We start from the raw sequence: 576,716 nt of genomic DNA, 5'->3' as shown, positions 1-576,716 counted from the left end.
GGTAGAATTACAGAGGATTCAAAAAATTCTGCTTTTCTGAGAGACAAATCACTATTAGAGGAACTTCAATGTGCTCAGCATGATTACGAAAAAATTGCTTTAACCACACTTAACAAAACACTATCAGGGCACTAAAATTAAGAGGAGAATAACTCTCACTCCTTATTATTGAGAACTAAAACACTCCAAAGATCTTCTATAGCTAACATGATTTTGGCTATTCATATTACAAACACAAAAGTGGAGTATACAATTAATAGCCTTTTAGCATGTATCCTGTGCCTGCTAACCTGTATTGCCTTGGACAGGCTAAATATAATCAGAAGTTAATTTACAATGAAAATCTTAATGATATTTGAAATCATAGAAAAATACACTGAAAAGACAACAATGAAACTGTCGCAGTATGAAAATATGCGTAATAATAGCATTGATAAGTCACATTCCTTTAAATGCTACCTATTAACATCTGTGATCTTTTGCTGCCTTTTAGAAGAATGCTGTTGCATTTGATTTTTAATCTTGGCTTTGCTTATTCAGTCTTTGAGAAAGACTTGGTATCTCATCTCTTAGGGGAATATTGGAAAGAAAAAAAAGACTGTGTCCTTTGATGCCCTTTAGCTAAATATCATTGTGTGTGTCTACATCCTCTGCTGCAGTGAGTATCAGATATTTCAGGCAACCTTTCTTTTTTGGCTAAAATTGGCTTAAAATTTATGATGTTTGGATTTAATTAGAACAATTTAAATCATGCATGGGGCAAGGAGTACTGTGAAATTATGAAGGGCAAGAAAAGCAGTTAAGTATCACTTCATTTGTGAAACTCTGCCCCAGAGCAATAGCATAATTTCTGCCGTAGTTCCTAAATGGCCAAAATGACTGTCATACTGGAATTCATTATTTTTCTTTTCCCAGCCCAATTATATTGTTGGAATAAATCCAGTGATTTACACCAGGAAATTCACCATGACTTTTATTTGTTCATTCCTTAGCCAGCCAAATACAAAATAAGCTTCTTCCAACTCTATGGTGTTTGAGCCATATCTAAACCCCTCCTTTAAAGGACTTTATTTAGTAAGAAATAGTGGCTGGGTAGCAGCATTAGATTAAATTGCTTTTCCAAGAGAGCATAACTATGAATGTAGGAACAGAGCAGAAAGCTGTTCTGCTCCAAAACCCATGAACAGTTTCAGTAGTAGAAACTTAACCCAGCTGGATTAATGAGAACATGTTATGTACTTGTCACGCACTGCTGTCCTCTAGCTCTTCACTGCTAAAGGTTTAAGAGACTCCACTGGGTTGAGTGGGATTGGGGATGCATCAAAACATCTCACTCTATTTCTTGCTTACTGCAGGTAGCATATATACACCAAGGAAGGTCTAAAGGGAATAATACTAGCAGCTCATTGTGCAATGATACATATGACCAGCTTTAGCTCAACAGAAACTGAAAATAAAGGGAAGTGTGGAGAATGTTACACACTAAACTCTTTGGTTTTTGCTTTCTTGTCTAATCAGCTTGTTATTTGATTTCAAGGGCATGTCCAGGATACCTGTTAGAGACATCACATTGGACTTACAGTTGTGCCTGTGTGCACGAGCTGAGTGGTGTTGGTCTGAAAGTCCATGCAAAGCCCAGAAGTTTCAACACATATGCTAGAAAAACTGAATTAGGAAATAAAGACCAAAGAGTTTGGAGGGCTGGGAAAAGCTCCACCTCAGCAGGCATGAAACTATGGGTTTGGGTAGGCAAATAAAGTTAGGTCATAGGTCCACAAAGGAATAAGAGAAAGAGAGTTGATATAAACAGGGTGTCCTACATAAAAGGCTTAAGCCATGGGCCTGAAGAATAATGTTTAAGCTACTAATCCAGAACACTGAGACCTGAAGACAGAATTTTGGGTAAGCAAGGAGACATTGGGGATCATGTTTCAACGAAACAAAACAGCACCACCTAATTTTTGCCTTTGACAGTTTTGCAGTAGAAGTTTTAATTCTTCCACAGTTTGAGCTGTCAAAAAAAACATATGTAGTATTAATGTACATTTTTATTACAAAAATCCAAGTAAAAGTTTAAACTCTTACCTCATGGTCCAACTTTTCAGTGTTTTAAGCACTACATGGGAAGTACCACAGAAGATGTTGCAGGACTTGATTATTAAGGCAATAGCCAGGGAAAATATAGCGAAGGAATATCATTCTAGATAACAGATGCCATCAGTCTAACTTTACATCTCTGACAAGATCACAGAGTTGGCTGATGAAGGCAATAGCATCAATGCAATATAGTAACACTTCAGCAAAGCAGTTGATTTGGTACATCAAGACCATACAGTTGTGAGCTAGAATACTAAATGTTATCATGGCAACATAAAATGAATTAAACATTGGAAAAACAGTCTTGTAAGTGTAACTGTAAATGAGAGATCACCAAGCATTCTTTCATAAGGGTCCAAAGAGATTCTTTCCTTACTCTGGACCATTTTAATCTGTTTATAAATAGCCCAGGGGAAAACAAAAACAAACAAACAAAAAACAAAAATACAGTGAAAATGGCATCAGAGCTAAAAGCAGAAGGCCAGAGTAAAGGCCACTGACACTTAACAGTCTTGACCAACAAGTACTGTAAGTGCAAACAAATAACCAATGTATAGTCAGATATCTAGGAGAGAGCAAAGACCAGGATTTCTGAGAGTCCCATGGAAAGTAGCAACACTGAACATTCTCTGTTATGATTTCACCCCTCTGCAATCAACAGCACATAACTTCCAAGTGCAATTGGGTGGACGAGAGTTTGCTTGACTTAGGAATAATGAACTCTTAGTGCATGTAGAAGAGAGGTTACTGCCGTTTGACTCTTCTATGATCACTATCGGAATAGCTTGCCCTATTCTGTATTCTCACTTCAGAAATCATAGTAAGAAACTGAGAAGGGGGTTGTAAAGGGTAAAAGCAAACAAATGGCTACCTGAGCTTTTCTTAATGCGAATATTAAAGACATGGGTAAAACATGGTACCATCAGACCAGTTTCCTACAGAAAGAATTCAAGAGGCTGTTAATTGTAATAAATCAAAGTACAAGATCCAATGACCAGCACAGCAAGCTTTATGAACTAGAACACACAACAGCCTTTTTTTTTTTTTAGTTTATTTAAAAAAATAAATATATATATATATATATTATTTGCCATCCACTCTTTTAAGGACATCTTAGAAAATGTGGTGGAATATCATTGTGATGTTTAAATTAATAGTGGATGTTTTTCTGCTCTTAAAAAAGGTTTTGCTCAGGAATCACTTCAAGAAAGTTTTTTGGGTTATGTGGAAGGTCAGGATAGAAGACCAAAATGATTCATCCTGGTCCTATAGTCAAAAGTATGAATTTATCAACAGTCATCATTGAAACTAACAGAGCAATAATCTTAATCAGATTGGAAAATCCAGTCCCCAAGTGTACTGATTCATAGCAATTGCAGCATATCCTTAAATGCCTCTGATATACCTGTAGTTTTTGGACATATTTGCTACAAAAAAAATCAGGCCTGAAATTTATGCGCTAGAATATTTCCCACTACTATTTCTTTATGCTTTGATTTTCAAATGATCAGTGAATGGAACCTATCTGTCAGATCAGACAGAGAAAGTGCATGTGAGTCTGTTTGTGCCCACCTTATCTTGATTTTATACCCTAAAGTAGGAAATATTTTCATGAGCAGCAGAACTAATCAAGAGAGTTTTCCTGCAGATTTCTCACCTTAGTCATTCTCGCCAGCTGCCCCTCTGAATTACTCCAGTTTTGAACACGGTGCTGGAAGGCTGCACCACACAAGGCAAGAGAAAGCTTACACGTGTGTCACTGGTCCCATGGGCACTCATGGGCTGGTTGGTCAGCCCACAGATGGAAAACAATTGCACAACAGCCAAATTTACAACATTCTCTCAGTGAGATCACTAATTGTGCCTCTCTCATCTACCCAGATTCTGCTTTTGATAAAGTTTTTAAGAACAGAGGTATAACTGATGCTTTTCCATCCGCTTTCAAATTTAGTTGCACCTAGCTGAAAAGTTTAAAAGCTATTGAGAAGGACCTGACAGACAGAGAGAAAGTCAGTGTTATTGGATAAATTTCATTTCCTTAAGAAACCAGGCTAAAATTTTAAATGGGGATTCAAACCTCGATAGTGCCTTTTCAATAAACAGAATGTAGCAATGAGATATTCTTGCTTTCCTGTCAGAGGAAATTGCTAAACCAGGCATTTCTTTTAATTTAAAGAACAGACCATGTAGTGCTGCTGTTCACCCAGATGCTGTCAGAAAAGGTCACGAACCTGCAGGTCAAATGGCATTAAGTAATAGAAAATAAATTACTAACTCTTTACTAGGATGATCCCATAGTATCAGTACTTTAGTCTGTTTTAATTATTAATTATAAATTAATTACTCAACAACCAGGATTCTGCAGCATGTCCATTAGGTTTAATTAATTTGTTCATCTCCTTTTTATCTTGACTTCTCACTGTCTACTGCAAAAGCTTAATGGTCTTGCCATTTTTACTCTCATTGCACAACACTTTTATCCATGATGGTGAATCTTGCAGGGAATGGTATAAGTAGAATTCCAATAGCTTTGACTGTTCCTGATTCATGTTAAGAACACCAAAACAGATGTTGAATTTAATCACTATCAAGAACTTCAATGCATTAACCCACATGGAGAAAACAGGAGGTCCAAGGGTGTATTGATCGAAGAGACTTTCAAAGCCCTGGAAAGACCACAGGAAGCATGATAACAAAGCAAACATAATATCTAAGAATGCTGACCAGGGCCCCTTTTATCCTTGAACAACTTTTAAACTTGCCTCCTTCATTCTGCAATATGCACAGGCTTTGTTAAAAGCTGGCATTGTCAAGAACAGTGACAACTTCCATAGGGAAATTTTTGTGCTCAAGCATAGATGTGAACAGGCTTGTAATCATTGCAGCCCTAGCAAGGGAGGATCACTAGAAATTGGGGTGGGTGGGTTGTATTTCACCTTTGCAGGTGTTGTTCCCCAACTCAAGGCTAGCTCACTCTCTCTCTGTAGTAGAATCTGAGTCTTGTTCATGAAACTCTCACTATGTCCTCTGGGAGATCTGTTATACTAAAAGCATGAAATTTAAAACAACAGAAGAAATGACAAGATGCATCTCTCCACCACTGCACCAGCACAGAGCAGCAGGATCAGGACTTCTCCAAGAGCAGGGATGAGCTGGGAGCCAAGGGGAAGCCCAACACAGCAGGAACATCACCAACAGGATGCTCTCTCGGTGTCAGGGGCGCAATAAGTCCCACTGATGCCCTCAGACAAGGCACCATGATGAACAACCATTCAGGGTCCAGTCAGGAGCAGGAGACAAGATTCCACCATAGATTCAAGGGTCATCCTGGAGGCACAGCTGAAAGCAGAACAGGAGACAAAGCTTAGAAACAGCATAGCTCTGAAAGTAATCTAGTAAAAACCAGTCCTTAAAGCAGGACAGCAACAGACATGGGCAAGCACAAATACATTTCTGATGGAGCTCAGGCCAGGTCTGGGTGCTGGGTGTGAGCTTAAATGAAGTCCTGGGGTGTGTGAAGCGATTTCATGGGTGGGGGGCCCAGCTGAGACTGCTCAGGTTAATGACAGCTTACAGGTGCTTTCCAGGCCCTGACATGCAGTTTGCATAAAAGTAATGGAAGAGAGAATTCCTGCCAAAACTGTTCATTTTACACTAAAAGATAAAGGAATTGAAACCTTGAGTTTTTTACCCGGTATTTTAAACCTGAGACTTGGGAATTTTAATGAAAAGTACATTCCTCTTCTAAAATAAGAAATTCCCTCTGTGAAAATGCTCTTTTAATCAGAAACCCAGTGTTCCAGAGGAAGCAATTTTTAATGGAAAACACTCCAATGGAAAACTTTCTTTAATAGAAAAAATCGGCTCTTTTCAGTCTTGGAGGAAGTGAAATCCATTTTTATTCGAGCCTTAATCTTCATATTGTGCCATTGTGTTTGAATCTTTAGGACCCACAGGGCTCATCAGCGTTAGCATCTTGCAGTGAAGAAGATAAAGTGCACACAAAGGATGCACTATGGAAAGGACGCCTCATTCCCTGGTGTGTGATTTTCTCCCTGCGACCGGCGAGAAGCAAGACACACACTTGCCTCAGACTCTGCTGATGAAATGGTACTTTAAGGAGGATTAATGCAAGTGAAATGATGGAGGGGAAGGATTTCCTGTGATTAGATTTATTTAGGTGCTTGGGGCATTCAAAGCTGCTGTTGAGTCAATGAAATGTTGGATTTCCTAAATCAACAGCAAAAGAGATGTAGCACCATGCTGCTGATAAACACAATTAGACTTGTGTGTAATGCAGTCAGAGCCCTGAGATTTTCGATTTATTTGTTTGACATTTGTACTTTATTTGGGTCAGTTCTTAGATGGTCTGCAGCAGCTGCAGGTCCCGCTGACTTCAATGGGCACTGTGCATGCTCAGTAACCTTCAGAACCTGTCCTTTAATTTGCATTTTGAAGTATGCTTTAGAGCAATTAAGGATGAGACACATTAATCTGCTACCCTTGAATTTCCCCATCTGCATCATACAGGCTGAAAAACATCTTGCTTTTGCCATCAGCGAGTTACAGAAATTTTCCTGCTGTCACACTCACGTGTGATGCCGCTCACCGAAGGCATCTACCTTCAATGCAGAGTTTGTGCAGACATGAAGACGTATGGCTCCCAGAGGCAAATGTGTATTACATCAGTAGGAGCAGGGAGAGCACCACTAGTTATACCGCTGCAGTAGCGCGGTGGCCACACTATTGGTTTGTGAAACCCTTTTCCAAAGCCTGCAGGTGGCTGGCTTGGACATCACAGAACTGGCATGACAGCATTGCCTACCTGAAATACGTTATTCATCTCCCCATGGGACAGACAGGAATGCTTTGTGACAGCAGTCAGCTCTTTGGAAAGCCTAAGACCTAAGTTCTGTCTTGAGTTACACATTTTCACAGTAAATGTGAAAAAATATTTTTGTCGGGTAGAAATTTCCACAAGGTAATACTCTGTTTTGAGATTTAAAAAAAAAATTCAATTATAAAATGATCATTCTGAGAACATTTGTCAAAGCAGAAGCATTAGCATTTTTCAGCCAAACACATTTGTTTAGCAGTTTTCAAATTAAAAAATATTCATTTTTTTAATTAAAAAAAATTACTCATTATGAGTAAAAGAAGAATGTGAAACAGTACCGACTACATATGCAATGCAGAAAATGATAATTTGTTCCTGGTGATCCCCTCCCTTCTTAGTTTCCCTGCCCACTTCTCCCCACTTCCTAGTTGAGAGCATAAGGACTGCACTGGCATTTTTCCCACCACAGAGCTTGTGTGAAGGCAACAGGTTGATATTAAATAACATCTCCAGATTGTAAGATTCTAAGAGAAATATTTTGAGGTTATTGCCAACTTGTTGTCATTTTAGATCTATAATTTAAAAAAAAAAATAATAAAAAAAAATCTATTATTTATCAGTCTTAATTCTTAGGAAAAAAGGAGCAAGACATTTAGCACCTCAAATGTGCAATACTCTGTTGTAATTCCTGCAGATGTTAAGCAATGACCAGGAAGGATCCCTGTTTTTTTTCCAGCATTCTTGTCATACTCATGAGCCCCTCTTCTCATTCACATAGTTGGGATCAAGACAGAGTCAAAATCTGTTTGCAGGCACTCTCCAATATCTATTATTTTGATTCTTTGTATGAGCAATGGGAGCTTGTAGGTTTGGTCCAGATGTTTCTGTCTGTGTTGTGGAGGAAAGAAAGTTTTCTAACACTACTAAATGCACAGAGAAAAGTTTAGAAGACACCATTTTCTTTGGTTTTATTAACATTTAACACTATACAGTTCTCCAAAGCCTTTCATCTTCATTCCGTCTGATAAACATTTCATAATTAATCATAGAGAATGACCCACCTTGTTATCTGGGAGATGAGCCGACAGGGCTGGGGCTAAAGCACTTTGATGAAAAATGATTATCATTCTGTGTCTACCACTGTGATTGTTCCGTGGATACAAGCAAGAGCTGAGTTTGCAATTCAAATACTACATTCACTTTTTATAAAAGACAAAATGAAAGGCAGCTATCAATACCTATTATTTTTTTAATGAGCTTATGAATTTTAAAAGGCATTTCATAGAAGGAAAAAAAGCCCACAACAATAATCATTTATGTGAGATTAAGGCTGAGAAATAAATCAGAAAGTCAGCAAATGTAAGTTATTTTAAAAGCACCGCCTTTTTTCTTCTGCTCTTACTTATTGCTAAAATGTTGGTCAATCAGTATAAACTATTAGTGAATTGATACAGTACATAATGCAAATTGGATGTGAATACTATGCACAAAAAGGGAAATGGAACTGTCTGCAATTTATGTGTTTACAAAAGGATTCACATTTCATATTTATCTTCCATTTCACATTTAGAGTGCAAAAAACCTAAAAAAAGAAGCAAGATTCTGCCCTTTATGAAGGAAACATTTTAAAGCATTCTAAAAATACACAGCAACCACTTAATGGGTTTGCTATAAGCAATTGCCACAATCCATCAGAAATATAATGAAAGCAGCATTAGAAGGTAATGTAAGTAAACCAAGACAAATCACGACATTTTTCTGCCTCGTGCTTTGGGAAGTGTTGTGTGTGTTTTCAGTGTTATCACAGAATCACAGAATGTCAGGGATTGGAAGGGACCTCAAAAGATCATCTAGTCCAATCCCCCTGCCGGAGCAGGAACACCTGGATGAGGTTACACAAGAAGGTGTCCAGGCAGGTTTTGAATTTCTCCAGCAAAGGAGACTCCACAACCCCCTGGGCAGCCTGTTCCAGTGCTCTGTCACCCTCACTGAGAAGAAGTTTCTTCTCAAATTTAAGTGGAACCTCTTGTGTTCCAGTTTGAACCCATTGCCCCTTGTCCTACCATTGGTCGTCACCGAGAAGAGCCTGGTTCCATCCTCGTGACACTCACCCTTTATATATTTGTAAACATTAATAAGGTCACCCATACTGAGAAGCACACAAGCGGGACATCCCTGCTCCGGAGAACCTTGGTGCTCAACAGCGTACCCTGAGCACCTCTGCTCTAACCCCTTCTGCTCCTCCCTCTGCCATCATTGCTGGTTAATTAGAGCCGAGGACATTGAGAGTTTTAAGTCAATTACAATTGCATTTTGGGTGGCAAAATTATATGTGCAAAGAAAATTTGCCATGCCCTGTTTTAAGAGACTAATTTACAGAAACGCTGACCACCATCTCCTGCATTTTAGATGCTTTGATCCTTTCATACTCAAAAGGCAATCAGCTGAAGTTGAATAATAAAGATTATGATGTGCAAAACTAGAAATGAGTTTCAAAAAAGCAGCCATATCTAAGCTCACAGAGCAAAGGAACAAAAATTAGCATAAGATTTTCCCAGTAAAACCTAATGATGTTATAAATTGGCAATGAGGACAATACTTAAACATGTGTTATCACTTTTCCAAGTGATTAGTGAAGAAACTACAGAAACAAGCAATTTTTTGAAGTTGTCTTTTTTTCTGTTGCCCATAATTACATGATAATAGGTCTGGACAGCATAGAGTTTTCTTGATCAAATTAAATCATGTAAATCAAACAGAAAGACTATGGGGTTTTTATGTTAATATTGCAACTAATGATGAAGAAATAGCTTTATGCCTTCTGAGCAACACCTTAGGTCAGGGCTTGATATATTCAAGCCACTTAGAAATATATGCTAACAAAACTGGATGTTTTAATATTCTTAAAATGAGAGAGTCACCATGATGACTGAGAACACAACAGGCATGGTTAGTACAATCCAAAATAAGAACAGAAGACCTGAATATAAAGCAGCATTGGAACACTACTGCACTGAGCAACTTAATTTTAAATAATTCAGTCAAAACCACAGAGGAATGACTACCTCGTTAAGAAGGAGTTCTGTTCACCATGCCAATAAAATGGACAAAAAAAATGGATTTATAAAATTGTTTATTAATTTGTCCAACAGGACAAGTAGGTCCATCTGGATATATTGGTTACTTCTGATGTTTTTAAACTAAAGAATAATCTCATTTTTTAAAGGTCATAAGTCCCTTTATTATGCATAGGTGAGTAGGCATTCACAAAGCTGGATTTATATTCATCCACAATTGACAATAAGCTTGGAAAATGGTATCTTTCTCAGAGTGAAATCCCATGAGGAATGATTAAGTTCAATAGATTGCCCTCAAGAACAGCATAAATTCCTGCTGTTTGATAAAGTGCTACAAGAAAGCATAACAGGAAACCAGCATTATTTGGATACAAATTTACAAGTGAAGAAGTGAAACAAAGCAGCAAAATCTTTTACATGAGATACCCTGAAGTCCTTAAACTGTTCTGTTCCTAAGAAGACAGGAAATGGCCATTAGTACAGGGTACCATGTACCAGTAGGCTTTTGAGAGAGATGGAAGGTTTTAACTGATGTTGTTCATGGTTAATGACCCTCCCTCTCCTTTAAACTGGCTGCAGAGGCAGACCCATCAAACATTTTATCTTGCAGCTGTCAAATACCAAATCTGTTTCTAGTCACTTCAACACTGAGGTATGTTTCTCAGCATTCACTGGTTTGTCGTTTTTCCTCTACTTCTTTCTGTAACATCTTGCTAAGTAGTGTACCTCTGGCCAAGATAGGAATTTTTTGGCTTGACCTTGGGACCACAGATAGCTGCAGAGGAAAAGATCTTACTATTTATAAGAAACACCATCACAAAATAGCAGCTTATTGGTAACAGGTAATGCCCTGGCCATTGAAATGGCCCCTAGGTTTCCAGGACCTGACATTCCTTAGTGTCCCCTCCTCACACCACTGCCTTGCAGAAATGATTTTTCATTTCTCAGCTAGATACATATCTATGGGCATCAGTGTCTCTGATGATGGAGTTTTTGTAAATACGATCCTCAGTCCTTTTGAATCAGCACATTGTCTTCCACCAGTGTACCCACCTGCAAAGATGAAGCCCCAAAAGATCTTTGAAATTTTATGTTACTGAGGCACAATATGATTTCTGGTTTGCCAGCAATAAATGAAACAAGGGTTTTACCTCCAGCCCTTGTCTACAGCTATTTAATAGTTCATTACAATCTGTGTGTACAGCAAGAACATATTTTTGGTCAAGAATCCAGGCCATGATAAGTTATAAGTGCTGTATGGATGTAGTCAGGAGAAAAAGAATTTTCATAAGTATTGGGCTTTAATGGGAGCATATTTTTTTCTTCTTTTTTTTTTTTTTTTTTAATATCAGGATATTTAAAGAGGTACCTAAATATGGATATAAAAGCCAAACTTTAAGGTGGATAGATTATTTGCTAATAGCTTTTGATAAAATTTCAGTGTACCAAATAAAAACACGCATACATACATACTGCACTGTTCCCTTTCTCTTCAAATTAAACTGCCTTTGCTACAAAATTTGGTTTCACTGCCCTGGCCCAGTTTTGCCTACATTGCTAAAAAGCCCTTAGCACAGCCTCCCAAAGGCTCATCGTTATTCTTGCAGCCTCCTTCAGGTTTTCCTTGGAAGAATCGGAGTTACAAGCCTACACAAACAGTCTGAGCCACCTGAATACACACAAGCACAGCTTGCAACCTTACTTGTGGAGGCACTAGCAGGGGAGACCTGTTTCCCATTTCAGTCTGGTAGCCAAAATGTTTTTCTTTTTTAGGCCAGCCGTATGTTCACAGTCTGTAAGCTGTTGACTTTCCCCTGCTGCAGAGTCTAAAAACATGCAATGAACAGACATCAAGAAAAAGACATCTCCTCTTTGTCAGTTTGGACATAGAGCAGTACTGAAATACAAACTCTAATTAAAGGGTTTTCTGCCCACATTTTTCCACTTACTTTCCCAGTTTTGGTCTTTGGGGGTTTTTTAATGGATTCAGCCCCTGATGCTGCCTTTCCAGCTCTCTCTTAGCAGGAGCACAGAGATTGCAACATCCTTATCTCTGCAAGGTGAGAGAAAAGGTACTCAGCAGTGTCTGTCTCTTGAAAGAATTAAATCAAGGTCTCTGAGAGAAGAAGCAAAAGTAAATGAAATATCAAAGTGATGGAAAAGAAATTGAGATAAAGTCTCCAAACATTTTTTTAAAAGCAGTAAAGAACTGATGGTTCTGCCCAAAGGTTTTCTGCCTGCTTCATATTTTGCTCAAGGGTTAAGGATAACTGAAGACTTGTGCTACTCTCATACATGATGCTTGTGAGTGAATGGTTTTGTCTTTTTCTGCTCTCTTCACGTGCTTACATGTGTCTTCCTTATAGTTCATATACAGAAAAGTAACCTTAAAAAAAAGAAGAGTAACCTTAAAAGAACACTTAGGTGCAAAATCAAGCACTGCAGTTAGGACATGCCAGGATTACTGATGCACAAGAAGTCTTAATTCAGGCCTTTTTGTCTATATATCGGAATGCAGTTTTTAATTACAAGCTTATGTACTATTTCTTCCACAGGGTGTCTGCCTTGTTCAATAAAGACTTCTTTTTATTCCCAACATCCAGCGTGCGGCCTGCAGGCCTTATTTAAATCACACATTCAAACCCTGTACTGAATACAAAATTATTACACTGGTTCCTAGTGCTCCAAAATATTTGAATACATGTAACTTCATGGCAACCATCTGAGGAATACCGATAGCATCCCCTTTACAGGAGGATAATTAAAGCATTGAAATTGAGGCCACTGTTTTCTGAGCCTCTGCACTGCCACACAGGTTCTGGGCCTCTGTAATTTTATTTTTCCGTAGACACATCTTCTCTTTACCTGCATAATTTGAGTAAGAAGGAAGATGTAGAAACATAGTAAGATGGAAATATCATTGTGGAAAAAAGGCAAAGGCACAGCTGCTGACATGGGCTAGTGCTCGCCCTGCTTGATTTTCCCCTCCAAGCTTTCCAGGTCCCCCAGCCTAGCTCTGGCATTGCATCCCTTCCACTGCCTCTCAGCTCCCTCTTCCCGCTCTGCTCATAGTAGTTTCCTATTTCAAACTCAGTGAAGCATTAGAGTTTCTCACCACAATTTTTGTTTTAACATTACAGACTGACACATCTTCCCCCAAATGCTGTCTTGGAATCAGACAAATCATTTTGGCGGAAACTTGTCAGACAGGGGAAAAATACGGATTCTCTGAGAGACACAGAAGAGACTTCAACTGGAACGGTTAGTCTGGCAAAGTTACTACTGATAGACAAGACAGTCTATAAATACATGATATAAAATGATGCTGAGTAACCACTGCTGTGGCTGTAAACCCAAATTTTCAGAAGTTAGGAAATGCCAGAGTGCAGAAGCAGTGTACAACCTTAAGTCAGCCCCACAGCAGATCTGCTTGGAAAAGCCTTTTTCACTGCCCAAATGCTCTAATCTACCCAGACGGTACAGCTAGAGATGCATGAACAACCAAGCCATTTTGTCTACTGCAGTACAGCAGGCCACCTGAAGGTTTTTACTTTAAAACAAACTGTTGGGATTTTGTCATTGTTTACTGCCTGTCCTCACTTTAGTTGCACCTTCAGGTATTCCTGTGGGAGGCTGCACTTGCATAGTCTCCCATGCTTTGTTAATGGGGGAGGCCAGCGGGGAAAACTAATTGAAACCAAAATGATTTTATGAAACCAAAATGATTCTATAATTCTAAGAAAGCCAGCCCTGGCCTTCAGGAGTCCTTCTCCCCCCATGGCTTGGCAGCCAACTGGGCAGTGGGAAGGTGAAAATGCAATCCAAATGGTTTGTCCCTTTCACATGCTGTAAAAGGACCTTGAAGAGCTTTTCCAGTCCTGCCATGTTAGAAATGAAACGTTTCACTTTTTGAGCATTGTAAGTTATTATTTTTAAAAATAAACACCAGAGAAACTGCAGTAGATTGCCTGCTATTATTGATTCTGGAAGGACTGCTGACTGAAGCACTACAGACCCACAGAGCAATAGCGATTCAATGTTCATTAGTGTTTAGAGCAGTTTCCCAGTGAGATTAAGAGGTCAGGAAATCCACTGAATTTCTCTTCTTTGTTTGAGTTTCAAAGCCAAAAAAATGTGTGCAACATTTTCCTGCTCAGATTCTTGAGGAGGTTTGCCCATGATGGGAGATAAGACATCCCCTTCAGGACTCACAAATTCTGTTAAAGGACAATTTAAAAATAAAATATAGGACTGTGAGGGTGAATCTTGATAATGCAGCCTTACAGTATCTCTCAGAGGAAACAAAAGGAAAGGTGCAATGCTGCTACAGCTCAGAAATTGCTTTATTATCTGACTCTCACTTGGAGCAGAGCATTCTCCGCTCCTGGCATCCATCACAAAGAATCAGAAGAACAGCACTGAGTTACAATTTTTAAATTACAATGGAAAGAGGCTATTATTTCCACTTTGTAGGACTATGCTGGAAGCCAGCTTTCTGCTATCTAAAATAGCTATTTTCCCCTCAGCCTCAGAATGTGTCTGTTTGGGGCTTATTAGAAAATAATTTCTTTTTGTCCAAATATTTTTGCCTTCCTGGAGTGGCAAAGAACAGGACTGAAAGAAATTCAGCAACTTTTTTTCTGTTGGTTTCCCTACTGATATATTTGCTAATACAGTAATTAAAAGCAAATTACACTCCTCTATAGCTACAGAAGTAATTATGGGCCATGTCTAATAATGGTTGCCAAAACAAATAAAAACTCTCAAACTACCTCACAGAGCACTTTCTCCCCTGTGGGTCTCTAACAAGCTCAGCAGCTTCTTTACTTTCCCAGCCAATCTCTCTCACTGGTAAATGTAAAAATCCAAACACCATCCCCAAAACAGAGATGGTATCTGAGGTTTCATCCTTTGGCTTCTCCCTAAAGATCGGATCCCAGGGCACAGGGACAGGGCAGAATGGCAAAGCAGCAGAGTAAAGCCTTGAACTCCATGGCGAGCTGCCTTCTCACTATATATATCCAGCTCCATGGCTTCACACTCCTGATCTTCACTAAGTATTGCTTTTCCATAAAACCTCCACCCTCCCACATCACTCCTGCCTTCCCCTGCCTAGTTTTTCAGTGCTAGCCAGGCTCGCCAACCAGGGCACAGATTCCTTTGTTGAAGAGTTCAGGTGTCTCCAATAACAGCCACATTTGGCAGGAGACACCAAACTGGTAACAGGGCTATAATATGACGTTACTGCAATTCTGCTCTGTAACAGTATTGAGGTAAAAGGAGAGAGTGCCTTCCCAAGCTTCCTCACTCTTTTCCAAGGAAGCCACCATTCCTGTTGGGTTCCTTCTCGAGTTCTGCTCCTGCCCAGCAAAGAGCTGCAAGTAGCTACCAGGGAGGATTCCTGCACCTGCAGAGAAACCACAGTCATTTGTGGTTTTAAGATGCAGCATGTCCCAGCACATCCACAGATTAGAGGGACTAGTTCCCCTCCTGTGATGAGAACACACTTTCTGAGACAATGGAGATCCTACTCTCTGTTTCTCACACTCATGATATAAAAAACCTGCTTTTATGTTTTCTTTAGTGACTTTTAGCCTGGACACTAATGATTATGGTAATTTATTTCCATACAGAAGAGGCAGGGCATTAGTCAACACGTACAGTAAGAATGAGCTAAAGAGAAAAGCTGTAAAATGTTTCTGGTGCTGTATTAGCACTGAGAAAACAAAGGAAGTAAAAAGCAGACTGAAAGACGAGTGCTATAAATGCATCTCATTGGATTTATGGCTTTTTAAACCAGATTTACTAGATACAGTATATTAACTTTCTTTTCCATCAACATTTTCAAGGAACAAAAAGTTCCATTTGAGCAAGCTCACAGGTTCTTTTTGTTTCCATCTTGTACCATCTTTCATCCCACATCTGATTAAGCCACTTAATTCAAAGAAAATTAGTTAGGTCATATTCAGTGTCAGTGAAATGTATCTGAAGACAAGCCCCAGCGAGGGATCTAACCTTCTGCACATTCAACCTGCCGTGGAGCCATCCCTCCAGATGAACCAGTCACCTGCTCAGTGCAGTGCACTCAAGTTTTTGGCTTCCCTCATAGGATGTGCCACAAGGCTCTTCACTCAAATGGCAATGGCCCCAAGAAATGGCCCACTCGAATGGCCCCAAGAAAGGGCCTGAGTGCTGTGTGGCTCTTGCTAAAGAAAGCACCTCAGCTCTCTTTTCAAACCCCTGCCACACACAGGCATTGCAGGACTGGATTATTTCTCATTTCTTGATGAAAATGTTTCTACTTTTGATGCAGCCACCATCTATTGGAAAGTAGCCCAAGAATGCTGAAGAAAAATATCAAAAATGAGAAAAAGAAAAGCATTTTTGCTTTAATCTCCTGCTATTTTTGCATGGAAAAAAATGTGTTGAAAAACATCTGCCCGTGTTGTTGGTTGGATTTCCTCTGTAATGATGAGTTGTGAAGACCCATTCTGGATTGGCTTTTCTCCAACTATGCACTACTTTATTTTAAAGAAGGAAAAATCAAGTTATTTTACTGGAATAAGCCTAGAGTGAAACAAAACTGAGTCAAACCGTTGCCTGGGATTTTTATTCTTCTATGGATTAATTCTGCTGGTATTTGGGACAGTCTTTGTCTCACGGAAGTTCAGGAAACTTTGCCACTGATTGCAACAAAAGGAAGAAATATTCTTGTTCTATTCATATACGCATTTTTCTAATTAATATCAACACATATGGTTAAGTACATCTAGTATTTCTGCCAAGGGAACAGAGGTGTGTATTTCCGCAAGACAGTATGTGTAGTAATTTTCAGACCTGACTTAGGCTCCACTGTTGGTAACAAGCTTCCTGTGCTCTTAAAGATTACGTTTATTTTGCATTTTACACCCTAAGTATGCATTATTTGTTGCAGTAGCTTGTTCCACGATCCATCTTCCCTCTTTAATACAGTTTAGTACAATTCCCCAATTTATTTGGCTCCAGAGTCAAATTTATGTCATCTGTTTTGCCAGACAGTAAAAGCACAGTCTCATGAAGGCATTTAAATCAATCAGATCATAAGATCTTGGTCCTGGGCAGTCATTCTATTAAAAATAATTTATTATCAAAATACAAAAATATGTGTCTGTAGAAATAAATCTGTAGCTGCAGTACATATATCAGCAAAGGCAGGAAGATCAGGTAGTAATAGTAAAGCATGAACAACTGTTTTGAATTCATGCTTATGCTATCCGAATTAGATTTTATAGCACTTCTTAAAAAATAGTCCAACAAAGTCTTCTTAATACTCACTGTTATATTTTTGCTTTTTTCCTTCTACCTTGCTCTGACTGCAGTCCTCAGGGATATGATGCATCTGTAAGAACCCATCATTATGTCCTACTCAGGTTGTTTTTCAACCCTAACACTTTAAAAGCCATTAAAGATGGACTAAGAGACTTCTGTGACTCAGGAGTCTGAAAGTCTCACAATTTCCATCCATGAGCTTAGTTCTTGTTGCAACTCTCCAAATGCACTCTTCTAAAAATCCACCCTGTCATTGCCAGCCCATCCGTAAATCTCAACACCAGCAGGGGGAGGACTGATGTTCCCCAGGCATAAGGCCACAGCATCACCCTTGTTTGGGCCTGCAGAGGGACGGGGAAGACCCCCCAGGGCAGACAAGGGCTGCCTTGCATCCAGGGACTGAGATCACAGCAGGGAGCTTGGAGAGCAGTTGCCCAATGGGCCTCTGACCCTGGTACTTGGAGGCCTCCGAATCCAGATCTACCTAGCACATAATTTACCCTTTAGGCATACCTACAGGCTAAGCTCTAGACCATATTTGAGTCAAAGTCCCAGCAAGACCTAGAAATTTAGCATGAATGTACTTATGGATGAGCTGAGCAAGAATGAGTGCTCAGCGCAAATGCATATATCCCGAGTTTCTGCACAGCACAGTTTTTCTGAATCTAAGCAACTGTAGAGCTAACAGCTAGAAATAACCAGCAGAAATAGAGCTCAGCTTGTGAAAGCCTGTTCTCAAGCCACTCTTAACTTTGTCAGGTAGATGAGGACAATGACTACAGAACTGGACACTACTCACTTGTGTAAAGCTACACACATGAATAGCTGTTGGCTGTATTACTTTTCACTTTGTCTCTCTCATAGCAATTAAAGACTCCACAGCAAAGACAAACTTGAACTGGATGAGGTGCAGCGAAAAGCTAGTAGAACCATTAGAAGAAGATGTTAGAAGAACTTGGCATACATACCAGCAAAAGGCAGACAGGACAGGGATACAAGAGATGAATAAACATCAGCAATTATGCGTTTAATGAACCTACAAGGCTATGTTGGCCCAAGAACAAAAGGATATAAAACAAGCCTGACTAACTCAGGCTGCAGATTAGGAGGTTTCCAGCTCTCTCAGCGATGTAGTTCTGGAAGGGCTTTTAAAAATGCAAGCAACCCACAATGCTGGGACTGAGAAATGCTTCACCACCTGTGACACATGGGGCATGTGGAAGTGCTCACTACAGACTGCTCTATGCGAGGGTCTAACTGCTTGTGACAGGGGACAGCTGTCTTCTTTGCTGTGCCAAAGCCTGCTGACCTAATCATTGATGGTCAAGGACTGAAGTCAACTCAGTAGTTAATAAAGTCAGGAGCAGGAGCACAAAGGAGTCAAGGTGAAAGATTTATTAAGGTGTCTGGTTTCTATATCAGGGTTCTATTTATAGTTTACAACCCTTTTCTATTTTGGACTCACTTAAGCTTCATAATTAGCATTCAGCCTGACAGCGTGTGTGCCAGCCAAGTGATTTAACTTCAAAACATAATTACTTTTCTTATACTATTGAGGAGATAAAACAAGGAATAAATTTGGTACAGTATTTCATTAAAAAGACATATGTAAACGTGCATTGTTATTGATACTGAACTCAACTCAGTCTTTGTGTACCACTAGGGTTGGATTTGGGCAACTATGTTATTTAGTGGTAGTTGGTTTAGCCTATATCACTGAACATGGCAACAACAACATGACCGAATTATGTTTTAAACCTATAGGTTCAGGTCAAGCCTGACCAGACCACTGAGACAGGCAAACAGATGCTTAATTATCATGTGTCATCTGATAGCAACAGGACATTGTAGAATAATACTGTGCACTTCCTAACCAACCCCTCAGATCTCCTAACAAAAGTCATTATGGATGCAGAGCAACACAAACATTTTTAATTTTACTACAGAATAGCAAGGAGCTTTTCTGCTTTAAGCTTTTCTGCTTTAAGCTACCCACCTTTCAGCTGCATACCTGTGGATAAGAAACCATTAATGGAGTCCTTCTAGGTTTATATCGGTGTAACTGACTGCAGACTATGGACACTAAAGTAAGCATATTCAGCGTGTGAGAAATAAGAAACATATGAAGGTGAGGATGTATCTGAGGCACTCCACAGAAGAAGACTTTCTGAACAAAATGTATCTGGAAGAAAAAACACTTAGATGGAAAAAGAATGGAAAACAATAATTCAGGAAGAAGGTATAAAAGCTGCAGTTTTCAGAGGAACAAATTAAAAAAAAAAAAAACAACCAAACAAAACACAAAATAAAATATTATTCAATATATTTATTAACGATTTGGACGAGGGAATTGAGCGTACTATCAGCAAGTTTGCTGATGACACTAAGCTGGGAGGGGTGGCTGACACGCCAGAAGGCTGTGCTGCCATCCAGCAAAACCTGGACAGGCTGGAGAGTTGGGCGGGGAATAACCTAATGAAATTTAACAAGGGAAAGTGTAGAGTCCTGCATCTGGGCAGGAACAACCCCAGGTTCCAGTATAGGGTGGGAAATTACATATTAGAGAGCAGTGTAGAGGAAAGGGACCTGGGGGTCCTGGTGGACAACAGGATGACCATGAGCCAGCACTGTGCCCTTGTGGCCAGGAAGGCCAATGGCATCCTGGGGTGTATTACAAGGGGGGTGGTTAGTAGATCAAGAGAGGTCCTCCTTCCCCTCTACTCCGCCCTGGTGAGACCCCATCTGGAATATTGTGTCCAGTTCTGGGCCTCTCAGTTCAAGAAGGACAGGGAACTGCTGGAGAGGGTCCAGCGTAGGGCAACGAAGATGATTAAGGGAGTGGAGCACCTCCCTTATGAAGAAAGGCTGAGGGAGCTGGGTCTCTTTAGTTTGGAGAAGAGGAGACTAAGGGGGGATCTTATTAATGTTTATAAATATATAAAGGGTGAGTGCCATGAGGATGGAGCCAGGCTCTTCTCGGTGGCAACCAGTGATAGGACAAGGGGTAATGGGATCAAGCTGGAACACAAGGGGTTCCACTTAAATTTGAGGAAAAACTTCTTCTCGGTAGGGGTGACAGAGCACTGGAACAGGCTGCCCAGGGAGGTTGTGGAGTCTCCTTCTCTGAAGATATTCAAAACCCGCCTGGACATGTTCCTGTGCGACTTCACTTAGGTGTTCCTGCTCCAGCAGGGGGATTGGACTAGATGATCTTTTGAGGTCCCTTCCAATCCCAAACATACTGTGATACTGTGATATAAAACAAAACAACAACAAAAAAAGTACAAATGACAGACAGGTACAGGGTGCAATGCAAAGGAAGACAGACTGCAAGGTAAATAAGGTCCAGAAATCATGGAGGGGGACTATGACTGAGAAGAAAAAGCAGCCAGCTTAGGGGAGGATTTGCCATCATGAGCTCAGAAGAGCAGGACTTCGATGGGAACTGTAGGAGTAGAAGAGGAAAGGGTGAACAGTCCATGAACAGAAGGATATGACACCCTGCCCCAGCTGTGTGGCATTCAGATTCCTCTGTGGGTAAAGAACCACATATCAGGAGATGCCCCTTCTCTAATTCATCTGAGGAAGTGCTGCACCACACCTCATATGCAAGTGAGGTTTCCAGAATGCTGGTCACATACCTCACCCCATGCTTGTGCCAGCTGTCAAAGCAAAGAGGCAAAAACCCTGTCATCCTCTGACTTAAGGCATGGGATCTGATGTTGCAGGAGCTGACTTGGTGTCTGACCCTCTCACATAACCACCCTCATCTGTAGGAACCGGCAAGTGATGCAGGTCTCAGTCTGTGAGATGAACTCACCCAAGCACACTTGGGTTTGTTAAATCTGGAGGTATCACACAGACACCTTTCACACTTGCATGAAAGACAGTAAATCATGGTCTCTCATGGTCAGAGTGATGCCCAGGTCAAAGAGGAGATTACGTAGTACAGCCTGTTCCTTCGTGATTTATAGGTGAAAGGCTCTGCACTGGTACAGTGATGAGGCAGCTTTGCACCACGCATTGTGATGCACCAGCGTGAGCCCGATCAGAGATTGGCAAGGGGAAAGCAGAAAGCTATTATTTTTGAGATTGTACTGCTCTAGGACTGTAGCTACTCTGCAAATTGAATTCATATTGATAATACGTAGTAAGCAAACTGTTTTTCAGAAAGAGAAAACTTCAAGACTGTTCCCAGATATTTAGAGAACAGTATCATATTTCAGAACAAACAGTATTAGTTTTCCTTCTTCACCCTTAGATTAAAATAGGATTTAATTCCATGACCAGAGAAAATACCATTAATAACTGACTTATTCCTTGACACCGTACCTAATGAAAACACACTGGCTGAGTTTTTTGTTTTCATTCTGCCTATACCACAGGTACATTCGGGGACCAGAGTCAAAACATCTTCTGACACTGATCAAATAAAGCTATTTTAAAGATATGGCATGCCATGAGGGAAAATAAATACATAAATAAACAAAGAAATAAAATCACAAACATCAAACCTAAAGCTTTACTTATCACCTGCCTTACTGCCAAGGACTGCATCTTCAAGGACACACTTAGGAAACCACTTTCCCAGGTCCCTGGAGACTTTCTGCTGGCCAGAGTAGGAAATTAATAGAAAGGAAATGTGTAAACAGAAGAAATTAAGGTTTTCCTTCCACAATGAGGTGATTGGTATGAATGCAAACATTGCCAGTGATGACAGTTCCTGGGGCTGGAGGTTGCAGTTTAACAAAGGACTTGAAACACAGCTCAAAACAACTGGTTATTAAAAACAAAACAAAACAAACCACTAATGATTCTATTATTTTATCACAGGTAAATGTTGCTGTAATGACTCTACCTGATTAGCAGAGGAAGATCTGTGACTTCAGCACAGCAAAATGCAAGCTGGGCTCAATGATGTCCACTAAACCAGTGGAGATCATTCACTTCATCCAGCAAGAGATGAGATTACAAAATGCTAGAAATTTAAATATAGTTTATATTTGTAGATATATACACACATGCTGTGTAAAGAATTTGAATATTATCAGATGAAAGTTGCAGGATTTTAGTTGAAGCTGTGACATTACAGTACAGATCCAAGGCTGGATGCTGCAGCTGAACCTATATCAGTGAAGAGCTGTGCTGATAACAGGTTAAAATAATGGTAAATCTCTTCTCTACAGGCATCGGCAGTGGCAGGCCTGTGGAAAATGAAACCCATATAAGAAAGTGGCTTATAACCGCTAATTCATTATCCTGCAAGTAGAAACTTCTACTGCTGGTAGGTTTGGAAACAGCTGACAAAAAACCAATCTTCCAAAAGCTGAAAAACGTGGTTCTTAAGAATAATTACATCACGGAACACCGAGATACTTAGAAACATTACTGCTCTACTTAGGGGTCATATGCAACAAAGATGTAGGTAAACGTAAGAAAAAAGTCATTTCAAGATGAAAAAAGTGAAAAAGTAACTTGCATTTAAAACACAACATTATGTATTTTGGTAATTTGAAAAACAAAACGACAAAACAAAACAAAACTGGGACATATGTCAAAAAACAATCCTTTATCAAAACAAGTGTCATTTTTTGAAAAATAAATATTTAAAACTAAGTTAAATATTTAAATGCAATAAAAAATATTTGTCATAAATATCCAGTTCCATTTATTTTAAACAAATAAACTTTTCATGAAGATTATTGTTTTCTAAAGTAATTTTTTTCTAAAATCTGTTTTTAAAAGCATTCATAGTTCACATTTGGTATACACTCCATAGTTACACCTACCATTAGGCTTCTATAAAAAACTAAACACTTCAAAAATTATAATTGCCATTGTAATGGTAAATGTTTAGGAATATTTTTCAACTAAAATTCAATTTGGAATACAAATTTTAAAGCAAGTTCTTTAGAAATAAATTCTAAAATTTTAGATATATAAAATGAATTTAAAATGAAATCAGTCTTGAAATTATGAAATCTGTACATACAGTTTTATTTTAACTGAATTCTTCCTCTTAATCTTGCCTATGCAGAATTTCCATTGAACAGTCTGGAATATATTTCTTTAATATTCCAAATATATGAAGTGAGTGGTGAACAAAGGATATATGATGGAATATCTTGGATTAGAGATTTAAAGTTAATAAGTGCACATGTTATATTTCCAGTCTTTATGTACATCCTGTTTCAAGTTTTATGTCAGGTAAATGGTTCAGCAAAAAAAAACAATTCCCATTTCATTGCCATATTGAAGAAGCAAGTAAATGTAATGTAAGGTCATAATTAAAACTTTTGTTCTAAAGGAAAAAGTATTTTTTTTAGTGATACCCTTGTATCTTAACTGGAATTTCCAGATGATATTTAGCCTATAATCATGGAAGTGATACAGTATAGTAAAGCTGTGAAATTTCTTGTATAGCTGTCATGTTCGGGTGCCTGAATTTTCACACCACAAAAATAATGTGACCTGTTTTACAAGGAAGACATTAAAAATGCTGTGAAAACTCACAGCTGGAGCCATACCACACCAGGTAGGCCCAGTCTCCTGCACAGACGATAAGTACATACCCCTGTTTCCCCAGCAGAAGGACATGCTGCTATGACACTTCTCCCACAAGGTTCACGGAGGTTTCTCCACTTAGAGCATCAGCATCCTCCTCTCAGATGTCAGCACCAGCAGTTACAGAGTGATTACAGCAGCAGCTGGTGTTCAGCAAAATCAGGACAGCAGGCCAAGCTCCTCCCCGGTGTAGCCCCACTGCCCAGCCTTTTTTTGCCCTTAATTTTAAACAGAATTGGCCCTGTCACCATGCTTTCCAAGCAAAGCTGTTGCAAGTTCACTCGGAGACCAGAAAGGATAAGATGAAAAGCAAAAACAAGCAGTAAATATATGTATCGTTGACATGATCATCTATAAATAAATCCAAGTCAGTGAAACAAAAAGCTGACAATAGCAAGGAAAAGACAAACAATGTCAGAGCAAGTCAAAAGGCATCCTGATGCTCTGTTTTTATTTATCATTGTACAGGGAAACAATGCTAAATACGTTTGGGTACTCAAAGAATGTACTTTTTAAAATGAAATTTCTTCCTAGGTCCCCATACAAACTACTAGATCTGCTTGAAAGAAATCCAAGCTAAAAGAGGCAGGACTGGAAGGAGCCTTGGCTTTTCTCCTCAGGTCACAGGCAACACACGGTACCTGGGAACATGGTTAAAGACACAACCAGCACTGAAACTCATAGAAAAGAAAGGAATAAGAACATTCCTGGCAATGCTTTGCCAAGTCTGCAGCAGTTTGTGATGCCGTGGGTGGGCACTGTGCACTTTACAGCTGCCCAGAGATGCAGGTTGCACCCTGGCATGTGTCTGAGTGTTTTACCTACCCTCACTGCAACTGCAGTAAGCAAGAGAATGAGCAGCATTTTCTTCGGAACTCTAGGGGACAAACCACAAACTGGGTGCTCACTGCCAACTAATTTTTTTCAGGGGAAGGATGTATTCACCTGAAACTTTCTGCTTTTGGATTTCCTAATGCTTCCTATTGCTTAAATTTCCCACCACTTAAAATCATTCTTATTTTACCATGTAAAGAGGTATCTCTACATCCTTGTACTCCCTTGGAGTCTGTAGGTTAGCTGCATGCTCTCCTTGCACCTCTAGCAGTCATCACTTAACCAGCAAAATCTCTCAGTTCTAAGGTTTTCTCAACAATCAGTCCTGCCAAGCCTCGCACATAATTTTGCTATTTTTCTCTGAACTATCTTCTTTTTTATAGTAATCAGATTCCCAAACCAAAAAAACCCTTTATTTGACACATGGCCAACAGTGCTCTACAAGGGTTTTTTTTTCCCTCAATACTAAAAAATTCTCTCATGAGGGCAGAGAGGGATGCGTGTATTCTAAACAGAGTACATGCTTTCACAGAACACCTGAGAACCAGACGTATATTTAGAAATGCCAATCATGTAAAATGTTGCATCACGTCACGTAAAATTTATTTTGCAAAATACATAACCTATCTTCTGATCAGTGATAATTTGTGGGATCAGTGTTTAAACAGGTATCATTTCTTCTAGTACTTCTGAACCCTGCAAGGAGCTATAGTAAAAACCTGTTATAACAGGAGGATTTTCTCCTCATTTTGTGATTATCTTTCCTATTAGTCTGCGAGCTATCATCTGCCAAACAAGTAGATCTGACAGAAAACAATGAAGATGGCACAAAGCTGTCTATCCAAGAGCTGTGTGCTGATCATGGCACTGTAGTGACTGACTTTATTAAGCAGCTCCAAACAAGGGAGCAAGATGCAGAAAACACAAGAGCCTAGAAGGAATGGTATTGCATACTCCAGTCCACGACAGACAGATCAGCATGGCACTACACAAAAATGCATGAGTTAAGAAAACAAACAAACACCTTCATTTTGCCACATGGAAACAGAAGAAATGAATCCTAAGGTTTGAGGAATACCCTAAGGAGGACACAGTCTTCAAAAGCATTAACACTCTTCAAAGCTGCTTTCCTAGCCACAGGATTGCTTTTCAAATCTCAGATTGCTCAGCCTGTCCATTTCCAAAATGCAATCTTGAATACAGAATGTACATTAAAAAGTAGTGGAATCAGTCTCTAGTAAGAAAGAAAGGGAAGAAAAAAATTTAGTCCAGTGTTTTAAATTGCCAAAGTAATCTGAAGGAAAATCTCTTGATTTCTGACAGATCTGCTCATAAGCAGCTATCACAAAAATATGTGCTACATCTGATTTTTGCCTACTGGTGTGAACTCACAGCAGCACCGAGCCCAGAAACTCCCCTTCTCATTTTCTTTCTCCTGAACACAACTGCTCCACGGGCAGCCCACAGCCTGGCTGAGGGCAGCATCTCCAGGGATTCCCAGCAGCACATTAATGTGCTGGGAGTGCAAAGGCCCCCAAGATTTTGTGAGTTCCATTAGCTGTGATGGAAGCCAATATTTAAAAGTCATTATATAGCTGTGTCTTCAGTATACCCCTGGAGTCACACCTTTATTCCATTAATGGTCTTCAGTAGTCACGTATGTATGCCCTTGGACTTATGCCTTTGTCCCACTACTGCTTATGAAAATTATTGTAAACACCTCACAAGTTAATGCCATAATGATAAAGCTACCTGAAAACTGGCTATACTACTCTCTAAGAAAATGCACTCCAAAAATTGCACTGAGCCACACAAAACTCAGAGGAAAAAAATATCACTTAGGCTCACTAAAATAATTTTTTTGGCAATATTTTCTTTTTTTCTGAGCATTGTCAATTCAAAATAAAATACAGTTTATCCCAAACCCCTTAGATGTTTCATGCCACCTATGTCAACATCTTCAACAAAAAAGTCCACTGCCTTTCTACTTGTCAACCAATCCGTAATTTTTGAATAATTTTGCTTTTACAAAACCCAATATAAAATGTTCCAGCTGAAATTTTCCAACCAGTTGTTTTCTAGGAGAATCTGAAAGAACGTAGTAAAGAAAAATTCAACAAGAAATCAGAGCGCTCATAGAATGGAATCTGTACAGAGGCTGAGAAAAATAACAGAATGCATGAGCTGGTATCTGGCACAGAGCACTATATGCCCCTGTCTGGGAAAAGATCGGTTTAGGCACCCTGCTGTATTCATGCTTCTCTGCAGTATAATTAAGCACAAAAGCTATGACAGCCTTAATCAGATAATTGCAGCAAATCTTGGTATGATCCCGCTTAAGGGAAATCCTGTTCAAAATACTTTTTTAACAGAGAAGGAGACTAAAGAGACTTGGGCATAATTATCCATACTGAAAGGAACAGAGTGCACAGCTCAATACAATTGCCAAGCAAAATATCTAATTTGATTTGCATGTACGATGGAGTCTCCTGTTGAGCTGACGTATGCATTGCAATTGCAAGCTGCATTTACGCTGGTGTTAATTTGGGGCTGGACCCCTCCACCATGGCCTCATCTGTGGATGTAGTTCCTCCTTTCTGTGCACAGGTCCCCACAGCCTGCCAGGGCACCGTGTCAGTAATGCTGCTCCAAAACCCAGAAAAACAGCCCTAAAACTGCTCGGAGCGGAAGCAGAGTGACCAGCACAACTTCCCAGTCCTCCCACATCAGTGGAGTAGGATGTTAGGGTAGAAACATTGTTTTTCTCCTGCTCAAGGAAAAATTGGGCAAGCCCAGGCTCCAGAATATTTCAGAGGCATAACCAGTCGGTTGGTTTATTTACATACTCTCCTTGACGGTTTTCTCCACCCAAAAGTTTCACTTCATTGTTTGTGTGGGGGGAGAAAATTACACCAAACCCAGAGTGCCAGCCTAAGCAAGAGCTGCAGCTTTGCAAGTACATGACAAGAAAGATAATCTTGTTCTAACATCGCTCACCTCAGCAGACTGCAGTATCCTCTTCTCTCCTGCTGGTGACCAGCTGTGTCCTCTGACATCCCTTTGTGCTTTTATGTTCTTATTAGGATTCAGATGGATGAATTCAATGATCCTGATGTATTTAGTCATCACCTTTAGCTATAAACAGTTCTGATGGTGACCTCCTTTAAAAAAAAAAAAAAAAAAAAGAAAAGAAAAAGAAAAAAGTTTTCAATGCTCTTCATTGCTTCCTATCAGTCACCTGTAGATTCATAAAAATTCATTTGTTTGCTTCTCTAACTCAGGCTAAGTACTTTTTCTAAGTTTCACAAGAAACAGCAACACCACAAGATTAGGAAGGGAAAACAAACTCCCAATATTGATCCATTTTCCTGATGTTTAAGAAATGTATGGGTACCCAGAATAAATTTGATGGTCTGTCTCTTACAAACAGTCTATGGGCAGAAAACAATACCTTTCTGGGCACTCGTTTGGGTGAAGCGTCTCAATTTGGGCACCTCAAATGCTGGAGATGATACCAGTTGTGAATAAAAATAAAGTGTTCCTTGTGGAAGATAAGCACCAGAGGCACAAGCCACATCTATTGGCACAGAAAAGTGCCTGGTAAGAGTGGGTACAGCGCTGTACTTTCCTCTAGAGAAGAGCTCAACTTCCTTAGCAAGCTGAAAGTGGAAGAGCTCAATGTGGAAGAGCACTGCCTGTCATGCAGGGCCACTTCTACCTCCCTACCCTACCCGAGGAGCTGCAACCACTCTGCCAAAGGGGCCAAGAGGAGACAACCAGGGTGCAGAGTCAGATGAAGGAGGAAAGTGCAACAGCAGGAAGCTCCAAATCCATCAGGCTTAAGGATCTTGCTGCAGGATAAGACATCGCTGGCATTCAGTAGCTTGATCCTTCTAGAGATATCTAAATATCATCTTTGCTGTCCAATGATGAAGAGACAATAGAGAAGTCCTGCTACAAAGTCTTGTCTTGTCAGCAGAGGAGAAGATATGGTTTGTGCTCAACAGCTGGTAACAATCTTTAAATACTTGTCAGCTACCTCTGTTGTCTCCTGGATTTTCAGTTGCAGCTGTTGTAACCAACAGTGCCATCTGCCTTAGAGAGCCTGGCTCAGAGCCCACTCATTTTGTTGACTTTTCACTTGGAATTTCTTTTCTCCCTGATTTTTCACACCCATTCCTCTGGCCCAGGCTTGTGGCTCTTCTTCTTCTTCAAAATGTGAGCAGCTTCGGCACCATCCACTCCTCGAGCAGGGACAAATTTGCTGCAGCCACCTGCCCTTTACAGCTTCTCATTTTAAGCTCCGAAACCACTTTGTTAATTCATCTGTCCTGCTTGCCTTTCAGTGGCTGTCCCCACAGCTCCCCTCCAGCACATAACAACATCCGTTTGGAGGGATTTTGCATTTGGTTTCTTCCCACCCAAGAAGCTCATGCTGGTGAAGTTGTCAGGCCAAACTAAAGAATCGCTTCCCTGAAACCTCTGCAGGTTTCTGTAATCCTTTCCTGAGGGGACATTGGCAGGATAAAGAGACAAAGGAGTCTGGTTTCATGTGGCTGTGACAACGGATTGAAAAAGAAGGCATTTCCTCACAATTTTGACATGGAGGAAAGCATGCAAGGCCCTCACTGGGACAGCCAGGATTGCCATGTAGTGCCGTCATTAAATCCTCCCTTCAGAAATAAGGCTAGTTGTAGGCTGCAGAGATTAGTGGTCACAGTGGTTTACGCATAATCATATTTATCCACCGAGCTGTGCAAGCATGAGTTTAATGTTTCTGAAAACCAGGTGTGACATTGCTCAGAAAAAAATCCTTCGCACATCACAGAGGCAAATACATCCAGTGCAACATGATCAGAGCTTTCGCCCTCACCCCTTTACACCTGCTGGAGGGGACAAAACCAATCTGAGCTCCACAACACTGGGATGTCAATCCTCATTACCTACAACAGCTAAATCTAGTGGCAGAAATTTCAAGAAAGTCACAAAGAAGTTGTTTATAATTTTACTGGCAAATTCAAGGAATCATAGAATGTCCAGTGTTGGAAGGGACTCACAAGGATCATCAAGTCCAATTTCTGATTTTTGTTGAGTTTCAAAACACCAAGAACTGATTTTTAGACATGACACCATAAAGTAAAAATAAAATAAAATAGGACCAAACCAACACTCCAGGCAAGGGTAAAAAAAAAAAAAAAAAAAAGTAATGAAATAATCTCAAACTCATGCCTCTAAAAAACAAGCACTCAGATGCAATAGTCCATCATAAAAACCCCATCACATTTAGGAGCCTGGGGCTCCAGTTTTCGTTTCGTAGTAATTGAGTAACCTCTGGCTAGCCTGAAATGAACATTGCTGAGTACATTCCCAAATTATCAGTTGTGTGTTACAATGAAAGCTACAATGAAAAATTCAGAACTGATCCTGATAGAGCAGCAGCTGAAGTTGTTCAGCAGGCATACACAACACTACTTTCATTTATCAGTAACCAGGCCAGCAGAAAAAAGCCTCAAGACCATTTGTGGACATAGAACCGTAGAATCATAGAAACATTTTGGTTGGAAGAGACCCTTAAGATCATTCAATCCAACCATAACCTAAATCTAGAACTAAACCATGTCCCTAGGAGCCTAATCTATATGTCTTTATTCATAGGAAAGCTAAATTACTGATTCATTCTGGCTAATTTTTATTATGACAGGATGTGAGCACAGTTGACATGTGTGCTAAAAGCACTTCAATCTCCAAGACACAAAATCTAGTTCATAGCTTCCAAAGCACAAGTCATCTCCTCACAACCATGTGCTGGGTGAGGAAAGCAAACTGTTTTGTCACTGTCAGTAATACTCCTAAAATCCTACAGAGCAAACACACAGAGCCTTGTGAGACCTAGTTCCTGCCCTTCTTTAAGAAGAGGGCAAACTGCTAACCTTCCAGCCAGCAGGCAGAAGACACAGCATCTTCCCTGGAAACCTCTGCTCTGTCACGGTTGTGGGAAGGAATCCCAATTGCTTTGGATTACAAGGGATTTTTTTTTCACTGTGCATAAGATAGCATCTCCTGGAAGAGGGCAGCAGTCCAAGAAGTACATTGACAGTGTATTTGTAAAGAAGGACTGATTTTGAGAATAGTGTTGCTAAATTATATGAGGCTCAGAGACAAAAGCCACCATGCAAGCAAAGGAGACCCTCCAGGGGAAGAGCACTGTAACCCTCAAGCCTAGTGTAACCCAGCTGAAGCTGGCAGAAATGTACCAGGGAGTGATATAACCTACTTATATATAAAATATGAAAACATAGATTTTTCAAATTAGTCCCTTCACAAGACAACATTTATAAAATAGCTAACACATTAGTTGTATTCAATCCTCACTAGAGCGAGGTAAACAATGTATCCTATGCAGCCAGAACATCTTTTCTTTTCTGAAGCACTATCTAAACTAGGAAGATATAAACCTCTGGGGTTTTACACATTTTATAGGTGTTTTTCCAGTTACTAAAAGGACTTGTTCGTGAGTGACACTGAGATAATTGGCTTTTGCCTCTATATTAATCTCCATCCACACTGTGTCCTTACTGGCAGTCAGTCAGGTTCCATCATCACAGCCTGCATTTCATCCCTGCACCAGAAAGACAGTTTCACGGAGCTTGGAACAGATGAGCAAATAGTCCACTCCCCCCTTAAACTGCAGGAACATATGTGAAGGTCCAGCCAGTTTGCATTAGAAGGAAATAAAACTGACTACCACTTTTCCCCTTTGGTATGCTAATTGGTCCCTTTTCAGCAAAAATCTGCAAGGTGGGGTTGCTTCCCGCATACCTCGGTCTTGTTGCATTCTTCCATCAGTGTTTAGGCACACAGTAGGAAACAAGGCAACAGTGCTGAGGAGTTTTCCTCCAAAACCACAAAACGAGGCTCTTACCTACAAATGTTGAATTTTATTCCCATCCCTGGACATAGAAGCATAGGCTAGTTTGGAAGGGACCTCTTTCCCCAGATCAGTTTTCTCAAAGCCCCATCCAACCTGGTTTTGGACATTTCCAGTGATGATGGGTCATCTACAACTTCTAGGTATCTTGTGTTAGCAACAACTGGAAGAGGATGCCTCTTTGTAATGACAGCTTTCAAAACAGGCTTGTGTAGGAGAAGGAAATACAGTTTCACAAAATATTTTGGTGTTTGATTTTGTTCCAAATTGCATTTGCAGTTGCACATCAAGGAAGCATTTCCACACTACAAGGAGGCCCTGGCACCAGGGCAGGCCAGCTCACTGGGTGCACCAGGGCCCCAAACCATGGGGTTTTCACACCGTCCTGTCTCTGAAGCCATTACCACAGGGCCTCTTCCAGAGTCCTGAATCTGGGGAGCCTGATGTGGCCTAAAGCAAAACCAGACACAGTCAAGTTGGCGTGAAGTTAGGCAGGTTTTGCTACCATTCAACATTGTTTCCCTTTGAATTTTACCCAAATCAAATGATTTATCTGAAAGACTTGTTTCAGCAGAGCAACAGATCCCAGCCAACCTCTCCCAGGACGTTTTGTGCCCAGTTCCAGCCACGCTTGTCAACAGCCTCCCCCATGCCATAGCATGAAATCATCAGCTGTCACATCTACTACTGTCCTGTTAACACCATTCTCTTCTCATGTAGGGCTGAAGTGGCATTACCTTTCAGGATGGATTGTTTCCACCTACCATATGACAGAGAAATGTCAGCAAACATTCAGCTGAGAAAGTCCCTGGGGATCGCTGTTGATTCAGAGACCACAACCCTAAGAAAGTTTGTTTGTATGGGGAGAATCTAATTTATCTCTCCAGTAGCGTAATATGTCTGCACCTTTTATCATGATTGCTTTTACTGACTCAAATATTTTTAAAAGAAAATAAGTAATTAAATAAAAGCAGTCTGCTATCAGGAACTGAGCAATAATTTATAAGCATTCACAAAAACTTGAACTGATTCTGACACTTCTCACAGACATTTACAGAAAAGAAATTCATATCAAATGTGCTCTGAAATCTATTTATAAGGGCAAGCTGAGAGGCAGAGAATCCAAAACACAGAAACATTTTATTAAAACTGCAAGTGGGAATAAAACTATTTCCACTACCTTCCATATTGCAGCATATTACCAACAGTAAATACAACATACCATTTTGCTTAAACCAAGACAGCTTAACATATATTTCCTCAACACTAAACCTCGCATTCTTTTTCATTTATATTTCTTTTATATATATTTAGCCATGGACTCAAAAGGAAACTTTGTCACAATAAGGAGAGATTTAAAAACTAGTATACCTTCATTAGATAGGCAATAATTAATAAGACAATTACCTGAATTGCAAACAATCGATTTTTATATTGGACATTTTCTGATGAGTTTTTGTTTTTAGTCAGTAATATTGTAAGTCAATTACTCTCCGAAAGACGTGAATATTATTTAAGAACTATGACTGCCTAGAGGTAGCACAACAGCTAAGTTATCCTGTCAATTAGGCAGGCTTTTCTCTGTCATCCCTGATAATGTTTTAGAATAGTCTGTAAGTAGGACAGAGTAGTTATCCAATAAATTCAGATTTAAACATAAATTATCAATTTTTAATAGTTAAACAAAAGCTTTTTAAAATTCCTCACAGAGTAGGTTTTACAGAATGGTAATTGTCTCACTCCCCTTGCTCATGACAGCAAGCAAAAACTACCATCTGACTGCAAAATATTTTATGTGTTTTATAAACACACTAGTGTGCCTTTTACGAGATTATATACGCATAATGCATCCAGAAATATCTTTGTAATAATAAATTACTTAATAAAAATCATATTAACCCATTGTCATAAATACTAATATCTAAAATCTAGAAATGTCCTACAATTAACATATGAAAATATAATCTAAATTACAAATAACTGATTCTCACAATAAAATCTAGATATAATTAACATCTTTTAAATGCATATTGTCATTCCCAGAAAGATTCATCACAATGCCAGTTTTGGAAGCCAACTGCACATACCCACAGCCAGTACCATGCTTCAGAAGAGGAAATCTAAGATCCACATGAAATTACGGGACTCTGTTGCCACATAGAGCTGCAAGTGATTGCACATGCAAAGCAGGTAAAAAAGAAAGGAATACAAAGTCTGGACTGGTGTTTTTCAAAGGGACTCTTAAGAACTCTGGCACACATTGGGTGGAATGACAAACTGCGATGGCTGTGGCTTTCAGCAAGCCTTCCTTCTCTCTAGAGATGACAACATCTCAGGGACATTTGAGTAGCACATTAGCCTGCTCCCAGACAGGTTTATGTCCCACCGCAGTAACCATGGTCACCCTTCATCTGGACATGCTTCATCTTTGCATCCCATTTTCTGTTGCTTCTTTATTGTTTGCTTGATCTTTGATTCACTATCACGGGCTGATCACACGGAGGCAATGGTAACATCACCTGTCAAAGGCCAGCAGCAACGTATGTTGGCCTTCCAGAAGGTCTTTATCTGTATCACATCACAGAAGTAGAACTGAGACAACATGCCTTGAAGAGCCCCATATGAATATATGTCCTTCTCCCCACAGTAGTTTGAGATTATGCAGCCCCTCTTGTGGTACCCACACCTCTGGCAGGCTTCCTCAGTGCAAGTATTTGTCAGACAGATGATGGTGAGTTACTTATTTTGCTATCAGATGCTGCCAGCTGTCTGCACTTCTCTTTCTTACTGTTCCTTTACTCTCTCCAGTATGGTGTTCTAGCTTGGCAAAATGCTTCTTTCCATGTTCTGCAAGAGTGTATGCTTTAGAGAAAAGCCCTTTGAGCAGCAGTGGTTGAATGAAAATATTTTCTAGTTCTACTTCAATGTAATCCCCCTATTCTTAGACATTTTCATTCTCTATACTATTTAGCTAATCCGGAGTTTAAACATGCAAGACACTCCACAAAATGAAAAGCAATTTTCACGTATCAGCAGAAGCTGGGTTTGTTTGTTTACTTTTTACCTGTAACATTTCGAGTTGAAATCACCAGCAATACGTAGCCATAATTTGTAGACTATAGGAGCTTGGACAAATGGAAGTTAAAAAAATAATGAGGAGACCTCCACTAAGGTATGGAGAAAGATAAGAACAGAAAACCTTGAATACTAATGAAAAAAAAAAAAAAAGCTATCAGTGCAGCAGCAGCCATATTTTCCTTTCCCAAGCTAAAATCTCATCTTGGTAGAGTTAATGGAGGAATTAGCATCAACTTCAATGGAATCCGAATTTCTCCCGTCTTGACTTCCCACACCATGAGTGTGCCATGGTATCAAGGGATATTTAGTTTCTTAACAGCAGCTCTTCTGTTGGTAGCCCTCAGTATTGCACGTTACTGCAGCTACTGGAGATCATGATTTTCAGCTTTTGGGTGTTTAGAAACACAAATGAGGAACAGTCCCATCTGAAGAATTCACAATATGGATTGTATTATGTTTTGCCTTATTTAATCACTCATTAAGCATAGTTTAAAATGAGCTGGAAACCACTGGAAAGGTTTTAGCATTATAACATGGGTTCTTTTTGAAAGCCCCCACCAGGTGACTGTGGCACTTCTCCATTTCATTGCACAACAGCAAGATGGTGTCAGAGACTAAGCATCTCAGGATTTATCACAAAACTCCTATATTTATTGATGTTTGATGTGATTTTTCTATCAGTATCTTTACCATGTAAATTCTAAAGGAAAATTAATTTTATAACAGTCACTTGATATAAAACTGCAGGAGAAACAATTATGATTAGTAGCAGCTTCAGTTTCTGAATGAAGATATACAATGTATTACCCATGTTTATGAATCCACTTTATCCAAATGATTAGTAGCTCACTTATTTTGTTGATGGAGTTTCAGGCTTGAAAAATCATGCGGGTGTGTTAACCATTTGATCAGCAACTTGTATAATAAAAATAAATAAATGTACTATTAAATTCTGCGACTCAGACTAAGACTGAAAGCATACTATAAATTTCACAGACTTGGCCTCTTAAAATAAATGCCTTTAAGAATTTTGACATGATAAATGGGCAGAAGGAAATCTTCACATTCATGCAGCTTATTCAAACCTTGTTCTCTGGAGCCTCTCAGAGTGTATTTAGCTTTCCTTTTTCCTTTCTGAGATTTCATTTCAGAAGCACCTTAGGAATGGCTATTTTTATCCTACACATATCATTATAGGGATGCCAGTGTTAACACACTGACAAAGCCACTTAAGGATGTCCCAAAATCAAGCTCAGCAGATGAGAAAGGCAGGACAGAGTTTCTATTAGATGCTCACCCTTCAGGAGATGTTTAAGCTTGTGCTGTTCAGTGAGTGCTTTCAAATAGTTTATACCACCTCTCCCACCACCTTAAAGGTCTTTCATTGTATACAATTTTCTAAGTGTATTCAGCCACCTTCTAGTGTTTGTCAGTATACTTTCCACATGGCAAACTACCAATGAAATTCTGTACTTCAGGCAGACTTTAGAAAGTGATTAGAGTCTGCAAGTATTTTTTCAAAGATCTCTTCCACTCTTTGAGAAGGTTCAGAAATATATTTGCCCTTCATGTGTCCTGTTATCAGGCAATAATATCCTCCATAATTTTATGCTCCAAAAACTTCTGGCAGCAGTATAGAACAAAAGACCTTGTAATTGGTTTTTAAGAATGATAGAATTACAGCATTCTTTTACGTATGAAAAATGAAGGTTATTCTTCAAGGCCATGTATTTCATCCTACATTGTATTAACACACCATAATCAACATTGTCACCCCCAAATATAACAGACCAAAATGTTCTCCTGTTGCATAAGGCAGCTCGCTCAAATTTATCAAATATTATAAGCTTCATGTGTTTTTTCTGCTATTTAAGAAGCTTGATTATTTCAACATCTCCAAAACTAATACCTACTAAGTCCCTGCAACTCCTCATTCATATTTATATTCATTCATATTTAGAGGTGGGATGAAAAACAAGTGGTTCAAACCCAGCTGTGCTGGTTTTACTGAAATGGAGTTAATTTTATTCATGCAGTTAGAAACTCTTCTTTTTTTGTAGCTTGAACAGTCATTGTTTGAATTTTGTCTGAGAATAATAAGACAGCACCCTGGGACAATGGTGTAAGTTTCCAGTGTGTTGGAATGAAGAGAACACAAGAACTTACTGATATCTGAGCCATTGTCTGGGACACCAAGCTCTTTCTGGGCTCTCTGTCTGCAGGTACAAGGCAGCTGGGTGTCATAGATGGGACAGACCTTGACTGACATCTGGGCTGATCAACGAAAATATTCCATACCATTAGCATCATCCTTGCTATTTAATTGGAGTGGGCTTTTCCAGCTGGTTAGATCCCATTCTAGTTCAGCTCTGTTCTACCTAAGTATCCATTCAGGAATTCCATTAGTTTGGTCAGTTTTTGTTAGTTCAGCCTTTTGCCATTCTGCTGGTTTGGAGTTGGCCCCTGGGCCTTTCTGCCTTTTGTGCCTTTTCACTGTCTCTCTCCAGGATCAGGTGTTCGGAACCAGGGTGCTCTCTTCCCAGTACTGGCTGCTCCACACAGAGTTCATGAGGAATTGCAGTGAGTGTCACTTATTTTATATTTTATCTTCATTTTATATATTACTAGTAGCAGTATATTAGTATTCTTTTTTATTTTATTAAATTGATTTTATCTCAACCCACAAGTTTCTTTCTTTCCTTTCAATTCTCTCCCCTACTTGAGAGAGGGTGGGGAGTGATCAAGCAGCTATCATGGTTTTGATTCCTAGTTGGGGTTAAACCACAACACCAGCAAACACATTCCAGAATAACTTCCCTATATTCAAATAATGTTCGTCTGAAGGTAACACAAATCTTTCCCCTCCCTTTATTAATTCTGTGCTTTTTCACCATTGACACTTGTAGCTTGAGTACCTAAAGGTTTCAACTCAAGGTTGCTACTGCTTAATTTCAGTAAAGCCAAGAGGCAAAGAAGTTGATTTGAACTCTCTGTAGGCTGACAGATACATAAATTAAGCTACATTTTAGCAGTTCTGGACTTTGGAAGGATCACCTGCCATGTGAATTAAGTACTGCTGAAACAAACACGATAAATCATCTGGTGAATATCTATGCCTAATGAATAAGTGGCTTAAGAGAAATATCTAAACCTATAGCTCAGCAGCCAACAGGATTATCCTGAAAAGGATCTGCTTCTGTAAAATTACATAAATCTTAATCACATCAATTTAAATATTCTGTTATGCCACCAATCAGCATTAGCAACAGAATCTTTAAAAAAAAAAAAGGCAATTACAAATTCAGATTCACTAGTACTTTTCCTCAGCAAGATCTTTTTTTTCCTTGTTTAGCCATAATCTGATGATCCTGCCACATATCCACTAATCAGTCCCTCTACAATGGATTTATTCAGATGAATAATATTGGAGTAATGCTTTGAGTCGTCTTTTAGATACTTAGTGTGGTCCAAGTGAAAGTACTCCAGCCTGGATCTCAGCAGATCTCAGGCTTTACCACTGACTTTGCCACTGACCATCAGTATGTTAATTTATCTCTTTGTGTCCCCATTTTCCTTGTTTCCTTGCATCTGCTCAGAATGTTGGATCATTTGGACAGAATCTGTCTCATTTTGTGTGCCCTCCTCTCACCTTGCACAACAGAGGTCTAACACCTAGGCTCTGCAGTAATAGCAATCTCTGTTATTTTCCCTGAATTATTAGTGCCTGAGTGAAAGTTTGTGTTTCCAGAGACAAACCAATTCGGGATTAAGCTTTTAAGAATAAAACAGAGCTTTTTAGGTCACTGCTATGTCAAGTATAAACCATTGTACTCTATTAAGGTGTAAGTGCAGTATATGACATTTTGTTCTTAATCTCTTTTTCACTCACTTTTAACATGCCCTGACCAACACCACCAAGTTTTATCTTCCATGGTGTAACAGTTTACACAGTTTCTTGCAAGCTGAGTTCCTGGCTCACGCCTCCCCAGACAGAGGATTTGTAGCTGGTTTGATGGGTACAAATGTATCATAAGGTGGATCATAGCATCCTTATTTTGAAATCAATCATCCAAGTTAGTTCTTGCAAAAGGGAAGACTTACTAGACAGAAAAAATAATTACATGAAAATCTGGTAGATTTGAACTGCAGTTGCCCAACTCAAATGCAAAACAGCTGTGTATTTACACTGAAAGCTGCGACACCTTTAGGAAGTTTGTTCTCAGCACTACTCATTCTCCCGCTGATCCTTAGCAAGGATCGTCCTTAGAACCACCAACCTGTGTTACCCGTTAGCCTTGTCTCCCTGGAAACATGCAGATTGCAGATAAAGGGAAAAAACCCAACTGCAGATGAAGGCAGGTTTGGATAATAACATTGCTTTAGTGTGTGTCTATCAATGTATGGTTTGTTTTGAGACACCAGATACCCAGATCACTCCTCAAACAGATCCCAGGGACTCCATAGTTCTTAAGGTCATTGTCAAAAGATTTATCTGGCTGGAGCCTTAGAAAAGATGAGACATCCAAAAATATTTCTGAAAAGCAGATACCTTGTCTGTTTGAATGTCACCTATGTAATATCAGTGTGCAATCACACAATGCAAACAAAAGGAGCCCGTGTAAAATTTCACTAGTCCAGGCCTTGCCAAAGGGGAATCTCACCACTGTGATTGCTCAAGGTGCCATGCATTTCATTCACCGTTCACAAAAGGTGTTTGTAAAGCTAACAGCAAAAATCACTCATGAAGTTCTTTTCCCTGCTGCAATTTGGACTATATTTTGCATTCCCATTATTTAAGAAGCAGATAATGGCTGAATTTGTCTGTTCTGTGCATTTGCATCTACCTGTTCACCCACCTTTTCTCTGAGTGTAAAGGTACATTTGCTCCTGGCAGTGAACAATCCTACTGTGTTGTCTGACTTAATAGCACCCACAAGAACCCAAATGGAAATCACAGCTTTGAGCAACTCTTGATATTGGGTTGGTTTGGGATCTGGGGTTGAACTCAACTGTGCCAATTCATCAACAGTATTGATAACCCACATTTATTGCATCCCACCAGAAAGTTAAGAAAAATTCAGCATTTAAACCTACAATTCCTGCAATGCTAGAAGACAACACCAGATAACACAAATGCACTGAAGTCAAGAGGATTGTGTCTACGCCAAAAGGTCAGAGTCAGGTTTTTTTGGATTTGACTATTTTAAGCTACATTTCCCACCTCCCCACGGTGTTGCTCTGTATCCAACAGACATGCTTACCCCTTTTTGCAGATCTGTTTCCTCTTTTCTTTTCACACTGGTCAGCTGGTGGTTCCTCTTGTGCAATTGAATTTGGCAGGTGCAAGAACACTTCTTTATGCTGTGCACTAGTTGGAGAATGCTATTCTAGCAGCTGGTAGGCTTGTGGCTTCCTTGGAGACTTTTAAAAGCATACTGAAATCTTCATTATTTACAAAGTTTTACAGCTGGGATGAACAAATCACCCATGGTTGATTTGTCAAAGGAATATTTGACCATATTTTTAGGTACCCACCTTTTAACTGCTTTGCACCAACCTAGAAAGGGATTTTGTCTCATCTTGCTATTTTGGGAACTTTAAAATTCATGTTCCTTCATTCTTGCTGTATGCTTGATTTTCTTTTTCATTAGGTGGTTTATGAAGGGGGTGGGGGTTGCTGGTTTTTGTTTTGTTTTGTGTGGCCATTTCCCTGCTTTGGTCACTGCAGCAATTACAAGATGAAATCTGGCTTTTCCTCAGCTCCACACAGAATCAAAAGACAGTCACAGAGAGGCTGTGATCCTCTGAATGCATCCAGGATGTTGTGTCATATTTCAGCCTCTCTTCTGTTTTGTGCTTGCAAAAACCACAATTTTTCCAAGGCTTTAGCAGCATGATTTGTGTTACTTCTAATGCCTATTTCCCTTTGATTGTTACCATTTCAGGCCATGCTGCTGCTTCTTTTTCTTCCTCCTCCACAGCCAAACAACATTTTATGCTCAGATACAGGCAATTGCCAATGTTTTCACTTTCCCTATACCTCCATTCCACCTACCTCTCTTAGCTCAGGAGAAGCATTAGGGACTGATTTTTAGCGAACACTCACAGCCCATATACAAAGCAGCAGGAGCAGCAGGTGTTCAATATCTCTGAACATCAGGCCCTATCCGCATATTCATGCCATGCTCATCGCCCAAGGAGCCGAACACCTGCACCAGACTGGTGTTGCCAATTCTTGTGATTTTGTTTCCATTCTGAGACTATGTGGTGGTTTTAATCGATGCTTCTGCAATCATCCTGTTACTTGGAAATCTCAGTATTCATCACAGAATTTTGGTCCTTATGATCTTAGAGAGAAGCACAAAAACATTATCCAGGTGCCAAGGCAGATCAATAATGTATTCCAATATTCCTCATTTTCTGAAGTATTAATTTAAGCCAATTCTTTGACTAGGGAGGGGACAGCTCCTGCTGCTTAAGACTTGCAGTAATGCAAAACTTCAAAGCTATTTACATTTTGTTCCCTCTGCCAATAGAAAGTACACAAAGCCTCTACTAGAGAAATGGGGAAAATATTCAAATTGAGTGGTGACTTGTTTTACTTAACTTTCACTTAAAGTAAGCCCACAGTACTTATGCAACCTAATCTTCCATAAATAACTCTATCAAGCTGAGATACTGTCAGGAAAGTTCACTGGCTTCTTCTGAAATGTCCATAATTTGTCATTGACATAAATTCTCCCTAAAAGCCTGATTCTCATCCAACCAGGAAAGTGAAGTATGCTGTCTGATGTACAGACCCAAACAGAACATCTGAGCTCTTGAGTATGATATACTCGTAACAAGATGAGCATATATAGATACATACAGATATACACTGAATAAACCTAGTATCATTCATGTAAATTACTTGGAAATTAATTTCGGACAGAGAAGGTGTCAGGTTTGTAATCTGTGTGCAGAAAACTTGTAAACAGAAAGAGGCTGGGTTCACCAGATATTTATTTGCTCAGCTCAGTTTTGACTTTAAGAAATTATTGGATTTTCTTCTCTATGGGGTTCTTAGTGGATATAAACAGATTTCACGAGGTTGATTTAACCACGCAATAAACCATGAAAGAATTAGAGACCTTCAGCAGTTTCCTTAACAACAGGATAAAGGCACAAACACAGCAGTGAAGTTTCTGGCACTTGCTTTTTGAGAGGTTTCCATCTCTATTGAAGTGAAGAACCCAGAGGCAAACAGGTAGGCAAAGGTTTCTTGTAGACAAATATCAGTGCTGTCAGCATAGAGGAGCCTCATCATGCCTCAGGTGGGGGCACCTCAGCCTCAAGCACTTCACGTTTGCCAATTTACTTTCCCCTGGTCCTTCATCAGGCTTCTCCTGGGGTGCTAAAAGCAGCTACTGGGACTTACCAAAGTGATCACAGCTCTGACGGCTTTGCTCACCTCTCATTACCATGAGTGGGATTGTGCTCAGGGAGGAGAAACAAAAGGACAAAGTGTGTTGTTGTCTTCTTCTCCTTCACTGTGAAGGTGTGAGATAAGATAGCTGGGAAGGGCTGTTCTCTTCTGCTGTGGCACTGCAGGGTTGTCCTAAGACCTGGTCCATGTCTCGTGTTTGGTTACTTCTGTTGTGTCCCTGCCAGGAACAGCATTGGCCAAATATTTCAGATGCAAATATTTAGATGATGGACCACAAGTCACATTACATGGAAATATTTTTTCCTGGACTTTTGTTATTGCTGCTGATAAACATGTAAATATTGAGGTGGTTTACGGGGGGTGGGGTTACACTTCTTTGTGGTACACAAGTCTGATTTTCTCCCATTCTCTATCTGACTTGCAGATAATTGACTGTATGTAAGACTGTATATATTCTGTTTCAGTTGTGTTTTACAAATTAGATTTGATGTAAATGGCAGTTATTGTCCACATGAAAAAAAATTGCAAAAGCCATTTTTCTATTTTTTTTTTCTCAGAGCTTGTTTGATGTATTTCCAGATTAAGTTCAAGTCATGCTTTTGTAAATCAAAGAACTTGCAAGTCTTTAAAAGCTATTGTAAATTACATAGAGTGCTTGAAGGAAAACTTAGGTCCAGTATATTTCCTCACCGTGTCTCACATAAGGAACAGTCCTGCAGATATAAGTGCAGACTGAGCAGGAGACAAATGTAATCATTCACTAACAGTCCCTCCATGAAGGAAGAGTGATGAGGAAAAAGAAGTTATATGTTACTAAAAGCTAACATCTTTTTTCCCCTCTACTTGTTTCCATTTTTCTAAGTCAAACACGTGCTGTTCCCCACTCATGAATAGTGAGACCAACTCCCTGCTTCTCTCAGGGTGCAGATACTGATTTGCAGCTGGTCATGCACCTGTGTTGTCTCCATCCCACTGACACTTAAATAACTACAGAGCTGGGCAGGGCAGAAGTGCAAATTGCTCATTCTGCCTCAGTAACCATACTCCTTTCTGGCTACTGTAAGTAAACAATAAATAAAAGGAAAAACTAAGTAGAAGACATTCCTATGCAAGAAGCAGTTACACTTTCACAATTATGTTTTCAGTTGACTTTAGCTAAGAAGGGACTTCGTTGTCAAGACTCCGCCATTTCCATTTCAGTTGCTGTTCCTTTTTGTATTGATTTTTTGTAAACATTGTGATGGGTAGCAATTAGTGGTCCTTGCCCAGCAGCAATGTACATTAAAGCAGGTATTTTCTGAAATAGAGTGGGTTGGGAGAAATTGCAAATGTTATCCATGAAGAACACAGCCTAGGTTTTAATTCAGTATAGAAAGCCTTCTGAAATACTGTATAAATGAGCTGAGTTTGATCATAGCAGTGAATTTTCTTTTTTTTTCCTAATTTCTATCCCATGACATGAAACACATGAGCAGCCAATGGCCTCATGGGAGAAAACGTTCTCCTCAAGCAGTGCCCCAGTTGGTCAGGTCCCCAAGAGACACCTCCAGGCAAATCCCTTCCTGAAAACTGTCTGGGTGTTGCACTGGGCTGAGCACCAAGCTCTGTGGCCTTCAAAACAGGGAAAGGAATGCTTTTAGGTACAGCAAACCTGATGAATGCAACAGGAAGAAAATCCCCTGCAGTCTCAGTGACAAGCAAGCTGGATTTTTTTGCAACCTGGATTTAGGTGTCTACATATGACCAAATACCAGTTCAAACCTCTTAATTCATTTACCACATTAGAATCCTGATCAACCTCCCTCAGCTCCCATCTCCTGAGAGGCACTGAGTTGTCAACTCCATGGAACAGGAGAATAAATTCACTTAATAGTGTATAGAGAGCCACAAATGCCAGCAACCGCTGTGCAGGAGATTTAGATAAAGTATCCCTTGAAGGTATTTCTGGGAATGGATATGTTAATACTCAAGCACATTTTAGACTGTGATCACATAAGTTATATAGAAAAGTTAGTTTATGCAGAAGAAAAAGGCTTCTGAAGAAAATGGAGTATCCAATTGCGATGACAGCTAGAGAAAGCAGGCTGGAGTGCAGTTGATTTCCACCATGTGATGCAGTAATCTATTACCTGGTTAGAAAGGCAAGGTGCCCATCAGCTTGCCAGTGACTGCTAAGGGGAGAACTCAAAAATACAAGTTGCTCCATGTTGCCATTGAGTATCTATTATCTGCTGTTAAGAGGGGTTCAAGTATTATTATGTACACTGAGAGAGGCATAAAACCATTAGGCTGGCCTGTGTACAGTGCTTTTTCTGCTGGATAAGTTTCCCAAGATTTAGCCATAACTCACCCTTTGATTCTGTCCTGGCAGGAGTCCTGTGCAGGATTAGGAGACACACAGGACCATTCTGTCTGGCCAAGGTTGGTGAGGAGAACCTTACAGGTGGCTTATGCCTCCTTTTATCACAGCCAACCAAATACGGTTCTTTTGACAAAATTACTCTTCAGGCTCCTCCCTCATTTACTCAAGGTGATTATTCAATGTTTGTGATGGAAATTTTTGTTCGAACATTGGAAACTAGATAGTTTATTCAGACTTGCTAGGTGAGGAACCTTTCCTCAATGTCCTGCTTGAGGAGAGAAGTGAACTCAGGAGCTCCACAGGACAGGAGAGCACAGCAGAGTACTGGAGAAGGCAGCAGCGATTCTCGGAGCTTGCAGACCATGTACCAGGACAGGTTTTGGGCCAGATGGAAAACTTGCATGCCTTTCAGCAGCTGGGGGATGTGCCTGAGTCAGCAGAGAAACCTTCAGAGCACAGAGGTACAGATGTACAGAGGAACCAAACTTTTTTATGCCTTTTGGTGGCTTGCAACTATTTTGCAGGCTTAAGTAGTTCCACTGAAAACATTTGCTGGTAACCTTCATCCCTAGTTAAGGGTATCTGAGAAATGCTTAAATCAAAACACACCCATGATGTCTGTTAAGTCTCCCTAGCCCTAGAGCTTTTGCAACATGCTCCTGGCCTGGAGACCACTAAACTCTCCAAGGTCAAAGCTTTCTTTCCCACATCTCAGCTCATCTCATATCTCACAGCTCCCTCTCCCATAGATTTCAGCTACAGACAGCTGAGCTATACTGCTCCATGAGTTGCCATTTGTCAGCTGAGCTATACTAACCACCCAGCTGCTTGCTCCCAGCTTTGTGCAGAGCCACAAAACCTTGAGACTTCAACCATCCTCAGGGCCAGAAGAGGTATCACTTCACATTGCCGTAGCTGAGGCTCAGCTGACAAGCAGTTGAACAGATTGCAACTGTCTGTCCATACCCATCATCTGGGTTGCATTAGTACTGTTGTGTCTTTTGAATGTCATTTTTCATATAATTTTCAAACTAGCAAATAAAAACGAGTAATTTATGGCAGCATTAGCATCCAGGCTCAAATATTTTACATGTAAGGTCCAGAGGCCCAGCAGAAAACCTCTGTCAGATCTCTGTTGACACAGTCAGTTTGGAAATTACTGCTCTAAGTTTGACCTCACCTCTGGAGCGAGGGAGGCAGCTGTTAGGTGGGAGGGAGGGTAGTTCAGTCCAATGATGTAAGGAATAATTTCTGTTTTCACTGGTGCATTGGCTGGAAAAAAAAGGCTGGGAACCTTGTCTGAAGCCAGCTGCGCTTCCCCTGCAAGCATCACCACTCTGCTGTGCAAGAGTTATTGTCAGCCAGCTGTGAAGCATCTCCCACATCAGCCACCTAATCTCTGAGGGTGCAGAAAAACTGACTCAGCAAATCTAGATCTTCCATTGTCAGCCAGAAGAGGGAGTTAAGAGGGGGAAAAAAGAAAAAAAGGCAATCTCCTTAGAAAATGTGTGGTACAAACTGGGCTTATGATATTGGCAGATGCTCTTTCATGTCAGAAAGATAGATAATAGACAAATATAAAACAAAAATATACATGTACTTATGTTTGTGTTTATATATAAACCACAGCATGCATAGATGCATAGTTTGTAAACACTAGATAACAGCATATTGTAAAATGATCCAAATTCTTTATTTCTGTCACTGATTTGTATTCACCAGACCCTATAAAAAAGAGCTTCAACCTTTACTTACGTGGACCTTTGCAAAACTTTCAGTGGAACTGCCACCTCCAGCAAATTGGGTAAAGCCTTACTAAAATGTATTTGGTTTTCTTCTGTATTTTCCATCACTTCTTTAGAAGCAAATCTTGAACCATCAAGGGTCAGTGGACCACAGGCTCAAAATCACTGCCTCAGAAAACGAGATAAAAATATGAGGCCTATTGTGCTGAGCACTTCCACAAACCAGAGAACTTCTCACCTCAAAGCCTTTACAATAAATATGTGAGATGGAGAGAAAAGACACACTGAATGGGAAGGACCTAGAAGCAACTCCCCTTGCCTGATGCCATACAGGTCACGAGCAGAAGGCAGGTCACTGCTTTAGTGGTGTGCAACTCTTCTTAGGGTAAAAAGCTGTTTTCCACTGAATCATAGAATCATTTCAGTTGGAAGAGACCTTTAACATCATCAAATCTAAGCATTAACCCAACACTGTCACTAAACCATGTTCCTAAGACCCTCATCTATGCATCTTTTAAACCCCTCCAGGGATGGTGACACCGCCACTACCCTGGGCAGCCTGTTCCAGTGCCTGACAACGCCTTGTGGGAAGAAATTTTTCCTACTATCCAATCTGAACCTCCCCTGGTGCAACTTGAGGCCATTTCCTCTCATTCTGCTGCTTGTTACTTGGGAGAAGAGACCAATACCCTCCAAGCTATAACCTCCATTCAGGTAGTTGTAGACAGTGATAAGGTCTCCCCTCAGCCTCCTTTTCTCCAGGCTAAACAGCCTCAGCTCCTTCAGCTGCTCCTCATCAGACTTGTGCTCCAGGCCCCTCACCAGCTTTGTTACCCTTCTCTGAACTCACTCCCTTTGCCCCACTCTGTGCTTCTCAGTGGGGTGTCTCACTGCCCAGAGCCCCCCACGAGCTGCAGGCTGAAGGGAGATGTCACCTCCCCACCAGCCCCCACCACATCCCCTCTCCTGGCAGCAGCTGAACTGAAGTGGCTTAGGTCAAAATATGTAAAGCTGTCGCCTGTGTAAAGTCATTTTGGACCATTCCAATGTAAAAAATGTACACATGATCTTCGTGAGGGAGCTGTATGGAGGGCAACTTGCTGTGGGTCTGCAGAGCCAGGATCCAGTAGAGCTACAGGAAGAGTTGGTACAGCAGCAAAAAGTATCTGGCAGCAGGCTGTATTTGGGGATAAAATTATCTTCCTGTGAATGGGAGGGGAGGTAGACACCACTTGAGACAAACTGAACATGAGAAATAAAATTTAGAAAGATTCCTGAAATGGCAGGCAGAAGAACTTGATGAAAGCCAGAAAAGCCTTTCCCATTTCCCAAAACAGGAAGGGGGGCTGTTCCCAGGGCTGGAGAAGACTGGGTGCCACCCTGAGAGTACAGCAGGTGGTGAAACAAATCAAACGTTTTAGTCATATTACATAACTTATGGATTCTTTTGTGCATGTTTAAACCTACAGCATAAATTAACATGCCAAAGGGATTCTCCATTTCATCATTGGTAACAAAATGCAGATTGCTTTAAGGACCTATAGATTTATACTTATTAACTGATGATCATAAAGAGTTTTAGCAGTCACTTGTTAAGTTAAGCAGTCAAGTTTTACCAGTTACCTCTTTAGACTGGTCTGTACATATCCAAATACAATGTTTTTCATTTAGTTTTCTGGTGCTTTTCTTTGAATGAAATGTTTTAAGCTATGCTTAATTTTATAGAGTCAGATTCATAATGAAAGACATGGTGTTAGAGAGGCCTACATTTTCTGTGTGAACACTGAAGAGTACATCTGACTGGAAATTTACTGTGGAATTAAAAAAAAAAGAGACAAAAGTAAACCTGAATGCATGCCAGTTGAAGATAAAGCATTTTGCTATATAATATCCATGGATAGAAACACAATATTTTTACTGTAGGAACCTTATCAGAGAATCCTCAACACAGTAAAAGTAGCTTAAAGAATCTTGTGAGCTGATATCATGGTCATTTTTACAGTTGGTGCTAATCTTTTACATTCTACTAATAACTCCAATATAATAAAATTTGCTATAAACTATAAAATCTAACATTACCTTATAAAGAACAAGAAAGCCTGTGGCAGAAATGTTTCAAATATCTTACAAATAAATGTAAAAGGAAATTAGAGCACAGCTCACAGGTTATTATATTAATAAGCTGTGGACATTTTGGCACAAGAAAGCAGTAAGAGGGGCTGTGCAGAGTGGTTTCTGCTGTAGACCTATTCTGTTATTTTAGGACACTCCATGAAAAAATTGACTTATTTTGTGGACTATAATACTGAATGGTCTCTGATTCTACACTCCCTGCATTCAGAGAGCAACAGCAGCCAAGCTGAATAACTACACAGAGCAAACCCAGCAGCACAACCCTGGGAGACACCAAACCAGAGGAAATCACAGCACCGTCACGGAATCATCTTGAGAAAAAGTATCTGGCAGACATATTGAAGCACAGTTATAAACGAGTTTTCTACTGCAAAGGAGTAGTTAAAACTGAAGATGTTGACCATCACATCCACAATGCTGTTTATTGAATTACCTATGACAGTCAATGTACATGAACAAAATTAAGAGCAGGTTAATACATCGATGCTACCTAACTTATTGAATAACAAGTACCCTAATAATTAAACTAAATTATTTCAACTGCTCATGGGAATGACTTCTTTTTATCCTGCTATCCTATCCATTTTACTAATTCTCACATATTAAGCTAAATAGATGGTAAGTCTATATAAAGATCAGTTAAGACTTACTTGCACGTATTAAATGTTTTTTGTCCTTAGCTCAATTAGTAATCTGCTACCCTGGTAACACAGAGAAAAAACAATGAAGTTTCTGTCTTTGCATTTTTAAAATAAAAATAGTGTATTCTCACCTAAATGGGAGATAAAAACATTATTTATATAAATGTTCAGTCAGTGTTCAGATATGATAATACAAAAGTTTGCACCCTATACTTTACACAGCTTTAATTTCAAATATTGAATATTAAATACCTACAGAGAATGGTTATTAGTACTCAAATACAGAACCTCAAAAAAAAAAAAAAACAAGATTCAAACATCAATAACTTTTTTTTCTAAATGTGCATTTAAAGTGAGAATAAAATTTTGCATAGTCCTTTTGCATTACATCCATATTAAAAATCATCTTCATGCCTGGATTTTAAATTTTAGATAATTACTTCGTAAGGCTATCATCACTGTGTATTACACAGTCAGAAGATCTCTCTTTGAGCTCTACCTATATTTCTTTGTGGATACTTGTTGTCTCTTATCCTGTATTTGGATTTTATATACTTTGAGCCAGACTCTAAGTCACAGCTAACCCTCCACCCCCACAAGAGTAGATTAATTCTGTATTTACTAGTGTATGACTATATTTAGAAAAGTATTTTGATCTGCCTTTTGACCTTTGGACTCTTTCCATCCCAGACATGTGTGGGAGATTATTAGTGCTAGATATTTTCCAAGATTTCACCAAAAAATAGATTCTAGATTGTTCCAGAATCTCTTGTCTCATCATCCATCTTCCCCATCTGGGACTGATGGTTTTCAACTATGAGCTTCTTGGGAGGGGAGAAGTAGAAGGGGAAGGGTGAAAAAACATCTTTTGCTCTTTTCTGTAGAAGACAATGAGATTCCAGTCTATGACTGCCTCTTCTGGATTATGTTTGTGCAAAATAATACCATTTAGGCAGAAAACTTAGAATACTATTATTGTATTTTGACAGATAAACCAAATGTGAACCAGACTTGCAGAATTGTTAGCAACTGAAAAGTTAAGAATAATTTTTGGTTCTTATAAAGCCCAAAAAATACCCAGTTACCTCTGTGTATGTTAATATCACAAAGCCAATACAGTTGCCTTAAACTACAAAGATGTTTCCCGGCAGGAAAACAGCAGCCAGCTCGCTCAAAGGCAGACAGTGGATCACAGAACTGCTGGGATTTACCTCAGTCCTTTAGAGCTCATCCTTAATTTTAAAAATACAGAATTTTTGTAGTAGGTGGCAGGAAGGGTCTCTTGATGCAAGGGAGAGAAGATAGCACTTTAAATCTCAGTAGTTTCTAGTATTTCCCTAATTAGATGAAAAACATTGTTATAAATATTATCACAGGTTAACTCTGATATGAAGAATTTGTGGGCCAGTGTATATCATTGGGTATGGCTGTGTCTGAGAGAGGTTAAAGTCTACCTGAGAACAGACATTACCAAACTGGCTAACAAGTCTACTGGCAGGGACACATCATGATTCAGCAAACAGTAAATTTGGTTCTAGAGCCGCCTATGTAAGAGGAGAGGTATACCAGACACATGAGACAAAGCACAAATCCACTAAGGACACGTCCTCGGAGTTCAAATGCTTTCAAAGACTTTCATAGGCTAAGATTTTTTATAGGATGTTTTATGTCTGAGAATGGCTCCAGCAGCCACTACGAAGCAGACACAAAAACCTTGAAGCCAGCACTATCACATAGCCTGACTTATTCAAAAGAAATGCAGTCATGTGCCCACAGTTGAACCAAATGTGTCCTGCTGCATTCCAGATGCCAGAACTGCTATTAATGATTGTGGAGCCTACTTTGTAGGGTATGGTATGAAGTGAACGTGGCGCAAACAAAACACGAGGGCCCCAAAAGTAACTTTTACTGTGACAAGATGGATAACTACAGACAGATCCCTCAAGTACCACCATGATACTTCTTGCTAGCAAGATAATTTTTCCTGTAGTCTTAAGAAAGTAATTTAGCAAGTAGCTAATAGGGGCAGCTGTCTTGTTAACATTTCTAGAATTCATTACTGTGGTAATTTTAAGAAAATCTGTATTGTAAGTTATTAAAAGAGTATGTATCAGAGGTATTGCATAATCACAATATTGTTTAAAAGTTGTTTTGTAACACAGTATTTACTACTGGCATCAGTATTGCACTGAAATGAAGACTGAGAATTCCTGTCTTGTTCGGCTATTATGTAGAAAAGTAATTTATGTTATTTTATTGACAGCAACACTCCTGACTTGAGCCAACACACAAAGCAATTGGAGTATATTACTGAAGGTTTACTACAACAGTTGACTTGGCCATTATTGCACTTCTGCCCTGCAAGAAAGAGTCTTCTGCTAATTCAGAAGGAAAATAAAAAATAAAACAATGCAGGTCAGTTTTTCCTTTAAGCTAAAATTAAATTACAAGTTATGAAAGCAATACTTTACCAAATGCAAGTAACGTATGAGTCAGATTATCATATCTTTCCATTAGGGAAGATAGTATCAGCTTTCTGGTGGTACAGAAACTATATTCTAAATTGATTTATGAATATGCCTTATTCTCTTCTACTATTTACTTTAGAAGTTGGGAATACTGTTACTAGGTTTATGTGATCTTTCTCAGTAGACTTGCAACTCTTAACATAATACCAAAATACAGCACATTACATGTCACATCTAACAATGCTCAAAGCTACAGAAGACAAAAAGAAATAAGCAACAATGAATAAAAGTTACATCTCTTATTTTACTTCTGTAGAACAAAAGGACTTAGTACCCGAGCAGTGTATTTCATATCTAATTTATATAGCATTTCAAGGGTGGTTTTCTGATCTCATCTTATGTGATGCTTTTTCAGCATACATTTCTGCAAACTCATTTCACTTTAAACAATCTCTAAGGATTCTCTGAGGGACTCAATAAAAGAAGATCCAAGCTCTTTGAAGTCCCTGGCTGATACAAGTCCAAGTGCTTCAGAACTGGGAGAACTTCTCCTCTTTTATATGCAAAGTTGGGTTGGGTTAGCCTGGTCTCCAAAAGTTGTTATTTCAAGATATCTTGATGAGTCATGATAGAATCCAAATGGAAGTTTCGGTGTAACAGGAGAGAAAATTATTACATATCACAGTTCAGAATCAAATAGATACTTCTCTACTTGTTGTAAGCTTTGCAAACACTATATTATTCCAGAATGCACATTAAATTCAACACATTTTTCACTGCCAATGAAACTCTCCCTTCCCACTTTCCGTTGTCTAAAAACCTCAAGTCAAATTCCAGCAACAATCTTTCTTGCTTTCACAGAGACCATAAGCAGATTTTAAATACTCATGGTGAGGACAAAAGCCTTAATCACCTCATCAAAATTTGAATCAGATGTTTTATCACTGTTACTTCTCCTCCAGCTGGGAGTAATGGGGAGTTACAAAAAGAGGTGGCAGAACTCCACTATAAGAGTAATATTCCCTCTAATCAGAGAGGAAACTTCCTAGCAATGGACATTAAGGTTTGCTCAAAAGCTGTGGCAAAGACATATATAGAGAATATTGATGAAAAGATATGTTATACATTTCAAACACTACTTCTGACCTACCAGTAACCAAAAAACACAAATGGGGCATTGGTGCATACACCATTCAGAAATTAAATGCATCCCCTACCTCTTTGACTATTGTTCACATATTCTGTTCAGCTCAGTAACTCTCTCTCTTTTTGCATAAAGCTGAAGTTCCTTCATTTCACATTTGCTTGGCAGTATTTTTGCTTTCTTCACCTAATCAAAGTAAAGAAAGAATCTGAGGGAAGAGTTTGAACTGGTTTCCATCTTGCCCTGTTAATATATTGTTGAAACAATAGCATGTCAGTTTGCACCTCATCTTTTACACAGGCTTCAAAATTGCAGAAGAAAATTGAAAACCTGTGAAGTAAATGCACATAATTGTGGCAAAGTGCAACATCCGTGTCAGTGGGAAAAGGAATACCGCACAAACCAGTCTTGGTTGCTACCCTCTGCTGAAAGGGATAAATGGAAATTTAAATCATCACTGATGGAGGAAGGATTTGGTACTGAGAGATATGAGCTGCCTAACTAATGGGATATCAGATGAAATGAAGCATTTCCTTTCCAGAAGGCCGATCTCTGCACCAAGGAATACTCAGGCTACATAAAGTGCAGAGACTTTTGAAAAGCACTGGGGCCAGAGGGCTCTGCTCAGCACTATGATTACTCAGTAGTGCTCAGCAGAGCATGGAAACTGACTTTTAAGTCCTTTTCCTCGGCACCAGAGATTCAGCTAAATACAGGATTGCTTTAACTGCCAGTCAGTACTTTGTTGTTGGCAGCTACATATGCAACAAGGTGGTTCCTTGAAAAGAGATTTTTGTTATTTGTGGTTCTTGGGTCTCTTACCCAGGATCCTGGTCATGAAGAGAACCCAGCTGAGCTGGGAGCTGAACATGATACAGTCCCTTTCTCAAAGAGCTCACATTCCCAGCAGACTTTGGCATCTTTTCTTTGATATATGGAAACTCCATGGAACTATCCTGTAACAACACGTTAATATCACCGTGGCTGAGACTATAGGCAATCGACAAGGTGAAAATTAATAATAATAATAATAATAATAATAATAATAATAATCTGGGAGCCATCTCTTGGATCTGTAATTCGCTCATTTCTCTCTTCCTAGATTTAAAATGCAGGAGTACTGACTTGTCCAGAGCCCACCTCCTTCAGCAGAGAAGAAAGCCTTTAGGGAAGCTCAGCACATCTGGGGAAACCAAGGAACTGGCAGTTCTGCCATATGTCCTTGTGGACTACTTGTCTGAATCTGAGTGCTGCTGCTGGGTTTTCTGCTGTGATTACAAACTTTCTTTGCAGATGATAGAAAAGAAGACTAAAATTGCAGATGAAGAGAAATTCCCTAGGGGTTCAAGTTTGTTCATCTGTCTAATGCATTTTTCACTTTAGCAGTTTTATATGTAAATAAAACCAGGGTGCTCTTTAAACACAAATTGCTTTTGATTCCCTAAAGCAAATGTGCCAAACCAACGAGAAAGTTGGAAATAGAAACTGAATATCCCTGCTAAGTAGGAACTGAGGGGGAATTCTGCAACAAAGAAACACAGACTTACTTTTTATTACAACGCTGCAGAAGGCGCCTTTCAATTCACTGACAGCCAGACCCAGCAGGACTTGAGACCAGTAACAAAGACAGTTCAATATTGTCTAGAAGCTCACTTTTGCATTATTCCCATACTGGAGACAGCCTGGGCAAGCCTGTCTACATAAATTAGAGCAGGCCGCCCTGTTCAGGCATTGCCTCACAGGACCAAAACAGCAGCTGGAAAGCATTGTGGAGAAAGATTGTAGCAGCACAGGGAGCAAATGAAACTGGCTGTGCCATTTGCTTTTATGAAGACTGGGCACTAAAGTTTTATCTGCTTGTAAACAGGAACCAAAACAATAGCAGAAATAAGATACCTGAGGTAAACGACTTCTAGAGACACACATCAAAAAGGCTGTGCTGTGTGATGGGGAACTTTGTGTGCTAGGAGCCACACAACGGTGCACTGCAAGGGATCAGATTGTGAAAGCCACGGAAACCAGAAACAGCACAGAAGGATAAAAATAACACAGAAGGTAGGGAAAGAAGTAGTCTTCAGCTGTAAGAGGCTGGCCAAGATGCAGCAGGGGTGAAAGAGCAGCGAACAGCTCTCTCTCCCAGCCGGAGACTGCAATAACTCAGCTGAGAGAATATGATCAAGGCATACAGTAAAAGACTGGCTCTAAAGTGAAGGGATCTGTGAAGATGCTCCTTGAGGCCCAACCCACAAAAGGTGTGCAGATACTTTGACTCTTCTTTAACATCTGCATCCTCCCGTCTCTGCCCACTAGGTACCTCTAAGTGAATAATGATGGTTTGCTAATGAAGAAGTCATTTTTGAGTGTCTTTAATCAGCCACTGTCAGACACTCCCAGACCAAAGAGTTTGCAGATGGCGCCCACAGCTGGGCTTGTACTGTTGGTGTGATCAGTTTTGCATCTCTCTGTGGATGGAGGCATTTGATCTCCCCACGGCTAGATGATTTGAGCAGCAGCTCCCTAACCACAGTTTCCATGGGTTGAAGGCATCCATTTTGTGTTTGAACCACAGCTCATCTTGTAATGGCTATGAATGAAGAGGTTACCTGTGCCAAGAGCAAGAGCTCCAACACAGTATCATCTATACTTCCCCTCTGCCACCAGAGGAATGCCCCTTGAGCAGGAGTCACCCCTCAAGCACTGGTGCCTCTGCTTGGACAGCCAGAGCACGTCCCCAGAACACCACTCGCTCTACCCTGGACATACTGGCCCAAGGTCTTCCATGGATGTCTAAATAACAGGGACCTTGAGTTTCATATTATATCAAATTAAATTAATATTGCCTGCTGAATGCCCTTATACCCTAGCTAATGAGTGTCCTCATTGCAAGGCTTAATTCAGTTTTCATTGTACCTTTAGAGTTCAGCCTGAAAGCCTCTTTTATTAAATTCTTGCTCAGCTAGTTCAATAGCGAGCCAGCAAAACTGTGGTAGTGTAAAGTTTTAAGTCAAATTGCATGGAGAGGGCAAGAACTGTTCTTCTGTGAATCCACATAATAAATTCTAGTGGAAACCCAGCATATTAGTCCTTGTCAGGGTAATGGCTGCTGAAGAAATGCTGTGCTGGTCTTTTTAAATACAAGATGAGAGATCTTAAGTAATTCCTTACCAGCCAATACTTCTCTATTATGCCAAGCCGAATTCTGAATTTATGTCCCACTATTCCAACTCTTCCATTTTTAAAACAGCATTCTTCAATGAAGTGTCCTATTCTATGTAAATATCAAAACCTTATTACTTTATTACTTCATTACATACAATGTTTCTCTAAAGCGGTGAGTATTTAATAGAAACTCACAAGAGATAATAAATAAATAAATAAAAATTACCTACCCCACAATGCCAGGTATGATTAAACATAAGATTTCCAGTGAAACTCAGCTAGCTCACCAGCTCTCAGACAGAAACCTGCAGCTTTAAGCAGCAGCTCATCTTTCCAATTCACTAACTGTGCTAAATTATCACAGGACGCTGAATATTCAGGGATGCCTGAAGAAGTCAGCCAGCTGAGAGCTGACCTTTCATCCTCAGGTAAAACCCTTGATCTGTGGCTGGGCTCTCACTAAGGGAGGAAAGACCAAGTGCACATAAAGAAAAATATATGAGCCTCTGTTTATACACTGCTTTTTTTACAGCATAGTTCAGCTCTATCACCATCCACAATAACTTCTCTACTGTTTAGCTCAGTAGAATATTTATTTTATTCTCCACTGCATGAGAGACTGTTTGAAGCCTGAATAGCTCATAAACTTTTGGCCTTTATGAACCAGCAAGAAGTTCTTCCCTCAGGTATGTAACCACAGGCAAATGTTCACATGATTCAGGATGGAAATAAAGCTGTCAGGGTACTTATAGCTATCAGCACCCTCTCTCCATCCAGGTTATAGTAATGTGTATATATATGTATATATATATATACATATATATATATATATATGTATAGTAATGTGCCAGATAGCAAAACTAAACAGGACTTAAACCTACTTGCACCCTTTTTCCCCCACATCAACAAAATTAAACAATGGACATTAGTTGGCCAGAATCAAAGGTTAGCTCAAAAAGCGGAGTTGAGATTTTGATCTGCACTCTTAAAGGTAAGTTAGGGAAAGGCAGTACTCAGTTTCTTGTTCTGCTCCTGTTTATGATCAAAAGGTTATTTATTTGGCATCATTAGCAAAATCATACATGTTTTTTAAGCACTGGTCTGCTAGTTCCTCCTTCTAGCTCTGACATCACATAAGAAAATAACTACATTTGAAACCATAGAGGTTTTAACTCTGTCAATAAGTTTTGACTCTGCTATCAAACATCATTGTTTCATAGGAAACAGAATATAAATATATTTTGACCCAAAGCTTGCTGGTTTTCTTTGTGGGAAAGATACAGTATATATACATAAACGCAGGTATAGACTTCACTTCAGAGAAAGAAGGCCGGAAAGGATACAACTTGCATCCTTGGACATACTGCTCTTTTCATCAGAGGGGGGTGATAGCCTTGTGTGAAATGCGGTGAAGAACATGAACTAGTAACTGGGACAGCAACCAAAGTTGTTTTGTTTCTTTTTCCTCCGCATACTGAGCACACCATGCCTCCCTCAAATGGCTTAACTTCTGCACACTGAGTCTAAATATTGCCACCCCGTGGTCTGACAGCACTATCTGCCAGCCCTGCAAAAGGGAAACAAAATGCTTCTTCCAGGCTGGGCACTACATATTCCAGTCCCCACACACTGTTTGTATTCTACGTTTAGCTGTCTTTCACAGACCCCTGCCAGCAAAATAAATGGCTCCCTATTGACCCCACTTCCCTCCTTGTATCTTTTTTCATTTTCAGGTGCCGAAGGCTGCCCCCTCCCTCCTGCAGAGCAGCACAAAGACAGACGCAGTGAGCAGTGGAAGTCAGCAGCAAATACACATCCCAAATAAAACTTTCACTGTAACATCCCACAGCCTGTGCAAATTCCCTCAGGTGTGGATAGGCAGCAGGAGCAAGGCAAACCCTTTACCCAAGCCAAACCTCCTTCCCTGCCACACGAGAAGCATTACCACTGGAGTTTCTGCATGGAGCAGTTTCTACAACAAACATATTGAGCTACATCTTTGTTTCCCAACGGTAGAGGAGGACGGAATAAGCTATAGGCTTAAAGCTTTATGTATCTGTTTGCTCTTTACAGATAAGCAAGTGAAAGAGCAAGTGTAGAAAGCCTGAGCCTGCAAGGGCAAAGAAACCTCAGTCAAGACCTCTTCTTCCCAATTTTAAAGTCTTCTGTGTTTGGCCATACCACAGGTCAGTGAAACCTGCTTCCTGGAGAGGAGAAATGATACGAAACTCAGTAAGGTCAGATTTTCTACCCACCTCAGTTTTACTAAGAAGTCTGAGAGTTAAAGCAGTAGGCAGAGGTCCCAGACCTGAAAGGGACAACTGAAATTTCTTGGTTTATACTAAATAAATCAAGATTCTCAGTTAATAGCTGAGTGAATCAAAGTATCATCTCAAGGAAAAATTTCCAATCTCTATACAAGGATGGAGAATCCATTGTTTCACAAACTGCTCCAGTGACTGGTTGCTGCCACTTTTAGAGTAGTTTGCAGTTTTTGTTCTCACTGCATCTCGAATCACCTCTCAGCTGAAAGATGTTTTTTCCCTACCTCAAAACAACAGGAGACTCCAGTAGGAGGCCCCAGCTGAGCTGCTCCAGCAGACATCATTAGATCACAGCAGCAGCCGCCCCAAGGAGCCAGACCTGAGTTACATCCAGAAAGTGGTACTGGGCCCCTCTAAGAGGCTGCTGTTATGTGCGTAAAAGAGCATGGGGTAATCCGACCATCCTAACATTAGGTCATTTCCCAACCTCTAGTAGATATTTTTGGCTTAACAGATGAAATTAATTATCCTTCTGCATTGCTCGACAGCCCTTCTAAAGCTATAATTGTTATTAATGAAATCTCTAGATAGTCTTGATACATATAGATATATACACAGATGCCTGATGTCTTCTCTTAACTTTGCTTATTCTTGCTAGTAACAGTATTCTGTGACAAGCTAACGTGGCTGTTGTAAAACTCTTTTTTTAGCACAGCAATGATTTTGCCATATATCTACGTCTCCTAATGGACCATTGTTTTTGCAGAGGGACTAGGCTGCACTAACAAAACATTAGTTGTGTTATCCAGAAGTAGCATATTAAGAGCTGCTGAGTAAGACCAGAGAAGGGCAGCAGAGTCCTGAGAACAAGATGACAGATGCCAAAGACAGATCACAAATTGTCAGTCACCAAGCAAGTGCACTTTTAAGAGCAGGGTAGAACCAGTTTTAGGACATAACTTCAAAATATACAGACTTGTTAACAATCTGTTGCAGTTGCCCAATATTGTTAGCCTAGGCAGAGCTGTCTTCAGATTATCTATGACTGCAATGAGAGCAGGATGAATTCTTGGGAACTGACCTATCTGTTATGTTGTGTTGATATGGATGTATTATTTCTTAACTGTTAACGGGATAATCAACTCTATTGCTTTCATTTGGTATGGTATTTTACTGCTTGTGCTTGGTCTGGTACCCACCCCCTCCTCCTTGAGTCTTCATTGTAATTTGAATGGAATTAAATATATTTTAAAAATATATAAAATTATTTTTTAACCTCCTGTCTCTAAATTTTAATGGTTAATACCTTGGTCTACTTGCTAGTGGGGAGAGGGAGCAGATGAGCTCAGTCTTCCTCTTTATTGCATGCTGTAAGAGCCACTCATTCTTTTCTTTAAAAGTAAGCATCTTTTTTAAGCTCATAACCAGACCACAGAGACACTGGGACTATAAACAACCATTGGTCTGAACTGAAATCAAAAGAACCTTTAAAATTCAATATTTTTGTTCCAAGTTCTGGACCTTTTCCTGACACACTTCACTTAAACATCCTGTGGAGCCAGAGTAGCCAGTACTATCCAGAATAACCAAGATCTGACTACTCTACTGATTCCTTTAAGAGTGGGGAAATGCATCTTCATTGCTCACTGTCTTATACAATGGGCTTCCTAACACTTTATTCATTCTACTGACATCCTGAGCTCTCCGTAGAGATGTCTAGGTCCTTTCTGGGGTGACAGAGTTGATTTACAACCCATTAAACTCTCTGATAAGCTGGAGTTTTACCACAGTGTTTATTCCTTCACCTCACAGAAGCAGCAGCAAAGGCTGAGGTGAGAGGGAAGGCAAGAGCTGAACTCTGCCACCTTTACAGTGAGAGGCAAGAAAGCCAAAGCTCAGGAAACAGAGCAATTTTGACCCAGTATTTCCTGCAGTTGCCATGAGCAGGGTAGCTCAAAGCACCTACTCATCATGGAAGAGAAATGGCAACCCAGGAATAACCTAATAGCAAATCACCAGCTTCCAGAAAGTTCACTTATATTCTCTCCAAATTTTCTTAAGGATAAACAGCTTTCAAAAAGTCCTCAGGTGGCTGCTCATAAACAGAGCTCATGCTAAAATGAAATATGGGCTCTTGCCAATTCTGTACTAATTAAGCCTGTTTATATTCTGCCTGAATGGATGACAGCATGTCTTCCCAGGAACCTAGCACACCTGGGAAAGCTCTGCAGGTATCTGAATTTTTTTTCAGTCCAGCTGTGTTAGTCTTGCTGTTTGGGGTAAAAGCCTAGTAGTGTTGCTATAACCTTCACCTGAAAGATGATCGCTTCTGTGCTCCTGTTGATATTCAGCGGCAGTGGAAGGCATTTTTCAAGGTGGAAGTGCACCAGTATTGTTTCAGTAAGCACATTCCTTGACAGCCCAAAGCGGGCCTTGGAGATTCAAAAGCATTTGACAAAATGCTCCTGCACCTTTGGGGAAATCTCCTGCTGGAACCACTGAAATGCAACAAGGCACCCTGTGGAAATCAATGGGAAAGCTCTTGACAGCCTTCCTTACTGTAACTCCCAGCCTGAATGTGCTCCCTCAGGAGGCTGGGACTCTAAACAGATATCTGACTTTTAGCTTTGTTACACATCTCTTTATGTGTTTTATTTCTTTTTAAGGACAGTATAAACTAGAAAGAAATGAGATCTAATTTTATGTTACTGCTATACAAATACAAATCCTTCAGGTTTTTTAGAGTTGCACAAGCTGATCCACTACTTGGATAGGTCTGCAAAGATCAGCATAAAGTTGGAGATTTTGAAAGGAGGCTTCCAGATTCAATTTTTTTTTTTTGCCCAGGTCTCCAAAAAGTTAAGGCACCTTCCTCTGTTTGAACCTCTCAGCCAGATTACATGGCTAACCATTCAATTAACCCTTAACCACTAATAGGAAACCTGTTCGGCCTTGGTATGTTTTTTAAATGAGAATCCAAACAAAATGGCTGAGCATATACAGGTATAGAAAAAAGTCTCTGGGTTTAAAAACAAAAACAAAACAAACAAAAAAAAAAAATCACAAAACACAATACATACCACCAAACAGGAAAAAGAGGAGGAAAAGCTGAAAAAACTACTCACTCAAATCTCCATTTTATATTAGATTGGTGATATCAGAGTGAGTGGATAACTAACCAGTCCACTCATCTACACACTCTTCATCATTCTCTTCCATCCTTCTCTCCTCCTCACAGAGCCCAGAGCCCAAATGCTGCACAGTGTGTGAGCTTTCAAGCAAATGGCAGGGCTTTCAGCTATGAGGAGTTAATATGGAACATACACATGACAAACTGTGTTACGTGGTCTGGTAAAATCCTGGGTTTATGTTACAGCCTGGACTATACCTCAACAGGGGTTTTCTCTTCGGCCTAGCAGGTTTTGGTGCTGGTCTCACAATTTTTTTCAATAAGAGAGTCTTCGATGACATGATTAAGAGGATAAGAGGCAGAGTCTTAACTTTGAAAGTCCAAAAAGCTTCCATTCCCTCTACTGCAAAATCAGACCTTCAAGGATCATAGAATCATAGAATGTCCTGAGTCGAAAGGGACCCACAAGGATAATTGAGTCCAAATCCTGTTCCTATATAGGACAACCCCAAAATTTATACCATGTGTCTGAGGGCATTATCCAAATATTTCTTGAACACTGTCAGGCTCGGGGCTTTGACCATCCCCCTGAGGAGCCTGTTCCAGTGCTCCACAACCCTCTGGGTGAAGAAACTTTTCCTAATGTCCAACCTAAACCTCTCCTGGCGCATCTTCCTGCCATTCCCTCAGGTTCTGTCACTGGTTGCCAAAGCAAATAGATCAGCTCCTGCCCCTCCTCCTCCCCTTGTGAGGAAGCTGTAGCCACCATGAGGTCTCCCCTCAGTCTCCTCTTCTCCAAGCTGAACAAACCCAGTGACTTTCACTGCTCCTTATATGGCTTCCCCTCCAAACCCTTCACCAACTTTGTAGACCTCCTCTGGACACTCCCCAGTAGCTTTATATCTTATACTGTAGTGCCAACAGTGCTCCAGGTGAGGCCACACCCATGCAGAGCAGAGTGGGACAATCACCCTTCTCGCATGGCTGGCAATGCTGGGCTTGATGCACCCAGGACGCGGTTGCCCTTTTGGCTGCCAGGGTGCACTGTTGGCTTACGTTCAACTTGCTGCCGACCAGAACCCCCAGATCTCTCTCCATCCAGCTAGTGGCTCACAGTACAATTCCTCTCAGCCTTCTCCTGCCAAAACCTTCCCAATGCCATAAACCTAACACATGTGATCCGAAGCCTGAGTGACATTGTTCCTGTACACAATTTTCAGCTAGGGAAGAAAAGGAGGAAAGGAGTAGGAGATGTTATCCTCAAAGCCCACAACCTGCATAGGTTTCTTCAGTTAAATCCAGCTACATGATGCTACATCAACACACCTTCTGTTGAGAGCTGAGCCGTATGTGGCCTCAGGAGTGACCAAAACTACCAGTGGCACCCAGCAGACTGGGTTGCTCCAGTCCAGCTCCCAACACTGGGTAGGCTGCTTCTTGCCATGAATGATAACGCAGAGCTTGATGACCCAGCAGAGTACATGAGTTAGGTAGGACTTCCAGCAAATCCTCCTCCTGTCCGCAACCTTTATGTCCCATGGTCCCAAGGGAAACCTTGTACACTGGCTTTTCCTGCAAAGTTTTTTCTCAAGCCTTCTCAACAAAACTGACTGAAGTCTAATGGAAAACAGACACATCTTAGTGTGGGTTGGTGTATCCATCCCTGCACACAGTCATATCACCCTTATCACTATGATATCCAAGCTGCAGTCCTAATACTTTTTAATTTTTTGTACATTAGCACAGAGCTTCAGATTCACATTATAAAGATAAAATCAAATAAACAAGTCCAGTAGAAGGGAACAAAATAAATCTGAAGTCTTCTGGCTTTCAGATTAGCCTGTGGTTTCACAGTTTAATTAGCCCATCTTAAGGTGCTACTGAATCTGCTCCAAAAAACATTCCCAAAGGAATCCCCAGAGTTTAATATACAGTTTCAAATTAATGGTTAGCACAAAATATTTGACTCAAGATAGCGAAGACAGAATTTGTGGACAACACATGGTTAATGTTTTCAAAAACATTTTAAAAGGTGAGGTGAGCATGTTCTAAGTGTCAAATTACATGGTCAGTATGGCATGGTCTCATCAGATTTTACTTGTGCAACAGTCTGTAAAGTCAATAAAATTATTTTAAACTAGTGATAGTACTTATTGCAATTCATGTTTTAGTGAAAAAGTACCCCAAGATGAAGATGATTATTAGCATTCATCTTGTGCTCAATAAACAACAGTTTCAGCCTCTGTTATTGCAAAGCCAGAAACCTGGGAGCTGAAACAAAATGAAGATGAGAGGCAAAATGTGCATTAAGGGCCCTTCAAGCTCATTTTATTTCTATGACTTGCAGATGCATGATTAGTGCTTGGTTCCTCCACCCAGGAGGCAGACAGTTTCACTTTGTGTATAACTTCACTTCATGTATGGAAAACTCAGAATGGTATCTTATTCCCCTGGATTTAAATTTTTTAAAAATTCCTAAAATATACACGGAGCCAAATTCTTTCCATGGGTTCTCGAGAAAATGTCTGGTACACATAATGAGAAGTCTAATACACGTTACATCATTTATTAGAATGGCATGAAATTGTTTTGTTCCTCCCTCATAAGTGTTATAATACAGAGTTTTACAAAGCTGCTTTATGACACATTTTTGCAAAGAAAATTAAATTCTTGGCTTCTGAATTAAAAAAAAAAAATATTTAAAAATTTACAGACGAAAGGCAGACACTGCAGCATGAAGCTACGTCCCGGATAAATGGAAACTCCATCAGGTCAAGAAGAAATTCCTATTACATTAAAAATAAATTGTCGAGGGTTAAGATTGCGGGGTGACAATAAAACCCTGGCAGATGTATTGTTAACCTCCTCTCCCCCCCCCACTTCCCCCTCCCTCTCCCCCCTTTCCACTAAGGAGAGGCGATTGGGAGGAAAAGAAGCACAGAGTGAAGAGAGTTGGAAAAAATTAAAGATGTTTTACTAATGCTACTAATAAGAATAGAGAAAATAATACAAAATATACAAAACCAATCTTGAAAGTCTCAGCAACTGCAGAGCCGGCACCCGAAGTCCTGGATTAGACTCTGCAGCCAATCGGAGCTGGATTCAGTCTCTCACTAGGCCTCAGTTCGCAGGGACGACTAGCAAGGTCCTCTCCTAATGTCGGCCATAAGTAGAAGGGAAAAGGGCAAAAAGGGCAAAAGGGACGAGATCCCTGTGATCTCCCACTTTTATATGAAGTATTCATGTGAATGGGATGTTATACACAGTTGGTCAGTTTCTTGCTCACTTGCTCCTCATCGCCCCTCTCGCGAGATGTCCATCCGTGCTTATCAATAAGTTTGCATTCCATTGCTAGGTTTACCAAAACATGTGTCTGGTTCTCCAGGAAAATGCAGTTAATATGAAGGCTTTAGCTGACAGGCAAGTTCACTGAGAGAGAAACTTGTTTTTTAACAAAACCAGGACATAAATAAACAAAACTAAGCAATATTAGCTACAGACAAAAGCTGTACCCATTTTGCCAAGCAGCTGAAGGCCACAAGTCCAGACCAATGGCAGCACATCAATGAATATTATTTGTCTCACCCAGAGGTTGTATCATTCCAGTGAAGAATGGAACCCAGGCTGAGAAAATCAGCCCTTGCAGTGGACTCTGCTTAAGCCACTTCCATCTAAGTGCACATTATAAGTGAACATGAGCCTGCTCAGCTGACTACACTGAGCTGAAGCAGTGGTGATGTGCAGAGCTGGCATTCAGGATGCCCCTCAAAGGCAGCTCAGACAGTGGGATCACCTCTGCAAGGCAGCTGAAGTCATTCTCCAACCCAACAGGAATGAAGTTTCCTTTCAGGTTTGTCCCGTTAGAGTGGTTTCCAAGCTACCAATGCTCCAACCAAACATCTTTGACTACACTAAAATAACATGTAATACAAACACTGACACCTCTCTCCAGCAGCCTGAAATACACATCATACTCCAAACTTTCAACACTTCTCTGCCTTTCAATTTTTTGAACATCAGAGAGCTCAAGGGATCAGTTGACTGCTCCTAAAGTAAAGTTTGCTCAGAAGTGTTTGTAGCTATACATTCATGCCTCCCACAACAACTCTCAAACAGAATTGCCACTCAGATACACAAAAGAAAAAGATTAACATTACTTTTCATCATGATCGAAGAGATTGCATGCAAAAACCTATCATCCTGGGAGCTAAACACATAGAAAGGTTTTAGTGGTAAATATACTAAGCAGCAGTGTCAGGCCAAGTAAAAGGCTTTATCTGGCTTCCGGCAGAGTATTTGGATGAAGCCCTAAAAAAAGGGCTTTTCATCCAAGAGAAAGTTTATTCTCTCAAGATTTTTTTTGACTATTTTCTTTTCCCCTAAATAAATTATTTTTGACATGCTCTAGGACTAAATACTCATCCATAGAAAAAGAAATCCAAACACCTGTGTTCTAACTTCTTTTCCTTCCTTTCTTGTGATCTCACCTCCTGAGCACACCCACCAGTATCATCACTTAGGAAAAGCCAAACATATTTTGGGCAAATGTTTACTAATATTTTGTTCACAGTTTCTCATTAAAAATAAGTTTTCCAGCTAACTCTATCCTTCATTAACATCCTTTCACACAGCTACAAGAAAAACTGCAACTGAAACAACAGCAGGGAGAAGGAAACAGAGGCCCCCTCTGCTCTCTGGTACATGCAAACAAGCATTAACTTTGAGATTCGGTATGGACCATGGCACTCTACACATACACAGGAACCAGCTGGACATTTCTTGTGACAGGATTATGGTCTTTGATATAAAAATAACAATTACGAAAGAAATATGTTGAAGTTTTGATAGCATTGTGCCCTGTCAACAGAATTTCACACAGCAAATATAATGCAGTGACTGGGTTCATTTGCACAAGAGGTGTTAGGTCCAACAGTTTCATTATTGGGAGATATGAAGTGTTTTCAAAATAGCCTTAGGTTTGACTGCACTCACTAATAAATTGGAGTTACCATATATTCACGCTGCTTTCAGAGTCACAGTATCCAGACTACTCTTAATTAACTACAGTTCACTGCTTTTCTAATTTACATTAACATAGTCTTCATGGTTTGGATTTTTTTTTGTTTATAACTTGCACATTTCCTTTTGACTGTAATAAAACTATGACATTTCCAAATACTCAGAAACCCATAGATTTTTAAAGCTCCTAGAGTTTGCTGTATTATTGTAGTTCCTGAGTGTCAAGGAGCATGAGTGGTTTTTAAACTTACAGCTCAGCTGTTGCTTCAGAAAAAAGTCCATTACTAACTGTATTTTGAAAGCCAAACAAAAAGAAATCAAGCTAGAATCCTCTAAACCAGAAAACCAAGAAGCCACAGAAATAAAGAGTTTGATGCACCAGTCCACACTATTCAGCTTTTAAAAGTTTAGGACTATAAAGAAATACAGAAATACAGAATACAGAATACAGAAAGCATACTGCATAGAAAATCCAGCAAAGTATATCAAAGCGGTGTGAATGACCCAAGCACAACTTAAGGTGAGGAAAGCGGGAACGACTCATCTGTATACTATGAGAGAAAGTTTAAAACACACATCCTTCACAGGTCGGCAGCAAAGAAAGGTGCTGAGACCTCAAGCACCCAGGCCAGAAGCTTCCTGCCCTCCTTAGTGGTTGCTCTCCATAGGCAGAGTGCAGCAAAGGGAATCCTACCCAGCAAGAGGGACTCACCTGCACTGAGGGCAGAGCAGTTTATGCCGCAGGAGCACATATCCCTCTCCAGAAAAAGACCTCGGATACACGTTGTTGCTTGTGTTGATCACATAGAATAAAATGCTCCACACTGATAAAACTTTTTTCAAGATCAATAAGACATAAGAATATATATAATGCACAGAACCCAGCATGTATGTATAGATATATGTATATTAACTGAAGAACTCAGTCTCATGTTTCTGTTTGGCTTTTTCTTTTGAAAGGGTTGTTGGGGGAAGCAGGGAAGATATCATTTTAGGTATCAGAGCAACAAAACTGTTTTTCTTCCAGGCTATTCATCGCACAACAACAAAATGGAAAGTGTGCAGATATCTTCAGAGTTGTTCCACAGCTGCAATGTTCTCAGTTCCCTAAAAAAAAAAAAAAGCTAGTAATATTTATCTTTGTTGAAAATGAATTAACTATTGAATTTAGTTAATTAAGTGAATGAGTCAATGACTATACAAGATCCCTTATGAGAGGAATTCTGAAGAAAATAGCTCTTACTTGAAAATTTTTAAACCATTTTTGCTTAGCCATGTAGAGTTAATGTGCTATAGACCTAAAAAAAGCACTATACTAGCTATGCCACAAAAGCAACAAGAAACTTGAGAATATGACTGATAAACAGCTAGATAGTAGGCTAATAGACACTCATAGTTTATCAAAGGTCTGGCCAGGGTACACAATGTAACTCTGCTACTGTAAGAGGAAAATAATCAGAGACAGCATTTAAAGTTGCATCGCATCTAAAGAACACCTGATGCCGCCAGCTGCAGGAGTTTGAGTTCATGCTCAGTGGATAAGTTAATTAACCAATTTAAACCATCATGATGGACACGTTAGGGAAAATAATCACTGAGAGGAGATGAGGAGACTGTCTAAGGGCCTGTTTGTAAAGAAGAAATGCAAGCTGGATTTTGCATGTCTGGTTTCCTGCCCAGCAAGGCACAGGCTGGGCTGCTTGGTCCCAGGCACACAGCCTTGCATCTGCAACTGAGCACATCACCCAGGTTAGAAATCATAGAATCATAGAATATTTTGTGTTGGAAGACACCTTCAAAGGTCACCTAGTCCACCCCCCTCCTGCAATGAGCAGGGTCATCTTCAACTAGATCAGGTTGCTCAGAGCCCCATCTAGCCTGGCCTGGAATGTCTCCAGGGATGGGGCATCTACCACCTCTCTGGACAACCTGTTCCAGTATTTTACCACCCCCATTGTAAAATATTTCTTCCTTATGTCTAGCCTGAATCTCCTCTCCTTTAGTTTAAAACCACTACCCCTTGTCCTGTTGCAACAAGCCCTGCTAAAGAGTCTGTCTCCATCTTTCTTATAGGCCCCCTTTAAGCACTGAAAGGCCACAGTAAGATCTCCCCAGAGCCTTCTCTTCTCCAGGCTGAGCAACCCCAACTCTCTCAGCCTGTCCACATAGGAGAAGCGTTCCTGCCCTCTGATCATTTTTGTGGCCTCGTCTGGACCCTCTCCAACAGGTCCATGTCAGAAATGTTCTGCTGAGCCCCTGAGCAAGGCATGATGGGCCTGATTCTAGAACCAGGGGGATTGGAAATAGGCAGAAGTGGTAATCATTGCACGAAGGAGATGCCCCAGAGAGAGGTGAGGTCTTCAGACCTGGGGCAGCCAAAAGCATCCCAATAAACAGGGTGCCCAGACAGTGCACAGACACTGCCAGGAGTAGTAAACAGCTTGTGTATGTACAACCATGCAAAACGTCCTCCAACACTATCTCCAGTACATCTTGTGAACTTTCCATCTGTTGCAGAAAGCTGCAATCAGCTGTCAAAATATTGTATAAGAAAAAATTATAAAAGCTAGATATAAGGTGGCAGAACAGGTGAAAATCTCTCCTCCAGGAGTCCATGGTTTCTCAGTTGTTAACAACCATAATCTCATCCAGTTTAAACCAGATGTAAACTGAGGTGCTGATTTGGCTGCAAGGAAATAAAAATATTAAAAGAGGTGAGTGACTTGCAGTCACTTGAAAGCAGCAGCTTAAATGCCAGCTGTAAGAATACAGAATAGATAATGCTGCAAGTATTACTTTCAATAGAGAAAATAATAAAGAAGCAGACAATAAAATATTAATGTAGCTAGTTTAAGAAAAAAGAGCAAGAAGCCACCAAAGGACAGTGGCAAAGGCTAGAATGTTTTGAGAAGTTGGAAATTAGCACATTTATAAACATGCCCGATTTCAAACACCAGATATTGCAAATGTCATGGCTTTTTTGAACCACAGTCAGTCTCAAGCAGCATGTACAAGGAAACTGCAGACATAAATATTCACACATCCATAGTGCCTAAATTTCTTTCTTATCAGGGAGTAACCCTGCCTCGAACTGCACACATTTAGCAGAGGCATATAATAACAGAACAGCACGGCAAGTCAATCAAGGATACAGACAAATCTTTCTTCCATGCTTCTGCAGTTTAGAATGAATTCACAGTCTCTTGGGGCTGCTTAATGAAAAGGCTTTCCAAACTGTGAAGTCTGAGACAGAATAAGCTCTAGGCTTAAATACACTCCAGAAAAATAATTAACAGGTTTCTTAAAGATGATCTTGTTTCCTTATTCCCAGCTTTTGCACCAGACTTCCTGTAAATTTCAAGATTTCTGGTCAAAAGGACAAAGCCCACCACTGCCAACTGGAAGGTTACATATATCTTCAAATACTCAACAACATTAAGCCTACTTTGGAAAAGCAGATATTCTTTCCAAAAAGCACACAAGAATCTCTAACTTCATTCAAACAAGAACTCCAAAAGGATTATAAAGAGAAAGTATTTTCTGGAAGAAGCCAGGCATCATCTCTCCTGGAATAGACTAAATATGTTTTGATTAAAATCAGCAGGATGTGCCAGTTGTTTCTCACTTTTGAGTAAGGATCTTAACATCCTGCAAATGGAGTGGAATGACAGACTAAGAGCATCGTGAAAACAAATCACTACTAGTGATAGAGGGAGAATTAAACCAATATCAACATATTGAAATGCAAAAAGGTATTTTATACTGGGAAACAATTTATTCAAAGTTGTAGCTGAAGCTGAAAATGTACTTAGACAGAAACAAAGAATAAACACTGCAAGATCACAGCCACAGTCCACATCTTTTCTATTAACCTGCACTATTCAGCAGCTTGAACTGCTTCATGGTGTTGGTTTTTCTGATATTGATATTCCCCTGAAACAGAAAAAAAAAATAGAAGAAAGGTCCAGATAGCTTTTCCATGCCATTTTTATCCATCTAATATCCTTATTAAAACCCAAGAGATGTTTAAGGAAAGCTAGGGTCATATCTGCCTTCTCATGAGGAAATCCTTCACAAAATGCAAGCATAAAACAAAGCAAGCCCCTTCTAAAACATTAGTCTGTCCATAGCTGCACTTTGATTTGCACAAAGCAAGCCTGCCTGAAGCCGAGGAGGGTACCAGAGCTAAGAAAGTTAATGATGAGGTATAAATCCTCCGTGGGGGCCAGTCTTAATCTATGTCCAAAATCGCTACCTCTACTGGCAGAGCGGAGTCTCTGCTCCAAACAGAGCAAAAGTCTGGCCCTTCCCCAACACGTTTTTCCCAGGTTTTTTTCTCCTTATCAATGTCAGAACAAAATTAAGTGAGGAATAATGTTTATTTAGTTCACCTACTGCAAATTGCAATTAAAAGGATGTCCTCTTTGCCAGCCTGCACAGTGGCACCCTTCTACCCCTCAATACTATTTGTGGAACAGAAGCCAGTTATTAAACCACATCGGCCCCACCAAAAGCAAAATAACAAACAAAAAAGAATTGCCAATATGAATACACATGAATACAAAAATGTTTCTACCACTGGGGTGCAACTTCTACTCCGATGCTCATATTTACTAGTATATAAAAAGAATGTATGGAAATCAATTAATAAGGAATTCAAGCAGAAGGAGTGCTTTCACCAGCTGCCAAATGTGGCCTCTGTGAATCTGTTGTACGACTACATCACCAGTTTAGTTCTTGTATTCCTTTCCATACACTCTAGTTCAGTTGAAACAGTATGCCTAAGTCTATCCACATACAGCTAAAATATTAAACTTAAAACCAATATAAACCTTGCAATAATACTATCCTGTGCCTTAGTCTTTGAATCAAGGACTAACAAAGTAGGGCTAGTCTTAGAGGATTTAAAAGCCACTCCACTTACTGAAAGAAATCCAATTTTATGTCTTTGCATGACTGTTACTAAAATTGATGAATTCAAATTACTATAAAAAAGCAGCAAGAAAAAAAATAGGAAAATTCTACTACAGTATAATTATTAATAAATTTAGATTAACTTAAGTATAAACCAATACTACTGCCAAATTTAAAATCAAATCAAGTGTCTAATTGCAAAGAATCAAGACTCAATTATAGAAAGAGTTAAACCAAAAAATTACTTTGAGAAATAATCTGACTAAATTCTAGAAAGCGGCAATCAATTTCACTGAAGCGAGAGTGCTTTAAAGTGCGCTCAGCAGTTAAGCCGAGATATCTATTATGTTATCTGAACTGCAATCTCTCACTTAAGCTTCCTTCTGGGCAGGCTGGTCTTTGCTAAGCTCAAATTTACACCATACAGTTCTAAGCTTTCTACAAGTTCCAATACAGAGCTCAAATGTTAAGGTTTCCAAGGCTACCCTTTCAGAATTGTTTTCATTTGGGAAACCTTTCTTATTCTTTTACTGGTATGCATTTTGCAGGAGGTCACAAAGACCCATATACATGTAAAGACACTGATGGCCTGAAATTAAAGCTGGGGTATCTATTACGCTAATAAAATACAAGTGGTGAACGTGAAATTAAGATGAAAAATTATGTTTAAGATAAGATAATCAGTCATTCATAAATGCACGTGCTTTTGGAGTCTTCTGACCTTTCCTGTAATAAGGGCTGGGCAGCATCAGGGAACAAAGCACTCGTGGTGGCACAGAGCTGGGAGACTGCAAGTTTGGTCACCAGTTGTGATCACCTGCTGGCATTTCTGCTTTCCCTCTCCAAGATGGCCCAGATGAGGATTTTAGGAAAAGAAGAGTTTTGTTTTCTCACAAACTTCTCTTACTTCTAGCCTTTGCTTTTATACCAAAGGAAATTTTGATTGTTGAGCCTTGCAAAGCTACCCATTAAGGTCTTGAGACAGCTCACAGGCACGCATCGTGGCTAAGTGCTGTTCAGATTATGCCATCAGTTCAGTTACAAAAAAAAAAAAAATCTGAGCATTTTATAAATTCATGTAATATTGCCAGTCACGAAGATCGAAAGCTTACAGTTTTAAAAATTTTCTGAATTACCTTTCGTGTAATTCAGGATTTGCATAAGTACAGGAATAAATGTTTTCAAGTCACTGCCTCCTACTAATACATGGAAACTGTAACTTTTTAATTTTTTTTTTTAAGAACACGCTCAGCAGCAAGTCATCAATCCACAAATACCAACCCATGGAAAACACTAAAAGTAAACATGAAAACTTGTGACAGCTTAGCAGGAACATTCCCATTTTAGAACATGAGTTTTCATTTCCAACAGGACTGTAGGTCAAGAAATTTATCGCCTGAAGTTTTATCTTGACAGGTCAGTCTGAAATATTGTAAACTAAATCTCAGTAAGAAAACAAAACCTTTTTTCTACAGGATCTTTCCATTGCCCTAAGAAGCATCAGAGGACAATTGCGTTTGCTGCTGAATGACACAGAAAAGCACTGCCTTTGCTTCAGACAACTGTCTGCTTCAAAACAAAAACAAGCTGTTTATTTTAGGCAAACTGCAGATATGGAGTATATAGACACAAGAATAACAACAATAATATACTATTATGAAATTGAGTTACATGCTCAGGTTTATTGTTCCCCATCTCAAAGTAATTTAAAAGTAAATCAATAATAAGTGATCCCTGACTGCCAATTAACAATGCATTGTATACATCTTTTAGGCACCACAATAAAGATGGTTGAGAGACTGGATTTTGAGAGTGGATGAGGCAGCAGCTCCAAGATCATTTAGAGATGGAAATCCACTTGGGAAGAGATTTCTGAAATACAACTGCCACAGAAAAACCCAGATAAGGTAAACATATATCATCTTAAAGGATAAAAAGTCTTTGCGGAAGGAATTGCCACAGAAAGCTCTTCCTTTCAATAGAAGAAAACATTCTCTTCTTTAATAACTCAAGAAAAACACCTTTGTAAATGCAGACCAGAAAAGCAGGATATGAAGATTTATGATCTCACAGTAAAGGTCAGGTTGTTTTAGGGACTGATCCTGAGTCTCTTCCCAGGCCCCCACTGCTGTCAGGGAAGGGGGATGAGAGGAGAGAGGGACATAGGGACAACATCTGGCATGGGAGCTGGTGAGTGGTGAGAAGCTCGAGGACACAGCAGTGTGGGACAAGCCAGGAGGCACTGACACCGGTCTCCTCAGACACAGCAAAGCCAAAGAGCTGGACTCTGACTCGGCACCATCACCCAGAACTAGCTTTTTTAAAGCAGTTTTAAAAGATCAGCACATTAGGGCTTGGCTGGGCCTTTAAGTTGGACCACAATGAGCAGTTTAAATATGGCCAATTTTCTTCAGGGCTTTGGATTCCCTTCAGAGCTCAGTTGGCTGTTTCCTGACATTTGGTACTCAAGCCATTTATTTCAAGAGACAAATAAGTGATTTCCCTCTTTTTTAATTAAAAACCCATTATTAGTTCTAGTCTTCTTTTAAGTAACAATTCAGCAATTAGAAGATGACTGATCAAGGTTCAGCTCCAGCCCAGACCCATTCCTCTCCTTGGCCTGAACAGGATTCATTCTGCTGTCCCAGACCCTCCACAAGCACTCCAGGCACCAAAGCACAGACCTTGAGAGAAGCAGCCCTTTCCCTCCTCCTTGCTCCCACCGCTCCATTCTGCAGGAAAGAGAGGGAAATAAAAAAAAAAAAAAAAAAATAATAATTGTGCCAAAGGCAGAATATGATCCACGGGGTTGCTTTTACCACCACTGCCGTTCTGAGGAAGAAGCAGCTCTTGTGTCTCTGTGGGAATGATGCAGCCATCCTGAGAACAGGCATCCAAGGCTCTTGAGAGGAGAAACCATCCATTTCTGATCCCAGTCTGGCTCTAAGTTCAGCTGCTCTGAGGTACCAAGACAAAAATGATGCTGGGCAGGGGTCGGAACAGAAATTTGGCATGAAATAGTCCATAAAATGTCACTGTGCAAGTATCTTAGGGGGAGGCTGTAAGGTGAGGGTTCAGAGTGCATCTTAGTTTAGATATAGATTCCAGAATCCTTCTGATGCTGGTGCAGGAAAAAAAAAAAAAACCAACACACACAGAGCTACCACAGTTTAATGCTCAAATGCAGCAAGACATCATCATTTTATCCATAAAATGAGCAAATTTGAATCTGAGTTAAAGAGAAAATAATAATATATATTTATATTTACCACAATTGAATAAAGCCAAATATTACCTGTTCTAAGTCTGCAGTGAACACTGCTGAGAGCCTTTAAGAAAATCACATTATGCCATGGAGACCAGTACAACAGTCATACTCATGTTATTAGAATATGACCACTGGCTATACATAATACCATAAATTAACTTTTCATGTATGCCCAATAGGCTTATTCTTAAGAACCTGACAATTCCATTCCTGATGATGTAAACTAGTATATCATTCTCTCCTGCATGAGGTCAGCTAACAGAGCATTTTCCTGCATCATTCTAACGTTATAGCATTTTAAATTTATGGAAAGAAGGGGACACAGGGTGAAAGAAAAGGGCAGTGACTCCACTCAAAATGAATCTCAGCTAAAATATTCCCCCAGCATGACTGAATTGAAATAAATTGGTTTACCTAAAACAAGTAGACATTGGTGACATTTTAGGCCAGGGAATTAGATTTTGAAGTAGCCATGAGAGCATTTATTAAATTCATGAAATGTTAATCTCCTAATAGTAATATATAACCTAATTTCTTTTGTATGAATTAGCCATGAATCACAATGGTAATAGAACCACTAAATCAGACAGAGGCCATGTTCTGTACTGCTGGGTAATTCCTTTGTTATTTTTCTTGCTCTGAAGAAGTAGCTTAAAGATGCAAATAAGACAGAAGTCAAGCACTTGAAATCTTCCCTGTGCACTATTGATGAGGGAGCTCAAATAAGCCTTGCTTTAGGCTCCACAGCCATGAGAAAGGACAAAGCTCAGACATGGAGAAATTCCCTTTGAATCAAGATTACTTTAATTTCAAACTGGCACAATTTGTAAGTGCTTCCAGACTGTTTATGAATGTTTACTCAAGATTATAATGAAGTACCTTATTAAGCAAACTCATGTTCCAATTTTAACCCTGTGATGCATTCACAGACAAGGTCATGAGACGTTATAGAAAGTAAATACATAACACAGAAGCCTAAAAAAGTCAAGGTTTCTAAACATACCTTAAATTACACATAACATGGTAAGAGGATAGGGTCTTGAGTGTTCTGCTGAAATTAATATGCACTGTGTAGTTAAAGCACCATGAATCATATTGCAAATATACCTATGACATTTTTACGGTAGCTTACAAGAATTGGTCACCAAGTTTTTAAAATAACTGGACCCAGAGCAGAAACCCCATTGCTTAATGTAACAAGCTGTCAAAGCCAGCAATAAGGGGCATGCCAAAATGTCCTTCTACTCTTCAGAAAAGTTCTGTCCCTGATTATTGAGTAACCCAGGATGAGAGTTAGAAACTGAATCATGCCCCAGGAGCATCCCAAGATGAGGGGATCACACTGCTCCTGTGGCAGGGACAGGCTCAACAATGTGTCTCCAAAGGCTTTTTGCCAAAAGGAGCTTTGTGAGTGTGGCCAGAATAAAGAGCACAAAGGAATGAAACAGTCACAGTTTTTGTGATCCAGCTCCAAACACTCTCTGCAGGATCCTGAAGAGCCCAGCAATCTACCCAGGGAGGATTCAGTGCTCAGCTTCATGTTTATGAAATAGGGCTTCTTACATTATGAATACACCTGGTGCCCAAAATTCCTTTGGGATTTTGGACAGTTGTCATATTTTCAAATCAGATACTACATCTACCCCATATCAGTTTTCCCTGTACATATCCAGTAAAGCATTCAGAAATATTCTTAGACTTCAGCACAGGTGTAAAGTGCAATTGCTGAATCAGGAGTCCTGACATTACATGAATTTCCACATGAGCCTTCTGCAAATGTTAGTAAGCATAGGCTATTTTTGAAAAGTAGATTTTTAAGAAAATTACAGTTAAGGAAAATGATGAAGATTTTTATGTTTACTTAACATACCATTTTTTTTACACAGAAATGCAAAATTATTATTTTTTAACCAACAGCATTTAAAGACATTTTCAGTTATTTGAACTACTGACAAAAATGTTGATTGTTGCACCCATCTAATACATCTTTAAGATGGTACATTTCTTAAGGCAGTGTTTCAAAAAATTGCTTGCTCTCTTATCAGATTCAATTAGCCCCTTCAGGAAAGCAATCGATACCCAACCTGATTTAAGAAAGCTGCTATGCAATGCTCTCACATAATATCAGCAATCCATTTAGCTTTGAAAATCCAGCACTGTCTCCCTTGGTTGTTGGGGAGGGGAGGGCAAGCTGTACCTGACAGAGCTACTTCTGAGTGGCCCTCTAAAAATCCACTGAATATTTCTGATGGAGGCAGCAGGTCTTGCACCACTCACTTCTAAGAGTACATCTGTAGGCAACAGAAACTCATCTTCTCTGTCAATACTCAAACTGACCACCAACAGGTCCAGTAAGGAAGCCTCTTGTATGATCTAAGCGTGAACAAACAAATTAGGATGAATAATCACCAAAGATGGGCATCAAAAAGCAGAAACATCCAAAATTATTAGACATCAAAGATTTTGGCCCTAGTCCTGAACCAGGCTATGGATCCTATCACTTGTTAAAATGGCGTCCCATACTAAAGAACACTTGTTTAACTAGTTAATTTTGGAACTATCACCATGATTTGATATCTAAAAAGAGCAGTGATAGCCACAATCAAGCAGTTTGTTACTCAAAGATGGCACACTAGTGTAAATAATACTTCTCCGCAACTTTAGTAGACAGAACGCCATAGTTCTGCAACCTTGCATAAATGCTAATCCCCTAAATGGACAGGCAGTAATGTTAAAGCAATCTGTGTACTGAAATGCAATATGTTGTCTGAATTAATCTATATGAAGGAAAGGTAACAGCATTTGGGTAGGTTATTGCTGATAGGTTTCTTTTTTTTTTTACAGAAGTTATATAGTAAATGAAGTCTTGAAATCATTTAAATGCAAAACAATGTTATTGTCCAATACCCCATGGCTTTGAAGGAATTTTGAAAAACAGGAGTCAAAGCGATGCCCTTTACTCAACTGTAATTACAGTGGTCATTTGCATGAAGACAGAAATCCAGCCAATAGTTCTGAATATCATTACAAGGAAAGCTGAAAAGCAAAAATAAGTGAGTGGTGCAGTGTGTTTTTTCAAAACATTGTCAGGATTTTTCTTCAGCCAGAAACTCATTTGAGAATATTTAATGTGAAAAATAGGTTCATCTCTACTAGGCTGTGTATTATAATAATTGTACAGAGAACATTTAACAGACTGGTCAATTTGGCCTGGAGTATGGCTGAAAAACTTGAACTGTCTTCACAGTGCCAGAGCTTGGTGGAGAGGGCAGTATCAGGCAGAAATCAAGAGGCTGTAGCTTCATAAACCATGCAAGCTCAGTCACAAGAGCACACTGCATTATGCTCTGAAGTCTAAAACATTTAAACATCTAAGGTACTACATTGATTGGTGACCACTGTTTCAAAATCATTACAAAAAAAGGAGAGACAGATATAAAACTGACAAAATTAACTCAAAGAAGCAAGATGGAGAGAGGGAAGGACACATCACAGATAAGAACTGTGGAAAAAAAAAAAAAGAATCAGAGAAGCATCTAAGTTTGCCTACAGGGGTGTTGGGACAGAGCACAACTATAGGGAGTTTCAAGAAGGAAGGATACCACCCCATAGGAGAGCTATAGGAATACAAGTATTCTTCAAGGAAACATTCTACTCCTACTGCCTAATGATAGCTGGGCTACATGAATAACTTGGGTTTCACACAAAGTTCTTAAAAAGACAGATAATCCATATACAAAATTATTTGCTTGCATTTTCTAGACAGAGCTCATGAGAGCAGAGTAGTGCAGAAATATTTTCAATATTCTACCCACCAGTATATCCACCTCTATAAAAATAACCTCCCTTCTTCAGGACATACATCTCTACCCACTCTGAGAACAGACAACATTTTCCTATAGACAGTAAGTATCAACACAACATACCACATTACAGCTGTGTGCATTTCAGACTGGTAGTTAAATACTAGATATTTGTTAAAAAGGCAAGTATCTCAATGATAGTCAGTAGGTGAGTAATAATGCTTGTTCTGAGCGATGGAGACACTGGATTATGGAAGGCAAATGCTAACACGTGAATAAAGTGTAAGCCAAAGGACTACATCACTTACTTTTATTTCCTAAGTCTTGTCTTGGTGTGATATGTAGTATAGCAACCTTGACTTAAAACTAAAACTTTATCTGTCTGAGACTTGAAATAATTATAGTTTCTGTTTATTTCTTTCTACAGAATAACATAACTATTTTAAAACCAGGAGGAAACCTAAGTATGTTAAAAACAAACAAGCAAACAAAAACTTTACTTATTCATGTCTAAATATTCTTGACAACATGTCAAGGTTCTCCAGTCTTCTTTCTATATCATCAGCTTCAAACATGAGACCTCTCATGGATCTGCTATGGGAAACTACTGGCTGTCTTTATTAAAATGACCAACTGCCCTTTCTTCTATGATTACTTTCAAGTTAACTTCCAAAATAGCACCAAATCCTGATATTTCTAAGAAATGTATAATTTCCAGGAGTTTTGGAAGAGTTTTTTGTCCTTCCATAATGCCTCCAGCATAACCATTTATCTTCTAATACAATGACCCACTACCATTTCTTCAATAACTAGTCTCTTTAGAAATTTCTATCTCTGCACCTGGTGATCACCAATGTAAGTAATTCTGCATGTATTTATTTCTGACAGCTTTTTTTGACCGGGAGATCTACAAGAATCTTCACAAAATGCACCTCTCAAAACTTTTGGTTTCTGTCCTTATCAGTAGTATTGGCTCCCATCATTCACAATCACAACCTGTCTTAAAAAATAAAGATTCCTAGAAGTGCAGCCTGAATACAAATCAAATTGTCACTGCTTCACCAGTTTATTCTAACATGACCATGACTTGGTCACCCACTCCTTGTCTTTTCCCATGTCTTTGGAAGAAACTTCTTAGGTAAGGTTTATACACGCCCAGATAAACTCCTGGTTTTGAGGTTGATATTTAACAAGTATCTTCACATACATACTATTCATTATGCAGATCTCCTTGACAATTTGTTTAAATTTCTCACATGCTTTAACTGACCATAGTATTCTTTGCATGACATTGGCAAGCACAGCCATTGTGCCATGGTGTTAATGTGCTGGTCCCAAGAACTTCCATGCTATCAAACCTTCCAGGACAATAATTGTATGATGCTATAAATAAACTAGTGCAAAGGAAAAAGAAAATCTATTAAAAAATACATATTAAGACATCCTTTTTTACTGATCTTCATAAATTCCCATTAAACTAGATCTTAATGTATCCCTCAGTGACTGCATCCCAAATATGTGTTTCTGTATTTATACAGGTGAGCACCTCCAACTAACAAAAATATTTGAGCCATGATAGATCCACTTCTATTTCATCAGAGCAGCCTAATCTGCCAGATTCTTCTACATAGCTGGATTCATAGGAATTCAATTCAATGGGTCTTCCATTGGATTATTCTCTGTATTCAGTAATGTTACAGGTACAGGAAATATGCAGTCATGATATTCAGGCTCTAGACTTCGTTCAGGTTGTAAGCACTACCTTAGACAAAAAGGCCATTGATATAATTCTGTTTGTCCAAAATTGGGCAATTGGGACAACATTTTGATAATCCTAACACTAATTTATTACACATAAACACTGAAGTAAATTAGATTACTTTGTTCCACACATCCTATAGGTTTAAACACTTTCATAGAATAGAATCATAGAATCATTTCGGTTGGCAGAGACCCTCAGGATTATTGAGTCCAACAACCTAATCTAACTCTAGCACTCAACCATGTCCCTAAGAACCTTGTCTAAACATCTTCTAAGCAAAAAGGAATGGAAGTACAAAGAGAAACAGAATTTAGAAGGGTAAAGGAAGAGGCACTACTTTCTCCACAGTTCTCCATTTAAACATATCCTTTAAAAGTTTGGAACAAGCCAAAATCCAATTGTCCTCAAAGACTAAATGCGATACATTCCTTTGCTATCATTTACTACATACCCATTCAGGCTTCTTTTGTAAAAGAATGAGACTGGTAATGAAGAAGTTTGTGTCTTTACAACACAAACAGGAGAGGTTTTCCCCCATTTTAAAAGAGGGAAAAACAGTAATGTCCCTCAAGATATCTGATACTGCCTGATTCTCCACCATTGGTGACTGAACTACTCCAAAGCAACTAATATTGGCCACTTGAGAGACTATCAATCTTCTCTCGAACAGCAATTCCTCTGTATTTTATTTAACAGCTACAATCCAACATAATGCTTATGCTTCTTATTCTAAAAATATCTGTATTGTAATTGGCAGAAGGTATTTCCTAATACTAGGCATTCAAATGTATATAAAACTATATGAAACTAAATCAGAAGAGGAAATACATATTTAATGCAGGATTATCAGTTCACATAAAATGGGCATGTAGTAGATCATGGAAAAGAAAAATAATTGCATATGAAAAAGAGCTCTGTCTCATTATATGAGAAGTTAACAATGCTTATTGTTTCAGTTGATTTCTTGTGATAATTACTTAAGTCTTCCAGGCATATAAACAATCAGCTGTGATTATGCCAGTCAGAAGTATGAACATTTGGAATGATTCTTGGTGATGAAAATGATCTATTTTTCTCCAAAAATTTTATGCAATTCCATACAGTGTCTAGACCTGTTGAGAGTGTAAAATGGATGTCTTGGTCTCTCATCTTTAAATACACAGCACTTTTTGAAAAATTACGGGTCTTGCCCTTTGCTTTCTAATCTGTTTTAACCATGACTAAATTTACCTACCCATTTTGCAAACTATAAGCCTCACTCCATCTTCCAGCAGCAGGGACACGTTACACTGCATCCTGAAGAAGGTAGAGGCATTTTGTCACTCTGACCTCACTCAAAGCATCTTCTGTCCACAAAGGAGAAATTATGTGGATGATTATGTGAACAGGAATGCAAAAGAAAGCGAATACCTTCATCAATCCACATCAGAAGTTTAAAGAAAAGGTAGGTGCAAAACTGATTTGTTTTGATGCCCTCAGTGACAGAATCAGTAGCCAAGTTTATAAAACCTTACAACACAAAGCTTTGTAGCCCTTGCTAAGGATTCCTGTCATTATAAAAAAAAAAATACAGGGAAAGAGATCAAGCTTTGACTGAATTTCAAGACTGCTGGACCTTAGGCAGTATAGGCTTTCTAGGGATGCTGTAAATGTTTTCACATGTGCAGGCACATACAATAGCACTTTTAAAGAACCATGATGCTCACAGCAGATTGATTTCCATTGTACATTTCTGAAGAAAATATCTGACTTAACAGACTTAAAATGAGTTCTTATGTGCCATTATTAAGACTTGATCCATTTCCTGACAGTCAAAGGTCATTCAGGTTAATATATCCATCTGATTTTTAGAAAGAATCTTAGCAATCTCATCAAGTGAGACTAAAGATAATGATGATATTTGAATTTCAATGCAGGCACCTTTTTATATCATGCAGTTCTTCAGATCTCTTCACAATTCACAGGATCTCAAATAATGATAGTTCATAATGTTAAAGAACACTTTAAAGAGAAAATTATAAGCATCAGAGGGTGTGGAAGCATCGCACAAGACATTTTGATCAAAACCAGTGTAATCTGTAAGCCATAGTTACAGATATTTGGGGAACAATTTAAAAAAATCACACATGAGAAACTGAAACCAGAAATGAATTAATCCAATAAAAGTTCTCTCAATTATTTCAGTAACCCCTCCATCCCTCAAACACTGTCTGAGACATTCCAAACTCTTATCTTCGAAGGAATAAAATACTTTCTTCATTTTAGAAATACAAAATATATAACTCAAATAAAGCTGACAGCTGTATGTATGGAATACAAAACAGAGCATTTCCTGCTGTAAGAGGAAGGCCTCCCACATAACTTCGTCTTTCACTTGGAATGACAAGCAAAATAGTATATTGAATGACATTTTCAAGTATATACAATCTGTCCCAAAGATAAAATCCTGCCCCAGCAAGAGTTCTCACAGATTTTCACCATAAGCCAGTGCAACAATAATTTTGGGAAGAAAAACAGTCAGTGTTAAAACTCCTCTTTATTACGGTCATGAGTTTAACTTCAGTGTGGTTGGGTTTGTTCAGTTGTAGGGGCTTTTTGTTGGGTATTTTGTGTCTGTGTTGTTTAGGGGTTTGGTTTGTTGTTTTTTTGTTGCTGTTGTCTTTGATTTTGCATCGAGTAGAATTTTGAACAAATGGTACTATGAGCATCATTTTCGCTTGCATTGCATGCGCTGGGAAACTCACTTTTTACATTACAAAGAATTCTTAGTGAACAATCATTGCCACTGCAGGCACTGTCCGATACAACATTTGCCCAGTATTTCCTACTACAAAACCATCTTTTCAGTTGCTTATGGCTTCCACCACTCAGGATAGAGATCTCCACAGCTAGTATCTTCCTTAACATGACTGTTTTCAAGAAATTTTGGACCAGACTTAAATCTTGAAAGAAGCTGCTAGTGGTTTTCAGCTTAAAAAAAAAACACTCTACTCTTGTCCACTGTTCAAAGCAGGGGCTCAAAGTGAGTCCAGTCTCAATGAGAAGTTCACCAGATGTTGAAAAAGACTGTCAATGGTGGAAAGGAATACAGTTGAATCCCCTTATTGCCTGTATACATTAACATAGGTGATCGTATAAGTGGTTTTAACTCTAAGTTAGCCAGAATGATCCCAAAAGCTGACAGCATCTTCTTCCTGAAGGAACTTCTTTTTAAGTGCCATACTCCCCTTCCAGCATCTGCTTCAGGAAAGCGTCTGTGAGAGCTCTGGAAAAAGCCAGAATATTAATCCTCTTCAAAATTGAAGATTCTGTATTCTCAGAAGTTACCCAAATCTCACAGATGGGGAGAAGGTCCAGTCGTGGCTGAAATTTTATTCCTTCTGAGCAAGAACCATATACATGTGGAAAACATCCACATTTGACTTAATTTGACCTTGACAGGTTGACCAAAGTTGTAGCACAGTAAAGCCCCCTAAATTAGCAAGGTGATTGCCGGGTGGCAGCTGAGTCATTCCCTTCACTTCTGTGCTTCAGGACTTCTCCATGAGAGAGATAGGAAAGTTCAGCATCATATTGCTCCTAACTTTGTCATCAGTACTTAACTCTTTTGCTTACTGGAATACCTATTTGCTTACTAGAATAACACCTTTTACCCTGAAGTTTGCTGATCAATGACAGAAAACGTGGATAAAACTGAGAAATAAGGGGTACTATCACTCAGCTTTTTAAGGACACCCTCCAAAAGGGAGTGGAACACTAAGATATGACCCCATATTATCACCAGGTTGTCACAATTGGCTTTTTTCTCATTTAGTCAAAAAAAAAAAAAAAAAAAAACAACACAAAAAGAAACCAACCCACACACCACCAAACAGAAGGTTACATAAGGTACATTATAGAAATTGCACAGTCAGATATTCAAAATCCAAGGAAATGCAATAAAAATAAAGGTTGTCTATAAAACGGGGACAATAGTATCTTATCTCCCAAGGTGGCTATAAGAATAACTCACGTTTGTGAAGCACACTGATAAAATACTGACAATTGCTGGAGAAAAGGTCAGAGGAAATGAATAATTCTGTCTTCAGAGCCAGGTTTGAATAGGATGTTACCCAACATGGCAATAAAGACTAGCAGTGCATACTGAACACTGATGCAGCAAAGCAACATTGAATAGCTGCCCATTAAAGGCAGGATGTATCTCACCTAAATTTAGCTGTAGAAAAAGCCCACTCTAATGCAGTCATGTAGACTCTGCAATCACTGAAGAGATGCAGACACCTCTAGGAACGATTCATCCTGTCCCAAGATAGTCCTCTGAGATGAGCAGGAAGAATAACTAACCGTAGCTCCTGTTATTTCGCCTTTGACTTCAGAGGATAATTAGACATCTGGCTTAAGCTACATGCCTAATTGGTAGGCAGCTAAGCTGAGGTTAAATGAATCTGTCCTAAATGAACACCATCTATCCTATCTCCTGAAGGACACGAAAAGACAGTATATATCCTTGTAATTTAAGATTATTTTATTATGTATGTGCAAAGGGCACTTCTAAGGCATAGTTTAATTCTGTAGACTTTCCAAATTTTCAACACTAACTTTGCAGACTCTACTGTGGGTCCTCTGATACAATGTGCCAGTGCATTTGCATGCTAATTAATTGGAAATAAAAAAACAACACCATGTTTAGAACTATATAAATCCTGCAGTCAAGGTAAGACCCTGCAAATTACCTTCTAAACGCCCATATGGATTTCAGCTAAGCAGTCTAAATTAATGATAGAAGATGTGAACAAGATATTTTCAAAAATCATGCTCACCATCAAGTTTATTTGCAAAGAAACCCTTGTGTTTCAGAAACTAGGATTCCCTCACACTTTCTGTATGACAGAAAAGAATCTTAATTCATTCATATTTCATTTTCCTTCCACCTTCTTCCATGATACACTAAGTGATTTTCACATTCTAGTAACCAATCTATATCGGTAAACATTGCACATTCACAGAAGCAAAACCCAGTACCTGATAGATCTTCACCATAGGCTCTGCTATAAGGAAACAGAAGTCATTCTTGCTTTTGCCCAAAGGGACATTATTTGATCAATGCAAACTAGATCAGTCTCTGTAGAAAGGGGTGAGAACATTTCTTCACAATACTTTAGAATCAAGTTATGAAGCAGGAGAGGGAAGATTCAAGTTCATCAAAGGCTTCACTCCAAATAGCCATCTCTAACTTCTGGGATGAAGAGAAAAGCAGAATTACTCCCTTCTCTTTATCTTCCCAAGTGTCTGTATTTTCCTTAAGAAAAAGAGATGTTAATGTCCTACACTAAAACATGTCTCTTCTCATGCAAATAGGATGATTCATCCATCCTTGGATATTTCAGTTTGCCAAGGAAAACTGAAAAAAAAGTCATTCCACATAGGATGCAAACAAATATATTTTGAGTTAGCAGTTTGGCTGGGAAAATGATACTCCAGGTAGGGTTGTGCTCTTAACTACAAAGAAATAATTGAGGCAAATCACTTCTGAGAAAGCATGGCTGTAATACAGTGAAATAAATCAGCTTTGGCAGCACCTGAAGCACACTGACTAAGTGGTCCAGCTCCAGGGAGCAGTCTCATATACAACTGCTCCTCTACTTGGCAGCCTGCCCATGCCTCAGACACAAACAGGAATACTCCAGGAGAAAAGGAGCTTGCCTGAAATACCCCATTTCTGTACCCATCATTGTTGGTGTTTGTCTGTATATTAAGTCTCAGCCTTCAATCTGAGGTGCTGATCTTGGATTTACCCACCAGCACCAAGGGGCAGCTGGAAGAGAGGAGAGGTGGTTAACCACACCGCCATCACCATTGACCCAGAACATAGCTGCAAAATCATCCTACCACCTTTTATTTCTTAAAAATAAACTTCTTTAAACAGCCAAACAGCAGAGTTGTCAGCTGCCACCACTAAGCAGACGCCAAAGCTTCATGGGAACAGTGGGGAAGGAAGTTTCTCAGATTCTCCCTCTCAGCAGACCCCTATGCTTCCCTCTGGGGAAAAGTGGGCAGGATCTTCCCAAACTCTTGCTGTCTCCCCTTCCCAAGAGATGGAAGTTAAAAGAAACACTAAAAGAAATTGAAGTTTCCCATTCCTGGAAGGAAGTATCAGTATATGCTGAGTGAGGCTGCTTTTAGGAAAACCTTACTAGTGCTCATTTCACAAGGAGCTGCTCACACTTTATCAGAGGTAGGGCTCCCAGACAAATCCACATTTCCCTTCATACTGCTCTGATTTAGTGTCATCCCACTTGTCCAAGCCTTCAGAGAAGATCTAGGAGGTCAAGCAAAGCATAATCAGGCCTCGGTACAGAGTTTACCAGCCAGAAAACAGCTCAGACTCAGGCTCTGATCCAGGTAATAACACCCATGAAAAGCTGACCTTGAGACAGAAGGAGTTACAAATGCTGCAGACAAAAAAGAAGTAATGTAATATCAAAGAATGCAAAAAAACATAATAAAATTTCAGTTATCCGTTCTCAATTATTTGCACTGAATATGCCACTTCAGGGTTTCTGTGATATTGAGAAGCAATGGATTGTGACATTTAGTCACCAGTTACCCAGAGAACAAGCAGATGCTTAAAAGTCCAGGATTATGGAACTCCGATATGTTTCACTTCCTACATAATCTGCAAATTTGTTCATTTGGAAATCCTTCAATTGGAAACTGCCAAGCTTGTGAAAACAGTTGCGTCTACCTCAAGAGAAATGAGTATTAAAATGCAGTCAGACCCCCACTGTTTGAAAACCAGATCTTTAATCTCCCACTCCAGTGGTTCACAAGACATTGTTACATTCCTATTGGAAATAAAACTGAACAGCACAGTGTGAAGTTGATAAAGCTGATGTGAGGTGCAAGTCTGATGTTTCCCAGCTTTCCAAAAATAGAAAAAATTGGCAGAGGCAGTACATTTTCCAATCACTGCTCACAAGCCAAAAATTTTCAATCACTGATTATTTAAGATTCACACAGACATGCACTGTATTTCTAGGATATACCTCAGAGATTAACGAACCCTTCACTGAAAACAAAACTGATGCACACACACAGCAAATTTTACCCATCAGATACCAACCGATGGATTTAATACCATGTTACTGAGACCACTGCCAAAAATACTTCAGACCTATCTGCTGAACTTACATACATTAGAAATAATGCTGTTCAGGGCTAGTAGTTCATGTTTACATTCTGCATGAAAACAGGAGCACGAAGAGCAGCCAGTTTCCCTTACAACACCTTTCAAGATTTAGAGATTTATTTCTGTTCTGCTCAAGTCAAAACTAAAACTCTGAAATAATTTTTTAAAGATCTGCATATGTACATTTTCAGACTGAACCTCAACAGTCATACCAAACTTGTCTGGATTAGAATGAGGAACTTTGAGCACATTGGAGGTGAAGGTCACAGTCTGAGGTGTGGGATATTCAGTCAGGTTTATGCATTGCCCAATTCAAAGCAGACTTTGGGGGAAGTAAGAGATTAACTCCAGTTTTGAGCTGGCAGCTGAACTGCATCTCCAAATCTAAAGGCAGTGCCACAAGCACCGTATCTCCTAGAAAAATGGAAAATAAACAACATTTGTTCCTCCACCTTTCACCTCCACCCAAAAATAAATTGCCACAGTTGTGCCATGAACATTTTCAGGTTCTGTAAAAACATATTCTTAACCCAGACACTTAAAAACTCCAAACAGCTCAATAAAAAGCCTGTAAAATATACTAGCCCAGATGAACTAAATTAATCTAGTTGACTAAGAAAATTATGAGTGTGCCAGTGGAGAGGCTGAACTGAAATACTCAATATTTTCTTTAGAGATATGCAGGAATGCTGCTTGATTCATCCTAACATAACAGAAGCCAGAAGAATGAGGGCCAACAACTAGCAAAGTGACTGTACAACTTGTAGTTTAAAATTTTGAAAATGTCACCAAGGCTAGACACATAACAGGACCTGCAAGCATCCAGCCAGCACAAAACCATGAGAAATCTTTGACTAAATATGTCTTGTCATGTTTATTTGTGAACCAGAAGGAATATCTCATAACACCACAGAGACCTGGGTAGTCCTGAGCAAAGTGTGATAAGAGGTTGCTAGGCAAGAGAAGGCACGGTGGGATGGCATTATGTGACAAGGTCAAAGCAGCATCCCTCAAGCAAGAGAGATCTGAAGTCAGCAGCGGATATAATATGTTTGTAAGGAATGTCAATCAGAAAGGATAAGTGGATAGATTTTCTTCAATTTTTTGACCAATACTTAACCCCAAAAAGGCACAGAAACATTAAGCTCATGTTACATTAATTTAGTTTACATAAAATCTAACCAGAAATAAACAAATACTGATTCATTAATATGGGGTACATTTTAGGGTCAGACATTATGCCTTGGTTTTTTTTCCAAAATAAAATTATTTTGCATGAGAACACTATAAAATACTGACTTGATCAGAAATCAAAATCTGTGTTCCATTAGGACACTCTGATCCATGAGTGTTTCCATCTCAAGTCAGAAGAAGATGTTGAAGTATTTCCAATTTTACCCAGCTCTTCCCTCCCTCCCCCCAATCTGGAGCTGTCAAAACATGTTGCTGGAGCTCAAGCCTAAAAGGCTCCTCTTGCACATAAAGCCTCCTGGGGAGCTGGAGCTGGCATCCCTCATAGCCTGGACCTTTCAGCCCAGCTGTATTTCATGTGACTGCTGCAATCATTACACTCCCTAATGCACATAGTACCTGAACACAGAACAAAAAGGTGGTTTTACCTTAGGGGGAGGACAGACTGTGGAGAAGAAAAGGGACGTGCCTTTACATGATGTACTACAGCACTTCAGGCAGACAGACTGACAAATGAATTCAAAATATTTTCTCAGTGCAAAAATCAATATGTTCCAGCCTACCGACATTTTCCTATTGAATATTTTAGTTTTGTGGAAACTAAATGCACTCAAATTTACAGTCTTTCATCAATATAAGCATATACATATTGTTTTATTTAACCCAGTAGTTCCAGCTAGTACATAATACAGCAAGTGCAATATTATAAACAAAAGTACACTAATGAGGGTGCATTTGAATGCAATGTGAATTTTACCAGTTTAACCAGTTTAAAAGAATCAAATAAAAAAACATTAACAAAAATAAAAAGGGGAAAGGCATTATTGGAAATAGGGGTAACACTTCATTTGATTCTGTGTCATTTTTATAATCCCAGCTTTTGAGCTTCTGTGGTCTTATATTGATTTTCTCTCTTCTTTCTCTCCTTTCGCTTTTTAAGTTATGGAAAGTGAACACACTTAATATAAAACAGATTTTGCTTTATTTTTTCAGGTAAGCCTGTTGAAAGTAGAAAATACTTCATCTATTGCACACAGAAAAAGTATAACATTCAGCATTTGACATTAAATCTTGGTAGATAAATATCGTCTCTATTTAATTATCTGTTCAAAATTGATAGAAGGGTAGCATCAGCTTTTTAAAATCTTAGCAGCAAAACTCCCACTGATATCAGTGGTTCTAGGATCTCACTCAAAACTTCTACAATGAATATTTTTTTTTCTTTTTGAGCAAGCAACATCTCTTTGTGCAATAATTGGCAGCTATTAGTGTCAGTTTGGCAGATACAAAGCTGCATGGATCTGTGGGAAATTTATGCCTCCCAACATGCCATGCTAAATTTAAGCTTGTTGCATAATATGCAGATTCATTGTCATGCATGTAACAGGACTAAGAATATCTAAAGTTCAAGTGAACTTAATATGCATGCAGACTAAAAAAAAATACATTCTGGGCTTTACCACACAGAATAAAGAACACGGACGGCTTCCTTTAGTAAAACAATCCATTCTTACAATCACGACAGTGAACATACATTTCAGTCACATATCACAGTGGTACAAAGCACCACTGACATTAAAAACTGGAAATCAGGAAAAGAAATACTTGCTTTTGATTTTATCATTTTAGTCCTAGCTCTGGGGGAACACCACTCTGAAGTGGTTCTGAGGAACTTCAGTGCTTGCTTTTTTCTCCAAAACTAAAAACTGGAAAACTCCACAATGCTCTTCCATATTACATCTTTTTATTTTTTTTTTCATTACACCAATAAGAAAAGATCTTACATGCTTGATCTTGAAGACTGTAGAAAAACTTTAATTCAAAACTTTTACTTCTGGTTTGAACCTGAATGCAAGAAAATACAGCACACGTAGACATTTTGTATCTTGTCTAGATCTTTTCAGAAACATAGATTAATGTTTGAGCCAATTTTTATTAGCAACCATTAAGAAAAGACAAATACAATAAGATGGTTTGGTGAAGTTCCATCTCTTTCGTTTTCATTTCTAGTACATATTTTAAAGTGAAAACTTCTGTAAACCTTACAGACAAGAAATGAGAATGGTCAAAGAACTATTGCCAGTATTTGAGGGAGGAGTTGGTTTGAGGGGTTTTTGTCATCTAACTATCAACAAACCTCTTCTGAAGTAATTTCCTGGAGATGAGATAGTTCCTAACCTATAGCATGATACACAGGTCATCTATCTTGTTCCTTTTTCATCTGGAACTTGAGCCATCAAAATGCATTTAGTATAAGCAGCCAAGACATCACTTTAATGCACATAAAAATATTCCAGGTACCCCTCCAAATATTATGCTTCACAAACTATTTTCCACAGAAACAATACTTTAAAATTTAGCTTCCCAATTTTAACTTTTGGACAAATACATATTTCCTTTTACTCTGTCCAGCCAGCATATCCACAAGTCCTCTGCACAGGATGTTTATTCTCACTTTTTATCAGGTATTCCAGCCCTATGGAAACAACCCACTGGAAAGCATCTCTAGTCTCTGTTAAAACAAAAGAGCCCCCAGTAACTATGTTAAAGCATTTATTAGCATCACCAGTGCGGCTGGTCTAAGAAGATATGAGAAAATTCTTCCCATGCTCTGAACTATTCACCATGTTTCAATGAAATGTGATGCTGATGCAAGGCTATTAAGCCCTCTGAACTTTAGATCACATCAGTTTGAGATTAGTGCTTTATTACTCAGGTTTTTTGGCACTACTTGAGTCTGCCAGGCTTAAACATAACACAGAGTCACCACATAAAATGCTCAAATTTAATTTTTTTTTTAAGGAAAAACAGAACCAGAAAACTTTCCACAAAATGAATCAAGGTAAGTTCAGTATTTCAACAGCAAGGAAAAAAAAAAGACCCCACAGAGATGACAGAGATGAATAAGATGAATGAGTATTTTGAAAAACATGAAAAAGCACTCAAAAATTCTGGTGATTGTTCTCATTTGTTGTTATTGCTAGTTACTACAAACCAGAGATAAGGTTGACAAGAAAATCTCAAAGAATTAAGTCCATAGTAACACAGGTGGTAATAGGATCAAGAAGATAAAAATAACAAGAGAGGAGATGAACAAGAAGCATTCTGAAATATTGTGGATAGTTTCAAGCAAATATGGAGTGGGGTGAGGGAGCATTTACTTGAAATGACGGTGTTTGTTCAACATTGAAAATAATGAATAAACTCCCCCCCCCCAAAAAAAAAAGGATTTAGAAAAGCATATAATACAAGATAAAAATATTTACTTTAGTAGGGTTGTTGAAAAGCCTCCTCTTCTGATACTTTTTTCAAAGACAGAATGCTACTTTTAGAACAAATGCACTTGAACTTGCAATGAAAAAGTCCTTTTAGAGCCCTTGCCTACAGATGTCCTCTCATTTTATTTTATTCACATTGCACTTTCAAAGAACTAAAAGCCAGATCCTATGGACAAAATAACAGCATCGCTAATTCCTCACAAGTGGATGCCACGTTTGTTTTAATCATCAAGAACTGGAATAAATTTGAAAGAAAACACAAAAGAACCAGTTTTATCTACCAAGAGTTTCAAATCATGTTGAAGTTTTAAATAAAGATTAAGGTATTTTTGAGTATATCTATTTTATAAAAATGTTTCTAGGCTTTACGTCTGGCACACAGTTACCACCTTGCTATGATTCCTGTACCCATACTACTGAACAAGAAGTTCTGATAGAGGGCAATTTCTGCAAGCACATAGCAACATGGTCTATCCAGGGTTTAAATCAGATCCCATGGAAGCAACAATGCCTGCCAGCTGTTTGGAGTGCAGCTTTGCAGGGGAAGCAGGCAAACCAAGGTGTTCCAGCCCCTTCCTGCCAAATACAGCTTTGGCCAACCTCAGAAATAGCTGTGGAAACATGGTGAAGTGGTGGCACTATCTCATGTAGAGAAGACCTGAAAAGGAGCACACAGCTGAAGGCTCCAAGGAGACCTTATTGCAGCCTTCCAGTACTTAAAAGGAGCCTATATGAAGGATAGGGACAGACTTTTTAGAAGGGCCTGTTATGACAGGACAAGAGGTAACGGTTTTATACTGAAACATGGGAGATTCAAGCTAGACATGAGGAAGAAATCTTTTTTACAATGAAGGTGGTAAAATATTGACCCAGGCTGTCCAGAGAGGTGGTAGATGCCCCATCCCTGGAAACATTCAAGGCCAGGCTGGACAGGGCTCTGAGCAACCTGATCTAGTTGAAGATCATTGATAGGAGGTTGGACTAACCAAAACTATTCTATGATTTTATGTCCAGGTGCAGAAATCCACTAAGGCACCCACTGAGGGGGCTTAAGCCTAACATGCCTCTGGGGGTAACTAATATACTACCTGCATTTCTAATAAGAGTAATGAGTCCATAAGCTTCCGGGACAAAAGAAAAATCCACTCTTTGCATTTTACAATGCATTCCAGTTCTTGTTTTCATGGCCTAACTTGACTCAGCATTCAAGTTATTCCCTGCTAATATTGTTCTTCACTAACTCCCCTTGCATTTCTTGACTTGTCTTTTAGTGTTCTTCCATCTGTCTGATCCACCTTTTAAATGGGTCAGTTAAAAAAAATATCTTTCAACAAGTCTTGTATTAAAATACATCTTACAGAAGACAACGAATACTCTTTGAACCTCATGAAACAAGTACTTATGAAAACAACAAACACACAATAAAATAGGGGAAATTTTGTGACAGACAAGTCAGGGAATTCTCATACTTGGTCATCTGCTGCTCCTGCCTCCGAGTCCTATCTACACTATGCAATCTGTAGAATGAAATAACTAGCACCTCATGCCTACTGTTGAGCTATATTAATATTAGATTGTGATAGGATAACAATAATGATAAAGTACAAAAGCTGTGACCAGAAACCAGGATAGGAAACACTGTTGATCTAATGCACTAATCACAGTCACTGAAGTTGGATTATTCTGCTAAGTAACTACAGTCTGCTAGTATCTAGCAGATATTTTATGTGCCTCTAATTAACTTAATGTTTTTTATAGGGCTATCATTAGATAGTTCTAATAGCTTTAGATCTCTTTCATATGAAATATTTGTAGCTATCACTGCTATAGTAAGAACTGCTCAGGGCTGCAAGGAAAAATCCTCAGACAACAAGAGGAGAGCAAAAAGCATTAGTGCAACAGAATAAGAGTTGTTGTACCACAGACAGAGTATGCAGTGCCTTCATGACAACGTACCATGCTCTGAAACAGTGAATGTGGGCAGTAAACAGATCAGGGTGGGGATATCACTGGGAATTAACAACTACGTTGTATACATTCCTCTTAAAATTGTAAATTTGGGTGCACAAGAAAACAAATAGCATCAATGCCCCACTGTAACTGGTGCTGTCCTTGCTCTCCCTAACATATCCCCTTAGAGGTCTTGGAAGTGCTCAGCCAAATGAGACCTCCAAAGTTTTACCCCAGGAGAACATGCTGCTCAGAAATCAACTTATCCATACCAAATTCAGACAAACTGAGTCTGAGTGAGGCCAGAGAATCAGAGATTAATTTCAATTTTTTAACTATTCAATAATAATAAGTATAATAAGTAATGTTACAAGGAAAACACTTTAAGGGTAGGTGTAAAAAGTCTCAACCTTGACGAACGCATGCCTCAATTTTGTATGGATTATGTGGAGATGCATCTATTGAAGCATTACTTTCCAAGTGTTGGTATTTTGAAGAAATATGATTGATCTGAGGGAAAACAAATACAGAAAAATAGCAGTACAGGTTTATATTAACTGCTGAATTTAGTAGAAATGTTTCTATTTGCACTTGATGGAGCAGTTTTACAGCTACGCATTAGAAAAACTTGGGCAAATATGTTTTTTAAATGGGGTAGAACTCTTTGACTATTTCATTCTTTAGTTGATACCATGTTTTTTCCAACTAGGAGCATTAAGCTAAGATATTAAATTTAAGCAAGCTTCAAAAACCACTTACGTAAAAGAGAAGAGAACTAGTGTTATGTTGCAGTAGTCTCTTACATTCCCTGGGAGACTGAATGGTACAGACTGGTAGACCCTTCAGCACCAGATTTTTAAGCCTCATCCTGCTTTCATCTTTCTATGATTGTCTCTGCAGCTTTCTATTTTAGTTCAGTACCTGCTGTTGTGCTTTCTCTCAGTAACAGTCTAGCTATCACAAAGCACAGAATTACTTCATAGGAAAATACATTGAAGACAAAAACCCTGATAAACAAAATATCAGTCTTAAGGAATTAAAAATTTATCAGCTACTACTATTAAGATATCTATTCAATCGATACTTTGTTCTGATCCACGCATCTCAATCTCCTCCACCCTTTCTATTTGTCTGTCCTACTGAATCAGAGTAGACAAGCTAATGCTGTTTCTTTCAACAAGTATTCCTGACTTATCTATCTGGCAAATAATTTACGTAACTGCCCACTAATAAGCAAAGAGAAGAAAATCTATCACTAAAATAATCTTGGAACCCTCCATCTGTTATAAACAGCATGTTTCTGTTTCAGCCGAGCATGAACCATTTATTTTGCTGTTTATTTGCTAACCCAAACTTTGTGCATTTCTTAATTACAAAGAAACATATAGACAAGTAGCTGTAATCCCAGAGACTCAATAGAATATTATTTCCAAGTTGTTTATAACTTTAGAACCTGAGCACCAACAAAAAATAAAGCATCAAATATCCTAAAGTGCCTTTGCTGAGTAGCATCTAGCATTTTAAATTTCATTCTAACCCCTTAGTGTAGAATAGAGAAAATTTGAAGGTCCTGCTGCCATTTTCCTTCTAGGGTTGAAGAGTTAATCACTTTGACAAGAGTCAATAGCACAGTTCAGTTCATGACTATCTCAGGTTCTGAATAGCTCCTTTATCAGTACCACTCGTTTAGATTTTGCAAAATAAATGCATGCTCAGCACCTAACACAGCAGTCCTGACCTCATTCTGGGTCCTTCAGCACTACCCCAAAATAAATTACATTCTTAATGAAATGCAGAGCTACAACTGTTAACCCCTTCCTCATACGTGGTCTACCCATCAAAGACCTGAAGACAATACCAATAAAGATTAGGGATAAGATCAGCTTTTCTCATATTTAACAGGATTTTTTGAAATTGCAAACATGAAATTATTGCATTATTATAATTGACCTTATCTACCTGTGAAGCCAGACACTTCTTAGCAATGCAGGATGTACAGAAAGCACTTCAGAGATGCTCCACTAGAGTGAAGACACACATAAACTCACATCACATAGCTCAAGCCAGGCCCAGGTACTGGGTCTGAGCTTAAATGAGATCCTGGGCAGTGGGCAGAAGAGGGTGTGGGTCCCAGCTGGGGGCACTCAGGGCAATCACAGTCTACAGGTGCCCACAGGGCCCTGACAGATACATAAGCATATGCATACACGTTCAAAGGATTTGTTAGAGCTTAGAGTCAATAAAAAGCCATCCTTGTGTCCCGGATGTATTGCTTCTTGTATTAGCACAGTGGGGAGTGGTTTGGATTATGTGCTCCAGAAATCTGGGAGGAAAAATCTACTTTGCTCTCTCAGCTGACTTCGTTTTTTTTCTCTAAGAAATGCAAGTCACTGTGCAAACATACCTGCAGCAACAGGCAGGTTTCAGAGAATGCTGGAGCTCTTCAGCAGCCCAGCAGCCCTGTTCCCACTGAAAGCAATGGTAGTTTTGCTATTTAGTGAAGGCAAGGTTGGAGGAAGGAAGTCAGAAATAAGACCTGAAAACCTTCTTAGGTTGATGTCACTAACATGCCTAGCATGCAGGTGTTGAGTGGCCCTTCAAACAGCACCGTCTTAGTCTATTGTGAGGCAATCTGGGGATATTCACTGACTTTGAGGATGTTCCTGTGTGATGCACTCTTCATGATTGGGAGCCACCATCATCTGTGGCCTCTCTGGAAGGAGGACCTCCCTCGGGGTGCTGCAGTGCTTCTGGGGGTGGTGTCTCTGGGTCAGACAATCCAGGCTCTTGTTTGAGACCTGGGTCGAGACCATGGGGGCCATGGCCAGGCCCAGGCTGCAAGGCAGCAGAGCTGGTGCTCTGATGGGGCCAAGTACTGTGGCCTCAGCCATTGGGCAGGGGTCGGTCCTGGAGCCCCTCCCGCAGCAGGATGCCCAGACCCCTCTACCCTGGCTCTGAGTCAGTGCTGAGCCCCGCAGACAGGAGGAGTATGCTCTCTGGGCCTGGCATTAAAGAAACCAGGGAAAAATAAATCTCCTTTTGCCATCAGAGCAGCTCTGGGTTTCAGTCTCAAACCCCTAATGTATCTTTGGGTGCAAATTCTTGAATTTTTGAGGTATATTTTACCCGGTCCATTAAAAACAAGCATGAGGCAGGAGAAATGACTGTGGGGGGGTTTCCTTTTTTTTTCTTTTCTTTTTTTCTTTTATTTTTAAAATCTTTCCCTCTCTTTCCTATTTCCTCTAAACAAATATTGTGCAATACATGTTATCATTTGCCTATGAATGCTATTCAGGAAATTCTTTTGTAACAGTTCCCAGGAAAGTCTTTCGTTCTTTCAGCCTTGTATGACACTCCACGTGGAATGGAGGTGTGGGGAGACAGAGCCAGAGAAGGAAAGGAACAGGAGCAGAAATGACAGCTAAGTCACATTCACTATCTAGTTAAGTAGAGGGATTCCTAAGCTGCTTCAATTCACTAGCAATTTGCTTCAGGAAATTGGTAGTCCTAAAACACTTACGAAGAAGGTCTAAAACAAGAAAGCTGGGTCACAACAAATATTGAGCTGTCCCCAGAGTATTTTTGTTTTCAAACTTGATGGCCCCTTCAAGGGCTAGAGTCAACAAGGATCTTGCCTGCCCTTTCTGTCTCAGCAAAGACATCCAGGTACTAAAACATCTTAAAACAATTCCTTCTTCTTTAATCTCATGATTCCTTCCTTCCAGCAAGTAAGTATGGACATACTGCTCAGGAAACAGAAAGAATTTCCCGTCTTTGCTGCTCTGGCCATGCTTCTCCTGCCTTATGCTGTAACATCATAGCTTTAAAGAGCTGCTAACACCTCCAAAAGTCCATGCATTTTAGCAAGTTAGTCCAAACTTGATTTTTATTCACACAGAGAAACTCAGATGGGCTTTATGAAGGGAAAAACAAAGGCTGGATGAAATGTGTTTAGAGCCTTTCTTCCTCTCCCTGCTTGGTTCGTCTGTAAGCAATGGCTGGGTGGTGGTTTGAAAAGGAAAGCAATGATAAACATAGATCTCGGCCGAGCTCCTCAGATAACTGAGATCTTGCTGCCACCGTGTGGTCAGCCCGATTTCGCCCACTATTTTCTCGGCTAGGGAAAAAACAGCGTGGATCCACACCAGGAAAAAGGGTCCTTCCGCCGAGATGGAGAAAAGAAGTCTTCATGCAAAATTACTCATATAGATGTGCCCTCGGTCAGACGCTAATCTTAATCATAAGGCTGACTGGTCAAGTCCAACTGAGTTTGATACACATTTGGAGAGCAGCAGCGGCTGCATTCAGTATGTAGCGGTCTACCAGTTTTTTGCCCAGGTTGAAAAGATGCTCTTCTGTGGTTTCTGGTGGTTCTGCGCTCGACTCCAGTGTCAACCATTAGGCATGGACAAACAGTAGCACTCAGTGAGGAAATAGTTACTTCACAAAGAAGCAGCTTCAAGCAGACGTCTTCCATTTCCTCCCATAGGACTGACAATTATGGTTTTACATGTTTAAAACCCTGCATAACTGAAATCACTGGAAATGTTTTAAAATCATGTCAGTAGGATCAGCTCTCCAGGCACCACATGGCACAGGGAACAGGCTTTAGGTGGACTGAAACTGGTTTGACACAGTCCTTTGGTCACCAGGTGTCACAGACACAAACACCCTGGTAAGCCCATCCCTTCAAGAGCACATACTAGCAATGGAAATGCCTCTGGAGTTATACTGAGCATGGCCAGAAAACCAATCACACACTCTGTAAGTATGGGATTTTTAAGGTTTCCTCTGGAGACCTACTGGAGTTAAGTGAGAGAGACATTAAATTTCCTTTCCAGAAAGCCTGAAGTGCTCTTCTTCCTATAGTATCCCCCATGAGGCACAGACTGATTTGGCCCAGTGCAGGACTGGAATCCATAACATCCCAGTACAAATCAGTGTGCTCGCAAATGAACCCATCAGCCAGTAAACTGTGGGCTCACAAATGTGGTGTGAATCACAATGCTTTCTTTTTTTTAGCTAGTTCAGAAGAGAACAGTGTGATTTCACAGTGCCAGCAGACGAGGAACAAATCATTCAGCACAGAAATGAGAACGTCCCAGTGACATGGTGACCAGGTATAAGTTCTCCCTACGGATTCTGTAAAATTTGTGGGTCTAAACAGTAAATACAGCTAAGGTCTTCGGTAAGCATAACTATTTCAGGCAAGGTGATCCATGCGAGTGAGATCTTTCTTGTCAGTCCATTTCCCAACAGACAGACACTCACATTCAAAACACAACTGCCACAACAAGAACCCTCATTGCCAGTCAGAGGAGGAACAAAGACTAGTCAGTTGCATAAAGGCCAAATTATTCACTTCCATTATAAGCATGACATTGGAGAGAATCCCAAATGCATCCAGCAGTAACTACACCTACCTTGCTGGATATTACAGTTGCCTCTGGGGGAGCATGTTCTGTTTATTTTCTAGGGCTTCAGCAATTATCATTCTGAACACTCTCTTTCTCTCTTTCACACACAATCAAGCTGCCTAATGCAGAACAAAGATGTCCTCTACTCTCATTCCACCTTATATTGCTGAATTATAAAGATAATGTCTCAACCAACAGTAGATTCCCTGTACAATTTGCTAGCAGTCTCAGGAATATGCTTCTCTTGGCACTTTTGGCTTTTTAATTGTTTTGTTTGGTTGGCTTTTTAACTCCTAAATTCATCTGAATTCTTCAAGCAAAGCTTATTTCCTCTCTCTGTTATTGAAAGAGATTCAATGAGAGTTATTTCTATAAACTCCATCCCCACGTACTCTGCTAAGAAGGGCGTGTGTTGTGAGTAATTTGCCTACACTAACATGAAAAAAGCACTGACAAAAACTGACTTGCAACCATGACAAAGGTTCTCAACCTCCTTCTTTTCCAAACAGGGAGACAGAAGTGATTCCCTCATATTCTGACACAAAAAGTGAAAATTGGTAACACCCTCTACCTAGCAGTTACATGAGAGTCATGCTTAAAATTAAAACTGAAAAAAAAAAAAAAAATCTAACATTGACTTATGGGATATAGAGCAGACTCAGTTTTATCCAAATTAAGAAATGTATTGCATATCCTTTTAAATTAGCGTGGCAGAATGCCACTCTCCCCCTCCCTTCCTTCGACATGGAAGGTGCAGACACATCTCCACCCCCTCTCCTGCAATGGGGTTAACTGCTTCTTTTGTTTTAACCCCAGAAACCGTTGATCAGGGTCATTAGTCTGTTGTTTGATCAGGGTTGTTTAGTCTGGAGAAGAGGAGGCTTAGAGGTGACCTCATCACTCTCTATAACTACCTGAAGGGAAGTTCTAGCCAGGTGGGGATTGGTCTCTTCTCCCAGGCAGTTAGCAATAGGACAAGGGGGCATGGGCTTCAACTCTGCCAGGGGAAATTTAGGCTGGATATTAGAAAGAAATTCTTTACAGAGAGAGTGGTCAGGCATTGGAATGGCCTGCCCAGGGAGGTAGTGGACTCACCAATCCTGGAGGTTTTTAAACTGAGATTGGACATGGCACTTAGTGCCATGGTCTAGTAAATGGACTGGAGTTGGACCGAGGGTTGGACTTGATGATCTCTGAGGTCTTTTCCAACCCAGTCAATTCTGTGATTCTGTTAAGAGAGAGAAGGTGTGGTGGCGTAGAAGCGCCAAGTAGCCGCTGGGTGCCCACAGCCAGAGTGGGGGTGCAGAGAAGCTTCTGGAATGCCTACAGTCAGATCTGATCAGGCTATACAAAATAGGATTCTCATTGAGGCCCCACCCCCCTTGCGTAGACCTCTTGGAGCTCGAGCCAGATGCTGCGGCCGAGAGCTGTCCCCCTTAGGCAGGATGGCCGCCTAAGGTGATCTCCTGGGACCAGGATTAAGCCCCACTGAGCCATGTAGATGAGTGATAAAATTTTCTTTAATTCCTCGCAGGATTGCGAGTGCTTACTCTGTGCTTCAATATAAGCATGTGTATTTTCTTTAATAATTCCTTGCCAGATTCAGGCAAGTGTATACTTTTTCTGGAGCCAGGGACAGCTCTGACATTGTTTTTGGTGAGCCACATGTATGCACACCATGGATCCCCATTGTTATTATTTGCTGCATCTTTAATAATTACCTCAACTGATACCCGAACCTGTATTTATGTCACTATTGGAGAGCTAAAACCCCGTCTTCCACCGTTTAATCTGCTGCACTTTCTTTACCGAATAAAAGTTTGTTTGGACCTTGTTGTCCATCTAAATTAACTTCAGGGTGCCTCCATGACAACCAGTTTTAACTTACATGTAATTAGCTTCCACTCAGAAAAGCCAGTGGGACAGACAGTAAGATCTAATGGACTGCACATGAGCTACAAAGCAATACTTCAAGAATTGTATTTCCAGCTCTGACAGATCTTCCAATCTCTTACTGATTCCCAGACCTTACCTTCATACAATGCAGAGAATAATGTTAAGCTGTGATTGTGCGGAGAAAGCAATGTGATTTTAATTCTCCATTATGCACTACAATACCCCCAAAGAAGCATGGAAATCCTCCTGTAGCTGTCAAACCTGTTGCTCCCAGACATCATCTTGTTCAGAAAAACATGTGTTTCATGTCTTTCAATGTACTTTGTATTTAGGTAATAACTCCAGAACAAACTTTCTGATTACACTTGTCCATCTCCTTCTGTTTCTGGAGGTCCTTCCCTGTGGTTCCTCTGGGTTCCATCACCTATACCTTTATCAGGTACTGTGTGTCCCCTCCTAGCCCTCTCCCTATCTCTCTGTCTGTGAGAGGTTTTGATGTGTCCCTTCATTCCTCTTCTCTCTCATGTGAGGCAATGCTTCCATCTGCCCGATTCACTCTGACTTCCCTCTGCATGCCAGATGATGTGTGGGACCCATTTCTTCTGATTCCCTCTTCCACACCCCAACACAGGCTCCTGCGTGGGACTGCCATGCACTCAGCTGGCTTCATAGTTACCCAGTGTCTTCCCCACCTCCCAGTCCCAGCACAGCTATTGTAGTCATTACCACTTAAAAAAAATGAAACCTGTTGGCAATTGCTGACCTGAAGATGTGTAAATCCTCTCAGGTTTAGGTCAGTCTGTTCCTCTGACAAAGATAAGACTGATTTGCAAAACACCTAATCGGAAACTACAGACACTATTTATCTCACAGCTTTAGATATTCTGGAGCCTGCACAATTAGTTGAGTCTTGTTTTAACATGTATCTCCAGACTATTGAATAAAGTGTCCTTTAGCTGAACGTTGTTCATTATATGCTAAAGTGATCGAGTAACCAATATGCAAATATGTAACCAGTTGGCTCTTTAGGACTGCCCTGAGGGTGTGAATGTTGTGGTGAGATTTTGTATATAATGGCTTTTACTTTTCTGTCTGGTGTGCTGGCTTTATTCCCGCATCCAGACTCGCACAACTCTGTAATAAACAATATCTCATCTCTGTGTGCTAAAATTGGGCTTATTGTACACCAGGCAGACCCTGTTTTAGCACAACGCTATGGCTTTTCCTTTCCATCCAAGAAAAGAGTCATTCTGTCCCCTGACTTTTCGATAGACACAGCTGACATGAGATCTATATTTAAAATGAGTTAATCAATGCAAGTGTCCAGGCATTTTTTAATGTGTAAACAAGGGTTGAACAGCAGTATGCGGACAAGGTCGGCTCCAGAGGCTGTTTTCTGTGTAGTGCTGCCTGCTGTCAGATGAGCCAGATAGGTACTATTGCTGTTTCTGCACTCTGGGCTGGGTGCAGATCAGGGTTTATTAGATCAAGGCCAGCAAAGTGCAGCCTCAGCTGTACTGACTTGGCCTCCTACACACATGCGAGGGCTGTAGGGTTGGCACCAAGCTTAGAGAAGTTGACTGGCCCCTGATAGAAACAACTATGGAGGTGGCTGAACCTGGTGGTTCTGCTATCAAAATGATATCCAATTTTCCTAACAGCAAAAAAACCTCCCATCATTGATTTAAGAAATTCCCTGAGCATTCCAAGGTGATTCAGGATGGCATTCAAAAATTTTCACATTAAATAAAGGCAGGTGTTACCAAGTTGCATGTAAGCCTCCATAGGCCATAGACACCATTCCTGGATACAAGTCCTCAAGAAAAAACAAAGTATGATTGCTTCTTTTTAAAAAAATAATAGTAAATAGCAGACAGAATTATTATTTTCTGAAACTCTTTCAGAACTTGTTGTCTATAAATATTCCATATCAAGCCAAATGTTAGCAAGCCATCTGCTTTTTTTCTTTCTATCTTCCAGCAAGCTTGAAACATTATGAGAATTAACTCATAGGGTAGCTCTTATGTCTTGTTTCAGCCCCGAGCATGCTTGATGGCATTCTGAACTCCACAAAACAGTCCTGATCAATGCTTATAGCAATAACATGTAACACCAAGATCCTGATGAAGACAAAAAAGGGAAACGACAAAACGATATTAACTTACATGGGAATGTCCAGCTATTTAACATCTGATATGCTTTATAGCACTCTAGTAAAACTACAAGACCCCCTTTAAAAATACAAATCTCTTTTTCAATTATAGTTCCTCTTTTTCATTTCTTATGCTCTTTAAAAAAAAAAAAAAAAAAAAAAAAAAACAGAACTTTCTTTCAATCCTTCTTATTACTATTTTATTTCAATTCACTCCTATTAACATATTTTAACAGAGACCTTGGGCTGCAATCACTTCATGTACTACCAGTTTGGTATTCCTGTATGTTAGCTGTCATACTAAAATTATTGTGCCTCCTACACAGAGGTACTGACTATAAGCAATTGATACTGGCATATTTCTTCACAGTTCAATAACTCTGGGTAGAAAATTGGTTTTCTACAAAGTTAAGATTAATCATAATTGTTACAAAAGTTAGAATGATGTCTCCTGCCCAACGAGAAACTATTATACATTTTGTTTACTTTATAAAACTGTCTTCATCCTACTTTTTTCTGTCACTGATGATAGCTTTAGAAATCAAATGGGGGGCCTGTCTTCTTCTCAAAAAATTGAACTAAAGTTATATTCATAAAATGTGATATATACAGAATTATTTATATTCTCAGATGAGCCAGTCTATGCTGATTAAACTGAATAGCCTATATGATCTTGATAGAAATATACAGAAGGAATTAATAATTTCACTATTGTTTCCATTGTGGAAAATGCTAATTTGAGCTTCAATTTCATATTTTGTGAAAACCAGCTAGTGAGTTTGGGCCAACATTACCACAGAATCTAAATCTTGAGGGTAGTTACTTTCACCACATCCTAGGAGGTAGGGAGATTTGATTGTGTCCAGATGGTGACCAGAAGCCCTGGAGGACTTGCCCAAACTCACCAAGGTACTTGAGGATCAAATGTTTCGGGTGGTTTTTTGGTTTTGTTTCTTTGGTGTTTTTTGTTGTGGTGGTGGTTTTTTGCGGTTTTGGTTTTTGTTTGTTTGTTTGTTTGTTTGTTTGTTTGTTTTTTCAGGTGAAATGTGATTTATATATCAAAACCAAATGAAAATCAGAATATTTGTAAGTGTATATTTAAGAACTTGAACCTGGACCTCAGTAACTTGACTGAAGTCGCACAAAGAGCCTGCGACAGAAGAAGGATGTAGTCTAGGTCTTTCAAGTACCATATAAGCACATTAGTCCATTTTTAGTTCTGCTGAAGAATTTGAATTGATATATTTTCACAAGTCATTGAACAAAGACACTCCAGGAAAAACAGTGTGATTAGGACTTTTACATGACTTTAAAAGCACTAATTATTTCCATTCTGCAGTACACTCCACTATTCCAGCTGCATTCGAAACACATAGGGTTTGACTTATCTTCAAAATCTGCACTTTTATAAAGTAAGATTATATATATTTCAAAGTTTGGGATGTTTATTGCTTTAAGATGATGCACAACTCCGTGATTCAAACAAAAAATACATGCAAACTTGTTTTTGTTTTCTTTTTCAGGTAGCAAAATCTAGTGGTAATATGTTATTTACACAAATTAGGAAAAAATATGAGAATGTAGTGATGGGAAATACAAGGGGGAGCAGGGAGGAACGTAGCAATTCAGCATACATTCTTTTCATTCTCTGATACAGCAGCATCTATTTTTCACTTCAGAACACAACAAGCATATACTGCTGAAGGACCAAATCCTACAGTGCAGAAGAATAAGGTATTTGGAACCTTTCCCCAGAAATTGTCCGAGGTGCAAGTGCTCCATACAATGCCCAAAAACTATTAAAATGCTTCCTCTGCTAATTATATTCATATTTGGCCCTGGCTTGTTTCTAACAGAAGACCAGCACATGGATTAAAATATATATATTTTTTTTTCTGACATCAATAATCAATACAAAGCTTTACTAAGTAAAAATGTCAGTGTTAAACAACAGAAAGAAAAAAATAATTGCAAACTTATACCAGTTGTTTTTCAGACCACCCAAAAAGTCATTGACCTTTGAAACACTGCCCTGCTTTGCTTTCCAAAAATCCACTTTCAATCACCTTTTAAAATCGGTAAGCTCTTATCATGAAGACTTTTGTCTTTATTTCAGTAAACATTCTCTACCATCCAACTCTCCTTCAAGTCTGTTTTTGACTTCATTAAAAAGGAAGCAAACTTGAAAACCCACAAGGGAAGACAAATTAGGTCACAAAAAATTGGGAGTGAACCTCCTGGAGCCTTTTTTACCACCTGTTTTCCCGTCTGGTCCCAAAACTCAAAAGGCTGGTCCCACAAAGAGGTCACCCCAAACACTCTGACAGACCTAAGGGACTCGGCGCAGAACCCCTCAGCACAGCTGTCCCAGCTGTTTGGTTGGGTGAGAAGGGTGATAGGACAAGACAAGACATTACTTTATAAATTTTTTCGTTAGTAAAAAATGTGCTGAATGCCTAAGAAAAAAAATGTATGCACACAGAACTAAACAAACCTGAGTAAACTGAATGAGGAATATATTCTCTTTACACTTGCAGAACAAGCTATGGAAGTCCAAAATGAAACTAGGTTTATCATTTTAACAAACTGTTTCTAGAGAAAGCCAGTAGTTAACCCAGAACAGTGGCTTGACTTTTGTAAGATTTCAGCAAACACATGCTGCTTGTATTTTTTTATAACACAACTTTTTATTAGGTTTCTTTGAATTAATGAGTTCATGTACATCGTCATAATTCCAATTTTTGCTTTAAATGCATTTATTTCTAAAAATATTAGTTTAAGTAGAAATCTTTCATTCAAATCAAAACAATATTTTAAATTATCTATTTTTACTTAGCTTCTACTTCATCAATGAGTAAATAATGGGGACAGAGACATTTCTCAAATTACATTCACGTTCTTAGTCTCAATGCACATTTCAATAAGGAAACCTGACGTGATTATCAGTAGCAGCCAAGGATCACAGTCTGCAGTTTTTTGTTGAAGGGATATGTATATTCATGTAAGTACTTATTTTAACATCAGCAGGCTTGTTAAAAGCCATCACAGTTTCACTGCTTTTTATACAGTTTCCCATAACATCTTTCTTGACAAACTGAGGAAGGATGGACCACTAAGTAGTGAAACGGACTAAAAACTGGCTGAGGTGCTGGGTTTGACGGATTGTGGTCACTGGCATGAAGTCCAGCTGGAGGCCAAACACCAGTGGAGTTCCCCAGAGACTGGGACCAGAACTGTTCAACACCTTCATTAATGACCTAGACACTGGGATAAACTCTTCAGCAAGATAGCTGATGAAACAAAACTGTGAGTAGTTGATACAGCAGGTGTGGGTGCTGCCATCCAGAGGGACTTGGACAGGCTGGAGAAACGGGCTGACAGGTACCTCATGGGGTTCAACAAGGGGAAATGCCAAGTCCTGCACCTGGAGAAGGATAACCCCACACACCATTTTCCCCCAGGCCAACTAGCTGGAAAGCAGCTCAACTGATGGACCTGCTGCCCTTGCAGCAAAGCCCAAAAGCATTGCAGGCTGCATTAGGAAGAACATCAGCAACAGGTCATGGGAGATGATCCTTTCCCTCTATTTAGCACAGGTGAGACACATCTGCAGTGCTGAGTTCACTCCTGGGCTCCCCAGTGCATGACAAACATCGACATACTGGAGCAAGTCCAGTCAAGGGCCACAAAGATGATAAAGGAACTGAAATATCTGACATATGCAGACAGGATTAGAGAGTTGGGGCGGTTCAGCCTGGAGAAGGCTCTGGGGGGTCTGATCAATGTGTATAAATACCTGATGGGGGGAATGAAGAAAAGGGAGACAGACTCTTCTCAGTATTGTCCAGTGAAAGGTCGAGTCAATGGGTACAAATTTAAATGCAGGAAATTCCATTTAAATGCAAGAAACTTCTCAATGAGTGTGACCAAGCACTGGCACAGGTTGCCCAGAGATCTTGTGGCATCTCCATCCTTGGAGATACCCAAAACACAGCTGGATGTGGCCCTGAGCAACCTGCTCTAGCTGGCCCTGCTTTGAGCAAGTGGGGTGGACTAAGCGATCTCCAGAGCCGCCTTTTCAGCCTCGGCCACTCTGTAATCCTCCCCAGAGCATTTGGCTCTCACAACTGCATTGCACCACTGTAGAAGCAGGCTTCAAAATATACACTCAAACACTTCAAAATAAATGTATTTCCAGGTGTTGCTTATCAGACTGTAACTCCAAGCTTATGAGTCTAAATATTAAACTTTTTAAATACAAACTGTATGGGAATATAGTGGAAGAACGGCGAGGAGGTTGGTTAAATGTAAATATGCTCAAGTGACTTGTAGCTTTCTGTAGAAAAAGCATATACATCACACTAATGGTTTTACTGACCTCGTATGCTTGATGAGTAGAACCTCTGTGTTAGGTAACATAGGCCTGTGAGAAACTCTAGACATCTTATCACAATGTCTGAGATTCTTGCTTTGTTGTGAGAAAAGAGCGAGAGGCTGCACCTGTCTGAAGCCTTGAAATACAGGCGAGCTCAGCAGGCCCAGTGATCTTCTACCAGGGCTGAAGTTACCAGCGCCTGCTTCCCCACTTGTGGTACCTCTGCATGGGAGCTCAGGTGTGTCTTCTGAGATAGCCCAGTAGAGAGGTAACTAAAATATAACTTGCTCTTTGGAAATGCATTCGTGGCCTCTGGCTCTTCTTGCGACGTGCCTGTGCTCACACAAGCTCTGGACCATTATACCTCTCGATTATTAAGATGAAGTGAGTATTTTAAGGGAAAGCATTTAGTTTAAATATGTTGGTCAATTTGGCCGCTTAATAGTTTAGCAACAGAGAGACATCTATTTTCCTTTTATGTTTGCTACTATCGTAATAAAGCAGCAATTAGCATTAAGTAGTCCCTGATCAGCTCAGTGGGGTATGTGATAAAAAGAGATGATTCCAAACAAGTACAAAAAAATGAAACCAATACAAAAAATATTCAAATCAACACAGGTCAAACTTTGGCTCTATTCAATTTTTTTAAAATCTTAATTCCCCACAGGGCATACTACATCTAGGCCTGTTACAATTATCCATAATAAAACCACCTAAAATAACTCTTGTCACAAAGCTTTCATGGTTTAAAGGTTACCTGCAGTAGACGATTAAATTGCAATGAGCTGAAGTGAGAGGAAAGATCTTTTAATTGTTTCGTTTTATTGTATTTTTCTGTGTGACGCTATAATCTGTCTTTTCATGGCTGGTACCCAAGAGTCTGCATCCAGCACTCCTGAGGCCATGACCTCTGGCTATCAGAGGGAAAGGGAAGCATGTCTCTCTGACAAAATATTAATTACAGATCTGCGGCTATGTATCGAGACTGGGTGGGTTTAGTCAGACTGTACTTCAGGTCCACAATAATGCAGCACTATCTAGTCTTCCCATATTCCTCCCTAGATTACAACTACCTGCAAAATCCTATATGCAGAAGAAACTCACTGGATGAATGCACAACCCTGCTGCTAGCTCTCTCCCTGAGGCTGAATTCTTTAAATGAATTCCTTTTTGTATATAATTTTCAGAGAGTAATATTGAATTTTATATTCCGCTTTTTATATTTCATGCAATCTAGGTCCTCATTAATTGTATTTCTACTATTATCACAATCTAAGAGGTTTGTGGGTATTTTTCCCAACAGCAAATTCCCATACTCTCTTTGGTTTGTATGCTCTTACATTTTCCCTTTGATAATATATTATTTTACTTTCAGGCTTTATTCATTAATCCATTTTGGACTGCCTTGTTCTCTATGAGCTCAGCTTCTAAGTGAGTCTTAATCATTCTCCAACTGCGTTTTTCTTGCCATTCTCTTTAACTTTCTGTTCAGTAAAGACGGCAAATGCAAAAATTATGCTGTTCCACATCATCACTCAGGCCATTTGTATAAATAATGAGGTTTTAGGGTGCTACTAAGCCTTGTGATAGCCCATTAGTAATCTCTTTCCAGAATGAAATTTACTTACAGTATAGCTACTTTATGTATCCTTTACAGCTAGTGAGCTACTCTGCCTCCACTTACGTGGGTCAAAGGCTAAGAAATGACATTTTCAAAAAGAAAACTGGTAGAATATCTTTAAATAAAGTAACCCATCTGACTTCAATCACATCTGCACTATGGATGGAGGCACTACTTGGCTAAGGTGCTGACTGGTGCCAGAAAAGTCAAAGTCCTTTACCTGTTCTTTGCAAGAGAAAACCTAAACCACCATCAATATGCCAGCTTCAGGTACAATTTCATTTTCCTGTCCTTGTTCTTTGTCTTTCTCATCCTCAACACAAGACCCAGATCTGTTTCTTGCATATGCTTTTTTTATTTTGCTAAAAGATTTCTTGTTTTTTTTTCAAAGTTTGGCTAGTTCTATTTTTCCATTTTGGCAGAACAAGCAGAGGTTTCAAGAGTCTTTTTCCTTTCTGTGCAACTATTTTTTAAATCCTCAATACCATACTTGAATATCTGCCTTGCTATTCTCGTCCAAAGCTTCAGAACAAAACAGGTTATCAACTACCAAGTCAATCCCTGTGCCACATGAAAAATGTACATGCCATGCTGTGTGCATTCTTCACTGTTACCACTCCATGCCATGGCTAACCAAATAATGCAATATATGGAAATTAATAAAGCTAAAACGAAAATTAACCCCTGTCACATATCTCATTAACTCCTATATTATTTTCTCCTGAATGCCATCTGTATGGAAGAATGTGCATAAGTCATATTTGAAACAACTTACCAAGAGTGAAAAGGCAGAATTATAAATGGAATGGGTAATAAAGGGGAGCTTAATCATAAAGCTTGTATCATCACCACAGTAAGTCATCAAGTCATGGCTGTGAAGTCCCAACTTCTTGGCCAGCCTCTCTTTTGCATAAATGTTTCCAAGCAATTTCTCTGCCATATGCATATGAAAAATCTATTCTACTGAAGCAAAAACACAGAATGATCAATGTCTCCTCTTCTAGTCAAGAACAAAAACTTCTTTACCACATAAAGAATAGAGCTTTCATTTATTTTTATTAAATGAGTAAAAGAAATTCCTTCTTTCTAAAAGAATTACTGATGTCAATGTTAGGGCAAGTAAAGTTCTTGTGTATCAAATGACCAATCCTCAAAGCTGCGAGGGTGGCAGTACAGAAAATCATCAGTGCCTTTTTTCGCAACACGCACAACATAAGCTAAACACTTGCAAAGCACAAAGTTGCATTAGTACCACCAAAGCCAAAGGAATTTGTGAGTGCTATACGCCGTTTTTCAGTTTTCCACTCCTGAGCTATTAAAGGAACATAATTGAGATCAAACTCTGCCTCTGTTTTCTGTAGGTTTAGAGTAGGTGGCAAAATTCCATGGTAACAGGACAGTGCGGTAAATGCTGCCTCGATAGCTCCTGCAGCCCCCAAGAGATGTCCCGTTGCTCCTTTCGTTGAGGAAACTGCAATATTACGTGAGTGATCTTTAAAAAGTCTCTTGATTGCTTGATTCTCAGCAGCATCTCCTAGAGGAGTAGAAGTTGCATGTGCATTCACATATGTTACCTCTTCAGGTTTGATCCCAGAATCTTTTATTGCTGCAGACATACACCTAAGGGAAAACAAAGGAAAAAAAAAAAGGGGCAGAAAGCTGAATCTCCTACTGTATTTTTGTTACTAACACATATGTACAAACCAAAAGCAACCATACAGGGTGGTTTTAAATGTTTATGAAACGCAAAAATCTGCATGATATAGTTTATCAGGCATGTAAATGACAAGAGATTGATTCATCTAACTAAACATACTACCATCTACATTTTGCCACCCTAAAAAGACAGTAGTGGTGAGGCCCACTATAAAATCAGACTTGCTGCTAAAAATTTACAGATTAAATTCCATAGTAGAGAAAAATAAAAAAGTAAAGAAAGAAGATAAACAATCTCTACAGACTACACTAATATATCAAGGACCCTTTCCAATGCAAAATTTGAAAACATTTGAGAGAGAAATAACTACCTGAAATTGTTAAAAAAATTAGGTTTCCTGATCTGAAGATTCTTTAGGGTAGCTGATGCATTAACGTAACAGTCAGTACAATGATCCAAGAAATTCCCTTGCCATTGTAAATCAAAAGAAGATTCTCCTGTTTTTACATTTTATTTCCCCACAATATTTATGGTGTTAAGGAATTACCAATAAAACTTGCTCTATCAAACAAAAATACCTATAAGCAAAGGACCACTGACTCTTTTGAATTTTATGAAAAATTAGTAAATAAAAAGAAGCTCAAAAAAGGATAGCACAGGCTGCTGGACAAATTTAAATGTCTCCATTAGAGCCTTCCACCCTCAGATGCACCCAGCTTAGCCTGGAGTTCACTGATGCTCACTGTCACTAGACAGTGACCCAACATTCAAGCAAAAAAAGATTACTGATTAACCATGACAGAAACAGACACATTAATTTAGTTACATACATCAGCTGCAAGAAGCATATTTACTTAAGGAGATAACAGATTAATTGTGTAGAACACACTTTATAGCCATACTTCTGAGTCTGGATTTGCCTCTCCTGTTCTGCAGGTTTATTCCAATATGTATTAGTCTCCAACTGCAGAAGTTATGAGAAGATGACAAAAAATATATTCCCTTGAAATTTTTTTGATGTGGTAAATAAAATTCCTTCAGAAAAGTGAAGCATATACATTTCAGATCTAATCCATATACCAGTGCAATAAGAAAATATTGGCTTGAAGACTGTATTAAAATGTATCACTTCATCTCAAGGGTGGAAAGGCTCAACATTTTTGAGATACCAAGATTAACTTTCAACTACATCCCACTGCGAATTTAATTTATATACTACTGCAATCATAAAATATACAAAAATTTTGTTACAATATATTGACATATCATCTCAAGGGTAAACAAGTCTGAAAATCTGAGATAAGACACTCCTGATTACGCAACTCACACCTAAGTCTGTAGAACAATTATGTATGAATCAAATAGCATAGAGGGAAACCTGGTATATTACTTCTTGAAAAATCTGCTAACCCAATGAAGATACAAACACAGCTTTACAACACCATGCAAAAGTTTGATTTATTTGTGCAGTAATATATTGAATTTTGTTATTAAATATTCACATACATTCATAATAATGCAAACTACATCTTTACTAAAGGTTCCACCGACAGTAGTACTGTTTAGCTCACACAAAGCTCACAAAGAGTACATATACTTACATGTGTAATTTACCTGACAATTTGATTAGATCAATGATAAGGACAGAGGAATATCAACTACTTGTGAACTGTTTTTGATAAGATTAACAATGATGAAGCTTTACCATCTTACTAAACAGTACTAAGGTGTATTTCTGCTATGGCACTCCACCAACACTCTTAGATGTATTAGAATGAAGTATTTAAATATTATTGTAGCACAGACATAGAATTGAAATACTTTGTTTATGAAAAGCTGAAGTCTTTTCTAAATAAGAATAGCCATAATTAATGCTAATTGCATGTACAGTAACTATCCTCCAAGTGCTCTACAGCTTTCATCACTTGGGATTTCTTTAGCAATCCTATTTCCTTTTCAGAACACAACAAATCACTGCTTTTACAGTGGGATCTCTCTTCTCTATGGACAAAGGGTGAAGGAGAACTTGAAAAGATTCTATTGTACCATAAGAATCTTAAACAAAAAGTTTCCATTGAGTCTTATTTGTGTGAACAGCTGTAGGCAGCAAATGTAAAATATCTTCACATAAAGAAAGCTTTCGTAATTCTATGCAAAAAGCCTGATTCTAGCAAGAACCAGCCTTCACCCTGTTGCTATAAAAACAAAATTGGGGCACAACCTTACCAGAAGCTCAAGATTGAATAGCATTTCTCTAGGAAAAGCACACAATAACAGAAACAAATGTACCCACTATAAATATAATATATTATTATATTAATAACTATATATTTATATATAATTATAATATATAATTTATTGTAATTTAATTATATTATAATAAATATTATAATAACATATGAAGTAGCCATCATAATCAACACATGGTTCTTACCTGAATGCACCATCTCCCTCTGGATTAGGTGCTGTTATGTGGCAAGCGTCACCAGACAGTCCATAACCTAGGACTTCTGCATAGACCCTAGCACCTCTTTGTACAGCATGCTCATACTCTTCCAAGACCAGCACAGCAGCACCCTCTCCCATTACAAATCCTTCCCTCTGTGAATCAAACGGTCGACACGCCAGTTTAGGGCTTGAGTTAAAACTCGTGCTGAGGGCCCGAGCTCTTGCAAATCCAGCCAAGGACAAAGGACTAATGCAAGCCTCAGTCCCTCCAGCCAACATGACATCAGCATCACCAGCAGCAATAAATCTAAAGGAGTCTCCAACAGCGTGAGCACCTGTGGTACACGCAGTCGACACCGCATGATTCGGCCCTTTCAGTTGGTATTTAATGCTAATCTGGCCTGCTGCCATGTTGACTAAAATCTTTGGGACAAAGAATGGGCTGACCTTGTTATAGCCCTTTGTTTTAAATAAAGCAGCTGTATCAGAAATCTCTTCCAGTGGAACCATTCCCATCCCAATTGCTACACCGGCACTTAAGCGATCCTGTTCAGACTGGGGAGACCAGCCGGAGTCCTTCATTGCCAGCTCTGCTGCGCCGATGGCCATGACAGTAGCAGAATTCATGGATTTGATCTCCGACTTCGACACAAAGCTTTCTTCACTGAACTGACCCTCCTCCTTTCCCCTTGGCACACAAGCAGCCACTTTACACGGGACGCCTGCATATTCTTCCCCGTCTAGCGATGCAATCCCACTGTCTCCTTGGAGAAGGCGCTTCCACACAAATTGAGCCCCCACGCCAAGAGGGGACACTAAGCCAATACCTGTAACAACTACTTTCCTTCGACATGCAGGCAGTGACTTGCTGAAAGCTCTTCTGTGGTTTTGTAAATGCAGATTTAAATTCAGATTCCAGAAATGGAGATTTGAGATCTTTAATAGATCCCATGAGTGCTGTGACAACATGGTGGAAAGCAGTCACTTCAAGCACGTTCCTGTAACTGGGAAGAAAAAAAAGACACAAACGGAACAATAAAGCAGCCAATGTGAAAAACAGTTATCAACCTGCTTTTTACATGAAAGCCAATTTTCAACCCTGCAGAAAGGGATGTAGTTTCCATGTCTGTAATCAGGAATAGTATGTGTTATGGCAGAGAGGGCACAGAAACATTCACTTTGTGAATGCCTCAGTGGGCTCTTCTAGCTGAAGCTGCTAATGAATACAAGTTTGCACTGCTGTGGACCATGAGGCACCCTCTAGTGTTGCTGCAAAACTCCCCCTGGGGCTTTAACCACCAGCTGGAGATATCAACAAGGAGCATTAATAGCTTAAATCTTCTAAGGAAGAACGTGTGTGTTCACCTGAAAGTGTATGTCCTACCATTATCACGTTAAGGATGTTGTCACCTCAACCTTTATGTCAGGCACAATGGTCTAGAAAACTCAGAACAGAAGGAGTCAAGAAACTCTTCCTGGTCTCTGCCACCAAGGAAACACCTATCTTGGACAAGAGACTGCTCATCTTTCTACCTCCACCTATCCTGTATCAGCCTTGAGGCATTTAGACTGTCAGGGAACATGCACCTCAAGTGTGTTTGGTCAAGATGCACCACACCACCACGACTCCCTTGAAGGTAACACCACCAGACCCCACGTATCATGAGGCACATCAGCTGACAGCGAAGGCCACCGCTGAGCACAAGCTCTTCAGGCAGGACGAGAGGACCATGCCAAGCGGTAACGCCACAGCACTGCATCATACACAGCCCTCGTCTCCCGCCTCGGCCACCGCCAGGTCGGGGGCAGGTCTGGTGGTGGGCATCCGTCCTGCTGGAGCACGGCTCTGTCAACATCTGCCATACAGGCTTCGACCCGCTTTTCACCATGGAAAAAAGGCACGGTGACATTGCCAGGTGTTCGGTAAAATATAGAGAGCTGTACAGGGACCATACGGGGCAACCAGGCAATGCACTCCTGTTAAAATACACAGACCTGCTCTTTCTGTGGCAACTGCTGTAATAAGTGATGGTCAAAATTGTTAATGTTGAACAAATCGAGTAGGATTCAATTGTATTATGCATATTATTGTAAGCAGTAACTGTGCTTGTGCGAGTTTGATTATGTTTTGTAGAACCTTGTAGTAGTAGTTAAAGACAATGCCATAAATAACAGGACTACCAGGTGGTGCCATAAATAACAGGACTACCGGATGGTGCCACAGATAATAGGACTCCCAGATGGTGTTACAGATAACAAAGCGCTCTGATGTTGCAACAGATAACAAAAGTTCCAGAGACGGAAATTCCCAGCACGTAAACGAACGTATAACGTATATAAGCACATACGAAAGGTTGATTTGGTGTGCCTGTTGGTGGAACTGAGCTTCCCCCGGTCACCCAGCGCTGTTTTGCCTAATTACCGCTTGCTAAATAAAATCGATTGATTGACTCAGAATCGATTTATTGGCTCTTATTTATAACACAGCAGCATTATTAAAAAACAAAACTTACAACCAATGCTTACTAATGCAGGCGGGTTTTTTAAGGAGGCTGCTTTAAATCCAGACTCAAATTTCTCATTTGTTTTGGGGCAGTTGGGCTGCATTTTATGAGTGGGGAGTTACATGCAGAGGTCTCTCAGGCACTCCGTGCCTAATGCCACATGCAGATGTTAATATTAGTAAACACGATAACCTAATAAAACTAATAAAATGCTGTCAACCGGTATAAAATAATCCGGAGAACTAGGCTGACCCAAACAATGCTCCCTTACCTACTGCGCACTGAAAAGAACAAGCGGGGCACAATTTCTCCCCGGGAACAAGAGCTACGGGACGCCACCGGGTGTTTCAAGGGCATTAACTACTTTTAATGCTTAAAGCAAGAGTTAAAACCGCAGCGAATGTCCCCGGCGCCACCGGACTCCCGTGCACCACCCCGCGTTTCGGCCGGGGCAGCCCCGCCCGGCGCCGCCATTGCCGTCCCGCCCTGTTCCGCTGGGGGCAGCCTCTCCCGCGGCTCTGCCGGCGGGGGATGCTCTCCCGCTCCCGGCAGGGGCCGGCCGGCAACCCCCCGCCTCCCCCCGTCCCAGCCCGCAGAGATACCTCCGCCGGCCGCGCTCCCCCCTACTCCGCGATGGTTGGCTCTGCCTCCCTCGCCCTTTCCGAAGGCGCCGGGCCGCACCACCCGGGACAGACCGGGGGTACAACCACGCGAACGCTTTGTAGCCGATCTCCGATGTCCCGATTGATGAGGAGCTCTGCGAGCGAATCGGTAACTCGGCGGTGGATTGCGCAGCCCGGCGGCGCCTCCCGCTCCCCGTCGGAGACCTTTACGATCGTGGAGTCCAACGGTTAACCTGGCACTGTCATGTCGGCCTTCAAACGTGTCCCTAAGCACCACATCTACACGTCTTTTCAATAACTCTAGGAATAACTCTAGGAATATATTGCATTTAAACTCTTTAAAATATATTGCATTTAACTCTTTTAAATAACTCTAGGAATAACTCAAGGAATTCCACCACTTCCCTGGGTACCCTGTTCCAATGCCTGACAACCCTTTCCCTGAGGAATTTTTTCCTAATATCCAATATAAACCTCCCCTGGTGCAACTTGAGGCCATTTCCACTTATCACTTGCTACTTGGGAGAAGAGACCAACACCCTCCATGCTACAACCTCCTCTCAGGCAGTTGTAGACAGTGATAAGGTCTCCCCTCAGCCTCCTTTTCTCCAGGCTGAACAGCCCCAGTTCCCTCAGCTGCTCCTCATTAGACTTGTGCTCCAGGCCCCTCACCAGCCCCATGGCCATTCTCAGTGGTATAACAGGCAAGAGGGTAATGCTGCAGTCATGAGGGAGACCTTGTGGTTTCCCATCAGTTTCCTTCATGCCATGTTGAGCACTGCAGCACATTTCCGCACAGAGCGGGTGGGACCTGTCCGAACCTCAGTGGTAACCAGTACGTCACCACGTAACTCAAGGCCATCGCACCCAGGTGCAGGAGGAGCTCTTCATGGCCTTACAGTCTCTACCAGGCCTATTTTGTATTCCGCCATAACTAATTCCTTGGTTCAGTTTTCCAACCTGCGTTTCATTTCCTTGCTCTAGTCCCAGTTCTGATCTGAACCCTGTTCTGAATCTGCGCCCCTCAGATTCCCATCTTTCACCAGCTCCCAACTTCACTGTCACATTCCTGGGTAAAGTGTGCTCCTCCACACAGGGGCTGAAATGCTGGTAGAAAAGAGAGTTAGAAGTAGACAAAGACAAGTTCATCAGTGACTTCACAGGAGTGTATCGAAAGTACATGCAGAAATACACCAACAGCATTAATACACAAATAACTACCTATTATTGCTGCTTCCAAATGGAGGAACCATAGTGCGTTATCTGAACTGAGACCATGCTGCAAGCTGTGCCTGAGATGACACGTAGGAACAGTTAAGTTTTTACTTGAGAAAGACTGTTGCACAATACTTCAAATACATGAAGTCTAGGAGCCATCATGACAGAGCATAAAACGTGTGCCAAAGTCTCATCAGCAAGGACATGAAGCACCTACTGCAGGAAAAAACAAACCAAACAAACAAAAAACCCAAAACAAACAAACAGAAAACAACAACAAAACCACACAGATGCCCAAAAGGAGGGAAATGCAATATTTAATAAAGAAGAAATAAACACTTGTGCAGATTTTTTTTTTTTTATGACTAGTGTGTATTTATTTTCCTTTTAGAAATAACATTTCTTGGGCATTGAAGGTGTTAGTAATTTGTTGGAAATTGGCACTTGGTTTTCTATTTTTTCTCACACCACTTGGCTATGAGCACTTCCAAAGCATTATTTACAAATGCCCTACTTAAATGCATTATGTACTTACGTTACAGGTATAGCAATACAGTTAGTCTTTAAATTTGAGAGGGCAGCCAACATGAACAGCCACGGGCCTAAATGAAAAGCATGGAAAGGAAGTTAAAAGCTGAAGAAGCAGCCAAGGAACGTGGCATCAAATTAACGTGGCATCAGATTAAAATTGTGTTACTTTGGTACCAATTCCGTGGTTTTGAAGGCTGAATTACTGACTTTTAAACTATGTTAGGAGGCAGAGTAACTGTAATCACAGCAAAATTAAAACCTTTTTAACCCTTGGGTTAAATCTCAGCTTCCGTAAGGGATAGGTACCATCTTAAAAAAAATATAGACAATAAGGTGAGTGGCCTGTGTGAAGCAGACAGCTGAGCTAGAGCATAATGTCAACTAATAATGAAAAGCCAGCCTGAATTTTAATGACCCACTTGGAACTTTTAAAATCTTGCATTCTTAAGAAAGCAAAGCCCTGCAAATCTTTTTGTCTGATATTCTACATCACAGTTCTTTCACTAATAGCACAAACCAGAAGTCTAGAAAAAGCAGAAGCAGCTATGTTTTTTTCTTCGCTATTGGACAGACTTTGGGCAGGGTTGGATGAGGTGCCAAGGCAGTGGCGTTCCCATCTTTGTAACCCGGGTGAGGCTGGAAGTGTGGCAAAAACCAAAAAAGAGTATGTCATGGTTGAGACAGACAAACGACATAGACCAGGTTCTTCAGTGCAAACAGCAGTCTCCATTTATTGCCACAAATGCCTTTTTATGTAGTCTTTACCAGCTCATGTGTCTTTTTGCTATTGGTTACAAGTTGCAGTACTAACATATCATTGGCTGATTTTGCTATCATCAATGTTACTCTTTCACTCCCTTCTCTCTCACGGGTACACCTTTGTATCTCCGGATACTCCTTTACTCCCGTCTTTCTCATGGGTAGACCTTAATATCTTCAAGGCTAATCTCTGTTCCCGTGCCCTCCGTCAGGGAATCCACGGACCCTCCGTAGTCCCCCACAAAAGTATTTAAGTACTTTTATGTAAAAGGAGGTTTATTTACTTTTATAACACTGTCGCCTGCCAAGGGAGCTCCTGAGAGCCCCGTGTGACCAGGAAGTCCAACCTCAGAAGCGGGTCAGGATTGCAACGCGGTTAAAATCTCCAGGATAAAGCAGTTCAGCAGCTCCTGTAACTTCACCTATTCCAGACGGGGCAGGACCCGCACCCCACTCTGGCCCTTTAAGGCCCGCCCCGCCCCCTACCGGGCACAAAGTGTGAGGGCAGTGACCTCACAGCTCCGGCTGCGCATGCGCACTGCGGCGCGGCGCTGCCCGGCTGGGGTGGGTGGGGGGGTTGTGGTGCGCGTGCCAGGGTGGCGCGATGGCGGCCGCCGTGGGCCTCTCTTCCTCGCCGGGCTCCCCGGCCGTGAGCGAGCTCTGCCAGAACGGGCGGGAGATCTTCCTGGAGGCGTCGCGGCTGCTCCTTACCTACGCGGACAACATCCTCCGGTGAGCGGGGGCGCGGCGGGGGAGCCCGGCCTCTGGGTCGCCGCCCTGTCACGGCCGGCCCGGTGTCGGTTGGTGTGGTGGCGGCTGTCAGGAACCTGCCGCTTCAGCCCCGGGGCCCGCGCTTCGCCTGCCCCCCTTGGTGGGGGCGGGGGCTCGGCGGTCTGAGGGGCTCGGCCCGGTTCCTGGCCGTGACTCGCTGGTCGCGGCCGTGCGTGGGCGCCCAAGGGGTCTGAGGGCACCGCGGGCCATCTTTCGGAAAACGCAGTCCGATTGTCAGTTTAGTAATTCCTGTTTTCTGTGGCTAATAAAGCTTTAGAAGCAATATATCGTAACGTATTCGCAGCAGTTTATTTCGGGGCTTACAGACAGACCGTCTCAAAGATGAGCCGTGCGATTCGATTTTGTTATGTAACGCTGAAGTTCGAAAACATCTCGTTTCTTGTTGTCGTTATTTAAAAATAAGATTGTCTCTCACATTATGTGTGTAGTGGCTTGGATTTTTATTTATTTGTTGCTGATTGGTTTGTTTTGAAGGCTTGTTTTTGCGTTACACATAAAAGCCTGCATTAGCCCTGATTCTGCAAGTGTTTAAACATCTGAAATCAGTAGATGCATAACAAGCAATGCTAAAATAGTAACTTGATTTTTCTGTTGCCTTTCTCATCTGACTCAGTAAGATTGGTATCAAGAGTTAGTTATACTTGGATTCTCAGGAGGTGGCTCTGTAGAGTATATATATACACACCAATATGTGCAGTTGACCTTGATGTCATCCAGCAACTCAAGATGTATGAGCTGCCTCTCCCTGTCTATATCTGGTTTGTCAATCATTTGCAAAAACTGTTCTGTGCGACACAACAGTGGGCCCTGGGCTGACTCCTTTTAAAGAAAGAGGTGAGAGAAGAAGGTTTAGAAGAGTTGAAAGAGGAAAGGAGAACTGAGAGGTAGCCCTTCAAGAAGCAAGGAGACCATGGTGGTTTCACCTGTGTACCAGAAAGTTTAGCATAATTTCTGTAGTGGCCCTAAAACCATCCAGTGTCATGAGGAGGAGTTCAGTTAGAATGCTACCAGGTGGAGGGGGACATGTAGTTGTCATTAAGTGTAACTGCAGACTAAGGTCTGCTGGCCAGGGCTACCAAACACATATTTATGGACTTAAGTTGCAAACTAAAATTTAGAACAGGTTTTTAAGTTTCAAAGTTAAATGCAGAAATACATAAATGAAGTAAAAGTTTTAGATAGGTTTCATATTCTGTCTACATGGTGTGAATGAAACTAAACTTCTAAAAAATATCTTATGAATGACTAATACTGCTTAGTACAGTTACCCAGCTTTTAAGTGTTTACTTAATTTGCAACCATTATTAAAACTTCTAATTTCTTCAGGAATCCTTACGAAGAAAAATATAGATTAATTCGGATTGGAAATCCAGCATTTTCCACGAGGCTGTTGCCTGTCAGAGGAGCAGTTGAATGTTTATTTGAGATGGGGTTTCAAGAGGTGAGTATAATTTAGTCACTTCTGGTGCCTTCATCAGCTTACACGCTAAAATTTAAAATTAGATTTATTTTTCTTTCTTCTTTCACAGTTGCAAGGAATTAGATTTTAACCCAGTTGCTGTTTTCTTCATTTTCTTTCAATCCTTGTTTGCAATTATCTGTAGGTAACCAACAGAAAATGTAGGTGAGGCTACTTTGGTAATCTGGTGGAGCTAGAGCTAACTTGATCTGTGATAAGATTGATTTTCTGCTGTTCAGGCATGCAACTAGTTTGCTTAATGGTCAGGTATGTATCCATGCTGGCACAAAGGAAAAGGTGGGAGATGGGGTGGAAATCTCTTAGTAGCAGCCCACTATTAGGTGGATATCAGACAACAGTTTCTGTATTGTAGATCTGTGTGTGGAAACTGTAATTTGGAATGGGTGCAAAAAAAAAAATCCTGCTCTTCTGCTGCATATTCTTACCAGCAGTGGGGCTTGTGTGTCCCTACAGTGAGTTAGATAAGGGAAGGTGATCTGGTTAAAAAATAATCCCCCAAAACAAACAAAACAAAAAGAAATATTTTTCAAACAGTTCACAGTGTAGCTGCGCAAGTACTAGTGTTGTCATGACGCCAGTGGAGGGCAACAGACTGTTGAAGTAGTGGGAGGGTGGGATTTTTACCAATTTTAAATAGTTACGAAACTGTATCCTAGAATAGTTTTGGGTGAATATTGATTCTGTTGCATTCAAAAAGATATATTGCAAAGATTGTTTTGTGTCCTCAAATGGTCCCTGTCTTGCTGGAACTTATACTGCCAAAGCTTGAAGCAGCCTTTGAAATTACAGGAGAGCTGGGGTTAAAAAAACAACTCTTGCTTTGCTTTAATTTGTCTATTTAATGCTGCACTTTTGTATGGGTATATACATTATGTTATTTAAGTCCAGTTGTCATGAGACCTTTGCCTTCTTTTCTGGTGAAATTTATTAGTGTAGTAGTCCTAATGTAAAAAAAAAAAAAAAGTATGCTGAAAGAAATTATAACTACAGAGGGATAAATGGTCTTATTCTCATTCTGGTGCTCAGGACATGACTTTTGATGATGTGTTTTGGCCAAGAGGTAGTCAATCTAACTAGTGAAGCACTCAAGCAGTTATAGGCATTTTAAACACATTATAAAGTGCTGCTCTCGCTTCTGTCAGATTTTTAAAAGCATTTTGGCTCAGTCTTACAGTTATTGTGTCAACTGAGGCTGGAGCTCACAAACTTCTCTTCAACTGCAATAACTAAAATTTTTCCTCCTTTTGTCTCTGTGTGGTAAGCCAACTTTTTCAATTAAAAATTATTACACTTCCACTGGATTTATACATTCCATTTAGTTTTGTGACAATTTTAAGTGTTAAAGTGAAGCCATGTGTTTGCAATGAGAGATGACCTAAGGTAACTGTGGATAAACAAATTTCTCAGTTTAATAAATACAAAAGTAGCAGTGGTAGAAACTGAAACTCTTGAACTATGAATGTTTCAGAATGTTCATGGTTTTTGGTAACCTATCTCTTCATGTTAAGTGCACTGATACTTGCTTCTGTCGTAATTACTGAGCTTTTGTTATGCTACCAGTAATCATTTTACAATCAAAAATAGGAGCCCAGAAACCAAGCTGGGTGCAGGTCTCAATAAGAATAATATTTCCTATCTGAAAACTTACAAAGCCTAAAACGTATCATACAGAACAGAATTTCCAGCAGATGCTGTTCTAGGGACTTGTTCCCCCAGCATTGGCTGTACTTCTGCATTGCCTAGTGTTTTGCTGCTGTACTGCGAGAACAGAGCATTTGTTGTTAATTGCTGTTGTTGCTGCTTTCTCTGCCAAATAATAATTGCATTGTCCATGTGTGGCTCTGCAGAATGAGTTGCTAACAAAAGCATGTTGTTATGAGCGCTTTTTTCTCTAGACTGACTGTAGCTTCTTGATCTAATAGTTTCTGCTGTGGGGGACCTAATCCAAAAGCTGGATCCTGCTAAGCTTTTGTGTGCTAACTTCCAGTAAATGGTACAGCTGTTAGCAGTGCATACAAACTGCTGACTAGCTTAGACCTGCACTAACTGCTGAATTAATTTGTCTAAATTTCAGGGAGAAACTCACCTGGTTTTCCCTAAGGAAGCTTCGATTGAGCAGCTACGTAAAATCAGAGACTTAATTGCAGGGGAGAGGAGTAGCAGGCTGAATGAGTCAAATCAAATCGTCAGATCAGGATCCTCTGAAACTATGGCCAGCGCTCAGACAGTTGCACATCAGCGTTCAAGACCTGCTGACTCTCTTCTTGCCTCTGCCCGTCAACAACCAGAAACATCACTTGTGCAATCTCTTGAAATGGTAATTATAACCTTGAAACTTTGTAGGTGCACTGATCTTGAGTATAAAGATTGAAGAAGGTTAAGTGTTGGGACAGGTTTCTCAGGAGGCGGATGTTTTCAAGACCTGACTGAATAAAGTCCAGAGCAACTTGGTCTGACCTAATAGCTAACCCTGCTTTGAGGAGGATGTTGAACTAGAGGAATTTCTAATTTTTCCGATGGTTTCTGAAGTTTTTGAGTTTTTTGTTTTTTTTTTTGTTTTTTGTCTCTGTTCAACTTCAACATGAAATATGCCATAAATAGAATATTAACAAGATATTTTGTTGAAGGTTTCTGTAAATGTTTTATTGATCAAGGTGTCATGGAAAAAAAAGCTGATTTGTATTGTAAGGGAACAACAAGGAACAAAGGGTGAGAGGGGTAAGTTGAGACTAGGGCTGTCTACTGTGTTTGGTATTTGAGTGCCAGTAAAAGAACAGGACCATAACCGTTATGTTTGTAATTGTTGGCGTCTCAGTTCATGCATTATGACCTGTATGTGTAGCTCATGAGGACTTTCTTTTTTCACATCAGTCTGTTGTGAGAGAGAGGAATTTAGCCAGGCCAAGGACAAATCTATAGTTGTTTGGGCTGTTTCCATGTCTAAGAGGTTGAGATGGAGTTCCCTATCAAGACAGAGAGGCAGAATCCTTCATCTGATGTTACCAGACCTGATGGGAGGAGACTCTTAACACATCATGCAACTTTTAAAGATTATATTATGCCTTTGATGGAAGGTTTGAAAGATGCTTTAGTTTAACTTTCTAAAAAGCTTTGCCCTGAAGAATCAGTGTCACTTCAGTCTTAAAAGTTGATGTAAGATGAATCCTTCCAAAAGCTTGCTTCTCATATGTCCTTAAACAGAGTTTGTCTCTTTTATGTGATACTACCAGTATATTGTTGAGTGCTTAACTATGACATACTGTTTCTTCCCAGTAGCTATCCAAGATCAGTGGAAGAGAAATGGCAAAGCACAGATTGAAGTGATGGCTTTTTGTGAAAGAGAGCTCTCTGACCCATCATCACCCATTATGTCCTTTAGGAAAAAAAAAGAACTGTTGTAGGCACTTGAATACTGAGCCATTTAATCTAATTATTTTAGCATGCCAGTAGTTGCCTTTGAAATATACTGTCTAGGTTTATTTGAATTTTGATCTGCTTCTTGGGTTTTACGGTTTCAGCTGCTTCAGTAATGGTGGCTGGAAGGGATTATGAAACCTCTAGAGTGCCTTGCTGAAGTACTGGTTGGTACTGGAAGCTTTAAATGTTGTGTTGATCTTGGAATGAGAAAAATGCTGCAGATCTCAAGTTGGTGTTTGATGTAGTCTGAGGCTAATACTTCTCATTTGTATTTATTCTGCCCTGACTCATGCTAGCCATCAGAGTTGTGGATTCATTTCTCTGCAATTATTATTTTTCCATACTTGAGATTCAACATCAGTGGTGGGACCAAACTTATTGCAGTTTAGAGACATTGCTAATGCAGTGTTGGCACTCTCTTAGAATGCTGTATTTCAGCTGATCACTTCAGGGAATTACACTGCTCACTCTCTGAGCCATTGAATTTGGTCTGTATAGTCTGGGTTGATTGGAAGGAAGTCCATAAAATTCCTCCTAGCTATGACTTGCACAGCAGTAGGTGTTGGTTTTTCAGCGAGTATACTGCAGAGGTATAGTTGTATTGTTTTATGTGCTGCTGTCAGATGTTTGAGAGATTTAGAGTGGGTTTTGTCATGCAAGCATTTTTATTTCTTGCCTGTGTGTTACACCTGTGATTCGTGGGAGTCCTGGTAAGCACAAGGAAAAGTAGATTACGTGAGGCAGCATGGGAATACTTTTAACTGGTAGTGTTCTAGGGACCTAACCCATTGTTATTTTGAGTCATCTCTGGCTCTTCTGTTTCTTATCATAAGGCATTCTTGAGACTTGGAGAAAGGAAAGCTATGGCTAATCACTGTTCTGGTGGATGGATTCTGATACCTTCCTGGATGGCATAGTGATTACAGGAAGAAGATAGCCAAACTTAAATTTGCAGTGAGGTTCTTGCCAAAGAATCTGGGAGACTTTCTGCTGTGCTGAGCAATATCTCTGAACAGTCTTTTAGGAAGCTGACAGAACATGAAGATTTATAAGACATTCACAGTCCTTAACTTCCCTTATTTCTGTTCTTTCAACTTGCATTAAAAGAAATCTGAACACAATTGGGTTTGTGATGCTAAACCAGTTACCTGCAGCTGATGAGCTCCAGGAAGAGCAAAACCAGTTCTGTTCTGTTCCAGCAGTTATGAAAAGTAAGGAGCGGTCCCATAGTACTGTCCAGCATCAAAATAATCACTCCTAATTTAAATGTTCCTTTGAAAGAAGTCTTCTGCAGTGTTCTCACGTCTGTGAATTATGTTGCATTTGCTGCTAGCACCTCAGGAATGTGTGGGATTTTTGATGTAACAAAGGTGGTAGTTAATGAGGCTAAAGAAGCATGAGCTAGTAGTGGAGAAAACGTAATTTAGGATTGTCCCAGGCTTTCCCCCAAAATATGCCAGACTCTTAATTTTAAAATCCCATTTCAATTCATGTGTTGTCCCTCTTTAAATGGGAGTAAATAGTATGCTCAGCTGCTAATTCCACTATTATTAACTTGAACTATTTCTCTTAGTAGATACAGGTGTACCTTATTGGGTGTAACATGTAGTTGCCACTAAGTGATACTTAGGATAACTGACTGAAGAAGCCTAGTCCTTATATTTGATTTGTAGTGAAATACACAGCTCAGTATGTGGTCACAGGGCTATATATTCAAATCTGTGTCAGAGTAGAATTAGAACTAGAAACAGACAAGCAGTGTTCATCAATAATGGAGTTCTGAGAACTGATGCAGCAATGTCAAGGAAACGGAATGAATTTCAGGTAAAAGGTGTCCAAAAGAAATATGGAGAGTGGGGGCTAGAAAGTAAGTAAAAAAAATTGCCATCAGAAATGTCTTTTCTGAATCATCATACTTTTCATTCACAATGCCATTCAGAATGCTTGAAGATGAGAAAACTGGCTATGTGGTTTGGGTGGTGCTATCTGCAATTTTTATTCATGTCTTTAGAAATAAACATTTCACCTGTAAAGAAATACATAATGTAACTATGAGTATAGAATTGTGACTGACTTAAACTGAAATAGGAGAGCTTATTTCCTCTGGTTTACGGTGGAAGTTCATAAATCATCTTGTGACTGAAAATCCTTTTGCAGGCTGCAAATATCTTGAAAGCACTTCAAACAAAATTTGAGCATCTTGTATTGATGTATGAGAATCCTTCTATTCAGCAGAAAGCACTAGATTCAATTCCCCTCCAGCAATTGAAAGGGAAGGCTCAGAAAAAACTAGCACAAGCTACAAGACTGGACAAAGGTAATGCTACCAATTTATAATGTATATGAAACTAGAAATATTCTTTCGAACATCTGGATGATGCCTGTATCTACGGTGCTTTAGGTGTGTGGATCTGGTCATGTGTCTGCAGGTTCCAAATGCTGTCTCTAAAACAGAATTACTTCCTTCCTAATTTTCTACTCTTCTCTCTCCTCACTTTTGTTGTGTTGTTTTTTATGTTTGTTGTGGGGGTTTTGTTTGTTTGTTTTACTTCATTTTTGTCATCCATCCTTTAGTGCTTAATATGCAAATTAGTAGTAAACAATGCTGGGGAAACGAATGGGCTGAGTGTGTACTGTTGTATCCCTTGCATCTAGAGTGAAATAGCTACGATGAGAGGAGCCTCTTGGTTGAGTAGTCTTTGTTTTGAAATTTTCAAAGTGCAATTTTCCCATACGTGTTACAATTCCAAATTCAGAATAAAATTTCAGACTGCTACTTCTCTTTTTAAAGTGATATTATTGGTGAGATTTTTGCATGAGACCTTTCCAAGACACAACCTGATACAAAGAATCACCTTTCTGTCTAATGCATAAATGAATAGTGTTGTTCACATGCCATCCTTTTGGAGCTAAAAGTGAAATATAGGCATAAATATTTGTGGCATCAGTGGCTAAAATTTATGTTTGTAAATGCAAATCTGTTTTGAGAGTACAAAGTCTTTGTCAATTAAATATGACATGTTTCTATTTTCAAGTGACAATTTTAGATTTGTTACAGCTATATATTGAATATTTTACTTGTACAAGATAAATATTAAAAAAAAAAAATGCTTCCAAGGTCATATTTAAACCAAAAAATCCTTTTCACTGCGAATCTTTGGTAGAAGACTCTGAAGCAATTCTGCTAACTTGATGGGAGTGCTGTTGATTTGCAAACCAAAAATAAGTGCTTATCATTTTTATAAATGACTTTGAGATGTCTCATGCAACCACACACTGATATGTAATTCTGCCTTTGGCATTAGGGAACTTTTAGACAATGGATTTTCTTAGTAATTTTTCTCTTTTATAAAGCTATACTGGGAAATAAGAAACCACACAAGTACAAATCATTCTCATTCTGCAGCGTTAGACAATGCATTGGGGAAAAGACTTAGCAGTAATAAATGAAAACTGTTTAACTTCCTTTAAAACGAAAAATAAAGACATCCCTCGTTCTGCTGTGCGCATTATTAAAAGGGGAAGTAAGGAGGAGGGTGGTGTTCCCAGGTGCTTCTTCCCAAGTCATCAAGCTGGTCTGTTCAAAATGCCTTCTAGACCTTAATTTAGATACAAATAAAAGGGAAAGGGTAGAACTCTGCTGTTTTGGATTGTGACAGTCTGAAAGCATTTTTAAAGAGTTTTGTGGAAGCATTCCTTTGGAAATGGACTGTGTATGATCTTTGGTTTATCCCTATTGCTGTATCAAGACTGTGACCTGTGGGTGTAACTGCTTAGTGCTTCGGGACACTTGTGTTAGGACTTCCCTTGCAATGCATAATAGGTATTTTTGGCTTATGAAGTTCAGGAAGTTTGATCAGAAGTACAGACATTTTTTTACTGTTTCCCTTTACTACCTTCCATTAGAAAGATGGATTGTGCAATCAAAAATAGCTGCGTGTCACAGACGAGTGTTTCTGTTCAAATAAATCACATTCATTATTCTCTCTATGCAATGTTTTTCATGAAGGATTTCATTTACAAACCAAGAGAAGAGTATTCATATGATAGCAGTCATATTTTCATAGGTGGGTTCTGATTAGTATGTTGTTATCCAGGAAATGACAATATGCTCAAAATCTTCTCGTTCAGTTTTTTAGCAGAAAATTTGATTATATGAGGATCTCCATTTTGTAAGCAAGAACACCTTGTCTGAGTGTTTCAGCACAAATGTTTCTCATATCTAATAAGTAAAAATGGAAATTTTACTACAACTAAAAGTTAGGTTTTCTTGCTTTGATTAACAGATGATCTTTTCTCATGAGCTTCATGGTCTTGGTAATGTGTGTTTAATAGAGTTAAGGTCCCCACAGAGTCTTTTGTACCAAAGATTGTTTCAGCTTCACAGGAAGATGTGAATTGAGCTTAAATAAGCAAAACACACATCTTACCTAGTATTTCTTCGCCATTCTGAAAGATGTGCTAATGGACAAATTTGGCATGGCTTCCTTTAAATGGCGTCTTTATAAATTATTGTTGTGTCCTCATATTCATTAGTCAGATCTGTCTGTGCTGTATTACAAGCAAGCTGTAGTACATAAAATAATCAGGTATTAACATATGTGATTGCAGTGTGGCCTAGATGATGGAGTTAATAGGAGGACCTATTTGAAGGATTATGAATCTGGAAAGGAAGAGTACCTCTCTGGGCATGGGAGCAGAATACAGATTTAAAGACTCTAAGGAGTTCGAAGGGATGTATCCCTTTTGAAAGAATGGGTTTTTTAATTTGTTAATTAGGTAAAGTGGGGTTATTTCCAGATGGCAGAAGAACAACAGTGTGTGTGAGTAGATTCTAACACCTGTTGTGAACACGGGAAAGTGGGCCAGAAGAGTCTGGTGGTCTGGTGTGGTGGAATTGGCTAGAGTAGAAAAGTAAAGACATTCTGTGTCTAGCTTGCATAAGCTGACAAAGGTGTTTATTTGCTGAATTTATAAACAAACTCAACTTTGTTGACATGATATATGTAAATGTTCTACAATAATTAAGCTGTGTTTGTAGAAAGCCTGTTCATATTATACCTGGTTGTCTAGACTGCTGCTGGTGTCTGGTTCTTTGGGATTATGAAATCAAAGCAATTGTTCTTCCTAGTTAATTAGCTAAGAATAGGAAAATAATACTTAGGAGCAGATAAAGAATTAACACTCTCTCTCAAAGCCCTGGAATAATATGAGGAGCATGAGGAACTTCATCAGGCTTTACTGTCTATTTAACTTGTTTTTCTGAGCAATTCCTTATTCTCATTGTGGTGTTTAGGAGTGCAGTTTTTTGTTCATTATTCAATCTTGAGAATTTAGACTTTTCTTTTTTGTGTGTGCTTAAGTAACATATGAAGCTTTTTTTATAATTAAGCTTCTAAAATGTAATGAAGGGCCAGAGATGGTGATCTGTGTAGATACTGGGAAGTTCAATTAAATTATATTTTCATTTGACCTGTGTGTTGTGTAAATTTTGCAGGTGCACATGTGAATGAAGAGGACTTCTTGTTGTTGGAGCTCTTGGACTGGTTTAAGAATGACTTTTTTCATTGGGTAAATAATCTTCCTTGCAGCAGGTGTGGTGGGCAGACACAGCCTAAAAGTGACTACCTGTTGCCTACTGCTGATGATCTAAGGTGGGATGCCAGCCGAGTGGAAAACCATTACTGTAACCAGTGTCAGTTGTGTAACAGATTCCCAAGGTGAGCATACAAAGATTTGCTTTGGCTTTTTGTCTTGTCTTTCCAGAGACAGGTTTGTATTTGTACATTTTTTGAACAAGTGATAAGTTGTTGATCAAAAAGATTAGAAGAGCGGTTTTAAGCAACATGTTGGTTGATGAGTCTGCAATAGCTCTATAAAATAAAGCAATATTTTCTTTTTAAAAATTGCTAATCTTGTGTGGCCTTGTTCTGAATACTTGACTGATTTTTTCTTTTTTTACTGTTGATACAGTAAAATTTCTAAATAAAGTACGTTAATATTGGCAAAGTATGTGGATAGATTTTTCTTATTTCAAGAAAAACTTTCACTTCTGTGGGAGATCACAAAGGATAATGCACATCTTTTGCCAAGTCTATAGCAAAAAAGCAAATATCAGATTTGTTGATATTTTTGCTAACTATTAAAAGGACCAGCATAAACCCCTGTATTTTAAGATAAAGTTTAAGTCACTTTTGAAAACTGAAAAAAACAAACAAACAAACAAAAAAACCAGATTCATTTAAGTGCTGTGATAAACATAGGATGGAGTTATGTGAGTCAAAGTATTATAAAAACATTCTTCTCTCACTTGTGTTGTGCAGTAGAGTGATCGTTTCCATTGTCTTCTGTGGACTGAATTACACTGAAAAGATTTTAAAAGGTGAAATGTATTTTCAATTATTCTGGCTTCATTTTGTTTTTATCCTGTAGGTATAATAACCCTGAAAAACTTCTGGAAACCAGATGTGGACGCTGTGGCGAGTGGGCCAACTGTTTTACACTGTGTTGCAGAGCTGCAGGCTTTGAAGCTAGATATGTCTGGGACTGTACAGGTATCAGTATTCTAGAGTATTGTAATTTTAATGAAAACATACGCATAATGAGGTTATATATTTTATGGTTCTCAGATTATATTAGCTATCAGACCGCATATAAAGTTACGGATTTCAGCAAAGACAGACAGTATAAGTTTGATTTCCTGTATTGCCTGATGAGAAGAAATATAATTCTGCAAGTAAGGTTAGATGATTGACTTCAGAATGATACAATCTTAATGATCCTAATATAGAAAGAGAAAGCTCTGGTAAATTTTCTGAATGTCGCTGAACCTAAAACATGTTATTTCACCTGTTCCTTCATTTAATAAGTCAGGAAAAATTACAATATTCTGCAATATTAGAAGAGGGAATTTATCCTTATAATTCATTGTTTATTCTTGGCCTTTGTTATGTAGATCATGTATGGACTGAAGTATATTCTTCATCTCAGAAAAGATGGCTTCACTGTGATCCCTGTGAAAATGTCTGTGATAAACCTCTTCTCTATGAAACTGGATGGGGAAAGAAGCTCTCCTACATATTTGCATTCTCTAAAGATGAGGTAGGATTAATGATATTAATAAAAACCAAAATTGCCCTGAGGGAAGTGTGTGGTGTATTCCATCTTAGCATGTTTTCCAGAATTATTATAGAAGAGCATACTTTGATGAGCTAGCCTCTTTAAATGAAGCAAGATACATGGGAATTTTTGGTTGCTTTATTTTCTTCTTCAATTTGTGCTTGAGGTTGTTGATGTCACCTGGAGATACAGCTGTAAGCATAAAGAAGTACTCACTAGAAGGACGGCGCTCAGTGAAGCTACACTGCGTGAAACAATTAATGCACTAAATAAAACGGTACGTAGCTTTTCTTAAATCGATTTCTTAAGTGAAACAGAAGTGTCTTTCCAGAATGTGAAGTCCTTGAGAAGAGGATTGCATTTGGTAACACGATAGGAATGTGGATGTGCTATGGAATGTAAAATGCTGTTAGACTATGCAGACCTTGTTTTACACTGAATACATAAGAATCAGTGCTGAACTTAGGTAAAATAAGATAAAGAATGGTAAATAGAAGGATTATCATATAATCTCTTACATAGTCAAGTGTATGTGTATTTACAGTGTGTATATATGTATATATATAAAATATATGCTGTATATATATGTTTTCTTGATGGCTTTGCAGTAGACTTGTGCATCTACAGATGTCCGGGGTAAACCACAACTACTATGCAGCTATGCAGACGCCTTGAGGGTGGCTGAGCATTTTCCGCATCAATAATGTTATACTTTAAAAACAACAGTATTTATATTTATAGGAAATGTAGGCCTAATTTGATTCCCCTGACTTTTTATAAGCTCTAAGAAGCAGGAGGAATGATTGACAGGCTGTTTCTAAGACCTTCAATAGTGTTGGTAGCATGAGTAGAGCTTTGACTCAGAGCCACATATACTGTTCCTGCCTAGCATCCCCAAAACACAGGGAGCCATTGCAGCTGTGTGTTGTAGTCACAGAACCCAAGTCCACTTGGCACCTCTCTGTTGAGCTTTTTCTACTCCTTTCTTGGGACAGGATGAACTTTTCTTGAGTCAATATACTAGAATACTAGAAAACCTCGAACCATCTATAACGTTCCGTTTTTGTTCCCCCTTTCCTTCTAGGGCTAATTCCTGTGCATAGAAATTTTAGTTCTCATAAACAGATTATGCCCTTTTAGAGGCCTGCTGGCCTGCTCTGGTTATATCCACACAGTGAGAGTGTGCAGAATTGAGCTGGATGTATTATTTCAAGCCCTGGCTCAAATGTTTTATCAGTAATGAAAAATTAGTGTCACATAGCAGAGTGGAGCACTGAGACAGCTGACCACGGAGTAGCAACATATAAGGAGGCAAAGGATTAGAAATCCAAGTTGAGAAATGCCCGTGCTTTGTGCAGGGTTGCAGGAATTTGATGGTGTCCTTTCTGAGAGCACTGAAGCCTTGCTGGCTACAAAACTGATCCAAGGGGCCTTTCTTCTGATCTACTGGCAATAGAAACCAGCCACCAGACTCTTCTCCACCAGTTGTCCATAGGGAGAGATCAGATTGGAAATGGGGCACTAGCAAGTTGAAAAATTACTCTGACAAGATTGATGGAATCAGGAAAGTACAAGCAACTTACTCATGGGCTGGCTTGCCTGACCTTGTTCTCACCTCAGCGATGTTACCATAGGATCATGCTCTGTTTCACTTACAGAAGTCTGGAGAACTCCAGTAAAAAAACACATTTCCGTCTCCAAGAGATGGTGCTGCATGTTAGTCTATTGGCTTGTTTCTTATTTTTTTCTACCCACTTTATAGGACTGTGCAGCTCGTGAGCTGGCATGAGCACTTTTCAAACAGAAAGAACAGGCATTTTGGTCATGTTTTAAATGAAAATGTAATTAAAAATTGGGTACAGGAAAGAAGGCTGTCCATGCACTTTCAAGACACTCTTGTAATTCTTCTTTCTTTCTCTTCAAATGGAAAATCCTAGCCCTCCTGTACGCTGCACGCTTTGCCTAGTGCTTTCACACATTATTAGAGCTGTCTTATGATTCTGTTAGAACACCTTTGTCAGTCTTTTTGATGATGTTCTATTCTCTCCTCCCACTCCCACTTCCTTTTGTCCAGTAGATGTTCAGAATATTTTCTATTAATTTATTAAATTGATAGTAGATTTAATCCCTGTAAATAACTGCTATTATTCCTTTTTTTTCTTTTGTCTATTGTAATTGGAATGGGATTTCGGGAACTTAGGGTCGGTTTGCCCTCAGGTTGTTAAAATAACAGTTTTTCTTTCTTACATTTGGCCTAGTCAGGGGGCCTTTCCTTAAGTTCATTCTGAGGTGACAATGCAGTGGGAATCAAGGGGCCATTAGAAACTTCCTGTGAGGATCATATTTGGCAGCTTCTGCAGTCAGTAGAGGGGTAAGGCAGCTCACTCCTAGAACTATTGAGACATTTCATAGCAGGTTTCCATTACACTGCTCAGTCACAAGTCTCCATTTCAGCTAGTGTGCCATTTTCTTTGCAGCAGCCCATTCAGCAGGTGACCAATGTAGGCAGAGGCCTCCACTAACTTTTCCCATCATCTCCTGGAGACTGGTTCCCCACTAGGAGGGATCGTAGCCTTGGTATCTTTTGATGCAGAGCTCCGCATCTTTCAAACTCAATTCTTTTAAGTTACAACTGAAGAGAAGCACAGTGTGCAGTATACATTGTCACCTAGACTCCAGTATTAGTAAAAATTGAATCGAAGAGATCATTATTGTCCTTTTCCTGCATTAAGAGTAACGGGTCTGGTCATTATTTCTCTGCGTTTCTGTCAGCCAAGCAGAGACAACACAACAGTTCAAAGGATGTTGAGTGACCGTCGCTGTTAAATGGAAAAGAAGCAAGGATAGTTTAGTCTATTCAGTATGCTATTTTACTTCTCAGAAATATTGTATATTTAATTTAGGTTAGACATTCGTAAATGGGTATGTAGCCTGCGGATTAGCAACCATGTAATGTTATTTTATAGTACCATATCACACCCGATTACAAAGTTTTTCTTCACCTGCTTTGTATGGGCACTGCCCTATTCCCGTCCATTGTATGTTACACCTATAGAAAGTGGGGAGAGAATCCTGAACTTTTACTGCCTGTGTTGGAGACTGGATGCTAGGGCATGGAAACAAATTATTTTTTGTTTGCTCCAGGCTTCACTTCTTGGTGGTGATTGTGAATGATTATAAATACAACCAGGTCAGCTCTTAAAAGGAAAGCTAGTAATTTAGGATAAGTTGTAACCATCTCATGGTGATTGGTGTGAGATGAACCCATATTCCTCATTTAAAGGTTTGAAATTCAATTTCTACCATCGAATTATCTGTTGCTTACCTAACAGTGGGTCCACTTCAATCACAGGTTATTCGTCTCCTAAAACACAGTCCTTCAGGAAGCATCAACAGTATAACTTGCACATGATGCAGTACTGATCTTAAAGCTGCAGTTCACAACCCTGCTTCCTTCCTATTCCCTTTGTCTGCCAAAGAAAGGTGGGGCTTGAGCATATATGGAGAGTGTAAAGCCCTAAGGAAAAACAAAAGCAGGAAGTTTGAGCCCATGACAGTTGATAATGGAGTTCTTGGAATCCATTTTGGTACGTGAATGCTATTGATGACAATCTGATTTGTAGGAAAACTAGTTACAGGTTTTCCCAGCACAGGCAATGTTGATCTCCGCAAAGTCTGGGTGTTAGGTGTGTCTTACAGGCTGTTAGCATTTATATGCAAGAGTCTACTGGGTGGGTGGACATGACAAGAATTAGCATACTTGTTCTCTTTACATTTGAGGAGCTTACCAATTTCTTGTATCACACACAGTAAGAGGCCTGTCTTCTGAAACACCCCACTTGTGCTGAAGCACTCTTCTTTAACATAGATACTGTTACAACAATTGCAGAGCAAAGGCAGCAAATGTAGCATCACTAATTTCAGTGGTGATGACCTTTGACACTGGGTTTTCCCTATGTCAAAGTAGCTCAAAGAAAATTGCAGATCAATATTGCTAATGTAGGGTAAGCCATATCAAAGTTCCTCTGAGCTGGAGTGAGATCTGTAATATTACATATGGATACCCAAAGTGCTTGGGGAAGTGTTAGGTTCAGGAAGGCCTGGTGTTTCATGAGGGACTGTGGAATCACTGCTCATCATCCATCAACACAAGCAGAGGTGTATTTCCCCTTTGCTGTGGTAGGGCTGGTATTTGGCAGCTGGAATTTGTTCAGCTGGAGCTGTTTCTCATAATTTCTCTGTATCTACTTTCCCTTATCCAGTTCCACATTGCTGTCTGGAGCAAAAACCCTTCAAATGCATCTTTTCTCATTCTTAATAACAAAACTTTCAGAGTTCAGGACTATTTTTGAGATAACTGGAATATTTACTGGCCTGAAATTTCAGTTCCTAGTGGGCTGAGAGTGCATGCCTTAGGCAATCAACATAGTAGAAAACCAAGATGGTGTATAATGATTTGCATACTCAGTGTTGAACTTCATTTTCCAAGCCTGTGTAGGTGTATGCACAGTTATGGGAAAAGGCTCCATGTATCAGTTCTGTCTGACATGAAAATCATGGAGACAAAGCCCCAGCCTCTCAGTGAATTTTTTTTTAAAGTTGTCTACAAAAAAATACCATTTTATTTGTGTGGGTAAAGAAAGCATGCTATATATTTCTTTTTCTTTTCCACTAGTATACCTGGAAGTGTAGGCGATAAGCTTTTTTTTCTCAGTTTTTTGATATCTGCAAAAATATAAATGTCATAGTTTGTTCTTGATAGAGTCAGTCAGTGTGAAATAATTCTTTCAGAGACCAACTGTATCTTTTGTTTGGTCTTAATCACCAAAGCAAGACAGTTGTCAGCCAAATCAGTTCACCTTAGAGAAGAAAAATTAGACCAAATGACTATACTTGCTTTCTTCCCCCAAATAGTATCAAGAACAGCTATGGTACAGAATCCATATGAATAGCTTTAAAATATGCTGTGGAAGTGTTATATCATCTAAGCAATTGTATTATAAACATAGCACGAACCTCATTTTAAAATAAGTCCACATATTTGGTGTATGCCTGTTCACAGAAAAAGCACTGCTCTCAACTATGCTGTTAGACAGATTTTTCTTTGCATGTGTGGTACAAGATCAATGTTTCTAGCAGTGAGTCTAGACTTTAAATGTTAGTCTGGGTTTTTTTCAGTTCTTTTTTCCCCCACTGGTGTCACTCTAGAGCAGAACTACAAATACAGTCTTTTCTGAATTTTTTACTTTGTTTCTTAAATGTATTTTCAGAGACAACAATCTTTGTCAGAAAATAGAAGAAGAGAGCTCTTGGAAAGAACAATTGTGGAGCTCGTGGAGTTTGTTTCTCCTAAAACACCTAAACCTGGAGAATATGGTGGAAGGACATCAGGTTCAATGGCTTGGCGAACAGCCAGAGGTGAAATTGGTCCAGAGGTATTTAACTTTTGCACTGGTGGCCATCTTAGAAGTAGCTAACTAGAGGTTCTATGATTATGGTCTGCAGAGGAATAGCACTTATGGTAGGTGGCCTACAGATGTAGTTCAAATAGTGAAATGCAAAAAAAAATTAGGTGCAAGTTTGTGAATTTAGTAGAGGTCCATAAGAAATATTTGAGGATGGGTGGTGGTCCACTGATTCTAGAACTGTTTGGGAATCCTTGATCTAAAGTGTGTTTTGCTCCTAGAAGTTAATAAAGACTTTTCCTTTTGAGTAGTTACAGTGTGACAGGACTAGAAAGTTTAAGGCAGTTGAAAGCAGTCAAGTGAACTTAAATTTATATATATTATTAGTTACTATCGATTAAAGCCTAGAATCAGGTTTTCATCAGCAATTTTTGTTAATAAAACAATGTGGGGGCAATGTGGGGGATTGTGTAAATGGAACTAAGCTCAGTTAATTTTCATATCAATGTTTTTTACTATTTTGAAAGTAATATTTTTATTTTTAATGATTTTATGCAAGATACAGCTTCCCAGAACCATAACCATACTTAGCTTGAGCCAGCATGCAAATATGTGACTTAACCTATCACTCATTATGTCAGTTTTGTAGAGATCCTGTCATATGGAATGACTGACAATCCTAAATAAACAATATGAGGTGACACTAAGGAGTTTAGTAGCATTTTTTAAGTTTGAGACACTAAGGGTTTATTTCAGTTTTCCACAGTTTAAAAGTTTTACTTTCTGTTCATCAGAACAATAACGATTTTTTTTTTTAAAAAAGATGATAATATGAAGTTATGAAGTTTGTACCTTATGTTTTTTTTGAAGTTGATTTGGAAACTGTCATATACAGATACCTGAATATAATAATCATAGAATTAATTTCCTATTTAAATTAACCATTTATTTATTGATTGTACAGGAAAAATACTCAACATGTAGGCATTTTATTCTTAACATGTTAGTATCTTACTTGAATTTGCTAATTTTATTTTATTTTGTTAATAATTTACTTCCAAAAGTAATCATGTGAAAATTTAAAAAACAAAATTACTGCCCCCCTCCAGAAAAGTTGCACATTTATTGTAGGAAACTGGTCTAAAACTTCTGTTTTGCAGAAACGCTTTTGTTTGTGACCTCTCTTAAAAATTACTTTTATCAGTTGGCAGCAAAACTAAATTGGGAAACCATGGCATACCATTTAAAAGTTACATATTCTTAGTGAAATATTTTGGGGAATTAAGCTGCTTGTGTGTTTTGCCTTTTTCAGAAAAGAAAAGAAGTAATTTTTGTCCCCTCTGAAAAAGAGAAAGCATCTAAACTCTTCCACCTCATCTACAATATAGTAGAAGATAGTTATACACGGATTTCCAGTAATAATGAAAAGATAAGTGGCTGGGAAACAGGTGTTTGGAAGGCAGAGTCTATCTGGAGAAAGATTGAAACAGACTGGAAAATGGTAAGGATAACAATTACTGAAAACATAAAATCTACCCTGAAAGTATGATAACTCCAATAAGATAGAAAACCCTTAGCAATGTTTGGCATCAAAACCTGTCTTGATGCTTCTAGAATTTAGCTGATGTTAGTAAATGTTACAGTTAAGCTTCAGGTAAGATTGTCAAATAATTTAAGAAGTTGGAGATAAATGTAGCTTGTCTTCCAGAAAGGATGACTAAATTATCTGCAGGTAGGTAAAATCCTCACTAAAGGAGGATAAAATTGCTTCCTCCTTACGCTTTTGGGCGAACACACAATACTGGTTTATGGAAAAGCAGTGCTTCTCGCCAGATGTTTTTGTTTTGTTTTGGAGAATAACTTTATAGTGTATGATATCTGCTTGACACATGGCCAAAAAAAGAAATTATCATCCTAAATATTACAGTTCCATCTGCAAGAAGGCAAAAAGCTGTCAGTTATCCAGATTATTGTATACCCTTTCCATCTGTCAGGACACTGAGCAGCAGAGGAGTCATATGCTTTAAATCCAAGAAGAGAACGGATGCCTGTAAGATGGGAAGGGGTCATTTACCAGCAAACAGCTTTTTCTGCAACAGCTGCCTACTGAGGAACTGAGCATTCCTGTCATGGACTATGGCACGTTGTTGCTTTGTTCCCTTGTCATTTCACTAGTCTGAAAGGTCTCTGGCCAAATATTCTTCTAGCTTAGGCAATGCTTTGCTTCTCACTGATGAAAAATGAAGCTAAGTTTATAACTGTCTTGTGAGCTTTTTTATGCTGGGTCTAGACGTAACTGACTTGCAAAATGCAGTGGGGGAATATCTTGAAGGGCTTATTCTACGTAAAAGAGAAAGAAAAAGGGAAGAAACTGGAGAATAATAGATGTTACAACGTGGTAGTCTAATAGGAAAAGAGAGCTAACAGAAACTCAGAATCACGGACAACTGTTCTCTGCTTCTGTAGAATCTGCTAAAAATCTGACAGCACATTATATCTTCAAGTCTCTTGTGATCAGTCACCCTCACTTTTGCTAGAAACATACCGTCTTTGCACTGAAACCAATTATGAGTCTGCTGTTCTGCTCAGCTCTGCTAATCAGATAAAGCAGGAAGGGACCAATCTGTAAGACCAGGCAGAAAGGCTTTACTGTTTTATTCAATAGCAGCTAAGTTTTTCTAGATAAAGCACGATAGGATGGTCTAGAGAAATGAGGAGCTACAGATCCAGGTATATGTCAGGCCTGTGGGTAAGGCCTTCTAGTTCTACAGGAATAGCATCCTGCAGAACATCTGCATGAATCTAAAATTACTTTTTGTCAGGGTTGTTTGTATTATGGGAGACAGCAGAGGGAAGGGTTTGGGGTTTGCATGTTCTTTTTGTAACACCTCTAGTAGATCTGCATGGTATGGATTTGGAATTTGATTCAGCAGCTAAGAAATTTACCAGCCAAAGAAGCCTTCACAGAAATAGCTTGCTTTTTTCGTTTAGTATGTAATGAATGGAAAGGAATTTAAATGCAAAAGCCACAGTAAAGGTAACTATAGGTGTTAATGTTAGCTGAGGAGCAACACAAAAGAACAATCAGTTATGTATTGTCTTTGCAATGTCGTTGATCAAAATGATTCAGGTAGATAAGCATCTTGGCCAATTTGACAGTAGATATCTCCATTGTATTTGTGTATATTCACTATTCAGTGTCACTTAATGGTGCAAAACAGGTACAAAACAGAAATTTAATCAGATTACCCAGAGATAACTTGGCAACCAGGGCTTGAACAAGCAGACCACAGTAGGTAGTAATAAAAAATGTAAGAACTTGTAGATCTGAAATTTGTGGGTTTCTAAAAGCTTCTTTTCCAGAAGAATTACGTCATTGGAAGAGAATTCAAATGAGTCTTTTTCCGGAATTCAGACTTTTTGAAAATAGTACTGGAAATAGAGTAGCCAGGTACGAAAGTTAGAAGACAGTCAAAAAGACACAAAAGGAAGCTATAACTTCTGTTTTTCTGATTAAATTCTTATATATTGTGATGGAAGATGAGACAGGCTAATGTTTTAGTTTTTATTTCTAAAAGCCTATGTTTAGTGCACCTGGATCAAGTAGTAATTAATGGAGTGTTTTGGCTTCCTTAGTCAAATATGGCAATTCGGTAGGATCTGATCAAGGGAAATCTCTTGCTAGAACTAGCTGAGGTACTTAAAAAAATATGTGGAGATCAGCACTTTCATGAACATTTAAGATTATATTCACACGAAAGCAGGTTAAATTGTTATGTTTACATAGGTAATTTTCAGTGTAACACCTCACACCTTTGGGGTTTTTCAGCTTTCTTAAACATGAGAATTAACATTTTTATGCCTGGTGCATAGTAACACTAAATTTCCCTTTTATAATCTGTCAATGACATTTCTATATCAGGGTGACACCTTTAGTAAAACAAACTACTGTGCTTTATTATAATTCAGTGTTGTTCCTTCCAGATTAACAACTAATGAGCTATCTAAATCCATTCAGTATGACATTAATCAGAAGCCTGGACATGACAGAATTTTGATAAGTTTTCTTAAGGAAAGATTCTGAAAGGGTCATGGCAGTTTTGACTCTTTAATCTATAATGTCTGTTATCTTGGTTTGCTGATAGAAGATGCTAGACTTGAAAGGATCATCAGATGCTCATTGCAAAATTCTTATGGGGGTTCAAAGTGACATTAATGAATGTTAACGTATGAGTTTTACTGTCCAGCCAGATGAAATTTAGGTCGGGGTTGGGACTACATTAAATTACACAAATCTCTAACAGTTCAAACAATGTTTATACAGGGTGTGTGTACAGCTAGCATGTATGATTTGCTTTAACCAAGACATGTCAAATCCTGGAGAAGCGGTGTGCAGCCAGCAGCCACATCTGAAGAATCTAAAATACTGATACACAGTTCTCTTCATCAGCAATACTGAAGAATTAAATGAAGAATGAAAATGTGTGGGCCTGTGCATTTACATAAAAATCAGAAGTCTGCTTCTTTATTTAAATAATAAACTTAGCTGTTTTTTGTGGCTTAAACTTTACCAATCATGTTGAAATAGATTAGTGTTCCCTAGTGAAGGACTATGTACATGTACAATTACCCGAGGAACAGACTTAAGGATTCAAAAAGAGATTATATACAAAATTTTACAATGTAGAGTTCTAAAGGTTCAGAGGCTTCATAAAAAATGAAAATGTGTTATCTTAAGATTTTATGTCCTTGTTACAATGATTAATTAAATGTCAAAAACTTGAGATGATCAAACACATGCTGACTGTCTTCCTTCCATTTAGGTTTATTTAGCCCGGAAAGAGGGCTCATCCTCTGCTTCCATCAGCTGGAAGTTTGAGTGCAAGTCAGTTGGTCTAAAAATAGATAACATTTCAGTTAGGACAAGCAGTCAGACATTTCAGAGTGGAAGAATAAAGTGGAGGCTTTGCTCTTCAACAGCAGAAATTGCTCTGATAGGAGGTAAGTATGGCGTTTAAATTATGAATTATATTGCGCAGCAAAGGTGTAACTGGAAATAAATAGTTTATGTGGAGAGCGTGAATCCTGTGCAAATACTAAAAATGAAATGCAAATGCAGTTTTATTAGCATACACACACCTACCTGCAACAGAGCAGGGTAAGCAAGAACTGGACACAAGGTACTTGTGTGTTTTACTAGCAAGGACAGGCGCTTCTGTGTGCGGTGGCTTCAACCTTGACTAGGTCGTCTGAGCCCGAGCACTAAACAAATGATAACTGAGAATTTGCAGCTGGGTTTTGGTTTGGTTTGGTTTTTTTGGTGGCTTTTTTGGTTGGTTGGTTTATGCGTTTTGTGTTTCGGTTTGGTTTTTTGTGCTGGTGGTTTGTGGGTGTTTTTTTGGTAGTTGTTTTGTTTTGTTTCTTCCTCCTGCCAGTCACTAACAGATGAATTTGAGTAGTTGCAACCCAAGATAGTTAATCATTATAACTTAGTCTTTTTAACATACATTCTAGCACTATATGCTATCTGCAGCAGTGGTTTACTTAATTATATTTTCTTCCAACAGACAAAAATCTTTGCTCCTATTCAGATTTTTCTGGTGCAACAGAAGTTACGTTGGAAGCAATACTAAGTGGAGGGGACGGTGAAAATGCATGGCAACACACACAGCTATTTAGAGAGAGCTTAACAGGATGTGGAGAAAATTGCTTGGAGATAATTATAAAGCTCAGTGACCTCTGAGAACCTGAACTGAAGAGATGTTCTTTGGATTTCTAGAAGATGTTATACCATGGATAAAACATGAAGATTTGCTTGGCAGTTCCCGTTCGTCCTGCTGGCATTTTATTTCCTGTTTCGCTTCTTCCATTTAGTCAACTTGAAACTGCACGTGTATTGAATAGGTAAACATCACAATGAAAACCTCTTCGCTTTAAAAACAAACGCAAAAATTAAGGGATTGAAACATTAAATACCCTTTTTAAAAATTTATGATTAAAAGGAAACTGTTTTAGAAAGCAAAACGTGACCGTAAGAGCACAGAGCAATTGTAATTGATTTTAATTTGTAGTTTTGTGGTTAGCTTGCTGTTTTGTTTTTTTTTCTTATAATCTGTTCCTTGGAAAAACAGTTTGAATTCCATTTTCCGATTACAACAGATGCTTGTGATGATTTTAAAATATTTTAAAGAATAATAGAAGACTTAAGCATTTTAAGAGAAAAATATGATTTTATGTAATAACCAGAAGAACTGAAATTAAGATAAATATTGAAACAATCTTAAAATGATCTTGTTATATGTCTAAGTATTAAACTTCTGTTTAATACCTAGAAATGTTTGGAAATATGATGGTATGCTAGGAAAATAAACTTATTTTGAAAAAAGTGTTAATTATGTACCTAAAATCGTCATGGTCTGTGATATGAAACCAAGACTTAAAATTGAGCAAGAACATCAGAATTTTTCTATGAACAAATAGCTTATTCATTATTAATACTTTTTAATTACATACATTAAAATTTGCCCATTTTTAAAGAAGACTTATTAAGTGTGTAGGTTGAAAACAGTTTTTAAGCTATTGTCTTGAGTTACTTTAAATGCTTTTCTCAAATTTAATGTAAAAGTAGATGCAGTTTTTCTGTTTCTTAATGCAGTGTTCAAATTTCTTTGCATTGACTATAATAAAAACTGCCACCCAGGAGATGTCAGATGTAGCAGTACTGTGAATAAAATGAATGTTCAGATTAGATATTCTTTATCAAAGAATTTGAGGAGGTCTGTGGCTGGATTGTACAAGAAATTTTCTGTTTTAGGGGTATAATGCAAAGTTCAAACTACAGTTTTATTTAAAAATGAGTGAGAATTAGGGATGATGTTATCAAGATCAGTGTTTTTAAAGCTTTTTCTTTCTTTTTTTTTTTTCTGACCCTTCCAACCACTGTATTGATTTGAAATTATTGTCAAAAATAATTTACGTTATTTCAATGTAAATGTTTGCTGACTTTTCAGCAAATCTAAGCAAATATAACACTATTCAAATTTTATTAGGAAACTGCAATACACACTGTGAGCGTAGGCATCAAAATTATACCACAGGTATCTTAAATTGTAGTAGATTATGGCAGCTCAGGAGTGACAGAATGATGTATGATAGATTATATACTTTAATTCAGAATGAAAACTGATGGTTTATGAGGGAGATTAGAAAGAATCTTACTCCCTTAATACAGAGCAATATAGTGACAGGGAACTGTATGGAAGGGTGTTTACCCACATTTGACTAACACAAAGTGAATTTACCAGTCTCCGTTCAAAATTCCTCCTGTATTTCATTTCAGCTAAATGCCACTGCTGAAATTTTGAGTGGGAACCCAACAGAAAAGTATTTAGACTAATCTGTATACTATGTTGGAAGAAAATAGGCAAAAAAAAACCAACCAAACCAAACCCTTAGTGTGACAACAATCAACAAAAATGTTTCCGTTTAATGACTTTGCTAGTTGAAAAAGATACTGCTTTGAGACAAATTATTTCTTGTGTTGTAATACATAAAATAGAAGAGTATAAGGAATTGCAGAACAGCTTAACTGCATTTGCTAATTTGAAAGCAGGAGACAGAAAAATTTTAAAAGTAGTAATAGAGAAGTCGGGGTTTGTTTTGTTTTGGGTTTTTTTTTTTTTACAGTTTTGGTCATAATCTCTGGGAGAAGAGTAATAGCTGCAGATAACTTAATAAAATCATCCACTCAAATAGCTGAGTAGTCGAAGTTCATTATTTAAATGTTTGAATTAATTAAAAAGACTGAAAAATGCCTCCCCAATCTAATTAATCAGTATGTACTTCTATATTTCTAAGATCACACTCGATGAATAAAAGTGCTTATTTTAGGGAAGAATTAATGAATAAAAACCTCAGACTGAACAGACCTAATCTGAAAAAGTTAAATGGAACTCCTTCAGGTGTCTTTTGGAGTATCCTGTGAACAGTGAACATTTTGAATTCCTTCATGTGTAAACTGCTTTAAAGGCACTGATTTTTCTCTATTGATCTCTGGTTTAGTACAACTCTTAATATTTTTTTATTTTTTTTAAACCAGAGATAGTTGCTTAATAATAATAATCATTTAGAGTATTATATGGTGGAATGATCTATGCTGCAATGTGCTCTAAAAGTATGAGTATTAAGTTAGGCTGCTGATGATACAATACATACTGGTTGAGTTGTATTAATAAGTGTTGATGAGGGCATATGTAGCCAGTACTTATGTGGCTGCCTAGAAGTTTGAGAAGGGGATATTAAATGTGGAAAGGAAAACACTGTTGCCTAGAAATGTATGGCTTAATGTCAATATAGGTAAAACCAGCAACATTTTCTAGAAATCAGTTTAGTTTGGTGTATTTTAAATTATTACTGGCAGTCCCATGTGCCATGGGTGCCTTCCAAAGCTGCACTGGGGTGTAACAATGGAATCTTTTTCAATCAAATTTTATATCAATATTATACTATCCATTTAATGGTTGCAAATTAGAATCATACAATGTCCTGAGTTGGAAGGGGCCCACATGGATCATCAAATCCAACTCCTGTCCCTGCATAGGACAACCCCACAGCTCACACCATGTGTCTGAGGGCATTGTCCAGTCTCTTCTTGAACACTGCCAGGCTTGGGGCTGAGCTAATTTTGGAGTGTGTGGTTTCCAACAGCTCGGTGTGGGAGCCTGTGCACAGAATTCCTCAAAATATTTGTTGTACTGCGCTGTTGTCCCTCTACAGTTGATCACACAGCTGTTTATTTCTTCATATCCTGTTTTGACTTTGAATGGTGTATGCAGAATAGCAACCACTATTGGCAACCCACAAAACTGTAGTAGTAATTTCCTATACCCCAGGAAGGTCCTGGGAAGATATATCTTTAAACCATGTGAAGGAAATCCCTTGTAGGCAGCGTTGAGAGAAAGCGCGGGTGTACAGGGATCAAGCAAACTTCAGTATAAATTATATGCTTGCACTGAGAAGTAGGTAATGAAGACTATTTCATCTGCTCCTGTGTAATGATCTGTTGCCTTTACTCATCAGTTATCCACAGAAGATTTTTCGCATATAGTGGCGTAGATGTTAGATATAATCCCTATTATGTGCTACATTAGGAAATGTAGAACATGAAACATGAAGGATGTTTGTCTCCATAGCACAGTGGAATGAAAACAGATGGTAGCAGCACATATGGCTGCCAGAAGCTGGGAACACCCATTTGCAGAGTTCTTGCAGCTCAAAACAAAACAAGCCAAAACAAAGGAACTCCAAGGGGGGCAGGTTTGTTCCAGGCAGATATCAGGATATCTGATATTTCCACGCCCACACTCCCACCTCTTTACCTTTGGTTGCTTAAGCTAGAAATGGAAGTATGCTACCAGTTAAGAGTTTGATATACCTTCATAGTATTTGTCAAAACTTAGTACAGACATTATTTAAAGTAAACCTCTAATTTCAATGATAGGTTCAAACTCGTGGTTTTTGGACGGAATTTAAGATTTTGCCACTGTTCTGTAAGCAATTCAGCAACTTAAAAATGTGTCAATGTTGAAAGAACTTCGGTGTTGTTGCTTCAAATCATATGGAGGCTCAAGCAAAATACAGACAGGTGACATACATAAACACAGTTGGTGGAAGAGACCTAGATCCTATGTATACTTTGAATATTTTTTAAAAGTTACCATTATTGTCAATAGTTCAGCTTACTTTGTGCTAGCTCTTAAGGGTTTTTTTATGGAGTACTATCCTTACCAGCAGTGCTTTATGCCTTGCAGCTCATGGCCTCTTGAAACAGCCATCAGTGATATTATGTTTACCGATTGCAGATCACATAATGTTGTCAGTGTAGGTAGAATGTAAGACTAATAGCACTAATATCTGGGATAAGATTATGTGCTTTTTGCTAATCTTGAATATTGAACCCAACCAGAAGGATAGGAGATCTTTAACAGGTTTTTATTGTCTTTTTCCCTGAAATTGTTAATTTTGAGACTTCTCATCCTATAATAAGACACTTAGAAATGGCTAAGTAATAGGCCAAGGTCAAACAGCCTCGAGTATGTGTATTTTAGAGGTACATGTATTGTGAAATGTGTAAGGGTCTAAGTGAGAACTGCTTGTCTGAGTAAGAGGTTTTTTCCTTTGTTTAGATTTTTGTATTTATTCTTGGGCTTCATTGTTTTTATAGTAAGCTTTGTAATTAGGCTATTAACTTCATATATGATTAGCCTGCTTCAGTTTTTGCGGTATTATCTTTTCATACACATTTCCATCTAATTTAAAATACATTTTAACTTGCTTTTTATTTATATAAAGGATTGCAACTGTATGGTAAATATACTATACAAAAATTAGGTTAGTTTCTTTTATTTGGCAAGAGCAGACAAAAGGGATAGATTAAAATTATTCAGACTTGTTAAAAAAAAAAAAAAACCAGTAGTAATTAAAACTGATGACACCCAGAAACCAAAAAAAAATTATCAGGACTTAATAAAATTTAATGGGGAAAGAAAATGTAATGGACTACATATGGTCATGCTGGCAAAAGTAACTTCCATGATTGGCCTTGTTTTTGAGACCGTTTTCTTTGTCTCATATTTAGGTCATTGAAAATTTTCAGTAGAAGAAAAATACTTGTAACATTGAACAGCTTTTTTGAAAAGCAGTCTAAGACTTAAGGAATATCCATTTTAAAACATCATTTATTTTTACTAGTCTCAGCTATAGAAACAATTTTAAGATTAAGAACAGGCTCTTATTGCTTGATACAGCTTTGTTCCTTTTTTGTTCTAGTGAATAATCTGAGTCTTTGATTTTGGAAAAAGTGTGTTTAGTGATATATTATAACCAAGAGTTTTAAGAGCACAGTATCTGTAATGGCTGTGAGACTTCAGTGTTGTTGAGCACCTACAGAGACTTGAAGGGCTGAGTCTAAGGACTGGCTGCCCATGACCTTCTGTTAGAAATCTTCTAAATGGGGGGAAAAGATTTTTTCACTATCCATCTTGAATGTAGTGTTTCAGTGTATGTTCTGTCCATTTGATCTTTTATTACATAGTGCTATGTGCTATTCCGTATCCTTGGAACTGCAATAATACAGTGTTTGTCTCCCGTATCCTTGAAGTCCCAGGGAAACATACTTCCCCCCCGCCCCGAAAATCAACTAGCAGCTTACCCCTATCACAATCAGGAGGAAATGCTGGACTTACTTGAGATAAGCACTTTGGATAACAATATACAGACTCCCTTGTGAAACAGTCATAAGGAAACCAGCTGACATAAGAAAATGAAGACATCCAAGAGAAATGTTTAAGCAAACTCTTAGTAAAGTGGGTGGAATAGTTGATCGCAGCCTCTTAGAGCAGATGGAAACAGCAGCAAAGTACAGAATGGAAAGAGGCTGGCTTCTTCCCTCTGCATTACCATTGCGATGAGAAGGATAAAAGGTAATTAATATATGTGTGTTCATGCTTGCATTATATCAAAAGTCAAAATAACATAGTTAAACTGCAGCAGCTTTTGCTTTTAGCCAAAGCATAAGGGAAATATATGGGATATTAAAAACAAAGCTCCCCACTGGAAATAAGATGTAAAACTTTATTGGCCAAAAGGGAGATGCCTGTTTGTGGACTGCATCAAGAATTCTGGAGCTGTTCTGGTTTGATTTAGTAAGAAGCATGCCCCAAACTGGTTTTGATTTGAGTGTTTTCTTTTGTTCAGTTAGTTGGGTAGGAGTTTCTGCCCAAGTATACTTGCTGATTTCCATGATGTTAGCAATGATGGTTTCAAAGAAAACAGACCCCAAAAGATTAAAATAACAGATTGGAATTAAAAAAACAAAACCTCCACAATGGAGGTAACAACATAAACAGGAAGTGTTAGAGGCTGTGGTTTGATTTTTACACTTGAGGTCAGAAAAATTAAGGTAGTGTTAATGCTGATAAAGTCATGTAAAATTTGCATCATTTGGGGGTTTATTTAATAAACTAAGCTAATTGTTTCATTTTTTAATAAACCTTTTTTTAGAGGAAGTATTATGACCATGTAACCTTGCAAAGGCAACCAGTGCCTTAAGTGTCAGAACTAGGTATGAACTGCCTTTATAAGAAGTTGTCTCAGCCCCTGACAATATTGTCCATGGTATCAGTTATTTCTCTACTTCGGAATCAGTCTTTGATAATTATTTTTTTTTTTTTTAATAAATCCATTTGATTTTTTTTAACAAGGTTGAGAACCCAGGGTTCACATTCAGTGCTAGGGACATTGCAATTTTTATTGACTATGTGTGATGACTAGCTATGTTCTGCAGCTTTATTTTATAGTTTTGTTTCATATTTTTAAAGCTTGCCAGTAATTCATATTTGTACACTAGCGTATTGCTGAAAAAGATTTAATGAATGACAGAAAGATATGAAGAAATGGGCATTCATCCAGTCCCAATATATAAATAAACTTCTGAAGACACAAGGAGATTTACGTTCATTTCTGGCCCACAGAAACAAAATCCATTGTAGGAAACAGACATTGAAAAGAAACAAGCACTTGCCAGAGTACATTTACCTTTTTTAAACTTTTTGTTGCATTTATTTCACATACAGGACTGATTACCAGTCAATGTGAGGAAATTTGGCCCTTTGCAAATATTGAGTGGAAAATACAAAGTCCATTCACGAACAGAGCATGGAGACAACATGTGTGTTAGTGAAAGAGTGGTTGAAAGATTGGGAGTATGGAAAAAGATAAAAGGAAATAATATAATTTGTTTTTAAAGAATAGGAGACTTACTGGCACATGATAACAAATTCAGCGGAAATCAACTAGAACCTAGTCCAAGAACTGAACACAAAATCTGTAACCTGGGTATATTTTGTAGACAAAGTTGTATGTAAAAGGCACTCCAGTCATGTAAGTGTTGCTTGTGAGCCAAGCAGGGGTGACCACTGGCTGTACTCATCAGTGGATTTTGTATTTAATATGTATTAGAATGAGAAAAACAGCACTGCAACCTGGGATTAGTTGTATTAGTACTAAGATGGATGTATTCTACAGTGTAGCATAATGAGATGCTTTGGCCATCTTTTGGAAGGTTTTAGATTTAGCCAAACCCTTCCCTGGCAGCCTTTCTACAAATGCAGTTGTTCATTTCATTAGCATGTGGTATCAGCTTCCTCCTAGGGTAACCCTCCCTCTCGCCTTCACTGTTTAAAGCCCTTCCAAATTCCCCTTCTTTGAAAACTAGTGGTTTTCATCCTTCTAAGCAGTCTCGGCAGTGGAGATCAAGGCAACAAGTAAATCATAAGTAAGGTCTGGAGGTTTCCACACCACCCCTGGGTTCTGCCTTGCTTCCTGTTGTACTCCAGCCCCGTACAGCCACCCTGCATCCATGGTGGTTGCTGTTCCTTCTCCAGTGAGTGGTGGGAGGAGGCAAGCCATGAGGATGACAGTAGGATAGTCTGCTGAGTGAGTTGCTTGGATGTGATCCTCTGAATCTGCCACAGCCTTCGTTGTTGGGAGATTTTGTCTACCTCCTTGTACCATTTTCAATTCCTACCTGCTTTTTTCTCACCCTCACACCCGTGGTATGTTCACAGGACAACTGAATCCACAACCTGTTATCATTCCAGTATCGTGCCCCTCAGTAATCATCCCTCACTCTGGTATCTCCTCTGTTCCCAGCATCATTGTGGTTCCCAGCAGCTCTACTGGCCAGAGCCCACTGCTGGTAACACAGGCTGTTCCTCACATCTTTTTGCGACTCACTGTCACCCAGTAGCCTGAGAGGTGAAGGGACAAAGCGGGGGGAAGTGAAGCAGCAGTCATTCCAAGAAAAGGCCGTTAGGACCAGCATTAGAAACTGATGTTTTAGTATGTTTATGCATATGGTTCAAAAGGGCAATGATGCCCTTGACTGAATTAAATCAGCACATTCTACTTCTTGGGAAAATTGTTCCTCACACCTCGTAGAAACATTACAGAAGAACCTCTGTAGAAATTGCACTGGAAACCCAAAGAACTGCATAAAGCTTTATACATTCATTATGTTTGCATGCTACGCTACAGTTATATGTTGTAAAGGTATGAATGCTGCTAAACTTCCAATTTAACTCCAAAAGATGACCCAAACACTGAAGTGAGAACAATTTTTTAAAATTTTTTTTTAATTTTATGTCTTTTTGCAGGATTAACTATTGCTTTTTATAATCTGCAAAGACCTGTGGAAGTGAAAATGCAAAAAAGCACAGCATCCACCCCATTGACATCCTAATTCGTCTAAAGGGAATTTAAAAAGCAGTTTAATCTATTATATTATTTGCATCTTCATGCTACTGTTGCAGAACTTGCTTAGCAAGCTGTGTTCCTGGCGTGGGCAACAACCCTGGAGGAACACCAGCCTTACTGTTCATGGGATATCCCGTCATGAACAGCATGGGAGTAGCATAGATCAAGGGCAGGATGGCAGGCTTTGCTGTACTTTAACGATAACTGCTGGAAAAGAAAGGGTGGTTGGTTGCTGTTGTTCCAATTGGAAAGGTGAGGAAAAATTTAAATTGTGTTCTGAGAATTAAATGACACGACAAACAATACATATGTAATTGATCCCTGAAAAGTTAGCTATTTTGTGACTTTAATAATTTAATTGTATTTTCAGTCTTTATGCTAGCATGCTCTTTCATCATCATTGCTCATGCCCCACAGATCTGAGTCTGGAATCTTTTAAGATAAATTCTAGAAAATAAGGTTAGAAAACCTGAGGAATGCACGTGCATGGCTTTGAACTAAGAGATGCCTTCAATAAATTAAGGGTAAGACGTAAAGTAAAAAAGGAGCTTGCATGCTTCCTTATCATGAGTCACAAGAGATAAATGAACTCAGCAGAATAATGTCATGTTACTTAGAGTGTATGATATGCCTCAAAAGGTACAGGAACATAGAAGAACCCGTAAAAATACCTGTGTCTTCGGGTAAAGACCTGACTTCACTACTTTTAGAACTCATTAACAAGATAAATGGGATTCTGATACTTAGTGTCAAATGAAGTTTCCAAAAATACTAGAAAAGATACTATGATGCATTTTCTAAGAGGAAGTAAAATGTTCAATGGGACTGAGACTGATACTGTGTTGCAAATTTCTGGGTAACTATTGCCTTTTCATGAAAACCTGACAAATTCATAACATCCACTACTGGGAAATAAGAGAATGCGAGCAGTAGTGACAGCCGAGGTAAAAGAAACCGCACTACTTCCAGATAAATTGAAAGAGCTACTCCCACTCTTCAAAGGCTTTCCGGTATAAAAGCTTCCAGCAGAAGAGCACATGTGGAATAAAAAAACCTCAGTAAAAACCAACTAACTAAAAAAAGAAGGTGAGTTGTTACAACAATTCTATAGTAGAACAGTAACAACTTCGGCATGAGCTTACTGTGAGACAAGAAAATGTGTTCTTTTTAGCTGTTACATAAGAGTACAATGTTTCACTAAGTTGTTCTTTGCAAAATTAGTTTTAAAAGAATGTAGGGTGTGATTGTTGTACAACAATTAATGGATTTGTTACTAAAATAGATATGCTGACTTTTTCATGCTTAGGTCTGTCAGTAAGCAGTACTATAGAACATACAGTGTCTTTTCTTTAGATTCTTTGCTTCATAGTTTGCAAGGAATGTAGGAATATTCTAAAAGAAATGCATAGGTGAAGAAAAATTTACTGTACTATAAGTCAAATGCGTAGTAGAATTCAAAAAGAAATGTATAAAATAATGACGGCTACTGCTTTCTCATTTTGGGGGTTAAAAAAACACAGGTATATATATATATATATATATATATATATATATATATACACACACCAAACCAAGTTACTTTTAACAGGTCACATAGAAGAAAAACTTTTTCTGGAACATTTAAGTGAATTCACTAAGTATTAAAGTGCATATATTCAAAATAATTAAAAAGGTTGTTTTCCTGCCTTACAGGTGACAGCCAGGAATCCCAAATCTAAGAAAGAAATGCTGTGATTGGGATTCGGCTTTCTGAGGTGCCAGAAAAGGAGACACGCTCTTGGAAGCCAGATTGGGCTGAAGATGACCTAGACTGAGATTCCCAAATTCTAATACATGTGTTCTGTAGCAAAGCACTGCCTAAATAACTCCTGAGTAATCAAACACATTGTCCTGGCCAATACTGAAAGCTGTTGCCACTGCAACTTCTGCTACCTCTACCATCAGTGTCTACACTCCTAGTGAGCAACATGTACGTAAGAACCACTGATCTGGATGATTTTTCTTCAACTAAAGACTGAGGTAATCTTGCTTTTCTTCAAGAAAAACAGGATGGCATTAAGGAGCATGAAGAATCGACACAGGTAAATGGGAGCAATATAAACTAAGTGGTGGAAAGAGAAGATAAGCGTTGTTAGTTGGGTAAAAATAGAACAGAAGACCATGACCTAAGCATAAAAACAGGTTTCCTTTGTTGCATTTGGTACTTTATTTACCCATTCTCCTAAGAAATATGGCAAGAATAAACTGCTAAGCAGAAGCACCACTATTCCAACAAGTGAGAGGACAGCTCCATGATATCTTGGAAACATTCAAGACCCAGAAACAGCAAAGTGTTAAAGGATCTAAAGGGGTAACAAAAGATATTTTTAATGCATGTCTTATCATCTTTGCGTAATATTAATATCTAATGAAAATAGAAATGTGCATGAATGTTAAGGAAGTTTCTGCTCCTTAGGTTTCCTGAAGCAGAGACTTGGGCATGGATTCTAGAAATTCTTCTTAAATAAATATTTGTAAAGCACCTCACAGAGAGCAGCTCAAGCTGGGTGCATCTGGAAGAGGGACATTGAGCAAAGAAAACCCTGGGCAATTATACCCTTATGATCTAAGCTTCCCACCCCTCGTACATCAGTTCGGGCCAATTGTAAAATTTGAGTGTAGGGTCTTCCCGTTCTTCATTGGATCTCTTCAGTTTTGTCAGGCAGACTGTTTGTTATCTCCATGGGTAGTTGTTCAGCTTTTACTGACCAAACTGGATGTCAGTTCTAGGTCCTGTCCATCAGCTGCTATTTTGCAGCTGCAACTGGGGAGAAAAATAAGTCCTCAGCAATAACAAAAACATTCTTCTGTTTCTTGTTGTCTTTTGGATGCACCATTCCATTATTTTACTTATCCCTAGGGATGCAGCTCCTGTTGACAATCAAAAGGTCCTGTATCTTCTTGCTTCAACAGACACTGGGACCTTTCTAGGAAGAAAGTTCAAAAGTTCACAGCTTGCGGCCTGAGAAAACTTAGTTACTTATGCTAAGCAAGTTTCCTATAAGCAGTTTCTAAACAAGTCCCGTAAGAGGCAGTATATCAAATAATTCAATAAGCTGAGGGAGGCTATTCCCTAACAAAGAAGCAGCTAGCAGTGATCACTTTTAAACACTGCTTGTCTAATCTCCCCAGCTGTTGAATTGCACAACTCGTACTGAAATAAATTGAACTGCTGCTGCTGAGCTCTGTTACAAGTCAGGCCACCTGAGAAATTGTGAACTGTAAGTTCAGATAGTGCTTACATTTAAGACTAAGTAGGTAGCTGAGTCTTGTGTACATTTTATCTGTTCAGCAGTACAATTCTCTTAAAAAAAAATCAAGTACGCATCTCATTTTTGTAATCACTTTCTCAAAGACTTCTACAAAAATTATTCTAAAAGCCTAAGAATTGTCTGCTGACATAAGTAATCTGAAACAATGCGTTGAGCAAATGGGATTTTTAGTAAACAGGTTGCTGGAAAGATAAACAACTTAAGTCAGCTAAAAATAATATTCACAAATACAATATTATTGTATAATCTTCCTTTTCTAAACTGCTTTGTAATGGTCAGAAGCACACAGTAAGCACATTCCCTGTGCTTTGGGCTATAAAACAGTAATTTAAATTCTAGGGCGTCTAGTACCAAATCAAAAACATCATGGTCTAGTGATTCAAAGCACTGAGCCAGTATAAACTCAAGCTGCCAGTACGAATTTGCTCAAAGAAGTTGTTCAGTAATGTGTTGGGTAGGTAACTTCAAACTGTCTGGCTTTCTGTGGTTCTGCTGTTCTGTACCTGACTGCATCCTTCATAGTTAGCCCAGTTTTTTGGTTTTGGTCATTCCTTCTTTTTGTCTTCCCTGCTTTCTGTGCTCAGGTATATTATAGTCCATTGACGTCCTCACATGTGCCTAACACTAGCCCTCTTTCAGCTGGATGTTTGCAGGACATTCACTCAACTCTTTTTGTTATCTTTGCCTCAGATCTTCAGTTATCCAAGTATTAGAAAACTTCTGGCCTCCTTCTCTTTTTCCCTTTGACCTCAGCATAAACTATGTGGATGCACTGGCCACATCATAATGACATGCTCTACCTCAGTGGCTCTAAGTGGAGGCTGCACCATCTGCTTCTCTCAGGTCTTTTCTGAGATTTTCCTCTTCTTGGATTACCACAAGAACCACACAACTCAATTTTGAGAAAGGAAATGAAAATGCACATCTTGACCTAGTTGTCATCGATTCCAGCCAAAATTGGTGGTAAAATGATCCTATGCAGTAAAGCTTGTCAGTACAGTGGTTCCAGCCGAGAGCAGTGGGCAGTCCAGGTGCAGCACCCTGGGGTCCCCACTGATAACCGTGGGACTTCTGCTAGTCTTGTCCCCCAGCAACACCCCATCAGCAGCACACACAGCCTGCCCTGCTGGAAAGTCCTCCACACCTTGGCAGTGGCACAGCAGTTAACAGGCTATTTACAGGGGAGTAATTGGAGGGTAAACAGACTTTAACCAGTCCAACCCCTATGCCAAACTGTCACAAAGTGGCACGTTATTCTTGGAGGATCAAGGTGGAAATGGCAACTTGACAATGACCTGGTGTTTTTCAGGAGACCATTTGTGGAACAGTCTGAGTTCAGGAACAGCTACTGATGAACATGCACAGGTCACATCAGGCAGATGCATAAGTCCTGGACGCAGTTCAGATGAGAATGTCAGGCCGTGCAGTGACAGTGTGCACCCTCAGAAAACTGCTACCCTGTGTGCTTGCTGGTTCAGCAATGTTGTTTGAAATACAGTGATGTAGATATGCATGACCCAGCTAAATTGATATCATTAGATGATACAGCAATGGGTAGACTTTTCTTGATTGCCTTGGAACCATGGCCTGAAATTAATTCAGAATCATGGAAGTACAGGTATGCCGATATCTGTCATGTTGTACTACCATAATTCAACTCAATAATTTGATCAGTTATCTCACAATTACGTTAATGAATTATAGTGAAATTTTAAGGTGTGGTAGAATGTGAAAATTACTGTCTTACAAATGTAAATATTTCTTTATTAAAATACTTAGTTTGTTTATACTTTATTACAACTATATGCAATGTGGAATGTATAGTGTAATGGGTATCACCTCAGTTTCTTAAATATTTTAGGTCAAAATTGGAAATTGCACTTTTTTCTGTGTAGTTTACAGAAAACTGAGAGCTGTGATCACTCATTTAGGTGAGTGTATCTGAATATGTTCTGAGTAGATAAATGTACATAGTTTCACAAGGCAAGTTTTATGCACTTTTAAGTCTGATTCCAGGAAAGCCACAAAGAAAGAGAAGGATTTATTAAACAGCAAGTAAACTAGAACCAGCAAATAACTTACAACAGATGAGAAGTTTGTACATACTAAGTATAGAAATATTTAAAGATCATACATACAGCTGTTTTATTGCTAAAATAATTAAACACAAAGTAATGTTACAATATTTTGCTTAGTAAAACCAATGAAATATTGAAACCAGTAGTGAAGCCAGTTCAAGTAGACAGTTGTTTTGAAAATCCATAGGATACTTGTATTTATATTATGGTCTCCAACTATGAGAACAAGCAATTCTCCAATGAATTGAAATACGAATTTTGTGTATATAATCTCAAGGGGATTATTAATTTAAAATGTCACACAGTAAGTGTAAAGTATTTGACATAAACTGATAGTACATGATTGGAGCAGGTGGCATCCAGCAGAGAAATCCACTCGTGTCAAAATGTTATGCTGCTTGAATTTGATTCGTGCTTAAATTTAATTCCATGTTTGTTTTAGAAGGAGTCACTTTAAACATAATTAGCAGTCTTGTTTCACTTCTTCACCTCCGACCTCCATGGAGGCAGCTGCCTGTAGTCTCATAAGAACTTTGTCACACAATCCTACACGGCAAAGAATGCAACCATTCAACATACACATATTAAGGATAAAACCAATATAAACAGTAAGCCAATAACACGCCATGCAGGTAGTACCGTATATGATGAGAATTAAATTAAAAGCAACTTGGACTAAGTAATTTCAAAGAAGACTAAAGAAAACACTTAGAGGAATGTCAGCCTTTCCTCCTATATTTACTGCAGCATGACACAAAGGCTGAACATGTCTGACCATGCACATGCAAAGATCAGCAACTGCCAAGAAGAAACTCCCTCTGTCTTTCTCTAATGTGTGGAGAATTGGCCGTCTTCAAGCTAGATCGCTATCTCCTACTTGGCTGAGGATAAATGAGTGCAAAGGCATACTTCCCACACTAAGAACAGCCTGTTTACTAAACAGCTGGAGCTATCAAGAATGTAGTACAGGAGTGTTTGTGACTTGTTCTCCTTCTGCTGTACTCATTAATGGTCCTTTACCAACGCAAAAAGCTTTGAACAGATGCACTCATGCTGTTTTCTCAGGTTCTCTTGATATTCATTGTAGCAGCCCTGGTTCACTATACACGATTAATTTTCCAGGTCCTTCATACAAAATTGGAAGCTGAAAAACAAACAACTAAACCAAACAAACAGACAAAAAAAACCCCAAACAAAACAACAACAACAAAACCCAAAAAACCTGAAACAACCAAAAACATTCTAATCAGCAAGCCAAAAACTCTGAAGCACTAGGCAGAGCCCTGCAAGTGTTACCCTCTTCTTGCTCTGCAAGAAACACTCTTTCTTATCTTGCCAAAGTAGAAGAAAAAACAGCCTACAGCTCCAAGGTACATGGTAGCTGCAATAAAACTGGGCTGGAACAGATAACTTACTGTCCCTTCTAGGCAAATGCCATTATTTTCCATAATCCCTGTGCAGCACTTAGATATTAGTTTAATAGGTTCCTTAGAAACTGGCAGAGTAAAATTATGCTAAATAAGCAATATTTATTAGAAATTCTCCTGATCCTTCCCTTGAGGGATAATTGACCGTTACAACTGACTCCTCAAAAGCTGCTGCTCCGTTTCCAATCTCTTCAGTTGTTAGGGAAAGCATTTTGCAAAAGGAAAAACCTTTAAATTATTACTATTCAGTAGAAATTATTCTCTTCAGATACCAATTTGTCTACAACTTCCAATGCAGTGCTCCTACTAATCCCTCCTTTTGTGACTTTACACTGGGAATAACTTAAGGAGTGGAACAGGCTGGACTAAGTAGGTCTTTTGCGTTTCACACAGCAAAATGAAAATTACTAATTGAGAAGCTGCATGTCGTGAAACATTTTTGTTAAGCTTGTCAAAAATCTGTGACTGTAATATTTATAGTCATTTATATTCTATTTTTGGTTGGAGATATCTTTAACTGTAAGTATTTTTCATGCTTACACCCAAAATAACATTAATTTTTAGGTTTCATATGCACACCATGTAGATGCCAAGCTACGCCACAGGATTTTTTTTCTTTTTTCAAAACAGCAAGTATTTTAGAACAGGGTTGTGTAATGTGTACAGAAGAGAGTGGTTTGTTATGTGACAAGTGCTTTGTTATAAGACAACGTATGACTGATCAAAAGAAGACTCAACACGGTGGTACTCCAAAGCATTCCTAACGGCAGCGGAATAAAGTTCTGTGATGTCAGGAAGTCCTCGGGCCGAGCACCACGGCCCAGAAGAGGGCAGTGGTTTATAAACACTCCCGCCTGGAGAACCGGGACTTTAATCGTGTCCAAACCGCCGCAGGGCGCAGCGCAGGGAGCGGTTATGGAGCTGGCGGAAAGGGGGCAGCCGAGCCCCGTGCCCCTAAAAGGCCTGTCCTACCTACAGCGTCACCTCTTCTCCGGCCGCGTACCTCAGCATCCACCTGACAGCCCCGAGAAAGGCGGCAGCCGTGCCTTGCCGACCCTCAGCGCTTGCCTCCCACAGCGTGTCCCTGCGAAGGCGCGTTCCTCGCGGGAAAGCGCGTCGTGTCCTTCCCCACGGGCGCGGCGTGGGCAGGACGGCCCGGGGCGTATCGGTTGTTCCTCTCACCGCCGCCCCGCCCCAACCGTTACGCCTTCCCTCGCACCGCCCCTCCCCCTCGGCGCGCGGCAGCGCCCCCGCGCGGCGGCACGGCTGCCTCCCTGTTGCCACCCGCAGTGACGTACGGCGCGGCCGCGCTCCTTACGCTTCTCCGATTGGCCGGTGTCCCCTCGCAGCTTACCCGCCCTCGGCGCGTGATTGGCGGGTCTGCTCGGGGACAGGACGCGGGGGGAGGGGAGGGCGGCCCGGGCCGGCTGCGCTCGGAGGCGGCCGCGGCGCGGGTGCCGGACGGGGGCAGCGCACTTATTGTCTGAGAGCGGGGTCCCGCCGGTAGCGGTTCAGGGCGCGGGGAAGAGGCGGGAGAGCAGCACCGGGCACCGGGACGGAGCGGAAGGAGGAGGGGAAGGAGGGCCGGGCCAGCTCCGGGTGTCAGCGGGCGGTGTGCGTGTGTGCGTGTGTGTGTGTGTGTGTGTGTGTGAGGGGAGCCGGGGGGGGCGGGGGCTGCGCGGGTGCGCCGGCGCGCGCGTGCGGGTGCGCGCGCGGGGAGGGAAGGTGGGGGAGGGGACGAGGGGGAGATTTTATTATTAATCTATTTTCCGGGCCTTTGTGGCTGTGGGGGGGAGGGCTCGAGGGTGAGGAGGAGGAGAAGAAGCAGCAGAAGGGGAAGGCGGCAACGCTACGGCGGCGATAGCGGCGGCTGTTGTTGCCGCCGCCGTGAGGTGAAGGGACCGGCAGTCTCTTTAAACTAGCGAGAGCCGCAGGCCCGGCTGGGCCCGCCCGCCCGCTGCCTCCCGGCCTCGAGTTTGAGCGCGGGCGGCGGAAAGACGCTTTTGTGCGGGCGGCGCGGCCCGTCGGCTACCCTTCCCTTCCTCGGCCCTTCCCCGCCGGCCGCTTGCCTTCCCTCGCGGGGCTGCGGGAGCCCTCGATCATTTTCCTTCGCTTCAGTGTGCGCTCCCCAGCATGAACTAGCAGCCGGGCCGAAGGGGCTGGGGAGCTCTCGGTGTCGGGGTGTCTGTGTGTGTGTGAGGGCGGGCGAGGGGCTGCGGGGGTTCCCGGGCCCGCGCGGCGCCTGAAGGGCCGGGGCGAAGCGAAGGGCGCTGTGCTGTACAGCGAGCCTTGGTGTCGGGCCTCTCGGTTGCCTCCTTGCGCCTTCGCTTCGGCTGAGGAGAAACGGGCAGAAAATGGCAAAGTCTGGAGGAGGCGGCGGCGGCGGCGGTGGTGGCGGCGGCAGCGGGGGACTGACTTGGGTGGTAAGTTGTGGGGTTGTGTTTTGTTGTTTGTAGGCTTTGTTTTGATTTTTGTTATTGTTATTTTTTCTTTTTGCCTGCCTTTTGTGTGTATAGAAAGAGCGCGGGCTGGCTTTTAAACGAGGAAGAAACTGACGGCTGGCGTGAAGGGGGAAGCGTTGTAGAGTCGGGGGCCGGGGTGCCCGGGAAGGGAGAAGACACCTTGAGCTTGGGGTGGGCGATAGCAGGAGGGCAGCTAACAGCTGTGGGGGGCTCGTCAGGGTGCTCGGGTCTGCAGGGAAAAAGTCTGTGAGTAAACAGGTAGGAAGGAGCCTTCAGTCGTGGGGGGGAGTGGGTGTGTCAGGGGGTCTGTGTTGAAGTCACAGTCCTCCAAAGTGAAATGTGGACTGTCTGTCGTTCCCTGGAAGTCCCAGTTACTGCCTTTTGGTGCTGTTGTTAAGTCTTTGCGGGCTGCCAAAGCGACTATGTGTTCATCTCAACTTCTTTCCCAGCTGTCTGAGAAGACAATACCTGAAGTTCTTAAGCTTCAGAGATGGGTAACGGGGAGGCTTTAGGAAATATCGAAGGGCTGGAGCTGTGTGTTTCCTATTGTATCTTGGCGTTAACCTTTGTTATCTTCCAAAAGTAATAACTCTGCTACAGGGCCAAGAAGGTTGTTTTTTTTGTTTTTTTGTTTTTTTTTCCTGGTTCTTCATGGATTGGTCAGAAGTAATAAGATTTGGGAGGGTACAGGTGATAACTGACTCTTGAACTGGTGAATCATTTTGAGCCTCTTTGAAGCCCTTTGAGAGGGCTTGGCTCACAGTGCAGAGGGATGCTGTCCTTGGCTGTAGTAATAGTGGATGCTTTCTGGTTTTGACAACACCTGGGGAAGGAGGAGTGAAGATGACCTGAAGGGGTCTGGTTCAGCCAATCATTAACTTCTCTGCCTTTCTCTTGCTCAGTGTAGTGTTCAAAAGAGGGTAACTTCTTTAATGTTTAAGCAGAAGGCTATCTTGGTAGATAGATGGTGAGGTAGATGCATCTTTAATCAGATGCGTATGCTTTACAGAGTTTGGAACTTTTCAGAAGTCTTGTTAAAGAGAATGGTAGCAAATGTGTTGTGTCTTCCTACATCTTCGAACTGTGGGAAAAGGATGTGAATAGCATTGCTGAGGTGTACAAATCCTGTGTGTTCTGATGGTGGATTATTTCTGTGGCTTTAATTACTGCATTTTATGTTGGTAATTCTCTTTTTCATTTTAAGAAGCTGGCAGCATGGAAAGGTATATAAATAGGAACAAGTTTCTGGGTGTGCCACTGGAAGTTAGACAGTTTAGATATGGAAACAACCTAAGTGAAAATTATTCTTCTTTCCTCCCTGCAATGCTATGTGATCTTTATCAGCTGTAGTCTTTGGATAGCTCTTCAGAAATAAGATTTTTTTACAGGCTAGGTTGGACCAAGCAATTGAAAGGTTTACAGCTTGTATAGAAAACTGCAGAATGAAGTGTGAAACTCACCGAGTAAGCATTTTAATTTAACATATTCTTAAATGTAATGGGGGCAAAAGTATGGTGAGTCAACACTTTCCTACAACTGCAAGTAATCAAACTTCTTTTTTTTTTTTTTTCTATAAAAGCGGTAAAAATTAAAGTGTTATTGTAATCTCAGAGTAGCTGTAGGAAAATAAATAGATTTTAGTTAAAACTGTATTTTTTTTTTTCCCAGAAAACAGTAGGATATTTTTTCTTTCTCTCACATGCATTTTAAATGCTGAAAGTAGAACTTCTGAGCCAATTCATAAAGCCAAACCTGTTCAATGTCAGCTGTAGAACACCATCATACGAAAGAACAATATTGTTGTGGCACCAGAATGGATGGGGCAGTGACTAGTGATTGGTTTAGTGTGCCAGACCCAAAGAAATGTTGGTTCAGGCAATGGTTCATGAGTAAATATCATATGCTGGCACTGAAGATGAGAGGTACAGAACTAGGAAACGGTAAAAGTTTCAGTCATTGGTTTTAATCTGCTTGCTATAGATCTGCTATATATGCAACTGTTTGCTATTTGATTGTAAGTTGTTTTGTAACTATCTTGATTTTTTTTTTTTTTTTTTTTTATTAGGGTGTTGAAACTATTAGGATGCTTACTTTCTGAGTAATGCATTTTGTATTGTTAGTGGTTCATTTTTAAGACCATGATTTAAACAAGTGAAGGATAACAGAAGTAAGTAAAGTTTAAAAGATGAGGAAACATTTAACACTTAGTGGCATGTTAAATTATGCTTCAAACTAGTAAATCCTATCAATGTAACCTGGTGCTCACTCTTACTAAAGAGTCGTATGTAAAATTTTAGCTTTGGTTGTGATGTAAAAAGCATGCTTGTTCATCAGTTTAACTAACTAGGGAATAATTACATGCAGTTGTGAAAAAGGGTACTTCATGCAGTAGAGAATATATCTTGAAGTGAATTTCATAGTGAGAACATGAGCACCAGGTGATACCTACTTTTAACACAAACAGCAAGTCATCTGTATTTTCAGCTACCTGTAACAGAACTTAAAGAGATGTAACTAGCAATGGTTAGCAGCTGGTAAGTAGGCATAATTACCAGTGATGGGAACACATGAGACTATATAAATTGAAAATGTTTATTGGGAAAATAATTTAGCGTTATTTAACTGAAAATAAACCAAGATAACCTCTACTATTTTTTTTTTTTGAGGAGCATTTTTTGTATGTGGTTGCTGATTTTTTTTTTTTTTTTTTTTAATCAGCTTGCAGCTCCCCACTGTAGTAGCTGGCAGAAGGTAGATTTTTTGACCAACAGATTGATATTAATTACTTTAGGTGGGTGATTTCCAAGGGTTACCCACAAAAGTGTTAAGTTGTATTAAGAGTTAGTTACAAAAGCATGAATTTGTATCTAGAGGAGTTTTCATTGGTGAAACATAATGGCATTTTCTAATCCTAGAAAAACTTACTTTGAATGAAAAAAGGAGTTAGGGACTAACTAGGGATGACAGAAAATGAACTGTCATAATAGTACAGTAATAGTATTTTAAAAAAATATATATAATTATTCCTTGTATAGTGAAAGCGAAGTCTTTGCAAGTAACACTATGAAGTGTGGTGGTGCTAATACAACAGTAATGCACACAAATCTATTGAAGAGTGTTTCAAACATGCCGTACATCATCAGTTACTTCTGTCTGTTTTCAAGGCTTTCTCCTTGACCCTAAGAGCTACACAAGCCTTATAAATGAAAGCTGAGGCACCTGATAATAATTTAAGCCTTTGAACACCACTTCCATTTTCCTGCCCTTTGTGAAAGGGATAGGTTTCAGTTCTAGGAAATGCTAGCTTAAAGTGAATAGATGTTGAGTGTTAATGTAACTTTTCTTTAAAAACAAAACAAAACAGTGTGCTTCTTCTATGGAGTAGAATGGAAATAATGTATATTATTCATAGATGGAAATAATGTATATATTTGGTTTATACTATTCATACTTGCTTTGAGTAAATATATTGGTTTATTGCTAAATGAAAAGATAGCAACCTTTCAAATCTGAATTCAGCTGTTAGCACTTCTCAGCAGTTTGAAACTTTAGCTTGAAAATAGCTTTTAACTTAATGTTTTCATTTTGTTCAAAACAAAAAGAATATTTATATAATAGAGAAGATAGGACAGCAGACTCAAAAGAAAACAAAATGAAACAAAACTCAACAGATAAAACCCCATTAACCCTTATCTTACAGGGACCTTGTGTTTCTTTCATAATTTCATTTGAAAATAAATACTCTTAGGTGTAATAAGGGGATAACTTTCAGTTTGACTTGGCTTTTAGTAATTTGTTTCAAGAGGATTAAACCAAGTCTGTCCTTTGAATAATATCTGGTAGTTTTCAGTGATATACCATAAAAAGCACTAAGTGCTTTTTAACTTTATAGGTAAGTTTTTTGCCTCAGAAGTCTGAACAGGGTCCCTCCTGCATGAGGGATGTGCCCACTGTTGCTGGATATACACTGAGCTTCATCCATTACTTTAGTTTGGGAGCAGGAGCAAGACAGGAGTTACCTTCTTCGGCAGTACTGCGCTGGGAGGAAGAGTGTGGGGATATGACAGGGTCCCCAAGAATTTTAGTATGTTACTGTCTGTCCTGAGTCTATTCTTGTAAGCTGGCAGGATTGTGCCTGTCTGAAGTATAAACAGTTAAGCAAATATGACTAGTAGTAGGACCAAATCCTAATCAGATCATCACTTTTGAAAAATAAGCATGCTGACCTAGAGGTGAAGCAAGTGTGAATAGCTTTTCTTTATTCTTTTTATTACTGTTTATTGCAACTTTATTAATTTCAAAAACAGCAGTAGATGGCTGAAGTTCCTAGTCCTGAATCCTCTAGAACTCTTTAGCTGCCTTTTTAGACCCATGTCAAAGCTCAGTTCTAGCTTTCTGTTTTTTCCATTTCTTTATCTGGATCAAGCCTTCTGTTTCTTCGCAAACTGAAGCTAGGCCTAGAACACAGTTGTCATATAGGTAACAGTTGTTACATATACTGTTAGTTACGATCTTATCTTTCCTCTGCTATGTTGTGGTGTCTTTGGGGGCAGTGGGGAAGTCTTATGTTGTTACCAAGTCTTGTTTCAGTGCTTCTTTCTTGCTTTTTATAAGCATCTGTCTTTTGCTGTTATGTTGACCAAGAAAACTGGGGGCTTTGTGCCCAATGTGCCCTCTTGCCCCTCCTGTGGTGTTTTTTGTTTGTGTGGTTGTTTGTGGTTTTGGTTGTTGTTGTGGGTTTTTTTTGTTTGTTTGTTTTAATACAGTTATACAGTGGAAGGAAGGTAGGTCAGACCTGAAGTAGGTACCCCAGTATGTTACTATTTACTCATTGAACACTTTGTAGTCGTTGGAGGTATCTAGTATAACAACAGTCAAGGGGAAGCAGCATTCCCTCCTGTTCTTGTTGAATTTCTGATTCTGGTGCCCTGAAGAAAGCAGTGTGGCAAAGAGATGTGATGACTCTCTTAAATATTCTAGCCCTAGACGGTAATGTTTGTGGCTCAATCTGGTGAGTCAGACACAATAGTTCTGGAGAGAGATTTGTTATACGTTACACCTTGCCTGCCAAAAGAAAGTTGTTACCTTATCCTCTTTCCTCCATGCCACCATCCACTGAAATACTTTTGTCATCTTCTTATTGGTCTGGTCTTCTTGTTAAAGCACTAAATAATACAGTGTCAAAGAAGTGATAGAAATGATATCAGGTAGAGGCTTGGTGATGGATCAAGATCAGGGCTACCCCTTTGTAACTGAGCCAGTCTTGCAGCTAGATAACATACATCTTCACCCTGTGTATTCTGAGCTGGAAGGAAAACTTGTTCTAGTGTAGGGGAAAGAATGCTGAATGTGTAGAAGTGGGGAACTAAATAGTAATGTACTCTAGAAAGGAATATATATTTTGGGGAGGTATTGATTTGAGAAAATGCATGGGGGATTATTTTAGGTGTTTAGTGAGGAAGGTGTACATTCAAGCACGTGTCTTCTGTTAAAGTTCTGTCTGTCTAGATTTGTGTCTGTTTAATATCTAAGCTACCTGTGCTGTAATAATGGTTAAATAAGGAATTGCTTTATTTGGATAGATTAAGTAACCTTTCCAACTAAAAGAAAATATATGAGTAGTTTAGGTTAGGCAGTTCAAGTTTTGGAAAAAAAAAAAGGTTTGAATCCAATATTTTATTTTCGTAGACTTTATTTTTCAGAAGTAGATTTTTACCTCACGTGTCAACTGTCTTGAGTGTCTTCAATGCAAAAGCAGTCTTCAATGCATGTTTATATTTCAATTAATTAAAAGCAGCACGTGTGATTCATAGCTGATGGATATGAGTTATTCCATCCTTGGGAGTGAGTTTTATGTATATATTGTAGATTATACAGAAAGAACCTGGAAATGAAAAGTGGTACAGAAAATATAATTTTCCTCATTTAAAATAGTGAAATTCTTACAAGTCACCCACAAAGAAAATATTCTGCACTGTGTAGGTGGTTTGAAAGTTTTCAAAAGCAGATTAAGTGAAAATATGTAGTCCTAAATATGGATAACTGTCTGAAGAATCCTGTTTTGAAAATTACGTGCCTGCAGATCTGATGGTGTCCTCTTAAGTACATGTAGTGAAACCCAGCTATTTTGGAAGAGTGTATTTTAATGCTAATATTTCTAATTTAAAGTGAATTAAGTCAAGGCATGTAAAATGTTATTACACAACTTTGAAAATAAATACTAAAATTTAAAATATAATTTAAGTTCCAACAACTAATGAAGGTGTCAAGATTAAACATACTAAAAGTTTGGGTTTTTTGTAAACATAGGAGAAAAGTGATAGACCAGCTCTTAGTAATAGCAATTTTTGTTTAAAAATTCTTTCCTTGCCATTTTTCTCAAGTAGTTCAGTAATGAGAATGCAAAAGATGGATGTGAAAAGCAGGTAAAGATACGTCCCCTCCTGGATAAGTAAAGATCAGATCTGCTAGTTTTAAAACTTCAGCATGATTGCAAATGCTTTTACTCTTATGAACTCAGTCCTTTTATGTTTTGAAGTGTTTATTGTTAAACCTTTTCTATGATATCACCTATCTAGTTCCATTTAATAAAGCTATTTTAAAATGCTGTCTGCATCTTAATGCAACTCAAATTTACATATAAATACAGTTTGCCACTGAAAGTAAATTAAAGTACTACTTGTAATTTATTTTGTTAAAATGATAAGTCTATGTATTTGTTACACTGTACACATCTATGCAATGATGTTTTTTCCTGAAAGGAAGAAAAAAAGGACATTAGCAAAGTTAGTGTAAAGTCTGCTTGAGTTAGAACATGTTTGAAAGGTTCAGATCTAAACATATCTATATTTTCCTTTGTTGGATATAACTTTAAAAGCTACCTTAAAGGGAAAAAAAAAAGCTTAAAAGAGGGTTAAATTGTTTAATCTGCTATGTGTGTTTTCTTCATTTGTGAGGTAGAATTGCAACTGAGATGTTAAGCAGTCCTCCTTTCATGGAAGCTGTGTGTTTTTAAGAGGTACTGATTTATTTTACTCTTTTTCTAGTGAATGAGTAGGCCTGGTTAGACTGAAGCTTCCTGTTCCTTCTTTAAGATGCTGAACAGTTGCGAGAAGAACAGGTGTATGAAAAACTGGACAAATGTCTGCCTTGGTGAGGTGCCAAAAATTAACATACCAGTTTTCTTGCTCTATGGTGAAATCTTCAAGGAGAGAGCAAGGAACAATATTTTCTCATAATGAAAAAAATCACAGGAGCTATAAGATAACTTGGAAAACCTGTGTTCTTATGAATCAAAAAAGCTGAGATAAAGTAGGGGGGGAGGGGAAAGCTCTTGCAACCAGATAACTTGATATGTAATGTTTCTATAAGAGTAGTTAGAATTCTGGCGTCATCCCCTAAGCAGAGCATCTTTACCTGTGAGAAATTGGTATTATGAGCTTCACTGGAGATATTGGAAAGCAACTGTCCAATCTCTGGTAGTTCTGGGATGTTTTGAATTTTAAGGAAGGTAGTGTAGTAGTGTATGAACATTTCAGTCTTGTGTTTATTCCCTTGGTAGTTGTGTACCATGATATAAAGATAAAAGAATGACAAAGTGTCTGGGGAAAAACGGCACTGTCTTAGAGCAGCTGTTATAGAGTTCTAGTGCATGCAGTCATTCAGACTGTTGGCACCATGCGTGAACACAGAGCTCTGTGTTGGCTGAGCTAGTGTTTTTTGTTGTATACTATTGAATGATCCTAACTTAAAGTCTTTTGAACCACTGTTGTATTGCAGTATTGTTGTGAAAACTGAAATATTATGTCACAATCTTGGAGTAAAATGGAAGCAAGATGCTTGGAGGAGAGCAATTGAAGAAGTGAGGCAGTTACTCTCTTCTTTTATTAGGCAGTCCTGGGAGAGGATTTTTCATACATGCGCAAGTAAGAGACTGTATAAGCACATCTGGAATCAGCTGAGGGGGGAGTTCCTTACCTGGGTTTCCTGGTGGAGAGGCAGGGAGGTGGTTCAGATGCTTGAGAGAAAGGAAATCTGAAGTTGTATCATGTTAACCTGCCCTTCCTGATACTAGTTAAGTCTTTCAGAAGATGCCATGTAAACTTTCTTCTTTGTCAGTTGAGTGATAAACATAACATGTCAGGTGACAAAAAGATTAAGAAAATGCTGAACAATTTAAAAATCAATCTCAAAATATATTTGAAATTATTTTGAATCTTTTATATGGTACCTTCTATGGAGGGATGAATTCTTCTGCCTGTTGAGATGCAATTCTTAAATTGCAAATGAAAAGGTAGGGTCTTGGTGATCTTCAAGGTTGTCAGTGTTTTTAATGAGCAATCCTGAAAGGCTTTTTGTAATAACTTCCGTAGAAATGTTGCTGGGGGAAGATGAAGGTTAAGGAAGGGGGAGCTTTGAAACAGTGCTCAGGCTTTTTTGACTGGTTGCTGTGTTTGTTTTCCTCCTTCCGAATTCCTGTAAATGTCTAGAACAGCAAACCTGTGCTCTTGTTCTCATGGAGTTTACTTCAGGAATAAGATGAGGATGTGTATTGTATTTATGAGACTTGTAAAACATTTCAAATTTGTGAAATCTCTAGAGGAACAGTAGATGTTGCATAGTAGGAGTTGAGCAATTAAACTCAAGGTACTTTTTTAATGAGCACAGGATTCATATTTACTTTAATGTGGCAGAAAAGCATAATTTTGAAAATATTTTTGAACATACAGAATGCCAGAATGTGGCTGTGTTAGCACAGGCATCTCTAATAATAAAAAAGCAGAAGCATATGTTATTGTGGAGCAAACTCTAGTATTTGAGAGGAAGCAATGTGATAATTATTTATAAACTATAAATTATTTATGAAGTTCTATATTTGGGACATTTTTTTGAAAGAAAAAACCTCATTAATTTCCATTTGCATGGTACCTTGTGTTAAGTAAATATGTTGCTATTAGTTTTCTGTTGAAGAATCTAGGGAGCGGACTTTTTATGGTTGCTGCTAATCATACTGTGTTCCTTTTTAGGGTGCCATATATGTTAGAAGTACCAAAACTACAAGGATCACAGTCAAGGTGTTTGGTATTCAAATGCGAGGTAGACATGAACATAACATAAATGTATACCAGTCCTAATACAGGGTGTTTCAAAAAGATAGACCCAATTTCCAAGCAGCATCTTTTTGAAACACCCTGTATACTGATAGCTGTTACATTCATGAGAGTACAAAAAAATTGATTCTGTTGTACAGTGGAGAATTGCTTCCTGTTGAAGAGTACAGCTGGATAAGTAACCTTTAAGTAATGTTTGGGATCTCTTCTGTCACTAGTGTAACATGACTAGTAATTCTGAAGCTGACTAGAAAAGACTAGGCTTTGGGTGTTGTGTAGAATAAAATCTTTATGTGTGGGGTTCAGTCACTTCTTCCAGTGTATCATAATTTGAATCCTGTTCTGTGTTATGCTGTTTAACGTGAGGTTAAAAACTAGCCTCTTTGGGTTGTTCTCTCTGTATATTCTCTTGCAGCATGAATGTCTTGAATGTTGTTTTACTTATACCTGAAGCATTTTTTACAGTTATTTTTTACAGTTAGTTTATTAATCTGAAGATAATTCAGCAGAGTTAAAATACCTTGTGGTACAATATGGGTTCTACTGGATATGGAGCCCATAGGATCTGGAAAGATCCCAGTGCTGTTCTAGGAATGTGATATTTGACATAGAGCCTGAGTGGGTTTCAAAGATTTTGTTTGTTTACTTTCCAAGTAATCTTTGCAACTGTGCTGAGACTCTAGAATACTTTCACAGGACTCAAACTGGTGATGCAGTAAAGCATTAAAAAAGACAAGGATTTGGGAAATACCGAGTTATAAAGAAGTGCTGCCAGCTGCTGATAACCTGAAGTTCTGATGTTGGTACCTCTAACATTTTGGTTTCTTGGCTAGTGGATGGCTTGTATAAGTTGGCTGATGAAACAGTGGGCCAAACAAATGAGTCATTCAGTGAGCAAGCTGCTTCATTCAGTGGTTCTAAGGATCACAGTTCTAAGAATCTGTAGGAAAAGTGTGTTAAGGTGTGTTAAATTTTAATATGAATAAATTCTTCTTCTGTGAGTCAGGTTATTTTACTTCCTTGTCTCTGAATTTTAGCTGGAAAAACAGATTCTTAAAAGTTTAATTTGTTACCAAAGCATCCATAGATATACTTCTTGATACCGGGTAAACAGTACCAAAATTTAGTATTGGAATAGAACTTCTCAGTAGGTAGACAACTAAAAAAATTCAGACCGACCCTTAAAAATTTAACATTAAAATTGAGTTAAACTGTCATGATACGTCATCAGACATTAGACACTTGCTTTTAAAGAAAATAGTATAGGATTGGGATCTGAATGTACAGCAGACAACCGATTGCTTGTAGCTGATGAAAAGTGGGGAGAAGGCTCTGTTTGCTCCTTTAACTGGCTTATTGTCAGGTCAGTTTGATCCCACTGTATGGAACAGAGAAGCAGGGGAACAGGGAATAAATAATTTTTCCATTTTGACAGCAATTAACTGTTGCGTTTTCCTGTAATGGGGAAGTCTGACTGTCCTCAAGCTATTCTATAACTGAATCATCATAACAAAACTCTATGCAATGTGATCCTTTGAGAGTCCAGAGCAAGGTGTCCAAACCAGAAGATAAAAAAATTTAGGAATTTAAAATAAACACACTAGTCTCACTAGAGTGAGACTAGCTCTGGGTGAGTTTACTGGGAACTCCTTGCTATGATCAGCTTTGGGGAGGATATGATAGAGAGATTTAGTTCACGCCACTAATGGTATGCAGTGGTCTATGGAAGCTTGCTGTGGTAACAAGAAACTGTTACTTTTGTGTGTTTTCATCTTGGCAGGAGAGCCAAACCATTTGTTAAACACAGCAGGAGAGTGGTTTATTTTGAAACTCCCTCCAGTTTTGTTTTCATGGTGGGAGGTATTATCTGCCAGGGTTTTCTTCCAGAAAATTGCAAAACATTTAGGTAACAATGTGTTCATCTATTTTTCTAAGGCAAGAAAAGGCCATTATGATCCAATATATAACACCACACTACAGACAAATGCACGTTATCTGTAGAACTATGTACTAATGACCATATTGCACCTATAAAATTTTTTAGGTATAGCATTTCTTTCTCAGAAGAGGTAGTTTTGTTTCAAACTGCCAAGTGGTAGAAAATCTACCACATCCTTGGATTTCATTACTTAATTAACCTCCTTAGGTTTTACAGCTTAATTACACTCAAGATTTACTGTCTTGTCCCACTAAATGTGATTATCCTACACTGTATTTAAGGGAATGTAGGACATGTGCTTTTCTAAATTCTTATGTTCCAGGGCTGCATTTGCCTTTCAGGAGGACAATCATTGCATATAGTAGTTTCAGGAGTTTAAGGCAGAAAAGACAAAGCCAAAGTGAAAGTAACTTCTTGTGCACATACTAAGGTCTCTTCTCTGTTCATTTGTTTGTCTGCCAATCTAGAAAATGAGCCATTTTGTCACCTAATATGGGAAAGAAAGAATGGGCAGACTAAAGAAAAACAGTTTTGGTGTTGTTGTTTGAAGATAGTTTGCAGTGTGGAGGAGAAGATGATAATGGCTAATAAAGGATTAAGTCAGTACAAGTGGGGAGAGATATTAACATTTTTCAGGATTTTCAGGTTCTTGCAACAGTGTGAAATTCAGATACTTTAACTGGAAGCTTTACTTTTATTTAAGTAAGGAGTCTAACTGAGAATGTGTATTCCAGTTACGGCAACATTAAAACTGATGCTGAAACCTACATTCTTTGTTGTAGCCTTACATTTTATTGTCTATTTATATAGGCATAGCTTTTCTCTGGGGCTGCCAAACTGTCCAGATCAAATGTATATTAAAATTTAAGATGTTGAAGTACAGCTGTTTGCAGCATAAGTAACCAAACTCAGTAATGATGACTTAATGTGATTCCAAAATCCAAAGGAAGATGGCATGACTTGGTTTTCATCAACAGAAGGCAATAAATGTCTCTGGCATAATATGGATGTCATGCATGCTCTGTTACATGCAGAAATTTCAATGGAGGAGACTGTAAAAGAAAAAAAAATTGCAAAGTGTGGAGAAAGAAGATGCCAAAACCAAATATGTGAGTTCTTGGATTGAAGGTAGATAGAAGTCTTGTCACCAAACTGTCATTTGTTAAAGACTATTTGGGTTCTGAGGTTTTGAAATCACGAAAGGAAGGATGAATATAGCTTTCACACAGTACTAGAAAAAAATATAGCAAAACAACTACAAGAGAAACTCTGCAATCATTGCAATCACACTGGAGTTACTGCAATAAACATGGTTATGAGAGCATTCACAATAGCTTGATATAGTAAACTGAGCAGCAACTGCTATGAACTGAGAACCAGTATGTTTTTCCATACAGTTACCACTATGCTGTGTTTATTAAGGGTGTTGAAGATGCTTGTTACATCTGAGGTCACAGCATGAAGTGTAAGTGAATGTCTATAAAGAAGGATACACAGTGCAATAGGTTATAGCACTCCAAACTACTTAAAGATGGTCATCTTGCTGACTTACATATATGTGGAAGTGTACACTCATCATCAGTCTGGATGGTTAGAAAGTCTGAAAGACTATCAAGAATCTGTAAAGTCTTGAATGTTGCAAGAATGTTAGGAAAGTCAAATACTGTGCATAAAAAAACCTAAAAATTGGCACCATTGAGATTGCAAAGCAGACCCTGAATACTGGGTAACCTGTTAAGAAACAAAACCCAGACTTACTGTGAAGCAGGAGACTTAAGCCCTTTGTGACACTTGGTTAATTCTTTTAGGGGTTTTCTCACGAAACAACAGCTGGTGCTGTTTTGAGAAGTTTTGAGCTCTAACAATATAAAGATCTTTCATACGGGACAAAATACAAAAGGCATTCTTGGGACAATTCCAAAATATACAGAAGAGATTGTCAGTTTAGCAGCACTGCGGTTTAGTGCTTGCTCAGTTTCAAAAAGAAAGAAAGAAAAAAAGGCTATTCTGCTATATTTATTTGCATTTTAAGTAGTAGAAACACAAGATGAAAGCACTTTTTTAAAAAGTTATTAAGGAAAACATAACAATAATAGCAGGACCATGGAGGATGTTTATATCCATAGATTTACGTCATGGATCTGATGATGAAGATTTTTCTCTCTTTTTTTGTGGGATGAGTTCTAAACCTCACTTGAGCTCTATAGATGGCCATTCGAGACTGACATACAGGGATTCAGAGTTAGTCTTCTCTCTCAGAGTACGACACATCCCAAAAGGCTTGTTCTGGGAAACGGCAGTTCTGCGGACTTCTGATGCTTGCATGCCTGCATTAGAACATTAGTTGGTGTAATTGAATATGGGGTACTTCAAAAAGCAATCACTATACTGCTTTGAGATTGGGTCCATCTTTTTGAAGTACCCTGTACTTCCTGGCTTTTGGCTTTATGCTTATGTTTCAATATTGTGTAAGTTAAATAAATTCTGAATGTTTATATCATGATTATTTTTTGCATACAAAAGATATATGGAAAGCTGTTTGTAATGTCTTAGTAAAAACTGTAGAATTTAAGTTATTGAAGACTACTTTTTAAAAAAATAATTTTAGACCAGGATCTAAAAATGTTATGCTGATCCTTTGTGTGTGTTTTTTTCCTCCCACCCTCCCATCTTGAATCATACATAGTCATGTCCTAATTAGTGTGTTATAAAAGATAACAATCTAGAGGTACTCATTGAATCACAATAAATTGTTGCCTTTTGCAAACACGTTGTGGGACAAGTTGAACCATTTGAGATAAGAAAATCATAGCCTAAATGTATTAGGCTACTATTTGATTTCTTACTGTTTTACTGGGTCATTATCATATAATTATTTGTAACCTCATCTAGGTGTTGTAACCTCATCTAGGTGTTCCTGCTCCAGCAGGGGGATTGGACTAGATGATCTTTTGAGGTCCCTTCCCATCCCTGACATTCTGTGATTCTGTGATTTTGGTTGGAAAAGGCATTTACGATTGAGTCCAGCTGTTAACCTAGCACTGTCAAGTCCACCATTAAACTATGTCCCTAAGCACCATGTCAACACATCTTTTCAGCACGTTCAGGGATGGTGACTCAACCACTTCCCTGGGCAGCCTGTTCCAGTGCTTCACAATTCTTTCTGTGAAGAATTTTTACCTCATATCCAATCTAAGCCTCACATGGTGCAACTTGAGGCCATTTCCTCTTGTCCCATCACTTGCTACTTGGGAGAAGAGACCAGCACACTCCATACTACAGCCTCCTTTTAGGTAATAGTAGAGTGATAAGGTCTCCCCTCAGCCTTCTTTTCTCCAGGCTAAGCAGCCCCAGTTCCCTCAGCTGCTCCTCAAAGACTTGTTTTTTAGACCCTTCACCAGCTGCTTTGCCCTTCTTTGAACTCTCTCCAGTACCTCAACGTCTTTCTTGTAGTGAGGAGCCCAAAACTGAACAGAAGATTCAAGGTGGGACCTCACCAGTGCCAAGTATAGGGGGATGATCCCTTCCTCAGTTCTGCTGGCCATGCTATTTCTGATACAAGCCAGGATGCTGTTGGCCTTTTTGGCCACCTGGGCACACTGCTGGCTCATGTTCAGCTGCTGTCAATCAACACCCCCAGGTCCCTCTCTACCAGGCAGCGTTCCAGCCATTCTTCCCTGAGCCTGTAGCACTGCTTGGGGTTGTTGTGACCCAAGTGCAGGACCTGGCACTTGGCATTGTTGAACCTCATACAACTGATCTCAGCCCGTTGATCCAACCTGTCCAGATCCCTCTGATGTATGGTTAGGCCCTAGTCCTCAGATGCTCTACAAGTAGAAGCACTTTAGAGAGCTGTCTCACAACAATCATAAGAATAAAACATACATGTAGTAACGTACATGACAACTGAAAAACTTGCATGTGATAAGTGCCAATCGTGTACTTCTTTGACTGTAAAAACCTCTTGAAGCCTAAGAACTGAGAACAAAGAGAAGAGTTCCATTTGAACAACATTTTGGTCATTTTTACACCTATAATTCTTTTGCTTTCTATATGAATTCCATTCTTTCAACACTTGCTTCTACTTTGAGAAGTATTATTTTCTTTTCCTGCTAATCACTGGCCCTTTTAGAACAAGTGAACATAGTAGAACAGTGCTAACAGTGCTATGGATAATGGAACATGTAAGTGAGCTAAGGATCACTCCTATGAGGCATAATATCAAAGGTGATCGTAAAGTAAAGCCAGTAAGGTCAGAAAGATATTGAAAAAATACATATATTTATACACACATGCAGTGAAGCTTATTGAAAGCCTGGACGTCATTCATAGAACTACCTCAATGATGTAAAATTTGCGTTGCAGCTATTGGCAATGCTTTAGTAACAATTCTCATTCTTCCTCGTGCATATATCAGTGTGATTTATATATTTGCAAACTTTTATTTCTTTTCTGCTTGCTTAACTGATCCATATCTAATCCTTTTAGGGTGATGGTGGTGGGGTTGTTGCTGTTTAAAACAAATGACAGTGTGGAGACTAAATTAACTTGGATAATAAAACGCTTTTAGCACACATGCATGGGATTTTGCAGCTTCCCTGTTGGTGGGAGATGTGATTGTTCTCCAAATGAAAAGCTGTGAGAGTTGGAGTTGCAATTCCAACTCTGCTGCATGTAATCTCAGCAAAGGATTGTGGGATCCCCTGGGTTTCTCCACCCCCTGTTGTTTTGGATGCTGTCTGTTGTAGGACTGGGTAGTAGAGAATACTTGATTCTCATTTGGCCCCATCTGGCTTATTAGGGGCCAAACAATTGGCTGTTGTCAACACTTGTAGATACAGTCTGCATGTCTCAAAGATTCTTGAAATACGTGTTTCATAGCATCTCCATAAATAAACTAGAAAAATGTGATCTCTAAATCTGGAAGAGAGAGGTAATTTCCCTTGTTGTGAAAGAACAAAATGCTTTATTCCTGTGCCTGCTAAGATAAAAGGAAAACAAAAATAGCATCGAAGCTTACAAAGTAGAAGCTGGTGAAGACAAATTGGAATAATACGGGGAGCATTGTCCTCGTTCATTGTATACTATAGGTTGGTGTTTGGCCTTTTTGAGTCTGTCCAGGTTGTTTGGGAGAGTTCAGTATCCTTTGCTCATTGTTCCTGTGTGCTTATATGCTTTCCTACCCTTTGCTTTCAGTGCACCACAAGGCTGCAGCAAAGGCGAGATTGAGAGAGAACTGGTGATACTTTCTTCTGGTTGAGAAATTTATGTGGTGACTGGTTAATCCAGAATTGGAGTTCAGCCTATATTTACTTTATACAGAGGTTAGCTGGCAACACCTAAATAGAAGTAAAATATTTACCTGAGTGGCAAGTAGGTTTTGTCCTCATTATTTGTACATTGATGGTTTTTACTGATCATGTAACAGCTGCTTCAAAGTTGGTAAACCCCTTGTAAGAGAAGGAGGCAATTTCAGGTATTAGGCGGGTGGTGACATCTTTTTTTTCTTGTGTCTGCTAGCCAGGCAAATAAATAATGTTAGTTCAAGTTATTTTTATTGTTATTTTTAAGATAATTTCAATTTGCAAGTAGGAATGTATTCTGTAAAATGTCATATGTATTCTTTTTGTATATGCTCTTACTGTCTCAGAATGGGGCTTTTCTATATTCGGTTGCCCTGAGATATTTAAATTTTTCCTTTTGTACATTTTTAGTTCAATGAGAAGGTGGTATTTATCAGGAAAATCTTCCTGAAAGATGCACCAAATCCCTGCATCCTCACCCCAAAGTGGATTAGTTTTCTGTAACAATGATTGCTATTTCAATGGGGTTATTTTTCATCATCTCCAGCCACATTGGGCTTGAATTCTGTTTGTATTATGATATTAGCCTATATGATTCTCTTGTTTTACAATCCTTGGCTTATTTCATCAGAAAGCTTCTAAACTAGGATTGTATCAGATTTAATTTCTTCGGTTAAATAGATAATGTAAATGATAGCGTAGCCATAGGAGAGGCATTACAGTGTTTCTTAAGCCCCACTGAATCAATTGTCTGAACCAAGATGTAAAAGAGTAGTTTTGCTGTTATTATTCAAAACAGTATTCAGTATTTTGAATTCAAATGCTTAAGCGCAAAATGGATGTTATAAATACTTAAAGTGAGGAAGAGAGTGTCTTTTGTAATATACTGTTGTTTCCTTATTTTGATTTATCATGCTTAGTAAATCACTGCAGTTTGAATGTGTGGGAGCTTGTTAAGAAACTGTCACATAATCTGTAGAATTTTTTATGTGGAAAGGATAGCTTGATCTTCATACCCCTGAAAACGTAACATTTAAATTACATGATAAGTTTTGGTTGTAATTTAAATCTCTGTCAGGTTTTGTTTATATCTTGAGAGTGACAGATTGAATAGATGAGGTTGATTGTTGGTGTCTTTGTTTTAGACATTATTTGATAATCAGATCAATGCTTCAAAAAAGGAAGACTCAGAAAGCATTAATAAAAATGACACTTCAAAGAAGATGTCTGTTGAGAGAGTTTATCAGAAAAAGACTCAGCTTGAGCACATCCTCCTCCGTCCAGATACCTACATTGGGTCAGTGGAACCATTAACTCAGGTAAGTGTTGCTAAGTTTACACTCTTAGAACTTTTTGTTGTTTGAATGAGGAAATTGCTATTCTGGTTAAAAAATAGGCAAATCTTTACTTTTCTGAGTATTCTGAATTATCACGCTAAAAACTGTGGTCATGTTTATGTATGCATGTGTAGGAAGGGGTCAAGAGAAGACTTCTTAAAGCAGTCCTTGGTTCACCTGAAGAAACATGCTCAGAAAATGTTGAAGTTCAGTCAAAACATAAACACTCACCTATGTGTGTAAACAGTTATGTGTGTATAAGTGTGTGTTTACAAACATGACTATATGCACACAAATATGCATACATATTTGTAAGTAGCATTTGTTCCAGGTCCCAAAATGCGTTGGTCTGTTTTGGTAGAGAACAGAATTTAAGCCTCCTGCTGGTACTTCACCAGTTTTTGTGAAGTTGTGAATTGCTTCAAACTTCAGTGTCTTTACTGTTGGAGTTTCCCACCAAGCGGAAAATAATGCATTTTCATTATGGAAGTCTTTGTGGGTACATTTGTATTATGTGCCGAATTTCTGCTCTACTGTTGTCTGATATGGTAGCAGCAATCACATTGGAAGAGTGAAGTTACTGAACTAAGTAGATCTTATACAATCATAGACTGGTTTACCAAGACAGTAAATACTTTTATTTTGTTTTGTTTGAATGTAGGTAATGTGGGTTTATGATGAAGATGTAGGAATGAATTGCAGAGAAGTTACCTTTGTTCCAGGCTTGTACAAGATCTTCGATGAAATCCTTGGTAAGTTTTTTTTAACATTGATATTGCTTTAATATTATGGAGTACACAGTTTCCTGAGAGCTCTCAAAGCACAGTAATTTGTATCTAAGTTTAAATCAGAGATTTAGAGTCCCACTAAATTTGCATGAAAATGCATGAAAATTTTAGTGCATTCCATCACTACAGAACAGTTTAAACAGGGAACTTGTAAGACAGTGGAAATATTTTTTACTAAATGTCTAAACTAGATCATTCTTTATGATCAGTATTGTTACAAGATTTTTAATCTGCAAAATTGATCAATGCCACAGTTTTAAGTAACATAAGGAAGATTATTCTTCTGAAGTAATTGAAAGTTGTCTCAGTGTTAACTTAGATCATGATCTCATGAATCATTAGAACTACCTTCTTCTGTACAGAGTGATAGTGGTGGTGATGGTGATTCCTACACAGATCATTCTGGTCTTCAGGCAGTTTTAAAATGAATAAGTATTGTACTGCTATTTAAAAGCATGGTGACTGAGGCACAAACAAATGACTTTCAGAAAATTCTGCCCTTAAGTGGCTAAGTTACTGGGACTTACTAGTTTATGATAGTCTCTTGGTAACAGGCACACATTGAGGATTAGCCAGCAGTAGAGATGTGCAACATCTAAACTGTGCTGAAGTGATACTTTGGGTTAATTGACATTAATTCTTGGGCTAATCAGTTTTAATGAGGGTTATGTCGTAAGAATCTATGAGATTAGATTGTAAACTTAATTATGGTCTATGGAGGTGAATGGAAGTTTTGTCGTAACCTTCATTGGGTTCAGCACTTATCCACACCTCTAAAACTACACTTAACAGCATTGCTGTCTTGGAGGCAATGAACTATATCTTGGCCAGGTGGAACAGAAGGTTGTGGGTTGTTTGTTTGTTTGTTTGTATTGTGTTTTTTTGTTGTTGTTGTTTGTGTGTGTGTGTGTTTGTTTTTCTTTTTACTTAATTTGAGAAAAATAGGAATGAAAACCTTTAGACACTTCTTTTTTGAGTGCCGCTTCACAGATTAAATTTACGGGCTTTTCATTGGAGGTAGTCACTTCCATCTTGTCCCATTCAAAAGAAAAATTGTTATAATTATCATAGTACTGTATGGCTTATTGCCTCTTTATGTAGCACTGATAAGTGCTGTACAGAGTGTGCTTTGAGAGCTAGGTGTCAGTCTAATAACATTACGAAAATTTAACATTGTAGCTGTGCGTACTTTTATTGAAACTATACTTAATGATTTTAGCAAAAGCACCTTGAAATATCTGATCTTATTGTGGTCTTTGTAATCTATTTAGATATTTTAATTTATTTCTCTTCATGCTTTTTAGGTGTTTTGGGGTTTCATTTTGATCTATTTAATGGGTGATGAGACAAATGCTGAAAATGATTGTAATGTGTTTTCATGGTTAATGGCCATAGTTGCATTTCTGATTTCTGTTGTTTGTAGTTAATATACATTAGAGTGCAGTTTCATTAAATTCTGATCAGATGTTAACTTCCAGTTATCCTTCTTCTGATCCTAAGTTGTGTAAACTAATAGCTAAAAGTCTCATAGGCTCTTCAGAGACAACTTCTGCTGCAACCAAAGCACTCCTTAATGGATGTGACTTTTTCAGCATTGGGTTTCAGTGGCGAAAGGATGTGTAAGTGATCTGGTGATGTATATAATTGTCTATGGTTTTTAACATACATAGTGTAAGAAATATCCAAACAAATGCAGCAAAAGGAGAATGAGGTGTTCAGTATGTTAAGAACAGTGATGACAACAGACTCAGAAAATAATCTTCTATGTTTGTTTTTAAGATAGTCTAACTGCTAGAAACAGAGTCAGTAATTATAAGAAGGTTGAAAATATCTTTTTGCAGATTCTTGGTCATATTTATAGTCTTCAGTAATAAGATACAGAATATACAAAAACATACCAGATTAAGAAATGCCTGGACCATTGTAACTTGTGGTGGAATATGTATATAATCAGTTTTACAGACCAAGTAATTAATTAGTGTTAATTTGTGTTACTTTGTTTCATAGTAAATGCTGCTGATAATAAGCAGAGAGACAAGAATATGACTTGTATTAAAATATCCATTGATCCGTAAGTAAAACTATGTTTTCATCTACTTTCCCTGCCAGTGCTATTGTAGTTCATATTTGTACGAATTATTTTAGTAATTAAACTGGATTTTTTTAAAAGCAAAATAATATTTTTGGGATTATTTCCATCAGCTTCATGTTTTAAGATTAAAAGGTGAATTAAAAGTGGTCAACAGTAAGTACAACCATACTGAATTGATAATAATTTGCTTTCCTAAGTAATTAATTAATGTTTGATTGAATGAAACTTGAAGCCAGAAGATTATAAAATTCATGATTCTATGAAAGTTTGTCACTATATGTAACTATGACCATCCAGGTTACTTATAAATCATAAATAACAGCATTGAGGTTTTGTAACATAATTTTCCACCTCTTGAACTTCTATGTTAACTCCTTTAGTATTAGGACAAGGTTATGTTTGAATTAGTCAGCTGAATCACCCTGAAACTGCAGATTGCCAGTATGTCATTACCACTGTTTTTCAAAATTGAATACATAAAGAGATATTTCTTAATAAGAAACAATAGTTAAATAGATGTTGAGATCCTTTAGTGGTACCTTTTCATGATGTTTAACTGAACAATAGATAATTCAGAAACATAATTGTCACTTTTGTTAGGCTAAATATACTGAGAAATAATTTTTCTGCAGGTTTTCAGTGTATTATCAGTTTCTCTAGAACAAATTGTTTTTATTGTGGAGTGGGAAGGAAATTGTAGTGCCAATCTGCCTGACCTGTCCTGATTTTGAACTCTCTAATAGTCTGAAATGAAATTCTGTATGAACTGCCAGCATTAACAATGCCAGGTGTTGATGGATTTTTGCATTGATGCATAACATAAATTATGATGTTTATCATAACTGGGAAATAATAGTTTTAAACAGATGATAACTTGATCGTGTCTGGGTTGACTTCAATTAAACCTAAAAAGCTACATACATATCTTAGGTATAATTCTGTCACTAAACTTCAGGATTCTGTTGCAGATCGTGTTGACAGTGAAAGCTCTTCAACAGACTATTGGGGGTTATTTTTATAATATGAAGTACTGTCATGTATGGGCAGTTATGTTCCTTCTTCTAAGACATCTAATAAGCACAAAGGCATGTTTTTTGTAATTAAAACCGATAGAGCTGTGAATAAATGTGGCAAGAATATGGTTTTTTATTGTATTTTATGTGGTTATTTAAACAGGTAAAAAGTATGCAGGAGTCTGTTTTCAAGTTTACGTTAATTGACTTAATGTCTTCACTGTTTTATAGGGAATCAAACATTATCAGCATATGGAATAATGGAAAGGGTATACCAGTTGTGGAACACAAAGTAGAAAAAGTATATGTACCTGCTTTAATCTTTGGGCAGCTGCTAACATCCAGCAACTACGATGATGATGAGAAAAAAGTTACAGGCAAGACGATTTAACATGCTCTGTTTTGTTCAGTCAAGCCACTGTTTGCTTTTGAGTATGCTTTCGCTTCTTACTTTTTCTGTTCTGTTGTGTAAGAGATGATCACTTAGTCACCATTACTATAGCTCTCTTAGGGTAAAATGACTTAAAGAAAAAAAATCTTACTTTTTCTTTTTTAATGTTAATGATTACAGAAAACTTTACATTTGCATCTTTAATGTCAGTACTTGTTCAGTAACAAACAACGTATCTTAATATTCTAATTATATCTTACACAAGTGTTTTAACATTTGTGCTCTTGAAAGGAAGGGAAAAATAAATTTAATAAATTAGGGTATGAGTTGTTATCCTAAATGTGAAGTAGCTCTAATTTAGATCATGAATGAAAGTTATTTCTGTTTTATCCAACCTCATGTATTTTGGCCATATTATGATGTGTGGTTGCAGAGTGATTTGGATCTGATCATGACCTAGTTTTCAGCTAATCAGGGTGTTGAGGTCACTTGCATTTCTGGCCTAGGGGGGAGGAGTGAATTGCTCATTTTGGAGGCAGAAGCAGTTGCACGAGCTTGGAGGTAGTCCACATCTCCACAGAGATACTCCATCTCTGGCTTCCTTTGATAGCTGTTGACATGTGGCCCAACTTTTTTCTTATATAGGAACACTTTACTTCATTGACACACTCTCTGAATATCATAAATATGGTTCTGCTGTTAAAATCTTCCTCTATGTTGTTTTTTCAGGTGGACGCAATGGCTATGGTGCAAAACTTTGTAACATATTTAGTACAAAGTTTACAGTTGAAACTGCTTGCAAGGAATACAAACATAGCTTTAAGCAGGTATAGAAATGACCTCAACTTTTTTCCTTTGCTGTAATTATAAATTTAACATGTTTTCTGTATTTCATGAAATTAATCATTTAACATTCAAATGCATGTGCAGAGTTTGCAGGCTAGGTAGTTCAGTCAGTAAAATTGGTATTTCTGTGTATTAGAATTTGGCTTTTAGTTAGGTAATATTTATCTTGGGAGTGTTAAGTGACTGAAAATGAAAAGCAAATTTATTCTGTTAAAACTAAAGTACATTCCTGTACATGTGAAAAGAAACATATTTAATGGAAACATTTTGTAATTGCTGTTATATAATTTGTCAAAAAATCTTTATACTTATCTGTGCAATTATCTAGAAAATTTTTAATAGTATTAAGAAAAAGATTGTTCAGTGTTTATGTCACAAATTTCATTAGCCTAGCTGGACTTTGGTGCAAACTCCCTTCCCTCCCCATTTGTACCCATTGCTCACAATTACCATTGTTAGCACACAGACCAAGGATCTACTGTATATTATATAGCTTTGAGATGGTCACCTTTTCAGAATTTTGAAGAACATTGTTAGAGTATCAGATACCAAAGTTCCTTGGCTTTGGAGTCCTTCCCCGTTGGTGGCTTCTTTCTTTTTTTCTGTTTAATTTCTGATCATGCTGTCATGTCACTATATAAACAATACATTTCAGTGGTTTTACCTGTCTCTTTAAAAATGTAATATTTTCTGCTGACTGCTAAAAGGCAGAACTTTTTGAAAATGACATGCTACATAAATTCCTATGTTTTCTAGTATTTTAAAAAATTGTGATAATTTCATACAACTGAACTTTGGTATAAGATGTGAGTTGGCATTCTACTTGGTCTTATAAATGCACCTGTGTTCTTGACTAGGGAACAATACCGAGACTCCTAAGTCAAGTCTGAGCAATGTGATTTGTCAAGAAGCATGCTTTGGTATACATCACAGACACTAAGATGCTGTCTCAGACGATTTGAGTCTCTGCAATGTGGTAGACTGAAAGTGTTAAACTGATGGGCAATAAGGCCTGTGTAGCCAGCTCGCCTGTATCTATTTTAGGCAGTTCTGTGGTGGGCTCTATTTGCATTAGAATCATTTCCATCAATGTAAATATACCTGCATATTTACAGAAATCTTCTGTCACTGATGCTTTGCAAATCTTGGTGAAGCAATTAATTTTATGCATAGCATTTTATCAAGGGAAACTTCTGAAAGAAGCCCCTGAGCTTTTTTTTGTGTAGCTGTTGCAATCCGAGCATAACGGGAAAATAGAACAAAGGAGGATGATAACATGTACTGTAAACTAACATCTAAAATGTTTTGTTTCTAAAGACTTGGATGAATAACATGATGAAGACTTCTGAGCCCAAGATTAAGCATTTCGATGGTGATGACTACACATGCATTACATTCCAGCCAGATCTATCTAAATTTAAAATGGAAAAACTTGACAAGGATATTGTGGCCCTCATGACAAGAAGAGCATATGATTTGGCTGGGTCATGCAAAGGAGTCAAAGTCATGTTGAATGGGAAGAAACTACCTGTAAGAGCCTCATTTAAAACATTTTAAGAGTACTGAGTATTTTATGCAAAGAATAGTAATTGATATCTGTATTACTCATAGGTAAATGGATTTCGCAGTTATGTAGATCTCTACGTAAAAGACAAGCTGGATGAAACTGGAGTTGCACTCAAAGTTATTCATGAAGTTGTGAATGAACGGTGGGATGTGTGTCTCACTTTAAGTGAAAAAGGGTTTCAGCAAATCAGCTTTGTAAATAGTATAGCTACCACAAAGGTGAGTAGTTATATTAAATAGTAAAAAATAAAAATGACAAAATTGTGTGCTAAGATTATGCCCAGTCAGATATTTGATTAAAAAATACGTCTGGGTTACTAAAAATAAATAGGTGAGAGAATCCTTTGCATGAGAGGATCTGGCAGAGTAATTAAATGCAATCAAAATATGTTCATAGCAGTATTTATGGATATGCAGTAGTTTTTAAAACACTAGTAATCATTATCACTGATACTGATGTCTTATGTGAGCATGCATGGTATTGATTAAAATGGATGGAACTATTTTATTGTTTCTTTTTTACCACATTGTAATAAGATAATTCTGAAAATAAGTTTAAAAAATGTGCAAACCCCTTTAAAGCTAGTAGTAGCAGGTTTTGGAGGGAAAAATGGCTTTTGGTGTTCTGAAAAAAAATGGCTTTTGGTGTTCTGGAAAAATGGCTTTCCATTTATTGCTTTATGATGTATAAAACTGGCCTGAAATGTTGAGATCAATTTTCTTTTATTTGTGTTCCTATATAAGAGGATCTAGGTGTTCTCTGTACTTATTAGCAACTATAGTAGTAGTGAAATGATATCACAGCAAATCTCCAGTTATGATGAAACAACAATATGCTCAGCATACTAAAGTACAATCTTTGTGCTTCTCATGTTGCTGGGGTGGTCAGGCACAAAGGTGATCTCCTGAAATCAACTAGCGTAACTCTAATTTATGCCAGTTTGGCATGGCCCAGGTTTAGGGATCTGGGATCCACCAGGGTAAAAGCTTTGTCATTTCTGCTCTTCACAGATTACACCAGGTGAGTGATCTAATGACAGTCAAACAATTCTAGTGGTTGGTGAGGCTGATTTTTGGGAATCTCAACCATGAGCTTCCCCAAAAAAATAAGAAAGATAAGACTTTGTAATCAGACACTTAAAAAACCCTCCTTGCTCAGATCTTTTCTAGAAGAGTCAAACAAGAAAAGTCAATGGTAGCACAAGTGGTTCATAAGCACCAGTGGATAGGTGGGCACCCAGAACTATCACTGTTAATCTCAGTGGTAGATGATGTGTAGCCAGTGTTTTGGTGGTATATAATTTTTACTACATACCTTCTTGCAGTGTCATTTTCAATGTAGCTGAATCAGCATTCAGTGGTAAGAGGGACAGTCTATATCATTGTAGAGTGTTTACTTTAAGTGTGCATTTTAATAAAATGCTTATTGTAAACTTGCAAACTTGTCAAAACTAAGAATAATGAACATCTCTGGTATTTGAAAGGTTAAAACTTAGTTTTCATTCAGGCCTCTTTATGCAACATAAAGAAGAAAAATAGCACGACCTTAAAGGTGTACGAAGCTGCCAATGTAGGGGAACTTTAATGTTTAATAATCAGGTGAAGAAAATGTGTTTGGAAAAAAAAATGAATACTTATTGACTCCTAAGTTAAATATGTTGCATATGTTTACCCCAAATATTTTGAATTTTACTCTTTTGGATCAATTTTCACCCATCATGCAGTTACACATACATTATTATCATATATTCTTTAAGAAAATTCATAGAAAAAGTACTGTGTATTCTTCAAAGGTAAGTGTTGTAATTTCTAGTTTTTCCCACTCTCCCGATCCATGCCTTATGTGTGTGACTGGATGTGGAATGTTCGGGGCCGGTGAACCACCTCACCAGCAATTGATGTGCAACTACTCACTGATGAGACATAATGGCTAGTAACTAACTGCGTCAACTGCCTGTCCCCTTATCTGCTAACAGGTGAGGAGCTCATTTCAGCTGTTTTTTGGTTATTTATCGCTGTTTGCTGAAAGCTTTTCATTTCTGTTTCTGGATAAATTTCCCTGCCAAGTTTTTTAAACTTGCTTTAAATTCTGAAGAAGTTCTTTTTAGATTGATGGGGCTTTTTTGAGGGGTGTGCAGAAAGAAGGTCAGGCAGTATGTTGAGGCACAGCTCCCTAGTTTTATTCTTTTGAATTTGTTACCTTGGTCAGGTCCCAATTTATTCACAATTTTGCCAAAGTGGACCACCACAGAATTTGATTTCAGGCTCTGACGCAGGATTTGAAAGCAAACTTGTAGCTATTCCGCTTGTGCAGATAACCTTTTGGTGAAACTTGTATATAAACTGATTAAACATGGTCTTCTCAAGTTCTCAATTTCCAGCAGCAACTGTAGTAGAAACTTCAGCTATTAATATAATAATGTAATGATATTTTTAATATGGTGGCGCTGCTAACTAATACTACTAATCATTTTAGCAGAAATGCTCAGCTAATACGATTGCAGTGTCAGATAGTAGACTAGGGTGGAGAGAGTATCCCAACCTGTTAATATCTGCTGGAGTTCAGCAAGAAATTCAGGACCATTCCAGAGCTTGATGTTTTCAGACTTATTCTAAAAAAAATAAACATAGTGGAAAACAAATGCAAAATAGGATTTTATTTGTATAGCTAATTGAATGAAAATTTCAAAATTATAATTAGCTGCTGAATTTGTTGACTGTATGAGCCATTTATCTGTCTGTAGAATGTAAACATGGCTTACCTCAGAATTAATTGAGGCTGTTGGCTATTGATGACAATATTAATAGAATGTATATAGGAACCAGCCTAAGCTTCATTTTTAAGATTTTAGTTGTTATCATTTAATTAGATGTCTTTGCATCTTGAAGTTTGTAAGGCAGGGATTCAGTCACAATGTTTACCTTCTGGGAAAAGGAGGTTATGCAGTTTTAGTGCTCTTTCTCATAACACAGTAGTCATAATAATCATTGACAGCCCTCTAGATTTAGAGGGTATTTTTCTTTTTTTTGTCTTGTATTAAAATGTACTGACAGTTGGGGCAGTTATAGGCTGTTATGCTTCTATAGTGGGTAAATGTGCCACCTACTGGTGAGATGCTTGAAAGGTTCCCAACTTTGAGCTCTGAACATCCCTCACTCAATGCTACACACTAAGAATGGACACAGGAATGGGGAACTGTTATAGTAACTAATGTATTTTAAGAACAAGAATTGCTGGTAAGTAGCTTATTTTTGATGTGTCAGTTGTTAGTTTTAGCAAAATATTCGAGATGCTAAAATTGAAAACAAAATTTTACTAACGTTGTAAATATAAAAATTTACTGACATATTCCTGTAACCATAAGTTTCTAGTAATGTGATGAGTAAAAGTAATGCACTTTATAATTGCCATTCCAATGCAGTATGTGTTTTTAAACATGCAATTTGATGTTTTCCTGTTATAGCTTTTCTTTACAGTTTGGAAATGGTTTTGTTTTTCTTTAAAGCGGTAGGATGTTGATGTATCAACTTTCACTTGAACTCTCCTATGCTGAAACTGTCATCCAGATGTGAATAAAACCTGTTGTGTGTTAATTTTGGTGTTTCAGGGTTGGATTTGGATTTTTGCTTGTTTGTTTGTGTTTAAGAAGAAATGCGATGAAAACCGAGTTTTATGTGTGGTGCTTCTAAAACACACTAGTGGTTTGTGTTGCTGTTTAGTAGGTGACTCTAGAGACTGGCAGAAAGCATAGATGGTTTCTTTGAAGTACAAGTACTGGTTTTCGTTATGACTAATAATTCTTATCATCTTAAGCAATTTTTTTGTACCTGCTCTCTTTTTTATTTTCATCTCTACTTTCTGAGTGAAGTTGAGAACACAGCTACTATCTCCCATCAATTCAACCACTTTACATCATCTTCAGCCTTTTCAGATGCATACTCCGCCTTAAAACTTTTGGGATTTGGTTGCTAGTTCGTACTTTTTCTTTCTTTGCTGCTCTTTATTCTTGGTTTTAGTTTTTTGCCTGTCTTATTTCTTATCTATCTTATACTTCCTTTTACCCATCAAAAACTTTTTTCTTCTCAGTTCTGTTTTTAAAACAGCTCTGATGATGATTGTCTGCATAGATGTATTTTTCTTTATTTTGTCTGTCCTAATGCAAATTGGTCTGAACAGGAACCATCATTTAGTCTCTGTTTTTCTAAGTCACTAATTGATATTAAGCAAGGGTGATCTTCTGTGTAAAATATTGAGCACTGAGTTAGGAGTGGTTTAATCGTATACGATATGCCCAAAATCACTTCATTCTTTGTTACAAGATAATAGATCTTAATCAGAGTATTATGAACTTTGTATAATAGCCACTAGAACTTAGCATTTTATTATTTGTACCTTTTTGTCTATAAATCTAAAGCGAAGCATTTGAATAATCAAAAATATAAACAGTTTTTAGATACCCAGGGCTTTACGACTGTTCCTATTTTTGACATATTTCTGAAGAAAGCCTTCTATTTTGACTGTAAGGGAAGTTGTGTCACCTTGGACTTGTAAATAATTTAAACGTATTTATTGCTATTAGTTTAGACAATGTCAGTAGTGATTTTTCCCTATAAGACAACAGGGTACCTACCTTCAAATACTAGTTGCTCTTCCTAATCTGGAATGTTTTATCAGTGATACAAGTTTGTGCTGTTTTAGTGTGTTCCCTCAGTGCTCAGTTCTAGGGCTAGTCCTGTTCAATGTATTTATCAGCAGTCTGGATGCAGGAGTTGAATGTACTGTGAGCAAGTTTGCCGATGATAGGAAACTGGGAGGTGCTGTTGACTCTCTTGAGGGGCAGGAGGCCTTGCAGAGGGATCTGGATAGATTGGAGCATTGGGCAATCATGAATGGGATGAAATTTAACAAGTCAAAATGCTGGATTCTGTACCTGGGATGGAGTAGTGCTGGGCACAAGTATAAACTGGGAGGGGAAGCGGCTGGAGAGCAGCCCTGTGGAAAGGGATCTGGGGGTGTTGGCTGGCAACAGGCTCAATAGGAGCCACCAGTGTGTATTGCCCTGGCAGCCAAGGGGGCAAACCATGTCCTGAGGGGCATCAAACATGGCAGAAACAGTTGTCAAAAGGGACGATTGTCCCGCCCTTATTCAGTATTGGTGCAGCCTCACCTTGAGTACTGTGTGCAGTTCTGGGCCCCACCATTTAAGAAGGATGTGAAGGTCCTTGAATGCATCCAGAGGAGGGCAACAAAGCTGGTGAAGGGACTGCAGGGCATGTCCTTTGAGGAGTGACTGAGGACACTGGGTTTGTCTAGTCTGAAGAGAAGGAGGCTGAGGGGTGACCTCGTTACTGTCTGCAGCTTCCTGAGGAGGGGAAGTGGAGAGGGAGGTGCTGAGCTCTTCTCCCCGATATCTAGTGACAGGACACATTGGAATGGTTCAAAGCTGCCCCAGAACATTTCTTTACTGAGAGTGTGTTCAAACCCTGGAACAGGCTCCCAATGGACGTGGTTGATGGCCCAGGCCTGTCAGTGTTGAACAGGCATTTGGACAATGCCCTTAACAACATGCTTTAACTTTTGGTCAACCCTGAAGTGGTCAGGCAGTTGGACTAGATGATTGTCGTAGGTTCCTTCCTACTGAAATGTTCTTGTCTAGTCTTTACTAGTTGTTCTGATTCAGGTTACTTCCTTCTGCCTTATAGAATGTACTCCATAACTTTTAGGTTTCTTTTACACATGTAAATCAGTAGTCATTGTTAAGATGTAATATATCTATAATAGACATGTTTTCCTAGAAAGCTTATGTGAAATGCATTTATTTTCCAAGCAATTTAATCTAAAAATTACTTGTCTCCTAGCAGTATGTTTGCAGTTGTGTTGTTTTTGAAGTTTTTTTGTTTTGTTTTGTTCTGTTTTGGTGTTTTTTTTTGTTTGTTTTGGTTTGGTCTTTTGTTGCCTTTTTTTTTTTTTCTTTTTTTTTTTTTTTCTTTTTAGCTGCTTTTAAGTTCAAAGAGTAGTTAAAGTAGGTAATAGGAGCTTTGGGGCACCGTCTGAAGGTGTTCAAATGTTTAGTGCTTCTGTGTTTAGACTGAATTTTATCAATGGTAAAAACACTATTTAAACATCAAAAATAGTAGGTATTGTCATCTCCCTGCCATATTTCAAAGCATGAGTTATATATGGCTTCAAAAAGATAATTTTTCTGACTCATTACTTCCAAAGGTTAAGAACAGAAGTAAGTATTTGATCCTCAGAGTTTGTTGTGCTAGGGTTCATAGTTGGGACGTGAATACACTGCCTCCACCAAAAGTTTTCTTGCAATAACAGCTTCACTTGAAATGTCTAGTTGGAAAGGCATTAAGCAAGGATAACCAGTACTCAAGAGTCCCTCTATTTTCTAGGGCAAAGTAAAGAATTTTGACAGGCACTGTGAAAGTTTCACTTTCAGCTCTTACAGTGCAGCAGACTTTTTTCCCCCTCTCTGATGATACAAGAAATTGCTTATATGCCATTTTTTCTCTTCATTTGGCCAGTAACTCTATGGGACTCCAGCTGACTGCTCTTGTTTGCTACAAGACAGGTGGCAACATGGTTATGTAGCTACAAGTTATTGCCCTGTGGTCTCCTAAGGGGTTGGTTTGCCAGCCCATGCTTAGCTGTATGCTCTATTATATAGCTCCTGTTGCTACATCAGGTATGGATTTGGAGCAGGTTTAGCCTCTGGTGATTTTAAGGAGAACTGTTTTATCTCCTTAAGGTTATCTTGCTCTGTTCTTCTAGAGTTTTCCGGGTCTTGTGGTTGGCTATTTGCAGTTTGCTCTCTGTTTGCCATAATAGAAGTCCAAGGCTAGCAAAGAATGCTAATAGTGTTTATTTAGAGTTCTGTAAATACAACTAAGAAAAGGCAAGATGACTTTTGAGAAGGAATAGGCATGGGTGCTGCATATCTGAGGATAAACTCTTGAAATTTTTTTAATGAACCAAATGGGAAACATTTAATTTGATGAATGAATGTGTGGTGTTTTTAGTTCAAGGTTATTCATCTGCATGTTAAAAAGATACCTATTCACAGCCATGTAGTGTTGAAGGTACCGTCCCAGTGCTGCAGAGTAATGTTCAGATCTGCCATATGCTTAAGGTGTAAGCAGCTACATTTGAAGTCTACCTCTGTACAGTGAATGAAAGATCTCCTGCTTCTTCTGTTCCCTGTAATATCTATCATCCTCACTTGTATGACAACTGAATGACATGAAAAACAATTTTTCCTTTGTTATGCTGCAGCATAATGTGCATGGATTTTCAAATTTAAGTATCAGTACAGAACTTTGTTAATAAGGCTAAAAGTTATTAGGAAATTAAATTGTTTTGTTCTTTTTTCCTTCTTCCCTTTTTAAGGGTGGTAGGCACGTTGATTATGTGGTGGACCAGGTTGTGGGCAAACTGATAGAAGTGGTGAAAAAGAAGAATAAAGCTGGAGTTTCTGTGAAACCATTTCAGGCAAGTAACTTTATACAAAAATACTGAAAGAGATGGATGTGGTAATTTTGTTGAGTAAATTGGTTTCTATGTTTTCAACAGGTAAAGAATCATATATGGGTTTTTGTTAATTGCTTGATTGAAAACCCATCATTTGATTCCCAGACAAAGGAAAACATGACATTGCAGCCTAAAAGTTTTGGGTCCAAGTGCCAGCTATCCGAGAAGTTTTTTAAAGCAGTAAGTAAAGAGTATTTTTTAAATTTCTGTGAAGCAGGAATTGACATACTGGATCAAGTGTGTGTATGTTATGTAGTAGAAGAATAATTAGTGCAGTGTGATACCCTAGTGATATTTAGCATACTATGAAAATGGGGTGAAGGAACTTTGGTTCATTCTCTGGCCTTATGTACGTTGCAGTTTTTAAAATTCAGAGGATATTGAGAAACTGTGTTAGATCAGCGAATTAAAATTGGAAGATAAGAGTCTGCTGTGCGAAGCTTTACTTTTCTCATCCACAATTCTGATCTGTTGCTTATAGGCCTCCAACTGTGGTATTATAGAGAGTATTTTGAACTGGGTCAAATTTAAGGCACAAACTCAGCTGAACAAAAAATGTTCATCAGTGAAACACAGTAAAATCAAGGGCATTCCAAAACTGGATGACGCTAATGATGCTGGTAAGAGCACTTATTTTTAATGTCTTTAACATTTCATAGATTTTTCACAGACATCATCTTTCAAGTTTTCTAAACTCTCGAGAGCTGTTGTTAAAGTGTGATGGTGAGTTTGATATTAGGAACATTGTCCTCTCCAGGGTAGAGAATTAATAACACTGAACAGAAGTGGCAGTCTAGTTCCATATTGAAAGAGCGTGTGTTTTCTAATTGTGGTTTCCAGCTAAATAGTGTTACCAATATTCTTATTTTGGAGGTGACTAGTCTTGACCTTTCTAATATAAAAAGATCAGAATCTTTATAGGGTCACAAGCTATAGGAAGTAGATCACGTAGTGTGCAGACCTGAGGGAATGGGTCAAGAGACTTTTTTTCATGAGACTTTAAATGCCATTAGGTTACTGTCTGGGGATGTAGGGCAAACTGGCAATCTCTGCTGGCGTGCTTCCCAGCACAGATAGGAATCAGGATCAGCTGGCAATCTTTGTGCCAATAGCAATGGGATGGGAGTTGTCCTTGAATTACCTGAGGGGCACATATGACTAAAGAGCTTGAAATGTTGCCAGTCAATGTTACTTGATTTTTAATACATCCTTACATTAAGCAAAGATCGAGAAATTGCAGTGAAGTAGGTGAATGGGTTAACTAGGTAAAAGCATATAAGAAGGGTAAAGAGGCATTTTTTTTTGAGCTTCAAGCGTTCAAGTCAAAGATGACTTGATGAGATAGTGAGTTCCGTTTTATTTTCCTCCCTTTCTTTTTGATTTCTTGAACTCGGTTTATTTTTTTTTAATTAAGTTTTCTTCAGTATTGTATTATTTTTCCAGTTATTCAGATGTCATATTTTGCCTCAAAAGTTGATAATCATGTGTCCTTTAACTAGTGTTTGCCTGTGGAATTTGTATTCCTTAGTCAGATGCATGCTCCTGGTATTTTTCATGCCTATAAGATCATGTGCTTGGAGAAATGCTGTGTTTTTATGGATGTCAAGCCTAGTGCTCATAAACAACATCCCTAATGATTTTGGATACGCTTTCTTCATAGTTTTGTTTTAGCTCTGCTTTAGAGACTGGGCTTCAAAATCACTTCTTAATCAGTTTTTTTAACTATGGGTGAAGGGATGGAAGAACCTCAAACAGGGGAGCTAATAAAATATTACATTGCCTTTCACCCTGAAGCTTCCTCAGCTAAGAAGGCATGTAGGGATTCATCTGGGCTCAGCACCAATGCTTAAAGTTTCCCATGGCTTGGATCCCTATTACCCTGGTATTTCTCTGCTGCCTCTTAGTCTTGTATGGGGAGCAGGAAATCTGCATCTCCCAAGGAAGCCTACCCAGGTATTGGTTTATTGAAGATCTGGAATATGCTATATTTTTCACATTGAAGGCATTACACATTTGGGGTGGGCCCTCAGGAAGGCAGAAAGTCATTCAGTTTCTGAATAAGTTTGTTGTCAAATTCACACTTGGCCTGACTTTCTGAAGTGTTTATATATTCTGGCAGAGATGTTTTAAGTTGGAGGATCACAACTAATACATTTAGTAAAAAGTTCTTTAGTCCTTTCTTTCTAGAGACTGAAGGTACCATATGGATAATTTGTTTGCTCTTGAAAATCAATAGGGAATTTTTGTTTCTTTTGCACAAGAAGTAAGCTAGTATTATAATCAGGACCTCTGAGCTCAATAAAAAGCTACTTTAATTGAGAAAGGGAAGGGGCAGAAGGTGATACAGAAGAGTTATTCCAGTATGGCTGAGCATGTGTATTTGTTGTTTGTTAGCTGGTGACTGCATCTGACTGAAAATTTGATGTTTCTTAACATAAGGGAAAAGGAAGTGCTGGTGCAATGGAAATTCTTTAAATTACACACTAGGGAACTATCAATGTTTCTTTTTGTCTTTGGGATCTTAAAAGAAACCGTTGGGGATTCTTAGTTCAGGCGAGGTAAGGGCTGCACATGTTCTTTCTGTGTCTGAGAAGTGATAATCAATTCTTCTAGGTCCAAAAAATTCAGCTCTTTGCTATATGAATGTTTGCCATGAATGTGCACATGACTAAGCATATTATGAAGAGTTACACAGTTATGAATAGTCTTTTCAAAATAATTTCAGACCTCCACATAAGGTGGAGAAAAAGTTTAACTGGTGCATGAGGAAATAGTTTCAGGGAGATTGCTTCAGGACATTTCATAAATCTCACACAGAGGTTATCTGTAATCTGGCAGCAAAATATAGTAGTTTTATTTGGTGTAGTTATGTTTCAGGACAAATAAATATTTGTAAGGATCCTAGGAACTGCACTTTCATAAGCACCATGGGGGTACTTATGTTTGCAGATGAGGGAGCAGGTTTGGCTTTGGTTTCTAATAGCGGGTGCCAGTTGTTGGACTGAAGTAGTCCAGTGCAGCTGGGAGAGAATAGTGTCTGGCCACAAAACCGTCTGGCTTTAATTCTCCCTGTCATTTTTAGCTTTTATTTTTACTTCAGGAGTGAATTTTTAACTGAGGTCCACCATCCATAGGTTTCTTGGGTTCCAGGTACCACTGAGTTTTTGAATCAATACCAGTTAATGCTTAGGGATAGGAGAGAAATGTATCTATACAGTAATGTACTTGCTGCAGATTTCCTCTCCCACTGAAAAGAAGGAGGTACTGAGTCCTAGACCTGATAATTCACACTTTCTTGAGATCTTGGTAAGGTATATATAGTTGTATGTCTTGTTGGAGGAGAAGGGGTAGAAATGAAATGAAAAATAAAGAACCAGGAATACTAATATAGGATTGTAAAGGAGCAGCTAGATTACTAAATCTGGTGAAGCATAAAAGCACTCTTTGAACGTGCCAGTTCATGTAGTTTTCTGTTTGAGTTCTTTAGAGCTGTGTTCAGGAAAATACCTGGCATATTGTGTTTCCATGAAATGTATTGCTAATGATTGCATCCATTTCAGAAGAAAGTGCACCTGGATGACATTCAGATGTGTTTTCTGCAGTTCATTTAGGCTCTCATATATTCTAAAACAGCAGACGAGTATTCTTCTTGGTATTTAGGTCCTACCTTCCTGACAGCATGGTAGCTATTGACACCCTTTTATACAGTGTGAATAGCTGCCTAATTTAGATTATATTAAACCATATGTCTGATTCAGAAGAGCAAAGCTGTTAAATGTAAGTTCTGTGTAATAGGAAGTGCAGGGTTGGTTTTACCTACCAGGTAAAGGCTAATGAAAGTACCTATTTTACATGCCAATATATGTGAAACTGTCTTACTAAGAGTGGGTGAGACTCAACCACCTTGAAGATTTTTGCTGTCTTTCCTAGCACTTGGCCTTGATAAAATAACAAAACTGCTTAATGAGCATTTTCATGCTTGGAAAGGGTAGGTTCCTTTTTGAACCCGCTTATTATTTAGAACATCTATTCAACTATTACAGTCGTAGTAAACAGAATAGACATGTCATGCCAGTTTTGAGCACACTGGACACACAGGCACTGAAATACAATGTGTCGTGTAGAATCAAAATCACACTATTAATAAAGATTTTGTTTTCTGTTCAAGAAATTTCTGAGAACGTATAATAAGTGTAAATGTTCTGGTCTTTAGAGCTTTTCTGTCAAGTAGTTCTTACAGTTGCCTGGCTTCAGCCAATTGACAGTAAAAAAAGAACCCCCTCAAAAATGTAATTTAATAAATTACTTATGAAAATTCACTCTGAAGAAAGGAGAAGTGCAAAATGGGAAATAACTCTTGTATATAACTCAAGGCATGCATAATGTGTATAAGAAATTAGCAACTAGAAAAACGAAATGGTAAAGGTACAGAAGCAATCTGCCTCTTTTCTTTTTCAGCCAACTTGTGGGGACCATTATGCAAGATGCATCACCATTGCATCCCATTTTCTCTATTTAGCTCTTTGTCCATAGCAATCAATAGTGTATTGGTAAGGATGTGGAGGGCCATCCCTAAAAATAGAAATTCAGCCTACTTGAATTAACTGATGTAGAGAATTAATGACTGATTCAACTGTATTTCTGTTATCTGAGTTTGAAAGTTACACTTTCTGTTTTTTTTTTTTTTGGCTTGCTTCTACTTTTTCCTGGACTGAAGGTGGCAAACATTCCTTGGACTGCACATTAATATTAACAGAAGGAGACTCTGCCAAATCTTTAGCTGTCTCTGGCTTAGGTGTTATTGGTAGAGACAGATACGGAGTATTCCCACTCAGGGGTAAAATTCTCAATGTTCGAGAAGCTTCTCACAAACAGGTAAGTAGTCTTGTCATCTCCTTTTAGCTGACAAATGGATGTCTCCCGTTTATTTTTGATTTCTAGGATTGGATCTTCTTTTTTTTCATCACTTGTGGCTGGGATTTCGTAAAGTACCGGCTACGTTAAAGCAGCAGCAGCAGCATTACCCCATTGCATTACTTCTACTGTCCTTTGTACTTAGTCTGTAATAAGAGTTGTGTCGCAGATGCTCTTAGAAATAGTGGAAAGAGAAGACAGTTTTGTGAGATGACTTTTTGTTACATGAACTTTTGTTCCTGCCTTCTGGACCCAATGGGCTCTGGCTGTAGAGCAGAAATGGAGTGGTGCAGTCTTGAGAACTTACATATACAGAAGAAATATTTACAAGTGTGAAGGCTGCAAGGGGGCTGGGAATAAAAAGATTCTGAAGTTGAGGTAGGGGTGCATTGAAAAAATAGCTATTAAACCCAGCTAAAATGAGATATTTCTGAATTTCTGCTTTTTACACTGACTGTGAAGATGTCTTTTTTTAACACAGATTATGGAAAATGCAGAAATAAACAACATAATCAAGATAGTTGGACTACAGTACAAAAAAAGTTATGAAGATCCAGAATCTCTGAAAAGTTTGAGATATGGAAAAATTATGATCATGACAGATCAGGTTAGTCTGAAATTCACAGGTTTTAATATACAGAGCTTCTTAAAATGTGTTTTGCTGCCATGCGGTAGGTTACATTTTTGTGCATTATAACCTTCCTCTGTGTTATGACAATATGGATTTATTCAGAGGGAATTTCTAACGTGTGAGGTTTTTTTATAGGAATAATTTATCTCTATGTTGTTTCGGTTACTCCAAATGAAAACATGAACTTTGCTGCACAGTGGCAGAGATGCCAGAGTAATAATAAAAAACATGTGTAAACAAGAATGCTTTTGATAACTCAAAAATATATTGAAAGTAAGTACAAAATAGAACAGTAGATGAGGTAGTAATACGAGGAAGTCAGGGAGATACTGGAATGCAGGCACTTATGTTTGGATAATAATCATTAAGCATGTGTCTATTGTTGAGATTTAGAAGTCTAGGAAACATACGCTTTGGATAGCTGTGAACTTTGTTATTTTTTTCTCAGACAAGTTGAACTATCAAGCATCTTAATGCCAATGAGACCTGTGAGCCAGGAAGCTGTGGCTTTCTTCCACAAAGATTCAGCCCCATAGTGTCTGGGATAGCTGTCTAGCTCACAGAGAAGTCATGCCACAGGCAAAGAATCCTTTGGGTTTCAACTGTGCCCTTGTCTTGGAAGAACTGATTTATTAGCTCAGGGATAGTGCCGTTCGCAGGTGGCTTTTTTATACCCAGGTCTGGTTTGGAATTCAAATTAAAACTAACTGTTCCCTTCTATGTTTTTTGTCAACAGACATTGTTTTGATGTATTGAGGGCAGTGAGTGGGTTTTTTTGGTGGTTTTGGGAGATCTGACATTTTGTAAGATTGCCTCATGTTTTAATGTTTTGATTTAGGATCAGGATGGATCTCACATAAAAGGTTTGTTGATCAATTTTATTCATCACAATTGGCCATCACTGTTGAAACATGGGTTTCTTGAGGAATTCATCACTCCCATTGTAAAGGTATGGGTTCTATTAATGAGATTTCATTTATTACTTACGATGCAACAGAAAAGTTGATTAGGGTTTTTTTGTGTTTTTGTTTGTTTGTTTGTTTGTTTTTTGTCTTTTTTTTAAAGGCAAGCAAAAATAAGCAAGAACTTTCATTCTATAGTATTCCTGAATTTGATGAGTGGAAGAAACATATGGAGAATCATAAAGCATGGAAGATAAAATACTACAAAGGTTTGTTTAAAAACAAATAAGTGAACTTCATAGATCTAAAAATACATAATCAATGGGTGCTATGAAGTTTTATTTGTAGCTGTTTTCATGATAGTATTTTCTCTAATGATTTTATAATATTCCCAGTAAAATAAAAGGAGTAAAAGAATAAAATTTAGACTTTGAATATGGAGTAATTATTTTTTTATTGTACAGGTTTGGGTACCAGCACTGCTAAAGAAGCAAAAGAATATTTTGCTGACATGGAGAGACATCGGATCTTATTTCGATATGCTGGTCCTGAAGATGATGCTGCCATTACACTGGTAAGAACTAGAAAAGTGCTTCTATATGATACATTGTTGTCTCCATTGCTTACTGCAAGTGGCACATGAGAGGTAGTCCTAACAGTTTGTTGGGGTTTTTTTTGTGTTTTTGTGGGGTTGTTTTGTTTTGGGTGTGGTGTTTTTTTTTTTTCCTTTGCTTTTTTTTTTTTTTTTTTTTTTTAATTAACTGGAAAAATATTTTGGAGGAGAAAGAAGCTTGCAGAAAATATTTTCAATTTTGGAGTAAGAGCTTTATCCACACTACAAAATCATATCTGCCTTCTGCTTAGTAGCTTTGATCAATTTTGTGTGGTGTGGATATCAAGAGACTTTATATTCAGACTTGCTTTTAAAGACAGAACATACAAAGAACAAGTATTCTCAGTATGGCAATTGAGCCCGAACAAATGATGTTTCACATCTACTTAGAGATCTGAATTTTGTTACCGAGCAAGTAAGATCAGATAAATACTATTTATTAATTGAAGACATCAGTGCGGCATATGTGTATTCATGCATGTGTTCTACATATTTGAATTTGAAATCTTTTACATAGTTGCGTGCTGAAAATTACTTGTTTTTCAAAGAGAGCTTGTGGAAGGATAAAGGATATACTGTCTGGAAATAAGCTACTTTGTCAAGAAATGTTGCACCTTCTATCTACTTTAATTCACTATTTTAATTGTAGGTGATATTATAGAGAAAAAGGGTTAGGAGAGAAAAAATAAAAATGGGCAAATATCCATTTTAGGCAAAACAACTTTTTCCTTATATTGTGGATCTAGTAAAATGCTGTGTTTTTACTAGCAGAAAGATACAGTAGGTATCTGTTTGAGAAAACCAGCCTGATGTGTCAAAAGTTATTTGTACCATTCATTTTACTTCTGTCAAACATGCACTTAAATACAATCCATGTACGTGGTTCCCCGTCCCAGAGAATTGTGTTCATCTAGATGGAAAAGGAGTCTGTATATTTGCATATACATTAGACCAATTAGTGGAGAGACCCTGAACTCCCTCATTAAAATTCTGAGCTCTGTTTCTGCAAGTAGACCCCCATATACAGGCTGGTATCTGGGGCCATATAGCCTGTTACAGCTGGTCCTCACTGTTATCAAAAATGGTATTCTGTCAGTTTGGGATCGAGCTACTCATAACTGTAACACTGGCAACAGCTACTGACTAGTACTGGAGCTGTTAACAGCAGTTTCACTTCTCGCCACATTTTCTCTGCCTATAGCTATAATCCCAACTCCGAGTTTACCTCTGGGCATAGGTGGTGTAAGATTATAGCCCCTGCTGGGTCTCACGATAACTGTAATCAAGGAAAACAAAATTATTTCATGCAGGAAATCCTTCAGCAACCTGAAGAATTCTTTTGCTAGAAAATGCAGTCTTAGAAGAGCAGTTTTAAGTGGAGAAAGAAAAAAACCTTTTTATTCTATTCAAGAATAATTTTAATTAAATTTTTTGTTCTATTAATTCTGATTTGGGTCTATTAAAATAATTTTTGTGCTGATTCAGCTCTTGGTCATTTGTCAATTCAGTGGTCTAGAAAAACTATAGTTATACTGCAGGGACCCAGAAGAAAATTGTAAGAATTCAGTTGCGTTTTTACAGAAGCCTAATCTTAAGCATTCAGATGTCTGACTTTGTTAATTGTCAAGCTTTGTTCACAAAGGAAGTCAATCCAATGCAAAACAGGTTGATATCATTTAGTCCCTTTCTCAGAGAGTAAGTTACTAAAGTTTACTGTTTATTATGTAATACCATGGTCTCCAAGGAAATGGAACTACTCACTGAGCTCTCTTGGAATGCTCCAGGTAGAGTCCTTTAAAAAAGATAGTGCTGCTGGCTATATTTTATGCAGGGGAATGGTTGAAACTGGGACATGATGGAGTCTGTATATGCTGTTCCTTGAGGAAAAAAGAGGTAATACTTCAATAACTCACAAAATTTTACCAAAGTAGTTGAAATTCTGTTTAAACCACAGATTCAGATTTTATGTATTATTCTTAGTCTTCTGGAGAAGAAACTCACTGGAGGGGAACTCTGTTTCTGTAACAGGACAGTCTTTGAGAACATTCCTGTGTCTCTTGCAGTGATAAGTTGTTGCTTTAAAGTGATGCCTTATCATCATGAAGACTAAGGCTCTCAGTCAGCAGACCTAAATTCCGGCTTAGTCTTTTCATGAAGTGTCAATTTTGTCAAGTTGTCATTTAAGAGGACCAGAGCCAGCCACTCAAGAACAGCTACAAATTACTGGCATTCTGTGGCTGACAGAGCAAAGAGGGCATGGCGAGGACAAGAAAAGTGGGGCATTTTTTCTAATACCTTCAGTTAATTTTCTTGATGACAGCTGGTTATAATTCAGTCTAAATGATGAACCCAACATTAAAATTATTTGGGGGAAGATCCCAACACCTTTCAATTTGTGTATCAAAGGACAACTCTGATGTGAAGCGAGGAATAAGAATGTTAAGATTTGTCTGAATACGTACAGATTTCAGGAAAATAATATAAACCTAAATTATTATCAGTGAGAGATCTGTCAGTTTGAAAAACCTTGTGTAACCATGTCCAAAAGGTCATATGCTTGTACTGCTGCTTAAATGTAAACATTAGTTATATGGATTATCTTGTCCAAATAAGTATTAGTGAATACTTCATCAGATAGTGCAGTACACTTAAAATTCTGGCTAAGGTAAAATACATTTACAGAAACATGTATAGGCTGATAATTTAGCATACTTGGAATTTTTTCAGGCCTTCAGTAAGAAGAAGATTGATGACCGAAAAGAATGGTTAACAAACTTCATGGAGGATAGGCGACAGCGTCGGCTACATGGCCTTCCCGAGGTGAGTCCTAAATAATGGTAATAAATCTGGTGGGTGAGCTTTCAATGTAATGTAGTTTTTGTATTGAATGAATAATGTATGTGGTTTTTTTTTTCAGCAATTTTTATATGGTACAGCAACAAAACATTTGACTTACAATGACTTCATCAACAAGGAGCTGATCCTTTTCTCAAATTCAGACAATGAGAGATCTATTCCTTCCCTTGTTGATGGTAAGCTGATAATTCATTATGATTTGTTGGAACATTCCTCTTTGTTGTTGTTTTTTAAGCCTGTGCTTTGTATTGCAAATCAATGAGTTCAAGTAGAGAAATAAGAACTATTATATTTTTGTTTGTTATCATTCGTATGCTAAGGAATTGCCGTATTTCTTCTGTGAAGAAGTCTGAGCTGTTCCTGTGCAGCCTTTTTACTTAACCAGACCTGTTCCCTAGACCATGCAAGTGCTTTGTTTCTAATCAAACTGTCAGAGAAAACAAGTCTTTTAAGTGCTTATAATAATTAAAATTCAAGTCGGCAGGTGAGCGCAGATGAATATGCAAATGTTTGTTCCCTTCAGTCTTATGCCACAGGCAGTGTTTTAGCGGTTACTGACTTTTCCTGTAATCTTGTTAGGGTTCTGTCAATCAGGTGTGCTAAGTTCCTTTGCAATAGCGTGAGCATTAGAGAAGCAGCTTGCTACACTACAGCTTCATTTGTGAAACTATCTGCAGACAGCATGAGCAGGAATTTCTGCCTATATTATTGACAGTATGCATGTGCTTACTAAGATACAGAAAAAAATGCCTTGAGATTTCACACAGATAAAAAAAACCCACATTTATCTCCACTTTCCAGTACATTTTTTGTAGTGGAGGTGGTCAGCCATCTTGACACTGCAGGCTCCTGTCAAAATATTCGTGCAGCAAGAGCTTTTTTGCATTTTAGATGAGAAAGTGAGATAGTTCACAGGTGGATAGGGGTAGTAGCTTCCTGGTTGGATGGATCTCCAGCTCTGCTGCAGAATGAGGCTGGGTTAGGCATGCAGATACATCTCTAGGGAATGTTAGCCTCTGTTTCACCTTCTCCAGACTTAGTTCCTCACGTAGTTGGGTACTTGGATTGACTGGCAGTCTCTATGCAAGCATTTCAAAGTTTACTGCTCTGGAGCAAGATTCTCCATAGAGCTGCATGTTTCAAAGGGTCATTGTTCCTTATAACGTACTCTACCCTGACTGCTTTCTCAGAAACAGCAGAATGGTTTTACTGAAACTTAAAATAGAGAGTGAACTCACAGTAGATAACTGTTCATTTGAAGTCCTCCAAGATTGTGTCTACAGAAGTGTAAGAAAATGAGTAGGGAACATATTTATTTATATATATTTTATGTGTGTATAAAATAGAATGTATGTATGTATAATATTATACATATAGGTAGTTGCTATCAGTGATACAGATATCATATATATAACTCTAATATGTAATATACATTATACACATCTAGTATGTACAGTTTTATACATGTAATAGTTTACAAATGATATATGTATAATTGCTATTAGTGTTTCTGCCAACTTTGACTGCAGTTCTGCATTCTGGGTATGAATATGTGAACTGTTCAGCAGGTATGGTACTCTAGCAATGTTGTTTTTTTTTGTTCAGTATCATAGGGTGATATACAACAGGCTAGTCTGGTAGCAAATCTCAGAAAAAATGAAGAGGAAGGAACATATTTGCTATCTCTTTATAGTTACTGTTTACCACTTCTACCCCTTGTTGATTCTTCTGTGTGGAGGAAATCCTCTAAGTCTGCTCCATTCAATAGATTTTTGGTAGGAAAACATGGTGCAGACCCATTGTAAATAAAATTGGATGTTATGTATTTCAGTGAATTAGAGATCGGAGTCAGTGTCTTTTTATCTGTTTCCTTCTTTTATATTTGAACCAGATTAGCAATAGTAACAGGTAGCAATATTTTAGTGCATTTCAGAAATTTTTGTGAATTAAAGCGCTGAGTAGACCATAAGCACTGGTTATCAGGTCTAGAGGGCATGCAGAAAAAATGTTGTGATCCCTTCCACACAGATGTTGTACTTAAAGTGTACCTAAACAATAAAAATAAATCAGCAGATCAAAGAGACTGGCCTCTTTCTTTAATAGATCTAAAAGAGAGAAAAATAACATATACTTTTGTTGAATTTTAAGGAGTATTTGAGAATTTCACACAAAAAATAAAATTTCAGAATGCTTTAATATATATGTAAGCTACAGTTATAGTTGTCACTGCTGAATTTGTTTTGATATTCTTGGGAAAAAGATTTTACTGATGAGGCTGGAAAGAAACAACCTTTATCTGAGGATAAATTTGGTATTTATGAGAATGATAGATTCTATGCTACATAGTTATGGTTGGCTGAAAGGGTTCTGTTTCCACTTTTCTGGTAACTTTTACAGCTGGGTAAAATATTTTCTATTACTTTAAAAAAAATGAAATACTGATTTGTTATTTTGTTAATATTGCAATGTGATTTTTTTTTAATTTAATCTTTAGGCTTCTTTTGATACATTAGAAATTAAGACAAAACAAGTTTATTACTTAAAAACATAAGTTTGTGTATGTGTTGAAAGTGGGATATTCTTCTTAATAGGTTTAAAACCAGGGCAACGCAAAGTTTTATTTACTTGCTTCAAGAGAAATGATAAACGTGAAGTGAAGGTTGCTCAGCTGGCTGGTTCTGTTGCTGAAATGTCAGCTTATCACCACGGGGAGGTGGGTATGAAAGATGGTAAAGTTGTGAGGATTTTTAGCCTATATAAAATATTAGGTGAATGTTTATTGTATTGAAATTGCAAACCTATTGACTATAAGTCTACTAATCACAGATTTACTTTTGAAGAAGATGAACCAAACAGTATGTAACTTAACAAGACAGCATATTTCTATTTTTTCCAAGTCTTTATGCTCAGTGTGTATCCCAAATAGTTTGTGGGTTGTGGCAAAATGGTAGATAGCCAATTATGTGGGTAACTTCTAGATTCTCAAATCATAGGAAGATAGGAACTATGTAAATAGGACACTTTTTGTCTTACACAAGAAATGTAATCTTTTAAGGTAAGAAGATTATATACTGTTCTTCAAAAACAAAAAGAATCTTTGTTGGAACTAAGATTGTTTCTATCTTGTGTTTTGTTTCTATTTATCTGAAATTTTAGCAGGAGTTGCCATATTAACAGTCTCTCTCCATCCCTTCTTATCTCCTTTTAAAAGCAATGAGTAATAGTTTGCACAGTCAGTTTGTGCTCCTTTCATTCCTCCAGAGAAGGGCTTTAGAAAAAATTGGGAAGCTTAGAGTTTTCATGAGCACAGAATGTAAATACACTTAAAACAAGAAGGCAGTGTGGCTGTGGAAGAGGAAGCATTATGTTTTGCCAGCAGCTCTTGTAATAGGTTTATAATTTCTTTGAAATTCAATTCAGGTTAGTCACACAATTTTGAGGAATTAAAAATTTATTTTATTGGCTGATTAGGAAAGACTATCTCTTATACTTATTATTATGAATATGTATTTTCTTGCAGCAAGCGTTAATGATGACTATTGTCAACTTGGCTCAGAACTTTGTTGGCAGTAACAATGTGAATCTGCTACAACCTATTGGTCAGTTTGGTACCAGGCTTCACGGTGGAAAGGATGCTGCCAGCCCTCGCTACATTTTCACCATGTTAAGGTAAACACAAATGTAAAGCAAAATGCATGCTTTTAAAAAGCCTTGTTATCAAATGAATCCTTTCACAACACTTTTTATTTTTCTTTCTGTGTGAGAGGAATGAGGGAGGATTAGAATATTTTGGCAGAAGCTCAACTTCCGCTTTATATCTAATAAGTGTGTTCTTGCTCATGGATTTTTTTGCATGATTTTCTATGCACAGAAGTACTGTGGGAATTGTAGCTTTTGAGGAATTAAACTTGGAATCATAAGGCTGAAGACTGAAAGTGTAGAACACTCAGATTATTATAGTTACTGATCATAAATTGTGACTTCTTGCAGAAGTAGCTTTCAGTTTCCCTGTTCAGTGTGAAATCTGTTCAGTTTCACAACAGAAGTGTATTGCTACCTGGTGATAAGTCCTGCAGCTCACCATAGACTTGAAAGTTGTGATGGGTTCTTTTGCTTTTGGATGAGTTTCTGCATATCAAGCTAAATTACACACACGTTACTAATAATGAGGACCTAATTTAATTATTCTGTTTTTTCACAGCTAACACCTTGAAATTCAATTTGGCGTGCAGAGCATTAGAATGTGTTCGTTAACATAAATGATAGTATTTTATAAGTTATGTTGGTTCTTTTATTTCCTGATTTCAGTTTGACTTTTTTCCTAAAATTCCTTGTAATTTCTTCTTTTCCTCTAATTGTGAGCTTTATACATAATGTATCAGGTTTTAATGCCTCCCTCATATATGTTATTTCTGTAGCAACCTAGTTTTGTACATTATCCTTTTTGCGTGAGGGGTGGAAATTGTATTAACCAAGGACAATGGTCTACATGAGCAAACAGTAGTCACCAGTAAAGCCTCTGTAGTATTTTCAGAGACTGCTAGGCCTACAATTAAGTAGCCAAGTTTTGCAACTATCTGCATGCTGTGTTGCTTTATTACTGGATGACCTACTGTCACATTGAACTGTGTGTTCTGAATGCTTCAAAGAATTACGTTTTTATAGACGTTAAATGCCATCAATTACTAGTGTACCATGTACATGTGTTACTGTGAAGGAAACAAGTATCATCTGTTATGAACACACTCTTCCATTGGGAAGAACTTCCTCTTCTCAGGAGACATGTACATTGTATTCTCAGCTTCAGAATTGGAAAGAGGAAGGAAGACATGAGAAAAATATACAAATAGATCATATCTGGACGCATGGACTGTTAAAGCATTATGTACTTTACTTACTGGACACGAGTTAAACAATTTTCTTTTTCTTTTTTAAAGCCCTTTAGCAAGGCTGCTTTTTCCATCAGTAGATGACAACTTGCTTAAATTCCTTTATGACGACAACCAACGTGTCGAGCCTGAATGGTATATTCCTATCATTCCTATGGTATTGGTAAATGGAGCTGAAGGAATTGGTACTGGATGGGCTTGCAAACTTCCAAACTACGATACCAGAGAGATTGTAAACAATGTCAGACGAATGCTGGATGGCTTAGATCCCCACCCAATGGTAAAAATAATAGTATACACTGGTATTTTACGTGTTTGCTAAAAACATATTATTTTGTATTTACAAAATGAATTCATATCACTCTAGAAATGCTTGATTGTTGGAACGTCTGAGTTGGATTGTCCCAGTAATTTTGTGTAGGAGCTTTACTTGACTGTTGGGATGAGGCTGGACATTTCATCTGGAAGCAAAATCATTGCAATTTATATTTTTCCAATTATTTAAGAGAACTTTTTCTTCTGCTGCTGACTGCAAGCTTTCACAGTTGCAAGTCTTACAGGGTGCTGATGACATGGCAGTAGAGTAAAAAGTTATACCACTTTTTCCTTTTTGAGGTACTACAGCTTAACTTCAGCCAGACTTAACATTTCCTCTGTCTTGTCTGAATTGTATTCTCTTTTATATATCTGTAAGCATAGCTCATAATTTTCTCTGTTCAAGAAAATCAGCAGCCTCTGAACTGCATCTAGCTTCTGTTCTTTTATTTCAAATTTTCTAAGAATTCTCAGAAGTGGTGTATACTTGAAAAAAATTTGGACAGGAAGAATACCTGGGTGAACCCAGGATATCTGTAACCAACAGATGAAATACAGATAATGTAACCTTTACTTTACAGATCATGGATATTGATACTTTGCTGTGGTTACCAAGTAATAAAAGTAGAAACATCTTTTTTTCTCTACTTAGATCACAGTTCACTGAGTGTGCAGTATCGATTTTCATGAAATAGTGAATTTCCTTTTGCAAATTCTTGGGAACAATGAATAGATCTATTTTTTTTTTTTAATTAATGCAATCCATTGCCCTTCCTTTAGGGTTCCTAGGCCTTGTGTGTATTCTCACAGTCAATTGAAGCTTCACTTGTGGTTGAAAGAGGCAGTTCTGCCTCCATCTAGCTCCTTTCTGTGTGCTGGTATGTGTTTGTGGCTGCATGGTAAGCTGGATAAGGGAATCAATACAGTTAAAAAAAAATCCTCACCCTGTTAGTTACTTTTAAAACTGGATGGGTTCACTATCTTTGCCAAACAGCACAAGAATGAAAAAGTGGTGAGGGGAGGCAGCACCACTTCTGTTAAGGTATTGTGATACTGGAGTGTTAATCTGCTTTCTGTCATGCCTTATCTGTGCTTGCAGTTTTCTTTAAAAACAAAACAAAACAATCAAAACAAAAACAAACAAAAAACAAACAAAAAACAAACACAAACAAACAAAATCCCCAAACCAAAACAAACAAAAAACACATAAAACCAACCAAACAACCCACAAAACAAACAAACAAACAAAAACCAAAACCGCAGAAACAAACCACAAAACCCCCACCACCTCACTGGTTTCAGCTGCTTCTTAATAATGTATCTACTCTGTAGATGTTAAGATACTTGCTCCTGTCACTTGCATGTGTGTGTTCTGTTTTTTCTGTAGTATTTTTCCCATGACTTAAAATTTTCACGGGCATGAGAGGATGGTTGATGGATTAGTGAAATAGCAAGGGATACCTGTATGGTGTATGGGAAACAAATATTTTTTGATGTTTTATTATGAAAATTATTACCACTTTTGCTGGGTTTTGCAATTTCAGCTCCCAAACTACAAAAACTTCAAAGGAACTATTCAGGAACTTGGTCAAAACCAATATGTAGTCAGTGGTGAAATATTTGTGGTGGACAGGAACACAGTAGAAATTACAGAGCTTCCTGTAAGGACATGGACCCAGGTAAGTAACAGGGAAATATATTTACATAAAAACCAAAACAAATGAAAATTTCCGTATTAAATTGTTTAATCCTACATCTGGATGAACTTTTAACACAATTTCTGATGATTATATGTACATGGAAGGGGAACATGGTTTCATTGTGTGGTGGTGCCTTTGCAGAAGGTGGTTTTCTACTTGTGCCATCTACTGTCCTTACTACAAAGAATACCTGCTTCTCCTGTTGAGTTAATATGTAATCCCCTTTTTCTTTTGAGTTGACTTTTCTGTCCTTATAAGATGCCTCTTTTATTTGTGCTAGTCTTGGCCTGCATTTTGCAGATTATACTGGTTCTGTAAATTATAACTGGTATCAGATGTGATACAAAAAGCTTTGAAATCTAATATTGTTCAGTTGACTTAAGGAATTAGGTATTTTAAGAAGTGTTTCTTTTTTTTTTTCCGCTACCCTATTTCTAATAGGTGTACAAAGAACAGGTTCTAGAACCTATGTTGAATGGCACTGAAAAAACCCCAGCATTAATTTCTGACTATAAGGAATACCACACTGATACAACTGTGAAATTTGTTGTGAAGATGACAGAAGAAAAACTTGCACAGGCAGAAGCTGCTGGATTGCACAAAGTCTTTAAGCTTCAAACAAGTCTTACTTGTAATTCTATGGTAACTTTTTAATGTTTGGCTATCAGAATCCTTACAGTTGCTTGTTGTAAACTCAAATGTTTTTGTAGTGTACTTTGGTACTTAGTATTGAACAGTGGATTGTGTATTTGAAATTTTTTGAATAGTAGGAAATTGTGGTAAAGACAAATATTAAGTCAATATGGATCAGCAAATCCATTTTAGTCCTGATGAATCTTTCAAAACAAATGAAACAGGTTTAGGGTGGTTAGTTTCTTGTAACTGAAAATTTCCTGTGGAGGTAACCAAAATGGTTAATCTAAAGTAGATAATGCAAGTAACTTTCTGCTATATTATAACTAGATTTGATTTTTAGACTTGAGATGTTACGTTTTTGAAATTCCAATTCTTTAACAAGAGTTAAATGATCCAATGTTTCTACCAACATAAATCCCATTTTAGGTTAGGAGGTATAGAAAACACTATCTTTAAGCTGCTGAAGACATAAGGGTGATGTAAATTACACATACAGTTTATTCTACTTGTAGCAAGATGGGAATAAGAATGTGAGTAAATACATGTCTGGCTATTACGAGAGGGATTTGAATTGTAAGATAATTTCTGACAGAATATTTCCAAACAACGTGTCTTCATAAAGACTGAAAAAAATGGAGTTCTGTTTTTATTTATGGCAGATAATTACTTTCCACTATTATCACAAAGCAAAAATACCATTAGTATTGCTGCTATTATTGTATAAATCAAAAGTTATATGAAAATAGGTTAAAAATAAACTAAAGACTATAGAATTGGAAGAGGAAAAAGGCCTTGCTCAACCCATTTTGTAGATTGTGCTTGAAAAGCAAATATACCAAATCAAGGTAATAGTGTTTCTCACAGGTTTAAACAACCGTATGAACTGCTGTGAGAATCTATCTTCAGATTAATGTGTAACAGATTGCAAGATGTTTTACAGCTTAATCCTGTGTTTTCTGCCTGCTGAAATAAATAGGAAAGGCTGATTTCTGAGCATGTGTAGGAATTAGTCTGCCCTAGTGTAAGTATCTTCAAAAGTTACGTGAGCTGGTTTACTCAACTCCCAAACAGGTATTTTAGCATTCTATAGGGGCTTAGGGTGACTGGTGCACTGATAAATGTCTAAACTGGAGATGTCAGAAGTCAGGCAAGATTGATTCCACCTATGATGTAAAAATGATTTCTTCGTTTGTGCTTAAACCTGAAGGATGGCAGTTTGCACAGCTGAAAAGTGGCAGATTTCACAGCTGAGCTGCAAGATTATTAAACAAGCTTTTCAACTGTTATGTAAAGTAGTTGTGAATCATTAGATGCTGCTGAACTGGTGCTTTAATATTCTGATTAAATTAGTCATTCCACTGAATTCAGGCATATTTCTCAATATACGTGTCTTCTGGTTTGAAAGTATTATCATAAATCTCATCTGAAATCTATTAGTGAATAAAAATAAAATCTATCGCAGTAGGTGCTATGTAGTTCCGTAGTGAGCTTTGAGTTCACAGTCTTCAAAATACCACTTTTTGTATGGTGCATGTATATGTGCAATAGAAATGTACACAAAGGTTAACAAAGTCTGTTATGCAGTCTCTCTCAAGCAGTATATTATGTATTTTATAGGTGCTATTTGATCATATGGGATGTTTGAAGAAGTATGAAACTGTGCAAGACATTTTGAAGGAGTTCTTTGATTTGCGATTACATTATTATAGTTTACGCAAGGAATGGCTTGTGGGGATGTTGGGTGCAGAATCTACCAAACTTAACAATCAAGCTCGTTTTGTTCTAGAGAAGATACAAGGAAAAATTACCATAGGTGAGTAAATGCTCTCTAAAACATTAGTCAGAATTGGTAAACAATGGGGCAAAGTCTAGAACTGATTTCAATATAGACATTCATTTAAGACATTTATTTTCATTACATTTTTTTTTTTAATTTTATTCTTTCTCTCTCCCTGGTTATGTGTGTGTGTCTTGTAGAGAACAGATCAAAAAGAGATTTGATTCAGATGTTGGTCCAGAGAGGTTATGAATCTGATCCAGTAAAAGCCTGGAAGGAAGCACAGGAAAAGGTAAGAATCTGAAATCTCTGTACATATTTGATGCTGTTAATGTTATAAATGATATTAATTTGTTCAGATGTTTGTTTTCTAGTGGTCTAACTTAATTTATAACACACATAAGACTTAAAATAGATTACTCAATACTCCTTATTGGCTTCCATTTTTAAAAATACATTAAACTTCTATAAAAATATTGTAACAGAATATTGGTATCGTATATGGATAATTCTTAAAAGAAAAGTAGATAATACAGATTTGAAAATGAGAATGCAGAGGACTGAATTTCTAAATGTACCCGAATTAAAATTGGCAACTTGATTTCTGACTGGCTGATATGCAGAATGCTGCATCAGTTACCTCACACATATAACTGACTTTCCCCTTATTATTTGTGTCATATGATTGCAAAAGGTAGTTATTTATATATAACTTATTCATCAGTTTCTGTAATTAAATATGAATATTATAAATCTATGGCTTTTGGACTTATGTGAAAGTTGTCATCGATCTGTATTTCTGTTTTTTTTTTTAAACCCAAGATTTTTGTATTGTTCCTAAAGAGATATGTGCAAGTTTAATTTCATGCTTTATTATGGGATGATGAAACTGCTTTCAAAAGCAGCTTCAGGTTTTTGTCAGACATCCCTTTGATATTGCCACTACTTTGACTATTTGCTCTAATTTCTCATTTGTTTTGATTATTTGCCCTTTTTTTTTAAACTACTGTATTTTAATTCCATGCAGTGTGTTGTATTTTATAACAAAACTATTATTATGAGAAATTTTGATCCACTTCCAAACCACAGTTTGTACCTCCAGGGCTTTGATAGCAGTTTTTATTCAAAAGACTGTTCTCATTTCTACAGAAACAATATACATGAATATCCCAAAGGCAGAGGTCTCAACCCTGTGAATCAACTAGGATGGTGCCAGTATCTGTAGCCAATAGTACAAGGCATGTGGCTAAGCATCAAGTTCTGACATGTTTTCTTAAATCAAATGATCAAATAACCCAACTATAGAAGGTCACATGAAAATGGCCTTTTGGAAAGGTCCAGAAAAAGGTTCATGTCATTGGATCCATGAGGGCACATCTTGCTACTCTACCATGGTCCTCTGGAGCGATGTTACAGTTCATGTACAAAGCTATGACTATTAATACTTTTAATTGTCAATATGTCATTTCAGGCAGCAGAAGAGGAGGACCCACAGAACCCGAATGATGATGCTTCCTCTGCTTCTGGTTCAACTTCTGGCCCCGATTTTAACTATATCTTAAACATGTCTCTGTGGTCACTTACAAAAGAGAAAGTAGAAGAGTTAATTAAGCAGAGGGATTCAAAGGTTGGTACATCGTGGAAGGCTTGTTCTGAAATGATATAATAATTACTGATGAGTCTAATTGCAAATCTTCAGTTTTGATAGTATTTGCTTTAGTTGTAACTTAGTAACTTACATTCTATGTATTACTTTAATGTTTTAGGAGAGAGATCTAAATGACCTTAAAAGGAAATCATCTTCAGATCTCTGGAAAGAAGATTTAGCAGCCTTCGTTGAAGAACTTGAAGTATGTTTTATTTTACATACCTTCCTAAAATATGTAATAAAATTTAAGCAAAAAATAATAAAAATAGAAATACCACTTTTTTTTTTTTTTTTTTAATTAAAAGCAGATAGACCTCCAAATATAGCGGAGAGTGGGAAATCAATATTGGTTATTTGTGTCCCTAGTTGTGTTCCTCAGGGATTGTTTCTTGCATCTGTACAACTGAATGTTTTTTCCAAGTCAATGATGTTAAAAGAAAGATGACCAGAAGCAAAATTGTTTTCAGATGGCACAAAAAATTGGGGATAATAACTGGTAATAGTTATAGCAGTTCTATGTGATCTAACTGGTTGTGAGGCAACCAAGTATTGTCAAATGCAAAGCTGTACATGTAGCAACAAAGTGTGTAGACCATAAATACTGGACGAGGGGCTCTTTATTTGCCTCATCAGTACCTTTGGAAAAGGTAAAGGCATATTGGTGGATAACTTGCTGAACCTTCAGCTTTTAGTGCTGCCTGAAAGGGGCTGATGTAATCTTTTGAAGTGACACAGGATAACACAAGTAAGATGTTTGTTTGATTTCTCTGTGTGTTCACGGAATGGCTGCAAAGGGAAGCGTTCTGTTCAGATACCTGCATTTTAGCTATATGTCCCTACTGTGAAAAGAGGCTGATTAAAAGGCTGGAAAATGTGCCTTAAAAATGACTCTAGAAAATAGTTGCTTATATTACACAATGAAAGACTGAAAAGTTACATCAGTACCGAGGCACATACATGAGAAATAGAAACTTGACAAAAGATTTTTCAGTTTAGCAGTGTCCAAAATTTGAATATATATAATGTTGAATAAAAGTGTAGTTTTTAACTATATAGGGTAATGAATGTTCTACTCTTCCCTCACTAAAAAAGAATGAATGTGTTGTTTCACCTCCCCCACCCTTGTTTATTAGAAAGTAGAAGCACAAGAAAGAGAAGATGTTTTGGCTGGCATGGTTGGCAAACCAATAAAAGGGAAAGTTGGTAAACCCAAGATGAAGAAACTTCAGCTGGAAGAGACCATGCCCTCACCATTTGGCAGAAGAATAGTTCCACAGATTACATCTGCCATGAAAGCTGATGCCAGCAGGAAATTGCTGAAAAAGAAAAAGGTAAATCAAAACTATTACTATAGTTAGATTATTTGTGATTTAACTACTGTATTTTTCTACTCTGGTGGCATAAATCTGAACAACTAGACATCATTAATTATGTGTTTATACTGTTCTGCTGACCTAATGCACTAAGAACTTAATACTGGGTTTCTTTTACATTTGCAAGCCTCTTGTGTCTACTTACGGTTCAGGTGTTTTTACTGAGATTTCTTCCTTGGAATTCTTGAAAGACTGTTCAATAAATGTCAATATACTGGTTAACTTTCATTTATTATCTTCTACAAAACTGTTCCAGTTCAATCTTGAAACATAAAGTTTTAATTTATTTTGCCCAACTCTTTTTGTGTTTTTAGGGTGAAACTGATTCTATAGCAATAAAAATGGAATTTGATGAAGAATTTGGTGGTGTGCCAGCTGAGGGTGGTGGGGATGACTCACTGAATACATCAGCCACAGCAACTAAAACCCCTAAACCTAAAAGAGAGAAGAAGGAGCCTGGTAAGTTCCTTACTATTTTTTGAGAAATATATAATAAAGGGGAGGATGGCAGCAACTAAAAGAAAACCTAAAGGCTGAAGAGAAGGTTTAATTATGAGGTTTCAAAAAAAATTTTATAAAAGAAAAAGTGGTTATGCAAATACTTCTGAGGCGAGATCTGGTTTTATTTATTGAGGGGATCAACCATCCTGAATAGATTAACTGAGCACAGTTCTGACTGAGCTGTCTACATGCAGCTCAGCTCATGATGAGCCAGAGCCAATTAGCCCAGCTTGACCTGAGTTTGCCCTGCAATTCACTGACCGCATTGTTACCCCCCAAGAGGGTATCCTCTGCTTCCCATGATAACTGGATTTTTCCAATAGCTGTTCCTGATTATGTTCCCTGAATAATGGAAAACAGCTTGTTCTTTTCCTGGAAAACCCCAGCAACTTTTAAAGAAATGGAAGTTTGACTGCAGAGGAGCTAAAACTTCAAATTGGGGACTTGTACATTTTTCAGTTGTAAAACAAATTTATTTGGGAGCAACAGGGCAGGTTTTGTGCGAAATCATTTCACAGTGTTGAATTTTTACTCAGGAAAGAAAATTTATGCTAAATATATACATCATAAACAATTGGAAGAGATGAAAGTATTTTTTACCCCGACTGTAGTAAACACTTTAACTTGTGGCAGGTACTAGGGTAAGAAGAACACCATCATCTACAAAACCTGGTGCAAAAAAAGTGAAGAAACGAAACCCATGGTCAGATGATGAATCCAAGTCTGAAAGTGATTTAGAAGAGAATGAGCCTGTGATTATTCCAAGAGACTCTCTGCTTAGGAGAGCTGCAGGTACCCAAGCTTTTGTGAATTGTGCATAGTGACTGAACATTTAGACTATAAACCTACATTTTCCTTTGACCATATCCTTCCTTTAGGACTTTCCCTCCTGGAGATACCTTGCATTACATTTTCTTTGCTGTGTGGTCAGTGAAAAAAGTCTTAATGTCAAGACCAGGAACTTAAAAGTTGATATGAAAGATTTTGTAAGTTGGTCCAGGAATCTTTTCCCTTATTCTAAGCACTAGAATAGAAATTATTCACAAAACTAGTGAATTATACAAGAAATAGACAAGATAATAACATTCAAAAAAAAAAAAAAAAAAAGCAATTATGCTTCCCAGTAAGGCCCAAAAGCCCGAATGCCTAGTAAAAATTTGTCAAAAATATATTCTGAACAGTCTATGAAAGGCAAAAATATCAGAAACTGAAAGTTTGGAAAATAGGGAAATATTTGATAGTTTAAGAAAAACACACAGATTCTTCTGGAAAACTATTGATCGGTTTTTCAAGCAGTAGGAAGAATGTTGAAATGATTGATTCAAGAAAACTTTGATTTTAAGTGAAGGATTTTCATTCCTTAAAAGTACTTACGCAGCGATGTCTTCACAATGCCATTAGCTGAAGATATCTGAGCAAGCCGCAAGTGGTGTTAGATGTTTGGTAACACTCTGACTTATGTCTCTTTATTCTTCCAGGGTCAAACAAGTTTCTTTTCTCCCAGTCTGTTGCCTTGTATACTCTCAGTCAGGGATTGTTTAGTGACTTCAGCTTTATTTATGTATTAACATAAACATCTATCTTGAAGTGTGTATATATGTGGGTTTTTTTTTTTAGCTGAGAGGCCCAAGTATACTTTTGACTTCTCAGAAGAAGAAGATGATGCCGATGATGATGATGATGCCAACAATAATAATGATTTGGATGAGCTCAAAGTAAAAGCCTCTCCAGTTACAAATGACAGAGAGGATGAGTTTGTTCCCTCAGACAGTTTAGAAAAAGATGAATATGATTTCTCCCCGGCCAAATCAAAGCCATCTCCAGAGTAAGTCCTGTAACTCAGCAGCATTTCTTTACTAGTAATTTTTTTGAATGCAGGAGTCTCTGAACAAAACTGAGAAACATCAGCCTGTTATTACTCTACATATACATGTAAAATAAAAATTATACATTTTGGGAGGGGAATTAAAGTGTAGATTACCTCAGCCTTGCAATCGACTGAGGCAGAGGCAAACATGACTTACTGAATTATCATACACTATCAGTGATATCATCTGTTAAACTGCATTTTGTAAGATTCTTCCTTCTCCATCTTGTGCCAGTCTGGTATACAGAACTATTGATAAAAATGTAATTCTGTCAATTCTACATGCCTGAAGTTCATGACTGAGTGGTGATTTTTAGGGGGTTGACTGCTGCAAGTAAATACAAAAATACTAGAAATGCTTTGTAGTGCTAAAGTGGGAATTTAATCTCATATGGATATTATCATGTAGTTAATGCAACTCATAGAATTTATTTTTCCTGTTTGGAAGCAGGAAAACGTCTCAAGACAAGAAAAATCAAGATTTTGGGAACATCTTCTCTTTTCCATCTTACTCTCAGAAGACAGATGATGGTGAGCACGTTTTCACTGATCTATTTATCTTATAGCAACTGTTAAGGAATGTATTAGGGAGTTTATATGGCATACACAAACTTCACACAGTAGTTATAGAAGAAAGATGTCCAGATTTATAAAGGAGAGAGAGGAAGGAGGTTCTGATCCTTGGAGGAACAAAGCTTTTGTCATAGATAAGAAAGTCACAGTACATCCATAGTCTACCTGTAGTATCAGAAGCACTTTTTTGAGTTTAATTTTGACTGTAATTAATATTGGTGATTTAAAATATACAGTGAACAAATCTTACTCTGTGTTTATAGATACAACAAAATTGGACAGTGATGAAGAGGATTCTGCTCCTGTTTTCTCATCATCTTTTGCCCCAAAACAAACAGAGAAAATTCCAAGTAAAACAGTAGCTGCTAAAAAGGGTACGTATTCTCCTGTAAGCAAATCCATTTGTTTAAATCTCATCTCTTCCACCTTTGCACTGTCTGTTCACATCTTCAGGTTGGGAACACTGCATTCATTTTAAACTTGGTGAAATTCAGCGTGGGATGTGAACTTCTTCCACCTCCTTAATGATATTTCTTCCTTTGCACTGGCTACTGTAGTGTCAAAACTTAATACTTTCCACGTATGGAGTTGCTATTCAGCCTTTGATTAATTTAGATAATGGGGGGGGGGGTTACCCTCAGGGAATAAGTGAAACATCGTGACCTTGGGGTTGAAGACAGTCTTCTATAATGGGTCTAACTTATTTACTTTAAAAGGAATGAGAGCAAGTGCAAAGGAGGAATCCCCAAGAAATACTTATGTCCTAGGTAGGCTACCACAGTAAGTTCCACTTGGCACAGTTGTTTTTCTTCGGAAACAGAGGAGAAAGGCTCTCCTCAAACTTAGATACATTTGTTCAATTATTAGGCAGGTCTTGAGACTTCTCATCTTACAGGATTTTACACTGTGGAGTTAAGGATAATTCCAAGAAGAGTGTGTTTATTATTTGGATTTGTTTCTGTGGTTGTGCTTGGGTCTTTGTAGGAATAAGGGGTTTTTGCTTTACCTTGGAGAATATTAACTTAGCAGCTGTTAGTGCTGCTTTTAAGAGAAAGACTTGCACTTGTTTCTAGATAAGTTTTAAAGATAATGCAAGACACTTGCCATAGTTAATGGTGAAAAATGTTTTTTCTTACCTAAGAGTAGTTTAGATAGGTTATAAAATACAGATCTTAAGACATGATAGACTGCAGATTTTGTTATTTTCAGATCTTTGCCTTTCTTCCTGTATTCTTTTTTTCTTGCTACTCAGTCTCTGTCCTCCAAAAGCATTTTTTTTCCTGTGGTACTGTGGCCTTTGTTTTTTAAAACTTCTTTTGATCAACTTGCAGCTGAACTTACTGTGTTAATTCTTCCCCAAAAGATATGTCAAGGAAATCTGCAAGAAAGCAGCTAGTTACAATACTTAACTTACTCTCTTAAAGATGAGAAAAAAAAAGTCTTTTTTTTATATATTAGGTACCAGTGAATTGCAGCATCTTTTTATCTTCTCCCCCATTGCTTCCCTATTTCTAATCTCTTTCTTGCTGCATTGTGTCTAATCTAATTTGTAAGCTGTTTGAATCAACGATTGTCTGAATGCTTCTCAAACACTTTCAGCTAGTGAAGTTCTCTAATACAGTAAATGAAGATTGTTTTCAGAAATAGATGATCTCTAATAGAATAGTCTTTTATGCTAAACTTCTATGCGACAGTAAATACAGGAGGGAACTGTGTATGCAGTAGCTAGGCATGCATGCAATTAAACATTCAATCTCTTTCTCCTTCTCTGTTTTTTGAAGGCCTGGATGTGACCTGTTATTAACCTAATGTGAAACCTTAAAATATAGCTGTGATCTATTTCTGAGTTTCTAATTAACCTTTGCACTCACCGAATAGGTATGAACAGGGTCACTTTCAAGCAGAAGTTTAATTTTTGCCTTCAAGAGTAACCTTACAGTCTCCCTCTCAGTGCATGACAATAGGACAGGTTGCTTTCACCAGTTTCTGTCTCCTCTTCTTTGCCCAGATTAGACATAATCACAGTTTCATGATCACAGTTTGACAGGACAGTGATAACATAACTTGTTAGTGTGTTGATCATCTGGTACCATTTTAGTTGTCTCCTTGATTCTAATATTCATGCCCTGTATCAGCAGCCACTTCAAAACCCATTTTCAGGTATTGTAATATTCTGTCCATTTCCCCTCACACTGGGAATGTCTATTGTGTGGCTGAAACAATTGTTCTGGAGTTGTTTGATTTTTCTGTGACTTCAGAGCTTGGATTTTTAAGGCTAGAAAGCCAAAACCGAAGAACTATTTGTTATGCCTTGCTATCTGTACAGCTGCATCCCCTTCTCAATGAGAAGAAATAAAGGAATAGGTGTGTGTTCAGCTTCTTTTCAGAGTTGCATCAATTTGAGATGAAATCCCTTGACCTCTGGTGTTCACTACAGAGGATCAAGAGATGGCTGAGCCTGCTTTCTGCTCTCACTGTTTGAGAGGTGTGTGTTTCTGGTGCTTTATAGTAAGGCTAGGGGGAATCTAAAAAGCGGTCTTAGTCTTTGATTATAAGCAGCTGCTCACCTTGAATAGCCCAGCTGGCTGTTGAGATTCTAGCAGTGAGATATACCCTTCGCATCAGCTGTAGGACTGATACCACTTCTGGACTTTCTACCAAAAACTTGGGCTTCTTGAGAGCCTGTGTACATTGACCCCCCTGCAGACTTCCAGTTCATGTCATGATACCTGGTGGAGAGCTTGGCTGGTTGTGGTCTAGTTGCTGTCAGAGATCCTTTCTGCTTGCACAGGCATTAGGTAAATCTAAGGTGGCGGTTTAGAATCCCACTAGAGTTAGTACAAAGGGAGATGCATGGTCTTGAAGCCACAAACACTATTACTTTAGCCACTAGGTAACAGTTAAGATGTCTGCTGTCCTTTGGACTTGGTATTCTGCAGGCAGACTTGACAGGACTTGACTTGACTAGTGATGACAGGTTCTGTTTCAATGGAAGAACAAGTGTAGTGTTTGTGGCAGCATGTCATACCTCTTTTTCATTCCCCAGTTTCCTTCTCCCTAATTCCTTGTTTCTCAGTGAGAGGTCGCCCCTTTTCTAACATCAGTTAGCAAACTCGGGGCCAGCTGAAGATAGTTACATCTCATGGTACATATGCTGGGTAGTACTTGTCAAGGCAGTGTACTCGGCTTGTGTCTGACACACAAATTGCACACTGACAGCATGAGGAACTGTGCAAGGCACAAATACCTGGCCAAAACATACACAGTGCCGTAGGGGGACATCTGAACCTCAGCTCCTGATTTTGAATGTCACCTAGATCTAAAATGGATCCTTTGTACTAAGATTCTCTTGGTCACAATTTCTGCTTGTCATCTTCAAATTGATGATACTTGTGAATGTTTCTGCTCTCTGCCCCCTTGTCTGTGTTTCTTATACTGGTAAAACTGCTTCCTCTATGAAGGACTTCATTGCCTTATGGGACCTAAAGATCATGTACCTTCAACTAACACTGCCTCCTCCTTTACTGGTAACTAGCTACTTACTTTTGGTGATGCTTCTAGAAAGCATTCTTTTGCTTTCAGTTGCTGTATTACTTTTTCCAAGCTTACTGGTAGGTCTTCGTGGCTTACTTGGGTTTACTTTATGCTAATACAGCTGGTGTTCCTCAGTTGAGATACCTAGAGAGACCTATTTCAAGTTGCTTTCAAATATGGCTCCTGACTTCCATCCAAAGCGTTGTTGCTTTGCTCCCCTAGTCTTATCTGAAATGCTGCCATAGCTAACACCATTTTTTCCTATCCGTGATGCCAAAGAAGGCTTTAATTTTTGTATTGTCAGGACCTGCTACTTGGACTACCCAGTAGGTATTATCACAAAAAGCTGGGAAGACATGACTGTTTTTGTGCAGTGACTCCCCAGTGGGTAGCAGCTGAAGGCATCATAGACAAAAATGTTTGTGGAGACCCTCTCTTGTCTAAAGAAATTCCCCTAGTGATACTATAAACGAAAGCTTGAGTTCCACACATGTCTACATTCCTGTTATCTGGAGTGTTTTTACAGGCCTGTTATTATCTTTAAGGTTTTAGTGGCTGATGGTGCGTAGGTCAGTATCCGAGGGTTCTGCAAAAGACTCATCTGTAAGCATACAGAAGACATTATCCGATGATCTTAAGGGTCTTTTTCAACCTAAATGGGTCTGTGATTCTATCCCTTGTCACCCATTCTGTGAATGTACCAATGACTGTCTTTTAAAGACAGCAAGAGCAGTTGCACAGAAGTGACTGGTTCTGTAAGAAACCCACAGATCTGTCCCCTTCCTGCCCTTTCTGCTTTTTCTGAAGTTTGTTTTTCACAGAGGTGATTGACAGAGAACAATGTTGCAGTCAATACACTGTCTCTCAAACCCCTGCAGTTGAACCACTGTGAAGGCAAAAATGTCCCAAGCAACAAGCTGTGTCGGTGAATGCTGTCATGTCTGCAAATCTGTTTAAAGTATCCAACTTGGAGAATTTCTGTGGCTGCTTTAGTTACTGGTAACCTGCTTTGTGCTCAAAGAGATGAAAAAGTTGTTTAATCACAAACACTGAACTTACTGAATGCACTGATGCATCTCAAAGTATGACAGAGGAATCCTCCCATTTATTCTATGCAGTTTTAGTGTAAATGCTGAAGTATGTTTCCCCAAGTGCAGAAACCTGTCATCTTGTTTTAATATCTACCATTTATGCTATAACTGGAATATCTAATAAAATCTAACCAATATGTGAATTTAACAAATTTAGTATATATCTCTAACTTCTAATAGCAAAACTAGATGTGCCCCCTAAACCTAAACGAGCTCCCAAGGCCAAGAAGGTGGAAACTGTAAACTCTGACTCGGATTCAGAATTTGGCATTCCAAAGAAGACCGCAGCACCCAAAGGTAAGCGTTTTGGTGCTGTGCTGCTCAACACTCATGTCTGTGCTCTCTGTAACACAGGCTCACAATAATTTTTACAAGGAAGCAGAACTAGTGTCTCTACAATTAGATCTTTGTTGATTTATTAGTCAATTAATCACTAGTAGCTTACTCAGCTATGAGCCTTTTCTGTGACAAATATAGCATACTGAATTTTGTTGACAACTAATATGCAAACTTTTTATCTGACCTTCACTGTTGTTGGTAGTTGAGGCTGATAGTAAATTTACTAAATGGTAAAGGTGAATTAATGCTGTGTAATCAGTACAGAAGGTGATCGAGGACTTTTAGTACTTCAGAAGTCTAGAAGTCATTGATCTAATGAAGTTTGTCCCTGCCTTGAACTGACAGATTGAATAGTTAGGGTGAGCAGTAACTTTCAAAGAAGCATGAAAGATTTAAAACTGAGAAAATAAACTATATTTCATTTTACTGCTGGTGTGAAGAAGCTTGAATTGTAAACTAAATTTGAACTGTAACATGCAGACATACTAAAGTAATGTCAGTAGGGATTTTTTTTCAGTTTTCTGAAATCTGGAGTGGTTTTTTTTAAAAAAAAAGAAAACAAAAGAAGAAAACAAATCATATTCTTTTGTGTAGGAAAAGGTAGAGGGGCAAAGAAAAGGAAAACATCCAGCTCAGAAAATGAAGGTGAATACAACCCTGGGAAGAAAACACCTAAATCAACACCAAGCAAGGTCAGTTTAATCTGTTCTTTTCTCCTAATGGGTTACTTTACATAAAGGTACATGTTTGTATTATAGGGTGTTAATATGCTGGGGGTTGAGGCGTGGTTAGAAATGAGCTGTTAGAGAAGGTTTCCTTCAGTTCTGGCTATTAAAAGGGAAAATGTGCAGAGCATAACAACTGATGTGTCTTTTTTTTTTTCCTAAAGAAATCCAAGAAGGCCGCTTTTGACCAGGACTCTGACGTGGAAATCTTTCAGCCAGGCTTTGCCTCCGAAACCGCCCCAAAGCCACGGACAGGCCGGGCTAGAAAAGAAGTTAAATATTTTGCAGAGTCCGATGAAGATGATGATTTTGATATGTTTAATTAAGTGCCCAAAGAGCACACAAATGTTTTCCAACAACTATCTTGTGTTGTCCTTTTGTCCCTTCTGTCGCAAACTTTTGTACATTTGACTTATTTTATGTGATAATGTAATTGATGGTTTTTATTATTGTGTGTAGGCATTTTAACATTTTGTTCTTACACCTACAGTTTTATGCTCTTTTTTACTCATTGAAATGTCATGTATTTGTCTGACTGGCTTGTAGAGATGTTCTAGACAGCTGTGCTAAAGCACATTTTAATTGTCATGGTTGCAAACAGGAAACCTGCTTTTTGAAATGAAGTTTAAACATTAAAAAATGGAAAATTACTGTGTGTATGTGTAAAATTTGAACTACACAGGGTTTTTTTTAAAATAAATATATTTTATTCTTTGCCAGGAGACTCCATGGAAAAAGGTAAACAGTATATGAACATAGAAAGCATTGTTAAACAATCTCAATGTACAAACAGAGCCAGTGAAAGTACATCACAGACTTGCTAGAATATATAAAAAAAAAACCACTAGTGCTTTAAATGAAACCTAAGAAACTGACACTTTAAATCTGTTAACCATTCTACCACAGTTTTCACTCTGCTTCATGGTGATTTAACAAGGCCAAGAAGGCAGATTCTCTCCTCGTGTTTCTGGAAGTCCGAGCTGTACTTCCCTGGCACCTGGAAGGCTAGAGAACCCAGTGAATTCCTGGCAGTCGATTCTCTAGGAAATACCCTCGACTCGCCGCCAGTTCAAAAGCTGTAAATGAGTCATCTGGTTCTCATCCCATGAAGTTTCCCTAACAGCTTGTGAACAAGTAAACAAACCCATGGTAACACTGAAAAGTGTTTCTGCCTTGGAGGCTATCATCATTACTGAAGAACTGTAGTAGCTAATTGTGTAGCTCGGTCACCAGCCAGGTAAGAAACCACGTCTTTAAGTTTTAAAGTGACATTAACAGTGGAACAAATGACATCTGAATAACTGACCTGGCAGCTAATGCTGATACTGTTGTCTCTTCTGCTAGTGCAGTGAATTTTTGTATACTTTTTACAAGGAAGGAGATGCAAACTGAGGGCATCAAAGACACGTTTTCATATTAAACTAAATCAGACGGTCCTTTAAACTTCCTTTTCTGGATGTGCACAGGAGTCCATTTCACATGGTTGGTGACTTGATCGTTTTAGGTACGAGAGACAAAAGGAAAGCACCAAACGTCCAGTATAGAAAGTACAGCCATACATTTGTATGTACAAAGTCATCAGGAATGCAACCAGAATTTGAAGTTTGAGATCTGTCGTGTCACCATGCAATCTTGAATGTTCAGAGGAGAAAACAGAAGCTTAACTATCTTTTTTTTTTTTTTTGCATGAAATGGCTGATTTAGAGTTTGAAAAGTTTGCATTTTTCTAGTTTTAAGAGTTTAAACAGCAAGGAGTATATATCGATACATATGAAAATTCCTTGGTCCTTGTTGAGTTTTTATCTATATATATACACATATATAGATATATATTAAGTCCAGAAACTAAGCAGCAGTAAAAATGTTTCTCTTGCTTTTCATCCCTGTACATAAGGTATTAGGAATGTCTGAAGTAGCTGGAAAATGTCTTATTGCACCAGAGGGGACTGACTGACAGTGCTGTTATCCACTGAACTGGGGGAGATACTGGGACTGTGTTCTGCAGTATTTCCATTTGAGGTTGGGGTCAGTGGTTCATGTCCTTCAGAGTTCTCCAGCATTTCCTGAATAAGAGGTGGCATGGATCCAGGAATTTCCATTTTCAATGTAATGACACGTTCTGCACCTTTAAAAAGAGAACAAAAAGCCCTTCCTGTTAGGACGATTCATACGATTTCCTTTTTCCTTGCATCATCAGTAGCAATTTCAGGGTATGTTATTTTAATGGATTTGGTGTCCCTTATACTTCTTGCGTACAAAATTACATAAGTGAATGACTTCATTACAAGAAAAAGGAGTTAGGTGAAGACTCCTTAACAAATTAATTTAAAATTACGACATAGGAACTGATATTACAATACAGGTAAATTGGATCAACTGCTTCTTTTCATAGAAGAAACCAAAACGTCATTAAATTATACTGAAAAACTGAATTAAACTGTGGTCACAGAGACAGATTTCTAAATTGGAACATACTTCCCAGTTTTTAATCTCTACTGGATCTGCAAAGACTATAGAATGACAAAAATTCTGCCTGATTTGTGTTAAATAGATTATGCGAACCCTGTAAGAGAACTACAGCAATGTAAGTCAGAACATATCTTTCCCATATAGAAAACTGAAATAAGAATCAGAATTTAACAAACCATTGTTTTATAAAAGAACAAATTCAGGCAAAAGGGTACTTTTTTTAACCACAAAAGTAAGCAGTAACCTTAATACTGTTTACATCTGACTCAAAGGAAACTAACTTACTGAAAATAAGTTAATAAATGTTCAACTACTGAGTGGCGAAGACCATAAAGAAAGAGGAGTATTTTGGGTATACGGTAAAGATTCTGTTCCACACCAAGGCATGAATGTGCTTTATATATTTGCTGCTGATGGGAAAAAGATTTTTCTTACTTGGTCATCTAGCAATTTATAGCCATAAACCTCAGCATTCAAATATCTGGTCTACAACATTCAATAGGATTCCTGATCATCTTAAAATTTGAGTCTAATGGAATAGGGAATAGGTGCTGTTTAAAAGAGAAGGCAGGCAAGAAGAGCCAACAAAATTAACAAGAAAATAGTCAGGTTGCAGAAGAGACATTCCAGCAGAGAGAACCTTTGGATATATTCAGCTGCAACACGTGCACTGGAGAGCGGGAGCTGTCAGTCACGGAGCTGAGCCCAGAGCAGAGGGAGCACTTATGTTCCTGCCTTCGCTGAGAAGCTCCAAAAATCACCTACTGACTCTAAGTGAATACCGATTAAAAAGCCTCTTAAATAACTGTTAGGAGCAAAGAGGCAAGCACTATAATTTGAAAGAAATTAATGCAGAATTACGCTGAAAAACATTGGTAGTCTGAGCAGTGCTGATGAACTAAATTTGGCCACGTTAAATATCTGCTTTCTACTGCTATGGAGTAGGCCAGGTGCAGTACCAAGTGTTTGTGCGGTTATTCCCATGTAGACCCACAGTATTTTTTCAGGTTTCAGAATCAAAGAATCATAGAAACATCTAAATTGGAAGACACTCTCCAGATCATCAAGTCCAACTATAACCTAACTCTGGCAGTAAACCATGTTCCTAAGAACCTCGTCCTAAACACCTTTTAAACCCCTCCAGGGATGGTGACTCCACCACTTCCCTGGGCAGCCTGTTCCAATGCCTGACAACTCTTTCTGTGAAGAATTTTTTCCTAATAACCAATCTAAACCTCCCCTGGCACAACTTGAGGCCATTTCCTCTTGTCCTATCACTTGCTACTGGGGAGAAGAGACAAAACTTCCAATTGAATACTGGGATAAGAGAATTCCGGAGACAGTCTCTTTCTTCTGTCCCATGAACACTTAATTCTTTTGTGACAACACTTCTAATGCCACAGACGAACGTAGTTCTACAAGGAACTCTAGTGTAAGGAGACGTTCTCAGTCTTTTCAGTTCATGCTTGCTTTGGTAATTGCTTTCAGGGATCATGTACCACCAAAGTCATTATCTCCTAATGTACATCTTTTCAAATGAAACTCGAGACACGCCCACCCCTCCAAAACATCACCAGTCTTTTGGTACGATTTAGTTCTACCATAAAACGTTAATGATACAATTAAAGTTAAATACTTATGTCAGAACAGAAAGAAGAATCCTTTCTTGTGCACTGCACATAAAGACACAGAGCTGTGTTCTCGAGGAGCTGGAAAGCTCCGGCAAAGAGGCAGGAATGTGGAAATAGATTTCCCACAAGCAAGAACAGTAGAACGAAAGGGCTCCCCTAAACATTTTTAGAGCTCGGTAGTGCTGTGAGTTTATTTTATAGGTTCAGTTGGATGGAACTTGCTTTCCTTTGGGTAAATGGCAAGCTTTAGATAACTGGGTACATGGTTCCTTTTTTAGGATACTTTTGCTTCCTCCAGGTACTCTTTTGGAACTATCCTCCAATTAAATTGCTCACTTTTTAAAATAAACACAACTACAGCTTGACCTTTTAACTTTCAGATATATATTGTTTAAGGTGTAACAGTTCACGTTTTAATGTAAATCAAGTGTATTTACTTCAGCTATTTAACTGCTATTTTTTTTTTCCCTGAAGTCTGCTCCAATACCACGTCAAATGAAATCAGTAATTTTTTCAAAGCATAAATCCAGTCTATAGCTACATAGGTACCTGTACCTATGTGCTTGCTTATCAACCACATACAAGACTACAGGCAGGTTAGAAGAATTTTGGGTTAATAAGTGTTTTCTGCTGTCTGTAAACAGACATTGTTTTTGAAAGCCATCAGTGACACAAAGTACATGTTGACCTGTACCCCCTTGTAAGGGTTTTATCTTGTCTTAAAATGACCAACAAAGAGTTCATGCTAATGATTTACTAACCCACTTATACCTCAGACATCATTTGCACTGTCAGATGCATGAAGAATGTGGCACCATGTATGCTTAAAGTAGAATCAATTTAAACATAGGAGTTCCATAAAGAAGAAGGGAAGAGAAAGGTCACAAGGGCCTTTATTAGATATATTAAAAAAATAACAACCCAGGTATGTGGGCCAGTTTCCTCTGAAACGCGACACTGACACTATTGCTGAGTTATGGGCAGACACTGTACCTTTTGCACTGATGCTACGAAGATCTGTGATTTTCATTAAGATCTTTGGGAACATATGAGGCTTGTTGGGTCGTCTCTTTCGGATATAAATTTTCAGTGCTTCCAGCAATGGTTCCTGAAGCTTATCCACTTTCGTTGGTTCTTCAAGGTCCTGGCGATCTGTAGAGAAGGACCATATCACTCGTATGATTTTAAATATATATATACACATACATATATACATACAGTTTTCACAAACTCCAAATCACAGAAGCTCCTCCATGTTCTTGATTAGAACTCTCTGAATTTCATCTTTCTTTCCACTTCTGACCCACACTCTGTAGTGAGTATTCCATGGGACAAGAGGACAAACCATGACTTTCTGAAATTTAGACTCATTTTTCCTTGGTGATTGGCAAGGTTTGTCATTTGAGTGGTCCAGAATCACCAGTTTGCTCTTGTGCCTGCCTCTCCAAGGGGAAAACACCCTGCTGCGAACAATATTTCGGAATTACTTTTGTATGTGTCATTGATAAGACACCTCAGTATATAAAGAGATTACAGCTAATTTTTCGTATCGCTATTAAAACAAAGGGAGTTACCACTGGGTATCAGCAGATGGCAGTGCTAGCTTGAGTGACAACAAATGTCACCCATCCCGCTCGCATACTCGTGACATCTGAGAACCCACCAATGCTTTTGATGGGTTGTGGTTAGGGTCACATAAAATGAGAATGATTTTGCACTAAAGGGCTATTGTCAACAAAGACTGACTCTTGTTTCTCAAATGTTCTTGAGTAGCACCCTGTTTGTATTTCAACAAAATGGCCCAACTAAACAAGGTGTGTTTCTACTGATAGTCCGGATTTTGAAAAGGAGGTTATTAAAATAACAGAAATTTACAGAGGATTTTGGAAAGGGTCTGAGACTTTGCTTTTTGTATTTTAAAACCACCATTTTACTTGACAAATGTCCCTTTGAAGTTGTAATCAGTCCTCCCCCAAATCATGTCATCAGTGCCACGATGCTGATTTTGAAGTATAATCTATTTTTTTTCTAAAGAGAGTTATCACCAGTGACTTCTGTGTGAACGCAACTACAGACACGTGCATGCAATTATATTTATGAGTTAAAGCTGCATAATGGCCATAACAAAGGTAATTCACACAGGTACCCATATCCCACTCATAAAAAGTGCAGCAGGGTATGTCCTGTAGTCCTTTGTCAGGCAAATAACACGATTGGTTGCTTGACAGAATGATTCAATTAATTTTAAAACTTATCAGTAATAAACCTGATAACTATCACCAGCGGGAAACAAACCTTTAGTGTTCTGTTATATCATATATAATAATATTGCACATATATATTTTACAGATATGTTTTAGTACAGGAAAGCAAAACAAGTAAAATGTAAATTAAGATTTTATCGTGTCTTGTCCTTTTCGAGTGCATCCGAGCTGGTGCGGTGCGGTACCTCCACAGATGAGGCAGATGGCACTAAGGAGACCCGTCTCTGTATCATCCATCTCCAAAGGCAGGAGCTGGTTGGCAAACGTGAACACGAGATCGGTCAGCGGGCCAAAGCCGGCGTTGTGCATCTGAGTTCTGTTCAGGGTAAGGCCATCTGAAAACGTCATGGTGTCTTGTTCTGGTGTGTATCTTGTGCAAATTCTAAGGATCTGTAGACAGACAAGGGAAAAAAAAACCCCAAACATAAAAAAAGAAATCAGAGGAATTCAATATTCGATCCATGGGAGGTTGTTTGTGTTTTCTCGATGTGGCAAATGACCTGCAGAACTGCAGAACGCAGTCACGTCAAAGCAATCCGAAATCAAACTATGTTTGGTTCAAGCAGCACAAAATTTCTCTGGTACAACATAAATATACTTGATTGACTGTGGGTATTTTTTTATAACACAAATTAAATAACAGAAATTTTCCGTCGAGTTATGAAATAATCAAAACTTCGATGCAAATCTCACCACTCAGGTCACCAACACCACCATAACTTTCACATAAACTGCTCCTACACGCACCTAACTACAAGACGCTATTGCACTGCTGGTCTGATCTAGGAAGATCACAGAAATTTCTCACCTCTTCGAGCACACACACACAAGTATTTCATTGATTCTGGGGATCAATTTTGCACAACAGTGCTTCTCCAGCTTGTGCCCTTGGTGAAAGATACCAAGTGAAAGAGCATTTGAGGGAAGGATGGGGATTCGCGCCTCTAGACACAGAGGAATGCAAAATGCTGAGTAGAAGGCTGAGGATGCTCTGCACCTGGTTAGTGAGCACGGCTGGGGGGCGCGTGTGTGAGCGCTGCCACCTCTCAGAGCAAACCCAGCATGTGTCCCACCACAGACTCCGCACAGCACAGGCTCATTTGTACAGCTGCTACGAATGAACGCTGCCTTAAGGATCAAATAAAAGAGATGTCCATCATCGTGAAATACTTCTGTTTAATGTTTAAAATAATCAGAGGTGGGAGAAGGCCTATCCCTAAACTAAAATAAAACCAAACCTTGCAGAGGTCTAGCTGATTAGCTGAGCCATATTTTTTCATGGCTTGACTGTATATATGTCCCATACAGACATCCTACTTTGTATTAAAGATTCAACAAAAAAAAAAGATTTACATGAATGTGAGCGAGCACAGGGAGAATTTTAATTATTCCTATAGCTGCCGAAGCTCTGAGTCAGAGGCCCCGACACTTGGCAGCTGACCAGCCTGGGCTCCCACTTTCATCTTTCCCTGGCAACACTGCTCCAAATACACAGAGAGGAGAACGAGGAGGACATGGCATGTAAGAGACCTACAAGGAATTTTTAATTTCTCTTCTTAAATTCCTTGGTAAGAGACTAAATAGGGTGTATTTCTGCAGAAGGCTCTTCAACTGTTTTCTATCTCAGCAATAATCTTATCTCGCATTGTGGGTATATGTTGAAGCGCTGAGACTCTATGTGGTTGGACAGGCGTGTTTCACATCGTTCCCCTACCCCTACATTAGAGTAAGCTCTTGAAAGTAATTGAATCAATAACCAAGAAAGACACAAATACAAAAGCACAGCACTCAAATTCTTCACTGACCACCAATTCCCCACTAATGTAAGTGATCTTAAAAGGCTGCTAGTAACTCCAAAGGTTTTGTGTAACAGCCAAACTGTATTTTATCATTATTAGCAGAAATCAACATTATAAAGCATGGCACCCTGTCAGCAAGAGACAGCATGTTTACCATACTCTGCACTGCCAGTAACCACAGGCATTTCTATCCCCTAAAGTTTGCTGTTGGTTATCCTTTAAAATCATTTAAAGGACTGTATAGAAAGGAGAAAAACATGCAGAGTTTGTTGGTTTCAAGAAAACCAAGGTTTGAAAACTTTACATATTTATTGAGAAACCCAAGAGTCACTTGGTTTCCTTCTCTAATGGCATGGAAGACAGTCTGGAGTGCAACTCTTCCCGTCTCAAGCCTGCACAGACAGCAGCTACGATGACAAGGTATCCAGCTTTTGGAGGAACAAGGCTCTGTACTTCTTAAGCGGTGCTTAAGTGATTTTCCCTTAGCTCAGCTTGGGAGAACTGCATCCCTTTTTAATCTGGTGCTATTTTAATTGCTGAGCCTTAGTAATGAGAGTTCTTCCCTCCACACCCCCAGGACTCCCAACCCAACAAATTAGCAGAGCAGGACTCGGAGCTAAATTGGGCCATGCCGTGGTGTTTCCCGCAGGCTGCGCCAGGTTGCACAGAGACGCCCAGCCCAGAGGGTCTGGGGTGCCCTGGGGCGGTTATCCCAAACCACGTGGAGGCCGAATGAATTTGGGGTTAAGTTACTCAACCCAGAGCCCCTGTGGGCGTGCACGGAAGGACACTTCCAGCAGCCTTGCAAGATTTATAATTGAAACATAAAGGTCCCATGGAGTTTAGCTACTTCCAGGCTTAGGCAGCAACTGGGACAGCTTTTTGCACAATGGAGACAACTTGAGGCTTCGTGCCTCAGTGCTGCACCAGCCCTGAGCTGGAGGAGCCCGCGGGGGCTCTACTGGGCACGGGCACAGATGAAGCTCAACCGCGTGTTTTCTGCAAAGCGCTCAGCCTGACTGCAGCCGTCAGGGCTCAGGTTGCTCCTGCATTCCTCCGACATTCTCGCACAACACGCTGCTATTAAACTCTGAGACAGAGCATTTGAATTTTTTTTTATTACTATTTAATTTGTGTCCTTCAGCAAGATCTGCGGAACACCATGGATATTGCTGATTTCGCTGCTAAACCTTTCTTGGGCAAACTTCCAGTGTCAAAGTGAAGCTGATTCCAAGCTCATATTCACTGAAGAACATATGGGAAATGTCACCACTTCAAAATAAGAAATCACAGTATCTTTCTCCATTTTAAACTGAACTGCTGTCTAGAAGACATCCTCCTAATGTCCTCAGTGGTGTTTAGATTCTGTAACCAAGCCAAGTATTTCAGTTGTCACTCTGCTCTTAAATGCCACTTGCAGCCATAAATAAGGTTCCTGCCCACAACTAAAGGACCCTTTGTTTTAAGGAATATTTATATCTTAAAGCACCTGGGGTTCATATAAGCCAGTTACAAATCGCAAGGCAAAAACCCCGCAGGTTGCACAAAACCAGAACCATCCAGTAAGCTGCATTTATAAAACTGTTGCTACCATAGAATTGTTACTCATTTTAAACAGATTAGTTAAGGCAAGCTGGTTTTTTTATAAGAAATCCTGTTGTTCGGGGTGAGCTGCCTTAGCTGGCTGGGACGGCTTCCCCAGAGGAGAAACCCAAGCAGGTGACTCTGAAATAATGAACGAACCTCCACAGCGCTGCCATATCCCATCAACACAGGTTGTTCCACTCACGCAAATGCCTTCCTAGCATTAAGACACAGGGATTTACAAGAGCAAGCAAAAAATGGCATTATTAAGGGTTAGCATTCAAGGACTTCTCAGGTTTTTATCCATTGGATTTAAGACAGGCTGGACTCTGGACTCTTTCCACATTCATTTTGCTAGAGCTCCGTGAGGCTGGGGATGCTCAAGCACTGCCGGGCCAGCACACCAGCAGCACTTGCTTTTATGAGGGTTACTGACTGAATTTTAGTAATATTTATCCCTGAAACTTTTGGCACCAGAGCAGATATAAATTCCACCATCCTCAATTGGCGCCTTGCAAGGCTTGATGTTATTTCCCTTCCAGAGATTTTGCTTGTTTGTATATAAAACAATTCTCTGGCTCATACCCAGCGGAGTTTACTGAGCTCCTGGCACCATTTCCTCTGTCAGCCTGTTTACGGAGGGTTTAAGCATCCATGGTTTCAGGAACCAACTGAGCAAAGCCCTTGGGAAGGGTCTACAAATGCTTACGGCTCCCCAAGGCCCAGAGACAGCGCTGCCGGGTGGGCAATGCACCAGGGGGACCCCAGCCACCCCACCTGGCTGCTCTGGGAGCCCCACGCTGATCCTCCCACATTCTATGGCTCTGGCCACAGGTCCAGGGGACGGCACAGTGGCGGGATCCTGGCTGGACATCGGCGAGGCTCACGGCCTCACAGCACATGACGGGCAGGCACTGGGGGCTCGGGCAGGTGGGGAGGGAATGGTGCTCACTCCACGTCTCAATGCACAAAATCAAACGCTCAAAATGCTCCTCGTAATTAGGAGAAGCAGCTTGCTGGGAAGGGGGAGTAACATGCGCTATTAAAACACTGCTCCAAGTACTGAAACATAGCTTAAATAAAGATACAGAGCTGCACTGCAATTCCGATTATGTGCAGGTGATGTGGGTTTAATGGATATGGGCATTTTACAGACAGTGCACGCGCTACGCGTTACAGTGCTCATGGTAATTATCCCTTTTTCTTTTTAAGCAGCACATAAAATAGTCGTATAAAGCTTGTGTAAATGTCGCGCAGGAAAGTTAGGACTCTCACAGAACCACAGAATCATTTTCGTTGTAAAAGACCTTCAAGATCACTGAGTCCAACAGTTAACCTAACACTGCCAAGTCCACCACTAAACCATGTCTCTAAGAACCTCATCTACGTGTCTTTTAAACCTCCGGGGATGGTGACTCCACCACTTCCCTGGGTGTCCTGTCCCAATGCCTGACAGCCCTTCTGTGAAGAAATTTTTCCTCATATCCAATCTAAACCTCCCCTGGCACAACTTGAGGCCATTTCCTCTTGTCCTATCATTTGGTACTTGGGAGAAGAGACCACCACCCTCCATGCTACAACCTCCTTTCAGGTAGCTGTAGACAGTGATAAGGTCTCCCCTCAGCCTCGTTTTCTCCAGGCTAAACAGCCCCAGTTCCCTCAGCTGCTACTCAAAGACTTGTGCTCCAGAATCTTCACAGTCTTTGCAGGAACCATTTTTTATCTGCTGCTGGCTTTAGAAAAGCTTCAGCTCCTCTGTGCTGCGGGCATCCATGGCACTCACTGCGCCCTCCTCACTCAGATGAGTCACCTTCTCTGGCTTCAGGAAAAACACAGAGAATGAGCAGATGACCAGGAATGACAGGTCTCAATAAAGTTTATAACTAGAGCTTGAAGGTTGCCACATGGCCACAAAGTAAAAGTGGTGAATTGCATTAAAGAATTAACCCTTTCTATCCGTTAATTAGTTGAAATAAAATCACAATTTACCATCTGCTTCACTATTAATATTCTTTTTCTCATCTGGCAACTGCCCCATGGAGGGACCACACACAGTAACAATGAGGTGGTCAAGTCTGAATAAGCGCCTGGAAGAAGGGGACAACGAGAGGCAAATGTTGAGCACGACAAGGCACCCCCAGCCTTCCCTTTTTTTCTAGGCTGGAGAACGATAATCCTTCCCCACTCCCGCCCCTCTTCCTCCTTCACCCATGTCCTCTAGAAGCAATTCTTCAAAACAGTTTCGACAGAACAAGAGGAAAAGGTCACAGCAGTTAACATCCTCCTCAATATGATCCTGTTTGAAGCAATGCGCTTTCAGAAATTCCAAGATTAATTACTTCAACTTCAGTTTCCCCAGTTTAAACTCCTGTGTCACACGAAAGAATATATCTACAGTAGCCATCCTACGCACTGCTTGGCCATGCTTGGCCCAATGAATACCTGAAGCTTTGTGCTCAGAGGAAAACATTTAAAATATGTTTAAAACATGCTGAAAATACCGTTTTACTGAAAGTTATTGTTATGACCAAGAATAAGAAACATGTTTGCAACTAAAAGCCTGAAGACCTCTAAGGTCTTGATAAAGAAATGCTGAGATCCCACAGGGTTCCTCTGAAGGTCAGCGTGACAGGAACAACCGGAGACAAAGGGAGGGAAGGCAGCTTGCCTTGACATAGTGGCAAGGTCTGGAGCAAAACTCCAAGCTCATCTACGGGTTGTATGCTTGTCTGTTTAAAATTAAATGACATTTAGCTAAAATCTCTACAGAGTCTGTTACAGCATCAATTTCCACAGGTGCCTGCAGCGCTGGTGAGAGCAGGAGGACCCGGGCTCCACGTACTCCAGGTTCCCCTCTACAACCTGCAAAATCCCCACCCTGAAGATCCGGGTCTTGTTCCTCTGATTACCTCATGACCACAGGTACAGCACATTCCTAAAATGTTACACAGCGGAATGTCTTTCTACGTATCCTCTATACAGAGCGTTATGATTTGGAGGGAAGAGAGAGAATCAGATCCCTCTTCAGCATTAACAATAAGGAAATTTTTCCAAAGCTGGTTGGTGCCTCAATATCAAAATGTGCCCTTCTTGCAACTATACTGAAATCCACAATCGATAAGGACTTATTTTGAAAAGTATGCTCATCCCATTTAACACACACCTGTAGACGCACTCGAGTCCACTTGCGACTGTACCAGACTACCCAGTAAGCTCACGTTTGCAACCATAAGGCTGGGCCAGTACTTGACCCCTTCTCACTGTCAATTACAGTAGAAAAAGCAACAGAAAATAAATTAGTAGCATAACAATGATGTTAAAAATACATACCAGTATATCCAGGCAGGCTGCTTTGAGTAGAGTGATCTGGTCTGCAATGGTCAAACTCGTAAAGCCCGGCAATCGCTTTGCAAATTCCACTATTTTAATAATGCACTTTGTTGCAAGTTCACTGAATTTGTCCCAAAGCCCGAGGTCCAGTCGAACCCGATGATCTGCGCTGGAGTTCTGGCAAGACAGACAGAAGGCACCATAAATCAACAATGTCCCTTTCAGTAAATGGTTTATAAGGGAAAGAAACAACAACCGAGTATTCCTTCCAGAAGTACTTTCTATTAACATTCCAGGCATTTTCTGCAGCTTGCTGTTGGGATGATGCTGGTTTTTAACTTGGATTAATCGTCTGAAAATTCCTTGGATATTTCTCTGCTACTTACGATTGCAGAGGCCATCTGTACAAGGAATACAAATTAACTTAAACATTTCCAAATGCCACTATCATTATTCTTCCTTGCCATTATATAATAAGTGCATTGAGACAGACAATTTACAGTTGTGCCCCAGAAAATAAAAATGAACAGTGGAACAAGAATATCGGGTCCCCATCTGGAAAACGCAGCACAATATTTGGAACACAGTTTCACATACTTAAGGTCTTAGCAAATTAGTTCTACTTAATTTATCTGCTCTGTGTCTCTGCAAGAGTTTTACAGCATTCTCAAGCTACAGTCTCACATGAATTAAAGAGCATTTATTTACACGATGTTAAGAAAAACACCATGTGCACGGATGAATGCTATATGCTCCTTTGAGGGTGCACCCAACATATACCCTACTGTTCGAAGTGTTACGAGGACATTCCAGCTGCATCTTTCGGAGACTGTTGCCATATATTCATGTATCTTAATCGAAAAGTCTGTAATTTGCTAGGAGGTGTAGCCAATTTGTGTTGTTTGTGATTAAACTCATGTTTTCATACATTCAGAGTAACCACTTAACGCTTGGAAAAGCTGAACATGTCGGCCATGAACCGGACGACTCAAAGGTTCCTGTGATCTATTCGTTGATCCATTTTGTCTAACGAAAAATGGTGTCATGGGGAGACCTGGTGAGTCACTTCCAATCCACCCGTGACTCCCATGGGGTGACAAGAAACAGGTAACAACAGAGCTCTGAAATACCCAAAGCTCCTCTCCCAGTGGCCTCGTGTGCATTTTGCCAGCATTTGGTCCAATGCTGTTTCGGATGCAGCCAGCACGAGGGTCCCTCCTGGTATTTCACGAGCCAACACATTCAGTGTGAGTTGCAGTCGCCTTCAGTATCTGGGTGATCTCGTCATTGCAAGAGGAATTTTACCTGTAAAAATATGCTGGTAATGATTTTGCAAAAGGCGCTGAGCTGCAACTGCAGAACACCAAAGGCAGATTTTCTCTCTTCCACGTCTCATCGGAGCTTGTTGACTAACCAAGAGAGAGGCATCTCCAAAAAAAGGCCCACACACTCCAGACAGCTATTTAAGGCAGGTAAGGGAAATTCCCCTCAGGTGGCAGCTTTCTCCCCAGCTGCAAGGGAAGCCCATGTGGTTACCTGCCTGGTTGAAGTGTTAAACTAACTTTAATTTTAAAGTTAAATGAGAAGAGTCTCACCCTAAAAGTTTAACAGAGATGGCAGAGAAAAAGCAATGAAAAAGCATCCAAGTTACATGGATAGCACTTCCTTGGAGGAAATATCTGTGTGACAACTGGTGATGGTGAGGATGGCCACCTACTTTGAAACCTTTGAAGCCATCAGGTTTCTTCAGTTCATGGGAAGGATGCAGGGCCTTCCCTGAGGTGGATGAGCTGTGGGATGAGCTCAGCTTGGCTGCGATGCTCCATCACCCCCCCCCCAGAGCTGCATTCACAGATGCCTTGACCACTGTCAGTCATGAAGAGGAAAGTCCTGATGGGTCCTAAGTGTGACAGCAGCCCAACATTCACCCTCACTTACAACAGGGTGCAGATTTGAGATGGTAATATTTATATCGGGCCCTTATTACAAAAAGTAAATGTTAACCATGCTGATCAGTTTGAAGGTGCATATGTGCTCTTCTCTGCTCCCCCTCTTTTTAAGCGATAATAAATTAACTTCATCATTTCTATTTCAGCCTTTTTTTTTTTTTTTTTCTGGGAACTCCCTCTATTTTGTTTTGGTTTTAAATTGACAGAAGAAAAGACAGGAGAAATTGTCTCTATAATCCTAAACCTAAAGAATTGCCTTCAAAATGGTCCAAAACTAATGGGTTAACAGTCATTTTAATGCCCTTTGAAACGTTTCTTTCGGCTACTGGAGTATGCATCCTTCAGATTTATTTTATTTCATCCTCAAGGACCTTGGTGAAATACAGTACATTGGAGAAAAAATAAGATCAAGATGTGCAGTCATTCAGGCTGTAATTAAATTTAATAGGCAGTTTATCCAGTTCATAGAAAGATGGCATAGCGGAGAGCTACACAAAGCAGAGCCTAAAGCAGGAAATCATTTTACAATAGGGTATCCATCTGGAAAAAAAGACGTTGCATGAAACCAGCAAGTGTGAACGAAATCTTCATCAGTATCATATGAGGTTACTTCATCATGCTGCAGTACTGGCAATGGGAAGTTTGACATGTCTTCTATTAAGAGTAATGCACGGCCGTCTTAAGAAATGTAAATCTAACTCACTATTATGCAAACTGAAAAGAAGGGGCAGTTAATAAAACACAAAATAACCGGGTGTTTTATTACGACGGGTGCCAGATTCCTCAGTGTTGGAGCTAATGTGGTTTACACATTATCTTCGAGATGCTACAAATGGAAAGACTTAACATTTTATTTGGTAATGAATGTAGCTGCAAGCACCATGGAAAACAGCTAGGGTTTTAGCAGCAATTCTGAATATGTAAAACCAAACCAGACTCAATATCAATGTATAGGTTGAACAGTAAAATATGGGGTTAATAAAATGCATTTAGAAACAGAAACTCTGATTAAATTTGCCTGGGGAATCTTCTCTATCCATGCTGTGAAAAAGATGCAGACGCTATGACTTTTCCTGAATATTTTACTGAAGCGGTTTTTCGGGTGTCTTTCCTAGGAGCAGCCTTGCATGTTTTTCAGGCCTTTGCACCAGCGCACATATGGTGGAACAATACTGTAATACACCCTAGTGGCATCTTTATCAGTGGAAAAGCCCAACCTTGCTATGAAATCCAATTAAACAGCCATTTTTGCCACATAAATGGATCCCATTTTTTCCATCATTTTTGTTTTTTCATTGCAGGCTGCTCTTTCTCCCCATTAGCGATACGGGATGCGGTACTCACAGAAACATACACAGTAGCAGAATCCCCGCCGTCTTTAAAATCCACTTTACAAAGGCAACAAGGCTCACAGGGGCACTCTGCCCTAATCAGGAACACTCACTACACCTCTTTAGTGAAAGCAGCAATGCACTCTGGCTCCAGCGAGCTCACCAAGGACACGTTTCTGCTCAGTCCCAGCATCAGCAGATATATATACATCTATACATATAGATGTATATATACACACACATATTCCTCTGCAATGGCACAAAAAAATAGCCGTGTAACTTCTAATCCCAGCACTTACGAAGGACAAAATGCCACTGAGATGCAAAACCTCTCCTCATCATTCTGAGATGCTTCTATGCAGCCGGCCAAGAGCAACCCGGGAGAACCCGCAGCAAAGGTCCACAGAGTCGAAATTATTTTCTGTTTCATCCTCCCTTTGTCACGAGGCTGGATGTAACACAGCTGTAGACTTAGGAATAATACCAGTCTCGAGGGACAGGCAGTATAGTTACACTCAATTATACTGTAAAGTATGACATCTCCAGAGAAATTACTAAGGCACTCTCTCTTACCTGGATGACAGTAATAAAACAGATCTATTTATGATGGACTTTTGAAATCCATTACGTTTAAATAGCTTGCTGATTCTCATCATTGGCAGAACTGTACTTGCCACTGCCCACCAAATGCAACTGTTAAGTCAAATGACCCAGGGAATTTAATATGAGTGTTATTCTCCCATTATTTTAAGTAGACTTTTATTAACTATGCAAAGTATAGTAATTATTACAGATAGGGACACTTCTTCTTTTTAAAGAGCAGATGAATATAAAAAAACGTAAGTGAAAACATTTCCCCAAAACTGTTTTTGAACAGGTGAAAATACACAACGGGGGAAAAACTCACCATGTAACCTTCCCCTCCGGGAAATGCTGCTGCAGTGCTCAAGAGCCAGATACACGAACCAAATGCCTGAACAGATTTTTTCATGACTGTATCTCTACAAGATCCTTTTTACTTCACTCTCTTATACTTAAAAGTCTCTGCTCTTTTTAGAAACAAACAAAATCACGTTTTAAATCAGTCTGAACGACCATGTAACCGAAGGCGTGCAGAGGCCACGCTTGCAGAACAGTTTCTTCCATCCACTGTTCCTATCAGTACGCAAGTGCAAAGCTCATGAAATTCAAGTGCATCCACATTGATTCAATACACTTGCTTCTCACCTCTCGCCTAAAGAGTTAAATAAAAAACTCTAAGATTGCAAAAGCAATCTGTGTGCTCCGCAGCGTGCGCACATCGTGCTTTGTGACTGTCAGCCTGCAGAACCAGGCATTAAAGCAGGTCTGGTGACAATCTTTTACTCATACTAGCTTGTGACTACCAAGAAGAGTGGCGTAGGCTTCTATCACCCTTTGGACTCAGCACTTACAAAAAGGGCTGTGCACTCTTTTTTATTTTTGACTTCTGGTCTCTGTTTCAAGTGTGTCCAAAGGAAAGGTTATTGCCTGAGTCCTGCCGTAGAATCAGCAGCTGGTGGTGATGTCCAAGCACCGGAGCTGTGCTCCTCTGCCCAGCACACACACCTTCTGCCTTTGGAGTCCTCCACCACTGCAGAAAGGCTCCTCCTCAACTCCTGGGCTGACAGGCAGCTGGAGATAAAGATGACCTGTACTCTGTCCCCAGTGGTACTGAGCAATATTCTTAATCCCCAAGGTTGTCACTGGGTGCAAGCAAGGGGGGCAGTGCTGTACTCCGTCCCTTCCAAAGCCAGGCAGACAGCAGTCACAAAAACGAGCTTACACTGAATTCCTACATAAAAAGCTGGAGTGGTCACCAGACCTCATGTAGATAAGAGATTTAAATACTCTACATTTTACGCAGAGCCTACAGGAATGCAGCAGAAGGACAGTATTTAGCACTGCTGCTATTAGTTTTGCTGCAGCTGTTGAAGGAAGCTGTACCACTCTCAAAGATTCAAGATTAGCCAAAAATAACTCAGCATAATTTTGCTATTGCAACTTGTATAGTACCAAACCATGACAAAGCAGCCAGAACTTCAGGCACATGCAGCTAACTGCTGTGGACTTCCAAGAGACCAATGAGAAAAACAAGAAATCCCTTTCCCCGAGCTGTCTGATCTGGCCTGAGATAGAAATGACCAATATCCAGCCTTGGAGGGACTGTGGTCAGGTCATGGTTGCTGAGGACCCATAGACAGACCAGATGCATCCACTTATTATTGAAAGCACCTGGACCTACACAAGGGCTCTGAAATTCCAACAGGGGCTTAAACTCACTGTGGGGGTCAGCAGGAACCCAAGGAGGAAGGCAGGCAGCAGCGGTGGGTGTGATATGCCACAAGACCCTCTCCAGTTTCATCCACTTGTATCATTTCAAGGGCTAAAATATTAATGATACTTAAGCATCCAATACATAATGCAAGCGTATAGGTGCCCAGGTTTATCTTTCAGCTCTCCAGGATTTTTGGCAATTGCCAGCACGAAGAACCATCACGCCAGCTGCAGTGCACTCTTCTAACTCAGACGTAACACAAAAGCACGTACCAACATGCTCCCGTCCGGATGTACACCCTAGATTATTCTAGGATAGCCAAGCCATTTGCAAAGCAGCCTGTGAGCAATAAACTCTGGCACGCATACCAGCCTGGCTACGCATCCCAGCTGCGGACATATGATCACCTCTTCTACAAAGCAAAAACTCACCGTCTTTGAACTGGGGAGATATTTTTCACACTCATTCAGAAGCACTCACACGTTTGCAGAAGTGTGAGAGCCTGTTTGGAAGGTTTTTATTCACTCCAAAATGAAGACGCAACCACAGGTGCTGAGCGGAGGGGTGGAGGGCACTAACCCAGGAATTTCCACGACAGACACACTACGGATCCCACCGTCTCCAGCTCTGCCTTCGGTGGTGTCACCAGCTGGCTGCTTTCAAGCTTCCAGCCTCGCACGCTGCACTAGTCCCCGGGGCTCTGCCTGTGCAATATTTACCAGCACGCCCACGCTGGCTGTTTTGACTACATCCCACCCGAGCAGGGACAGCACCACAGAAGCCTGCAGAGGACAGGCACCTTCCACAGGACCAACCGTTTCACGCGGGTTTCAGAATTAAATGTGAAGAACGTTTGTGAAAATACTTTTCAGCAACACAAAGAATGTGCTTATTCCTAACATCTTAATGCGTATGCTTGCTTTTCTTGCACTTAAATGCAAAGTCTTACACCTAGACCTGAGAGTTTTGAACCCTGCACTTTGTAAATAGATGAATATTCCATGAAACAGCACGCTGCTTGCTCAAACAGTGAATATTGATGCCTAGATTGCTTTTTGAGAAATTTAACATTTGTTTTAGTGGCATTTACTCAAAACAGAGGGCAATCCAGTGATAGAGGTGTTTCACCTGACCTGCAGGGCTTGGTCCCAGCTCTACAGCTGGGGAACCGTGGAGGACAAGGACCATGGGGGCAAGTATCTCCTTGCGCCAGCCACACCACACGAACTTGACACTGGATATTCTCTCTGAAATCAATATATATCAACTGGACTTCCCTGTATTTAGCAACATAAATATGTATAGAGATGATTTATTTCCATGGCTCATCCTCTGAAGAAACTCCCACAGTCCTGAACTTCTTGACAGGAGGCTGATCTTTCACTTCTACAAGCAGCAAAAGTGTTTGCTGCTTTGTGGTATTTTGGTAGACGGGAAAGGAATAAACTGAAAACGAGCATTTTGGAAACCAGTTTATCTAAACATTTCATGTTTTCCTTGACCTCGGTAGCTTTGGGACTGTCACCAGTAATCCAGCAGCATTTAAGAACTCTCTACACCCACAAAGTTGTAATCCACTGATGCACATGCAGAGATCATCTCTTTGGAAGCCAAGAAATTTCTAACGAATGATGGCATGTGACCGACTCACAGACTCCAAGCTTGTCTCTTGCAATACCGCTAAGTAATGTTTGCAGTTCAGTGCAGTTTCTCTTCTCCGGCATTTGTTTTTGCATGCATACCCAAGATTTTTTAAGGCTAAGGAGGTGCAAGGTGTGCATCTACTTCTGCATCTATCTAAAACATCCAAAGCCCCCAATGCAAAACTGCAGACGCGTGCAGCACAAACCATACTTACTGTAGTGTATTTTCCAAGCTGGCAGAGCGAGGGGAAGGTTTCCTGGTGAGCTTTCCGGATCTTCTCAGTAAGGTCATCCAACTCTGCTGTCATTTCATAGTTTTCTGTGGACTCCTGCTTTGAAGGTTCCTTCTTCTTTTTGTTCCTATCATTTCTGACAGCTACAGAAAAAGCAGAGACACGGATCACATGTGGTTATTCAGATCACCCCATGTTGCTCTTGACGCTCTGTTTCAAAACACTGCAACATGCTTGCATTTTAAACATAAATTAAGTGGAGATAAAAATGTTATATACACAAAGAATACTAATTCAAGCTTAATTACTCAACTGTAAGAGTTAAATTCAACGGAATAATGATGAAACCAAATCTCTACAAGCGTTTGTTGTGGATGTGCCATCACACTCCCATAGTATCTACCTTTCAAGAAAGTTTGCTGCAACTTCACATGCATTGTAAGAATCTCAGTGACTTTGTGGGGTGGGATTTTTTCATTGTATAATATCATTACAGCTGTAGAAGGTGAATGGCCAAGTCCTCTGCAGTGATGCAGCCGGTATTTTATTGGATGCGAACAACACTAAAGAAAGATATAATAGTAACTGTCTCTCTTCTTAAATTTCATAGTACGGAAGATAACAAAACCCACACTAATACAAACTCCACCAAGCAAAAGTTATTTAAAGGGAAACCTAAATTTGAAAACAGTAAATGAAAGAAGATGAAACACATCAAACTCTGAAGATCAAAGGAGAAGCACAAACACTTGAAAGAGTGAAAAAGGCAGTGAAGCTATCTAAAGTTGCTTGCCATCTGCTCCTGCGCTCAGATCAGCCTTCTACCTTCCTCTGGCCATCGGGGATTACTGGAAATATGCACTGTGCAGCACTCGTGCTGTAATTGATTTCCCACATATTTGTGTTTTGTAATAAAATATGACAGCTGCTCCATCACCATGCTACTCTTTGTTCTTTTAATGAAAATAGCTTAATTTTCCAAAACGTGCCCAGGAGATAAGTCTATGTCCGCAGTATTTCCAGTACTTGTGAATTTTATCAAAAGGCTTGTTGTTAGCTAAAGCTAACGTCTTAAGCGTAACCAGATGTATAAGGCTTTACAACAAAGCCAAACAAAATCAATCCCTCTCCCCGAAGACTCTGTGTCAATATTAAACACCCTGAAGACTAAACGCTGCTAGACAAATAAAAACCAATCCTAACATTCACCGGGTGTTCAAAACCTCATGGTATGTAAACCAGTGGCCTCAACTCTCAGGGTGCGGCTGATGGGTTTGGCACACGTGAGGACGGCTGGGGATTTTGGATGGCCCAAGATCTGCTGACTCTCGTTTGTACTGACCCCCCTAGAAGGTGCATCTATCTGTGCCGTAGGGAGGGAAGCACAGCAAACTGGGCTGATGGTCAGAGCCACCTCCATGACAGCTCTTTTCCCCTGTGCAGGCCCATCTCCACATCTTCTGCAGTTGCTGCCTACATCCCTGTGAACCACGAATGATCACAAAGAGCAGACAAGTGGTGAATGTTTCAAAACAAAGAGGAGGTTTCAATACAGTCTCACCTACAGCATCTGTTCAAGAATGAATGACATGCAGTTGCGTTCATGTTCCTCTGGGTGTCTTTTCCGAGAGAAAATTAAGAGTGACATGGGAAGGTGGAGGGGTGGGAAAGCAGCAGAGTCAGGGGTATCTACAGAAATGATGTAATATGCATAACAGAAAATGAGGGGTGGATGCACTGGATTTTCTTGCTCCTTTATGAGGCGATCAGGCACACACACCATGTGACGAAGGGTTCTGGTTTTCTCACTAAAGGTTTGACTTTGCAGCTGGGAGAACTCTGACCCAAATCCACCAGGTATTTTAAGGATGAACTTGAATTTAACTGTGTGAACAGATCTGCACTCATGTCAATTATGCATTTTGCTGGGTCAGGGCTGGCATGCTGAGCGCCCCCACCAGATTAAAGCCTAACCTCGAACACCATCAGTTCTGGTGTTTGGAGAAACAGATGCTCAAAGGAGGCCAAGAAATGTGGACAGAAAAGGTACCTTCTTGTGAAGGTTCAGTGTTACCAGTGTAGTGAGGTTTTAGGGGCCCTGGACTTTCCTACCCCTCTGCAAATATTCCCCTAAAGCCAATTTCCCAATCTGTTCACTGGACTTTGGGGCAGAGCACAAGTACAGTGTCTTGCATTAAGAAAACATCCAGGACTGACGTGTCTGTCTCCAGTGCCCCAAACGGCCACTGCGCTCCAGAAGTAAATCCTAATTGCCGCTGTACTTGGGAGATAAAAGAGCTCCTTAAAAAATTATGTAAACTCCTACACAACCGCAAAGAGCAATAAGCCTCTGTAATAAAGCCCCATTTACTTATAGCTCTACGAGCTGATTGACAAATTTGCCAAAGAGGCAGCCTCAGCAATCACTTATCTCAACAGCTTTAAACTCCTCGTGCAAGACAAACACGTTATTCAGGCCAGGCTTTGGGAGCAGCTGCCAAGAGCTGCTGAAGACCAGGAGACAAGTCTGGCAGGAGCTGTGTCACCGCTTGCAGCTCTACCTGAAGTCCTTTCCCTTCCAAAGGCCACCAGCAGACACTGCTGCTGGTCAGTCCACATCACCAGATCGGCCCAGCTCTGCCCTCTTTCTTTTCAGGCGCAAATCACTAAAGGTTAGGAAGGGGAGAACTAACATGCCCTGAAAACTAAGAACAGTTTTTGTCCTCCATTACCTTCTTTTTTTTCCCTACGATTCCAATATCCATTATAATAATGATAAAACCTGAATAACATTTATCTTCTTGTTTTATGCATACTTTTTATATATCCTACATTTGTCTTTGCTAAGGCTGCATCAAACACGGCAGTGCTTTTATATTCCCTGTAAGATAACACAATAAAGGACTGACATATAACACCCAGGCTTCAAAAATGTTAACAATTTCAATAATGTTCAACTATTATGCAGATTCAACTACAATTCAACGGAAAAAAAAAAAAAAGAGAGAAAAAAGTTAAGACAACGCTATGTTTGAAAGAGTTAAGTAAAAACATATAAACACACACATTTACCCAGTAAATTTAAAAGCCATCACTGCTCTGGGAACAAGAACTGTCACACACCGCAAGTGGGAAGGGTTCTGGATTACAGTTTATGCTTATGTTATATAAATCACACCTTTTTGTATCTTGATCTTTACATGCATATGATCACATCAATCCCCGATGCAATTCCACTGCCTTTTAATGATGATATGCCGGTGATGAATCTGTGTCACAGTTAATGCTGCCGCAGAAAACTCAGGTTATGAATTTCATTACTTGTGCACTAAATTCTGACTCGATGGCTGCATTATTTAACAGCTCCCGACAGGGGACAGTATGGAAGCCTGTGAGAAATACTGGAAGATAAAAAATTGAAAAAAAAGAAAAAAAACAACCCAAAACAACCCAAACAAATAAGGTGTTGGTGGTGGGGAAAGAAGATGAAATGAGGTGTATCTTGGTATGTGCGGAAGCCACGTCTGCGTGCGGCTCAGCGCTGCTCGGAGAGCTGAGTGACACACGCCCACGCCTGAGCACGTCTGCTCCCATCCATCTCCCCATGACAGCTTCTCTGTCCCCTCGACACACACGCCGGGACCTGCACCTCCACACCCAGAAACCTCCAGGCAGCCACGGCAGGGTTTGCAAGCCAGCAAAGAGCCTACTGATCCATCCGCCTTACGGACCAGAGCCCACCCTCAAACATTCACCTCCGTGCTGGATGGCAGAAGAGGCTGAACACCATCTCTTGCACCATCCCCTACCTGCCCCTGACAGCCTGTGCTCCTCAGCCCAGGTTTGTCACCACTTTCTTTACCCATGGACACGTTTTCCCTCTTCGCTTGAAGCAAAAGGCAGGGCACAAAGCCACAGGAGGGAAGGAATATGTTTTTTAAGAAAAGCAGCACCTGCTGTAGGCAAAACTAAGCACAGGAAGGGCACAAACAGCATCCCCCGGAGGAGCCCAGTGCTCTCATTTAGCAACCACACAGCAATTCTCCTGCTTGAGCGGGACCATTTCAAGCATGCCATAATGCTGGGAATTGTCCAGTCTTCAACGTAAGCCCCTCAGGTCCACCAAATTTACTCACCGCTTTGCCAAAGAAAAGTCTGGGTTCCAGCCCAAGAGATTTAGGCAGTTTCTAGAAAATCAGGTAAAATTCTGGAATAATCAGTGTTCATACTCCCCTTTGACAAAACATATGTGTCCAAGGGGAGAAGAACGTGCAGCTCATAATTTTTCCAATTACTTGTATAACCTTTGCTTCCCCAGATGCCCAGAAGATAGCTTGACAGCACCTTTCATATATTATAATGATTAATCAGCTATAAATTCATGACTTAAAATGCTATAATTGGAGTTTTGCGTCTTGGAGATCCCCAAGACCTTTGAAAAGCTTTGTGTACTAGTTAACTGGTTTCGTTCCTGTAGCGACAACTACTAGTGTTTCCAGTTAGTTTGCATTCCTGCAAACCCACACTTCTCTTGTCCTCAAATATTTTGGAAGTTACTCGTTAAGCTACCAAATCTCAGGAGCACCATAAAGCACACAGAGCAAGTCAGTAATTGCACAGCGCTGGGTGCAAGGTAGGCTTGCAAAAAGACTCCTTTTGTTTGTGGTCGCTGATGAGAAGAGAAATTGGAGGTGAGCTGAGGCAGGACTATCCCAGACCTGCCAAATCTCAGCAGAGCAACCAGGGCTTCCAGGAGCACCAAGCTGGGGTGGAAACCCACAAGTCTTTGCACAGCTCCTTTACATCCTGACTTCTCCAATTCCAGCGGCAGCTGCTAAAAATTCCTCATTCTGGCAGAAGCAGGCAGCTGTGGACAATTTCAGTCAAATATGCAAAACACTTAACCATTGCCAGTGCCAAGTCTGATACATCAGGATAAACGTCTCACACATACCACACGTCACCCTTCTCCCTATCACCCTTCAATAAACGGCGCTCATGGCAACACGAACGGCAGCCTGCAAGGACGTCTTTCACAACAGCCACCTTGGAAAACCTCAAAACGAGGGAGACATAGCAGCCCAAATGCCACTGAACCGGGATCTCCGACCCCACGGACAAGCTGCACATCATCCAGGAGCCAGTGGAAGCAGGCAAGGAGATGAGGGACCACCACAAGGAGTTTGGTTTTCTCATCCCCAGTGTAAGAAAAGGAAGAAAATAACCATCTTGAAAGCAACATGATCACGCTTGACAAACTGACAGGCCATCAAGTCAGAATGATAAGAATCCTGTTCACGTTTTAACAGCAGTGCAATTGCAAGCCAAACACAGCATTAAAATATGCAGAACACCAGGTAGTTACAAATAGATTGGTTTTCCAAGGTTGTGATTTCCAGATGAAATAATGTTGTCTTTAGGCAAAACTGCTCAGCCTTTAAAAAGGATAGGAAACTATCTTAAAACAAATTCCCAAGCCAAAACAGCTTTGATATATGGAGAACAATTGGAGGCAAAGCATGTTTCAAACACAAAACTCTCATTTTCAATGGACAAAACCAATAACAAGTACACAGTCATGTAAGGGACTTCAAGCACAAAACCAAAACACACTGAAACCTCAGTATTTTGTAGCTGATTCAGAGAAATCAATCATGTCAGCTGTAGGGTGCAATTGCCACAAGAAAACACCTCAAATTAAGTGAGATAGTATCTCTCTACACACACGTATCAAAATTAACAGGGAGAACAGAGAAACAATCATGGGGGGAATTTCATAAGCACCTGGCACGCTATCGTTTTTCCCCAGGCACAGAGCAAGCACATATAGTACAGAATTCAAGCCCGTCCCTGGTTTCCTGTTGAGAAATAACGTTCAGCTTCAGCAAATGTGCCCCGACCAGCTCCCCAGGAATCTCAGTTCAATAAGAGGGGAAAACACCACAAATCCAGAGCATATCACCCTGCCAGCTGCTCCACGTATGCTGGTTCTTCCAGCCACCGGTGGTATTTTTTTTAACGAAGGTGAATCTGAGCTCTGCCTTGCAGCTTTGTATTATTCATTACATAATTGCTATGTTTTATTAGAAATATGATCTATTATAACCTTGAATACAGTAACTTAAATGACATTGAAAATTAGATTATTCTGATTATTAGAGAAGTGAGAAAGGTACTAAACATTTGTAAGGCTGATAATCAATCAGTGTATCCATCTGAGTGCAATAAAAATCAATCAAGAGGTAGTGGGTTTAAATCTAATTTTTTAAGCATGACATTTTCTTCTGAGTTTCTTTTTTAAATGTCACCCTCTTCTACAACAGTGATTGATTCTATCCCCAGGGACGCTTAACTCCAACTGTTTTATTCATTGCACTGAGCTCTTGTATCCACAGTCTTTTCTAAATATCAAATTACTGACAACAATAATATTTTCATCCAAATGTGAAATTCAGAAATACACATTCCTGGAATCAAAACAGCAAGAAGCACAATAGTACAATAGTTACAATACCAGGGACCTTTTAATGAGCACACAGTATATTTTAATGCAGAAAATGGTGGAATTCTGTGCTCCTTCAGTTCTCTTTTCCCTGCCCCCCCAAAAAAAGAGAAGGCCAAGGATTTGCTTGTCTAAAACATAATTCATTTAGAAATGTTTCAGTAGCGAACAATGAATCACTAGCTATAGGGAGTCCCTCAGTAATTCCCTGTGCCTCCAAAATAACCTTATTAGGCTATTGTAAGTATAGGGGAGACCTTTGATACCTATGGCCTAAGGGCTTCTATTTCTCCATTCATGCGCAGGGGATTTATATGGTTATATCCTATTATAACCGACGAAAGCAACACATCTCCCATTTATGTACGAGGATAACTGCGGGGTTAATATATCAAGAACGGAGTTATAAGAACAGGTTTCATTATATGAATGAATGATACAAATGGATGCTCTACAGCTTTATTTAACTGGCCTGGAACTTGATCTGTGGTTTCAAGGATTCCATCAGCCTGAAAATTTTATTTTTGACATGAAATTTGGCACCTGCTGTTGTCACATCCTTGAAATATCAGTAGATGGAATGAGCAAAAAAGGAGTTTCTAGTCCCTTCAAGAAAAGCAGTACTAACAGAACTCAGACACAGGACCAAAACTGGAAAGCCAATGCAGAACAACACGCTGAGGACAATACCCCTAGATGACAGCTGAAAGGTACGGCTTTGGTATCCTTTTTATTTACATTTTTTTTAAACTAGTATTTTTATTATTTCTCTTTACTATCACTTAAGAGAAGTTTTTTTTTTTCTCTTTTTAATACATCCAGAATCAAAACCAACTGCTATCACACTTCGGATATCTAGAACTGCCAATCTGAGACCTGAAATCGCTGTCAAAGGGAAAAAAAAAAATGGTTCTAAAGGTGGATTTGGCTTGAATGTTGCAGAAGGCTCCATGACATGCTTCAGCAAGGAAAAAAAACCAAAAGCCCATAAACTGTTTCCAAGTGTATGAATATAGCTCTAATGCCTACCTTTGTATTGACTAAAGTATTTCAGGACTGGTTCGAGTTCTGCAGAACACGCCGAACACAATAACGACTGCGCAATGAATCAAAAACAAGGTGCCAGAAATACAAATGAAAGTAGCCTCCCCCCACCAAATACGTCCTAAGAACAAAATTAAGAAGTTGAAAAACCAGAATTACAGCAAACAAGCGGAACAAAATGAGAAGAAAAAAGGTTTGCAGCATGTGGGTGCGGGCAGGGAGAAGAGATGGCAAGAGGAGCAGCTTAGTCGGAGCCCAGATGTGCAGGGCACAAACTCAGCACCAGGGGCTGAACCCAGAGCGGAGCCCTTGGTCTCTCTCACCACTTCCCTACACGCTGCAGTCAATGCAGGCAGAGAGGCGTGATTACACACTTAATGATAAACTGTTTAAATAGCATTTGCCCTGCGATTTCCATTTTCAAAGTGCCTTAATATCATCAACTAATTGCCAGCGTGAAATAGGGTAATCCATATACTCTTAGAAGCTGATGCCTAAATAGCTACTGAAGTTTGCCAGCATTAACAATTGCAGGCAGAATAAATCACTAATATTTCCCATAAAGGCCCACGAAGTCATCTGCAATGGAAATAGCCTAGCCATACCCACTGGCTAAGATAAAATTTACTCACTGATATGTTTCCATCTGTATGTCACAGAGGCATCACCTCAAGTTACTTAATATAGCCAGAAATTCCCATCTGCAAGATGGAGCATCTCCAGAGGCAGGTCCCACAAAGTCCCTGCGCATCTTGGGCTGCTGTTGAATTAATTTACACATCTGTCATTCCCTCTTCGTTCATGCCCTGCCCCATCTCTCTTTCATAATTTCACATGAAATCAGTCACTTCCTTACCCTAAGTATAAACCCCACAATTCTTATTAAGATCCACCATGCCACCTGCAACAGGTTTGCAGGGTAATAGCATCACCTGGTGGGTATTGCCAGCAATCCCTTCCCCTGCTCAGTGCAGAAATGGGAAGCAGCTTTGGGAATCAATCACTCACTCCACCCTGGGAGGTTTCCCAAACTCAGAGGGCTCCTGTGGGTAACCCACTGCGAGGGGCCAACCCACGGCACAATCCCATGAAACCAAAACCGTCGGGGAAATGCAGTATTGTGCTCACTGTCAACTGTTTTGGCAGCCAAAATCCCAGTGGATTTACCAGGAACTTCTGCAGCAGTCCAGATAAAATTCTGTATACAGCTGGTTAAACTGAAATACTCCAGGGAACAGGAGGACAGCTTTTCTGGAATTGCAGTGTCTTAACACATTAGCTAAAAAATATACAAGACCACAAACACAACGTGATTATTCTTTCTGTTCCTTACAGCTGAAGTGACCAAGTGCACACAGAGCAGTTGAAAAACAGCCTGAAATAAAATTTCTGTTAAGTTATATTGCATTTGTTTTACTACAGGCTGTGTAAAGAAAAAAATCCCTAAATTTCAAACCCTGAACTTTCAGTCAGAAGTCACTAAGAGGCCATTAAATCCATCTCATCTGATTTCAGCTGTTCAAGTGCCCTTTCGAGCTGCCTTCTCAAAGCAACTGCCCTTTTGAGTTACAATCTTGAAGCCTGGTACACCAACTCTTAATGGATAACCAATTACAGGTAAAAATATCCTGAACCTGACCTTTCTCTCCAGGGTCACCAAAAGGTAGATCAGTCTGCTCATCTACAGATATTACATTAATTTCTCTTAGGAGACAGTCATGGTAGTATGGTGCCTCACAACCGGGAGAAGCTGAGGTTATCCACAGTCATTAATTCGATTTGCTGGGCATTATCTGGGGCCGCTGATGGGCAGGGAAGAGCGTGGCTGTTAACTAAGACCAGGCGCTATTCCTTCCCACTACCTGCCCTGACCTTAGCACTTCACGCACTTCAACCCGCTGCAGCTATTTTATTTCTCATCCCAACACGCACACAGGAAAAGAACACGACTTGCTTTTTACTTAACTGGAAAGCTACCTACCATGACAAATTGAAGTTTCTTCCCTGACAACACTATTAACAGACTCCTTCAACAAAACAACTTTCCATAACAAGCACATTCATTCAATGTAATGAACGAGTGTCAGCCACAGGACAAATTCTGGGTATGTGTGATAAAACTGACTTTATGGGACAGCAAATGGGAAAGCTACAATTCTGTCAGGGGAGGAAAAAAAAAGGGGAGGTGAGCTGGAAGACCTTTCCCTTCACTTGCTCGTGGCTGCTCAGTACCCAGGGCAATGGGTCCCCAGAAGGAAGAGCAGACGTTCGGGAACAACACCAAGACGACACACCACCTGCATTTCTCCCCCCCACCCCTTTTTTTTTTATGGCTGGGTTCATGCAGTGAATGCAGTTTGACTTTCCCCAAGCAGGGTTCAATCCTACACTATCCAACAGAATTAAAAATAACAGCCCAGACCCATCACCACTGCTGTTTTTGTCTTGCAGTGGTGCTACTCCACTGATCGCAGCAGAGTCCTATTAGTGTAAAACTACAGCAGCGTAGGGGGAGATCAGGTCTAATATCTGTATCTGCAGATGGATAACACCACAATCATACCCGAGTTTCATTTCTTTGTTTTGCCCCCAAGGCTAAATTTCACATTTGTACCTCCTTGGTGCCTTGCGCAATTGTGTAAAGGTGCATCTAGCGAGAGAGCTGCCAACTGACAACACATCTGAAGAGGCTTGCGTGCGCGGTGTACTTCATCAAGCACAAAGAACACATCGCCTCCCGCAACCGTAAATTGAGCTCATGAAGGCGGAGGAACAGTTGTTCCCGGCGCGTTTTAAGAAAGAGAGCCACAGTCTCAAATCGCAGCGTTAGCCTGCGTTACAGCCTCGGCAGCTTGCAGCCCTGGCTTCCTGCTAGGCCAGGGATCATAAAAGCAAAGAAACAGCTCAGCTACTATTTACCTGTTTCTCTGGAGCTAATGTGGAAAGCACACCATTATGAACTCACACAAATTCCTTCCTGAGGACAAAGGCTTGTTGATACTACTACTACTACTACAAAAAAATATATTTATACATATATATACATACATATATCTATAAAGATCAGGAGGTTAATTCCAGCTCTCAATGTGCCAGTGCTGGCCCCCGAAATGGTGAGGGCAGGGGGGATGTGGAGCATGTGTCTCCCCAGCCACACTCAACCTCCCTGCCCGGGCTCTGCTTCTGCTCCACCAGGAGAGGCAGCCCAGGAGCAAGAGAAGGGAAGAGCTGTGTCACTTGACCAGATGGACCTAAAAGCACCAGAGGATTGGCCAAAACATTACCAGTTTAAGCCTCCCATCTATGTGTGGTCCAACACAGCTGGTGGGCATGCATCTGCACCTGCCAGTGGGCTTGGCCTGCAGTTGGGTCTGATTTTTTAATTAATAGCACCTGTCATTAAAATTGTTTTGGTGCAATACGAAGAGAATGGTTTTAACAAACGACAAAATAGCGTGCTGAAACAATACTACTGCATCCGATGGCACTTCAGCATGTTGTTTGCCTAGTCTCCCCTTCCCAAAAGCTGAGCAACTGGAATAAATAATTTCAAATCCGTTGTATGTTTGTTTTTCCTTAAAAAAAAATGATCACATGACTACATCATCCTTTTTTTCACAAACTGTAACCTAAGGAAAAAGAAACAAGTGACATCAGGGGCTTTCTTTTTCTTTCCATCCACAGGATTTTGGGAAGGCCAAGCCAAGCCAGCCGGCAAGCTCCAGGAGCTCTGAGCTGGCAACATCACTGAGTTCTGGGAAAAGCCCCGCTGAAGCTGGTGGCTGACACAGGGAAACAACTTCATTCGCTTTCAGCTTTAGCATCCTGCTGCCCACTCCGAAATGTGACGCCAGAGAGCTGAAGCACTCAAAATGCCTTTGACTCTCAGGTTTTCCTTCGGGCAGGACGGTCCTTTCTGCCCGTGCACGCCGTAACTCAGCACCGACTGAACCTGCGGCGGTGGAAGCCAGAGCTCACAGTCAGCATCTCCGTGCCTGGGACAGCAGCAGGCTCTGAAGTGACTCTTTCAAAGGAAAAAGTGCCTGGGAGACAAAGGCTTGTGTGTTTAATAAACACTGCTCCATCCATAATTCACATGCAGAAATACTGCTTTACATCTATTGATGCAGGCTCTCCGGACATCTGTACTCCTGCTTTATGTAGCGGCAGAAGCATCACAGAATTACAGGGTCGAATTCCCCTAACACACCTGCAGCAACCTCAGCTGTTTCAGCACTCACATTATGGCATGAATCACTCCACAAGCCTGCACCTAATTACCACCCTGTCTATTTTGATATATTTTATCTTTTATGTATAATGCCAAAGAAGTTCTTTAAAATACATTCCAACTACTCTTTCATTAAAAAAAAAAATAATAATAATAATTCAAAAGAAAATGCTTTCTTGTCTGGGAGTTAAATTCTGAAACAGCAGGAGTAAGTGGACTGGATTATTTAAAAAAAGACTGCTAGTAACTACAGGACTGGCCTCAAGAGCTTAATTCTGCCAGACAGGGTCAAGCAGCATCAAGTCCTGATTTCTTCAAAAGATCTTATAAATATCCCCAGTAAAGCCAGCACATAACTTTTTTACATCCAGTGCTTTCACAGTACGCCAGATCAGCCTGATGTAGTGATCATACAAGGAGCAAAGCAGACAGACACTTGTTTCCAGGAAACAGCAAGATACTAAAAAAAGCAGCCCTTTTATTGTTGATTTGAAATCAAAGTGATTACTGAGGCCTCTGCAACTTCCAGCAGAAGACTTACTGCACACAAGGGAGTTCCTTTTGAGAAGGCAAGCAGGCAGCAGGTCACCACAGAGTTAACTCAATAAAATAATAATTTCTACTTGGATAAACTGACCTAGTTTTCCCCGACTTCTCCATGAAAACAAAGGAAGCAACTTGGACATGAGATGACGTCTGAATGGGAAGCCAAGGGGTCTGAATTCAACATACTCCTGGCCCTCAAGTAAATGATGGTGGTGGTCCCCAGGTGACATTATAAATGACGAGCCAGCATAGGGCATTATTAGCAGTTTGTACCCCCATCTTATCTCACTGATGTCAATGACAAACCTTTCATGCCCTTCAACAGTGTGGGAGTGGGCCCTGAACTCTTTGTACACAGGTTCAGTACCTCCTTCCAGCTAGGATGGTCTTCTCCAAGACTATGGCAAGTGGCTGATGCAAGATGTACTACAGAAGGCTTTTAATGGGGTCCTCAGGATATTGTTCCTGGGCCGCAACCCTCATATGTAGCACTGTCCAAAAACCTGCATTTCCTAAAGCAGAGCTTTATTCAGTTCCTGAAAGAGCTGATGAACATCCACCTCCCCGACCAGCTGCAGGACTCTCCCTGAGCCCCAGGCCATGTGGCAGACATGGCACAGGCACCATGGCCTGGGATGCACAGCACACAGGGCAGGAACCAACAAGCATCCTTCCCGGCCCCATTCATAACACACCCCGGGATGGTGCAAATCTGAACACATCACGATGCTGACAACTCTGTGTTTTGGGATTCAACCCAACGCTGCTTTTCAGCAAAGCTCTGTTGTGCTGCAACACCTCCAACCAGCTCAAGTTAAACAATTTGCCCAGAGAAAATGTTCAGTGAAGGGGAAACATAAAAGTATGCACCAGAAAGAGGCCTGACTACCTCTCTTTTCTAATCCGTCACACAGCATTAGAGACTAAATACTCATTAAAAATATATATAATAAACTGTTTAAGACAGGATACCTAATGGTTCCTCTTAATTGCTTTATTCTTCCCACACCCTGGTTTCTCAAGAGTATTTTGAAATGTTCCTCCTGCATTACTGCAAGGCTCATTTACCATAGGATTATCTGCCTACCTTGTCCCCTCAGCCAAGAAATAAGACCCCAAAACTCACGGGACTTAATACTGCATACCTTGTGGGAGGTAGTTGATGCGTCTTCATAGTTTTATATATGTTCATGCCTTGCTATGCTTAAATTCTAGTAGGGAAATTGTTCCTAATAAACATGTGAAATAGCTGTAACTGACTTAGAAAACAACAAAACTTGCCAAGAAAAGGCTTTGACTCTCTCTTCACAACAAGCAGGATTTAAGCCTTCTGCAGAATTAAAGGAATAAAATATTTCTGCTTATTCTCTTTTCTCCCTGTGTACTTTTCACAGGAGAGGGTTGAACATCACTGGGTTTCTTTTTCTTAATAATAACTATCCTCTCACTTTTATTTTCTGGATGTTCTGATTCAGTAGCAGCATTCACGCAAAGAGGCAGCCAAAGAGGAGAAAAAAAAAAAAAAAGAGTATGCATTCAGATTCTCTTCCAAATTACAGAAAGCAGCAAATTGAGCATCCTTCCTTGTAGAAAAATGCTGTCAAAAGGCTCTTACGAACTAACAGTTCTCCATGTCACTTGTTACAGGCAACTGGACCTTGCAGGTTTGATTCCTGAGCTCCTCAATGGGCTAACCAGATGGCACGGCACTGTACAATGTGGACTAAGAGACCAAGCACACACAGTGACCTCTGAACTTTCACACTCATCTTCATGAGACATCTAATTTGAAAGGGAAGAGCCCCGGCTTGCTCCCTGCCCAAGAGAGGCAGACCAATATCGTCAGAGAGCAGCTCAAGCTTCACTAAATCCAATGCTCCATCTTCCAGTATCAACAATTCATCTGTATCAGGAAAAAAAACACACTGATAAAATTACAGAAGTGACAATTTTTTGAGTGGCTCTTTTCTGTTTTGTCTCCATGAGAATCAAAACAAACCATGTTCATGGGTCACCCAGAAGAAGCACTATGGCAAGAAAACCAGGGGGAAGGCAGTCTTCGTACATAAGGAGCAGCTCACACAGTTACCGTGCACTCAGGGATGCTGAACACGTGAGGTGCAGCCGCTCGTCTTGTAAGGACATTCATTTACTGTTGATTTGTCTTCCTGGGCTGCTGCCTCCAGGTTACAAAAAAGCTACAACCTGTGCAATGCCAGTTTCAGTTGTCTTGAGACATAGGAAAGACTCTCATGTATCAGCCAAAGTAAACATCTTATACTTAATTATTTAAGTGATAAAAAATAAATTTCAGTCTTTACTCTGCCACTGGGACATCCTCTAAAAGTATACAACATATGAAAGCAATTAAAAGTACTACACTTTGTAAGAGCACACGTAACTTGTAGGTTCTTTGAAATGCAATACTACTCCCCATAAACTGCAATTCCTGGAAACTTCCATTTTTTTCCACCTCTCTTACATTATGTTACTATTTCCATAACGCAAACTGTAATCAGCTAGCTGGGAGTTAAAGAAGCAAAGAAACCAGAACTTTTTTTCTCAGGAGAGGTGGGAAGAAGCAAAGTATTGGCAGCAGCGCCCATTGCAGCGTGGCTGACTGACAGCAGGAAACCTGCTCATGATGGAAACAGGAGGAGACAAGAGCAGGCGAGAAGAGTCTCTCCGGATCGGGTGGTGAGTCAAGGAACGATGACCTCTCCTGCTCCTTCATCCGGGCAGTGATGTCTTCACCAAAACTATCTGTTGCTGCCAAGGGAGTAAAGCAGCGACCTGGCACCCTCAGACATCTCACGAATTGCAGATGTGCCCGCTGCTAAAGGAGAGAGCGCAGTGATGCCAGCAGTGCTTTTAAAAAGCTTTCCCTTATCTTCCAGTTATCATTCAATTTAGTATTTCTGTTTTTCATATTTAATCCACCCTCATTGCATTAAGTTTTCCTATTTAAATTAATGCTTTCTTTTCAGGCTCTCAAGTTCTTTTTGTTAGGAGCTTCCCAGGTTTAAATCACCGAGTTCTACCTCCAAGGGAACCCTGACACTGGAGCATCGACCTACTTAACGTGGGAAAAAACCAATCCCAAATGAAAAATGCACAATGCTATCTGCCGGTAATCCCTCTTCCCATAAGTTTACAGATGAAAAATGTTTAAAAATATAATGTGTTGAAAATGATACAAATGTAATACGCTTTGTTAGTCTGTCATTCTAAATGGTTTGTAAAGTCCTCCCTCAGGATTGGACTTAAATCATTCATTAACTTGAAGCCAATTGCTTTGTCGTGGAAAGGGGGAAGGAACACGGATTTCTCAGATGTAACCCAATTTCCTAACAGAAACAAAAACAACCTGATGAAATTCTGTTACCAAAACCATCTATCGTTCCCCAAGGAGAAGCATAAATAAATTAATTACAAAATAAGCTGTCAGCAAAATCTAACTTCATAGGGAGTTTTAAAATTTACATTTCACTTGCTTAAAAGTAGAAAGAAAAAAGGAAAGGAAAGGGAAAGGGAAAGGGAAAGGGAAAGGGAAAGGGAAAGGGAAAGGGAAAGGGAAAGGGAAAGGGAAAGGGAAAGGGAAAGGGAAAGGGAAAGGGAAAGGGAAAGGGAAAGGGAAAGGGAAAGGGAAAGGGAAAAGAAAGGAAAAAGAAAAGAAAGGAAAAAGAAAAGAAAGGAAAAAGAAAAGAAAGAAAAGAAAGAAAAGAAAGAAAAGAAAGAAAAGAAAGAAAAGAAAGAAAAGAAAGAAAAGAAAGAAAAGAAAGAAAAGAAAGAAAAGAAAGAAAAGAAAGAAAAGAAAGAAAAGAAAGAGAGGAGAGAAAAGAAAGAGAGGAGAGAAAGAGAAAGAAAAGTAGGTCAGCATGTTTCCCTAGCATGTCTTTCTGACTCCATTAAAACTGTCTGTCAGATGACTAACCACGCCTGTAATCCAACTAAAAGCATGTTTGCTTTCTATTGCACTTTTTGCCAGGGGAAAGGAAGAATTCCACTTAGCTTTAACTCTGAAATTCACGTAAATGTCTCTAAAAGTCAGTTAATTACCTCACATTTACTTACTAAATCTGTTTACATCAACAATAAGCCACTGGTTATAGGTGCACAGCACTGAGAAATGATCCCATAGCTGATTAAAGGCTTATCAGCCGCAGGTACTGCCTGTAGGGCTTTAAGCTACAACTTGTAAAAGTCAGTTTTTAGAGCTGTTGTCTGATTGACAGACTTTTCACAAGACCTAGCTTTAAAAATTCAAGAGTTTTCAGAAACGTGAGCATGCGAACAAGTGCTGGAGTAAGGTGAGATGGGGCCAAAGGAAATTAAAAATCCCAACGCCTTATGATCTTTCTTTTTCCTTTCATAGCGTGTTAGGAGCAGAGTGTTATTTAAGTTAGGATAGAAAGGTTGTTATTTTTACTGCTTGTATGCCACCTCTCTTCGAAAAATCCTGTACACTTTCCACGTGAGCACTGCAGAACTGCAGATTAACTGTTCCGATGTATTTTAAAACTGAGCATGTGATATCAAGTCAAACTAAAAACAAACCAAGGCTATTTTTAGAGTGCAGTTCTAGGGCCAGCATCCCAGCAGGAGGAGCTGCAATGTGTCAGCCGGCTTATCGCAGGCACAGCAATGGAAAACTCCCTCTGCTATAACAATTCCTACAGTGGATGAAAGCAAGCCATAAGAGCCTGACAGCAGCAGAGGGAAATCCATGGCCTCATCTACTTATGGAGAGATCTTCTTAAGCTGTCTTTGAGATCTTACTGGTTTCTGAGCACCTGCTTTCTATCTTCCACACCATCAGCAGAGGGGGCGCTCTCCACAGACACCAGCAGGAGCTTTGTTTCTTTGCCTTCTGCAGAGACACCTATCTTGCGCCAGACACTCTCCAGTAGAGTGATCACCAGGAAAACTAAGAAGTAAGTTTGCAGATATATAAACCATCAGGAAGACGTATGCCTTCTCATATGCGTCTCTGCTAAGGGGAAGGACCAAATACGTGTCTCTTCTGATACCAAGTCCCTTCAGGCACTTTCGGGTTGCTGCAGTTCAGACTTCCCAGAACTCTTGGGAACAATTTACTGCATTTCTCATGAACCTTGGCTACTGCAGATAACATTTTCAGGTTGGCCTGACAACCAAATAAGCCATGTTTAGCTTCAAGGCCCAGGACACTGGCAATTTGCTTGTTCCCAGACTGATATTTATCTCGTGGACATTTCTCCATCTTTCAGATTCAACAACACAAAATAAAAAAAAAAAAAGAAAACAACATTCAAAGGGAGAAAAAAAAGGATAGCAGAGAAACCACAAGATGCCAGTATAGAAAGCACAACCAGCACGGCACAATGGCAATTAGGAGAAAGAGATGCATCAAAGATGCCCTGTGCCCCCGAACAAGAAAATGATCCGAATGAGGAATACAAAGCAGTGAACTGAGTGCATAAAGGAAGAATGGAAGCTCTGAAACAAAGCTTTTGAGGTCATGGGATTGGGGTCTCAGCAGTTATGTCTGCATGACCAAGCAAGCGTGGCCTCAGCCCTGAGATTCGGAGCGCAGGGCCCGGGCAGGGACAGGCTGCCTCCCAATTTCCTATCTGCTCATGCAGCAGCATTGCCCAGCACAGCACATGGCAGAAAACCCAGGGTTTTGCCTGGCCCAAAAGCGGTATTAAACTCAAGAAAAGGCAGAGGCTACCTGCAATGGCAACACGAATGCATGGAGCCAGTGTCTTTATATTTACCATCTGGAGTAATGCTGTAACTCCCTCATGGATGCCCCAAAACCAAAGTGAGGGACAAGAAATAACAGAAAAAGACCACGGAAACAACCCAATCCATGTTAAGAAGCGGATTTGTAAGAGATACCCACCCAAAATGCTGGTTACTGGGAAACTGACTGAAGAAAATGTGATGATCCCTAAAAACCCCAAAAGGTGTGAGATGAAAAAATGGGAAGTTCCACCTGCCTCAGTGCCACTAATTGTCCTCGTGAAAGAACTGGACCCTCCAGAGGAGGTGGCATGTGGCAGGACCACCACGGAAACCTGAGCTGCTAGCACCAACAGACAGGCATTACCCACTCCGTAGGCTCTGATGAAATGTGCTCCCTTGAGATAAAAATGGGTTCAATCACATCTGAGGACTTTGCCAGAGCTACTGAACAGTAAAATGTACTTCTCTGGAGTGAGCTGCAGGTGTGAGTTGAAATTAGACTGTATGTGTGTTACACTTTTCACTGGCTCTAGTTATCTTCAAGTTTCACCTATAATGAAAGAAAAGTTACTTGTACAAGGACTTTGTGCTGAATTTCTTCTACAGGACAAGATCAAGAGGCCTTCAGAAAGTCTACCATTATCTGACACTTTTTCTTTTCTTATAGCACGCCTCTTTCAGAGCTCGGTCAGGTACTGCAGTACAAATGATTAGCGTAATAACTTTAGAAGTGTCACAACTTTAATATAACACCTTGTTAAACAAAAATGTAAGAAAGGCACATATTTACAGCCGCCGAGGACTAGGATTGATGGATGCAGACAAAGGCTGCAGAGACCACATGAGCCCTGGTAACTTCTGCCAGGATCTGTGTTGTCATAGAGACAGCAGAGAGCAACGAAAAGTTCACCACGGTAGCTATACCTTGGTGAATAAGTCTTAATGTAACTTCCAGCTGAGGACATGTAATCAATCTCTGTATGAGCTTATTGAAGGAATTCCCTTTATGCTTACTCAGTCCTCAAGAGTCCAAAATGAGGGAAGAGGTTTTAAAAAATACATATATTTTACTACTTTTAAAGATAAGCTAAGGCCTAGTGCTCTTTTTGGATGAAGGCGGGGAGGGAGAGAGAACTTTTTTTGAACAAGAAATGATGTAAAATATTAAAAACTTGATAAAAACATTAAAAACAAAAAAAAAAAAAGAGGGATGGAAAGAGTAATGGCAAGACTGGCCACGTTCAGTGGTGTCTCCCGCTTCTCCAAGCCACTTTCCCATGGAAGTGGCCAGAGTCCTGGCATCTCACTGCTGCTCTTCTCCCATCGGGTTCAACCACCTCACTCCCTCCACGCTGCAAAAAGTAGGAGTCTCCCTGCTCTCCCTTCCCTCTCTGAGCCTTTCTCCCAGCATCTCCGTCTCCAGTGGCATTCGGCCCCTGGTTTATCTTCCCGCAGGGCAGCAGCAGCCCCTGACCCTCCCTGGGTCCCTGCTCCAGGCTCAGTCCCACCACTTGGGAGGTACAGGATGCTGGAGCCAACAACAAGCAGCACAGAAACGGTGCCAGGGGTTGTTTATTGGCCAGGGTCTTCAACTCGTAGCTTACACAATTATGTGGTTTCTACGCAAGAAAGGGGAGAAAAAAACCAAAAACATTTGCGGCACTAGCGTGTTATGGCTTAAAGTTACAGCTATTTGCGTAATGCCTGAAAGGCAATGAACAGAAGAAAAAGAGAACTTTAGGACGTTATTCATACTTTTCCCTAACATTTTAGGATATAAAGATCAGACTAATTACCAAACAGCCTTGAGTTGAACAGGGTTCACTAATCACGCTCTGCTTGAGGAATTAGGACAGAATTTACTTAGCCACATCGTGAAAGGTGCCAATAAATTGTTCAGCTGGAGAGTTAACATTATATAAAAAAAAAAATAAATAATTTTTTATGTTATTTTCTTTAGCAGTTTATTAATTGCTGCCTGAAATACTTTTCTGAAACACAACGAGCTGCAAATGAATTCATGGGCTATTAATCTGCTGTACATGGCACTGGAGGGAAAGCTCATTAGGTGAGTTGATGCAATTACTGCTATTACATAACCATCTTCACAGAACATAGAGTAAATTATGAATAATAACATTCAATCTAAGTTGCTCCTTTAAACATTAAAGCTGGCAAGTGAAAGCTATGCAAAATCCGGGGGTATGGCTAAAACACAAAAGAAGCAGACCCCAAAAGGAGAAAAGAAAAACAGATCTGCTTCTCTGAAGACACCGAACCAATGCTAAAAGCAAAAGATGTTTGTTTAAGCATGGGAAAGAACGGGCAACAAGTAGAACCCAGTTCTCTACAAGGGAATTTTAATTGTATATACATCATTTTCAGCCATCCAGCATAACAAAGTGTGCATTATCTCTGGCAGAGGAGAGACTGACACTAGAGCGCTGTGGTTTTTGTAGCAGGAAGACCCTTCATGTTGGCTTCACTCTCACATTAAAAAAATCTACCCATCAGTGATAATGAGTGTTTGGCATTAACTTTTGAAAGTTCCCAATTTCTCAGCTTGAAAAAATAAATACAAGCATTCTTATCTGATCAGCAACTAAAAAACCCCAACCCAACCTTAATAAAATGGAAAAATTGCAATCTGTGTGGCTTGGACACGGCTTCCCCACTATACATATACGCAAATCCTTAGTTTCACTAGTATTTTCCATGGATTATATCTTTTGCCTTCAAAGCACTTAAAATGCAAGGTCTCCCAGCCCCTGTAAAAAGACTCATCATTTCCACCTCTCAAGACAGGAAAACTAGTCTAATAGGCCTGTAGTGTCTAGAGAGAGGAATTAGTCCCAGAACAGAACTCAAGGCTTTGTGATTTCCACTCTGATATTTAGCTCATGCCCCTCGATAGAGCAAAGCGAGTCAGGACTTAGCAAGCGAGGCAACCACGCTGGAATTTGTGAGAAAGCCTCCAGCCACTGTGTGGTATTTAGGTATCTAGTTAAAAATCTAGCCCATAGCAAAGCAAAAGTAATTCTTACATCCAGTGCTTTCTACTGGCTAAAAAGAATAAAAGCCCCCTTTAGTTCTGACTAAAAGTGCCTAAACAAAGATTTCATGCATTCTAATTAATTCACTTTAGAATTACGTCTGTGGAATCTGCATGAACTTCTCAAACACAACGGCACAGACCAGCCCTCCACCTAACCATTCACTGGAGACAGAATTGCACCTCACTAAGGAGTCTGGAACAAAATGAAAAAACGCAAACATGACAGTTCTTCAAGCTGATGCTTCCTGCTTGCTAATTTAAACTAGAATCAAAATAACTAAACCAATTCATTCTATTGTTTAGCAGCAGAATGTAATCATATGTTTGGAGAAGCACAAACATTTAAATATTATAAGACTTTGTCACAAAGAGTAACAGACATTTCTGTGCAAGTCCAAAAAAACCCAACATATACGGAGCACAAAAACTGGATTCTCTCCACTTCATGGTAATTCCCTTGCATTCCCTCCCTTCCTCCTTCCCTCCCTCCAGGGAGGTTAATTGTAAGCAGATTTACAAATCTCAACATTGCTTCAGTGCACCGAAGCAATCTGGAACAATAATTCCATGCCTTTATAAACATAATTTTGCTCTATTAGAGTGCACTGCAGATGAGGTTTATGCCAGCACACAGGGCTCCTCTGCATCACACCCCAGTACGCGGGCTGGGTGTGTGTCTGAGGGGCACCTTGCAGATTACCAAGCACAGCGACAGTCCTTGCAGCCAGCAAATTTTGTAACACAGGGAGGACGGAGGTGGAAGAGCTGCTGGGCTAAGCCGAGCAGTTATGGCAGAAGGAAGCTCCATTTTCTTCCCCCTTGTTCCCTGCTATAAATGCAGCTTAGGTTTTCTTTAAGGGTGGGCTTCACCTTACGCAGCGTATGTTCCAGCATCCTGCTTGAAAGAGTCCGTTATTGCTGGAGAGTTTTGCCCAGCTCCCCATGTTTTCCCCTAATTGCGGGGGGCAGCACCGTACGCATGACCCCTCGCCGGCTCCCGAGGACCCAGGTCCGTGCATCCAGGCAACAGGGCGCTTCTGGCTGACACCTGAGGTCAGGCCAAGGACGGTGCTTCAACGTCAGCTTAGAGATAATAATAGAAGGGCAAAGGTTAGTTTCCTAAGGCTCTCCATCACATAATGAGCCTCTGTCAGCCTTAGGAGCCTCCTCACTTCAGCAGCAGCAGCAGCAAAAAAAAAATAGCCCTGTGGGATCACCATTTGTCTCAACATGTTAATTAAAAAAATTAACAGGCTGCAAGGGTAAGAAAGATGGTCTGGAGTGGGTATCAGAGCCTCAGCTGCATGCACAGGCTCCTGAGCACCCAATGCATGAAGTGAGGTGGGACAGCCACAGAGTGAACCCAAAATCTGATGCGGTGCTGGTGGCGGGGCTGGCTCGGGGCTGTCATGCCAAGAGCTGCAGCTCAGGTTGCAGGGACACAAACTCAGCGGTTTCTGAAGGAAGGCGATCTGATGAAAGGCAAGGCTTTAGTTCAAGCTGTGTTTCGCCCTGTTGTAGGATGACAGGATGGTCATCACTAAGCCGTTTCACCTCACACCCTTTGTCTTGTCTATTTGGAGCACAAACTTTTTTTGCAACAGGGACTGCACAATGAGAGACAGTCCCAACACTAGTGGGATCCAGTTTCAGCGGGTCCTGCAGATATTATCACAAGGCAAATAGCTCCACTCCTGCCTTGGAGGCAGTTTTGTTATTGACCTCTCCTGATCAGATCTCGGGACAAACATGGGGTTGAAGATAACTTTTTTTTTTCCCTACACAAACAAAACAACCTATAAAGAAATGCAAATTGGGTGCATTCCTTCATCTTCTCACGTCATTCTCTAAAACGAGATAAAAGCATGGAAGAAATGCTCAGTACATCTTCTCTTCCAAAACACTGTACCAGCATTCTTAAAACCTTCCTTATCACACAGGCTAGGCAGTCAGTTCTCATCTCTGATGTTTGTGTGTAACTCTCATTAAGCTCAAAAGGAGTCACATATGCAAGTACTTTTGCATGCCCTTTAAAGACGGAACAAATAAACACAGGACTGTAGTATTTAAGCACAGATTGTTCTGTATACTGAAACTCTGCATTTACTCCTCCTTACCTCCTGGGAAGAGACCTTGGGGTTCCTATTTGCAGCTGCCCACCACCACTACTTTCCCCATTTGGGATTGGTTTGAGCATTGTAGGCTTGTTTCCCTCTGAGATTTCTCTGATACTTTTTTCTGTCCTTTGTTCGTGGCTTTCACGTTACAAGATAACAGAATTGTAAGAAGACAGAAAACCGAAATGTGAATAAGGTACTGGGGTAAAAGAAAAACCTCTGTCTGGTAAGAAAAAGCTCACTGACAAATGTGCCTTTGTTTACACAAACTTCTAAAGAAATGGACTTGAAACCTGGAGATATGTATGAAAGAAGGTCAGATAAGAGTTTTTCAAATCTTGTAAAGAGATGAAAAACTCCTGTTTATGAAGAGGTAACATGGAATAGCTTCAGACTTAATGCTTAAACCCAGAAGACAAGACAAACTGCATTCAAACTGATGACATTTAAAATAATTCCTCTATTGCTTTGCAAATGCCTTCTACAGAAGTGCAGCCAGAGGACATCCCTCGCTTCTCCCCAGTATCCTCTGTTCCCCCTCCAACCTGTTATTCCCCCTTCAGTGCTTGTAGTGGTTTGAGATAAAGGCAACTGCCAAAGGGCCATTTCTCTTAGTTTGCCCAAGGAAACAGGCAGAGCAAAACCTTAATTCTTGCTGGAAAAGCTCCAGCTACCCTTTTGGGGAAAACAATCCATCACCTAAAAGGCAGTATGTCTTTATACTTTACCCCAAGTAACTTTGATTAACTTGTTAGAAATACTGCTGATATTTCCAAAACCTAGTCTGATGTGACGTTACAGCATTTAATGAGATTACTACTTCACATCAGCAATAAAATCCTTAAGAATTCAAGACCAACAAGCTCTCAGGTGAGAAGTGTTTTCTCTTCCCTTCCAAACTGCATCACACATTTTTTATCAAGAAAAAAGCTTCATGTGCACAGATACATATGCAGTCAAATACCTATCAATAAAATCCTCCTCATTCAATCTTACATCTTTGTGTGTCTTTGTATTTAGCCTGCCTTCTCCCTTACTCCTATCATGGTCTCCACTCCAGTGAATCTATACATAAGTACAGAGAAGTGCACTTCAGGCACACAGGAAAACTAGAAAACCCAACACGGACAGTGAAATAATGGAAATCCTAAGACCTCCTAGCTCCCCCAGTTGCTTGAAATTTGACGTTGGCCCTTTTCAACAACCACAATTTCAGATTTCCACAAAAAGGAGCTGGAAACACTGCAAGGTGGTTCTAAATATGTATTTGGTTCTTCCTCTGCTTCTCCACACTTTTCCTCTAGGAAGAGAGAAAAGAGAGGCTGGGAGAGAAAAAAAAGGATGCACACAAGAGGGCCCAGTGTGACTTTGGGACCCCTCCAGCTCCTGCCCAAGCACAGAGAAGGGAACTTCTGGGAAGTCCCACAAAATGCAGGAAGGAGAAATGCTGAGGATGAGAACTAATTTAAGTCTTAGTTCAGTTATAAACTTCTCATCGGTGTCACTTTTTTTTTTGCTTCTGGTCTTAAAGTCTCTCCAAGAAACTCCTCTGGGTGAATTAAAGTAAAGAAGTGGTTTGGGGCAATTTTCCCCAACTTCTCTTATGCACACACTGCAAATTTCTGTCATGTTTATTAGTGGAATTGTCCTGTTGAAATCAGGAACATCACTGATAGAAGTAAAAACCCTCAACAATCAAATGAATCACTACACTGAAGACTTTTTTGCCACTGCAATCACTCCAATCAAAAATGAGAAAGTTTCAGAAGCATTACCCCACAGGGATTTGAGAATGGCTTATTTAGCTAAATTTTCATGCTTGACAGGTAAATCAATAAACTGAAAAAGGAGAAAAACTACAGATTTCTACCTAATTTTTTTTTTTTTTTTAATTTTTTATTTAAAGGGCAAATCAGAGATTTCTAGAAAAGAAGGGAGAGGAAAACCCTTTGTTTTTTTTATGCGCTTTGTCAGCTTGTTGTAAGAATAGAAGACTCAAGGCTTTGTAAAATGGAACAAACTGGCACTACCACTGAAAGAAGGGCCTCTGGCACCTGCAGTGACATGAGAGAAAAGGTGCAAAGCTGAAGAAGTCTGAAGGACAAGAGGACCTGGCCTGAAGTTGCGCAAGGGGAGGTTTAGATTAGATATTAGGAAAATTTCTTCATGGAAAGGGTTGTCAGGCATTGGAACAGGCTGCCCAGGGAAGTGGTGGAGTCACCATCCCTGGAGGTGTTTAAAAGACATGTAGATGAGCTTCTTAAGGACACGGTTTAGAGGTGGACTTGACAGCGTTAGGTTAATGGTTGGACTTGACAATCTTAAAGGTCTTTTCCAACCAAAATGATTCTATGATTCTAACTGCACCATTGGGAAGCCCTTGTGGAATGACAGCCTGGGCTGACAGCAAGCCCAGCAAAGCCACAAGCCATTCTGCAGGGCAGTGGGAGGACTGAAACTGAGCTTAGGAAGCTAGCTCTGTTCCCCTTACTCCCTTGCCCCAAAAAGCCATTTCTGGAGCAGATGGGAGATAATCCAATCTTAAAGTAAGTATGTGTGGGTTTTTTCTTTTAGGAAACCTGGCAAAATTACCCACTTGGGAGTTCTCACATTCACGCAGGGTGGCCGCACTACGCAGGTAACACACTGCACTACAGGTTCTTAACTGATGGCATTTAGGCTGCAAAGTTAAGCACTCAGAAGTTTGTAAAGTTTAGGTCTGAAGCTGTGTATAAAATCCATACCCTGTTCTTTACATATGAATGCAGATACTGGCTTCAATCACAAAATTGCCTAATATTTTTCTCCCTTTGGATTGCCATGTATACGTAGGATATGACAAACAATAAATCGCTTCTGAAGACAACTTACATTCTTTGGACATTCCCACTTCAAAGCACTTCTGTAGTCTGCAGTACTGGCAGCGATTTCTGGTAACTTTATTGATAACACAGTTTTTATCTCTGTGACATGTGTAAACCATGTTCTTCTGGATACTCCTGCGGAAAAAGCCCTGAAATCAAGAAAGAAAGAAAGAAATCAAATAAACTTTTGAGCTTCCCACAACCCTTAGAGACAGGCACTAACATAGTTTTAAAATAACAAAATAAATTCAAAGTTATGGCTGGAGCATGGCATCTTTAAAGACTCAGTCTTACTGTAATTTAGTACTGTTTCTTGCAACATAAGTTGCATCTCTTAAATAAAAACTAATTAAATAATGCAACCTACAGCCAAAATAAACAAAACTAGAAGTAGTAACAGGAAATGAAGTCCTAGATTTTACAAAAAAAGCCCAAATAAAAATGGTTTGGGCTCATGGATATAGTAATGAGTTGGGTAAAAAAAGGCCTTCCCAACAGATCCACTTGGAACTCAAACGCTCATCCAACAACTGACATCCTCTCTCAGCCTAAAGGTCCTGTCTATTTTTGTTACTGCAGAGATTCTCTAGTTTGAAGGCTGCACATAAAAACAGAAATAATTTGAAACCCAGGTCTCTTAGCTGTTGGAACTCCTACAGCAATTAATGAGTCTTCTGCAGGTGGAAGTGTTCCAGCACCAGGTTATTGAGTTGTGAACTTGTAAAAGTTGCCAATTACAGCATTTTTTGTCTTATTCAGATACAGCTGTGAAAATAATCAAGTAATTACAATGATCTGGAACATAAATTAAAGAGCACTAGAGGTCTGGTTTATACTTAAGGAACACCATTGGACTGGATTTGTCCTTCAGCAAGTAAAAGAGAGAAAACCAGCCATAAATGGCAAGGTTAGCTGGCACAGAAAAAAAGGCAAAAAACAAGTTGATTTCTTTATCTGCACTAAAACACAAGCTTTACATAATATGATATAATAATGAAGGAAAAAAGTAAAAAAAATGATTGCTTTAAACATTTCGGAGGTCAACCCACAGATATTCAGCGAAAGTATTTCTGCAAACAGACATTTGGAAATTTGACAGCACTATTTAACCTTCTCACTCAGATTTTGAAAATCGTTTCAGCAAGCACCAGGGTCAAATTTCAGTCACGATCACAGAAATATAGCAGAATAGTTCGAAATGTAATATTTCTTGCAGGGCTTGAGATGTTAAAACTCTTAAACCAGCCGCATGTTTACACCCTACAGGGCAGCGGTAAACTTGATGCCACAGATGATAGCTCTGTGCCCACAACGCATTTGCCTAAAGATGCAATCATGGTTAAGCTACAAAATTTGCTCTCCTAGAAGCACTCAGAGATATGCAAGTAGCTCAAAAGCCGAAAAACCCCTATCGTTCAGAGTTAACCGAGAGAGTTTCTGGCCATATGATCAGGGAGTGGTAGGGCGGGCACAGCCAGTAAGGGCTGGTCATAAATTCCTCGCACACCCAACATGCGATAGATGCTAATGTTATGAAAATACCTCAAATTCACTCAGATTTGAAAAATGCCTCCTTAATCACGTAACCCTTGGCAATAGTCTTCTGCAGCTCTTGCGCAGGCAAGCCTCATCCTGAAGTCAGCTCCTCTGATTTAGAAGATACTTAATAATAGCATCTAAGAGCTAAATAAAAACTCCTCACTCCTTTCTTTTCTTAATGCTACTGGACACAGAAGAAGAATTTAAATATATCTGTTTAGACAATTAAAACCTTTTAAGTTATTAATAACACTGCTTTGTTATATTCCACACTTTTGACCATTAACATTGCTTCAATCTTCGCAATGGAAAGTATGACAAGTGTGCATACGTTTGTTTACTTGCCAAGAAGAACATCTATGGTAACAGTCACTTTCTTGCTTTGACACTTGCTTAATTGCGATGCCCAGCTCTGTGGCAATTGCTGACGATGCTAACTAGAACTGAGGAGTCTGTGGCATCTATTTTGGTTTAATTCAACAGACAGAAAGTGTAAGCTGGTTCAAGGGTCTCTATACGGCTTATTCAGTCACCACTTTTCATTTGGAAAGAGGCAGGGGAAGCCAGGACTGGTGGCCTCCCGTGCAGCCACCCCGGCTTCATCCAGCGCTGCATGTAAATGAACACCCACAGTCACCGACAAAATAACTCTCCTACCCCCAGGCTGACAGGGCAGCAAACAAAATGGCCCAAACGAACAAAAAACAACCTTCTCAGGCAGCAGCTGTCTCACCACCCTGAACAACTGTAGCAATTTAAAACACAAAACAAAACCAAACCAGCCCCCAAATCCTCCTCTTTGCCTTCACATGCCTGGGGGCAGAGGTTGCCATGTATCCACACTCAAGAGACTTCTGGTTTGCTGACATGGGCACCACTTGAAACAAAATATGAGCTTCAAAAGTGTCACCCAATACAGGGAAAAGAGCGAACAGCCTCTTCCAAATATACCTGTACTTGACCAAAATATAAACAGTGGCTCATGGCACCCAGTGACTGCTAAGTTCTGACACTTAGACGTAGGTTCTGTGTCCTTTTAACCTAGGGTTTAATTACAGCCCATCAGGAAGGAAAGCAGAGGAGGCTGTCTCAGTCTTTACCATAGGAAGCTGACCACACAGGCCAACAGAAAAAGGTGATCCAGCTTCTGCAGACAGCAAATGTAAAGCATTCATTAACTCATTGCTAATACAAAAGGCTTAAGAAGAGCAAACTTTAAAAAAGCAGATCTCCAGGTCAAAATGAAGGCAGTTTCTTCAACAGCCTAACCTCCTCAGGCAACATCTTCCTACACACGGTGAAAGCTAGAGATGAGGATATTAATTTTAGAATAAACTAATTTTTGACACCTGTATTTGATTTTCTTCCTGGAGTTACTCATGAAACAGAAATAAAAATGAATTTGTTTACGTGAAATATTCAGGTGAAAAAAGGTATAATGTGGTCCTGCTCAAAATGAAGAATCTTTTTCTCAACAGCATGTTAGCGCCCACTCCCCAAGTACTCTTTCCTAAGACAACACTGAGATACTATTTCTACTAAGATTTGTGGCAAATTCGTTTCAAAACATCAGCAATACGTCACTGAAAGGATTTGATCTGTAATATTTCCTCTGGACAGGCGCTAAGAAGAGTGTCCGGATTATAAATATTATTCAATTTCTTTGCATACAAACCCCAAACAAAAGCCATTATTGTGGGGGTGACAGGAGTTCGAGCACCGGCAGGCGAAGAGCAAATTCAAGGTGCCAGGCAGCGTCCTGTGTTATCCCTCTGTGGGTATCCGGGCTTCACCTGCTTTTATTACCAGCAGCTGTGAGGCGAGAGGAAACCCTGCAGGACACAGCGGTGGGCAGAGTGGGCACTTGATGCCCAGTTAAACAGAAAAGCACATTTAAACCACTGCAAGGCTGGGTTCCAGATAGCACAGGTATACCAGACTGGCCAGTTTACTAAAAATAGCCAAGACAGAAGCAAGCCTTATTTTTTCCTCCAAGTGCTTTTTGTCAGATTACTTCCATCTGATCTCACAACCCCAACAGCTTCTTCAAAAACTAAGAAACTCCAAATGTGACTTAACCTTAAGAAGTTGTCAGAAACTTCAGAGACAGCAAACCACCGCTGCTTATAAATTAATCAACTTCAGGCGCCTCCTGGCTTTTGGAAAAGAAAGCTACTACTTACTGTAATCCATTCACCTCAAAAGTAGTCTGTTTGGCTGAATATTTACATGAGCGAATTCTGATACAAATATTTTAGCATCTCATCCAAATTAGCACCCTGTGATGGGAGATGAGACACTCCTGTGCCAAAAAAAACAAGCACAAATGAGTCTTTTTTTGAAATTAAAATGCCTTATGAATAGACTAAAAAACCCCATTCTGTGAGACATAAAACATTACTGTCATACATAATTGTTTTCGATAGCACCTACAAAGTACTTGAATTTAAAGTAGAGGAAACTACTGAAGACCTATCAGGAACAGTGATTTGCTCTAATATTCCTTTTATCCACAGCTTTTGAAAGCAACACGGATCTTGCGTTTTTATTTTAGCGAAGACAAACAAGGCTTTGCAGAAATCACACTTATGAATTAATTCCATCCTTCCGAGCTGCTTTTATTGGCATTCATTACACAAAGCATTTCAGACAAACGTTTCAATTGTTAATCTCATCTTTTCTGCGCACCACGCCACGCTCCTCCCAGGCCCACCAATCTTGTTATCTTAATGGATGACAGATAGAGTATCACTCTGACCATGCCACATTAGGCGTCCTCATTTACCGAGTGCAAGGAAAAAACGCTGAGTATAAATTATTCAGAAATCTATTGTATCAGCGTGTGTTCCCTGAGCATCCACCACTGGCAGAGCAGACAGATTATTTTTCACTTTTAATTGTGTTGATATCTTATCTGCTGCACTGAAAGCAGAGACTGATACATGAAACCATATGCATTAAGCAGCAAATAAACCCAGTTTACTAGGTCTGTTGCTTAGAACTAAACAACCTATTTAGTCAATCTATAATAACTTCAACACAATGCCAAAAAAACCCACCTCATTCCAGTCACACTTACTTTTGTAGTATTCGCCTGGTAGTTTGTCAACATTAGAGACCTCAGTGAAGAGCAGCAGCGCCTACAGAAAATATTAACTATTCCAGTAATATTATGAAAGCCATTATGCCACTGATTATCTGAATACAAAGCAGGTCATTAAGGATGAGTCCTCAAGATATTGTTAAGTGCTTAAGCTTATGAAGTCTTACAGAATTGTTAGCATGAACTGCTACCCTTACATATCTGGTAGAGAATCTGTACGACTCCCTTTTCCTTCACTGTCCAGCTGATTTTGGCGAATCAGATGATTTAGAGCTCAAGTTATGCACATCACATGGAGAGATGGATCATTTGATCTCAAAAACGTCTTACAAATATTTTGCCAGCAAAGGGCACGCCAAATCTTATATGCAGACGCAGTGGGCTTACAAGTTGAGAAGGTGCACTACAAGCCAGGGATAGGGTCATCAGCAGAGAAGGGCTACTGCGACCTCCATCTGTTTGAACAGCCTACTCGGTTCATCTGGTTCAGCTTTGACTACCCCCAAACACAGGCGGCCAGCTACAACTCCTGCAGATTTGGAGGCCATTCTTTTGTAAATTTGCAAAATAAGCTTCTGAGTGAAGTGTATTGCTACTTTATCATAAGAGAAACAAAGGAGCAGAGAAAACTTTTCTACAGTACGGTTTGTAATTTATAAACTATGACTGACTGAGCTCTGAAGGGAAAGATAAAAGCCATTAACAACTAAAAAGAAAATCTAGCCCGCAACATATCTGAAACCTCTACCATTAGCTTTATTCTGAAAGAGATGCTGTACAAATATATACCCTTCCTACAAAACAAATCTGTTTGTGATGCACAACTTCTTTTCTGTCTTTGCTAACTCTGTAAAACATAGGCTTGGCAAGGGAAGGAACCTGTTCCTACTCTCGCTGGAGCATCAGAGACGTTTAAGCTCGCTCTCAGTGATGAGATCTGCACTTTGTTCTGTGTCCAGGGAATCGCCCAGGTATGTTCAAGAAGTGAACGTGGTCTGCAGTACCTTTACTACAGGTGGCAGCAGACAAGGACCAAAAAAAACCCTTCCTCATGGAAGACTTGGTAGGATCGGCAGTCAGGTTAGGGCAGAAGGACGCAATTTTTAATTGTTAACCAGGAATATTTTCTCTGGAATGCCTTGATAATGTGCAATCCCACAAAAGGAGCTGCATAGAAAGGCTTATAAAAGACCTAAAAGCCGCAGCATATGCTGTTAAGTAATTCTGTATAGTGTAAAAGACACTGTAAAATGGCTGCAGCCAGAACATGAGACCCCACAAGTAACGAAAGCTGCCAAAGCAGCTATCTAAAAGGAAGCTAAAATGAGTGCATTCCCAGTTGCACAGCACTTTTCCGGGATGTCTGCACTGTCTATCACGCTTTAGAAGTCACAGCTTGCAGAATAAACAAATTAATTGTCTGACATCGTGGCTGGAAACCACCGCCGGCACAAAATGGAAGCAGCTACAACAATAAGTAGAGGAAGGCTCGCTGCCAGGAAGCAGGGAAATTGCACTGATGATGTATGTCAGGGCAGGACGGGCAGATCTTTGCAAAAACAAATGAATAAACACTGTTAAATGTCAATAGCTTGTGGAGAGCACCCAGAGATGCCAGCTGCCCGCAGCAGAGGGGCTGGGCACCCGCCTGCCTTGGTAAGTGCTTCGGGTTTGTCCGTCATTGCTGTTATTTCCACATTTCATCTCGTCTAGCCATTTATTCTGCAGATGAAGAGCAGCCATAACCTTCCACAGCTGAAGAAAAACAAATTTGATATTGAAACCAGTTTTGTTTGTTTGAAAATCAACAGAACTCAAAACACATCACAAAAGTAAGCAGGTGTCATCCCGTGTCTCGTATACGGGAATACAGACATGTGGACCTAAGAGTAACCCACTAAGAGGAAAAAAGGCCTATTCTCTTTTCATTATCTTTTATGCAAACAGAAAAGCTTGAAAGGTTTCAGAGTTCTCTCACTTTTTAAAAAGAGAAAAAAGCTGAGAGGACAGGGACAGGCAGATGCGGAAGGTGTCACCCCTCCCTGAGCTACCAAAATGGGGATGCTCATCAGCAACTGCAAGAAATTCTCCAGCAAAGACGGGCAGGCCACACTTGATAAATCTTTATAGTTTCTAAGGTGAAAAAGTCCTGAGGGCCTCAGAGGGCAAGAAAAAAAAAATATGAAAGAGCTTGAAGGAAATTATTCATGGAGCTACTAACACGAGTTAGCTATTAGCCACCGGTGAGGCTGGAAACGAAACCTGTTTGTCATGGTGCCCCATGCCAATATATTTTCTGATTCCATAAACTTTGGCCTGATATTTAAAAACATGCCCCAAACATCAAAACACTGATTTTTTTTTTTATTATTTTTTTTTTTTTTCCTGGGGAGTTTGAAACTCTTCCACTGGCCAGCTGGCAGAGAGGCAGCTACTAATGAAAGAGGGGAGATGCGTTCATTTGGTTGCAAATCTGCAGCAACCAGATTTCTCCAGCAAGTGTGCCACAGCATCCCTAGACTACACATGGATTTCTCCACAATTTCCATTTTCACTGAACTCCTGACCTTTTTAGCAAACATGTCAAAGTCTCCAGACAGAACAGTCATCACCTTGAAACAATATGTGAGGCGTAAGAACGGCTGAGATTTTCTGCTTCTCCACTTGAGTAATTTAAGCAGAAAGGAAGGCGCTGGTATGCAATTCCATCTGCTTTCTTCAAATTAAAAAAAAAAAAGGAGATGAAATGTATACAATTAAAAAGTTACAGTTAACTTCCTTTCAGTAATGTCTGTATGATGATTTTTGTCCTGCTAGGAAACTCCAGATGGGAAAAGTAATGAATATAATTTAATACGAATAACAGGAGATCAAAGAAACGCTCTTCTGAGTTGCAGCACACTGAGTTCTTTCACAGAGTTTAATGGAGAACTCAGGAATGAATAATTCCTTTTTGCTATTTTGTTATATTTTTGTTTATGCAAATCAATACCCTTTAACCTAATTTGCGGAAGACCAGACCTATAACCCAATAAAACCATAATATGTCACTAAGATGGTTGTACAACTGGCTAGCACTTATCCAAAAGGCTATATGTTGTTAACTGCTCATCATTTTTTTCCTCTCTTCCCCTCCAGTGCCTCAGGATTTATACCACCAATTAAGACAATAATGAGTGCCCCAGGTTGACCTCCCAGGAGCAAGAATTAATTAAGCGCAGTATTTCTTCGTAAAGAATGACACTTTTCCAAACCATTTAGGTAGCTGCTCTCTTGCATGGAAGCACAGCATCAGGAAAGACTTTCTAAAATGTTATCCCCCAAATGTAAGACTGATTTTGGTTTACACGCTTAATTTGGGTCTCTGATTTTATGCACTGGGTTTTTGGGTGGTGGAAACAGGGGGAACCATCTTCCAAGGACAATTTTATCGTAATTTCACTAGACATACATGGGATTTTTTTGCACAGAACTACAAAGGAAAGATACTAAGCAGCAGCTACACTAACAAAGTAGTACAACAAACAAAAAAATCCCTGCCAAGCTATATCCATGTCTTGACATGCAGATTCCTGCAGCAGGCAGGACAAGGAAAAGACTCATGTTAGCTATGTAATTACCATGCTGCAATTACTTGTAGGAGTCTCTCAAATTAGCCTCTTCATTTAGCTGCTGGCAGAGACGGAAACATGTGAATAGGAAAGGGCAAGCTCAAACACAAACCTGCATGGGAGAAAGAAGGTATGTGCACGCTCTAAGGAAATTCCCCGCACGGGCAGGCTTTGCATCCTCCTCCCCTCCCAGCCTTCACCACAAAAGCTCACAGAGTTCCCCCACATATTTGGCACCACAGTTATTTATCAGAAGAGACATGGGGACTTTCATTGTCAGCCAATATAAAAATCCCTGCATTTCTGCACCGCCTGAAATTTACAGAGGTGCTAGTTTCTAACCCACCATCAGCAACCAAATGTTTACAGCTCAGCTGAAATAATAATGCAAACTACACCACAAATATTTATAGATGCCTGCAAGCTGGCTGAAGCACAATTCCCCTTGCTCTAGCAGAGGGACTCACACAGTTTGTGTGCACAACCAGCTGTCCCCGCTCCCCCCACAACCCCCTGCAGCCAGTGCAGCTGCCCAGCCTGGGCCTGGCCGGTGCCCGTGGCTGCTGGCCCCGCACCCGCTTGCCAGGATGGCCGGCAAAGAGCCACCTCTGGCTGTGCCACAGTACAGCTCCCGCTTGTTTTTAACACCCAGCACATTTCTATTCCCTTTGTCCAACTTGAGAGGATTTTTTTTCCAGTAGAAAAGTATCTAGGAGTGTTGATTGACAGTCGGCTGAATATGAGCCAGCAGTGTGCTCAGGTGGCCAAAAAGGCCAAAAGCATCTTGGCTTGTGTCAGCAATAGTGTGGCTGGCACGACTAGAGAAGTGATCGTCCGCCTGTACTCAGCACTGGTAAGGCGCCACCTTGAATCCTGTGTTCAGTTTTGGGCCTCTCATCATAAGAAAGACATTGAGGTGCTGGAGAGAGTTCAGAGAAGAGCAATGAAGCTGGTGAGGGGCCTGGAGCACAAGTCTGATGAGGAGCAGCTGAGGGAACTGGGGCTGTTCAGCCTGGAGAATAGGAGGCTGAGGGGAGACCTTATCGCTGTCTACAACTACCTGAGAGGAGGTTGTTGCATGGAGGGGGTTGGTCTCTTCTCCCAAGTAGCAAGTGATAAGATAAGAGGAAATGGCCTCAAGTCGCACCAGGGGAGGTTTAGATTGGATATTAGGAAAAAAATTTCTTCACGGAAAGCGTTGTCAGGCATTGGAACAGGCTGCCCAGGGAAGTGGTGGAGTCACCATCCCTGGAGGTGTTTAAAAGGCCTATGGATGAGGTTCACAGGGACATGGTTTAGTGCTAGAGTTAGGCTATGGCTGGACTCGATGATCCTGAGGGTCTTTTCCATCCAAAATGATTCTATGATTCTAAATGTGCCTGATGTGCTGCAGAGAAGAAGTTTCCAAGGAGGGATGAAGTGACGTAGGAAAACAATGCAGAAAGCAAACCAAAAGTATTCAGAAGAAATAACACGAATGCAAACATGCCAAAATAAACCAGATGTCTTGAGTATTATGCTTCCTGGTACATTTTTCAGGCATCCATCTGAATGGCTCATCAACACAGGTCCATTATCTTCCCACTTTTTTTTTTTCCTCTTAGTTTTGAAAATTGATCTCTAAACAAATACATTGTATTGAAGCTCTCTAATCTAGCAAGTAATACCTTGTACTCACTACTTTATGCTGCATTTTCATTCCCCTGCACTCAGCAACAAAGAAACTCTGCTAATACAGAACAACTCAACTAAAACCTTGTAAAACAAAGAGTTTAGTGAAACTCAGATGCCTGGAGACTAGAAAACAGAGTTCAAATAAACACCCAGAAATACGCAAGTCTGGCTCTCCAGTACTGGCAGTAGTTGAAGAAAGTCACCTTTCCGCACTGCAGCTGAAACTCACTACCAAAGGTGACAGCAGAGGGACGACTTGGAGGTGGACCAGCCTGGCAAACCACCATCTTCAAGAGTGAGATGGTGGCCATACCCCTCTGCGTGGTTCCCATACAAAGTACACACAGTCAAAATGGTCTCGACCACATGGAAAAACTGACTGAGGAAGGTGGATGAAATGCAGTCTGTGCCAGTGCAAGGGATGAGCAACTGCACAGATCCTGAGGACTCAACTGACCGGTTCCTCCAAGCAATAAGGACTCTTAAGGTAACACTAATCAGAGATATGTACCTCACTCAGTACAAGGACTGACAGAAATCACGGTGAGATGCTGAAAAAGCAGTGTAGCTTACAGGACAAATGCAGTGCTGCCTTCACCTTGCCCGGTGTTGGGCATTACTGTTCACTCAGCCAAGCCACAGGGGGGAAAGGGAGAGTCTGGGACTGTGCAACTTTGATGATGAGAAAACATGACCTTTAAGACATGAGTGAATGAACTGAGGCTGATTAATCAGACACAGGAAAATCTTAGCAAGATGTTTTCCTGTTGTCTCCCTCCCCTGCCAGACTTTTATCAATGGCCAGATTCAAGAACAGAGCTCATATAATCACAAGATGATCATTCAGTTTACGAAAATCACATGGACTTGGGATAAGATAAAAGGTCTTTTTAGCTAGCTCATCCACTTGGCTCCTTGGTGCTGTGACTGCATCTCTCTGTTCACGTAATTTCTTCTTTACTTTCAAAAAAATAAATAGTATTCACTTCTGTTTCTGTAGATGTAGCTGTTGCTGTGCAACACTATGGATAAAAGTAGACTGGTTAAGATGGTTTGCAGTGGCATCTGAGCAATTCCTTGATCCCTGATCCAAAGGTTAAAAAAGGTAAAAATGTGGTAGTATGCATTCATTTAAAAAATTATGGACTGCAGAGCTTTCTCTGAAATGCTCTGCCTAAATCTGGAGTGCTACTGCTCTTTTGGACCAGCAGAAAGCACATGAGGACCACAGTGCACTCTGAAGCAAGGACCTAATAATCTACATATTTATTTGTTATAGGTGCACAGGGCTCCAAAGGAAGCCAAGCACCCTGGAGATGGGGACAACATCTCCCCTGTTGGAAAGATCCATCTGGAGAGCAGCCAGCCAGGACAGCAGCGGGAAGAATGCACAGTAGCCCATTGGAGTGGCTGCACCACAGCTATAAATCTCTGCTTTTGCCTGGGAGGAGGCAGAGAGAACTGGCCACAGCTGACAGTAATTGATCCCATTAAATTGTCACTTTTAAAGAGACTCTGAAAGGGGAACAAACTTGCTCTGTAAGCATTTGATCAGAGCCTGCTTGGGTGCTGCCTGTTCTCCCCTCTGGCGCTGGAAGGGTCCCCAGCAGTCGCTGAAATTTGCTATACCTGGAGAGGAATTGCTGACCACATTTACAGCCAACCAAATCTACAATCTTTGGCACTACTTGCGACTGCTGTCTCACCTTGTAATTTATGTATCCATTATTTAAGACAGGGGATCCAGAAACAAGTTACCTTTTCCCCTTTAAATGTAGGTATTACGATACAGTTTTTATTGCATAGTAACTTTCCCCACCAAAATATAATAAATGAGAAATTTTAAGCATGGCTATGTGAAATCCAAATCATACATAAAAATGACTTTCTACTTCTCAGCTGCCTCCTGAATTGAGCTGTGGAAATTATGGGGAGTCCTGCATATTATCAAAGGGAAGAACAATTTATGAGCAGGGACTCTGAATATTTGACAAACCAGCTGCAGCAGTATACCAGTTAAACAGTTCCTATATCAACATACCAAACCTACCAAATACAGAATTGGATGCATGCTTCTTCAACACTACAAGGAGTTTTTATAAGCAGAGCACTGAGCTGCACAGATGTCACACCTAGAAGTGTCTCCTGTACATGGGAAGTTTCTCTGAAATAATCAGAATAATACCAAATAGGAAGGAGGACACAAAACAAGTATCTCCTTTACATGGAACTCAAGAAACAATGTATCTATACTTAAAGACTACAGCAAAATCAACATACAAAGAGGGAAAGATAGGCACACAGGTATAATCTTAACTTTGGCAGTTTCTGAGTTTTGGAATGGCTACTCAAAAATGCAAGAGTTTTATAGGGAGAAGAAAAAGAATAATGTTGACAATAAACAAACACAAGAAAGAATCTGTAAAGCTGACTATACTGGAAATACTGAATCTTTGAAAATTACATCCAGTTGTCTTTCCTGACTTTCAAGACTGAAATTTCATGAAGAGCAGCTCTGGAATCCATGCTGTAAATTCCATTGCACTCCACTTCCAGAAGAAGCTGAAGAAAACACTTCTTTAGGAAATTTCCTCAAAGGAGTACTTGACTCAGGATTAGAAAGAACCTCTGTTTCCATTAGCAGATCAGTCAGTAAGCACAGAGAGCAATGGAAGGTCACTTTTCAAGGCCAATAAAAGTATTTCTGCAAATTGGGAAGCTGACCACTTACTAACTGGGTGGTGGTTTACAATCACCAGAAAACAGAGATAAGTGTATCTTTCAAAATAAATTCAAAATAAGCAGCAAACAAAGAGCATCTGAATATTCACTTAACATGCAAGTGAACACATTAGATAACGGATAATACCATTTTGTACACTTATGATACCCTTTAAATTTTGGATTCACTTCTCTAAGATGTGCCAATCAGAGAATCTTTAAGTGTTTATAAAGAAAATCACAAACTACAATTTAAAAAGTTGCCTAAAGTAGAACAGCGACCCCAACCAGCTCACCAGCACCAAAGTCAACCCGTAGCCAGAACCACACTCAGGAAACTATTCTACTCTTCCCCCTTTCTTCCAGTGCACTTTCTTGTGGGTTCCAGCAAGCTATCCTAAATCTAAATTCAACAGATAATTTGCTTGTATATCCTTCTGTATCAAGGTCTCATTAAGTAGTTTCTTTTTAAAAAGTTCAAGAGTTGGAAAATGAAAGTCAGCTCATCGTAATTTTACATGTCTATAATTGCTGTTCAGTAAGCATAAATAAATATGTCATAGTATTAAAAAAAAGTAGGCTATTACTGTTAATAGAAAATCTCAGAGTATTTTATTTCTGAGATGTTTGCTTAGATATCCATATTTCCTTATCTGCTGAACTACCTCTGCAAACAATATTTTTAAAGTGCTCATTATAAAATGTTGGATTAAACACAGAAGAAAGCTGCAATTTTCCCTACACTGTAACAACTTTCTGGGTGCACACAGGATAGCCTGTACTCCACGTCTATAATTAAAGGCCACATACGGTCCTTAAACTAATGGAGAGCTATGAAACAGATTGACAAGATGAGAAAATAAAAGATTTTGCCTCCTCTCTAGTGAAGAAAATTGAAGAAGGTGAAAGCCATCAGAACCTACTTATAAGAAAATAAAAACACGCTCCACATCCACTGCATGCAAACCAGGGGACTTCTCAGGAGGACAGCGTACCAGCCTGAATCACAGCCCATCTGCTTCTGGCATCTCTGGTGGGTACATCATGAGGTGATTTGTACAGACAGCACTTTAACACATACATATAATTTACTTATTTCTGTTGAAGCTGTAGCAAAGCACGTGCATGTTACTGATCTGGTGTGGACCTTAGCTCTCTCAGCCATCTGCTAATAAGCTACAACACCTTATGAGCAGGTGAAAGTTGGATAGAAATGTGAGAAACACATTTACAAGGACCCTTCAGTACCTGCCTTGGTGTGAGAAACCATCATTCAACTCCAATAGTAACGCATACGTACATATGTAAATTTGAAGTTTCTTTGTTTACAGTGTGTATTCCCGGGTATAGAAAGGTATAAACATAACCAGAAGAGTAAGACTCCACAATTTTAGTTCAATAATAATAATGAAAAACTGTAGCTGTTATGGACTGGTTATTGGCAAAATACCCTGAAAAGTTATGCAAGGTCAGCAGGCACAAAGGCTACCTCTTTATGAAGAACTGCTCCCATGAACAGTCATGGGCCTGGTGACCAGCTGGTGTATGATGAGAAAGCCCATATCTACCTCAGTTAACTCCTTCGGCCTCTGAAACAGGACGGCTGCAAGCAAACCATTCACAAGAGATGGCAACATGCAGGAGGAGCAGTAGCTGGTACAGCCAGAAACCTTCCAGGCACACAGCACGGAAAAGTGATGTGCCAAAACGTGGCTGGTCACCAATGTGCCATAGTTTTTCATGCTGCTGTTCTTTTTTGAGAAATCCTTCACTGATGGTATCAGAAATTTTGTACGAGAAGGGAGTGCGAGATTTAAGCCAAACAATTACATGTTGTTATGTGACAGTTTACGCAAAATAAGAGAGTAGTTTCCAGTTCCTGTTTCCACAGGACATTAGCCCTTGTGCTTACAAATAACTGGAGAAGCATGCTTAGCATGGTTAGCAAGTAATTTGGAATAATCTCTGCACTTCTATAGCACCAGCATCACTGCCAGAAAAAAAATAAAGTCATTAGTAAAACCAATTATTCTCACAGCTTAATATGAACCCCTGGTCTATGAGGGCAACAGGCAGGATAAGAGGCAGATTAGCTGTGAATGTATGTGCTATACCTCCCTACAGATGCTGCTGCTTTTTGTCTGTCTCTGCTCCAGAAGCCCAGCGCAGGGCAGCAGCAAAGGTATAATCCACAACTTGGGCCCAATGCACTGAAAATCTAATACAGCATTCAAACACGCAACACAATTTTCACTTTTGCTATCTGTCATCGATGGCATTTTTTTTTTCTTCATTCGTATCATTCACACAACCCAGAAAGAGATTTTAAAATACATGGTAAGACAATTTTTTTTTTCTGATCCCATCTATTTTATATTTATTTGCTCTCAGTGGGCTTTCAATAAATATGTGCTACCCCATCCTTCAAAAATTTGAAATCAATTCACTATATGCCAAAAGTTTAATCTTCCAAAGAGAAAAATTAATTAAGAACTTACTGAAACAACTATCAGCTTTTAATGGGATGCTTGGATTTCCTGGTTTGGTTATTCTAAAAACTAAACTTTCAAAGACAGCGTTAAAATAATCACTTCTCCTCTGACAGTACAAAACATACAAAAATTCCAGATTTTCAGTACTACATTTAAATCAGTTGCAACTCATTCAGTGTCTTTCTGCATATGGCACTGCTTTCTGCAAAGAAATGGCTTTGAATGTTGCTACACTGCAAAGTGCTTACAGTTTAAGATTGGATGACATTAACAGTACGCAGAAATGTATCTCGAAATACATTTTTCATCTTCTAAAAATGATTGTTGATTTAGCTGAAACTAGGAGCAATTTTCTATGATTTGAGGAATTTTTCATAGCTGTATATGAACGACAGCATGCATCTCTGCTGCTGGCACTGTCACTTACTAATACAGCTTAAATGGAGATGAATACAGCTTGATCGTTCAAGCTGATCTATATTTTTCTTTGAACCAATAGAAGCTTTTACAATTGCATTGCTGCAAACAATATCACCTCTTTCTATGATACAAATCATAGTATGCACAGACTTTCAACTTTACATTTCTTACTTTTTGTTGCAGTTGTAGGTGATTAAAACACGCCAGGAAAACAAAGCCAACCCAATATACGGAATGTAATTTAGCTGGTTTTATGAAGTTCGCTTTTAACTTTTAGTGTTAGGTAACTGAGAACATTTTATGTCTAGATCCTTAATTCCCAGTAAAGAGGCATAAATATAGGCTTAAATATAATTACATTATAGCTAGAAGCTAGCATGTGCAAGAGTGGTATTATCAAAAAGAACTGCTGCTTAAGATCCCTCTACAATCCCAGAACAGCCTAAGAAAATGCAGATCTGCCCTTATGTGATATAAGAGGCACTATTAAAAGAAAAAGGCATCTGTCCCAAAGGAAACTGTTCCACAAAGGAAGCTTTGCTATGGCAACCCCCAAAATATTTTAGGCCACTCATCAAAATTTCTTGCAGACCAAAGCATAATGTCCTTGTCATCAAACTTCAAATTCATAAATAAAATCTAAACCAGTACCACTCTCTGTTAGTAGCATTTTCTAAATGACTAATGTCAATCATGGATTCATAACCTGCAGCAGGGGAACCCCAACCCTCTCAGTGTCCAGAAGGACATCACCCTGGGGGACATCATGGAGAATATTATTAACATATCCATGCTCTGGGCACCTAACCCCATGGCTCGTGAGGACAGGCTGCTCTGGAGGGTGACCCAGAGTGGATCTAGTTTAACTGCTTGGAATCGGCCATCAAAGGAGCTCCTCTCTCCAGTAACTGCAGAGACAGCCCAGTCTTTAAAGTTAAGCAGCTAATTTTGGGCCACAAGTTGAGTAGTAGAACATCCGCCCACTGCATCTGTAAGCAAGTAACACAAAGCTGTAGCAAAATGTCAGCTTTTCTCGCAAGATAAACATACACGTGGATCAGCAAATCTGGACATAGCAAAAACTCTTTCATTTTCTCTTTTTTTTTTTTTTTTTACTTTTTCTTTCCTATGTGTATTTTTTTATTATTTTGGTAGGAGTCAGACCTACAAAATTATAGAACTAAATTTCAAGCTTTATATCAATGCCTATTTTCCATACTACTTAAAGTCTTTGCAATAAAAAAACCCATATATATTTGAGTCAGGAAGGTGTCAAATAGACATATTTTCATAGCTGAAGACCTTTGAAAATACATTAAATGTGACTACCCTTTTAATGTGATGATCCCACATTAGATGTGGTTCTATATGAAAACTCTGATGGAAAGAAAGCTATTCTTCTTTTATGATAAAAGCTGACCTGGAACTACTTGGTATTGAAGTAGACTTATCTACATTTTTGTCTGTTAGCATCAGCAGCAGGCAGAGTGGCACCTTGATCATTCAGACAAAACTGCTGGACCATAAACCTACCCTCTTACAGACTGTGCTGCCTTCTCTCCTAAAACTGCCTGAGGCATCTTTGCTGCCCACCGAATTCAAGCCAGGAATGCAGGCAGGGCTGCCAGCAGAGGAATGCCATCTTTTACATGCCCAGAACAAGGGACAAGGCTTTCAGAGACAGCTGAAGCTGCCAGAACACCAGCTTCTCCTCCTCACCCACACAATGACGGCATTGTGTGGGGAATCCAGACCGCTACTCTCAGTCTCCCTTTTTGCAAACCCAACTACAATGACGAGGAGTCAGGTCAGGACCAAAGAACTGAGCTTCTGGTGTCGGCCAGCCCTATAACCACTTGTACCAGCTGGATAAATGCAAGTTGCCCATTTTGTATGGAATTTGTTTGCGTGCTATCTAGCAACACCCAGAGACCAGGGAAAGAAAAAAATATAACAAAAAAACAAACAAAAAAACCAACCAACCAACACAGAAGTCTTTAACTGAGGTAATGAAACACACAAGTAGATTCAAAATCGGCTTCTGAAATGCCACACAGTTTACAAAATAGTATATTGTGTTTTACACATAAAAAGATGGACTCTCTCTGGAATTTTTCTTAAAAATACAAATGTGCTGTGAAGATCAGTTTGGTTTTGAGTTTCTAATACAAACATAAAGCCACTGATAGGCTATGAGGCACATCAGCCTTTTGCAGCATAACACCCAGAAATAAAGCCATGATTATTTTTTTTTTACACCAGTTTATAACACAGAAAAATCCTGACTGCTAACTGAGAAAAAGGTTGTGATATCAGTCTTCTGAACACTTCCAGTTTTCAGATTTGGAAGGTCAGAATGCAGATACTGTAAAACTACAATCACAAATCAAATTTTCAGCATGAACATTATAAAATTAGAAAACAAGACAGCTTAAAAATAATGTAAATAGCTCCTAACCTTCTCTTGTGCTTCAAACGTGCATATTATGAAATACTCCAGCCCCTAAAAACCTTAAAAGATACACTAGTATCAAAACAAGCCACAGAACATTCTTTCTAGTGAGGCACAGTACTGAAGACTCTGGTGATGAATAAGACAGAAGGATCACTTAAAAAAAGGGTGCTTAGAATACCAAGAAGATGTTTGGCCAAGGAGGTTGTCCCCAGATACCTGAAAGAATAAGGTCCAAGTATGAGAGAGAGTGGGAAAAAGCGAAGGAAGGACAGAAGAAAGGGCAAATCGAATCACCACAGAAGACGACCACAGCAATGATTTGACAATGAAGGCAGAGGAAAAAAAGAAAAAATGTGTGTGAATTACAATGCTGCAGATCAGAAATGATGGAACGATGTCTGAAAAAACAGCATGCCATGAGATAAGAGCTGGTGATGCCACACAGAGAGAGGATGGCAAGTTCTGTCTCCATGAACTCTACGTCCAAGGTAGTAGTGAGGTGAGCAAGAGGACACACGAGGGAAAGACAACAGAGGAGAAGTCAGAGATGGGGGTAACTTGGAAATGATCCATGGATTGGTGGCAATTTAGGGAAGATAAAATTTCCAGTGAGGTGTTCCCCTTATGTGATATAAGAGGCACTATTAAAAGAAAAAGGCATCTGTCCCAAAGGAAACTGTTCCACAAAGGAAGCTTTGCTATGACAATCCCCAAAATATTTTAGGCCACTCATCAAAATTTCTTGCAGACCAACACAAACTGAGCATCAGAAAGTTATAATAACCATCCACGGCTCTCCAAGGGCTCCTGGCTGGCAGAGTCCCCTTTAAAAGTATACCCTTTATGAGCAGAATATGGCCATGGCCTTCCCCATTGGTCTCCCAATTAAACAGTTCAGTAGGTGATGCTTTTTAGACAGAAAACCAAAGAACTGAACCTCAGGGAACAGCATTAAGAAGTGGATAAAGAGCCATTTATGGAGAAATTTAATAAACAGTAAACAAAGTAGGAAGAGAATCTAAAGAGGCCTGAAAGGCAGGAAAAAGCAAGCCTGCTGAATCAAAGGCAGTCATCAGCCTGAAACCTTGAGGACAGAAAGCTGTCCCTTTGCACTAGATGGAGACTGCTAATGATCACTGTGATGGCAGCTTCACTGGAGCTCAAAGCAGAAAGACAAAGGAGAAGGAAACAAAGAGAAAACTAGAAGAAAACCATGGGAGAGCCAGCATAGAAAAACAAAAGGGATTGGACCCTAATTAGATAAATACATGAGCAGAGTTTTCCATTTGAGTTTCCCTTGAGAAATAAGACTGCCAGGAGTTTGAAAGGAAAGGTAAACCAGTCAGAAAGGAAAAAGGAAAAGACTTGAGAAAAGGACCTCAGAGCAGAGGGAGGTGCAAGGCAGGTGGAAAAAAAGAGTGACTTTTAGGTTTAGCATCCCAGAACAGAGATGGCAAATCAGGTGAAGAAAGAAATGGTGGAACTAGGAGGGAAGAAAATGGCAACAAGGTGAGCGGGGTGGAAAAGATTATTAATACTTTATTTGGCTGATATTTTCGTCTTGCTTCTATGGAATGAGCTTTGTATAACCCAGCTGTCTGTAAGCGAGGTTGCCCACCATTCCAAAGGCTTTTGAACACACTGGTCAGCTTTACTGAAACTGCAAATGTTGAAGAGCATGGAGTTATTTGAAATTGCGTGGAGATGTGTGTTGAGGTACAGGAGAAATAAATCTGTGTTTCCTAACTAGACAAAAGGCTGTAACATGAATTCTCCCTTATTATTGCTTCCAGATTCACCCGAGAATCAGCATGAAACTCCAACTCCATACTGAGTAGAAGCCTTCAATGAAACACAGGCTTGCTAATAAACGTGGGTTTAACAGCTGGAAGGCAGAGATCCACAGGAGACAAAGCCTCCCTAGCAGCAGTGCTCAATGCTCAGTGCTTATTTAAATTCGCAAAGCAACTGGCTAAATTTTTGTATGAAGAAGGCAGGAGAGAAAGAGGAGCATGAAGAACTGATACTGGGAACCAAGAGTGACGGTAGACTTGAGTACGGACAGGAGCCTGGATGGCTGGAAATAGGAAGTAAAAGGTGGCAGCCTTCTTATGGTACAGGACCAAGGAATGAATGTGTGAAAGCAAGTGTAGAGCAAAGATCAAGGAAAAGAAAAAGAGACCAAACAGTCCAAAGGGGCTCAAAAGAAAAGAGTAATATTCTTCTGAGAAAATAGTAGAAGCTGGCAATGCAGTCGTTTCTGAGGCTGTCTCTGGTGTTGCCATCACGTACTGCTGCCGGCTGTCACCCAGCACATCATTTCTGTTAACCTGAAAGCTCAGAAAGCTTTCAACAGCAAATGTAGTAAATGACTGTCTACCAAACGGACCACTGGTTGACTAAGTGGTCTCTGTTCTTTGCCAGTTCCTGGCACTTACTAAGGAAGTTGATTCAGTGGAAGAGATTCGCAAAATCCTAGTCTAACCTGTCGAAGAGCTAGCATCAACTAACCCAAATATTAGCAGTCTCATGCAGCCAAGTGACTGATTTGAAATCTTGTTATTTCTCCTAGACTGACAGTTTTTTTATGTAACTAATCTATTTTTTTTTTTTTCTTTTAACAGCACCTATTACCAAATACTGAATTAGCCATCTTGCAAATTAGCAAATAAGTGAACATCATTTTTCTGTTGTCACTGAATAACAACTAACACATTACAAGAGGGATATCTTCATGTATTTTGACAAGCGTGGTGTTGCTTTAATTATTTATGAAAATGCTTTGCAGTATATCAATAAAATCCTTACAATGTATTTTTGCATATTTTTCAAAAATAATGAAGTCTTAGGCACATGTGACTTTTCTGCCACAGTCTGCAATGACATCTGGGCTCAGTGGGCTCTATGGGTGAGTAAATGACACCAACATTTGTGTGCTAGCATCTGAGTATGATGAGGTTTCCTGTTTAATGAAATCAGCTACAGCATATTCTTACCATAGTTCTTCCTAACAGACACTTAACTTTTTATAGTTTTGTGGCATCTAGAAGAAAAAAATACAGACATGATCTCCAAGAAAAACCTCTATGCCAGAAAGTGATTCTAAAATTGAGGCGAGCCTAAATAGTTACTTTCACTTCTTCAGTATCTACATTTACAAAATAGGGGGGAAATCAGACTCCAATCATCTGGTTTTCTGTGTAATGACACAAACCCAGGATTATGATATGTCACTACAAAAGGCCAGTAGCATGAAAGAAGTTGTAGGTTCACAGGATAAAGTAAAAATAGCTAACTCTATCTGAAAAAGTATTATAAAATTTCACAAAAAGAAACCAGCAAAATGCCTTTTATTAATTTATGCTAATAAATTTATTTATATGGATATAGTACCGTCACATTTTCAGCATACATTAGTATCTTCATTGTACTAAGCACTACACAATATTTTAATTTGAAGGATGAAAATCATAGGTCTTTCCTTTAATTGTTAATGAAGAATATTGCACTAGGGTACCATAACTAAGAAATTTAACTATGACAGCATCTGTCCTATGATATCTTTTTCTTTAGCATTTTTCACACTACCTTCTCTCTTGCACACATAACATCCACTGTATGTATATCTCTAACTATTGCCATACACTCATGGTTTAGCAGACATTATTTCTCTGATGTGTATCTTGTCTTTAGACATTCTTTGCTTTAGCACGGTGTATCTTACTACTGCATCCGATTCATGCTCTGAAAACCACAGCACTGGAAAGTAGCAGACATGCCGGTACTGTGGTCTGCCAGATTAAATTTTGTGAATACCAATCTGCTGATCCTTAAATTCCCAATTTGATTTGAGATTTGTTAGATAGATAGAGACTATGCCAAAAATTTCCAGATGATCAGATCCTTTTCCCAAATTCCAACCCCTGGATACACAGAGGTTGCAGCACACAGGAAAAGCCAGGCTGAGAGCAGACAATAGCCATGTGAGTTCTCAAGGTATACCTGACCTATAGATGGACACTGAAGAGCCTTACTGCGTTTTCACTTTATTCTTTTATTACCTCCGCATCTACAATCACTTTCTCATGTTAGTCAATACTTACGGAAGTCCCTTAAAGACATACTTTGGCAGAAGTTATGAAGGAAAATAATTCTAGGCATGGCGATCATTTACTTAGATTTACTCGTGAATCAGAATTAATTCACAGAAGAAAGGTAAAGGAATCTCTGGAGACAATCAAATCACACAACATTTTATTGCTTTGCCCCTCTATAAAATGAAATGTGGTCCTATAAAAGGAAAGGGAGATAATGGCACTCACCTTACATCCCTCACAAGCACTGACGCCATAGTGATATCCGGATGACTTGTCTTGACAGACAAAACAGGGCTTGTAAACACGAGGGGGTGGAAGTGGTGAAGGAGGGCTTGGAACAAGCTCCTCAGAACTGGTGCTCTGAGTTTCAACTGCTAGAAAAGAAAAAAAATAATTAATTGAATGATTCATTAATTAATTTTAAATTGCTAATTATTTACTGTATTTTAACGATGAAACTGCCCCATATCTTTTTTGTATAATAAACATACATTTGTCTTTCCTAGCAACATTTAAGGGGAACTAAAGTAAGGCAAGCAGTGACAGGACTACATGCTATAGCCTCAAAAACTGATATTTTTTTGTGATCCAGCTTCTCAACACCACAAAAGCTTCAGTTCACGTCAGATATATATTGCTTGAATCTCTTACCAGTCTCCCAAGACAGACAACCTTGGGCCTCATGTTCTGGTTTTAGCCTACTGAATTGCATGGGATCCACGTACGGACGCTGGATATCAGCCTTCAAAGGGAAATTGTTTGTGGCATGTACCCTTCCAATCAGTATCTAATTCTGAGAGAGCTCTTACATCTCTTGCCTTTATCTACAGAAAGTAACACTCGCAATGTGCAATTCTGCCACAGCAGGATAGAACCATGCATCAGGACATATGTAAAGAGACAAACAACTAAGTATAAGACCTGAAGAGAAAATTACCAGAACAAGTCTTTTTTTTTTCAATCTGTAAAACTAGCACAACCCAGCAGCACTTCCTTACCTACCTTCAGATTTGTAACACCAGAAAACCTCTCTGAGAAAAAGCTACTTACACGTTATGACCCCAACATCCGTTTATTGCCTTAATATTTCTAGATGGTCATTTGTTTAGAACCTGCTGAAAAGCCAGTTATCCCTTTCAGGGAAAGGACATGAAAGCTGTACGACGCAAGATAAGACATGTGAACTACATCTTTCCAAAACATCTGCATTAGTTTTCTGTGATATGCTGTCATCATTCCTCACATTTATTGTAGATGTGCAATACATTTTCATGTTTCACCTAGCTGTTCTGCTGCTTTTCAGATAAATCCCTCTAACTTTTCAAGAGATACACAGAAATGACAGGATCTGTGAACTCAGATCTATCCAGAAATATTAGGCACTATCAGCAGAGCTAAATCTCAAGAGTACTAACAGCAGGCCCTAAAGAATATTACTCAATGGAAAATCGGAGACAAGATTTACTGTACATGATATTTTTCAGATTACAAAGATGATATATTTGTATTAAACTCATGATTCATTGTCAATTCATGTTCTGCACAATTCACAGAGGGCACTGAGGAGCACGATACAACTCCTGATTACTTGAGAGAAGGCCTCCTTTCTACCATTTTTACTTGGGTAAAGGTACTATCAACTTCAAGGACGGGCATTATTGAGAAAGAAAATAAATGCTAGAGTGAAGTGTTAAAGGCTCTGATTCTAAGCAAAGAAATATCTTCCAAATGGGAACAACTTATTTATATATCTAAAAATAATGAGGCTGTTGAAAAAGAGAAAATTAAAATAACATGGGACTCCATAAGCTGCAATATTAAGACAGCGTCCAGAAATCTACTTATCTCTTTCAGCATTAAATACACTGAACCTTGGTAAACCAAATATCCAAGGGCTCCTACTCTAACAAGCAAACTTTAAAGAAGTTTTTTCTTAATGAAAACAGAGATGAGAACGATCATTTCTTTTCAACAGTAATTTTTGGTATTTAAGAAAGACTGGCAATGCTCTGTTATTGATCTCTGCACAGCCATCCTACTTGAATCAATAATCTATTAGTACTTTTAAATTAAAGTTAGATTCATCAAATGCCCTTGAGAGGCCTCAAACATTCTGTGCCTTATTTTATGCTGGTACATGAATTATGGTGGCTTCCAATCAGCCTGTGGAATAATAAAATTTAGCTTTAAAACGCTAATGCCAGCAGACAATGTGTTTCGTATTAGCTCATTCAACTCTCTCAGTCCATCTGAAAGGCAGTTTTTAGGCTTCTCATGGGAAAACAAGGTTGTGTCATTCAATAAACCAACTGCACTCCTGCAATCCTCCTGTGATTTCAGTTTGGGGAAAAGAGGCTTTGAGGAATAATACTGATATACTTCTGCTTTTTTGATGATTTCATCCTAAACAAGCCCCAGCATCCAATAGCAGTGTTCAAACCACAAACCATATGTACAACAGAGCTCTGTCAGGCACCGGCCAAGCATCAGGAACTTGGGATACCCAGAAGAGATGAAGCAACCAGCTCAGTTCATAAATACACAACACAGTCAGCAACTGAAGAGCTGAAGGTGCTGCTAGAGAATATTTTTCTGGACGATTTGAAAAGGTATGCGAGAAGGAAAGAACCCAGGTAAACCAGAACACCCTCCCCTAAAACACCATCTATCTATCTATCTATCTATCTATCTATCTATGGCAATAAAAGGGCTAATATCTAGTCAATATAATACTTGCATTAACTGAACAACCATCTAGAGAGTCTGATTTTCTTTTTTATTTTATTTTTTTAAGGAAACCCAGTTTGAGAACATTCACTTTTTATCACAGGAAAGATGTAGAACTTTCTGGAGAAAACTTGAACTCAGGTTACACGTGCTTGACTCTTACTTGGACTTCTGACTTACTATTCTTCTTTGGATTTAGCCTTTTTTACTCTTTATTTGAAAACGTATGTACTGCCAGCATGGAAGTGCAGAAATCCAGTGCAGGCATCTGTAGCAATTCATGCTCAGCAGGTATAAAGCGTTATTTCTGTATTGTGTCCATGGCCAGCAGACGCACAACAGCAGAACCCACTTTCTTCTATGCATGTCTGCACACGCGAGGTGGAAAAAAGAAAGAACGAGAGGCGGACAAGCTGACATTTCCAGAAGAGGCATTTTTAAAGCAGTCTTATGATTTTAGGAAGAATTCAAATATATAAAACAATTAAAAACAAAACAAAACAACAACAAAAAGCTACTTCTTTCCTTGTCCTGCTGTCTTGTCCTGAGCGATGTGACACTTCAGGGTCCCAACTCACCTGAGAAAACAGAGCCTCAGCACTGTCACCCAACACCTGAATGTCACTTAAGCACACAGGGACTCTCGAACAATCGGTCACTTCACAATTCCTGAGATGTCTGAAATATTTCTAAAGGTTAGATAAAGCAGCAGATAAGATCTTTAAAAGCACAGTGTGCTTTGTGAGAGCTAATTTACTGCCAGCTAAACCATGTTGACAGATGGAGGAGGTATTTTACTTTGTGACCAACCAGAAGCAGGCAGGCATTATGAAATGCCTTGCGTTTCGCTAGAAACTTAGATTATTAAGCTTGTATGTTAATGCACACTTTGGACAGTTGAGTCTTAAAAGAATAAGAAGTTGTAAAGCAAATGGCATTTCCTGGATAGCCTCAAGGGAGTTTTGAATACTGAGCTCAGAGTCCCTGGTGGGAAGCAGCAATTTCAGCTAATTAGGGTGAATAGCAAAGTGTTGCATTTGGTCAAAACATTCTGTTAACCCTCATTTTTGTTGGCACCAGCAAGAGTCTGGATTTTTTGCCTCTTTTTTCTTTTTTTTTGTGAATTCACTGCAGGAGTGCAAGGCACACAGCTCACATACATTAGGCAGAAAGTCAAAGGAAACGCCAAAGTTCAACTAAAGTACAAGTAATTAGAACCAGATTCTCTGCTGCTTGTATGTGTGCATTTGATTGTAGAAGTTATTTATAAGCCTCCAAACATTTGAAAAAATAACTATATACTGTAGATCATTTAATTTTTATGTCTCGTCTGGAAAAAAAAGTCTGCTTTTAATCATCTTCCAGGAAAGAGCCAGGAACTGGGAAAGTGGGTCTCAATTGTTTCAATACAAATTTCTCTCTTTCATGTGCCACATAAAACTATACTATAAAATTAAATCCAAAATATCATTGACTCAACCCCTCCATCCGTTTTTTTTATTTTAATAAAAAACTTCTTTGAATTCGTCATGTTTAAATAGTTTGCATTGTTAAGAGGGTTTTTTTTTTAAAAAAAAACCTGTTGTTTGGAAGACAGACAAGGGGAGAAGAAAAAAAAAAGAGTGAGAGAGAAAGAAAACATTATGGTGGAGACTTGCCAGCCTTGACTTAGTAACCTGGCCATGACCCTCCAGCAAGTGTGTGTTTGACCCGGTCACACATGACTCTGGCTGCGGACTGTTGCTGGGTTATAAGTCCCAGATATTTTTACCATATATACAACAGGTGGGGATCACAGACAACAGAAAGACCAAAACGAAGTCGTTTCTTGTGTGAAGACTCCTATTTTCTTGCTTGCAAAGAAAACGACACAAAGCAAAGAAGTCGTGCTACTATTTCACGGATGGGCACTCGCTGTGCTGGATCGGTGTTTTGCCCCGGGGGTTGTTGGTGTGGAGGCTGAGTGGGCTGAGGGCAGGAGGACAGAGGAAAAGGCTCAGGAGAAACCATGTGCAAACGTTAATAAACGCAGAACGAATTACCAAACTGTAACATCAGAACTACATACAAAAAAAATCTTCATAGGGCCGGGTACGCATCGAGGTTCAGGAGGGAATGCGTTCATTCCAAGTGAACACAACATACCTGGACTAAAACATAGGCTGCTGCAATAACTCCAGATTGACATATTATCATCAGGATTTTCAGAGGTACTTAAGAAAACAAGTTTTTCACATTTGAGGCTTTCTTTTTTGTTATTTACATCTTGCTAGGTGCACACATCTGCCTTAAAGTCTTGACGTTAAATGTATGTTATTCTATTTTAAATCTTGATTACAATTTTTCCAGCTTTAATTTTCATCAAGTCATAGTTCACGTCTTCTAGACTATCTAAGTCTTAAAAAAAAAAAAAGGTATTACTTGGGCTGAAAGTCAAAAAAGCCTCTAAGTCTTCAAGGTTGCTTTTAATCTGAGAAGGGCCATTCCACTTTCAACAGGGATATCACAGGGTGACACTTTATGACCTGATTTCTGCTTGAGGGTGCCCAATCTAAAGTGATCCCTTTCTGTTATTTGAAAAGCTAAGAGTATCCTACGGACAGATTTTCACTGTGTGTTGCTCAGGAATCCTACAGTATGATTAAAATAACAACAAAACTAGCAAGAAGTAGAGGTTATGGAGCTCGGAAGCCCAATCTGCAAGATCTTACTAAGGGACAAACTGCACAGAAGGTCATCTAAAAGGTGCCTCAGACCGGGTCATTTTAAGAGCCATTGCTAGGGCACAGGCTGCTGCTGCCAAGAGCTATCTCAAGACAAGGTGCAAGCCCCGATAGGCGCAGCTGAGTTGGCAGAAGCCTCTAAAGCCGAAGTGCTTTTGCTGTTATGACTCTTGTCAGTGAAAGAGCGATGCGGACAGCTGTCTTCTGTCCCCTCGCATCTGGGAGAAGAGGGTCCTGCTGAACTCTGCCCTCCATCTAGTGAGTACAAGAAGCAGTTAAACACACTCACTGCTCCGATAGCTTTACCCTAATGAAGTTCCAAGTACAAATTTGGCTATTGCTCCACCACAGGCAGACATACTATCGGGACAGTATTTTCTTCCCCCACCCTTTTGCATCTCATGTATTTAGACAGTATGCTATTTTGGGCAGAGTCTCAAAATATGCTGTACAGTAACTTGCGCTGCAGGACCTTCAAGTGCTATTCCAATGCAAATAATGGTAATTATGGTGATCCTGCCAAGTCTAAGGGTATTTGAATGAATGAACCTTGAAAAGCCTCCATAACCTTGAGGGGAGCCATTACTGGCAAAGCAGGTCCTCAGAGCACTTTCGCTGTAACTATTTTAGCATTTCATGTTAAAACACAGAATAACTTCAAAGGATGAATCTAAAAAAAAAAAAAAAACAAAGTCTTTGCTGTGTGTATACCAAGTTGTATTTGCCAACTGGAAAGGCAGAAAGGAAGTGCTTACATTCATCTGCTGCATCTTCCCCAGTTTAGAACTGGGACAGAGTAAGCTGCATTACATTCCTTTGTGCCTTTCATCAACAAAATTGCCAAGTTTCAATTGCAAATCTGTAATCTCAACCAGCAGAGTCATGTAACATAAGTCAGCACAGTCAGTGGATACTGATCTTGGCCATGTGAAAGGAGTATGGTCCTTTATTCATATCAGGTGATTAGGGCCAAGAAATAAAGATCAGCATCCTACTACCAGCATAGCAGAGCTACCCAGATTTGTTTGTAGTAATTCAGAAGACAACAGCATCTATCTTCTGGTTAGCTTTCTGTTCTAGTCTCATGACACAATTTCTGTTCCTTAGCAGCTGAATTCTTCATTTGTGGCACAGAATTTACTATTCCCACAAATATCCTTTATTGGTTGCCCAGTGAAAGGTGGGGATTCTTTCATAACATACTTTTCCGTTATACCATGATCTGGCCTCTTAATTATTTCATTTGTTAAGCATGAAAATTCAGTTACCTGACTCTACAGTGCCATTTCCTAAGGCACTCCAGAGGCCACCTCTGCCAGCGCATCTTCCCAGGTGACATTCCTGCCCAGATCACAGGCAGCCTGGGTGACTTTCCCTGCTGTCCCAACCACACAGCACAGCCCACAACACTTCTGGTCCTGCCATATTTAGCAGCATAAAACATCCTGCTCTCTTCTACCTGTCTGATCTACAAACACGGACCCTGTCACTCCAGTATGCGGATACCCCAAAAGCATTTGTATTTTTACCTTTGCAACACCTACGTGAGATAAGGGAAGAGCTACTCTTCTTACTTTACGGATGGGACACAGAAGGACTGACAGACCAAGAGATTGATTTGCTTGAGTCTTAAATTCCTAGAAAAATGCAAGCAGTACCCAAATGTGATTTTCAACAGCAATCAACAACCTAGCTGTAGCTCTAGCAACACCGCCTTATGTGTCTTGCCCCAATCTACACATGGGATACACGTCAGAACAGGGAACTGAATTAAGACTGTGCTCAGCCCCTCTCATGTGGGGGCTCTGAAGCTGCCCAAAGTCTGTGTGAGCATCTTGCTCATGGGCCAACTGCAAGGGAGGCTGGGATGTCTTCTGCCCTTGAGAGCTACTTCTACTTCTAGCAGGGAACTTGGGAGAGACAACGAAAGGCACGTCCTCATTTTCTGACCTCCATGGCCAGCTGGAAATCGACTTTCTATAAGACTACCCCAATGTATATTCAATTACACAGGACTGTCCCAGCAGAACAACAGACCTGCACCAAGAGGAGTTCTGAATCCTTTCCTGAAGGCAACTCAGCAGCACCCATGCACGTGGGCCCTGTGTCCCACACAGGCATGAGCAACACCCGAAACCACCACAAAAACCCCTATCTGTGACTATACTGTCCAAGCCAACAGCAGCCTCATATACTGCCAAGATGCAAGCCTGAATCTACCAGGTTAGTCTTATATATTGAGCACACATGATCTGGAAATCACCAGTATGCCATGACTGTGTATTTCTGAATGAAAACACCCTAAAATCTTTTTCTGAAGCTGCCTCATCATTTTGTCCTGCCCCACACGTATTCTTGGAGTGGGGAGGTACTGCCACTGCAACCACCTCTGGTTCTTCTCCCATTAAAGCCAGGACTTCTGGGAACTCTACACACATATTTACTACAGCTAGCAGTAAAGGATGAGCAGGCTGCAGTCACTCTGTAAGAGTTCATTCATGTTCTGTAGGTTTGCTCAGGAGGATATTTTCAAACAGGAGTAAGGTTTGCCCCAGTTTGCGTTGCCTGGCTCTCCAGCACCAGCTCCACTAAACCCAGGAGTAGTATGTATAACTAACACAGGAGTTTCACATTACCTTTTCAAAGAAAATTATTCTGGTTTTCAGGCTTTTTTTTTTTTTTTTTACAGTTATATCAGCAAAGCAGTTTTACATTTCGGTTTATATGTCTATGTAGCCACAGAGATGTGTTTACACCTGAGCAAGCGTGGAAGGCAGAAAGCTTGTCAGGATTATTTATATCAGGGACAAGAACTGCGTCTGGTTATACCTATGTTACTCTCAGGGCAGCGAGACTTAATGACGCGCTAGTAACTGAGAACAGGAGCGTCTTTCGCTAAATAAATGGCCAGGCAGACACCATGAGGGAGCCAGGGTGAAAGTAAGTGTACAGACAGGATGGCCGGAGGGTTTGCAAGGCGCAGCAGAGTTTACAGGGCAGCAGCTCATCACTTTGTATTAGGAGCCTACCTTCAAAATGAAAAAGAAAACATGTTAAATGAAAAAAATAAATCATACGGAAAACTGAAGAAAAACATCCGAAAGATGCTAGCTCTGTAGTTTTTTCAGGTCGCTGATTTTCTGCCTGGCCACTACCATGCAAAATTGCATCAGACTCAAGTGAGAATTCCGCATTACTGCAAAACTGAAAAGTAGGATCTTCTTTAAAAAATATATATAGCTGTGCTATCACCTGCATGAAGTTAGATTTTCCTTTGAAAATGAACTTTTCTTACAATTTGGGCCCTGTCTGCTTTTCCAGTGGATTCCCAAGGCCAGATCCTCATCTGGGGTAAAGTGACATAGGCAAAGAAGCCACACAAATTTAGGGAGGATGAGAACTCTGGACTCTTTATTCTTCCTTTATGAAAATGAAGCCTATTTTTGTGGCCTATTGATACAAATGCGGTGCCACAAACTCAGCATGTTTTCTCTGCAGGATCAAAAATAAGACAAAAGGCACAATGTGATGGAAAAAACGCTTAAAAATAAAAGGCGTCTGATTATTTTTTAAATCTGTTTTAGAGCGTTATCGCCCCATCAATTCCAAGAAAGCCTCTTGACTTGTAAACATAAATGGGAAAAAAACTCAGATCTAATATGTTCAACAATAAATAAAAATTGCAAGGGAAATTAAATAGTAACTATAACCTCTACACACATCCAGACACTTTACTAAGTCATAAAGTCTCTATTTATATTTATTAAATGTTTTATAGTGTTTTGAGGACTTTTCTTTTATCTTCAAACCTTTTAAATCATCTAAACAAAATAATGCAGAGTATTACACTAAAGGAATTATTTTATTCTTGAAAACTCACCTCCTATCCAAGTTGGTATTAATTATTTGTATAACTATGTCTGCCAAATATTTTCTTTTACTTTTTCTATATATTCAAAATTTTCTTATGACACCATTGATCATGACTTTTTGCTGTGGCTCGAATCCAGCAAGAAAATGAGTGTTTTAATATCTTTAATCACATAACACTATTACACAATTGTTCAGTAACACATGGACAAAATAAAACTGTTGTGCTCTATTTGGAAATGCAGTAAAACTGACTTGCTGCGTAATATTTAACATATTTTATTTCTCAAACTTTGGAGCCATTAACATTTTGATCTTTAGATGTTTTTAAATCTTAAAATTAATAGCGTGACTCCAGAAGAGCCAATTCAGTGATCAAAACTACTTTAAGTAAGTATAGTAGCAGTTAAAATACTTATCATGCCAATTAATTTGTATTACAGCCACACTGCTGGATATCACTAATTGATTTATATAACCTCCTTTCTATACCCATTTACAAGGGCAATTATGAACTCCATCACATAAGTTTAAATGGGTTACATTAGAATAATATCTAGAAACTAGACTGCTGAGCTTAAAATCTTTAAGAACAGGTAAATTCTTCATTAATGGGTATGCTATCAATCCACTACAAATGGCCTATAACCTTTAAGGAGGTATGCAGTACTAATATTTCACTTTTCATGGGCAGTTTGGGGTTGACTCCAATGATGAGCTCCACCACTATTTTTAATTGTTTTTAAAACTGCATATTACAGGCAGCAATAAACACGTACAAATTAGTATTATACCATCCCCAGCTTTCTGCAAAACATGGTTTCTATAAACAAGTTAAGATGCATACATCTGTAAATAATAAGTATGCTGAATTTAATGAATAAGGGCACTAAAAGAAATTGAACAGTAGGGGTTCAGCAATTAGAGTAACTGCCCATTTTATTAAAAATGTATTGTTTCCAGCTTTCGCTTTTGAAGGCTTTTATTGCTCTGCTAATTCTAAGTTTTGATGTCCTTAGAAAAGGAGGTCTTCTAACTCCTTATTTTCTTTGACAGCCCCTGTCACGAGCCACTCGCCTTTTTTACAAGACAAAAGACAACCATGAAGCTTTATCTCTTTAGTTATCTCTTTATTGAGTAAGGTTTCACCCCACAGTGGAGCTGGGGACAGGGCAGCACATGGACTGGGAGAAGCAAAGGTAGCTTCTTAAATGGAGCAGATATCCCAGAAAAACATCTCTCATGTCCCCAATGTTATCACAGCGAACCTCTGGGGTTAACCCTACTTGTATATAGATGTTTTACATCTGCATGACTTACTTCCCGAGTAAGCGTTAAGACTATGCTTTACACTAGTCTAATTGCACACACATTGCTGCACTGCTGCAACTGTGGGGGTATAATTAAAACAATACTGTATTTCCATTTAGATGTGACATAATAACAGGAAAAAATGGCTTTCATCACTTCAGCTTATCTGCAACCAGAAGGGCAGTCAGACCAAAACGTAACATTTCTGACGTCCTGCAGCACACGTACATTTGCAACATCTGAGATTAAAACAGGGGCAAACTCTCTTTTCCTTCTTGCCCTCAGCATGCCAGACCAGGACAGCGGACTACTAAAATAAACTCACCTCAACATTTCTGATGCTAACGTAAGAAATTCAAGTTTGTTTAAGAATATTTAAGAACTGAGCATCGCCAATATCTTTTGAGGGAGCAAAAAAAATACACAGTTTATCAAGCCACAATGCTTGCCTGAGCAGAATTTCAATATTTGAATTGGATACCTGCCAGACAAAAGATGATAACACAGTGGGCAAGGTACCATGAAAAACTAAGACACTACCAGGCTTCCTCTCCTTGTAATTCAGAGTCCTTGTCACTGAGTTTACATATTTTATGTATACATATTTCAAACTTTTTATAGGCGCATTTTAACTTCTGCTGGTGTGGTTAACCTAGCAATCATCCCTCTGCCCCTTCCAGTAGATGCAGCAGAAGCTGAGAGCTTGGAAGGAGCTCGACGTCCGAGAGCCAAGCGGTAGCAACGCTGCAACGGTGGCTCCGAGTGCACCTCTGCTCTCTGCCTGGAGACCGAGGATCAATAAAACGAGACATCCACAAAAGAGTGGAGACAAGATGAGTACTGTGACTGGAGAGCACGTTTTCCAATATTCTGTTCTGCTATTCTTGGCCTGCAGTGGATTTTCCTATTAAACCCTCAAAGTGAGAATGCTCATAATTTTACCTGTATGTCTTGTCTGCCAGTACCATTCTCAGAAGAGAAAAAATACGCACATGCTGTTCTGTAGGCGAACACGTGTTAACAGTATTTCCTAGTCACCTGGTATTCTTATCCAATATCTACCTTCAACTGTTGGCTTGTTTTCTGGTTTTTTTTCCACTGCAACATCCCATCCTTAAACAGGAGAAACGTCAACCGTACTCTATATACAATACAGCAAAAAGGAAGTACTTTATTTCAAAAGAGCTGTATAAGCAACATTCAGTCCTGACACCTGATATCCCAAGAAACTTAAGGCAAAGCTTATGCTTTGAGAAAGGAAGTGGCTTTTTTTCAAGTGAGATTCAATTCTAGAAGAGCTCTGGCTACTGTGCTTTAATAATTTGAAAAGGCTTCTGTTATGATTATCCAACATTACATACAGGCATATAAGTACGTTTCACAAATCATCCTTTTTTTTTTTTTTTGTGGAAAAAAACCCTACAGACTTTTCCAGCCATGTCTGAGAGATTTGCGCCATCATTTTCCGTAGAAATTAAGCTCATTTTTACAAATGCTTTTCCAGTTGTCACGGTTGGAAAGATCCGTTATTAAACCGAAATTCTTTCAGTGCCATCTTCCAGAATTTGCTGAAGGACAGCTTTAGTGCCTCTGCTGATATCAAAGGGATTCTGAAGCCACAGCAAAGTATTATCAACAACACACCGAGGGTATTAAAAAAAATTGTGGACAGTAGTGAAACTGTCTGTAAGGCTATCCATTTCACTTTAAGGTCCAGAAAAGCTCCAACCTGTGGCATTAGTACTTCATGGAGTGACTGCGACAAGGTAAAGCAGGCATTTTAAGGCATTGGTAAAATATAATGGCATGGGGTTGTTAGTTAGAAATCACTGCTTTTACTTTTCTAGTATTCGTACAAGTCCGACAACTGTAGAGCAGAACCTAATTGCCCCAAACTGTGATACACCTAGGTAAGCTTTCCACAGAATAAGCTTAGTGTACTTTCCCTCACTTCCTAAGGTCTGATCCTGCTTTGTCTCTCGTTACACAGACCTCTTGGAATTTTTGGGAAGTCTTATTAGCCCTCTTTTTACGCTTTAATCCACCAGATACAACGTGTTTGACATCCAAAGATGAAAATCTATAAAAATAATGACTTAAAACATCGTAACCTGTGAACTCAAGAGATGCTCTCTGAGAAAACTCACCTCTGAGCAATCTACCCTAAGATCAACCCTCACAGGCCATCCCAGAGCATGGGCCATCCCATTGGGACAGGGGTACACTTTGGAAAGCTCTCACACCATCCAAGCACAGGGGACACCCCGATGTTTCACGGCACCCCTGGCATTTGCAAACCAGCTTGCCTGCTCACTGCCTTCTATTGTTTCCTGAGATAAGCAGGGCCCCAGTGAACAATTAAAGCTTTCAATAAATAATCTGTAAGTACATTCATTTGATTTACTGTTATTTGATACAGCAGTTAGTTTCAATGGGGCAGTTACTATTGATCACATAAAGTACTACAGACAAACATGAAACACTTCCAGAACTCCATGGATTATTACTCTTTATCTGCCACTCATCTGGGTACTTGTAATGGTTGCAAAATTTAAAATCAATAACAACAATTAGCGTTCTGTATACTCTCAGGAATGAATCATGTGAAATATGTTTTGTTACAAAAATGAAAGGCTGGAGAGCTTGCAAACATAAAAGACTCTTGCAAGTAGCAAAACCCGAAAATAATTTCTCCTGGCATTATAAAGCCTCCAATAAAAGGGTAAAGAAAATTAAAAAATAGAGCTATTGTTAACACACTTGCAAGCATACACACAATTACAAAAGGGTATTGGTAAGATTTTCAAAGTAAATTAAAGGGTTTAGGAATACAACTTTCAACTTAGCTGGTGAGAGTCACCTAATTTTCCTTAGAAAACTCCACTACCAGCCCTACAATTCCATACTCACTCCTTAAACTCTACAGGAGTTTTGGGTTGTTAACAATGGCAGGACTTGTTCCCCTATAAGGAATTGAAGACATAGGAAAAGGTCTGACCTCTCTTCCCACAAACTTTTAATAGAGAGTCTACCACCAAAAAAAAGGTATCTAAATGTAAGAAATGAAAGCAAAATGAAATTAATGAAGCTGGAAACTAATTGTAAGAGATATATGCTGAAAAATACCTTTTCTCTTAGCTTCAGATTCTTATAAATTAGTTGTGAATCTAATGAAATGCATAGAAATAACAGTATTTTGAGATCTCTGCTAGAGTAATAATTCTAGATAATTAAAATGCAAAGCAATAAGAGAAATGTTTTATCATTAAACTGTAACCAGAGCTCTGTGTGAAACCATCCATTCAGAAGACTTGTTTTTCATCAATTATTTGTTATTTATCTGATGTAAATATAAGAAGGTCTAATTAAAATGTATGACTCCTTATGCAGCTTCTTGTCATTAAGACCAATGAAAGCATTCTGAAGACCATAATGAAATAATTATGTTTGCCTTTAAAAATCCTCTTCAACAACACATGGCAGTACTACACTAAATTAAAACATCAGGAACTAAATTTCTCTTGCATCTATTTCCATTTTCACTAATTATACCCCCAAGCTTTCCAATAGACCAGGCCTTAAAATTCTTTTGAAGCTGAAACAGCCTAAGGAACAGCAGCCTTTTCATAGTAACGGACTTTGATGAAGAAACAAAGGTAACGCAGCCCTGGAAGCATTAATATTTCAAATAGAGTTATCATGTGAAAATATGTGTTTATTTGAAAAACGGGGAAAAGATTGTTGGTAAAAAGCCAAATACGTGCTCCAGGGAAACTGATACTCTGATTTAATCTCATTTAATTGCGTCATTCCTTCCTCACCTCTTTTCGTCAGAGTATTTTCTTGTTCTGCACAGAAATCAAGGTTAGGAAAAGCATAACAAACTCAGTATTACTGGGCAGCGTCAGTATATCATGCTGTAACTAAGCTCTGCTTTCACATTTTGGTAAAGGTGGAAACAGCCCCTGTGAACAATTGCAGCCTTTATATGGGACTCCATTTCAGAGAGAGGGGAATAGCTATTTTCCCAAACCGCCTCCAGACATGCAAGTGCTTCCTAACACACAGCTTGGGCTTCAACCATGAAGCCTTGCAGGACCTCTCCAAAACACAGAGGAAAGAAAAGGATTCAGATAAGGAGGAGAAAATAAATAAATAAATAAATAAAAAGGAACCTAAAACAACAAAACAATAAACACAAAACCAAAAAAACACCTAAGGATGTGAGTCCGCTCTGACTTCTTCCAGGCAGCCGAAGGCTTAGTTTCAAAACTTCGGAGAGATAATGGATCCTTCTTGGCGTGGTCTCGGAGCAGTGAATGTGGCAATACATGCAAAGCACAGAAAGACGAGCAGTTCACATTCCTAACCTACATAGCATGGGATGATATGTGCAGCTAGAAAAAACACAGGTAGTATGTGCTCTCCAAACAGAGAGAGGAAGGCTGAGGTACACCAGGGGATAACGACTTGGGGAAAAATATGTCCTTCTGTTAGCTCCCCTCATTAAAGACACTTTGCACAAATATCTGAAAGACATAGGTGATTTGCTATTTGTTCTGTATTTTACATCTTTACTTCAAATTGTGGGGTCAAAACAGAAGGATCTTTAAGAAAGACAGGTCTCTGAGACTTTCCGGGCAGCCACTAAGGAGGAGCTGACATATACCCTGATCCAGTAACTAGTAAAACATCTTCCTCAAATGAATGAAAAGAGTAAACCCAAACAATGAAGCAATGCAAACAAATACTCTAAAAGATAGGGGGGAAAAAAGAAAAACCTCCTCAGACTGAAAGTTGAGAGGCAGAAGTATGAACAACTGCTTAAAAACAAACAGAACTCCCCCTCAGGACCTGATCTTAACAATAAAAAAGGTCACACATGCATGACTTTTTTAGCCAGGCCTTTGACTTGTGCCTCAAGCCAAAAACGCAGATTGCTGGCTCAGTGCTCTCCGCTAGGAAAAGAAGGTTTGTAGAGTAGATGGGATCTTTGATTAAAGTGACCCATGGAGTTGTGGTGGAAAAAAAAAGACAGAGAGTCAACTTCGGAGGGCACAGGCATTTCTCTGCGCCTGAGCCAGGGTCCTGGGGAAAGCATCCAGCCCTTGCCAACCATACGGTCTGGGCAGGTATCACCAGATGGCACTGTGACACAGTTTTCCAACTCCGTTTTCTTCCTGTGCGAGCGAATGTTCAGTCTTGGAAAGAAAGGCGACACTGGTCCTTACAGTAGGTTTTGGGGTACAAGATGAGGGATTAAAGAGGTGGTTAGGAGATGGCGAGAGACGACAGCAGAGGCCAGCCCCTGAGCCACGGTGCTGGGGGCAGGAGGCTCCCAGACCCCTAAAAGCCGGGGTACCGCTGCGCTGTGCCTCAACACCTCCGTTCCAGAGGGGTATTTTAGTGAACAAGGGACACATTTAAATCAACTCCAACTGCTGCTACATCCACTTCTCATGAAGGAACCTGGGAATCTTCTTGGTACCTGCCACCAGCTGACAGAGGAGTGATTCTGGTAGAAGACTGGAAGATGACATGGAAGTCTCATAGAAAAAGAGAAACACACATCTCTATACGATATACTGCTGCACCACCAGGCAGCTTGGCACAGAAGAACACTGTAATGGCCAGTTCAGGAACTCACTACAAGTTCTGTTCAGATTAATAAAACTTCTTTATTTTATTCATCTTTTTTTAATTGAACCATTCCTTCCACTGTTTGTGTCTTAGAGGCACAAATGGTTTCCTAGGACTGAAGCACCCACTGAAGGAAATCTGAGTTAAATCAAATTGTGGCAGCTTTCTCCGGTATGTGCAACACCAGGCAACTTGTTTAATTGCTCCACACCTCTGCTGTAATCTCTCTAAAAGGAGAATGATCCTTCTTTCTAAGAGGAAAATAAATGTTGGATATTCACTGTGCTGAATATTCAGCTTTTACTGGTATTTCATAAAGTACTGGTACGTAAATACACTGAAGACTCACTCATATGACCACTCTGTGTCTAAAACTCTTACTGAAATCAAGGGTGGAGGGCTGAGTGCATTTAAGTGCTTCGCCAGATAAGGCTCTAAAAGACAAAAAAAAAAGTATACACTTAAAGTGTCATTTTATTGTTCAAAGAACCTTTCTAAAAATACATGAGCCTAGAGAAAAATATTGTGGTTCAATGGAAAAAGATCCTCCAAACCATTAAAAGAAACTAAGCAGAGCTAAAAAAATTCTTTGTTATGAGACATTTCTCTGTTCTTTTTCTTAGGGGACGCACTTAGAGGATAATATGTAAGTCACTGAAAGTGCATAAAACGGAAATCCCTCCAAACTATGGATGGACTTTAACATCTTGTCCTTAGAAGTGAAGATCCAGAGCACCCTGAGAATTTATAAATACTCATTCAAGCGTTAACCTATTAAACCTATACAAGCGTTGCTCGCATGTGTATAACTTAACTTACATAGTTTTATAATATTCAGTTTATATATGGTATAAGCAGGGGAAAGAAAAATCACCTTGTCCAAGGAGAACAGAAGGGATATTATATACTCTGTGTCTAGGATTCTTTACACAGACTTGCTGGATTATATTTCCATCTCTCTTAACAAAAGTATTTGAAGAAGCTGTAAGGCTCAAACAAAATGCTCAAAGAAAGTGGGGTCAGTTATATAACGGCTGGCATTAGTTTGTTAAAAGTTTTTTCCCTACCCACTCCCAAATAAAAGGGACAAAGAAATGAACATTGTGGGAACGTGTTTCTAAACCACATGATATCCTTATCAGATTGTCATGTACAAGGGAGGTTCTCACACAGGGACCCCATGCTGGTGAGCGGCCCCGTCACATGATGCAAGTTCTTCGCTCCTATTCAGATTACTAAAATGAGCTGAAGGAAGCTGAATTTCCCCCTCCTCACTCCCCCCCCCGCTTCAGCAAAATGCACAGTGACCACAGTCATATTAATCCGCTGTCACTGGGAAAACAATCCTGAGCAGCTGCTAATGATGAGTGAGTATATGAAGAAGATAATCTAGCTATTAATATATATATGACAAGGTCGAAACTGTCTCAGATTAATATCTGATGAGCAGACTTTAATGTGAGGAAGCACACAGAGAATCGGAGAAATGTGAGAGTCAGAAAAAATACAGGGGGAAAAAACCTCGCTTGACTTGTAAATTTATAGAAAGAGAGTAATATGTTTCTATAAACAAATCCCACTTTGTCTTAGAAGTGTCTCTATTTCCACCACTAATGCTGTGAAGTCTGTCATTGAATTACTTTTTCATACAGTTTAGTGGAAGTGGGAAAGTCCTTTATAAAATTTTAATATTATATAAGGGTCTAAATAATATTTGGTCACTTAAAAATGTGAACTGTTTTTAAAAGTGCTGAGGGAGCTCCTAGATGCTCAGCATATTTGGAAATGAAGCCATGAAATGTGGATTTAGGATGCTAAGTTTAGGCTACTGTTTCTGACATTCTTAACTTTTGAAACACATCTGCTCATGCAACAACAGATTAATAAAATCCCAGACCTCAGATTATTTTTAAAAGACAGTTTAAAATCCACATTTTTGGATGGAAGTTGTCTCCTAATTACAATTAGGAGGAACAGCTAAGATTACTGTGACCAAAAAACTACACAGAAGAATCATTCCCAAACAATACCAGTTTATTTTGTACCTAGAATATGGTTCTCATAAAAAGGCAGCAGCAAACGAAAGACATTCCTCTTGGTGTGCCTGCTAGAAAATGCAGGTTTGCTACCCTCCTGCCTATACTTTTTCTTGCAGTACAGAGAAAATTATTATTCTGTTACTTCAGAACAGTTTTGAGCATTCTGCGGCTTGTATTTTCATGGCTCCATTTGGTTTGAAAGGGCTTAGGTTTCAGCAAGAAGTGGCATGGGTCACACTGCATGGGGACAGACTTCATGCATGTGAGCAAAGGTCAAAATCAATCATAGCTTTGTATTTCCAGGCCTATTACTTTTGGCAGTTTACCCTGCCAGAAGGGGCTAAAATATTTGCTTCCCAAAAGGGGTAAACATCAATAGGGGGCAGGAATATAATCAGCTTCTCAACCATGCAGCAATGAGAAAGGAGGGAAAAGGATCTGCCCCTTGTCGCGGCCACTAAGCCATCTAAACATTAGATGCAATATTTTCAGCAAAAAAAAAGTTGAAAGATTTCACAGCACAGTGACTTGAAAAGCACAATAGGCCTATTTAGGCAATTATATTATGCAGGCTTTGTTATTAGGCAGCCCTGCTCAGTCCCAGAAAGTCTGGATAATCAAAAGTGTCCAAGTACAGGAAGGGGAAAAGTACAACCCCACCCTCCCACACAGCCGCTGCCAGGACCTCTGGATTTGAAGGGTAAAGTCTATTTACTGAAGCTCCTTGGCCATTTCATACATCAACTGATATCCTTCCTCATGGGGCTGTGTGCTACAGCCTAGCAAAGCTCTGGAGAGCCCTTTAAAACCACAGCTAATTTGGCCCCAGCCGCCCGCCCCTGTAAATCGGCTGCTGGGAGGCTGCTGCCAGCCCCCCAGGCAGAACCTGTGAGGGGGAGAGGGATGAGAGGGATGCTCCCGCCACTCGCACGCACACCAGCGCCGGTCCCCATGGCCAAACAGATCTGGAACTCATTGCACTGTGCTCTGCTTTTGAGGTCTCTACAGGACGGGGCACGGCACGGTCGACGGCGGCAGACAGCGGGCCTTCCCAGCACAATGTTCCTTTCACAGCCCCTCTCCCAAATCTAAATGCTGGCCGGGTAACACAGCCGCACTTCATCGGCCGCATAAAGGGCAGTGTGTAAATTAGACCTGAGAAAAAGCAGTCGCTTGGGGTGCTTAGGGGAGGTGGAAGCGTAATCCACCGACCGGGGCACCTCGCTCCGCGGGACACACACATGGTTAACGGAGACGGGCTCAGCAGTAAGTGGGGATTTAACTGGATGTGAGGATAACGAACTTCGCTGTCTGAAACATTATCTCTCTCTTTCAACTCCTTCACTTCGCCGTAACCCTCTCCGAGGCAGCGCCGGCCAGCCTGGCTTTGTTCTGACAAGTTGCACCTTTCCTGCAGAGACTCATTAGGCAAGTGGGGAGTCACCCAAAGATACATTGCTTTTCCTCCAGGCTTATCCCACCCCAACTTCACCAGCGAACGCCTCCCATCATTTCTGTCTGCAGGAGTTTTTGACAGTGGTGCACATCCATTAGTTTTCCTGTGCTAGCAGCTGAATCAGTCTCACAGTATCAGAGTCTACGTAGAGAATAATTATTCTTGTTTCAATTAACTTGAGAGAAAAAATAGCCCTGCGCATTTTTTTTTTTTTTTTTGAATGAGGGGGATTAGAAACAAACATTTTTCGTCACATATTTCAGGGCATTAATCTCCAAGTATAAAACTTTAAATAAAGGCTGTATCCTTAAGCAAATCAGTCCTAGTGATTTAGCTGTAAAGTTTATAGATGAACTTTAAAGAAAATAACCTGGTTCAAACAGATCTTGCCTTCTGGGCACTAGCAAACACACCTGCAGCAATCTGATACTTGGGAATGCAGATTACAAGTCCTTCACTTCAAAATGTTTGTTTTTAAGTTCAGAAAGATGAAAGAAAATAAAGTACTGAGCTTTTTTCTGTTGGGCACAGATGTTTCCAGTATTTCCAGTGTTTGCAGGGAACAAGAACCTGACCCAAAAATCGCAGTAATCCAGAATTCAGAAGGAAAATGCATGCCTTCTGGAGTCCCATCTTCACAAACCTTCTGGAAGTTAACACCTCTTAGGTCCTTCTCTGGACAAACACTTCCCACCAAATCGAAATAAGAAATGTACACTACAAGAGCCTCAACATCCTGTTATGTTCTCCTGCCATATCTATAATATCTGCCTTCGTCGAATTTCTTGTTCTTCTAAACCCAATGAAATGCAGTAGGCAGTAGTCTTCTACTTGATATAATTAGCTGAAACACTACATACTGCCAAACAAGCTTACTCTTGTTTTAGGCCTGCTCATTTGGGTTTTTGCCTGTTTAATTAACTAAGACTTTTGTTTTGTTTTGTTTAAGAGGCTTTTTTAAAGGCCAAAGGAAAACGGCCATTTCTCGTCGCTCTTTCTCTCTCAGGGCCTGTGCAGTTCCAGTTCTCACTTCTGCAGTATTTAGTTAGCTCACATTTCACCAAAAGTTACTCATTTTCTCTCAGTAATTGTTGTCGCCGCACTACGAGGGAGCAGAGATTTTACCTTGCTTAGAAAAGTACAAATTACTCATTCTTGCCATCTAAACTTTCTTCCCCTTAAGAACTATTCTTGTCTAATTTGATTACGCTGACCTGATTTTTATCTCATGAGAAAAAGAATAACTCACGATTAAAAGTACAGTCGATTCCGCTCTTATTTCTGAGTCCACCATTTTCTTTGCAAATAAATACTTTTTTAAAACTTATAACAATATAACTAATACCACACAAAACAAACATATACGAGCGCAAAATCTGGTATTTTTTGTGTGCTCGCAACACATACACAGTGGCTAACGTTTGGGTTGCAACCTGTGGCAGGTTTTTCCTCCCACAAGGGAGGGAAGAAAAAAATACCACACAAGTTAAGGTCATGTTTGGGCTGTGCCTTACCCTCTATTTTTACTTTGCAGGCCCTTGTGGACTAGAAAATTCATGATGCTGCAGGAGCGCGCTTGCTTAGTGAATCGTAATAGGATTAACGTGCTGAAGATGTGCTGAAGTTGGAGACCTACAGCACTCTGCCCTAACCCCTGCAATGGCCAATTTTGCCAGCGTTTCAGTCAAAACCCTGATGCTGCCTGGGATTGTTACTACCCCGTTCAGAGTCTGCACTATCCATGTGTTATTCCCTCAACAACCATTTACCTTTTACTCTACAATCACGTCTCTATCAAAGCAATATTTCTAAGGCCTGAAGCAATGGCTGCAGGTGTACTCCTTTTATGGCTGAGCCAAAAATAAAACAGCAAACTAGACCAAAAAGCCTGTCTGTTACACGTCTAATAATTTCAAAATTTAGCTATGATTGCATTCCATTAAATCACAGAGGTCTTCATAAAAATGGAGAAGGAGGAAACACTTGAGGATAGAGTTAAACATTGTTATCTTTGTATTTATAACCACCAGAACAAACTTTAAACCATTTAAAGATTTCTGGACCACAAAAATTCTGGTTTTGTCATTATTTTCATGAGATGCAAGAAAAAAATCTTAGATGTTGAGAGAATTTTAGTACTTTATAATCTATTTACACATATTAACCAACACACAAAGTCCTTACTCTTTCTTTAAAATGAAAAACAAAACTTGCTCTAGAAATCAAACGGAATTCTTCATTTGGACCCTAACTAAACAGCTTTTCCACATTTCTATACCATTAACTTTCACAGTTCAAATTACAGCCACTGTATTATGATTCAGGTTCTGGCCAGATTTTAAATTCCCATGCAGCGAAGACTAATCCTACCTCTTACAGAGTTATGAGACTGGATTCCTGAATGCATTTTCCCGTTGTTTTTTTTTTTTTTATTTACTCTTGTTAATATGTGTTTCTTTGATTAGCTAAACTTTGCTGTTATCAAGACTTGTCTCTTATCACAGGCCCTAGGCAAATGACATATTTACCACTCATTCCATTCTGATAAGGGTAATCCTGTGTTTAACTTGCCGAAGAACAAACACCATGTATTTTGTTTTTAAGAATCCTGCTTCTAGGTATTAACAACATACAAGAGAATGAGCAGAACATTTTTAAACCAGAAGTTATTTAAAGAATATGTTGTGAATGTAAGCTTTTAACCACAGCATATGCCTCCTACTCCACGAAAGTTTATGTAATTCCTAGTTTCTGCAATATCACTGCTGAAGTTATACTGAAGTCTAAACCATGGAAAGAGGAAAACACATTTTTGGTAAAACATCTGTTTTTTTTTCCTCCCCCTTCCCCTAACTGAAGCTCTCCTGTAGCTTGTAACATTATCTTAAAGTAAAAGCTTTTTTCATATCTTGTTTGAAGCATTTTGGAAACAGCACAGATAAAATAAACATCCCACGCTGAACTTCACAGTCTAATTTTAATTGCAGGGGCATCAAAATATTTGCAGTGATGTAGGCTGGTAGTCAGTGATTTTTACAATTCTGTTTTCATTACTCAACCCACACAAAGGTTATGTGGTGACTGAAAACTTCTGAGCAAAGTGAAAAACACACTATTTCACCAAACTTTTTAAAATTTATTTTTCAATTCCCCCCTCCACCCTTTCGAGATATACTGTATCAGAAGGAGAACTGTTCTAATTCCTAGGTAACTTTTTAACATACCGCAAAACAAAAATTTCAAACAGAATTAAACGGTTAATGGTGCACTGAAGTGCCCTAGAGCCTGCTAAAAACATTTTGATAGATAGCCAAGTCATTTATCTAAATCACTGTCAAAGCAGTGAAGCATCCTGCAAGCTTTCATGCAGAGTATAAGGTGATGCTTTCTGGCACTTCTTGTCATTTCTCAAACTTGAAACTGTGGTGTTAAAATGCTGCCATTGTTTACCATCTATGTGTTTCAGTAACAAATCAGGACCCTATCACATAATAATACATTTTCTGAAGTGTCCTACCACTAACTCTCCCTCTTCCGCTACCCATGCGATGCTGCCTGAATCTCAAGGTATAGAAATAATTGATGGTTAAACTCAAAGGGTGTTCACAGTAAGTAGTTTTCTAGCAAAACAGCAACTTCTTAGAGCAACAAAGTGAAGAAGAAAGGTGGCAGCAAGGTCAGTACAAAGAAATATTGCCTTTTCTCAGGAAACTTAAAACTACTGTCTGAGTTTTGGAATGCAAATTCTGCGCCTTTGCAAGAACTGTATGGAATAGCATTTTAATTGCTTGGCTGCTCTGCTAAAACGCACTTTGAGACAACATACATCCAGATTACCAAACATGGTACAAAATAGATTAAGGGAGCAAAGAACAAAACTACTACAGAGGTGTTATGTAAATTCACCCTTCACTAGCTGGTGTTTTGCAAGTACTTGCTATATTATATTATATTATAATTTTGTGAGTCCCTGCTTGGCTACCCAACTGCTCTTAGGATCAATATGCTACATGAGAGGGGATAAACAGAAAGCAGCCCAGTGTTTTTTTCCTTTTTCCTTTCTTGCCAAAAGCAGAAAAAAGGCTTGCAAACCACATTTTGCACAAAAACTTCCCCCACCCCTCATTACCCCCTGCACTTAATTACAAGTATTTCTTTTTTAAATACATGCAAATAATAATAATAATAAATAATAAAGTGGAAAAAAAAGAAGAGTTGGGACCTACATTGAGCACTGTGCCGGTGTTGCCACTCTGTTTGTGCCAATCCACTGAAGCATGCTTTGAGAGCCTTCTCCTGGAGCATGCAGGAAGACGGACTCGCTGTGTAGAAATCCAGCATCTGAGCAGGGCTCACTGCTAGAACATCCATACAGTCAAACATGATTCCCCCTGCACAGAATGCCTGCAAAAGTGCTTTCCTCTAGGTGTGGAGGAAAATGGCACATAAAAGTACACCCAACTCCATCAAACTCTGCCCCTTTTTTGGCACGTAGGCTGTTGGTCTTTTTCCCAGACCAGAATCATGAATTATGACAGACAACACAGCTAAAAGCCTGTAATTGATCCAAATGATCATTTACCATTTTCCAGGCTGCCCAGCCAATCCAGCAAGATAGGGGGAAGCGAGCCGCATTCCAAGTTTTAGCTCCCATCAATTTACCCCCAAAATTTCTTTAGAGTCAGTCCCGCTCCTCAGGCGCTCGCCGGGTTCGTGCCGCGTCCCGCTCCGTGCCGATCGCCCGCTTCCCCGGGATAAAACGGCTCCGGTAGGGACTCGGGATCCCCCTCGGCCGTGAATAGATCCTTCTGCCTCTGAACAGCTCACTTCCTACTACTTGTGTCACAGGGAATGAAAGATTGAATTGCCTAATATATGCGAGTGAACTTTCCGTGAACCCTTCCCAGGCTGCTAACCTTCAAATGACCCAAGCGGTCTGACATCACCAGCTCCCAGGATTCTCACACGCCTTCACAACTCCCAGCAGCCCTGCAAAAAAAGCAAGCAAGCAGGCAGGGCAAGGAGGCAGGCAGGGCAGGCAAATGCTGGCCCCAGCCCTGCCGGAGTCGCCCCACTGCCGCCGAGAGCGGGCGGCAACGGCGAGTGTGGATGGGGAGGCCAGTGTGCAAAAAGACCCAAAATAATAAAGTAGGAGGGGAAAAAAAAAAAAAAAGGGCAATAAAACAACAATGAAGAGGAGAAAGGGGGAACTGGAGGATTTTTTTTAAATTCCAGCTCAATTTGCTAAAACTTCTGTGCCATCTTCCCCCCACATTCCCTTCCTCTCCCAAGAAATCACAGCCGTCATCTGCCAGTACAGAGCTACGGACACAGGCTTCACTCCAACTTCTGGGGCAGCCTCATGCTAACCCAGCCCCACGGCCTGCCAGCAGGGACCCCTGCTCAGTGCCACCAGCAGAGGTGATGGACCTCATGGGCCCGACCCTGCTGGGGCAGGGGGTCAAGTTCCATCTACCCCCGCTACCCTATACTCTTGTTCCTAAATCACACAGAGGTGTGTTATGGCTGCAGCAGAACCCGGCCATGCAGCCCAAAGCTTCCAGGCCTCCCTGCCGGCTCAGATTTGGCAAGCACCATCGCCTGGGAGGACCTGTCCCTGCAGCAGGAGGCAGCCACACAACCCCTCTTCTCCATGGCCCAGGGGCCAGCACGTCCTGCCTGTCTCTGATTAGCAGAGAGGGGCCAGGGCTGCTCGCCTGGCCCTGGAGGGGCTGTATCAGCTTTCAGAGGGCTAATGAGCCTCAGCTCCTCATAGGGGAGAAAGGCCATGAGCAGGCCCGTGAGGAATGGGACCCACCCCAGGGTGCCAGGAGGGGAGACTGCGGCTGCCCCCTCCCCAGGGCAGGCAGCCCTGGCTGCCCCCTCACAGCCATTTTGAAGGCATGGGGGTGCTCCCACCAAAACACCCGCAGAGGTCTCGGAGAAGTCGCACTCTCGGCAGCCCTCCCTTGAGGCAGGAGAAGGTGTCAAGGCCTTCCCAGCTCTGTGGCCAGCATGTCACAGCCAGCACCGTGCTGGCCCACCATTTGCATCAAGCCAGCAGGAAGCCCTCTGCTTTTTAGGTAAATTACCACCTTCTGCACAGTCTTGCTCACAGAAGGAGACTCCATCAGGACCCTCTGCTAGTCCTTATTCCTATGGACACTTTAAAAATGAAAAACAACAGCGTAGAAACGCTCTGTCTGCCCAACTGTAAAGTCATGAGCTCAACAACCCTGGGCACATGTTGATTTTAAGGGAACAAGCCAAGTCACCTCAGGCCCATCAGACTGCGCACTAGCCTGGACCAAGGTTTCCCATGGCACAGAGAAGCCTGTTTCCCACCCCAAAACTAACTTGGGTTCGGAAACTGGAAAATAGAACCCTAGATTACTGTCTGAAAAGCCCAAGAGGGTAGTCGGGCGTAGCAGGGGACACTGTGCACAAACATGGCAAACAAATGGTGACCATAAAGAAATGCTGGGCAGAGACAGGCTCTGAGAGACTGGCTCCGCACAGCCACTTTAATGGATGCGGTGTCCCCTCTCCACAAAAAGTCCTTTGATGAACCGAAAGCTTTCTGACAATGCCTGCAGATTGTATTAACAAAACTTTTCACACAGGTTCAAGAACTTGGGGAAAAAAAAAAAAAAGCCACCAACCACACACAGCACACACACTTGTTCCCTCTTGTTCCCTGAAACTGATATACCCATGTTGAAAACCAGCAGGCAGCAAAAAGATCTGCTGCAAACTGGAAGCGAATCCGTTTGAAGAGATGAAAACCAAAGCTTTTCTAGCCTCCTTCCCTGCCGGCTGTCCCTCTAGCAGGCAGCTTCTCTTCCCGTCTTCCCTCCAGGCAGAAGAGTTACAACCACTGGAGCTTAACAGCATCTTTTTAAGGACTTTCTTGGTCCATTGGGGTGTCCTCCCCCAGCCCCAGCTCCTCCAGCTGAAGAAGCCCCTGACACTCTGTAATCCAAGAATTATACACCACGCACATTTATCCAAAAAGCCACTCTTCAGGGAAGGCTTGTTTAAACCATTTCAGCACAGTAAGAAGCGTTTGCTGTATTAAAAACACAAATGGAAAAGTGGCCAAATTTTTGTTAAAATCTCGGCTGGCTACATTGCTACAACTTTGTTTTGAGTAGCAAAGCTAAATTAAAAGGCAATATTTTCTAACCAGACAACAAAGGATGCATGAGAAGTTTGGAATATGTAATGTGTTGCCACAAAAATAACTGGAAAGGATGATACAAAACACAGTATGTTTTTTCAGTCTCCAATTTAGGAAGAAAACAGCATTTTGTGTGGACCAAGGCTCTCTGAACAGTTTAAGCTTATGCCAAGAAAAACATATTGCCCATGTGAGTTAAAATAAACAAAATCAAACAAACAGAAATACAGTTGTGTTTATCCCATTAGCAGTCTTATAAAACTGTATTTAAAAATAAAAGCAGCTCATTGTACCTCAAAATGTAGACTGGCAGCTTCTGAAAATAAATGCCAGGAAGTCATGCTTAACTGCATATGAATTGAAAAAGATTGCCTTTTCTCACTGTATCTGAATGACCCAGGTAGCTCATCATGTTTTATTACGAATAATAGTTGTGCTAATGCTTATACTTATTACTAAAACCACATGTAATTAACAAATTCTTCAAATAGCCTAATGGTTTGCTTGCATACCACTTCTACAATACAGTAATTTATGTATCTCATACTTTACTCCGAAATAGTATGGTATTGTTTTTCTTAGAGTATCAGGAAAACCTACATACATAAAATTGGGTATTTTCTAGTTCAGATCAGGACTAACCATAATTATTGTAATAACTAATAGCTCTCTAATTCAAATGTAATGAAACTTTAAGTATTGCCACATATTTTAAATGCCTACCCAGCTCCCATATAGGTGTGAGCAGGCAACAGCTCTCCAATGTCTTCCATTTTATCCGTGCGAAGAAATTGTGATTTCACATCACCTCTTTGATCTGTTTTCTCTCATACTGTGATGGCAGAAACTTTACAATAAACATATTCTTAGCCACAAGTGAAATAAAAAGCAAAAGTTCAAGTCAGAAATCTATTTCCTTTGGTGTTACTGTACATTTGTCAGTGTGACATAGCACATTCGAAACCCATAATCATAAAACAAAAATTTACAGCCAAGGTTTAGGGTCTACATCTGTTTCTCTGGTTTTTGTACTGCAATTACCCACTGGACAATTCAGAAAGCAGCACTATGAATCATGTACTGCACACGTCTGTGCTGGTCACTTTTTCGTTAGTACAAGAGGCTGAGGATTCCATAATATGCTTCACTGAGAGAGCATTAACTAGAATTAAGCTGAGTGGACTGGGCGCTCTAATAAAAACGACTTTACTAGAAGCAACAGAGTACTCCTGGAATATAACAGGCATTTTTATAGGATAGAAAAATTAAGAAATACATGCAAAAAATCTCTGAAACTAAGTACCTCGGGGGAAGAGGACTTTTTTTTTTTAATGCATGTATTTTACTATTAATCAAATGTAGCACTCTCTTGAAACAGTTTTGACAGCAGAGTAAATGGTTACTAGTGAATGATGTGTGTGTTTAAGCAGTGAAAGCAGAGACAAAGTGATGTTTTCTTCTACTCCCTAGGCAAGAGCTGACACTAAGCTTGCTGCCTCAGCTTTGATACTCACAGATTCCTTTGTGTCAGTTGCTGGGAGAATCACTGGCAGTTCACTAACCCTGCCTCACGCACAGGAGCTTTGATTTTTACCTCTTCATTGAGAATAGATGTCAATATGAAACAGTACTTGTCTGCCTTGGTGCCTTCTCCCCCGCCCCCCATCTCCCAACTGGTCATACAGAGTTTCGAATCTGAAAACCTGAATCCCCTTTCACTACATGTATTTTTCTTACTGTTGCAGGATGTTTTCCTCGTGTCTCAAGCACATGAATGATGTCAAAAGATTATGGGGAAGAAAAACACTGGGTCACAAGAGAGTGGCTGAATATATAAAACTCTGAGGTAGACCTGAGGAAACGAGTATCAATCCTGAGTAAGAATTGCCCCGAAGAAAATAAAACAGTAAAATTACTGGTACAAAATGGCACAAATGACCTGGAAAAACATGAAGTACAGTGAAATTAAGTCAAAAAGGGTTTTATTCTGACTGCTGTGTGCTACCATGCACAGCTTGCAATGACTGAAACAGGGATTTGCACGTAACAGGAAGAATCACTTCAGGTCTGAAATACAACAGCAACTGGCAAAAGACTGTTCAGTGCAGAGTAGTATTTTATTTTAGATGGGAAAAGCAGAATTAGTCAGCTCCAGATCCAGAACTTGGGTACGTAACCAGCCTCAGTCACTTACCAATAAGAGCTTTTTGTCTGTTTTAATCAGTGGACATGTATTCATAAAGATGCCTTTAAAGCTGATGGCTTAACTTAAAGGCTATAAAAATAATTCATCTACACAAAGCTGAGCACACGACCACATTTCTTAGAATCTACACTGTGTTTTACACTCCTTTGGGCCAGAGCCAGAGGAAGAGAACTGCCCTATATGATAAAACTGGAAGTGTATCCAGTTCAGTAATCCATTTCTAAGAGTGACTGCTACTAGATCTTCCTAAGGAAAATACCAGAAACCCTAGTGACTGGGAAAGTATAACTCACCCATAGGTCCTCTAATAGCCTATTCCTTAACAGCAAATCACTTAAGTGTTAAAGCATGAGATTTAATGTCCTTTCCGAATTTGTTTTTGGTAATAGCCCTGATATTCTAGATATTCATGTATAGCCAATGTCTTTTTGGATTGTGATAAATTTGTAGCTCCATGACAGAGAAGGAAATAGTAAGTTATTGGGCTTTGAGAGAAAAAAGGATAAATGTTTTTAAAAAGCATTGTAAAACTGATCCATGTTGCAAATAAAGGAAAAGACAGACCAAACCGCACCTCTCTGAGGCCCCAAAGGCTGACTGCTGTAGGCTCCAGAAAGGTTGGCAAAGAGGCAATGACATCATGTGCTTAAAGAGGGGATGACATGCATTTTTGAAGGATATAAAAAGCATTATTACATTAAAAATTGGCTACAGACTCAATCTACACTTGCTGTTTAGGAGGATCCTGCAGTGCAAATACCCCTGCTAAAGGGTTGCCAGAAAATAAAATACAAGGGGTGGAGGGGGAAGTTTGTTTCATTTTGTTTTCTTTTTAAATGACCAGAAACTGCTGTTTCAAGGTTTAGCCAAGAAAGAGCTTTTTACTGCTAGCCTATAAATCCCTCAAAACATAGAGTTATAATGGAAATGCTGAGGTAACTGGAGTGCCATGCATGGCACTGACACGTTGCCTTATATAATCCAGAGAGAATGAGGGCTGGGAGATCTATAAAACGTAAGTAGAAGCAAGATGTAGGAAAGAGCAGAAGAGCAAGAAGAAATATTGAATATTAAACTGCAGAGAGTACTACTTCTAACAATAAAGTTTCCTATATACCCAATATGCTCATGGTTGGCTGAAGGCAAAAGAGCACAGAGCTCCATTAAAAATAAAATAGAGATTCCAAAAGGCTATTCAAGTAACTGTTTTGTTTCTGCCTTTTTTTTTTTGTGAGGGAAAAAAATAGAAAGTTACTTAACAACAGGATAGTATTTCCTGATGTTCTGATATCCTGAAAAGTGTCTCACAATGTATAGATAAATAACACTAGAAAATGCAGAATAAATGGAGTTCCAAACACAGAAAACTTGCAACCCTAGTTGTAACCAAAATCAGAATAAAAACCAAGTCAACAGTATTTCTAGAGGTTCACTAATTGCAGCTCAAACTCTTAGCAAAAAGTCAGCGCTAGTGACTTTCTTGTAGCAAAAGTTACTGAGGAATAACTGGAGCTGCAGCTCAGTGCAGACATATATCCTAAGAAAGACCAAACCTTACTTAAACCCTATTTAAGACCGACTTAAAGTGCCTTTAAACTTTGTGCTCATGCACTACTGCAGGGGCAACTCATACAGAGGGATCCCAGAGGCCAGCAAGAGCCAAACCACCCTTGTGTGGGGCTCTGGTCACATAAATCCCGATGCAGATTGGATTGGTTTATGCCATTAGTGTAAACTGCAATAGATCCACAGCTTGGCAGCTTGACACACGTATTCATGATAATCCAATTCCTGCTTCGCTAGTTCCTAAATCTACACTGAACACTGAAAGAACAGTCTAATACTCTACCTGTGGGCATCTTTAAAGGCACAATGAAGAATTGACTGGAAAATGCGCCAGCACAGCTACCTGGCTGGCAGAGGTAATGACAAGGAACTACTATGTGGTGACACCACCTGAAATCCCCTGGTAATTATGCCAAAACCTCTACTATGCCTGTTGCCCTAAAGCAATCACACCTTCATTTTATCACGCAGCTGCACACTCTGTTCGGGCACAGTATGCATGACTTTTTGCTGTAGCTGAGGTAGGATTACCCAGGAGCTGAGATAGTATTTGGCAAATTGGCATCCCTTTTCTTTTGTAGGTGATGGGCCATCAATACTGTGTGAATAAGCTGAGGGCACACATCCTCTCAGGAACACTGTTATCATTGTAAATTTATTGAAGTAGCCTGAAAAGTAAACTTTGCTAACAAGGTCAGTTTTAGAAGCACACAGGTTATCATAGTGTAGCTATTACTGAGCAGGTAAGGGAATCTGTATTTCCCTTTTGTACTACAGTAACTGTGCCCACAGTTGTGCTGTTGCAGGTACAACTCAAAAAGGAAAGATCACTTTCTCACCCTGCGTTGTTATACCAATGTAACATTCAAACATAGACAAGATGCCAGCAAAACTCAGGCTGGACTAGACTCCACTTGCATTCAGAACAAGCAGTGGCCGCATGAACGATGTCCAGTCTAGAACTCTTGTAAGGTGTTTTCTGGTTTTCAACTCTACTAAAATTCACCTAATTAAATTGTTCTTTGGTGCATTCCTCAAATTGTACTTGACTTCTGCAATTTACGTCCACAAAGAAAAATCTACATAGTCTCAAACAACTTGATTTAGATAGTCACATATGATTAAATAGATCTGAAAATTCCCATACCCTCAGTCTGCAAGGCTCACATATTGAGCCAGAGAGGAGACTGAATATCCAGGCATATAAGAGCCACACTCATGGAATCATGACTGACACACATGCTTTAATCAAGGATGACTTACAGAGTTGGGGTGCAGTTAAAGATTATGGTGGTCAACAGCATATTACCCCAGTAATTCTACAGTATCACAAATTTTTGGCCTTTCTGGGACCTTTTGTGACGTATGTAGTCAAGGACACACAAAGGAATCTCTAAGCATGTAATGCAGCACATCAGGTTTGACAGGTCTATAAAACTATCAAATTTGGTTTGCCTAAACTAGACCAGAATTCTTCATTTTGATATCTTGAGCCTTCTTCTGACTGAACAACTCTGCATAGACTTTATTGTCACACTGAAAAAAACCATTCCTTTTAATCCGTTCATACTTTTGGGCAAATGTCTTCAAGAGCAGGCTTTTCATTCATGCGACACTTATTTTCTGTGTGTTCTTATCAGACTATCTGAAGAACAGACTTCACCCGTCTTTATATGGAGACATGCAAAGAAGAATGTGTGCAAGGAAACTCTTTTCCTTTGCAAAAATGGCTCCAAGATCTCACCCTTGCTGCATCCATCCATTCTGTCTTTGGCATGAAGTATTCCAAAACATATGTCAGAACACAGGGTTGTGGCCCGACTTCTTCAAGAAATTATCAAGACTGATGGACAGGGAAAGTAAGCCTCAACCCACAGGAGGTTTTGTAACAAGAATGAGACACGGACACTCCCAATTCTGAGAAATGTGTTGGAATTCTCCTTAAAAAGTACAGCATCATGTTATCTTCAAACAGATCCTAAATGACTCAACCAAATGACAAGAGAGTGCATAAATTTTATTTAAAGACCTTAAAAAGTTAAAGTTCACCTGCAGGGTTCCTAAATTTGTCTACAACTTGATGATTTACTTTATTTTTTCAAAAACAGACTTGCTAACAGTACAAGTGCACACCACTGATACTCAAGCCTATTCTGCTAGCCGAACAATGCAGGATTATTATGTCACTCAGAGGCAGGACTGCGCAAGCTTGTAAGAAAGGCTTTGCCAGTACAAATTATCAGACAGAACCTCACTGGAAAAAATGAGGCACAAAGATCTAAGTGAAGTGTAAAACTTACTGGGAATTGAACGACATATTGACAAATACCACTCCGCTCTTTTGCTTCCTATCAGAACCAAACAGCTGAAGCAGAGATTCCTAAGTAGTGTTTTTACAGGCCAAGCCTATAGTCTCTCCCTCATCTTATCAGTAGCTTTCAAAGGGACTGTGGGTGGATCTCCTCCAGGAAAAAAAAGAAAATAAAACAAGAAAAAAAAACCCTTCAGAAGTGCCACCTCTGCCATACAAATATATTGGCACAACCACAGAGGCTTTGCTTGCGCTGTGAGACTTTGAGAAAACACACCTGGCTCTTCTAAAGGAGAAATAAAGGAACTCATGGCTCAACCGTCAAGCCTGGAGTGGCTTTAAGAAGAGGAACAGCTAAAGAGGGAGTCTAATCAGGACACAGGGAAAATCAATACTGGCGTCTTGAAATACCTCAGGCAGGAAGGAACAGCTTAAATTTGAGACATTTAGCCAGTCTTTCTGCCCAAGCAAATGAGATGAAGTCTGCCTGCTCAGGTAGGAACAGAAAGGCAGGAGAGGACTTTCTAGAGGGCTGAAAGGAAACCAAGGCACTTGCTACTCTGAAGTTCTTTGGGAAACCTCATCTTTTAAAAGTTTTCTAGTTTTGGTGCATGAGAGATCTTTCTACACGCTACTCAGAGTTGTCAAAAGCAACATTTTCAGGGACAAATGCACACCATTGTACTGTTATTTTCTAACTTTGGTATGGAATACAATTATTAAAGACTCGGTGGGAGAGGATGAAAGGAGCAGGAGTGTAATTCCAGTTCAGAAAAACTCCAATAACTGACAACACATAAGAAATACAAGATAGATACATTGTATTGTCAGGCTGAGTCTCATTGGCTGGAAACCCTGACCCTTCCAGCAGGACCCAGATACATAGCAACTGCTGAGGGCAGATTAACCCTTTCCCAGTTAACATCTCCGGCCTGATTTAAGACGTCTTTTCCTTGTCCTGCTTCAGAATAATTTAATAGGTTTGCAAAAGTTGTTTGGAAAAAATGAGTCGAGTGCTACTAGGGTAAAAGCAAAGCTATCTGACTCACCATGGGATGCTGACAGTACAATGAATAGAGGATACAGGGAGTTCAGGTCAGTCTAAATTATATTTTTATCATCAGGTGTTGTGGCATATGCAAAACATACAACATATTCTTCATAAAATGGTTCAGCCTTAGTCTGTGTGGATCCTTTCTGGACTGCATTTGTCAAGTACCAATGGGCTCTTTCACTTAAATTCTGCCTGCCCATTGACTTCTGTCTAGATAATTACTGAAGCATTAAAAAGTTCTCATCTGGCAGAGATACTACTTAATTAATCTGTAAGATAATTTTTCACCATCAGAGAATGTGTTGCTTTCACCCAAAATTGCACAGGCTGGCTACTGTAAACTCCTAAAAAAAAAATAATCCTGCAAATCTTATGATACTAGCTGTTTTTTTTTTTTCTAATAGTGCTTTCTAATTACTGGCATCAAGTAATTACATGATAATCCCAGTTTATTTAATTACAGCAATTGACCTATTTTGTTTTTAGAACTGCATTAAATTTGTGTAGTACATACATTAAATATAAGCATAAATATTATATACAATTAGCATAGCACTATTCCTATTCTCTTGGTTATCAGGAACGCAGTTTGAATCTAAAATATGTCAAAATCTAGGACAAAGACTCCTAAAGCTCTCTATTTCTAAAACGTTATAATTCAGCCCCATTCATTAATTTCCCCCCTTGCGAGAGAGCAAGACAAACCCCCAGGACCAGGAAGGGCACATGTCCTCACTCAGGGGACACCTCACATGGCCACTCCTCACTGCTGTGAGCCCAGCTGCCTACTGTTAGGAAAAAGGAGCTACAAGGTTTCCAGCAGAGAAAATAAGTGTATATCACATCAGTCAGATCTCTTATTTGTGATCATCTTCTTGTCACAGGGAGAACTGTTTATCTCATTTCTCCATTTCGTTCTTTTTTTACAAACAAAATTGGACTCATGGTACTGCGGGCACTAACCCAGGCCAGGAAGGGTGGGCACTGCTGACACTGCCCCATTTCAGACAAGCAGGGTAAGACTTCACCTTTCCTTTCCTCTGTAAGACCCAGGGACACTCTCTATTGAAGGTTCAGAGCAGAAAAGCCTTAAACCAAGTCATGTTCTGCTCCTCTTCTCTCACCCACTGTTCCCACAAATGGAAACCTCCCACCAACACGTCTTCATGAAGGACAGTCATCGCTCAGTACCAGCTGCTGAGCCCTCCTTTAGGCCAGGAGTAACCAGAAGAAAGCAGAAATTAATCTGCTCTAATAACACAGAGAACCTTGTTAAAGTTTCTTTTTTTCTTAATTGCTTTAAAAAATAGGTAATATTTGTTTGTTACTAAAAGGACTACCTACACATTTCAGATATGCCTCGCTTCTCTAAACATTTTACACTCTAAAAGTTCATCTGTATTTTCTTTGTATGGTTCTCATAGACCACTTGTAAATCCAGATGGGATGAAAAGATACCATTTAAAATTATATTTATTATTTAATTTGGCTTCTTGCGTGGCATCTTGAAAGCTCTTCTAGAATAACTTCTCTGCTGGCTTTATAAAACTAAGACTACCATTATAGTGGATGAGAGATCAATCCAAAAAGAGGTACTTCAAAAATACTTTTTATGGTCCTAGAATTAATTACTAAGCACCAATTTTATTTCTTATTGTGTACTTTTTTAAAAAAGTTCATATTTTGCTATCATTATTCATGTACAACTATCACTGACACCATTGGAAATGTAGCCTCTAAAAGGGCAAAACCTGAAGGACTAGGTTCAATATACTTATGCTCTGCTGAAAGTATCTTTTCATATAAATGCCAACACGCACCTATCAAATATTTGTGTTCTTCATTAAACTAATGCTTTTCTGCATAATAAACAAGATGATACAAAATATGGGTGTATTCTCACATCCTGCTACTAAGGTAGATGATATCAAAATAAATTTGCAACCATATCACTATATCAATCTCCAGTATTACCGCATCAGTACTATAACCATAATTAACTAGCTGCAGGTCAAATTTCTAATACATCTTTAGAAATTAAATGCATAATTTGTCAAAACCATATGCCTTCATAAATTGATTATTCAGAATTTAGAAGCTTTTTAATTAGGAAGAAATTTATGCAATACCATGTGTAATAATTACGAATCAGCTCTTCTGTGATATTTTTGTACATCAGCAAAAATTAAAACATTGGAAAACATTACCAGGTCATTGCAGTATTTCAATGTCAAAAGAAACACATAGTTTAAATGTAGAGGTTAAAGATATTTTCCCGTATCTTTTGCATCTTACATAGCTTTATGATCTCAGGACTGAAATCATTAACCAAATACAAAATCAATGAGAAAAAAATCTAATCTGAAAATTTTCAAGCACAGAGTCACTAAAAATGATTTATGCCTCTGTAAAACTTTTTTACCATGGCTCTGTAGTTCTACTAAACAGCATATATTCCAAGTCAAACTTCCATTTAGTGGTACACTAAACAGTACTTCGCTTCTCTCCTCTCTTCCAGCTAAAATTCTGAAAGCCTTTAACACTTTAAAAACATCGCCTTCATAATGAGCATCAGGATGAGGGTACGACTCCAGTTGCCAAATGGAAAACTAGAGGAAAAGAAATATATTTGTTCCCGGCACGCCAGAAGCAAAAATTGCACCCCAGCTCCCCTGCTCTCCCCTCCCAGGCTTTCACCACAGGCCTATTCAGACTCTGCACCCCCACAAAGGCTCTGGGTCCTTCTATCAACATTTCATAGGAGAAGATTTTTTTTGACAGAGAACACAAAAGCTGCTTTGTTGGAAGTCTGGACACTTTTTTTCTACCTAATAAAAACATGAATAGAAGTGGGACCTCAGCAAGCATATGGCAGAAAGTCTGGACTAACTGAAAAAAGGGGCCTAGAAGAGTTTGCTCTCTGTCATTCCCCAACATGTTTACTGCCAAATGTATATGGTGTAAATAAGGAGTATGCAGAGCCAGCCATAATGGAACATTGTTTATGTGCACATCCTGGCAAATGCATATACAGCACGGAGACTATTTCCAAGCAGAACATAAACACAAAGGGCGAGTGATGACAAACAAGTATTCCAAGGCAAGAAAAATGTTATTCCATATACAAACCAAACAAACTAAAGTGGTTTCTCCCCTGCTAGGATCTAACTGGCACCTCTCAGCTGCACACACTGTGTAGCTGTTAGAGAAATGAGAGGTGTCCCAGGCTTACTAGTTGGTTTTCTTTTTCTTAAGTGACCTTATTATGCTCCCAGTATTAAAAAGAAAAGCACAGTTAAATTTTATTTTACTCTCTTGCAAAAGCACAACAAAACAGCCCTCTTTTTTCAGCCTGAATAAGAACTGGGGAAATAGAGCTGATGCCAAGAAAACACCGTATGGAATTAAGCCACAGCTTTCCTATTCCAAGTTCCCACTGAAAGATACAGAGATGGTTCTTTCTTCTGAAGGTCTCTCCCACAAACCTATTACACGGCTTTAGCAAGTGACACCAGCATGACAATAACGTAGAGGTTTTATGCTCCTGGCAGAATTTTTTCCTTTTAATCATTACTGATAAAAAGGAGGAGGGTTTAGAAAACCCAAGTCCCTGCAATTTCAAGATAGCAAACTGGGGGATGAACTTCTTTGTGTGTGCTTACTTCTGGAGAACAGAATATTGTGCTTTGACAGCTGCTATGTAAATAAAGGGGTGTAATTTTATTCCTTTAAAACTAACTTCAAACACACACCCAACTAAAGGAGGAAGAAAAGATGACAAGCAGGAAAACAGACAGTAGAATGACAACAAAAAACACAGGACGTCAACTGATAAAGCAAAGCTTTTTATGTCATTAATAGGCCTCTTTAGGATATGAAACATTGGAAGCAAGAGACTTTAGTAAAGCATCATATGGGGTCCAGAGCAAAAAATACTTCATTATGTCCTTCACAAAAATGCAGAGGCAGTCCATGATTTTAAACTATTTTGAGATATTCAGAGCATGCCTCGCTTTCTCCAAAGTTCTAGAATAGATCTGGACTCATCAAATGAAATATAAGTTCAGAACTGGGACCTGCACCGACATGTAAGGTTTCTGCTCGACTGTCAGATCCTGAATCTGAATGTCCCATGCTCAGACTTTATGAAGACTCAGAGCTTTGGTGTATCACTCATTGGGAAAAGATAAAGCCCATGCTGGGAATATTTGCAGCACCTTTACAGTATGAACACAGTCCTTTACTGGAAACAGATTGTTGTGTTCTTTGATTTTTCCCTTTTTCCAAAAATGCATCAGTTCCATTATACAAGGCCAAAACAACCCTCACAAAGCCTCTCACTGGCCCCTGGTTTAACATTAATACTAAGATCACACTTTAGACTCCAAAGGTGGCTTATTTAATTATTTTTTTTAAATTTCCCTTGAACGTACAAACACCCAGCTCATCCCAACATGACCTTACGCATGCCTGCTGCTTGGGTTTAGACTCAGCCTTTTGCAGAGCTGTGTGGTCTGCACTCTGCTTCACGAAACAACACATTTCTAATAATTACTCTTGGCCTAGATAGGACCACTTACAGCACGGTGACAGCAAGGGTGCAGAGAAATGCCAAGTACAAGCTCACGTGCTCTTTCCTCATTACAGCAGGTCTTGTTGGTGGCTGAATGCCTTCTGTGTATTAGCGTTGTTGACCGTATAAAGAGAAGGTTTTTAACACACGCTACACTGAGCACTGAGGCAGGACTTCATCCTGGAAAGGTCTTCAGCTTCACAGCAGCTCCTGCCATGGGCAAACATATGGCAAAGTGGAGGGTCTGTGATGGCTGACGCAAAGCCAAGTCACAGTGGATGCAGTGATGATTTTAAATAAAAGGCTTTTTATTAAGGCTCCACATCGTATCCTTCACCCTTAAAGAAAAGTATTGAAGTATGGGAAGAATCTTAAATAATTTAATCAAATCTCTCAACTTCACAATGAGCTTTAAAAAAACCTTTTTCTTCTTTTTATCTAAGTTTCAGCTGTCAAGTGAGCAACTCAGTTTGCATTTAAGAAGTTTTCAGCTTTAAGGACTCAGAAGAATGGCCTACAAACATGACCAGACTGGTATGTTGAAAGGCTAGGAAACTAAACAATAAGCAACAAATACTCTAAATTGCTATTACTAAGCCTTTTAATTTGTATGTCAGTATTATGATTTATTTTACGTTTATAGGGCTACTAACACTGAGTAATTCAGGAATACTAAAGTGAATTCAGGACCTGCAAAAGAGGCAACAGAAAGGTATTGAAAACACTCTGAGACAAGCTTTGTATTCCTTACTAATTACTGTCCAAGCTGTGCAATCTTGCACGTTGTTGTTTACAAGGTAACTACATAAAAGAGTATTCTTTATATACTCCCCCATCTCCCCTTTAAATTAAAATTGAGTTGTTATTTTAACCCTACTCAAGTATGTAATATAATGATGATTGTAAATCTTGGTGATCACAAAATCCCTCTGATTTATCCCTCAGTTTACTATCCTTAACAAACATAATCCTAAAAACAATACAGAGAAAGATCTTACAGGCCTTCAAATAGTGGAGGAGGAACAGGGAATGACTATATATGTAAAGCCACAGCTTCAGGGCTCATGGCTTTCCTGTTGGGAAGCTTTCTGAATGCTGCTAATAAGGTTTTGCCAATGGGACCACAAGCATATCTTCATAAAAAAAGGCCTTCCATGTGGGAAAATAAAATTTTCTAGAAAAATTTTAATAAAAAGCTTAGATATGTGGGATCTGAATCTAACAAGAGACATAAGTATCTCTAAATACATAGGAAAACATGAATATTATTAAAGGTGGCATGTCCACCCTGCCTGCCCCCACCTCAAGATCTGTACTCAGGATCATGATAGCATACTCAAAGCTCATGTGAAGATACCTGACCTAGCTCTCAACTGTTAGCGACCATATGGCAATAGCCAATTCCACACAGGAAAAAAAATTCTGCTCAGTATTCTACAATGTCACAGACACAAGAAAATACATGGATATTTATTGCTGTATTTTAGCAAAGTACATTTGCCTTGTCTATCAGCCTTAGCCAAGATGTAGCCATCACACTGCATCACAACTGACCCTCCGACCATTTTTGGGAATTTAGATCCAAACAACATTTTAGCACAAACTGTTACCCATGAATTCCAGAGGGTCTGTGCACAGGCACAGCAATTCTCCTTGGCAGTACCTGCATTGATAAATACAATGGGTCAGAGCTCATCGCCAGCACTGAGACACAGCTTGCATTCAAAGCATCTTCCGCCACATTACGACATTGCCTTGGGGACACCTATGGGGTAGTTCCTCACTCAGCTGGCCCCTGAACCTCACCTGGCATCGCTGGGGAGAGCAGGTCTGAGAGCTAACAGTCAGTATGGACAACTCACAGGACACCACCATGGGTCATACCATGACACAGCTTGTTTCTCTGATAGCCTCTGAACCCCCACAGCATCCAAGCTCTAACCAACAACACGGATAGGAACCACATAGGCCAAAGAGCTTTCTATGGCTTTTGCTGACTCTCAGGACCATTCATCACCCTGCAGTAGAGAAACAGCCTGTGTGACTAGGTGTGAGACTTCAAACCCATGAGAAGTGCTGAAAGCTGGAATTGTGACAAGCATTCTCTTTCCAAGCAGCATTCTCAGGGGAGCGCCCAAGTCCTTGCATGATTCCTCTTTGCTGTCTATGAAACTGCCCAGTCTGGGGGAGGAAGAACTGGCTCCACTTGGCTACCAATGCTTATGCAATGTTTTGACCTCCTCATTGGACCCACGCAAGAGACCTAATCAACTGCTTTCAGGACCAGCCCAAAACTTCTGGAAGTTTCCAGTTGTCTCACTTGCTTGCCCCATCCTTGGCTACTCAAACATCTTGTATAACACCCCCTACTAAAAACACAGAAATTTTGTGTTATTTTGTATTGCCTAATATTTAAGCATTTATGGAAGTCAGTGCCTTCAATGACATCATCCTCTTCTTGAATTGAGATATGGAGAGAGATCTGAGGAAACTGGGGAAAGAGATCTTTTTGTTTGTCTTTCCTGTATCTATATCCCAAATGGGCTTGGTTTCAGTACCAGTACTGCAATGACTCTTTTGATGACACTCTTAAAGGGTCTAAATTTAGGAAAATATCCTTTTGAGCATACCAGGAGGAAAGTTTATCACATGGGAGTTCTGGTCACCTATTTGGAGTTCAGCTGCAACCACAGGATGTCTCTTAATGTTCCCATTGGCAAACTCACTGGAACAAGTTCAAAAAAGGGCAATGAAGCTGGTGAGGGGTCTGAAGCACAAGTCTGATGAGAAGCAGCTGAGGGAACTGGGGCTGTTCAGCCTGGAGAAAAGGAGGCTGAGGGGAGACCTTATCACTGTCTACAGCTACCTGAAAGGAGGTTGTAGCATGGGGGGTGTTGGTCTCTTCTCCCAAGTAACAAGTCTTAGGATGAGAGGGAATGCCCTCAAGTAGCACCAGGGAGGTTTATATTGGATATTAGGAAAAACTTCTTCACTGAAAGGGTTGTCAGTTATTGGAACAGGCTGCCCAGGGAAGTGGTGGAGTTACCCTGGAGGGGTTTAATAGATATGTAGATGAGGTTCTTATGGACATGGTTTAGAGGTGGACTTGGCAGTGCTAGGTTAACGGTTGAACTTAGTGATCTTAAAGCACTTTTCCAACCAAAACAATTCTATGATTGAAGTGGAACTGAGCTTACTGGTTACTTACATTTCATAAAAACTTATTAAATAGGGTGCAGTAATGCAAGTGACTCCCTGGTTAGTAAAAATTGCTAGATTTCCCCTGAAGTTCAGTGTTGAGACAACGCAGATGCTCAAGTTTATCATACGAATAACAAATTCCCTTCTGGGAAGGTCCTACCCCATCTTCTCTCATTAGCTCAGTCCCAATTTTGTCTAATCATTAGATAGTCATCTTAGTCACCATTAACCTTGGCCCTATCTAGCTAAAAGAAGAACTTTAGCCAAAAAGGCAACCTTTTTAATTTGTCTAGTATGCATTCCTTACCCTCGCCTGGATGCCCTCTGTCAAGATGGAGACAGGACTTTTTCCAGGAGGAGGATGTTGGTCACCTAGCCAAGATGCCAGAAGGAATGGGTTATGCTCCTCAGGAGGTGTCATGAAGTCCAGCCTCCTCCCACCACTGGCAGAGAGAGTCAAGGAGCCAAAGGCCGCCAGTCCTTGCACTTACCCTTCATCCCCCAGGGACAACGCAGGGTACAGTGCAGCATGATGGACTGGCAGAGAGCTGAGCACTACAGACAAAAGAATGAAATCCTTTCAATGGTCTCACCCAAAAGTAGGCAGCACTGGAAAGTCAACTTCAGCGCATACCTGGTATTCAAAGAGGAAAAAGCTGGCAAAACGAGGCACAACCATGTAGCTTTCAGTAAAAGGGACCTCTAACAGGTCCACCTAAACCTGCCAGAGGCACCACACTATTGTAGCTTCTTATCTTTAATGGGATTTGCTCATGTTCAGCACATTAAAATAAGACCACTTGTTAGTGAGCATAACTGATGGCAAATACTTTATCACTAAATAAAACTATTCAAAATAAGACAGCTCTGGAGATTGACAGCCTTGGCTTAAACACCCTCCTGAGCTAATCACGCTGCTCCTAGGGCAAAAACTATGAAAGAAATATGAAACTTAAGCACAAAAATGTCATATTTTGCAGAGGAATAAGACAGTTATTGAGAAGAACTTTTCTCAAATTATTTTTTTAAACAATTTTTGTGAACTTGATTCTGATCTCGAAATATATAATCTGTCAGGTCTACATGGCATTTCCATTGCTGATAAATGATTTTCAAATATATCAGGTAGAGGATGGCCTGCTTGTTTAAAGTACTAATCATTTATTTTAATGGATGGCTAGTAAGAAAATTTGCAACCCCACATTAGTGGAAAACAGCACAGACACAATTATATAAGCAATTTTTTTTTTAGAAGCGTTTTCCACAGCTATTTATGTTTTAAATTCATATGCTTTCAAAACCAAATGAATTCCACAGGAGCAAAATATTTAAGACTTGTGAGGTCTTTGTTCTTGTTGTTTTTAAGAGTTAAGGATACTGGCATTGCTCAGTCTATAGGGAAGTCAGTGTAGTTTGAAAAGTGGATGGATAAACATCTTCATTGCTGCAGCAAATGAAACCTGATACTGATTTTTCTTATCCATATTGTAGATGTCATGTCAAGTTACACAGATGTAAATCCACTGGAAATAATAGTTACTCTGAGTTACTGATGGTCAAATATAGCAGAACTTGGCCTGACACGAAGGCAGTAAAACAACTACGCAACTGCATATATGAAAGAAAACAGTAACATAATATATTCTTTACTTAAGAACCCTATGAAATATTTAAACACTGACAAAGTCGTTTTCCTATGAAAAATTTGATGCTGGATTCCCAGGGCCACAAGCATTTTAAGAGTAGCTTTTCAGATAGTATGATGTAGTATTAGTATGAATTTAGGCCAATGTTTTCAAACTAGGCATTTAAAGCTAACATAAACACCTTTTTAGGTGCCAAGTATTCACAGGTCATAGACACATTGGTAACCACTAAGTTGGGCAGGACAGATGACACTCCAACAGCAGATTTTAGAGATGCAACCCCTGCCTGTGTCAGACTATGACAACTATGCTGCTGATGCACAACCACAAGAAGCAACCAGAAAAACTGGTGGTCTCTGAAAATACTCAGGCTCATAAATGTTGAAACAGAACAGCAAAGTTTGACTAGTAACTTGAGCTATATTGAACCATAGAATATAATTGGCGTCATTTTTTCACAAGACCTGAACAATAAAAAAAAAAAAATCATCTCAACTCACAAAATAAACAGGAGCCATAAAAATTACAAAAAAGTAGTACAGAAATCACATTTGAGCCAGCAGAGAATAAGCACTGTAAGAAGTAATGCTTTTTTTGTTGTTTTAGTTTTTCTTTTCAGACAGCTTTATTTATACACAGGATAAAAAAAACCCACCATAGCAAGTTTTACCACAAATGGTTTTTTAAGGTGATCTCTATCTATTACAAAAGTAATTTACCTTTCCATTATCAGTCTTCAATCTTTTGGAAGAGTTTGAAGGACCAAATAAGTTTCCAATCTCAGCCACTATCCACATGATGCATTCAAAATGCAACCCTCAAAGCTCGGGCTCCTTAAATCAATCCCATTTGGTGCAAGGCTGGATTTCCTGCTTGTTTGCTTTTGGCCTTGCTGCATATTGGTTCAGGACTTAGGGCCGAATTGAGCTGCAAAGATAATGCAAACCCAGAACGCTTCTTTTCCTCTGGCTGCCGAGGAAATCCCTGCTTTAGATTAGAAAATAACTAATGATTGTGTGTCCCTGTATGCTTTGGAGTAGGGCCCCTTATTTTATCTACATGGCAGCTACCTGTCAACGTGTGGTGCTTGGAGTAGCGCACTGGGAGTTCATACACACCAAGACTATCTAAACAGACCATTAAGTGCTAGTAAAGTAACACATGTGAACGACAGGTCAATAAATTTTAAACAACTTATGTTCACTGCAAAGGCCTGGCTGGTTTAGAACAAGCTGTGTTTACATAAAATCAATTTTTACAAGCATCTAAATAATTAGAGGATATACCGCAATAATAATTATATTCTAAGTTCAATATCATCGTTCCAAAGGAATTCAACGAATCCCTTGTTTGTTAATGCATTTTTCTTTCTCTTCCACAGGTCTGGCTTCTTAAATAACACCTCCTCTTTACAGAATATGTTCAAATTCCAACTTGCATCCAAATGAGAAGGCACTGTTCCTTTTCACAGTAATGTTCCCTGATGCTCATCCCACTGCATATGCATGTACGAAATGAGTGAGAGGTCAGTACTTCACACTTCTAACTTATGTTGTTGTTTTACCCTTCTAACAATATTTGTCAATATTTGTTTAAAATAAATTGATTTACCCAGGGCAATCTATGCATGCATGGAAAACTGGAATTATCTGAATTCAATTTTGGCTTGGCTTTGGATTAAGTGACGGAAGACATCTCAACTTCCAGTCTTTACACAACATCAGCCTATTAATTTAAAAGCTGCATATGCTTACTCAAATAAACATGCACACATACTGCATGCACTCGTAACCAATTGCAAGTAGATGGCAAATAAAAGAACCCAAATTTCTCAATAAAGACTAAACTAAACGTTATCCATAGCTACAATGGCAAAGTCACTGGCAAACTGATTTACAGGGCTGAGTTTCCACTTCATTTTTGTTGCTTTTCAGCTACGGGCAAAAGATTTAAGCATGTTGTGAGCACTATAAATTCACATTTGCCACAAGAACCCATGATGCCATCTGTTCCCTAGAGCGTTTACATAAAGTATGCCAAAGCAAACCATCTGCAAACTGTTCTTGCATGTGAATTCTTGTGATAATGCAATGTGGTACATTTGCAATTTCAAGCAAAGACCACTTGAGCTTCTTTGTAATTGCCATGCTTAACTCAGATGTTCTATAGAAACCTCTTCAGAGCAGGGTTGTGGGGCATTTTGTCAGTGTTTTTGCTGAAGTCCTTGATGTTAACTCTTTACTACAGTTTTCAGGTTTTATTACTGCAAGATAATGGTGTTCCTTAAGGTAAGGGTGAGAGAAGGGAACACAGAAGTGGGACATCGTGAGCTAAGGACTTTGAAAAAGACCCTCAGTGTTTTGGAAACAAAAAGAGAGCAAGACCTTGGCTACATATATTAAGAATGGGATTGTATTAACTTATTAACTGTAGCAGACAACTGTTGGGTTGCAAGGCACTGTAATTCTTTCTGCCCATTGTAGAATTACATCTCAGTTTCTCCTTTCCTCTTCATGACTAACATTTTTTTCTTCTTGTTATTTTAAAAAGTTAATGTGAAACAAAATGCTTAGGAACTACATGCTGATATGTACTGATATTCTGAGTGGCAGTGGGAAGTTTCATACACATACACATCTCCTTCATTCCCCCCAACAGCCCCAATCCCTATAGCTGTTGGATCCCTGGTTACCTCTGTGCTAAACAGATAGACTATTGAGCCTTTAGACCAGGAGAGTAGTTACATTTACACAGTCCTAACATTACATTTGGCCCTTTGAAGGCAACTGCAAGGCTGATGTGGCCCCAGTGAAAATGAGTCTCCTTCTCTGGAGACATTCAAAACCCACCTGGACACCTTCCTGTGTAAACTCATCTACGTGTTCCTGCTTAACCTCATCTAGGTGTTCCTGCTCCGGCAGGGGGACTGGACTTTCAGTCACTAACATTCTGTGATTCTGAGTCTGACACCCCTGCACTAGATCATTTTCTAGGTTTCTCTAGTTGGTATGAAAATTTTCAATGACCACTTCTCTCCCCACCCAGTGAATTTAAATGCAGAATTTCCTATCTTGAGTCAAACCAGCTACGATGAGTAATCTGTGCACATGCCCATTCTGCTTCCTTCGCCAAGTTGCTATAAAAAATGGGTGGTCAGGATCACCACTTAATCATATTTCTTTATGTACTACAATTTCATGATTCTGCTGCTACCAAATATAATTTCACTTCTTCCCCACTACTCAAACATGCTCTTAGTGAAAACTACTCAGGAAAACAAAGATCTGGGGGAGTGCTTGGGGGACACCCCCAATTAGCCAGCGTGACACACACCAGCGCTCGGTGCCACACAGCAGGGCTGGCTGCTCTCTCCAGGAGGAGCCCAGCTGACGCCAGTGCATTAGCTGATGGTTGAAGAGCATATTATAGACTCACTGTAGGAACGATTAGCGATTCTTAAAAGATTCAATCAACTTGTAATTGGGTTCGGTATGCCCTCATGCTTTATGAAAACGACTGTCAGTCTGAATCTTCCCCACTCTCTCAGTGTTACTCTTGGGAAATTTCTCTTGCCAGATATCCCCCTAACTAAACCCCCTAGCTAGCCCCCTAACTAAATCCTAATAAAACAAGCTCTGAGATTTTAATTTCCATCACTCACTCCAGAAAACGTTAAACATTGTGAAGGGTGATATGCGTGATATAATTAAGTATGACTGAGAGTTTTCATTTGTTTAAGTGTGAAGGCCTTATTTTCCATTATCTCCTTTTTAGCAGAGAAAGCAAGCAAGCACTGACATATGTGGTGCACCTCACATACCTCCTGCCATTTCTACAGGCAGTGAATGCTATTTTTTAGTGCTAACTCTGCCATTCTTCAGCAAACCTGCTTCCTAGCTCTCTCCTGAGCCCCCGGGACCAGTACTCACCCCAGGCTGTTTTCCAGAGTGGGTTGTGTCGTGCTTTGTTGGAGTTTTCAGCATGCTCAAAATTTATGCAGAAGAAAAACAGATATGATCAAAGTAGCAGGAATACCTGAGCTGCTCTCCCTGCGATAGCTCACTTTGACTGAGCAAGCCCCAACAGCATCTGTCATTAACGCAATGGATTGCTTTGCTCAGACATCTGTGGGTCACATTATTTCACAACAAGGCTGTAGCAAGAGGGGAAAGTAAAACTGAGGCAGGTTATTAATCACTTACTCACCGTTTCCTGTACAACACAGAGGAAATAATCAAGCAGTATAGTGGGTTATAAAGGGAGATTCCTGAGAAACAAAAATATGCAGCTCATTTAAGGCATTGCAGGAGGCCATGTGATAAAGGCAGATTCAGTTTGTGGAAATTTGGCTTATTTTATTTATGAGATTAAGTAACTGACAACAGCTGCCACATCTAAATGAGGGTACGATGGCATTCACCCAGCATCCAAGAAGAGCAGCGCTTCGTACTTAAAGCCTTCTCCATTCACATCCAAAAAGCACGTGGTTTGATCCAGAGTGGGTGGAACGAGCCCAAAACTACACTCAGGGATATTACACTACCAGGAACCATGATCTGGAGGGAATTTGCCACATATAAATTAATGCCAGCCTCAACTGGAGTAACTCTGACTCATCGATACATGCAGCTGTGTCCTCACTAGGGAGCTTTCTGCCTACATATGATTTTACACATCTGTCAGCTTTAAATCAGGGTTCCAAATACAGACTGCAGCGTGCCAGAACACACTGTCTATTTGTCCCTTTCCCTTGGGCCTATAAAGCACTAAGTGGACATAGACTCCTCAGTGAGGGATCAGGTCCTTGTCCTACCTGCAGCCTATAATCCCTTCAACCTCAGCGGTGCAGAATGGGAGTCAAAGGAAACAAAGCCACACATGAGTTTTTAAATCTTACCCCCATCCTCGCACCACTATCAGTCTGCAGCAGACTGAATATTTCTCCATTTTTTCCCTGCCATGCAAACTGAAAACTGTGGCAGTTTCCTGCCAGCTAGCAGTGTGGTACACAGCATCAGCGACAATCAATATCGAACTGAACAAGACTGTTTTCTGAATCATCATTTCTGTGATAAAAAATTGAGACAGAACTTCCTTTGAAGAATTTTTCTTAAGCTATACTGAAGTAATCACCCCAAACACAGCAGAGGTGGCTTACCCAGAAGCAGAGATATGGGAGCAGCGTCTTGTGGTTTTTTAGCTACCCTAGGAGAACAAGGCTTAGGACTGGTAGCTTTGGTATTTTATATGAGGTATTTCTAATACTGACCTACTCTTCTGTTCGGGTTGCGGGACAACAAAGGCTTGCCCCTGTTTCTGCTGCTCCCATGAATTTCTGAGGGAAAAAGACAGTACTCAAAACCAGGGAAGGAACCAGCAATGCTGGCAGATGAAGAGGCTGTTATAGCCACTTTGAACTTCAATAGCACGTTAGTTTAAAAAACAAACAAAGCGAAACAAGCAGCCAATTTAAGAACTATCAACCTACAGGTAAGGGTGATTGTGACTAGAAAACAAAAGCCTCACAATTCAGTAATATTACTGTTATTATCATTGATGGAGCCAACTTCTAGTAAATGCTAAAACCTCTAGAAGAAACACTATGATGTACAAAAAAAAAAATCAGTTTGGGCTTTAGTTTTTCTTTTTTTTTTTAATTATTACTGAACTTTATATTTCAATCTCTAGAAATAGCCCAGTCATTAAAGCCTGTGACCCCCACGAGGGCACTAACTGAGGAACAGAGAGGGTTTCCCAGAGACTAAGAGCCCCGGGTAGCGTTGCTGCGCTGGCCTGGCCCTACTGCCAGGAATACGTCTGTGACAAGACCTTTGGTCCATAACTGTGATAGATACCAAGTTGCTACAGCAAATACTGCCCTGGATGACTGCCAAGGATTAATCTTTTGACAATTAGGAACTTGTTTCATTTTCCAGCAGAAGCGAGGGTATGCCACTGCAAACCTAATCTCAGTTTGAAAGATGTCAAGCATATTCTTCAATACACAATTAAAAGACAGGCTGTTTTATTGTCAAAAGAAGCGACTGGAACATAGAAAATCACACCTAAATCTATCGGTGTATAAAGGATTAGACAAAGACTGGCCATGTTTTACTGATGTGTACAGCTTTCAATACTCTCTTAAAAATCGCAGTTCTAGAAAAATCAAATGACAGAATCTGGTAGAATTTGCACTACTTTGTAGTGATCAAATTCTGTCCTTAGATGTATACACATGGGGCTCCATTTGACAGCAAGCCTGCATAACCAGAAAGCCTTCATCTGAGCACAGAATCTGACCCACAGATGCAGAAAAACATGTATGTTTGATGTAGCAGATTTCTGTCCTTTCGGAAGAGTAGCATCTGGCCCTGAAAGTATTTTAACACACTGAGACTGATGCATTTGACATATTGTAATCTTGCTGAGTTCCTTCCTTTATTTGGAGATGATGAACCTGATAGCAGTCCACATTACCAAGTGATTAATCAGTCACTTTCGTAAAGGTTATCTGTTAAAAATACATCTGATTAATTTGGTCGAACGACAGAAGAGGAGCTATAGATCCCTTACAGCTGACCCAGAGGCCACCACTGTATAACAACGGACAGGTTTCATTTATAATGTGGTGAACACACCTGGAAATCTGCTTGTAATTAGAAAGCGATAATGAATCCATCTATCAAAAGGAGGCCAGTTTGTCAGCACTTCTGGATGCAAACCCTGATATTTACTGTAAATTCATCTGGCTTTCCCCGGGGGGGGGGTGCAATTGTAAATATGAGTTTTTGGCACCTCAAACTACAGCCTTCCCAGGCTTCAGTTTTAAGGAAGAGGTTCTTCTTTTTTTGCTGAATTCATGGTCTTGCTCTAACAGTGAATAAAAATGGCAACTGATGAGTTACAGACATGAATCTTTTTCACAGTATTGTGTCTGTTTCAGCAGAGGAGAAAGATGCTTGAAGACTCCGATGATCCGAACGACAAATGAGACCTATACAAACAGAAAATGCTTAAATGAAGCAAAAGTAAGGAAGCCTCCAGATAACGGATGACGCTCAAAGAGGGTTGTGTACCTAGCGTAAGTTCCTTTGCTGACAAAGGATACAGGTCATTCAATACCTATAAAGATTATTGGGGTGATACTAAGGCTGTTTCACAAGTAATCTGATTAACGTGAGCTTCTGAAGGAGGCTCAGACTCAAAGAGGACTTTGAGATTACGAGCTTTGAGAACTGGAAAAACAGAATTACCATCAAAGGAAACAGTGGTGAAGGATGAAAGGGAATGGAAGGAGTTTGGAAGAGCCCTGAAAACAGCTGCCAGTCTTTTTATTCTTTATCAGCATCCAGGTGGAGATATTTGCAGATACCAGAACTCCAGTTCCAAAAAGTAACCGTAACAGTGACAGAGCCATTACTCAAGGCACCTGAACACCTCCATCACCCCGGGCAACTGGCACTGATGATCAAATATAACTAATGTCCCTGAAGGAAAGCCACAGCAGAAGAATTCGATACATGTCTGAATATTGCTTCCTTCCAGAAACCAGAGCAATCCAGATAGGACCGAAAGAAAACTGGACATCAGTCTTTAGTGTAAAATCAGTTACAATCCAATTGTCTACCAGAAAGCCAACATAAACACTCACATCCAGCAACAAAAGGGAAAACAAAACCACATAGGATCAGTCCTCTAACAGCATAAGATGAAGAGACCTGGTCTATTTCACAGTCAGAGACAGATGATTAAAGCATAAAACACGCATGTCAGAATAAAACTGTTAAATAAATCATTTTACAAGGAGGAATTTTAAAGTTTATTTCCACTGTCTTCTTGGCAACTAGCTAATTACCTGCTTATATCTTCTTAAGATGAGGAGGAAACTGAAAAGAGGCCATTAATAAATCAGACGTTCCCCAGCAGCCCCGACCCTTTAAACACAGTGGACAGCCGTTTTTACTACAGGATAGTATAGCCAAGCTCATAACAACATTACTCAAAAAGTCCAAACAGCCCTTCAGCTGCCAGTCTTCTGAAGTGTTTGTGGGGAAAAGGTCCATTAAGGAAACTCTAGAATATACACACATGGAAGAAAGTGAAGAAATGAAACACAATGGAGCTCAAACGTTAATCTCGGGCAACCACAGCAAGGATGCCATGGCTGCGGCAGAGACTCGTGCTTCAGAGCAGCAGGACAATCCAGGACAGATTATGGTTGTGGAGAGAAAGGTTCATCATGGCCCTATGGATACCACTGACCATTCCCAGGGGCGTTGTCATGGCTTTGCCACAAGCAACAAATACCTGCAGGGGTGGTGGTTGGAGTCAGAGCTGTGTGACCACCTTGGTTGGGTTCCCTTAGTTCCCATTAATCTCAGTCAAAATGGAGAAAGGCCAGCATAGCAAGGAGAGACAATGGCTGACGATAGTCTTCAAGTGATACTCTAAAATGTGAAGATTCATATTGGTAAAATATTTCAGAAGAAAAGAAAACAGCAACAAAAAAAACAGTCAGAAGAATCACCTGGTCAAAGGAACAGATCTGAAGTAAAAACTAAGCTTTCAACCATAATATCTAATTCAAATTAAAATTAACATGAAGAAGCCAGAAAAACAAACACAACCACACCACCACCCCCAGTGTATTAGGAATGAGCAACTGTATTAACACCAAATCCAGCAAGAATGTAGACTCAATCAGCCATAGGCAAATGAACTGATTAAGAAAATTTGATTAATTTCTCTGCAATGAGGATGACCAGAGAAAAGAAGGTGGCAGAAGAAACACGAAGAAGCACAGCTATCTCCAGCCAGTGGAGAAGGCAATCACCACCATGCCCTTTTCAACACCCCAGAGGAATTGCCCAGAACAGCTGGGGCTGGAAAGGCAGCAAAGAGCCCTAACAGTCATCCCATGATAGGACTCATATGCCCACAGCCTTTGGGATAACCACAAGCAAGCTGCAAAAGCAGGTTTATTTCAGTGAGACAACCACTTCAGATCAGAAGCGCTCACGCAGTTGCAGCCCCAACAGGGCCAGGGAGAACTAGAGCATTACAAGACACTGCATGTCCTCTGCAATTCCAGCAGTTACGACAGAAATAGGAAGGTTTTGTTTCTGGCACTTGCCAAACACAGCCAAGAGCTGCCACAAAGGCTGTAGTGACATGAGGCAGACACACCCAACCACCAGTGCCAGTGGAGCTGCTACTGGAAGACAGAGGTCCTGGAAAAGGGAATAAGGTTATTGAAAGCAGTGCCGTAGGAAAGATCAAGCAGCAGAAAAGCTTGAATGGGTAAAGGACCATGGAGTGGAGAAGCACAGGGAAGGGGGAGGCAGTAGAAAGCATGAAAGAAGAAGAGATAGAAGAGAAGGATGATACAAAAAGAGGCATAGCAGCACATGTCACCGAGAAAGGTCTAGAACTCAATGACTGTCAAAGCAAACACTACCCGACCAGTAACACCAGTCCCTTCCCAGCACGCTCTCAACAACATGCAGAAGGCAGCCTTCATCTTCACATTTTGGTGCCAAGGAGATGAGTGCAAAACAGTTGTTTGGCAAGCACTGAGGCTTCAAATTCCACATGGTTGAATGTGTTCCCCCTAATAAAACACACTTATTAACACAGTGCTATATTTAAACGTGATTTTTAGAAACTGTGTCATCAAAGGGATACGTTGTGGGGTGGAAGGGTGGAGGGGCAAATGGTGGGAGGAGAAGCGCTTTGAGTGTTGCTCATGGAGACCAAGCTATTGGGAAAACAGTCCTTGGAGAGCAGCAGATGCAGAGCAGACACCAAAACCATGGGTGATGTTAGTGAGGGATGCTGGTTACACAAGCGTGTGCAGCAGGGCCACATGGTTCTATCAGGCAACAAGAGGTCACGAAATACAGCTGGACCAAGCCTGAGTTAAGTGCCAGGTGAAGGAAAAACCCAACACTAGAATTACTGCAAAGCTGGGCATGGTCATTGAGTTAATGTTTGTGAAGTGCCACAGAAGTTCTACATTTTTCAGACACCTAATGACATTGTGGCACAAAGAGAAAGCTAAACAAAGAGCCACATTCACTTCAGCTCCATTAAAAACACAGGGAACAAAATCAGTTCCAGACGTGTGGGTAAGAACCAAAAGTTGCTTACAACCACAGTAATGCCAGCATTAGTTTTCCAAGAGAAAGAAAAAACCACGATGGAATTAAAAAAGAAAGAAAAAAAAAATCGCATGAATCATAGAAGAAGACGTTTTCAACAATCTGAGTATAATTTAAAAATAATTATTAAAAGAAATAAAAACTAGTTTACTGGTATTAAAATTTACGTCTGAAAGACTGACACTTTCAAAGATGTTCTTGTGTAAATGGCCAGTAATACCAGCCTATATAATAAGTACATGGTAATTAAGAAATATAGATAGCAATAACTTAATGAGCACATCATATTTTTCCCTAAGGAAGGACACTGCTGTATCCATCTGTGCTCTTCATACCTAGAGTCTGGTCCTGGTAGCTCACTCCTCACACGCCTCCCCTCCATGCTATTTTGTGAGAAGCATTGGTTAATGCAATTAAATGTCCTTACACTTTTACACTAACTCACAAATATAAAAATATTAGTTCATTGACATCTGATCTAGTCAAAAGAGATTTGTACCTAGTCATCCTACTTATTACATCCTTATCTGGCAAAGCTGGCTGAGAATCTCTACTACCGAGTGATCTTACAGCCCAGTCAAACCACTCACTCCCCACTCTCCCCCACACTCAGGAAAACAGTTTTGTTCATAGCCAGAAAAAGCAGTAATAATCCATCATCATGCACACAGAACAGCTCCTTAATTCCCCGTTTTATTTTATTTTACCTTCTTGGCAACCACTTGCTTTACCTTCTTAGAGAAGCCTGTCTCATTCCTCTTCACAGAAATGGCATCCTACACTTCAAACACACCTGCCTGCGCTGCCAGCATTTTTCTGGCAACCCCTAAAATGACCAGGGCTTTTGGGGGCAGAGCACTTCCCAAGTCAGCCTCTTGCATGGATTTGATGGATCAAGTATGCCCAATACTTGTTCCCATCAAATGTATCATACAAATACTGCTCTGAAAGTGTTTTTATGAGTAACACAGGAACATATTTGGAAACAATCTTATCCTTGAGAGCAGAGACAAGGTTATTAAGGAAAGAATGTTTTGGTGGATGTGAGTATACGTTTTCCCACTTACTGCCCAGTAGGGAGGGAGGTGAATTGCTACTCACTTTCACAGCCTGCAGTAAGATTTCTGATTCACCCTGCCAGGCTCAGACAGTATTATCACCTGCATCGATTAAGGTACCTAAGCAAGGGTATTTGCAAAAAAATCACAGTAATGGCTTTATCAAAGCTTGAAAACATAAACGTGCCCTGGTTCATAAGGAGAAAACAAATGATTAGATTATGAACACATCCTTTATGGTCATTTGCAAAACAACAGGATATGTACTGTAGACACTCCTGTTGGTAGGTGAAAAATTTTTAGCCACAAGAAAAAAAAAAAAAAAAAACCCACACTGGATATCCCCCCCCCTTTGTTTTTTGATATTTAACTGATAAACTTTGCTATTTTATTTTTTCTAAAATGAATTCTGGACACTACTTCTATGAATCTCTACCGTTTGTATAAGGTCCATTATAACAGCTGCAATGTTAATCTGAGTTCTCCCAGCTTTCCCTCTGAATTACTTAAAACAAGCTCCACCCGGACTGTCTACAAAGTGTCTCAAATAAGCACGACTGCAACAAGGATTTCCACACTAAGAGCAGTCCTTTCTCTAGATATGTCTCTCTGACATGCTGCAGTTTTGCCCGTAATCCTCCCAGCTCAGAGTCAGAATCAGGACAATTTAACCTTCATAAATACACCTGGTCAGCCTGTTTTTTTCCTACTGATAAAGAAATAGTAAGTTACATACTTTTGTAATGGGTTTTTAAAGTTTTTCACCCATTTCTACTTTTCCAAAACTGGCCCCTGAGACTTCTACCCCTGGCCTTTATTCTCTGTTACTGGGGACCCTGCAATAGCAATGCTGTCCTCTCCTCCTGCAAAGCAAAGAGAGAAAATCTGGCTGTGAATTTCTAGCTGAGGATATTGTTTGACATGGTATATGTCCCCAGAAAGCAAAGACTCAAGCACTACATTACAGACTGTTTCCAGGGAATAGTACAGAAAGTGGTTTCAGAGGGAGGTATGATGCTGCAGGAAAGCATTTCCACCTCACATAAGAGAGATCCCATGCACTAGCTGAGCCTCTTCAAATTCTGGCGTGTACCTTCAGAATGAAGAAACACTGAGAAGCAGCAGTTTCTTCCTTGTATTTCTGAAGCAGCTAAGAAATGACGTCTGACCGCCAGTCTCCACCAAAAGAAATTTCTCACAAGGGCTGAGGAAAAGAGCTGGATATAATACAAATAGAGTGACCATGGTGATCATCCATAGCACTCATTTCTTTGATGTCAAGGTAAGTCACATCCCACAGTATAAAGGAGGAATTCTGCAATAGTTCCTCAATACAGAATCAAAGTCTCACGGAGTTTGCACGGCACAGGAGAAGACTGTAAAACCATTTCAAATCATTCACTGGTGGCTCTCATGCAGAATATACTTAGTTCAAAGACAATCAAAAGAAATCTTTAGGATCACATCCTCTGTACTTGTTGATTTTCCACTTTCAGTTGTCCAAGTGAAGAACTGGGTGGACAAGGGAAGTTGTGTAGGCACTAGTTTCCTGCAGCATGTGAATATAGGTCTCCATGTCTGGACGTAGGACCACGGTGACACCCACTATGTGTGGGTGGCTCCTGTTTCGCTCACTCAGTCTACCTGACCAATCTCAGCACTCAAGACTGCACTCTGTGGAACTCCAAGGGTTTCTTGGTTGCATTGCTCACAGATCCCAGGGGCAATGGCTGCCATGAGACAATGGAGAAAAGGTGAGATTTGAAGAATATAAATAAGAGCAGGCAACTTCCAGCGACAGGTTTAACACCTAATGTGCTTTCAGCAGTGAGATTGGACTACCATTGGGAAGCACCTGGTTCTGTTCAGGTCTCTTCTCTCAAGCCCAGCAGCAATGCCAATAGTCTTTGGAAATAATAGCGTTTAAGACAGCAGAGTGTGTCACAGTCTATTTGCAGATCTTTGTCACTGACACATGGAAGCTATTGGTTTCGTAATGCCTGCCTGAGCCCTTATGGGAAGACGGTGACAGTCCTTTAGATCTTCTGCCTTGAAACTGAGAATACACCTCTTTTGTGTTCAGCTTTGCTGCATCAAAGTGCTGGCACTGCCTTTGACATTGGAGGTGATGTTGGCTTTGGTTCTGCTAACAACGCTGATATCAAACCCAAAGGGGATATTGGGTTAATCCTCTGTGCCAACTTTTGTAGTAAGGTTGTTTCAGAAGTCAAGTGCCTATTTCTTTCCTCTGGGCACTGAAAAAATTATTAAATTATTCCCATTTTGGTAGCACAAATTGAGAGTCTCAGAAAACTGAAGAGTATCTACTTGGTACGTGGAATTTCCTGAGGTACTTGAGACATTAGCTCCTTTTGCCCTCTTGAGCAATTGCCACACAGCAGGATGGGTGAGGAGGCTTAAAGACAAAGTATTTTGTGTCCCCATTTCACAAGGGTGCTTTGCCAGTCTGTCCAGCTGTTTGTTACTTCAATAGTTGATGGCATTCAACAGGAAGAACAGAGGACTGTAAATGAATCTACGGATTGTATGGTTCTTGAAGATTTCATAGGAGTTTAGCCTGAGGTGAAAGCTAGCAAGTAGGAAACCATTTAGACATCTTACGGTGACGGTCAGTAAGAGGAAACCAGAGTTTCAGCCTGCCTCCTGCCTTAAGTAAACAAGATACATGTGTAGCCCTGTCAGAATCAACTAGTCAAGAACAAGTCTCAGGCACATTTAAGACTGAATCTATACTGACACTGACTTGAAAGAGAAGTGTATTTTTGCTGAGCAGATATTAAACTCATTTCTCATTTATAGAAAGGGAAAAGAAAGACCAGTTCAGATACAAGCTTGCAGGTCGTCTTAGTACCCGAGTCTTCTAGATGTAGAAAAGGGGTTGCTAAGAAAGGAAAACATGCTGGGGATTTGATCTATATTCCAAGAGGTCTTTGCAGTCATATAAAATGACCCAGACTTATTACAGCTTCAAAAGACACACATAGTTAATACTGATTTTATCAAATATCATAATATTATACAGGCTATCATTGCTTTTGAAAGTATTTGCATAATGAATAACATGTCAAGTTGTGTAAACCTTTACATTTTTGGTTTTTCATCTAGATAGCTTTTAAACAGGATCAAAAGCAAAGCAATATGTTTGTTTTGGTTTATTTTTTTACTTTTAAGAACCTCTACTTTTAAGCAGAAATAAGATTTGTTATTTTTCAAGCATTCATGGTCCCTCATTCATTTTAAGCAAGGAGAAACGGTCCTGACATATTACATATGACATATGACATAATGGATTTTTGGAAGAATCTTTTGCTGATTAACCATGCAGTGAAATGAAATGCGTAATGGAAAACACTTGGCACAAGCTCCCTGATCAAAATGTCACCTTGAAAATGGCTCTAAGTCATTTGTCACTGTAGAGCCTGCCCACATTGCACAATACTGGCATCCTGTACTAACCCACTGCAACTGTGACTAGACAGCCCAGGGGGATAAGGAAATTATAGGTATTACATTTCTGGCTATCCACAGGTAATTAGCAGCTCCCATAGGCTGCAATGATATAGGAGATACCATGTCAAAGGCAATCCTTGTGCAAGTACCGACTCAGACAGTGCTTTACTATCTTCAACCAAGGTTAAATTTGGGTCACTGTACATGTAAATGTATGGAATCACACATGATGCCAAACAAGCTTTGTTCAGTGTTTGACCTTTACAGAGTATGTTTTCCTGTAGTATCTAAAAATTATTTGTAAAAACTGGCATCTGAAGTGTGAATACAGTCGAGAGGTTATAAATGGAACTAGGTATTTCCACTTGTTCTGCTGCTATAAAGATGTCTGGGCCCTGATATTTTAGACAGAACAAGCTTCGGTTGAGAAATGACATCAACATTAGTCTACACAGTGCCCCTTCTGATTGCAGGCAAAACGAAGATTCCTCAGACAGGCGACTCAATGCCCTTGTAAAGGGTAAAAGTCAAATTCTGCCCTTTTGAAGAAAAATGTTGGTAGCTGTCTGCCTGCTTTGAAAATTGCCATACACTCTCCACAGATATGGCTCAGAACAAATACGGTTAGTGTTTTACCCCTACACGTCTTTGCTTATTATTTTTATGTCATTCAGATTGCCTCAGTGTTATTTTGTATTTAAGAAGCTATTTATTACCCCTGCCTTTTACAGAATGATACAAATACCTAGAATGTATGAAACATTTGGGTAGAAATGCCAAAGTCTAAATTTTTTATCCAGTATTTATGGCACATGTAAGAGAAATCAATACATCACAGCGTCCCCTAATTCCCATATACTCATCACATATGCAGTGAACGCAGCCCCCACAATAAAACACAGCACAGCAAGTGTAGGGGTGTAGGGGTACCTGGCATGTTGCATCCCCTTCTTTCTGCAGGCTTTCACACCTCCTTCAGTTCTGCCTCTGCTCTCCATTGCCCATCTCTAGATGTCCACCCTAAGTCTGAAAGAAGTAGCTCCAGTTCCCTCTAAAAACTCAGCGTTATTCATTTGGTCAAGGGAACGGAGACGCTTCTTAGTCCATGGCGATGAAGCCAAATGCCCTGCAGCACTTTCTGCTGACAGAAACAGGCACCAAAAGGGAGATTTACTGCATAGCCTGAACATTATACCACAGTGCAACATAGAAGGATCCTTGATGGCTTCTCTAGTAAAAACAAAGACCATATTTCTATTTGCATGAGTGGCCCAGTTCCATAACCAATATTATTGAGCATACTTCTTATTTTTTTAAAGTGAGATTTTTATAACCAAAAACTGAGAACTTCTGGTGCTATGACATCTGTCAAAATGCTTCTTTCATTTTCCAGGCGTCCCTGCATTTGTAGTTCAAGTCAGTCCATTTGGATGGTACTTTATGGTACCTTCTCCTACCCACAGCCCCTCGAATGCTGCGATACACAGGGAGGCCCTTGGCAACACATTAACACCAGGTCCGTGAGTGATTTCATAAGGCCTGAGTGGTCTTTTGTTTTCTCCCTGAATAGCCTGTGGTAAGCAGGGGGGAAAAAAACAAATACTTCCATCATCACAGTATTAACATTAACCTTTAGGTAATGAGTACCATAATTCAGGCCATTCAGTTTAATTCAGTTCAGAAAAATCACATGGAGACATGTGGAGGAGGATACCAACAAGTAGGCCTGGATGTGCCCACACATCACTGGGAAACACGGGCAGGCTGCAACGGGCCAGTTATACTTTTGTGAACAGCGCTTGCGCCACATGAACGCTCAGGAGCATCGTTTGCTCCAACTTGCTTTATGAGTGTTTCTGCACTGTGTGTAGCCTACCAGAGAAAAAAAAAGTCCAAAGCCATGAAGGGGCACAATCCCACAGCAGGAGCGTGGTAGCAATAGGAAATGTGCACCGCTGGCACACAAACACGCAGATGCCCTCATCTGCACTGCTTTGTTACTGGCAATGAGAAGAAGGCATCTCCCCTCACCATCTGTGCCACCTCCTCCCAAAAGGCTAAAACTACCTGTGGCAGGAAGACTAGCATATTCCTCAAAAACAGCACATGCCAATGACTTGGCTCTTCTCCATGAACTTTATGTCTTAAGAGAAGATACCCTACACCTTCGTGTGTGCCATAATCCAATGAACCTGCAAAGGATGCGTGGATTTGCAGGAAAATAGAGGGCATGCCAGATTATAGACTTCAATCAGCATCTTTGCAATAAAAACGTGTTATTAAAGTCCATTTGCAAAACACAAGGGACAACACCTTATGCCCTTGCAGCTGATTTTGGGAGGCTGCTTGGGAAACTCCCTCCTCCACTGGTCATGAAAGCCTCCCTTTCCTTTACAAACCGCATTCATTTTATGACCTGCGTGTTCCCAGTTGCTCTTGTGCAAACACTGTCCTCTAGGTTTAACCAATTCCAGCAGCCTTCCCCTCTGGTGTACTTAGCACACACCGTATTGCTGCTCAGCCTGGGCTTTGCTAGACTAAACACGTCAGGCTCTTTCAGTCTCCCCTCTCCATGTCTGCGACTCGCTGACACTCCTCCTGTTGCACAACACACTTCCAGTCCTGTACTGCAGAAAATTTCAATTGTTCCAGTTTTAACGCGTGGAAAGTGCTGAGCACTCATAACCTCTAGATAGTGCATTTACAAAACCACCTGCTACCAACTTACACATATAAAACAACGTAACCCAGTGAAAATAAAGTACATATAAAAAAAATTGCTTCTATGGACCATTTGCTTCTATGGTGAAATGTGAAGCATTTGCTATTCTGCAGTAGGAACTAATATTCACAACAAGCTTTTTGATTAAGGGTTCTGATTAAGACTTTGTTTTACTGCATAATACAGCAGAAGCAAGTGTTCAGATTGTGTTGCCTCTGCACATGAAAGCTTGTCTCACACATCCTGTGCAACTCATTGATTTTATTTTTGTGTATCTAGAATAGTTCACATATCACTGCCTGGATGTACAAAAGTAAAAAAAAAAACAAACAACAGGGTGTAGCTTACAACTCCACTTTTTCTGACATTACCTTGAAATGCATATTAACATAGAAGAGATGATCATACAGAATACAACTCACTTTTTCTGTCAGTGTAAGCAGAATATTGTTCTGATTAAAGAGGCAGCATAGAAAGTCCTTAGCTGCAGCACAGCAGTGAAATACACGGGATAACGCCACATGTGATACACAAATCCCTAAAGAAAGACTTCCTGCATTCCTTTTTAAGTTTATTTAAGCTTATTTCCTTCAAAGATTTTTACTTCTTTCAGAAGAGGGTCAAGGCAACTCCCCTATACTTCTCCCTGAGCATAACGAGATAAAACATCTACAAAGTGCCTGTGTTGCCTAGATAAGCTTGGAAATAGGCTCTGTGTCCCACAGCTGTTGTCATTTTTGCCATCCCTGGCAGAGGACAGCATACCATTTTTTACACAAGTTCAGAGTAGTCCCTGGCTCACAAGTATCGCTGCTGTTTCTTTGTCCTGTCCTACCCTTCTCATCTCTCGGCTGTCTGGCAATCCTGCCCAAAAGGAGAAAGTCTTCCTGTGGGTGATCCAAGCCATCTGAACTGGTGCCACTAATGTTTCCGGCTTCTTTCACCATGGGACTGGAGGACTTTCTGAAGGACCACACATCCCCCTGATATCAGTACCACGTGTCAGATAAATATCATTTCTGAGCGTGTGTCAACCCAAACGGTACTTCAACACAACCACATGAACCATTCACTTGGGACAAAATGTTACCCTCCATCAGCAGCTCTTCAGCATATTTCTGTGTGCACCTGCTGGTACAGAAGGGACTGATAACTCCTCAGATGTATTGACTGCAAAGGTGCTGTGAGATAAGGACAATCCCCACCACCCGGATGAGGCGCAGCAACTGGGGGGACCTCACAGGAGCACATCTGTGTGTAGAAGCTCAGGAGCTCCAAGTGATTTCGGCCCACAGATGAGCACACGAACCTCCCACCAGGACCCACAGGGAGCCTGAAGAACTCATCTGAGGGCAAAACTTGATCCTATCCATACAGCTCAAATGAAAAGATAATAAAAATCCCCTCCACATACACCCCCATGATACACAGCTGATGTTGCGTGATGGAACAGTACAACTCATTCAGTTTCCTTGGCCTTGTTGCTAGAAAAGCAACTGAATTTCTCTTTAGCTTCACGTAGTGCTTTTTGTCCTATTTTTAAATCCCAAATAAACCTTGTTTGGAAAAAACATTTTGGGAACCTCAGTGACAGAGTCTCTTCACTGGCAGAGCCCCAGTAACAGCAGCACATGTTCAGAGATGTGCCCGGGGCTCTTCTGGCAGGCAGCCTCAATTGGTTTTGTCCCCAGTATGCATACGCCTTCATGAGAACCAAAAAAGCAACACTAATACAGAGGATAATTATGACTGTGGTTAATAATTTTTCCATCTCAACTATCAGCTGCAGCACACAAGGTAAAATCATAGAACCATAAAATGTCCTGAACTGGAAGGGACCCACAAGGATCATGGAGTCCAACTCCTGTCCCTGCATAGGACAACCCCAAAATTCACACCATGTGTCTGAGGGTGTTGTCCAATGACTTCTTGAATATTGTCAGGCTTGGGGCTGTGACACCTCCCTGGGGAGCCTGTTCCAGCACCCCACCACCCTCTGGTTAAAGAACCTTTTCCTAATGTCCAACCTAAACCTCCCCTGGCACATCTTCCTGCCATTCCCTTGGGTTCTGTCACCGGTCACTAAAGAGAAGAGTTTGATGACTTCCCCTCCTCTTCCCCTTGTGGGGAAGCTGTAGCCACCATGAGGTCTCCCCTCAGTCTCCTCCAGGCTGAACGTGCCTAGAAATAAATACCTATGGGACATGCCTGACAGGTACCAGCACATGGCACAACCATGTGGGCTTACCACATCTAACCCTACAAACAGAAACCAGAAAGATAAAATATCACAAGATGTTTGTTATTGTCCTCAATAGCTGATAGACTTCTTAACCTGAATTTTCCCAATCAAGCTTTAATAACAACACTATTAATTACTACAGTAGATGTTTTCATGGCATATCATCTCCTCTTAAAAAAAAATAAGCGAACATAAAAAAAAAAAAACCTGTCCGAGGAGCTCATCCTGAAAAAATAAACTCCTGTAATTCACACAGAGCAGATTCCACTGTGAAAACATTCCTGTTCTCTTCAGGAATGCGAAATTGTTTAACTCCATCTACACACCAGGCTCCACAGCCTAGAAAAGAGCCGGCCAGGTTGTGGATTTGTAAACTGAAGTGAACAACACACCATCCTCGAATATGGCCACGCAGAAAAGGGAAACAATAGAGTAATGAAGCTTTCATTTGCACTGTGGACCTGTGAGGAATTTTTACCTACACATGCTATGTTATGCTGGTTTTACTTACTGACCATGGTGGGAAATCCATTGGTCTGAGGGGAAATCTCCACAAATGCAAAGGTGAAAAGTGTATCAAACACTGAGTGGGAGGATTTGGGAAATTGCTGTGTGTAGCTCACAAAATCCTGTTGATGTTGTGAAGTTGTCACTTAAATAATTGAAGTATCAGCAAGTGCCTCTACTAGTAGCAGAAAGCAGGGAGGGTTTTGACTTTGGCAAGCTGGGCTTGGGGCAGCCAGTCTGTCCCTCTGCAGCCAGTGGGTGCTGGAGAAGGCACACTACAGGGGTGAGGTACCAGGACAGGTGTTATCCTTTTCCATAGAAATTAGGCAGTTCTCTGCAGCATGTGGGCAGTGCTGGGGGAGAACAGAGGGATCTTCAGGAGACAGCCCATGTACCTGCAGCACCAGCCAGGAAAGACAAATGCTGCAGTGTCCAAGGCAATCACACTGCTCACGACCTGTAATGCAGCACCTGCGTGTAACTCACACACATCATAGCACATCCACACATAAAACCAGGTATGTTAAGAAAAGCTAAGCATTTCCCTGGAATATTTTATATCATCACAGGCAGTCAAATGCACGTTTTCTGACACAAAGTTTCTGTAAAACGCCATGGAAACCTGTGGATAAATCTTGCTCAATTTCAGAAAGTCTGGCTGCACATGCCACTGTTTCATAAGGATCCATAATTAAAAAAAAAAATCTTCTATTCAATACAAAAACAAAGAAACTACATTTATTTTCATTATTTTATGCTGATTCCACATGGTATAAAAGTCTTTCTGTTATGAGGAATTCTAAATCTAGGTATTGTATCCACCTTTAGATACAGGAGGATATTCCTCCTCCTTTGACAAATCTTGGGGCACTAAAATTTCTCTTGCATCAGAAAAAATACATATATTTAAATTATTATTATTATACTCATCCAGAATAGGAAATCTAGAATGCATTCAACAAATCAAGCTAACAGGAAAATTTTGTTGCAAAGATGTAAAGACAAAGTATTTTTTACAGACAGATAGATATGCACATATATACGTACATATACTGTAACCAGTCTTCACTGAGCATGGATCTAACAGAATTTTCCTATAGCAGGATCTCATTACAATTTTAAAATCATAAATATGTGCAGAGGTATTTACAGACCTTTTCATTTATTCTGCATGCAGTCACTAAGATTTGTAAGATTCAAACAAATAAGCACAAATAGAGCTAAAAGGAGAGTAGTTATCTGACCTAACCTGAGCATCTAGAAGCTAGACATATAGTTCTGAGGTAGCTAATCGAAGGTCTTTTTACATCAAGTAGGTATTTGTAAGGATACCTCGTTAACATCCTACCTAAACAGGCACCTAAGATGGATCAGGTCAAGCATCCTTGAAGTGGTTGTTCACTGCTTGTAAAGGGGTCTTACAGTAACAAGCCAGTGTATAACTTTTGGAGACACCTAAAACTCTTTGAAGTAAATCCAGATGCCCACACATGCCTTTGCAGAGGTGCAGGAAAAGCTGTTTTCAAACCACCAAGACCAGCACGCCATGCCTGAGGTCCACCTCCACCTTCCTGTGGTGTGATGCCCACAGCTCCCAGGGCATCACTTGGCCCATCTCCTACTCCTGAAATGCTATGGCCAAGTCCTGAATATACATCAGATGTGCACCATTAGCAATGAGGTTTCCTGTATTTGCAGTGCATAAACTTGTTCCTATAACAGCTCTCGCTATTCTCTGTAATTTGGCTGGCGCTTAGTGATGTAACCCACTGTGAATGAAAGAAACCTCTTTTCTCTGGCCTCAACAATGTGCCTATTTGTGAGCAAAGCCACTGCTTTCCCCTGTGGAGCTGGTTAGTAGTGATATTTTATTTAAAATTCTTGTGGAAGCTTATAGGCTGAAGTAACAGTGATGTGAAAACCAGATGTCCCAAGCAGAGGAAAGATTCAAAGGGCTTTCAAGAATGGGGAGAGTCATAATTTGGCTTCAGAGCCCAAGCCGTCCCTCTCCATGATGGGTCCAGGCAATGAGCAGGATGCTGCAGGGTTGCGTGTCGGGGTATGTGATAAATCTTGCCTGCACTCTCACCACGGGATGGGCCTGTGCTCAAACACAGTTCTGGGCTCCTCAGTTCAAGAAGGACAAGGAACTGCTGGAGAGAGTAGGGCAACAAAGATGATTAAGGGAGTGGAGCGTCTCCCTTATGAGGAAAGACTGAGGAAGCTGGGGCCCTTTAGCTTGGAGAAGAGGAGACTGAGGGGTGACCTCGTTAATGTTTACAAATATATAAAGGGTGAGTGTCACGAGGATGGAGCCAGGCTCTTCTTGGTGACAACCAATGATAGGACAAGGGGTAATGGGTTCAAACTGGAACACAAGAGGTTCCACTTACATTTTAGAAGAAACTTCTTCTCATTAAGGGTAACAGAACACTGGAACAGGCTGCCCAGGGAGGTTGTGGAGTCTACTACTCTGGAGACATTCAAAACCCACCTGGACACATTCCTGTGTAACCTCATCTAGGTGTTCCTGCTCCAGCAGGGGGATTGGACTGGATGATCTTTTGAGGTCCCTTCCAATCCCTGACATTCTGTGATTCTGTGATTCAAACCCTCCTGGCACCGAAGCAGGAGAGTGCCCACCACAGCTATCGATACAATTTGTGCTTCCATCAGTAGCACAACTGCAGCTGGTTTAGGATTTTCAGAGTGCACTGGTATGACTGATCTACTTATAAAACTGACTGAGATGTAAGAAATGAAAAACTTGAAATGGCTCAGCTGTAAAACAGTATCCAATTACATGTCAAAGCCAGCCTGAACGTTTTTTTGGATACATACAAATTTTGAATACGTGTTTCAGCAACTGTAAGTGTTTCAGTTTTTGCCAAAATAATTTTGAATTGTTTTAAAAGTCTCCCTGCATGGCTGCCAAAGGATGTGCTCACTGACAGAAAAAGCCAGTAATAGATGGCAAAACTCCTTCCCACTCAAAATGTTGGTGAAATCTTGTTCAAATAGGGGGATAATTTGTCTGGCAGTGCTGTAACAGAACTATTGTACTTTGATCATGTTTATTTTAATACTTTAAGCAGTAATTATATCAAGAGGAGTTCTTCATTCACTTGTACCACGAGTATAATGAATGCAAATATGCCTTTTTAATAGCTTCTGTCTTTCAGCTTTATCTAAGTACTTTTAAGAAAATGGATGCAGAGTTATTCCAGGATAACATCTCCAAAATCTATGATTTTTCTCCTCTCTCCAACGCATAACAAAATGTCATTTTTACTATAAAGTAAACTGCTGGAAGCTAGTATTTTGTAACTTGCTATCCTATTTCGATTATTGGAAAATGTGAAAATACTTAGGTATACAGTCATCAATGTTCCTTTAACAGTTCCCTTTGAATATTTATTTTAGAACAGCACCTCTGTTCTTTGTATTTTTTTTTCGTATATTTAGCTTTGTTTCCTTATTTTTAGAGACATGTTTTAATCAGATAAAGTGTTTAGGTATTCTGTCCATGTTCTGACACCTATTAATTTCCCCTCTTGACTAATAAAACCTTCTTCAGTTTTGAGGCCAAAGAGTTAAGGGAAGTCAAGGGTTTAAGTTGGGACACTGCTGGCTTTGACGATCTGAAAACAAGTGGTGCTGGTGACACTGAGTCAAGCCAAACACCCACTCACAGCAACACTCCCAGTGGTATCACCCATTACAACGTTTTGTCAGTCTTCTTGAGATGATGTTACTAAACCTGGATGCAAACAGAAGCAAGGTGCACGCAAAGGTGTAATTTCTATTGGCTTTCAAATGCAATAAAAATGAAGAGCTGAAAAACACATCTTATAGGTATATGTAGAAATAAGGACCAGCAGAGGTGCATTTCAGTATAAGCCTATGCAAAACGCAGCCTAGTGACATTACTTTCCGCCTTGAAAACCAGCCTACAACCCCCACCTCAAATTTATCTTCAAATACATGGATACTTATAAATTCAACAACACTAAATACTGCTTTAACCGCTGTAACAAAACCACCAGAAGCACACGCAGCCTCCTGCAGGCAGGGAAGCGCTCTGTATTTCCCTGTGAGGAGGGCCCTGCTTTAATAAGAGCTTCATCCGATCACTGTCATTGTTCTAGATAATGGATTACCTACACATACATTTTCAAGTGTAATGACACTCTTGCTTATTAAAGACCTCTCAGCTGAAGGGGCAGAATATTATGAACTGGCCAATCCATTCATTTCCTTGAATATGTTATTCAGTATTTTATGCTAAACCAGCAATACACCATCCATTTTAGTACAATGATCCTTATGTTCAATAAAACTGAAGTGCTGGATCATAAATCATTATAGTCATTTATTTTACATTAGACACATTAGCCACTATATTCCATAATCTATTACAATAAGGTGGATTTAAATGTACCCCAAGGAACTGCAATAATAACTCGAGAACCAAATATAGCAATTATGGATAAAATATGCTTAAGCTAAAACTGCACTAGCTGCATAGACTGCTGTGAACTTTAAATAAAATTTAGGGACGATGATAACTGTCCTGGAATAAACAAGCAACAGGGGAAAATCGGAACCTCCTCTCTATACTTCAGAGAGTTTAATGTGCTCTAGCTATGGGGGAGGGGATGTTAGGCTTATAAACCAGTGTCTATTAAAATATTATTATTCCGTTATCACTGGTTACATTATCTTCCCATCATGTAAAAATTCCCTGTGTTTTCCTGGTGTTTATATCCTACTCATATTTTTAAGTAGCTTTTTCCCCCCACTAGCTATCTGGTTAACCTGTTCAGACCCCTTGAATGCTCTTCAGTATCCCTCCAACCACTTTAAACATTTTTGGTAAATTTTCCACAACATGTCCCGACCTTTCTGGTACTATTTCAGCTTCAGGCTCACCAACAATGAAGGGGGAAGCCTGTTTGTCTCCTCCAGACCTAACGTCTCTGCACAGTCTTAAAGGCCATTGGCAACTTTTGGGCCCCAGACCAAGAAGCAATCTCAAATGTTTGTGAACGCAGTTTAGCATTTTTTAGCATTAGTGCTCTGCCAAGTATTAAAGACAACCAGATGCTAAAGCAAGTGATTATTTTTTTATACGGGGATGGCCTGGTACTTCAGACCACTGAGATTCCTGAAGATCCCTGCCCCCCAGCCTGGTGTGGAGCAGAAAGGGCGCCAAGGGCCATCAGGCATCATCCGTATGAAGAACCAATGTACACTGTGCCCAAATATCACACGTTCTGCTTTGTATTTATAAAACCATGTTGCTTCCTGCAAAAATTCCACTATTCCTGAGATATTTTCCCAGTTTTATTGCCTTTTTTTACTCCCTCTTCCCACGAACAGAAATTACACTTAAGAACTAAATACTCACTGTCACCAGAGTAGCTTCTCTTACCTATTACTATTAATCCTCTATTACCCCCAATTTCTCTGTGACGTTTCCAGAATAACTACTATTAGCTTACATTTAATTAATATCCTAAGGGCCGTATTAGGTGGCTCTGCAGATATGTACACTGGATATTCTTTTTTTTTTTCCCAATTATTCTGTTTTATGAGCTTTATCTAGAGGTCTGTTTACATTACTTTCTTTACTTCCTTAGTGCCTTTGTTTTTTTTCCCATGGAGGCCAAACATTAAGGCTGGACCTTGAGTGTAGCTCATTGAGCAGTTTCTAAAAGTAATTGCGCAGGTCCAGCTGGAGACCGACAGGCAAACCGATGCTGCCCACGGTGCAGTGCTGCTGCTTGCACTGTGCCTACACAGGCTTCAGCCTCCAGCTGTCGGCCTAGTACCTTTCATGAGACTTTACATAAGCAAGAGAAAATGCTGAGATTATTCATGACAAATTAAAAAAAATGTGCTTTGGCTCAAAATCGTTAAATATATTCAGGCAAATAAGGGCACCTGAATCATGGTAAGGCAGAAGCTTGCTTTTCCAATGATGTGTCCATATTTTACTTCATATCACAAGAGCCATAGCAGTGAAGGGTGTGTTGAATGCAAGAAACCTCAGCTCTGGTTTAATTGTTCTTCCTATCGGATGAGAGATGCTCCACACGACCTGTTTGCTTTTATTCCGGAGACTCTGGCTGAGGAGAGCTGCTGTGGTGCCACCAGGAAGGGAACAATGCACCCAGTACTGTGTGTTTTGGAAGAGAAAGTAAATATTTTGTACAACATCCATTGTTGAACAAATAACTTTCTTTTGGAAAAACAAGCACTGAAAAATCTGTATATATCATGAGAAGAATTCAAACTCCTGTGATAACCTTACACCATGGGTGTCTGGCAGAGCTCTGTCAGAGGCAGCTGAGAAAGGCAATGCTCCCCCAGCCTGCTTTGGCCTTGAGTTGCTCCCTACACTCTCTCACGTCCACCCACATGTGTGATATAGGAACAGAAAGGAGAAACGAGAGGTGTGTATCCAACCAAGTCACTGTAAATTTTGTCTGAAGCAGGACACAGCCTCAGAGCCAAGCTGTAGATGAACCTAAATTCCTGCTGACCTCACAACCTGGCTCTCCAAGTTCCCAGTTCCAACTGTGTAAAAACACGCTAAACCATTCAGTGAGACAGCATGCTCACTAGTGACAAGTACTGATCTTGTTTATGTGCAAGACGTTGTGTTATTTTTTTTAAAAAAAGACAGAGGCTCCTTGGGTACTCAGCTCCCGTGGGGCTGAGGCCCTCCCTGCCGCCTCCCCAGTGAAGCAGCCGGACAGTTGAATTCCCCACAGCCGCTTCCTGCCAGCCCGGCTGGCAAACAAACCTGTGGAAAAGTAAATACGTTTATCACACAGATTTCCTCTGCCCCATTTTAAATACAGAAGGGCTCAGTGGTTTTCCTGAGTCAGACCTACACCGCACTGAAGCCATGATGATAAACACGCGCTCCCATGCTCACTCGAGTTCCTACAGCCATGGGCGACCCAGGTTTGTGTGGTTTCAGGATAAAATGCAAAAGAAAGAGCCCCTCTGTGAGGGAGTCTTCCCACCCAGAAGCAAACGTGAGATACAATGTGGACCAGCCCACGTGAGCCAAACTGCTGGGGACGCACAGCGAGATGAACATGTCCCTCGTGTTGTCTCACTGAAGCCACCAGATACACAGCAGCTTCCCATTGCCACATCTCCCCCCCTCACCAAATATGAAGGTCCTCTTGGGAGAAAATGAAGTGAAATTTAGCCCTGTTAGCATCAGGAAATAACCAGTGACTTGAAATCACCTGAGCCAGGAATCTGGCCTTAAATTTTCACAATTTGATGCTAGCATGCCATCAGTACCTGTAAAGTCTCTATTAAGAAAGGGTAAAAACAGTTGAAGGAGTCAGGGTCATCTCTGGGAATTTATACGAGAAATGTTTGCTGTACTGTACTGCAGATCAAAATAGCATTTTGACTCATTGATCCCCCGAATGCCATAAAATCTGAAGAAAGGTCCTTGTGCTTAGTGGTGGGAAAAATGAGTTTCTTCGGCCACCTATTGTAACAAAAAGAACGAATAAAATAAAGAAAAACAAAAGAAAAGAGATATAAAGCCCGAGATGAGGGTAAAGACAAGTGAGCGATTAAAAAAGATAAATGGACTGGAATTTACAAGAAAAAAAACAAACCTAAACCTCTGCCTTGGTAGCATGCTTAGCTCTTAATCAAATCTTATTACAATCGCATGCAAATGCCGAGATGGCAGGACATTCCTTCAAACTATGTTTTCATTAAAGATTCTGCTTTTTCCAGAATAATAGTAAATGACACGTGAACTTCATATGAACTATAGGTCATGAAAGGATTTAGTATTGGCATTTTTAATCTAAAAAGTCTGTGCCAGAAAATCAATATGTTTCAGTCGCAGCATTCGAATGCAATTTTCTTCACGTAACAGGGTTCTTTCTTTCACTCCTCCTTCCTCTCCCTCTCTCTTTCTCTCTCCCTGTTCTTTAAAAAAAATGAATAATTCCCAGTTTTTCTATGAAACAAGCAGGCACATTAGAAGGCAACGACATCAATAACGCGTTACATGTAAACAGAAAATGAACAAAAAAATCATTCAAGGCCCCTTTCAAACCAGCGTGCTTTTCATCAGCGCTATTACAGGTTCCATTCACATTATCGGATTGAACCACGCTGCATAACCAAGGTGCTGACAAGCCTTGATTACCCAATAACTCCTGTATTCCTTTCAGGCAGGTTCACCGAGAGGACAGGAATGCGCGGCCTTCCTGTGGGGCAGGCTGCTTTCCAGCCAGACCAAGTCAATGAAACCCAACGCCCTCCCGCTCCTGCGCGCCGCAACAGCCCCTGCATTTCCTGAGAGGCAATTATGACTTTTCCCTCCTTTATTCTCAATTGTTTCGCATAACAATTTATTGTACATCGGAGGGGGCCAATATAAACATTTTAAACTCTTTTCATAACACTTAGAGGGGGGACTGCTAAGTCATCTCCGTAGTAAATCTGTTGTCGGCTCTTTCCCATGCTGCAGAGTCAACAAATCCGTCTCTCGCCCAGGGCAGGTCCAGCCAGGCACGGCAAAAACAGGGGAAAGCGAACGCAGCGCCTTGTACGTCGTGTCTCTGCTTGCTCCGGCTTTCCCTGCATGATTGTTAGCTGCCCACCTTTTGGCTTCCCCTTTGCACAACACACGTCTTGAAAGACAGATTGCTCTAAGAGGGAAAAAAAGGAGGAAAAAAAGAGGAGAAAAAAGGTGAAAAGGAAGGGGGGAGGTTGGACAATGGGGGGACAGGGAGGGATGGGGGGGACAAATGGGGGAAAAAAGGGGAGGAGAAGCAAAAATGTGGTGGGAGGAAAAGGGAGGAAAAGGGAGGAAAAGGGAGGAAAAGGGAGGAAAAGGGAGGAAAAGGGAGGAAAAGGGAGGAAAAGGGAGGAAAAGGGAGGAAAAGGGAGGAAAAGGGAGGAAAAGGGAGGAAAAGGGAGGAAAAGGGAGGAAAAGGGAGGAAAAGGGAGGAAAAGGGAGGAAAAGAAAAAGCCATTTCAGACAGCCATAAGTGTTTTTCATGTTAGGATTAAACCCTGCTCCAGCCTGAGGGAGGGCAGAGGATGCTTTATGCACTCACTCTTTCTAGCAACTGGGGCTGCAGCACTAATAAAAAGCAGGAGACAGAGTTGGTGGCCATATGTGGGGCGAAGGCTTCTACCAAAAGGGAGCTGGAGCCATTAGGGCTGGAATCTAACAGAGGCCAATTCCCTCGCCATGTCACTCGCCTAATTCCTTACAGACAACTCCTTCTTCCTTCCCTAACAAGTATGCATACATTGAAGGCAATCAAACAAAATAAACATTTGCAACAAATTTATTTTTGGTAGCAATTTATACTAAACTTACTGTTATTTCTCCTTAACTAATCAGTTCTTAGTCCTCTTCTATGTGTCCCCTGAGTGAAACAGCTGCTTTAGTATCACTTAGCATCCAGAGCCATGGGTGTAATATTACCCACATTTCTCTAATTAACTGCTAATGACACAATTAATCTGCACATTTTTCTTATTATTTCTATTATTTTTAAGTCAGAGCAAAATTCAGCTTTTACCTGTGTCTGCTGTACATGTGGTAAGGCTTGTAGTGCTGTGTACAAAGCTCAGGCCCAGCTCTGGCTTCAAGCAGCCCCAGCCACCCACCAGCTGTAGGACCACAGGCATCTCCTGCATGGGGCTGCACCCTGAAATAGGCTCAGTTTGACCAAGACCTGTGGGATCAGAGGAAGGATGCACAAGTCTGATGAGAAGGAAAGTTGAGGAAACTGGGGCTGTTTAGCCTGGAGAAAAGGATGCTAAGGGGAGACCTTATCACTGTCTACAACTACCCAAAATGAGGTTGTAGCATAACAGGTGTTCGTTTCTTCTCCAAGTAGCAAGTGATAGGACCAGAGGAAATAGCCTCAAGTTGTGCCAGGGGAGGTTTAGGTTGGATATTAGGAAAAAAATTCTTCACAGAAAGGTTTGTCAGGCATCGGAACATGCTACGCAAGGAAGTGTTGGAGTCACCATCCCTGGAGGTGTTTAAACGGCATATAGACGAGGTTCTTAGGGACATAGTTTAGTGCTAGTGTTAGGTTATGGTTGGACTCAAAGATCTTGAGGTTCTCTTCCAACTGGAATGATTCTATAATGCATTGCCCTCCTGCCTCTGCTCAACACACCAAGCCTTTGCCTCCTCCTAAGGCGGACTTTAGAATGACAAGAAGAAAGAAGTGGCTTCTGCAAGCCCTGGAGATACCAGAGCAGCGGGTGAGGGAAGGAAGAGCTGTGGGATGGGGCCAGAGGAGCAAATCGTTACTGAAGGTGCGAGACTCAGCCAGGACAGCTCATGGCAGAGACCTCTGATAAACCACTGTCACGTAATCCAAGCTCGTATATAATATTCTGCTTTAAGGCCTTAATATTCTGTTTCCCTGGGCACACGCATCCCTGGCCCACAAAGCTATACTTCAGAATCGGTGTCCAAACACCAGGTCTCTGGAGCAGCTAAACCAGCAACCTTCTTGCACCTTAAGCATACAGAGAAAAACGCACACACAAGTCTACAAACACACACACCCCAATGTGCTGGGAAACTTCCTGCTGTAAATATCCATTGCCTACTTTTCAGCTTTAATATTCTGTCCGCCTCTTGTCCATACATGGCTGTTATGTTCAGCTCATCACTGTGGTCTATTTAGTGTCACGAGTGTTTTAAATGGCAAATATTTTGAGCTATCTGTGGTTGTGCTGGTTTACTTTTCAACACAGCAAATGAAGGCTTTCTATTTGGTATCTCCTAAAACTGGCACAAAAAGTTATTCCCTACTGAAGTATAAAGAAACAAAATCTTGACCATTTTCCTTCCAAACAGATGAATTACTCTTGCCCAAGGAAGCATGCTTGATCCATTTCAGCAGAAAACAGGCTGCTTTGGGGATTTTCTCACACACTTGTGATTGCAAGCTTTACTTTAAACTTTTCTGCATCCAGCACCAAACAAATGGTGTCACGTATGAACAGACAGAAAATGGTACAAATATGACCTTACTTTTTCCTTAAATGACCATGACTCTAACAATGCAACCACTAGAAATTCTTATGTATTTTAAAGCCAGTTGCAGTAACATAGATTATAGAAATAATTCTGGATGTTATAAATACAATAAAAAAGGATGATGAACAAGATGTATACAAAACTTAAAAAAAAAAATCTTCAAAAATATATTCCAGGATAGTGCATTTATAAGAAAAGGTTTTCTATTTTACCTGTATCTACAGGGATTTGTTAGATTTAAAAAGAAAAAAAAAAAAAAAAAGTGATTAACTGAACTACTGGAAACCATAAGGGCAATGTACTCTGTTGAGTAAAACAATAGACTTGAAATCTGTGTTATGGATTTGCTGATATTTGGCTAAATTAATAAGCTATGGCGAACCCTAGCACCAAAGTACAGTAAGTATGTCTGTGCTTCATTGTTAATTTAGTAATGGATTTTTGTTTTAGTTAGTCCTAGATTACATACAGAAATCAAAACTGCACCTTGTCAATATTTGTCAGGTATCACACTCCCAGCTTAACGCTATTTGTTATCAAGCAAATGCTCCAGGGAATATTTACTAAACATGGCTCTGAATTGCAGTCTGTCTCAGAGGAAAATCACAGTTGCAAACCACAGCTTTACAAAATCTCAGTATATGACAAAAAGACCAAAGTGAACTGCCAGATTTTTGCAGTTCAGTCTCATTTTCTCAGGCTGAGATGTAACTACCATGTCTTCAGCTTACATACATTTTAAAATCTCCCATTCAAAATTACCTGCATCCTTCAGCTCTACAGCAGACCCTGTTCCACTGCCTACCAGAATGGAGACTTTGTATAGCAATTTTCTTCAATCAACCTAAATGAAAAGACATGTCATCATCCCTGTCCATCCATCACTTTGTTTGTTGCGTGTTAAAACTGTAACTGCTGTGGTCTTACAATCACTGAACAGTACAGTTTTTACATTTTCTGAGAAAGCTTCTTTCTTAATTATGCTGAACAAATTGTAATGACATTTTTTAATAGACACTTGGGGACAGTTCATAAAAACTCTATGTGCCATTCAAATAAAGGTTTTATAGGACTTAACCAGATAAAGGTGAAATTACTCTTTTTTTACTCTATTATCCTCCACACTGAGATATCCTCTCTGTAGTTGGACTAAACATCACTAATCTGTTATATCACCTCCTGGGATGATAAACACAGGAGAAGGAGAAAAAGCAAGCTGGAGTGTGAAGTCAGCTCTATACCACAAAAGCATAAACCATCATCAGCCCATATTCAAAATTCTCAGTAAAGTCCATGAATGCTGCAATCCCAGGAACTTTAATGGGACAGGTTGCAGTGCTGAAGGAGTTTTCCAATTTATGTGTTATTTTTACTGCCACTGTTTGATAATAAATCTCTATATCAGGCAAGTCTTTACTAAGAAGATTTTATTAAGAGGTATTGTTGCTTCGTTAGATGCCGAGTGGCCTTTCAGTCAATGCAATGCCTTTTTCACTCTGCCATACAAGCAGCAGATGTAACATCAGCCAGACAACCTGCTGCCTTTTCAACAAATATTGGCATCACATATCAAAAACACCTATCACTGTGCTCTCCAAAATGAAGATTACCTCCCTCCATCAGCAATAAAAGGTGACTAAACTGTGTCACAGCACGGTCAAAACACCTGGAAGTCTCCCTTGAAAAAACAGTGTGGCACACAATGGCTCTCTGAATCCAGGGGCTTAACGCACCACTCTGCAAAAGCTCTTCTGACATATAAACTCATATCCTTTGAATCCCTGTCACTCAAAAAACCCCAACCAAATCAAATAAAACAAAAACCACACAGAATAAAAAAACCCAAATTAACCGGTCTGGAGAAACCCAGTCCAAAACAAGTTTCAAAGGAAAAGTTAAAAACCAACCCCGGACAGAAAGGAGAACTTGGGTTTGAGCCAACAAGGAGACTCCACATTGAATTAGCGCAAGACTACTGTCACAGCAGGGCAGGTGACAGCTCTCTCTGCACAATCCCCACATCTGTTCAGATGGATTCAAATCCATTTTGCTACACAAATGTTCCTAAATCTGCACCTCTTTCTCAAGTGCCACTGCAGGTCCAGCAACATGGAGCCACATCACCAGCAAGACAGCCAGACTCTTCCCAAACGCAAAAGGCAGCCGTCAAGTTCAGCATTGCCTTTTGAAGCAGCCACGATGCACACAACGCACAGCTGTCCGCAGGACCAAACAGGGCTGCAAAAGGCTTTTTTTTTTTCCCATGAATTAGTCCCTTAGGAAAGCATTTACCCCAAAGCAAGCTTCTGGCAGCATGAGATGGATGAAACCTGTAATATTCACATGCAGCAGCACACAGAGGTCTGCAGCACCGGAACCCTGCTCTGAAATCCTTTGTCACTGCACAGCAAAACTTTCCATTTTAAACATGGGAATAAAAGATTCTGTAGACTGCATGGCAAACAAAATCAGGTGAGTATTTACATAGGAAAACCAGCCCTCTTGTAGTTGCACAAATAAATAATATTCTTTTTTTTTCTTTGAAGAAAGAGCATATGCTCAACACTCCTTTGTCCTGTATCACAATAGAAAAACCCTTTGCACTGGAATATCTGAATCACTTCTTGGCAGTCTCTCAAGGTAAACAGAGTAAATTAAAAATGAATGTTTATCGTAGGCGCACACATACACACACTAACAAAGTGAAGTGCTGTATTTGCCTATCAAACATAAGCGATTGAGTCCATCAGTCATTCAAACAAGCAACTGAAAAGTGGAAATAATGGGATGACAACATCAGAAAACAACCTCCCAGAAAGAGATGAGTTTCCTTGTAGCCATTTGTCTTGTCTAATTAATCCCACATGTGGGACTAGACTGGAACATTAAAAAAAAATTAGGTACAAAATATTACTTTCACTGGAAAGCTTCAGATGTACAAAAGAAACAGAAATGCTTTATGGTTGTGCTTTGCTTTCAAACCCCCTTTTTCACATCATCATCTTAATCTGGGACTTTGCCCCTGTGCCTAGATGAGACTACGGTAATGCCAGCAGCGCAGAAGAAAGCCGTTGGAAAAGCTGGGGAAAATTACGTCGTTACTGCTAATAAAACAAGATGTCAGTTCCTAATAGATTAAAAACCTGTGTATTGGGTTACAGACTATTCCTGGGCACCCGTGGAGCGGTCATGCCCAAGAGCACTTCCCTCTGCTCAAGCCCGGTGAAAAGGGCATGACCTATTCCTTCCACGCAAACCTTGTCACAGTTTATCCACATTTTTGTCAACTCGGAATTAGACTGCTGTAACACACTCTCCACAGGGCAAAACAAAATGCAGAAACAAATGCAGAATGTGTCAACTGCTGATTTAATGGAGTTTCATGCCAGGAGCTTGATGTCCTAACGCACACAGGTCTGCGATACCTGTCCTCACAGGAGGCTGCGTAGGTATAGCAAGGTGGTAGGTTTAATACATAAAATGCTGAAACCAACAATTTTTGAAAGGAATTTCTGATCCTGAGCATAGGGACAGATGCATTTTACCAGGTTTGCAAAACTGTGGCCATTTCTGAAAAATGTGGTTTTGTTTTTGTTTGGTGGTTTGGTTTTTTTCTTTCTTCACCTCCTCCACCACAGTGTGCACCAGGCAGGCTACCAAAGCTGGACCGAAAGCTCTCTCAACGTGCCAGGAAACATCTCCCAGATGCCTACTACTCTGAAGCAGGCTACATGTGTTCCCATTTTGGACATGACACAATCTGAGTGGAGTTCCTCTATTTTTACAGGCTTTTGGGAGAAGGGGGGACTGCAGGTCACAGCATTTCACTGACTGCAGTCTGAGGGGTGTGTAACGGTGTCTGCTGCGATATTACTGATCCATTTAATAACATAAGGATGTCCAGGGCATATTTTGCATACTGTTCTTTTAATACAATTAAGTAAACATTCATCATCTTTTTGCACATTAACAAGAGGGATTAAAATTAATCCGGTACTTCTCGGCACGGTGACGAGGACATGCCTGCTGGCACTATTTGCCACAGGAACCTCCAAATAATGTCCTGCACTAACTCCCAAAGGGAAAGCAGCGATGCACAAAGTGCCAACAAGCTAAAAGCTTCACACACAACTTTACACACTGTGGCAAACTTTTTAGAAGAAAAGCAAAATGAAGAGTCAAACTGTGTTTGGCATCCATTTAAAGCAGGCAGCAGTGAGCTTGTTTCGAGCATGTGAACACATATATGTGTGTGTGCTGCGTGTATGCATATGCATCTATATATATATATGTGCATACAGAGATCCCCTGGTGAGCAACACATGCATCATTGGTACACTTTGAGGCAACGGCTATTTTAAAATCTTTTTTCTCAGAAGAATCATAAGGGGCACCTTCAGGATTTTGCTGGAGAAAGTTTACAGTGTGCTCTCATAGAGTACATTTCCATCCTCCCTTCCTCTCACTCTCAAAACTCTCCTCAGTTTGCTCTCAGAACAAGGAGGCGCCGCTCGATCCCCCCAGCTCTGGCCAGGGCTGATGCTCATGAAGCGCTCGGCTCCGCTCCCCCCTCTGCCTCAGTCCAGGTCCAGGGGCGATGCCCCCAGGCTGGGGGCTGCACCAGGCTGCTGGGAGGGGGCTCTGCAGGGTCCTGCTGCAGCACTTCTCCTGCCATCCATCTGTTTCATTCATCCTCTCCCTGAAAACCACTTCAACTGACTTCTCCCATGCCTGCTGTCTTAGCTGAAAGAAAACGGGTTAATTCCTGTTGCAATATATCTGAACCAGATGTACTTTTTTCTTCCTCTCCACAGCCAAAAAGAACAGGGGAATCACAAAGTTTTCCTTCTCTTTTGAAGGAAAACCTACCTTTTGGTTATTGAGTCAACTCCAGCCCTCCCAGAAAAGCACCTTGGCATATAATGCCTCCTCTACTGTATCACACTTGCATGTTTTCCTTTGGCATTTATAGGGGTCTGAATGTGATCTCTCTGTTACAAATATTCACAGCACATAACTGCTCTAACTGAAGTAGGAAAAAGATTACTAGAACACCCTGTCTAACACACCAAAACTTTACGTCAGAAACGTTCGCAGCCAAAACGCCTGCCCGTGTCATCAGAAGCCTCTTCAGGAGAAGAGTCAGCTCGCAGAACCATCAGAAGAGCCTGAGGAATGTATCAATACACAACAAGATTTAGGAAAAAAAAAAACAAAACAGCAGAGAGATCTGTTCTCCCACCACTGCTAATAAATAAGGTATTAAATCGTTAAGATTTCAATTACAAGGGAAGAATGTGGCTAACCAAATAAAAGCAGGGGGAGTTGAAATAAGTAGTAGGTTAAAGATTAATATTCTGGGTTCAGAACAAAAGGATGCTCTTTTGTGGCACTGTGCTTATGCCTCTGAATGTAAACATTGTTCCGAGAACCATTTTTTCTTTGCCCAATCTTTAAAGGGTAATAAATTAGACCTTGGACAGCCATACAAGCTGCTACTAGATGTGAATGTGAATGTGTCTGTAGAAAAGGCTGACTTTCAATCAAAGTCTATTGAAAGAATAGTTGGATTTTCTAAAGAAGCATGTTGTGCCTATTAACCAACTTACAAAAGGGGCCATTTTCTTGATTTATGTTTGGTTGCTATAGAGATCTCGCAGTACAGACTGGCAGGTGAAGCTCCCATTTAACAATCTCACAGGTTTTTCTTAGCTGTACTCAGAGGACACAGAACTACAGTAGGTAAAATCCACCACACAAACACGCCACATCTGTCAAACGTAAACATCAGATTTAAGGCCTTCCAAGAATTTACTGGGAATATGGTAGAGTTATTACACAATCTTTGCCCACAAACATTCTACATCCTGAAAAATCCTATCACAGCGAGCTGCTTCAGCTCTGTTAGGCTTTGCAACCGATTCTCTTCTTATTCAGCAGGTAATTACTGGTGAGCAGGATTCCAGCACATCACAGCACTACAGGGTCTTCATCCTTTTCTTCTTTTTTTGCGAAACATACAACATATTCACGAGGAAGAACCTTTGTTCTGCAACAGCAACACTGATGCTAACGTGTGCAAGGGGGTGTTAATTAAAAAAAATAGTAAAAATCCCTTTGCCATGAGCCATGAAATACCCCAGAGAGTGTGCAACTGAGAAACAACACAAATCATGCTGGAGTCCGAAGGAAACTTATGTGTCAGCAGGTCACAGGCAATTCAAGACTTGGACTGAAAAATGCTATTTTACAAGACTAGATCTTCTGCCTAAACTCTGATGAAAGGAGGCTACATGGAAACTAGAGTCCTGAAAGTGGAAAAGGTAACACAATTAGCAACCTATGTGATGCTCCAAACATCGACCTGGGAAGGCAGGGAAGGGAGAGGGCAGAGGGGGAGTAGCACGGAGAACATTTGAGCAAATCTGCATGGCAGTATGTGCTTCAAGCCAAAACTAAACCAAAGCAGCATCTAGGATGACAGCCTTTCCTTAGTTGGTTCCTTGCATTAGCAGATACCATATCAGATATAAGGAAGAGAAAAATATTTAAAAAAATAAAATCAAAACCAGAAATAGGACCCTTACTGTATTTAAAATGAGAAAAAAAAAAAAAATGTTATTCCTATGCAACCCCTTGTTTCAACAAGAAATTTCCATTGGCCTACCTTATCAGAAAGGAATCAGCATAAACTATTGAAGTTCCTTGATTAAAGTAACAAATTTTTACAGACAGTAGTGCCTTATAGCTGCCTTACTTATCAATGTCTTCTACATTACTAGCACCATATTATTAAAAGTTTTAAGTTAATAGCCAGCGGGAGCCAATTAAAACAAGAAATTAAAGCATCGCGGTTCCCCCTGTCCCCCATTTTACAGAAGTAGTAAGAGGGGATGGGTGTTTGGGAAGGGTTAGTCCCACATTCCCCCTAAGGGGTACACCCTGGACACTCAACTCAACAGGATCCCTCCACACACAGCCCATGCTCCTTCACAGCAGCAGCTCCTGTCTCTCCCTGGGAGAAGCGACCAGCTTGGCTACTTGGCCACACAGAAACCTATTGTGTAGATGAGGTTCTTAAGGACATGACTGAGAGGTGGACTTGACAGTGACAGGTTAACTGTTGGACTCTATTATCTTAAAGGTCTTTTCCAACCAAGACAATTCCATGATTCTGCGTTTGCCATGCTCACCCAGACACAATCAAGTACACTCAACTCCAATGAAAAAAAAACCCACATAATTTTTTTGAGCTACTGCACAAATTTGTTACCAGGAAGGTTTGATTTCAGTCCCTGAGATGTATTTAGTGTCTGCAGAATGAAGAGGTTGACAGGTGGAGACAAACGTCTGGAGCCATCACTGAGAAGGCATGAACATGGCACAAGATGGCTACAGGTGGAACAGCTCCCATGGGGAAAGGTGGCTTAATCCAATGCTTACCAAAACACAGAGGTGAGTGTCATATACGTCATTAAAAGGTGTAAGAGAAGAAAAGTTTATATTTCGCTAAGGCCAGCACAGATGACTCTCTGGAGGCAGGTGGCTCAGGTGTCAAGGTTGGTCTGATCCTGCACAGCTGAAATTCATGAAGAGGAGCTTTGCCACTGAGTTCGAGAGGGCACGAGGGAGGCATGGACAAGAGGAGGTTTGAGGTCAGGAACCCAGAATTCAGCCTCTCCAGAAATCATCTTCCCTTTCCACATCTCTGTCAGAGGAGAAAGCTGCAAAACCTTGCTTATGTTTTAAAGGGGGAGGAGGAGGATAATTGTGGCAATCTCCAAAGGATTTGTTTTAATTTCTGCTTAAAAGGTAGCAAGACTGTCTTTGTTTGAACATATGGCTTTTGGGGAGAGGGTTCCGAGTTATTTCATTATTGGTCTTTTGGAATTCTGCTGATTATCAGGAACAAATAAGGCCTTAACACCAGAGCTGTGATGAAGAGAGATGACTTCCTTGTAAAGTTCTCTGTTGTTTGCATCCTAGTAATTATTCAGCAAATGGATTCCACCTGTTGTACATCACCCAGCACATACAGATGGGACTGAAATATATCCTGGATTTATATTTTATTTGGACTAACAAAGCCAGGATCTGAATTCAAGGGGCAGTGAATGAACTAAGAATGTTCTGCATCAGAGACTTGGAAAAAGAAATACAGGACTTTGGCTGTGGCCCTTCTGCTCAGATTATCTCCAAATACTTTACAAGCAGTGACTCCTCCAAAGGAAAGCAGGAGCGATCAAATACATTACGCTCTGCTGTTGAACCCTGTCTCAGGCCTCCTCTTGACACATTTCTTTTACTTCCTTTTACATTAAAAAATCACTTGCAATATTTTGACCATCTCCTGCTATAACTCTAAATTATGATGAAGGCAGATTTGACCGTTAAAAACAGTATTACACAATATCTGTCCTCCAGAACGGACAGTAACTGATTAAACCCTGTTTTATTGAAAGTCTGCATGTCGGCATTTCGGTTTTATACCTTGCATGTGTTTTCAGTGTTGAACTTGGCTTTTCCATGAATCTTATAAGAAGCACAAAGACAAATCCTGTCCCCACTGAAGTAACAGGATTTTTGTCACTGATGTCCACGGGGTAGGATTTCAAGCCAGATTACTAACAGATTTTATATAAATAAATAAATAAAATCTTCCATTTCTGTCTTTCCAATACACACCTATTGACTGGAGAGGTCAGTGGGGAGGAAAAGAATCCAGGCAGAAATGCTACTATTAAAACCACATTCTACACAACATCCCTGACCACATGCATGTGCACCCACATCTTCTGGAAGGGCTACTGAGAGCACGTGGCATCACACAAGGTCAGACACCGCAGCTAAGAGAACACCAGTATTAGACCTGCAGTCTCTAAATCTCCAAGGGTATGTCCAATAACAGAAAGATCCTAAACAGTGCAGACAAATAACAGTTAATGCAGATCCCTTAACTATATAAACTGATACAGCATCTACCTTCTATCAATATATGGAATGTAGCATCTTAGATATTGGTCTTCAATATGCAAACACACGACATATATGTATGTAAACACAACAGGGTGGAAACACACATGTGGAAAGCTGCTGCATCATATAGTAAATAAGTTTAGTGTACACATCCCCTCCTTTTTGCCTGGTAACTTTTGGCCCTTTTCAGTTTCAACACAGTTAAGACCCTTTCAATGGCTATGCACTGTGTTCCATTAAAAGCAATGAGGTTGGAGAAAGAGGCCGTAGTCTCCCTGCCCTATGCAGAAAGGGCCAACTTCAAGAATCTGGATTCTTCATTGCCCTGAAAGTTTAACCAACTGACTTCAGCTCCACAAGTGAGCACCAAGGGCTCAGTGCACCCACTAGTTAAAACTTGGAAGTTTTAACAGCAGCCCTTGCAAGAGGAAAAGTTATTAGGTCATTTCTAAAGGTGTTTTGCTGTTTAATAAGCATACCTACTCGCTTTGGAGGAGGAGGACCATGAAAAAAGGTTACAATAAAACTTAAAACCCTCCAAAATATTCTTAAATACCTTTCCTATAACCCATATGGCACATAAAAGAATATAGAATAGTGTTGTATAACAAGTTTATTGCCATACAGTTGGTATGGCCAGATTACTTGTACTTTTAGTGAGTAACCTTAGACTGTAGCCATCTTAAATGCATGCTGATAAACCTTAAACATACCAGTCCATGGTGCATTATTTGTTCTTCATACATACACTTCTCTTAAAGTATGTAAGTAGGTATTTGCATATAAAATTCTGATAGTGCACAAAGGATTTGATTTACGCATTCCTTTGTACACCCACCAAAAGCATTATGTTTTCCATCACTGATAAAACCTCAAGGCTTTTAAACTGTATTTTTACAATTGTTAAGCTGCTGTTATGGCCTGTGAAGGTTCCTGGTCCGGTAACAATGGAAACTGGAGTCTTATGTTTATCTTCAGGCCAGGACGGATGGAGGCAGCAATAGTATACTATTTCCTAAACTGACCCGCTAATGACCTGAATCTTGCCCGGAGGGGTTAGTATCCCTTGGAGTAAGAGGATATTTAGCTCTGATGCCAGTTAAAGCTACTACTTATTTAAAAGAAATTGCTTCATCCAAGTTAAGGGATTTAGATCCTATTCTCCAAAATCAATCATTCATACAGCCCGTGTTTTTTCAACATGTTAGCTTAGAAACATATACATTACTTATGAAAAATATCTGCATTAAAACCTGAGTGGTCTTGTACTGCAAATATTAGTAGGGTCAGTGCCAAATGTAGAAGAAAACTTCAGCACCACAAGGAGCTAAGAATGGGATTGATTGCTTATTACTTTCAATAGTCTAACTGCAGTACATCTGTTTTGTGCATCAAGTCAGCCATTCCCATGTCTCTGCCCAACCAAGGCCTTCCAGTGACACCAAGTTCTTTACTGACCAGGTTCCTCCCTTAAAAGGATGGAGCAAGCAGTTTGGATTAAACACAGTGACTTCACCCACTCCCTGGAAAAAACTGCTCTGTCCTGAGGTTATAATAAATTCAGTTACACTAAATAACTATTTTGCTTTATCATAAGCACGTGCATTTTACATGTTTCTGATCAAGATCTGAGACAGAAAATGGCACAAGATGGCTATTTCCATGATATCCTCTTGCACATCTGGAGATTAATGATGCAGCGTTCCAGAAGGGTTGTATAGTTTGGAAAACACCCAGATGTTTAAGTGCTTACTCACAACCCCAAATGTGCTGCCTCGCCAAGCACCACCAAAACACCACTCTCTAATTTTCTTCATTATCACAGGGTAATGATATGTCCAGAATTGGTATTTCCTGGAGACTACGCTCTCTTCTTTATCTCTGCATACATCTGCCACTTGGCGTTGTCCTAATTCAGAGCAGTGCTTGCTATTATTCTATTACAGGCTTTCCTTGCATGCTAATCCCCTGGGAATCTGGCATCCCATTTCACAGCCAACCCTATTCATGCACACATGCAAAACAAGAACTCAATTTACCATTTTGCAGAAACATCAACAACAAGAATTAAAGCTACAATAAAATAGCACGGCAAAATTCCCATCCAGATAAAATCACCATTTATACCAGACTGAAAAATTCTGCAAAAAAGTTTGTTGAAATTTTGCTCCTAAAGTCACTTCAATTCCCTGGAAGATGTTGTTCCTTTCCAATTCTCCCTCCCCCAAAAAAGGAACAAAATAGGTTTGGTGTAAAGTTGATGTGTTTTAAACATTAGGCAAATTCTGCTCTGCACATCTGAACGCTACCGCCTTGGGAGATCCCACACCTCTAGAGGCAACATTTGCATTCGGCAGCATGTAGCAAAAAAAATACATTTAGTACCACACACAGTGATGTGCAAATCTACCTACCACCGTATTTATCACCTATATGTATTTAAAAGTATTTAGCAGTCAAGTCTTTCTTGAAGACTTTCATTTCCTTGGCCCTCAAAAACTTTTCAAACTTACAGCATAAGTGCCTTTGAAACTAAATGCAATGACTCCTAGAAAGTTCATTCAAAAAACAATTTGCTACTACAAATGAAATGCATGCCACATACCAACTGCCCTATTTCAGTATGCATGCCGAGTACTAATAAATCATAATACTCAAGGATATCAGTGCTAGTTCTTTGACAACTTTGATGACTTGCAGACACGCCATGCATGCAGTGAGGTCACCCTAACAGACTGGATGAAGGTTAGACCAGAGCACTGCAGGGTTTCCAACTGGATGCACCTCATGCTCCTGCACCAGCCAAGGAAACACCTCACAACAGACAGATAACCTTTCCACATGCTGCCTCCTACCAGCCACCACGTCTTCTTCAGCTGACGCAGGAGCAGGAACAGCCTGGGCTCACCAAGGCTGCCCAGCACCATGACCTGGAGCTTCGGATGCTGAGCAGGGATGGGAACACACCTGGACGCTCTGATGGCACCGCAGGTGACAAAAAACTTGCAACCTGTTACTCAAAGCCCCCATTATCCAAAGACCTGCAGGCAGCACCTCTGAAAACACACCCCAGTAGGTGGCCTGTGCCCCTCAGTGCAAGGCTGGAGGTCCCCAAGGTGGTTGGTGACCTTTATACCGGCAGCTCCAGCCCGAAGAAGTGACAGGGCACAACCCGTGCTGGTACGTACGCTCCCTTGGATCCAGGTGCACTGTTAATAAAACTGTCTTTTGCACACAGCCTGCAGAATAATACATTTTATATTCTAATGAAGTAATTATTAAAATAGGTAATTATTGAAATAACCACATCAACTCCCAGTCATTAAAATCCTCCTAAACAGACCGGCATGATGGCTTAGGCTATTAGAAAGCTTGGCAGCCACCCAACGCCTACAATAGCTTCTAATTAATTGATCTCACCTCTAATCTGCTATTGTTAGCCTAGTGCTGATCATTTGTTTGGCCTACAGATCCTATTGCCCCTTTCATTTGATTGTATTTGTTACTGTACCCTCTCTATCTCTTTCAATTAAGCACAGGTTAAGTGGTTCAACCGCAAGAGAATAGGAGATAATGGCACCAATCAAAGTAATCTCTTTAATTTGCTAAATGGATTACAGGGAAACCCCAGCCAAAGTGAAGTCATAGCTGGTGGCCTTCACTTGAACTATACACAAAGAGTATCTAATTATTAACCCACCACATGCCAAACTTTACAGATATCCAATAAAACAACACAGCATTTGGGTACTAGCAGAGTTGCTCTCATTACAGAGTTTTCCACTGTAAAATTACTTCGCCTGCAAAATCTTTAAAATGGTGTCTTTCCAAGTACGCTGTACTTTCAAGCGCAACGTATCTAGATATAACAATCAAAACACGGCACTGCATACCAGTCAAGAGAGTGGATTTATAATCTCTTTAAGGACATACTCGTGGTAGAGTTCATTTTTCATATTTGTACTATAAATGCAAATTCAGCTTTGCAGTCAGTATTGCTTTTGCTGACTGTAGAAATTCTAATAGTAAACCAGCTTTGTCCTTAAACTGGCAAGTGGGTTTCTTCCCCCTCTCCTCTTTCTTCTGAAGTGTTTTTGAGCAAGCTGTCTGGCAAGAGAGCTTCACGACCAGCGCTTTGGCTGATCGTGTCCTTGGCTAATCAGTCAGGCAGGGAATTCAAGAATGTGAGCTGCATGAGACGGAGAGTCATTTCCTTGCAATGATGGGGAGAGCGGGGCCTTAGAAAGAAAAAAGGTAGGAGAGGACAACGGGATTTCGCACAGAAGGAAACTCGGCTTGTTGGCGAGGCAGAACATCTTAGGAGCGATTAGATCTCTTTGCCTTTTCAGAATAAAATGCTTTTATTTGTGATAGAGCAGAGATTACCAAGTACCAATCTATAGTTCCTGGCAGAATTCAACTTTCATCAGACGACAGGCTGGTAACACAGAATATGGTATCATTCTGCACTTCCATTTTGGTTTTGGTTCATTGTTTTCAAACAGAATGATTGCATTAGCCTTAAGCACAACATCTAAGAAGTAAAATCTCGAGATTAACTTAAATGAAAGCGAAGTATATGGAGAATGAAAAATCTGTATTCCAGGCTGGATGACTTCAGATCCTACAAAAAGTCCATTAAAAACAGAACAGGGCTCCTGCTTTTCAGATCTGACACCAAGCCCACAAGAGAGCACGTACTTCTAACACTAGCTAAAGTTCTCTTCTAAGGTCAAAAGCTACAGTTTTGCTTTCTGACTTAGGTTTTTGTATCCACGCCTGTTTCTGCACCAAAGCTTTTGCACTGGGATTGCCAGCTTTTCACCACCACTTTTGAGATGCTTGTCGTTCCAGGTCGCTTCCATGGAATACAGGCATGAACATAGAAATTATATTTATATCTCCAATTTCCAGTAATGCTGCTAACACAGCCTGCCTCTGTTCCAATGAGATGTCAGCTTTATATTTCATAACATGTTTTTGTTTGCATGGTAACTGGCCAGTAACTTGGCATTCTTTTGCCATTCTGCATTTCGACACCAGTTCAGCACTAAGTGCTTAAAGTGAAGCATCTACTTCTTGCATTACTGAATAAACAACTACGTATACATGCTATTGCTTTCAGCAAAGTCTGTCCAACAGCTTCCTGTATAGCAGGTATGTTTCCACGGGAAAATCACAACCGAGCCCAGGTTTGTCACCCCTGGTCACATACAGGTACATGCAATCTTCCCATCAAAACAGCTGCACAAGGAAAATGCTTCTGACCACGTAATGTATCTTGTAAAAAAAAAAAAAAATAAATAAAAATGTACTTTATGTGTGCAGTCTGGGCAACAGGGTGAGACACATTTCTCATTTTCCACCCACCAGATCTTCACCTCACTATACACAGGTCCTGATTACTATGTCCTGTCCCGGCACACCCAGGACATCTCTGTGGGCTGACTCTACTCATTCAGCCAACAAAAACAGGGGCTGACTCTCCAGGGCTGAGGGACTTGTTCCATCTTGCAAGAGGAACCCCACAGCACCAGCTGCTGCAACCAGCAGGGACTGGGAACCAGGCTGGGGGAAGGGATCCCTCAGCCATCCTGTCACCTGCTGGGTATATTTCTCCCTCCTCCTCTTTTACTTGCAGCGTGTAAACGGATCAGTAAGATCTGAGGAAAGGCTGAGAGACTTGGGGTTGTTCAGCCTGGAGAAGAGAAGGGTCCAGAAAGACCTCGTTGCTGCCCTTTGGTACTTAAAGGGGGCCTATAAGAAAGATGGGGACAGACTTTTTAGCAGGGCCTGTTGCAAGAGGACAAGGGGTAATGGTTTTAAACTAAAGGAAGGGAGATTTAGGCTAGATATAAGGAAGAAATTATTCACCATCAGGGTAGTAAAATACTGGAGGAGGTTGCCCAGAGAGGTGGTGGATGCCCCATCCCTGGAGACATTCAAGGCCAGGCTGGATGGGGCTCTGAGCAACCTGATCTAGTTGAAGATGTCCCTGCTTATTGCAGGGGGCTTGGACTACATGACCTTTGAAGGTCCCTTCCAAGCCGAACTATTCTATGATCCTATGGACCATGACCTGCAGCCCATTCCCATTTTTACCTCCAGCAAACCCTTTTATAGAGATGCACTTTCTGTCCACAGCAATCCATCGTGGCTGAGTATGCACACCTGACTTAAAAATACATAACTGCCTGATACCTTCAAATATAGAGGAAATAAAATGTCTAAATTTCCAAACTCTTTTGCCATTTAAAAGCACACAAGGCTACATTCTGCTTTCCAGCCGTTGCAGCTCTAACAACCTTAATGGATTTAACAGCACAGACAGAAACAGCCTTCCAGACTTTACACTGAAAAAAATATTTTGGTATTTTAAGTTATTCTGTTTTTCAGGTAATTCATAAAGATTAAACTGGGCAAAAGGGAAGGTGGGAGCTTACCCAGTAGTATTGTCAGGTTGGACGTTATTCAGAAAGCAAAAGCTTTGGGGATCTGCAGTGCTGATTCAGCCCGTTCATAGAACCAGGGGTCAACCCACAGCTTTACTACTCTGGAATGCAGAAATATTTATTCACATCTGGAAACAGCTCATCTGCACTGGAAACTTCTCTAATATTTTCTCTTCTATTACGATATAAAAGCTACCAAGGAATCCTTTTTTTCATTGTTGTTTTATTTATATTCAGTGGTCTTCCCCTCCATTTATATACCTAACTTAAATGAGCAAGCCATGCCTGTTATGAAGTAAATCAAAACGCTTTGAAATCTACCAGGGTCGGCACCAATAATACAAATTGGCCCATAAATATTGAGGCCCTAGTAATCCTCCCTCAACAAGTGAGCCAAATAAGAAACTAGGCAAAGCCCTCCCATTTTAATTCCACTGAACTACTGCTATTAGCATGGAGGCACCCCAGCATCCATGAGTCCCTGGCTCGAGTGATGGTTTTCAACACCACCTTAATTAAACCTGCTCCAAGCAAATTTAATCAGTGTGGTGAAGAAAATGGCTTCTGAAAGCAGTGAGCAGTTTACATTAGCATTGCCAGCACAACTGTCAACAGTGGTGTGAAAACATTTTGCTAAGCATCAGTGGGGATTTCTGGTTTAAAAAAAAATAAAAATATTGCCATTGAAATGATTTGAGCAAATCACTTTAGAAATATCCTGGAGCGAGTGAACGCAGGAAAGATACCTGCCCTGCACCCTGTCCCTTTCTGTACCGAAAGGGACTTCTCCGAGCATCTGAAAACCTCCTGTTATGTTTAACGTCAGCAGTAATTATTCAGGACTTAAATTTGGATCACAGAAAAACCTTTTCCTCTTTTTCCTGTTCCTTCCTAGGTGTCTAATTACAGTCGAGGTGGAAGAAAGACTGAGGGCCAGACGGACCCTGGGCTTGAGCCAGCACAGTCCTTCTTACACTTTGATATTGCAATACGTTTCCTGCACTACCCTGTCACAGGCAGTGCAGAAAGTATTTGCTCTTTCTTTCTTCTGGATGTATGAAGTCTATTATTTAGGTGATTATGCTAGGAACTGTACCAAGTAAATGTTTTCCACCTCCCTCTCTTGATGCAAGACAAGGCTCAAGACTGATGATAATTCCATAGCCTTGCTATACAAGTAATGTAAATCTCATTGATGGGTATTTTGCATGATCTCAGATTTAAAACAGCTCTGAAAATAGACAGCTCTCTAAGCCCTTTCTTCCCTGCCACAGAAGAAAATGAGAAGCAATTCTTCCATTGAGCAAACCAAGACAGCACTGTTAAGCAAATAGCCAAAGCTGGATTTTTTTATCAATTTCTGTCCCCTGCAGCACCAGCAGATCTGCTCAAGAGCTGCTCTACCACTTCCACACCACTAGCCACAGGGTGTGCTGAGCAAAAAGCACAGGATGGCCCCCTTGCAGCCTACTTGCTGTGTAAAAATAGCTGGTCTGGCAACAAGGAGAGGATGACAAACAGGAGATGTAGGGCAGTGGTACAAACTCAGACCTCCTAGTCCCAAGGACCATAAGGAGAACAGGGACACCAACCTCTTATTGTGCTGGAGTCAAAACTCCCTCTTTGTGCACCACATCGTTGGAGCTGATAGGCATCTCCATTGTATCACTGCAGGACTTTGCAGTCACATACCTTATTACTAATAAAATGGATGTTCTTAGGGGCTACAGCTCTGTTGCCTTTTCTCAGTAGGGACACATCTTCTGCAGTCACTACAGATACAGATCTTTTTGAATGCACAGTGTTTGTGAAAACATCAAAAGGCACAGTTCCATCCAGATATTAAAGTTTTATCTTGTACAGTGTAGTTCACCTACAAAGACAAACATACACGAAGACCATTGTAGGAAAGGTCCTCTCCAGGGACTACTTTTACCAGTCAGGTGTAAACAGGACATTTGTAAAAATTAATAATAATAAAAATAACTAAACAATAAATAGTCTTTAAATTTCTATGGGTAAGTCAAATATCCCATCTCTGTGTCAATAACCACAGACTTCTTAGGCTCCATGCCAACTCTTATGCTTTTTAGCCAATGAATATTTAAAAGTTTAATACAACTTCAGTAGGAGTTAAACACAGATGAAAATATCTTATGTCTGGAGTGCTCTGCCAGAAAACATCTGCTAAAAATCCCTGATTTAAACTTAGGTCTGTGACGTGCCACGTTACTACTGCAATCACAAAGTAATAGGGAATGCAGGAGAAATGTCAGGCTTTGGTGCCTCTCCTACTAACCCTCCAATAAATCTGTGAAAAATACTTCCTTCTGGAGAGGTGTAGCCTTCCCTTCTAACCTTGAATTTTCATCTGCAGAGGCAAATAATTTTCCTAGCTCAAAAAAAAAAAAAAAAAAAGGAAAAAACAAAACAAAAGAAACTTGTTTCCTTTCTTCCTTTCTCCAAGTGGAAGAATTCTCTAAATGTGACCCAAATTACCAAGTAATTTTGCTTCAACCAAAACTGGATTTTTCAGCAAATCAACTCTTTGCAGTTTGCAGTCATCTTAATGCCGTTACGCTCTTTGAAGGACTAGTTTGCAAATACAGAGAGATACGCTGGACAACACAGTAGCAAATACAATGCTGTTAAAACCTGGTCTGAGCTTTTAGACTCAAGATTTACAGAAAAGCATTCCTGCTGCGCAGTCCCATACAACTCTCTGGGCTGCCTGGTTTGGTTTGAAGTGAAGCAGCTCCTGATGCCGGCCAAGAAGATACTATCACTCAAAGACATGAAAATAGCCTTGGAAAGAAGACACTGCACAACAACACAGCTATCCTATCATTGTACTGTAGAAAAGTACCTCTCTTTGAAACTGTTAAAGAAAAATCAGAATTGCTCAATAAAATATTTTGTACTACTGATGAGAGAGAAAACCAAACTAACACTAAATCTTTTATAACTTCAGGAGAGATTGCAAGTAACTTAAAAAGAAACGCCAACAATTTCAAGCCTCAGACTTTAAACACACTATCCACGTGATTTTCTATATAGAATTTAAATCCACCAGTATTTCATCCATCAGTTCCTTAAATAAATAAGCTATACTATTCTTGGAAAGTCTGTTCAAACAATAGAAAAACAGAAAGCGAGTGGTATCAATTAGATATTAGCTGAAAGTACGGATGAGTATTACAATTTAAAAAGTATCTAGAAGACTTTAGAAAAATATTCATAGAAAATACCTAAGCGTACAATCTTTGAGGAAAAATAATGTGTTAAGCCAAGTACATATGGAAGCATCTAAAATTACAAGCTCTTGCTCCAACTCCTGGTTATTCAGTAGCTAATCTGCACTGCAAGAAGGTAACTAAATACAAATGAATTGTTAAGAAAAACACCCAGTATTTGCTTGAATATTTAACAGCTGGAGCAGCTGGACTGGATTACTGAACAATGAAATTCAGTGTGCAGTCAGGTATCAAGGAAAGAAAGCTCCCTGAACAAAGCCATAACAGGAGGAAATAAAATAATAAGTATTTATAACAATATTTTTTCCTTCTTCTTAACTGACTATTAAATCTCACACTGAATGTCTCATTTCACAAATACAAATGAATCAAATCCATGTTCCTATAAACCAGTTTATTTAATGTTGCTTTTTAAAGGTGAACGGCTTCTTAATTTCATTTAATAGTGACAAGATAAAATGGGATTTATTTTATTTATTTTTTTAACTAATTTAAAATGTCAGACTCCCAGTGCTGGAAAGATGCTAAAGTTTCTGTATGCCTCTATTTATTTATCTAAAAGTATATGAAATCTCAGGAACTTTTCCAATCACCTCTTATCAACACTGGCCGCCGCCGCCGTGAGAGGCTTATCTTGGGTATTGACCCAGCACACTTTTATTGAAATGGTGTGAACCTGCTCCGACACTCTCTGAAATATATGAAAGCGCAGCAAAAGCACAGAGGCCCAGACCGGCTCCCGAGGGACGCGGGACTGCAATATGCAAAGGTGTCTCTGGATGAGGAGTTGTTGGCTCAGCGGTGCAAAGCTGTGGGAACAAGGCAAACCATTCTTCATTTTTCTGTTTCTGGTCTCCACAAGCTCATGGATCATCTCCCCATCAGATAACAGCGAGTGAGATCCAATCCACATAATTTAGATGGACTCTCTTGCATGGGAATGTTACACGCAAGTATTATACTTTAACTTGTGCTTAAACGTTAGCTGCCTAATGGCTGTGCCATTGCAAACTTTCAAAATCACCTTTTTCTTTCCAGCACAGGCAACTTGAGTGCTTATTTTACAAGGATTGCACCACTGGTATCTAAAACATAGGTAAAAGTTAGGTGATCTGGGCCTCAACTGTTCTCTTGCCTTGTCTCAGATCCTCCTCTGATCTGCAGTGCTATTTTAACTTGAACCTCCTGCTCCAGAGTGATGGCCTGAATGGTCCTGCCACCTCCAGCTGCTACGTTTCTCTGATTCACTGAAACATTTGCTGTGTTGAATGGCTCTTCTGGTATTGATATGGTCTGCAATGGCCAGGCGCCCCAACAGCAAGGCAGTGAGGACAGAGTAACTATCCCAACAGACTGATCTCCAATCGATCAACCAGACTGACCAGGTACGGTCCCAGGCAACATCTCTTCAAAGGAGCCAACGTTTCATCACGACAACTGAAATCTTGGAAAACACAATGATCCGGAAGGCACTGTTGAGTTCAAGCAGCCAATGCCATGCCAAAAAACACCCATCTAACTCCTCAGGTGGAATCCCTTTATGTTCAAGCACTGACTTGCCTTGCCAAAGATCTCTAATGTGATTCACATACCTCAGAAAAGATCTCAAATTTTGCAAGTTAAGCCAAACCACAAGCCCAGCCAAAGCCCCCACCTGCACAAGATGTTTATATTTACCGGCTACAGACTTAGGGAAGCCCAGCAAGAAATCTGACCTGCAGCTGCTCATCATGCCAACGCTGCATCAACAAATGGCAGGCTGGCAGTGAAAACATTAAAATAGCACTCTCTGATTTATTCAGTACATTTCTAATCAGAAAGGAAACAAACACTGGCACAAGCAAGACAGCCAGACGTGGAGAATTCATCCGTTTGAGAAAGACCTGGCTCACACAGCCCTATCTGGCTGCTGCAGTGATTTTCTTGTTGGTCAACTCCATTCATGCCCATTCTTGGACTGAGTTGTTTGGTTATTATTTTTCAAAGGAAGCAGGTGCACAACAACAGCTATCTCATTACACTTTTTTCCACTGGAGTTCACAGGGGGCAAGGGAAAATGAAGCAAAACACTGAAAAAGTGTGGATGCATCCACAAACCTCCCTCCTTAACTCCAGCCTGGGATGCAGGGAAACTCCCTGGGTGCGCTGGCGAGATGCTGTGACCGAGCAGCACCTGCAGCAGAACAAGGCCCAAGCTTGGGCAGCTTTTTGCTCCTGCCAACAACGCTGAAGGAGGAGGTGAGAAGCAGCATGTTGGCGCGTTGAGGAGCACCCAGCACCCCTCCCTACCCTCCGTAGCCATGCGATGGCCTAGGGAGATCTCTGCTGCGGCAGGACAAGGCAGGAGGGAGGCAGTGGTGTTTCTCAAGGGGAACGCAGCAGCAACATGTGAGGAAAGAAAAGATGGGCAACAGGACAGTCCCTGTGCTCAGGTTATGGCAAAGGGGCAAGAGAAGACAAGACCCCGCAGCCCTGATCCAGCCTGTTTCTGTACAGCCAAGACACTGAGCCAGTATTAGTCTTGTCCTTTCTCGTGTCAGAGGTCAGGAAACACAAATTCACCTGGAAACAAGACCTTGGGGGTCCAGCCCATACTGCATGCAAGACCTTGTGCTTCACCTAACCCAGATGCAGCTGTACTGACCCAGCCCAAACCCTGGTAAGGACTGGAAATCCTCCCATTGATCCCGCAGGCTGAGTCAGCCCTCGCAGTGCTCCCACCGGCTCAGCTCTTGGAGAGGCTCAGGGACCATCACTTCCCGTTCCCAGAGCAAGAGTGTGATGGAGAGGTGAAATATTTGATTTCAGGTAATGTAGAGGTTGTCAACTGTTTGCCTTTTTTTTTTTCTTCCCCAACATACTCACCAGATTATTCACAGCTAAATTTAAACAGGTAAGAGTTTCACCAGTGAAACAAATAGGAGGCAGTGTGTGGCTGGCTGAGAGGCTCCACTCGCAACACTCGTGTTGGACGTGCGCTTGCCTGGATGCCAAGGGGACTCGCAGTCTGAGGGTTAAATGCCAGCTTTTCTCCTGGCTGAGAAAAACCTCACTGTACAGAGAGCAGGGATGACACACAACCTCCGAATAACCCAGCCCCTCTGGGCACATACTTTCAAAAGACAGCTGAAAAAAATAATAATAATTTTAAAGCTCTTTATCTGATAGACAAGATATTATACACTGAAAGAAGGGAAACATCAGAGACAAAATCCTGAGCAGTGCTGACTACCCAAAAATACCATTAAAAAAAAAAAGCCAAGAGAACAATGAAATTCTTTCACTCTTAATCCTGGATTTATATATGTGTTGTAATTAAAGATAAATTGAATTTCAAAGTGATTTGGAATAAAAGGGCAGTTCAAGAAGCAGAGTGATATAGAGATCTATATATAAAGCTAGAGCCATATATAAACACCAGCAATACACCTAGCCTGCTTAATGGCAGCAAAACAACCACCAACAGGTTAAGAGCACATTACACAATACAGACCATGTTTTTGTAAATTCAGTAAAGAAACGGTACTTCAGAAGAAAAATTAAGGTGGCAACAGCCTGGAAGGAGTAAAAAGCATCCATCCTCCCACTGTTAACTCCAAAAGGAAACTGGGAAGAGCCTTCCCTGGAAAACACGAGAGGTCTTTCAATTTCACCATTGTGTTTTGTTTTCCAAATCCCCAGTGAAACTATATTTGGCTACCAGACTGCAGGTCTGATTTTGGCCACCGCTGTTAGCAGCCTATGAAATAACTGATATGTTTTATCACCCTTTCTTTGCAGGATTAGCAAAAGGAGAGGTGGCAAGAAGAGAAGAGAGACTCTGTCTTAGCACAGTGGAAGAGGTTTTCAGGAGGAGGCCCGGCAGGCAGGAGGGCAGGTCACCCAAAAGCAGCCATGCAAATCTACTGCCCTGTTCAGGGCGAGACTGGAAAAAGCTGGGAGCAACCTGGACTGATCTCAGAGCTGGCCCTGCTGCCAACAGGGTGCCCAAATGGAGCCCTCCAGGCGTCCCATCCTACCATCCAAGATGGGAGGTGATGCCATGTCCTGAGTGGGGTTGGCAGCCCCACAGCAGAGCTCAGGACACCTGGGTTTAGTTTCCAGCTCCACTACAAATTCCACACGTTACCCTGGGCAGTGAAACCTAATCCCCACACTTCCCCTCTCCGTTACCTCCTCTATTCCTGTTTGTCCGTCTCCTCCGATTAAATGTTGAACTTTAAAAGCAGGGGCCATGTGTTCATACGGTATTTCAGGCAGTGTGGCTTGATAGGATTTGGCACATTCATGCACAGTGAAATCAATCAATCAATAGTCAAAGGAGTTACATTACAGTGTGCTGTGGGCAGAGACATCTACTATAGGATCTACCTCTATTTTCTTGATTTGTTTCTGAGAACTTCAAGGATCATTTTGCTAAAGTACATAATAAAAGATTAGGGCTAAATCTGTAACAAACGTGAAAATGAAGTTATGCCACACAATGAATAGTAGTTATTGTCCCACTCCTAGTAAAAATTCATTACGTACAAAAGCCTCCCGGAGGCATGGGTACATGGGTAGCTATTAAAATGCCGACGCACCTAGTTCTGGTTTCACTGCTGCACGGAGCAGTGGGCTCAGGAATCCCTCTGCAACTGCTCCCATTTGTTTCAGTGGAGAATGAACTGTGCTTGCTGCCTTTTTTGGCTGTCAGTGGCTCACTGACAGCTCACTGCACCTAATACAGCTGCTAAGCCCTACTCTAAGGTCCTTCATGGGCATCGTTTTGGTGTAAACCCTCTGCCACCCCATCAGTGGGGGACACCAGTGTGGCAGAAAACCTGCTGGAATGGGCAGTGAAAAATGTTCCAGCACTGAACAGCAAAAGCCACAGACTCTCTTAAACTAGCCGTTACAGCATCTATATTTTAATTTTAATGGCTAATCTTATGGAACAGACATGTTGGAAGAGCAATAAATAATAAGTTATTGTACCTGATCTTTCATTTCTTAATAGTTAAGGAGATTAATGTACTCGTCTGCATTACTACTCTGAGCTATTCTGAACCTAAACCCCAGGCAAAGTCCCTTCTCCACTACCGCTGACATACCAAGCTGCGGGCACACTTTGTCACATGCCTCCACAACACCTGCTGCAGCTCCTTGTTTGGATTGTCTTCTCTCAGTAATAAAGCAGATCAATAAATAAATTTAATTAGCACATTAGAATAGTAATTATTGCATCTTACACGTAACAGGGGAAATAAAACAGCTTCAAAAGAGATTTGCTCAATTAACACAAGTCTTTATAATGGAACGGAATAAGACCGTATCACATATCTAAATAGTCTAGACTGCAATTTCTCCCCACATCATATTGGTACACTTGTGACAGCCATAATGTCATTACAGGGATCTCTCTGTACTTCCATGATATACCTAATCCCCTGTTTTGAATACTTAATAACTACAGTGACGGGGAATCTGTTCACCATACTTCAGAGATAATTCCTGTAACAAGGATGGAGTGGCTGTATCACTGCAGCCTATTGTAGTTTCTGTTCCCAAACTTCTCAGCATCTTCCCTGTGGAAATCTGGGTTTGCCATGGAGAGACCTGTTTTTGTCATGAAGTTACCCATAGCTGCAGACCCTGAAACACAGCTCATTAGCACAGAGCAAATGTAACCTGGGTTATGCGCTTTCCCTTTGTGCCAACAGCTGAACCAGCAGCCCTGCCTGGCTGCATGATACATATATATACAGCACGGAGAACAACTCTCAAAATAAGGAAATTCAGCACAAAAAAGATTAGCCTCTTCAGTACACCTTCAAAAACAAACAAAAACGTCTAATAGAATATTTTGCAAGAGAAATAAGAAAGAAAAAAATCAGCAAAGTTGTTCTTCAGAGCATTCCCCTCCACTGGATCTCAAACCAAATCCTGGAAAAAAGATTCCAACAAAACCACAAACCAGGTTTTATTTGTGGCAAAACCACTGAGATATTCCTTTATGAGTCAAGCAAAATTACCTACACATGACCAGGATACTGCAAGTCTTTCTCATTAGGATACCAGCTGTAAAACAGTCAATAAAAAATTCTCACATCTTTGATTTGTTTCGTCTTCTTTGAGAATGAACACCTTTCCAGCAAAAAGGAGCAATAAAAGCTCCAACAACAGCATTTTCCCAGGCTTGCAACAAAGTACAATTTTTAAATTCCTGAAAAAAAAGCTTTATTGGAGTTTTCAACACCCATGACCTCACCCATAAGCAAAGGCAGAAGCCTGCAACGCCAGCAATTCTGTGCAACACACTGGTTCTTCTTTTAATACACGAATCAAATGCCTAATGCCAGTGCTCACTAGGGGTTGTGTTCAGCAAAAAACAGGCAGCTCTACTAGCTGTTACTTTTCAACATACATAGATATCCATGAAAAGAAATGGTGTAACTGTAAGAGAAGAACAACAGGCATCTTTCATCTTAACTTACTGTTAATTAAGCCGCTCATATAATTTATTTCCTGGAAATTTTACAAAGAAGTTAAGCAACTGTCAACTCTGTTCAAAAAAGAAGAAAAAAAGCCAAAAAACCCAAAGAACACCTTTCTTTGAAGGTTACTGTGAAATTCTACCACATGTGCACAGAAAAATAACCTTGTCAATACAAAATGCCTTCAAGGAATCTCCCATCAAAACCCCAGCAAGGATGTAGACTGCTGACTGAAAAGACGAGATCAGTGCAGTCTCTGGAGACAGTATCAAAGGCAGAGACTCTAAGCAACAGCAGATTTAGCAGATCTCTCGCTTCCATCTCTTCACTCCAGGACGCTGGCCATCTCAAGAGACCAGCTCACATCAAACAGAGGGAATGATCAGTGATAGGCTCGAAATTAAACTTACACGATTTCACAAAGACCGGGGTGTTTCTGAGAGATAAATACACAGCTGAATTGTGGATGAGGAGCAGGCTGAACGCTGACAGCATCCTGCTCATCTCCATCAGCAGGTTGGGTGGGAGGGACGGCAGAGCTCCCTGCGCGCAGCAATGAGGATGCTCAGCAGCGCCGACCGATTCCTGCGTACACAAACACTCTCACTTAGTAATTCTCCAGGTAAATATGCAGACCAAAAGGATGTGGCATCATTTATATAAAGAATGAGGAGAACACATATTCAAGAGACATTGCTGAGAAAGATGCGGATGGCTGGACAGAAAGTGCTATGGAGTTTTGGAAAGCAAAGGAAGGGATGCCAAGAGATCACACAAATGCTAAAATAGGGAGCTGTGGTTTCTTCTGAACATGGACCATGCCATAACAGCAACTCAGACCTCACGGGGGAATGTAGATTCTCGCTAACATTAAAGAATATCTCCTACTTGTAAAAGTCAGTCTGTATGTCAACGTCCGCCAGAAGTTAAATCTTTAAAGTTACAAATCAGTGGTTTTAAACACTTACTCAAAACATTGCTTGCTTTAAGGTCAAACCTGCACTCACACTATGGAGAGGTGCTGTCCTCCAGCAACTGATTGGGTTTTTTTTCCTTCTGTAGGACTAGCAGCATTGTCCTAGCCCTAGGTCACAACCAGTAACACGTATTTTCTAAGATAAAATGCTAGCTTTCCTCTTACATGATTGCACGATGCACTGATTAAACATTTGTTCTCTAAAACTGGAAATGTTATTTTGCATCAGGAAATCATAGAGGTCTTGATCTGTTTTGGCTTTCATTTGCAGTTTGCATCTATGAAAAATGAAACAAGAAGAACCAAAACGTACCCTACTTACTCTGTACATGAAGATAAAGTCTATCAAAAATCTCTTCACTTGTGATGAATAACCTTACACAGCAGGAACAAATACATAAATAGCAATACTCTGAAACTGCCTCCTATTCACATTCAAATCCCTGTCACTCAGACACATTTATGCTGTTTGGAACAGCACAGAATGAAAATGGCAGCAGACCCCATCCCAACCCCACTGTGAAGTTCTGGGTCATCTTGCCGCAGAACTGTCCTGTGTCAATGGGCAGAGCTGGGTAGTGCCATCCCCTGTGCAGGGAGTGCTACCTCATCGACTGCAGGGAGGGGGAAGAATAAGAAAAAAAGAAAGAAAAAGAGAGGAGAGAAAAAAAGAGAAAGTCTGCTCCATCACAAGACTGTAAATCTCCATGTTGCTGGCAGACCCTCATGACACTCCCAACTTCTCTCTTGCTGAGAAACCCCGCACTAGAGGGAATGCCTTCCAAACACAGCGTGAATGGCAATGTTTCTTAAATATAAGCCTTTCTATGCCTCAGTTCCCCAGCTGTAACATGGAGACAATTATAGCCCTCACCACGCTGAAGTCTTCTGAAAATAAAAACATATGTATTTGAGGCTACCAGGCAAGATACACTAGGATTGATTGTCCCACAAAGGCCTCAGGAAAATTAGTATTATCTCAGAGAAACCTTTCAATAACGTGCAATAAATACACTTCATCTATGACACAGTAAGTTAACTCCTAATTATTCACCGTGCTCAGAAATAAGTTTTTATCACTGCTTTGATTCCTGGCTTTTCAAATACACCTCTTTTCTCAATTGTTTCCTCCAGGCAAAAATACTCCCCAGGTAAAGTGAAAACATGACATCAAATAGAAACCAAAATAGCAGGGCATGCTGTTGTACAGAGTAGTTATTGTGCTAGTTGTAATAGCCTAATGCAAGAGCTACACAAAAGTCCTGTGATAATATAAATATAAAATCCTAGTGCAGACAAAGATACATGCCGAGGCATGATATAAATGAATGCCTACTACTGAGTTACATCAAGGTTGAATTTTCCCCTGGAGTCCATGACTGATTAATTCCTGTAACTTTCGTACCTGAAAGACAAGAGATTTTTCTTGGTAGTAAAGAGCCTTACGAGATATACTTAAACGGATTATGTTGATACCTTTCATGATGTAACCCTAATGATAATTTAATTGAAACAGTGCTTTAAGCCATAATAGCAGAGACGACAGGATTTCCTTTTTTTCACTTTGACAATTATGGGCCAGTTCAGAACTGCTCTCAAAATAAGGAGGACAAATTTCCAATCAACTTAAAAGAATGTGTCAAATTTCGCATTAGTTTTCCTCCAGCCAAATACAGAAATGTACTGGCATCAAAGTCTACAGATTTTCTCATCTCTATTCCCAGGTCTTTCCTTTTCCATCATGGAAATTAGTCTACTTATGTCCATGTACAAGTCTGCTCATTACTGTACCACCTTACACATGCCATTTTTGCTGTCATCTCAGAGCAAAGAGCTCCCCAGCCATTGAGAAGCCAGTGGGCAAGGTGACATGACTCCTACCTGTTGTCCTCTACACTTCCTCCAATCCTATCTTTCAGTGCTCTGCATATATTTTTTGAGACACCACAAGGCTTATAAGATTTAGAGCATCGTGCCACTAATGAACATATGGATCATTATCATTATCACAGACATACTGCTATTAGAGATGAAGTAAATGATTTTTATTTTTATATTATCATTTTCCTTTCCATCGCTCTCCTGCTGATTTATGCACTTCTCAGTCTGCAAGGTGTACACAAACCAGGCCACGTGCTAAAACTGCATCCGCAGGGATGGTGCTGTCAGGAAGACGCAGCAGGAGTTTGTCTGTAATCCCATTCCATTTCCCAGGTTTAGAGGGAAAGTTGCAGCGAGCTGAAAAAGCTGATTTTCTGCCAATATTTTAAGGGTGCAAGCAGGATGAGCTAGGTATTTATAGATCAGCTAACCTGGTATTGATTTCATGCAGAATAACAAAAGCTGTTACAAATGCAACCAGTAAAGAATTAAGAGATGGTAGCATAACTAATGGAAATCAACACAGTATTATGGAAAAGAAGGCTTATTGCATAAGCTTGGTGTCATTACAAGTATGGTTGGCAACACTATTGGGGAAATAATGCACTTATACCACCGCTAGGCATTTGAATTAGTTTTATATGTCATTGCAATTAAAAATTACCAGTGGACACAATCAATGGAGAAAAAAATAGATTAAAAGCTGCCTGATCTATCCCAAAAAGTAATTGTAAATGGGAAACTATCCGCAATTACAGACATTTCAAAGGCAGTTTTGTACGGATTTGGTCTCAATCCAATGTTGCTCAAATTGTTTCAGTAACTGTTTCAGTAAAATGAGTAATACACCAACAATACAATACAATCTTATTATATTATTATACAATAAGAACACATTAACTAACAATATAACCAAAAAGGTTTCTGAAAGAACATTATTAGATAAGTAAACACCAGATCAGTTCCAGAGAGTAAACCATAATAACTGATAAAAGAGACTCAACTTCAAATAAACAACCTCCCAGTACCATCTCATTTCAAGTTCACACATGTGAAAATAAAAATATAGGTCACCCACAAAGGACGCAGGATACATTCAAAAGCTGTGACTTAAAGGAATTTATGATTACTGTGGCTCACTAGTTCAACATACAATTGCCATGCAATCCAGTCACAGAGAAAACTATCTTTTGCATACAGAAACTGAAGTGGAGAGTTGATACTTGTGGCTGTAAATAATGCCAGCTAAGCATTTATTGCACACCAAAAATTCTGACACCTACTTTTTCCAAGGGAAGTTGGCCAGCTGGAAATGACCCAGAAAAGAACAAACACATTGATTTGTGCCCTGGGTACTCTGTCCTATTTTGAAAACAAAACAAAACAAACCACAAATAAACACAACCAACCAACAACACCTGAGACCAGACTCTGGGTCTCAGTTTCTTGAGGAGAAAGAGAAATTGGAAACATCTCACACCATCTGTAGGAAGAATCTCAGACATTCACAGTGATGAAAATTCAAGGGGTGAAGTCACCAATGAAGCAAAACAAAAACAGATAAATTGTACTTCTTGCCCCTTCTCCTCTAATATTGGTCTTCTTATCCAACCGCTCTCCATGGCTCAGAACCTGAAGAACAGGAGTGAAGAGGAGATGGTGGTGGCACTGGGAAGTACAAAGCAACATGTACCAAGATATGATGCAAGTAACCAGGTATAAGCGCTGATCCTACAAACAGCAGGGCATTGATGATGCCCTTCCAAAAGGAAGAAAGCTCTCTTTCCCAGCCATTCCACAGTCCTCTGTCTAAGGCATCAACATAATCTTCAGCCATAAAATTCAATGCCTATCTGTAAAGAAAACAAAAACTAGGTATGTGTGTGCACCAACTGGTGAGAAAGCTCAGAGCAGTTTGTACCCTCAACTTCCTTTTCCGGAAAACCTACTTGTACCATTGAGCAATCATTTTGTCAAAAAGCCTGCAATTTATTTTGCCTTTCAAGGCAGAGATGTCAGCAGTCCCCAGGCAAGAAGGGTCCAGAGATTCAGAAGAGGTACCAGCCAGCCACGGCCATACTGTCAGGTCTTGGTCACCCAGTGGGCTCTGATTCAACCACAAGGACCTTGATCTTGGCCATCTTTAACTATGTTCCTCCAAACCTACGACTGATGACCTACTACCCTCAACCACCATGGTAGCAGTGCCTCTCTCTTCATTTCACAAATATTATGTAAACAAAATACACCACAAAAATCATCCATCATATTGATCCCTCAATAACTAGACAGCTCCAAAGAACATCAAAAAGGATAGATAACCTTTTCAGCCTATCACTTAAATATCTCATGTCTACTATTGACTTGCTCAGACAATTGTTCAACTTTTCCTTGCAGTCACTTGCAGGTGCTCCACATCCGGTTTTGTAAGACAAGGGAAGAAAGGTTAAGCCCAAGAGAGTCACAACTGGCATTACAAGGCCATAACACAAATGGCCCAGCCCTGATTTCAGCCTTTCGCACAGTCCTGCATTCCTAAAGACATCAGCATTATATGTGCCTTCTATTCATTTTACACACCCAGAATACTTTCCTATGGCACCGACTTAATCAGCAAATACTTGCATTCTAAGGCCTTTTCATTCATTTGTCTTTCATGTATTCCACCTGTATTTTTGCATTTTCATTGCTACACATCCCCTTTGTGGAGATGCAGCACTTTTCCACAGATATGGAAAAACAAGTTATTTAATCTCTAACACACTGCTGATCTGCTTATCACCCGTGCCTCTGACGGTGAAATCATGGAGGCACAGAAAATCAGCATGAAAAGTAGCATATTAGGGGATGAAAGAGAAGCATTTAGAAAAACTTACACAAGAAAAGGGGACAGAAAAAGACAAGGTTAGATCTAGACATAATGTGAACAGAATGAATATGCCCACAGGGCATCTGCAGATGCAAGCAGTAGGTGGTCTTTAAAGCTCTCATCTTCATTCCCAACAAAATAGAGGTGGCAGCTGGAGAATGAAGAAAGCCTACGGATAACCACACCACCGTTAAGTTGGCTGTTAGGAGGTCTCACCATCATAGTCTGGAATTCAGCTTGCAGATCTACTGGCCATTTGCAAATGAACAATATGTCCCACCTTCCTTCCTCCCTGAGCTCATGGCTGCAAATTCCATCCCTTCATGCCAGCCTTGGTGTTCACCCAATCTCGGCAATTGATGCAGCAATTCAGGGATCTTAACCTGCAGAAAAAGTTTTCATTTCAATCTATCATATTTTTGGTAGCCTAGCTTTCCATTGGTTTGGTTCTCTGAGCTGGCTCCCCAAGGATGAGAGGGACACCAAAGGAATGGATGGGGCTGGAGCAGCAACAACTCTCCCAGCAGCTGCCAGCCTGGCCACAAGCAGAGCCACGGCATGAAACCTTGCCCTTGCCTAGCACGAGACCCTGGTTTTTAACAGCATCACATTCATTACCTTACAGAGCATCTTCTGAATGAGGACACACTACATTTTTGAGTGATCAGTCAAACCCAAACAATCAATTACATCTTTTGTCAAAACTGTTTACTCTTTCACACTGTGCGAGAGTCATTAAGAACAAACACCGAGCAGGAGTGGTTATTTATCCTCCTACTCTTGCCCTGAAAGGGAATTAATCTTAAACTTCCCATTTAATGATCTCAATAAAGACTCACTGTAAATGACAGCGGGCTGCACTGACAAATATTTAAAAACAGAAGGGCCTCCAAACGACAGAGTTTAGCAACACACAACTGTTCTGCAACACGCACGTCAAGTGACACCAAACCTCTGTAGAAAGCAAGGTTAATAAAGTGCTGCCCACCACTCAAGCGCCACAGAAAACATGCTGCAATTAGCAGCTTCTAGAGATTTATTCAAGCTGAGCAAGAAAGATAAAAGTGAAAGGAGCAGATTCAAAAGCGATTCTTAAAACTGCTGGCTGACCCACTTTACATTCTCTCAGCGTCTACGAAGAAAATGCAATCCTTCTGTCAAGGAAAGGTAATTAATGAACGCATTGTAAATAACCTGCCCTCCCATCCATAGCCGTCTCATGAAGGCCGCCAGCAGTGTGCTCCAGCCCATAGGCACACAGCACCCTCACAGCTTGGGGGAGGCAATTTATTAAACATGTGGTCCAAGGTGGGACAAGAATGTCCCTTGACTTAGCCTGGCCATGGTCCTTCACAAATCCCTCCCTCTCACTACCCTGCCCCACACACCGAGCTTTCCATGTGCACCAAAACAAACAAACATGTTTTGCCCAAGCAAGATAAACCAGGATGTTTCAAATTCTGTTCAGGGTGATTTTTACCAAAATGTAAGAGGGAGATGGGGCTCAGGCGTTCAGAGAGGCCTCTGTACATGGTGATGCCTCCTAAATATTTAGTAGACTTTAATCTGCAGTGCTTGCCTGTGTGAGGTGTTTCTTTTCTTCCCCTCCAGAGGGAAAAAGAGAGTCTGCTGTTTTGTACTTTAAGCGTTTTTAAATTCCATTTTAAAACTGATGCAATTTTTAATCATTATTTTCCGTTCATTTCCACTGCTCCCCTCCATGGATCTCCTTCTACCCGAGCAAAGCTGACAGTTCCCCACAGCAGCAAGCCATGTTGATGGCCATCATCTCATTCATATGCACATTCAGAGCTCTATAAATCTGCTCAAATATCATCTCTCCCCTGGGGCAATGTTTTTTTCTCCAGAAAATCTACATTGCTAGCTGCAGAAATTTCTCCTTCTAATTAACTTACAGGTTCCAAATATGACCAGCTGGAACCGCAGTGCACAGTCCAGGCACTGAACGCAGGGGAACCCAGCTAAAGGATGAGGGTCTTCACTCTTTGTTTCTTTCCTTTGGTGCTTTTTTTGTTTGGTTGGTTGTTTTTTTCCCCCTTTCATTTAACAGCCAGCAAGTTGAGAACTATCAGCCCCTTTATCAACACATGAATGGACAGTGAATAATCCATGAATTGAATGAACTGAAGCTATCCACACCACTCTTAACCGATATTTTTGTTGGCCATGTCACATCACATTATAGTTCTGATGCGTCATGTTTGTGCCTGAGTCATAGTGTAACCTGATGGAAGAACAAAGCACGATGCAATGCAACAAGATATACCGGTAAGGCCAAAAACCCCATACAACTGTTGATTGACATCCCACCACTAATTTGGAGCTAGTTAATTCCTTCCAAAAGACAAGAACAAAGTTCAGAGAAGGTTAAAGTGCATATGCAAAGTTTAATAATCTATTAACACAATAACCTGTCATATAAGACTATGCAATGAGCTGAGGGAATTTGCCAGAAACACTTCACTTTGCAAACAATATTTACAGCAAAGCTTGATTCATTGCATGCTCTGTATACACAGAGAACAGCAGTGTTTCTCTAACGATAAGGCTCCAAGGCATGAGCTGAGCTGTCCTAAGCTAAAAAAACTCCAAGCAGCAGCCAAATCAGAAAACTAAGGTTATCATCTTTTCATTTCTGTTGATGAAAACTATTTACTATTGGGGCTGAGTTCAGGCAGGCTGAGAAAGGGAACCTGATTTCAAAGTAGCATCAATCAACAGCAGGGAAGTGAAGTAGCAATTTTAATCTTAAAACTTGAAAAACCATAAAGATAACTCATTAAATGATCTCTGCCTTTAAACTCCTGCTTTTTCTGTCAGTAGTTTTGTTTTGTTTTGTTGGATTTTGTTTATTTAATGCAGACAACGAGGCCAATCTTCATTTTAATTTGAAACCAAAGGCAATTACCAGGCAGACACAGTGCCATCACTTGGAAGAGAGTCACCAGGCTTCACTCTTCTGCCCATCGTCCAGGCAAAGGCTTACTCCTTCAGCTTCTTCTGCACTGGCACGAAGGAGCTGTGCTGCACCAGCAGCCTCACCATCCTCCTGGAGAGTGAGCTGGGACCTCTGGGAGCCTAAACTGGTCTTGAGGAGGAACTTTAAAAGAGCAGATCTGTATTCCTTACAGCAGTAAGGGAGACCCTGCCATTGAAGACTGTTTGATTTGTGATGATGATCTTAACCTAGCGCCACTTCAAGAAATAAATTAGTTACTGTCTTTTAAGGCCATTCATACTTTGCCCAAATAAGGCTTCAAGAAAGTTACAACTGAAGTTCTTTTGGCTTGGGGTACTGCTTTTGCTGCCTAAATAAGATCATAGAGTATTTAATCTATAAAAGAATAATGATACCCGCACAGTGCTCCTCGTGTTGTACTAATATGAGCGTGCTTTGGATTGGGACAGTAAGAACATCACAAATGAATGAAACAAACTATAGCAGTAAAAATATCTCCATTTTGCTGCAGTAACAGAAGGCTCAGTAGGTGCTCCTGCAAATACAGTCATTTTGTCAGACTTCTTTATTTTACTGACATAGGTACGCAGGCAGAAGCAATTAGTAAAGACCTTACAGGAGCCTTACAGGCAACTGACAAGTCTCAAGAGGGCCAGAGTCATGCTGTTCAGTCCAGTTATACAGTAATACAAAGGAACAAGAAGCAAAACAAAGGGGGACCCAATTTTGCACAATCTACTAAAAAACTGTCCCTTGGCTTTGTTGAGGTTTTTCTGTGACTGGGAAGATTTTTTTTTTTTTTTTAAATCAACTTGTGTGCAGCATTTCAGCATCAAAAATACACAACGTAGACTCAAAATACTATGTGTGTGTCCTGGGGAGTAGTGCAGTCCTCGTATTATATTAGGCAGACCACTGACAACTACATTTCCCCATGCGGCAGTCCCGGGAACTGATGCAGTCCCACAGCGAGCACCTCACAGTACTGCCATTGTGACTCGAAAGCATGAGCAAAGTCATCTGATTGCCATTCTCCCTGATGTAAATCTTGACTTCAAGACAACTCCCATGGGAAGAATACTTTTGCTATAGGATCCTGCAGACCAAAGAAAATCAATGGCTTGATACAGGAAATGGAGGAGTTTTATTTTTGTGAGACTATGGTTTTAAACATGTTTATCTTCGTGTACATGACTGAAACATGGAGAAGTAACAGGGAGACACTAGAAAAATCCTTAAGATTACAAATTTTGGCACCAAGTTTTCATACACTCTTTCCCCATCCCCAAGAATTATACAACAGGCGCTCAGGCAGGAGATTTACAGCTTCCTATTCAAGTCCCACCAGCCATCAATCTAAAGAATCAATTCCCACTCCTTCCAAACACAAACGCAACCAAAGAAAGACCAAATACAACTCTTTGCAAATACCACTGCAAAGTCAGAGCCTACAGAAGGTACCCTCACCATTAACATAGTTATGGACCTAGGAACCTGCATCAATCTTGAGCAACATATTTCGCCCTCGCTGATGCTGTTCTGAAACAACACAAGGACCGCGAGATGATTTTCTTACTGAGTAGCACCATACTTGGAGCAATCCATTACTGGTGGGACTCCCCTGATGATGTATTACACTAATGCATCATTAGGATGATGTTTCACACTGATGATATATGGCAGTGCAACATAATGAGAGCAATAGCTCACTGGGCGCATAACCCTGCCAGGAGCTGTGTGCCTGCAGCTCTCTGACTTCATTTGCAGTTCAGGGTGTCCAAGGCTCAGATGGATTAGATCCACAGATATACACAGCTTAAAGGGTGGCAGAGTCAGAGACATGCCAGCGTACAGGTGGGTGCAGTTAATTACAGGATACAACATACAGTATGCTAATACCAAGATGTGCTTTGGCATCGCCTTTTTACACCTGTGCAAAACGTCTTCAAACTAAGAAGTTGCTGTAGGCAAAGCTGCTGAAGCTGCTTATTCTTATGCTTGCCTGCAGCAGCCGTCGGAGCACACTCCGGCTGCCTATAGCCGTGATAAAAATAGTTAGCTTATATTTTCCATGCCAGATGTCTGTTGCAAGGAGGGGGAAGGTTGGGGAAAGAAAGTGGTTGATTGTTTTTAATCAATACCTTCAGTGAAATCAGTTCTGTTCAGCTGTTCCTATGACCCAGACTAAGAAAAAAAACAGGTAGTTTTGCCAACAATGAAAGAATCTGGTGACCTTTTTTCTGACCTTTTTTTTTTTAACAAACAGAGCTATTTGATCTGTATGAAATTTTAAAAAGACCTTTGCACTATGATCAGTGTCACTGACAAGAAGGCAACATTTTAAAATTTGTGAACTCTTCACCGTGAAACCATATACAATGTTCAAAGGGAGGGCAAACTGATATATAAACAAGGAAGAAACAAGCCAGTTTGAATAATAAAAGAACTTCTCCTCCAGTCTCTCAGAAAAACATTAACATTTACAATTGAATCACAGCTTCATGACTTATTTAGTTTTTGCTTCAATACCTTTGGGGTTCTTGACTAAGACTAAATGCGCACACACACAAATGTAACAAGGATCCTGCATGCAATTTCCAACTTTGTGGATTTATTCAGTTCTGAAAAACATAACAGTATTTCAGACAACTATGTAACGTGCTCTGCATGTTCATCTTCCAGGCTCTCCTAAATAACAGTTATCCACGGTGTTCGGACCAGACTTCTCTCCAGGGAACATCAACTTCCCTGGTCACACATTAAAAAAAAAAAAGTCTGGCTTTCATACCTTTCTCCTGACAACTGTAATTGAGAAACCACAGGGTATCTAATGAATCAGAAAAGAGTATAGCCACCTGAAATAGCTAAATTATGAGTTAATATCTGATTTTTTTTTCTTCGCATGTGGCTTTTTCAGACTGTCTGAGCAACAGGGCTCTGCCTTGTTGATGCTGTCTCCAGTCAGTATTGTAAACAGGTTGGGAATATAGATGAAAGAGCTAATCTTTCCAATTCCAGTCTTTCAGCCAGTTCACAAGTTCCTCTGTACCAGAAAAGAAATTTTTAAAAATGATGCAGTTTTAGAAGACCACTTCTGATCAGCCTCCCAGCACATTCTAAGATAAATTAATTTCTAAGAAGACTATGCCAGTCGAGCATCACACTGACCTAGAGAGCAGCCCAAATCTACCCGTCAGGGTCGTGGGTGTTTTCCAAGCAGAGCTGTTCCCTCCTGGTTCACAGGGAGAGAACAAGGACCACAGCAGAGAGAAGAAGGGGCCAGCACAACCCCCACCTTGTAGCTTGAAGCATATACAGAATAAAACAGCTATTCTGTCCCCAAGCCTGGGGATTGCAATGGAAACTCACTCCTTAAACAAGTTGCAAGAAAAGAAAAACGACAGACAGACCACAACGGCTTCATGCATTTCCTCCACCAGGCGCCCATGCAAGGGCCAACCACGTCCTGGTCATAAATTCTCTGGCACAGGAGCATTATACCAAGGGAAAGGAATGTCTTTCCATCTGTGTATTTCCCCTCAGGCGCTCACTTGATAATGAAACCAGTTAAGGTCTTTGGGTTCACAATGTTATTATAGTTGGATAATATTTTGTTTGCAGCCGAGCCTGAAGAACTCCTAAGCAGCACATTACAGACACCATACACCTGTTAAGTCACAGCGTTTCTTCTCTAAGTGGACAAATCTGTTTCAGCCATCTCCAGAGATTTTCCACTCACAGTTAATTATGAAGCACTGACTGTACTCATTTCCTGATCTGGGGGGAATCTATAACAAACGTATGCCACAGGTGAAGCTCCTTCCCCCGTCCCTCAGAAATACCAGCAATCCTTCCAGCTGCCCTCCTTCACCCCTTTCCCCTAGCCATCCCAGACTTCCTGCTATGACACACAGCACAGAAAATAATAACCTATTATTAGGAAACAAAAAGGCATACTTCATGCGGGCTGACTGAGCCTAACATTTTAGAAAACAACATATTACAAATGCACCTCTTGAATATTGGCACAGGCAGTCAGTCCAAGGTTATTCTGCAGAGACATATGGTGAACACCAACATGGACAGACCAAATTCTGGCTGTTTTGCAGTCAGTGATGCCTGTGTAGAGAGCCACCCAGCATGGCTGCAGGTTTTTATTCACTCTCCTTATAGGCATATATGGCTACCAAAATGACCATGTGTTTCCCAATCATTTTGGGAGTAAAGTTGTTTGAAGTGATTAACACGCTCAGCAAGAGATTTGCCTCTTGTTTGGTTTGAAACTCGTTGGAGTTACTTTTGCCCTACGCTACATATCCTAGTACACAATTTTGATCCAAAGTATCATTGTACCTTGCATGGTACAAGATATTCTGAAATGAGGTCAGGCAAGAGAAGCATTCTGGGGAAAAAGATAAGGGAAAAGTAGTCCATTCTAAAAAAAAAAAAAATAAACAATGATACTCCATTGTGACAACAACCTTTCTTCATGCTTCTCCTAGCAGGCTGATGTCTGATCCTGGGCACAAATCCTTGGAAATTAGTCTCCCTGACCTCAGAGACAAACGCTGGGTCAACGGTTCCCAACTTTCCGGACCAGTAGACAATTCACAACGACCAACATTTTTCTCAAATTGTCACACACGCTTATCATCAACCTTGTGATTGGAAAAGCGATCAAGGTGACATGAGTCAGCAGTGTGGCTCTAACGCCTTCTCCATTCCTCTTGAGAGATGACCAGTGGTCCGTGGCCACAGGCAAAGAGACCCCGCTCTGCTGGTATCACTCTTGAGAAACTTGAAGTTGTTCACCAGCTTCCACACTTTTACAAGTTGTTTTAGACCAAATTCCAGGAGCCAGCTGCCTCCCACGTCATCCTTCCCCCCCTATACTGTGCTCTCCTCTTTTATCAGCTGCTAAGAACCGGCCTGTCCTTCCTAAAAAACATTTCTGCATCCCTCTCACCCCAAAGACAACATCTCACTGAACATGCCACCCTTCCACTTCAAGGATAAGCACAAAACAACTCCTCCAGAAAGAGGGAGCAGAAATATTTTCTGTAGTTATACATATATTAATATGTCTTTGTAGGGGAATAAGCACAGAACCACACAAACACCACAGAAATCAATTAAATAAAACCAGACAACTTGTAGGGACAAGAAGGTAAAGAAAAAGATTAAAAGTAATGCTCCTGGGTGATGGAGAAGTGGAGTGGGGCAGGTAGATTGCAACTTGAAGCTATAGTCAAGGAAAAAGACTTTGTGTGCTGGATTTCTTTTGTGATTGTACATTACTGATTAGCTCTTTACCCTCCTCAAGCAACAGATCTGACCCCATAAAGCACATTTTTCCTCCAAAGAGAAGAAACCTGCTCAAACTCAAAATGCACTCGGTGCATCCGATGAGGAAGGAGAGGCATTGGCTCTAGAGAACCCTTGCAGCAGCAGAACTTCTTTAACAACTTTGTTTAGACCTTCTGAAACATATTTTATTCCTCAAAAGACAAAGTTTACCAAACAGGGACACACATTTTTTTAATCACTTCATTGTTTTCCTCACTGGAATTGTAACTGTGGACATTTCTCAGCAGCCAAAGAAGTTTCATGAGCCCAGAACCAACTAAAAAAAATGGATTATCAAGCAACTTCAGGGGTGAAATGCACATCTCTCACTCTGGTTTTCAATATTAATGCTCTTCCTATGTGTATTTTGTTAGGTTTGTAAATTCTGGGCTGTCCAGCGTATAATACTCTCAGCACCATTAGAAATCCAACAACACATGAGTGGTTCCCAATGGTGACAAAGGTTTGGCAGAAACTTCATTTCAACTGCCCACTTTAGTGACTTTCCAAATACATGCACTAGTGGTGGACTGTCTCATTTGGGTTTTACCTTGGTTTTGGAACACTCCAACTTCATCTTAGATAGCAAGGAAAAAATTATTTGGTTATTGGAAAAAAAGTGAAATAGGGAGTATTTCCAGTACAAAACTTTGGTACTTGTGGAACTGAGTAAAGCCAAGCATTTTTTGTGACATGTGCTGTATGTTTTAATTCACTTTCTTAAGCAATTTATATCAATGATTCATATTTTTTTTACTACAAGTAAATATAATTACCTATTCTTTAAAATCAAAGATATTGCAATTTGTTTTCATCAAGTTTGTGCAAGTATATACATACTAAAATGGCAAATATCCCTTCCAATAACACCCTGGCAGAGTTTGCTTCTTCTGCAAGTAATAAAAGTGGAGGAGAGCAAGCTGCGCTCTAAGATGTTTGGCTGCAGCACCAGGAGACAGCTGATGCATTCCAAAAGTCTGTTGGGTCACTTTGCAAAACCAACCACCACTAATCAACAGTGAAATCTTTCTCTCTGTGGCTTAACTACATTTTTGGTTTCGTTAAACAGAAGAAAATTGCCAATTAGTTAAGAGTCTGATGAACCATGCAGCTAGGGGAAATGTACTGTCAACCTGACCGGTTCAGTTAAGAGTTAAGACGATGCAGTTCAATTATAATACTTAATCGATCACCAACTGCGCAGGCAGGTTTTGTGAAATAAGTTGCAGCATCTGACCGTAGGTCTTCACAAGAAGCAGGTCAGTCTCCAGAGGTCGTCTCGTTTCTAAGTATTCATACACTTTTTTTTTTTAGAAGCCCCAAACTAAGCTTTGCATTTCTAGGATGCGAGCCTTTCTTCGCCTCCATCAGTTGGCCCAGAAGTCACATCCTTCTACTCTTCATACATTCTTCCTTTTCTTGATTCCAAGCTACTCAGAGCAGAGATTGTATCTCCCTCTTTGTTTGGAAACTCTACAGCAGTTTGTGCATTGCAGCAGTACAATAAATAAAAAGTAATAAAAATGTTAGGAAAGTCCTTAGAAAAGTCTGTGTTATTTTTACAATTACTCATGCTGTCGCTATTTCAGAAACAATGCCAGGAAGATCTAGGACTTGAGGGGGACCTATAACAATTTTTGTAAGAATACGCCATTGAAACAATGATGTTACCGACAGCAAAGTGTTTTGTAAGGTGTATGGCTTCTCCTGCTGCTTTTTCTGAGCGCTTCTAACAGATGTTCAGTTTCAAGCGGTCTGCAGATAGCAATAGGCTGATGGTTCTGCAGGAATTGGAGCAGCAGATGTGCCCCGCATTATGTTCTGCTATTCCCTTTATGAATTGATATGTCACCCCATAGGTTTATAGCTAGTTAATTTTGTAATGACATCACTATTTCTATACTTTTAATGATTCTCACAGGGTTTAATTTCTCAAGTAACAGAACTCTTGATCCTGGAATTGCTACGTGAAAGCAATATATAATATGCAGATTTGTTTACATGATACAGTTCTATTTCCCACCAAATGCCTTTGCTGGTAGCTTTCAGGTGATGCTGGAATGCAGCTGAATTCTTCCAAAGACTGCATATTTACAACATGGCCCTGTTTCAGAGCTCTAGACTTAACATCTTATGCATCTCTCTACAGGATTGTTACCCTCAAACGAGTATCACTCAGTGGCTGGAAGGAATGAGGATAAGAAGGGAATAAGGACAGAAATCATGGGTATTTCCATCAGCTCTGCTGTAGCCCTTAGGTATTGCTCCTGTCAGATGCTGTGCTCCACAGCAGTGTAACTTTACTACTTGCATGGAACCCAAATAAGATCACAATGCACAGGAAATTGCACAGCATTTTCCACTGACAGTGACCTGACTGCGACAGGGCAGTGCTCTGGCTTTTGGCTTGGATGCTTTCAGTCTTAAAAAAAAGGGCGTCAATTTTTGTCTCCCTCAAATACGGTTTCAGAGATTGTTAGAGGTTTTGCAAGCCCTTGGGCACAACCTCTGGTTAGCGTTGTGGGCTGCGCTGAGCGGGCAGCAGGACACCACCTTTGTCCCCTAGAGTATTCCATACTGTTAAAGAACATCTTTATTTTTGTTTTCAAACACAGGGATGGAAGAGTGATGCTATTACAGCTATATTTAAAGGACTTCTGGCATTTCCCTCATAAAATTTAATGTTTAGATATTTAAAAATTGACTGGAAAAAAAAGTTACAGGTTGTAAGAGATCCTAGTTAGGTATGTTATCTGGCCTTGAAACATACTTGAAAACTTGTAACTTTGAGAAGAGGTAAAAACTGCATAAGCATACATTTTTCTCCCCATGATATCTCAGAAATTATATTCTCACCTTACTGGAAATATCAAAATACACCTTTAGTAAAAGCCAGGTTTTGAAAACCATCAAACTCTTAAATTTAAAGAATGAACACTATCCGCTCTTACACACTCTTACTGCTCTAGCTGAAAGATCAAGGTTTTAATTTATAAGAAGCAACTAGATAATTTTTGCATGCATACAGAAGAGGACAATCTCCAGTTGTAACTGCAGTCAGAGTCCTCACAGCCCTTGCAGGAGCTCTGCACCCATGCTGGCGTCTGAGTCTACCCCAGGAAGGTAAAAGGATGAGGAAAGTATTTTTATGAGTTTTCCACAGCATTTCTCTCTCCTTTTTTTTTAATTAAATACAAAAAAAAGGTCACAGCACAGGACACACACTTTTTTTTTTTTTTTAATTTAAAAAAAAGGTCCATCTTTTAAAGAAATCTGAACTGCAAGAAATAAAAAGTGAGTATGAGCCTTAGTGCAAGTCTCAAATTTAAACATATGGAACTCAGGAAAGCTAATGATGAGGCTAAATCAAATTTGACTGGCCTTCAGCACTGAAAAATAGCAAAGACTAAGCTCCTCGTGGAGGTCCACACCTATTGCTTGCATACACCGGCTGACTTCCAGCTAAATCACAGTATCACAGTATGTTTGGGATTGGAAGGGACCTCAAAAGATCATCTAGTCCAATCCCCCTGCTGGAGCAGGAACGCCTAGGTGAGGTCGCACAGGAACATGTCCAGCCGGGTTTTGAATGTCTCCAGAGAAGGAGACTCCACAACCTCTCTGGGCAGCCTGTTCCAATGCTCTGTCACCCTCACTGAGAAGAAGTTTTTTCTCAAATTTAAGCGGAACCTCTTGTGTTTCAGCTTGATCCCATTACCCCTTGTCCTATCACTGTTTACCACCGAGAAGAGCCTGGCTCCATCCTCATGGCACTCACCTTTTATATATTTATAAACATTAATGAGGTCCCCCCTTAGTCTCCTCTTCTCCAAACTAAAGAGACCCAGCTCCCTCAGCCTTTCTTCATAAGGGACATGCTCCACTCCCTTAATCATCTTCTTCGTCCTACGCTGGACCCTCTCCAGCAGTTCTCTGTCCTTCTTGAACTGAGGGGCCCAGAACTGGACACAATATTCCAGATGGGGTCTCACCAGGGCGGAGTAGAGGGGAAGGAGGACCTCTCTCGATCTGCTAGCCACCCCCCTTCTAATACACCCCAGGATGCCATTGGCCTTCCTGGCCACAAGGGCACAGTGCTGGCTTGTGGTCATCCTGTTGTCCACCAGGACCCCCAGGTCCCTTTCCTCTACACTGCTCTCTAATATGTAATTTCCCACCCTATACTGGAACCTGGGGTTGTTCCTGCCCAGATGCAGGACTCTACACTTGCCCTTGTTAAATTTCATTAGGTTATTCCCCGCCCAACTCTCCAGCCTGTCCAGGTCCCACTGGATGGCAGCACAGCCTTCTGGCGTGTCAGCCACTCCTCCCCGCTTAGTGTCATCAGCAAACTTACTGATAGTACACTCAATTCCCTCGTCTAAATCGTTAATGAATATATTGAATAATATTGGCCCCAGTACTGACCCCTGAGGCACTCCACTAGATACTGGCCTCCAACTAGACTCCGCACCATTGACTACCACTCTCTGGCTTCTCTCCTTAAGCCAGTTTGCAACCCACCTCACTACTCTATTGTCTACACCACACCTCCTCAACTTAGCTGTGAAGATACTGTGGGAGACTGTGTCAAAGGCTTTACTGAAGTCAAGGTAGACCACATCCACCGCTCTGCCATCATCCATCCACCTTGTTACATTATTAAGTTATTAAGCAAGTGTGCTGTGTAACAGCAGGCAGCACACTGAGCCCATGAACATCTCGGACTACCCCGAATGCAGAAGTGCATCCCCCAAAGACATGGCACCTCACAAGTCCTCCAGACCCACCTCTCACACTCCACACTCTGGGTTTCCAAAAATGCTGAACCAAAGACTTTCACCACCTGAAATCAGCATTTCTCCCTCAAAGACTCGTAGCCAGGACTTTCAGCCCCTCTCCCAAAAGCCTTGAACTGTGGGATGAAAATTATGCTCAAAATCCTTGCTCCGCTAGCATAACTAAACTACTTATACTGGTGAAGCTCGTTTGTTCAGGTGGATAGACTTCCCCGGGGGCCACAAGGACCACCATGAACCTGCAGGTCTCAACCAAGGGCACATCACCTTGGTCCAGCTTTTTCCAGCATGGAAGCATGGCCATACAGAGACTTCCAGTGCATCTTCAGAGCTTTCCCTCTTCAGAGCTTTCCCTCCTTCAAGACCTGAACTCCCAGCCAAAACACACACCCTGCTGCCCACACGTTTCCCCCTAAGGAGATTGTGAAGGAATGAACACACACACACACACGTGGCAGATGTTGGGCACATCGCTCAGGGCACAACTTTAGGGTGCTCAGATACATCAGTTGGGAGCTCGGCAGCCTAACCCAGATGAGACTCACTATTATTTAGGGAACGACTACTTTCTAAAAATGCATTCTCTAGACAAAACAGTTGAGTATCTTAGGGATGCAGGTTCTGGTTTTCCGAATTTTTCTGATATTTATGCTGACACTTCCTCTGAGCGCGCATGGTGTTTTGAAAGGAAAGGAGATTTTTGTTGCTTAAGGCCAGTCCTTCCTGTTTGTTAGTTTACCCCAAACAAGTCTGCACGTGAATAAAACTGCTGCTTTAAGTCTAATTTCAAACATGTGGTAGGAGAATCTAACAATTTCATGAGATATAGTTACTTTTGCAGGGGGTGAGTTTGCCCTGGGGAATTTTCTCTGACTAGATTTATCACAAGTTTTTTGAACCAGATAATTTTGTTTGATAGCACATCTGGCAGCATCATAAAATCTTGACGTCCCAAGCTATTACACAGGAATTACTTTTGTAAATCATTTATGAATATTACTGATGTAGGCCTATTCTGGGCAGCAAGAAAGGAAACTGAGTGCTGAAGGACAAAGAAAGGGAAAAATGATTCTCTGCCCTTTTGGAGCCCATCAGATAGGGCGGATATTTATCATTTGAAATGGGAAATATGCTGTCATTGATACAGCTGAAAAGTCCACCTAACATAACTTGTCCCCCATATTCTCTAAATTGGCAAAAGAGGAAGAAATTTTAGTTGAGGAAAGCCATAAATCGATCTCTCCTAATGAAAATGTGTCCTATCCAAATATGAAATAAGGCTTCCCAATTAAATGCTGCATGTTGCTAGAAGGCTAAAAGCATAGTAAACACAGACTAACAAACCAAAGAGAGTAAAGAAGGCAAGTGTTACCAAAAAAAAAAAATGCAGCAAGCACATTTGAGCTCAAGAAAAAAAAAAAAAAAAGGTATTTACAACCCCATGGTGCCACACATTTTGAAGACGGCAACATGACTCAATGGAAACTTCCCACATAATTAAAATAATATGATTAGGTTTTCTTGAAACTGTAGCTGCTAAACATATGCTTCAGACAGAAACCTGGCAAAATGAAAGCATATGTTCACATTTAATACCATGAACTATCACACGATTAACAATTTTGGAAAATCACACTTATCAATTTGGATTGGAAACACATCGGACCTTGAGAAAAATTTGGGTGCCCCTACCCTGCCAAACCCAAAGTCTGGCATTACACTCCTTTTGAACAATATACTGCGTGTTTCATTTGCAATGGCTGAGCTGACACCAAACACACCGTCACCAGGCAAAGGGGCAACAGAGGGGTCCCCAGTAGGACCTGGCAGCAGGGTACTGGAACCAGTCCTTTACTCTTCATTCCTGATGTCCCCAACACTGGGAGCTAGCGGTTTTATTTCTCTTGGGCCAGAGCAAAGGAAAAGGTAATTCGACTTACTCCACAGAAACACATTTCCAACCTTAGGTAAGAAGGCATTTTGTTGGGGAATTTCCTTGCTGCAGGGTCTATAAGGAGGGAAGAAGCAATTCTCTGACAGCTCCTATTAGACTTCCAAACACCAGACTCCTTCCGACTAGAGCAGGTCCACAAGAGATGCACAAAGAGATTACAGACCACATGCCAGAATTACACCATGAGCTCTCCCTGCCAGAGCAGTTTCCAAATTCAGCTTCCTCCCGGGAAGTAAATTCCTGTTTATCCACACCCAGAACTGAATTCTTGCAGATGAGCCCACTCCCCGCTCAAACCCAGAGCGGACTGCATCCACGGGGTGCCAAGGATTCACCTCAGCAGGGCAGAGCTGTGGCAAGAGGAGCTCCTGCTTTTTTAGAAAGTGGCAGTACTAAGAAAAACAGCTCTAACATGAAAAACAAAGATTAAGTTTTTGATAGTTTCACGTTAACTAGAATCAGAAAGTGACAACGTAACATAGTTGTATTAATCGAAGCATAGGTGCTCTCAAGTTGCACAAATAGCCCAACCAGGAAAAAGCCCACAACACAACCAAAAGGAAGAACTGAAAAGAAGTGGTGGTTTCCAAGGTTAGGAATGATGTCTGCAGGGCATCATCTGGACGTTGCTCCTCAGGCTTGCCAGCATGAGACAACACTGGCTGTAGCTAAGAAACCTGATATTCATATTCTGTTTATCCCCCACTTTCTGAATGCAAACACATGTTCTGTCTTTTCAATAAAGATGTGCAAGACATGCACTGAATAGGTACAAAAGTCTTAAAAGTCATCTGCTAATTGCAGATATGTGTAAATGACTGTGTAGAAAGCCTTCCCAGGGAGACAGAACTGGAAAAAAAAGGAGAGACAGTCACACTAAAATTAGAAGGTATGAAAAAGTTCAACAACATAAACAAGCAGGGTTGATTCATATATATTTTTTTCTAATTCAATACAACTATTATAATATTAATTTAGACAAATCCAGAGGGCCAAGGGTGGGTTTTTTTCAGTCCATCACAGACAGCACTTGCCTCAGCAGCTATGCCAAGAGAAGAAAATCCATCATGCATTAACCATACTCCAAACTCCAACAGAAATATTCCCCATTTTGTGAAGTAAAGTGAGATGTGGGAGTCCTTGACCTTCTAAGTAATTAAGAGAAACAGAGACATTCTTGTTTTTATTAGAGAGACACTAAACTATTTGAAAATAATTTGAATAGCTGGAAAATTAGTGTATTTGCCTGTTCATGTGTAGTGCAGATAGTTTAGAGTTCTCTTGGGGGCAACACATCGTAATGAATATCTGCTATTCATATTTAATGCAATCTGCCAAAGAGTGCTTTTGGGAGGACTTTCTGTGTCAATATAATGATTAACAACAGAACTGGAAAAGTAAATGAATTCCTGCAATGGGTGGGGCCAGCAAAAATATCGTGTAGTACTACACCAGTAACTCTGGATTTAACTGTACTCTTTTAATGATACCAGTGGAAAATCCATTTCCAAGGGGAAAAAAGCAAGCAAATAAAAAACAACCACCATGCCACAAAAACAAAACACAAACCATCTTTAAGTTGGAGTTAAAGCAGTAAATAACCAGCAGTAATGGAAAGAAAAACAATTTCAGCAGAAAACAACGCCTAAAACAACAACTGCCTGGCCTGAGGATGTCTGAAAAGCCTGAGATGCAATAATACTGGCTACTAAATATAATTAGTATTTACATAGCACTATTCAGAAGTGAAGATTTAGTTAGTTCGTTGTCTACCTCTTCCAATTCCTCAGATGATCTTGCTTTCCATACATTTTCCCATACCAAAAAGATTTGCATAAAAAATAATATAAAGTCCTTTATTCTTTACAACGCACTTTTAAAACACTCCAGACAGAAAAGTACGGAAAAGCTTGGCTGAAATACAACAAATGACTTTAGTATGGATTTCTCTCCTTGACATCCCAACAGCCCTCTAAATAACACTTTTTTTTTTTTCTTTTTTTTTTTTTAAACAATCTGGATGAAGCAATCACACTTAGCTTAATATAAATTCCAGGACTTTCTTGTATCAGGGTCACCACTCTCCCCGCCCCCTTTACCAAGCTACCTCTAACTCCTTCACCCTTGCAACAAATGAAGGCAGAATATTGAGAATCCAAAGGCTCACATCAGCAGCCTGAGCACCAACACATGGTGGGGGCTAGAGGTAGAACATGGGATTGCTCCCATCCAATGCCACAAGCCATGTGCATCACCCCATTCTAGCAGGATGCCTGAAGAAGGACGTCCAACACAAGCAGAAAGGGATCGATTGCCAACCAAGGCGTTTTTATTATTTAGTGGCTCCCGTAGTGGCTACTGTCCAGGTACTCATTTAATCTAGGGGACATTTAGGCATTACATTCCTTATAGCATTAGCTCAGATTCAGTTTTATCCTCCCCATGCTATGGTCCTATGGTCTCCAGTTCACACTAACTGGCTTTGTTACGTAGTAGTCTTTACCCACGTTAAACTAATAAAATCTGACTATTTCGGTAACGTTACAGAAACCAGTCTTATGAAGTTGCTCTACTAATGAGCAGCAAGGCTTCATCTTCCTTTCCTGTGCTGAGATTTGTTTGTGAAATGGCAACACCCTGGTGTGCCTTGTGGTTCCATCAGCCATAACATAAAGACAGTGTTTTCCTCATCAGTTTTCAACTCAGTGGAGTTGTTGTTCTTTTTTTGTTTGTTTGTAGTCTTTTTAATTTGCTTCTTTTTTGTTTGTCTGTTTTGGTTTTTTTTAGACTAACTTGTAGAGTCTTTTCCTAGAAATTACAAGTTGCAGTTACATCCAAAACAGATGTTTTAAAAAACAGCTAAACTCTTCTTAAACTGGTATTCTCATGCTGAGAAGGTTGCCTTACCAGGCTCTGGCATTAGGTCTCTTGATAGGAAGATGTGCCCCTTCTTCCAGGACAAACAAAGAGCAATGCCACTTAGATATCACATCTGCCTGCATGTGCCTGCATGACTGCTACTCGCCTGAACCTAAGAAGCTTTTAGTTTAATAAGATGCCGTGGAACAACCTTTGCCCATATTTATTCATTCCTCCCCCAAATATTTCACTAAAGTTTTGTGATTTTCCCATTGCAAACACGCCAGGCTCTGCAGGACTTTTGTAAAGTGTCCATTTCCCACAGCTGCTCCCAGTATGGCAGAGCCCCAGACCCTGTTGGTCTGGGACACGCTGGTACACGACCCAAAAAGCACGGGAATGCCTCCAGTTTGGCCTTTCCTTACCATTTCTAAATGAGCTAAGTGGTAATCTCCTGAAACAATCTCTGCTTGCCTTTTTTTTTTTTTTTTTTAATATAGAAGCAATTCCTTATTATTGATGCAAGCAGGGAAGCCTGCATGCCATCGGATCTCAGGAGTGAAGACGTCTGCTCTGTGCTGTATGGAGTAATACAGTGGCAGGTAAATCAATTGGACTTATGAAAGTAACGATCTTCTTGACCGTGGTCTTGGTTGGTGCTAATGCATAGTTCATGTATGCATAAAAATGATATTTTTTCATCTTCTGACCTCTTTAGCACTGTGACCAGCCCTCTAATTATTAAGTATTTTGCACTATGTATCTCAGTATAAAAACAGAGGCCAAGTCACAGGTCGCGGAGGCAACACCATTATTAACATCAATGAAACTAAATCACCCCATCCTGAATGCTTATTGGAAGCCCCTTGTGCTCAGGAAATTCATGCATCTAAAACACTGTCATTTATTTAACAGGACTGGAGATATCTAGCCCAACTGTAGATTAAGATAACTTAATGCAACCTGATATAACGTTATCTGCCATCATGGAAAGCCTCAAGCCAAGACAGAACAAAACAAAACAGGACAATAATATGAAGCCTGATAGTAACTTTGGAAAAAAGTTGTTGAACTGAATTGTTTTAAAAACATTAGAGAGATCTTTATGGCATTCCTGTTAAGTAAGATCACTTCTATTTTGCATGAATGGAAAGAATCTAGAAAACAAACAGTACAACAGCTTCAAGCATATAGAGAGCAGTAGTTCGACCAAATGTTTTCTTAAACAAATTTCTTCTAAACTTGCAAGTGAGATCCAAATTCTTCCATCATCCAATACAAGTTTGAATTTTAGTAGGGGCCACCAATCATACTGACCTTGGCCTATGGGTAGCTTTATTGTAAACAAACGAATAAACAAATCACAAACCAAAAACTTTAAATATAACCCAAAGTTCAACCTGCTTGCTTCCAAGAATTTGTCTCCATAATTCTAGTGATATTAACCGCAAGGTCCAGAATCCAAAGTCTACAGGTGTCAAAACAAAACAGGCTATCACCACCAAATGTAAGAAAACAGTAGTACAAACCAGAAGAGTTATCCTGCAGCGGCTTGTGCCTGAAAATAAATTCTCATTCAAGTCACCCTCCTCCTTATCTTGCCAATTTTAGTTGGCATTTTCAAACACTGTTGCCTGAAGCTATGCACAACAGCTGCCAGGCTTTCATGTGCAGTCAATGGGAGCCAGTCCTCAACCAAAATAATACACTGAAAATGCTGGGACCAGGTCATAAAGACACAAACCCAAAGATTCAGTAGTTGCCACCTATTTGCACATCCACAGAAATGCATACTTAGCACTACTTTTTTGAAAGGCTGAACACTGACTGGTTTATTAACCATTAATAATGCATCTGCAACACATTCTTAATTACCCAGGAACAACTCACAGAACAGAAAAACTCTGCATATCTGATGACACACATTTGGTATTTACCAATGTATGCCTCAGAAAAAGCTCCCATTAACTAATAACACCCTATTTCTTCAACAGACGAGTATTCTTGCAATAGCAGTGGATAATTTCAGTATGGTACTCTGATAATTAACCAGGATAATTTCTGAAGGGATTGGAAAGACAGTTACTTGTAGACCTTCTGGCTGTACATCATTTTGTTTTTCACCTCCAATAAACACACTGCAATAAAATGTCAAATACAGGCCTGACCCAGCTGTACCTCTCCCCACACGTGACTGAATTAAAACTTTCCACGTTAACTGAGGGAGAAAAAAAAAGAAAGTGCTTTACTTCAAAACTGCCCAGCCTTCAAATAACCATGTGCGAGACAAGAAGCCAGAATTAGTACTAGGCAACAAACCCCACAACTCTACTCTTGAGAAGTTTTTTCATCACTGTGGTCTCCCATTCATGTTGGGAGTTCCAGCTTTGCATGCTTTCTATTGAAATACATATGAGGAGCACTTCTTGTAGCAAGTCTCCTTTTCCTTCAGTAGAAAGAAGAATAGTTCTGCAAATTTGCTGTTCAGTCAAGACCCTTTCATACGGAACAATCACAGTAATTTATTTAGGCAATCATCTTCACAACAAATTTACCTTCAAAGCTGTATACATTCTCTTTTTCCTCACATGGTGACAGATACATCAGTCACCCATTGCTAAGACATCCAGAGATATATCTTGTCTGTGTGGTGCTGCTTAAAGAGTTTATACCTAGGACAGCTTTGTTTGGAGCTACTTATACATAAAACTAAGACCAAGCAGAAAAAGTGTGTTCATCATAAGGCAATGAAAACAAATTTGCCCAGCTAATACACTCAGCAGCACTGAAAATGCAAGAGTGCTGCACACGAAACCGGACAACAGACTCGGGGGTTAATTCTGCAGCCACAGGCAGCTCACAGCTACTCACTGACCACTGGGCTGCTCTTCATAAGCTTCCCAGGAAAAAAGCAGATACTTATAGGAGAAAACTAAAGCAGCACTAATTACTGCACAACTTAAGAGAATTCTGTACTGTGAAATCATCGCTGTTCTTGAATACACAACGACCGCTTTTTCTTTAAACACAATGCTGGATTCTGCAGTTAACATAATGCAGGATGTGCCAAAATCCACTGCAGGTTTTATCACCCCTCGTTTCCATGGCTTTCGTGTGTCATATAGTAGCGTGTTTATGCAATATTTAGTGAAAATGCGATTTCAAAATAAATGCATGCTCTTTCCACAAGTAAAATACATCACAGACGAACAACTGCAATTACTCTTAAAATAATTTCAGAATGAACACGATCAGTCTTTGTTAGAGGAAAACTGGTCAATAAAAGCTATCAATACCAAGCACTTACTTGCAGGTGACGGGGTGCTGCAACCACTAGTTGGTGGGTGACTCTGGAGTCCATGGAGGGAAGGCAGTGACAGTCCACCAAGGACTGGAGGAAAAAGTAATGGATATGGTGCTGGCGGATAGTGAGTCATATGTCCATTCACTGCTGGTACGGGACATGTGCGGCTGCTGGTTGTCATGTTAACACCTCACAGTGTAAAAATATTATGTTGCATCACTCCAGGCCAGAAAATAGATAACTCAACTTGTGAATGAAGGGGGCTGTCAAGCCTGCAGGTACGGCTTGACCTGGACCGCGCGATGATGAAAAGGTAATTCACTAGACCAAGTCCGTTCTGTATTTCATTGCCGCTTCCTACTGTTGTCTCTTCCAGCACATTCTTGCTTTGCAGACCGTGGGCAGAGAGTCTTTTTACTCGGGATATTTAGGTACAGTTCAGTCACTTAGGCAAATGTTTCTATTGGAGGACAGTTGTTCTCTACAGATGCATACTGATACAGTCTGTGGGAACAAGAAAATATTTTTATTATAATATTCATATTTTTAATATGTAAGCATAGAAAACTCTTACCCCTTTGCCACTTTTATTAAGTCATTACTTATTTTTCAGTGTCTTACAAGATCAGCTTGATGTGTACGTGGGGGTAAAACTCTGACCTTACTGAAGCTCATAGCAGAACACCCGTTAACTTGATCTCCCTGCCCAATGTGTTACACCAAAAGCAATTTCAGGGGAAAAAAAACCCCATACATACATACATATATATACACACACACACAGATATACAAACATATATATATATATATATATATATATAAAACCTTCTGCAAAATTTCCACGTATCTGAAAGCTTTGGGTTCCTCCATAGAAGTTACAGAACGAATTACACTGAAGAGGCTCTCTTCAATGTCAAGGCTCAGGCAGTGCACTGGGGAACTGTATCTGAGAGTGATGGTGTATTGGGCTGTTATACATTAATTGATTTACCAATGATTGTTCTCACAAAGGATAATTACTTTACTGCTGCTTAAGAGATACCTCACTGATTGTTCTTTCTTTTTTTATTTTTCTTTTTTTGGTGGGCAGGGGGAACCGTCTCTATCACCAAATAAACAAGCACCCATTATTTCATAAGCTGGGTGAGTGACATGATGGCAACACACTGCTCCTGTGCTTTGCTAGGTACTCGCTCTCATGAACACCATCTTCTAAGTCATCCAAAGCTACACGTGCCTTCCTCAGTGTTTCACTCAAATAGCTGGCACCTACCAAGAGGTCCTCATTTTCTCAGTCTCTGTATCAAAAACCTCAGGCTAAAAATGGGGCACTTCTTGTGCTATTCTTAGCAGTTAAATTTGCTCTCACCATAGCTGTTCAAGTCTATGTACAGTGGATGTCTGGTCTTCTTGGAAACAACCTGCTGGTGCAGTGTTAGTGCTACTGGTCTCTTGGTTGGTGAAGGGTTTGGAGAGGAAGCCGTAAGAGGAGCGACCAAAGTCACTTGGTTTGTTCAGCCTCAAGGAAACTAAAAATAGACCTTGTGGCGGCTACAGCTTCTCCAACAAGGGGAAGAGAGGCCGGCATTGATCTCTTCTCTTTAGTGATCAATGACAGAACCCGAGGGAATGGCAGAAAGATGTGCCAGGGGAGGTTTAGGTTGGACATTAGGAAAAGGTTCTTCACCCAAAGAGTGGTGGAGCACTGGCACAAGCTCCCCAGGGACATGTCACAGCCCCAAGCCTGACAGTGTTCAAGAAGAGACTGGAAAATGCCCTCAGACACATAGTGTGAACTGTGGGGTTGTCATATGCAGGGACAGGAGTTAGACTCCATGATCCTTGTGGGTCCCTTCCAACTAAGGACATTCTATGATTCTTGAGAGCTACTGGGAAGGCTGCAACCACTTAATATCGTAAGTGCTCCTCCCCCAGTTATTTGTACAGTGCTCCAGCAAAAAACAACAAGCACCGCAGGCAGCTCCTGAGCATGACCCTGCATGAGGAGTTAACCATCTCCTCCAACATACACTGTTTGGAGGAAGACAGTAGGAGCCACAGATCAAACTCAACCACCCAAAAGCAAGTCCGGGGCTGCCTAAAGGCTTTGTTATCCAAGACAACGTGCTACGCCTCCGCATCTGCTACAGTCAGCGACCAGAAGCAATATTCGCTGCCTGTGTACCATTTTTATTCATAATTCTTTGAAACTGTAGTCTGAAACCAAAGGCAAGAAGAGTTTTGGGTGGGAAAATAAGGCAGTGGTGAAATGACTTGTCAAGGTTACAAAGCAAAATTGATGCCAGAGGAGGGAAAATGCAACAACGCAACGTTGACTATCACTCCTGCTCCTCAGTCTACCAGTTGTCAGTAAGAATGCAAAATGAGCAAGGGAAAAAGAAGAAAAAAAAAAAAAAAAAGACAGATATGAATGCATATGTTTGCCTGTCAGAGAGCAGCAGAGTGTTTCTGCTCTGTGTGGAATACCAGCAAAGGTTACCAGCTGTGCATGTTTTCAGACAGCAATTTTTGCTGAGTGCAGCCTACTTGGGGATAACAGAAATGTAGCTTCTAAGTGTTTGATAACTGTGTAAATTAAGCACAAAATACCTTTAATGCTAACAGAGACAGACATACACAGAAATGAGACTGTAACGGGGGTATAGTGAGCTAATGCACAGCTGTTGGCCATGCCAAGCTCGAGGACCATGTGCCTGGAGACCGGTGAAATCAAGCAGATCTTTTGAGGAAGCCTCAACAGCCAAAACACATCCACTCACTAGCACCGCAAAATGAGATGAAGCATAGCTGGTGACTGTTCTACCTAGCTAAAGATTTATGAAACTTAAGAGAGACGGAAAGCCAAGTATCAAAGGAATACACAAAGAACTAATGTTTTCTAAAGCAATTCCACAAGAGCCAGCAAATATACCATGCTTCAAAATACTTGCAGAAAAACAAAGAGGGAAGGGATGTTGATGAAAACCAGCCCTCAAAAATCTGTGCATTAAATTAAACACAGAACAAGGTCACCTATTTTGAAATGATGTAAGGTTTTGGAAATAAAATTCATTCTGTAAAACTGATACCTTCGATTATATTTCTATTAGCCAGAAAAATACAGAACTCAGCACAAATTATAAAAATTCCCAGAACTACATCATCAGATATATTTGTATATTTAAGAGAAAAGTATTCAGAAAAGAAGCAACTCTTCCAGGACAGAGGGGGAAAAGGGGCACTCAGGAAACTCTTTGGTCACTTCCTCACCACTGGAGGAACACATTCTATGATGAACCTGGCAATGACAAAATGCAGCAAGTATGCAAATTCACATGAAATACCTAACAGTGCCAAATGAGATTATAATCCTATAGTTCTGCATGCTTTTAATTTGACATGAGGTGTAATTATATACTGAAATTGCCACCAGAAAGTATGTTTATCTTGCCTTACTCAAAAATCATCCTCCACCCTTCATGGCAGGACATTTCCTGCAGATTAGTGTGCCTTCAGAATTTGCTTCTCTGCTTTTCTCTCCTATTAAAGGCATAAAGGAATGACAGTGTAAAAGGTATAACGCTCTAACCAGTCTGTCATTCAGCTCCTAAATAGCGTCCCTCAGGAGCAGCCGGATATTATAAATGTTCTTGTGTTTGAACATCCATCTGATGGCCAAGGAGGAAATCACAGGTAGATGTCTACATTTCAGCAACTCTGCCTCTGTAAAGATGCGAATGCCACTCACATTGTGCAAAAGACTTCAGGTCATCAGCACTGCTAACAGAGATTACAAACTCATAACCTCATCACTGCACAGCAGAGGACATTGCAAAGTAGAAACTGCTGCAATATAGAAACACCCCACCCCACTCCCAAAACAAACAAACAAACAAAAAAAACAACAACAAAAAAACCAGTTGTCCCCATTCATGCCAGTTCCATGGCACTAAAAATAACTCCTAAGATAAGACTCCACTCATGTGTCATCAGAGTGACAGATTCACACCCCTCAACAAACTGATGAAGATCCAAGCATCAGACACCAGCCACTGATGCCTAGGCTGCAGATGGTTTCAAGGTGAAAACACCTCTTCTCAGTTAAACCTGCACCACAGCTCAAAACACTGCAAGACAATGTATGGACGCCAGCTTTGAGGAAACTATCCTTTGCTGTCACTTGCTATGGTAAGTGTCCCACGGCTGAAGGAGCGTGTCATCTCTGGACTGTGCCACTTGCCCAGAATCATAGAATGTCCTGAATTGGAAGAGACCCACAAGGATCACTGAGTCCAACTCCTGTCTCTGCACAGAACAACCCCAGAGTTCACACCATGTGTCTGAGGGTGTTGTCCAGTCTCTTCTTGAACACCGTCAGGCTTGGGGCCATAACACCTCCCTGGGGAGCCTGTTCCAGTGCTCCATCACCCTCGGGGTGCAGATCCTTTTCCTGATGTCCAACCTAAACCTCTCCTGGCACATCTTCCTGCCATTCCCTTGGGATCTGTCATTGATCACTAAAGAGAAGAGATCAGTGCCTGCCCCTCCTTCTCCCCTTGTGAGGAAGTTGTAGCCACCATGACGTCTCCCCTCAATCTCCTTGAGGGTGAACAAACCAAGTGACTTCAGCCGCTCCTCATACGGCTTCCTCTCCAAACCCTTCACTAGCTTCGTGGCCTCCTCCGGACACTCTCCAGTAGCTTTATATCCTTTTTATCCTGTGGCCCCAGTGGCACACAGTGCTCCAGGTGAGGCCGCACCAGTGCAGAGCAGAGTGGGACTATCACCTCCCTTGACTGGCTGTTAATGCTGCGCTTGATGCACCTAGAAGAGAAAGCAAGCCCCATCCTCTCCCTGTTGTGTGGACATTGAACATCCTATGCCTGCATTCCCTTGAGGAGCAAGCTAACAAGCTTACTCTGAACAGGAAGGGAAGAGCCAGCTACCACAGCTGAGGAGCAATCCCAAAAGGAGCAAGCCAAACTGACCACAGAGTCACCTTGGCAATGGTCAAACACTCATTCATGTGAGGCAACAGCATGGATTTCTGCCCTGCATGCACAAGGTAAAATTTTCAGAATATGGGTATTATCAAGGCACTTCAGAGGATCCACAAAGTACATGATGAAAATTCTCTTCTATTAGACTTGTCCCTAGTGACTGTTCATGAGTACAAGGCTCTTAGTATGAACAGGGTATGGAAAAGGATCATACAGAAAAGCTTCTTTGAAGGCTCACCAAGAGATGATCACATTGTGCACTATGCTGCACTGAACAGCAGCCAATGACTCTTCTTTGACAGAACATATGCCTCCTTTTTGCTTTTCACAGGCCTTTTATTGACTTCAGCGATAAAGCAGATGGCCACAGGGGAAGGAGGCTACAGTAGCTCCAGAGCAGACAGCATATTTATCAGCTGCAGTTAATGCAGCAGGTGTACCTGTCTCTTCCACATTTCTTCTTGGTGTTCATGTAGCTGAGCAGAAGTTTTAAACAACAAATTTTCACGTATAAGCTCCAAATTTTGCTGGATGAACAGTGACCCAACTTTTTTTTTTTTTTTTTTTATCCTTTAATTTCCCCTGTATTTTGCACAAGTTTTACCACAGAAAACAGTTTTGCTTTCCACACAACTGTCCATTCTCCTAGAATGTATTAAATTAATTGATTCTTATTCATTATGTTGCAATTTAGCTTACGTTTGGTAACAATACTTAACATTTTTATTGTAACCTAACTCACCCCTCTTATTTGCACTTGCATAAATTTTAATTTTAATTCATAAAGTCCCCTTGCTGTCACAGGTGACTTCGATGCACATCAACAGCTGGATAGGCAAGAAGCCAAGACAGGAGGTTTGGCTGATAGTCCTGTGCCAATAGGAAGGTTATACTCTGTCCTCCCTTCTGCCAACACCACCCCAACTCCACATTCCTCTTCCTCCCCTCTCACTGTCCATAGCAGAGAATTAAGTTGTCAGCATTGCAACTAAAGCAGGATTTTTGCCTTTCTTTCCTCTTCCCCCTCTTTTGTAAAGGTCAGTGGGGAGTTCTGCCCTACCTGAAGCGATGTTTGAAATTCAGCAGTCATTTTAAGATATCCATGACTACGGCATTCGACAAAACTTTTAAGCTAAATTTGCCATGCCTACACCCTTCTAACACAGTGAACTGCTGTTGCTCTTCCTTTACAACCGGAGCACAAAACCAAGAAAACAAGAGAGGCAGGCTGACATGAGAACATGCTCCACACGGATCTGGACACTAGGGAATTTGCTGCTCCAAGCCCAGCAGTCTACAGCATAGATGTCCCCAAAGTTTCCAGGGTCATGGAGGAAGTCTCTTCTAAGTTCACTTCCCATTTTCTTGCCAACGCCAAAAATCCCCCCCTCTCAAATCTTAGGCTGACTCCTAAAACAGGAACCTCTGGAGTGCAAGGGCAGCCTGGGCAGCAAGACAAGAGAGGGAATTTTATCCTCTCCCAGCAACAAAAACAATTCCAGAGAAATTTTGCATGCAAAACCTTTCAACAATATATTACATCTTTTTCCCAAGGGCCAGAGTTGACAGAGCCCTTACTTATTAGACAGCTTTGAGACACATTCTAATGCAGTTTTCAAAACAAGTCAAGATCTAATAGTTTCGAGAACCCTTACTGTATTTAATGTATAGTTTGTATTGAAATCTCTGATTATGCACAGCTTTCTATTATGCTAGCTGATGGCATTGCATTGAGTAGTACTGAATAATTCAGCAGATTTAGCACAAGTCAAGTGTGAATCAGTCAGATACAGTAACATGATAACCACGCTGCCTTTAAACTCCTAAAAATGCATGGAAACTTTATTTTGAAAAGGGCTGTACTCCGTTTTCCATCAGTCCTCGTTGACTGTGAGACATTGCATTTTTGTTTTCTTGCCTATCCAACGAGATTTAATTAAACAATAAACTAGTTACCGTGGCAAGAAGTAAAAATAAAAAAAAAAATAAAAATAAAAAAAATTAAAAATGCAGCCTTTGGAGTGTTATGTTTCCTTTATTAGCATAGTGATGTGAAACTAAACAGAAAAAGCAATCTAATAACAAACATTCCTTTGAGAAGGGCTCTGGGAGCAAAAGGACATCCACTTATTGTTCAGCCCATCCCATTGGTCCATATACGGCAATAAAGGTACAATAGAAGGAAACAGGAAACAGACTGGCACATCTGCATTATCTTATTAGAGGCTAATGGATATCTGAGAGGAACATGCATCTGATGCTGAATAGTCTGTACCAATCTCCGAAGCAATTACTCTTAATTAGTGGATTCTGTTTATAGATGGAACTTAGTGTACCCTTCTGTATCAAAGAGATGCAGGCATCTGGAGACAGATATGGTTTTCTTAAAGGGAAAGGACTATAGCACAATGTGAGGGTTGGATTGGTGGGGGCTTTTTGACAAAAAAAGCTCTCTGAAGCATAACATATTCTACTGTATTATTAATGAAAAGAGCATGCTGGTTAAAAAAAAAAAAAAAAGACCATACTGTTAATCTCAAGCGCTGAAAGTAAACATAGAAAGCTAATACTTGCATATGAATTATATGACAAAAACCACTTTGATGATAAGCAAATAAACAACCGAGTCTAAAATTTTCAACCACTGGCCAAAAAGCTTAAAATAGCAGCTTAAGTCAGAAGAACAACATCTGCATTTTGTATCTGCCAAGTCTGCAGCCAAAAAAAGTAAACCACTCTATATGACCAGATGCATGAATAAAAAAGAAAATGCATGAAACATAACTTCAAAGTCAGTTTATTGAAAAGCAGATCTATAGCTCTTACATCCCATAACCACAATTGTCATATATTTTCAACTGTAGGTGCCAGACTTAAGGGAGGAGGGAAGATAAATTGTTGTAACAGAATTAAGACACTATTACTACAACACTCTTCCTACATCTTGGTATGCAAGATAGCTGTCTACTGGGCGACTGCAAATTCCTTTTTGTCATAAAGCTGACACTCACAAAATGGATTTCTGTTTTATTTGGTTTTTGTTTTTTCCTGACTGAGATTGTTAAGAGATCATTAATATAATTAATGCAATTGTTGTTTATCTGAAAATCCTATTGGGAAGTATTAAAAGGCAGGGGGGGAGAGAGCTGCTTTTTCCCTAAACAGCTATGCTTTGCATTGCCTGCATTGCAAACACACACTGCTGTATGCCTGAAAAAAAAGCAAATCTAAATCTGAAAGGCGGGGGGCAAGTGAAAGTGAGACACAATGACACCCATTTATTTACACACCCTACAACAGTATCCTGCTGTGCCAGCTATTGATTTTAGTGGAACTGAGAGTCCATGCTGGAGAGTAGCAGCTGTGAGTATGTAGCCTGAATCTTCATATGGGAACAATACTCTATAAGCAGAATAACCCATTTCAGCCAACCTTCGTGTATAACATATAACATTAAAAACACACACAGCTTAGATTTCAAAATCTGCAAGGCATTATGGTTATTTGTTCCACAAAGGTTCAGGGGAGTTATTAATTTATTTGTGCTAGCACAATGAAAAGATGTGAAGGATTGAAAATCCATGCTTCACATCTCTTATTCTACAGAGATGTTAATTCTGTTCTATACTAACCATATTTAAGATCCTCCCACTGCATCGGGCAATTTCTCATTTTCTCCTGTTGTTTGCTGTTTTAAAGGGCTGTAACTGAGGTGTGAGGTAGTGGAGTTTTTTGTGGGTTTTTTGTTTGTTTTGTGGGTTTTTTTTCAGCTATCTGCATTCCATGTTTCTTTCATTACTCAGCAGTTGCCAAAACTATACTGAGAAGTAAAGATAAATGGCTAGGTCAGGTGATGGGGTTAACAATTTACTGTGTGTACTGCCCCAAGAGCCAGATATAGTAGAATTGGCTCATGTTTATGTACAGGATGAGAAGTTGATTTCCTGTGCAGTGACTTTCAATCACTTCTATAAGGGACCCTCTTGCAGTTTTCCACAGAGAATTCAAAGGGCTTTGAATACATTTTGTGCTGGTATATAGGATACTCTGCTTTACAACTAAATGCATTCCTTACTCATTCTGCTGCATTCAAAAGTCCCAATAGACTGTCAAGAAAATAAGTTCTCTTTCATTTATAGAAACAAAAAGGAGGGTAACTGAGCTTCCTACTCCCCAAGTTTAAGTGAACTTTCACACAGATTTCCCTCCCCAACTTTAAAAGATATTTCTTAACTCCTAAAATTCTGCCTTCAGTGGAATCAAATCGTCTTTTCTTGAATTGGTCCTTATTAATGTTTCTAAGGATGCAAAACACTAATTCCACATCAAGTTGCACCAGAGGTTCAGATTGTATATCAGGAAAAAATTCTTCACAGAAAAGTTTGTCAGGCATTGGAACAGGCTGCCCGGGGAAGTGGTGGAGTCACCATCCTTGGAGGTGTTTAAAAGGTGTTTAGATGAGGTTCTTAGGGACATGGTTTAGTACTAGAGTTAGGTTATGGTTAGACCTGATGATCCTGAGGGTCTCTTCCAACTGAAACAATTCTATGAGAATATCATAGAGGAGAGACTGTCCCATGGGCTACAGTAGTGTATGAAATGAGAGATTTTCCAGACCAAATTTGTGTGGGTTTTTTTCCCAGACTGAACCCATTCTCCTGTTTCTGCCCATCCTGAAACTCAAAGGGTAAAACGCATCACTTCTCTCAAACACAATTCAGATGATCCACAATTGAAGCAGCACAGGGTAGCCAGCAAAAACATCTCTTACAAAGCAGGCTGGTCACTCAGGTCACTTATGACCAGAAACTCCAACAGGAAGCTTTTCCCACCCAAGCCTTGTTCTCTGACTACATTTTTTCACCAGGTTTCCTTTGTTCCTGCACAGTTTCTCCCTGTAGTTCTGAAAAACTAGACTGGACTTTGAGACCCAAATTGTCCTTTGTGGTCCCATGTGTTCAAATGGATTGTTCTGATTCTACTAGCTTCTATGCAAGGTGGCATCCAACAAAGAGGAAAAATTATCATTGATGGGACCAAGGAACTTGCCTCTTGGGCTCCCTTCTGACAATCCAGTCAAATGTGAGCTGCGATCAGCACCAACAGGCTGCTAAGATTTGGGAAGATTTACAGATGCCAACAGGTAGCATCTTAAACTGACAGTACACTCAACTATCTATAAAGCAAAGATAGCATTGCTGATCACTGATTAAGTTCAGAATTAGACACACTTCCCATCCTGCAAAAAAAAAATCTTCCACTAAATGTCATCCCCTCGATTAGAATTTAATTGATCTTTAACTCGGACTATAAGGCACGTCAAGATAGCATTGCATTGATTCCCAGTCAAAGCAAGTTTTTGTGAGGAGGGCTCATGGAAATAAATGGGAGACTAGGGGAGGAGAGACCGAGTAACCAAGGAAAACCACATCATGCTGTCTACGTTCAGTAATGTCATGCAATATTAGGAGATGTGCACATGTTTACAAGTACGCCAACCTCTTTCCAAGTGGTGTTACCTCTAGAAGGATGTGGGGGAGCTCTCTGAAGACTTCCAAGTATGCTTTCAGAGTGCTCATCCTTAACCTTCCAGCTGATGGGGAAACATGTCATGGTGACCAATGGCACATACAGCACTTAACATCACTGCAACTACTAAAAAGACCTTACACTGACTGTTTATAACCTTTAAGAGGCCTCTGAGATCAGTAAGAGGGGTCAAGTGATGTTATTGTTTTGGTGACAGATGGTAGATCCCTATTAAATGATGGTGGCCTGGGAATCATTAAAAGAATGGAGTACTTGATCTACTCAGAAGCTGAAGAGGGAAGCAGCTTTGGAGGGCAGCTCCTTGACAGAGAAGTACATCTCTAAGGGAGGCCAACACTCTGTGGTCATGATGAGCGCTGCAGGTGAACCACTGAAACAGGATAACAAGATACTTCATTAAAGGGAGTGAAAAGACACGCAAGACCAGTGGTGACTTACTGGTGACAGTAAGTGGTTGCTGGTTTCAAAGCCTCCACCAGTGAAGCCATGAGTCAGTACAGCGGCTCATCCAATGCTCTATGAGCAGCAGGTGCTGAAAACATTAGCGTTGATGGCAATGCTTTATCTGTACATCAGTGTAGATGATGTAAAGTCACTGTATGTTAATGGGAAGGATCAGGGCAATTTAGATCTGCAACATTTGTTGCTTGCCTTCACTGAACAAGGCATTGCTAGAGATGACTGTGCTGATGCAGAAGCAAATCTCATTTGTCTGTTCAGCCTTAGAGGTATCTTCCTGAGAAGTCTTGCTCTTAGCAGCACCATAGCAATAACGTGAAGCAGCACACAACCTCCCTCTCTGCAATCAGTTGGCTAGTCTTCCTCTGCACGGGCTCATACAGATTATTTTTAGTAGTACAGAGGATGGAAACTATTAGTCAAATTTAGCCAACCTGGATGTCTAGTGACAACTATGAATCATGACATTAGACTTGCCTTCATCACCAATTTGAGGAAGAAAAAGCTCTAAAGCTTTGGTTTCCAGTTAGGCTTTATTCAATACCTGGACAACTGGTAAATACAGTACTTTTTGTGCCCTGCTATGGCACAGACATGCTGCCTAGTAATGCACTGAAGAATGGTCAGTGCTGTATGTGATCTTCACACACTATGAAAAGAAACAAAGGCTTCAACATAGACACCGAGATAAATAGAATAAAATACAGTTTAATCTGGAAAACATGCACTGCAGTAGAGAGTTCAGCCTCAATTCAGTAAACTTCACTTTATATGCCACACAGAGAAGGATCCTGCAAGAGTCCACTTTACTCAAGATAGCAAAATTTTTCTTTGCAGTAATCTAAACTTATTGTTAGGATGAGCATGTGGATTCACTCAAAAAAATGAATAATGTTTATTCAGGAGGCTGTCTGAGAAACCAGAAATAAGATTTTGTTAGGGATGTGCCTGAATTGTAAAACGTTGATCTAGGCTTCTGAATCCCCCAGAGTCAGGAGACAAGACACTATGCTCAGGAGGTAGGTTCAATCTGTTAGCAGTCCAATTTTTTTGTACTCCAAGACTAAAAATTCTACTTCCTCAGAGCTAGAGAGTTGGTATCCCTGCTGCAACCCTTTGTCAAGTGAGGGGGGTGATTAAAGTGAAACAAAGGAAAAAGAGGGTTCAAGCACTGCTTGTGAACTCTGTTTCAGAACACTAGTCTGTTGGACTGGAGGTGCATCTATCATCTTAGTATCACAGAGGTGTGGACACTTTGCTAACACAAAATAACTTCACACACATAATTTATCATCTTCTGTTACATATGGCAAGTCTAATACTATGTCTGCTGAAAGGTTCTGTAATTCCTCTGAGTTATTAGAGTCTTCAGTCCTGCTTTACCCAGAAGACGACATTTCTGCTGTCTACTCCAGGCTCCTGAACCTTCACTTATTACATATCACAAGTTCCAATATATTCCCAGTAAGACTCCCCTAGGGTCAGCAGAATATGCCAGAGGGCTGGTGGAGATTATGAACATTTATTTTAAAACCTCTGTTCTCTGTAGCTCCCTGTCACAGGAACAATAGGGTAGCAAAATCAGGAACAGGCACAACCATTAAATAGGAGGGGACAAACCCACAGAGTGGATTGCAGAATAAAAGCAGCATTTTTATTGTCAATATTTTGCTTAACAGGGAGCCAATAAAGCAATTGCAAAATGCTAATAATACGCTGACATAACACTGCACATGTAAGCACCTTCAGAGTTGTCCTCTGAATCATCTGAAAATGTTGCAAAACCTTATCAGTCAGGTCATAAGGACAGAGGTGCAATAATCAATCACAGTAGCCACAAACCCAGCACATCTTTTCCACATCCTAACACGTTCAGAAGGTCTGTGTCCTGGAATTACTCTGCAAGAGGTGCCAGACAGATGGATTACATTATCAAGAAGACCAAAGCGAACTATGACCTTACATTTCACTTCCAAAAAGCAACCTAACAGAAGCCTAAGCACCAACAAAATTCAAGGAGACCCGTGTCATATGTGTCAGCCTGCAAAGCAGGACGCCTGACACAATACAAAAGTATTCTTGCAGAATAAGCAAGTGTGTGAATTGATCACAGCCATCATTCCCAACAAGCCCATTTCTGAAAGCATCTTTCTGCTGGTAAACCCAAGACAACTTTCCCACTTCTGCAGGCAGGAAAACAAGCCTGAATTACTTCACATTTACTACACAGGAAGAAGTTGCATGCAGGTGCTTAGGGATAGAGACAGGTAATATGCCACCATATGGCATTTAGATCCGCTCAAAACTTCTGTTACGTTTAAGCATTTTAGCCATAACCAGTTTGACCTCAGTAAGGCAGCATTCAGCCTCTGAATGCATCAGGACCACTCACCTTTCAGCTTCACTTGGCTAAGCAATGTATTAAAAATATTTTTGAAAGCATTCAAGAAAGTAACAGTGAGCATTTTCATAATTATGCCATGAGATATGAGTTAATTGTCTCAACAGCATCTGGAATCCCATAGGAACTGCTACACCTGGCTGACTACCAGTCACCAAGAACACTGTTCCTGCAGAAAGGCAGGGTGAAGTCAAGCAGTGCTTTCTCCAACAAGCCCCCAACCAAATTCTGAACCACCACAAGCAGAACAACAGCAAGGATGTTCAGCCTTGGGAACAGGGTGCTGAATTCTGCAACCTCCAACCCATGCACACTAACAAATGTAAACCAGTAAGAGAAGCAAAGGTCCCAGAGCTCCCAGCAGCACTTTCCCCCACATGCCAGGAGTTAAGCCTGGGATGCAGCTGAGTAAAAGCCAGAGCAGACCAATCTCCTGGTACCAATACCACCATCTCTACCCCAGCGGCTTATCTTTCCTTTGTGCTCACCGTGCAGTGCAGTCCAAGTCACTCTGCCAGATACTCTGCTTTTATCGTAGGATAATAACACACCCAGAGCCAGACAGCAGCACAGGTACACTTTCCATACCACCTTGTAACGTGCCTGATAACCACCCTTCTCCACTGCAGCAGAATGACCTTATTAATGCTGTTCCTGCATGATTTTCGGGACAGCAGCACTTCACAAGTCAGGATCCAGCAGCCCAGTGCAAAGGACACAGAAGAGAAGCTCAAAGCTGGGAAGCCCAGCTGGGTGCCCAAGGCTGATGAGACAATATGATTTAACCATGCAAATACCCGCAGCCAAGTAGAGCATATCTTTGAATTGGGAATGTCAAAGCAGACATGTCACAACAGAGAGTGCTTTTCTAACAGCACCTGAAGTTCCTTCAACAGATGTGCACATTGAGTGAGCAACTGAATTAATTTCTAAGAAAAAAAAAAATAAAGAGACTCTTAGCTAGTAAGACAGAACCACTGAAAATCCACTCATGACTTCTGTGATTATAATAAGGCAAAGAAAAAATAAATCAATAAGCAGAATAGTCCAGAGACAGCTGAAAGGTACACTTTGGTTCAAGCACATCTCTCAGTATTGCTCTGACTGCATCCTCTTCCCAGACAGCCCTGCCTGTGCCAATCGGGTCTCAGACAGTTGTCCATTATACAGGGTTTCACAGAGTACCATATGCTAAAGCAAATCAGAAGTAAGCAGAAAAAAGCAATTTAAGTGTCCTCAAAATGACGCATAAGCAAGAGAATGCAATAAAGATGCCAACTAATGGATATAATATCTCAAAATAAGTGAATTCTGTAGAGGCTGTCACTTCCTTCATACAAGCCCTTGTTCTTGAAGATTTTCTGCGTATATGGATCCTAAAACAAAGTCTTCCAGTTCCCAGTGTGGAATCCATCACTGCAAGGACTGTGAGCTGGGGAGAACCATGGTCACTCTGCATTGCACATCCAGGCCTGAGGGAGAGGGGAAGGCAGTCAAACTGGGAAGAAAAGCAAACATGTTGGGTACAGTCACTGTTGCTTAATTTGATGACAGATGTGAAGATCCCCCGTCCACAAATACAAAGCCTGTGTGTGCCATCAGGTTCACAATGACGATGGATTGTAAAAACATCCCAGCCTACTTGAAATAATTTTTTTTTAAATGACAAGTGACTAAATTGTGTGGAATACTAAGAAATTCAAGGATGCAACATAGTTGACTGAATAACACATGAAAGAATTTTCCAAGAAAAGTGATGCAGAGCTCTGAAATAGCAAGAGGTGGAAGAGATACTGAAGATGGAGAAAAAGCATCCTCTAGATCATTTCTCTCTATGAATAGCTGTATTTATGACATGGACTATGTCTCATATTCACGTAGCCACTCTGATCCTGGTTTTGCCAAACATGTGTGCTTTAATTTTTTAACATACATTATATATAAAAAATACATATATATATATATACACACATATATATACACACTCCAAAACTAGTAATGAGAATCCACACGTTAAACTATTGAATCTCCTCCTTTTTACCACATTTTATAACCACGCTAATAGACCTATAATATGGTTTTATCACACGAGCTAAGACAATTATTTCCTGTATGTTTTTGAACAGTAATGATGGGATTTAATAAAGAAAAGAATAATGTTTATTGTATTTAATTATGAGATTATACAGGTTTTGAAACAGAAAGAAGCATTTATTCTGTTGTACAAAGAGAAATGCAAAAATGTATCCTCTGAGTGTCAGATCTAAGAAAAGACCAAATGGCCTAAAAGTAGGATAGTAGGAAAATTAGAGAAATGCTATAGTGAGAGCTTAAATTCTAGTCTAGCATTTGATTTAGTGATAATCCTCCAAAACCAGCGCTGTATCTGATAAACACAGGTTTAGGATCCAGTTGTTGACACATGGTAAGGAAATGAAACACATTCTCCCTATATGAAGTTCACATTTTTCTGGGTGAAACAAAGCACACTTGTATCCCATGTCTCTAATGTACTTTCTAAAGCAGTAAAGAGAACTGAAAGTCATCTAAATGAAGCATTATTGTCTGATGTGCCAAAAAGATCAGAATTTAATAGCTTGACTGTCACACCTACTCCGAAGCCTTTGAAAAAAAAGGAAATTCAATTTAAAATTTACACAACAAACCCAAGGCACACCAATTCCTTGACATTACACCTCTGCTTCACATACCTCATTTCAAAGGTAGGTTGCTCACTGAACCTCTCCAGGTCAAGCAAAATAGAAAACCCTCTCTTAAAAATGAGTGAGGGTAGAAAGTCAGGTTCAATAGAACATTGCCAATGAATAACAACCACAAAAATAATATATTCTCCTTTAAGAAATTCTCCACTTTTAATGAGGAAACAGAAACGTTAGCAGGTCTGGCAAGTGGTGACGATGGCACTCAGTTTGCACCTTCTGAACAGAACACATCATTCAGCCATGTACCAGCCAACCAAGACTATTTTGTCCCTCAATATGTAGAAGCACATAATTCTGAGTAATTATGTTACTCAAATGGTCCTGAATAATAGTGAATAGCAAATCCATCAAACAGGAAGCTAAATTTTATAATTTAAAGCATACATATAAATAAGAGGGGAGAAATTAAAAAAAAAAAAAACAACATTTTTTTCAAAACATCATACAAAATTACATAGCAACAGTGTAAAAGCTTCTGGACAATTTCCTTTCCCTGGACTCCAATGGAGGGTTTATTCCAGAGAGACAACCCTCAGTAGACAAAGCCTGCTTGTAAACATAGGAATATAGGAATTGCTGTACTGGGTCAGATTAATAGTCCGTTTAGTTCAGTAACCTTTCATTTAACAGGAGCCAGCATCAGATGATTCAGGAAAAGGATGAAAAAATCTCTAGGAGAGCAATTACAGAAAAACTTTCCCATAAAATTTCATTCCAATTCCCACCATCTACTGGATGGCTTATGCTCTGTAACAGGAGATTTTTCTCTTAGCCTTTTTATTTGTTTTCACTAGCCTGAATAATACAAATAATGCTAAATAATACCCCAAGTGTTATGGATATCTTCTATATCTGTATCCCATATGTTTTTAATCCTCAAAATTGTTTGCCCTAGCAGAACTGAGAGGCACTGAGTTTCAACATCACCAGTGTGCTGCTTAAAACAATATTCTGCTACACTTTTAAATAACTCTATCATTTTCCCTGGATGATCTCATGGAGTTATGAGACCTAGCGTAGCATAGTAAAAGGAAAGTAACTCACCTTTTCCAAGAGTCCTTGCTGCTCTGTGTACTGCAGTGACTTTCTAAAAAGAGACCTGGAGAAGGTGGAAACACCTCCAAATTCCCTCCTCTGCCCCAAATGTTTCATGTTTCCTTCAGGCCAAATATTAATTTCTTTGTCAAATTTACTTGTCCATCTTAATTGCTAGTATACACTTCTTTGAATGTCACCTGTCTAGTTAACAACTGCCTCAAATTTCAGGGCAAACACTTTTCAGGGCAGGGAAAAAAAAAAAAATCAATTCTGAATAACTACTCAAAGAGTAGCAAGTCATTTCTCTAATTAAGGCATTGACTTTCTTCTAAGATTGCACTAGCATTATCTGTATAGCCACTTCCATGTTAAAACCTTGGGTAAATATTAGTAAAGAAACAATTACATCCATTAATAATAGCAGCTGGCAGATAAGCACTACTGAGAGGACTCCATTCGCTCCTCAGAAAAACACAGCACTGGTTTCCAAATGAAGGCAGAAGGGGAATAACACAGATCCAGGCTGCTCCAAAAACTGTATTTGCATCTACATGTAAACATTTTGGCTCTGTAAACACCAAGCCATCACCAGCCTGCTTATCATCCTCTCAACTGTTCTGCAGTGAGTGGCCAGGGGGGAAGCTCCAGACAAGCAGGGACAGCAGCAGCTCTTGGCCCGTCTGCCCCATCATTTGACCTCTGCTTGGCTTTAGGGTCACTTGCCATTTATCCATGTTGGCTGAAGTCCGCAGGCTGCCTCCAGGATTTTTGGAGAAGGCCGAACATTTGCAATTTTTGTTCATTTATCCACACTACCCATGTCCATATGTCTTCATTTGCAAATCAGCTCAAGCATGGAAAGGAATAGAGCATGGGCAAGTATTAGACTAAATTATTTCAGCAATCACATTACTTTTGGTAAACGGCCTTTTGCCAAACCAAAGCATCTGCAGCTCAGAAATGTAACTTCCAGATTTAAAAAAAATTCAAAAAAGAGTATCAGTTCAAATAGATTTCGATGAGGCGATCCTCCAAACATTATTGCTGCAAATAAGACTAGCATAACCAAATCATGCTCTTGAAATCAGCTGTGACAGAACACCTGACCAAGGAATGGCCACATGGGATTTTTTTTTTTTAATTTTAATTTTTAAACAATGCCATGTGAATATTATACTTCAAGTTTCCCTAATCTCATATAAAATTATATTCTCCTATTTAGTTCCATCTATCTAGAGTCAAAAGGCATAGCAGAAATGGTAAGCAATGACCTGACTCTTGAGATTCAGGCTGAAGGAGGAATTAAATGAACAGAAACAGCTGCTGACAGAGCTGGGAAGCCTCAGCAGTATCCCACCTCATCTCTTAGCGCAGGTCCTTCCAAAAAAATCCAATGCAAAGATTATGTCGCATGGACAGACAAGAAGTGGAACCAGTTCTGCACCCAAGGATCAGCTCATCGTCACATACGATCTGCCCTTCAAAAATACCAAAGAGATACCACAGGGCTGACAACATCTGGAAAACCCGGCACAAGGAAACCTTAGCGTAGGGGTCCTGGTGCTTTCAGGGACTGATGGCTCAGAGAAGCACTGCTGAACATCTGCAGGATCTCCTCACAGGTACAAAAAAGCAAATATCATAATCTATCAGACAGAATGGTGGGGAAGGATGTTCCTGATCTCAACACAGCTTTTCAATAGCGGCAGCACAGTCTTGTCTTAGACACCAGGTGAGATGGAGAAAAATGAATGCATTCAAGTTTTTACAAATGTCACTATAACCTTTTTCTTTATTATTCACAGGATTTAGGAGGCACCCCATCATCAATGGAGTCAGAGGCTCAAAATAATAGAGTTGTCCTATCAGCAAAGGGAAAGTGCAAAAAAGAAACTATAAATCCACCAACTTCACTGGAATGGTTCAAAAAGGGACAAGAAGTAAGAACCAGTTTTAAGCAAGGTCAAGCTGACTGAAATCTTAAGAGTCTAAAAAAAAAGGGCAAGTGTTGTGACAAGTAATCTAAACAAATGTTAAAAGTGAAGTTTGACAAAGATAAAATATCTGCCAAACACCCAAAACGTAAATGAAACTGCCATTCAGCAAGCGCCAAATAAAACAAGATGTAGCCAGGCCATTTCTGACAGAACAGTAAGGGTATTGTTAGGTCTTCTTATAGACCTCCTTTCTTCATGGAGAAAAAAAACAAAACCCAAAACCCTAGCACACCAGTATGTAGAAAAGTGTGTCTCCATTTTAGCGCACACCTCAGACTTTCTGTATTTATCTGGGAAAAAAAGGGGATGGCCTTTTTTTTTCTTCTTACCCTGTGGTTTCTACTGAGCACTGGGGCATTGCACACACAGGAAGGTTCTGAGGACGAGAGCAGCAGGAGATGATGAAAGGTGACCAGGAAAGTCCAAGGGGAGGAAGACAAGGGTTTGGGGGAGCGGTAAGCTCACCTGAAACTCCTGAAAATATTTTTGTTTTGGTTAAAGCCTATTTGGTTCCAAAAGCTAATTAACATTTTAAATAAAGGACCTCTTCATTAAACTTTAACCACTTCATCCTTCCAGTGACTACGCTGAAAGTCAAATGTTACCGAATGAACAAACGTAAGGTCTTTATGCTTCTAAGAAACAATAAAACAAAGTTTTCTATAAATTTCCTAAAAAGAAGGAAAATATAGCACAGAGAGTACAATACCAAAAAAACCCACATAACGCAGACCAAAAAACCCCCCAAAAACAACCCACAAACTGTTTTCTGAATGGTATTTTGATCTTTTCAGAAGCAAACAGTAAAACCACCATATTCGTCACTACGAGCTTCATTTTACAATCAAAAGCACTGAGAATTACGTACATTTAATTAGCAGGGAGAACACAAAAGCCCATTAATGGAAACCAAAACACATTACGGAAACAAAAACACGCTTTAAAAGCTGCAGAGAGACAGTGATGTGTTCCTCTGATCATGGCAACAGTTCAGGAGCAGCTACTGAAAGTGGCACACTTACTTTCAACTCACAGCTCTGCAGGATATTCACCCTTCTGTGACTGCTTAACATGATCTCCTCTATTTATAGCAATCTTTTTTGCAACCATTATTGTATGGATATGAAAATGAAAAGGCAATCACAGAAGTACAGCAGCAACCAACACCAGCAACTAAATAAAAGACACTACATTCAGCAAACGTTTTTGCTTGTAATTTCAGTGGTTTCAAGATTTTTGTTGGCAGCATTTGATGTAGAGGTTCGGGGAGTCTACAGGTAATACTGGAAGTGTGGGTTGGGCCTGACCCAGGGGTGCAGACCACGGTGTGACCCCAACTTTAAATAGCAGCTAACATTAGTGGAGAGCACCCACATTCATGCCTGGCCTCCTGACCATCCAAACCAGCATGGCCCATGGGTTAGAAGGGCTCATTCCTGGAAAAATGGTGAACCTCCCCCCATCCAGCTGTAGCTTTCAAGCAGTAGGCTCCCTACAAGCAGGAGAGTTCACAATACATTGCATCTTCCCTTCCCTGAAGAACCCAACCAGCTAGAGAAACTATGCTGAGGAGCAAATCTGTCACTGCCACCTCCCTGCTCCACAGTAGGAACCACACAGTCATCTACTGCTGCCGTACGCCTACAGTAAATTACAGTCTGCTGTGGTGTGACAGGCAGAGCCCCCCTGCCACAGAGATGAGGGGTTGACCTCTGAAAACCCACCTGAAGCTGTAGGTCCCACAGCAGGCAAGCCCAAAAAATCTGTCCTACATAAGGCTCAGCAGATATGTAACTCCAAATTATTTCACAGGTAACTGGAGAAAGCCCCTTCAGGTTACATGAAAACACCTTCTGCAACCTACAAGGGCAGAATGAAACATCTCCTGCCTCATCACAGTGCTTGCCTACTAAACGTGTGCCAGGTTCTACCCATCTGGCAGGTGAGTCCTCCAAAGCATCAGCAGGCACACCTGTGTGAGCAGCCCTGCTAACCTGCTCCACCTGGCTGCACTAATCATGTTGTAGCACCCAAACTTCCAAGATGTATCTGAATGCACAGATATACGTCCTCAAAACAAATGCTGTTTTGCAAGAGAGAGTTTACTTCCTCAGACACAAAAGATGTATCATCTTAGCCTCAGCTTCCATCACAGTTATTTCCTCACAAGTGTCGTATGTGTTTCTTAACAGAATGGTTGTAGTTACACTGTGTTTTAATTAATTACACACATGAGAACTGGATTTCATACAAATCCATTTCAGCAGATTTCAGACCAGAACAGTTTCTAGTGAGACTTTAAAAGAAGCCTGGCTTTCTCCTATTATAAATACAGGTCACAACGAACTCATGAAAGCTTATATGTATTCTGATTTGCTTACAGGATGAAAATATCTTACATTTAACTATGACAAACATGGTTATGGGTAAAAAAAAGACAAACGTATTTTAAAATCTAATTGTCATTTTAATATTTATTTTAAACTTACTAACCAATAAAACTCTATTTGAACCTATTAATTACACAATTAACATTTCAACCTGTCACATGTCAGCTATCACTGTCGAAGGGATGGTGACTGCTGATCCATGAGGCAAATGTGTCCATCAATCTCAAGCCCCATTTTGGTACCCAGCAGCTGATATGAAGCTGGTGTGAGCCAGGGCTGTAAACACCAAGCGAAGTAACACCTGCAACTGCAGCTTCTAAAAGCTCTGGAAAGGAATTCTAATAAAAACTGAAATTAAAAAAATTGTATATACAATACACAACTGTAAGTTTTCCACACCTACAGACCAGTTCTCACCAAAAGGCTACATTCTACTTGCATCTAACCGCTTCCAAGTTTCAGGGGAAAGAAATCTCACCTACAGACCACACCATTGTTGATGCAGTTCCTTTCTTACCCTTGTAGCCAGAACATGCCAACCCTTAGAGGCACACATAGGGTTGGCAGCTGGTGGCTGGAAGCACGGCTTGCTAAGCACCATGGCACAGGCAAGAATTATGATTCTGTGACTCTGTGATTCTAAGAATGAGAGAGCTGGCCATGGTGAGACCACCACGGCTCATGGGGTCAATCAGCTGGAAAAACTGACTCACAGAGCCAGAAGTAGGAGGGTGGCAAACCATGACTTGTCCATAGAAGAACATTTCAGGAAGACCAGCAAACAACTCTAGTTTTTTTAGGTGTTAGAGGGGAAGGAGATGACCACACAAGGAGAACCCAAAGCTGCATCTCACCTCAATGGGATTTGAAAAGAAACACTGGCAAACTAATGAACTTCAAGGCTCACTGTTCTCAGTATGATTTAAGGGCTACCTGAGGGAGGTATTCCCAGCAGGAGTTAGGCAGACACAAAACTCTCAACATCTTGAAGTTGGGTCTGGATTACGTTCATCTCAGAGAAGATGCAGCTCAAAGGTCAAGATAAGAAGGTGGAAGTGTACTTTTTTGTTCTGCAATTTCAGCTTATTGCTTATAAACTACATGGGAAAAATAAATCCAGAGACCATATTGCCTGTTTTGTATTTTAATTAAGTAAGTGCCTGGAAATAAGTAATAGAGTTTTTCCACTGCCTTCTCTTGCTAGCTGCCCAAACACAGGCCTTTCTATAAACATGTCACGGATCAAGATATTCATTAAATACAAACAAAAACCCTACTGGCACATAAGCTAATTAAAATGTCTCTACCAATTTCACCTTTGCTTTTATTCTTAGCAACGAATACATCCTCATTTGACACAAAACCCTGTATTCTGTAATCCAAATTTCTCTCCAGCCGCCCATGGTTCTTTTGCTATTACAGCATATGACATTTCAGAAAGGCTCTGATGATGTCACTTTTTCACCCAGCTCCCAGAGATGTCCAGACTGTATTCTATTCATTGTGGACAATTTGTTAATGTCCAATTCACCCAATGTTGTTTGCTTCATTTTAGTGTTATGAATGTCTATTGTTAGCGTGCTGTTCTTTGCTCTGCAGAAAAGGAGTTTTTTGGGGGTTTGATATTTTGCTTGGTTAGTTGGTTTTGGTGTTGTTTTTTTTCAATAAGAAAGTAAAACACTTTTTCAACCCTCCAGAGGTGCAGACCCACATTTAGTTGCTGTACTGGGTCTGGCTGGGATGGTGTGAATTTTCTTCACAACAGCCCACACAGTTCTGTGCTTTGCATCCATGGCTGAAACGGAGTTGATAACGGACCAATGTTCTTGCTCTTGCTGAGCAGGGCTTGCGCAGCAGCAAGACCACCTCTTGTGTCCCTGACCACCCCGGTGAATGGACTGGGAGTGGGCGTGACACTGGGAGGTGACACAAGTGACCTGCACTGACCAAAGGAATATTCCAGACCATGCGATGTCATGCTAAGCAATTATTGCTCAGGGAACAGAGGAGAAAAGGGAAACGTTTATGGTTATGGTGTTTGTCGTCCCAAGCATTCTCCGCAGGTACTGAGGCCTCGCTTCCCAGGAAGCAGCTGGATATCTGCCTGCTGCTGGGGAGCAGTGAATGAATTCCTCTTTTTGCTTTGCTTGTGTGTACAGCTTTTGCTTTCCCAATTAAAACGTCATTATCTCAACCCACTTATCTTCTCACCTTCCTTCTGTTTTCTCTCTATCTCATGGGTGAGTGGAGTGAGTGAGCAGCTGGTTGGGCATTCAGCTGTCAGCCAAGGTTAACCCAACACAGGGCTGCAACTCCCAACAATTTTCCTCTTTACCTCTTTCTTCATCTCCAGTTATCTTCTGTTTAATTAATCTAATTAATCCATATTAATTTAGCAGATCAAAGAAAAGTCTTGACATAACAGCTGAGTCGGTTAACATCACTGCATTCTTGGAATCTATGCAAAGTCACTGGCTGAAGCTGGACACCCTCCTTAGGCCAACCTCACTTTCTCTAATCCATATGATATATTTAAAGTTGTTATCTATAAGAATTATTTCAGGAAATCCTTAGGAAAAAGGAAAACAATGATAGTACAGATGTGACATAACCACCTACACTTATACATACCTACCTCCACTTCCACCCATAATAACAGAAAGGATATCAGAACTGCAAGACCCCTGATTGATCCACGTGGTAGTAACACAATCCAGTTGTTCAGTGATGGACAGGGCACTGGCAGATGCCAGAGAAGTGACCTCAAAAGCTGTAAAGTTGCTCGCATCTTTGTGAAATTAGCATAAAGGCACTAATAAACCAAAATGACTTTGGCACTTCAGAGTTGTACAGAATCACATAGGTCATGGGGGAGAGGGCTGCTGGATTGTATCTTCAGATCTGACAGTGATTTGCTAGTGACTTCAGGAAAGTCATTTGAACTCCATCTGACTCAATTTTTCCATTTGTGAAATGAAGATCAACATGCACTTCCATTTCAAGATAAGTGAAATACTCAAGGCTGGCAACATCATTAACTATAAGTAACTAATATCTATTAGTACTTGGTGTATGCGATTGCCCCTTTGAGCAGTTTTCCTGGGGGTATGGGAAAACATGACCTATAGCTTAGTACAGATAACAACTTCATTTCAATAGCCATTCAGAAAAGGGCAATGTACATGCTCCCAAATGAATTCCACACCCCAAATCAATTCAATGCCTAAGAAGAAAAAAAAATCCACTGAAAAATAAGGCAACATATTCCAAAAAGGCTGTTTTATCTATCTGATATGCTTCCTGCATCTCATGGTGATTTACAGTAATAGGTAATAACTACTGTACATTATATCTAGTTTTTAATAACCACACTTCCATTATATTTCATTTCCCAAAGGGACTATTTGTGTTTTTTCATATCTTTAACTGTAAAACTGTAAACGGCTATAATCAAGCATTGCTTACTCTTGTATTCTGGACATCCTCAGTTGATTATAATCACTGCCTGCTGAACTTATCTTCAAAATGTTAATCATGGAAGGAAATAAAAATTTATATTACATTACGTACTGCCACATTCATTCACTCTTCTTAACTGAGGAGATGCAGGATATAGAGAACTGTAAAGAAGAAGTAAAACAGAAAAGAAGGAAAAAAAATAAAAATAATAAAAAAGAAAAAGAAAAAAGGATAAAAAATAAATAGGAAAAAAGAGAAAAGGAGAAAGAAAAAAGGGAAAAAGAAAAAAGATAAAAAGGGAAAAGGGAAAAAGGGAAAAGGGAAAAAAAAGGAAAATAAAAATGAAAAAGAAAAAGGGAAAAATGGAAAAAGGAAAAGGGGAAAAGAAAAAAAAAGAAAATTAATAAAGGAAAAAGAAAAAATAAGCCAAAACCTGTCTTTGCGGATGACAGAGCTGAGAACACAGTTAAAACAAGTCAAAGAGAAACAGGCTCTGAAAGTACGTTTTGAGGTACTTGCACAACATTCACTCTAACTATGGATAAAATAAAGCATATAAAAAATCGCACAACTGGTACATGGTCCATTGCTTTTTTGGGAACTAGGGGCTTGTTCCCACAGCCACCTACCAGCAGAAGGACACCGTGAGGGGAATATATTTCAGAAGGTGTCAACAAAAAGAAGCGCATAAGTGTGCAAGCTGCAAGGTCAGCTGGACTCCCACACTGAACCTACATTTAGGGGAACTGGCAAATTCAGGAGGATGCTGTGACTGAAAGGTGACTGGGAGGGTCACTGGAGGGGGGTTTCCTACCTGGTAAAGTCCACAGTGACATTTTCAGCAGCCTCATACACACTATTTTAGATATTTTCAGGTTTCTAGCAGCAGAATGATACCATGTTGGGAAGACCTAAAATCCTTGGTTTAACCTACACCCAGCACAAAGGCCACATGGGCGCGCACACATGCACAAACACACACACACAAGGTGTTAGTTTTCTCTGCTTTAATACGGAAAGGTACTACTACAAAACTAACCAAAACAAAAACCCGGTGTGGTCCATCACTTTAGCTTTTAGTACAACCGAAAGGTTGGCTATAACTGTGTCCAGAAGAGCAAGACACAATCACAGCCTACTTGAAATAAAGATCTCCTTAGGAAAGAGGGTTTTAGTGGAATACATAGAACTGAACTCTCTCGAAAACCTCTCTGTCCTTTAACTGGACACTGTTGTCAGAGGTAATTCAAAATTCTTAGCTTCCTCTCAGATGAAGAAAGGGATAAGTATTTGCAAGGAAGATTTAGGAAAACTGCACAAAGGAAGAGTTAGCCAGCTCAAGTTCAGCCAGCTGGAAAATAACATCAATGAACTAAAAGCATTATTAATTTAGACAACTGAATACGGACAGAGGCAAAACTACTGACAGAGCAGAGGAGATAAAGCAGACAAACCATTATCACCAATAGTAAATAACACTGAACCAAACAGATATGATCAAAGTAGCATGTACATAAGTACCAGTGATATTACTTCTGAACTTGATTTATTTTATCTGAAGTTACAGTGTATATCATTTAAGCAAGCCAGTTCCTTCCAGGTATCTTGCTAATATGCCCTCGACAGGAACAGGACTGGATGCCCAGACAGCAACAGATTAAATGAAAAGGCAAGAAAACCCTAACTAGATAGAAAGGCACTATAAACTCAGGATAGCTAAACAAATTTCCTATATATAGTAAAGCAAAAAGCCACTATCATCACACAGTCTGGCCTACCATAAACACGGGGCATGTATTTTTCCCCAGAACCCAGACTAATGCAATTCTCTAGATATATAAAAGACTTCAGATGATGGCAAGTTCCTCACTTCTCCCATTAACTCCTTTCCCATTTCCACTCCCGCTCATGGTTACAGGGTGCATACTTAAGGAACAGCTGTAGACCCCCCATATCCATGGACCAGAGACCAGCCCCAAGAAGTGCCTGCCTGTGTAGTTGTTTGCCTTTCTCCTGGCCTGCTGTGCCCAAGACACCTGGTTTAGATCCCTGCTTCAAAAAGAGAGGTCTGTAAGGAATTTTTATCTCAGGGAAACAGTGGTATCCACGATGTGGTAGGTAGCACCCTTCACTCTAATCACTTAGATCCAGAGAAGTATCAGATAGGACAATGGTTCTGACTTCAGGATAACATGAGCTCCTAACAACTGTTGAGAATTAATACTCAGTGCTGTTTACCATCTAAAAATGGGTATCATGCCCAAGGCTTTTGCCAAATTTATTTTCTGGCAATAACAGCCTCAAAATTCCCCCTGCAGTTGCAACTGCATGTCCTACTTGCATCTGTTTTCACATCTCAGGCCGTGATCTACTTTAACAACTGTAACCATGTAGAGCATACGCAGACATGATAAGGAGAATACACATCATGAGAACAACTACATCTAGCAAGTGTTCTTTGAGCATGAAACTGAAGACACAGGGAAACATACTAAATACACTTTTAATTGCAACTGATTCAATCACAGCTGAGTCCATCTCAGCCTTTATGGACTGCACCCACGGTCTGTGTCAATTAATATCCAATACCCCCAAATACTACACTTGCCTAATACTCTTAAATCATCGTGTTCTAAAGTCAGTTCTGGCAGTTTTACTGAAGCTGATATGAGTTGTTAGCCAAATGTAACACATTTAGTTGGGCACTGAAAAAGCCATTCACAGCCATCTTAGTGGTTCTGTATATCCTACGAGACTAGCAGCAGTGAGTGCACTCTCTACCTGGGAGGTGGATGCGCTCTACTGTAATGCAGTCATTTGCCTTTTATTTCTTTGATTACGGATGTTAAAACCCTAAATACAAAAAAGGTAAAATTCCCCATAAAGTACCCTACAGCAGCCAAAGCAAAGATAGTAAGTACTTACCAGATATGGCTAATTATCTCATTTTTACTACTCAATAATGTTTTCAAGGAAGTTATGAAGGATACATATTCCCATCAGACCCACAATCATTTGTAAAATATACAGTATTCCACTAACATTTCCGCAAGTCTGAGACTACGACTGGCAAACAATCTGTCCTGGCTTTGTGACTTTCCTAACCAAAAAAGGCCATTAAAAATGAGCGGTGTGAACTTCATAACTATGCTGTGTTTCTTGTCATGCTGGGATTAGTAATAGCAGTGCTATCAAATATTACTGTGCAATAAAACCTGTGGTTTGCATTTAGATTACATTTGATTTCTTCATGTGGAAAATGCATGCTCTAATTTTCCTCTTACAGTAAAATTGATAATACATAGAATGCAACATCACAGCGGATGACACAGTCTACAAGGTAGGCATGACTTGTTTTATAGTCATAAAGCTTGTACTTCTGGCTGTTATTTTATGAGCCAGGCATACAAAAAGAGTACCAAAAAAAAAAAGATATTTATAAATAAAGGCATACAACAGTAAATAGGAAAGGAGACCAAGTTACAGAACAGATTGAACTGGATATAATCAGAACCAATCAGCTTTTATAGAAACTGCGAACTTAGCACTTGGATACCTCACCAGTCAATAATGCAGGTACAGCAGCCTTCTTTTACAAAAGAAAGCAATTCTAGGCAGGGAGAAAAAGAATGTAAATAGGACAGACAGCATCCTTACCAGGCAAAAAAAAAAAAAAAGAAAAAAGAAAAAAAAAGTATATATATTTGAATATATGCTGTTAAAGCTCACAATATCATGAACAGGCCCCTCACTTCTCCCGTTTCTTCCACAAAATAGAAATAATCTATCACTATTTTTTTTATAGTAGGTAATCTAGCAAAATATTCATTTCACTGGTATCTTTTACAACACGTCTCAGAGAAGCTACTATAAGCATATCTAAGATCTTATTAGCTAAAAAAAAAAAGGAGGTGTACACCGCACACGGTCTCCATGGGGACATTGCACATGGCAGAAGCTGTGAACAGAGCACTTCCATCACCGAAAGGCACTGGGGAAGAATTATACAATAAGGAACAGAGCTGAAAGCTCATTAGCATGTAAAAACCATAGCCCTATATATACTGTTATATTTTTGTATGGCGTCACATTAACAAATTGCTGTTTATTAGCCATGATTTACTGAGCTGAGCACAATAGAACCGGGCACTAGCCGAAGCAAAGCAGCTGGATGTAAAAGCAATGCAAACAGCTAAGAGGAGAGTGATGCCTTCACCACTGCTCTGCATAGCTTGATCCACCAGCCAGCAGATGAACTGATTACACATCACAGCAAAAATTTCACCTTTTGTTACGCTGCAATAATTTCTGAATAAATACAAAACATGGTCAAGCCTGACAAACTGATATAAGAAGAGTTGCAAAATGATTCCTCTTTTCCACTGAGGACGTTGCTGCCAGTGTTGAAATTAGTTACCCTTGTACAATGCATGAGTGTTCTTACATTCAGGCCAACCACGAAAATTCACGAACTGCAAATGTATTAATTTTTAACTGTTTACATGCACTTCAAAGTTCACGTTTTTCTTACTACCACGACAATGTTATCACCACATTATCTTATTTGTCTGAACTCACGTTGCTTTCCAGTGCAGCCTCACCGTGATGCACGCCTCAGACCACAGAAACAAAATCCTCACTGCGCAAAGCCAACGATAACACCCTCCTCAAAGCTCACAGTTCCAGCAGATGGGTAAATTCCCAACTGAGACCATTACAAGTTACTCTCCCCACTATGCTCAAACCCTGACTTGGGCCCATTTGCTTGCATCAGCTTTGTATCTGGTTTAAGAATAGTGCTGGTATCAGGACAAAGGCACTTTAACTATGTATCATAAAGAACATGTGTTAATGGCTTAAAGATTGTTACACTTCTTTACTTTTTCCTTTTTATACTAAAAGTGTTTTGCTCACGAGGAAAGAAAAAGAGGAATCGAAGATTCGGACTTCACTTTTTTCTTGGAAAAGCAAAAAACAAATAGACAGAAGTTGTGCAAAATGCAGCTGTTCCCACAGACAGAGGCAGATGCAGTTGCTTTACTGTTTTAGTATAGTTCTAATTCTCTAAATTTGAAGTTCCCATTAACCAAAATCAAAACTCACTGCAGATTACCAAGCTTCATGTGGTTTTTTTATAGCCCTTATGCAAAATTTACTTTGGCACAATACAGGAGTGCATTATTAATTAGCCTAGGTTTGTTTGAAAAGCAGGCTCTATTTATTCAGAGGTAGGACTGACTCCAAATCCAGACTTTCTTTTCCACATGGAATGCAAGCACATAAGATTTGGTATTTGATTTTTCAGCTCAGCTGTGAGGGGTGAAATGAACTTTGGAAATAAACAGAGGCCGAGTCTACACAGTAACAGAAAAAGAAACCACATCATTTTTTTTTTTTTCTTGTTATTGTTTAAGGTAACAATGAAAATGTCAAATCTCTCTAACCACACCCTTTACAGAAAAATCTCAGACCGGTTGAAGAAAATGACACTTTGCAATTGGCAGGAAAATGAATCTGGTCTCACCCATCCACGACTAAAAAAGACACAGCGCCATTTCAAAATCACAGTCACTTTTCTCTTGACTTTTGCAGTATTTTCAGATTTATACCTCCCCTGTTTATCCTCATATTGCAGTCAATTAGCATCTATAAGATAGCTAGCAGAGCGGATTTGTGCAGTTTTAGCACGAAGTCTTTAAAATTACTGTTCTTTATGAATTATTTTGATGAAAGAGAGAATATTAATCAGCAACTATAAAGCATGATGTTTAAGGAAATAGAAGAAGCTTGTAGGAGGATTTGCTAATGCAGTTTATTGCTGTTACTTCTCATATCTGAAAAGATATTGCCTCTGAAGTCTCTGACGAAAATGTAAATAGATAATCCTGGGAGACAGTACAAAGCCAATTGCCAGTTACAAAGTGAGACAACTCAGTCTTAAAGATTTCATCACAACTAAATCCACTGATGTCTCTACAGTGTCACACTAATATGCACGTACAATCAGAATCTAATTACCCGGTGCTGCTGGAAAAAGAGATGGTGGAGACACACAAAGATTTTTATGACATGAGTCTTCTCCATAAATGTGTGCATGAAACCAAAAGATGAAATCCCCTACAAGAAGTCGCAATACTACCTGCCAGGCAGTGATAACCTCTTAGCGGTCACAATAGGTATGTTTGTTGCAACAAACAGATGGAAAGAAAAGGCATCCATGCTTGAGTGATTCTGCAGAGAGACATGCCTAGACCTAACACAATGGAAAACCTGTTCAAGAACAGCTAATCTGTGTGAAACTACGACTGCAGTAATGCTGTTAGAAGCAGTGAAAACTGTGAAAATCCTTTGAATTAAAGTGTTGACTGAGCAAGTTAAAGCTTTAGGTAGGTACCTCTCAACTCATCCACCCACCCACATACCTGGAGGTGGTATCCATGTGATAAATTGCATTTAACACGCACCTGCACTCTGCCTACTAATCCATCCCCACCTTGGCTACTTCCAGCATTACAAACCTCTGAGGCACTTCAAACAGCCGCCTTCTGTGAAGAAGAATTTCCCCTCAAAAGCATATTGGCGAGAAGCCAGGAAAGATTTAAGTTCAAGTATACTGCAGTTCAACCTGGTTAGAAATAGGATCTTCAAATTCTTAGAAAACTTAGGTTTCTACAGATTTTCAGGATTGTTATTATACCTAGGAGATGGAAATCCAGGATTTCTAAGAGTAAAAGTCGTAGTTAGCTTCCGTGATAAGCCACTCAGTGACCCATATATATATATATACAGCTGAGGATGGAGTCATGTGGTTAAGCCCTATAGATATGGACAGAGAGACATTACGCACAGCTGCTCTTGGTTCACCTACAGGCAAGACCACTGTTTCCTCAAGCCAGATCGACCCATCATACAAACCTGACAGCTGGGGGTGCATATAAAGCACCTTGCCAACCACCAGCTGCATGGAAAACTGAGGCCACAATCAGAGGAACAGGCTCTTCGGTTGTTGAATTTCAAGAAAACTCTGAGTTCTTTAAAGGTGCAAATTAAAGATACAACAAATATATGGAGGAAATGCTACTTTTTTTTCCCTCAAAATACTGCAGCTATGCTCTGTTTCAAGACTCGACAACTTATGTCTTGTCTCCAAATGATGTGCTCTGTGGAAGCTTGAAGAAGCGCCTGGAACAGTATCAGAGGTCCACAGAGACCTTTCCCCATATCTGGAGTGCTTGGGTGCACTTCCTTCAGCGGGCAGGAAAAATTTCCACCTCAAGATGAGAGAAATGAGGATTTTGTGTGAAGGCCAGTTTATTATTATTTGAACTCCAGCTGGGCGCCAGGACTGGACCCTGAATAAATTACGCCAGGATATATGCTCAAAGTTAGCTTCCCTAACAGCTCTGCACAAACAGGAATCAGCAGGAGTCCGGCATGTAGAACGGCTTCCGAATCGGGTCATTAATCTGTGCAAGCAGAAAAACCTACCCAACAAACACATTAGCAGCCATCGCACTCCAGGTTAGAAGGCTGAACTATCATGCAAATTGATGCACATCTCTTGCCTCCTCGAGTCAGGGGGGAAGGCACAAGCAGCCTCCAGGGGAGACCACAGAAAGCTATGGATGTGCACTCTCAGTGAGGAACAATGGGAAATGACTGATTTATTTAGTCACTATGATGATGATGTGGTATTATTTCCTATGTGACAGCATGTAAAGTCTTCAGTGATGGTCAAAGCCTGAAATGGTGTGACTATAAAAACATGGCTGTTGCCACAAAAATCTTTGCCACCTTGAAAGTGGTACACAAAACCACAAGGGCAGAGGATGATTCAAGTTTTTAAGTATACAGAGACATATAGATTAGCCACAAGCATTTTTTTTTTCATCCACTTGTTTGATGATTTATCAATAAACTAAGCGATCTCCACCTGCTGTCCAGTCAATAGCTGATTAGTTAGATGATTCCCTCTAAGTCTTTTGGGAGGTCAGAGTCTTGAGGTCTTGATTGCTAGGACAGAGTAATAGTTTTTTCAGAGTTATACGGGATGCGATTCCTTAAGAACAGTGTAAATAAAGCAGAGTTAAGAGACCTTTCAGTTTTGATGCTACTGTAAAATGTAGAAGAGAGTTTACTTTGGGTCCAAATCAGAAACCACTGGTTTCTTTTTTGAATTGTTTTTAAATACTGATAATACCGTAGGCAAGAAAAGATTCCACTTTTGTAGTCCTCAGATAAAACCTAATGCTCTCTTTAAAGCAACCACAAACAGGACAGACCTAAGCAGGACAGAAAGACATATCTCTTGGACTCCGTTTGCATCATAAAAACACCCATTATTTACACCAACCCAGAAAAGAACCACACATGAGGCAAGTTATGAAAGCCAGAGCAGCCCTACATCAATCATCTAAATGCATGACTATATAACCAACAAACAAGATGTGAGTTAGCACTGGCTGTCAGATCTTCAGGACAATGCAGAAAGTAATGGGGACCAAGCAGAGTGAGAGGGAGCAGAGCTCGGGGAGGTCAGAAGGGCTGGCTGAGCGATGAGCCTTCTCCTTTGCTGCTCTTTCCCATTTTACATGCAGAAATTTGTACAGTTACAACTCTCAAGTGCACATTATACTTATGCCTTTTTACATTGACATGGCTCTAAAGATCTTCTGGTGGATGTAAAATACTGCACTACTCCTTACAAGCATTTCTGAACTACCAGCTGGTGTAAAAGAGCCCTTGCACAGGTAGGAACCTGACTTTGTATCTTTAGCTGTGATTTTCGTTTCCCTATGTATGGTAAAAACACAATAAAGAGACTTGTTAGGAGAGTGTGTTTAAGTAAAGAAAATACTATTTTTTTAGATTATATATTGAAATATACAAATTATGTACATTTATAAAAACAAATACATGCAAATATATATACACATATCTAACTGGTGTGTGTGTATATATATATATATATATATATGTATGTATAAAACTTCTTGAGAACAGAAACTGCCGAAGATATATACTGGGAATACTCTTACTCTCACCAGAATCACGGAAACAATGCTTTAAGTAATGGTAGTGCAAGTTCTGCTTCGTGCTGGGGAACAGGCAGCGAACAAAAGTTTGGACTGCTTCAAGCGAGCCTGAAAGATGCTTATTCACCAGAGTCTGCATCTGTCGCAAACGGCTCATTTAATTCAACCTCAGAGGCATTCGCTCTCCACTTTTCAACCTTAGAAAGCGGTAACCTAGCTAAAAGGGTTAGACACAGTATCATCAGCTCAGATCAAAAAGATGCCAATGAACAGCTGAGACTTAAATTTATGCCCAGCACACTTACACAGACATGAAAACGAATACTAGATGTAATTGGTTTCAGCTATGTTATGTATTTTTGCTTGTTCTGAAAGAATTTCTGGAAGATAAATATTAAACAAAAAGCTTGAAATTAAAACCAACCAGGGAAAAATTAATCTAGCTGCCAAGAAGAACAGACTCAGGTTCCATGACAAACATAGAAACATATTCAAAATTAACTTTAAAAATGCTTCTAAATTCAACCAACATGCTGTAAAACAACAAATGTATGCATTATACACACCAATTATAAAACATTGCAGCAAGAATTAACTACATGCACAGATCTTATGAGCACCCTGGGAGCAAGATAGTGGACTAAACAAAGTCAAGCAATATTACATTTTCCCTGTATTAAAGCAGGGGGGGAGGTGTTCAGAGGCTGTTAGATTTCTTTTTCTGAATGAAAGAGAAAAAACCAAGGCAGCTACTTGGAGTATCAGTAGGTTTCATCTAGGTGCAGACTATTTACTGAAAAATTAAACCTACCTAAATCCTGCAACATTTGCTTTGATCAGAAACTCACCTATTTCCAGAAAGACAACAACCGCTTATAAATCCATTTCCACAAGAAAATTATAAAAAATCCTTTGGATATGCAATGCTCAGTATTCAATATTTGCCACCAGCAGACACTGTTGTTAAACAAAATGAGAAGCAGCCTTCGAAAGCAACCAGATAGGAAAGCGAATCCTAGTCTCCCTGTAAATCCTGCAAAAACACATCTCGTTCACTTGTGTGGATCTCTTTATTGCAGTTGACACGGGCTTGCCCAGGGGACTAACTTGTTGTTCCATAAAGATCCTTAAATAGGCACTACTGATGAAACATTTAATCCAAGCCCTGGTACCAAATGGCTGCTATTGCCAGTGACAGTGATAGAAAAATCTATTTGCCAATTAAATAACTGCATGCAAAGCTATGACTGTTTATTATGCCTTTTAACATAGTTCAGCTGGTTTGGATCATATCCAGTGAGCTTCATATTTTACAAAAACTGCATTCAATCTAATTTATAAGTAACATGCTTTAAGCCTTCGTTTTTTAAATACACCTTTTCACTCATGTTGTTATGAAGTGTTTGCTTGGGGAAGGGAATACATTTTACACACAAATGCCACTTATATCATTCAACTATACATATATATGGCTTTGGACCTCTCTCTGTTGATAATGAAATTATGATTTATACTTAGAATATAAGACCATATTTTAGTTGTTGGAAAAAAAAAAGCACTTTAAAAACTCTCTGTGTTTACTTTAAATGCGAAGGACGTACAAAGGCTATTCATTTTTTGTAAAACTAGAGGAATACATTTTGATCCCATGAGTCTAATAAAACTCTGCATAAACATAACAATAAGGAAAGCTAAGATGAATGGTCAGGATGAACACTTAAGCCTGGACTTCATTTCGCTTGGACTTCCATCATGACAGGAAACAAAAAACAAGTGAAGGGGCAGTAATTAAAAGGGATTTAAGATTAGAGGTGGCGCTTCATCCATGTGTGGAACAGCATCAAAATAGGACACAGCACTCGGTGTGACAAGGCTGTCATTTAACAAAGTACATACGGATGTAAGTCGCAGCTCAGAGAAGCCATCTCCGCTGAGAGCAACTTAAGCATATGCTTAATTTGAAAGAATCAGATCTTAACATGTGCTTTATGTCAGGCATGAATATACATCTTTGAGACATGTATTTGGGTTTCAATTTAGCACATGAAAAAAAATGAAGTTATGATAATATGTATAACAATATGGAATAAATACAGGACAAAAATACTGGCAATTGCAAAATATACAGCTGAAATTAATCCATTTCCATAAACAGTGAAAAAGACAAACCAAGTTGGTTTGTTTTTTTTGTTTTGGTTTGGTTTTTTCTTTTAATAACGGGAAAGGTTTTATTTCCCTTGATCATAAAAAGTAACAATTGTAAGCTAGTCTTCTACTCTTATTGCTCATTACCATTACTTTAGTAAAAATTAATAAAAATTACACTTAATATTTCCAAACGAGTATTGATTCTCTTGCATTTTTTATTAAGATTTAAGTCACTGCTTGCAATGCCATTTTAAACTTTGTAACTACCTTGTCAGGATGAATTGTAGCTTTTACTGTACTGATTTCTGGATAAATGCTTCCATCTTAATTTATCGGATTATCAAAACAGCAGATCATAATTTATGGAAAGCACTATTTCCATTTTCATATTTAAGCATTATTAATGAAATTTCTTTTTTAATTTTAGTAACCCTTTTAAAGTACATAGGCTGAAGTTGTTAGGTTGGCAACTTCAGTTAATGGGTTTTTCTGAGGCAAAATAACTTATTTAAGCATGTACCACAGCTTCATGAGAAAACACGATAGCATTACCTTTGAATGCATTAAACATAGTCTCTAAAGTAGAAAAAAAAAAACAAAACAAAACCAAACACCATTTCTCTAGTAAATAAAGTTAATGTTATGTCTTATTACAATATCTCGCTTCCTGCACTTTATGGATACTTATATATAGAAAAAGGTCCAGATTGTCAGTGCTTAAAAAGTGCATTCGAACCTCTTTACTTACTTTATTTCTCTCTGCTGAGCAGAAATTTTTAATCATAAAAATACCTGCTGTAAGTTCATTTCACACCCAACTTAGGGATGCTCAAATCCCAGCACAATCGCTTTGTTGTAAAAATATCTTCTGCCCAGTCACAACTGGAACCCATTAGGTTTGCATCTGAGATTTTTGTGAAGGATACAAGACGACAGCAAGACCTGCAGAAATACTGAGACCCTTCCAGTCCTGAAAACACGTGTTTTGGGGGTTCACAGTGAGCACGTGAGGGTCAGGGCCACCTCTGAGAGCTCACAGGTGCTCTCAGGTAACCTTGTACTTCCTCGCCTGCACTACCACAAGCTGCAGGAAAAAACTGCTTGCTAACTTTCCTAAAAAAAACCCCAAAACATATATATATATATATATACACACACACATACACATATAGTTTTGAATAAGACATTTTTGTGACAAGTGTTCATCAAAATGTCACTAAACAGTTTAGATTTTTGAGCACATTTCTTTAACCGGCTCGGTTCTGACACACGTTCAGCAAACACTTCGGGCAATTCTTATTTGTGGCTTTCGAAGTTTCTCTTTCAAATCAACAGCAGCAATCATCAAATCTTTTGTTTCATTCTCCTAGGATTCTGATCTCTAACATCTACAGTTATTTGTGTTTATTAGTGTATAAAATATCTTTTAAAGTGCCACATCTACCCCCAAAAATATGCTTGAATTAGCAATGCAGAAACTATTCTCTTTTTTGCTCCTTTTTTTTTCTTTTGCCTGTATCACAATGAATACATTGGCTTTAACATCTATTCTCTTGATCAGTCATTTTGAGGTGGTCCACTTTTGTTTTCCTGACTTTCACAAACATGCTTGCAGCCAGTAAGAGACTCTTCACTATGATTAATGGCCTCCCATTGGGTATACGGAAAATTTCCCAGCCCCGTTCCCTTGAGAATGCTCCACTACATGGATTTCTACGCAAAGCTAGATTAAAAGAGGAGGAGCAATAGCTATAGTCCACCTACCCCACAGCCATCAATTATATACAGTTATAAATCAAAGTTTTCAGCCAGAACAAAGCCCAGTGTGGCAAACAAACAAGGGCGTTCACAGCAAATTGTTTTGAAGCAGAATAAAACTCTTGATAGAAACAATGGGGTTAGCAAAGCCACTGTCAATATCACTATAAAGTTCCGTTGATTTATTAAGAATTAGACACAGTGTATCCAATTACTGCTGAATTAACTTAAACAGAAAGCAGCAAGTGGAAAAATAAGCAAGGAGATGGATTTCTCTTTTTAAAGGAAAAAAATCATGCAATTCTATATCTTTGTTAATTGAAGACAGTAACATGAATCATAAAGTATCTGTACTTTAACTCCTTATATTTGTGTTTCTTGGCTTTTGGCTTTAAGCGCTCTCTTTCATGAAACACTGGTATGTCTCTCTCATCCATATTTCATCTCCAGTCTGTTTGTTTTCCCAGCTATTTCTGCCTCTGTGCCATAGATGATTTTGGTCAGTTTGGATATTTTTAAATACCTATCACACACAATCTACTTTCAAATGAGATAGTAGAAAAGCCCACTAAGGGACATGGAGACAAAAGACTGTTAGCATCTCTCCTCATGCATCTCTTCCCTTCTGGACAGTATGAATTATCTACAAGAGTTTGGGTTCTCTTTTCTTCAGACATTTAAAATTCTACTTTTTGAAACATAGCAGTTTTTGGAAAGTCAAAGAATATATTATCAGTCAAAATGCAAGTAAGCTCCACCTAAAAAATTCAGCTGATATTTGCCACTGCACACAGTCTTTACTGCAGAACATATTTCACATAGACTTTGGTGCTCTCTGAAGAAAGAGATGCTTGAGGAAAGTGCCCAGTAATTTTCAGCATGACTTTAAATCCCTCAGATGTCCGTGAAAAATTAACTTTGAACAACTCTGACTAAAGCTGCATAGACAAAGGCAAGAGTCTTTAAGATAACTCTACTTTCCTGTGAGACAAACCTTGCCCTACACTTCATTTTCATCAGTCCTTCCTTGTGCCACAGTCCTCCAGGTTGCAACAGGCATCAGCACACCCAGCTCAGAGGCAGATGGAGTTTCTCTGCCAGATACTGCACCTTTGGTCAAGCATGGTCTCACATGAAATATGTCCAGACCTACATTAATGCATTCACAAACTCCTGTTTTCTCTGCAAGCTCTCTTGGCAGAAGTCTGATGCATTCAGTGTGTAAAAGGACCATCCATTATGGATTGAAGGATTCCTAGGGGCTGCACAGAAACAAAGACCCCCAGGACACCAAGCACCATCCAGAGCCTGTCTGCCAAACCCCTCCTTCTTCACAGGAAAATGGCTTTCTGAGGAAGAACTCCAGAAAAATCCAGAAAAGTGCTGTGGTGGGATCCTTACTCTATGTGTTATCTTGCAAGATGGCCGGGCCTGATGAGCAGCAGGAGGCACCCATTGTAGGATACTAAAGCAACACACAATGTACCAGGGAGCTTAACACACAACACACTACAGTAGGGCTAGAACATACTGCAAGAGGCCATCTCAGCCCAGGACAGGATAAACTATACCAGCATCATTCCTCATAGACGTGTTCTTAAATACTTCTAGCCATGGGAAGTTCATAATCTCCTACAGCCATCTTCTCCAAAGCTCTGTTATCTGTACCATTGGAAAGGTTTTCTACTCTTTCTGTCATTACTTTCTTCTGTCTTCAAATTACTCCTGTCTTGGCAGCATTTCCCCACAGAATCCATAAGACCTCTGTCAGAAGAAACTCATGGCACACAGAACGGTAGGTATAATACAGTATGTCAACATCTTTGCCTAAGTAAAGCTGTGGTGAGAAATGTGGACCACCATCTCAAAAGGTGTTCAGCAATTCCCAGTAGAAATCCAAAGCAGTTAAGTGTCCTCAAGAGTCTTGCAAGTTTGTAACATACATACCAACACTATTGGTTATGCACGGAATACACTTTTTTCTTTTTTTTTTTCTTTTTCCTCTATAGGGACAAATGACTGGCAAATAGAGTATAGAAGCGACAATGACGTATTGAACTCTACGCACAGCTCTGCTGCTGGCTCTATACCACCCAATTCAAAACACCTAATAATGAAAAACACATCTTTCAGCAATGAAATAAAACTGCAGATGATCAGTTTCTACAAAAATGGGATGAATTAGAATGTCCTTGAATGTTCTTTTATTTCTCCTCAGTATGTTCATCCTAGACAAACCTTCTCAGTTTTCCTAACTGATCAGAATCTGTCAGCTTCACAGGAGCTTGCAGGTATGCATTACTTAGTGCTTGTGAACACAAGAAAAATAAAAATCAACTTTTATTATTAGTTTTTTTTCCCAGATTCCTGAATCTGGAGAAGGTGAAATAAAGATGTTCATACAAGAGTTTTTTTAACAGTACTCTCCTACTGTTACACAAATTACCCTTCTAGGAACCTACTTAATTTTCTTGACAGGACCATCTTCAAACAAGAATAACAAAATTTGGTATCCACAGGTCCATGACACATAAATCCACATTAGTGGACTTCTATTCCTCTGTATTTCCACACTAATAAAAAAGACATTTGCCAAAATACATAAAAAGATAGACGAAAGGGGTATTGTTCTTTTTCAGTTTCTGATGTTAAAAATACATCCTGTCTTTTCTCAAACAGTAACACAGGTTTGAGAAAAACATTTATTCCTGAATAATACTCTTTCACACCAAATAAGTGCAATGCAATTTATCTTCCTTGCGGCCTGTACTGTAAGCAGCACATCCAGTGTACCTCTGCTTCCACTTGTCACTTTGTGCAGCTCGTTGGGAATGATGTGTGTCTTACATGGACCTCAAAGTGATGGAATTCCTAACCTGTAGCACTCAGACGTGAAGGACATCCATGGGCACGACCGTACTACCCATGCTGAGAGGGAACTTGACTGCTCATAACCTTCCTGGGAAATTTGGCTGGAATGAATGAAAGCACAACTGTGTTAGCAGTTTTAGCTGGATTACACTGATAAAGCTGAGTCTGAAGTTCCACCTACAATACACTACGGATTTTTTCATAAAGCCTCCCCTAAACATCCCATAAATACTCTTGCATAATTCCAAAATGCTCTTACCCTGAATCCAATACTTATAGGCAGGAGCTCCCCCCAGTCTCATAGGGGCTCCAGCATTCACTTATCTTGATGCCCATCACATGTGGACCACAGGGCTGAGGCTCTCCTGAGACAGCCAAAGAAGGTCCCCAGACACGGTGTCCCTTCTTTCAAGTCCATAATTTGTGTTAAATTATTGCCCTTGTGCCTCTGAGCTCCTCCGGGCTTGTGCAGATGTGATTCTGATGAGCTGAGGGCTCCAAGGATGGACCTGGGAGCAGATGGGGCAAGATACTTGTTGGGCTCCCGCTCTTTCTGTTGTATCTCTGTGCTCCCTTGTGGGTCTGCAGAGCAGTTTTTCTCCCACAATCTAACACGTGGTATCTGGATTCATGCTTACCCTCTTGAGGAACATATTCCAACAACCACTTCCCAACCAGATTAATGTTGTTTTGTTGCCCCTCTAAACCCTGAGAGAGTACATATCAATAAATCTACTCACATATGTAAGCATTTTAAAATCAAGGTCTTGTTGTTCTTGAAAAATATTTTTCCATTAAGAAATTCCACAATCAAGGATCATTGCCACTCACAAAAGACCTCTACAATGACAATTCAAGTGGTGCACACATACATACTCGGTTTAGGTAAAAATTACTCAATGAGTAATTAGAGTTCAGTTTCAAACTTTCAAGGGATGGTGAGATACAAAGTGAAAAATACAACTAAAAAATGCTAATGTGCCAACCTCTATATACTATGTATATCCAACTCCCCTTAAACGAGCTTCTAAATTATATGAAGTTTTTGGCAGAGGTAAAATACTGTTATAAATATTGAAGAATACATCAATAACAGATACGATTTAACATACTTAAAAGTGGTTTAAGAACCACATGTACTACTGCTTTATTTCTCCTTGTTTGCCAAACTTCTCCATCCTTCCCCACAACACTTGACACACCCCCCCCTTATATCTTGTACTTTGGACAATATCTTTCATTAGAACAATGACAACACAGCATTTTGCTTGTAGAAAACCCAGCCTAGCCCAAACAATGTCTAAGCTGGAAGAAGCTTCGAACTGCTTCTGAAATTAAATATTAAGAATAGAAACTACCATCGCTTTGATAGCTCAACTGTATTTATGCATTTAAAACAAAACTCAAGTCTATCAGACTACAGTCAGTTTTTGGTGTCGTGCAAGTGCAGTTATGTGCAAGAAAATGGCGAAAAAGCACAGTATTAATGGAAGTGTGACAGCAGCCAATTTCCTCGTTTCATTAAGGCTCAACCTGCAGCTCCTCAGGAAGGAGGGTACCCCTGATCCTGCTGGTCAGATGTTTGGTGCAGGAGCTCCAGGAAGAAGCCGCAGACAGCAGATACACACAGCTCCAACCATACACTCCTTTCATTGAGTAGATACAACAAAAAGATTTTACTTTCAAGGACAGAAAGTGGACAGACACACTTGTCATTGAAAGTTATTATAGTCATATTTTGATTCTTTTTATTTACAAATTATTCTGGAAAAAGAAACAAAAGCACATACCTACTTCTAACAACAACAGGCTCAAGGCTATGCAGAAGAATATCATTCTCTTCGTAAAAACGGAAACAATATTAAACACACAGTTCTCTGTATGAACTTTATGAATGGACTAGTACATCTAAAAAGAGCAAACGGAGAGAAACCTTCCTTTCACTCACTATATGAAGTGATGCCTGAACCATATAATTTTAAGATAAACATTATTTGTAGTTGCAAAAGGACTTTTTGAAGGGGCCAGACTCAAACACAGCACCTCATCAATAGAGCAAATCAAAGAGCATAGCCTAAAAGCTTGCTTTTTTTTTTTTATTGCTAATTTTTAATGTTTATTTCATACACATTTACCACACTTCATTTCAGCCGAACAGAACCCCTGTGTTCATGATTTTTGCCTACAAGAATATTAAATTTCTGTGCATCTGTCTTCTCTCTAGGGGTTTCTCCAGGGAATATAATAGTCTATTTGTTTTTCTATTGATCTTGTATCTAAATACTGTTTTCTCCCTTTCAGAAAAAGAGAGCTGCCAAAGAATCAGTAGTGTCACTGTAAAAATGTTTTTCTTAGCTGGATGAAATGATGGCAGAGCAAGATTGGGAAAAATATTTTTCAAATCTGTTTTAATAAGCGTACTTCCAGATAGGGATATGCTAGATATTGGTCTAGGCATGCCCCAGGCCTGTGATCCATCTTTCATCCTTTTTACCAATTTCAGACTGACAGCTAAATTAGCTCATGGAAAAGGCTCCCGTAGGCAGTAACCAATAACCTGCCATCCAAGGTAAGTTGCAACAGCAAGAGGCATCAGGACAAGAAAAATGGAGATAGAAAGCTGCATTTACACCAGTTGTTATGGAAAAAATTAAGGATACAATGTGATGGACATACAAAAAGGATCAAATTCTCAAGAAAAAAAATATAAAAATTAAGCCACACTGGAAAGAAAAATATAAATTGTGATTTAATGTTATGTTCAGCTCCGGCGGGGGGACTGGACTAGATGATCTTTCGAGGTCCCTTCCAATCCCTAACATTCTGTGATTCTGTGATTCTGTAATAGGCATAAACTGACCTCTTAAGACATGACTAGCCATTCTTGGAGTTTCTGTAGTTAGTAAATCCAGTAACTTTACCAACATCGAACTGCAAATGGAATAGCTTTCTTTACCTGTAATGTTTAGGCTCAGTACCCCCTAGTTACTGAGATGTGTTCTTCGGAAAAGGGAGACAATAGCTGGTCATAAAAGGCTTCAACAACCTTTTGAATCACAATGCTCATTTTCATGGGCAAAATAAAATCCTCAGCATGGGATTGTTCACATTACAGTGCTAATAGTGCACACATGTGCTGAATTATTTAAAAAATAATAAAGATAGGAGGAGTGACATATCCACTAGTTCACTGACAAAGCACATTATCTATCTGACCAAGTAACTTGAGCTTATTGAAGCTGCTGTTTAACGTATATCCCTCCACGAAAATAACTGCTTCAAACATTTAGAATAAACTCTGGAATGGGTTTAGTTATATCTAAACTCGCATTTTACTTGCATTTTTGTCATTTTTTCCATCATGCTCTATAATAGGTAAATTGCAGTTTAAAACCAATGACTTCAATACAGTTAGTGACTTTTTTCACGGTAGCAATTTCCCCTAATGTTACTAATGGTACCATACAACAGGAGAAATGCTATTTACAATTTTGGTTCAATGTATAGCATAGTACTCTGTTAGGCACTGTTATCAATTTTTCTTCTGCTTTATTCATCTATGTATAATAGAATTTCAACAGAAAATACACCAAACCAAATTCTTAACACTGGTATTTGCAAAAACTCCTTTTTTCTTTAGTGGGACATCACAAAACATAGCAAAGCCATCACCCTGTGTGATGGTGAGATGGGTATTTTGTTGCTTGTTGCAGCTGGGTATCTGCGTTTGAAAAGCATGCTTAAATTAAAGATGCAAAGAAATGCCTGGGGTTTCATTGCATTGCAAATGTAAAGAAAGACTGATTTTCTTCAAAGGAGGTTGATAATAACCTACAAACAGCAGGTATTTTCTGCTGCCAGCATGTAGCTGGCATGTCATGGCTAGTACATCTTTAATCATAATAATGAGTTCTGTGGTAATCATGATAAAATATGTTTTAACTGACAATGCGTTTACCTGCCATTTCTACCCTCTACTGAGGATTAGCTGACTTTCCTTCTTTTAGAGCTCCTCTAGCCATAGCAGTGCAACTCATTGAGGCTGCTACATTACTAGTTGGGTTGCTATTTTAAAAGCCTTGGTTGTTGTCAGTCTTCAACGCTTAAATATCAGTTTAGTGCTATGAAATTCAGCTAACTGCTTGGTACAAGGAACACACAAATAACTGAATAGTCTGCAAAAGGGAAATTTCTTCTTCCAGTAACAGGCAAGCAGTTCTCTAACTTCTCTTTCTCATCAAATTAATTTTTCTTCTGCCACAGTGACTACTACCATAAGTTCCCATGTTCTTATATCTGCATTTTTGCTAAGAGTTTTCAATGTCAAACTAGCATATTTCTCTTCTCTGTTGGAAAAAAAAAAGTCAGTTCCATAGCAGGACTCTGTTGTCCTTGAGCATTAACCTCACAAAAGGGTCCATCACTGTGTCTTCCACAGCTATGGGCCAGCATGCCACTCCTCTTTACCCAGACTTCCAAAAGTACTCAATATTTTCCATCCCTCACTGCGAGTAAGATCAGAGTAGTTTACTACAAGGTGACAGCAGCTTCCAACCACCTCTAGCAAAACTGATTCTTCTTGAAATGCTTGAGAGGTCCCCTTCTTCTTTTCTCTTAAGACAAAAAAAATCAACATTTTAAAGAAAGTTTTTGCTTTTTTAAAAATTAAAAAAATAAAGAGCCTAATCAGAGAAATGTTGTTGAATTACACCAAAAGAAAAAAAGAAAGATGGAAGGGAAGCACTAGCAAAACTGCCAAGTGAAGCATCCTGAACTGTGGTACACCCAGCACTAAAAGCTAAAACCAAAAATAAACCTGATGTCTAATAAACTTCCCTCAGCTCCAGGATAAACAAACAAACAGGCAGCTATGGATGAGCTCAACGTCTTCCACTCAGCTTGGAATTTTCCCTTCCTTGGAAGGGAAATCAGTAGAGCTCTCCTGTGCAAATCCAAAATGGGTTTGAGTGCTGAATGTGAACTCGGGACAGGCACCGAACTTTGTGAAACACAAGTATTTGCTCCGCAGTTGGTTTCAAAAACCTCTGGCCAGACCTCACACATTGGGTTTGTCTGGGACAGAGTTAATTTTCTGCAATAGAGTTAACTTTTTAAACCACACCGCCTCATCATAGAAGGGCTCCTGATACGTCATTTTATTTCCCCTTCTGCTGCCATCCTTACAGTGCTGCCACTGAGATCATTCCTGCCACTAGACCAAAACCAAATTATCTAACAGAGTTACACCTTGGTCACAGCACTTCCAGGGACCTGGGTCTCCATCCTAAACCCCTTCACAACGGGGAACTTCCCTGAGCAGTGACAGAGAAGGACGAGCTGGGGCGGCATTATCTGAGGCCTATGGGTTGGCCTCAGTCCCCTGCTCCATTGTCAGCACTTTACGTGAGCTTTTCCAAGTCTCAGTGTGCTGCAAAACATTACTGATGATTTCCACTGCATGGTGACATTATGACAAGAGCTAGAGATAACACTGTGAAGCGGTTGAGGTTCAGTGGTAACACAGCCTTATTCCATATATCAGGTATTTTTCAAAATGCGAGCAATACAAATGAATGCCATCAGGTAGAGACCTCTGTAGGAAGAAGTATTCAAAGAGTAAAATATGAAGAAATAAGCATTCTAAATTAGCCCATTTCAAAAGCATTTTTCTTTGGCCACTTATTAAGGTTTGCAGAAACACGCTGAAAGGATGTTTCTCTGTTACAACCTTTAACTCCGAGTTCTTAACCGTACCATAGATCATAATATTGTCATTCTTCACTGTCACCACTGCGTCAGCAGCTGTTTTTGGTCTCACAAAAAAGGATTTGACCTTTAGGATGGACAGGAAGCTGAAGGAGCAACTTTCTAAAAAAATAGCCTCCTGTTTACATTCGCCTTGTTTAGCGAACAATTATCTTGGGAGACATAAGTAATAAGCATGCAAGTTTACATAAGCAGAAGTGTCATTTTGATAGCACTAAATATGAGTGCATGTCAAACTGTCGCTGTGTAACTGTTCCAACTATAAAATGCTGATCTGTATTTTACCAATAAAAACCACAAAAAATGCTAATGACCAGACCAACACCACAGTCCATCAGAATCCAATCCCTGTCTATTCACAATGAAGCTCATTCCCAATCACAGAGAAGACAGCAGTTGACATTATTTTGTGGGTCACAATTTGTAGTGGTATTTGTTTACAATGATACCTATAATGCTGGTAAATGTAGGCCATCACTTTTGTTCCTATTTTATATTCTCAAATCTACAGCAAGAACAACAGCAGACCTCAAACTGTCCCATATTTATGTCTTATATAGTCTCAAATACTTAGTCAGCACTAAGTTCTCTCTATATATTTTATCATGAAAATAACATTATTTCATATCAATCTGAGAAACAGTGGGGTGAATTATACGCAAGTGTAACATCTTATGAGTGTTAAAATGTACTTATACATAACTCATAATAGCAGAGACAAAGCAACTCAGTCTTTCTTGAAAATATTATATCCTGCTAAGTTAAACTGCTATCTAAACATATTGCAAATATTTGCACCTAATATCTAGATAGTCTGACTTAATTTTTATGAAGCATCGTCTCATTTTCTGAGGCTGGAGAATATGCAAAAATCTAACATGAAGTGTAATAATTTTTTCCAACTTCATATCATAAACTGTCTTCACAGCCATATTTATTTTAAATATTTAAAGAACAGTGCTGTTAAGGTACAATGTACACTATCCACTCAGAAAAACAACTTTGAGAGCATCCCTGAGAGTTTACTTTAGCAGTACAGCAGAATTTAGTTTTACTTGCTTGGAACAAAACACTGCTGTTTGACTCCTTATATTCACAGTTTTATATGAGATCTTAAGAAAAAACTACATAAATTATTAAACAGATTTACTGCTATATACATGCATATCTCTATGAATTTTACATTTGCATGTATTTAACATTTAGCAGATTCTGTAGAACACCTCTACGCTGCTGCTCAGTTCACTACAGGACACTAATGATACTGACAACAAACTCATCCCCTGAGTGCGCCCAGGCAACTTCTCCTCTTAGTTACCATAATGGTCCACTGAAATCCCAACCCAGCTCAAAGGAAGATTTAGCTCTTTATTTACTTAAATTTCTAACAAACAACTGGAACAAAGTCCTCCACAGATTACTATGAGCCTGTTTTGCAGAAAGAGGTGACTGTACAACTGGCAGATTTTTGAGAAAACTAAAGGCAGAAGCTGCCCCACACTGCAGTACCCTAAAGACCACAATGCCAAATAACCATGATCATTGGCATACCTTCTCCTGGGGCAGTGTGTTCTGCTTTATTTCATCATTAACATTACCAAATGTAAATTGAAGAAAACATCCAAAAACTCACTGGACTGTTTCACAATACTGAAATGCAGGAAGAATAATTTCTTGTTTGCTAACCAAGGTGGTGAGAATATCTTGTCAAGGTTTCCCCAACACATTCATGGTGCTATAGAACAATATCATATTTAGTATTGAGAAGAAGTATCGTGACGAGAAAAGAATACATGCCTATATGCTTTTAAACAGATACTGATAACTCAAATTATAGAAAGCTCTGTCTGAAGAAAGACATGCAAGCCACCTGTCCATAGCTCAGCAGAATGCTGCTTGCAAGCTCTCTGGTCAGCATTTAGTTTTTTTCATCCATTTACAGTGGAAGATGGATTGTGAAATATGCATTTAAAGTCCAATGGGATGGCTGTGATAACATGACCTGTCTTACTGCTTAACACAGACCACTGTGTTTTGGTTTCCTCTGCTTGGGCTTCTTTTTGCAGTACAGATACCGGGAATATTTCTATTGAACATTTGGCAAGCTTTTTTCACTTAAGAAAATTAAAAGCCTCTGCAGAGTTAACCAATGTACACTTCTTTACGTACAGAACTTTACTTCAACTTTCCATCTGCCTCAAGTTCATCACCAATCAGTGTGCTGAGGCAGCAAAAGACTATGGATTAACCATCCGTCTGAAGAAAGCTGAGATAATGTGCCATCCTACACTTGGGAGAGGATAAAGATCTAGCATGACAATCAATGCAGATGTACTCTCATAATGGATTTCACTTACTGGGATGAGTTTTGTTTAAGCACTAGCCTTAGTGATCAGTAATTCATTATTTAAGAGTAAAAAGTTGTACCTTGCTTTCAGCAAAGCACCCCACTGAACCTGAAACCAGCACCGTGTGACAACACCAGTCCACCCTCCACTTCTGCTCCAGACTTAACTCCACCTCCTCTTTCCCTCTTACTCTCCTCCACGGCCCCCAGGCCTTCACGGGCCCTCAAGTTCACACCACCTCAGCCCAGGTCTCCTCTCCCCTCTTCACCCCAGGGACAATCACCACTGTCACTCCAGTCATGCCCGCTGCCTTCTTCAGCACCTTCATCTCCCTCTGCTCCTGCCCTCTGTCCTCTCCAAACTTCTTGGCATGTTGACCCTGGACTTGCTCCTTGTGCCAAGAAGCCATGCCCTCACATCTGTTTCTCCAAGTTTCACTTACTTTTTTTTCCTCTTTCTTGAGCTCACTTCAGTTCTCTTGTCATATAACTGATTTCCACCACAAAACAGATTGGAAAAAAAAACAACAAATAAAGCAAAAAATAACCCTGGCCCTAGCTAGGTACTTGCTGCTATCACACGTTTATTCGGTCTGAGCTTCTACTTCCAATGCATGCTTTGTCTATTGACAACACAAACCCTCTGAACACAAGGAGTATATTCTATGAGGTGTTTGCACACTGCCTAGCACAAAAAGGCCCTCTTGTAATAACATTATTTCTTCACTTCAAAGAGCCAGTGTCAAGACACTGTACTATTTTTAACGCAGCTCATCCAAGGGAAACCTTCATCCTCTTTTTTTTTTTTTTTTTAAATGCTTTCTAAACAATAAAACATGTTGCTGTAACTGTTTGCAGTTACAACAGCCACAACCGAGCAGGCTGCTGGCTATTATTTAGTGCATCAACAGACTACTTGAGTACAGGCATGCTGTACCATCACCAAGATCACATTCCAGGAGAGGCGAAGTGGAAAGCCAGCTTGTGTTTTCAGCCTTGGGTAACAGACATCGAAGATTTTTAACTGCCAGTCACAAGTTTATTTGTCTGACTGTACGAAAATGTGAGCCAAATTAATTCCAGATGGTCACTCAAATTTACACATGCAAGTATACAAACACACTCCTGCACAGACCCACACTACCTGCCCAGCAAGGTGCAGAGCAGAACCTTATAGGATCTTTGCCATTTCTGTCCCTCTCCACACACCATTAAAAGCTTCAACCCAATTTTCACTTGTTGTTGTGCTGAGTACCTTGTGGCAAATGACAACTGCTAGACAAAGGCATTTCTCCTGCATGGTTTTCCTGCAAGCTCTCATTCGTATTCATGTCTGTCCAGATGAAATGGCATGGCAAGGCAGCCTCCTGTTCAACAAGCAGTGAGGTTGCCTGGGACAGGAATTTGTCCTCTTACACAAGGAAAGGTCTGTATTATTCATAAAGTAAATACCAAGAAAATAAAAATAATAATACAGATTGATAAAGCTGCAGGAAAACAGAATTGTGCAAGAATTGTGGTCATTTGTCCCTTATAGAAAACACAATAAAGTGAACAGGGTTTTTAAAATAAGCAAAGGGAGACAGACAGATGAAGGAAAAAAAAAACATCCTGGCCACTATGACACCAGCCTCAACATCTGCACTTGGTGAGGAACAGAATTTATAAAGGCAAAGTGAATCCTCAGGATAAAAACAAGTTTGAAACATACTTCGACCTAAAGAAAACAGGATGCTTCTCAAGCAGGGAAAGCAGTTTATATTCAGTGAAGAAAAACAAGTGCATTCATTTGTCTTATTTGCCAAGTGCCATAAATTGAGACCCTCAAACTTTAATTATCAGTTAAAAATATTTGTGAGAAAAACAGTTTTAGCTCTATTTAATTAATTAATTGTTCACCTTTAGCCCTTTGTTTTCTCCCTTAAAACCTGAAACAAGCACTAATCTGTTTCTCTTTGCCTAATAGAGCAGAAGGAGAAATAGACATTCAGAAGACGTTTTCCCATCCTCTCTGGCTTATCATTCAGACCCACTAGAAAAGGATTGTCTTCTGTGACTGAATCCTTGGTTTAAAAAGCATTAGAAGTTGTACCACCACATCTTTATATAATGTAGTATATATACTATAGCTAGCTAGAAAAAAAAAAATCATGGTAATACTTCTAGCAGACACACACTACACAGGCTTACAGACTGGTTGGCAATAAATTTGGACCAAACAAGAAAGAGCCAAATTTTGCCTAGGGAGAAGAACCTCTCCAGCACCACTCTGCAGCCATTTTGTATGTGGCTACAACATTAAGGTGGGATGATGCTTCTCCAAAGTGTCCGAGAAGCTCCAACACCACATTTTTTTCCACGTGCCCATCTCTGTGATGCTCTCTTTCCCATAAAACCTTTGCTGTAGCTGTTCCTCACCAGCAAGGTGCCAAATTGCTGCAGCACACCTGCATAGAGGCAGTGGCCCCAAGAGCAGATGGCTGCTGCTTAAAGAGTAGCTGATGCTCAAGCTGCGTTGGCTGCCAGTAAATTTCCAAATAAAATGTTACACTACTGGTCTACCTCGCATGGTGCTGAACTACTGCAGCTCTGGGTTTCTGTTTTCCCTTCCCTGCTTCTCTACCCTCCTACCACCCCTACTGTCTTCCCTTGCAATCAATCTGCAGTCCCAGCCTGGAAACCCCTTGCTGTGAATCGGACGGGGCTGCTGGCAGGGTGTGCTCCTGTCCGGAATCTCAACTTTGTGATCCCTTGAATGCTTTGGCTACCAAGCTCTCCACTTGTGAGTACTCCAAGCACGCTGCAAGGCCTGTCCTGCTCTCCACGCTGAAGGCTTGGAATGTTTCGTGCTCAGCGCATTGCTGCTGAACATTTGTCATGGTGAGATGAACAGTCTTTTATACTTCACTGCTCTCTGTATTATGTATTAATTACAGGAAGGGCATCCAGAACATAGCTTAGGTCTCTTCAATGGCTTTTAGAAATCTAAACACATGAAAACAAACATCAGTTTTTGTTCTGTATATAATCCTTACCAGCTGTGATGGAGCTTTATATAAACCGGGTTATTTGATCAACTTCCTTAATGAGAATTGCCTTGTAGTGTAAATCATCTGAGGAAGCAGGACAAAAAGCAAATTTTACTTAGTCCTATGCTGTAGTGTCATCACTTAGAAAAGCTATCAACAGAGCCATTAATTATTTTTAAACACACACAAAATCCCATCTGAAGGATCAGCATGATCTAGTACCGGACAGGTAACTGTTAAGAGTCTGGTAATTCACAGATGCGCAGCATATTTATGGAATTAATCCAAAGACATTTGGCTTGGGGAGGGTGAGAGGGGGAAGAATACCAGTGGTCTTCTTTCTGAAGATTTGCTACTTGCTAGCCACACCACATGTTAAAGTAGCATTTCTTTAATAAAAACAGAATCTCGATTCTGGAAAATGACAAGATTTTATATAGAAAGCATCAGCTACAAAAGTTGCAGCTATGGACACTAACAGCAAACTATAAATCAAGGAGCAAAACATGGGCTATGCCAGGAAACAAGCAATATGTGTGAGATGCCTGAAGAGTGAAAAGCAGATGCTGTCCCAGAGATATCAAAGCACTATTTACCACATCCTGATCCAGCTTCAAAACCAAACACAAAGTTCCATATTCCAGCCATACACAGGAGTTTCATTCTGCAGCCATAATGAACAGACCATAACACCCCTGCCACTTTACAGCCAAAGTCAGGAATGCGGCCTCTTGACCTAGCAGGTGGCAAGTGATGGGTGCTGAGGACAATCTACATTGACTCTAAGGGTACCTGTTCCCCAAGCAAGGAGGAACATGGCTCCACCTTCAGCCACTTCAGGTCTTATACCGTGGGCATCATAAGTGAGACCAAGCAAGACTCCTGAGGGGCTGGACCTGCAAGCAACAGCAGCATAATGGGAGCAAACTCAGAAAAATACATCTTTATAAGAGACAGCAAATTTGGTAAATGAGAGGGCAGTGATGACTTTGAATGAAGTGTGGAAGACCTTAATTTTCAGCTGTCTAGAGGCAGGGACAACAACAACAAAAATCTTCCATACACCTTCCAGTTCTAAAAAGCCAGGTGAAAAAAGAGCTGGCAAAAAACAAGTAAAATCAATTTCTAGAAAATTCAAGTATGTTCTTTCAGATAAAAAAAAAATGCATCTGATAATCACAATTACTGAATGTGGCATGGTAGAAACCTTGGAAGATTATTCAGCTCTCTCATCTACTTGACAAAGAAGCAGGTGTTTTTAATGTTATGTTTTACTTGAACTTATTTAAAATAGAGATTTAAATCCCAAAATTAAAATAAACCACTTCATGTAGCAGTGGCAACATACAGCTCCTTCTTCCATTACTAATGCCAACTACAACACAGCACAAAAATGGCCAAGCAGCAAAGAACAACTTATTTTTCCAACCTCCCAATGGCCTTTGTGCCTTTTACCACTATACAAAGACTCAAACAGACAAGACTCGTTTTCAAAGTCCTTCTCAGCTGTGCTACAGAGGAAAGAAGATTTTCAGTAGGTTATTTAATCCATGGCCCACCTATAATTACTTGTGCACAGGAAGAGAAACTTCTCATTTCAGGCTTCTGAAAGCAGATTAATGAAAGTGCTTTTGTTTATGGGGAAAGAGGGAGCAAGGTAACTTGCTTAAAACGATACATTTTTGCCATATGTAGGTAGAAAATAAACCCATCCATCAGGATATATTAATAATAGATGAAAACTGGCTCCAGACATGAGATTACTTGGTGAAAATGCCAGAATAATGGACACAGAATTTTTATTCGTTCAACTCCAAATGACAGAGGAGATTAATTTATGCAAACTCCACAGAACAAGGCTTTATTTCAGAAAGTAATCCTTTAATTTAGCCAAGATTTTGTTTGCTCAGAGATACAACAGAACAGAACCAAAAAATGTATCTGGCACACAGAAAGAGAAGCCTGTGTAGTGCACTTTAAAACAATTAAATAAGCAGTTCGCACCAGAATAAAGCTTTTAACTATGGGAACAGGCACAGCCAAATCCCATATTTCGTGCATACAGTTTAAACTGCCAAACAGGGTTTATGTACCGATTAGTGGAGATTATGTAGAGTGGTACAGCCATCTTTTAAAAATACAATATTATTACAAAGAACCCCCAGAGGTTCATGTGAAGATGGTCGCTATTTCATAGACAGTAAAATCACTGAGGCACATCATCACAGTGATGACTTACTGCTCCTGAAGGAGCCAGGGGACTTGAGCTCAGGACTGCTAATGCTAGCAACAGCCGTCCCCTGCGAATGAGCATGCAAAAGCCAGTTTACAGCCTGTACCAGGTTTTTACTGGTCTTTGAGCAAGGTCTTAACACACCTGCATTGTTTCTCAGCTTCACCAGCTTTCCTAAGAAATTAGGACAAGTTAAAAGCACCTAAAATACTTGAGAAGTTTCTACTTCATGATGCTCTAGTAACACCACTGGTGGCTGCAGATCTTCGCCACACTTTTGGGAAAAGTCTCTTTCACAACTCCACTACATGCACGGGAGAATATTACACACTGGATCATGCCATTGCAAGGCTCCAGTTTGGATGTCTCAGGCCTTGCTTCAGTATATGTTCAGTGTTTTTATGAGCATAAGGCTATTCATCTTCACTATGAATACAAATTCTATCATTACTTACCAGCTCTAAGAAATGCTTTTTTGGATAATTTCATTTTTGTAAAACACATTTTTGTAAAACACATGATTAATAGTCACTAGCAGCACAAGAGCACTAAGATATAAATGTAACTGGATTTTAGCAGTACATTCAAAGTGCGTGTAATAACACAGCTTGCTTAGGATAAAACAGACACATTTTTCAATAGCAGTCCTTTTCTACAGTTTGACTGAAATAGGAGAAGCTCAGTTATTTATAGTGGACATCGACTGCAATATCAGCATCACCCATTAATTGGCCAAACACTCTCATACTTGCATGCCATCTGAACCATGTCCCACTTCACCTAAATCCAGCAGTACATTACAATGTGTACTGTAAGTGTTCTGTGCACATTACCCTGTAATATACGGGCACAGGTACATGTACTATGTAACCCCACCCCATGCACACAGTCTACTCATCATTACCACGTTTTCTGTCACCTGTCCACACACACTGGGAAAACACTCCCTAATGTAACACAGAGCCCTGCTCTCCCACTTCTCATATCATCTTATTATCATCATCTTACTCGACACATGAGTAGGTGTCTCAAGATTGTCTCAAAACTCCTTGCTATATAACCACTTTTGTAAGATGGACCCTGAGAAATCCAAGTCTCATTAATATTATTCTAATGCAGAATATCTTACATCACTTTCAAAGACAAAAATGTAATTATGTACATTATTCTCCTGATAGGAAAATATTGTTGGTAAGAAATAAAGCACGTGGTAGAATTGTGTTGATGCTAAACAGATGTTTAAGCCCAGCCCTGTCCCAGAAGGGACAATCGGGACCCCTGGAGAGCTGCTGTCACCCATCCTCTCCTTGCTGGCAGGACCACTGTCCCGTGCACCCGTGGTACTGAGGGCCAAGAGAGCTGGCCTTCTTCTAGCCATTATAAGCCTAAGATGCAAAAATAATTTCAAGGAAGATTTCAACTCAAAATTCCAGAAAAGCAATTCCCAGATTTGAAGGACCTCTCCCTTTGAAGTACACCTTTAGTCCTGTACTCTTTCTACAATAACAAGTTCAAAAGGAATTAGAACTCAAGCGACACAACAGAAGAGACACTGGAGTACTTCAGACAGTGGAAAATAAAGAAAAATAAGACATCACGTGGAAGAAACTGCTGGGTTCTCTGTTGTACCGGCCTCTTAGACAATGAAAAGAAATGCTGTCAGACTAGAAGGGAAAACCACATCAGGCAGGTAATACTACAATTTATAGAAAAACTCCATTTATAGCGATGCTAACAGGAAAGGCGAGAAGGTGCATAAAACAAACAGTCCTTGATTGGACTGACGAAAAGCACACTCATATCAACATCAGCATCCAGACACACTGGCAAAGACTTTGTGTCAGGCCCTATTTAAGACTTCACCATACAAAGGGACCAGAAAAGAGGCTGCTATTTCAGTTCAGCTGAAGTCAGCTGGAGGTTTCTCCTCAGTCACAGCAACACTACGTTTTATCCAGTCTACAGATAAAATGCTCCCAAAATGAAGTTAATTGAAAAACTAAAATATGTAAATATATAGATTGGAAGACTCACAGGAAAAATACCCGGGTCATGCAACACACAATAACAGATTAAAGGCAGTTCAGTTTAAAATTTCCATGACTTCTTCACATATTTAACAAAATGCCCAGAATATAAAATGTATGTATTTTATGTATTGTTAGAGACTTCTTAGAAAATCTAATGTAAAACCCTCAAAACAAAAATCTGTTGCCATTAAAAGGAAAATAAGACACAAAGAGCAATTGTGACAGGCCTACAAAAACTTAGTTTCTTATCCTGTGAATTTCTGAAATATTACTTACCATCAAATCACTGACCTATGAAAATTCCAGAAGGAACTAAAGAAAGGCAATGTGTTCAGCTACAATTCAGAATTTGGATTATGAAATTAGAAATAAGTGATATACCTTTTCAAAGCTAATTATACATATTTATAACTATTTCATAAGCCTGTTTGTAAGAACTCTTCGATAGTTTATCTCCTAGTGCTTCTATTTTCTAGGTGCAGAAACAAACTTCCTTGCCTATCTATTCTGATTTCTAGTGATAACATCTGCTTCTTGCATCAAGGTTAGAATTTCAGTGAAAAATTTTCCTGACCAACAAACCTGCTATGGGCAAAACAGTGGCAAGACAATTCCAGATTTCCCTCTGAGCAAAATGTTTTCAGGGCAAAATTCCCGTTAAATGATGATGAACTACAGTGAAAAGTTGTATATGGACAATGGGATGAATATGAAATGAGATCAGTTTTGTTAAAGCCATCATAATAAATATGAGATGAATCAATGAATACCAGGCAGTTATTGCAGAGCTCTTCCAAGCCAGCCCACTGCAAAACCCACAGCAGTCACCCGAAGGATACCCACACAGCAGGTGTGGGGTTTATAGCTGCCAACAGGCTGTGCCAGTACTGACTGGAGAGAAAAATGCTTTACCAATCACTTAAACATGGAAAGGGAAACACATTATGGTCACCAAAATGCTTAGGGTAAAGAAGGCACAGCCACTGCTATGTCACAGCAGACTCAGCCATGGAAAATGCATGAATCCCAATTCCTCCTCAGAAAAATGAACTTGAGAACAATTTACTACAGAGCTGGCTATGGCTCAAGCCTACGCACAGCTCAAGGACAGAGGGAACAGTCCCTGGACAACACACAGGTCAGTAAAAAGAACTTAAGCCACCACCACCATCCTTCTGGAAGTTCAGCTATGGAGGGAGTTACCTATGCTACTCGCATCCCAAAGGGGTACCCTTCTCCCCTTGTCAACTTTTGATACAGCTAAAACGGTTTCCTTTACCCCAAAAGAGCCGCTCTTGCCACTTAAGTTGCTGAGTGCTTTCAACTCTGCAAAGGAAGGTTTTTTAGGCGATTAGGATCCCTCTAAAACTCCACCATGAAACAGTTCAGTGCCATGCCACAACATAAGAGGCACGGACTGTTAAGCTCATTCTGCTGACACTATTGCTGTAATATGACAACCAGGAAGAAACAGGGAGCTACAAATATACCTAAGTATATTATGCTGTATATATGCTAACAGAATGGAAGGAAAAAAAAAAACGGCTGGGGAAAATCAGATGAAAATCAACACTGCGAACTATTGGCTTGAAAAACAAACATGCTTTCCACCCGCTAGCAGTAGCGTACTCGCAAGTCACCGAGATCTCGCTAAGGCTGAAGATTTGTTCCTTGCGGTGCTATGACCCATCATCCCATAGTTCACCGAGGAACCAAGTGGCTGGGTCATGCAATGGGCAGATGCAGGTGGGAGAGAAACCCTCCGGCTGCCGGAGCTGCTCCGGCTCCCGAGTCCCCTCTGTGACCAGTGAAGCACACCATCTCCCTCGCCCCCAGCTTCTGCAGCCTCAGGAGCGGGGACAGGCTTACACCTGGACTCCTAACCTCATCTGGATGGATACCTGACACAATGAAAAAGTCAGGTTGGAGAATCTTATTCTTCAAAACAAAAAATCTTGAAAAAATGCTAAACACACATGCACACCACACGAACAACATGGAGAGACAGAACCACGTCCTTTCTCCTTTGAAACTGAGAGAGTCATAGAACTTGTTTTCTTAAAACCACCCTCTAATTTGATAGATGTGAAAACTGACTCCCACTGTCCTGTAAAAAATGAAAAAGACAAAAAGAAAAAGAAATTAATACTAATAATCCAGAGGATTAGGGATCAGAGGTCAGTGCACAACCTTTTAATGAGCGAGGTATTTAAAGACTGATGACACAGTATATTTTTATTCTTCAGTAATTCAGTACAGAAGTTTACATTGATTGCTTAAAAGGCCATTCGATTTTACTTCCCATATTTAATTGTTCTCAGTACCCAATAAATGGTTGGCTAGAGAAGGTAAAGGACTATTTTATTCTTTTCATATCATTAAAAATACTGTCAGCCCAATTCACTCATTCACACGCCCTCTACATGCCCTTCATGTTTTCACAAAACCGTGCGGATTATCTGTTTTTCATTACCACCAAACCTGAAACCCCCACAGTGCTCAGGCTCTCTAACCTGAACTAAACCTCTCACAGGTGCATGAACAAAAAGGAGGTATTTTACCATTCCCAAGGAGAACTTTATAAATACGACAAAGAAAAACCATAGGCTTGCACGGTGGAATTTTGTTTTACCTTAAAATGTACATCTTCTATGAAATAGTGCTGCCTGCTAAGTCCTTATGTCTTATCACGGCTTGGATCTCGTTAGAACAAGAGCTGCAGGCCCTCAGATCAGGAAAACGTGTATTTAAACACATGGCTTAGTTATATGCTTAAAGTTCTGCATGTGCTTAAATTAGCTCACCATCTGCTCATCTTTCTCCTTGTCAACAGAGAACAAATGTGTAAAACAAAGGAAAGGTTCTTTCACCTGTCAAGTACTTATTGTACTGCACAACACAGTTAAATTATGCCCCTTGATGAACATCACAACAACTTCCTAGGTACAAAGTTATTTTTGTGTTTTCCAAAAATTATCTAGTTATTTGGACAACACATACAATTCCTAGGTTGCTATTTATGCAACATCCAGACACTGAGGAAATTTGTTGAACCCATCTACATTCTTGCATGATTTTAAACTCTGTCAGCTTTTAGTTTCTCTCTCTTCTCAGCATTTCTATGATGTAAGAAATTACTATCACCGTTTGACATCCAGGGAGCTGAAGTACAAAGAAATATGGTTTGGATTTGCAGAAGGTTCTGAGGAAGTTTAATGCCCAGATCACTTTATCTTAATTCCTAACATGTTACCCTTACTTTCAACAAACTCCGAAGGTGAAACTGCTAATGCTATTGAACTCAACAGGATATTTTACAATGATTTCAACAGTGTCAGGATTTCATCTTCTAATGTCAGTAGGATTTTTATCTAAATAAAATCTGGAATTTTTCCTTTATAGTAATTCACAATATTTTATCACATACCACTGAATTACTGAAAAGTTAACTCGTTTCACTACTACGTTTAAAGGGTATCTCATTCAGTAGAAAATACATATTCTTAACAAAAAAAAATAAACAGATAGTGTACGAGAAGTTTCATCAAAATACATACCTGGATATGAAAGATCATTTTAAAAATTCATTTTCATGTACCGTTTAATACTGAGGCTCTCAAAGATCATCACTGTAGAAAGGAATAGTGAAACATCAACAAAAAAAGGAAATGGCATAGAAGTTTCTTTTGAAAGATAACCACATAGAGTTTTTGAAAAGTAATCACATTGTTGAACTAGTACGATAATATTGGATCTGTAATCTACTTAAGTATTTATTGATTGACACCCATGACAAAATAACTGTTGCCCTAATAGGATTCACATCCAACATTTTTTAGGTTTCCCAAATAGTTCACATGCTACACGTACATATAAATCAATTAATATTGACTGATTGATCAATAGATGCACAATATGAAAAACTGTTTTGGCGGCTTTATGTTCTTCACAGAGCAGCTTTGCCTACTGATGATTAATTTTAATTTACTTTAAAGGATTCTATTGCACTGAAACTTTAATTAAAAACGAAATGAGAAAGTCTATAAAGTCTGCATAGCATCAATTACCTAGACTTGATATCCTGCACTTCGCCTACCCTCCGTACATATGGTTTCTGTTAAAATAATTGGAAAGCACTTCTGAACAATGTCACCCACACATCCATTCTAAGAGCGAGAGGATATATTACCATTAAACATCACTAATATTAATAAAGAAACAATTAATTCTTCATTACCTATTTCTAAAATACACCATCAGACTCCTCCAGTTCAAACACAAATAAAACATTATACATGCCTGTCAGTGAAATGGGTAATCATCATCATTGTTATAATTTATACTGCTTTCTGTTGTAAGTCTAATGCCTCATTTATTTATAAAGCTTTTTGGCTGACATTATAAATAGCCTCTTTGAAATATTAAAAAAAATGTATCTAGTTCTTATTAAGTAAACTCCCATACCTCTTGTCAACTCTTTCCTTATAGAATGTGGCTTTTCATTTCATTACACTTTCTTTCGGTGAACAGACAACATTTACATTTATAAATGTTACTGTTACAATAAAACACCCTAAAAAATACTTTCCATTGACTTATACATGTATATAAAAATACATATACTCAGCAGTCTCATCTCAAACCCAAAGAAAATTACTACTAAGAAAATCCACAGAGAAAATTATTTGGAAACTGTTGGTGAGTTTACACTAGGAGTAAGTCAGCACAGCAGCCGTATAGTATCTGATTTAAAGATCAACCCCTCCAACACTGGTTTGGATCAGGTACAAGAACGGTTCAACGTTTTAATTATTAAAAAAGCATGGAACTGTCACAGTCCTCATCCGCTCCAGCCAGCATCAGGTTACAAGCCTCCAAGGTGTCTCTGGCACACTGCCTGGACTATTTATGGCTATTTGTAAATTAGACACTTGTGTAAGAATATCTATTTTAAATATCTTTGTTTAAATGAGCCTGATAAGAGATGACCAGATATATGTTTTATGAGACTGCTAAATAATTGCATCGGGCAAAGCCAGCTTGTGAATTTTACAGGACAGCTAATGACACAGCAGCTTGTGAATTCAGTATTAAAAGGATAAAGTTATCGGAAACAATAAAAAGTGTGTGTTCTAAACCTGTAACAACAAAAATACAGCGAAAGTCAACTATCACCCACAACAAGAACAATCTCTGAGCTCTCTATATCTGAAAGTAATGGAGAGTCTAAGGTGCCCCATCAATCCTGCTAATACAGCTCCAGCAATTATTTTCCGTACTCTACATCAGTAAGTTAAAATATGTTTCCAATGCCTAACACAGCAGTCATTAAAGTTTCCCTGCCTCAATCAGCATAACTAATGAGGCCATATAATAAGAGAATGCAATCTCTAATGAAAAGCCGAACAAAGTCTCCCTGCAACAATACCGCTTGTGATTTAGTATTCTCAACTTGTCCATCCTCCATCTTTTACTTGGTGGATATTATCACCACTCAGAAAATTACATTTCAATGAACTTGTCAGGAAATAAGTAATAAATTAATCAGGCAGCATAAACCAATTACAGTCATTTTCTGTGTGTTTTCTTTCAGGGCTCACGCACGAATGCAGTGCTGGCTGCACCAGTTATTCCCGCAGGCTGCCCAAAAGGGCCGCAGGGGGTGCACATCTATATACAAAACCGAACCCATTTGGACACTTTGAAAAGTGTCACAGGATACCTAAAGTGAAAACCTCAAGCAGCTAAATGGGTTTGCAAGTGTAGCCCAGCGTCTTTCCAGATGTCGGGAGTGACGAAGGAAGGTGCCTAGAAGACTAAGTTGCTGTTAGGAGTATTTAAATGTTAAATTTGGGAGTACTCAAGACAAAATATGGCTATGGCTAAACTAAGGGAACTGAGATGGTATTTGATGGCACCTCAACCCTGCCTAGGCAGCACCCAGATGTAACACAATTCCCCTCTTTCCCCCCGACTGTTAGGAAAACCTTTAATATTGATGATGTTTCCTCCAAACGTGTGATGAGCAACAGTACCATCTGAATTACCAGTCAAGAGCTCCCAAGCTAACAGGGACTGAAGGATTCAAATTGGATGCCTCTTGCTGCAGGCTGCGTGAAAATTCGGGAAGAGCAGCGCGCTGGTTTAGCACCTCTGGTTTAAGGCATTGTGCCCGACTTCACAAGCGAGAGAGCCAGAAAGACATTTTCTTTAACAAATAAAGCTCAGATGCTCAGAGGCACACTCTGTCATGACACAGAATTTCACAGCAATTTATTCAGATGCAAAATCTGAACCAATGTAGGCTTCTGGTCCTATAAACTGCATCAAGGTAATGCACAGAATGGTACAGAAACTCCTTGCTTAACAAGAAAAGCAAGTCCACCTGTTCAGTGCCTTCAAGAGCACCTTGCTGGGCTCTAAAAAGATGTATTTCCAAGTAAAAACTTTTCTAGTGGCCGCCTTTGTTGATATATAATGAAGATTTTATGCATGCAAACCCACGCTTTACATATATGCAATATTTCAATGAACTCTTAAACTTAGTCCTGCAAGGGTAATTATACAAGCATCATACACCTGCCAAGACTCCAGACCATCGTACAGCACCGGAATCACTTTTCATGAATTCTGTCTGTGTTCTGTCTTGGCTGGGAAAAGATCCAAGTGGGTTAAGCTCTGCGAGCTCATTTTCATTGCCACTTTTTGAAGGCTGAATATTGTTTAACCTTTCCCCTGCAGTCTGCATAAAATTTCTAGAGGGCAATTCAAGCCTCATATGGTCTAATTAAAAGAGGGATTTATTAAGACTGGAATAAAATAAATTAAAATAAAATAATTTTTTTCATAATATATGTAACCTCATATTTGGCATGAAGTGCAGTAAAAAATTAAGTTACAGCATTTAAAAAAAAATTATCTACCAAGCACTTTTGCCACCGAGTCAGCTGCCAAAGTAATATCATGACTTCTACAATTCTTTTCTTTTTATTTTTGATTTATCCTCACACCAGACAGCTCCTACCAAGAAGTCATGTGCTCTCATACTCTTCTCTGTATTAATTTAAAAATGCATTTCATCTACTTAATGGTTTCAGACCCTATTTTCTTGCTTCCCCATTTTGCGTTCTCATCCTAAATATTTCTTCAAAGGTAGAACCAAAGCAGCTCATACTTTCATACCACCAGACAGGGGCATGAGGGACTGAACCAGACAGTGCACTTTTCTCCTCCACTTCTAAGAGCAAGAAAATAAGGTGTAAAGACGTAATGCCCATGGAATACCTATAAAGCAACCAGAGGTGAAACATGCTTTCAAAAGAGGATTAGTTGAGCTAGTTCAGGTACTGACAGCAATGAAAATGGAGTGACTGTTTGCATCTCTGACTGTAGTACAGGTAAATCTTTAGACAGCATATTTGACATTAGTATTGCACTGTCAGAAAAACACCAATAAAAGAACTGAAAAAATGAGTCTCATCGCATTAATAAAAATGACAATGGACTGGCAGAACCCACACATCTGTACAGCACTGGGGAAAATCCTTCCAAAGCACAAAGACCCTGAGAACCCATGTCACCAGCCGACCTCGATATGCCATGGAGACATTAATTAGTAGCAGAGTTTTCATCTTTTTGCTACTTCTCAGTAGGCTTTTCCCAACACCACATCTTAGCAGCAGTCAGAGCAGCATTTTGAGAAACCTGCAACTCAAACCTCAGCCTACTGCAGAGATGAGAGTCAGAAATTTGCTAAAAAATCAGTACGCTCTGCAGCACAAGTTCATTTACTATCCCCGATTCATCTCTGTGCCACAGTGCAACAGCCCTTTTAGGTAAACCTCTTTTCCATCCAGCTTCAAATTTCATGTGTTTAATTTCCTCATATTATCCCAATTACTTCACGGTGGGTCATGCTAAATTATTTCTCTTCCTTCCTTTTTTTTTTTTTTTTTGGCTTCTATACATTTTTATATACTTCGAAAGTAGTGAGATGGTTCTTGTGCTCCACCATTTTAGTCCCTGTTAGCAAATATTTAAGTCTTTCAGATGTGTTCTCTTGAGTCAGTACTTCCAGCACCTCAAGTTTGTTCAGTTCACTGGCTTTCAGTGTGTGAGCGCCCATAGCTTACCTTCCAAAGGGGAATATAGCTCCAGTTACACTCACTTCAGGGTTTTTCTATTCTGGGAAACAAAGCAAAACAAACTGAAACAAACAAATGCACCATTTTCCCCAATTGCCCTTACTTTGACTTCACTATGGTCCACATTAACAGAAACAGCAGCTAAAACGTCTTTGAAACTTTATTCACCATGGCCAGAAAAAAAGAAGAAAAAAAAGATTGGTGAAATGCCTTTAAAACATGCTTTAATCTAGCTGGAATGCCATAAATTGCTTCCAGATGTGCTCCATACAAAAGTCAATCATAGCTATTTATACTGACACTCTGCAGTCCAAACAATCTGAATCCAAATGCCATGTCTCTGCTACAATAAAGCTATAAATGTCACTTTTGTTGAATTTGGAAAGGTGTTGAAGAGTTCATGCTAGTTTGCTTTCTGGGCTATTTGTTAGCCAGCAATTATTAAAAAAAAAAAAAAAAAAAGAGAAAGACAGAAAAAAAAGAAACTTTTAAAATAGGTCCTTTCCTTGCTGAGCTATTCTTAAAGCACACCTGACACTTTCCAATCATGACCTTGAAAGTGCCACAGGTTACAAGTTGAAATTCATTTCATAAGTTAGAAAAATGTAGTGCTTAGGCCCTGAGCCAAGAATAACCGAAGGGCTTGGCAAGGCTCCCATGCCCTCCCCGAGACCGAACACACACGTCGTACACCTGGGACTAAATGAACTGAAGTACAGTAAAACGACACACTGACTGCAATAATACCTCTATTCAATAACCTTCCAGGGTATTGGGGGGGGGGGGGGAAACAGTTTCACCGTAGGAAAAAAAAGAAGTTTGGAAAGCATGCCCTAATCAGTTGTTTTGCATGCGACACATGGCCATCAGAATCAAAGTGTTCTTCACTTGGGAAAACTGAATAACCAGCATTTAGATGAAAAGATGACCTATGGAGTTATCCCACACTATTTCAGGAAAATATATTATTTTTGTGTAGTCTCCACAGAATTTTCTGGTTGATCTTTATAGACTCCATTAAGATGTTTTTCCCTCATGCAAAAGTGCACCTGCAGTTCAATTTACGTATAAATGTTCAGAGTTTTAATTCTGGCTTTTTGTCAATGAGAGACAACAGGGAATTTTCTTATCATTGCTTGCAGTTTGCAGAATTAAAAATGTTTCAGAAAATCGTAACATGTAATGACCTTACTCTTCAACTTTCCTGCCTTTTTATTTCCCTTGATGTTTGCTTTTTACTCCAAAGGTTTCCTCAGCCATCCCTCAGTTCCTTACCTTCTCCCAAGACCAGAAGACCATCCCCACCATGGAACTGAAGAGCATCCTCCCTCTCAGACTAAGCCGTAGCACCAACTGTCATTTGTCAACCAGACAGGTTGAGAAAAAAATGGCAGAAAATGCACACTGAAGTGATTGTGTCTTGGTCTAAAATCCTTCCTGTATTTTCATAGAAGCGAAGCAAACTGCACAAGACACAGCAGTTTAAGGCTCAAATTGTTACATACATGCAGAAAAAAATGAGACTTTACAAAAAAGATTTGTACCCTCAGTTCAGCTTACTGGAAAACTTAGTTTTTAATAAATCTCTTCAGTCATAGGTTATACAAATGACTACAGAAGCAGCAAATATCATACCTGTATTTAAGAATGGGGGAGGAACTGATTTAATGAACTATCAAGCCATCAGTCTGGCCCAAACATTATGCAAGGTTTTATAACGTATTTTGAAAGAATGTAATTTCTGTGTAATTGCAGGGGGTTGGAGAAGAGATAAGCAACAGGGAGGCAGAGAGGTTATTCAAGTTAAAAGACAATTTTGGCAGAAGAACAAATGATTAAGACTTGGCCGCAACACATTGAGACTGGAATTCACAAGCACGTGTCTAACCATCAGGAGGGTGAGGTGCCCCAAGCACTGTCCCGCCGGAGTGGGGTGGAGGAAAATCCTTCCACGGGGGAGGCTGAGAAGTTTTTATGACTTCAGTATCCTGCAACAGTGGGGGATAAAACTTGGTGATGCACAAGCTGCCTTCCACTCCCGTTCCAGCCCTACATCCATGTGTCTTTATTCCTGGCTCCTGTCAGACAGTGAGGTGGTTTCATTGCACTGGTTCTCCAGGTAACAGCAGCTAACTCTTGCAGGAAAAGCTTGGAGGGCTGCTAAAGCCATAGAGAGCAACAAATACCATTGCTAAGTGATATCTCTGTTAACATATTTCTTTCTTTTCTTCCACCCAAGTGATGACACTAACCTTTAGAAACCTTCTTCCTCCAGGAATTTTACTACACCTCAATCCATGTTATTTTACATCCTCAGACTACCCAAATTTGTATGGAAAGTCTCCCTCACATCCTACTTCACTGCAAAGACTTACCACACTGCCTCCAAATATGCATGCACTCTCTCTTGCAAGCCTGCCTACACATTTTTTAATGTTTTAATGTTAAATGACAAACGTACATCCAAAGGAAGTAACTAATTTACTCTGTGTCAATAATCCTTACTGTCTTCTCTCCACCAAAGCTCTTTCTCTGGCACAACATTCTCCCCTCACCTGTGCATCAAGCTTTCCACTTAGAACCCAAACCTTCTATGTCTACGACTTAGAGCCTTTAATGAGGCATCATCCCCACTCTGGGACACAGTAAAAGTAAAATCATTGTAATAATAACAACTCACACTAATCACTATCACTGGTGTTAAACACCATGAATCTGTTCTCCTTTTGCAGCTGTGCTGTGATTCTTCTGAAGCACCAAAGGTGCTGCCAGCAGCCTACATTTGGATTATTAATTCAACCCATCCTCCCCATCCAACAAAAAGCACCATATCTCCAGATCTGTATAGCTCCTGCATTTGTGATGGCTGACCCCCAGAATGAGATAGAAGGAGAACAAAATCAGTGAAGTTATCAAAATATACAAGACTCTTACAGCTACTGTTTCAAATAAACAGGCTGAAGCCAATATAATAATTTTTACAGATATCATGCAATGTTTTATTTGCTTTAGATTTGTCATCATTTATAGGAAACAATAAGCAAAAAATGACAAAAAACCACCCACTTTGTGTTTAGAATTATTTACTATAGCTTTAAAAGTAACAAATTAAGCACTTGAGTCTCAGATGTGTAACCAGTAGGGAGTTGGCTCAATGCATCAGTTTTTACACCTCTCGCAGCTAAATCAGAGATCCAAATGCAAAATCTAGCACTCAGTGGTGAACTTATAACACTCCCTGGAGGAGTGTGTCCATAAACCATTCACTGGATTACACTCATCCATACAATACTTTATTTTATATATCCCGTCCTCACACACACACAAAAAAAAGGCAGCTTAACTAAGGTGAAATTAAGGTTGCGTAAACTATGTATCATTTTTGTCATCATATTTCTAAGTTTCTGCTTTCCTTTTTAAGACTTCATCAGAACAATTTTCCGCTGTCTTTATCTGAATTTGTGTCTCGGCCAGGAAAGGGATCCAAAAAACACCCAATGACATATGTGGCAGAGCCATGCATGGCTCGAGAGCACTCTCAGGCCTTTGGAACATGTTCAGCACAGTTAATACAATTTCAAAAACCGTTGCACAGACTTTTCTGCAGAATCCCCTTTATGACAGTATTTTGAGAGTTTCACATTACACCTCATGTACTTACAAGTCATCCACACACTGTCTTTTGCAATATATTTCTATTTACATATATATCTATATACATCTATATATAGATAAAACGTGTGTACAAACTATGCGTGTGCTGACATGCATGTGCACACACACATATACATGCGCAAATATACTCACAGGTTCGGGACAAAACTATAATGGATAAAAATCAGTGTAACTTCACTGAATTCAATGGCAGATACATCAGATAAGAAAATCTGAGGACAGTGAACCTCTCTTAATAGTCTACTGACTCAAAGTTCACAGAACATAATAAATGTGAATATTTCCAAGGACCTCCACAATTTAAAAAAAAGAGAGCATGTGAACTAGTAACAGAAACAGTGGCTTTTTTGTTCCAGTCAATATCATTCTTCAATCCAGCGAAAAAGCACTCTAGTCATGCAATCCTGCTGGAAAAAACAGGACATGATAGTGTCAATGCAAAGCTCCTGTAGGCCAGATGGCCTCTTACTTCACCTCGGTGTGGTCAGGTCTTCTGAACTTAGGATCAAAACACCCCGTTTTCCTACAACCAAGGGCATTGCACATTACTCACAGCTAGGTAGAGATACTTGCCCAGGAGAACCTGTATCAGCAAACACGCCCTGCTAATCTTAACCTATAGCCCCAGGATAAGAAGCCATAAACCTCATTTTTGAGCTCCACAAAGCTCAGGAGCCCCAGAGATCTGCTGCCCTACCTAGAGCGCGCCACAATTTGTGCTAATGCAAGCTGGACAAAAGGTAAGAGACATCCCAGACAAGGGCTGGGCAACCTCCTGAATACCGAAGAGTTCGTGGAGATAGACACTGGTAGGAACAGCAGGGTATCAAAAAGAGATCGGAAATTTCTGCATCTGATGTCGTTTACCAGTCAACATGTCCCTCTCTTTTGCTACAGGACCGTATCAGTCCCTGAGAAAAATAAAAGACAGAGTTTAATCTCCCTGTTTCCATGGCTTCTACCAAACCTTCTTTTAAAAAGGCTGTTTGTTCAAAAGGAAATCAGATAGAAGGAGATACAAATCAGACAGAGGGGAAAATACATAAAAATTCACAACTGATCAAAACTTCATAGTAATTTCTGTTATGTTTTCACTCATTTAAGAAGTTTAGCTAACCAACCTAGCATTTGTTTTTCTTTTGGGTTGGTTTTGATTTTTCTTTTTTTCTTAATGACTGCATAAAAAGCTTTGTCTTAAAAAAAATAAGTGGCATGAAATGCCAACGGCATGAGAAAATGTAGCTCTAATGTTAAAAATGCTGTCTGAAGAAAATTTCTGCTTATAGTGATAATGACCAGCCTTCCTATGGGGCTTTCCCTTCCCACCAGGCCACCAAAGTCCCAGCCAGTTCAGTTTAACAGGCTGTTTACCCACGGAGAGGATGATGATGATGTTCCCTGGGACAGACAACTGCACTATCTAGCACAAGGCTCCCACTACGAGCTTCCTTCCACATCTCTTGTTACATTAAAATTGTGGAATAGGTGACTCCTGAAGATTAAAGGTAGTGTTTGATTAGACAGTCTCCACTGACCGCAATTTATCTTTTAGAATATGCCAGTTATCCAGATTTCTACATTTACCATTATTATGCCTGCACAGATGTATTAAATTCCAGTAAAGCTTCCACTGATTGTTTACTGGTTTTGTACCACAGAAATATTAAAAAACAAAAGCACTGTTCTTAAAATGTGCATTAAATTATTGACTTTTTTTTTAGTTGACTTATAAAGTGACATTATTCAAAGAAATATTTTAAACTTTCAAATTTATAACATTTTCCATAATACTCCCCTTCCCAAACCAATCCAAAACCAAAGTCTTTCTCATTTTTAAATGGAGGTCCTCTTCCAGTGGCTTTAAGCTCCTGGCAACATAAAAAACTTAAATAAACAAATGCCTCATATTTCACTGTGGGTTCATGAAACTTTGCTCAATGCAGGGATTGTTTTTCACACTATTATCTAACACTGCATGCACAGTTCACCCTCAACCCCCTTGCTTGTAGCCAAAAGAGTACATACTCATAGAACACTGGATTTGCCATTGGAAATTCCTAGCTACAGGAAAACTCCAGCTATCAGAAATCTGTTTCTTGCCGCTACAGGGAGGGGAAAAGCAGTGACGACAGCTCATCTGCAGCTTCACCTTCTCCTCCAACTATGACCAACTTCAAGCGGAGTGGGTCAAGCTAACAGTAACATCCATGTCACATTGATCCATTATATGAACCCATGCCAAGGAAAAATGTACACTGAGAATTTGCAGAAGTGCCTATCAACTCAATTAGTCAGTTGAAGTAATCATGCCCTCAAGTGTTAGGAAACTGAAAAGCCATTTTGGCTATAAAATACAGAGGGAATATTAATGTTACGGTCAGCAAGACAACAGCACGCACATTACTCATGCCGCATTTTATCTGGCCCTTGAACGCAGCTCTCGCTGCTCCTGATGTAAGATTTTCATTAGGCGTGATACGGCCAAATGCGAAAGCCAACCCAGAAAATCAAACCCATCCAAACACACAGCCGCAGTTAAGAAGCTGACAGCACTTGCTACAAAATACAATTGCGGGCCCCTTACACGAGCCACAAAATAATGACTTTTGCAGCATGTTAGTCAATAAAGAATAACCACCGCTCCAAAAGATTAAGAGGGGCTTGGTGAGCAATAACAGGTAACAGTTTGTTCATCTGTTTATCGGCCCAGCTCCAGAGACTAATCCCCTCCAATTACACAGCTCTCGCTCAGCCTGCCGTACTTCAGTGACCACAGCTCCGTGTCAATGCTTTTAAATTCTTTTACCTCCTCTGATCTTCGGCTTTAAAAAGCTAGCCTAAGTCTACGCTTACATCGTGCTGCTGAATTTCCATTACCTTGAAAAAATATCCGCTGCTATTCCTTTTTTTTTTTTTCAGTGTATTTTGTTGATTGTTGTTGTTGGGGTTTTTTTAAATTGTCTAATAAAATCGTATCAAAAAGCTTCTCAGTGCAGCCTAAGCAAACACTGGTGTGTGAGTACAATGAGGTATAGTACAATATGCAAGAGAAATCAGAGGTTGAAATGAGAATACAATTTCCCATGAGAGAGCTCTCTGTTCGAGCCATTTAACTTTAAAACTAGTTCAATATTTGAACAAGACACTATTTTACTCCCATTCAAAGTTTAAACACAGATCACTTCGAAATCAATCATAAATTCAAACCTCTTTACTTTAGAAACTGTTTCAATATTTAAAGGCCTTTTTTTTTTTCCCCTCTTTAATGTAACAGCAGCTTTAAGGCTGCAGCAGCAGAACTGACTTTGAGATCCTTAAGAGCAATGCTGTTTTCCTGCCAATACATACAAAAGGCAGCTCTAGGAAAAAGAAAAAACCCACAAAGGCAAGGCTGTGCTTTCCTTCAGAGTTTAAGAACAAAGTTTGGACAAAGAACACACTGTCTAGTCTTCAGCCCAAGCTAAAGTAAATGAATTTGGTACGGGTGCTTCTCAGACCATAACTCCACATTATTCCACTGCTTTTGTCCTCACCTGGGTGCAAGGGAAAACCAGATGAACAGTGGGATCTGTGTAGACAAAAATAACCCCACAAACCTTTATGGATGTGATTACAAACAAAGTAGAGAGATCTATAGTTCAGAGGAAGAATGCAGACCCCATCCACCGACCACCCGTAATTCAGTCCCCGTCCCCCCTGGTGAAGCGGCGCTTGTCCTGGCGCCTCAGGAGCCTTGTGCCCCGGCTGGCACTGCAGGCATACACAGCTCCAGCTCTGTGATGCATTAAAAATAATCTATCTTGGTGAAACAGCAACATTTCACACCTGTATTTCATTTTCATATGATGATCTTAAAGTTCTTGGGAGGTCCTTACATTTGTTTGTTTTTAAACCTTAAAACCCATTTTACAGATGGGTACCTTATCACTGAGACTCAGAGATGGAGAGGTGAACCCAGGACTCCTTAACTGCACCACTGCCAGCTTTTTGGCACATGCCACTCTAATCAAACTGATTTCAAAACCAATTTGCTTCTAAAAGCTATCTTTCATGCTTTTGATCTTTGTATAAAATTCTTATTGACAGGGACAGAGCATACAGCTCAATGCAAGTGTTACACGACAAAAATATTCATATCAAGTAGGAAAGACAAACCGATTGTTATAAAGCAAACAATCTTATTAACCTCGGGGATGCCCTATCCCAGTTTCTGGTCAACTATGGTCTTCGCAATCAAGTTAGAAGACCCCTTAAAATGGATTAAGCATCTGTATTATCAAGATGTCACAGGATAACAACAGGAATTAGGCTTCGCCTTTGTGACAACACTGCACTTAACCACCTATGGCTTTGCACAAACCAAGGAAATATTATTTGGCTGTATATATAAAGTTTTGCATGCAACATGATAAACCTATCGGCATGGGTAGTCATGATACTGTTCTCACAGCAGAAGCGTGGAGCATCTGACTGCCACCTGCCCTGAAAGGGTAGCTGCCATTCATAAACATCTTCCCTTAATCAAACAATGAGGGCTCCTTATATTCAGGAAACCATGGGCCACTTGCATTAGGCAATAAATGAGCTTTATTTTTTCCCCCTCCACCTTTTTATGTACCTCCAGATTAAAAAAAAAGTTGTAATTCACACAGTATTAACATGTTGTCTTCTAAAATTTCACAAACAACATGTCACTAAAATCTCAGTATTAAGCAGGAGGGTATTTGATGAATCAAGTAGATGAAGCCAAGATGTAGTTATTAGATGCATTACATCTTTAGCACATCATCTGTAAAAATGTCCAGGGTAAACTAACGCTCCAGGGGAAACCTGACCTTTAAGAGGCTCCCTAATACTACATCTAAATTAATGTCACTGACAGGCACTTCAATCTAAAATAGCAGGGTTCTTTCGTTCTATCTACACTATCTATTCATCCATTTATTTGTGTGTAAATGTGCATATGCATAAGTGAATCTGTGTCACTGGCACTGGGGGAGTGGGTGGGTAACAAAAGGAGCTCCTAGATTTTTGGATTCCTGTTCCTTACTACTCCTATGCAAATTAGCTGCTTTTGAAGATTCATTCAGAATCTTTTCATCATAAAAAGTGTCAAGAAAATTATTTTTTATAGTACTTAAACCTGCTTCTCCGAAGTTTCATCCTTATACTGCCAAATAAACATGTTTGAACTAGAGCAGGATGGAACACTTGCAGCAATCAATATAACAAGCAATGCTGAATTTGTTTTAAAGAGCTGGGCTGGGCTCTGACATGACTGGTGGCCAAGATAAAAATCGTAATTGAGATCAGTTTTGCTGTTTCAAAACAAAACATTGCAAATAAATTCAGTAGAAGATGCATTTCTGCCTTGGGGGAAAAGAAACAAACAATACACTGCGGAATTCTGATAATGGAATAATTTCATGGCAGTTAGCCAAAGCAGTGCTAACTACGGTGGCCAAATCTTCACTTGCTTCTATTTTTCATTCCATTTCATAGGTTTTACAATCAAGGGGATAAGGTTTTATGATCAAGGGGCGAAACAACTGCAGAGCAGCCCATCTGCTGCCCTTCTTCCGGGCTTCTGAGGCTGCTCTTGCCCCTTGCCAACATCTCAGAGGGGTCTGAGCCCACCAAGACGTGCACTCCTCTGCCCCTCCGCTCCTCACAGACAACTACGTAATTGTGCTTCCAGGAGATATGTCTTCATGCAATAGAAACTGAAGTCTATACCCTTGATGCAAAGGATTTACGCCTTGCTCTGAAATGAGGACAATCACATTAGCCAAATCCTAGTGAACTAAAATTGCTAAGTCCTTTCACATTTTGTTGATCAAGAACCTTTTTATTGGAACATTTTTCTTTTCAAACCTCAGGTGGGCAATAAACTATCCTCTAATTGGTCTTTATGCAATGAAGAGCTACCCTGCATTTTAGCTATTTTATGCATGGTTATATTTTCTTACAAAGACACAATTGATCAGGAATTACCATAATCCCACATAGAGAAGCAATCCTAGAAGTACCAAGTGCATAAAACATTAATGTCAGTAATGCAGACATGACAAGTTTCAACTCTCCTTTTAGCTAAACAATCTGCCTCTTTCATACCAACATCACCGTTCAGCCCATGGGCTACATAAACATTGTCAAACCTGGTTTCAATATAAAGAGAGCACATAAATGTTCCCACTAATACACATTTCCCAGTAACCACCCTATTAGATTGCTCAGTTCAAACTCCATGACATATCCCATAATATATCAGACAGTTCACATTCACGAGCTCAGAAGATATAGATATTGTAAGTACTAAAAAAACTTTGTGTGTGTGTGTACTCAAGAGTCCTGCTAGCACAAAAACTCCCAAGAGGCTCTCAAGAAAATATGCCTGTGTGAAACACAACCCTTCTCTGTTTGTGGTGTTGTGTTGTTTTTTTTTAAGTGATGGTCTTTCACTCACTTCTTCACATAGCCTAAGTATTATAAATAGATAGTAAAATAAAGAGATGCTGTTCAGAGGGGATAATCCTTTCCATAACCTCAGTAGTACATCTGAGACCAGTGGGTTCGGTGACGACTCTCTTAACCTTTCCCAAAAGCATGCCAGTGAGTAGCTACTAAGTTTAATGTACATGACGTAGAAATTCCCTGACTTTGTGCACTACAGACCATCTGTTATAAAGCAGGATCCTATTCCAGACACAGGAACTTTGCCTGTTGCCTGGTACTTGATAACAGCACAGCAGCATCAGTCCCAGGGCAAAGGGATGTGCGAAGCCCCTGCGCTGCAAGGGAACCCCATGCGAGCCCCCTTAACAAGCCCATGGTCCCACAAAGTACCACGCACATAATGTACAAGCAGTGGGCTACAGACAAAGTTACTGCGGTCTCCCTTGTCAGACTGGGTTATAGGGTGGTTTACTATGGGTTGGGGACCCGTATACTAGGAGCTCACACTTCCAATCTTCGTGTTCAGCAGCTGGAAAGAAAATATCCTCAGCCAAAAAGTTCATTAACCTGGCGATTTTCCATGGCTAGCTTTCATCAGTATTGCAGTAAGATGCAATTTTACATTTGGGTTATGGTATTTTGAAGTACTTAATGTAGCTGGAAGCCAACAAATACCAGCTAACCTTACCGCTGAGCCTGATAGTGTGTTGTGCAAAACATACCCACTTTGAAATAACATTACTTTTAAATTGTTTACGCTTAACACAACAAAATTAAACACACAGAATCAGACATACTAACTTCTACGTTATTGAGTAACACTTAATGCCTTAAAAATGTGAGAAACAGGAAAGAGATTTAGGGATTTAGAGAGCAGCATGTAATTACCATAAAACCATCTGATTTCTTAGAAGGAAAAGAATCAAAGCTGAAAGTGAAATGGAATTAATCCCAGAAATATGTAATGCCTGCCCCCAACTAATCAGACTATGGGGAGCACTCAACATAGATAGAGGAAGGTCCAATCAACCTTTAAAAGAAACAATATCCACTCTGAAGTCCTGTGACTCTTCCAGGTTCACTAAATGTGACCCAGAATACATAAGTCTGGACAGGCACTGATCTCATAGGGCAGATCCTCAGAAGGTGTAAATCAGAGCAAATCCACTGACTTCAAAAGTCTCTGGCTCCAGATGTCTGTGTGCAGTCACGAATTCCCAGTTTCCACTTTAACACAGCTAGAAGAGCAGTAGAGGCTAAAGAAGTTGTTTCACTTATTCTTAGGTTAAAAAAAAATAAAATTAAAACATTAATTAAAATTATTAGCTGAAAATATTCTGTATATTCTGATTAGCAGTTGAGATCTATCCCATACATTCATGTTCAAAGTAATTTTGCTTTGGGCTTCAAAGCTCACTCTTAACTTTAGCCAGCTTCTACTGTCACGTTTCCAGGATAAAGTTTAACAAGGTTTACTATTAAGAGTTAAGCCATTGATGTATACTGCACATGTTTTCACGTACAGTGTGCCTACTGAAACGCAAGTCTTCAAAAGCAATGATCTGAAATATTGTATTATGTCAGTCAAAAGAAGGTCTGGCCCAAATATCCCAGTCAACCCAAATATCCCTGTATCAACCATTCAACAATCCAACTACTTATACTACGTTAGACCTTCCAACTCCATGAATGCAAACTGCTTACACTCAGGCAGCTAGGGTTATATTGATAGGGCTGTACATCATGAATAATTTTGTCAAAATATAGTGTTTCAAATATAATTGCCAGAAGAGATGTAACACGCAGGCTTGCAGCCTCAAGTGAAACTGTCTGGCACATATGATAGTGCAGGCTACACATTAATATGTACAATTCTAAATAAAAATGATGCAAGAAAATAACATTGGGACTGAGTATTACCCCCTCATACACAAGACTCTCTAAAATTTGAAATAATCCAGAATAAATTAAAATAGAATAAATTTGCTGGCATTTGTTAAGCAAGTAATTTCTGAAGATGCTTCTATTAGCTAGTCTGCATAACTCATTTTGGAAGACAACAACTACTTTTTATTTCTTTCTTAGATCATATAAATAAGTACATCCTGTAAGGCCTTCTAATTACACCTGAGAAGTATTTACTCTAACAGATCCCCCGAAATAGGCTTCCAAGGGCTCTGTCGTGCCTCCCCCATTTCTCAATAGTTTGGGGAAGACAACACCAGCCTTGAAAACAGGAGTTAGCAAGCATTGTTCCTACAACTGCCTCCATCTCAACAGAAGCAACATTTCAGGTGCTTTGTGCCTGTATCAAGGAGGAATGAATTCAACCATGCCATCACCAATTGATCTTTCTGAAGTTTGGGTTCAATTCACTTTGCATCACACCTTCCTGTTCTTTCAAGAATTGCAGCAGAATGCTGTGATAAAAATACAAAAAGAATTATACACACACACACAGCTCAACAACAACGCACCATACCTTGAGTCCAGCTGGCAAATCACACCAAGTTCTTATATCATCATCTCTGAAGGTTTGGTTCTCCTACTAATCATGTGCATAGTAAGCTGGGGAGGCCTCTCATCATTATCAATTTTGATGAAAAGACAAAGCAAAGTGCTGGACATACTATTTTTGACAAGGGTAGGAAATAAGACTTACGCAAGAGAAAGAAAAAGGGGATACTATATCTTGACACCTGCCTGGGTGGGATACAGAGTCAAATGCTGGGGAAGCTGAGAGGTTTTGCCCAAAACCTGTTGTCCCCCCTAGTAGGAATTTGCTACTTTTCAGAATCTCCAGGAACAGAAAGAAGCTGAAGCATGCATCTGTGAGGAAGTATGAAGACTCAACCCCTGTTACTGAATTAGGATCCACTAATAACTGACCAATGATATTGTCTTATTTCTTATTATTTTATTCGAGAGCATTTTCTTGAAAAAGTAGTGTAACAAACCAGCAATTCATCAGCCAAATATAATAGCCAACTTTTAAAAGACATCTATCACCATAATCTTTTTCTCCTGTTATTTGGCCATTTAAATCCAGCACTGAGGGCTTCCCTCCCACGCTTAGTACATACACACTGTTCTAAGCAGTGTGAAACAATCTACTCCTGCTGCACCACTCGGAAACTTGGAGGATCCACAGGCAGGAGTAACGTAGGTTACCTAACCCACAATGCAACTGATTCCATTTGGGTGGCAGACAGAGAGCTCACTCTCCATTTACATTGTGATTTTGCCTCACGCACTTTCTTTCCTGCCAAAATGCCATTTCTGGGGTGCCACCAGCAACGCTTGTTGAGTAATGGAGACCACCATGCTCAGGGCAGGCAGAGAACCGACGGCTCCTCTGTGCTGTGCAGACAGGTCTGTTGGCAGAGATCACGCTCTTGGAGAGGCAAAGCTGGCTGCGTGCTGCTGAGCCACTTCCCTCTGAATCACTTTTATTTCTGTGGCTTGACTCCTAAGCTTCCTTCCCTTCTCCTTTCAAATTGATGCTGTAATACGGTCACACCATAGAAATCTGTATCGCGGTCGTACAATATTCTGCAGAGCCATATAGCCCTCTGATATTTAGGAGACTGCTCGTGATTCATCAAGGCTTCCTTGATGACTTGCAATGGCTTGGTTAGGTCACAGGGTGCAGGCTGCAATTTCCTTTGCCTTTTTATTTGTATTAATCAGGAGTTTGGGGCCTGTCTATCTCTGGGTTTCCTTGCTGGCTCCAGGCATTGCTGCCTCACAGCGGCACCTGGTGGGATGGGTCAGGCCAGGGAAACCCCCCCTGCCCAGCACCCAGATGTTCATAACGAAACAAAAATCAGCTTTGTTTTATTCCTGCAGGTCTTTCACACATCTGTTGATGTGAAAAGTTTAAAATTAATGTCCCTGAACCCTACCCTGGTATTCGCTAAAGAGATGCAAAGTGCTCAATGGGGAAGAGACTGAAGCACAAACCACATCTTAGAAACAGCCTCAACTAGAGGGATCCAGGAGATGCAGCGTGCAGCACCAAAAGGGAAACAAAAATCTGATAAATAACTCATTTCCAAGGCCGCTCAACTTTTGATTCATTAGTTACCATTAAAAATATATAGAAGTATATTAGAAGTAAACCTCGGTTCAAACAGCCACTCGTATTCTAGCAACAGTGACACATTGAGCCCTTTTCTTTTGATTACAGACTTCAATCTCATCATTTTTATTTTATGGGACACAAAGCATCAAATTCAGCTTCAGAAATACAATGTTCAAAATATAGTGGCCAATAAATGTTTCATCTTTTTCACAAACTAGGCCTTAAAGAGCTTCAGTTATTTATTTTTATAGCTACAGCATACATATGTGTATGACACAGTAAAGGATACTGATCTCTGAAGGCCTCAGATTATCTTAAGCTCCAGAAAATCAATATAAAATCCTGTGTTTATGGTAGTTTTCATTATTTATTTTAGAGCCTAAGGAAGTGGACAGTGGAGCCTGCCAGTTTTGTAGAAAAAGAACCCAGCAAAGTTGCGATCAGATTTACAGGTCAAACATCAAGTTACAAAAGAAAGCATTTACCCCCAACAGCTGAAACCATCGCAGTTCATTGTGAAAAAAAACATTTCTGTTAGAAGTCTGCATACTGCTACTACATCTATTCTACTTTAGTCCTTATGGCACGGACAGTGCTGAGTGTGTGCAAGGAGTCTAAGGGCTCCCACACAGGTCCAGCTGCTGTCGAGTGGCACTACTGGCAATTAGCAGATTGAAGCCACAGGAGAGGGCGTTGCTGTGATCCCCAGATGCTCACGTATGCATTTCAACCTACATGCAAATGAGTACCAGCCATGTTAGACTGTGCTGGCTGCTTTCATAATTATGAGTTCTTGATTAATTAAAAAAAAAAAAAAGGCAAGTAAAAAAATAAAGTAAGTTCATGATACATGTGAGAAGAGGGGGAAGAGGAAGGAAAAAGGAACAAAAAAAATTTAGAGAGCTATATTCCTTGAAAACAATTGGATGGAGGGAACATCAAAAGATAAAAGTAAGGATTTTTATATTTAAAAGAAAAAAAACCAACACCCTCGCAATTATGGTTGCTGAGCTAACTGAAGAAGCAAACTAGTAGTTAGGTCTACCTTAAGTATAACTTCAATTCTCTTATTTGGGTTGATTAAGAACAAGAAGAAATAAAGTCTTGAGCTAAGGAGTGCAAAAAATAAACTACAAAAATACTAGCTTAAAAGGCAAAAAAGGCCATTGAAGTGAAAGGAGCTCTTACTATCACTGTCTGTGCTTGACATACATTTTAGGATCAATCTCTCATTGCTGTAATGATTCTGGCACCATTTTCACATATCTGAAATAAAACATTTAAAAGATAATTCTGACTCTAAGTATCTCTCTTTTCCCCTTAATTCTTCATGCTAACATTAAAACATTACAAAAAAACAGTGTTGCTACTATATAAGACAACTGTGTACTCTTTATGTGAAATATTGTGATCTATTCTTTTGACAAGTGTGAGGTATAAATATAAAAAACTGTTAGAATGATTACAGGCAACGGAAAAGTCCTGCAGGGTAGGGACTGGAAATACTGATGGGAATCCTTTTAGCTGAAAGATATCTAATAGAAGGCACGTTTGAGGTTTAAGAAACAAGACAAGATACATTAGATGTTCCTATTTATAACATAGAATTAATATGTGGAATGCACTGCTAGCACACTACACTGACATCAAAAGCGCAGCAGGATTCAGACAAGATTTAGACAGAGAACATGAAAATGAAGTGTTACATCAGAGGGGATTTAGGAAACACAAGGGATTTAAGTCCTTTTGCTACACAGCACAGACCAAACTCTAATTGACAGGATTAAAAAGAAAATACTATAATGTGAAAGACATTTCAAAGTTTATCGTAGGGTTTTCTACACTTTTGTCTGAAATACCCAGCTCCAGCCTGTCTCAAGAGAAAAGGCAGTGACTTAGATGGACCACTGGTTTGATCTGGTATGGCAACTCCTATATTCTTATGTTCCTATCAGATAATCTGCAGCAACTAGAGTGACAACGGATAGGTAACCATCCTAGGGAAAAAAACTCACAACATTCTATCATTCTACTTCTCAGTGCACTGAACTGAATTATGTTAGGTTAAGTGTTGTCACACTGAATAATCTCAGGCTGTGTCACATCACCAAAGACACAATTCAGTATAACGTGTAGGACAGTGCACTCAAATTTGCTACAGATCTGAACTGAGAGTGAGGAAAAAATACATATATATAAACTTGAAGTCTAGTGAAACCTACAGCACCTACAACAGCAATAAAAAAAAGTTAGAATATTTTAATGTAAAATGCTCTCCAATTCCACAAATAGAAATTGCTGAGAGATATAAATCACCTGCCTCTCCTCTTTCTGTCTCCCCTCACCCTAACTTCATATAATCACAAGCTGTGTCTAATGTCAAAGAAACTCAAGGGCATCTTTCATTAAAACAGTTGTGAGGGTAGGAGACAGCCAAAGACTCCTTAGCTTCTTGGAAAAAGCAATCATAATTGGTCAATGTTAAAAATTCATTACATTGAATTAAAGCATATCATTTTTTTTTGTCTATAGCACGTGGGAATAGGCCACCACAAGAGTCAGAAGTGGGAGTCTTGAAATAGTCTTACTCCTTGGAAGCTCAGGGTTGTTGTCTCTACCTTGGCTCTTCCCACAGAAAAGATGGCGCAATCTGCCTCAGCTTTTTACAGGATCACCATGATTTTTCACTGAATGTAAAACAGGTAGGAAAAGAGGAAAACCACGCACCTACAGCCCACATCATGGTCTTCAAAATTTCATCTCTCTGCATGGATGATTCTGCTTGCTATTCTTACTCCTCCTTGTTTTTTATAGCTACTAATTACAATTTGGAATAATTTTCTAAAGGTTGCTTTGCAAAACAGTCACTTTTGCAGAGTGTACAATTTAATTTTAAGTATGACAACCATGGGTAAAAATGTGAGGAAGAGATAGGGCAATGGAACATTGGGTAAAAGACAAAACTCAGAGCAACAGGATTAGAGAGCATCTCAAAACTGATGAAGGTGAGTGTATGTATTTTTGTAGTGAAGGTGTTTTGTTTTGTTTTTAATTGCTTCCATATACAATATCAAATGAGTGATATATAAATGAACACATGACAGTGAGTCAGCTGAGAGCTGTAATTACCATGGATATAGTGACCTTGCACAAAACCAATACATTGTATGAAAAGTCTGATAAAAGAATGCTTACATAGCAGCCTCTGCTTCCCATCATACACAGTTTGAAAAACACCCCAAAGAGTCATGACTTGCAGCTACTGGTTCTTTGTCACCAACCATTTCACAGCCACTGGACCCCCATGAGGCCGCTGGGTCAGTTGGTCTGTTGTCCTGCCCAGACCCCTCTACTGTTGTATCTCAGCCACTTCTCAAAGAGCACCAAAAACTTACTCTGGGTATGTATTTTAACTGGTTCTGGTATTTGCTTGTAAGCTTAGGGCACAGACTGGCTAAGCTGACCACCTAAGGCAGCACAGCCACATTATGCCAGATGCTCTCCAAATCCTACTCAGTACTTCTGAAATCTGGTTACTTTGTGAAGAGTTAACAGTGAGTTAGCCAGCCATAGTTGACAAAATTAAAACTATTAGTACTATCTTCTTAGCCTCTAGGTCCAAATTCCCTCATGACTTACAGTATTCCCCCCAAAAAAAAACACCAAAACCCCCCAAATCTCAGCCTCTGTTCATCTATGCCATATGTTGAGATTAACTCTTTTGTGCCCAACTACCCAAAATCCTTCAACATCCTTAGTGACTTTGAATGCACCTATTTCCAAACAGAAGCTGAGCAGGGCATGAGCAGAGGACTCTTGCCTTGAGGAGTACCCAACCCTGCAGCCACCACGGTGCAAACACAGTGCAGACATCCTAACCATGGTTCCCCAGGTTTCTGAAGGCAGAGAAGAGAGCCCTGGAACAGGCTGTTGCCAAGACAATGGTTAAGTGGATGTAGATTTCAGTGAGGAGGAACCCTGCATGAAGCCACCACCTGACTTCCACCTCCCTCCTTCCAGGTACCCCATTGCCTTCTACAAGGGCAACCCTCTCTTCCCAAAGGTACAAACACAACATCTCATATGTGCAGATAGCCACTCACATGTCTGCGAGCTTGCAGAACGGAGACCTTGGTCATTATTTTAGTGTTTGCTTTTTAAATTACAAAATCGAAACAGGAATTTGAGGACTTCATAAAATAAAAGATGGTTTTTGCCAGCCCGTGCAGCCCGATAGCTAACAAGTCTCAGCAATCAGATTTCCAATTTGGCTTTTCATATGTTTATATAGAGATTCTCAAAAGTATCTGGAGATCTGCTGTTTTGACTGCTCCACACGTTTCGAGAAGGCCCATATCATGCAGAATAGTGTTTGATTTTAAAATAATAGTTCCCTATTAGTATACAAGTCAGAGCAATTTATTGCAGAATTAATGATGTTTATATAGCTCTTTCATTACTTTCTAAGACAAACCAGTCAATACTAGTTCATCCAGCAAGTGCCAGGAATTATTTTCGAGGTGTAATTTAGCAGCCACCACTCTCCAGCAGCCACGACTCTTCCTGTTTTCTGCCAGGGCAGCACTGCCATTTGGACGAGCCCCACACTGCCTTCGCTCTGCAACACTCCAAGTCGTTTGCAAACAAACAACAAAATGTTGCTGGCACCATCTGCTCCTTGGAAACCTGCCAGTCAGCCTCCAAAGCACAGGGTTGCTGGTGTTGGGATTTGCTCCGTATCCATCCTTTTAGGAGGTTCAGCTTTTGCTGCTGGCCTTAGTAGCCCTCCCAGCAGCTGTAGATGGAGCTTTGATCCTTTTATGTGAAAAAAATCTGCAACGCATTAACAATTTCCATCATACTCATTGAGATGACCTCATCTCCTCAGGTACAGCACTTCGACTTTGCTGGGTCTGCAATGAGCCAAAGTCGCAGAAGAACATTCTGTCCTCAGCAGTTATAGCCAATCTGAACCTTGTGCAAACAGGTAACACATATAAAAGGAACATTCTGGAAGTCACTGAAACACAGCCACTCTTAAGAAAACAGAGCAGATGTGAAGCACACAGCAGCATTTATCAGTGTTTCAGAGATGGAGTAGGAGCTATGGAGTGTAAGGAAACTCACAAGGATGATGTCTCCAAATTTGGTCCAGACACACTAGAGACAACAAACTCCTTTATGAAAATGTTAAAAGACCACATGTTAAGACATATCAGTATTGGTGGGGAGAAAAAAAAAAACAAACAAAAAAAAGAAAAATAAAAAAGGGAGGGAGCACACTGCAGGGCTACAGGGAAAGAAAAGCTTCCATAAATTCCATACTGAGATTGCTAACATTTATCTCAAATGCAGTTTATTGATTTATCATAATCAATAATAACTGGTTTATGATATCATGAATGCACATTTCACCTATTTTACACTTACTTGCAATTAGCGCATACAAAGCATCATTTTTTGTCCTACTATTTTTCATACCATAGCTTGTTTTTTTTACTACAGCTGGTATTGCATCGCTAGCGCTTCTGCGAGCCCCTGTTTGCTGCAGCTCTTGGCTGCCTGTGTACAATGGCAGCAGGCACTGGCTTCAGTGCTGTGACATATCTATTTAATTAACCCAGCTGTTGTATCTACAAAGTATCTAGCGATGGTGCCATACTGGAAAACGGGACTCATAAAAACCAAAAAAAATTACAGTGCCACTTTGAAAATGAAACACAAACAAAATCTGCTTGAAAAAAAAGACAGATAAACAAATTCCTGTCTGCTTTGAGAGGTCTCTACTATTCAGTTAGATACCATGCAATACTGTAAAAGACTTTTTAATGTTTTGTATTTTAAATCCACCTACTTTATCTTGAATAAAATGGGCAATTCATCTGCATTTGAACAAAATTAGACCATCTACTTAAAACAGCAACAATCAACAGCAATCATTCAATCATTTCCTGGTGCCAGTGTTCTTTTACCTATATTTCTACAGTGTCCATTCTTAAAAGTGTTTCTGTATATCTTGGCATAAGATATAAAGCAGGGACATCTCCCAGCACAAGCACATACTGACTTTTCCTTGAAAGTTCATAATACCAAAATACAACAAATTTGTCTGTTCCTGGAGCTGTCATTTTGCAGCACTCTGTTGGGAAGGAGAAAAAAATAAAGGATTCAATGAAGTTGAAGATTACACACACATTGCACAGGAACACTATACTAAATATAATTTAGAAAATATCTCCTGCCCATTATGAGTTGGGCCACAAAATGAGTCAGTTGTACCAAAAAAAAAGAACACAAAAATGAATGGCACCATACCCAGTTTCTTGGAGATATGCTGTCCTTACATAAGCACTGATTGGTAAATATGGGTGAAAACGAGGAAATTGCTTTGGAAGAACAGCATCCACTGGAACTACATCCAGATTTGAGAAGCTCTTCTGACCGCAGCAGCTGGGACAAATGTGACATGGCAGCTTCAATAGCCTCTTAGCTCCTCCACCAACCTAGAGAACCTACACTCATACATCCGTTGGAAATTAACTCATTTACATCAAGTAAGCGACTGCTCCCTCTTCTTAAGGGCTGTCAGGTAACTCCTACATTTTCCACAGAGAGCTGAGGGGGCTGTCAGGGGTTCCTGGACTGAGGACATTTGAGTTACTCGTGACAAGGTTTTCTTCACACCACTGGTGATGAATGCAGAGGAGATCCCTGTTCAACAATGTGCCTACCTCAGGGCACCACTGCGTCATGGAACGAAACCAGCAGATTCCATTTCAAAAGCACATCTAGCCATCACACCAGGGCAAGGCTACTATAAAAAAACCTCCCTAAATGCTACAGAATATGAGTAATTGAAACAGCTAACAGTACAGTAATACCATTTGAATACAATTTATTGAAGTTAAGAAAAAAAAAACGTTTTATTTGTTGATGAAAAGATCTGAACATTGCAGAGTTGCTGTTCTCACAATGACAAGTAAAAAGAAAAAGCAAAGGTGCCTAACATCACCTGGCCTCTTATCCTCTCAGCTACCACAGCTACCAGATTTCCCAGGATTTAAGTACAGCCGTAGTGTCTACTGTCATTAAAAACCATGTAATATAAATATACATTCAGTCTAGCTTTATATACACTCTCACACACATCTATAGCTATATAGATAGACAGACAGGTATAAGATAACTTCTCTGCAAGCTTAGAGTGGAACCAAATTGGCAAATTTCTACCTATCAAGCACATAATCTTGTTTTATCTGTTACAGTCAAGATCCTACTCTGGTATTTTATTTTCAGAAGTGTCTGAACAATAGAAGTTTCTTCCAGTACTTCACCTAGGGAACCTCTCCAGAAACCTGTAAATTAAGAAAGATGCACCTAAATCTATTTCTGGGGTAAGATGGAACATGAACCTGGAAGCCAATTAACTGCAAAGAAAAACATTTTGATTGAAGTTGACTTTCAAGGCACTCAGGAGACTGCATCCGCTGCAAGTAAGAGCAGAGGGAAAGGTATAAACAGAAAAATACTCTATGACAAGACCATCCTGCAAATGCAGGCCTAGAAGTGCACTGACCTTTTCTGTGACCCTTTTAGGAGAGTGACTTTTCTGAAGTTTTTGGTTGTGTAAGCACAGCATTTTAGCGCGTTTCCCAAACCCACAGAACGCTTTGTAGCTCTTCACTGAAACAAAGCAATCTACACAAATATTTGAAGACTATTTTATTTGTTCTCACAGTTTGAATTCACTACAGTTCACCTTCAGAGCTACCTTCTTACAAGATGATGCTGAAAGGAAAGTTCTGATGTCTCGCTCAAATTCTTTGAGACCATTGCTACACAACACATCAGTCCACTAACAATGCAATTCAGAATCTCCAGGAAAAGACATTTACAACCTTTATTTTAACCAAACTGACTGACTGGGTTTCTGTAAATAAGGAGTAAGCTCTCACTCAGCTATTCAGATCGGCACATCTGCTAACAACGGATCTCCCAACTGTTAAATCCCCAAGCTACACTTTCAGTTTGATCCAGTGGGAAAAATCCTTCTCATTAGGATCATGTTCAACAATGGCACTAACCAGTCTCATTATTCTGACTAGTTTGTAGGAAGATACACTAGCGAGCCAAAAAGCCCATGAAACAGGGAAAGTACCAGCTCAGAGCTTGCTCCTTTGTCTCCAGCACTGTTCAGCATTCCTTGCCACCTGAGCACTTTCTCTTCTCAATGGCAAAAATACTTACCTTGCCCAAGATCCCAACCTAGCTGCCCGTGACTAGTCAGCATCAAGAAACTGGAATGTTTTATACATGTCAGCACCCGAAAACTGCAGTCAAACCAAACTTCTGATTTGTGTGTGCAATATTTGTTTGCTATTGCTGGGCTGAAAAAAGAAAATTAAAAAAAAAATCTAAAAATTAGACGGTTAGAGATTTTATACAGGAGAGTCTGTGATAGATATTTCTACATGAATCATTAAGAGCAAAGATTAAAACAAAAACGAAAAACAAGTTAACAAAACATTTTTATTACTGTGACTGGAAGTCTGAATCACTACTTACTGTTTTCTAAATCAATTCACTCACTTTAGCTGAAACTGGCAGAATAGTAAGAAAAAAATCACTGCTGTAAATGCCAGAAAAAAAATTGAGAAAATATTAAAAAGGAAATGAGTCATAAAAGGAATAATGATCATTTCTGCATACATTCAGAAATCACCTAGGACAAACAAATTACTAGCATTAAGCTGAACTACTCTACCGTTCTCATTAAGGTATCCTTAATAGGGTGGCAACTGGTGGTTAGTTTAAGACAAGCAACACCACTGATGCAGACTTATTTTCACCTTGATTTTAAGTTTTCACCCCACCATCTTCTTTCCTAGGTATTTCAAACAGGTTTCTCTTCTGCAGAGTTGCAAGGAGTTATTGTTTTCTTTCTTATTTTTTTCTATTTGTCCTACTTAGTCACAAACTAAGCAACTGAGGCTCAACTCTAGAGGAAACTCATGTTACGTTTAGCTGCCTGACCGCAATCCCAGCTTAACCATCAAGAGTATCCCTAATCTTTTTACTGATGCAGGGTCCCATCAGTGAATAATCAGGCACCACAGACACTCATTCTTCCTTGTCTGCTCCATATTTCACCACACAGGGAGAATCAGTACCAAAATGGGGAACTACTAGAAGAATATCCTCCTGGATAATCTCTTCCAGTATTTCTCAAAACAACATATAGCTAATCTAGCCTACCACAATAATTCCTAAATAGGTCACAGCATTTTAGAAGTGAGCACAGTTTTGCAAAATACAAGGTCTTTGCATTTGTTCGTGGTGGGACAAGGTGCCTCCCTGAGCCCACGGACAGTCTGACTGGTTCATCCCGTTATTGCCGTATTGTCATGCAATAACCTACCCCCATTTACACCAGGGTGCCATAAATCAGGCCCCACATCCAGGGAGGCTGTAAAACCGTCAGTGGCAGATAGCCTGCGCCCAGCTAAGGACTAGTGAGAGTGATCTGAAAAAACTAACAGCAGGAAGCTTTATCGCTATCATCTGCTATACGCAAGCCGAGCCCAACATTTCCGATACGAGGGGCTGACGTCTACCGGGGACCCGGGAGGATGCTCAGGTGTAACCTTTCCACTTCAGAGGCCTCACTCAGTGTTCACTTTTATCAGCTCCAGAGCAATATTTTCAAAACCTCCCCCTGGGTGATGCCCTTCAAGCCTTTTCTAGGTACCCAGTCTCAAATTCGATTTTCCTCCTTTTATGCTCCTGATTCTTCAAAGATCATTCCAGAAACCTGATTTGATTAGAAGTCTCTTTTAACGTAAGCAATTCATCTTCACACACGCGGAGCTGTTGATTCACCTTTTCTTTAATTTCATTTTGCCTGGCTTTCATTTGAGCTATCTCAATTTTAACCTCTGTAAAAGCTCCATCTACCTTGTTTACTGTTTCTTTGATTTGAAAGATCTCCTCCATTAAGTCCTTAAGCGACAACTCCATGGCCATTTTTGGCTCCAGCTGTTTGTCAGGAGAGGTCAGCCACCGCCTCAGTCTTTTATTTGTCTTGAGTAACATTCAAATTGTTTTCACAGCAACTGTTTTCTTCCCATTTCCTGCCACCGCTGCTCGAAAATAATAACGAATTACCTAATTTCTAAAGAGGGTTTCATCTCTTTACTTCGTTATCAAGGCCAGGTAGCAAGATCATTTCAGAGGCTGGTACCCTGCACAAATTTCCTTGAGTCTTGCTTGAGGATTAATAGTGCAGTAACAGTTAAAAGCTATTTTGTACACGCATACAGCATCCTGCAGGAGAGAACCTGAGGCTGGTCAGAAAATCCTCCTTCTTAAAATCCTGCTAGTCAGGTAAGCATTAGATCTCACAAACAAGACAACTGGTGGCAAAAATACTGCATTAAAAACTTAAGAAATGAAAACGAGTTGTTGGTTTTTGTTTTGTTTTCCCTCCTCCCTTTTTTCCAGCTCCGGTTAGCAGGATCAGTTCCTCAGTCGTACAGGAAGCCTGGGCAGATCTGGAAATAGAAGGTTTCCTGCCTTGATATGTATTTGCCAGACTATCTTCTGTCCTCCGAACACACACGAAATGCGCTCAAAGGAAAGCAGCCAACAGGCAGAACTGATGGAAGAGTAGGTTTAGATTGGAAAAGGGACTTTCTCAAACAAACCTTTATACTTTCGTCTATTATTTGATGTATCGGTCAATGAGGAAGATACGAAAACTTAAGATGTGCAAATAGGTGGGGGTTTTGTCTTTTTTTTAAAGGACCCTTTACTTTCAATCATATTGCAGCTGTACAAAACCCGCCTGAAAATTAGCATACTGTAGGATAATACTTTAATTAAAAATCTAGATTTTATTTATAATTAATGAGGTACAAAAAGTATCACATTATGCACTGCTACACCCAAAAAATATGTATTCAACCAATGATAGGACACGGGGTAATGGGTACAAACTGGAACACAAAAGGTTCCACTTAAATTTGAGAAGAAACTTCTTCTCAGTGAGGGTGACAGAGCACTGGAACAGGCTGCCATGGGGGGTTGTGGAGTCTCCTACTCTGGAGACATTCAAAACCTGCCTGGACACCTTCCTGTGTAACCTCATCTAGGTGTTCCTGCTCCAGCAGGGGGATTGGACTAGATGATCTTTCGAGGTCCCTTCCAATCCCAAACATACTGTGATACTGTGATTCTGTGAAATATTGAAGCTCATATAATTTAGGATGGGATTCACTCAATTCAGCCCTAGAAAACTACAAGTTAGCCAGAAAGTGTAGGTTCCCTCCCCAGCCAACACATCCAGCCTGCCCTCCCAAGGGAAATGTACCTCACCTTTATTGGACACTTTTCTTTAGATGAGTTGACTTCTTCTCTATAGGGCTCCTTTGCTTCCATGACTGAGCTGAAAGGCTGGACAACTAGCATATATATGATGCTTAATTTTTAGACAGCTAATTTGAAGTGAAACCGAATCCCACTCTTGCACACTTTTTCCCAAGCGGATTCATTTGTAGTTTTAATGTAAATTTTCTGCTACATTAAGGGGTGAAGATGTGTTTTGGATAGAAGCTATTTTCCTAACACTACAAAATGTTTACCATATAAAAAAAAATTATTTCAGTACTACTTATAAATTACTTTGACATGCAACACACTAGTAAAATTATTGGAACTTTCATACAACGCAAACCTGTGATTCTTAAAAAACAGAAATCCAAAGTTAGATTTCTATACCTACTAAAGGACACCTAACTATATAGATTTAAAAATACTTAAGTGATTTACAAATCTCCACAGAAGTATCCTGACAGACATTTTAGATTTCTGACCTTTCGCTTACCAGAGGCAAATATTTGCAGAGAGAAGATAGGTTATCAGATTGTTTCATATACAAACACAGGCCAGTTTCTGTGTAAGAATGCCAATGAAAACCCAAATTTGCCTATTTCCAACACAAATGAGCATTTTAAGAGTAAAACCTCTCACCAGAAAGAATATCTTGATGTAAAGTCTTAACACATACTCTTAATCAAAGGACTATAAATTCTTCCAGTAGTAATTACAAATCTCTAAACTGGGAAGGGAGTAGAAAAGAAGCCAACCAAAACCAACCAAAAACCAACCATAAGTGCACATAAAAAAGACTCACAATTTTTATTTTAGAGACTTAATCCACAAATAAACAAGCAAACAAAGAAATTTTAATACTTTCTTCTTGCATTAAAAAAAATAAAATAAACAAACAGCTTTTATCTATCCTGGTGCAACCTACTCGGTAAGTCATAAAAAATAAGACAAGCCAGCTGGGTCTTGAGTCCCATTCTCACTGGGGCCCCTTTTCATTGCCAGAACAGTGTAAAGCTGCCTCTGTGTAAAAGAAACGAAGGCCAGATGAACACAGAGCAGAGCACAGTGATTCTACAGTCATAGCTATTAGGAGAAATCCAGAACAGGATGTAGGAAAACTGTACAAACTGAATCTAAAGAGACAGAGGCCACATCTGGACAGAAGATTAAATGCAAGTGTGCTATACATACACAGGACAGAAAAATAAAATTACTTGGACCTAAACTGAGACATATAACAGCGATGACACAAAGAATAAACAGCAGCACTATGAGCTATGTTTTCTTACCAAGCAAGGAATGAAACTTTATGAAAAATTATTATTTAAGATTATAATAATGCTGGGATACAAACGCAGTACATTTACAGACTGGTATTTCTAATCTTTACTTACTGTCTGCAGTAGAGATTGTATAAAACAAACCACTAAAAATTCCTAGCCAAGCAAAAAGCCTGATAATTTAACTTCCTGGCTTGGCTTCCAAAGACTAATGCAAAGTTTAGTAGCTGCACAGTTGAATAAATCTTTTGACTACAGCTTTATTTTTTTGATAAAATGGTAGATATGGTATTTTCTATATTATATACCAGAACTACAGTCACAACCCAAGAATGTAGATCTTTCACCCATTCATTACAGAAAATATTGCTTGAGGGAAACTGCTTTAAACTGATTTATGTGGTAGACACAGAAAGACAACCCAGTCAAATTGGACAATGTGGCAGATGGTAATGGATTTATGCATATTTATGTAGCATGTATTTACTTGTCGACTTTGTTATCCATCTTTTGCCCCTTCCAAAAGTAGATGGCAATTTATAACAACTGTGATGCTGTGACTGGCTGACACTCCCTTCACAGCCCTTTCCTCTGGACAGGCTAAAAAGCAGCATGCTTTGTGCTGCTATTTTAATTGTTTTACAGTTTTATTACAAAACATCCTGTCTGTTACACTTGCTTCCTGAGGCTATCATAACAATGTTAGTTGCTGCTGCTTAAATCTGCCTTGGGGTATCTGTTTTTACAGTTACAATTAAAGTCAGTAAGTAGTTCATCAACATGTTAACATTAATTTGTCTTTTTAATTTATTTGACCTTTTAAACTAAACAAGTAACCCACTGAGGTAAGGGATGCACAAGGTTCAATCACTATCATGCATTTTTCACAATAACATGCTTTCTGGTTCTCCTCCACCAGAACATTCAACTGTTCAGTTGCAAGTGCTTTTATTTATTCTAAATTACTTCAGAAAAGGCAAAATATAGTCACATTGCATTTAATATGCATATGTTTTACATAACACTAACGCATATACCAACACTATAGTCTTTAAAATTCATAAATGACTAAGAGCAATCTGAGAACAGTTTCTAAAACCTTGATGCAGTAAGCCAGCTATACACTTACACATCCTTACATTACTGAGAAGTGTTTACAGAACACATCAAAATTGATGCCAAAGCAAAGACCATAAGGATTCAAACAATCAGAAAACAAACTGCTTCAGGTTTGATACCATTTTCTTATGCAGACACAGTAAGTGTAAAAAAAAGGGGTTATCAAAAACTTCTGACACCCTTGTTACAGATTTAAAAATGCAGCCCTATATCCGCTGTGTGCATTCCACTGATCTACAGAAACTGATAAAGAAATACCTAGACATTAATATAATTTATTAACATAAATATGTCAATACATAAACACATAAATGTTATAAATAAATGCAGTTTTATATTGATGACCTACCAGTTTAAATTATATTTAAATAAGATGTAGGGAGAATCTCCAGGCAGGGTTTTTGGACTACCTTGACTAAATCACTTTTAAGATAAGTCTAAAATAAGCTGGCACAACCTCCCCATGTTCTTGGTAAATACATCCTTTGTCCGTGGGCATTGAGAACTCCTGAGTCTATCTGAAACTCTGCTCAGAGGAGAGGGGTAGCACCCATCTCGAGAGCACCCCCTGGCAAATCAGAGATGGGGGGATGGTGAGGAAAGACTCATCAAATGGCCATTTACTGTTAGAGCCATTCAGGCTCCAGCGAGAAGCAGCAGAGAGGAGGGAGAGAGGGAGGGAAGCTCGGTGGGAAAAAACCTGAAAAGGAAAAGCGAATAAAGGAAAACAGGCACTACCATCTAATAAAAAAATTAATCCTCATTAAAAAAAAAAAAAAAAGAAAAAAAGAAAAAAGAGAGAAAAGTATTCATTCACTGTCTCCTGGGTGATTAAAGCATTTGACTCCTTTTCTCACAAACATCCCCCTAAAACAGGGGTGTCAAACTCATTTTTGCCGGGGGCCACATCAGCCTCACGGTTGCCTTCAAAGGGCTGAATGTAACTTTGGGACTGTAGAAATCTAACTACTCCTAGATTTCTACAGTGAGTAATTGACCGACTCCTAAATTTCTACAGTCCCAAAATTACATTCGGCCCTTTGAAGGCAAATGCGAGGCTGATGTGGCCCCTGGTGAAAATGAGTTTGACACCCTTACCCTATGATGACCAAATCTTTAAACTCTTACTGCCATCTTCCTCTCAAGCTCCCAAACCTCTCTGAGTTGCAGAAGCCCTTTCTCAGCTATGCTCCCAAGCCTCTACAACCTTCAGCCTTCAACTTTCTGTATTGCACTCATCATTTATTGCACAGCACCAAAAAGACAACTTTGCAGGAAAAAAATAATTAGCTTATTTCTGGATGAGGAAAAAAAAAAGTCAAAAAATTATATTTTTCAACAAATTTAATTTTGGTATTGTCAATAAAAAATAATGTAGCATCTATTTGGTTTGATTCTAGCATCTGGTAGTCCATACTATCCTTACAGATATACAATGCAATTAAAACAAAAAAAAACACCAAATAAAAATAATCCCCAACCCAGACCAGTTATATATCTTTCTGTTTTCCCTGTGCTGCCAGCAGAACATCCAAGACACCATGGGTTTTAGTGCAGTGAGCTGTGGAAATAAGAAATCAGGCTGTGCCTCACCTTAGCACTCAGGCCACACAATATGAAGAAAAATGCTATGGCTGGAAGTGGTCATCGGTCAATTACTCACCCTTTAAAATCCTATTATCTTCCAATTCTGCCGAGGAAAAAAAGGCACCGCTGAACAGAGAAAGGCAGAACAAACACTATCTTTTTAACCAAATGTGTCCAAAAGAGGTTGTCTCTCCATATGCTGCCAGTCATCCAGCTGAAAAGCTTGGTTCTGACTGGGTGGCTCACAGCACCCAGCGAAGTTAATGGTATTTTAAGGAGAGACGTGTATGTGGCAATATTTGACTTCAGGCTGTTTAGCACGTTGTGGTTACAGAATAAGCACCAGAGATGAGTTCTAGATAAAGCGGATAAAAGGAATGCAAAACCTAGCCAAAAGAAAGAGTAATGCCTGCCAGGTAAAATGCAAAACTATGTGTCAAGAAGAATATTCTGTAATGAAGCAGCAAGACAGATTCACAATATATTTCTAGTAGGGTGTAAGATCAGTGCTCCTGCCATTACAGAAACCTGCTTGAGTGCACCCGCATTCATGTACACCTTTCACATGGCTGAGGACATAAATTAGAGCAAGAATTTATCAGATACCATTCTGTGCCAGAGCAGGATGAAAAGAAAAAAGCTTTGCTCTGCCTTAAAACCACATAGATCTCTTTGTAAGCTGACCACTAATAGCTATATTTATCCCACAGTCTAGACTCGAAAGATCTTAAAAACATCTCTCCCTGTCCCCACATCTACATCTCCACAAGAAAATCATTTTAACATAATTAAAATGTGGCCGCTGCAGAAGGACTGAATTTTCCCCTGCCCTGAGGAGATGAGACAGCATCATGTATAACCTGAAGGCAAGAGAAGGCAACACGGGATCCCGCATAGCTCCCCAGGGCTCGCCGCTCCGCAGGACCACAAGAGAAGGAAAACTGCTGTGAAATGTGTGGGGATGCAGCTCCTCCTCCCCGGCAATATCAGCGTGAGGGATTATTTCCCAGGGACAGAAGCCCTCTGCTGGTCAAGACTTTTTATAAGATGATTTACAGCTAATAAATGCACACGGGTTTTAATTTATCACTGGGTTTCCTACACCCAAGTAGAACCACGAGTGTGAGAAATGCAAGAATACATTTCACATTGCTTATGAGGAAATATCAGCTAAACAGATTACAGTAATCTAACCTCTTTTTTTTAAAAAAAAAAATAATGTTATTTACTGGGTAACTTCTCTTTTGTTATTTCAAAGAGTGCTGTCCACTCCACAGTTAAATATGCAATAACTGTTTAAAAGTATTCATGACTTAAACAATCCTGACCTCAGATATACAAAGTAGATCTTTCACTTTTTCACAAGAGAATGACAAGAACCACTCAAGTAAATCATGTTACCAAGAGAAGTACTCAACCCTGCAATTTGTTCTCCAGCACAGCAATTTAATATTTACATGTATTGAATTTTTCAAAAATTTTAATATGTAGTATCATTATTAGACATTTGAATTGTGTTTAGGTTTCCAAAATTATGTTTAAACATGAAGCAATATGTTACCTCACCTTCTCCAGAAACTAGAATATCAGTCTTTAAAGCAAATCAAAGCTGCAGTATTGAAACTGGTTAATTGTTTTTGGAGTGCTCAAAAAACAAAGGTATTTTTGGTACCTATTCATAAGTGGAATTATTTTCCTGCAAGACATAGGTAAGTATCGCCTTTTTGGATCTATCCCCCGAGTTTAACACAAAGGGCTGAATCAATTCTTGATTTCTACAAGAAATCAAAGGCTTGTTCTGGCCAAAAAAGGAGCCTCTATGGACAACTCAATCTTTCGAAACACAGATTTTATCATGCATACAAATACAAAAACCCTACATGATTCCTTGTCTCCACGCCACCCTACAGTTGTTATTATTTATTTATTGTTATTACCAAGATGCCAGGGGACTTCAGTCAAGAATCAGACTTCGCAGTCTAGTTCTTCACTCATGCACCAACAGTAAAGGCTGATCCTGCTTTCATATCATTTTCACTTCTAATTCAGCATCTAGCATACAGTAAAACTCTGAAAGAAAAAATCATCTTTACAAACCTTAGTCCAAAGCTGTTAGTCCACAGGTTTGCAGCTCAGTGCATTTATGCTTGGCATCTTTAAATCCATCCAGAACAAAGAAATCAATGAAAACATATAAATAAAAGACATCCAAGCAGGTACAGTCCTACATATGGGAATTCTGCTGTGTGTTGGATGCAGCGTCTGTCTAAATCTATACCAACAACCAAACAGTAAATTGATTCAATACAGCAAGTCTACCAAAAAAAAACCTGCTATTAAAATATCCCTACAAATTATCTTAAAATCCGGTATGAGAGCATCCTTAAAAATTAAGCTAATGTCATTACAAATTAATTACAGATGAATTCTTTTGTCAAAAAATGTCATGGCAGAGCACAACACATCTGTACACGTGTAACCCAAACAGCTTGTCAATACCAGAGAAGTTACTGCTTGACTATCAATGTATATTTTGTGTGTCAGTCCAGAAACCACATCTATCTGTTACCAGCCAGCAAGACCAAATGTTTATCCATCTAGGTCAAAAATCCAGGCTAACAGGTATCAAAACTGACGTAGGTATCCGAGTTCAGCTAGCACCCGAAACCTTTTCCATGGAAGAAATACATGAATGTAAACACGACGGGTTTATCCTAGACGAGATCATAGAACCATAGCATCACAGAATGCAGTAGTGTGGCCTGAAGATTTGAATGAGCTACAATGAGACTCTCAGTGCACCACTCTTTTTAACAAATTATTACAGCAGCAACCAACAGCCGCATTCATGTCCACTGAATTCAAGCTGTTGATGCCTTAAATCTATTATTTTCTTATTTCTTAGCATCTAACTTTATAAACCCAGCAATGATGCCCTCCTGGTGGTGTGTTTCCTGAGTGATTTTCCAGAATTTTTTAAAATTATAAACAGAATTTCTATTAAATTACGTCACACGGATAACTACTTCAGTCAATAGCAGGACTGTTTCTTCAGGCTCAACACGCAGCCTTGTTTTACGTGATCACAGAGAGTGATTACCACGTTGTTGTCCTCCACACCACAACCAGACAAGAAGGAGGCACTTCCCAAGAGGGAAAGAGGGTGCCAGCCTAAGATACAGGCAGAAATTTGCTCCAACTCTTCCTGCCTATTTAGTTCAAGCTTCCCGCTCTTCCTTTCCATTGATCCCCTTGGGTGTTCCTGTCCTCCATGCTCTTGAGAAAGGAAACAGGAGCAAAAGGCATCACATCTGTGCACTGTTACTTAGCCAGCCTGTGAAAAGGTATAATTTTAAACCACCATTTTTGAAGGGAAAAAAAATAATAATCATATGACAAATCACATTTTATGGAACAAACTTGCACCATGTAATATTCTCTCAAGAACACTCTACATAGCTAAACAAAGGTTTTTAAAATTGTAATTGCAATTACAAGTTAATACTGAAAAGTCTTTTACCATAGCTCTTCATTTGATAGTTCTGACAAAGTACTTTCTGGATATATTACAAATGTCTTGTACTGGCTTATAAAAGCAATGCACCATCTCAAAGATTCAAGTTCTGGGAAAACTTGCAGATAAAATTTATATTTAATTTTTAATATTTAAGATAAGACTAATGTTTCCATGTTTAAGACAATCCTGGGCCTGCTTCATCAGTGAAAGCTGCTTCTCATGCAGTTGCATTAACTTCAAGAAGACTGCAAGTGAGATATTTTCCCGAGTGAATGTAAGGTTTGGGAAAGCTGACACACAAACACAGGGATGGAAAGAATCAAAGGATTTCATTCAATGGAATGAATCACATTGACTTTTGCCTTCTAATGGACTGAAGACAAAAGGAGCAACGATGCACAGATTCAATCAAAACAAATCAATGTAATTTAACAAATTATTTTCATAATGTAGAACATGTGCTGCCCGAATAACACAACAAAATATAAATACTTACTAGCAAAAAGAGAATTTTAGTCAAAAAGACAATTACAGCAAGCTTCATAAAAAACTGCAGCCTGGTTCTGAGCACCAGCACTGATGCCACTCCCACAAGCATCTCTCAAACATGGACCTATGGTCCAGGTTACAATTACTCCTATTTAAAGGCTCACTTATACTGCCAAGAAATACAAAGAGACTTTAAATTAAACAAGAATCAAAGCCACAAATATTTATAAGGCTAGCAGGACTTAACAGTGCCAGAGCAACCCAGGTTTCCTATCGTTCCAGCAAACTTGTTAAGGGGTGTGAATTTTTGATTGCTTTAAGGCTCCCTTATATCTCATAGAGCATTATATGGCACAAGAGTTCCTTGAAATCCATAGTACCACATCAAGAGTAACGGCAGGGAAAGTCGTATAGATAAATAAAGAAACTAACTGCAATTTTAAAATTAACAAATGAGACCTTGGAGATCTTGCTCATATCTCAAATGCAGCACTGGGAAATTGTGGTTTTATTTGTAGCAAAGCTAATGATAAACAAACATATGAATACAGATGATATTTTATTGTATCTTATTATGAGCCACAACTTAACAGTTTGCTGCTACAAAATTTGGTTTACCTCAGCTGGCAAAGGTTGATGCTCCTATGTGCTAAATGTTTCAAAACCTGACACCCATTCAGCAGGAATGGTGAAAAGGTTTAAAAAAGGTAAGAATGGTGTGTGGCAACTTAATTATGGGGCTACCACACATCAGGTTTCTCAAGAAATACCCTCTTTTCCTACCCAAATATTTCATGCAGGTAAAAAAAAGATATCTTCTGTTGAGGATCTGATGATGCTTTTACTCAACATAAAGCTGGAAGATGGTAATGAAATAACTAAATGCATGTGAGCATATCTCCTTGGTAACCTAAGTAAATGTACATAAGGCAGTCAACATAAAGATGTTAAGGTACCTCTGAGCTGCAATGCTCAGTATCTTCCTGGTCTCAATCTAGTAAACTGTTTTTCCAGTATATGTGACAGAAGAAGAGGGGAAAAACAAAAATGAAAAGTGAAGACAAGCAGGGCAATGTTAACAGACCAATATGTTCAGGTGCTTGATTTGAAAGTTTGTACCTCATTTTGTTCTGTATTCTGACAATTCTTCCTCCTTTCCTTTTTCTTTCCTTCAGTCTTCTTTAAGACCATGCAAATCACTTTTTTTTTCTTTCTTTCTCAATGTCTTTGCCTGACTACCCACCAATATTTCTTTTATTCTCCACTTCAGTTTCTCTCCTATTCCCTCCCTTATGAATCTTTTTGAGTCAGTGTCTTTTTTTTGGTTGTCAAAACAAACAAAAACATAATCAAAACTACAACAAAAAATCCAAACCAAAACAACAAAAAAACACCACCCAGAACACATTTAATAAATGGGTACATACTAAAACCCATATTTCCCGCATGCAAGAAGCAGCTTTGGGGGCACTGGCAGTCTTGCTGAAGACAGGACGGTGGCATTATGGCACAGCTAATTAAGTACCTTTTTCTTCAAATTCCATCTGGATTCCGTTTTCACCATGCTTCTTAAATAAGACTCATCACAGCAGTTATCTTCTGGACTATGAACAATATTGAAGTGTAGCACATAATATTTATATAAAAGCACATTACAAATTGATCCTGAGGGCGGGAACAGTAATTTTGCTGTCTACACAAACTATCTTTAAGTGCAGTTAAGAAATGATTTCACAGGCTCCAAGTATATAATAAAATGAAGGTAATAAGCATGACTGAGACACAGAGGGAACAAATTATCTTCTGGCAATATACCCTACAATTGTGACTGGATAAAACTGTTAATCTGCAGCTGAGCAGAAAATGTATAATCTGAAGGGATTTCTTAATTTAAAATGAAACAATCTGCTATCCTTTGATAAAACAGTAAGAACTTATAGTATTACACAAAATACAGAAAACAGCACAACAGGACACAAGCCCAACAGAAGAAAGAAAAAAAAAATTATTTGGTATCTCCAGCACTAAAAAGTTGCTTTAGTTGACTAAAATATACAAGTTAATAGAAAAGATGATATCACGAAGCTAGATTACTCCTCTGCTCACACATACCTTTCTGCTGATACACAGATCCAAAGCTTTTTCCTAATGCTTTTTCCTGTCTTTACTGGTACTAATCACCTAAGCTTTCCCATTGAATTCAAGTAAAACCAAGAAAAAACATTTCCTATGGAACAGCTACTCGAACTCCACTTACAAACCACGGGTGCTGTTCCATTTGAAATTACGTGATACTCATCTTTCACAGGCAAAGCACCTGAGAATTAGCTATGCAGAGTTATCTTTCAGCAAGATTATTACTAATTGCTTCTTGTGATTCCATTTTCCAAACGTGTCCTGACAAGAAATGCAGAAACTGGTGTAGGTCAGCTCTTAGAAGTGAAAGACATAAGTACAATCATAATTAAGAAATAGTTCAATACATTAAACCAGAAATACCTTTCTATGCTTGTTTAAGTAGACAGGCAACATAAAAGGATTTACTTCGTGTTGAAGTTGTCTGCACAGAAGAGAAAAATACAGTATATCCCTGTTTCCACCATAGGAAAGGAATTACAGCTACAGCCATTAAAACTGTGAACTGATCCCATCAAGAACTCCACCACAGAAACACCCCTCTGAAAGCAGAGGGGATTTTGGGGGGTTTCTACCAGACTACATAGACCTGCTACTTAAAGATGTGGATATTGCACTTCATAGGCAAAGCGCCAGCGTCAAACCGGGCTGCTGCAGACTCGAGGCGCTGACTGCAGTGGAAGACAGCCACATCTTGCTGTGGGGAAAACAGGCCAAGCAATTAAATATGCATCAGCATTAAAGCTAAATGTACAGAAATAGCATACAGACATAATTTTGGCTTACCAGCTCTGTGTGCATAGCCTGCATACATATTTCACTTTTAACTGCAAAGACAAAACTTTTGCGCAATTTACTTTCTGTGACACTATCTTTACCATTGTATGCATCACTGATTCTTGGAACAATAAAAAAATGACCGCATTAGCAAAAACTAGACTTTTTTTTTACTAAAAACTTGTTCAAAATATAATCGATCATCAATATTAATGAAAAGTATCTCATAAAATCCCTTCTTTGGTGCTTAGGCCTTAGTTTATATCTCTGAACTTCCCACTATTTATTTTCCCCCCCTCCAGTTTTTTAATTTTAGTTAATTCCTTCATTAACTTACAAAAAATAAAATGTCCGCAAGTCACTCCACCTCAGAGCAACATCCACAGCACACAAAAAAGCGCAGGAACACTCAGCTACAGCCACGCATTCAATGTTTACTTCCAAAAAGCAAAATGATGCCATCAGCATTCAACATTTCATATGATCTAACATGTAATGAATCTCAGAGATATCCATAGGTGCAAAAAGGAATTATTTTTTTTTTTTCCCTGCACTATAGTGGCATAAAACAGTCTGATAAATGCTTCAAAGTGTCAGCAACTTCTTAGAGGGAGATAAAGACAATAGATAACCCTACCAAGCCACAAACATCTGCTAAAAACCTGCAGTTCCTCTTTTCTTCTTCCAGCACCTACCCAAGCCAGCCTGCACTTGTGTAAGTCTTTAAAGCCCTGAACATTTAAGCATGTCATAGTTCTGTGATGTCTCACTTATATAATTAGTACAAACATATGGCCCACAACCAGTGTGGGAAATCTAAAATATTCTTTAGGAAGCTGTCAAACCTAAAGGGATGTATTTTTCAATAACTTAAAAGAACTAAATATGCAAATCCTGCTTCCAATAAAGATAGCAAGGGAATGGAAATTCAGCCCAAAAGATGTGCTTGGTTATTGTATTAAACACAGGGTTATTCTGCTATGTATCTGTCAGTACCAGTAAAAATCAGAATATACAATGACAGGCAGAGAAGTTCTGCAGTCACCACTTTGGCTGGATTTTAGCACTTCTGTGGAAAACCATACAGTAGATAAAACCAAAACCCACTACAAAAATGTCAGCTATAATTAACACACTGGTCTGAATATGGCTCCACAGTACATTGTATTAATCCATATTCTTTTCAAAACTTGAGCTGTCCCCTGAACACTTCTTTTTTTCAAAAGTAAAAGCCCAACATCCCTAAAAATCTCTGGGCTAAGTTTTCATTCTTCTTCATTGGTTTCTGACTAGGAAAGTTGCATCTGATTCAAGTGTGGCACCACCATAGGTGGCCCTGCCATAGGGAATTACCAGCTCCAGAAGACACCAGAAGCAAACAAGGAGTGAATCAGAGCTGCTATGTATTAGCAATAGGTTATCTCACTCCCCTGAGATGAGGCTTCAGGATCAACAGTTGTGCCTGTTACTTATTAATAAGTTGTTAATTAATCTGTTGTGGTAGTTCTAGATGAAACATTATGGGAAATGCAGAGAATATCTCCCAGTGACATCACCAGGAGAGTTTCCACAGCATCCAAGTGTCTACAGTTTCCCTGGGAAGTCTGACTGGCTTTCCTACAGACCAAGGGAACCAGAGTAGACTGCTATATGTGTAGCAGCAAAAATTCTCTGTAAAATAGAGAGTGTACATGTACAGCTAATAACTTTCAGTTTTGGGCCCCTCATCATAAGAAGGACACTGAGGTACTAGAAAGAGTTCAGAGAAGGGTGACAAAGCTGGTGAGGGGCCTGGAGCACAAGTCTGATGAGGAGCAGCTGAGGGAACTGGGGCTGTTCAGCCTGGAGAAAAGGAGGCTGAGGGGAGACCTTATTGTTGTCTGCAACTACCTGAAAGGAGGTTGTAGTATGGAGGGTGTTGGTCTCTTCTCCCCAGTAGTAAGTGATAGGACAAGAGGAAATGGCCTCAAGTTGCACCAGAGTAGGTTTAGATTGGATATTAGGAAAAAAATTCTTAATGGAAAGGGTTGTCAGGCATTGGAACAGGCTGCCCAGGGAAGTGGTGGAGTCATCATCCCTAGAGGTGATTAAAAGGTGTTTAGACAAGATTCTTAGGGACATGGTTTAGTGCTAGAGTTAGGTTATGGTTGGACTCAATGATCCCGAGGATCTCTTCCAACCAATATGATTCTGTGATTCTATGATTCTGATTATTTAGTGAGGAAAAAGAAAAATTTGAAGTCATTGGTGATCCCGCAATTACGGAGATAATATGCTCCAAAATTATTTGATCATGATTAGGTTTCAGAATAACCACTGCAATACAGAACCAGCTACACATATCTCAAAACAGTTGTCAGTGAAGTCAAATCTGTTCGGTAAAACCCTTTGTTAAAGGCAACTTCAGCAGTAGAAAGGCTTGCTAATTTGTCTGAATAAAATCCCACACCCTGTGGTTAAGAATCTGCCAAGCAAGCCAAATAAATAAAACAAGCAGAGCTGGCATTTGACATGTCTCTTAAAAGTGAGCTGTAACAAGTTAATAATGATCTCAGTCACAAAGCAACTAATAGTGTGCTGTAAAAGGCATAAAGACATGAAGAAAACTAGAGATAAGGACCAAATGCTGAGTTGGGATAAACAGGTAAAACCATTTTCAGTGAATGGCATGGGTCAGATCAGCTCTAAACCTAATCCTTCAAATGTTCTGCACCTTCTTTTTGTTAGGTGGATTCATCCCTAACTACAGTGTACCCTAAAATGTGCTCTAAATGTGTGAACAGCAACATGTTAACATAAAATTTATTTTGAATCTTAGGCTGAGCCCCAAACATGCAACATTTGCCTACAGTAAGAGCTTCACAAAGCTGGAAAATGGCAGCTGTGAAAAGGAATTAGAAGTGTTAACAGGCATGGAAGGAAAACTTAACCATTGAACTCCATGTATGTCAAAAAAAGCATGTGGGAAGGGAGATTAGAGAGGGAGGAACCACTTGGACTGAGCTGGTCACTGCAGAGAAACAAGAGAATGAATAGATCCATGCAATGCAAAGAGTTTTCTTCCTTACAGCAACCAAGTACATGAGGCCTTTCTTATTCTTTTAACTGCAGGGTGTTTCAAGAAGATGGACCCAACGTGAAATCACTATGACCTGAAATTGGGTCCATCTTTTTGAAACATGTTGTATATTTGAGTTACTAATTTTATTCAAATCCACCTTGCAGCTTGCCAGCTGCTGAAAGGTCTGTTCCATCTCTCACAAGTTGCAAAGGTGGAAGGAGAAACATGTTATGATGATGTCTTAACTTGTCCAGATAACTCACATTTTTCTAAAATGACTACCACTGTTTTATCTAAGTGCTGTACAACAACCAGAGATGAAAGTTAGTTTGTTGTGACAAGAACTGAAACAGACCCAAGGTGTTCATATTTGCACCTAATTACTGAATAAATGAGAGCAATTGTGTAGTAAGGTTCTACAATCTGACACAATATTTTTAACCTCCCTGGTGTGTGCTTGTCAGAAAGGTTTGCTCTTCCTTCCTCCTCAGCCCCTTCCCTCCCCCAGTTTCAATTCTTAACTTTCTTTTCTTAGCTTGCATGGCATTAATTAGCATTAATAAAAGGAATGGTACAGGAGGAGCCAAACATGCAAGGCATCATATTTTTTGAAACCTATTTCAGTTCTATCAGGCATTCTTCCTAATATCCATGCAGCAAAGATTGCCTCTGCTTGAAGATGAGAGTTAATGGACAATTGGGAGGCTACAGTGAACTGAGGTCATAGAATTAAATATTATTTAGGAGCACAATATGCAGTGACACAAATTACATTTTTGCAGGGAAACAGCAATATTAGCCTCAGAGCAAATGACTTATGTGCATCCTCCCCACAGTTAAACTGTTCTTTAATAGAGACAAAGCATGAAAAAGGATGCAAAGACTTTTAAACACAAAGGAGATTACAACCTAAAACATTAAGCCAAATTTGTACTTGTATTAAGAAGGTTACTTTACATTCCTGCACTAAAAGAAAGGGATCCTTAAGAGCTTTACACAATCAAGACACCAAGAGTAGAACAAAACACCTCTAATAAAAAGGAGATAATCAGACCTAGCAAGATTCGAATCTAGGGAAAATGCTTATTATATTTATTTTATATATTTATATTTATTATATGTATTTGAATTATTTATATAATATTATATTATCTTTCCTCATACAATATGTTATAGATACCTATGAGCAGGGCATTCAGGGTATGTATAGGCAATGACTCTCTTGGTTCCTCTCTTAAAACATGAAAAGGACATAATAATTTTTTCAGATTTCACTCTGAAATCTGAAGAAGAGCAGAACTACCAGTAGCCATGGATCTTGATACCTTAAGTAATTTAAGATAAACACATAAAATCAAATTCTTTTGCGTTCAAATGTAGCACTAAAAGCTAAAGGAGCTTGTTCAGTTGAATTAGCTTCCTTCTTCCAATCTTAACAGCCTTTCAATTCCTTGTATTCATCATTGTTTCCAAGTTAAACGGCATCCATTTTATTGGACATGTTTTAGAATCATTGAATCATTTCGGTTGGAAAAGACCCTTAAGATCATCGAGTCCAACCATAACCTAACTCTAGCACTAAGCCATGTCCCTAAGAACCTCATCTACACATCTTTTAAACACCTCTGGGGTGTTTAAGAAGGTCTCAGCCTGCTAAAAAACTACATTCCATTTGTCTTAACTCTCTCTGTTGGAAGCCTTGGGCTGAAGAGCATCACCCTGTGACTGCACGAGGGTGCCACAGTGCAAGGCTGGACTGTGACCTTCACCCAGCACCGAAGTCCTCACCTGGTACAACCTGCCTTTCATGTTCAGATTGGTACTTCCCCCCACTTCTTTCCACATCCATTGTGCTCTTGTCAAAGTCGCATTAAGGAGACTTTTTACGTTTGTAGCACTCTATAATGAAAAAAACACTTTACTATGGCCACAACCAGTACAGCACTTAAATGCAGCCAAGTCCTTCATTAGTTCTGTTAAAACCAATGAGGAATGCACGAGCTTGAAATTCATTTCGTATGTAAATGCTTTGGAACAGGATCTATAACCCTACTGGAACATGATCCCTACAATTTCATTTCTTTCCAGTTCATCAGACAGTTCCTGTTTCTGGCATAATATACCCAATGCTCTCACTAAACAGCATAAGTGGTTACAGTGTCTTTCACTAAAATTTCCTCAAAAAAGGAAGAAAAAACACACTCACAAACTACCTCCTCCCCCTTTATGTTTAAGAAAAATTTCCTTTGTTGAAGGGGAAATCCTCAATGATATGCCCGAGTTTCTTTAAAATAAAATCATACTTCAACAAAAAGCAGTTGTTTAAAACTAATTTCTACCTATTCACAAAGAGCCATATTTTCAAAAAGCATTAAATAGCTTGAGCTTTACTTTTTCAACAACGTTGTAGGGAAAAACCACTCATTACAATTCAAAGACAAAACAGAACCTCACGGATCTGCTACAGCGCTTTCAGTAAATGCACAGTAAGCAGAAGAAATTGTAATCCTTATGTGCAGTCTGTAAGATGAGGTAGGAATTACTGCACTTACCAGGAAGATGTTTCAAACACCACCCCCCTGCACACAGATGCTATTTACGCTCCCCCTGAAGCCCAGCCCTCACTACTCCTGCTGCTTGGCAGCTGGAGGGGCAGGTCAGAGTGACACACACTGCAAAACTACTTGCCTAAAGCATCTGGGGCTCGAGCCTGTGAAGAACCAGCCCAGCACATCACCTTCCGCAGCATTACCGGCCCATCTAATCAAACAGAGCTGAATTTCATGAGTCTCACTGAATGCAACGGTACAAAACAATATCCATTGGTAATACAATGAGCGGAGAAGTAAGATTATTTATCATTGTGCTCTGCAAAGGGAACTTCTTTGGAAGCAGCAGGCGGCTTTCTACATAAAAAAGTCTTCCTTGATTGGCTCTTTGATATTAACAAAAGGGTTTATTCTATCCTCAGGGTGAGCACATAGTTACCCTTAGTGCTAAAAGAAGTTACGCATGCACAGGGGAGAATTTTCACCATCATCTCTTGCAGTAGCATCCTTCAGTTTTCCACAGCTCTCCACCTATTGTCACATTCTGAAGGGAAAAACACCCGGCATGTTTAAAAGTTAAAGGCAGCCAGTGTATCTAAAGGATGGAAGTTCTCAAAGCACGCTGCTCCCAGGGTCTGGGTCCAGTAAAATCCTCTCTGAAGTCACATTTTCTATTTATTCAGGAATGCATGGATCGGAAACAGAAGTTTACAACCAGAGCCAGACTTGGATTTCATACATGAGTTGAAGACCCAGCTCTTGCACTGAATAAGCAGAAGAATTAGGTGTCGGTTAATTTCTACTTATTTTCAATATGAAAGTGGTAGATGTGTTTAAGGAGGGCTGGCTGCACAGCAGTTAGTTTCGACATGTATAAATGCGAGATTCTCCAAAACACAAAGAGCTACGATGTTGCTACACTGATGAAAAGCTCTGAAGGAATATTGGGGAACATTATGGTGAGGGAGACATACAAGTCTGTTTCCATCCTGCAATTTCCAAATCAGTTTTAGTGCAATCATTGGTTTGTGACTCCACTCCTTTTTCCTCGTGAAAAAAAAATCGCATTCTTCTGGACAAGGACTGCAGTTTCCAAATAAAGGGAGTTGTGACTGAAATGCTGATTACCCAGAAGAACACCTAACAAAAGCAAATGCCATAAACTATAACTATACGCTACATAATATATGCAGCTCCACCGCAAATGCAGCCCTAGCCACAAGAACAAGAATGTCTGCTGAGTCCCATTACGTATAGGAAGAATAAGGATATTTATGAATGGGCAGTAGCTGCTTGTGCTCATTGCCCTGGGAGAAGCATATATATTCATAATGGCTAGTGAACTTGAATAAGTTCCACATGCTTACTTTGTTTCAGAAGAACACAAAAGCTACACTACAGTCCAGTATTTAAGGCTCATCCAAAATCAGTGTCAGTTTCATGAGAGGGAAAAAAATCAGCTGATATGTGAATATGCTCAAGTACATGCTCCATCCTGGAATACACTTTTGACAATGATAAAGTGAGCATACAATTTGGTAAGACTCAAAATCTGTTTTTCTTGATGGCGTTTCCATGAATACACTCTCAATTGTATGAATAATGTACCACCAGATATTTATCAGAAACTTCCCTCATTCAGAAATCTATGTTCTCCTAAGAATAAGCACGCAAAAATGAAAAAATATTTTGCTTTTGGCCATTTCTTCCCTTTTGAATTACTAGAAGCTTGAGACTTCACTATTCACAGAAGAATTATATCCTTTCTGCTGCACTGGAGATGCATAAAAATGTAAGAATCCTGTCTAATGTAACCTCTGGCCAATCTGTGACTAGTACCACAGGGAAGAAAGGTATATTAAAATGCACAAGTACAGAATAACCTGCCCACAGTAAACTTGCTTTCTTTCATATAACTATGCCTTAAAACACTGGGGTGGAAAAGGGGTGTTTATCCTAACTTCTGTTAATGTATAAATTCTAATCATCCATGTAAATGTCAGTTTTTCTTTTTGAATTCATGCGTTTAGACTGTGATATCTATTTTACCACACGTTCCTGAAGTTCATTATGTGTAGTATAAAACAAAAAGTTTTGGTAAGTTATCTCCATTTATTGCATTTCAATGTAGTTCTTTGCTCTTGGTGCAAGTTGAAGTGCATTATTTATGTATACACACCCTCTCACACCGACTGCTCATCCTCTAATATAAGCTAGTTCTATTTTTTCAGTACCCTGTCACAAGGAATTCCTTCCAATATCACAAAGCACTTCTGCCCATCCTGCAGTACTTCTCTATTTTATTTTATTTTCTTAAGAGTGATGCAGAACAAAATGAATAAAACCCATTATAAAGCATCATGATGTAAACCAGTGGTAACTACCAACCAGGGATTACTGGCATTCTGTTTCATAAAATGATTTTTTGGTTTTGGTTTTGGTTTTGGGGTTTTTTTGGGGTTTTTTGTGGGTTATTTTTGTTTGGTTTTTTTTGTTTTTTTTTTTTTTTTTAAGAGTCGGATATAAGCCTAACTTGGTAGCTTTTTTCCTGCAGCACATGTAGTTAATTTAATATTCAGCAACGTGCAATTAGGTCAAATTATGTACTCAGAAGACTTTACTTGGATGGCAAATTTCATCTGCTGTCACAGAGCCTATTCCCTGAGCTTTCCTAGACACTCTCTGAAGTTCCTCAGCCTTCTTCCAACTCATTTAGTATCGCTCACAAATTCTAGCATCTCTTTACTCCTCTTTTGAGATCACTACATAGCAGTAACATTAATAACATTCACCATATTCCTACATCTTCCCATTAATCTTTTATGAAGTCCAAGCTGCTAAGTGTCCAAGTGGCTCCAAGCATGACACAGACCCTGGAGACCATATAATCCCCAGTTACACTACACTGCAACTCCTACGGAATATCCATTTGATATTCTTAAACATTTCTTATAGGATAGCACTTTGGAACGAGAACTTTTAGAAAGTCTAGAAAAAAATTACACCCATTAAGGTCTTCTGGCAGAATATAATAGCCTGTCTCAGTTTTAGATGTACTTGTTCATCTTGTTTAGTTGTACCTGTACCTTCATTGGACCTAGTTGTAGAAACACTCATAACAAGACTATTGCAGTCTGTCATCTCGTGTACCTTGCTTTGCCTCTTCTTCCTAGAGGGATTCTGCTCTGAACAAAGAAAATGGCCAAAGAAACCTTGCAGTCCAACAAACCCTTTCAATTTCAAGAGATTTCATACAAAAGACAGTGGAATATTACAACAGGCAGCAATATAACCAAGAAAAGGAGAGGTTATGCTTTGATGTGAATAGCCAAATTCCCACAATATTTCATCGAGCCTGTCTGGCTGCTGCTACAACCACCAACTGATGTATTTTCTTTCTTCTCAGTCCTTAGTTAGGCAATCCAAACGTGGGGCAACAATCCAGCCTGAAGTACTTCATACTAGTGAAATTCACTCTTATTGTTGAATAAGCATTTGTCCCAAAAGGCTCTCTTCTAACCTCAAATGCCTGCAAGCAGCAATGCTTCTAAGAGCTCACATGCATCCTGCACAAAACCTGTATCCATTTAAATGTCAGCTCAGCAATGTACCTAAGATGCATAAAGAAAGCACTTCCATTTCTGGGATTTTAGAAAGTTCTCTGGTGCACCAGGTTGCAATCAGCCTTCAGTAAGTAATTGTTCAGATGGGCCAGACCCGATTTGATTTTATAGCAGCAAGTGCTACATTAGGCTCCATTCTCAATGCTTTTTTTCTTTGAGGGTAATTTTAAAAACAGTTTGCCCTTGTTTGTTTCAGCTGTTGTGTCTCCATCTAAAATCATCAGACTCAAAGATTCAGAAATACTCCTATAGGAATCTTTTTTTCTAAAAGCACAATATCTGATAGTTATTTCTATCTTAAGAAACAGCTTTCTAATGTAAAACCAGCATTGATCTCTATAGCTATAAACAAAGCATGTGAATATAGGCAATGAGGCAAAGCATTTCACCTTCCCAAAACTTCTTATCAGCAAAAACTTTAAAGTATCAGAACAAGAGCAGGTAATAAACGACAAACGTTACTGAAACTGGGAAGCAAGCAGTCCAATAACTTAAGATGTAGACCATGCCATCATAAAATTCTTCAGAGAAGCAATCGTGAATTGAATATTCTAGAAAAAGTTATTTAGTAAGTTATTTATTTTCTAGAATACGTCACTATTGTAAACACTGGATGTAAAAGCGAGATGGACCGCAGGCATATAGCTTCCCTTCTTCATTGGACTATCACCTCACAACCATAGATTCTTCCTTCAGACTTCATTCATTGAATTGCCAACTCTCTGCTAATACATGGGCTCCAGTATTTGTCACACTGTTACAACTTAACCATCGCATCTTTCACTTACAAATTAAATAAATGAATTAAGTGAAAAAAAAATGAAAAAGCATGAACCTTATGAACTAAAACAAAAACACCAAAAACCTAACAGATACAGGCATTTAATTTAACCTCAACTTAATTTTTTTTTTAGACAAAAACAACTGTTTTTTTAATTGGCTGGAGAGTGAAAAGATGATCAATAGATGATTGAGAATAAGGAAGTCTTTGTGCATTTGACTCTTGCACATGGTTGTTTATATATCTGCAGAAAAATAATGGTTCCTTTCTCCTGCTATCTACTAAACACAAAATGCAAATTATATAAGCACATACGAATCTTCTGAAAGATGGACCTTAACCAAAAGCCTCCGCAAGTCTGGTTAATAACACCAGCAAATCGCTCACCAGGACAAGATTCAGGCTTTCCTGCTGCCCTCCCAGCAAGCTGTTGTCTCACAGAGCTGGAATTGTTCATGTCAGAGTTATTGATCCTTTACAACCTGTTTTGTGAGGACCTACTGTAATATGGTTCTGATCACACAGAGACAAGCAAACAGTTCGCTTTTCTTCATCACTAACGCAGGTTAAAAAAAATTATCCTCAAGTCCTCTGAAGAGTGTACAATGTTGTACTGAACAGACAGTTTCATTCTTCATTACTCAAAGGCACTTCAGCATCAACCCATTCCTATTCATGGAAAGCCTCAAATAAATGTGCATTCAATCTCACTGACATCAGCTGAGTCTTTGGTCTAATCATCAAGCACGCACAGAAGCACCCTCACTAAATATAAGTTTTCTGAATGGGGCTTCAGTCCCTTTGCACATGGGAGATGCAGAGCCCTTGCTTAAAACAGAATAGTACATATGCTACATGAATGAGGACATAATGAAGATGCTGAAACATTACAGAAACACTGCAAGCAGTGAGGCAGGCAATGGTCAACATACGAGTACAGGTTCTCCTACACATGGTCAGTGAGTTGGGCTTCTCAGGACATCTCCAAAGAAAACCACGTTCTGTACGACCAAGTTCTTTGCTTGGCAGAAGTCTCACTCCTGTGCAAGCAATGTCAAGCACAGAAAAAAGAACTGGCAATAAGTTGCATGGATTGAATTAATCACATTTTCAACCATTCTGGCCACAGTTTCCCAGATAACAAAAGTGGCAGCCTGCTAGCATGGTTTTTCTTTTTCACATTTAAAAACCCAAAGCACTCCCACACTGCCAAGTGTAGTGTCAGTTTTCAGCTGAACCCCAACACCAGAGTAGAACTCCCTAGCACAATGTAACATCCTGCAAGCATGCTGCAGGCTCCTTTAACGAAATAAACAACAACAACAAAGGTGCGGTGCTTTCAAATAACTTTTCCATTAAGAATGGTAAAACCTGATTCCATCTGCAAGGAGACAGCTACAGTAATCCAGACTAAAGGAACTGCTGAAAACTAACGAGACCCATAGTCCTATAGAGCAGGTTAATGGACAGGGGCAAAGTGAAAAAGCAACCACTAACATGTTTTGCAACAACTGCAATTTGGATCATACTGCTCAGGAACAAGTTTCACCAAAAGTGAAAGATGATTTAACAAGAAGTGTGTATGTTACATTTGCAAAGGTGACTTTCTTCCAAAGTAACAAAAAACTTTTAATAGGATCCAAAAGTTGACTGTTTCTTCTATCTTACATTTTATAAACTTAACCTTACTTTCACTTATTTCTTATCTCTGGTCCTGAGCAACAGTTCATGACCAGAACAGGTTTGCTGTTCAAGGCAATTTTCACATTTTCACTGACTTTGGCCTAATCAAAAGGAAACACTGCTTTCTGACATGATGGATTGTCTTTTTGACATAACAGACAGGACTGCTACTTCTCTCGAAGCTCAATCTTTATTTCATGGTCATTTTAATCAAATCAGTGCTGGTGGTAATACATCAACTGCTTAAAATTTCAAAGAAATTGTCATTACAAAGGTTTTCAGCCTTCTGCAGATTTTCTCAACTTGGTTTATTCTGCTTGTGGCTCAGTCTCAACATCCTTCTGTAAGGTTTTGCCAACTCTCCCGGGCAGTTCCCAGTAAGGCTCAGCCTTCTTGGCAGCTCCATGACTAGAGCAAGACTGGGACAGGAGGGAGTGTGTCCCACATTCCCTGCTCTCCCAATCTCCCAGCCATGAACACAGCCGGCTCTGTGCTTGTAGTCTGATCCCAGGTACCATCCAGGTTGATTTGTATTTGTGAGTATCACCCAATGGGTGGTTTTGTATTCGGCAGCAAGTTGAAAATGTCAACAGGCACTTACCAGCTACGGGTTGGTAATAAAGCTATGTATATACACATATATGTATTGAAACCATCTATAAATAGTTTCTATATTAGTTATGGTTATATGCAATACATATTAGTTTATAGGTAGATAAACTATTTATATTTATATTAAAAATACATCCAGAAATACACATTAAGACATACACACATACATACAAATAAAACATACAATATAATAATTAACAGTATTCTCTTATTACATCTAATCACACTGATAGCCAAAATAAGCTAATAGATACAAAAGTTACATACTAGGTATTTGATCCTTTAAAATTACCTTTTCAAAATGATGGTACCTCCATTGATTTGGTATATAATTTTATGCATTTTTCTTCTTCTCAAAGAGCCCTTCCTCTCTTCCTTTAACATAATATTACAGTTTATTCTATTTCAGTACCTGGTAATAGAGCACTGACTTTACAAGCATACCTTTCTGATAACTCATCTCTTACACATACGTACTGTTCCACAAAGAAATAAAGCCAGAGCATTCCTGAAGCGACCACTTTAGAAAAACTATGAACAACTAAGAAAAAATTTTTACAAAACAGCATGGAACCTGATGCAATGCATTAACGGTCCATAATGTTATTGAACAAGACTACAAGAGAGACACTTTACTTGCACTTGCTTGTCAGACAATTACTCTCTGCTACTGTAATACTTCATGTGCATACTTCCAAGGAAGACTCATGAATGCACAGGTTCATTAAGGGAATGAGAGAATCGATTGTAAAATGGAAAAGGCCGAGTGAGGTCATATTTCAAAGAGATGAATATGGTACACTCCATTATGTTGTAATCAGCCTCTCTCTTTCATCCTAAGAACTGTAATAGTCTATCCTAATTTTCAAAAAAAAAAAAAAAGAATTCTCACTGCCTGCATCGTACCTTCATCCCAAATACTGTGAGGAATTCAAATATGCTGCAGGCAGTTTCCATTTACCATGGTCTTTGGAGCAGACGGCATTGATGTTGCTGACCATTTTTCTCCTTAATAAGAAAAACATTCAAATGCTACTAATATTGCTGCCTTGGCAAACCACATTTAATAGATGTGACTTGCCCTGTACATGACACATAGAACATCAATCAAGGCTGAATTTTATTTCAATTTATTATGGTTGCTGTCTAAATGAAAAAATGCTTATATCGTTAAAATGTCTTGCAATATAAATGTGCAAATGATGTAATCACCCATTTTGTGAGAAAATTCTGATTTTGATTAAAAATACGTGCAATTGAACTTCTAAATATTTAATAACTGCAAAACCAAAAAACACAAGCACATTAAGAAACCGCAGTAATTGGTATCAGGTGTAATATCATGGTTTTGTGCTTGATAGCTTTTATCTTTAAAAGACGAGTTTATAAAGTATTTTTTTAAAATTTTATGAGCTGCCTTTTTGTTAAAATCATCCAGAACAAACTATTTTAATCTTGACTTCATTCAGGACTCTCACGTGTGTTGGTTTTTTTTTCAAGTTATCGTTTATCACAGTTCTTTGCACGCTATAGCCATCTGTTTCCAGACTGTGAATCTGGTGGCCTGCAAAAGCCCTGTGAGCTTTCCCAGCTGAGCAGCTCTGGACACCACACAATTAGCAAGGTGTAGAAAGCAGCACCTTCTAAAAAACCAGACAAAACTCAATTTTGTAATTGACTAGAGTGCACAAATCTGTCCCAGTTGTAGAGGTAGAATTTAAGCCTTAGCACACCATACTTAGCAACCAGTTTCACTGAACTGCAAAAACGGTCTCTCAGCACATACAGGAAACTATGATAAGACGTGACGGACAGGTAGTATAGTCACACATTGCAACACTTAGCGTGGCAGTTCATCAGGTAAGCACTGCTCGTGTACAAGTCCCAGCATCTCTGATGGGAGGCAAGGCGGCATGCCAGGTTTTTGCCTTGCACTGCATTTTATCATAACCAAGAACTGAGGAGCAATTTGAACTTGGCCTTAAAAAAAGAAAAAAAAAGATAAATAACTGGAGAAGAAGGAAGTGCGGGAAAGCTACATGACAGATTAATGGGACTTTTATAACATTGAATACTGTAAAGTTTGCCAGAATGTGTTGAAAGAAGAGCCAGTTAAATCATATCCTGCTGCAGCTGTCCAAATTTATAGCTAAAATGTTAATATTAATTCCATTAAACAATTAGAGAAGGAAATCCAAAATATTATTACAAGTACGTTGGCTTGACGCCGTCTTTTTCCAGATTTAATAACAGATAAAGTACTCTCACCTTCAAAGGGTGATGAATTTATACACTTTGTGGCCATTTACACCCTCATGGTGACAAATCAGTCATCCTATGGAAATCCTACAAAATCTAAACATCACTCTACATTTCTGACTGACATTTTAGAAAAGAAAAGAAGGATATTCTTGTAGTTACGGAACTGGCCTGACATTCAGGGGATCTCAATTTAATTTCCTTGTCTGCCAGACTTCCCTTCATAATCCCAGACAAAGTAAATCATCTTCCTTGCCACAGTTTTCCATCTTCAAAATGGAGACGACCATTTAAGTAACTGACTCAAGTAAGCTTTACACGAAGGAAAAAAATACCCTTTGCTTCTGTATTTTTATTTTCTCCTCAAATGGAAAGTCACCTGAAAGCTCAGTCTTCCAAAAGCTTTGACTGTATGCTGTTGCATATCTTGAAATCAACAAAACTCACTATTTATAAGTAACATGCCTTACATGTTGCATGTGTTAATGTCATTGGAGAGCCTTCCATTTCAAAACTACTGCTCTGTGATAAAAAAGGTATAGAAGAATGAGCACTAGTGAAGTTAATAAACAAAATGCATTCATGGCCCATTACTTCAAATAACTTTACTATATAAATAGTCCGCTCATAAAATAATGGCCTCAATTAACATTTAATTCTCACACAATGCATTTGTAATGTACTGCCGGGATTAAAAGTTCCGCATGAATATCACTATTCTAGAAGTGCCACAACTTACAAGAGAAGTACTGACATATTTTTCCACTTGATTAAAAACAGTTCCTAGTCTTCTTTTTTTTTTTTCCTTCTTTCTCTACTAGGCTTCTTTGTCCTACAATTACAAGAAAAGTAGTAACATGTTGGAGCTCCCTATCTGCTAGGTGATGGTGATCCTCAGCCTTGCTTTGAAAATCCACAAGTGCACAAGTGCAGCCCTGCTACAGAGGACTAAGCCAAGAGGTCCCACCACCCTGGTCTTCTTGTGACTTGGTTTGGGAAGCAAGTGATGAGAATCCACTGTGGAAGTGCACACTTCAATGCTTTTTTTTTCAGCAAGGTGGAATGAGGCAAGATTTCTGAGACAACCCCACCCATATCACCTAAAAAAAACAAACAAAACAAAACAAAAAACCACAAGTGCTGCCACTCTAGGGAACAGACACTTGAGGACAAGACCAAGGCAACAGTGGAAGAGACTTTCTGACATCATGTGGATGTTCTGACAGCAGTGTGTGATTCAAGGGCAGCTGCACTGCTTGTAACTTGATAGATCTAAATGTCGTGTGAAAGACCTCCCCTCGCCCAGCAATCTTACTGTTTTCCAAGCTAATGCATTCTCTTTTAGCGCAGAAAATTAAGACGTTAACTGGGAAAGAGAGTATCTTTGTAATACGTGGTTGCTTTTATCCCGCAACACAACGACTGAGCATTGATGAGATGATAACTCAGTCAATTAATCAAACACCAACAAAACACATGCTAACAATGACTGCTGCATTCATGGTGTCATATTAAGAACTGACTCCAGTATACACAGATTTTTTTTTTTGTGCCATGTGTTTGACCTGAATCCTAATGAAATAAACTGCTATAAGAAACCAAGTCAGTACAAGCTATCAGTTTTCAGGGCATACTGCAAAACCTGCTGAAAACACCAACAAATTCTTCCCCTGGAAACCAGAAAAGAGGAAGACCAGAAAGCTCCCAGAAATCTAAACTGGACCTCACTGTGCTTTGATGAAGAAATGCTTTGATGGTGAAGTGATGGATTAAAAAAAATATCAAGAGCTAGCATGAGAAAGAGATCTAAATATAAAATCCTGCCAATTCCTATTATCCTCAAAATGTGTTTAGTGTCATGTTAGGACTTCTGTCTGTGGGTTTGTCTAAGGCATGAAGAAACTTAATTCAAGGAAAAGGAAATATACACACACACACACCCTACCCCCCCACTTTTTAGCTATTATTTTCCTTGCAAGTATTGTTTTCTTTTAAATTTATTGTTAATACAGCATGTTAGTAGCTGTCCCTAATAAGCTCTGCATACATCCAAGAAAAGTGCATACACTGACAAAGATGCTTCTGCTTTTGCACAACACATGGCTTTTTTATGTGATACGTTCTCTCTTGAAAACTACTCCCTCACAAAATGAAAATTCAGCAGAATCTCTAATAGCTTTCATATTTCAGTCTAATAGGTAGCGTGGCATTGCACTGCCACCCACCTTTGCTACAATATTGCACAGCACATTTAACAGACATTTGCTTCCTTCACACAGTCCTTATGTGTAGCTTCTACAGGACCTTAGTATTAACATTTAACAGAGTCTATGAGCATAAAGCACATTTATGAACACCTGCTAGAACATTTTATTTGCCTTAAGAGTTTTATTATAACTGCTAAATTTTCTTGCTGTGCTTTATGGGCCAAATCCTGGTCCAGTTTTAGCCTAAACTCCCATTGACTTCAACAGGAAGGAGATTTGATTGTATGTGGGTTTCCATACAAATTCAATACAGCTTTAAACAAAATGGGATTGCTGGTAAGCACAATATTAAGACAGCAAAAGCCAGTGCCTAGCTGCTCTAAACAAAACAGTGAACTCAGCCTTTGAGGACAATTAAAAAAAAAAAAAAAAAGAAACCCCATGCCCACAAATCTGTAACCTTCACATTGTATTACAAAAATTCGCTGACTCCAAGGAGAAAAGTGCAAGTCATACAGGTATTGCACCCACAAAAGCCTATGGCCTCCCATGCTTTGGTGGGATGTTCTACCATCAACCACTCCCTCTCAGATCACTCACTGATGCTCCCATTGCCAAAACCTTTGTCCTCTGTACCAAAGCCATCCATGGCCAGAATCCAGCCAGGTTGGCACTGATCTCCTCCTCTGACACATTCAGTCGTGGCCCTTTGCGACACTACAAGATAGCCTGGATCAAGGCACACAGAGCCAGAAGGTATAGCTGGGGAACAGCCCAAGGAGTCCAACCATTCTGGAGACGTTCTCTACAACTTTTTCTCTTTGGCAGAATTTTACCATCATTATTGGATGTGTTTGTAACAGCCCTGTGAGACCGAACACGACTGCTTAGAAGTGAGCAGCACAGCTCCTCACAGCTGAGAAAGGGGTAATAATGGAGGACTCCATGAAGCCTGCTGGAAGCCCTCTACAAAGATTTAAACTCATTTGAAAATAAACAGGCATTACTTTGACCGTCACTATAGAAAGCCCTAAAATAGTAAGGCAGACAGCTAGTAACCAGTAGACAAAATGGCAAAGCCACTCATTTGGCAAAAGCTTGACAGTAAATGCTTGATTCAATGTATACTATTAAGGCCCACCCAAATCAAAACAATTATAAAAATGAAATTATAGACACAATGATGAATGGCAACAGATGAAATGTTAACAGATCTAGCACCATACACAAAACCCATTGATTTTCTCTGATTACTACTTAGGTGATCAGACTGCTTGAGGTCCTAGTTGCCTGCTTGCTCTAGATTTTATTAATGCTCCAATATCAGACACCCAATTTGGAAATCAATGCTTACTTCATCATTTTTCTCTGAAGGATTCTATTATTCACAATTGATTTAACAGAAATGAAAGGCTTACCATTAACAAGACCCAGCTGCTGACACTTCTTAGATGAATTATTGAACTTCTAAAAGTGAATTAACTTAACCATCACCAAGACTTATTGTCTGATGTTTCTCATACCCAAGTCAGTGTATTTATAATTACCGAACCAAGTATCAGAAAGTAGCTTCTTTGCCGCCTCCTTAAACACCCACTATATACACCAGGAAAAAATTAAGATTTGCAAAGATATAAATAGGAGTCATGCACCAAATACAGTCAATGGGAGCTTAGTGTCTAACTGCCTTTTTATGCCCTTGATCTTCTTTCTAAAATACAAAGACACAGCTCATTTCAGGCTTCACAAAAAGGAAATCCAATTTATGGCAAGTTACATCTCCTGCCAATGATATCACAACAATCAAAGATCCCTAGAGCTGACCATGCCCTGCCAAAAAGCCTACAGAAGACAATTATTAATTCCTTTTAGGTATAAAGTGAAGATCCATCTTCTGAATTGAGTTTAAAGTAGTAAATATTAGACAACTGCAAGTAGAAATAGTACCACAACTCCATCCCCAAAAGCAAAGTAAACATACAAAGTAGGAAGCCTATGCATAAAATCTGCCATCTGAGCTACGGGGCTATCCTCTCAGAACATAAATCCATCAGGCCCATTTTCCAGCCTGAAAAGGACTATGTATCATCCAAGGTGAGTTCAGTTCCTCTTATGAGAGTTTTTGTTCTGCATATGACAACCTGATCAAAAGTCCAGTACCAAGAGAGGACAGGGGTGCGAGGGCAGTTCATTGTAATCCTATGAATTAACAACTTTAGCCTCAAATACTTCGCATTTCCTTGTAGGTACGTGGCTAATAGTGCTATTCATGAACCATCTTTGAGAAGTGGTGAAAAAAATCTTGAGTGTTAACAGTGTAACACCACCCAGCTGCACTGGTCTACAAACAACTTACCGTCAAACACACGAGAAGCTGTGCTAGGTAATATGGTATCCATAAGCCACAGGTTAGCAGGACCACAGCTGTCTATTGGCATATCAAGAACAACTGTTCAGCTATTGAAACTACTGAACATTTCAGGTCTTACCAGACTTCTTGCTAATCTGTACTACCTGGCTGAATATGCTTTCAAAAGGCTATAATGGCAGCAGCTGCCTCCTTTAGCATCCATCACACCGGCAGAGCCCAGCTGGGTTGTATTGACCTCGGCAACTGCTCCAAAGACTTCAGCTAAAGACCAAGTTTAGACTTTAGGTGCACCCCGCTCAGAAAGTCTTCTGGATTAATAACACAAATTTCTGCCTTCCTTTTTATGGTGGAATGACGAGATGACATACCTGGTCTATCCTTTTCACAGAAGTTGAAAAGTGAACGACTGCCCCAAATCACTAGAAGCTTCTTCAAGCCCTCAGTGGACCTGACTGCTTCCACACTGCTGGAGGCAAAACATCTGGGCCTTTTTTACTAGGATTAGTGTCTGAGAAAGATACTCTTTCAAGCAAACCAATCTCTTCTGGAGTACTGTATTTCTCCTTCTCAAATCTCTCCATCTGTTTTAACTCCTATCTTACTGGAATTAACTTTTTAAAATTCTGCTTACATTGGTCAAAAAGTTTAAAAAGGCAAAGAGAGAAGGAATGAACCCTGACGTGCAGAGCCTCCAAGCTCATAATTCTTGCTATCTTAGGAAAACAGGCCAAAATCATGAAATCCTTACTATTGCAAAAAGATTTAGGTACCCAAATTTTTCAATCTGCCTCTTCTCTATAGAGCAATACTTTTGAAATGGGGGCTGGCTGGCCATAACTGAAGTCTGGTTAAATTTGGTATCTGCATAAAACACATCTCAGTGGGTAGGTTATAATGACTTTTTTAAAAAGACATGAACATTGGCAGATTTCCTGCCTTCCTTGCACTCATTTTTTCCGGTATTTCCCACATTGCGAAATACCTCTTCATGCTATAAAGACAGAGCAGTTGCAAAAGTGGTCCTAGCGGTTCCAATGGGAGTAACGTGGTCAGAATCTGGCATTCAAAGTTTCCATTTCTACATAGGTTTCATTTATTTTTCACTTTAAAAATAAGACCCTATTTTGGCATGTAATTAGAGCTGCTCCTACAAGGCAAAAGAAATAACACTGCTGGCAAGCCTCAAAGCTGTTCCGAGACAAAACTCTGTCGGCTGAATTTTTAGAAAAAACTTTTTGACTAGAGGCAGAATTGAACACCAGCATAAATGGGAGAGACTTCACTGAAATCAATCACGTTACATGTGCTTACTTGTTGCAGCTCCGAACCCGCATTAAGTTTATATAATGCAAATATATTTAGCTTACACGGAATTGAAATTTTGTTGAACGAATTGTGTTTAATCTTCTACATGTATATAACAACTTAGTATCAAATTCTGTGATTGTTCTCCTGTGAACACTGGTTTTCCTCATATACAAATGCCACCCTGCTATTTACTAAATATCATGACCAGACTGCACTCATGTCTTTTAATGTAACAGCTATCCAATTCAGATGCCCAATGGTTAGGATAAGATGCAATTACAGTTGCAAGAGCTATATTTCTGTATCAATTACAGGCACAGAAGAAAATAACATAAATCTGACATCTCACAAGTTCTGAGGGTTTGATTTTGCAACCTACTTTCTAAAGCACCTTTTTTTGCATGTCATACCTAAGGGTTTTTTTAGGGCATGAATAAGCTGATCAATGTCAAGTAGTGCTCCTGCAACACAGATCACAGCAAGATTTGATTCTCAGCTTCACTGTAGAACAGACAACCACAAAAGTATTCAGGTACCTGAACATAGGTGCTCATGCCCTTGGACATCCAGGATATGTAGCTGGATGATGGATGCAACAGTGTACTTAGAAGTAAATCTGCACCACTTTAGATCAGCTGTTGAAAGCAACTGAATTGAGTCCTTCTTGCCAGAGAGACAAAGCTATTTGACAGTGGTCTCAGGCTGCTGGGGTAAGCTTATGGGTTTGAGGAACAGGTCACAGTAAAGGCCCTTTTTTTTTTATCTTCTGCCTGGGAAATGAAAATTGTTCTTATTTACTGCAAAAGCATGGTAGGCAAGAGAAGCATTATATCAGCTACCACAAACAGGCTTCAATAGATAAGACGAAGCACATTAACAAAAAAGACTAACATTTTCCAATGGGTACTGCTCCTCTCCTTCTCTAGGGGTTATGTGATCCCAGCTTTGGGAAAACTCGTGATTTTGGCAAGGTCATGAGTTTTTTCCAATGAACTCAGATAAGAAGATAAGCTGCTTTTTAAATGTCCATATCTTACCAGACCTCAACACAATTTCATTGGTTTAGGAAAAAAAAAAAAGGGCATTGAAATTGTTCGAGAACCATCATCTTGCCAAATATCAATATCTGTTGCAAAGAAAGGAGGTGTAAGACTGTCACAAAGAAAAGCAATACACAGCTTAAATACGTAAATATTTCTAAAGCCAAGTTCTAAGCACAGATTACTTACCCTGTGGTTGACTTGACCTTAAATGCAGTGGTTTGAGTACTGAACTGAAAAGATTCAGTCTTTCATGTAGCTTTTTAAAAAACAAAAATACAACACAACTGTGGGGTTTTTTAGCTTGTTATACTGTAACTAAAAATAAAAATGACAAAGCAATGCAGACTGGATTTATTTACCTTCAGATTATTAAAAATTTGTATCCAATGTACCACAATGCACAAACTGCTTCAAACAATTCAGCTAAGCACATTTGCAACTCTTCATTGTAAAAGTCAGGCTGCTTACACATAAGGTACCTTTTCAATAAAACATGACACTTATTTTAGATGTTTATTGACTTAAAACAATTCAACAAATATGAAGAAATAGGAGGTGATGATTGTATGTTCAGATTGCAAATTAATGGGATTAATTTGACCACCAATGTAATTAATACATTGACCAGATAAGTAGAGTTGGAGCTTCAAATAAACGTAATATGCTGCTGCTTTAGGACTGAAATTCCACACAGAGCTCTCACTGAGAATAAATTACACATTTTTTTCAGCGTAGTATGCCTAAGAATTGGTGTCACAAAAATCATAATATCTTCAGGAATTTAAGGCAAATTTGCTCCTGAGTATAGGAAGATGTGATAATCATCTTTTTATTTCCACAGTGGAAATAACATACTACAGGTGTTTCAGAAAGACTTCAATTTTTTTTAAACAAGCAGTCTCTTTCTTTCCATATGTTACCAAGTCTAACAGAGGCACATTTTTATTTAGGCTAAATCATGCCTTCTGGGACACACTTATGAGGAAGAAAGGAGGACACGCAACTGGCATTTGAGACATATTGCCAGTGCAAAGCTGCCAAAAGCACACAGCAGGGAGCATGTTTTGGCTATCACAAGCAGAATAAGCATGCACTCCTTAACCACTGCCAGCTGGCATTTGTTTCCAAATACAGAATGCTCACCAGGCAGTTTGGAGACTGGACATACTCCTAACCTTAAACTATGCTCCCATAAAAATGCGCTGTTGAGATACCTCATTAACCATGCCTGTCTCCTAATTTATTGCCAGATGAGAAAGACTAAATGACACAGAAAAATAATACATTTCTCCCTATACATACACAAAAAAAGTATTTAAGGTATATCCTAACATACTCCAGTGCTTAGAGCAAGAGAGAGATTTTAAGAGTGTTGGAAGAAGCTTCTGCCAACATCACAAGAAGCAGAAACACTGTCACTGCTCCATTATACAGAGATAAAAAAGTGAAATCCAGAAACACAGAGTACCAAGAAAACACAGCAATGAACACCATGAGTGGCTGGCACTGTGATTATAAACTATACTATCATGTTTAATACAACCTCTAGCAATCCCCACAACAGAGACGCTCCCTTCTTTATGCACCGAAGCAGATTTGTGGGTAGAAGATTAATATCCCCCTCCATCTGCTAAGGACTATATAGGTCCCTTGGGCTTTGCACCAAGGGTACTTTGCCCTTAGGATGAAACAAAAAATGTGAATTTGTGTTCGTTTCTACATGCACCTACTATTTCCAGCAACACTCCCAATTGCTAAATGTGTATTATTTCAGCTTTATCTACCAAAACCATATTTTATCATGGTAGTTCAACTGTGATTCCAATTAGATTTTCAAAGAGATCAGTTAAAAGGGGAACAAACCGACAGGGGGGCACTTTTCACTTTTAAAGTGCTTACCTGACACAGCCTGCATCGGTATTTTCCCTCTAAGTGCTCTATTCATTAACTTTTCACTACATTTTCAAAGAGACTCCACTCTTTTGGATTTCCCTTTCTCCACTGCTGATAGCCTGCTGTCATGGACCAAGCAACACTGAAGGAAGAAATGCAGCAAAGACTGCCATGCAAAGGAGAGGGCACTGACTGAAGTCTTCATTTCCTTCAGGGGATTCTGTGAGTGGATTTCAACTTACCCCTGTAACTGTACCTCTGCTCCTGAGAACTGGAGGCGACTCAGAAGGAGCTTGACACCAGGGTAGTCTTCATGGACCTAAGCCAGTCTGACATCCTGGAAGAATAAGGGCAAAGAGCAGTTACGAAGTGAGATTTTGAAGGAATAATGCAAACATACTCATCAGAACAACGATACGCAGAGCAAAAATCAGAGAAGGTCTTAATTTAATCTCCAATATCCAGAAATGAGGAATCGAAACTAGAGCATTGCTTCACTCAAGTCTCCAAATGTGGGCATCTCAGGTACGTGACATGCTTCCTTTCTGAACACCACTATCAACTGCAACACTGACTCTCTCCTCAGTTCCAGCTCAAGGAAGAGGTAGGTGTCCACACCAGAATTCCCTGCGAGCACCCAAGGGAATTCCAAGGCCAGTCAACTGTGTTTGCATCAACACTGAGGACAAGCAACAAACTTCCCCCAGTTTACTCAGCTTAACTTTTGAAAAAGAAAAGAAAAGAAAAAAAATAAAAAAGGCTGAAACACCTTTGCAGCTGAACCATCAACATAAGAAAATTCTATCCTTTTCTTTAAAAAGGTAAATGTGATTTCAATAACGTAACCTCTACCAATCATTCTGATCCAACTACACTCTGTTTTTGTCAATCCACTCCTTCCCAACAAGAAAAGCAGGACAAGAAGGAAAGAAGTCAAGAGAGGGGGGGAAAAAATAATAATAATTTGCTCTGTTCTGCCCTTTTTCATCTTTCACAAAGAATTGCCTGGTCTCAGACAGACTCTACCAGAGTGCAGAAACTGCGGCCACAAAAGACAATTCATATTTCTCTGTCACATCAGCAGTACTACAAAACAATGTGGTTGAATGAACAAAGTGCTCTGAGTGCCCAGCCCTTAGTATGCATAATATTACTTTGAAAACTCTTCTCCACTGGCTTCCCAAATCAGGAAATACTCTAAATCAACTATATACACTTAACATGGTTAAAATTGGTTGTAAATCCATCCAAAAACCCAGACTGATTTTGTATAAAACAGTAGATCTGTTGGCAAAGCTATTTCCATATCACAATCTTGTTAGAACCAGCAGAGCTGCTCACAGATTTCTGATCCAGATCTAGTGATATTTGGTCTTTTTCTTATGTTTCCTCCACAACAAATCATGCATCTTAGCTTTTATCTAAAAATTAAAGAAATCATCTTGCCCTTTTATATGTGTCAAATGCTGGAAAACACATCCTGAGTATGACTAAATACACAAAGCAGCTGAAAGGGATTCAAAATTGCTAATATCTCCTGATTACCAAGTCACTCTCAGGTGTTTCTGGAAGTGTTGGAGTTGAAAAGCTTGAATCTCAATGCTAAAAAAAATATAAATGTAAATATTTATTGTTAAGAATATTAAAGACAAGAGCAGGACTCGGACACAAGGAAGGTAAAGGCAAAAGCAAAAAAACTGCAGTTTCCCTTGCCTGTACAAGGTATACAAGACAGAGTTATCTCCTGCCCAACACCCTTCAGAGCAACAGCCTGCTCTCCTCAATATGTCTCCTCAATTCCCACCCTGTGGTCTGTATAGGTAGGCAGCTCCTGGAGAGAAAAGCCACTGAAATCTACATATCCTACAGAGCGCCGACAGCAATCATTCCAGCTTTTATACAAGCCCATTGTACTTCTGCAGAAAGGCCATGCTCAATCTGGCCCACAGAGAAAATACAGCAGCCTAGATTGATACTATCTACTCACACTGTTGCAAGTTATATATATGTGTATATATAAGAGCACAGAATCAGGGAATCAGAGAATGGTTGGAGTTGGAAGGGACCTCTGGAGATCATCTAGTTCAACCCAACTGCTAAAGCAGGTTCACCCAGAGCAGATCACACAGGAACATGTCCAGGTGGGTTTTGAATGTCTCCAGAGAAGGAGACTCCACAGCCTCTCTGGGCAGCCTGTTCCAGTGCTCTGGCACCCTCAGAGTAAAGAAGTTTCTCCTCATGTTTAGATGGAACCTCCTGTGCTTCAGTCTGTGCCCATTGCCCCTCATCCTATCATTGGGCACCACTGAAAGGAGTCTGGTCCCATCCTCTTGACACCCACCCTTGAGATATTTATAAACATTGCTAGATCCCCTCTCAGCCTTCTCTTCTCCAGGCTGAACAGACCCAGCTCTCTCAGTCTCTCTAGGCCCCTAACCATCTTCGTAGCCCAAACACACATACTGTCTCCATCAGTCTTCATCAAAATCTGAACAAGAATCTTAACTTTTAAGCCTGGATCACAGCTAGCATATTTAACTTAAGCCCTGGTAAAAGGCATTTAATGACTTTTGAAAAAAAAGTTGTTTGATGTGGAGACCAGGGGTGTTACTGTGCCTACATTCCTCCCTTCTTCTCCCGCAAGTAAGCATGTATGCACACAGACATACAGGATAACAAACAAATTAAATAAATTTGTCCTCCACTACTGAATTTTCCCATTTGAACATCCAGGCATCAATATATAAAGTTCTTGTTATTTCAGTGAGGTACTGCTTGGATAAATAATGCTGGAGGAATTAAAATTCACGTAACAGATTATTTGATCTTCACTAAAAAAAACTGAAGTCTTAAGGCCAAATCTAGGGGCATTTCTGGTCATGTCATTACGACCTCACACAGGTCACAAGACAAGCAGTGCTGATACTTTGTCCACCTTCACACAAAGTTATTTCTGAGAAACACGAAAGGACTCAGAGGAAAAACAGTACATCATGTATTCAAGCTGTGTATTACAAAACACAAGTGGTCAAAGATACCACAACTAATAAGAGTGAGCCATTCTCCTCACATCAGGCCGAAAGGACATCAAGATAAAAAAAAAAAAGCAGCACTTTTTTTATTACACCAAACTATAACAGCCATTTCAAATTTAGCATGTGTCACATACCTTCCCAGACTTGTGAAGAACTCACCTACACCAAGTACAGCCAAGTCCAGCAAAGACTCCCCGCTTGCCATGCCGTACATTCATTGTCAGAGCTGTTTTCAACTCAGGGCAGCAAGCATGGGACTAGTCCCAGCAGCAGCACTTTTCCCCACAGACAGTTTAATATTTATCCCCTTGATCTTTACAAAATCCTTTTTATTCAAAATTATGTTGGCCATGAGTGCTACACAACAGGCTCCCCTGACTCCACGAATTGCTCTTCCCTTCTAAGAATATAACTAAAAAGAATATTTAGCATAACTGTAATGACACTTCTTTCCTCTCTCTCTTCTTACAGAATCCGAATAATTTAGGCTGGAAAGGACCTCTAGAGGCATGTTCTCTAATTCCCAGTCAAATCAGTACTGATTTCAAAGTTAGATCAAGTTGTGCAGAGCCTTGTCCAGTCAAGTTTTTAAATCTCCAAGGGCAAATCCCACAACCTCCACAGACCCTGGGTCAGAGCTTAGCCATTTTCATTGTTAATTTTTACTGATGCCCAGTCAGAGTTCTCCCATTTCAATGTATGATGAATGTACCTCGTCCTTTCTCTGTACAGCTCAGCAAAGGACATCTCTCACTGCTCCATAACAGCCCATCAGGAGATGGAAGGCAACAATTCACCTCCATGTTCTATCCTCCAGGCTGGGCAAACCCAGAGCCCCCAGCATCTCCTTGTATGCCATGCATTCCAGCACCCATCCACCCAAGCAGGCCTCGTCTGGGTTCTCTCCATTCTGTCCCCACCTTTCTTGCACTGGGGCCAAAGACTGGACACAGCATTGTTCCAGGAATAGCCTCTTCAAAAGCATCAAGTCACCGCCCTCAGGTGGGTGGCCACACTCTTGCTAATACAGCTCAGCAGGCCGCCAGTCTCCATCACTGCAAGAGCATGCTGTTGACCCCGATTCAGTGCTGCTTTTTAATCACTATATGCTTTTATTCCTAGAATTTCTACAAAGTTAGAAGAAAGCAAGTGATGTGGGTGGGCACCAAACATCCCTTGGGCAATACAAGGTCTTGCAAAAAGATGGACCGAGTTTGAAAACACTATATCTCTGCAACCACAACTCTTACCACTTGAAAGGTCAGGGCATAGAGTTTCAAATGATAACTCATAACTTAAAATCATAGAAGCATTTTGATTGGAAGACATCCTTAAGATCACTGAGTCCAAACATAACGTAACTCTGGCACTAAACCATGTCCCTAAGAGCCACATCTATACGTCTTTTAAACACCTCCAAGGATGATGACTCCACCACTTCTACCACTTGATAATTCATTAAACCGTTTGTAAATTTTTGTGTAACTGTGACATGTTGCCATCATGAAATGTACTGCTTTGAAACTGGGCCCATATTTTTGAAACACCCTGTACTATAATAGAAACAAGGAGCTAATGTTGTAGCTAATATCCTTTGTGAAAAACTTACAAAGAAAAGAAGTGGGGCATGATTTTACAGCCACAGAGGTCAACTCAAAGTTTCCATGAGAAAGGATGACAATACCCCATGTCTTAAGAAGCAGCAAACTTGCAGATTGATACAGTAAACCCAGAAAGTACTGTTTCTTTTTCTGACAGATTTTTAGAGGGATACATTTTAGCTAAAGATTAACATCTACTGATGGCTGAAAGAAGGTGACCACTCCCAGTTAGAACTCCTTAAGCTATGAAAGTGCAACAAAGCCTTTCACATATTTCACTTAGATCATATAGCATTGCTTTATAGGTCCCCTGATATACAGAGCAGCATTGGCTACCTTGTTTTCTGATCTCACAGCAAGTGCTTCTGAAGACCTCAGAGAAGCAGCACAAAGGATTCAACAGGAGAATGCACTGCTTTCATGAGTGGCATCTCAGATCAACTAAACACAGACCACTCTGGAACTGCATTTTTTTTTCAGTGACCGAACAAACAAAAATCTACACTTAAAGAAAACTGAATGTGGTTTAGAATGTAGCTATACAACCTCCTGCAGCTGACCCCAGAAAAAATAAAAGACATATGATCTGTAACTTCCTTTGACTTTTCTTTGAACTCTAGATGGAAAGCTTTAAAGAGCAGGATTTTCTTATTAGTTACTTCTAAGAATTCTGCTAAATTAAATTTCAAAATAGTATTTAATGCTAAAATATTTACATGTACCAATACCATTGGCTAAGCCACCCTCCCTTAAAGCAAAACAAATTCTAATCATTATTTTGCGATAGCGTGTGCTGCATCACTTTGATGAAATGAGCAGTACATGCCACTCACTTGACAGCATTTATTCCAAAGTATTTGTAGAGAGTCTAGACATAGGTCAAAAGAGATACAAAACGTAGGAGATGTGAGAAAAGGAAGAGGTGTTAACTATACTGAGCTACTGAGAGCAATCTCCCTCGCCAGGCAGCCCAAAGCATGCCCTCGCAAGGGGTGAATGAGGTTTCATTCAGAGACCCAAGGCAAGCAGCTTTCAATACAACTTCATAGCATGCTCCCCATATGCAAGAATGAGTTTAATAAAGGTTCAATTTATCATTTATTTAAAGCTTGTCTTGTATTACTTTGCTACATATTGCTGCCGCAGGGAGCAGCTTTTTCATATCTGCCTAGATAAGAGCTAAAACCTCCAGAATCGTGACTGCCAAACACTCCAACAACAAATCAGCAGCCATGGACCTCATGACTATACTGTTCAAGTTCAAAACCTGCCCCCTTTGCAGATGCAGAAGTTTTACTCAAGAGCACAAAATAAGTTTTAATGTAGAGAAACAGACATGGAGGTACTCATAGACACACACGTGTATATAAATTTCTGTACACTGCATAGGAAAGATAAGCAGAATTCTGCACATTATTAATACAGATGCAACCAAAGTAAAAAAGCCTTCATCAATTTAATAACAGTAACAGACATAGTTGTCTGTAATATTCCGCACCCATGGAAGAAAAACCACAGCAAGTGCCCCAGAGCTCTCACACGGCGGTGGTGGCAACAGCACCTCTGCATCAACCCACTGCACCTTTGGAAACACGTGTGGTCCCAGCCCCACAGTTCATCTATCGGCTCCCCACGCCAGCCAACTAAAGGGGAGACAAGCTGTAGCACTGCAGAAAGAGAAACAAGAACCTCTCCCAGGAGAGGCCCCTCTGCCCGCACCCACCACGAACACACACATCGGCACAGGAGCCAGCTCTGGTCTAAAGTTTTCACACGTGACCTGGAAAGGTTTTGCCATCGCTTGTCTAATCAGAAGGACAAAAACCACTCTATGTGCAAAGCTTTCAAACACCTCCAAGACTGGCACTTTTACTTCTCCAGGTTTGTTTTTCTTTCCCCTTCATCCTGTCCTCTCCATTCAGCTTACACGGAGACCACCTCCAGAGTGCCATGCTAATTAGCAACAGCTTGCATTCTACATTAAAAACAAAAAATAGCTAAAAAAAAACCTAGTGAAAAGGGAAACTGGATGAGCTCATACGCATTTCATCATTTCATTAATATCGGCATATTTTAATTACATCCAAGTAATTTAAATTGTGATCTGATCAGCAAACTTGTCATAAGCGCTGGAAAATAAAGTCATAAATTAGACGTGTGATATGGTAGGGCCTGTTGCCCTACAGACTTGCTATAAAGCGCTACAAAAATATATATGGTTGTAATCAAAGCTGACAATAATAAGCTCACTGTGTCAGGATATAAGAAAGAGCTGAACACCACAGAAAAGTTAGGCTGATGTGGAAAATAAATCCAAAATCTCCAAAGTATTACTTAAACTAAATAAATATTTAATAAAAAGAAATTCTTTTGCTGTCACTAACATGAGTAACTCCTAAAAATAAAAGTATTCTGTACAGGTAAACATCTATTCTACAAATTCTCTACACTTCCCTGTGTTTCACACACATTTGGTTTCTTCCCAGTGGGCCTAATTCTGTTTGGTTTTGGGGGGTTGTTTGTTTGCTTTGGTTTTGTTGTTTTGTTTCTTATGTCTATACTTCCTACATGTTCAGCATCTATCTACCTTGAATATGAACTAAAATGAAGATTACAGAAAATAAAAAGTTAAATAACTCTTAAACTCTTAAAGACTTCCCAGCATTGTAGCAACTAGAATACTGTACATTGCTTTGAAGGAAGGAAATGTGATTTAACTGACATTTCATTAGCATCTTGGGACTCAAAGATCATCTCCTATAATACTGAATAATTAATTAGAACACAATTTACTAAGAAGCAAAATTTGACACATTTTTTTTTCCCAAAGTCTTGCCTAAGCTTTAACAATAGCTTGTACTTACAATACACATTGTAACAGGCTCAATTATTATAATTAAGATCAGCTAAGCTATATCAGGGAATTTCAACAACTATTGTCTCCTGTTAATATATAACCAAGGGAGAGAGTTGATGGTATTGAAAGACAGCAGATCCAATGCAGGTAACTTGTAGAGTTCAGTGCTACAAGATATTACTGAAACAGGTTATTAAGCAGGCAAAAACATTAATGCTTCATGCGTAAAGTGACTGTCGGCTGAGAAGGCTTAGATGGAACTTCCCCCGTGACAAAAAGCACACCGAAACTGCTCACAGCAGTTGGGTGACACTGGCCAAACTTCGTATGACATCCCACTGAGCAGTGGCAGCTTTTTAAATCGTTCCTGATAAGACACACAAGGACAATCATGCTCAGGGGTACAAAGTTGTGGAAAATTAGATCTGTCTTGAAAATACTGGTGTTTCACAGAAGAATTATAAGTATTCAGCACAGATCTGTTCGAACTTGCTTCCAACTCTGATTTCACACGTGTGCAAATCCACAAAAGCCAACAGGGACTTTGTTTATACTACATACATTTCCCACCATATCTATATAGACAGAAGTGTGAAAACGCATGCTCCTTTTCAGGCACATCTGTCTCAAACTCCTACTGTACACACCTGTGGGCAACACATGACTGGGAATTTGCTGGAATAATTCATTTCATTCTATGGAAACATGGATATGTGAGAATACTGAGCCTTCTACACCTTGCCCACACTAGAGACCCATTACCCCTGAAAGGAGCCAGTATCCTTGCATCAATAAAACATTTTTACTACAGATACAGACAAAACTACTTCAGCAGAAAACCAAAAAAGGCGTAATGTTGAAGCAGCCCTTGGTGGTATCATTCCTTCTACCTTGAACTTGATTTTCCAGCATAACAGAGATGCTTTACCATACTGCTATGAAGGTGAGTTAGTCTGAAAACATGAGTGGACTGCAAGACCCCTCAGCTCTGCAAGAAGGTGCAGAAAAGAACTGGACAAGGTACCCCCAAGTGCAGCCATCTGCTTCTGAGTCAGCCTTTGCACTTTCCACAAACACACTTCAGCACAGAATAACAACAACCAGGACTGAGGCAGATCCTACATTGGTAACCACTCTCATTTACTAACACTGTGACACTGCTGTACAAGGACAAATCCTGCAACCCTTCATCCAGCAAAATGTATTTCATTGGAAGCTTACACACAGAAAAAGCTGAGGATCAGCCTTCTCTGATCATTAAATCAGATGCAGACAGATGCTGACACATCAAGCTCTTACTCAGGGCTTGTTTCATAAAGGAAAGATTTAATTAATATTTTAAATCAAAACTAGCTTTCTTGGTTAAAAACAAAACATATACCCAACTCTCAATGCCCCTTTTTTAAGAGGAATGTTTTTTTGGTTTTGCTTTCAACTCCTCCCAACAGACATAACCAGAACTACAAACAAATGTCCACATAGCAACTTCTACCACTGACACAATTGGTCTAAATTTACATTGACACCACTTTACCTTAATTCAGCTTCTTCCACAGGCACAGGCTCTTGCACTAGACATCCAAATCCTTCAGTTAACTGTAGTGTCACATAGAATTAACCTATGCTTGCTAAACTTCCTCATGAGAACTCTTTTAAAGGTAGGAGCCAAAGAGCAGTGTCAGCAAATTTCCTCTCTTTGGGCTGTTGCTGTACTGTCCTGGTGGGCATCCTTTGGATCCAGCATCATCCTTGGACAATAATATTTTGTGTTGCTCCATTAAATATTTTCAGAGTCCATTACATTGTTTCCTGTGTCTCCCCAAAGTGTGAAGTTAGACTGCTTTATGGATTAAATATATTGCCAATGATTTAGCCCTTCGTATTTTATGTTACACACAGCTTGCTAAAATGCTATTAAGCACGTCTCTGCCAAAGGGAAAATATCAACACTATAAAAACCGGCGAAATTCTGCTACGGATTCAAATGACTGAACTGTCGCTCTAAACACAAACAACAACGTACCACTGGAAAATAATTGTATAAACAGCATTCACATCACATTCTTGTATTGGAACCTGTGATACACGCACACTGCTAAGTCTTCACACTGTATTTGTGAGACACAGCCGAGCAGCAGGGATGCTGCAGCCCCGCTCCCCAGCCGGCCCTGCTCCACCACAGCCCCCGCTGCCACCAGGTCCCAGCGACCACATCCTTCAGCAGGGCAAGAAGGTGCGCTACTTGTGAAACTGAATTTCACTTCCAAAAGGAGCAGAAGAGCCGCCCCTGCCCGCCTTCCCGACCATTCACCGAGGTTTTTAAGTAAATAACTATTCAACACGCACGAAGATGAAGTCGCCGGCTAAAAGTACCGTGCTTTGTGGCTGTGTCTGCACAGGAATTTCATTCAGCGAAGCGCACCGTCCTCGGGATTCCGCGTTCATACTCTGAATCACTTTTTACAGCAAGCGCTGCCAAGATCCATTAGCTTTTTTCTGAGCAAATCTATAAACACCAAGTATTTTTTTCCGCCAAAATAACTACTCATGTATGTAAACAGCGGTAAACAGCACAGCAAAAGCCAGCTGGCCGGCTGCAGAGGGGGTTATTCAGCCCCGGCTCTGGGCTGTCAGGGTCCCGAGCACAGTTTAGCGCTTCCCAAGCGCGACTTTATATGATCACATCACTCCCTGACGACGTCGCGGGTGCGCTTTTGTCTGCAAAGAAGAAGGGATGAAGCGCCCAGACAGGCACCAACGCCAGTCACGGCTGATAATGAGCTAAACACGCCAATAACACCCGCGCCGCCAGCCCGAGTCCCGCGGGAGGACGCTGACAGCGCGGCCGCGCCGCTCCGCGCACCCCGAGCCCGCCCGCCCCCACGGGGTCGGACCGGGGCAGCGCGGAAGGGGCCGCGGGGCTGTGAGGGGACAGCCGGCAGCGCGGCCCGCTCCCCTGCCCGCCTCCCCCCCACTCCCGCCGGACGCGGCGCGGCGGGAGGAGAGAGCCCTCCCCGGAGCCGCCGCCGGCCCCGCTTTACCTCCGCAGCCGCCCGCTCCCGCTCCCGCCGCCGCCCCGCCAGTGCAGCCGGCAGCGGCGGCCCCGGACCCCGCGCCCCTCCCCGCCACGCCCCCTGGCGGGGCCGCCGGGGGCTCGCGCGCCCCCTTGCCGCGCGCGAGGTGAGGGGGCGCGGGGCGGCGGTGGGGGGAGCGGCGAGAGGGGCGCCCGGCGCCATTGTGTCCCCTCCGCAGGGCCGCGCAGGCAGGTGCGGTCCCCGGGTGTCGCCCCCCGTCAGGCGGCTCCCAGATCGAGCGGGGACACGGTCCCGCCGCGTCTGAGGTGTCGTCGTTGCTGTGCCCCGTTCTGCCCAGCGCCCGGAGCTTGCTTTGCCTCCTGCCTCTGGATAAGTTTTTCCCTCGGCAGACCCGCAGCCTGGCCTCGCCGAAGCACCGCCGGGGCCGGGCCGGCTGCGGGGTTCGGCTCCCGGCCCTCAGCCCCCGCCCGGCTGGCGCTCACCGCGGCATAGCGACTGCGGAGCCTTCCAGAGATAAACACGGGCGAAAATACGCACCAGTCGGATTTTTGACAGCTACAATGAGCTCAAGGAAGAGTTATGTAAACATTATTAAGCATAATAAACACGTGTCAGCATTAGGCAGCCTTCTGTGGAAATGTTGGTAAAAGCCATGGTGAACGTTTTATTCATAATGCCTTTTAAACTTTATGTAGCTGCTGTAATAGGCCCCCGCGCTTTGCTGTTGGCTCGACGGAAAATCATTAACCCGGGAACAGATGAGCCAGTTCGGAAGGCGAGCCACCGGGATGCTGCACGCTTTCATTCAGAGATGCTGCGGGTTAGAGGAAGCAGCAAGAGCCCTGCCAACTTTCCCGATTTAATTATTAAGCTGTCAGTTCCTGACTCTCCTTGTTTTGACTTCCTGAGGCAACATCTGGCTGTAATAACAGAAATAAATAAATAAAAATAAAATTTGATCATTCACTCAGCAGCATTCCATTTGCAATGTCCTTTTTTACTGCAACTTTTATGAAAAACTCAATACGGGGGAGCTGGACCGGGCATCTCTCTGAACTACCCAAAAATAAAGACAAGAACAGTTTCGGCTGTGATCCTCAAGACAAAGCTGTGCAGGAGGCTATATCATACTTGAGCCTTTTTTCAACAAGTCTCGTGGCCTGCATTTTGATCTTCCTAATCCTTCTTTTATTCAGAAGAACATCAGCACTTTTTTCACTGCATAAAGCTGAATTATATGACTTTGGGAGACAAAAATATAACATCTTTTGCTAGCCAAGAATTTTTGCATTTTCCTCAAACATTGCTTCAAAAGGATAATAGTGGTTTCAGAAAGAGAAAAAAAAAAGCCAAAACGCATAAAGGATATCAGAATTAAATGCTATCAAATGTAAGTGAAACGCTGAAGAGAAGTTTTAAAATATCCATGACTATGTCTTCACGTGTTTTCTGGGTCTGTTTCATATAATGTGACAGCTTCAGCTCACGAGTTGTCATTGCAGTGTCTTTTGGAACTGTATGCCTCTTTTTTTTTCATATCCTCACTCAGATATACACAGACACAAAATATGTATCTATATATGAACACATGCATACAGAGAGAAAGAGTGACTCAGCTCTGCGTTCTACTTGCTTCATGAGTTTTCAAAGCTCCGGCACTGTTCTCTTATTTAAAATGCCTCAAGCCACCTTGCCCACACTGCTGAGTCTTTGGCAAAGCGAGACCATCTCTGCTGGGCTGGGCTCCTCTTCATCAGATCATGCTCTCCTAAACGCCTACCTGAAAGTCAGGAGGTTGCCCCTTCAATTAAGCACACAGAACCGTGGGCTTCAACACTGACCCTGCACACTGGTCCTAGGGAATCCTAGGGGACCTTTCTTCCTGATGGTCACTTGGAGCGAAGGAAGAAGACCAAGATCTGGAGGCAGAGGTCCTGTAAGCTCCAACCACAACAAGATGGCATCAGGAATGCTGTAGGGTGACCACCATTGTTCATGACTGGCATTCTGCACAACATGGCACTTTGTTCTCTCCTGTGCTATTGACCGATAGGAGGTGTAGCAACCACGGTGGTAAGTACCAGCTGGGCATGTGTGGCAGCAGTGCCTAATTCGTTACCTCCAAGTGTGAGTCTTTCCCTTAGTACTCCCAGTGAAAGCACTCGTTTTCCCATTCCATTAATTCTGTCTCCCATGAAGTTAGGTGTAGAGATCACAAGAGTCTGAAGTCAATGCTGCTGTCGTTTGGGCTCTTGTCAGAGGTTTGACATTATGTACTTTTTTAATTTTTCCCCCTCTCTTAACTTTCCTTCCTCTCATAGCTTGGAGGAACTTCTGGAACATTTTATTGATTTCTTAGCTGCTCTCCACTGGAACTCCTCATAATTCCTGGCTTCCTAAGGCTCGCTGGGTACTTTCTCTTTTATATCCCCCAGTTCAAGCAGCAGAAAGGCTCACTATCCTATTAAGGAGGGCAGACTTTCTTAAATCATTGAAAGAACTCTGGATAATCCTTTCATACCTGTCTCCCATCTTCAAGTGAAATGACTATGCCTCGTAAGTCCTCATAGGATGGGATTGAATCCTTTATATAAATTCTATTCAAGATTCTCATGTTTTCCCTACAGTTCATGAAAGATCAGTCAGACTCTTCCTTTAGATTGTAAAGAAGAAAGAAAATAGAGTGAGAGGAGAGTGTTGAAAGTGGATTTTCTGGTCTAATTCTATTTATAATCTTTTCTACCATTAGCCAATTTCCAGGCATATGGCTCAGATTTATTGTTAGAAAAGTCACCTGCAATTATTTTTTTAAAAAGTCAAACATTTGAAAATGCTCTGGACCAAAGCAATGTTTCTGAGACTACACTAAGTCCTGTGAGCAGATGCATCTTTGAAAACTTTTGCGTAGTCTCTTGGTGTAGGAAGAAGAGTGTGTACTACAGGAAGCAGAATTTGTGCTTGAGTACATTAAGGAGTCTTATCATCAATTTTCCTACTTTTTGCTCACAAGATCCCTTGACAACTTCTGTATGATATAGATATGTGAATTCAGCAGTAAAGAGGAAACTATGCCAAAAAAAAAAAAAAAAGGGCAAATCGTTTATGAAAAGAAGGTTGAAGAACAATTTAACACAGAGAATTTCACAATCTGCTGGTGAAGGTCAATAACATGATGGATAAGACTACAACAGATGTATTTATATATTTACAAATGTGAAAGCAGAAATTAGGGTCTTGTTAAAAGTAGCAGCTGTTAATTGCCAGCCTCAGGTACAGACACACACTTGGAGAGACTGCTAATTAACTGAATGAAAAACTAGGGGAGTTTCAGCTCCAACTTACTTGCCATAGACCTAAGAGATCAGGTGAGAGAGTCTGATTCCCAGGCAGATCCCAATCTGGATAACATATTTTGGCTGTGTAGAGGCAATGGTGTCCATCTGAAAAAGAGCTGCCTATGCAGAAGGAAGCTTTACCAGGGAAAGTATGATGTGGTGATCCACTAGGGTCAGCATTAGCAGATATTAAAACAAACTGATGTAAAAGCCCCCCAGATATCTGCTATTGTATGGTCTGGAGACATCAGCTCATGTAAATCTGCAAGATGCGTGAGACTCAGAATCTAAAATTACTTTCCATAATGAAAAGCATCATGTGCTGAAAGGAAGAAAAAACATCCTGCAGGATCTGAAACATCAGCCAGCAAACAAGAGAAATCCAGAATCCCACTGAGCTCGGGGGAATTTCTACACACTCAAATGAACATTTGTTGCAACAGACAGCACTCACCTAAGGACATGATATAAATCCAAAGGTATTAATAATAACAACTCAATCCCTAGCAATATTACATTTTGTTTCTTTTCTACAAGATACTGGTAAGAAGGAACATGGAGTTTGTGGTCAGAGTTTAGAGTACGAATTTTGTCTCTGCCATGCTTACTAGGTATCAGAAATTATATTTTACCTTTAGAGATGAGAAATAAAGCTATGGTGCAATCAGACCGTTGTGCGATAATAACTGATGGTGGCAGCTGAGATTATAGGAGCGTCTGCAGCTACAAATATTCAGCTGGGACTCCTTTAGGCTTCTGTGCATCAGCTGGTCTTCTGTTATCTCATTGGGAATAGAACTAAGCAACACATGGGTGCCATGCCTTCTGAATGCTTGATAAAGGAAGTAAAAAAACAAAGCTAATGAAAAATTCAGCCAGATAATTGATATTGTAAAACCTCCTCTACTGAGCTAGGTAATGACTTAACAAGGACATGCATAAAAGACAAAGAAGGAAGGCATTAGGAGAGCTAACCCATTTGTTACCAGAGAGTTTTCTTCAATGATAATGAGAAGATTGGGAGAGATAATTAGGTGCATTGTGTTTAAAGAACTACTCCTGTCCCCAGGATGGATTGGCAGGGAGTATCAGGTAGCAAGTGTACTGATAAGACAACATTAAGAACATGGGAGGACCATTTGGTGGAAGTGGAAAAGGTTGTAAAAGTCTTCAAGGAGTTGGGATGTAACATTGCAGAAAGCAATGTCAATATGCAAGAAATCATGTCACCTTAGCATATAACAAGTGATAATGAACTGGAACCTTAATTACAGAAAAAAAAAAAGAGTATTTTTCTACTAGGCAGAAAAATTCTTAGAACTGTGGAGGTCAAGAAGAGATCTGGCTAAAGTACTACTGACTTAGCTAATAAGGAATTTGGATGGAGAAAGAACAAAAATTTAAGTAATGGGAATACAGATGTCTAAATCAACCTGTGTTTGTACTTCTAGATTTGCCCCATACATCTATAGCAACGTGTAATTCCTCCAATATTTCTGCTAGATCTTCTCATGAATCATAGAACAGTTTTGGTTGGAAAGGACCTTCAAAGGTCATCTAGTCCAACTCCCCTGAAATGAGAAGGAACGTCTTCAAGGAACTGATACATCTAGTAGGCACAGATCAGTGTTATTTGGGGGTCACAAATTAAATGACAGGGAACCTTCATTCTTATAGAGATCCTTAAGGCTGATCATGTTAAGTATGGAATTCAGAGAGTATATGGATTACACTGCCTACTAATTAATAAAGCACCACTAAAAAAGTGTTTCCAGAAATTATGAGGAGTACCAAGTTTTGCTGATAGCATACAAGAGCAAAGCATACTTCTCAAATGGATTTGGTATGCCAGCCACTAAGGGGTGAAAGACTGGGGACAGTTGCACATACACTGATGAAACACGGCGTTGTAGTTTGGCCCCGCAAGCTGTGTGTTCTGGCAGAGCAATCCAAATAGCTGTTATAAGTCAAAGCTTTAGACATCTTCAGGCAAGTATGAACTAGTGTCTCTCCTGCAAGTAATGGAAGGGATGTACTGTGTAAATCACATCGGTGATCCATGCTTAGAGTTCTGATCAGAGAAGAACAACAAATCTGTGTTACAAAGGTCCCTGTGTCATCTTTTTATGTAAGACCACTCAGCCCTCAACAATCCAATTCTCTTCTGATAGAATTATTTTTGGATTCATACTTCCTGAGAAAATTCCATATTTATCAAAAACTGGCAAGGACCTTTGCACCTGCAGAGGTGCCAGATGCAAAAGACTTTTATGTCAGTGACCTGCCACAATATTTCAAAAGATGGAATAAAATACAAGTCAGATGTGAGCACACCAAACACAAGATAACAAAATACCCCAACAAAACCAAAAAACCTAAACCTACCAACCAAAACCACACAAAAATGAGAATAATCTGTCCATCTAAGAAAAAAAAAAAAACAACAGAAAGGTACAACTATACAACTAAATAGTGAAAGACTGAACCTAGAGGAGGACTTTAAAACATCGGAAGTTTTCAGCGTAGTATGTGCCCAAATAGTGGGTCTTGTCCATAAGTTACAAACTCTATATTCCTCCATAACTGTAGTCCATCTAAAAGCAGAGCCCTGGCAATGACTACAGCATTCCAAATGAAACTTGTGTTGCTCGTTAGAATTCTCGTAAAACTAAATAGTGAAGAAGCCATAATCAGCACAAGCAGCCATAGGGATATATGTGTCTTTAGAAATGTGTCTTAATAAATGTGTAATTTGTTTAATATACATACATTTATATGTATATATAGTACAGAAACCAGCACATGCAGAATTTCTTCTTCGCAGTGTGTCAACATGCTTCTCCCTGGCTTTACTTCCCAAACTCAGCCTCTATGGAAGATATTAGGTCCTGCAGTTACTTTTGAAATGACATTCCTATAACCTAACGTCCTAAGTGAATAGTGTGGAGTACAGTACGGAAGGATATTTTTAGGTGACTTATTTTAACAGTTACATTTTACACCCTTTTACAAGTTGATTGCTGCTTGAAGGAACATAGTGCACCTACCTTCCCTATGACTTTATGGGTTAGCAACAAATATTTCATGTAACAGAGAAGAAAGAGTGGTAATTGAACTTTTTGTTTTCCAACATCTTCTGGGAAATGCTGTCAGTGGGTGGCATTGGTTGAAGAAAAGATGAAGCAGATGCTCAACTGGTAAACACACCATAGATCTATTGCTGCTCCAAGTTATTGTTTCACTGGAGAGCACGCTCCAGGTTTGTAAGCAGTGCTGTAGACACTGCTGAATGACAGGGCATGATTCATGGGCTGAAACTTGGGTTTCCAGTCTCCCTCTGGAGAGGTATCTGGTGATTAGGAAAGACACCTTAGGGCATCTCATCGTGGCACACAACACCTATGTCATGGCAAGCCTTGGAGTTAATTTTACACTGAGATGCGTTCTGGTTGTCTTTTCGGAGGATCACACTAAATCTTAAGTACTTCATTCTTTTATCCTTATTTGGAAATAATTATTTCCAAAACAATACAAACAAGGAAGCAAACAAACAAGAATACCACTAGGGTGTCCATAATTGAGACCTTAGGCATAATTGTTTATCTATGGAGGATAAAACATAGCTATTTATCTGTGTTAACCTTTGACTACTTTCTTAGTCACATGGAACAGCGTATTAAAAAAAAGAAAGGGTGATGTATAGGGGTAACAGCTACTCTGAGAAGGTTTTCAATATCACACTGTCACTGTTTCATTCAACCCAATGAGGTCAGAGTCTTCTAATTAAATTCAGTGAATTTTAAATAAAGCCTGCAGTCTGCATTCTTGGTTGTCATAAACACAGTTGATATTTGTTATTATTTATGCTGAAGTACTTTTCCGGGTGTGTTTGGGTTTTGTGCAAATACAGGAAAAAACAAACTGATTGCTATGGGGATAAAATGTACCTTCCTAACTCAGGAAAATATCTCTCTGCCAGCTAGACTTGGTAAGCGTTACCAAGCGTCATCCATTGCTCATATCTGACTGTAATTTGTTGTGGAACTTTCTGCTATAGCTCTCTATAAGGAGTAATATGAAAATTGCATTGAATCATATTTAGGAGTGACAATAAAAGGAGAGGCAATGGGCACCACCACCACCTCCACAGCCTCAGCTAGAAGAGGCAACTCACCTCTCTGGGCTGGCGGGGGCCGGTGCAGTGAGAGCTCCCTCTCCCGTTGCAGATCGCCTTCATCACCTGGGATATTCTCATTTTAACCCAACCATCTTGTTCCTTGTTAGATTTTGTCATTTCTCTGCTTAACTTACATCTCCATTTTAAATGAACGTTATTCCGTTGTGTTCTTTTACTGCTTGTTATTGTGTTGTGCTGTGGCTTTGCTTGGGCTTTCCATTGACTAACACAAAAATCAATACCTCTTCTACAGAAAAAAAATCAGAATAAGCTGAATGCAAATAATACAATCATCAAGGCATGGTTTAATTTAAACTGAAGAAAAAAAAAAACAACGCAAACACACCAACAAACCAAACCAAACCAAAACAGGATTGCACAACATACTAAGACCAGCCTTCTTTCTTTATGGCCAGTTGTGAAGTAATCTCATTAACATTCATGAAGTTTTGTTTAAAATGTCATCAGCTTTTGTAAACATGGAAAATACTTCTTGGAATGCTTTATACACGAGATTATTTTTTAGTTAAATAATTTATTTACATCTTTAATTTCAATATGTTCACAAGGTGAGTCTGAAAATTCTTTATCTGACAAGGTCCAAGCACAAGCGTGAACTTGCGATGCTTTGCTTTCAAATATGATAAAGAATAATTTTGATAAGAACTATTTATGTTGGAAGTTGTTTTACTATCTCCCATTAATCTGCCTTCTTTTGTGGTATTAAGTCCTTCTTTTCTCCCAACTGACTGGTTCATCTACTTAAGTCATTGGGGAAAGAACAGTCATTTGCTAAATGCTTTTACAGCCCATAGCACAGGAGGGTCCTGACCTGACTGGTCTTTGGCCTTAGAATATTTTAAAGTAATTTTGTATTTATTATTCTTGTGTGTAATATATCATGGAAAATTTCTATTGCTCTCATGTTTTATCAAAGGTTATTTTTTATCCCACTTACATATATGTCTTATTTGCCCTCAGAGTGTCAGTTTTGTGGTACAGCAGCTTCTGCAATACAATCATGATATAGATTACATAGAATAATGGTTGTGTTACAGTAAGATACAAGGAAATAGTGTAATATTTTGAAGTCTTGCAGTGACAGCACAAATGACACACCATGATTACATTTTCCTTTTGTTTGAACTTTGCTGGGTAGCAAAGATCTGAAACAAAAATCCTGTATTTATCTATAGGTAGTTACAGTACTACCATCAGTGCATGCTCTTCTGAGTTTGCCTTCATTCAGCTCTGACCAAGGATGAATGAGCACCATTTTGAATATGAAGGCACTTCAGTTTTCGTGCTTATTCAGTCCTTATTCAATCCTTAGCCTCTGCTGAGTCTATGCTAGTAAAAGTGCCACATATAAAAATGGCTTTATGATATGCGTTTGTTCTCAAAAAGTCCAGCTGCAACAGTAACTGATGTGTCTGCACAAAGTATATTTGTGTGTATGAGAGAGAGAGAGTGTATATCTCTTCAGGGAGATTCAAACACAACAATGGGGACAGGCAAGTTATTTGAATATTTGTCCCTTTGCATTTGAAAATTCTAGACTGTGCAACCAGCAATTTCTTTGCCTTCCCACAGTGTTTTCGTCTAAGCAGCCACAAAATTCTCCGAACAATCAGCCGACCAAATAACTTCAGGACTGTGAGAGCTCAAGGCAGCTCCGCTATCTTGTATTTTTACATCAACAAATTAGTGGGAAATTCTATCTTTTCCATTTAGTAGTACTGTCTTCTCTATTTGGATTTGACACCAGAGAAAGTGTCTTTGGAATTTCTTATCAGCAGTGTGCTGACCCAAAAAAAAAATAATCAGAATTTTATATTCTACATTTCCAGGCAGGAAGGCAGACAATATAGCAGTCATGAGTCTTTCGGGGAACAGATCTTGACCACACTGGATATTTAATTTTTCATTGCACCTAAAACAATAAAAGAAGAACTAAAAACAACTACTCTTCCTCCTTTTCAAGTTTAACATCCTAATTCACAACTGTGAAAGTCACTTTTAGCTCAGTTTTCTCCTTATATGCTGAAATGGCTTCACTATCATTTTGCCAGTACACCTGCCACACGTGTATTTTAATCCATTGGCCGTGTTCAATTGAATTTGTCAGAAGTCTCAAAGACATATGTTGTCACAAGCTTTATGAACTTCATGCCCAGGTGGAGGACAGAGACTTTGCTGGTGCTGCCGCTGGAGGAAGGCAAGTCAGCCCGTGTGTGATGTGGGGTTTGGTTTGGTAGCACGTGTGCCCACTACCCAGCCAAGCGGACAGCAAACACCAGCCAGTCCTTGCAGACTCTTCTTCAGCTGGCAGCACAAATGAAGTGTAGATGTGGGGCACAGAGAGGAGCTGATGGTCTAGTGGGTACATCAGGGAGGTTTTGCAGGAGGCGAGCTAATGATCTGAAAATAATAAAAGGATGTTATGGGGGAAGGCAGTAAGGTCAGGGAGAGGCAACTACAGGTGCAACAGCAGAGGGATTTGTGTAAGAGGAAAGCCAGCTAGCAGGGGTGATTTGGGAGAAGATGTAGGACACAAGTTTATAGGAAGTGAGGCTGCCTTAATACTGTTGTTACAACCCACTTACTGTAAATGTAATTGCTTGTAGACAATAGAAGACAGTAATTGTAAATTACAAAATGTAATGCGTAAACTGTAGTTTATATATAATATGAGACAATATCCTCCCTGTTAACAGGCTTTGAGTTTAATGTCTTACTAGATTATCATGCCAATAACAAAGTTTCGTTATTTAAAAGAGATACATTATGGGAAAACAATCATAGCAGCAGTATTCAAGTAGTTACCCACTCTGCAGTTTTCCCATATTTCCAAGCTGTTAGTTGCTTTAAAAGAAGCTATAATTACATTAAATACTTCCCAGCATTCAGAAACTGGAATTGCTTGGCTTTCCACTAGGCTATTATCCTGCAGTAAATATGGGTGTTCAGTGTAATCACAAATAAAAAAGAAAATGGCCTAGTCAACACTATCTCATTAAAATGATGACCGCACAAAAGAAAACACTGAAAAACATTTCACTTTTATATTAACTATTGAAGAATATTAATTTACCCATAACTCTGCATCAATGGTATAAATTTAGGCCGTGCACCTAGATTCTCCTTTGTCAACCCCAAATAAATACTACATCTGATTAAAAATAACTGATTTTACCAATGAGACCAGATCTCTTTAGCAGTAAACCACTGGCAGCTGTAAGGGAGAAGACAGTATTCTGACCTATGAAACTGTATAGATGCAGTGTTGTCACAGAAGAATATCTGACTCTCCATTCCCTCCACCCCACCTTGCTTGCTGGTTTGCTTATCCAAGTAACATGATATTTGCCAAAGGAATCCAGAAGAAGAAAGTAACCTCAAAAGTAGGAAAGCTATGGTCGACAGCAACTAAATGTTAGAACTGCTGGAAATCCAAGATGCACAGGTCCAGAATAAAATGCATAATTTCCATCTCCAGTGTAATTTCTGTGGGAATATGCTCCAGCTGATGCTGGTGATTTACCAGAATGTTAGAAAGAAAAGCTAGATGAATGAGAGAGCACCTGAAGAGGAGTCTAGGTATGTGACAGAAAGTTTTCCCCGTCAGCAGGGATCCAAGAAGTTGCAAACAAGCAGTTAATCTTTTTCTTACTCAGAAGACAGTGGTGAATATTTAGGGATATTCTCACTAGATGCCAGCGCACAGACTCCTTCTGAAAACCAGCTGCTGTAAGAAAAAGAGGGTACACATAAAAATAGCTGAGGAGAGAGCAGGAAGATTGAGACAGTCAATCTCAACAACAGAGAAAAACGTACGTCATGGAGGAATGGAAAAGACTCTTTTCTTCCCTGTGCAGTGGTGCTAGCATGAGAAAAATGAACAAATAATATATGTAAGACAGTGGCAAAACCAAAGATATTTGGGAGAAAGACTTGCTGCGTTTAAACCCTGTGCTCATTTTTAGTTCTGTAATCCTAACATGAGATAATAAAAATGACATTGGGCAGACAATGCAGGTAGTATTTTCCTAGAACACCCTAGTGTAGAATTTGTGTTTCATAGCTGCATAACTGATTACAAAGCTATGTTTTGTCTGTGTTAAGAAAAGGGTGTTGTAAGTTAGTGAACTTGCTGGATCATAAAGAAACTTAACTTTATTTCTAACATAACTTTATGTTAGACAGAAAACACCATTTTGTGGAGGGACATTTCATACTGTAATATATATACCACTTTGATTCTCAGAATACAGCCTTGCACTGGGCCTTACGCAAAGGAAAAAAAATCAAAAACATTTTCTAGTCACCCAGATATGGATGTATTAAAATTGGGGGTACAAATTCATGCATTTTGGTGTTCATCTGTGGAGCCAAAGTGAGGGGCTTACAGCAGGATTCGGCAAAGATCAGATTAAAACCCCCTTTTTATCAGTGACTTTTCCTTTAGAATTTCTGAGATAACACTTGGGAATATCACATTAAGTTTCTTAGTATAAAAATGAACACTGAACAGACTTTTAGAAAGATTATGGTGCTAGAGGGATATTTAATGGTGGAACCACTTACTGTAGCACTCATTTCTGAGAGCAAAGGTCTGAAGTGAAATGAATTGGTGATCTTAGATTAGTCCTCAGTGAGCAGAGGTCCATGTCTGAAGTCAGCTGCATGTACAATTAGGTATAATATCTACATCTGTTCAATAGAGGTTAATTGAACTATCATAATAATTGAATTCCAGTACTTCTGATTTTTCTGTTCAAAGTGTTCTTGTGAGATCAGAGCCAAGTATTCATCATCTAACACATTTTGTAGGAAATTCCTGTTGCACTCGGTATTTGGTTTGTGGGTTAATGCAGGGCATTGGCATTTTCAAACACCTGAGCACAAATACACATCCAATCTTTCAAAATAAACAGACAAAAGAAAGAAGAAAATACATGCTCCATGAACATAGATCCTCTACTGAGAATTCCTCATGACTTAAAGAAACTGTCAAAAGTAGATAGGTTACCAACTGACAAAGCAGGAAAGAGAATAATTTTACCCAGGTATTCTGCAAGAATTTCCCTCTTCTTGTGGTGGTATTTTAGATTCAGATTGTATTATGAGTATTCAGTAAGTAAACAGTGTGCATTAGTTTTGAGCCTGGAATAATACAGCTCTGTTTTCTTTCTACTGTCACAGGTGTGCAAACATATGACAAAAGCATATGCATGAATGCTGTGTGTATTTACTCTTCTGTGTATGCAAGCAGTTACAGACAATTTTACAAGGCTACTGCTCACTCATTCAGAAAACTAACAGGTTCTCTTTTACCGCTTCCTTATGAGAAAAGAAGTAGACAGGCACCGTGACGAACTGCATCCAATTATACATTCACCTGGGATCCAACATTATTGGATTATTCTTGGCTCACTACACTTGTCAGACCCACTCTTTAAATTTTTAAGGAAACAACATTTGCTTTTCATTTACTGAGTTTAGTGTTTATGAAGAATACAGACTTCTGATATTGACGTTCTCCGTACATTGAAATAGACAAGCTACTGAGTAAGCTATTTTTGCAGGAGTAGGAAAGGCATTCTTATTCCCATGTAACCATAGGCTTCTCAGCTAGGACTGCCCACAGAGGTATCAGAGGTGGTCAGGGAGTGCAGTTTCACCAAATCTCCTTCAGAAATGTAGAAAGCTTATTAAAAATAATAGTAATTTTAAAAAAAATATTCCATCTGAAAAAAAAAAAAATGGAAATTCTGCCATATTGTCTCGAGGGCTTTATGAACATTAAGCTTGAGAAATACTGATCTGTGAGCTCACTGGACAATTTCTCTCATGGTGCAGAGGTTTGATATTAGCAGTATTTTGCTTTGACATAGCATGGGAGTTACAGGAGTTACTGTGTCTCTGGGGAGTCCAGCACGTAGTGGGAAACAGAGGCAAGGCACAAATATATCACAATTACTAAATTACCTTTTAAATTTTTTATTTCATTAATCCTCTGCAACTATTGAACTTCTTGCATATAAATGATTTCTTTTATAACTAAAAGTGCAAGTTTCTGAAGAAAGAGTGGTCATCAATCCATTTTACTTTTAAATTCAAAATGAATTTCTGAAGAAAGTCTCATCACCAACCTATTAGAAACAGGCCTGTTGTTACGAACCGATTTAACGAAAGTCTGTAACTAGTCATCTCATAAACTTTTAGACTCAGTCAGACTGGTGGAACTGAATCCAGTGGTGTTCCTGTTGGAACAAGCAGAGTCAAGAGCAGTGCAAAGTTTCAACAGTGTGGAGAATGCAGGACTGATCCCTCCAAACACAACATTTTTTGCAACTCAATCCTATAAACCAATTTTAGAGATGCAATGAAGTTCACTGTCTGCTAAGTCATTGTGAATCATAAAGTCCCCATTTGTGTGGTATAAATCAACATAACTATTCAACAATTAAATCTACAATGAATATATTTTTTAAATTACCAAGCATTATGTTTCATTTTACAAGCTTGCGCATGCATTCTTTATAGCTTACTGTCGTATAATGCTTTATAAATGATTCTTGATAAACAACAGCTGTATAATCTTCGAAATATTCATCAAGAGGCACATGTATCCATGGTAAATCACTTTTGACTTGTACAATGCTGGTGGCTGGCATATAATCCTCTAACTGCTTGCATGTGGAATATAATAGGACATGGCACTGTGCTTCTGAGAGACCAAAATACATTCAGAAAATATACTTGGGTATCAATTGCAAGCAAGAATGAAAAATTTTGTCAAGCGCACGGTTCTGAAGTGTAAATTTCATAGTAGACGCTATATTTATGGGACACCACTATGCATATTTTGCATTCTGTTTATTTTTAAATTAGACTTCATTACACTAATTTTCACAGTTTATTGGCACTGAAAACTAAAGCTTAGTGAAGGTGTGGTATTAGGGCTTGGGCTTGCTCTCCCACAAGCTAAAACAAGTTGCAACTCCTATGTTTCTCTCAGCTGTTAGAGCTCTACTAATTCCCTAGATTATGTCATAGTTTATTTCCTATCTGTTACACACATTTCAGCTTTCAGAAAAGTCCTTGTGAGGCAGAATATAGAATAAGAGGGTTCGGCTATTCTTTCAGATGCTTCTGTGCAACATCTGCAGATCCAGATACCACAGTTCGTATGTCACAGCATGTTTTGGGGAGGAAGAGAAAAGAGAAGGGCATCATTCACAAGCTGATGGCAGCCTGGTGTTGTTGCTGTTACATAGCAGTGGGACAAAAGAATTGAAGGGCACTGTGATTGCTACCTTTGGGCTCTTTGCTGAGTTGAATTGCCCATTATAGCAGCCTTACCTCCATTTTATTGAGACCATGCAGTTTAACATTTACACTACACAGTTACAAGTGTTGTTCAAGAAACACCACTATTTATCCTCTATTTAGGATCTTCTGAGAAAGCCAAAGTCTGAGGTACAAACTGTATCTACTCGACTCGCACAGTCATTTCCATGACACACGTTATGCTGTTTGTTTTGGTTTGATTTTGGTTTTGTTTTGTTTGTTTATTTTTTAATTGCCGATAGGATTCCCCTCACCTAATCATGTGAAACACACCAAACCCCTCAGCTAGGCTTCCTCTAATGCCCAATGGAGAGAAACAGACCAATTAATCCTATCCTAAATAGTAGCCAAGAAAAGTGGATTAACCTCCCTGTGGACAGGTCCTTCCCTTGCTGTAGACTCCAGAGACAGCTTGAAAAGCTTCCTAAGAGTAGTAACATAGTTTTTATGGGGTAGTGTGAGGTGAGATGCATGCAGCCAGCTGTGCCCCTCTTAGTCTCTGTGCAGCACCCACCCCCCGCCACAGCTGCTACTAACTACAGAGCACATGGGGTTTGTGTGCACGTGGCAAAATTTACCCAACTGCACAAAGCAGATGTAGTTCAGGAAAGCAGCCTATGTTAGCTGTTCTATTGTTTCCACCTCATATTAAGAATTTGATTCATGAATGGCTGGATAGCTTTCATATGAGTTACATGAAGTGGTAGGAAGCTTCTGTTTTCAGGATAACGCTGCAAAATCTGGAGGTGTCTGAGGAAGATGCTTCTTGAACAGGCTTTGCACTAGCTGTTTGCATCCACAATGTGCGCTTAGAGGAATTCCGTGTCTCTGCAGTTCTGCATTTGTGTCCGTGTTATGCCAAAACATCTCAGGTTTTTGACAGAAGTCAAAGGATTCTCTTTATATCCTCTTATTTCCACCCTGAACAGAGGAAAAACTGGAGCATATCTTTTATTCTCTTACAGAGGCAGAAATTAAGTAGGAGTTCTCCATAAATGAGATGCTGCATAGAAAGCCTCCTCGCAGTCAAATTAAGAGAGGAACTTCGGGCTGAGGGGAAAACTGCACACCTCTGAGACAAATGGGGGCCAATTAAGCAGTTTTTCTCATTTATGAAATCTGAATTTGAAAATATGACTCAGATAAGAAAACTAATTTGGTAATTTTGTTTCTTGCTCATTAGAATTTATTTTTAGGAAGTATAGAAATTACATTTTCTTAGCCTTTTTTTTTTCAGAGTTGAGGAATTTCTGTAATTCGTTGGCACCCTATCTGTTGTGTTGGCATCTCTGGTTTTATCTGTGTATTGTGTCCATGTCTGTTTGTGAAGAGATACAGCTTCTGCCACATATTTACCCCTGTAGCCTGTTTTAGACCTTTCTAAACCTATACTACGTGCACTTCAACTGTTTCACTTCTTTTAAACATTGCTGTGACCTGTTGAAATGTTTCTTCAGTTAGGAACATACTAAATTTTTATTTTGAAAGCAGCAGAGAAAAAGGCAAGTATTTACAACTTGAAGTTACATCTCAGTTCACTATTGATGTCACCCTGCTAACAACATAGGACAGAAAAGCTTTACAGTGTATATTTACTGCCAATTAATTCTTAAATATACAAGACCTTCCCTTCCAGGTGACATGGAAGTTTCCAACAGAAGGCAGAGACAGGTACTTAAAGAACAAAGCATGTACAGAAGCATCTTTTTCCATTCTGTACTATTCCAGCTTTTGTTGGTTGTTTGGATTTCCTGAAACAGACATCAGTGGAACTGTGTTTAAAATTCATTAATGAACTTTTCCTCCAGGGACTCATCTAATCCTTTTCTTCATTCATTTTAATTTTGGTCTCCACCCTGAAGCAATGAGTTCCACAATTATATGGCCTTTTCTTTTGTTTGTTTTAAAACCACTGCCATCTGAATGTTCTCTAGTTATTAATATTGTGAACAAAGTAAATAACAATTCACTATCTACACCCTTGACATAATTTTTTGTTTTATAAATCTCTGTCATGTTTTGAACCCAACCTGCTCCATAGCTTTTCTACCAAGATTATTGTCATCTTTGCCTCTGTTTAGCTCTACTGAAAGGTTTTTAAAACAGGGTCCCCAAAGCTGCATGCAGCGTTAAACCTGTTACACATCTGAGTTTTATTAAGATGTTTTCTGTTTTGTTCTCAGTTCCTTTCCTAAGAAGTCCTAACACTCTAGTTGCCATCAGTGATGGCATCATCTGGTGGATGATCTTGTAGAATGAACCTCAGTAACCTTCAAATTTCTGTCAAGAATGGCAATAGCTCATTCAGAGATCATTCCTTTTATAATCAGGACTGATTTACTCTAAATGCATTACCCTCACTGCACTTACTGATACTGAACTTCATTTTCCCTTTTACTCTTTTGTCCTTTCCAGTGAGCTCTGGAGGTCCCTGCTGTATTACATCCCAGGAAGCCCCTCCACAGGTAGCACAGGAGAAGGATGAACAGTACAGATCCAACTACTAGTATTTAGTGAACCACTTAGAGCTATTCTTTGTCATCTGCCTTTAAGTAATTACTAATCCCTGGTTAACAGCTTCACGTTAATCCCATGGTAATTTATTTTGTGGAAGCCTTTAATGAGGGAATGTGAAAAAAGCCTTTTAAAAATCCGAGTAGCATTAGGGTCACTACATCTACATGCTTGTTGATAGTTTTGAAAAACTCTAAAATATTTTTAAGGAACATCTTCCCTCAGTAGAAAACATGTATTATACAATATTTTGTGTTTGTCCAGGTGTCTCTTAATCTCATCCTTTATTACAATTTCACCATTTTGCTTGTACAGAAACCAGACTTGCAGTCTATAGATCCAAGATCTCTCTGGAGTCCTTCATAAAACTTGATGTCACATTTCCCACCTTCTGTTCCTCTGGCAATAGGTTAGGCACCACTCTTAGTAGTTTAGCAATTTTATATTTGGGTTCTGTTATAAATCTTCAGTGAATACCATCTGTTCCTGGAGATTTCTTACTGTTCAGTGTGTCAATTTGCTCTAAAGCCTTTTCTGTTGACACTTGAATTTGAGCCAGTTCTTTAGCCTTATCTCCCATAAGGAATGACTGATACCAGAACCTCATTCTCTTCTGTAATGAACACTGATGCAATAAATTAATTTAGCTTTCCTGCAATAGCCTCATCTTCCTTGAATGTTCCTTTCATACCTTGATTACCTATTGGTCCCATCTGACTCTCTGTCAGGCTTTCTGGTAATGGTACGTTTGAAAAAAGTTTTATTAATAGGTTACCTGTCCTTACTGTTACTCCTTCAAATCCCTTCTGGCCTGTCATATGGCATCTCTGCATTCAGCTTGCTACCATTTATTCTCCTTTTTATTCTGTTTGTTTGGATGTAGCTCCCAGTCTTCACTTCTGATAGCTTTCTCTGACCTATTTAACATAGGCTTTTTTTTCCCTTGTTTTATATTTTTAATTATAGCATATATTTTATCTCTAATATGGAAACTCTGTAAATGGTCTCCCTGCAAGTATTTTACCTCACTGATTGCTTGTCTTAATTTTTGTTTCACTAGTTCATAATTTCATATTGTTCCTATTTTTAAAGATTTTGTTATTGTGGCAGATTTTGGGCCTTTTCCCTTCCTATAAGGTTAATGAACATAGTCAATATTAGGGTACTCTGTATGCGTATGTATTTGATCCTGAAGTAGCTATTCCACAAAACAGTCATTTCTGGTACCTAAAAAGGTTTTCACAGAAAAGAATGTGCACAGAAGCAGCTTTTTTTTTTTTTTTAATTTTAGGTAAATTAATATATCTTCAAAAAGTCTGCTTAATTTCATTTACAATAGAAAAAAGTTAGTTAAAAAAAAAAGCTAACTGGATTTTGACCCTTTTTACCTAAAATTACACAAACTTTGACATTGACTGTACTATCTACTACATAAGTATCAACATTCAAATTCTAAGCTTGATTTTACTCTGGAAATGTTATTTTTTCTTAACCCAGTGTAACTTTGGTAAGTTCAATGGACCTGCTTTTCTGATTTATACTGAAGTAGAAGTAAGATCAGAATCAGGTCCTAAATCTGCAAATATACCTCAAAGAGATACTATTTTGTTGTAGTTGCGGACATATGTGGTCATTTTCAAACAGCCTTTTACTTCACCTGCTTTCCTTCTTCATGGTTGTTTTAAATTTATGGTTTACATGATTTATTTTTCAATGAAATTACCACTGAGAATCAAGAACTCTACAAATCTTCTGACTAGCTAACTTTCACCTTCCCCACTAATTTGTGTACTTATGAAGGAATTTAGCCATAAATCACCGATAATGCAGCTATCTTAGCAAAACCAAATGTCACCCATTCATTTGACTTCCGGTCTCAACACAGTCAAAATGCCGAGGGGTGAGCAGGAGATGAGTGTAAGTGCTACACAGCGGCACATTTAATTTTTCCATTTGTCATATCACATCAACTCATATTCTTCAGCTTCTTGCCACTTAAGATGTAAGCAGGAAGAGCTGTCAATATAATCTTCAGGACATCTACAAACAAACTTAATCAGCTGAACACAAGGGTGACTAACAAACTCCAAAGAGAATCAAGAGTCTTCTCTGGAAACAGAAAAGATCTCAGTGCTTTGCTCAGGAGTTTATCTGCGTCATTGCCCTAAGTGCTTCCTTCTCATGTTTTGTGCCAGTGGATGTGAGCCTCCGCCTACATGTTTTACCAGGAATCCCATCCACTCATCACAGGCATTACAGTACAATGGATTTCTGTGCAGAATTTTGAACCTCGTGGAGTTATCAGAGAAAATTCAAAGTAGAGCAGTTTTAAGGGCTAGTTATAATAACTAAAGTCAACAGAGTGAAAAGGTGAGAATGGTAGTAACAGATCATGGAAGTTTCCTCCAAATTAAATGCATATTTAATTTCAGTATAGTATATGTCATTTGGTCACTTTTGTAATGTGAAAGTGATTTTCTTATGCAGCTAAGTATATTTAGTTAATATATCTAAAAACCTTAAAGGAGGTTGCCGTGGAACCTTCTTCTTGTACCAGAATTGGTCTTGTTCAGTCAGGGGGGCTACTCTTAGTTCCTGTACCAAGTCAGCTTCCCTCTTTGTAACAGTTTCAAATGCTCAGGAGTTGGAAGGCAAGAAGGGACTTTTCTTACTGAATATTTTGTTGCAATAGAGAGAACTCTAAACTCTTCTCATCTGTGACAGCTACTGGCACAAAGTTCCGGCAAGCCGAAGCTGATAAAAGCTAGCTCTGATTATGCCTGTTTCTTGCCATCAAGTGTTGCGTGCTTCTGTCATTCTAAGTAAATCCATCCAACTCATGAATCATAATCTATCAGAAGTTGCTTTTATCTTTCAGATTCTAGTGATATCTATTCTGTACCTCTTCTTCCTGCTCTTACATCTAGTATAAATCTTATGTGCAGTTATTACTTAACCGTTCAACTGCTCACATGGATTTTACATGTGTAATTAGATTTAAATGGCTAACAAATAAAAATGTTCTTGAAATTTTATTTTGTATCTGTAAGGAAGAGTTAATTACTGTTCTGCCTCTACCAAAATTTTGTCTGGTGTCAGGACAAGCTATAATTATTTTTGCTTCTTTGTTTAATGCAGGTACATTTCTTGGAGTGCAGTGTGTCCCATTGTTGTTTTTTTTTTTCTCTCCTTTCTATAATGAAGATGAGTTTTGTGTTCAGTTTAGACCAGTGCTAGTGTAATGTAGCCTTGGCAGCTAGCAGAATTAGACAAGGAAAGATAAAAATACCATATTGCTTCTTTTTAATCTTTCACACCTCCTATGGTCACTGTTTTTCTTTACAAGAGATGGGACTTCAAGACTTTGGCTTCATTTAGTGCCTATTAATTTGTTTAGGCTCCTTATCAGAAGAGCTATGTTTCCTAACTGAGTGTGACATCCGTGCTTAATGGGGACTATTGAGAAGAAATTATTGAATTTCATACCTTCATTAAATCTCTCCTTTCATCAGCCCACTATGAGTAGCACGTTTTCTCTCTAGTGGTTCATTCTTCCCTACTTCTAGAATCTTGGTTTTGTGCACAGCGGTTTTAACAATATGTACAAGTATTATGACTATTGTATTTTACCAGACATGGGACATTATGTGAGTAAGGGACTGCTTGTAAAAGAAATTATAGTGCATAGTGCTTTGGCTCTATATCCTGCAGGTAAACTGACTGATATTTTAATTTCCTTGGACTCTTTTGAAAGCTCTCTAAATGAAGGTTCTGAATAAAATATATAACTTTGGTTATCATACTTTATGGTTATTACTGTGTACACATTAAATATGAATTAATGCAATAAAACAGTGCATTTCACATAAAAAATACTGTGAATTTCACTGCTGTTGCTGACATGGCACATGTATCAATGTAATTATGGGTTACAAATCCTTGGTAAGAGAGGCAATGTTACAGTTTTTGAAATTCCTCCATTATGTGAATTCAGAAAGAATGCTGCAGCTTGTATTTAATTTATCTTGTCTGGTAGGCCTTTCAAAAAAGCAATATTGATGCTGGATTTATCTTCAGTTTGATGACAGTCAGAGTAAATAAGCATGTGGAATGTACTAGTGCCAATGAAAATGTTGGGTCTCGCTCCTCCCTGGATTAGTCTGATGGTGTGAAACCGTCACAGGCGACTGAACACAAGAGCTCTGAGGCATTTTGTCTCTCCAGGGCAGCTACATGCCTAGCACATCAGGGAGCTCTCTGTTTAGTACTCATTACATTTCCTTTCACACCATGTATTTGTCTCAGGATGCCTGAAGTATGTTGTTTTTTTATAAATCATTGCTCAAAAATGTTTCTTTTTAAGCATTTACGCAGAAGAACTGTGAATCTGCAAACCCCCTTATTCTGAAGATGGAAAACTGCAGAATTAGGTGTGCCCACACCTGTGTGTCTTAGGACTTGGACCAACAATTGAGTTATGATGACTCAAAGAACTGCTGAGTATGTGACCATGTGCATCTCTATAGCCTGCTGAAAATCTCTAGCAGAAGTTTAAGCCAGTACGAGGGAGAAGTATGCAGATAGTCAGTTACCATGGCTCAGCTGAGATGTAATGTCTCAACCAAGCTGGCATAACTCAGCTGTGTATCTCAGCCTGTGACAAAGTTATTTATTATATTAATGTATTATTTGTTCTGCTGTGCCCTTCATTCATTGCCAGTAGAGAATGAATATAGTCTTTCTACCTTTATGCTTCACAGTTATCCTGTCTAAATACAACTTTTGCACTCCTTTCCAGCGTCCACACTTTGTTTCTCATGCTGATATATCTGGATGTGGAATTTGCTTCCAGTTCTGATCTTCTGGTGATTCAAGTTCCTCCTTCAGTATCAAGTCTTCCGAAAACCTTACCTTTGTTAATCCATTAAGATAAGAAATGTTGTCATGATCTTATGCTTATAAACATCACGAGGGTGGTTGTCAAGAGGATGGGACCAGACTCCTTTCAGTGGGTGCCCAATGACATGATGAGGGGCAACAGGCACAGACTGAAGCATAGGAGGTTCTGTCTGAATATGAGGAAAAACTACTTTGAGAATGCCAGAGCACTGGAACAGGCTGCCCAGAGAGGTTGTCGGGTCTCATCGCTGAAGACATTCAAAACCCGCTTGGATGCATTCTTATGTGATCTACTCTAAGTGAACCTGTTTTAGCAGGTGTGTTGGACTAGATGATCTCCAGAGGTCACTTCCAACCCCAACCATTCTGTGATTCTGTGATTTTGTGACCTTAGTGTTTAGAAAAATCTGTAGACCCTAGTATATGAGGAGTACCCTACGTAAGAGTAAATCAATACATTTATTGGATATATCACTAGTTTCCAATAAACGAAGAACAGTTCCCTACACATCAGTGCTTGAGATGAGTTATGGCACAGCAACAACTACAGTCTTGAGCAAGCAGACCTGTAGCTCATTGAAAGGGACTGTGGAAAAGGAGCAAGATTGGAAGGGGAGAGTATCATGCAGGGGAGGGAACAAGAGTGAGTAGATCTCAG

General features: G+C 39.8%; 4 protein-coding genes and 1 long non-coding RNA gene across 21 annotated transcripts; 2 read left to right on the top strand and 3 right to left on the bottom strand.

Moving 5' to 3' along the window:
- Nucleotides 1-110,067: 110,067 nt before the first annotated feature.
- OXSM (3-oxoacyl-ACP synthase, mitochondrial) lies at nt 110,068-116,522 on the bottom strand. 2 transcript variants are annotated; one of them, XM_065051578.1, is made up of 3 exons: nt 116,242-116,522; nt 113,122-114,139; nt 110,068-110,650 (listed from the first exon to the last, which is right to left on the bottom strand). In XM_065051578.1, exons 2-3 carry the CDS (start codon nt 114,102-114,104, stop codon nt 110,248-110,250), a joined length of 1,386 nt encoding a protein of 461 aa, XP_064907650.1. In that variant the 5' UTR covers nt 114,105-114,139; nt 116,242-116,522; the 3' UTR covers nt 110,068-110,247. The 2 variants fall into 2 exon arrangements, with proteins under 2 accessions (XP_064907650.1, XP_005499238.1); XM_005499181.3 differs by lacking the exon at nt 116,242-116,522 and adding an exon at nt 115,911-116,171.
- Nucleotides 116,523-119,317: 2,795 nt separating this feature from the next.
- On the top strand, nt 119,318-143,692 carry NGLY1 (N-glycanase 1). 2 transcript variants are annotated; one of them, XM_065051576.1, is made up of 12 exons: nt 119,318-119,502; nt 120,889-121,003; nt 123,117-123,359; nt 126,617-126,776; nt 129,957-130,179; nt 130,892-131,013; nt 131,415-131,560; nt 131,745-131,855; nt 136,849-137,013; nt 138,296-138,484; nt 141,807-141,984; nt 142,551-143,692. In XM_065051576.1, the coding sequence occupies exons 1-12, from the start codon at nt 119,375-119,377 to the stop codon at nt 142,724-142,726; spliced, it is 1,956 nt and encodes a 651-aa protein (XP_064907648.1). In that variant the 5' UTR covers nt 119,318-119,374; the 3' UTR covers nt 142,727-143,692. The 2 variants fall into 2 exon arrangements, with proteins under 2 accessions (XP_064907648.1, XP_064907649.1); XM_065051577.1 differs by lacking the exons at nt 141,807-141,984; nt 142,551-143,692 and adding an exon at nt 141,308-141,765 and having other exon boundaries at nt 119,326-119,502.
- Nucleotides 143,693-156,617: 12,925 nt separating this feature from the next.
- LOC110364674 (uncharacterized) lies at nt 156,618-159,789 on the bottom strand. Its single transcript, XR_002423601.2, has 2 exons — nt 159,116-159,789; nt 156,618-157,829 (listed from the first exon to the last, which is right to left on the bottom strand). It is a non-coding gene; the product is annotated as an uncharacterized LOC110364674 (long non-coding RNA).
- Nucleotides 159,790-159,827: 38 nt separating this feature from the next.
- Nucleotides 159,828-224,030, top strand: TOP2B (DNA topoisomerase II beta). Of its 2 annotated transcripts, none has more exons than XM_021298336.2 (36): nt 159,828-160,535; nt 178,072-178,245; nt 178,925-179,015; nt 181,059-181,122; nt 182,388-182,533; nt 183,277-183,374; nt 184,711-184,923; nt 185,005-185,178; nt 192,356-192,457; nt 192,539-192,676; nt 192,978-193,116; nt 197,214-197,371; nt 197,892-198,017; nt 198,880-198,990; nt 199,107-199,212; nt 199,408-199,517; nt 202,284-202,376; nt 202,474-202,588; nt 205,004-205,125; nt 205,933-206,081; nt 207,350-207,581; nt 209,161-209,295; nt 209,758-209,958; nt 211,570-211,765; nt 211,930-212,021; nt 213,201-213,356; nt 213,496-213,579; nt 214,511-214,708; nt 215,065-215,209; nt 215,885-216,043; nt 216,869-217,076; nt 217,570-217,649; nt 217,955-218,065; nt 222,497-222,613; nt 223,250-223,347; nt 223,545-224,030. In XM_021298336.2, exons 1-36 carry the CDS (start codon nt 160,467-160,469, stop codon nt 223,704-223,706), a joined length of 4,872 nt encoding a protein of 1,623 aa, XP_021154011.1. In that variant the 5' UTR covers nt 159,828-160,466; the 3' UTR covers nt 223,707-224,030. The 2 variants fall into 2 exon arrangements, with proteins under 2 accessions (XP_021154011.1, XP_005499235.1); XM_005499178.3 differs by having other exon boundaries at nt 217,567-217,649.
- A 34-nt stretch (nt 224,031-224,064) lies between these two features.
- RARB (retinoic acid receptor beta) lies at nt 224,065-553,852 on the bottom strand. 14 transcript variants are annotated; one of them, XM_065051582.1, is made up of 12 exons: nt 553,784-553,852; nt 543,492-543,586; nt 483,340-483,391; nt 478,765-478,836; nt 418,977-419,477; nt 292,336-292,484; nt 270,006-270,147; nt 243,892-244,052; nt 236,458-236,634; nt 229,930-230,134; nt 228,474-228,632; nt 224,065-225,505 (listed from the first exon to the last, which is right to left on the bottom strand). In XM_065051582.1, the coding sequence occupies exons 5-12, from the start codon at nt 419,152-419,154 to the stop codon at nt 225,309-225,311; spliced, it is 1,368 nt and encodes a 455-aa protein (XP_064907654.1). In that variant the 5' UTR covers nt 419,155-419,477; nt 478,765-478,836; nt 483,340-483,391; nt 543,492-543,586; nt 553,784-553,852; the 3' UTR covers nt 224,065-225,308. The 14 variants fall into 14 exon arrangements, with proteins under 14 accessions (XP_064907654.1, XP_064907653.1, XP_064907660.1 ...); XM_065051581.1 differs by lacking the exon at nt 483,340-483,391; XM_065051588.1 differs by lacking the exon at nt 483,340-483,391 and having other exon boundaries at nt 292,336-292,481.
- Between the last annotated feature and the right edge of the window lie 22,864 nt (nt 553,853-576,716).

This window comes from Columba livia, chromosome 2 (genome assembly GCF_036013475.1).
Source record: "Columba livia isolate bColLiv1 breed racing homer chromosome 2, bColLiv1.pat.W.v2, whole genome shotgun sequence".
Lineage (NCBI taxonomy): Eukaryota > Metazoa > Chordata > Aves > Columbiformes > Columbidae > Columba > Columba livia.
Note: the sequence above shows the minus strand (reverse complement) of the source record. Positions and strands in the feature narration are given on the sequence as shown.

Bases quoted from the DNA above. Each gene is read 5' to 3' on its own strand.
- OXSM (XM_065051578.1), bottom strand. From the start codon at position 114,104: ATGTTGTCACAGCACTCATGGGATCTATTAAAGATCTCAAATCTCCAT. The intron at 110,651-113,121 runs GTAAGAACCATG...GTTTTCCCTTAG, and splicing joins GAGGGAGATGGTGCATTCAG to GTGTATGTCTGCAGCAATAA.
- NGLY1 (XM_065051576.1), top strand. From the start codon at position 119,375: ATGGCGGCCGCCGTGGGCCTCTCTTCCTCGCCGGGCTCCCCGGCCGTG. The intron at 131,561-131,744 runs GTAGGATTAATG...TTTGTGCTTGAG, and splicing joins TTGCATTCTCTAAAGATGAG to GTTGTTGATGTCACCTGGAG. The intron at 131,856-136,848 runs GTACGTAGCTTT...ATGTATTTTCAG, and splicing joins TTAATGCACTAAATAAAACG to AGACAACAATCTTTGTCAGA.
- TOP2B (XM_005499178.3), top strand. From the start codon at position 160,467: ATGGCAAAGTCTGGAGGAGGCGGCGGCGGCGGCGGTGGTGGCGGCGGC. The intron at 192,458-192,538 runs GCAAGTAACTTT...TGTTTTCAACAG, and splicing joins TTTCTGTGAAACCATTTCAG to GTAAAGAATCATATATGGGT. The intron at 209,959-211,569 runs GTAACTTTTTAA...TGTATTTTATAG, and splicing joins GTCTTACTTGTAATTCTATG to GTGCTATTTGATCATATGGG.
- RARB (XM_065051582.1), bottom strand. From the start codon at position 419,154: ATGACAACCAGCAGCCGCACATGTCCCGTACCAGCAGTGAATGGACAT. The intron at 270,148-292,335 runs GTGAGTGCCATT...TCTTGATTTCAG, and splicing joins GTGCTTGTGAGGGATGTAAG to GGCTTTTTCCGCAGGAGTAT. The intron at 236,635-243,891 runs GTAAGTATGGTT...CTGTCTTGCCAG, and splicing joins AGCTTGGAAAATACACTACA to AACTCCAGCGCAGATCATCG.